The sequence below is a fragment of the Capra hircus genome, chromosome 17 (assembly GCF_001704415.2).
Source record: "Capra hircus breed San Clemente chromosome 17, ASM170441v1, whole genome shotgun sequence".
Classification (NCBI taxonomy): domain Eukaryota; kingdom Metazoa; phylum Chordata; class Mammalia; order Artiodactyla; family Bovidae; genus Capra; species Capra hircus.
In genome coordinates, this window is record NC_030824.1 from 21117488 (window position 1) to 21694203 (window position 576716).

The 576716-nt window shown below is 41.9% G+C and overlaps 1 protein-coding gene and 1 pseudogene across 1 annotated transcript; one reads left to right on the forward strand and one right to left on the reverse strand.

The window, feature by feature from the left end:
* On the forward strand, nt 332230–333596 carry LOC108637886 (serine/threonine-protein phosphatase 2A catalytic subunit beta isoform). The gene has a single exon (XM_018061406.1). It carries the CDS (start codon nt 332272–332274, stop codon nt 333199–333201), a length of 930 nt encoding a protein of 309 aa, XP_017916895.1. The 5' UTR covers nt 332230–332271; the 3' UTR covers nt 333202–333596.
* Nucleotides 340327–340853, reverse strand: LOC102176066 (annotated as a pseudogene).

Sequence of the window (576716 nt, forward strand, 5' to 3'; positions counted from 1 at the left end):
TCTTAGCCACTGGACCACCAGACAAGTCTGTGATGCTTGTTGAAATCAGGCTATGGTCAGACTCTTGGGGAACTAAGGGTCATATTTCTTAGCTCTCTATTGCTGCTGGAAAAAATTACTGCAAATTTAGTGGCTTAAAATACCTGACAGATGTTATATATTGCATCCCTGATCTCATTTAGAGGCACAGTGAATTAGATGGCCAGTCCATGATCCCACAATTGATGACTTAAGACCCTTATTCAAGTAAAAATCTTTCAGAGGGTCTTGAGTGAAGTACCCATCCCCTTGGCGAGGAAGAGAGGCACGGGTCTTAGAAATTCCACATGTGAAAGGAATACCCATCAGTCATGCAGCAAACCTACAGCTCCGTATGAAACCGAGCATCCAAGATCTCCAGGTAAATGTTCCTTGGCCCTTGAGTTTATGTTTGTGAGAGAAAGTATACTCAGTGTCTCGGTCGCTTAAGTACGACTTATGAATAATGTATTGGGACGAATCTCAAAGCATGATTCTCTGTCACTGAGAGCTTACATTTTATCCCTGTTAACCAAAGCTTAACATAAAGCTTGGTGATGACTTTTATTATAGGAAATGCAACATGGGATTTGAATTTCCTGTGGGTAGGCAGGTGCTGTTTCCTTTTTCTCTGCCTTGCATTCACCTCCCTGTCCACTATCGTCTACTTTCTCTTGTTCTTTCCCTGTCCATTACTTTTGCAATCTCTTTATGATATGTTTTTTCAAAAGAGCTCTTAATTTTGTATTGGAATGTGGCAACACACTCCAGTATTCTTTCCTGGAGAATCCCCGCACAGAGGAGCCAGGTGGGTTACAGTCCGTGGGGTCGAAAAGAGTTGGACATGATTGAGTGGCTAAGCACAGCGCAGCACATAGCCACTTGGTGGACTTCCCACGTGACTCAGTGGTAAAGAATCTGCTTGCAGTGCAGGAGAAGCAAGAGATGGTTGTTCAGTCCCTGGGTTGGGAAGATCCTCTGGAAAAGGGCAGGGCAACCCACTTCAGTATCCTTGCCTGGAGTACCCCATGGACAGAGGAGCCTGGTGGGCTAAAGTCCATAGGGTCACAGACAGTCGGACATGACTGAAGTGCCTGAGCACATAGCTGCTTAACAATGCTGTGATAATTTCAGGTGTACAGCAAAGGGACTCAGCCATACATATACATGTATCATTCTCCCCTGAAATCCCCTCCTAACCAGGCTGCCATATACCATTCTTTTTTTTTTTTTTTTTTTTTTTGCTGTGCAGAGCCTTCGTTGCTTTGTGTGGGCTTTCTCTAGTTGTGGTGAGCAGGGTTTACTCTTCGTTTCAGTGTGCAGACTTCTCGTTGAGGGGTGGGTTCTCTTGTTTTAGAGCATGGGCTCTGTAACCCTGAAGCATGTGGGATCTTCCTGGACCAGAGATCGAACCAGTGTCCCCTGCATTGACAAATGGATTCCTTATCCACTGCACCACTAGGGAAGTCCCTGCCATATAACATTGGACAGAGTTCCCTGTGCTACACAGTAGGTCCTTGTTGGTTATCCATTTTAAATATAGCAGTGTGTACATGTCCATCCCAAACTCCCTAACTATCCCTCCCCACCACCAACCTTCCCCCCTGGTAACTATAAGCTGGTCCTCTAAGTCTGTGAGTTTGTTTCTGTTTTGTAAATATGTTCATTTCTATCATTTCTTCTTAGATTTCTCTTATAAGGGGTGTCCTACGATATTTCTTTTTCTCTGTCTGACTTACTTCACTCAACAAGATCATTTCTAGGTCTTTAGCTCCTGTCTCTTCCACTCAGTAAGGAGATATAGTACTGGGGGCTGTGGTTCAGTTCAGTTCTGTTCAGTCACTCAGTCGTGTCCAACTCTTTGCAACCCCATGGACTGCAGCACACCAGGCTTCCCTGTTCATCAGCAACTCCCAGAGCCTTCTCAAACTCATGTCCATTGAGTCAGTGATGTCATCCAACCATCTCATCCTCTGTCGTCACCTTCTCCTTCTGCCTTCAATCTTTCCCAGCATCAGGGTCTTTTCCAATGAGTTAGTTTGTTGAATCAGGTGGCCAAAGTATTGGAGTTTCAGCTTCAGCATCCATTCTTCCAATGAATATTCAGGACTGATTTTCTTTATGATTGGCTGGTCTGATCTCCTTGCAGTCCAAGGGACTCTCAAGAATATTCTCCAACACCACAGTTCAAAAGCATCAATTCTTCGGCACTCAGCTTTCTTTATAGTCCAACTCTCACATCCATACATGACTACTGGAAAAATACAGCTTTGAATAGACAGACCTTTGTTGGCAAAGTAATGTCTCTGCTTTTTAATATGCTGTCTAGATTGGTCATAGCTTTTCTTCCAAGGAGCAAACATCTTTTAATTTCATGGCTGCAGTCTCCATCTGCAGTGATTTTGGAGCCCAAGAAAATAAAATCTGTCACTGTTTCCATTTTATCCCCATCTGTTGGAGGTTGTGGTAGTTTGTGAAAAATAATTATAAAACAGAAGCCCTGCTAGTATTCATCCTGCCCACTGACTTAGGTGCAAGTCTCCAGTTTTACGTTTACACATTTATCCCAACACAGAATGGTTGTCATGGAGGCCTGCTGACATCTGTGATGTGATATGACTGATTATACTTCTGTTTCAGGGTCCACACTACAGCTTTCCCCTTCCAAGTAACATTGATTACCTGCCCTATTAGGGAAAAGAATAATGATGTTATAAGTACTGCAAATTTATAAAGCTTTAATGTCTGCATATTGATTGATTCTTATACTCTGATTATTTTGTAATTTAGAAGGGAATCTTTTTTACATTTATTTGTTTGATTTTGATTCTGTTGAGTCTCAACTGGGGTCTTTTGTGGTGGCTCAGGCTTCCCAGGTGGCGCTAGTGGTAAACAACCCGCCTGTCAATGCAGGAGACATAAGAGGTGCGAGTTTGATCCCTGGGTCGGGAAGATCCCCTGGAGGAGGGCATGGCAACTCACTCCAGTATTCTTGCCTGGAGGATCCCACAGAAGAGGAACCTGGCGGGCTACAGGTCTTAGTTGCAGTATGCAGGTTCTTTGTTGCTCCACGGCATGTGAGTTCTTAGTTCTCTGGCCAGGAATCATTTTGTCCTTTACGAAGGAAGGTGGATTCTTAACCACTGGACTAGCAGGGAAGTTCCTAGAAGGGAATGTTAAAAATTTTTGAAACACATGAAGCTACTCATAGCATACAAAAAATACAGATGATTAAACACGATTATTAACTTTTCCATAGCTTGTCAAGCATGTATCTCCCTCAATCTCATCTGTGAAACGGGAATAACAGCACCTACCTTCTGCAGATGCTATGAAAGTTCCATAAATGAAAAGACATAAAGTATATAGAGCAGTAATATACACACACTCTCTCTCATACTAGCTAGCTGTTTTATATTTAAAAGAGGGAAATAATAGCACCATTCTTTGGAGCCAAGGTTATGGTTACAGTGAAAATTCTCAGTGTCTGCTACATAAGAGAGTGATTACGTGTTGGACTCGCTACTGATACTATCAGCATGCCGACTCCAAGTCTGAGTAAAAATATGTCAAGGTGATTCTGACCTTGGTGGAATGACATTTAAGTTGTCACCAAGCTGTACCCAGCATGGTCTCCCATGCAAAGTGTCAAACAGGAAAAGTGTCCTTTCTACCAGGAAACACTTAGAACCCCAAAGCTCTGAGGGTTTCCTAGCTCAAGTCCTTCCATAAGGCAATGAAGTGTAGGATCTGTTTTTCAGCTTCGGATCCACTCTGCAACTTTATGGAGTGCCTATCATCAGCTGTTACTAAGATCATAGTCAGGAAATCACTTGATGGGGATTTAAGAAAATCTCTGGGTAGATCACAGAGACAGAAGCAGGTGGAGAGATTGGCCTCCAGTCTTGGCAGGAGACAGGAGGGTAGGAGTATCTTTTTCCTTCTCCGGCTGTGACTCAGCCTGGCAGCAATGAGGCTTGAGTAATTTACTGAGACCAATTACATGAAAATTTTAACTTTGTAATGGTGGCAGGGGCTAGACTAGGGCCAGAAAGCAAGTTCTCGGGGTACACATTAGTTTGTTTGCTTTTAATGAATTTTTATGGGAGTGTAATTGTTTTACAATGTTGTGTTAGTTTCTGCTGTACAGCAAAGTGAATCAACTATCCATATACACATATCCACCCTTTCTTGGGTTTCCTTCCCATTTAGATCAACACAGAGCATTGTGTTGTTCCTTGTACTATGTAGTGGATTTTCATTAGTCATCTATTTTATAAATACACAATATCAACAGTGCATATGTGTCAATACCAATCTCCCAGTTCATCCCACCCCACTCCCTCCCACCCCCGTATTCATATATTCATTCTCTATGTCTGTGTCTCTATTTCTGCTTTGGAAATAAGTTCACCTATATATCATTTTTCTACATTCAACACATAAGCAATATTATATGATGTTTGTTTTCCTGTTTCTGAGCTCCTTCACTCTGTATAACAGTCTCTAGGTCTGCCTGCATCTCTGCAAATTGCACACCTTCATTCCTTTTTTATGGCTGAGTGAGATTCCATTGTATATGTGTACCATATCTTCTCTAATCTCTTCTTCTGTTGATGGACACTTAGGTTGCTTGCATCCCCTGAGTATTATAAATAGTGCTGCACTGAATATTGGGGTGTATATATCTTTTGGAATTATGCTTCTTTCTGGGTGTATACCCAGGAGTGGGATTGCTGTGTCATATGGTAGTTCTTTTTTAGTTTTTAAAGGAATCTTGTACTGTTCTCCATAGTGGCTGCACCAATTTATATTGCCAACAGCAGTGTAAGAGAATTCCCTTTTCTCCACACCCCAGGGGGCAAAATTTATGGCATCACTTGCTCTCTGGCTGTGTGGGTGCAGGCACATATCCAAGCACTGGTGCCTCCTTAAATTCTGAGTCCTGGATGCCTTGCCTGTTTCACCCTAGTCCTGACCCTGGAAGGTGGTTCATATTACATAAAAATCCAGAAACTAAGTATGATGTCATTCCACATGTTTCTTCAACAAAACATCCTTAAATTGTGCCCTCTTTAAAAATAAATCTGTCTGTAATTAATCATCTATGAATTAATCCTTTACTCCTCTAGCTTCTTTGGTGGCTCAGATGGTAAAGCGTCTGCCTGAAATGCAGGAGACCTGGGTTCAATCTGGAAGATCCCCTGGAGAAGGAAATGGCAATCCACTCCAGTACTCTTGCCTGGAAAATTCCACGGATGAAGGAGCCTGGTAGGCTACAGTCCATGGGGTTGCAAAGAGTCAGACACGACTGAGCAACTTCACTTTCACTTTCCTCTAGCTTACTTAGTTTGGAGCTGAATGGCCTCTGGGCAGCTAAGGACAAGTCTCTGATCACACCTGACCTGCCTGTGGTTTCAGGCTGACAAAGGGCAGAAATAACAAGTGTTTCTTTGAACTACAGATGAGTTACGAGGAGAGCTGTTAACTCCCCTTCCCCATGACTTGGGGTGGCCTCAAGGCCTGGTCCTGCATTTCTGTGTGTGTCACCTGTCCCTGCTGTCCCAGGGAGGTCTGTGGTGAATGACCACCACTGAGCCCTTACTCCAGGCTCCAAGGGGTAGGACAGAAATCCACTTAAACTCCCCAGCAGCCCTGAGCAGGAGGAATGCTTGTGATCCAATTTACAGGTGGCAAAGCTGAGGCCCAGAGAAATTCAGGCACATCCCTGGAGTCCCTTGGCAGGCATGGGGGATTCACAATGTTCCCAGGGAGCCTGCTGTTTGCAAGAGCCTTTGTCATCTTCTGTGGGTGCTGGATATGGTCACTCCAAGGTGAAGTGCATTAATGAGGCTTCCTTCTGCGGCTCTCACCCTGCTCTGGGTCTGGACTCATGTAACACTCACGGCTGTGGTCTCAGGACAGTGTGACTATTAGACTCCCTTTACCCTCACATCTTCCAAGGCTGGTCTGATCTTCCCTCCCAACAGAAGGGATGGAGCCCAGAAAAGTTATAACCTGTCAACAGCTTTCTAAGTTCAGCTTAGCAGGGAGGTGAACTGAGCATCCTTTGGCCAGCTCACGATCCTTGAGTGTTTTAGCAATCTCATCTGTAAAATGGGAGGAAATGATTCTGATTCTATTGGATCGTGGCCGGGCACATTTGAGTTCACCTTGGTTAAGCATTTCAGCTTAACCAAAGTGAACAGCTATTTCAATGTGAAGACATTTCAAAATAAGATATTTATGACTAGTTTATAATATTAATAAAGTATTTTCTAAAATATTGAATGGAAAATAACAAGTGGATAGTGCATGTTTTACGAGACTATTTATGGTTATGATGACTGTCCTGGAGATAGTGAAGGATAGGGAAGCCTGGCGTGCTGCGGTTCATGGGTCTGCAAGGAGTTAGATACAACTTAGCAAATGAAACAACAACTGTCCTGGGGGGTGGGAGGGCTCAGAGATGCTGTTCAGTTCAGTAGCCTCCCCTACAATGGCAGGTCCTGTCTGAGCCAACTTTGCTGACCCCCTAGGCAGCTCCTGGGTCTCTGTTACATACCCAGTTATTCATGGGAACAATGAGAATATTGCCTTTGATTTTTTTCTCTCTCCTTTCTTCTCTATCTGATCACAAAGTCTACTGAATTCCACCTCCTGGCCATGTTTCTCTTCTAACCGTGCTCTTGGTCGGCCCTAGTGTTAATCTAGGCTCTATCATCATTTGGCCTATTACAATGGCCCCAGAGAACAGGAAGGAGTTTTCGATGAATTTCAAACACAAATATTGGGTTGGCCAAAAAGCTTGTTGGGCTTTTTCCATGACTTCTTACTGGGCAACCCAGCACGACTACACCACTGCCCTGTGTAAGATGGGCTGCGTGACTTCTATTGCCCTTAGGATAAAATCCAGACTCCTTCGTGGGAATCTCTGCGATCTGTCTCCACTGTTTCCAGATTCCATTAGTTGAAGGTCATTTTCCCTCCTGACTGTGTGTGCTGCGTGCTTCCAGGTCATTCTATTGATAACAGTACATGGCACTGCTGATGTTTCGTTTCTGTCTTCTCTGCTGTGGAGGCAGAGGCCACAGCTGTCCTGTTCACCCCTCTCTCCAGAGCAACCCAGATGCCCAACCAGGAATGTCTTAAGTAGCCCCACAACACAAGCTGTGTGCTCTGCCACTCAGGTGTGTCTGACTCTTTGTGGTCCTATGGACCAGGCACCTGTGCCCATGGGATTTTTCAGGCAAGAATACTGGAGCAGCTTGCCATTTCCTACTCCAGGGAATCTTCCCGACCCAGGGTTCACAGCAGTGTCTCCTGTCTCCTGCATGAACAGGCGGATTCTTTACCACTAGCACCACTTGGGGAGCCACACAACATCAGGTGAAAAGATGGACAAAGGGAAGATTCAAGAGTCCATGCTATTTCCTCTATGCTGTATAAAATTTCTAGCTGATTCAATAAAGATATCTGGGGTTTAAAAAAAATGTATTAAAGCATTTCAATTTGGGTACTAAAAATATCAGTTTACCAGATTCAGCTGACTGGTATTAATTTTACTGATTTGATGAGCTTGTTCAAGAACTCATTGGGATTTTAGCCAGACAGTTATGTAACTTTTTATATAACTATCTTTACTAAATCTGGAAAAATCACAAACTAAAAATATATTTTTCTCTATCAGGCGATCAAATACAGATTTAGCTACAGTAATATCTTATTCTCAAGGAGAACTATGCTAAGAAGACAGTAGATCATATGTTTAATAATTTCATTTAAGCTTGGACTCCTATAGAGGAAAATGTGGAAAGATTCTGCACCAAAAGTTTAAGAGCGAAAACCTCTGGGGGTGGAATTGTGAGAAAATGGGAAGATTTCATACTTTAAAAAAAAATTTCAATGTGAAGATTTTTTTTTAATAAAATATTTATGGCTAGTTTATAATATTAGTAAAATATTTCCTGAAACATTGAATGGGGAAAGGACACAAAATTATTAGCAAATAAAAGAGAAAAATTCAGTAATTATCTTAATAGATGGAGGAAAAAAATCTGAAAATTTCTTCATGTCCATGATATATAAAGGAAACATGCAAAGCCATAAGTAGAAGGAAAGTATATTGACCCGTAATAGAATATTCACCAGATATAAATTACAGCAAGTCATTTTGTTGTTGTTTAGTTGCCAAGTCATGTCCGACTCTTTTGTGACCTCATGGACTGTAGCCTGTCAGGCTCCTCTTGTCCATGGGATTTCCCAGGCCAGAATACGAGGGTAGGTTGCCAATTCCTTCTCCAGGGGCTCTTTCCAATCCAGGGATTGAACCTGCATCTCCTGCATTCCCAGGGGGATTCTTTACCACTGAGCCACCTGGAAAGCCCACTACAGCAAATCATACCTAATGGCAAAATATTGAAATCCATCTTTCTGTAACTGAGAATGAGACCAAAGGCACCTAGTATCACTACTTGTATTAACCATTGTGAGAAGTAATAGCCAGTCTCATGAGTGATAGAAAGAAAAAAAAATATATTTAAGGATTGAATAAAGAAACTGTCATTATTTGTAGATGGCATGATTGTATAGCTAAAAGAATATAAAGACTTTTTAAATCAATAAGTAAATGTATTCAGATAACTTCCGCACCAAATCAATATAAGAAATCAATTATATTTTTGTATCACAGTAACAGACGCTTAGAAAATGAAGTTAAGTAATGTTTCCGTTTAAAGTAGAATAAAGAAGATCGGTTCAGTTCAGTCGCTCAGTTGTGTCTGACTCTTTTTCAACCCCGAGAACCGCAGCATGCCAGGCTTCTCTGTTTATCACCAACTTCTGGAGCAGATAATGGATACTAGTCTAATGAAAAATATTTAAGACTTCTACAATGGAAACTATAAAGCATCATTCAGATCAATTAAAGAATGGTTATACAGTGCGATATACTATGTTTCATGGATTTCTTAGTACTGAAAACATGTTAATACAGTTTTATATAACATCAGTGAAAATCCCAAAAGGTATTCAATGATCAGTTGATTCTAAGATTTATGTGAAAATACAAGGAGCCTGGAATAGCCAAGAAAATGTTTAAGAAAAGAGGTGACTTTGGAGAAATGACTCTAACAGATAGAATAAAATGTTTTAGCTATGGCATCAGTACAGTAATGGTACAGAGAAAGATAAACAGATCAGTGGAACAGAATAGAGCTCCCAGAAACAGATCGGCACCTCTATGGACCATTGACTGATGGCAAACATAACCCTATAGCATGGTAGGGAAGGGGACTCTTCAATAAATGGTGTTGAGTTATTCAGATATCATCTAGAAAAAAATTATGATCACTACCCCAAAACATATACAAAAACCAGATTTATGGGACTCTTACAGCTATAGGCAAACGGTAAGACATAGAACTTTTATAAGAAAACCTGCTGTTTGTATAAGCAAAGATTTCTTAAGCCAGACATAATAAGCAATGGGTACAGATTTTGACGAATTAGACTACATTAAAACTGGGAGCTTCTGTGTTTTTTAAAGACCACATAAAGAACATGGAAAGTTAAACTAGAATGAGAGAAAATATTTGCATATATAAAACAACCAAAGGCTCATATCTGAGGCTTATAGAACTTCTTTAACTCAATCAGCAAAAGACATTTAGAAAAATGGCAGAATTCTTGAAAAGTCACTTTTATTTTTGCTTTTTTTTTCTTTTTTGTTGTCATTTGAAAAGGCACTTTTATTTATTTTTGTAGATGTATAATGGCTTTATTTTTTTGCCATGTGATATGCCTGGAAGCATTCAGGATGTTTGCTCCCCATCCAGGGATGGAACCCTTGCCTCCTGCATAGGGAGCAGAGTCTTAACCACTGGAAAAGGCTCTTGTAAATATTAGGGAATGGATTGCTGATATTCCACAATCAATAAATATATCAAAGTGTTTTTGAGCTCATTTGTCATAGACAATTAGAACCACAACAGCATGGCTTATATACCTATCTATATAGCTAAAGATTTTGAAAGCCAGACAAATTCCCAGTATTGGTGAGGATTTTGATTAACTGGCTTTCTCATAGTCTCCAGGTGGAAATCAAAACTAGCCCAACCATTGAGGAAACCAGTTGGTATTATCTAAATGGAACATATTTATAGACTCCAATCCAGCAATTTCACTTGGTGCACCAAAGCATGTGTACAGGAATGGTATTAGTGGGATGCTTAAAATAGCCCCACAACAAACAAACCTATATTCTCAGTATAATGGGTTAAAATACACTTTGATGTATTTCAAATATACCAAAGTTAAAAGATGTGGAGTTTGATTCCTTGGTTGGGAAGATCCCCTGGAGGAGGAAGTGGCAACCCCCTCCAGTACTTTTGCCTGGAGAATCCATGGATAGAGAAGCCAAGTGTGCATCAGTCCATAGGGTTGCAAAGAGTTGAACATGACTGAAGCGACTTAGCATGCACGCACGCACGCGTAAATATATCATGTACAAAGAGAAAATGAACACATCACAGATATCCATCAAAGGTAGATGGCTCTTACCAAATTCAGAATGAAATAAACCAGGCAATAAAGGATATATAACTGTGATAATTCCATATGTAAACTTCAAAACAGGTAGAACTGGCTGAGGTGTTGACATATGGGAGTTGGGGGAGTGAGTGTGTGTAGTGACCAGGAAGGCAAATCACAGGGAATTTGAGGACTTTCCTATGTTTTATTTATTGACCTAAGTGGAAGCTGTATATGAGTATTCCCTGTGTGGTAATTTATCAAGGTATACTCTTCTTTTAAAAAAAAAGTTTATGGGAATATAGTTGCTTTAAAGTGTTGTGTTAGTTTCTGCTGTGCAGCAAAGTGCATCAGCTATACATATTCATATATCCCCTTGTTTATGGATTTCCTTCCCATTCAGGTCATGCTAGACAGTAGGTTCTCATTACTCATCTAGTCCATATGTAGTATCCATGTCAGTCCCAATCTCCCAGTTCATCCCATTCCCTCCTTTCCTCTTCAAAAGCTCCACTCTTCTGATTTGTGTACTTTGAAGATCTGTTACAGTTTGATGAAACAACTTCCAAAAAATTGCATACAGGTGTCAACTTCGTAGTATTTCTAAGTTTAAATTCTTAGACAAGAGTGTGCAAGTTTTTCAATGCTCTGTATCTTATGACCGCTGCATAAACACTGATGAACTAGCGTTCATTACTCGGAATGTCATTACGGTGAATATTATTTTCTCAGACTGTGCATGAGAGGAAAGAAGTCTTGAAACAAATCTCAAATATCATAAGCCACTCTTTCTGGAGCTCTAGTGGGCAGGCATTTGCTTGTCTATGGAGTTGACATTGTGTTTCTCCTGGTCCCCAGAACAATGGATGAGGGAGAATTTGGATTGTGTTAGATATTTTGCTGCAAGCAGAGACTATTTACAGTTATGCTGATCTATCCTTTAGTTCATTTTCCCTGATGAGATTCTGATCCTCAAAGATAAGATCGCTAAAAACCAAATAGATGGGAGGATATTGCATTTTGCTATTGACCCTGAAAAATGCAGGAACACTGGGTTAAAATTATGAATTGAGTTCGCTTTTAAGGACTAGATGTGTTTCATTTATTTAGAATCCCAGGATGCTTCATCTTTATAAGATTAGTAAGAGCCTCGGGACCCTCCATAGTTGAACTCCTGACTCACGTCATTTATTCAGCATCGATAAATATATTCCATTACCCTGGAGCAGAAACAGGCAGGCCTTCTCAATTCTTTTGGAGGAAAACATTCTCTTGCTGTATTGGGAGGGGTTGGGGAGAAGATGATATTTATATAGAAAACTGATCAGCACGAGAATAAAATATTTATCTAGTAGTCTGAGCTTTCTCTTTAGAAGAGAATTTTCCATTAGGAAATATGTGCATGCATATCAGATTATCTTAAAGAGACTCACACACAGTTATTAGAATCAACTTTTATTAAGGGTGAACAGGGCAGAGAAGAGCAGATTTGTTATATGCAAACATTTTCCCATTCTAAATAAAGATTATTTTTTTTTCTTTCCATAAACTACAGCAATCAAAATAAAAATGATTCACTGGAGTGGGAAGAAAGAGGTTGCAATTGGGAAAGAAGGAGGGCATTGGTTTGGCTTCATCAAATTATGTGCCTTTTTAGCATCTATATGAATGGTATTGTATTTAGCAACTTTGCATATTCTAATTTATTTCCCCGGATTGCATACAATTTTCTCTCTGCTGAACCAGCTTCCCTGGGCCCAGGGGAAAACCCTGCATCTTGTTTTCATCCTCAGATGTGATTTAGTAGGGATGAGGTGTGTGGTGTGCCATGCTGAAAATCCTGCCATTCTCATCCGTGGACTGTGACTCTCACTGTCCATCTCCACTTGGACACTCCCTGTCACATTCGCTCCCCCAGGCCACTCCCTGGGGCTTCTTTCTTGCTGAATGAATACCACAGGTGGTTGTAACTGCAGCCTCCCCTACTCCAGATCCCTCCTTTAAGGAAAGCTGCAGTAAAACCCGCGGGCCGTGTGCCCTAGAGTACTTACACCCCACCAACCCGATCATGAACGCCAACATCCATGTGGGCACTGAAGTGGGGCTCATCCTTTTCTCTTTTTTGAATATTTATTTGGTTGTACCAGGTCTTACTTGCAGCATGTGGGATCTAACTCCCTGACTAGGGATCAAACTGGGCCCCTTGCATTGGGAGCGCAGAGTCTCAGCCACTGGATCAGCAGGGAAGTCCCTTGTCATTTGGTTTTAAAAATGGTACAGATGAACCTATTTGCAGGGAACGGATGAAGACATAGACATGGAGAACGGACACTGTAGGGAAGGAGAGTGCGGGATGAATTAAGAGAGTAGCCCTGGCATATATACCTTGCCATGTGCAAAATTGATAACTAATGGGAAGCTGTGATATGACACAGGGGGCCCAGCCTGGTGCTCTAAGACAACCTAGAGGGGTGGGATGGGCAGAGGAGGAGTGAGGCTCAAGAAGGAGGGGATATATATATATAGTGTGTGAAGTCGCTCAGTCGTGTCCGACTCTTTGCGACCCCATGGACTGTAGCCCACCAGGCTCCTCTATCCATGGGATTCTCCAGGCAAGAACACTGGAGTGGGTTGCCATTTGCTTCTCATATATATATAACGGTGGTGGTTTAGTTGCTAAGTCATGTCCAACTCTTTGCAACCCCACGGACTATAGCCTTCCTGCCTCCTCTATCCATGCAATTGTCCAGGCAAGAAACTGGAGTGGGTTGCCATTTCCTTCTCCAAGGAATTTTCCCAACTCAGGGATCTATAGCTATGACTTATCCCTGTTGCTGTATGGCAGAAACCAACACACTGTAAAGCAATTATCCTCTAACTTTAAAAAAGAGTCACATAGATGTGGTTCAAAAATGCTCTCATAGGACTTCCCTAGCAGTCCAGCAGTTAGGACTTTGCGTTTCCACTGCAGGGGAGGTGGGTTCATTCCCTGGCTGGGGAACTAAGACCCTGCATGCTGTGTGATGTGGCCAAAAAAGTTACAAAAAAGAAAGAAGGAAAAAAAAAAAGATGTCACAAATGATCAATCACTGAATGAGATTTCTGCCCCCAAAAGGGAGCAAAGCTAGACAGAGAAAGACACAGAAAATGGGAGTGTTGGCATGGGAGAGAGTGCTGAGAGTCCCCAGGGTGATGGTGAGGGCAGACCCAGGTAGCTGAGCCCAGACATGAGGGCACCTGGGCCAGACGGGGGCAGGTCAGCAGGTGCTGGAAGCTGTTTCTGGAAGATGATGATTAGGTTGTTGTGGTCAGTTTCCTGCTCCATAAAATGGGTCTAACTTATGACATCCCCGGGCGCCGTGAGGAATGAAGACACTTACGTATAGTTGCTGGTCTTGCTCCCTCCCTGCTTCCTCCAAGAAAGAGTTTTATTTGACATGTAAAATTTCCAATAAAGATTTCCCAAAAGAAAGCTCCAAAAAGCAATCTTTCCAAACCAAAATAAGACAAAAGTTTTCCTCCAGCAAGGAGAAACACTTAATGAATGGTACAATTTAAATATTGGTTTATTTTTAGCAAAGATACATTGGTAAGAAATCACTACAGCTCACATCCATGTGCTGAATTAAAACAATTTCAATGGTTTGCAATTGGCTTAAATATTAACATTTGTGGAAAGCATGATATCAAGACGGGAGTATGAAAAAGATAGGTGTTCAGCTCTCTAGTAAAAGGCCATGGCAGAAACATACATTATCGCAGTTCAAAAGAACCTTAAAAAATGTCTTTCCTGTAGCTTCAGATGATTTAAAATTGATCTCCTATAGCTTGTCCTACTTTTATATTCTTAGCCACAGATAAAATCATGGCTTTCATTGTCAGGCAAACTGCTTTGAGGACCCAGGTTCAGTCCTGTAGTTATTCTCAGGGTTGCCTTCACGTGTTAGCTTTCTTTGTAATCCCATTGTGGGGAGAAGAAACGTATCACAACTTTGATTTAAACCCCAATTCCAAGCTACAACTTCAACTTTTCAAGGGATCAAACATACTCCATACACCTGACATGGCAGATAGGAAAGCTCACATACATGCGTTTCTGTGTGTGCATCTATACTACACAAAAAGCATCAGCGTTTTGAGGTCATCACAATGAAACATTAGGGAGGGAGGAAGGGCTGCAAATCGCCCTGTGGTTCTCATCTGAAAGGCTTGATGTTGATTTTTAGCAAAATTTCCCCGAGTATATTCAGGCAAGCCCTTGACAGGCAAAGGGTAACAGAGATAAACTGAGACCCAGGCCCTGTCCTGGAATTTCTTATGTTCTACGAGAAGGACACAGTGCATATAGAAACTGCTTCTGTCCAAGGTAGGCGCAGGTCACAGGAGGACCCGAGCAGGTCTGGGGCCACAGATTCTCTCAGGTGGGAGCCTTGGCCTTCCTACAAGAATGTGGGAATGATATGGGTATCTGGGGAAGATGACTTTTGAATTGGGTCTTGAAAGATGTTTGTGTCAAGAGGAAAGGAAAAGCATTCCTGGTAATAGACAACACAATGAACCAATGGTGAGATGACCTACGTTCTGAGTGTTGAAAATCAGGAATTCAGGAGATGTTTGAATGAAAAGCATCCTTCAGATAAATGCTGGACAGGGTGTGAAGAATAGAGAATCCTCCTATACTGTTGGTGAGAATGTAAACTGGTGCAGCCACTATAGGAAATGATATGGATGTTCTTTTAAAAGCTGACGATAGAGCTACCATGTGATCTAACCATCCCACTCTAGACATGGATGGAACCCACGTCTCCTGCTGCGTCTCCTGCACTGCAGGCGGGTTCTTTACTGCTAAGCCACCAGGGAAGCCCTCCTCATTCTGCACTTCATTGTTTAAAGTAATATCATTGGGACAACGCCTCAGAGTAGCAGACAACGCTTTTCTCACATACTCTCACACTAGGTGCCAACATGCTTATCTACACGGCATAAGTGATAGATTTTATTAACAACTAAGCAAATTCTCCTTTTTCCTGTTGATAGCAGCCTGATGAAACTGAGTCCCATGATTTTCTGGATCTTGGGGTGTCACTTGAACAGGACTCAGGGAAAGAAAGTAAAGCATGGAAATTCCAGATTGTTGGCAACTTCATTTCCAGTGTCAGGAAAAGGCCACCCACTCGCAGATGCCATATGGCCCAGAAAGGAAGCCACTAAGACATGCTCACCAGCACACGCCTGATCTACTGTGACAGGTTCTATGCTGCCAGAAAGCACATCAGTGCCTCCTGTTGGAGAACAGTTTTCCGGGGAGGGGATCCGATCGTCCTGGGGGCCCCTGAAGCTCGCCTACCTATTATCCCTTGGAATACAGGGAAGCTTGAAGCATCTGTGCAACTTTCTGGGGAAGACTGTCTCATGTGAATTCTGTCTGTCAACTTCTTTCCCCATCCCCACCCCCAGCTTCAGTAATTGAGAATTTGTTGCATCTGGGATGTTATTGGTGCGAGTACTGTTTGGTGGCTAAAGATAAAATGGCAGGTATAAAATTTCTTAGGATAGGGACTTCCTTTGTGGTCTAGTGGTTAAGAATCCAGTTTGCAATGCAAGGGGTATGGGTTTGATCCCTGGATCAGGGAACTAGGATCCCACATGGCAAGGAGCAACTAAGCCAGAGTGTCACAACTAGAGAGTCCGTGGGACGCAATGAACTATCCCACGTGCCACAAATCATACCTGAAACAGCCAAATATATATATATATATAAATAAATTCCTTTGGATAAACTTTAGTCAGATTTATACTTAAATTGCTAGGTAAAATGAGGCCAAAGCTTATTCTTCTCCCTGTCCGTATCCCAAATCACCAACCACATTAAACTGAATTCTGAAAATGTCTTTCAGAAAGATAAGCGGTTATTGCATGCCGCTTGCATTCACTATGTAACTTCTGTTACCTGTTCCTCTATACGGTGGAGCTCTTAAGTCCTTGTTTCCTGCCAAAGCCCCTCTCAGAACGTATCCATCCAGATGGATCTATCGTGTCAATGCAGTAGGGGAGTTTTAAATAAAGAAATCCAACACAGACACCATGGGAAAGGGTCCCCGGGTTCAAGGATAATGAGGAAGTTGATATTCCTCCTGCAAAGATGAAAGTGACATCTTCTTAAAATTGTTAATTCAATTTGAAGGGAGAAATAATTACCTCCTCTGGCCATCATGCTGAAATGTCCATGGGGAGGAAAATGGACTTCACCCGCATTAACTCCATGGGTCACGGCCAAAAGCTGCATTAGCCAAAAAAAGGGCATAACCCCACGAGATCAAAAGTGTGTCCCCGGGAGAATAGAGCGTGAAGTTTTGTGGGTGACTCTAGCTAGAATCAGATGGAGACTTTTTTATTTTTAATGAATCTCTCATGTATTGTAAGATAAGCAGGTCCACAGTTGGAAGCTGGGTGAAGCAGGGATGGAGTATCTGAAATGATTTTCCAAGTTCTCATTGATTCAAAACTATGTCTCTGGCTGGCAGTGGTCCCCCTGGTATTGATCTTGGCAACCATTCATACCATCAGCTCTTACAACACAGGACAACTTCATCTTTACTCTCTTCCCAGTATGTTCAGACAATGACACCTTCTTTTCATTTGTGGCCATAGATAATGGCAACTGCTTAAAAACACAAAGCCTAATTGATCAAATGCAAAGTTTAAAAGTGCCTCCACATTTGGAAAGAGCCCTGGCCAGGAACATTTTCTCACAAGCATTAACGGATCACTCTGCCTGGTGACTCAGCGGTAAATAATCCATCTGAAAAAAAGAAAAGAAAAAAGAATCCACCTGTACTGCAGGAGATGCAGGGGACTTGGGTTCAGTCCTTGGGGTGGGAAGATCCCCTGGAGGAGGAAATGGCAACCCACTGCAGTAGCCTTGCCTGAAAAACTCCATAGACAGAGGAGCTTGGTGGGCTACAGTCCATACAGTCGCAAAAGAGTCAGACACCACACAGACACACACACACTCACACACTGGCTACATCATTTAATAGGATTGTCTACACACATTCAAACTCTCAAAAAGAACTATGCATTCTGTAATTAGAGAGCAATTCAAGTCAGGAGCATAGAGAGGGGGTATTATTTTATTTTCCTCCAAATGCTAGAAATCAAGCATTCATTTTTGATAAAACCAGTTTTGGGACGATTGACAGTCATTTTGTTCATGCAGAAAGCAGAAAAAGAGAAATCTAAAGAGACTTTCTATTGTTTGTGAGGGAGCTTTCTTATAGCATCTGTTGTGCTCTATTTTGTGTGTATCAAGTCTGGAAGTAATGAAAGCGTGTGTGTGTGCTAAGTCACTTCAGTTGGGTCTCTTTGCAGCCCTATGGACTGTAGCCCACCAGGCACCTCTGTCCATGAGATTCTCCAGGCAAGAATACTGGAGTGGGTTGCCAGTGCTCTCCTCCAGGGGATCTTCCCTGCCCAGAGATTGAACCCACATTTCTTAGGTCTTCGGCATTAGGCAGATTCTTTACCACTAGTGCCACCTGGGAAGGCTGAAAGTAATGAATAAGTTGCTGTAAATAAATGTTTGAAGTGATGCTCAAATGACTGCTTAGTACTTGAAGTGGGAACCATGTCTTATTCACCTGGTGTCCCTTGAACACTGTGCACTGGCATGATGGGAAAATGTCCCTCAATTGAGGTGGCTGGATGGCATCACTGACTCGATGGACATGAGTCTGGGTGAACTCTGGGAGTTGGTGATGGACAGGGAGGCCTGGCATGCTGCGATTCATGGGGTCGCAAAGAGTCGGACACGACTGAGCGACTGAACTGTACTGATGGCGGTAGGTTTACGTTGGGCAGCACTCTAATGAGGGATTTGGGGGCTAGTGCAGTCAAGGAAAATATTCGACCACAAGGTGGCAGTAGCAGACAGCAGGCTTAGGTGGGTCACACTGACAGGTTGGCTGGCAGGAGTCACCCACCTCATGAAATCGTCCAGAGGCTGTGGTGTGGGGGCCACTACCCAGACAGGAAGGGCAACAAGGAAGCTCTGGGGAGAGGGAGTCTTATGTGTCCAGGTGGTCTCTTAGGAGCTTTAGGTGTTGAGGAAGGGGGGAATCTCTGGGTGAGAAAATTCCAAAGGCTTATATCGTCTATGCTTAAAACAATCCATTGTGCAGGAAAAAAAAAAAAAAATCCGGTGCCAATAGGCTTTTGAGCTAATGGGTCACATCCAGGCTGCGGTGAAGAAATATACAATCTAGAGGTCAATATACAGGGAATATCTTTGGTTTATTTACATCACGTGAGGATGGTACGCCAGTGAGTCAAACAGATGTAGCCCATCTATCCATTCATGCAACAAGCACTAATTAAGCACTTAGGATCATGTTGGGCAGGGGAGCTACAGAATAATAATAAGTCCTATTGTGCTATACCATAGGACCTTGCTGTTTATTATTAGTTTATAATTTTCTTTCTTTCTTTCTTTGACTGTGCTGGGTCTTCATTGCTGAGCGCGGGCTTTCTCTAGTGGGGGCTACTCTCTAGTTGTGGTACACAGGCTTCCTATTGCAGTGGCTTCTCTCGTTGCTGAACATGGGCTCTAGGGCCTTCAGGCTTCAGTAGTTGTGACCCCCAGGCTCTAGAGTGCAGGCTCAATAGTTTTGGCGTAAAGGTTTAGTTGCTCGGTGGCATGTGGGATCTTCCTGGACCAGGGATTGAACCCATGTCCCCTGCATTGGCAGGTAGATTCTTTACTACTGAGCCAACAGGGAAGCCGTACCTTGTTCTTTATCCATTCCACATATAAAAGCTTACATCTGCTCACCCCAAACTCCCACTCCATTCCTCCCGACCCCTTCTCCCCTTTGGTAACCATAGGTTTGTTGCCTATGTCTGTGAGTCTGTCTTATTTTAGAGTCCACATATAACTGATATCATATGGTATCGGCCTTTCTTTTTCTGACTTACTTCACTTAGTATGATAATTTCTAGGTTCACCCAGGCACTCTGATTTTTTTACATTACTTGATTAGTATTTAAGATTAAATACTTGCAAATTTTCACATAAAAATTTAGATTTGAGAGTCTCCTGAAATTGCAAGAGCTAGTCCCACATGGGAGTTCCAGGCTGGGACCAGGTGGGATATAAGACTTTCAGCACTGCCTACTCTCCCCAGTTCAGTTCAGTTCACTCGCTCAGTCGTGTCCGACTCTTTGTAACCCCATGGACTGCAGTACGCCAGGCCTCCCTGTCCATCACCAACTCCCGGAGTTTATTCAAACTCATGTCCATTTAGTTGGTGATGCCATCCAACCATCTCATCCTCTGTCATCCCCTTCTCCTCCCGCCCTCAATCTTTCCCAGCATCAGGGTCTTTTCCATCGAGTCAGTTCTTCACATCAGATAGCCAAAGTATTGGAGTTTCAGCTTCAGCATCAGTCCTTCCAGTGAATATTTAGGACTGATTTCCTTGCAGTCCAAGGGACTCTCAAGAGTCTTCTCCAGCACCACAGTTCAAAAGCATCAATTCTTCAGTGCTCAGCATTCTTTATAGTCCAACTTTCACATCCATACATGACTATTGGAAAAACCATAGCTCTGACTAGACATTGTTGGCAAAGCAATGTCTCTGCTCTTTACTATGCTGTTTAGGTTGGTCATAGCTTTTCTTCCAAAGGGCAAGCATCTTTTAATTTCATGGCTGCAGTCACCATCTGCAGTGATTTTGGAGTCCAAGAAAATTAAGTCTGTCACTGTTTCCCCATCTATTTGTTGTGAAGTGGTGGGACCAGATACCATGATCTTAGTTTTCTGAATGCTGAGTTTTAAGCCAGCTTTTTCACTCTCTTCTTTCACTCTCCCCAGGTCCACAGTTTTACCCTAATGTCCTTATTTAAGTGTCTGGGCTGGCCTCTGCATTCCTGTGAATTTGAGAAGCCAGGAAAAGGAGAAGATAGGAAATGGCCAGTTCTCATCCTTTGATCCCTTCGATTATCAAAGCTCTTGTGAAGCTCAGCCCTGGCTAATGACCCTCAGAATCATCAGACTCAGAGGCTGGCAGGGGCGCCCCTTGAGTGTATGAATTCCTAAGTGGGCCTTGGAGCTTCTTTGTAGGTTACACCCTAGCAGATCATTGCTTCTTTTAGAGAATGTCTGTCTCAAATTTTATCCCCTTCCTTAATAACGACCTCCCTTTTGTTCTACTTGGGTGAGCCTAATACAATTTTTCTGAACATCTGTAAAGTTAATTCATCTCTGTCACCTTGTATTTGAAACCGAACCAGAAAATGACACTAATCTCTAATTTATAACAAACCAGCGGTGCCTGAATTTCATTACATCATAGGGGACTAAAAGACAGACTTTGTTTTTATCTCAGGATGAATTTGGTGAAGGCCACTTAATATCACATTTTCGTTCAATGAGTCGAATAAAACTGGCTGCTCTGTTTGCTCCCGGGGGTATTAAATATACACTCAGCCTTTACAACCTGCGACTTCTTCCTCATTCTGAGCTGAGAAAAATTCTCCTCTGTCAAGAAGGAATATTTAGATCGAGTCATTTAATCCTTGAAAAACAGATGGATTAAACTTCTTTATTAAACAACTCTATACAATTTACATAATATAATAGCTCTGTCCACACGACCAAGTGGAGCCAGAGCAATGGGAATTATAATTATTGCCACACATGTTAGGTATCTTATCAAGAAAAATTCACATCCCAAAAGGTAGTTCATTTCATGAGCAAGGTGCCCTGTTCATAGAGAACTCATTTCGTAGGTTGAGGTCTGTGTATTTAAATGGTTATAATTACTATTGTTACTTAGGAAAGAGGAGTCTCAGGTGGAGTGAATTTCTAACCCACAAGTCCTCTGTGAAGACGGAAGTTTGTCCCCTGCTCCTGCAGGCACCCACTTTCAGGTTTGTTATCTGTAATTGGCAGAACAGAAATGAGGCATGCAGCGACCAACAGAGGCAGTCGGATGATTCTGAAGTCAAAATAATATGCTCAGGGGACGCTTGTCTTTACTAAATCTGTTTCTGACACAGAATTCCAGAACTACATGGCAGCCTCACCCAACTGTGTGTGAGATTTCTACCTTCCCTGGGTTCAGTGTTCCCAGACAAAGCATAGCACATACAATGCAATTTGGGATGTTGTTGTTGTTTAGTAGCTAAGTTGTGTCCGACTCTTACAATCCTGTGAACTGTAGTCTGCCAGGTTCCTCTGTCCAGAATACTAGTGTGGGTTGCTGTTTCCTCCTCCAGGGGATCTTGCTGACCCAAGGATTGAACCTGCATCTCTTGCATTGGCGGGTGGGTTTTTTTTTTAACCACTGAGCCACCAGGGAGCCCCAGTCTGGGATCATACTTGTAGTACAAATAGAGTCTTCAGATAAGATACAGGATAGTCTGCCATTTGGGACACATTTGGGCTTAAAAATTATTTGTAGTTTTTCTGAAATTCGAATTGAACTGAGTGTGGGGATAAATTGGGAGATTGGGATTGACATATACACACTGCTATATATAAAAGAGATAACTAATAAGGGCCTACGGTATGGCACAGGGAACTCCACTCAATACTCTGTAATGGCCTATGTGGGAAAAGAATCTTAAAAAGAGTGGATATATATATTTGTGTAACAGATTCACTTTGGTATACATCTGAAATTAACACAACATTGAAATTATATATATGGCAGTAAAAATTAAAACAACAAAACCCTACCAAAAACTCCAAACAACAACAAAAATTAAACTGAGAGTCCTGTAATTTTATTGACTAAATCTGACAACCTTCTCGATGCCAGAAACTCATTACCTACTACCTCAGTCTATTCAGGAGAGGACTTCATTTTAATTAACAAAAAAAAAAAAAAGAAGAAGAAGAACAAATACACATTGGACAGATGCTGAATGTCAAAAGTCTTTCACTTTTGTTGGCCCAGAGTTCTGTTTGTGGGAAGGATGATCACAAGTGACCACAGAAGCATTTTAAAGCCCTTAAATCTGCCATGTGTGGATTGAAGAGTACAGATCCTAAACATCTATGTTTGGGCAAATTCATGATAACTTTTAGCACAGAGAATCATTGTCCAGTGGTTAAAAATATAACTGCGAATGATATGGGGTGTGATTACATGTGTATGTATGCGTCTGCAAGCCTGTGCGTGTTGACTATGTGGATGAGGGTGTGCGAATGTTGTGTTGAACTTAGGCATTTTTGTGCACGTTTGTGCGTGTGAGCCTGTGTGTATATTAGGGGCGTTGTGCGTGTGTATTTGAGCGCGTACATGCTTTTGTGTAAAGTATGTTCATGTTTCTATGTATGCGTGTGCCTGCATGTGTGTGTGCATATTTGTCTGTGTGAGATGGTTCAGCGTCAGGGTTCTGAGTGAGGGTCAAAGCCAGCCTGCCCTGGGGCAGTTTTAAAGGTTACTTTCCATTTACAGTTATTACAAAATTATTGACTATATTCTCCATGTTGTACAATACATCCTTGAGCCAATCTTATTACACCCAATAGCTTGCACCTTCCACTCACCCACCCACATGTTGCCCCTCTCCCCCACCGGTAACCACAACTTTAAGCAGCCTAATACACATGTATTCAGAATCCCCAAAGGAAAGGGGGACAGAAAAATAGTTTAAGAAACAATGGCCAGGACTTCCCTGGTCGTCCAGCGGTTAAGCATCACCTGCCTATGCAGGGGACACAGGTTTGATCCCTCATCTGGGAAGATTCCACCTGCCAAGTGACAACTAAGCCTTTGAGCTGCAGCTACTGAGCCCACACGCCCTAGAGCCTGGGCTCTGCAACAAGAGAAGCCCCCACAACTAGAGAGTAAACCCCTGCTCTCAGCGACTAGAGAAAGCCCACGTGCAGGAATGAATACCTTGTGCAGCCAAAAATAGATAAGTAAGTAATAAAATCTAAAAAAAAGAAACAATGGCCAGTATAAAATAAGCTTTATAGCTTGTTTAGGATATATTGCCAGAGAAGGCGATGGCACCCCACTCCAGTACTCTTGCCTGGAAAATCCCATGGACAGAGGAGCCTGGTAGCCTGCAGTCCATGGGGTCGCAAAGAGTCAAACACGACTGAGCGACTTCCCTTTCACTTTTCACTTTCATGCATTGGAGAAGGAAATGGCAACCCACTCCAGTGTTCTTGCCTGGAGAATCCCAGGGATGGGGGAGCCTGGTGGGCTGCCATCTATGGGGTCGCACAGAGTCGGATACGACTGAAGTGACTTAGCAGGAGCAGCAGCAGGATATATCGCACAATTCTATTTATAGCTTTAAAGGAATATAACCTTTAACAATTGTGAATCACTATATTGTACACCTATAACATATAATATTGTACACAACTGTACTTCAAGTAAAAAAATAACCATAATCCCAGGGATCTTTAAAAACTTGATAATCTGATGGCAATTCAAAAAGGGATGGGAGAAAGCGGTGGTTGGGAGGAAGAGAAGGATGAAGGAAAAGAAGGAAATAAATAAAAGTACGCCAAGGCACATCATGGTCATAATCAAATTGGTCAAGCCAGTGATAAAATCTTCAAAGAACCAGAGAAAAAGTCTCCTTGCTGCTGCTGCTGAGTCACTTCAGTCGGGTCCGACTCTGTGCGACCCCATAGACGGCAGCCCACAAGGCTCTGCCGTCCCTGGGATTCTCCAGGCAAGAACTCTGGAGTGGATTGTTTAGGTAAAAACGTCAAGTTCTCTGCAAGAAAGTTAAGTATGATGTAAGATTTCTCTTGGGAATTGAGTCAAGCCAGAAGACAACAAGGCAACATCTTTAAAATTAAGGATTGTCAAGTTAGAATTGTACACTAACTTCTAGAAAGAAATGTCTTTCAAAAAAAACAGGTGAGGTAAAGACTTTTTTCAGACACCCGGAAGCTGAAAGAATCCATCAGGATGTCCCTCAGGCAGAAAGCAAACAATCACAAGTAGAAACAGGGTTTTACGCAAAGAGTGAAGCACAAAGGACATGGATTTCTTAAATTATGTGGGTTTATGAGAAGAAGTCAACTTCTTGGAAATGGGACTTTTGGAAGGGATTTAGAAACAGCTGTTTTAAACAGCAGGGATGAGCGTTTGTGCTCTGCTGGGTTGGTGGGCGAAGCGGAATCCTCTCATTGGCGCCTTCTCACCTGGTCTCCTAGCAACGCGTTCTTCACCATCCTTGGTAACCGCTAGGGAGAAGCAGCTTGGCGGGAATCCTGAGATCCAGATCTGTGAGGAGACCTTGATGAGAAGAGGAAAATGGGGACCATTTCCCCGCACTGCGTCTTCGTGGCTCTGATCCAGGCCCGTGGGATGTCATTTCTTCCCAGCAGAAGTCACGGAGGTCTCCGGGGATGAACCTCAATCTCTCTCCTTGGGAATTTTCCCCTCCATTTTCCACTGGCCTTTAGGTTTGTCAGATTTAGCTCACTTTGTGCCAGGTACTAATATAATCGCTTTATAATTTATTTTTTTTTCCATTGAATTCTCACAACAGAACTAACGAGGTTGGTTTTCTTTTTAGCTGCGTTTTCCGGATGTGGAACCGCGAGTAAATTCCTTGCCAGAAGTCACCTGGTTGGTGGGGACAGAACCTGAGGGGAGCCCCCGTGTTCCACTTGGATCCTGTGCTCCTCACTGCCAGGCTGTGGCGTTGACCAGGAGGCCCCAGGAGACCCTGCTGAGACAGAGCAGTGGGTATGTGGGGTTGTGGTCACATGAGTTTTTGCCCCCAGACACCCTGTATCCGGGGGGCTCCTAAGAACACGGGCGAGTTCTGGGAGACCCGAAGCTGTCCTGAGTGAAGGGGATCTTGCTCCTTACCTTCAATCCTGATCAACTGCCCCTGGGAGAGGCCACCTCTCCATCAGATTCTGCCTGCCTAGTCAGGCAGCACTCACTCCAAGAAGACAGAAATCCTAGAATGTCTCTGGCGCTCATCCTGGTTCTCATCCTGGTTTCAGTGAATGGGCTTCTGCCTCTCTCTTTCTTTCCATCCAGGATGCCAAAGTGATCCATGTCTTGGTTTTCCAGTAACACCTCAATCTGTGCTATGTCAGTATGAGTTGTTGCCTTCAGGATGGTTTTCATCCAGAGAAAGACCATCTGTGGCTGTGTTGTGCTGTGCTTAGCCACTCAGTCATGTCTGAATCTTTGCAACCCCTTGGTCTGTATCCCGCCAGGCTCCTCTGTCCATGGGGATTCTCCAGGCAAGAATACGGGAGTGGGTTGCCATGCTCTCCTCCAGGGGACCTTCTCAACCCAGGGATCGAACCCAGGTCTCCCACCTTGCAGGTGGATTCTTTACCATCTGAGCCATCAGGGAAGCCCAAGAACACTGGAGTGGATAGCCTATCCCTTCTTCAGGGGAACTGCCCCACCCAAGAATAGAATCGGGGTTTCCTACACTGCAGGCAGATTCTTTACTAGCTGAGATACCAGGGATGTCCCATCTGTGGCTACTTGATTTTAAATTAAAAATCAAAATATTAAAGTAAAATCCCAGACTCTTCTTTGTACTCTTCTTTGTAAGTTAAACTCCAGAACTCTTCTTTGTAAGTTCAACTTACAAATCCTAATAATCTATTTATAAAATGAATATGTTTTAATGAGGCTCTTTATAGCATCATTCAATAAATTTATTTTAAACTATGTGTAGAAATGTAATAGTCTGCTTTATTTTTTCAAAAAAGTCCTCATTGAATTTGTTACCATGCTGTTTCTCTTTTATGTTTCGGTTTCTGGCCTCTAGGGATGTGGGATCTTAGCTCACTGACTAGGGATCGAACTCACACCCTCTGCATTGGAAGGGGGAATCTTAATCACTGGACCACCCAGGAAGTTCACCTCTGCTTTCTTTTTAAGCAACTCAAATGCCATTTACCAAGCAAAACTATCTTATGGGTTTAAACAGATCTAACACATCTACTGCAGATGGTGACTACAGCCATGAAATTAAAAGACGCTTCCTCCTTGGAAGGAAAGTTATGACCAACCTAGATAGCATATTCAAAAGCAGAGACATTACTTTGCCGACTACAGAGGATGAGATGGCTGGATGGCATCACTGACTCCATGGATGTGAGTCTGAGTGAACTCCGGGAGTTGGTGATGGACAGGGAGGCCTGGTGTGCTGCGATTCATGGGGTCGCAAAGAATCGGACACGACTGAGTGACTGAACTGAACTGAACTTAACATATCTACTAAATAAACAAGTTGTCTTCAGTACTCCAAGACAGTTTCAGTATTAAGATAGAGTTCTCATACTTTTCAACTTAAAATCACGAGTCAAAAATTGATTTCAAATTGCACTCTAGCTGAGAAATGAGATGAATCTGTAATGTCACAGGGGTTCAGTTCAGTTCAGTCGCTCAGTTGTGTCCGACTCTTTGCAACCCCATGGACTGCAGCATGCCAGGCCTCCCTGTCCATCACCAACTCCCAGAGCTTGCTCAAACTCATGTCCACTGAGTCGGTCATGCCATCCAACCATCTCATCCTTTGTCGTCCCCTTCTCCTCCAGCCTTCAATCTTTCCCAGAATCAGTCTTTTCAAATGAGTCAGTTCTTTGCCTCAGGTGGCCAAAGAATTTACCCCTATGATAAATTTTTATCATGGCGTAAATTCTCTTAATTTTAAATGCTTTAAATACAAAAAATTCCCCAATTATGTCTCACTATAACAGAAAAATAAAACAGGCTTAACATATAATTCATCTGTGCTATTGATTCTAAACTTTCCTAGGTTTAAAGACCTACTAAGGAAATAGTTTAACATTTCCAGAAAATGAGGATTATAATCTCAAACAAATTTGGATTTTTTTTTTCCTTTGAAAAATATTGACTTTAAGTTTAGTGGACTTTAAGTTACTTAGAGATGGACAGGGAGGCCTGGTGTGCTGTGATTCATGGGGTCGCAAAGAGTCGGACACGACTGAACAACTGAACTGAACTGAGAGATGCCATATTTTCAGCTGAGCCAGAGGATCTGGGCTTCCCTGGTGGCTCAGATGGTAAAGAATCCACCTGCAATGCAGGAGCCCTAGGTTCGATCCCTGGGTTGGGAAAATCCCCTGGAGAAGGGCATGGCAGCCCACTCCAGTATTCTGGCCTGGAGAATCCTGGTGGACAGGGGAGACTGGCGGGCTGTAGTCCATGGGATTGCAAAGAGTCCAGCACCAGACACGACCGAGTGACTAAGCACAGGGAATCTGGAGCAGTGGATACACTGGATGATTTTCTCACCATTTGTACCACCTTCTTAGGCCTTTTTAAGTGTCTTTACATCAATTATTAGGAAGGTCCCTGCTTCTGAGATGAGAGATCTCACAGACAAAGGTCCTCAATACAAGGCCCACAGCAGCCAGTGTTTTTTTAAAAAACAAACAAAAGTAATGTGCTTATTTTATTATTTTATTTTGGGTTGTACTGGGTCTTTGTTGTGGTGTGCATGGCTCAGGCTTAGTTGCCCTGAGGCATGTGGACTCTTAGCTCCCCAGCCAGGGATTGAACTCATGTGCCCTGCCTGCACTGGAAGGTGAATTCTTTACCACTGGGCTAGCAGGGAAGTCCCACAGCAGCCATTTATGACGGGAGTCTCCTCCCACTTAGATGGCATCAGACCTTGACTAGATGAATCCTTTTGCTGCTTGATTTTGGTCTGTGTGACTCCTCACCCCTCCTTCCTGGCACTGCCAGTGCAGCCCCTGCCGTTTCGATGAACACTCACTGGGATTCTGTGCCTTTCGAATGTTTCTGTCTGCCTCTTTAGCCTTAGAGGCTAAGGTCATCTCAATGACGCTCAACTTTGGGGTTCCCATCCTCCACAATCAATCAAATCTGCTCTGTCATTGTCCTGGCTGGCTCAGGGTTACCTCTCCCTGTCCTTGGGGGAGGTAGTGTGGTATGTTATTTGCAATCTACCGGAGGGCTTCTTTTTGATGCTTCCCTAGTAGCTCAGATGGTAAAGAATCTGCCTGCGATGCAGGAGACCCAGATTCAATCCCTGGGTCTGGAAGATACCCTGGAGAAGGGAATGACAAGCCACTCCAGTATTCTTGCCTGGAGAATTCCACGAACAGACCATGGCGTCGCAAAGAGTCAAGACACAACTGAGCAATTAACATCTGTCATTGCCAACCTATTGGTCAAATTAGCATATTCAATCCTATTTGGCCACTGTTGATGATTTCCTGCTTGAAATCGGGCTTCTTTTGATCTGAACTCTTTATATATAGATATAAATGTAAATGTGCATATATGTATGTACATATATATATATAGAGAGAGAGAGAGAGAAAGAAAGTGAAGTAGCTCAGTTGTGTCCAACTCTTTGAGACCCCATGGACTGTAGCCCACCAGGCTCCTCCCTTCATGGAATTTTCCGCACAAGAATACTGGAGTGGATTGTCGTATTTCCTTCTCCAGGAGATCTATATATATATATACACACATATATGACTTAGAAATATTTTAAGCCCTCAAATGTGCAGGATCAATTCATTAAATTTCCTGGAGAGATTAAATGACATTTTAAAATGCCGTCTTTTTCTTATTACTTAATAGACCCTAATAAGAGACAGAACATGTAAAAATTACAGTTACTATAAAACTTATTACTGTAGTTGTGTTTCAGCATATTCTAAAGCACCATATAATTGATGTAATTAATTTTGTTAATCACTAATACAGCCATACAATTAAGAGAACAAATGAAATTCATACATGCACACATGTATGTACACAAATATTGAGTACTTGTTTAAATTTAAATGTCCTATTAATTCCCTGGCAGTCTGGTGTTTAGGACGCCAAGCTTCTACTGCAGGGGGCGTAAGTTTGATCCCTGGTAGGGGAACTAAAATCCTGCATGCCGTGGCACACTCACAGAAAGAAAAAAATTTTTCTTTAATAAGTAAGACGTCCTATTATATTTTTCCTCTTGAATCAAGGTTTTCCTTTGAATAAATTTAATTCACTACTTTTCACAAACACAGTTTCTTTCAATTAGCCATAAACTATTGCTATGAGTATTTTGTCTCTTAAGATTTGCACAACTGCAAAGGGCCAGCATGAGCCTTTAATTTAAAGAGCTCTTCCCCTTTAGAATTCCTTTCCATATCTAAACAAAATGTTCTTGCTTTCTGGCAACGTCAGCAAGTTTCTGACCCCATTTTTGCCCCAAGGTTTAGCATCAGTTGCTCTTAAATGAGTGCTGGATTCTTTGGGCTGAGTTGATGTTGGAGACAAGAAGGTAGGGTCTTGTGGGCATTGGTGCTTGGCAAGTGGGCTGATGTTATTCTTGAACTACTTTAAGATAGTGATTTAGGGTAAATGTTGACCATGAACATTGAAATGTAACTTATTGGGTTTTGTACCCAGTTTATTTCACAAGCTTCCCTCAACCACGAGGACTATGACGTCACCCCCTCTTCTTGCTCAGCTGTGGCTCCATTGCCTCTGTCTCCTGTCTTCCACATGTACGAGGCTGCTCCCTGCTCCCTAAGGTTTTGTTTAATTGTTAATTATTTTTGCCTTGGCCAACTGGTCTTCTCAACGCATGTATCTTGGTATTTCCCCCACTCTTATGGTTTTTCCAACTACTGTCTCTATGATGGTGATTGCCAAATAGGTACCCCCAGACTGAAACTTTTCCTGAGATTCAGGTACACATCACCAGCTATTGAAGTAGCTGGAATTTTAAAATAAGGCCTTCAACACGTATAAATTTTTTGCTTCACATAGGCAAAATATTGACCTGAAAAAATTCTTTTTAATTCAAATTGTAGTATTTCTAGAAAAGAAGTGGAACAAGAAGAAAAACCCCTGAAGATCAAAATTCAGTGTGGCTTTGAAGAATTGCCTGTTTCATGGATGCTTACAGAGAGAAGAAGAAATAAAGAAAAAGAGAAACAATGAAGGAAGAAAAAGATGAAGGGAAGGAGGGAAAAACTGCAAAATCCTAGCAAATGAGTTACTAAGTCTCCATTTTCATGCCATTTGCAATGAGTAAAGTGGATGCTGAAATCATGGGAGTTAGTGGCAAAGGAAGCCACAGATCAAGATTCAGGTTTACACTGGAAGTTTTCTAAATTACTTCGACTCTGTAATTTTTAGTTTTCTCTTCTCTAAAATGATGATGCAAACATACACAAGCTTAAAAAAGAAATGTGAATACACCTAACCAAATGCCTGGTTCTTAGCCCTAAATCCAACTTTGTTAAAATATCCAGAGAATGAGTGACATACACCTGGGAAGTGTGCTAGGATCCTAGACTATGCATTTTACAAATGGAGGCTGCTCTGCCTGGTTCCATGCCTTCAAATGCTGTGAAGAAAGATGGATGGAACTTCCCTAGGTGGTCCAAGCTCCTAACGCAGGGATCCTGGGTTCGATCCCTGGTTGGGGAATTAGATCCCACACGCTTCAAGTAAAGATCCTGTGTGCTGCAACTAAGATCTAACACAGTCAAATAAATAAGTAAATATTAAAAAAAAAGATTGGTGATGAGGTATAATTAAATATGAATTGCACTTTTGACAGTTCATATTGTTTGTGATATCCAAAATAATATACTTAACCTGAGTGTACCTTATCCCCCTAGATATTACAAGTGCAAAATTGTTTTTATGTGTGCTGACAAGGCTAAATATTGTTAAATTGTTTTTGAAAATCAGTATGGAACCACAAAATTAAGTAATTTCCATCTTTTCTTCATGACCACCTAACTAACAGTTTGGGTACTAATAGCTGATTGAAATGAGAACATTCCCTTGATTAGATCCTTTGATCTTTTCTCCAACTTCCCTCCAGTCTTTAAAAGGATATAATTTAAGGATAAATAATGGAAGGAGGTGATTTTTCCAGTGGGTGGTAAGTATAAGGAACTCACTGTCTTTAAAGTCTTGTGCCACTAAGGTCTGAAATTGGTAAAAGAAGGATTTTGTTAACTGAATGAGGGTGTCCAAGAAAAGGACTTTAAATGTATTTCAGAAAGACTTATTTAAGAAATTTTATAAGTCCACAGCCCAAATCTATAGGCAACCACAGAGGGCACTGTCCTTGATCAGGGTGGAAGTGAGAGAAAATGCTCAATGGAGGTATGAGTGTGGAGTTTGTACCTTGAGCAAGACACCAGGCAGGGTAGATTCCAACACCCTAGAGTAACCTTACCTGCCAAAGGGACCCATCCACTATAATCTCATCATGCTAACGTATTTCTTCCTTTTAATCCTGTTTGCTTACAAACCTGTACAATTTCCCACTCACATGATGAAGTGTGAAATATATTTAGTTTTTGGTATGTCTGCTTCACCCCCTACCTCCTCATTTCTCTGACTCCATAGCTTGAGAAAAACCTCAACTTAACCTAGCTTTTAAATTCCTCTTCCAAAGGATGTCATCCTCAGTCTTATTTACAAAGAAGAAATAGAGACACAAACTAAAACAAACATATGGACACCAAGCGGGGGGAAGAGGGGAAGAGTTGGGAGACTGGGATTGATGCATATATACACTATTGATATTAGGTATAAAGTAGATAACTAATGAGAACTTGAGCTTCCCTGTGGCTGCAATGGTAAAGAATCTTCCTTAAGGGAAACCAAGGTTTGATCCCTGGGTTGGAAAGACTCCCAGGAGAAGAGTATGGCTACCCACTCCAATATTCTTGCCTGAAGAATTCCACGAACAGAGGAGCCTGGCGGGCTACATACAGTCCCTGGGGTTGCAGAGTCAGTCAGACATGACTGAACCACTAACACTTTTACTTTAAAATGAGAACCTACTGTATACCACAGGGAACCCTACTCAATGCTCTGTGATGAGCTAAATGGGAAGGAAATCCCAGGAAGAGGGGATACATGTATATGTAAAGCTGATTCACTTTGTGGTGGAGAAGAAACTGGCATAACATCAGTAAAGCGACTCGACTCTAATAAAAACTGACATTTTGAAAAAGAAAATAAAGGATGTCATCCAGTAGTTTTCAGCATGGAGAGGGCAACTGGGTAGCTGCCTGTAGATTAAATAATTGGTACATTGGAATCTCAGTCTTTCTCAGGAGTAAGGCTGGAGTCTGCTTATTTATACTTAGAGTCACTTCTTTGCTTATCACTTGAGTTTCTAGCACAATCTCTTTGGAGGCTTGACAAACTAAAGAGACTGCAGTTTAATAGCCAGATAATCCAGTCACAATGACAGGCAGACTTTTGGAAAGATGAAAATCTCCTAGCACTAGGACTTAGCTCCGTAAAGCCTTTCAAACACTTGCTGGCTACACAAAGCAGGCAGCCCCTGTGCTGATAAGGGGGAGATTTCCAGTCAGTGCCCCTGATAATTAAGTGGCCTTGTCAGAAGGTTGAGATACACACAGATGCATTGAGGGAATATTTCATTTTTAAAAAGACATAAACACATAAAGGAGAATGAAAAAGGATTGCCTTTGACTCTTTGAATGTCAATCAAATTTAAAATATGTTGCTACCAAAAGACACCCGATCCTTTACTCTGAGTCTCTTTTAGGAAAGTGTGGGGCTTGACAAAAGCTTAAAAGTGCTTTTGTACACTTTTTAACATTTATATATGTGCATTGTTGCATTTTTATTATGAAAATCTGGATTTGGTAAAGACCAAGGCTACTTCTTCAGCAAATGTAACAAGGGACATTTAAGGCAATTAGAATAGGAAGAGCATTCAGGTGGATGGCAGGAATTGCTCTGCTGTTGGAATGCGCTTAAGCAGCCATATTGAAGATGGATATACATGTGCACCTTCTTCAAAACAAATGGTTCTTTTCTAGGTCTTTTGTGCTTTCATACAAATTATAAACTTTCTTTGTTCTAGTTATGTGAAAAATGCCATTGGTAATTTGATAGGTATTGCATTGAACCTGTAGATTGCTCAGCCATGAAAAGGAACAAAATTGGGTCATTTGTAGAGATGTGGGTGGACCTAGAGAGTGTCATAGTGAAGTCAGTCAGGAAGAGAAAAACAAATATCGTATATTAATGCATATATGTGGAATCTAACAAGATTGGTATAGATGATCTTATTTACAAAGCAGAAATAGAGACACAGATGTAGAGAACAAACACGGATGCCAAGGGGGAAAGGAGGGTGGTGAGATGAATTGGGAGATTGGGATTGACATATACACACTGTTGATATAGGGCTTCTCTGATAGCTCAGTTGGTAAAGAATAAGCCTGCAATGCAGGAGACCCCGGTTCAGTTCCTAGGTTGGGAAGATCCGCTGGAGAAGGGATAGGCTACCCACTCCAGTATTCTTGGGCTTCCCTTGTGGCTCAGCTGGTAAAGAATCTGCCTGCAATGCGGGAGACCAGGGTTCAATCCCTTGGTTAGGAAGATCCCCTGGAGAAGGAAAAGGCTTCCCACTCCAGTATTCTGGCCTGGAGAATTCCATGGACTATATAGACCATAGGCTCACAAAGAGTCAGACATGACTGAGTGACTTTCACTTTCACATTGTTGATACTGTGTATAAAATAGATGTTTCCCATGTGGCTCAGTGGTAAAGAATCCTCCTCATCGGATCTCTGGATCAGGAAATGGCAGGTCACTCCGGTATTCTTGCTGGAAAATTCCTTGAACAGAGGAACCTGGCCAGCTACAATCAGATGTGACTGAGCATCCACAATGAAATAGACAACTAATGAGAACTTAGAACTCTATAGTCCATGGGGTCACAAAGAGTCGGACTTGACTGAGTGACTTTCACTTAATGAGAACTTACCGTATAGCACAGATAACTCTGCTCTGCTATGACCTAAAAATGGAAAAGAAATACCCAGAAGAGAGGATATTCACTTTGCTTTACAGAAGAAACTAACAGAACATTGTAAAACAACTACACTCCACTAAAAATTAATTTAAAATGAACTTTGTAAAATATGCCATTAGCTGATTATTATTAAGAGGGAACTTGTCAACAGCTTTTACTGCTGTCCATCCTGATTTACAGATTGCCCAGGTGGCACTAGTGTTAAAAAACTCTCCTGCCAGTGCAGGAGACATAAGAGATACAGGTTTGATCCCCGGGTGGGGAAGATCCCCTGGAGGAGGGCATGGCAACCCACTCCAGTATTCTTGCCTGGAGAGTCCCCTTGGATAGAGGAGCCTGGCAGGCTACAGTCCATGGGATCACAGAGAGCTGGGCATGACTGAAGTGACGAGCACACAGCACATCCTGATTTACAAACAGGAAACAATGGTTCTATATTATCCTGGAGGATTTTCTGGAGACTAGGTGGCTGTCATGGTAGATGATATTTACTCTACTTAAGCTTTGCATCATGAGGCATCCAGCATTTTGAAACCCAGGATGCAGAGGGACTTACTAGCCTGTGTTCAAATCCGGGCTCTGCCACTTCTTAGACCTGCACATCTGGGTGATGTCATCAACTCAGCATTTCTGTTCTGTAACAGGGATGATGTTAAAGCTACTACCTGTGTTAATAATAAGTTAATGAATGTGAAAAGCTTAGTCTCGGGTCCAGCACACTGTTCTCCACATGTGTGAGCTGTCATTATCCCCTAGGGAGCAGCCGTCTAGCCATCAAGTGGCCCACTGGCCCCTTACTTTCCAGGAGACAATGAATAGAGGAGCTGAGTCTACTGAAGAGCAAAGGGGAGAAAAAAAGAGAGAGAAACACGAAGGAGAAGATCCTAACAAAATGGTACCATTCAGGTAGACGGGCTGAGAAGCTGGTGTTCGTCAGGAATAATATACGAGATTTGTTTTCCCTAGACTCTTCAAGGGCCAAGTTAATGGCCGAAGCTAAGCTCTGCTGGAGTAAACAGATAAGATGACCACTAAGAAACAAGAAGACCACGAGAAACAATATAACTGGTCAAAGGTGAACAAAGACCTGAAGGAACTGTCCTACGTAAGTGATTTTTTATTTTTGGCTACGCCATGCAGTGAGTGCAATCTTAGTTCCGCCACTAGGGATTGAACCTATGCTCCCTGGGTCAGAAGTGTGGAGTCTTAACCACTGGACTGCCAGGGAAGCCCCATATAAGTGATTTAAACTGCGTCTTTACTGCACTCCTCCTCCTTGGGGAAGATGTCCAAATCTTTCGTCTCCGGGTGTGTATTTCTACCTTGCTTCTGTTCTAAATAAACATATTGCTTCTCTGTGTGTTCTCCCACATGTTGTGTCTGCTTCTAATAATAAACTTTGTACCTGTTTTTACAGGTTTTGGCTCCTTGAAACATTCTTGCTTTCAAAAGAGTCAAGAGCCAGGGTGACTTTGCTCCTAGCCTCTAGTGCCTGGTGGACTAATGGCTGGGATTCCTGGTTTTCATCCAGGCTCCCCAGGTTCAATTCCTGGGCAGAGAACTCAGGTCGTGCTTCAAGACACTGCTCACTGTGCGTCTGAGATCAACATCTCAGAATATTATTTTAGCCACAAAATTAAGTGTGAAAATTCCAAGGGAATTTTTATTCTTTGTGCGTATGTCCCTGTCCATTTAATAAATTCTATGTGAAAAGTTATTTACATGGCTTGTTTTTTTCATATACAAAGAGAAGCAAACAGATTTGTGTGTTCACTGTCTGGAGTACCCAGAGGTTATGGGAGATTTTGAGGGTTCTTTTTCTTCCTCCACTCCTCTCTCCCTTCCAGATTCTTCTTCTTCTTTCCTTTCCTTTCCTCCCCCTCCTCCTTCCTGTGGAGCCCTGTACCAAGGTCACAGGACAAAAATTTCCAGAAATAACCAAGCCCTGTAGCAACTGTTGCCATGAGCCTTGGATCTAAACCGGCCAGTTCCCTGATGGAATATCAAGTAAAATGCCCACCCAGCACTCACGCTATAGCATCCTAACCAATTACCTAATGCCACCATCCCAGTAGGAATTTTCTTTGTCTTCAGGCTATAAAAATTGGCTACTAGCTCACATAAGGGATTGGCTCTCCCTTGAGCTGAGCGTCACCCACTCTAATAAACTCTGTTCTCCTCTCATTCTGGAAACTCTTTTCCAACCAATGTACAGACCACAACATTTCCCTCCTTCCTTCCCTCCTCTATTTCTCTTTCTTTCCTTCCTTCTCCCTTTCTTTTTCTTTCTCTCTTTGTTCTCTTCCTTCCTTTCACTATTATTGTTTGATATTCACCAAGAGCCAGTAGTGCTATTTTGACCATATAAAAATAGATTTCCTCCAAATGGCTTTGTCTCCCCTAAGAGATAATAGATTACGTTTTTCCCCTTCAGTACAAACCAGAAATTGAAACAGATGGAGCATGTCTTCAGCAGTGTCAGGTAAAGGAATCTGGCTTGTGGAGAGTCCATCTCTGGACAAATCTGGAGAACAGGGAGAGGAGGAAGTGGTGTTGGTCCACAACTGGAGGTGGGGATGAGGGTCCGCTCTCTGCAGGACTGATGTGGGTGTAGGACTCTCTCTTCTAAGGGGATTCTAACTGTAATGTATGCCTTTTTATAGTTTTGGCACAATCTCCCCAAAATAGCAACAGTTTGACTGTTCAGGATATAACAACAATAAAACTGAGTAAACTTGAAGATCTAATTGGCTTTCTTAAATGATTCATGAACTGGGCAACATCTCATCTGGCAAACAGACAGGTGAGTGGGGTAACACAACAGGAAAACTTTTGTAGTAAGGAGTGTGGGACAAGAAAAGGAAGTCATCAGTAAGGAAAAAATGAAAACCCATTGGAGGAAAGTAGAAGTTCAGGTGAAGACAGCTTCTCATTGGCTGAGCTGTGGCATTTTCTATTGGTTGAGAAAGAAGGAAGTTTTCCTTCATCCTGCTGGGTAGTGAATAGTCAGACTTCCTGTTTGGGAGTACTCGTGTCCTTTCCTGATGGGATCAGTAACTGATGTCTTCCTGTTTGGGGTAATTGATGGTGAGAGGTAGAGTGTTACAGTTCTCTCTACAGGCCATCCCGACTGTCTGCAATTGAGGCCTCTTTGGTGGCTTGGATGGTAAAGCATCTGCCTGCAGTGCGGGAGACCTGGGTTCGATCCCTGGGTTGGGAAGATCCCCTGGAGAAGGCAATGGCAACCCATTCCAGTATTCTTGCCTGGAAAATTCCATGGACTGAGGAGCCTGGTGGGCTATGCAGTCCATGGGGTTGCAAAGAGCCGGACACGACTGAGCGCCTTGGATTAATTATTATTGTTATTATTATTATTATTTTCCCACTCCAGTGTTCTTGTCTGGAGAATCCCAGGGACGGGGGAGCCTGGTGGGCTGCCATCTATGAGGTCGCACAGAGTCGGACACGACTGAAGTGACTTAGCCTTAGCCTTTATTTTTCACAAGAGGTACATAAATCAATTGGGAGGTTTTAGGGAACTTATTATCAATACTCACAGTACTCTTGGGGTCATTCAAGTGCATATGCAGAGCAGCAAAATATCTGAGTCACCATTGTGTAGGGCCCAGTTGAGGTCAAATAAGGTGACACTTGACCTTCTGTTCCAGTTCCCTTATTGTAAACAAGCATCCTTTTCATGATCAACTTGGTGTCACTTTTTTCCTGCCCTTTTGCACTTTTGATTGATGATTTCCTGTTTAAAATGGACCCTAAATAGTGCTTGGAGCTGCCATGTGCCGTACAGAGAAATATCAGTAAATAACATGAGTCCCTGTCCTACTTCTAAAGTTGGCCATGAGTTCAAAGTTAATGAATTAACAATGTATATTAAATATGTTACTTTTCAACACAAGCACACATTCTAAAATGTTATGCATTGGTCAGCTGATGAAAATATGAGAAGAGGCTTCCTGGAATCTAAATCTGTATTTCCTCTGGAATCACTAGTTTCGGGTTTGCTAATTCAATGTCTACAATGACTTTATACAACACAACCACCACAGACAAGAATTGACTCCTACCTGGAAGAACATCCACCTTTATTCTTGCTTCTCCATCTTTGCAGGCTTTTTTTATTTGAAGAAATACAAAGTCGGTTCAGGGTTAACATTTGCCCCCACTGTCTGTAGGGGATTCACTCTCTTCTATACTTTGACTTTTATCTTGGAGGTGGCTTAATTAAAACTGCAACAAAGAAGTTAAGAAAGGGAATGGTGTTTCCAGGCTTGTGCACGTGTTAACCCACCTGTTCTTGGCTGCTTGCATTATTTATTGTCCTTGGTCTGTTGGCATCTTTGTGATTCTGTGACTCAAATTTTATAGCTGTTTGACCAGGCTAATTTTCCATGCTGCATTTTGTTAGCCCATCTCAGACACCCAACCAGTTAACTCAGCATCACTTGTGCTGCGAACTGCACCCCTTCCATCATCCAGGAAGCCTCTGGCTCTCTGCTGCTCTCCAGCAGCTTGGAAACAGAGGACAGGGAGGAGAAAATACAAAGTTTTCCCCAAGCCTTTTCTCATAATTGCTAGGAAATGATAATTCCTAGTGAATCCCTTTAATATGTTTGACTGTTGTGACAGCTATAAAGAGTACCTCCAAAATGAACGGGGTAGACCTTGAATTATGCACTCAGTCTGAGTTAACACGGCTGAATGTATATTCTTTCCTCTCCTGCTAAAGATCCTTTGTGAAATCTCATCGTGATGTGGCTCAGATCAAGCAGGATTTTATTTTCAGTTAGAGAAGCAGCAAAAGGATTTGTGACCTTTAGTTCCAAAATACGACTCTTGATTTGAAGACTGGGGACCCCCATCTCCTTCAGTGTCTCCAACCGCAGTGAATTCATATATTTTTTAAAATCAAAGCGTAGCTGATTTACAGTGTGTTGATGCCTGCAAAGTGATTAGTAATACATATATATATTTATTATGGTTTATCACAGGATATTTCTACATGTCACAGAGAATATAGTTCTCAGTGCTATACAGTAGGACTTGGTTGTTTACCCATTCTGTTGTAATCGTTTGTATCTGCTGACCCCAACCTCCCAATCCTTTGCTCCCTAACCCCCCTCCCACCTTGGCAACCACAAGCCTCTTCTCTGTGTCTGTTGTGAACTCACACATTTTTAAGTCCCACTCTGGTTTGACCTCTGACTATGACTTTGCAGATAAACCAGGTTGGCTGCCTTCCTTTGAGCATCTCAAGTTCAATTCTCTTGGTCTGCACATCCTCCAAGTGGAGAAACTCTGTTCTGTGAGCATGATCTCTGTGTCTGAATATGAGAAAGTGGAACCAAAAATATTCTACACCTGGGGGGAATCAACCATCCAGTGTGGTTGAGATGGGGTTTTTTTCCTAGGACAAGGGGCTTTCAGTGTTTAAATAGGGAAAGTCCCAGGAAAACTAAGAGGAGTTGGAGCTCTAATGTGGTTAGGTGTCTTGCAAATCAATTGTGTTCTGCCTTCCTTTGGGTGTCTCCTTAATATTAATAGCAGTTTAAAAGGAATTCCAGAACACAGGCAGAAGGCCAACGAGGAAGGCTGAAGTGTGGGCCTTTTTGTGAACTTACTCCGGGTGACACATCAAGAACACCTGAGGTCTCGCCCAGTGTCCACCTCCCTGGACACAGTGGCTGAGAACAGGAAGGGATATTAGGGTGTTACACATTCACCCAATATTAAAGTCCCTCCAGTTTTGAGGCTTCACATAGACTTGAAAGAAATAAGAAAGAAAAAATAAGGTTAACATTCAAATTTATGTTCTCATTTTTTTAAATTTTGCTTTTGGTTTTTTAAAAACTGCTTTCATTTACTGTGGTGGTGGTTTAGTTCCTAAGTTGTATTTGACTCTTTGCGACCCCATGGACTATATCTCTGCCAGGCTCCTCTGTCCATGGGGTTCTCCAGGCAAAAATACTGGAGTGGGTTGCCATTTCCTTCTCCAGGGGATCTTTCTGACCCAGGGATTGAACCTGGATCTACTTGCATTGCAGGTGGATTCTTTACCGGCTGAGCTACCAGGAAAGCCCTCATTTAGCATATGTACATCTAAAAGAGGGCTTCCCAGGTGGCCCTAATGGTAAAAACCTGCCTGCCAATGCAGGAGACATAAGAGACACGGATTCAATCCCTGGTAGGGAAGATCCCCTGGAGATCGTGGCAACCCACCCCAGTATTCTTGCCTGGAGGATCCCCATGGACAGAGGAGCCTGGCTACAGCCCATGGGATTGCAAAGTCAGACATGACCGTAGCAACTTAGCACACGCACACACATCTAAAAGAAGCCAAGGAGGAATTTCACTGTCATAGCTGGAGTCTGCCTTTCCTGGTCTCAGGATCCTCTAGGCTCCAGCCACACTGTCCTAGAAGAGGAAGCTCTGGTCTGGAGTTTCTGGCTGAGGACTTATTAATTCAAGACTCAACACTTCTGAAGCCTGTTCTCATTAGTGGCCACATTTGAACAGACCTAGATCAGCACAGTCTTATTAATATTCTTACCCACATACTTTGGTTCTAAATAATAGATGGTCTTGAACATTTCCCAGGTAGCTTTATTTTGTATCATATATTTTATCCAAACTTCTTTGAATTATTTAGTTAGAATTTTAAAAGGCTCTAATCATGCCATTTACCTCTTTTGATTCTCCTACACAGCGGGATCTTAAATTATTCCAATATTTTGCATCACCAACAGAAATAAAGAGCCCTATATAAAATTTAGGTCACATCAAGATTTTCTGACCCAATAAAAGTGTTAGTTGTCTGGGAAACCCTTCCAGGCAATTATAAATATGTCAAAAATAATGTAAAAGCATGGCATTTGAGATTGAATCCAGAGTGAGAATTTAAAAGTGGTTATAAATGATTACATTTACAGTTAAATATATGCTTAAACATACACATTCCTGTGTCTTCTTGAGAGCTGGCATAACCAAAATCCAATTTTGAGAAACTCTTTAGAACTGACAGTCACAGTTTGCTAAGCAAGGTTCTGAAGGTGATCAGGAAATTAAAAACAATAATAATGATATTAATAATATGAGTTCAGTTGGGTTGTAGGGGAGGATGGGGAAGAATGAGCATCTTTCTGCTCCCAAATCTTGAGATTGTAGGTGTGTTGGCCCCAGCTTGTGAAGCACTGGATTTTATATTTAGTATTTATGGGAGTCAGAGGAACTACTATGAATAAAATAAATAAGCTACAAGGATATATTCTACAATGCAAGGAATACAGCCAATATTTTACAATAATTATAAATGGAATATAACTTAAAACAATTTGAATCACCTTGTTGTACACCTGAAACTTCTGTAATAATTGTTATACCTTAATCAAAAACATAAAAAAGGAGAATTGGAGTACCTAAAGGGAGATGAATCAAGGAATTTTCACTGTCAGCAAATTTCAGCATGTAGGAAACTTTCAGTTTTACCTGAGCTGTATTTCTGTGACCTTCATGGGTCAGTAGTTGAGACTTTAAGGCTCACAGCTTATAGACATAGATGTCCACTTGTATTAATTTACTGAACATCTTATAACTGAAACAAAGCAAAACCTTTTCTCCACAGCCCTTTGACAAATGGATTTTAGTCCTACTGATGACCAGGTCACACATCATAGATTCTTATTGAATTGACCAGGAGTGGGGTCCAGGCATAAGAGAGTTCTTCAAACTCATAGATAATTCTAACAGATACTCAGGGCTGAAAGCACTTACAAAGGATGGAAGATGTCTTTTTATTCCCCTTTCAAGGAAAACACTCACACTGTAGATTTCTCTCCAAGAAATATACATTTTCCATATGTCGGAGAATAGAGAAAGCTTGGATTTCAAAAGTCTGAGGGCTAGGTATCTGAATTTTCCCGAGAAGAGATAGTTCTAGGTGTGCCATTGATGGGGAGGTGGGCAGGTAGCCCAACTAGAGGGTTACTAAGGCAACTGACCCAATTTGGAGGAGGATGAAAAGGTATGATTTAGGGGACCAGCTTTTCTGGGTTAGCCAGGACTGAGGGGTTCCTAGGAAGTGAGACCTTCTGTGCTAAGATAGAGTCCTCACAAACTAGGATGGTTGGTTAGGGTTGTATATCTTGTTACTCAAGGACATCATCCTGAAAACTGGAGGCAACTGGGGACCTTACCAGCCTGGGTGGACATGATATGTCTGGCCTCAGCTTGGCATAAAGGGTGGAAGCTGATACCTCTGAATGGATGTAGGTTGGGGGCACCTGGAAACAGCAGCCATGATGGTCTGAGGGTCAGAGAATTTCCTCTTATTCTGGATTGAGCAAGCTCCAGGGATCTAGTCTGTTCTTCTGACATTGATAAACAAGGAAGCGCTTCTCTGCTTAAAAGTCTTTAAATGCTGGAAATGACACAGATACCAGCCCAGAGACACTTAGAAAGGACACAGATAGTTATCCCAGGTGGCACAGTGGTAAGGAATTTGCCTGCCAATGCAAGTGACGCAAGAGACTCAGGTTCGATCCCTGAGTTGGGAAGATCCCCTGGAGTAGGAAATGGTAACCCATTCCAGTATTCTTGCCTGGACAATTCCATGGACAGAGAAGCCTGGCAGGGCTACAATCCATGGGATTGCAAAGAGTTGGCCATGACTGACCGCACACACACATACACAAGTTATTCTAAAGGAGGGAGCCAGATTGGGTGAGCTATGCTATCTGGATTTCCAAAACCATGAATGTGGAAATCTATGACTCCAGGTGAAAGCAGTCAAACCAAGTGATGGGAAATGATCATCACACATGTTCTTTTCATGCAGCTGAAACTTGGGGGAAAAAAGAATTCCATGTGGTTTCATTGCATCATGCCATTAATGTGTCTTGGAAGCCCTTGTTTCACTTTTGTTTCAAAAGGAATTTCTAAAGGAAATTAACTTCCATTTAAAAATAACACGACAAGGACATTTGTAATAGCAAATTTACCAGGAATGATTAAGTTGTTGAAATCATTTTCTTCTTGTAGTTGGGATCTGAGTTACTACCTATTTATATGTAAATATCAGATTCCCAAGTCTATTTTTTAAAATGTTGAAATAGTATTTATTTCCTAAAAGTTTACATGATCAGAGTCCTGATAGGATAGTGAAACCATTCTGATATCAGGTTAAGAAAATGCATTCCTGACTCCAAACAGATGTAAAGCCAACATTGCTCATTTATGTATTCAAATATAAGAAATTATTCTATTTTTTCTCAAGAGTATAACCACCTATTGATTTTTAAAATTGGAGTTGAATTTTAAAAGACACATTCACCTCTTGGTAGCAAAGCTGATAGGCAGACACACCAACTTTGTCTTTAATTATCTGCAAACTTCATTATTGTATACAATAATGACTTTGGGGTGAGCGTCCTTTCTCAGCTATATTGCCTTTCCGTGGTTATCCTCCAATCTGATTGCTTCCATTTTAACTGTATTTTAAGTCCTTACTGGGGGAGGGAGCAGCTTATAATGAAAATGATTGCTAATTGCGGGTTGTTAATTAGTGGCTGCCTAAAGAAAAATTACAAAACAATTTGGTCCCTGCAGGAAGATGAGTGACCAGAGAACAATTGCTCTTCAGGGACAGTGTGTTTTTGTTTAACTTTCTCCCTGCAGACAAGAGCTGCAAAGATTATAGCCTGTTTAGAATGTGGCAGAGTATAAACAAAAGAGAAAACAAGGCGGTGGGTTGTTCTAGTCATTCACATTCAGGAAAGGCTAGGAAAATCAAAGAGCAGTCTGAGACTTCTGTTTGTGTGTGTATGTGTGTGCTCGATTGTGTTGGAGTTTGCAAGTCCATGGACTACAGCCGACGAGGCTCCTCTGTCCATGGGATTCTCCAGGCAAGAATACTTGAGCGGGTTGCCATTTTCTACTCCAGGGGAATCTTCCCTACCCAGGGACTGAACTTGAGTCTCTTGCGTCTCTTGCATCTCCTGCATTGGCAGCTGGAATTTTCACCACTGTGCCACCTGGGAAGCCCAGAGTTCTGTTTAGGACCAACCCAAATTCAACACGGCCAGTCAAGTGCATCCAGAAATTTTTCTGAAGGAGCGCCTCCATGGATGCCCCAGATGCTGTCCACAACTCAAGACTCCGCGGAAAGAGCATGTTGAAAGGCAATCTTTGACCCTGTTGGTTTTCAAGGCTGTTAGTAACACTGCAAAAACATCTGTTCTGTTCTCCTTCATCTTCTCCTTCCCACTCAGCTCCAGCCCTCATTAGCCAGGGCCCTTTTTACCAGATGATAAATGAGAAGAGAATTCATTTGAAATAAATGAACATGATCAGGACATGTGTGGTTAGTGACTTGCCTGCAAATGTCATGTCTGTGTGTGCAAGGAATTCATTATAGCACTCATTTTAATTTAGTGTGCTCAAGGCAAGGATTCACTCCTTATATACACAAGCAGGAGATGCCAGCTGAAAACAACAGTGCATCTGAGATCAATAGGGTTCAGGATTCCCCAGAGGTTGCTGCCTTCTTTGAGCTTGTTTATAGATGCTTCTGTAAAGGAATAGCCCATAAGATGCTTGGTATTATGCTGTTATTTTAATGATTCATTGATGACGATATTACAGGTCAATGGTTAGCAATATCAGAATCACCTAGAAGGGACTTCCCTGATGGTCCAATTATTGAGACTTTACCTTCCAACTCAGGGGTTATGGGTTCAACCCCTGGTTGGGGAGCTAAGATCCTACATACCTCAGGGCCAAAAAACCAAAACATAAAACAGAAGCAATATTATAACAGATTCAATAATAACTTTAAAAATGGTCTGCATAAAAAAATCTTTTTAAAAAAGTGAAACAAAAATCAACTGGAAATCTTGTGAAAGCAAAGATTCCAGAGTTTCTGATGTGGTGGGTCTAGGACCTGAGAATTTGTACTTTAGACAAGATGCTTCTGGTCCAGAGACTATTCTGAAAACCATTGCTGTATGTTATGAAGGGCATTTCTGGAAATGGAATAACTTCATTGGAAGATATGGGAAGTTGATGTTAAAATTTTTTTCCCTGTTGCTGTCATCACCATCCTGATATAAGAGGGATCTTCGCATCCCAGTGAATATATCTGTTTGTATGTGATATAAGCAAAGGGAGAGAAGGGTCAACAAACCTACTGCCTGTCATAGGAACTCAAATTTAGAAATGGCAGTGACAATGGAGGAACAGGTACTGAAGGCAACAGAGGAAAGAGACTAAGGGGCATTGATTATGGAAATCGCACTCACCCCTTTGATAGAGGGTTGGAAAAATCAATAGGCAGAATGTTTAGCACATCAGCCCAGCCTTTGGGGTCACATTGTTTCAGGATCCTGGATCTATGGCTCGGCTGATCTCATTTGTGAACTTGGTTCAGGTCCTTAAAAAAATGTAAGGCTTTTAGAATTATGGTTTAGCAGCAGCAACAGCAGCAGCAGCAGCAGGGTTTATGGGCTTCGCTGGTGGAGGCTCAGTGGTAAAGAATCCACCAGCAATGCAGGAGCCACAGGAGACAGGGATTTGCTCCTTGAATCGGGAAAATCCCTTGGAGGAGGAAATGGCAACACACTCCAAAAGTCTTGCCTGAAGAATCCCATGGACAGAGGAGCCTGGTGGGCTACAGTCTATAGGGTTGCAAAGAGTCAGACACGATTCAGTGACTCAACCCACATGTAGGCATACAGGGTTTATGCCCAGGGTGGGATTGCTGGGTTACAGAGAGAAGTCAATTTTGACTCCATGTTGGAAGTGTTTTTTTGACTTACTTTCCACTGCTTTTGTTACTGTAATCAAGCATAATTGCCTGAGTCAGAGAATCCTGCCCCTCTGCCTGACTGTTAAGCTAAAGTGCTTCTGTTCAGAATTGTATCCACCTGTAGATTGCCGAAAGGAAGAAACGAACACCACCACAACCACCACCCCTGCTGCCTGAGGCTTGCCATTCTAGGAGATACATGGAAGATTAATAGCCTTTTAACTTTGTTTCCTTACCTCCCCTAGTCTATGATCCATAAAAGAACCTGGTATCCAAACCCAAACAAAATGGTGATTTGGAGACATTAGTCTGCAAACTTCTGGGTCAGCCATTTTTTTCAAAGAAAAACACCTCACCGCTCTTCAATTGGCTTATCCTGTGGTGAGCTGAGTGAGCTTAGACTCGGTAACAATATGGTAGTTCTATTTTTAGTTTTTGAAGGAATATTCATACTGGTCTCCATAGTGGTTGTATCAATTTACATTCCCATCAACCAGCAGTGTTCATTGCAGTACTATTTACAATAGCCAGGATGTAGAAGCAACGTAAATGGCCATTGACGGATGAATGAATAAGCACGTGGTACATATATACAAGGGAATGCTACTCAGCTATAAAAAGGAATGAAATTGGGCCATCTGTAGAGATTTGGATGGACCTAGGGTCTGGAAAGTCCCACGGGTGGAGGAGCCTGGTAGGCTGCAGCCGCTAAGAGTTGGACACGACTGAGCGACTTCACTTTCACTTTTCACTTTCCTGCATTGGAGAAGGAAATGGCAACCCACTGCAGTGTTCTTGCCTGGAGAATCTTAGGGACGGGGGAGCCTAGTGGGCTGCCGTCTATGGAGTCGCACAGAGTCGAACACGACTGAATCGACTTAGCAGCAGCAGCAGCAGAGCCTGTCATAGAGTGAAGTAAGTCAGAAAGAGAAGACAAATACCATATAATAATGCATACGTGTAAAATCTAGAAAAATGGCACAGTTGAACCCATTTGCACAGCAGGAAGAGCCACAGATGTAGAGAACGCACATGTGGACACAGAGGGGGAAGGGGGTGGGATGAATTGGGAGATTAGGATTGATATATATACTCTGTGTGATATATATACCATGTGTGAAATAGATGGCTAGTGGGAAGCTGCTGTGTAGTATAGGGAGCTCAGCTCAGTGCTGTCTCATGACATAGAGGGGTGGGATGGGGTGGGTGGCAGGGAGGTTCCAGAGAGAGGGGATATATGTATGCATATGACTGATTTATTTCATTGTACAGCAGAAACTAACACAACATTGTAAAGCAATTATACTCTCAAAAACTGTAAACCTTAGTTCATTCTCTATAGAATGGATATACTACTACCTGTATTGCAGAGGTATTACGAAAATTGAATGGGCCATGTGGCTTAGCTTATAGTAAGAGCTCAATAAATGTTAGAGCTCAATAAATGAATGCTCAATAAATAATCATCTTCATCATCATCATCTTTGAACTATTAGGAGGAAATATAGGGGCTTCCCTGGTAGCTCCAATGGTAAAGAATCTGCCTGCAATGCAGGAGACCTGGGTTCAACCCCTGGGTTAGGAAGATCCCTGGAGAAGGGAAAGGCTACCCACTCCAGTATTCTTGCCTGGAGAATTCCCATGGACAGAGGAGCCTGGCAGGCTACAGTCCATGGGATCCCAAACAGTTGGACATGACAGAAAGAAAGACTAACACTTTCACTTTCATAGGTGAATTTAGGTATAAGCTTGTGAGTTAGGAAGCCTTTCTAATATTTGTGAGGGAAAACATGCTATTAAAAAGCAGAAGTCTATTCTAGGGTGGAAAGAAGTTTATTTTTTAAATAAGATTTTACTTAGTTGAGCAATAAGCTATTTATTTACTTATTTAACAATTCCTTATTAATCCAACAATCATGCTAATGAGTGAATATGTATAAAAAGAGATGTGTTTCCTGGAAAAAAAAAAAGAAACGAGGTTGTTTGAGCAGATAAAACTTGGGGAAATTGGCCCACACAGAGGGTTGGATTTTCTAGAGATAAAATACACAGGAGATGGGATTTTAGTCATGGCATTGAAAAGAAGTCTCAACATTTGATGGCAAAGTACAGGAAGGTAAACCTACAAGTGAGACTGATATTTTATGACCTGAAAATTAGGTCATGAAATCCAGGAGAGAAAACTCAGAAGAGTGAAAAATAAATCTTTGACTAACATAAACAGCATATTAAAAAGCAGAGCTATCACTTTGCTGACAAAGGTCCATCCAGTCAAAGCTATGGTTTTTCCAATACTCATGTATGGATATGAGAGTTGGAGCATAAAGAAAGCTGAGCACCGAAGAATTGATGCTTTTGAACTGTGGTGCTGGGACTCTTGAGAGTCCCTTGGACTGCAAGGAGATCAAACCTGTCCATCCTAAAGGAAATCAGTCCTGAATATTCATTGGAAGGACTGATGCTGAAGCTGAAGCTTCAATACTTTGGCCACCTGATGCGAAAAACTGACTCTTCATAAAAGACCCTGTTGCTGGGAAAGATTGAAAGCAGAAGGAAAAGGGGAGGACAGAGGATGATATGGTTGGATGCATCACGGACTTGATGGACATGAGTTTGAGCAAGCTCTGGGAGATAGTGAAGGTCAGGGAAGCCTGGTGTGCTGCAGTCCATGGGGCTGCAAAGAGTCAGACACAACTGAGCGACTGAACTGAACTGACTGGAAAAATAAATCACCACCCCATTCATTATTCAAGGCTCCCAATGCATGGCCTTCAATATTCTTCTCATTACTACATACTTCAAACTTACCTGGATTAAAAATAATTGTTCACCAAAATATTCTGACTTTTGCACCTTGTTTTGTTTCAATTCTTCCTCATATCTTGAACATCCTTCCTTATCCCTCAATTCGCTCATCTGTAAAATGGAGATAAAAATAAAGTTGGTGAATAAAGTATTTAGATGCCTGGCCTGCAGTAAATGTGGTATAAGTGCTTGCTTCTATTTTTATTATTACTACATTTTCCATGATTTATCTCAAATGTCAACTTCCTCATAAAGCTGGCAGTCTCAGTTGTGGGATCATTTCCTCCCTTGATATAATGGGGACTATTGACCAGAAGGTCAATCTAATCAGACTGAAGCTGAGGAAGTGTATTGTTATGTAGAATGAGCCTATAAGTGGGGTTTGGTGGTTATTTTTGTAGAAGTATAGCTCTATAGAAGATATTTTGAGTTTTCTTTTAAACTAAGAAGTGTTGCATCAGGGAATGTGGGGGTGGGGGGCGGGAAACTACGTATCATTCAGGAAAATATTGGGAGAATCTGTGGCAGAAAGCAGAGCGGCTAAGATTTGTATGTTATCTTAACCACAGAGGAGAGAGTCTGCACTGAGACACAGGCTGAAGCATCACAAGGGGTTGCCCTAGCAACAGGCATCTCCTGTTCTCACAGTAAGGATACTACAATGAGAAAAAAAATATTTTCAGAAGAAGTGACAGTGAATGGGGGGGGGTCAGAGCAACACGTGGTCTGTCAGCTCCTCCTTAGGGACAGTTTGAGAGGGAGTTTCAGAGAAGTTTTCAGAGATGAAAATAAAAGGGTCTGATGAACGATGAAATTGCTTGATGGCATCCCTGGGCTGCCACACCCTCATCAATTTTCTAGAACACTGAGGGTGACCCCCACACTGCTCCCCACACCCTGCCTGCATCCATATGGGTAGATGCTTTTAGCTCCAAGCAATGACATTTGCAGAGGGCATCTGAATTATGAAAGCCCAACCCACTCTTGGTGGGCAAAAACCTAATGGAAAAGTTTTTCATTATTCCATTGATCGCCTAATTGTTTAATTCTTTGGTTTCCTAATGGAGCCAGTATAGAATTTTATTGCCTACACTTCTATATTGTATAATAAACAGAAAGGAGCATTTGATGAACACATTAGGTTAAGTTAAAACAGATTGATTTCTCCATATATATTAGCTTTTGTTAATGAAAGACAGAATGCCCACCCTCAACAGGTGATGGCTAGTCCACAGCTCAGTTGCAGGAACTCAGAATATGCTTGTATGGATTTGGCCACTGATCAGTAAACTGTAGTCTGAAGGCCCAATCCAATCTTCCACCTGTATCTGTATGCCCCAGGGCCTAAGAGTGAATTTTTCTTTACATTATGAATTTAAATCAAAAGAAAATAGTATTTTATGATGTTTGAAAGTAATATGACATTGACATTTCAGTGTTTATAAATAAAGTTTTATTGAGACACAGCCAGGCTCCATCATTTATGGATGGTCTATGGCTATTTTGTGTTGTTAATCCTCTGTAACACTACACTGATCACACAGAAGTGTTGGAACTGTGCATGTGACTGCTTGACTAAGTTGCCCCTTGAGGCCAGTTTTATCCAAGTATCTTCCAGAGAGGAGAAAGTGATAAAGCTAAGGGCACATGGGTGCAGACTGTTGAAATGATGGAAGGATGGATAACTGGATGCATGGATGGATAAATATTTGGATGAGAGAAAAAATAAAAAACAAAAACTCATGATACATGCTACAAAGAATTTTCCAATTTAAATTTCAGTCCTAAGTAGGTTGACATTTAGCAAAAGATGAGGGACCTGAGAATGTTTAAGTGACAAAGTTTTAGCAGGAGCACAAACTGATGAGTAATATCAGTGGTACTCTTAAATGTCAAATAGATCATTTAATGCAATCCAGCCACTGTACCCTTTCAATCCAATGGTGATTGGTGGTCACTCCCTTATCTGGTTCCAGACAACTAAGGAAGACTTGAAAGATTGTTACCTACAAAACATCCAGCTAGCTGACTGAATAGCAGTTAAGAAAGGACCAAAATACTTCTAAAATAAAATAAAGGAAATGCTAACAGCGCTTTTGACTGACAGCAATTGGCTCCTGTCATTTTTCTTCCTGAGCTAATGGGAAGGGGATCTAACTTTATACCATCTTCTTGACTGCTCCTGCCCTTATCCACCTGGACAGGTATTAAAGCTCCGGCTATGCTGAATTTCTAAAGGCCAGGATGTACGTTTGACTTAATGGTGTGACACCAACCAAGGAAAACTAGACCATAAAAATAGACATTGCTCTCCTAACTCATGTCTGCAACTGCCAGAAGGAAGAAATGGGTTGGAAAAGAGGGGAGACCAACTAGGATTATATGGACCCCACCTCAGTCTTTCTCATCTTTTTTTTTTTTAAACCAACTTTCTATTTTATATCGGGGTATAGCTGATTAACAAACAATGTTGTGTTGTTTCAGGTGAACAGCAAAGGGACTCAGCCATACGTATACACGCATCCATTCTTCCCCAAACTCCCCTCCCATCGACACTAGCACGTAACACTGAGTGGAGTCCCATGTGCCATTCAGGAGTTTCTTGTTGGTTATCCATTTTAAATAAAGCACTGTGTACATATCCACCCCAAACTCCCTAGCTATCCCTTCCCCCCTCCTTCCCAACCATAAGTTCATTCTCTATGTCTGAGTCTGTTTTTTGTTTTCTAAGTTTCTTTGTATCATTACTCTTAGATTCCACATCTAAGGGATGTCATACAATATTTCTCTTTCTCTGTCTGACTTACTTCACTCAGTATGCCAGTCTCAAGGTCCATCCGTGATGCTGTAAATGGCATTATTTTATTCTTTTTAATGCAGTGTGGCCCCTCTTGATGAGACTGTGGGCAACAAACTAGGCGTGAGCATGACTAATAATAGTGGTAGTAATAACAACGATAATAGACACAAAAATGGCCATTATTAGATGCCTAATTTTGCCACAGAGATTGATTTCCATTTGCTAATCATGTAATCCTCACAATGACTCAACTTGGTAGAAAATACTGTGGTTGTTCTCGTTTTACAGATGGAGAAACTCAAATCGAAGTAGGCTAAGTAACCTGCCCAAGGTGGCCCAGCTAGTAGGCATTCAGAACCACCTCCCTAGTTCACCTGCTGAGGCAGCTCTTGCCTTAGTACCGGAGAAGCAGACCTCTGTCTACAGGGCAACATCTAACTGCCAACATGATTGTCCTCTCTGTCTGTCTAATGCATGTGTCCAAGTGAAAAGTTGGTATAGGTTCCTGTCAGCCTTCCCAGGTGATGCTAGTAGTAAAGAACCTGCCTGCCAACGCAGGAGATGTACGAGACGTCGGTTTGATCCCCTGGAGGAGGGCATTGCATCCCACTCCAGTATTCTTGCCTGGAGAATCCCATGCACAGAGGAGCCTGGTGGGCTACAGTCCATAGGGTAGCAAAGAGTTGGACATGACTGAAAGGACCTGGCATGCACGGGTTCCTATTAAACATACTCGACTATTTGTGTTGCTTCACTTCACTTTCTTTGGAAATACCATTAGCATTATAGTCATTTTATAAAGAAAGTGGGCGGTGACATAAGCCCACGAGGACAAAACAAAGTAAAAGTGCGGCAGCAGCAAAATTAGAAAGCTGAAAAGCTGATGGGCAAGAGGAATTACCCATCAGGGTTCTTGCACTCAACAGAAATTGATGAAGTGTCGGACGAGAAATTCGGGCAAGGCTGTACTGGGACTCGGGCTGCAGATCAAGAGAGTGAGAACAAGCTAACAGGTTCCCTTGCTTGCTCCCAGAAGCAGGGAAGGGTGTGGCGGGGGGAATAGTTTCTTAAATGGTTTAAGGGTAGTGATATCATGGTGAGTTGGGCCAGAGGAGTGGCTTAGGTGGTCTGCCCACTCCTTTGGTGATGCTGTGTGCTGGGGGCATGCCCAGGATCATGCTTTTGCTCCTGGAGCCTCAGAAGTGGAAGCTGGGTTGTCCACTTGCCCCAAATGTACATGTAATGCAGTTAGTTTTAGTCTCTTATAGTTAGGACAGAGGAACCTGGTGGGCCACATTCCATGGGGTCACAAAGAGTCGGACACCACTTAGTGACTGAATACACACGCTTTGTATCTGTCGCTCTAAGATAACATTCGTTCAGGGTTCCAGGTTCCAGCCAAAGACAGCTGAAACTGAACTCAACAGTGGGGGCAATCCAGAAGAAGTGAAGTTTATCCAGCAGAGCCCCCCAAAGTCTCAGGTTTTCGGGCAATTAAAAATGGAGACGTGTGCATCTGAAAACAGGAGAATTCCATTAGAGTCTCTAGAATCTTAAGATAATATTCCCTCCCCTCCCCAGCAACTAGGAAGCTGCCTCTCCCACCCTCGAGAAAGAGGCTTGGAATCACTTTATGGAGAGAGGGAGCTAATGGTAAATTTAAACCGCAGGCTATCTTATGCAGGGAACCTCGGAGTCAAAATAGAAAGTAGAGCAAAGTCAACTTCCGGTCCAGTGAGGACACCCCAGTGCCTTCCTGGGGCTCAGATCCAGAAAGCAGGCAGTCAGGCTCCCCGCCTCCCTCCGTGCCTCCCTCCAGGCTGGGTGTGTCTCCAGGGAGACTGACAAGCCTTAACCAACAAACTGAAAATTACAAATACTGACCTTGATCTTGAAATGAGCCAGCCCAGCCTGGAAAGCCACCCAATTGGCAAGTTCTGACCACAGACCCAGAGCTTCTGGGCGGCTATTCCATTCCCCACCTTTTCAAGATAGTCTCCAACAGGAAAGACAGATAGGAAGGAAAAAATACAACAAAGAAGGGACAACCAGGAGTTAATGAGAGCAGGCAGGGGGTGAGGGACAGTCAAGAAAACCTTTCATGTTTGTGGTAAGAGGACACTGAGTAGAGGGCAGAGACGGGAGGCACGGCAAGCTCTCGTGCAGGTGTCGACCCTCACCTGGAGGACAGATGGGAGGGAATGTGGACTGGAAGCAGATGGACAAGTAGGAGGCCACCACCGAGATCTGGGGATGTGGGGACACCACTCAACACCCCAGCACATGGTGGAGAAGAAAGGATGGTTTCACATTTCTGAGTGTGGTAATTCACTAGGTGAGGGATGCTCGAGGAGAAAGAATTTCTGAGCAGGATTCACACTCAGGTCTGGTCGACTCCAGCATCCCTGAGTCTGTGATGCTAAGTCCAGAAAAACAGGGATGACCCACCTACTTGGAGGGAAGTGTGTGAATTGCATGGGATTTTGTGGCAGCTCTTCTTATATGACCAGACAACTATGCACAAGGGAGAGTTTATGATTGATAATAATAAACCAGTCGGGGGACTTCTCTGGTCCAGTGGCTAAGACTCCATGCTCCCAATGCAGGGGGCTGAGTTTGACCCGTGGTCAGGCAATTAGATCCCACATACTGCAACTAAGACCTGGCATGCACAAATGAATAAATAAATGTTTTTAAAAATAATAAGACACTGAGAACATGACCGATGCATTAACTCAATGTCTCAGTCCACAAGAAACATTTTAGTTAACTTTATTTTTTCTCATCTGACTAATTTTATCCTATCACACCATGATTTCGACAGGATTCATTCACTTAACCAGCAGGTTTTCTATTATTACAACTGCTGGTTTCTCTGCTTGACACAAAGGCACCAAACTGAATCAGAAATGACTCTCGACCTTAAGAAGTCCCTGACCCCTTGGGTGCTAATCGGAGAAGGGGGATAAGGGAGACTGTTTTTTCATTGCCCCATATCATACAGTGAGGGTGGAAGGTGGGATTTGGAGTGTTAGCAGCCATGTTTATAGACCCTGGTAGAACCATGTGTGGAGTAAGAATGTGGAACAGAGAGGTTTCTTGGAAAGGCCAACAAACTGTTGGGGCACATCCCCAGTTCTTGCTTCATACATCCCCTAGTCTCAGCCCCACCCAGTCCCCTTCTGACATATGACATCATGAGCCTATAAACTCCTTCTTTGGTCTGAGACTTTTCCATTGGGTTTCTGTTACTTGCGACCAAAGAAGCTGGACTATTATATACAATTTCCTGGAAGGGATATTACTTCAGCTGTGCCTTAAGAGTGCACTATTTACAATAGCCAGGGTATGGAAGCAACCTAAATGGCCATCGACAGATGAATGGATAAAGAAAGTGTGATATGTATACACAATGGAGTATTACTCAGCCATAAAAAGGAGTGAAATTGGGTCATCTGCAGAGATTTGGATGGACCTAGAGTCTGTCATACAGAGTGAAGTAAGTCAGAAAGAGAGAAACAAATATTGCATACTAACACATATAATATGTTTTCTACACAGAAAAATGGTACAGGTGAACCCATTTGCAAGGCAGGAATAGAGATACAGATGTAGAGAATCAACACATGGGCTTGAGTCGGGGGATAGGGAGGCTGGTATGAACTGGGAGACTAGGATTGATATGTGTACACTGCCATGGGTAAAACAGATAGCTAGTGAGAACCTGCTACACAGCATAGGAAGCTCAGCTTGTGGCTCTGTGATGACCTAGACAGGTGAGGTGGGGAGGGAGGGAGGTTCAAGAGGGAGGGGATATATATGTACTTATAACTGATTGGCTTTATAGTGAAACATTGTGAAGCAACTATACCCTCCTCCAAAAAGAATGATAAGAAAGTTGCTGGTCAAAGAAGCAAAGTGTCATTTCAGATGGAAGGAAGGATATGGACAAAGAGACTAGTACATTGATGGAAAGGAATGTAAGTGTGGTTTTGGTGGAGATAACATGAATGTCAGGGGTGCAGAACCCATACAGGAAAGAGACTCTGACTTCAGAGTCTTGGCTGCTGGATGAAGAACCCTGTGTCTTGTCATCTCCGGGCTCCATGTGGACAAACATTCACCATTGTGTCCTCTAGAAAGTTCCATGAGAGGGTTCATGCTTATCTCTGTGAAAGGGATGTGAAACAGGAGCAGAGAAAGACACTATTTCTCTGGTCCCATGGCTGAAGCTGAAGGGTGAATGACCTGAACATGACATTCTAAATCCTGAACATATCCACTAAGTGGATCTCAGAAAGTTAAAATGTACAGAGAGAGAGAAAATGATCATTTTGCTAATGACTCATAAGTAAGTCAGACACAACCTTTCAACTTTCCGGCTATTTTCGAGGAAAATGCTCTTAGCTGTGGTTAAAGAGGAAGAAGTTCCAAAAAAGGAAAAAGAAACAGGCACTGCCTGCCACACACATGCCTATGTGCACACACGCACACACGCACACACACACACACACACACACACGCGCGCGCACACACTAGAACTGCACTGGCTCCGGAAGCCTTAGGAATCACACTGACTTCTCAAAGACAAACAAAGGGTATCAGGATCTAAGGACATCTCTGCCAAAAATACTGATCGTTCTGTGAGATTAAATTTCATTAAGCACAGCGAGCTTGATTTGAATGTGCCTCCTGCCTTCTTTCCTGGCAAAGAAAATGACCAGGGCATGGGCAGGAGAAGAATATTTGTGTCAATGAAACAGTTTATTCCACTGCTCTCCGCTGGCGTCAAGAAAGGGAGCTGTCTAAGGGCAATTACCTCCCTCGGTTGGACAGAGAAGTAATGAAGGCGACTGGTCATGGAGAGGACTTCAGAGGCATGTGTTTCTGGCTTTCTTGCCAAAACACTCTTTTCAGCCCAGTGAGCTGTATTTTCAGCAGAAGGGTGGATTGGCATGGTTTATATCTGTTCTCCATGCCTGCTCGGCCCATTTACCCTTCCTCTGCCACATCTTTCCCACCCAGCTTTCCCAAAAGGAGGGCCAGGGATTATAACTCTTACTGAAAGATGTGGAGTCTGGCTGCTTGCTGCCCCAAAGCCAATATTCAAACCAGATTGGCTGAAAGGAAAGTTTGCTTCATTTCAGATGCCGGTAACTGGGGGCGGGGGTGGAAGTCTGTCCAAGGTCTGTTTCCCCCACCACTGACAAACAGGAGCTGAGAGATTTTACCAGCTGAGAGAGTGCGCTACATGCAGAAACAGCACAATCAACTCTGACTGTCATCTTCAGTTGGGTCGTCTTGGTTGTTTCATTAGGTAATCTTCAGTTTCAGGGTTGTTTCCATTTCTTTGTGGCCAGTTCTTAGAAGTGGCAGGTTACGTCATGGCTACAGTCCGGTCATCATGTAGTTAACTTCTCCCACCTGATGGGGGTTTCAGAATGGACAAGACAGCTCACAGGAGACGGTTCAGAATATTATCCAGAGCCCTTGAGGAGGAGCTAAATGTCCTTGGCTATACTCAGTGAGCACATAAGCATGCTTTGGTCTCCTTTTGGGCTGTTTTCATTTCTACATGTTCTTATTTCTCTGATTAAACTTATTTTTTGATTAAAGCTTTTCCCCAGACAAAAGGCAGGCAGAAGATGTTCCCTTACCCTACAGAAGACATATGGGAAGGACTTAGGGTCCTGTTTACAAGGTCTCTTCTTCACAAGGAGAAAGAAAATGTGTGTCCCACCCAAGGGCACAGCTGCTACTCAGTGGGCATGAGGCTGTACAGCCCTGATTTTCCAAAGTAGAGATCCTGAAATTGAAGCCAGTACCTTGGAGAACAGAGCCAGGATGTCACGAGAAAGAGGTTCCAATTCCTATTTGAGTCCCTGATCAAGCAGCACCTAAACCAATACTCAGAATGTTCCAGTTAATGAGCCAGGTGATAGCCCTATTCTTTTCTTTTTGATTAAGCTGCTTTGAGTTGGGTTTCTGTCTCTAGCAAAATGAAAGGGACCTCAGTATTCCAAGAGGCCAAGTGTTAGGCAAATTGAAGACTGAGACATCCCTGGACTGGAGTCAACTAAGGACAGGAAGTCTTCATGGAAGAGGGGGCATTTGGCCTGGGCTTGATCACAGAGGAGGAACATCCAAGGGCAGTGAACAGTAAGAGTTAAAGGAGGGGGGTTGGAAAAGACTACTGAGCAGAATGTCTATACTCCTTGTTTTGCCCTGGGTGATAGCTTCCCTGGTAGCTCAGATGGTAAAGAATCTGCCTGCAGTTCAGGATATGCGGGCTTGATCCCTGGGTCAGGAAGATCCTTTGGAGAAGGGAATGGCAACCACTCCAGTATTCTTGCCTGGAGAATTCCATAGACAGAGGAACGTGGAAGGCCATAGTCCATGGGGTCAAAGAGTCAGACACGACTGAATGACTAACACTTTCACTTTGCCCTGGGGAGTCCTGCTGCAGGCCTGCTCTCCTAAGATGGTATTAATAGCACACCCTCCCACAACTTAGAGTACCTGAAAGGACCCAGTCCTGTCCCACAGTTGGGAATATAGAGTTCGGCTTTCTCCGTGCTGTGATCCTCAGCTCCATCCAGGAAATCCTGAGTGAGAGGGAGAGAAAGAAAGATGGAGAAAGAGAGAGAGGTCTTTAAAGTGGTCCAGGGATGAGCTCATTTTGGAACAAGAAGAGAGAAATTTGCCTTCCTGAAAATGGTGGTGCTGGGAGGGCAGGCTGTTGATGGAGAGGATGACTCAGCTGTGAGCTGCCTGCTTGTCAGGAGACTGCCTCTTTGAGCTAATTACTGTCTACCAATAAATGACAAGCTTAAAACAATGAAAATAAACTCAGTTCAAGGACACACGTCAAAAATGGAGCAATTAACATTCTGAAGGGTCCATTAGTGCAGGGGACTTAGGAGAAATCTTTTCTTGTAAACTGCTAATCATATTAGGCATTTCAGAGCTAAGGTTACGAGTCATGTGTTGCCTAATAGCTAACATTACTTACTGAGTACAGTGTGTCCCAAGTGACCAGGGTCAGCGCTTAAAAGGGTGTCTGGTTTTGCAAAATGTATGCTTTCTCAAGCTGCTTGTGTGTGTGTGTGTGTGTGTGAGAGAGAGAGAGAGAGAGAGAGAAAGAAAACCATTATTTGACTCTGTGTGTGAATCATCCTTTTGTGCAAGTGTGGTTTCCTTCCTAAAGAAATGTCGTACTGTGCAGGATAAATGTGTAAAAATCATTTTTAATCCAATGATAAATATTGTTATATTGTAGTCCAGTGTGTATTGAAAACATCCACAAACTTCTAAGGATTGGGAAGTGTTTCTGAGAATTCAGAAATATTTACAAGTACCGTCACTCCTGTGTAATTGAAATGAATTATTTTTTTCCTCCTTGGATTCCAATCCCCTGATTCTCAAAATAGCTCCCTGATTTCCTATGGTCCAGACCATTCTCATCACACAGCGACTCCAAATGCCCTCCAGGGTGGGAATAAAACCCCAGAAGAGTCAATCCATGTAGTCCATCAAATTGCCCACTGTGATTGGCTCAAGGTGGTCATGTGACCCAGTGGAGTCCCAGTTGCTCTGGGACCAGTTGCTGAGGGATAAAAGACACATGGGTAGGAAAGTGCATCCGTACACCCACAGACCTTACAGGAGCCCATTGCTGAATGGGAATTTCAACTTGCCTTTGGCATTTGCTGGTTTCCCAAGTGGCTCAGTGGTAAAGAATTCACCTGCCAGTATTGACCCGAGTTCAATCCCTGGGTGGGGAAGATCCCCTGGAGGAGGAAATGGCAACCCACTTCAGTATTCTTGCTGGGATAATCCCATGGACAGAGGAGCCTGACAGGCTACAGTCCATGGGGTCGCAAAGCGTGGGACACGACTGAGTGACTGAGTGTGCAACTTTGGCATTTGCCACAACCCAACCATACAGTGCTTAGCCTGCCTCTGCTGCAGCTGCTGCTAAGTCACTTCAGTCATGTCCAACTCTGTGCGACCCCATAGACGGCAGCTCACCAGGCTCCCCCGTCCCTGGGATTCTCCAGGCAAGAACACTGGAGTGGGTTGCCATTTCCTTCTCCAATGCATGAAAGTGAAAAGTGAGAGTGAAGTCGCTCAGTCGCGTCTGACCCTCAGCGACCCCATGGACTGCAGCCTTCCAGGCTCCTCTGTCCATGGGATTTTCCAGGTAGGAGTACCAGAGTGGGGTGCCATTGCCTTCTCCGTAACCTGCCTCAGGCTCATCTGATTTGCATCAGAAGCCAGTTCCTGACGTAATAGGCAATGAAGGTTCAAATACTGATAATGTGCAGCCTTGTTTTCTCATGAAGACTTAATTAATTGGGCCAACATTTCCAGCATCGATTTTTCCCATTTAGTTTCAGTTCTTGAAATAGCAGTTCCTTTCCAGGCACAACTTAGAAGGCCCTGTCTTGAGCAATCACATTATAGAATCAAGCAGTTTGCTCCAGCCCTTTCTGGTCTGAGGTGACGTCCCCAAGGTGTTCCTGTCAGACTGATGCTCATTAAATCTGGAAGAGAGAGGAAGTGCAATCTCTCTGGAAAAAGCTTCAGGTTGAGTGCTCTCTGAGACTGGAGACCAGCCTAGGGGCTGGAAGCATGGGTTCAATCCCTGGGTCGGGAAAATATCCTGGAGTAGAACATGGCAACCCACTGTAGTATTCTTGCCTGGAAAACTCCATGGACAGAGAAACCTGAGGGGCCACACACACACAGTGGCCTGAGGCAGCTGGCATCCCTTACAATGACCCTGAATGGGACCTCCCATCCAGGGAGATCCTGAGGCTATTTCTCCCTGAGGGCAAGGCAAAGAGCTCCTCCCACCTTGCATCAGCCAAACCAGAGAACCATTGGCCTTTTCTTGGACAACCTGAGACAGGAAATGCCTTCTGCCCATGGGAAGCCCACAGCTTGGAGAGATTTCATGAACTGACTGGAAAAATCAGAGACACAAATAAATGAGTCCTTCAAAATTGAGGTTTTATACCACTGTGGGTCCTCCTCTCTGGGAGTAGTAATTCAGAAAAGGGGGAAGGAGAAAACGGTGAGAGCTATAATGTATCGAAATTGTAGAATGTTCCGTTCCAGGTACCAATTCAGTGGGTATTCTATTTCCTGGACCTAAAACATGGGTCATCTCTTAGTGAACTCTGACGCCAATTTAAGAGACTTCATCTATCATTCTTCAGACACACAGATTAAAATTTAAAAAAATCATAATATATTCTTGGAAAAAAGGTACATATTCTTTTAAATAAAATTTTCCTTTAAATGATATATTTCGTGTTGTTCAGTTACTCAGTCATGTCTAATTCTTTGCCACCCCATGGACTGCAGCATGCCAGGCTTCCCTGTCCTTCACCACCTCCTGGAGCTTGCTCAAACTCCCACCCACTGAGTCCATGATGCCATCCAACCTTCTCACCCTCTCATCTTCTGTCATCCCCTTCTCCTCCTGCCTTCAATCTTGCCCAGCATCAGGGTCTTTTCCAAGATAATGATACATTAAATTATAAATAAATAAATAAATAAATAAATATATATGTATTTGTCGGGGTGAGGTATGGTGAGTCCTAGTATGACATGCATTTTGATAAAGAAATTGGAATTGCACAAGACTGATCAGTTATTCCTAATATTGGTCTTCCTTCAGGACCTAGATGGTCTCATTTTTCCAACAGACTCCCTTTCCCCTCCAGCTCAGATTGTCTCCTCCCATCTCTGAATATTCTGAACCTGTCAGTTTAAGGCCCAGTTGTCTATGTCCCTGTCTGGATCTTTATTACTCAGCAGCAAAAGCCTTCCATCAATTGTTCAATCAACAAGTATTTCATCTCCCACGTGACTGTTCCTCCTTCTAGCAGCTCCACCGAGCACCCTATAGCAGGGGCCCAAGCAGAAGTAACCTTAAGCCAGGCTGTGAGGTCAGTGAGAGGATCAGAATACACACTCATGGCACAGACGTGACTTATCTAGGGGACGTGAAGGAGGACGAGTCATTGCCACAAAAAAAATCTGCTCCCTTCCATTTTGCTTGAAACACATGGACGAGTCCATTTTTTAATTTCCTCACTTGGATAGGGACATTGACACATGAAGTATTTCATGCTTCTCTTAGCTCTCCTGTAAGGAAACGACAGCGCAAGTGAAATGATTAATGGCACGGATGCTCAGCTTCTATGACAGGGAACAACAGGGAGAGAAGAGGGGCCGCAAAAAGGCAGAGAACACACGACAATTGGTACTCAACAGGCATGTAGGAATGGTGTGACACCCGTCAGCTTTCCAAGGAAAACCCCAAACATCTCATATGTGCCCTGAGGGAACCAACCCCTGCAGCAGACATGCACGATGGTAACTGATCGACAGGACCTGACTTACTCAGAGACAGCCCTGGGCTGAAGACAACCTTCAGGTTTTTTGCCTGGGATCAAGTGTCCTGTTACAGGAACACTTGCTATAGCTTTGCTATAGCTCTCTTGCTTCTTAAAGAAAACCAGACAAATGAAGCAGACTTCTATTGCCCAGGGACTATGGACGCTTGTTAGCATCTATTGATCTAGAACATATAATTATTTGCATATTTATGCTCATCAAGGACACTGCTTATGGTACGCTGTCAGGTGTGGTTTCCCAGTCTCCTTCTTCCCCAGATAAGTAAGCTCCTTTTATGGTTAAAAGAACAGTGATTTCTCCCTCTTGCCCAGCTCTATTTTAAGCCAGTTCTGTAGGTACTTCAGCTCCCTTATCTGGCAACATAGGCTTGGACCCCACCCGCCACCCTGCCTGCAGTGACGGACACTGGTAAATCCAGCCACTTATATCCAAGTTTCTCAGGCTTTGTCATTGTCACAGGCTTCTCAGAAACCAGTCCATCATCCCTTTGGGGTGGAAATGCGTCCGCTTTACATGGTGTGTGGTGCTTGGCTTTCCAGTCCCTCCTCTGGTGCCCAGTGGGTGAGGATGTCACAGAGAACATACTTGATACTATCGGATCTATTCTTTTAGCTCTAACCCTTGTGCTCTGTTTCCTGGATGAGTCACGCTGGCTCCGCATCTTTTGTGAAAGAATCTACCTGGAGCCTAAAATATACAGGAGAGCCCCTTTGCTAGGCTCAGATCTTTAACGATATAACACTTTCCCATTCATAGAGAGAGAAAATGTTGCATAACATAAAATAACAATCATCTTGTTAGAGGTTTATAGGAACATGGTGACCAGACCAACTGTGGACAGCTGCAAGAACAAAGGATTCCTGCACCCAAAAGTTTGCAACCACCAGCTACACCCCGTCCCCTTTTAGTACAAAAGAAGCTGGAATGGTTCTTTGGGACACCATTCCACTATCTTTTTGGTTCACCAACTTTCCAAGTAAAGTCACTATTCCTCACCCTGGCACCTCATCTCTTGATTTATTGGCCTGTCATGTGGCGAGCAGTATGAACCTGGATTTGATAACAGAGGCATCCTTCTTCCCAGAGGTTGCCTTTGTTTCTCACCCCTGGTGGCCTCTGTCATGATACACCTGGCCCTGGAGTATAACATAAGTCAGAGGTGAGACACTATTTTGGACAAAATTACAGAGAAAAGAACTATCATTTTGGTGAGGGTGATCTAAGCTCCTCGGGGCTTTCTCTTGGAAAATAAATTGGAGTGCCCAAGTTCCCTTCATGTAGCAGCTAGCAGGAACACTTACGTGGGAGGCTGGCTGAGGTCATAACTGTGAAATATGGCCCAAGAGAAAGGAAGTTATGAGACTGTGATCAGATGCTGAAACCATATGCTGATGCTTTTCTTTATCAGAACAGCCCCGGGACATACATTACCCAAGAAACAATGACGCGATTTGTTCCATCTTTCTTACTCTTACCTGTTTTGGGGGATCCCAAGCTTAATCCAAGCTTGGGAACTGAGGTGTGAAAATCACTTCAGGGCCAAAGCTGGTGACCTGAGGATCAATATCCCATCTGGTTATGGTTCATCTGTCACTCAATTTGCTGGTGTCTTCTTTTACTAATTCGATGGGCATTATTTTTGAAATTGTAAAATCACATATTTTTTTTTTAGAAAGTGCAATTTCTTCATGATCTATTGTTGGTATCGTATTAAGAAACCCAATTTTATTTCTATTAGAAAAAGAGAGGCATGTGGGATACTTGTTCCCTAACCAGGGATCAAACCTACATCCCTTGCAGTTGAAGTGTGGAGTCTTAACCACTGGGCCACCAGAAAAGTCCCCCTAATCACATACATGCTTTGGGAAAAGATAAACCTTAAAAAAACACACGCCAGAAAATAGACTACTGAAAGATGTGTGTGTGACCTAAGTTGCTTCAGTCGTGTCTGGTGTCTGACTCTTAGCGACCTTATGGACTGGAGCCTGCCAAGCTCCTCAGTCCATGGGGAGTCTCCAGGCAAGAACTGGAGTGGGTTGCCATGCCTTCCTCCAGAGGATCTTCCTTACCCAGGGATCGAATGCACTTCTCTTACGTCTCCTGCATTGACAGGCAGGTTCTTTACCACTAGCGCCATCTGGGAAGCCCAAAGATGGCAGAGTCGTATTTTAATTAGACACATTTCATCCACTTTCTTCACAGGCGGAGGCATATATACTCATACCCACACACGCACACACACATCAGCTAAAGTCAATTTGACTTTTAATATTCAGCTAATTAAACTTTTTATTCCATATCTTTAAGCAAGTTCATTATCTTCACTCTGAATTTGCATGCTTGCTAAAGGAATTAAATTTGATCTTGTTTGCTCACTCCATGATGCCTTTGGGGCGCCTTATCTGAGCCAGGTTCTGTTCCAGGCCCTGAAGTCTTCACAGCAGGCAGATGAGCCTCTGACTCGTGGGTCTTTCACTGCAGAGGAGATTTCCTAGGGATTTCCAACTCTTGTGTCCAACTAGATTCTAGTTTCTCTTCTAACTTCTACTCTTGCTTCCTGCTCCACTGGTGGTCTCATGGGACACAGCCACTCTCACTTGACTTCTGTGCCAATTATGATGTTATTGCCTGCCAGTTCTAAATTCACCCTTTTTGCTTGGATTGTGTGATGGTTAATGTTGTGTTTCAACTTGACTGTGCTAAGGGATGCCCAGAGAGCTGGTAAAGGATTATTTCTGGCATGTCTGTCTGGGAGGGTGTTTCTGGCAGCGATTCAGCATCTGATTCAGGAGACTAAGAACGTCACTGTCAGAAACGTCACAGTACACTGTCAGGTGAAGCTTCTCAATCTACTTCCTCCCCAGATACATGGGCTCCTTTTATGGTTAAAAGAACAGCGATTTCCCCCTCTTGCCCAGCTCTATTTTAAGCAAGTTCTAAAGGTACTGCAGAACTTACCAGCTCCCTTACCAGGTAACGTAGGCTTGGATCCCACCCACCACCCTCCCTGCAGTGTTGGACCCTGGTAAATCTAGCCATTTATGTCCAAACTTCTCAGGCTTTGTAATTGCCACAGGGTTCTCAAAAACCAGTCCATCTACTTCCCGTTGAGGGTGAAGGCACCTCCCAGAAGAAGGTGAAGTTCGGGGATAGAAAAATGATGTGTTGAAAAATGGTATGATAGAAAAATGGTCATCCTACGTGCTTCTCTGATGCCCAGTGGGTGGGGGTGAAAGAGAGATCTGCATAGTCATCATCCACTCCTCCAAAGGCCCAAAGAGAACAAAAATCAAAGGAAGGGCAAGGTTTCTAGACCTGGGATATCCTCTTTCTCCTACTCTTGGTCATTGGAGCTCCTGGTTCTCAGGCCTTCAGACTTGGATTGAATTAGACCACCAGCTTTCCTGGTTCTCCAGCTTAGAGAGGACAGACTGTGGGACTTCTTCACCTCTGGAAACAAGATACCTGCATGCTAAGTGGCTTCCATACCACCAGACTCCTCTGTCCATAGGATTCTTCAGACAAGAGCACTGGAGTGGGTTGCCACGTCCTTCTCCAGTGAATCTTCCTGACCCAAGGATCAAATCTGCGTCTCTTATGTTTCCTGCATTGGCAGATGGGGTCTTTACCACTAGTGCCACCTGGAAACCAGATGAGCCACCTTCTGTGCTAAATCCCTTCCTGTATACTTCTATCCAGATATCCAGCTGGTTCTCTAGAGAACCTTGTGTACACAATCTGCACAAATGGATCTGAGCCCTTCATTTTTCCTCCCTTTACCCACTGACACTGAAGCTTTGTCAGTAGAGGGTGCTGGAGAGACAGTACAGAAGACAGTTATACTGCTCCTAGTTCCAGAATTAGAGAAAGGCACGGCAAGGTTAGTTCATGGATCACAAAACAGTCACACAACTTAACCACAACAAACAACTGGAAGGTGGGAGTGGAGCTGGGACGATGATTCAAGTTAGGGCTCTCAGGGTCAGGAAGGGCTTCTGAGAAGCTTTTAGGAGCAATAATGTAGGGACACAGAGCAATTGCAATTGACCTTAACTGTTTCCTTCTGCAAAATGAAAATGAACATTCTCAAGTTGTCTAAATTCAATGTCATTAGCTCTCAGGGTGATGGGTTACAAGATTAAATCTCTAAAAATTTTGCCTCCTGGATCATCCAGAAACTGCCCAATGTTACTCTTCAATATTCCACTGTCTAACTGCGCAGTGCTCTTACTGGCTTTGGGTTACATAAAAAAAGGGAGAGAAGGATTTTGTTCAGTCTTTTTGTCCTGGTTGATTTGACTAGAGCTAGCAGCAGCAGATTTGTGAGATCAGAGTCAGTGGTTTAATAATCCGAAGTTCTTGAATAAAATCAGCTTCCTTTGGCAACCTTGGGTGTGTGTTCAATTGCCAAGTTGTATGTGACTCTTTGTGACCCCATGGACTGCAACATACCAGGCCTCCCTGTCCCTCACCACCTCCCAGAGTTTGCCCAAGTTCATGTCCATTGAATCAGTGATGCCATTCCAACCATCTCATCCTCAGTTGCCCTCTTCTCCTTCTACCTTCAATCTGTCCCAGCATCAGGGTCTTTTCAAGTGGGTTGGCTGTTCACATCAGGTGGCCAAAGTATTGGAGCTTCAGCTTCAGCATCAGTCCTTCCAATGAATACTCAGGGTTGATTTCCTTTAGGATTGACTGGTTGGATCTCCTTGCAGTTCCAAGGGATTCTCAAGAATCTTCTCCAGCACCAGAGTTCAAAAGCATCAATTCTCTGGCCCTCTGCCTTCTTTATGGTCCAACTCTCACATCTGTATGTGACTACGGGAAAGACCATAGCCTTAGCTATACAGACCTTTGTTGGCAAAGTGATGTCTTTGCTTTTTAATATACTGTCTAGGTTTGTCATCGCTTTCCTGCCAAGAAGCAATCATCTAATCTCAGGGCTGCAGTCACCATCTGCAGGGATTTTGGAGCCCAAGAACAGGTAATCTGTCACTGCTTCCACCTTAGTTTATATCATTAAAGTCAACTCACCTGTTTGTTTTCCAAACATTGTCTAGTAAATATAATTTTCAGTAACAGCACTCAGTCTCATGAATAAAAATCAAATCTTTTAAATCATTGAATAAATCTGTCAATATTACAAGAACATCATTTGCTTTTTTTCTAGAAATAGACTCAAATTTATGATGACATGGTAGAGAATAAGAAAATAAATCTGATTTAAATGTTAAGATTCATGTATGGATGTGAGAGTTGGACTATAAAGAAAGCTGAGCACCAAAAAATTGATACTTTTGAACTGTGGTGTTGGAGAAGACTCTTGAGAGTCCCTTGGACGGCAAAGAGATCCAATCAGTCCATCCTAAAGGAGATCAGTCCTAGGTGTTCATTGGAAGGACTGATGTTGAAGCTGAAACTCCAATACTTTGGCCACCTGATGCGAAGAGCCGACTCACTTGAAAAGACCCTGATGCTGGGAAAGATTGAGGGCAGGAGGAGAAGGGGATGACAGAGGATGAGATGGTTGGATGGCATTGCTGACTCATGGACATGAGTTTGGGTAGGCTCTGGGAGTTGGTGTTGGACAGGGAGGCCTGGCGTGCTGCGGTTTTTGGGGTCACAGAGAATCGGACAAGACTGAGCTACTGAACTGACTGACTGACTGAAATGTTAAGATAAAAGTGGAATGTAAATGCTGGCTAGATTTCCATATATATATATATATATATATATATATATATATATATATATAGGCTAAGCCATACAGCATGTGAGATCTTAATTCCCCAACCAGGGATCAAACCTGTGCCCCCTACATTGGGAGCTCAGCATTCCATTCACTGGACCACCAGGGAAGTCCCTCCTTTTATTTATCTAACTATCATGTTAATAGCTTCTTACTATTTCTCTCAAAGTTGTTAGAAAATTCTGTGATTTTGTCTTTCCTTTTAAGGTCTGAATTTAGAAATTTATAGCTGACATGTAATTATTGTTGTTTATGTTTTATTGCTGATCAACCTCTAATCAAAGTTTTCACTTCCCACTTCATTAAAGTTGTGACATGTTCCCTAGCTTTTCCCAAAAGCATCTCATATAATAATTACCATATAGGGACTTCCCTGTGGTCTGGTGGCTAAGATTCCAGGCTCCTTGTGCAGAGTGCCTGGGTTCTATCCCTGGTCAGGGAACTAGATCCCACATACCACAACTAAGAGTTTGTATGCCACAACTAAAGATCCCATGTGTCACAACTGAGACCTGGCACAGCCAAGTAAATAAATAAAAATAATAAGTATTAAAAAATGACTGTATGTCCCAGCAACCCATGTTATAAATTGAAGGCCAGTATTTGCCTCCCACCTCTGATATGAGCTGGATAGTGGATTTCAAGACAGCAGCCATGTTGTTAGTTCCCAGTGGCCGAGAGTGCAAACCCAAAACCTCAAAGACAGCAACCCATATCTTAGAATGATTTACTTTGCATAAATAATAAGACATGGAATACCCAGACAATGACAGGTAGTATTTGGGTGACTTCTTGTCTGTATTGAGTTTATATTTATTGCTGATGCAAGGTATGTCTCAAACAGTAACAGAAATTCTTGCAAGTCCATGATCAAGCTAGCTTTCCCAAGATTTCATTTAATGATCCCCCATGGCCTGTTCTAGTCTAACTGGAAAATATACATATTTTTCTGCAGGCATGAGCATGCCTTGGGATTTCACCAAGTTGGGCTTTCCCCCATCTACATTTTCTACCGAAATAATAGTTTTGTCTACATTAATCTGACAACCTGGGTGTGAATTCACTCAAAATTTCTATTGTTGTTGGTTTGGTTGCTTGATTTACCTTGTCTCCAAGTATAACATAGGAATTCATGCTAATGTTGCTATTTTATAGTGTGCTTTGCTTTCTAGTCACCAATATTCTACGAACTATCATACTGGCATTTGTCTTCATAATGATGCATATAAGGAATAGATTCAATTTACTAGCGTATTTGTGGTATTTCTTCTTCTGCACTCCACTATTATTCACTGATGCGATGTACATTTTTTGACTATATGATTTTATAATTTTTCAACACTGGTTGTCTATTATTTCAACTCTAGAACTGTTTCCTCATATATAATGTACAGCATATTGTATTTACATGAGCAACATTATTTATTTTTCCTATAAAACAATTTTAAAATCATTTCCCATCCATGGATAATGTAAAGTATTTGGATTTTCCCCCATAAATATTTGTCTTAAAGAAATAGGATGGTGTTTTATACTCAGTTATGTCTTATAGGCTAGAAAATAAACACTTTTGCAAGGCACACTAAATGAATAACAGGGAACTAGCATTTACTAAGCACAGAAGTTTTGCAAACTATTTAGTTAATTTTAAATAAAATTGCGACATAAAATATGTAGCACATCTAGTTAAATTTGAATTTCATAAAAACAACTTTGAGTTCTGTTTATTTGTTTTAGTATATCTCAAATAGTACAGGGGATATACTTATGCTAAAATAATTTGTAGTTTCTCCAAAATTCAAAAAAGGAACCAAGTGCCCTCTATTTTCTTTGCTAAATCTAGTGACTATCCTCAAACAACCCTGTCTGGAACCAACTTATACTTATTTTTTCCTCTTTCCTCCCCTTCTATATTTCTTTCCTCATACTAAAGAAGAGATTTCTTTGGGGAGTATGGGAAACTTGAAATAGCTTCCAAAATAGAGATTTGGAAGCTTAAAATTTTAAATGAGGTTATTCATAGCTTGTCCCTTATGTCTGAAAACATAGCAAAATAAAGACTATCTTCACTTTTTAGCACATCGGGTTATGGATTTTAAATTAGAATAATAGAACACTCATGCCAGAAGCAACCTTGATAGTTGCCTTATGAACAACTTTGCTGCATAGATGTAAGGCACATGCCCCAGACCCCTCTAACAAGAGGCTGCCTCCAGTTAGGGGGATATTTCTAACAGAAATGATTTTTGCCAAAATACATATGTAACACACTGACAAAAGAGAAAGTTGAGGCCATACCAGGTGTGGGGTTGTAGGAAGGAAGGGGAAGAGGAGGCAGGATGAAGTGGGCAAGTTTGGTTGAAGAACATCCTATATTTTGTTGGCAGCTCCTGGGCCCTTGTGGAAGGTTTCCCAGTCTCTCCACCCATTCCTTCACTTTTCTTGGGACCACCACCAACAATAACAGTAGAATACAAGGTCTCTGTTTTGCACAGTAAGGAAACCATCAGCTCAGTTCAGTCACTAAGTCGTGTCCAACTGTTTGCAACCCCATGAACTGCTGCACACCAGGCTTCCCTGTCCATCACCAGCTTCTGAAATTTGCTCAAATTCATGTCCATCGAGTCAGTGATGCCATCCAATCATCTCATCCTCTGTCCTCCCTTCTCCTCCTGCCTTCAATCTTTCCCATCTGGGTTTTTTTCCAGTGAGTCAGTTTTCCACATCAGGTGTCCAAAGTATTGGAGCTTCCGCTTTAGCAACAGTCCTTCCAGTGAATATTCAGCACTGATTTCCTTCAGGATTGACTGGTTGGATCTCCCTGTAGTCCAAGGGACTCTTAAGAGTCTTCTCCAACACCACACTTCAAAAGCATCAATTCTTCAGCACTCAGCTTTCTTTATAGTACAACTCTCACATGACTCCTGGAAAAACCATCTTTTGACTAGATGGAACATTGTCGGCCAAGTAATGTCTCTGCTTTTTTAATATGCTATCTACATTGGTCATAGATTTTCTTCCAAGGAGCAAGTGTCTTTTAATTTCATAGCTGCAGTCACTATCTGCAGTGATTTTGGAGCCCCCCAAAATAAAGTCTGTCACTGTTTCCATTGTTTTCCCATCTATTTACCATGAAGTAATGGAACTGGATGCTATGATCTTAGTTTTCTGAATGTTGAGTTCTAAGCCAGCTTTTCACTCTTCTCTTTAATATTCATCAAGAGGTTCTTTAGTTCCTCTTTGCTTTCTGCCATAAGGGTGGTGTCATCTGCATAACTCGGGTTATTGATATGTCTCCTGGCAATCTTGATTCCAGCTTGCGCTTCATCCAGCTGGGCATTTCGCATGATGTACTCTGCATATAAGTTAAATAAGCAGGGTGACAATATACAACCTTGACGGACTCCGTCCCAATTTGGAACCAGTTCATTGCTCCATGTCTGGTTCTAACTGGTGCTTCTTGACCTGCATACAGATCTCTCAGGGGGCAGGTAACGTGCTCTGGTATTCCCATCTCTTGAGGAATTTTCCACAGTTTACTGTGATCCACAGAGTCAAAGGCCTGAGTGCAGCCAATGAAACAGAAGTAGATGATTTTCTGGAATTCACTTGCTTTTTCTATGATCCAATAGATATTGGCAATTTAATCTCTGGTTCCTCTGGCTTTTCTAAATCCAGCTTAAACAATAAACAAAATGTAAAGGTTATCTATGGACTAGGACAAGATATTTTCAAATGATGTTACAGACAAGTGATTAATTTTCAAGATATACAAAAAACAGCTTAAACAATTTGAATATAAAAAACCCAAACAACTCAATCAAAAAATGGGCAGAAGACCTAAATAGACATTTCTCCAAAAAAGACATACAGAAAGCCAACAGGCCCATGAAAAGATGCTCGGTATTGTTACTTAGAGAAATGCAGAACAAAACTAAAATGAGGTATCGCCCCACACCAATCACAGTGACTGTCATTAAAAAGTTTACAAATAATAAATGCTGGAGAGAGTGTCGAGAAAAGGGAACCCTCTTACACTGTTGGTGAAAATGTAAGTTGGTACATGGAGAACAGTATGGAGGTTCCTTAAAAGGCTAACTAAAAATAGAGTTATCATATTATCCCTCAGTCCCACTACTGGGCGTATATCTGGATAAAACTCTAATTCAAAAAGATGTATGCACCCAATATTCATAGCAGTACTGCGTACAATGACTAAGACACGGAAGCCACCTAAGTGTCCATCAGCAAATGAATGAGTAAAGAAGATGTGGTGTATATACACAAAACAATCTTATTCAGCCACAAAGATAAAATAATGCCATTTGCAGCAACATTAATGGACCTAGAGATTATCATACTAAGCGAAGTTAGCCAAAGACAAATATCATATGATATCACTTATATGTGGAATCTTTAAAAATGATATATTAATACATGGATTTATTTAGATAACATGCATAGTCTCCTGGTCATAGAAAGGAAACATGGTTACCAAAGAGGGTAGTGGGATAGGGTGGTGCATGCATGCTCAGTTGCTTCAATCGTGTCCGACTCTTGGTGACTCTATGGACTGTAGCCCAACAGGCTCCTCTGTCCATGGGATTCTCCAGGCAAGAATACTGGAGTGGTTTGCCACACCCTACTCCAGGGGATCTTCCCGACCTAGGGATGGAATCCACATCTCTTATGTCTCATGCATTGGCAGGCAGGTTCTTTACCACTAGCGCCACCTGGGAAAGCCAGTGGGGTGGGGTGAGGGAGATAAATTAGGAGTTTGGGATTGACATACACACACTGCGCTGTGCTGTGCTTAGTCACTCAGTCATGTCTGACTCTTCACGACCCTGAGGGCTGTAGCCCTCCAGGCTCCTCTGTCCATGGGATTCTCCAGGTAAGAATACTGGAGTGCGTTACCATGCCCTCCTCTAGGGGATCTTCCCAACCCAGGGATTGAGCCCAGGCTTCCCACATTGCAGGTGGATTCTTTACCATCTGAGCTACCCGGGAAGGCCCATATACACACACTGCTGCTGCTGCTGCTGCTGCTGCTGCTATGTCGCTTCAGTCGTGTCCAACTCTGTGTGACCCCAGAGATGGCAGCCCACCAGGCTTCCCCATTCCTGGGATTCTCCAGGCAAGAACACTGGAGTGAGTTGCCATTTCCTTCTCCAATGCATGGAAGTGAAAATTGAAAGTGAAGCCTCTCAGTCATGTCCGACTCTGAGCAACCCCATGGACTGCAGCCTACCAGGCTCCTCCCGGAGAAGGCAATGGCATCCCACTCCAGTACTCTTGCCTGGAAAATCCCATGGATGGAGGAGCCTGGTGGGCTGCCGTCTGTGGGGTTGCACAGAGTCAGACACAACTGAGCGACTTCACTTTCACTTTTCATTTTCATGCATTGGAGAAGGAAATGGCAACCCACTCCAGTATTCTTGCCTGGAGAATCCCAGGGATGGGGGAGCCTGGTGGGCTGCCGTCTACAGGGTCGCACAGAGTCGGACATGACTGAAGCGACTTAGCAGTAGCAGCAGGCTCCTCCATCCATGGGATTTCCTAGGCAAGAGTAGTGGAGTGGGTTGCCATTGCCTTCTCCACATATACACACTGCTGCTGCTGCTGCTAAGTTGCTTCAGTCATGTCCGACTCTGTGCGACCCCATAGATGGCAACCCACCAGGCTCCCCTGTCCCTGGGATTCTCCAGGCAAGAACACTGGAGTGGGATGCCATTTCCTTCTCCAATATACGCAATACTATATATAAAATAAACAAGCAACAAGGACCTATTGTGTTATACAGTATATATGCATATATACAGTATACATCTGAATGACTTTGCTGTACATCTGAAACTAACACAACATTGTAAATTAACTGCACTTCAATTTTAAAAATGGTAAATAATCATAATAATAAAGTCCAGAGCAAAGGAAAAAAAGTGTTTGGCAGAATTTACCTGTTTTTTGGGTTTTTAGGGGGGATAAGGGAAGAGATCCCTGGGGACAGGCCTCTTTTTTTTTTTTTTTCTTCTTCTTCTTAGCTAAGCTAGGTTCTTGTTTAGGCCTGCAGACTTCTGAAGTTGCGGCATGCAGGCGTATTTGCCCTGTGGCATGTGGAATCTTAGTTTCCAGATCAGGGATTGAACCCGAATCCCTCCTGCACTGGAAGGTGGATTCTTTACAATTGTACTACCAGGGGAGTCCCCTCAAGCTTCATCTTAATATCTATGTTCCTTTCAAAGAGAAGTTAAAAGGCATTTCACGTCACAGACACCTCCTTCAGTCACTGGGGTATGATTCTGGTAAATCGTATTCCTGTTTTAAAAATTAACAGAAAATATCACCTCTGACTCGGAATCTCCAGCGCAAACCTAACACCTCCTCTTTACATCGCTCATGCTTGCATAAGGCAGCTTTTAAATCCCGTTCAGCTCCACCTGTAGTGTCAGTTTGGGGCTAGATTTTTATAGCTTGTGATCTGTAAGCAAATATAACACTGTGGACCAGGAGAGCTAACATTCGAAGAAAGAAAGGGAATCTCTTTTGGAATGTGAATAAGCATCACAGTATTTATTAATTCTCCAAATGTCAGCTTTCACACATATAGGCTTGTCAAAGTTGGGTTCAGCTGGGGAAGTGATTCATGCTACGGTACATCTGCTCCCCCCAGACTAAAATGGTATCTCTAATTCAAGGATAGTTAGAATAGTTACAATGGGAAAGTGAAAGTGTTAGTCACTCAGTTGTGTCTGACTCTTTTTGATCCCATGGATTGCAGCCCACCAGGCTCCTCTGTGCATGGGAGTTCCTCAGGCAAGAATATTGAAGTGGGTGGCCATTTCCTTCTCCAAAGGATCTTCCTGACCCAGGGATTGAATCCAGGTCTCCTGCATTGCAGGCAGATGCTTTACCATCTGAGCCACCGGGGACATGGTACCAGGTAGCTTGCCAGAGTGCAGAATTGGATACAGGAAGCACACATTCGGAGCCTCCAGGGCTTTCTGACTTGGTGGAATGATTTTTCTCTGAAATATATTAAAACCAGGGAGAATGTTGGTGACCCAGAGTCCGATCCCTGCATCTGTGAAAGCTTTGGGAGATTTCAAACTAATTTCACAGCACATCCCCTGCTGATGTTTTCATCACAAACATCTCTTCTTATTGATCTCAAAAGAGGAGTCAATTCCCCAGGGACGCATGGACCCAATTATCAGTGTTTCTGTTACAGATGTCTCCTCTTTTTAAAAAAGTTCTGGATAGAAAAAATGCTTTTTTAAAAAAGCCAGGACTTTGCTTTCGTCTGTTGAAATGAAACTAAAAACCCCAGAATATTCTGTGAAGAAACAATATACACCATAAAGGAGCAGACATGTTATTGGTTTGTCCTTCTAGAACAAATCTACGCAGAAATTTCAACCCATTAAAAAAAAAACCTAACTCCTGTCACTACTGCCGGATCTCAGAAGCAGTCACTGAGCTGCTGACAAAAACATCTTTCACATGTTAATCTCAAACGTCCTCGTGAGTCATTGTTAAAAGTTGATGTGACTGCTTGGCTTGTGTCAATATATCCATGCTTCCACTTGAGATACATTCTAAGACAGTGTTGATGGAGGAAATGGGACTTGTGTGTACTTTTCTAAGGTGGACAACGGCTATTTCAAAATCCAAATGGTTTTTTTTTTTTTTTTTTAAATAAAACTGAAATGAGTCAAATAATCTGACATAGAAAGATAACCAAAGATCTTTTTGGAATGATTTGATTATTTTTAATTTAATTTTTATTTTCTATTAGAGTGTAGTTGCTTTTTAACATTGTGTTAGTTTCTGGAGGTACAGCAAAGTGAATCAGTGACACATACATCTACTCTTTTCAAGATTCTTTGTCCTTATATGTTATTACAGATTGTTGGGTAGAGTCCCCTGCACTATACAGTAAGTCATTTGATTTTTACTCTGGGGATTTGTTTAGTGCTGGAGAATAAGGGTAAGCTGAAAGGGAGTCAAGGTATAGGGTTTCCATGGTAGTTTAGACCGTAAAGAATTTGCCTGTAACATAGGAGACCCAAGTTCGATCCGTGGGTAGGAAGATCCCCTGGAGGAGGGCATGGCACCCCACTCCAGTATTCTTGCCTGGGAAATCCCATGGACAGAGGAGCCTGGCGGGCTACAGTCCATGGAGTTGCAAGGAGCTGGACATGACTGAGAGACTTTCAGGGTGCAGGAATGCCGCCTGCCCCTGGAGCACTTGGATTGACATCAGAAGACACAACGCACGTGATTTCTTCCTGGCCGTGCCTTAGGGGCACAGCCTGGCACACCTTTTGGACCAACCTGAGGTGAGGCTCCTGCCCTCTACCCCAAGTGACCCTGCCGGACAGAGATGAAGGAGGCTGGATGAATGAGGACCACTCAGCACCCTGGTACACATCAGGGGTGCAAGGGGTTCACACACATGGGGTGGAGCTATGACCAGTGGAAGGCGGGAGTCAGGAGTCTATTCTACTTCCTTCCTCCCTCTCAGTGGGCTGTTTAGACCCCCTCCTTCCCACCTCCTCTCGGAAGCCAGGCCCACAGGTGGAGCAGTTTGTCCTGCTGGATGCTAGGCAGTGGCCAGCTTGGCAAAGACTCTCTTCCCTCCTGCCTCCCCCGGTTTGCACAGCCTAGTAAAGTCAGCCTGCTGAGACATCACAGTGGCCTCACCCCCAGATGTACTCACTGGCAGGCCTGTGACCCAGAGTCTAGTGAAACATCTGCTGGTGGGGACATCCCTTCCTAAAAACCCCAAGCTCCATAGGCTTGTTGCCCTCTGCCCTCCTCCCCTCCACCTGCCTAGAAAATAGACAAGATACCTGGAGGTACAACAACCATTTCACTACGAAGACATAAGCCAACCTGCTGATGATGGGGGCAGAAAAATGCAACGATCTTAGGTTCTTGTTTTTAATATTTAAAATTTTTATTTTAAATTAATTTTTATTGAAGTATAGAAGCATAACAATGTTGGGTTAGTTTCTACTCTACAGCACAGTGAATCAGCTATGCGTACACATATATCTCCTCTTTCTTGTGTTTCCAACCCTTTCAGGTCACTACGTAGCACTGACTAGAGTTCCCTGCACTATACTAGGTTCTCATTTGTTATCTATCTTATACATATATCAGTAATGAACATACTTCAATCCCAATCTCCCAATTCATCCCACCCCTTTCTGTCTCCTCCTGGGGCCCATATGTTTGTTCTCTACAGCTGCGTCTCTATTTCTGTTTTGCAAATAAGAGCATCTGTATCATTTTTCTAGATTCCATATATATGCATTAATATATAATACTTGTTTTTTTCTTTCTGACTTACTTCACTTGGTATGGTGGTCTCTAGGTCCATCCACATCTCCACAAATGATCCACTTTCATTCCTTTTTATGGCTGAATCATTTCTTATGACAAAACTGAGCCACTGTATGAATCCTGTTCTCCCTAACTCCATACTCCTTGTTATGTGAGTCAAACAAACCCTTGTTTGTTTAAGCTAACTCTAATAAGTGGTTTTGCTAATTCTGCCTGATCTTACCTGGTACCCTGGCCCTGTGCATTTTAAAAAAAATTTAATTAGTTAATTAATTTATTTTTGGGATCTGTGGTCCTCATTTTGGTGCTGGCTTTCTCTAGTTGCAGTGAGCAGGGGCCATTCTCAAGTTGCGGCGTACAGGTTTCTCATTGCAGAGGCTTCTCTTGCTGTGGAGTACAGGCTCTAGGTGTTCAGACCTCAGTAGTCGTATCATGTGGGCTCAGTAGTTGTGATTCCGGGGCTCTAGAATGCTGGTTCAATAATTTTGGCACTCAGGCTTAGTTGCTCCAGGGCACGTGGGAGCTACCCAGATCAGGGATGGATCCCATGTCTCCTGCTTTTGCAGGCAGATCTTTACCACTCAGCCACCAGGGAAGTCCCCCTGTGTATCTTTGTGATCTCCATGAATGTTCTAATCCATCCTATAGCCACACTTGCTGGCTTGATCAGAGATGGAGAAGTCAGTGAGAGGCACTCTCTCCTGGGCTTCTGAGTTCTCAGCATCCAGAGGCACATCCGGGGGAGGTGAAAATGAAGATCCTTTTCCCTGCCATGTCAGGGGTTCCAACTGCATCACACAGCTCCTTCTAGTCCATGTGAATGACTCATCTTCTTGTTTCCTCGTCCACCCTCTACAGCACATCTGAATTCAGAGCTCCAGTCCCCACATCTTTCCTGGTAGCTCCGCTGGTAAAGAATCCGCCTGCAATGCGGGAGACCTGGGTTTGATCTCTGGATTGGGAAGATCCTTTGAAGAAGGGAAAGGCTACCCACTCCAGTATTCTGGCCTGGAAAATTCCACATACTATATAGTCCATGGGAACGCAAAGAGTCGGACCTGACTGAACGACTTTCACATCCCGTCAGCAAATTGCATTACCTTGTTCTATCCATTTGCCAGGTGAGAAGCCTAACATGGTCACAGAGATAATATCATTAGCTCATCCTCCCAAGCTTGTTGAGTGAGTTCAGTTTGATCTGGTTCTCATTTCATAAATCAGGCTCAGTAGGATAACCCCCAGCAAAGAATTTGCCTTTTTGTTCGAGGAAGGGTTTTCACAATTGGATTTGGTTGTTATAATTATTAAAGAGGCACTCTGGTGTTTTTGGTCTTTCTGGTGCTAGAGAAGACTCTTGAGAGTCCCTTGGACAGCAAAGAGATCAAACCAATCAATCTTAAAGGAAGTCAACCCGAATATTCATTGGAAGGACTGTGGCTGAAGCTGAAACTCCAATACTTTGGCTATCTGATGTGAAGAACTGACTCACTGGAAAAGACCCTGATGCTGGGAAAGTTTGAAAGCAATAAGAGAAGGAGGTGGAAGACGATGAGATGGTAAGATAGCATCACTGACTCAATGAACATGAATTTGAGCAAACTCTGGGAGGTAGCAGAGGACAGAGGAGCCTGGTATGCTAGAGTCCATGAGGTTGCAAAGAATTGGACATGACTTAGCGACTAAAAAATGACTGGTCTTTTTAGTAGGGCCTAGGACCTTTAACCTTGAAGCTTTTTCTCCATCTTGCAGGGCTGGAGAAAATACTTTCGAAGTGGCCACAGTTTGGAGTTCCTATTTCATATCTATGGAAATAGAAGCTGTCAAGTATCCTGAATTCCCCAAACCAGACCCAACGGAGAGGACAACATCCTGGGAGCAAGATACACAATTGGTTTAAGTTTACCAGGGACTTCCCTGGTGGTCCAGTGGCTAAGACTTCACACTCCCAGTGCAAGGGGGCTTGGATTCGATCCCTGGTCAGGGAACTAGATCCCACAGCAAAGATCAAAGATCCCATGTGCCGCAGCTAAGACCCAGCACTGCCAAATAAATGAATATTTTAAAAAACAAATTTAAAACTCATCTCATAGAGGTATCGATTTTCCTTATGACCCTGTTCATGTTTGTGGTAAGACTGATGGTAAATATGTATGTGAATGGAAGAAATACAGTAGGATTGAATTTATGGCTCAGAAATTCAAACACTCATTTAAAATTGCTTGGACATTTGCTCCAGAACATTATATATACCTCTTTTTATTACAGAAAAACCAAACACAATGGATCTCATTTACAAAGGTGCCAATAAAGTATAATTTATTCACCTAATTAAATCAGTCAAGTCCTGAGTCACGTCTTCAGAGCTTATGAATTGCAGCATCTGGTCATATTGATCAAACAGCTGAATGACCTGATTAAATTTAGTGCTAATGAGAATTATTATATTGAGTCCTACCTCTGGCCCTGAATTTTCTAATAATGATTCAGTCTACCTGCAAGAGAATGAATGTGACCTGGGGACCAACAGCCCTGCCACATGTCAAAGACTCAACTGGTGTTTTTCCCGTCATTCCAGGCATCTTGGTTTTATGATGTTATCTAGATGTGCAAATATGTTGAAAATTATGGTGAAATCTGAAAATATATATGGTGTGTCAAATTACCGCTCACAAATGTCTTCTAGAAAGGTGATTCTTCTCTCAGATTGGGAAGTAAATAAATCACAGGTGTTGGGATTCAAACAGACCTGGCTTCCAAATTCTGCTCTGTCAGTATTCAGCTGTGTGCTTTTGGGCAAGTGACTAAACCTCTCTGGGCCTTGGCTATGTTATCAGTAAAATGGGGCAATAGTATCTGGTAGGGTTACTGTGCTAGATTAAGGAAGCTGGTTTTTTGAAAGGCCCAGGGTATACCAGCTGCTCCCTCCAAGCTATTGTCACCAAATTAAGTTTGCTGCTAGGAAAATCTAGTGCTTTAATTCTTTTTAAATAAAACTTATATTTTTCTTATTCTTTTTAAAGTAATTAATTAATTTTATTATTTATTTAGCTATCTGTGTTTTAGTTGCAATGTACAGACTCTCTAGTTGCACACAAGACCCAGAGCATGTGAGCTCAGGAGTTGTGGCAGCATATGGGATCTTATCAATAGTTCCCTGACCAGGGATCAAACCTATGTCCCATGCATTGCAAGGTGGATTCTTAACCACTAGACAAATCGGGAAGTTCCTAGTGCTTCAATTCTTGAAGACTAGCTGAATTAAACTTCAAGAGATTAAAATTTTAGAACTCACAAGTGCTTAGAGATTGTCTGGAGTTAGATACTTAGTTTATAGACACGAGAAAAAGAGAACCAGTGAGGGCAAGTGGACTGCTTCAAGTCATGTGGCCAGTAACCAGCAGAACCTGACTGAGTGTGCAGGTCTAAATAGTCCTGTGCTTGAGTATTTAGCTCAGTCACTAATATCTCACCGACATGACCTAAATGAAATTCAATATTTAGTATCTCAAGTAATAAGGGGCAAGTTCCTAGGCTGATTAATTACATGACTCAGTGATATCATCAAAACCCAGACTTTCCCCCCATCTTTGGGTTTTACCATCTCATATATCAACACTTTCATGAGACCCACTCCTTCACCAGACAAGTTCAAAGAGCCGTATACATTCTGGTAAATCCAGGAACTGTCAGGCCTAAAACTGAACAGCGTAGCTATTCTTCGGGGACTTCCCAGGCGGCGCTACTGGTAAAGAACCTACCCGCCAATGCAGGAGACTTAAGAGATGGGGGTTCAATCCCTGGATTGGGAAGATCCCCTGGAGGAGGGCATGAGAACCCACTCCAGTATTCTTGCCTGGAGAATCAAATGGTCAGAGGACCCTGGCCGGCTACAGTCCATAGGGTCACATACAGTCAGACATGACTGAAGCAACTTAGCACACATGAACACTATTCTTGAGGCACGAAGGAGACTGGAGGGGTTGGAACGTCCTGTGTGCGTGCGTGTGTGCTAAGTCACTCCAGTCGTGTCCCATTCTTTGCAACCCTATGGACTGTAGCCCATCAGGCTCCTCGGTTCTACATGAGGCTTCATGGATCAATTAATAAGGTATTGGTTATTTTTGCTTCTAGCATGCTTTACCTATAAAGTCATATCTTTACAGCAATTAAAAAAACATTTATGCTATATCGGACTCATAGTAAACAAAAGAAGAAAATAAATATCTATATTAATATCAGGCTAGACTATGGAAAATTCTTAAAGAGATGGGAATACCAGACCACCTTACTTGTCTCCTGAGAAATCCGTATGTAGGTCAAGAAGCAACAGTTAGAACTGGATGTGGAACAATGGATTTCTTCCAAATTGGGAAAGGAGTATGTCAAGGCTGTATATTGTCACTCTGCTTATTTAACTTATATGCAGAGTACATCATGCAAAATGCTGGGGCTGGATGAAGCACAAGCTGGAATCTAGATTTCTGGGAGAAATACTAATAATCTCAGATATGCAGATGACACCACCTTTATGGTAGAAACCAAGGAGGAATTAAAAAGCCTCTTGATGAAGGTGAAAGAGGTGAAAATGCTGGCTTAAAAACTCAACATTCAAAAAATGAAGATCATGGCATCTGGTCCCATCACTTCATGGTAAATAGATGGAGAAACCATGGAACCAGTGAGAGACTTTATTTGACTGCAGCCATGAAATTAAAAGAAGCTTGCTCACAACATATTAAAAAGCAGAGATGTTACTTTGCCGACAAAGGTCTGTATAGTCAAAGCGATGGTTTTTCCAGTAGTCATGTGTAGATGTGAGAGTGGGACTATAACGAAGGCTAAGCCCTGAAGAACCGATGCTTTTGAACTGTGGTGTTGGAGGAGACCCTTTAGAGTCCCTTAGATTGCAAAGAGATACAGCCAATCAATCCTAAAGGAAAGCAATCCTGAATATTCATTGGAAGGACTATTGCTAAAACTGAAGCTCCAATGCTTTGGCCACCTGATGCAAAGAATTGACTCACTAGAAAAGCCCTTGATGCTAGGAAAGATTGAAGATAGGAGGAGAAGGAGATGACAGAGGACAAGATGTTTGTATGGCATCACCGACTCAGTGGACATGAGTTTGAGTAAGCTCCTGGAGATGGTAAAGGACAGAGAAGCCTTGGATGCTGCAGTCCATGGGGTTGCAAAAAGTCAGACAAGACTGAATGAAGGAACAACAAGTAGACTTCACAACAAGAGATATTATGAGATAAGGAAGGATGTGACAGTGAAAGGGTCAGTTCTGCAAGAAGACACAATAATCCTAAGCAGTTTGCATTCGACTCCCAGATTTTGACTTCCTGGGACTTCCTGATGCTAACTCCCATTTAACTTAAAAACTCAGCTTGAAATGCTTTATCCAAGACGGTGCCTATTATTTCTACCAGAACAGAGATGCAGGAAGGATAATTTCAGATGGCATAAGAAAATATGTTTCTACCACCAAACCAGCTCTCCAACAAATTCTAAAGGATATTCTCTAGACAGGAAACACGAAAAGGGTGTATAAACCTGAACCCAAAACAATAAAGTAAATGGTAATGGATCATACTTATCAATAATTACCTTAAACATAAATGGGTTGAACGCCCCAACCAAAAGGCAAAGACTGGCCGAATGGATACAAAAACAAGACCCCTCTATATGCTGCTTACAAGAGACCCACCTCAAAACAAGGGACACATACAGACTGAAAGTGAAGGGCTGGAAAAAGATATACCACGCAAATAGAGACCAAAAGAAAGCAGGAGTGGCAATACTCATATCCGATAAAATAGACTTTAAAACAAAGGCTGTGAAAAGAGACAAAGAAGGCCACTACATAATGATCAAAGGATCAATCCAAGAAGAAGATATAACAATTATAAATATATATGCACCCAATATAGGAGCACCGCAATATGTAAGACAAATGCTAACAAGTATGAAAGGGGAAATCAACAATAACACAATAATAGTGGGAGACTTTAATACCCCACTCACACCTATGGACAGATCAACTAAACAGAAAATTAACAAAGAAACGCAAACTTTAAATGATACATTAGACCAGTTAGACCTAATTGATATCTATAGGACATTTCACCCCAAAACAATGAATTTCACCTTTTTTTCAAGTGCTCATGGAACTTTCTCCAGGATAGATCACATCCTGGGCCATAAATCTAAACTTGATAAATTCAAAAAAATCGAAATCATTCCAAGCATCTTTTGTGACCATAATGCATTAAGATTAGATCTCAATTACAGGAGAAAAACTATTAAAAATTCCAATATGGAGGTTGAACAACACACTTCTGAATAACCAACAAATCACAGAAGAAATCAAAAAAGAAATCAAAATATGCATAGAAACTAATGAAAATGAAAACACAACAACCCCAAACCTGTGGGACACTATAAAAGCAGTGCTAAGAGGAAAGTTCATAGCATTACAGGCATACCTCAAGAAACAAGAAAAAAGTCAAATAAATAACCTAACTCTACAACTAAAGCAACTAGAAAAGGAAGAATTGGAGAACCCCGGAGTTAGTAGAAGGAAAGAAATCTTAAAAATTAGGGCAGAAATAAATGCAAAAGAAACGAAAGAGACCATAGCAAAAATCAACAAAGCCAAAAGCTGGTTCTTTGAAAGGATAAATAAAATTGACAAACCATTAGCCAGACTCATCAAGAAGCAAAGAGAGAAAAATCAAATCAATAAAATTAGAAATGAAAATGGAGAGATCACAACAGACAACACAGAAATACAAAGGATCATAAGAGACTACTATCAGCAGTTGTATGCCAATAAAATGGACAACGTGGAAGAAATGGACAAATTCTTAGAAAAGTACAATATTCCAAAACTGAACCAGGAAGAAATAGAAAATCTTAACAGACCCATCACAAGCACGGAAATTGAAACGGTAATCAGAAATCTTCCAGCAAACAAAAGCCCAAGTCCAGACGGCTTCACAGCTGAATTCTACCAAAAATTTCGAGAAGAGCTAACACCTATCCTACTCAAACTCTTCCAGAAAATTGCAGAGGACAGTAAACTTCCAAACTCATTCTATGAGGCCACCATCACCCTAATACCAAAACCTGACAAAGATGTCACAAAAAAAGAAAACTACAGGCCAGTATCACTGATGAACATAGACGTAAAAATCCTCAACAAAATTCTAGCAATCAGAATCTAACAACACATTAAAAAGATCATACACCATGACCAAGTAGGCTTTATCCCAGGGGTGCAAGGATTCTTCAATATCTGCAAATCAATCAATGTAATTCACCACATAAACAAATTGAAAAATAAAAACCATATGATTATCTCAATAGATGCAGAGAAGGCCTTTGACAAAATTCAACATCCATTTATGATAAAAACTCTCCAGAAAGCAGGAATAGAAGGAACATACCTCAACATAATAAAAGCTATCTATGACAAACCCACAGCAAACATTATCCTCAATGGTGAAAAATTGAAAGCATTTCCCCTAAAGTCAGGAACAAGACAAGGGTGCCCACTTTCACCACTACTATTTGACATGGTTCTGGAAGTTTTGGCCACAGCAATCAGAGCAGAAAAGAAATAAAAGGAATCCAAATTGGAAAAGAAGAAGTAAAACTCTCACTGTTTGCAGATGACATGATCCTCTACATGGAAAACCCTAAAGACTCCACCAGAAAATTACTAGAGCTCATCAACGAATATAGTAAAGTTGCAGGATATAAAATCAACACACAGAAATCCCTTGCATTCCTATACACTAATAATGAGAAAGTCGAAAAAGAAATTAAGGAAACAATTCCATTCACCATTGTAACAAAAAGAATAAAATACTTAGGAATATATCTACCTAAATAAACTAAAGACCTATATCTAGAAAACTATAAAACACTGATGAAAGAAATCAAAGAGGACACTAATAGATGGAGAAATATACCATGTTCATGGATCAGAAGAATCAATATAGTGAAAATGAGTATACTACCCAAAGCAATTTACAAATTCAATGCAATCCCTATCAAGCTACCAGCCATATTTTTCACAGAACTAGAACAAATAATTTCAAGATTTGTATGGAAATACAAAAAACCTCGAATAGCCAAAGCAATCTTGAGAAAGAAGAATGGAACAGGAGGAATCAAGTTGCCTGACTTCAGGCTCTACTACAAAGCCACAGTCATCAAAACAGTATGGTACTGGCACAAAGACAGACATATAGATCAATGGAACAAAATAGAAAGCCCAGAGATAAATCCACACACATATGGACAACTTATCTTTGACAAAGGAGGCAAGAATATACAATGGAGTAAAGACAATCTCTTTAACAAGTGGTGCTGGGAAAACTGGTTAACCACTTGTAAAAGAATGAAACTAGATCACTTTCTAACACCGCACACAAAAATAAACTCAAAATGGATTAAAGATCTAAATGTAACACCAGAAACTATAACACTCCTAGAGGAGAACACAGGCAAAACACTCTCTGACATAAATCACAGCAGGATCCTCTATGATCCACCTCCCAGAATTCTGGAAATAAAAGCAAAAATATACAAATGGGATCTAATTAAAATTAAAAGCTTCTGCACAACAAAGGAAAATATAAGCAAGGTGAAAAGACAGCCTTCTGAATGGGAGAAAATAATAGCAAATGAAGCAACTGACAAAAAACTAATCTCAAAAATATACAAGCAACTTATGCAGCTCAATTCCAGAAAAACAAACGACTCAATCAAAAAACGGGCCAAAGAACTAAATAGACATTTCTCCAAAGAAGACGTATGGATGGCTAACAAACACATGAAAAGATGCTCAACATCACTCATTATTAGAGAAATGCAAATCAAAACCACAATGAGGTACCACTTCACACCAGTCAGAATGGCTGCGATCCAAAAATCTGCAAGCAATAAATGCTGGAGAGGGTGTGGAGAAAAGGGAACCCTCCTACACTGTTGGTGGGAATGCAAACTAGTACAGCCACTATGGAGAACAGTGTGGAGATTCCTTAAAAAATTGCAAATAGAACTGTCTTATGACCCAGCAATCCCACTGCTGGGCATACACACCGAGGAAACCAGAATTGAAAGAGACACATGTACCCCAATGTTCATCGCAGCACTGTTTATAATAGCCAGGACATGGAAACAACCCAGATGTCCATCAGCAGATGAATGGATAAGAAAGCTGTGGTACATATACACAATGGAGTATTACTCAGCCATTAAAAAGAATTCATTTGAATCAGTTCTGATGAGATGGATGAAACTGGAGCCGATTATACAGAGTGAAGTAAGCCAGAAAGAAGAACACCAATACAGTATACTAACACATATATATGGAATTTAGAAAGATGGCAATGACGACCCTGTATGCAAGACAGCAAAAAAGACACAGATGTGTATAACGGACTTTTGGACTCAGAGGGAGAGGGAGAGGGTGGGATGTTTTGGGAGAATGGCATTCTAACATGTATACTATCATGTAAGAATCGAATTGCCAGTCTATGTTTGACGCAGAATACAGCATGCTTGGGGCTGGTGCATGGTGATGACCCAGAGAGATGTTATGGGGAGGGAGGTGGGAGGGGGGTTCACGTTTGGGAACGCATGTAAGAATTAAAGATTTTAAAATTAAAAAAATTAAAAAATTAAAAAAAAGAAAATACGTTTCCACTTTCCTCTTGTTATGCAACACATGTGGAGTGAAATTAATAAGCATTTGTATAGTCTATACTCTCTGAATTTAAGGAAAACAACTCATTTCAATATTGAAAAAGCAAACCAGAATGTGTCCCCCTTAGTATGCGTGCAGCATCACCAAAGATTATTATCTGGGGATAAATATCCAAAACTCTCCACGTATCACTCCCATCTGGACTCTGCCTTCATCTAAAGCTGACAAAGTGAAGGGAGGCATGATTGGTGCTCTTCTCAAATATGGTGACTCTTTATTTTTTAGGGTTGGATATGACTTAGTGACTGAACAAAAACAGTAACATTCAAAGAACGTCCACCAAGGTTAGCGCATGTGCATGCTCAGCTATTCAGTCATGTCTGACTCTGTGGGGCCCAGTGGACCCTCCAGAGATGGGAATCCCAGACCACCTGACCTGCCTCTTGAGAAACCTATATGCAGGTCAGGAAGCAACAATTAGAACTGGACATGGAACAACAGACTGGTTCCAAATAGGAAAAGGAGTATGTCAAGGCTGTATATTGTCACCCTGCTTATTTAACTTCTATGCAGAGAACATCATGCGAAATGCCCAGCTGGATGAAGTGCATTCTGGAATCAAGATTGCCAGGAGAAATATCAATAACCTCAGATATGCAGATGACACCACCTTATGGCAGAAAGTGAAGAGGAACTAAAAAGCCTCTTGATGAAAGTGAAAGAGGAGAGTGAAAAAGTTGGCTTAAAGCTCAACATTCAGACAATGAAGATCATGGCATGTGGTCCCATCCCTTCATGGTAAATAGATCGAGAAACAGTGGAAACAGTGTCAGACTTAATTTTGAGGGGCTCCAAAATCACTGCAGATGGTGATTGCAGACATGAAATTAAAAGATGCTTACTCATTGGAAGGAAAGTTATGACCAACCTAGACAGCATGTTCAAGCAGAGACATTACTTTGCCAATGACTTCAAAGAAATCTACAAGAGTTCTGTGTCTGAGGAAACTTTTTTTTTTTTTTTTGCCCACACTATTTCTGCAAGACTGATGATTAAAAGACACTTACTCCTTGGAAGGAAAGTTACGACCAACCTAGACAGCATATTGAAAAGCAGAGGCATTACTTTGCCAACAAAGGTCCATCTAGTCAAGGCTATGGTTTTTCCAGTGGTCATGTATGGATGTGACAGTTGGACTGTGAAGAAAGCTGAGCACCAATGAATTGATGCTTTTGAACTGTGGTGCTGGAAAAGACTCTTGAGAGTCCCTTGGACTGCAAGGAGATCCAGTCAGTCCATTCTGAAGATCAGCCCTGGGATTTCTTTGGAAGGAATGATGCTAAAGCTGAAACTCCAGTACTTTGGCCACCTCATGCGAAGAGTTGACTCATTGGAAAAGACTCTGATGCTGGGAGGGATTGGGGGCAGGAGGAGAAGGGGACGACAGAGGATGAGATGGCTGGATGACATCACTGACTTGGTGGACGTGAGTCTGAGTGAACTCCGGGAGTTGGTGATGGACAGGGAGGCCTGGCGTGCTGGGATTCATGGGGTCGCAAAGAGTTGGACATGACTGAGCGACTGAACTGAACTGAACTGGACCCTCCAGGTTCCTCTGTTCATGCTACGTTCCAGGCAAGAATACTGGAGTGGGTTGCCATTTCCTACTCCAGGGGATCTTCCAGATTCGGGGATCAAACCCGCATCTCCTGTGGCTCCTGCATTAACAGTCAGATTCTTTACCACTAGCGCCGCCTGGGAAGCCTTCTCTTTCTCTCTTTTTAAGCACTCTCCTGTTCTTTTGTGTTTAGGCATGGTCATATAACTTGTGCAGGTCAAAGGAATATAAGTGGAAATGACATGTATCCCTTCTGCATGGACGCTTCTAATGACCAGTATATACTGTCATATTCTCTCTATCATATTCAGCCAGTTCACAGCTGCTCTGTCAGCCTGGGTTCCTGCAGGATATCAATGCCACAGAGCAGTGCACTCAGATGACATGCACTGGACACGTGGCGTGAGTAAAAGATGGGATTTATTCTTTTAAACCCTTGAGGTTATGGGACCATTTCCTGTCACAGCCTGATGTAGCCTGTCCTGGGTAATGAAGACATCATCTTGTGACTTCCCTGGTGGCCCAGTGGCTAAGACTTGACTCCCCGCTCCCAATGCTAGGGGCCCAGGTTCGATCCCTGTTCAGGGAACTAGATCTCACATGCTGCAACTGAAGACCCCACACACCGCAGTGAAGATCACAGAGCCTGTGTGCCACAACTAACACCCAGCACAGCCAAATTAAAAAAAGAAAAAAGACAGCATCTTGTGGGGGAGGGTTTATGCTCTCTGTTGTTGCTCTCACAAATCCTCGTAAATGTACGTACTTAAAGCTACATGGATTTACTATTGCACGGCTTTGTAAATTCAGAAGTCTGGTAGGGTTGGCTTGTTCCTCCACTCAGTCTCACAGGGTTGAAACTGAAATCTCTGCAGGACTGTGTCTTTTTCTGGGGGCTCTGGGGAAAATGCACTTACCCATCTCTGCTTACAATATCCTTTTATAAAAACTGGTAGTTTGGTAAGTGAACTTTTTTCTTGAGTTCTATGATTCACATTAGAAAACTATTGAATCTATGGAGGGGGTTGTGGCAACCTCTGTTTTATAGCTGGTTGGTCAGAAACACAGGTGACAATATGGACTGGTGACTGGCATCTTGAAGTTGAGGTGGTTTCGTGGACTGAGCCCTTTCTATGTGGGTTATGATTCTATTTCCAGGTAGCTAGTTGAACTGAATCCTAGATGTGGGTGAAAACTGTCACTTGCCGTATCAGTAAATAAAGAATCCTGTGGCTACTACTGTAACAGCCTCAGACTGAGCAACCTAAGGGGATTCCAGATGGAGAAAAGCAGGATACTGGCCCTAGATAACTCAGGTGCATATCAAAGGAATGATTCCAGCAAGCTCAGACTCTTGCATCTCCCCATATATAGAAAAGTCCTAAATTAATTAACTTGAATTATCTGCTTTTTCTCTAATTAGCAGTGATCTTTTGATGTTCCATCATGTTTTTTTATTGCAAAAATTCCTATATATCCTGGCTCCTCCCTTACCTCTTCAGAGCAGTTCCTCAGAGCTATCTGAGAGGACATCTCCATAGCTTAAGTCCTCAGTTTTGTCAGCCATATAAAACATAATTCTCAACTTTCAGGTTGTACAGTATTTTTCTCAGTTGACTATGACACCTGCTTGGTGTCCACAGAGAACTGGAAAATTGCTTGGTGAGGAAAACCTGCACATCTCGTGGCCCTAAGAATTTAGTGAATGTGAGAATAAAGGAAAATGCAGAAGAGAGTTTTTCCCAACTTAGATGCCATATTTTTAAGGAAGTACAGTAAGTTCCCTACGTACTAATGCATTCCATTCCAAGACTTCGTTCATAAGTACAACTTGTAAGTATGTCCAACAAAGTTAGCCTAGTTACCCAACTAACACAATTGGCTATATAGTATTGAATGAATAGGGTGTTATAATGATAAAGTACTATAAAATGGTATAATAATAAGTATTAGAAATAGGTTTATAATTCTTTTCACAGAAATAATACACACAAAACTAATGCAATAAATAAAACACCTAATTTTACAGTACAGGACCCTGAAGAGTACAGTGTTACAGTACAACAGCTAGCAACAGGGGTTGGCATCCAGGGAATGGTCAAGAAGAGTTACTCCCTGGAGGAGGGAGAGGGGGTGGGAAATGGTAGAGCTGAAGGATCATCAGCAATAGGAGACGGAGGGCAAGCAGTGATTTCACTCACGCCTGATGCTGATGTCACAGGTTCTGATTCCTTGCTGGATTCAGTTCTATCTATATAGATTCTGTACTACTGTCCTCTGTACATTACTATTCAGTAAGGTACACAAAAGCACAACCTCTCATAGAAGACGCACACACAGAACAATGTGTACCAGACACATGAGCTAACTTAAAGTGACTGGACAAGCCAATGCACTTTCGCCTTTTTGAAAGTTTGCAACTTGAAGGTTCGTATGAGGGGACTTACTGTTATAGAGAGGGGCAGACTAGTGATATGTTTTGAAATGTGGACTCTACAGCCCAGTTGCCTGAGTTTGAATCCCAAGTGTTCTAATGACTGGTTTTTATAAGCTAAATATCTATGTCTACATTCTTTCACCTTCAAAAAGAATTAGAAATTATAGTAACCTGATAGTGTTGTGGGGAGAATTAAATGGGTTAATACATGTAAAACCAGCTCAGAAGAGGGAGAATTTGAGTATTAGCTCTGATTGTAATGTGTGCAAACTGGATAAAAAGATTCACAGGGTGATGAATTAACTAATTCCATTCGTAAGCAAATCTGAACCCTATTATGCACATTTGGACACTAAATGGCTAAATGGGTGGTTTTCTGCTGTTGAACTCAGAGTGGAAGGATCTGAGCAGACCATCAAGGCTGCTGATAACCTGCCAAGAACTATGCTTCAAAGCAGAGATCAAGAGGGAACAGGCTAATGACCAGGCACGGGCGACTGGGCATCAATCATAAAAGTTGACTGAACAGGCAAAAGCTGCCCACATCTTATCCTGGGAAGCCAGGTGAGCTGCCCCCCTGGGGATGGTGATATCCACTGAGGCTGACTTCAGAGTAGATTTCAATCTCAGCTAACTTCTTTGGGGTGCTTTCCTGCACTGATCAGTAGCAGTGATAAATCAATGTGCCTCTTTCTGTTCAAGGTAGAAAAAATCGAGTTGGCAAGACCAGACACAGAAGGGTTGACCTGGGAAGGGGAGCATCAGCACAGACTAGTGTAATCAAGATGCCTAGTGTAATGAGCAAGCATGATTTCCAGACACTTCTTAGCACATGTAAGTCTTTGAGGGGGTTATGAATGTGGTCTCTGGAGCCAGCCTACTACTTCAGTCTAATTGCCAGCTCCACCAGGCATTACCAGTGTGGTTCAGGGTAACTTACTCAACCATCTTAAATCTTAGTTGCGGGCCTGTAATTGGTATAATAAGAGCAGATGCAGCTGGGTGTTTATGAGATCTATCTGGCTTAACTCAAGTACTATTTTTAGAATAGTACCTCAAGCAAGTACTGAATAAGTATTATCATTACTTTTATAACCAGTAGGTGATTTTTTGCTTGTCACTTCTCAATCTAGATTCCCTCATTGGTAAAATGAGTCAAAGTGAAAGTGTTAGTTGCTCAGTCATGTACAACTCTTTGTGACCCCATGGACTCTAGTCCTTTAGGTTCCTCTGTCCATGAAATTCTCTAGGCAAGAAAACTGGAGTGAGTTGACATGTCCTTCTCCAGGCAACCCTCCCCACCCAGGGATCAAACCCAGGTCTTGTGAATTGCAGCCTGATTCTGTACTGTCTGAGCAACCAGGGAAGTCCATTTGACTCCAGTGAAAGCATTGTTTCAGTTGTTGATAATTCAGGGGTGAGGAGATAGAAAGCCATCCACTGGGAGCTTACATTTTCAATGGGAGGCAAGGCAGAGAAGAGTTGAAAATAGAACAAAAACAAATAACCAAAAACATAAATAAGGTATAGATGGTAAATTGCCTGTTAGAAAATACTCAGTAAAAGCCATTACATTGTGTCTAAATTCTTAAACTTTAAAAAGAGACCATACAAATAGCAATCCCATAAGGTTGTAAGGATTAAATGAATTATAATGGCTCATAAGAAGGACAGATAGACTGGGGGGACAGAAGCCTTTATCCACACAGGAGGGAGTGTCACTAAGTGATACTGGACAGACTGAGACCTCCCTGATTATAAGTTCAATGCATTAAAAAAAATTTTTTTTTAGTTAATTCCTTTTGGTTGCACTGGGTCTTTGTTGCCGTGTGCCAGCTTTCTCTAGTTGTGGCCAGCAGGGCCTATTCTCTAGTGTGGCCAGCAAGGGCTACTCTCTAGTTGAGACTGTTGTAGACCGTGGACTCCAGGGCACACAGGCCCAGTAGTTGTGGCGCATGGGCTTAGTTGCCCGGTGGCACATGGGATCTTCCCACACTAGGGACTGAACCTGTGTTCCCTGCATTGGCATGCAAATTCTTAACCACTGGACCACCAGGGAAGTCCAAGCTCATTGCATTTTAATCCAGAATCTGAATTTGCCTTCCAGTTAGGAGGGTGACATTCAATGTATAAAGGAAAGAAATAACAAATATAGAGAGTAGTAAATCATGAACCTGCAAAACAAAAGCAGATCAGGGAGTAAGAGAGAGAGGCACATTTTTTCTGGCTTCTTAAAAATTATATTTCCTGACAGGAGGGAAAGCCAATCCCTCAGTCTGCAATAATGGAATCCATTTTATTTCCCATTTCCCAGTGATTTTGAGAGGCTTAAATAGCCTTTACGATTTTAAACATGTTCCAAAGACTATAATTCAAACAAATATACGCACTCCTATGTTCACAGCAGCACTATTACAATAGCTGAGCCATGGAAACTACCTAACTGTCCATCAACAGAGGAAAGATAAAGAAAATGTGGCATAAATAATATATATACACACAATGGACTATTATTCAGCCACAAAAAGAATGAAAGAATGCCATTTGCAGCAACATGGATGCACCTAGAGATGATCACACTAAGCGAAGTAAATCAGACAAATATCACATAATATCCCTTACATATGGAATCTAAAATACGACACAAAGGAACATATCAGTGAAAAAGAGACAGACTCAAAGGTGGATAATAGACTTGAGGTTGCCAGGGAGGGGCAGGGGCTGGGAAAGGGATGCATTGGGAATTAGCAGTATGAAGTGGGAAACTGGATAATTACCATAATATATTATGTTAAAGTTAATTCTCTGCTCACATCTAGGACTATAAGAATCAGTATTTTACAGTTGACCTTTTTGGTTGAAAAGCTACTCTCTTCTCCAGGCCAAGTAGAATTCCTTTCTCTCCAATCCCAACTGTCCAGCCACCTTCGTGCTGTGTCAGTTCAGTTCAGTTCATTTCACTTGCTCAGTCCTGTCTGACTCTTTGCGACCCCATGAATCGCAGCACACCAGGCCTCCCTGTCCATCATCATCTCCCGGAGTTCACTCAAACTCATGTCCATCAAGTCAGTGAACCATCCAGCCATCTCATTCTCTGTCGTCCCCTTCTCCTCTTGCCCCCAGTCCCTGCCAGCATCAGGGTCTTTTCCAATGAGTCAACTCTTCACTTGAGATGGCCAAAGTACTGGAGTTTCAGCTTTAGCATCAGTTCTTCCAACCAACACCCAGGACTGATCTTCTTTAGAATGGACTGGTTGGATCTCCTTGCAGTCCAAGGGACTCTCAAGAGTCTTCTCCAACACCACAGTTCAAAAGCATCAATTCTTCAGTGCTCAGCTTTCTTCACAGTCCAAGTCTCACATCCATACACGACCACTGGAAAAACTATAGCCTTGACTAGACAGACCTTTGTTGGCAAAGTAATGTCTCTGCTTTTGAATATGCTATCTAGGTTGGTCATAACTTTCCTTCCAAGGAGTAAGCGTCTTTTAATTTCATGGCTGCCATCACCATCTGCAGTGATTTTGGAGTCCCTCAAAATTAAGTCTGACACTGTTTCCACTGTTTCCCCATCTATCTATCATGAAGTGATGGGACCAGATGCCATGATCTTAGCTGTCTGAATGTTGAGCTATAAGCCAACTTTTTCACTCTCCTCTTTCACTTTCATCAAGAGGCCTTTTAGCTCCTCTTCACTTTCTGCCATAAGGGTGGTGTCATCTGCATATCCGAGGTTATTGATATTTCTCCTGACAATCTTGATTCCATCTTGTGCTTCTTCCAGCCCAGCGTTTCTCATTATGTATTCTGCATAGAAGTTAAATAAGCAGGGTGACAATATACAGCCTTGACGTACTCCTTTTCCTATTTGGAACAAGTCTGTTGTTCCATGTCCAGTTCTAATTGTTGCTTCCTGACCTGCATATAGGTTTCTCAAGAGGCAGGTCAGGTGGTCTGGTATTCCCATCTCTTTCAGAATTGTCCACAGTTTATTGTGACCCACACAGTCAAAGTCTTTGGCATAGTCAATAAAGCAGAAATAGATGCTTTTTAAGAACTCTCTTGCTTTTTCGATGATCCAGCGGATGTTGGCAATTTGATCTCTGGTTCCTCTGCCTTTTCTAAAACCAGCTTGAACATCTGGAAGTTCATGGTTCATGTACTGCTGAAGCCTGGCTTGCAGAATTTTGAGCATTACTTTACCAGCGTGTGAGATGAGTGCAATTGTGTGGTAGTTTGAACATTCTTTGGCATTGCCTTTCTTTGGGATTGGAACGAAAACTGACCTTTTCTAGTCTTGTGGCCACTGCTGAGTTGTCCAAATTTGCTGGTATATTGAGTGCAGCACTTTCACAGCATCATCTTTCAGGATTTGAAATAGCTCAACTGGAATTCCATCACCTCCACTAGCTTTGTTCGTAGTGATGCTTTCTAAGGCCCACTTGACTTCACATTCCAAGATGTCTGGCTCTAGGTGAGTGATCACACCATCGTGATTATCTGGGTTGTGGAGATCTTTTTTTGTACAGTTCTTCTGTGTATTCTTGCCACCTCTTCTTAATATCTTCTGCTTCTGTTATGTCCATACCATTTGTGTCCTTTATCGAGCCCATCTTTGCATGAAATGTTCCCTTCATATCTTTAATTTTCTTGAAGAGATCTCTAGTCTTTCCCATTCTGTTCTTTTCCTCTATTTCTTTGCACTGGTCGCTGAAGAAGGCTTTCTTACCTCTCCTTGCTATTCTTTGGAACTCTGCATTCAGATGCTTATATCTTTCCTTTTCTCCTTTGCTTTTTGCTTCTCTTCTTTTCACAGTTATTTGTAAGGCCTCCTCAGACAGCCATTTTGCTTTTTGCATTTCTTTTTCTTGGGGATGTTTTGATCCCTGTCTCCTGTACAATGTCACAAACCTCTGTCTATAGTTCATCAGGAACTCTGTCTATCAGATCTAGTCCCTTAAATCTATTTCTCACTTCCACTGTATAATCATAAGGGAGTTGATTTAGGTCATACCTGAATGGGATTTCTTTGGAGGGAATGATGTTGAAGCTGAAACTCCAGTACTTTGGCTGCCTCATGCGAAGAGTTGACTCACTGGAAAAGACCCTGATGCTGGGAGGGATTGGGGTCAGGAGGAAAAGGAGACGACAGAGGATGAGATGGCTGGATGGCATCACCAACTCGATGGACGTGAGTCTGAGTGAACTCTGGGAGTTGGTGATGGACAAGGAGGCCTGGCGTGCTGCAATTCATGGGGTCGCAAAAAGTCGGACACGATTGAGTGACTGAACTGAACTGAACTGAATGGTCTAGTGGTTTTCCCTACTGTCTTCAATTTAAGTCTGAATTTAGCAATAAGGACTTCATGATCTGAGCCACATTCAGCTCCTGGTCTTGTTTTTGCTGACTGTATAGAGCTTCTCCATCTTGGGCTGCAAAGAATATAATCAATCTGATTTTGGTGTTGACCATCTGGTGATGTCCATGTGTAGAGTCATCTCTTGTGTTGTTGGAAGAGGGTGTTTGCTATGACCAGTGTGTTCTGTTGGCAAAACTCCACTAGCCTTTGCCCTGCTTCATTTCATCCTCCAAGGCCAAATTTTCCTGTTACTCCAGGTGTTTCTTGACTTCCTACTTTTGCATTCCAGTCCCCTATAATGAAAAGGACATGTTTTTTGGGTGTTCTAAAAGGTCTTGTAGGTCTTCATAGAACCATTCAACTTCAGCTTCTTCAGCGTTACTAGTTGGTGCATAGGCCTGGATTACCGTGATATTGAATGGTTTGCCTTGGAAATGAACAGAGATCATTCTGTCGTTTTTGAGATTGCATCCAAGTACTGCATTTTGGACTCTTTTTTTTGACCACGATGGCTACTCCGTTTCTTCTAAGGGATCCCTGCCCACAGTAGTAGATATAATGGTCATCTGAGTTAAATTCACCCACTCCAGTCCACTTTAGTTCGCTGATTCCTAGAATGTCGACGTTCACTCTTGCCATCTCCTGTTTTTCCACTTCCAATTTGCCTTGATTCATGGACCTAACCTTGATTCATTCCAGGTTCCTATGCGATAGTGCTTTGTAGCCAAATAGAAGTGCGTGCTTTAACACACAGACACACACAGGCACAGTTTTTACCCCATTGTAATTCCAGACATCTGAACATCTCGAGGCCAGTGTTCACCGTCCTCCCTACTTACCCTCTCCTGCAGTGACTTGGAGAACCGGATCAGAACTTATCAGGGCTATCTGTGCCTCAGGAAGGTAAGGCCAAAGGACGAATAAAGTAGGGTTTAGCAGCAGAAAAGAGAACTGAGCCTTCTTTCTCCCCTTCCGGTTCTCTCCCAAAGCGCCCTAGAGGGAAGCTCGCCTGAGAGTGGGCACACTTTCAACTTGCTCCTCGGATGGAGCGGGTCCAGGACCTTGCATTCGTGGGCGTGCCCTGGGCCTGGCCAGTGGGGGCGGGACCGGGTCGGGGGCGTGGTGGGGCGGAGCTGAAACTCTGATGGATCTCCTAGCGCGTGAGGCCACAGAAGGTGGAGAAAAGTTGTTGGTTCCCGGCGCCGACAGCCACCAGGGTCAAAGCCGCCGGGACTAGGACCACTCAGCAGGGATCCGGCTTGACCTTCGGAGAACCAGCCGGACCCGCCCAGTTCGGCTGGCCGGGTCGATTCGGGGTCAGGGGAAGCCTCTGGCCGGCGGCCTGAACCCGAGGGCTGCAGGATGCGCTCCAAACACAGGGCCCCGGGGCTGTGCGGGTGCACCGCAGGACAGAGGTAAGGAGGCGCCGGAGGCGTCTGTCTCCAGAATTTGGAATTTGTTGAGGAAACCTAGAGGGCGCTGACGCCACCAGCAGCGTCTCCGCCTCTGCGGGGCGTGTTCCCTGGGTGGGCAGACCCTGGGGCAGGCAAGTGGGGAATGGGGCAAATTTGGTCCTTCTAGGATCTTCAACATGAAACCATCTGATGCACCTGGAATCGGACCATGTTCTGTTCCCTAAAGTGAGGAGGGGCGTGGCCGAGGGAGCGCGTTTAACTGTATCCTACTCGGGTTTCCCGAGTCTACCTCCACCCCACACTGAACACATTTTGTCACTTAGGATCTGGGAAGTGGGGTCCGGTTATGTGAAATCCCTTTCCGCAAAGCTTGGGGTCTCATCTAGCGCCCCATCCCCTATCTGCACCCTTAGCTTGTCAAACTGGGAGTGCGGAGCACAGGGGGAGAGCCTGGCTTTTTGCACCCCTTGTGTCCAACCCCAGGTCCTAGAGCAGCTCTTGGATCACTGAGGAAGGCGCGCTCACAACTCAGCTACTTCAAACCCGAGCTTGGCAGAATTCGGGGACTCCTCCTGACACCCCAGATTTGGTCTGATGTAATTTAGAAGTTGTAGGTAGGAGCTGGTCGGGCCCAAAGACACTGGTGTCTGCTGCAACAGAACAGGGCTTCCCAGGGGTCCCATACCTGAAACCTTTCACCCCAGTTCCCTGTCCACAAGGGGAATGTGCTGCCTCTTGGAGTAGAATCACGGGACCTCCCACAAAGCCCAAAGCCTGGAGCATTGGCTAGCCGACCAGTTGGTGATACACCATTGTTATTTTCATACTGCACCTTGTGTCTGAGGTCACCGTGCAGATTAGGCAGGTGGGGTAGGGAGAGTGATCTTCAAGCTTCAGGTACAGCTGGCATCAAGCACCCTTTCTTGCTCAGCACTGGCTTCGGTGGCTCAAGGGACCAGCTAGGAGCTAGGCCTTAGCCCCTCTGGATCAGGCACACTTCTGCCAGGGTCCTGAGATGCAGGAGGCCAAAAAGCGAAAATGTGTTTTTCTTGCCTCCTGCCCTGGAGTGCGGAGAAGGCAATGGCACCCCACTCCAGTACTCTTGCTTGGAAAATCCCATGGATGGAGGAGCCTGGTAGGCTGCAGTCCATGGGGTCACTAAGAGTCAGACATGGCTGAGTGACTTCACTTTCACTTTTCACTTTCATGCATTGGAGAAGGAAATGGCAACCCACTCCAGTGTTCTTGCCTGGAGAATCCCAGGGATGGGGGAGCCTGGTGAGCTGCCGTCTATGGGGTCGCACAGAGTTGGACACAACTGAAGCGGCTTAGCAGCAACAGCAGCAGCCCTGGAGTGCAGGATCTGCAGGGCCACATGAGTGAAACTGTCAGTGGGTCCAGGGCATCTCTGAGTCTTGCTTTCGGGCCCAGGTTCCACTCCAGCCCCTGTGCGACCTGATGGTCAAAAAGCCAAATTCAACTTAATGGGAATCTTTTTTTCTCTCTTTCCTGAGACTCTTTAAGCTGGGCTTGAAGCACTATGATAGAAACATAGACACACTGCCAACTGATGTTAAAAAGTTTCATTTACTTTTCAGAAGTTCTTATGCACAATTGAAATTCAAGAGAAATCCATTCCCTTTGAAACTTGAAATTCTCCTTCTGTCAGTCTAGGCTTGAAACGGGTTTCAGTCTGTGTGTGTGTGCACGTGTTATGTGTGTGTATGTATATCATTTTTGTTTTGTTTTTAATGTGCCGAAACTCAGGTTCATATACAGATGGGCCAAAGAAACAACAATTTGACACAACACTTGAGAAAAAGCTGGCTATTTTGAATCTACTAAGAGGTGAAATCATCCTGTTATTTATGGGCAATGTAGGGTACTTTTCAGGAGTAATTTTGACTCCATACTTGCAGACTCTAGAAATTGACATCCTCATATGAAGAGAATGGATTTTTGTAAGCTGTTGACACAAAATGAACAGTGTAGTGTCCCTGAAATTTATCCTCAATAAATCAGGCCCTTACATGAAAAAAATAAAATAAGGTGCTAAGGTCAAGTGAAACAGTCTTCTAAGATCTGCTATTTGAAAGAGTCGCTCCACAACCGGGCCAGCCAACAATCTGTGACAAGAGTCCTCATCTTGAGAAAGTTGTTTCTTCATCACTATTCTAATGCTACCAGCTTCCCTCCCCCACCCACGGACACATTTGCATTACAGATAGATATTTTTATTCAAGGAGACCATATAGAAAAACAGAAGCACTTTGAGAAATTCTATTTCAAGTCAGCCAGGAGTCCAGATCAGAGAAAATTGCTGGGTAACTAGAACAAACATGTCAGGTGTAATTATCAAACGGGAGCAAGAGGAAGGAAACTGCACGTTGAAACTGCACATTGAATGGAAGTATTGCTAAGTTCTCTCAGCTCATGGGACTACATGCGATTTATTTAGTGTCAAACATCAATTATCCAGAAAGGCATATAATGAAAAGCAAAATTGTCCTCCGTTTCTCCCTGCTGCTAACAGGGAGACGTTTTAAACTAGGAAGGCTCCTAGATTACCTCCTAGTAGGGCTGTTTGTTAATTTCCCAGAATATTTTCCCAAGAATACTGGAGTGGGTTGCCATTTTCTTCTCCAGGGAATCTTCCTCACCCGGGGATTGAACCCTTATCTCCTGCGTTGCAGGTGGTCTCCTGCTTTACAGGCAGATTCTTTACTGCTTAGCCACCAGGAAGGCCCAACAGTTACTTTACCTGCAACCTTCTTCCTCTCTTCTTTACTTATATATCCACATAGTGTTTGCCTGTCAGTACACCCAGCTTCCCAGGTGGCAGCTAGTGGTAAAGAATCTGCCGGCTAATGGAGGAGACTGCAAGAGACTCAGGTTCAACCTGGGTGGGGAAGATCCCCTGGAGAAGGCAATGACAACCCACTCCAGTATTCTTGCTTGGGAAATCCCGTGGACAGAGGAGGCTTGTGGGCTACATAGAGTCCCAAAGAATGGGACACGACTGAGTGCAACTCCCCCCACCCCCTGCCACACACACACACACACACACACACACACACACACACACACACACACCCCTTAGAATAAAATACTACATTTCCCAGACACCCTTGCAGAAAGGAATGGTCACATGACTGCAATCTGCCCAATGAGATGCAAGTGTTGGTTTCAGGGCAGGGCTTCAGGGGAATCTCTGGGCCCCAGATCTAAGACTGTAGGACAGAAGACCCTCAGCCTTGGGGAGGCCTCCTCTCAACTTGTGAGCAGGCTGCGTGATCTGAGTGGTTTCTCTCCCTTCTCGTGTGGGCTCGTGTGGATAGCTCAGGCAGCCCCTGGGTACTGGTCTCCCAGCTTCTTGCATTAGCATCAGGTTTCCTCCTTGGAGCAAGTTTCCCTTCGCTGTGTGTCTCAGGAGGGTCCTTGAGTTAATTTCTGTGACTGACTCTGACCAAACCCTTTTACTAGTTGGACTTTAACGAATCCCAGCTCTGAGGTCCAGGGGCTGAGCATCTAAGTCGGCAGAGACTTGGACCCCAAGGCAGATTTACCCAAAGAGGAAGGGCATGAGATTTAAAAAGAAGTGATGTGTGGGTCCAGGGTCCTGGCTGTTTTCAGATAATGAACTCTGAGAGAGAGAAGAGGATAGAATGGGCCATGCGAATACATTTGAGCCATATGCAAATTATACACTCATGCAAATTCCACCTTACACTCTGTGGTATGCAGGCTTTCTCCAAGGCTGCAGCTGCATTACTCATGTACCAGGGAGAGTCATGTGCTTGCAAGTGACAGAACAAATTATTTTCACATACATATGACATCTAATGAAAAGGAGCTCAGATTTCTCAGCTTCATTTGTAAACTGCTTTTTGATATAGCACAGCCTCTTTCTTTTACTTTCCTTCATCCTCCCACTTAGCTGTCAAAGACCGTGGAGGTCACTGACATCTTACAAAGATTGTTCTCACCATGAATTCTCTTCCTGTGATGTGTCTCATCCTCAGAGCAGAGATTGCCTTCCTGGAAGAAGCCACAGTGTTTTCTGAGGAGCTCAAGTTCACAATCCAGAGGTGAGTTGTTATGCGTCATTATTTATATTCAAGTGCTTCCTTGGTGGCTCAGTGGTAAAGAATCCACCTGCCAATGCAAGAGATGACCCAGAGATGCAATCCATCCCTGGGTTAAGAAGATCCCCTGGAGGAGGAAATGGTAACCCATTCCAGTATTCTTGCGGGAAATCCCATGGACAGAAGAACCTAGTGGGCTACAGTCCATGGAGTTGCAAAGAGTCAGACGTGACTGAGCAACTAAACAAAACCAACAACAATTTATATTCAAAGCTAACTGGCTGCTGATTGTGCACACTAGCCTTCATTATGGGCTACTGTTTTTCTTTTGGAAGAAAGTTGTATTTCTGAGCTGAATGTCAGTTTTAAATCTTTTAAAGCAAATGCATAAGTTTAATTTTAGTTCAAAGTCAAAAGCCCACGTGAGGTATATAATTTGCCTGAGCTGATCTAAAGAACAGACTTTTCTCTATGTTGTAGAAATAGATTAGGAAGACCAAGCATCGTGGGCAAATTGTCGTGCTTTTCTAATATGTCAGACTGTGTCATTGGGTTAGAACTCCTGTCCAAATGAGGATACCAACTCCTGTCCAGAAGGTTCAGTTTTCTTCTCTCCTGCATGCTGGTAGGAATATAAAATGGTGCAGCCAATCTGGAAAATAGTTGGGCACTTTGAAATTCAAGCACACATGTACCATGCAAGCCAGTAATGGCACTCCTGGGCATTTATTTGTCCCAGGTAGATGAAAACTTGTATCCACACTAAAACCTGTATGTGAATGTTGATAGCAGCTTTATTCGTAATAACCCCAACCTGGAAACAATCCACATGTTCTTTATCAAGTTCATAGCTAACATGTAGAACATCCATAGGAATGGACTGTTATACAACAACTTGAATTGATCTCAAGTGTTTTGTGTTGAGTGAGTGCCCTTCCCCCACCCCCACAAAAGACCATATGTCCTGTGTTTCCATGCATTTAACAGTTCTTGAAATGACAGATTTATAGAGCTGGAGAGGAGACTGTTGGTCATCAAGAATTCATGGTGCTGGTGAATGGCTGGATTCTGGAAGATCATGAGTGTTGCCCTTGAAGCTCTCTCTGGGCCTCCCACAGAGCCAGCATTGTTGGCACTGCCCAGTTGGGAGATTATCACCCAGAAGCTTCTCTCTGGTGCACACCGTGGTCTCTGGCTCTTTCCAAAACTCTTCACTTAGTTCTCTCCTGGGCTCCTAGTCAGAGTAGTGACAAGTGTGAAAGTGATCTTAGAAAATATGGAACCAAATAGAGCTTCATTTCTCATTCAGTACATGGACATCGGTTGTAACACCCACTGATGGAAAGAAGACTGATGCTACTGCACTGAATTTTGAGATTAAAGAGAGGGAGGATAGCTTGTCCAGGCATGAGGCATTTATCAATACACGTCCCTGTGGCTTCATAACGTGTTTCTAAATTCTGATATAGCATTTCGTGGTCAGCTGGCTCTGTGACAAAATGAGGATCTGCCAGCTGATGTTTATGACTTTCCATAGAAGCTTTCAGACAAAATTTGTCTTACGTTTTGCTTGAGGAATGAAGGGCCAGAAGTCTAAACCTCCTAGAATTCCCAGAGGGATGAGGAGAGAGATTCAGGAGAGAGAGGACACAGTCTTAAATTTCTTGTAAATCAGTCTTTAGGAGATGTCATAAACCCATCCATAATCAAAGCTTATTTAAGATTTGTGTCACATTTACTTGTCTTTTCTGTATTTGACATGCAAGGAGAATTTAAAGATTTCCTTTGAAGGTTCAGTCTGAATGTTTTAGTCTAAAGTCTGGCTGGCTGTGTGTCTGCTCAGTTTAAATGGAAAATATTCTTGTACTATACCAAGAATTTTAAGGATTGCCTAGCCCTTACTACTCAGCTTCCCCTGCTGTTAACATCCCACTACCATTCCTTTTTTGTTTTTTAAGATTTATTTATTGTTGCACTGGATCTTCACTGCTGGGTGCATGCCTTCTCCAGCTGTGGTGGGCGGGGGCTACTGTCTGGTTGCAGTGCTCAGGTTTCTAGTTGCAGTGGAATCTCTTGTTGCAGGTGGAACATAGGCTCTAGGCACGTGGGCTTCAGTCGTTGCGGCTTGTGGGCTCAGTAGCTGTGGGCTCAGTAGCCTGTGCACCGGCTTAGTTTTCTCATGGCATATGAGATCTTCCTGGACCAAGGATTGAACCTATGTCCCTTGCATTGGCAGGTGGATTCTTTACCACTGAGCCACTAGAGAAGCCCCCTTCCCGATTCTTTTTTTTTTTCATAGCTGTATAATGCTTCATTTATAGATGGGCCACTACCCATTCAATCCCTCCCCTAAATTAGGATTTTTTTTTATTGTTTCCAATATTTTGTAGCTACAAACCGTGCTATAAGCAGTAAACTTGTGTGCATGGATTTTGTGTATATTTAGAGGAATATCTTCAGGGTGGCTTCCTAGAAGTGGAATTTCTGGGTCAAAATATAAGTGCATTTTCTTAAGTATTACCAATTTCCCTCCAGAAGGATGGTGCCAAATGGGACTCTCGCCATCCACACACAAGAATGCCCGTTTCTCTGCAGCCTTGCCAACAGAATGTGTTGGCGTGCTTTTTAATTTTTGCCAGTCTGTTAGGTGAGAAATTGTATCTTGATGTTGTTTTAAGCTTCATCTAATTATAAGTTAGTCTGAACCCTTTTTCATATGTTTGTGAGCCATTTTTTTATCTCGTGAATTTTCTGCTCACATGTTAGTTACATCACTGTTTCAGTCTGAATTTCAGAACTGCCCATTTCAAGGGGAATTTAATTTCTTCTTCCAAAGCATGTAATTGGTGGAACTTCCCTGGTGGTCTAGTGACTAAGACCATGGGCTGTCAATGCAGTGTGTGTTTGATCCCTAGCCAGGGAATGCCCACATACTGCAGCTAAGAGTTCACATGCCCCAACTAAAGATCTGGAGCAGCCAAATAAATAAATATTAAAAACCACCACTGCCGCCAACAAAAAACCCCCATGTGATTGGTTTCAGGTTGAGTATCGGTGCCTGAATCTGACAGTGTCCTGAGAAGCCTTCAGCACTGGCCATAACATGTGGTTTGGAGGGTGTGTGGTGCTGGTGGGGGCTGGACAATGTTGTATTGAGATTGGATTGGTCTTGTTACCAAGAAAGTTTGAAAGAGATCCTGGAGAAGTTCATTCCTGACTTCTAATCACAGTTCTTCCTCCCATCACAGAGGGACCCTTCAGATCTGAGGAATCTCATAGGACAGTGGGGGCAGAGAGGTTAGGAGTGAGTGAGGACCAAATTCTGGCTACAAAGATGTGAATGCCAATCACCCCTAAACTACCTGTGTAGCTTTGGGCTTGCACATGTCCTCTCAGTGGTCAATACATATTTATTGAGTGAACAGTTGAATTTAGTAGTGTAGGACTCTGATCCAAAAATTAAGTATGTGGGATTGTCAACCCCAGAATGGATGGGTGATGCAGCAAATAAACCTGTAATGAGTGTGGGACCTTTAGAGTGTTTGTCTAATTCTGGGAAAGGTTTCTTCCTCCTGTCTGTCATTAGAGCTGAGTTATTTCAGATATACTGATGTGCTTTGTCTTGTATTTCTTTTCTTCTTGAGATTTTTTTTTTTTTTTGGATGTGGACCATTTTAAAAGTCTTTATTGAATTTGTTATAGTATTGCTTTTTTTTTTTAATGTTTTGGTTTTTTTTGCCCTGAGACCTGTGGGATCTTAGCTCCCCAATTAGGGGTTGAAACCACACCCCCTACGTTGGAAGGCGAAGTCTTACCCACTGGACCATCAGGGAGGTCTCCATATGTTTCCATATGGCAGCCATCCACCATTCCAATGGTCTTGTTTTCTTGCTGTATCAAGGATGGGCCATCTTCTTAACCATGATATGCTCTCCATGTATAATCAGTGACTTACCATTTGTCTTTAGGTCAGCTCCCTTGAAAAAAACATAAATTCATCTGAAAAGGAAACTTGATATCCACCATCATAAACAGAAAACTGGCTTGTGATAAAGAAGAGATAATCATAAATATAAATACCACATATGCAAAGAAACAATGTTGGATTCCACCTAGGTACCATTACTTACAAAAGGGCCTGGGCTGGAGGCCCGCTGTCTCTCTGTTTCAAAGGAGAAGAGCTGCTGTTAGAGAAGGGTTAGACTTTCTCCTTGATGTCTCAATACAGAGGGTTGAAGGAGAACTTGAAGGAGATAGCTGTCTCACTTGGTGTTATTTAAGATCTGGTCTGTGCATCACCAGGACTATATCTAGAAACAGGAGCAATGGCTGCCCTTGGACCAACTGGCCCCCAACTTCTTCATCATCAGAAACTGGGATAAATGAGGCTTAGATGTACCCAAGTCAGACCCCTGATGGTCAGCCCCAGTGGTCCAAGATACCTGATTCAGACTCAAGGAATCTGTTAATCGCTGACTCCTTTGGGGGTTGTCCACTTAGCTGTGTAGTTCCTAGAGATGGCTAGAGTATGATTTTCATTTTACAAGTATTTTTCTGACCATCTCTTATGTGCAAATTCTGGTTAATTTCCCCCTCCCTTCTCTTAACTCCTTCCTTCTTTCCTTCCCTTCTTCCCTTTTCTTTACTGTCTCCCTACTCTCTCTCTCTTTTTATTTTTTCTCTGATAAATAATCCTGGCCCTCATGAAACTCACAGATTCTTTAGAGGCAGAGAGAGGGCAAATGTGTAAATTAACAAATAGTCTTCCCTTGGCAAAAATGTGGTTTTTTAATAAATGAATCCAAATATAGATATGATAGCAGAATTTAACATTCTATTTTCAGAGTTATAGAATGAGATGAAGCAGTGCTAATGAGCTTCCATAGAAGGCATCAGAATTTTCTTACTGAACCAAAGAAGACTTGTCTGTCAGCATAAGTCAGCAGAGGACCTCCATGGCAGCTGCAGGCGAGGTGGAAACTCTGAACGGGGAGTTCTCTGACCCTCCAAGCTTCTGTCCAAGCCCCTGAGGAAGTATGTGGACGGCAAGTGACCTGAGAAAGAGAAGAGAGAGGACAGTGCAGTCCATGTGGAAAACCAGAGGAGCCTTCCTGGAGGAGGAGGCTTGGGGTGATAAGCGAGGCTTGGCTTGATGAATATAAGCTGGTGAAAGTCCACTTCTCTTCGTGAAGCATTAGTAAGATGGGATCGGAAGTTCCACTCCCTGGAATTTCAGCTCTGCCTATTTCAGCATCTTGAAGATTCCTAAAAACTTTTCATCCTTGTGGGGTTCTGGGCTGGATGGTTTCTGAGAACAGGATATCAGGAGCCTGGGCTCACAGGAGACATATTGGGCTCCCTTCTCTGGGGTGCTTTCTTTTGATATTATGGTGAATTATACACACGCCTGGGCTTCCTTGGTGGCTCAACCAGTAAAGAATCTGCCTGCAGTGCAGGAGACCTGGGTTCAATCCCTGGGTTGGGAAGATCCCCTGGAGGAGGAAATGGCAACCCACTCTAGTACTCTTGCCTGGAGAATTCCATGGACAGAGGAGCCTAGCAGGCCACAGTCCATGGGATCCCAGAGTCGGACGTGACTGAGCAAGTAACTTTCACTTTCATACACAAGCCTGTGCCTGGGACGTCTCCAAGGCAGGACGGCCCATCTGCAGCAGTGCCCTCAGAGGGGAAGCGGGTAAGTGCACTGTCTCTTTTTAATGTTCCCGACCTACCAAACATGTTGCAGCTCATTGATGAACACATCTCATGCAGTCCCTGCTGGTCTCCTTACAGAGATACATGTAGTGTACTCATGAGTCTCCCAAAGCTTGACCAGCCCTGTCCTCTAGGCAAAACAGTATTTTCTCTGTAAATCTCCATTAGCCATTTGTTCCTGCCGTAACCCCTGAACACAACACATGCTCACTGCCTCACAGTTCTGCAAGGTCAGAAGTCCAACTTGAGAGTTCCCTCGTGGTCCAGTGGTTAAGAATCTACCTTCCACTGCAAGGGACACATGTTCTGTCCCTGGTCGGGGAACTAAGATCCCATATGCTACTGATCGACTAAGCCCGCTTGCTGCAACTACTGAGTCCACACGCCACAGTGAAAGATCCCGCATGACGCAACAAAGATGTGTGCTGCAACTGAGACCCAACACAGCCAGATAAATAAATAAATATTTTTAAAAGTATTATAAAAAAAAAAGAGGTCTAATCTGAGTCTCATTCAGGTATCAGCAGCACTGCTTTCCTTCCAGAGTAAAGTTTTTGCTCATTCAGGTTGTTTCTTGTGGGCTGTGGTCTCCATTTCTTGGCTGGCTGTTCACTGTCCTCAGCTTCCAAAGGATGCTCTCATTATTTGTGTCAGAGTCCCCTTCCTCCATCTTCAAAGCCGATCATGGTGAGCTGGGTTCCTCCCATGCTTCCAATCTCTTCACCTGCTACTGTGTCTCTCTACCTGACTCTTTCGCCTTCCTCTTCCACTTTTAATCATCCATGAAATTATATCATGCCTTCAGGGATAACCGAGAATAAATCTCCCTGTTTTGAGGTCTCTAACATCAATTCCATCTACAAAGATCCCTTTGCCTTAGGATATAACATATTCACAGGTTTCAGGGATTAATCGATGGGCATCTTTTGGGGGACATTGTCTACCACAAAAGTGAATCAAAATGCTAAAATATCATGGATGGTCATGGAGTCCACCTTCTGTTGTGAGTGAGCTTCCGTTCTCCTGATCTCTCCCATATATACTGGGAGCCTGGTGCTAAGAGAGCAGGTATATTTCTGGTGGCTGAGACAGTAAAGAATCTGCCTGCAATGCTGGAGACCCAGGTTCGATCCCTGGGTCAGGAAGATCCCCTGGAGAAGGGAATGGCAAGCAACTCCAGTATTCTTGCCTGGAGAATCCCTTGGACAGAGGAGCCTGGTAGGCTACAGTCCATGGGGTTGCAAAGAGTTGGGACACGACTGAGCAAGTAACACCAACACTCCCATAGGTCATAGAAAGAGCCCAGCTTGGCCCAGCAAGACTGGCACCCTCCCTCCTCTCTGAGTGCCTTCCCACTTGGGCATGAGTGGGGGGCAGTGCAGCCCCCTGGTTAGGACCATCTGGATACTCTCTAGGTCTGTGACTGAACAAGCCACTTTACCCCTCTGCTTTGGTTTCACTTCTGCAGTGTGGGGAGCCTGGAGGGCTTTCTCTGTTTAAGGCTCAGTTCTAGGCCATGTGGGTATCGGACTAACCAAGGCCACCCAAGTCCCACCCTCAAGGTATTTACATTGCAGTGGGAAGGTCAGCCTCTAATCAAAACTGTAGGGAAATCCATGGGCTAATTTCAAATGGTAGAAAGTGATTTGAAGAGTAAGCCCCAGTATTAAGTGATAGCCATTAGCAGGGAGGAGAATGTATCCAGAAAGCATCCTCTAGGAAGGACAGCTCTATTAAGAGATGAAGCAGGACTTCCCTGGTGGTCCAGTGGTTAAGCATCCATCTGCCAATGCCAGGGTTTGATCCCAGGTCGGTGGAGATTTCACATGCCTTGGGACAACTGAATCCCATGTGCCACAACTCCTGAGCCCAAGCCCTAGAGCCTGGGCTCCGAAATAAGAGAAGCCACGGCAATGCGAATCCCACTCACTGGAACAGAGGGTAGCCTGGATGCACAACAATGAAGGCCAGTGTAGGCAAAAATAATAAATAAAATTTAAAAGAGGAAAGAGATGAAGCCGAGGCCTGAACAGTAGGAAGATGCCAGCTACGGAGAGGTCCAGGGAAAGGATTACAGATGAAGCCACGAAGCCCTAAAGTGTCAAGGCCCTGTGGCAGGAGCATTTCCTTGGCGATCCCTGTGCCGGGAGGGAGATGAGAGAGGCTCAGAGCACAGAAGGAGCAAATCTACCCCCTCCACCTCCCGCTCATGAGATGAAGTAGAAAGAGACCAAATATTGAATTTGGATCTTATTTTCTGTTTCAGGGGCTTCCCTGATAGCTCAGTTGGTAAAGAATCCTCCTGCAATGCAGGAGACCCTGGTTTGATTCCTGGGTCAGGAAGATCCACTGGAGAAGGGATAGGCTCCAGTACTCTTGGGCTTCCCTTGGGACTCAGCTACTAAATAATCTGCCTGCAATGAGGGAGACCTGGGGTCGATCCCTGGGTTGGGAAGATCCCCTGGAGAAAGGAAAGGCTACCCAAGCCAGTATTCTGGCCTGTATAGCCCATGGGGACGCAGAGAGTCCAACATGACTGAGTGACTTTCAGTTTCACTTTTCTGTTTCACAATTGCTGAAAGAAACCCACCTCCGGGTAGAGGAAGAAGTGAGGCTCTGAATTCCAGAGTCGGAGATAAAGATAGAGCTGCTTCCTGAGGACCTCTAAAGGATTTCTGTTTTCTATGTGGATTTTCAGGAAACTCTCTTTTGCTTGAGAGTTTTTTACTTTAAAAAACTACAGCAAAAGCCTGTAGTCTGCTTAGTCGACGTGCTACACTTTTGTATTTAGTTTGTGTGTAGGTAGCTGGGTTTATTTGTTTCTCCCCTTTTGGTAGTTTCTTGGTTGGTTAGCAATGTTTTGTGCAGTGAATATGCTAAAAAAAATTCAAAGGGACAGTGCTACTCAGGCATATAAGGCACATATTGTGATTTTAATCCTGATTAGAGGGGTATTGTTTGGTGACAATTGGGTTTCTTCTATAAATGGAATATAACTTTATTAATTTCATTAAAAAGCCCCTCTGCTTCTGTTGTGTCCTGTTTAGGGTGGTAGCCCCACTGACTGTTATTGAGTGCCATTTAGACAGAGGACTGCAAAGACCACTTATGAGCAAAAAGAAGATGGTGTATTACATACTGTTATAATTTAAATCCCTAATTATGAAATTAGATGTTTTAATTATATTTTAATTATGCTAATTGGCATCATTTTTTGAGCCATGCCATCTAAATCCACAAAGCTTTGCAAATAACTGTCCACACTCCCTTCTTCGTTCCCTTTATATTTTATTCAAAACACTAGAACTTATGATTTAAATTTGTGTCATCCTTTGATTATGTGCTCCTTGCAGACGGTTGCTGACTGGTTGCTTCTCCATCCCTGGCTCAAGACCGGCAGCTTGTTAGAGCTCATTAAATATTTGCTGAATTGAATTAAATTTGAAATACCTTATTAAGAATTTTGCATGAGCCTCCAGGGTCCTTAGTGGTGATTTTGTTCTCAACGTAGCAATGTGCTTGCATTTCAGGCTTAACAAAAACACTGGAGCTTTCTCTCTAAATGGAAATCAAAACTTCTATAGCATACTTGTACTCTGTGGCGTTTGGCTGAAGATTTTTTTTCCACTCGCCCTTGGGTTTGGGATGTCGTGATCAATCTTGGGAGCTGTTTCTCTGGAGGAAAGAAATTTTATGGAGTCAACAGAGTGATCATTTTGAATTGCTTGGGATCTGACTTAATTTTTAAAATAATTTTATTTATTTATTTTGGGCTGTACCGGATTTCATTGCTGCTCTGACTTTTCTCTAGTTGCGGCGAGCCAGGGCTACTCTCTGTGCGTGCACTTCTCATTGCAGTGGTTTCTCCTGTTGTGGTGCACAGGCTCCGGAGCACACAGACTTCCATAGTTGCGCACACAGTCTCAGTAGCTGTGGCTCCCAGGCTCCAGAGCACAGCCTCAGTGGTTCTGGCGCACGGGCTTAGTTGCTCCATGGCATGGGGGATCTTTCTGGACCAGGGCTCAAACTTGTGTCTCCTGCCTTGGCAGGCAGATTCTTTACCACTGGGCTACCAGGAAAGCCCCCTGACTTCATTTTTTGCATAGTAGAAATTTTGAATGTCGGAAATTTTGCTCAGGTCCAATTGAGAAGCCAATGTTTTCTCTGCTACTTTGAGAAGGATTTGATTGCAAATAGATGAGTAGTGGCAGAACATGAAGAAAAGTCAAACCCAGTGCTCGCAAACTCAGATCCTTCTCCAAACACTGTTAACCTCCCTCACCTGGTCTCATAACACCCCATCCCCTTGCTCCCGTGTTCCAGCCATGAGGGCCTTCTGTGGGTTTTGTGGATCACCATGCTGATTCTGGGGCTTCCCTGGTGATGCAGAGGTTAAAGCGTCTACCTGCAATGTGGGAGACCTGGGTTTGATCCCTGGATCAGGAAGATCCCCTGGAGAAGGAAATGGCAACCCACTCCAGTATTCTTGCCTGGAGAACCCCATGGACAGAGGAGCTTGGTAGGCTACAGTCCATGGGTCGCAAAGAGTCAGACACGACTGAGCAACTTCACCTTCACCATGCTGATTCCTATTTCAAGACATTTTGTTTTTCTTCTCTTGGTCTAGAATGTTATTTTCTTCTGTCTTTGCATGACTAGTTTCTCCTCATCAGTGAGTTTAATCATCTCTTTCTAAAGAGTTTTCCAAGGAAATCCCACCCCAGTCATTCTCTCTCATTATCCAGCTTTATTTTCTTCTTAGCATTCATCACAGAATCCTTTTTGTTACTTATTTAGTGTCAGTGGCCCTCACTAGAATGTCGGCTTCATCCAGATAGAGAGGATGCCGGAATTGAGTTTTCCCCAGGGCTAAGAACATTGCGTGACATGTAAATATTTGGCAAATATTTTGTGGGATTTTTCTTCAGCTTCTGGATCTACAGTCAACTCATATGCTGTGGTACCTGGTGATAGGAAGGAATAAAATGTGATTTGATAAACCTTATTAAGTTCAAGTTTCTCCAAGTCAGAGCCCCCTGGTCTTGTCCTATCTCTGAATTTTCTCATAATCATTTCCCACTGGTTTGAAGATTTCAGGAGGGCAGCTTTTAGTTGTGAGATGGATCAATTGATTGGTGCCTCTGCCTGGCAGAGGGATGATGCACAGGATCCTGGTCTAGACTTTAAATTTTCTTGTTAGGGAGTTCCTGTTAGGATAGATGTGGAAGAAAGTGTTAGCAAGAAAAAAAAAAGGACCCTCTCACTTCTTGAAATTCATCTCTCTGCAATATCTTTTTCCTTAAAATCTGGAATACCTGGATCTCTCCCTCCGTTAGGGAAGATGAAGTGAATTAATATGTGAACCACAGAGATAGTTCAGCCAAACCATCAGGAAGGCACTTGAGGGGTGGAGGCTAGTCTATAATTATCTTCCGTGACTGTATAACCTGTATTCTGGTTTTGCTTACCAGCAGTTACATCTTGGATGTAACACAATTTCTTCAAGCCTTGGTTTTGACACTTTCCTATACCAAGGTTTGGTGGAACCAGTTTAGATTAAAAACATGCCATTTGCTTCTTCTGGCAAAGTTGCCACAGGATTGAATGAAACATACAAGGCAGAAAGTGTTCAGTGAACCTGAACTAAGCAGAGCCTCCTAGGAAAGGCTTTCCCACATCATGGGCATGAGACCACTGACAACTGGCCTTTTATACCCAGAGGATGCTGCTGATCAATGGAATGGTGTTAATCTAAGGCAGTGGTTCTCCAAACTAGTGGTTTCCAGTGGAGAGAGGGAACAGGGGAGCAAGATTGGGGTAGGGGATGAAGACCTACAAAATACTGTATGTAAAATAAACTCCTAGGATATATTGCATAATATGGGGAATATAGCCAATATTTTATAATAACTATAAATGGAGAATAACCTTTAAAATTGTGAGTGGTTTTTCCAGTAGTTGTGTATGGATGTGAGAGTTGGACTGTAAAGAAAGCTGAACACCAAAGAATTGATGCTTTTGAACTGTGGTGTTGGAGAAGACTCTTGAGAGTCCCTTGGACGGGCACTGGTCAATCCTAAAGGAAATCAGTCCTGAATATTCATTGGAAGGACTGATGCTGAAGCTCCAATACTTTGGCCACCTGATGCGAAGAACTGACTCATTGGAAAAGACCCTAATGCTGGGAAAGATTGAAAGAAGGAGGAGAAGGGGACAACAGAGGATGAGATGGTTGGATGGCATCACCAACTCAACGGACATGAGTTTGAACAAGCTTTGGGAGTTGATGATGGACAGGGAAGCCTGGCGTGCTACAGTCCATGGGACCACAATGAGTAGGACACACCAAGAGACTGAACTGAACTGAACTGAACCTATATAATACTGTATATCAATAAAAACAAATAAATAAATGATTAGTGGTTCTCAATATGAGCTTCAGGGACTCTTGGAGTCCATACGATTCTTTCATCGTCATTGGCAGTAGCAGCAGCAAAAATGTTATTCGCTTTTTCACTTTTGTTCTTTCCTGTGTGCACTGCGGAATTTTCCAGAAGTTGTATGATACTGCAACAGACTGAATGCAGAAACTGATATGAGAATCCAGCTATCTTCTGTTAAGCCAGATGTGAGATTGGCAAAAATGCAAAACTATACCACTCTTATCACCTTATTTGTTTTGGAAAGTAGTCACTTTTAATTATATCAACACAAGGATTTATTGGGCTTTCCTAGTGACTCAGAGAGTAAAGAATCTGCCTGCAATGAGGGAGACCCAGGTTTAGTCCCTGGTTCCAGAAGATCCCCTGGAGAAAGGAATGGCAACCCACTCCAGTATTCTTGCTTAGAGAATCCCAAGGACAGGGGAGCCTGGTGGGCTACAGTCCATGGGGTTGCAAAGAGTTGCACAAGACTGAGCAACTAACACACACACACACACACACACACACGCACGCACGCACGCATGGGTTGATTGCTCCTTTTTAAATTGAGTTAATAAAATTTTTTAATTTCTCAAAAAAATCTGAAATAACTTTTGAAACTTGAATTCCACTGAGGCACAAGGAAATTCAGCAGTATTTGAACTGGGCTTGTACGGTGTGCACCTCAGTCCAGCTCACCTTCAGGAAGGATGTTTTTCCTATCTGGAAATAGAAGGCAGCTGGTCTTAAAGGTGGCGGGGACTTGGCAGTGCCTGTCATTCATCAGTTCTGTGGGTCTGTGAGATTGCCAGGGTTCATCCTGAAGTTGGGAGACAGGAGGGAAGATTATCTCCTGAAGGAAGTTTCTGGGCTTTTCATCCAGGGCTTCTTAATTCAGCCTCTACTGTAGAGTCCTTCCCACTTTTCCCTCCTCTATCCCTTTAAAAAAAGTTATCTATTTATTTTTATTTGTTTCTGGCTACACTGGGTCATCATTGCTGCATGTGGGCTTTCTCTAGTTGCAGAAGGTAGGGGCCGCTCTCTAGTTGTGGTTTGCGGCTTCTCATTGTGGTGCCTTCTGTTGTTGCAGAGCATGGGCTCTAGGGCTCACAGGCTCTGTAGTTGTGGTGCATGGGCTTACTTGCTCTGTGGCATGTGGGATCTTTCCAGACCAGGGATCAAACCTATGTCCCCTACATTGGCAGGTGGATTCTTAACCACTGGACTACCAGAGAAGTATCTCCACCCACCTCCTATCCCTTTTTTTCTGGCCTAGACTTACAGCTGTTGGCCAGTATTTTGATGTTTTCATTGGTTAACTTGCACCCTTTTGCTACCTTCCTAGCTAGTAAGGTACCAAGATGAAAGGGAAAAGTACATTTTGTGGCTTGATGAAAATCAAAACTGGGTGGATATTTCCAATGCTTCTTATAGCATAAATTCAGTAACTTAATTTTGGCAATTTCCTGTTGTGAGGGGAAAAAAAACCCATGAAGAGTCAGATTCTATTTTGCAGCAAGGCTAGATTGCAGGGCTAAAATCCATAGAATCAGATACAGCATTTCTATCACTGAGAATGTTAATAAAACCCCTAAGAAGATTTGCTGACCATGAGATCCACAGACCAAGGGGTAACAGCAGTTGTACGCCATTTGTATGTAAATTTCACATATAATGGATATTGTGTCAGAAATTTTATTGCAATTAGAGCACAATGGACTATAATGTTTGAGCTCAGATCCATAGAAAAAGGACAGCCTACATGCGGCAATGGCACCCCACTCCAGTACTCTTGCCTGGAAAATCCCATGGATGGAGGAGCCTGGTAGGCTGCAGTCCATGGGTTCGCTAAGAGTCGGGCACGACTGAGCGACTTCACTTTCACTTTTCACTTTCATGCATTGGAGAAGGAAATGGCAACCCACTCCAGTGTTCTTGCCTGGAGAATCCCAGGGATGGGGGAGCCTAGTAGGTTACCATCTGTGGGGTCGCACAGAGTCGGACACGACTGAAGTGACTTAGCAGCAGCAGTAGCACATGTGTATAATGTGCACAAGAAAAACCCAGCTCATTCTTGTTTTCTGTAAGAAACTCAATCTCAAATCTCTGATCACAGTGGTTGAGCTTGGTTAAAAATACAACCTGTCACTCACAGGCTGAGGAATGAACTTTGAATGGAGAGGAAGCATCTAAGCCTTGCCTTATTAAGAGTTCGTAGAATGTAGCGCCAATGTGTACTTTATCAGTCATGCCCCCAATGACTGTAAAAAGTGCTGTATGTGACTGAAGGACAGATATTTTGGGAGTTAATTATAGCCAGTCAAAAATAGGAAACATTGTTCTTTGCTTTTTTTTATTCTATAAAAAGTGGACTGACATGAGGAAATCAAAAGATCAGGATTCAAAAATGTGGGTGTCATTTAGTTATATAATCAATTAGTTCCTAAATTAGTTGCATAATTAGTGTCACATGAGGAAGGAGCCAATAGTGGCTGCCTCCTCTTTTTAAGAAGTTTAGATCACACTCCAAACTACATCATTAGTAGAATTTCCTTGCCTTGACTGAACTATTTTTTTTAGTAATGTTGAAAGATTACATTTCATAGTACTGTGATGGAAGAGGAGAATGTGATAGACTGGCTTTTAGATACTGTCACCAACATCTAAATCAAAGCACCTCCACTGTGACTGTGTGTTTTAATCTTCTCTTCCTCCTCCTTCTCCAAGTTTCCAGATTGGGGATTGCCTTCGAATCAGTTTCAGTGCTACTGGATAAAAGAGATATCTGATATTCTTTTTAATTTTAGATGATAAAATCTCAGAGTGTTGAGATAATCTTAAACCCAGTACACGCTGCTGATGTCTATTCGAAATGCTTTCACTGCAAGTAGAGAAAACTCCAGTGGCTTGACCTACTTGAGATCATGTTTGATTTTGCTCTCTTAGCAAGATCTCTGGATCTGGGCAACTTCTGGTGTCAGTGTTCCAAAATACTAGGCTTGCAATCTACCTGCTGGGCTCTGACTTTCCCTCATGGTCACAGAATGCTTGCTGGAATTCCACGCATCACAGCCATATTTAAGGCAAGAAGTTTCCCAGAAGGAGCCAACCCCTGATGTTTGTCTCATTTATCAGGAGAGGAAAGCAGTGCCAGTAGCCCTGCAGGTATCTGGTTCGATCTCATAATGCGGTCAGCACAGCCCACCTCCCTCCTTTGTCCGTCGGACTGGGCCATCTCCTGGGTTTGCAGGGCCCCTGTGGCCTCTCACAGCTTCCCAGTTCTTGGGGACCCATCTCCATCGTCAGGGGAAGAACCAACCCCACAGATCCCATCCATGCCTGCCAGACATATCTGTCTCATCACCATCATTTTTCTGAAGCAGAAAGTGATTTGGTTCTTAACACAGCAGTTAAGCAGAAAATTAACACATGTAGCAAAATGCTAGAGCTCCTACTTCAGGATGTTAGTAAACAAAATGATGTTTTCAAAGACAAAACCATTTTTGGTCAGCCTGCCCGTAACTCCAGAGGAAAAGGGGAAACATAAGATTGTCTGTCCCCAGGGACCAGCTCTTAACTCATAGTTCACCATCTGTTTAGAACCAAAGGGGTGTTTGGATACATTTTCCCATGAGCATACTGAAGAGAGTGCAGAAACAAAGAAAGACCAATGGAAAATCCTGGGAGACAGAAACAAGCTGTATTTAAGAGAACTTCCACCTGTGTGGTGGCAGCCCAGACACACAGAACAGCGGGAGCCCTTGAGGGGGGTGGCAGATGTCTACAAGACCTGATGACAAAACAATGAATCATTGAGCTTGTGTAGAAAGATGCTCCTCAGTGTAATAGGTAATGTGCTCTACTTATTAATAGTTTGTCAGCGCAGCTCAGTCCTACAGCTTCTTCTTTGTTTTTGATACTATACTTTTTTAATCCAAAATAATCACTGGAAATAAGTTATGACGATAAGGAAAAGAAAATTTATCAAAGGTTTTGAAATGAACAAAAGCGATTACTAGGTACCTTTTCAGTATGGTTCTGGTATTCCAAAGAATGTTCTTGGTACTATCAGATTGTATAAAAATGTATACTGTAATTGCTCCTGTGTTGACTATGCTAATTTACATCTCTGCTGTTTTATTTAGTTCAAATTCCAATTTTTCATTGCTGACATATAAGAAAATAATTGAATTTTATATCTTGACCCTCTATCCTGCAACTTAGCTGCACTTGGTTATTCCTTCAGAGAATTCCCTGTAGATTATATGGCATTTTCTATATGGATAATTATGTCATTTGTAAGTAGAGTTTGATTTCTTTCTTTCCAATCTGTATACCTTTTAAAGAATTTAAATTTTAAAATTTCTTCATTTTAAAATTGATTCCTTGTTAATTGTGAGAGGATACTTTATATGATTTCTATTATTTGATTAGTTAAGCTGTGTTTTATGGCTGAGAATGTTTTATTTTGGTGAGTATTTATGTGAGCTTGAAGAGTGTGTGTATGCTGCCATTGCTGGATGAAGTACTAGCCAGTTAGTTCAAGTCAATCGTGATGTTCAGGTCAACTATAACCTTACTGATTTTTCTACCTGTTGGATCTATCTGATCTGTCAATCACCCACAGCTTCCTCTGCTTCTTCTTCTTTACTTTTAGGTCACACTGTGCAGAAGGTGGGATCTTAGTTCCCTGATCAGGGATCAAACCCACACCCCTCATAGTGGAAGTGCAGAATGTTAACTGCTGAACCACTGTGGAAGCCCCAGTCTTACAGCTTCTGAATGGCTTCATGGCAGGCGGGTGAGGGTTGTATTCTTTGGCCAGTATTTTTAAAAATGTATCACTATTGTTGTTATCACTGTGTTTTGCGGCACAAAGTTGAGGACTGACACGCAAACATTAGGAATGGTTAGAGAGATGAAAGCAAGGTGTACAATTTGACATGCAAAGTTGGGGTCACGGCAGCTATGGAGTCATTGGCCCCTTGTGCTTACACTTGTCATCTTGCTTCTTGAACATCTGGATAGCTCCTGGCTCTTCCTAAGACTGAAAATACCTCATGACTTCAAAATAGCAATCCAGGTAAACTTTGAGTTTCTGGTGGACATCTCTTCTCTGTCTTGAAAGTCATTCTTGGAGTTGAAGGAGCTCACCTGGAAGCAAGTGGAAAAAAATGTGATTGATGATAGCTTCACATCAAAGCATCCAACAGCCAAAATGAGTTGTGGTCCCTGTTGCAAAAGCCGTTTACAGAATCCTCTTGTCTTTCCCATTCACTGAAAGCATTTCTAGGGGCTGCTCAAGTGATCAGTCCAATGGGCTGCTGCTGCTGCTGCTGCTAAGTCGCTTCAGTCGTGTCCGACTCTGTGCGACCCCATAGATGGCAGCCTACCAGGCTCCCCTGTCCCTGGGATTCTCCAGGCAAGAACACTGGAGTGGGTTGCCATTTCCTCCTCCAATGCATGAAAGTGAAAATTGAAAGTGAAGTTGCTCAGTCTGACTCTTAGCGACCCCATGGACTGCAGCTTACCAGGCTCCTCCATCCATGGGATTTGGGCTAGACCTGCTTTAAAATCACTGTCAATTCACAGGTCATTCAGTGTGGGGTTTAGTGCTTATCACCATATATTTTGTTACAATCTCATCTGTTTCTCTAGGCTGTAAGCACTTTTAAATTCCCAGTGTTGGAAACAAAGTAATGCTTAATAAACTATTTTGTGTAAATGACTCACTAACTGAATGAATGAATGAAGAATTGCATGATGGGTAGAGCTTGCCTTTTCCAGTGGATATAAACAGAGATGCTACATTCTTGGAAGACCAAAGCAGACATCATCCAGGGTTGTCTTCTGCCTCCTTTTCAAGTTTTATTTTAAAGGGAGAAAGTGACTAAGCAGTCTAATGCCTCCTATTTTGAGATCTATATTCAGTTCAACATCCATTACAGCTACTGAAAGAGACTGGACAACTGCCACCTCATTTAAACTGTGTCACTTTGGGGAATCTCTGCTGTTGAACAGTTTCAAAACTTGAGTGAAAGATACAGGGGAAAGAGCCTTTACTTCTGTAGCTTGCTTTCAGTTGCAAAAGATAGAATACTTGGTTAATAATGGCTGAAAAAAGAAGAGATTGTTATCTCTTATAATAAGTCCAGAGGTGAGCAGTTCCTTGGTTGGTTAATTCTGCAGCCAAGTCATGCCATCCAGTGGCTTTCTGCACTTTTTCATTCAACCACGTCAGTAGGCTGACTCCCCCATGATCTCAAGATGGCTGCAGAGCCTCCAGACATCACGAATACACAGCCATTTCATCAAGAGGGGACCTTGTCTTCATGCAACTCATTTTAATTATAGAAGAAAACTCTTTCTCACAATATGAAAATTACCTTTGAAAATAACTCAGTGTAGTTATTTCCTAATTTGTTGCCTGGGCAATACTGTTGTTATTGACATTTCTGCATTCCTGCCCACTGTGAAGTGAGTGAAGTCACTCAATCGTGTCCAGCTCTTTGCGACCCCATGGACTGTAGCCTGCCAGGCTCCTCCGTCCATGGAATTTTCCAGGCAAGAATACTGGACTGGGTTGCCATTTCCTTCTCCAGGGGATCTTCCCGACCCAGGGATCAAACCTGGGTCTCCCACATTGCAGGCAGATGCTTTACCATCTGAGCCACCAGGAAAGTCCCACCTGTACTATAAGAAGTGCTTTCTTTTCCCTTTTGAATTATATTTTATTTGACTAATATCCCTGTAAAATCCACTTGGAGATGTGAATAAATAATTGCCTCTTTTTGTTGGTTATTGTTGGATGATGCTATCAAGTGAGATGTCATGTCTGCTCACAGAATGAATGTATTGGGTTGCAAACTGGGTGGCTATGAATTTATTCCCAAGAGAGCACAGCATGAAAATGGCACTCTCTGCATTCTGTCAACCCTGGGTGCAGTGTAGTTTCAACAGTACAGTAGATGCCCTAAAGAATTTTTTCAGTGTGGTGAGGCTGGTCATGGATGAGAATTTCCTGCTCTTGTTTTTTATCTGTACACCTGAAATTTATCTTAAAAAATAAAATCTACTAGTTAAAAAAGGTGTTATAAGAAAAGACTTGGTGGATTCTGTTGTAAAAAGAAAAAAAAAACTCTTTATTTGAAATATTTCTAGGGACTCTTATTGTGAAGAAAAGTGAATGATGGAAACCGTGTAGTGAAGAGCAGTGTTGCCAGAGCGGAAGAGATGAGAGACAGCAAGCAAGACTCGGGAGCGTTCTGACAGGTAACATGGGACGGAAGGAGGCGCAGGCCACCCAGGGGACTTGTCCTGTGGAGAACCCGAGACACCAGCTGGCACATACAGGGCTTTGTGTCCTGAATGATTGATGTCTGTGTCATTGGGAAGCAACTCTCAGGGGAAAGAAACACCTTCTTATGTGGCCAGAACCATCACACAGAGCCTGCCTTGACCTTGACAGTGGGTATAGAGACTGAGTGAAAAGCTCAGCGGTCCACCCCAGGAAGAAGAGTTTGTGCTTCTTTATGGTCCAGAAGAACAGCAGAACCCTAAGTAAAGTTTTCTTGTTTAATTTTTGCTGTGCGGCGTCTTTGTTGCTGCGTACGGGCTTTTTTCTCACTGCAGCGAGCAGGGGCTGCCCTCATTGTGATGATTTATCTGGTTGCGGAGCAAGGGCTCTAGCTTCAGTAGTTGCGCCTCGTGGGCTCTAAAGCGTGGGCTCAGTAGTTGTGGCGCATGAGGTGAGTTGCTCCTTTACATGTGGAATTTTCCCGGCCGAGGGATGGAACCCACGTCCCCTACACATTTTGTGAAGGTGGATAATAACCAGTAGACCACCACTGAAATCCTAGATTTTTTTTTTAAAGATCCTACCCACTTTTATTATAATCCCAACCCAAGTTACCATTGAGATCAAAGGCATATTCTCCCAGGGAGGAGGATGTCCTCCTTAGAAATCCAAAACCATTTTCAAGGGGTTCTACTTGCATACGTCCATGTATTAATCCAGAAAAAACTTTTGAAGCAATTGAGCAGTGACTAGGATCACATTGCTGATTAATTTGAGACACGTTGCTTTTTGTGCAATGAGAGAGTGTTGATAGTGGCTGGTGTGGAGATGGATGGGCTTCTCCTGCAGTGCAGGAGACCTGTGTTTGATCCCTGGGTAGGAAAGACCCCCTGGGGAAGGGAATGGCAATCCACTCCAGTATTCTTGCCTGGGAAATCCCATGGACAGAGGAGCCTGGTGGGCTACAGTTTATGGGGTCACAAAGAGTTGGACACAACTTAGTGACTAACACACACACACACACACACACACACACACAGATAGTCTCTGGGAGAGGAGCTTCTGGGTAGAGCAGGCCTGGAAGATAGAGCTACTTTCAGGAGATTAATCAGTCACTTACTAGGGTAGGTGTAATTTTCAGGAGCAGCTAGATGCAGATGCAACTGTGTTTAACATGAAGAATGCGACTTCCTTGGTGGTCCAGTGGCTAAGACTCCACACTTCCAACGTAGAGTTCGATCCCTGGTCAGGATGTTGTTTGGCCAAAAATAAATAAATAAACATTAAAAAAAAAAAAAAAAAAACCAGGGAAAACCTCAAACAGCCCCAGAGGTGACACAGATCACTAAAACAGAGGAGACTCAGGAGGTCGTGTGAGGAGTTTGTATGGATTCCAGGCAGTACGAGCCCTGTGCTGAGAACAGGCTTGATATAACGTCACTGGTGACTCTCCCACATAGGAATCCAAATTGAGAACACTCATGCTGACAAACGCATAGATTTCTGGTGAAGATCAAGAGAGTTAATCCAGAGAAATCAGTGTCTGGCACAATGAAGGCACTCAGTGTGTGCTGGTTTTATTCTCTTCTGCATTCTCTGTTCACCCTTTATCCTTTCTCCCACCTGCCAGACATAGAGACATGGGCGCCTATGGCATGGTTCCAGCTCCACGCTGACCTCCAGATCTCTGGGAATATTAGAAATGATCTCACCAGGGACCGGCCCTGCTTGTTCTGCCACCTGGGGCATTTCCTCTGGAGGACATTCCCACCCTGGAGGACAGAGTGTCCAGTTCTGTCGTGACGGGCTTTGCTACTCTCAGGCAGATTACTTATACAGAGGGCTCCTATTGTACACACAGTTAACAGTCACACGTTTAATTTAGAGCACTTATGAAAAGAGAGACTGAAATAATAAGGTAGGTACTATGCAGACGATTCTCACCACCATGCGCTTGAGAGGTGTCTGCTGTAGAATGAGTATAGGGTAGAGAAGTGACTCTGTCCTTCCCCTGCTTAGTTTTAGTTTGTCCAGCAATTTTATGGCCCTCGAATCTCTCCACGTGTGTGATACTGGTGTCTGTGGGTCTACAAATAAGCTAGTGACTTAAAGCTAGTTCTAAAAAAGACTTCCCAGGTGGCGCTAGTGGTGAAGAACCCACCTGCTAATGCAGGAGATATAAGAGACACAGGTTCCATCCCTGGGTCAGGAAGATCCCTTGGAGGAGGGCACAGCAACCCGCTCCAGTATTCTTGCTTGGAGAATCCCCTGGACAGAGGAACTTGGGGGGCTATCTTGCCTGGAAAATCCCATGGACAGAGAAGCCTGGTGGGCTGCAGTCCATGGCGTTGCTAAGAGTCGGACACGGCTGAGCGACTTCACTTTCACTTTTTACTTTCATGCATTGGAGAAGAAAATGGCGGCCTACTCCAGTGTTCTCTCCTGAAGAGCCCTGTGGACAGAGGAGTCTGGTGGGCTGCTGTCTATGGGGTCGCACAGAGTTGGACCCGACTGAAGCGACTTAGCATGCATGCATGCGTCGGAGAAGGAAATGGCAACCCACTCCAATATTCTTGGCTGGAGAATCCCAGGGACAGAGGAGCCTGGTGGGCTGCTGTCTATGGGGTTGCACAGAGTCGGACAGGACTGAAGCAACTTAGCAGCAGCAGCAGCAGCATAGTCTATAGGGTTGCAAAGAGTCAGACACAACTGACTCAACTTAGCATGCATACACAGTTCTGAAAAAAAAAAATCAATGGTTCTTTACTAGTAAATGCTACATATTAGGTGCTGTATGTCTGGTTTAAGGGATATTCAAAAGAATTTTAAATACTAGCATTTTTTCACCTAATGCACACTTAAGGGTTAAATTCTCATAAAAGATGCAAATCCATTCTACTACCTTTCCAAGACTTTCTAAGAATTTGACATGTTTTTAAAAATTGAGAAGGTGATACTTGCTAACAGAAGTTAATATGTATGACTTTCCAATGGGGGTCAATAGTCTAATAGAAACTTAACAGGGTTTTGTAGAGATAGGAGATAAGTCAAGGTTCAAGTCTCAAATAGGTACAGCTCCTAAACAACCAGGGAAGGAATGCAAAACCATCATTGTTAAGAAACAAAGCAGAAGTGGAAGCAAATAGAAAAAAAAGTGATAGCTCCTTTCAACCATGCTATGGGTTCAGCCTGGTTGAACTCAACCCATAGTTGAACTCAACCATGCTAGCCTTAGAAACAAAGTGTTTTCTCCTAAATAGAAATTTTTTACTTTTTAAAAAAATTATGAATTACTTTAACCATACTTAAATATGCACAAACATCCTTTTATACAACATCTAGCTTTGTTATAGATGAACATTCTACCATCCTGGCTTTAGAAATTTCTCTTAGAGGCAGAAAATTTTAGAGATATAGTTATTTGACTGTTAACTCCCTTCCTGTGAGGAACTAAGCCTTATACTGTGGTGTGAAAGGCCATTCTGGGCACAGGCTGGGGGCGGGGGGGGGGTCAACCTGTGGATTAATTTGGTTTTGCCTCCCCTCCTTGTAGCACTAGGAGCTGGGCAGAGATAGTGAGGCCATTCCCACTGTTGCTGGCAACCCAAATCAATTCACAAAGGCCACTGCACCCAGAGAACAATCCCTGCTTCTATTTTTATTCTGGCTGTTTTAATTTTATTTTTTTGAAACATAGTTGATTTACAATGTTGTGCCAATCTCTATTATTCATATATATCAGTTATATATATATATATAGACATTCTTTTTTAAATATTCTTTTCCATGATGTTTTACCATGGGTTATTGAGTATAATTCCCTGTACTATACAATAGGACCTGTTGTTTTGGCTGTAATTGACCTGAAATTTTGGCTGTTTTAATTTCAGTTCTCATGCTACTTTCACATCAGGTAGGACAGATAAGACAATGAAGATTCGTAGATATTTGGCTTAGGAGATTTGCTACATACATGAACCAAAATGGTCCCTGTACATAGGCCTTCTGTTGCTCCCTTCACATCTAAACTCATTAGGTAAAAAGCCTATTGGCACCCAAATCAAACTTCTATACATGCAGCTGTTTGAAATATAACCCAAATAAACAGATTATTTAAAATTTAATTTTTATTTTTTAATCGAAGGATAGTTGATTTACAATGTTTTTTAATTGCTGCTGTACAGTTATACAGTTAGATATAACCCAAACAAGATTTAAAATTTTATTTTTATTTTTTTATTGGAGTATAGTTGAATTACAGTGTTGTGTTAATTATCACTGTACAGCAAAGTAATATATACATTCTTTTTCATACTCCTTTCTAGTATTGTTTTTCACAGGATGTTGAACATAGTCCCCAGTGTTCTGCAGTAGGACCTTGTTGTTTGCCTGTTGTATATGCGCCAGTTTGCATGCGCTACTCCCTAACTCCCGATCTATCCCTCTCCCACCTCCACCCTCTTGGCAAGCAGCAGTCTATTCTCTATGTTTCTGTTTCATAGATAGGTTCACCTGTGTCTTATTTTAGAGCCCACGTATAACTGATGTCATGTGGTATACGTCTTCTCTTTCTGACGGACTTCACTGAGTATGATAATCTGCGGTTGCATCCATGTTGCTATGAAAGACATTGTCTCTTTCTTGTTTATGGCTGGGTAGTTTTCCATTGTGTATAGGTACCCCATCTTTCTCCATTCATCAGTCGACAGACATTTAGTTTGTTTCTATGTCTTGGCTATTGTGAGTAGCGTTGCTGTGAGCATAGGGGTGCCTGTATCTTTTTGAATTACTGTTTTGTCTGGATATATGCCCAGGAGTGGAATTGCTGGATCATATAGGAGTTCTGTTTTCAGTTTTCTGAGGAACCTACATCCTGTTCACTGTAGGAGGGTTCCCTTTTCTCCACACCCTCTCCAGAATTTCTTATCAAATAAACAGATTTTTAGCCATTTAAAGGCTGCGTAGCTTTGCCTAACTCATGAAATGGCAGTCAACACCTGCCAGCCATAGATAAGACCCTCAGCCACTGCTGCCCTTAGCAGCCCTCTGACTCAGTGATTCCTGCCAGGTGCTGAGAGACAGCGCCTAGAAATGTGAGGTCCTCCCCGATTCCCCTCCCTGTCAGCCTTCCTCTCCTTCTGACTGGTGGGCCCCCTACCTCTGCGGGAAGGTCCCGAGCTGCAATCTCGGCCAGGTCGCACCCAAATAAACCCATTGTGTGCTGCTGCCATCTCGTGGTTAAATATTTCACTCCATCAGCCCCAAATCCCTGGAACACACTTCAGAAATGGATGGATACTGAGTGACAGGGCCCAAGGCTTCTTACGATCCTGCTTTTATGAGCAATTCAGATTGATCTTCTGAAAAATTCATTTTTTGTCTGTTACACATCCTCCTCCCGAACACCTCTGTTATCTTGTTCTCAGTTGTGTCCGACTCTTTGCGACCCCATGGACTATACAGTCCATGGAATTCTCCAGGCCAGAATCCTGGAGTGGGTAGCCTTTCCCTTCTCCAGGGGATCTTCCCAACCCAGGGATTGAACCCAGGTGTCCCACATTGCGGGCGGATTCTTTACCAGCTGAGCCACAAGGAAAGCCCAAGAATACTGGTGTGGGTAGCCTATCTCTTCTCCAGCAGATCTTCTTGACCCAGGAATTGAATCAAGGTCTCCTGCATTACAGGCAGATTCTTTACCAGCTGAGCTACTAGGGAAGCCCATTTTGTGCTTACCTGAGACTAACTAACCCTCCTGGGGCCCCTCGCCTAATTTCTCCCTTCCAACATGACCTTGTGATGTAGTGTCACTTGGAAGAGGAGGGTGCATAAGAGCTTGGGTTCTAGGCATTGGTGACCGTGAAGTTCAGGTAGATTGGAACCTCCTTCTGCATCAGGTAAACCATTCTCCCTATCCTTGGCCCACATCACTCTGGAGGTCACAGGAGAGCAAACTCGTAGCTTTCTACTTGTCATCATGTTATTCCAGTGTCTCACTGGCCAAGAGTCAATCTGCAAGGCTGAAAACCTATTGCTTTTTCTTACTGAATCAAACACATGGTCCCTCTTCCAGCACATTCAGCCTCATTCTGGTCAGAGCCATGTCTCCACTTCTACTTTTCTCAGCTTGTAAACAGGAGTCAATGGGGGAACAGCAATTGTTAGATGATTCTAGAGCTTCTTTGGGGCCAAGGCTATTAGTAAACATTTACATTGGTGTAGAATTTGAAGGAACCCTTTCCATTGGGGTTGAGCTACTTGCTGCTCACCTGCAAGTTATTTACCAAGAAAGGTCTGGAGCATGACTTCATAAAATCCAATCTAGATCTGCCACAGAAGAACTTAACATTACCAGTTATTTAAAACAGTGTGCTAACGCAAGTGGTGAAAGGCATTAACATGAAACCAGTTGAACTCCTTCTGACCTCTGGGACATCTAGGCTGAGGAAGAAATGGGGTGGACTTTGGACAGCTGCAAAGGTGATGGAGGGTCCGATTCAAGTTTTCTTGGATTCATCATGTCAAATGTCTCCTGGATAAAGTCATGAACCATGACTTTAGCTTTTGGATTTAGGGAAGAGCAGAAGTTAGAGGTGGTAGAGGGGATAATGTGCTTCCCAGGTGGTGCTAGTGATAAAGAACTCTCCTGTCAAATACAGGAGACAGAAGACATTAGATCCCTGGGTCGAGAAGATCCCCTGGAGGAGGGCATGGCAACCCACTCCAGTATTCTTGCCTGGGAAATCCCATGGGCCGAGGAGCCTGGCGGGCTACAGCTCATAGGGTTGCACAGAGTTGGACACAACGGAAGCGACTTAGCACACACGCACGATAATGTTATCATTGTTTCACATTGATGTCATGACTTTTTTTTAAATGCCCTTAAACGATGACAAACCTCCCAGCATCCTATATTGTCCTTGTATTCTTGCCATCTAGCACAGAGGCTGCCACATACAAGGTGCTCAGTGACCACTGCAGAATTAACCACAGTCTGTTTTTCGGAATTAAACGCAAAGTATGTATCTGCCATCCTTCATGTTTTATGGCCTGCAGCACACTGGGTAATTTTGCTGTTGCTCTAATATCTTCTTGTATAAAGCAGTCAATTGCCCTGTGCCTGGCTCGGAATATATTGCTCATTAAATTGAGTTCCCGACAAGATGGCAAGGGTATTAGCCCGATGCTTCAAAGTAGCAGGAAGCCTCAAGGGCATAGTGTAATTATTCATTTGCTAAATAACACACACACACAACGGCTTAATTACAGTATTTTCAGCGAAAAAGAATTGTGGTGATTTCCACATCAGAGTATCTCATTAATGAGATTTGCTAACTGTTATTGGCAATATTCTAAAATGCCCTTTTGTTTTAAATCGTTTCCTAAATGGCTAATGTTGTTGGTGGGAGAAGAAAAGTCCCCCAAACCTCTCATGGAAGTGAAATGTTAGCGATTCAGAAAATCCTCAATGTTAGTTTCTTCCCGGGTGGCAAGACTCGATGGTGTGAAAAAAAAATGCGTTTTTGACATCTCTCTGTGTTTCCACATTATCAGCATTGAAGTTATCACAGAGAAAGGATCCAAATGCAAGGATTCTTCCCCCAAGAGTTCACCAACCCAAGCACTTTAGAGGTCAAGGGTCATACCTTTTTATCCCAGCTTGCTTCTAGTGATCTATGCGACCCTGGTCAAGATACTTTGATTTTTCTTTTTTTGGATGGGGACCATTTTTAAAGTCTCTGTTGAACTTGTTACAATATTGTTTCTGTTTTGTGTTTTGGGTCTTTTTTTGCCTCCAGGCATGTGGAATCTTGGCTCCCCCAACAGCGGTGGAACGTGCACTCTCTGTGTTGGAAGATGAAATCTTAAACACTGGACCACCAGGGAAGCCCCTCCATCAAGATACTTACCATTTCTGGGCCACAGTCTACTCATCTAGAGTGTAACTAGGTTCCTTCACCGATTTAACACGTATTTCTTGATTGCTCCAGACTCTTCTAGACACTAGGAATGCAGCATAGATGGAAGGAGATAGGGCTTCTGATTTCCAGGAGCTATTTTCTAGCAGAAAAGAAAGACAATAAGCTTGTAACTGAGTGTATATCTGAGATAGTCCAAGCTAGGTATAATTTTATTAGGCAAATGAAATTGGGTAATTCCACTGAGAAATACTTGGGTGGGTGTTCCTGCTATGAGGAGGGTGGCCAGAGAAAGCTTCTTGAGTATGCTGGCCTACTAGCAGAAATTTGAATGATAAGAGGGAGTCAGATTTAGAGATTTCAGAAGCAGAACATTCCAGGAGGAGGGAGTAACTAAGATCAGAAGTGACTCTGAGCAATCAAATTCAATGGTTTCTACACAGAGCATTTCAAAACAGTGTCTCATCTCTTCCCCAGGTTAGTCAATGATATCCTAGGTCATCCATTTCCATGAATTTTATTTTCTTGTCCTTATGTGGGTTTAGCTTTTTCATTCTTCATTAAATGTGTATGTGTGTATGTGTGTATGTTTGTGTGTAGGTATTTTAAGCTCAGCTTCCTGGACTCCATTTACATTACTCTTTCTGTTTAAAAACTTTTTATTTTGTATTGGGGTATAGTCAATTAACAATATTGTGATAGCTTCAGGGGGACAGTGAAGGGACTAAGCCATACGTATATGTGTATCCATTCTCCCCTAAACTCCTCTCCCATCCAGGTTGCCACGTATCATTGAGCAGAGTTCCCTGTGCTATACAGTAGGTACTTGTTGGTTATTCATTTTAAATATAGCACTGTGTACATGTCCATCCCAAACTTAACTGTCACCCCTGGCAACCATAAGTTTGTTCTCTAAGTCTGTGAGTCTTTCTATTTTGCATTTATATTTATATCATTTTTGTTTGGCAATACCCACCCCTCTTAGTTACGTATTGCAAGCAGAACAAGGAAATTCTTCCAATCAGACCTTCTTAGTTGGTTTACAATGTTGTTAGTTTCAGCAAAATGGTTCAGTTATACATATATATGCTGCTAAGTTGCTTCAGTTGTGTCCAACTCTGTGCGACCCCAGAGATGGCAGCCTACCAGGCTCCTCTGTCCCTGGGATTCTCTAGGCAAGAACACTGGAGTGGGTTGCCATTTCCTTTTCCAGTGCATGAGAGTGAAGAGTTTAAGTGAAGTCGCTCAGTCATGTCCAATTCTTTGCGACCCTGTGGACTGCAGCCCACCAGGATCCTCCGTCCATGGGATTTTCCAGACAAGAGTACTGGAGTGGGGTGCTGTTGCCTTCTCCAATACATATATATATATATACCTACATACATGTATGTATATATATATAACCCGCTTCCCTAGTGGCTCAGAGAGTAAAGCGTCTGCCTGCAGTGCAGGTACATATATACATATACATACATATATACACATACATTTATATATATACACATACATACATACATATATATACACATACATACATACATATATATATACACACACACATACATATATACATATGTTTATATACATACATTTATATATATATACATACATACATATATATATGTATTGGAGAAGGCAACGGCACCCCACTCCAGTATTCTTGCTTGGAAAATCCCATGGATGGAAGAGCCTGGTGGGCTGCAGTCCATGGGATCGCGAAGTCGGACACGACTGAGCAACTTCACTTTCAATTTTCACTCTCATGCATTGGAGAAGGAAATGGCAACCCACTCTGGTATTCTTGCCTGGAGAATCCCAGGGACAAAAGAGCCTGGTAGGCTGCCGTCTCTGGGGTTGCACAGAGTCGGACACAACTGAAGCGACTTAGCAGCCGCATATATTCTTTTTTAGATTCTTTTCTCTTATAGAGTATTACAAAATATTGAGTAGAGTTCCCTGTGCTATACAGCCCTTGTTGGTTATCTATTTTATACGTGGTAGTGTGTGTCTGTCAGTCCCCAAATCCTAATCTATCCCTCCCCCGCTTTCCCCTTTGGTAATCATGAATTCGTTTTCTATGTCTGTGGGTCTATTTCTGTTTTGTAGAGAAGTTCATTTGTATCATTTCTTTCAGATTCCACTATCAATGTTATACAATCATCATATGAGGTACAATGCAGTGATTTTATATATGTGTATGTTGCAGAATAATAGTTTGTATTCTTGGGCCCCTTTGCCTGTTTCCCCCACCTTCCAGTTCTCCACCTCTGGCAACCATCAGTCTGTTTTCTGTTTCTGCGAGTTTGGTTTCTTTTCAGATTCTACACATAAGTGGAATTATTCAGCCAGAACAAAGGAAACGCTGCTGTTTGCAACAATGTGGATGAACTCTTTATTTTTTGCTTTTGTTTCTCTTTTTTTGTCATTTCTTTTGCTGATGAGGTCAGGTGTGGAGATCTGTACACTCTTCCTTAGGTTATTTCATGAAAACTACTGACTAAACTTAATAAAGCCCCATTTCTGATAAATGGGTATGTTAACAACTTCCATAAAAAGGAATGAGCTTAATTGCTTCAACTTAGAGGGGAAATTTAAGGGAACAGGAGCTAATATATTTGCACTAATTTATTCCTGCCTTGTGAATTAAGAGCATAAAGCAAGTAGCTTGGTAATCCCTTGACAGACTAATAAATGAGAACCAGATTTTTTAAAATGGAAAATTGATATAATTAGAAAGCTATTAGCTTTTTCTCCCACTCCAACATCATGGAATAAGTAAGCCACAGGGGATCTGTCCTTCAAAATAATTAAATTTCCAAATTAGCTTTTTGGTTTTAAGAATGATCTGATTTAATCATTTTGTTAAGTCAAAATATATAACTGTGCATATTTAGTGGTCTGTTTCCTGCTTTTTCCCTCCCTGTAATTTTGGGAGCTCCAAAGCATGCATCCAGGGATTACTGTGTGCTAAGCCCACGCCTCCTGCTATATAGGGTTTTGAGGTCGGTAGTATTATTATCCCATTTATGGGTGGGGAAAGTGACACACTAAAAGTTGAAGTTACCAACAGCCCTGAGGGTTGAATTCATGCTCTTATGTTATTCACTACACTGTCCTGTTAACTAAATACATAAGCAAGTAGGAAAACAGAGACTGGATATTGCACCAAACCTCAAGCAGCAGCAGTCAGCATCTTTGAAAGGGGCTGAGAGGAGTCGCCCTTGATCTTCCAGACTAATTCTGCTGATCACAACTCAAGGAGTCCAAGAGTGAATTCCTCTGAGACCACTTGCTCCAACTAATTCTTCTGGTCACAACTCGAGGAGTCCAAGAATGAATTCCCCTGAGACCACTTGCTCCAACTAATTCTGCTGGTCACAACTCGAGGAGTCCAAGAATGAATTCCCCTGAGACCACTTGCTCCAGCACCTCTGGGAATCTTCAGTGCTTCCTTCTTGAAGCTCTTTTTCAGGAAGACCTTTAAAGGTTTCCTTATCTTGCTCTCCCCAAAGGGGTGCTGGTGACAGTGTGTGCCTGAGGTGAGAGAGAGGGAGGACTCTAACAGGGTCATGAACAGGTAGACCCAGGTGCCCAAAGAATGTTTTTAGGATTCTGACTCTTTCTCTCCTCATCTCTGTGTTCTGCTTTCTTCTCGGTTGTCTTCTTTTTTTATTATTTTAAATTTTGAAAAATATTTTGGCTGCACAGTTGGGGGGTCTTAATTCTCTGAGCAGGGGATAGAACCCATGCCCCCTGTGTCGAAAGTGTAGAGTCTTAACCACTGGACCACCAGGGAAGTCCCCTGTTGTCTTCTTTTTAATGTAGTTTCCTCATGTGTTGAAAGACAGCCACCAGCATCTGTGGATTATCTTTCACCAGTTTAGCATCTAGGAAAAAGAACACAAAATTTTCTAGTAAATAATCCCAGGGATATTACTTCATGTTCATGGTCGAGGTTAGGCCACACCTCCTCCTGTATCGACATGTGTAGGGAGCCTGCAGTACCATCACTGACCACTCCTGACAAATGCAAAATTGTTTATATCTGTTCATAGTTACATAAGAGGCTCTCTTTCCTAACATAAACTTACCATCATTATATAAATCAACAGATATTTATTTATAGCCTTGTAAGTGTCAGCCACTAATGGATATTAGTTTATAACAATATTAAAGCTTGTTAATGCTTTCTGCTCCTCAATGTGTTGTCTGCTATCATCTAGAGACTCGTGTGATTCTCAGATGTGTTCATTTCCTTGTCTACTGCAACAAGTTACTATGAACTTCATGGCTTAGAACAGACCAAATAATTACCTTACAGTTTTGTAGCCTAGAACTTGATAAGGGTCTCATGGTTTAAAATCAAGGTGTTGGCAGGGTTAAATTCCTTCTAACAGCTTGGGAGGGGAGCCCATCTCCTTGCCCTTTCTGCCTCATAGAAGTCGCTCCCATTCTTCATCTTCTACCTCTGAAGTTGGCCATAGCATGTCTAGTCCTGGTGCCATTGCATCACTCTGGATTCCTCTTCTTCCCTCTCTCCTGAATGATTACATGGGATAATGAATTATTTACATTGAAATATTGCCAGGGTCCAGCCCCGGTGGATCCAGGGTAATTTGAAGGGGAGATGGAATCTGCGTCCTAGGAAAAAACTTATTTAATTACAGATATATAGAGAGATTAGAAACGGATAGTGTAGTAGGAAATATTAGTGGAGAAAAAGAGACTGAATAACTTGGTTTACGTGGGATACCAATAAAGCTTTGAGACAAGAAGCTTGCACCACCTACGTAGGCCACCGGCACCCACTTGAATATCTGAGGGTGCCCCCCCTTGGGCTCCCTCTCGCATGGAACTTAAATACCAGGGCAAAATCAGTAGGCTTGGTGAGCACCCACGCTCCAGATGGGAATTCAGCCAGAAAAACGGGGAACAAGAAACAACGACATGGGGGAATCAGTCTTTCCAGAAACTGATCCATTTTCTTTATTTTCAGGTTTGCTTATATACCTTTTGTTACACATAGAGACAAATGGAAATTTCAAAGTCACGTGGGGGTCAGCAGTCCTGACCTTTATCAAAATCAGGTGCTTCACATAAATGTATAAAAACAAGGTCTTAGGGGTTTTACATCATCTTCTGCCATGAGACCTGCTGACATTTTACGACCCTTTCTTTCGGATAACAGTCAGTTAACCAGAAAACTTATTTTTTCCAAGGGTGTTTTTTCTTAAACCAGGTGCCATCCTCTGACGTTACCAGATAAAGTTGCATTCCTATAGGGTGAGGGTGTAGTGGGTTACAACTAAGAAAGGAATTTATTTAACCTAAGGTTAACATGATTAATCTTAAAGATTAATACTTATTTCTCCTATATGTTAGTTATATTCATTATAAGGGCAGGGAATATGGAGATTTAGCAGCAAACATCAGCCCAACAAATGAAAACCCTTCACCAATGTTCCCCTTAAGATCTATTTAGTCTTAAGATAGTGAAAAAGTTACATTTTTACATAGCAAGGACACAGTGATTTATAACAAAGTACAGTGATCTATAACAAAAGAGAAAATTCATTAACTCAAAATGTCTAGTATTGCTAACATAAAAAACTACTATATTTCCTTTTCTATATTCCAAATACATTAATATATTCCCAGGTGCCTAAGGATATGGAGGCCTGGCGGCAATCATTGACTCAACAATGAGAAAAGCCCTATGCTAATTAAGATTTTCAAAATACTCCAAACTCTCTGCGCTGTTTATGGTTGAGAGGTAGGAAACAATCATGTGCATAGTGGCAGGAGTGTGGATAATCCTGTCACACAAGCTAGTCTGCCAGCAGAGAGGTTTGACCTGAGACACGCTTGTCACACCCAGGAATTTTTATTGACTGGAGCTGCAAGTTTACTCCTTCTCCGAGAGAACCGGTGGGGAACAGCCCCCATAAAGTCAGAGGTGTAGGTGAGAGCATGAAACAGTAAAGTAGGCAGACTCTGGTTTTGGGGGTAGGTGCTCGGGAACAGGGGGTTTCCTGAGGCTCGATCCCACCTTTGCGTATGCCGAAGCCTCCTTCCTCATGACCTTTGCCATGGGCGGAGTTCCTCACGCTGGCTCCTGGCAAAATATGTATTACATTGGGATGAAATGATTACGTTGGGATAATCCAGGACAATCTCCCCATCTCAGGGTCATCTGATTAGTAACTTGAATTCCATCTGCAGCCTTCATTCCTCTTTTCCATGTAAGTTACTCACAGTCCCAGGGATTGCTATGGGGGTGCTCAGAAGGCCATTATTCTGCATACCAGAGTGGGACAGGAACTTTACTAAGAAGCCACAGGACAACGCACAGTGACTTGTGCAAGGCTATATGTCAATAGCAGAATCTCACTGGTATTGCTGTCCCTGTTTTGTCCTCCCTTCAAAGTGATGAGGTTTTTGTTTGTTTGTTTGATTTCATCTCATTGTCTAATAAAAACACTCCAACTGCAGCTGTTTAATGAAATAGCTGTCTGGATGTTGAGGCACGTTATCCTTTCTTTTCTTTCCATTCGGGAATGGCATGTTAGTGTGCTGGTATCAAAACTTCAGCATCATTTACTGTGCCTCACAGCTGTGAGCTTTCATCCATGTTTCCCATAAGAGCTTTTGTGCAGTTGGTACAACCAAATTTTCCCTGGGAAGCATTTTGCAGCAGCAGTGAGTAGCCAAGACTGGGATGGCTTCATAAGTCCCCAGCATTAAAATACAATTTATTTTATCTTTTCATCATCATTTCTGGAAGGCATGCAGAAGTAAAAAATCCCAGTTTGGCTGTTTAGAGCTGGGAACACCCCATGGCAGAGTTACACTCCTGTGAAATGGATTGTACGAATGGACCTAATTGCAAATGTCTTTTTTCCCCCCTCTAATCACTGTATATGAGCTACTGCCTGAAGGCTCTTTATCAGGTGTACCTTAAAAGCATTTTTACATGGAGAGCAAATGTGTGGTTGCCAAGGAGGGAGGTGATAAGGGAGGGATGGATTGGGAGTTTGAGATTAGCAGATGCAAACTCTTACATATAGCATGGATAAACAACAAGGACCTACTGTATAGCACAGGGAACTATATTCAGTATCCTGTAGTAAACCATAATGGAAAAGAATATGAAAAAGAATACATATAGTGTAATATATATGTATATATGGGCTTCCCAGGCAGCAAAGAACCTGCCTGCAAATGCAGAAGACACAGGAGACACCACAGGTTCGATCCCTGGGTGGAGGGTTCTACCAGGCAACCCTGGAGGGAAGGTCCCCTGGAGGAGGGCATGGCAACCCATTCCAATGTTCTTGCCTGGAGAATCCCACAGAGAAAGGAGCTGGGCAGGTACAGTCCATTGTGTTGCAGAGTCAGATACAATGGAAGTGCCTTAGCATGCATGGAGATATTTAGTGTAACTGAATCACTTTGGTATAATCAGAAACTAACATAACATTGGAAAGCAACTCTCCTTTAATAAAAAATAGAGTTAAAAATCGTCTTTAATTGTTGAAATTTGTAGACCAAGAAATAGCGGAGAAAAATTGTAAGTAAGAGATGTTTGTTAATGTCATCTTGAAAATAAACTATGATGGAGGGGTCTCATTTGGGAGATTAGCTCCTTCTCCAGATTTATTAATTATTTATGAGACAGAAACAAAATGATTTGTGCCCCGTGATAACTGTTAAGTTTACGCTTTCCTATGGGAGTGTTTTTTGCTTTTGGAAGCCAGTCACCCTTTACGATGACAGTCAGTTTGCCTCAGTGCCCCTTTTCTTGGAGAATGAATGAAAGGAGAGAGACACAGTCTTGTCCGACAGACATAAAGTTGAATGCAAGGTCCTGCTTCTACCCCAGTCAGCTGTCAGCCTGAGTATTTTCCTTGCAGTCCTGACTGGGAAATAAAAGCTACAGTTTGGAGCCAGCAGACTTGTGCACCAGCTGTGCCATGTGAAATATTTTGACGGTTTCCCTACTTGAAGGTGAAGTTGAATGACATCAAAGTGTCTGAGTGTGACAGGAAGTTCTTAGTTCTCCTTTCCTCTCCAGTGGTTCTTTCGAATTTGGGGAATTTTCTCAAATGGGACATCTCTGTGAGGCAAAGTTGGCATCTTCCTTTGATACTGAGAGTAGACATGGCTGTGGAAGCCCCTAGAACACATTGAAGGCAGGGGCTTGCTCTGTGGAAGATTGAATGTGTGTGTCCAAGACAAGTCTGAGCCCAGTTGCAAGAGCTGTCATGCTGAGCCAAATGATACCTTACAGGTCACCAGTTCAGGGGCCCAGAGTGCAAATCCACATATGGTACCTTCTTCCCTGGTGGCACAGCCATAAAGATCTGCCTGCCAATGCGTGAGACACAGGAGACGAGGGTTTGATCCCTGGCTCGGGAAGATCCCCTGGAGAAGAAAATGGCAACCTGCTCCAGTGCTCTTTCCTGGAAAATCCCATGGACAGAGGAGTCTGGTGGGCTACAGTCCATGGAGTTGCAAAGAGTCAGACACGAGAGTGCACACACACTGATGCGCCTTCCAGCAGTAAGTGTCCAGGGGACTTCTTTCTGATAGAGAGCATAAAGATGATGTTAGAGTTATAGTTGTCTCCACCTTGTCTACTCCATAGCTTAATTATAATTCAGTCATTTTGTTCCTTGTACACTCTGGGGTTTGGTGAGTTCTGCAGAGAAGTCATCAGATAAACAATACGTCTTACATTGCATTCGAGTAGGCCTGCATTATACAACTCTTCACTCAAACCAGATCTTAACAGCGTATACTTATGCGCCTTGATCTGGGTGGAAATCATCATAGCACTCACTGCTGGGACTGTACCATGGGTGGATCAATACATTAGACTCTAGGGCTGCTTAAACTGTTAGAGATCCTTTGGCTTGGCTGAAAGATTCCATGTCCAGTCAAAAAATTATACATATATATGTGCAACTGGTTGCATACGTTGAAACTGTGTACTCATGAGAGGAGAATTCTACCATGTGGGACTTTCAGAGCACATACTATCTAGTCTGCGCTGCCCTCAAGGCGTCACATATATACTTCAGCTGACTCCTCCAACCACTTCTTAAGGTTGGCATTAACTTTATTCCCATTTTAAAGATGTGGAAATTGAAACTTGAACAGTTAAATAACCTTTCTAAGGCCACACAGTGATCAAGTAGGGTATTGGAGGTAAGATTCAAACCCAAGTCTGACTCCAAAGGTCATGTTTTTTATTGCGTCTGTATGTTTCACCATCTATATACCTATCTATATTTTATCTATCTACCTATCAATCTGTCATCTATTATCTATCCTCTGTCTACTTATCTATCCATCGTCTATTTATCTGTATGCCTATCTATCTACCCATCCATCCGTATCTATCTGAATAAATAAATAAGTGAGTCTAGCTTACCCTCCTGCTGCAAACAATGAGAACAATAAACAGTATGAGTTATTAGGAAAATGTAAACTACAACCACAATAAGATACCACTACACGTCCATTGTGTGTGTATGCTAAGTCGCTTCAGTCATGTCTGACTCTTTGTGACCCTATGGACTGCAGCCTGTCAGGCTGCTCTGTCCATGGGATGCTCCAGACAAGAATACTGGAGTGGGTTGCCATGCCCTCCTCGAGGGGATCTTCCCAACCCAGGGATCGATCTCATGTCTCTTGTATCTCCTGCATTGGCAGGTGGTTCCTTACAACTAGTGCTACCTGGGAAGCCCACACATCCATTAGGTTGCCTAAAATTAACAGGCTGACCATGTGAAGCATTGGCCAATATACAGAAGGGTGAGAACTCCCATGTGCTGCTGGTGGGAATGTAACATGGCACAACCATGTGATAAATAACAAAGCACAACCTGATTAATATAACTAACATGGGTGTATGTTATAGATGAAAGTTGTTAAAGAGTGAGTCCTGAGTTCTCATTCAAGGCAAAAAATGTCTTTCTTTTCTTTTGTGCCTATATGAGATGATGGATGTTCTCTAAGCTTATTATGGTCATCATTGCATGATGTATATAAGTCAAGTCTTTACGCTGTACATTTAAACTTATATAGTTCTCTATGTCAATTATAACTCTGTAAAATTGGAAAAAAATAAAATGGTCTGGTAGTTTCTTAAAATGCTCAAGGAATCCCATAATGTCAAGGGTTTTACTCTGCTTTACAAAAGATCTATGTAAGAAGTTTTTTAAAAAACCTAATTATCTCAACAAAACCTCCATTACAAGGACCAAAGAAGAAAACCAAAGAAATTCACACAGGTATGTTTCTACAAATAATGAGACAGTCAAGGATCAACACCTATTTGGTGTGACAAGCACTCGTGCACCTTCCCACAGTAAGTGTTCAGAGGTCTTCTCTCTGACAGTAGGCATGAAGATGAGAGAACACGATGTACCTGTACAGCATATTGATGGTTTTCCATTAAAAGCTCCCTAGTGGCTCAGAGCACTGATGGACTCCTACAAGTGAACTTGTATCCAGGCTAGTTTCTGGCTCATTGTTCCTTACCTCTGTGCATGAAGTTCACAGGTGAATCAATCATAACAAACTGTACCAACTTTGCAGAACCTTCCAAGCATAATTAGGGCATCATGTGACAGTAACCCAGGAGCCACACCACAGTCTAAAAACAAATCAAGCCACCATCAAAAGTGTCTCTCCCCATCTTCCTATCAAGCTCAGACTTTCATCTAAAGGTGGAAGACAAGTTTGAAGAGATGAAGTCACACTTACTCCGCCAGACATCAAATGCTTCTAATTAGCTGTCTAAGAGGCATAAAACAATATCTGGAGGATACTTCAAGACAGGAAGTAAAATTTTAAAAGCAGCCATTGGAAGGGATGGTGTGAGATGAAAGAAAGGGAGATACCATCACAGCATCTTAATGGGCCAAGCAACAGTTCTGATAGATGTGCCAGAGGAATCCTTTTGGTTCCCCAGTTATGGAGTCAGGGGAGGAGAGGGAGGGGCAGAGGTGTAAGACCTCAGACCTCAAATATAAGCAACAAAATGGTCTCCGTCCATGGGATTATCCAGGCAAGAATTCTGCAGTGGGTTGTCATTTCCTTCTCTAGGGGATCTTCCTGATACAGAGATCAAACCCACATCTCCTGTATTGGCAGGCAGATTCTTTACCACTTACCACCTGGGAGTCAAAGTCACTCAGTTGTGTCTGACACTTTGCAACCCCATGGACTATACGGTCCATGAAATTCTCCAGGCCAGAATACTGGAAGGGGTAGCCTTTCCCTTCTCCAGGGGATCTGGAATTGAACCCAGGCCTCCCAAGTTGCAGGCGGATTCTTTACCAGCTAGGCCACAAGGGAAGCCCAAGAATACTGGAGTGGGTAGCCTATCCCTTCTCCCATGGCTCTTCTCAACCCAGGAATCAAACAGGGGTCTCCTGCATTGCAGGCAGATTCTTTACCAGCTGAGGTATCAGGGAAGCTACCTGGGAAGCAACGAAATGGTCATGTTCTTTTAAAAAGATGATTGCTATGCCCGACCAACCTTCACCCTTTTCTTACACCTTCCTGGCACTCTGATTACTGAGTTGACTTCATGGGCATTCCAAGAGCTGCCCTTAGAGTTTTCCTTTCAGCTGAACTATTGGCCCAAGAGGAAATCTTCCCATTTTAGCAAATTAGAATTGTTCTGCTTTTCATATTGTATTTATTTTACCCAGAATGGCCTCAGGGAGAGAGACAGTCATTCCAGTGCCCCCCGCCCAAGACTATGATTTGAAGCAGATGGACTAGATTGCCCTGGTGGGGAAGACCCTGTGCTTCCAACGCAGGGGGCTCGGGTTCGATCTCTGGTTGCGGAACTAAAATTCCCACGTGCCACACAGTGTGGCCAAAAAGAAAAAGAAAAAGGAGAAGCAGATGGACTACAGTGGAAATCCCAGGTTATTGTTAAAAGCAGAGCATTATAAGGAGGTCAAGGAATTCCTTCCTCTCTTGTTCTGAAGGTGGGTGTACTTCTGGCCTTATTATTACAATGTTCAGTTTCATGAGTGAGCCCAACATGTTGTTAATAAATCCTATGCTTTGTTTTTACTAACTCTGATGGGGTTCTGTTCTTCTTAAGGTAACAGCCCCTTTCTAGATCAGAGTCAAATCTCTACTTAGAGCTCTGGTCTGCATAGCACACAGAAGCAAAATCCATTCTATCCACTTTAAAAAAAGAAGCAGATTAAAATCCCAAATACACAGTTAATTATATTTGAATTTTACCAAATATGTCAATAGCTTGTCAGTATTAACTGAAACTGAAAGAATGTAAGTTTCTCAAAGCTAAATAAATGCACAAGTCCCCCTGTTTTCATAGCAGCACTATTCACAATAGCCAAGACATGGAAACAACCTAAATGGCCACTGACAGATGAATGGATAAAGAAGATGTGGTATGTATACGCAATGGAGTACTGCTCAGCCATAAAAAAGAATGGACCAATGCAATTTGCAGCTCCATGGATGAAACTAGAGATTATCACACTAAGTGAAGTAAGCCAGAAAGAGAAAGATAAATACCGTATGATACGACTTACATGTGGAATCTAAAATAGGACACAAATGAACCTGTCTTTAAAAAAGAAGCAGAATCACAAACATAGAGAATAGACTGGTGTGTGCCAAAGGGGAGGGAGGTGGTGGAGGGATGGAGTGCGAGGTGGAGTTAGCAGATGTCAGCTTTTATATGTAGGATGGATAAAGAACAAGGTCCTACTGTATAGCACAGAACTATATTCAGTATCCTTTGATAAACCATAATGGAAAAGAATATAAAATAGACTATATGTGTATATATATATGTGTGTCTGTGTGTGTATCACTAATCACCTTGCTATACAGCAGATATTAACATTGTCAATCAACTGTACTTAAATTAAAAATTAAAAAAATAAGTGCCCAGACATCCTGTTCCGAAACACTCTCAACACTCCATATCAAGTAAGTTCCCATCCACACCCAAATACAAAATGGTGTGGTGAGGGAGATTGGTTTCATGATGTTCCTCATGAGTTATTTTGCATCATTTTGCCAAGTCTCAACATGATATATGACATTATTGATAGAATAAAATTTTAGATTCCTTTCCACACAGTTACATGTGTGAGAAGTCAAGCTTTAAATAGCTGTGATTCCTAGAAGACAAATGTTCCAACCTAGCTTTCTGAATTAAGCAACCATTTTATTATTACTAAAAAATCTTTATCTTTCATTCTTTAACACTGAACATTATGTATTTTTCTTATATTTTTACCCCCTTGATCATTTTCTTTCCCCAGATATTAGCCAAAACACATTATGATATAATTACATGCTGAGTTGATGTTACATTAAGAACTGATGCTGACTTAAAAAGCAGCATGAATTTTACAACAATTTTTATACCCACGGGTGTAGAGTATCAACAGTAGCAACATTAAGAGAAGCTTAACCAGTGTTTGATTCCACCTATACGAGGTACCTAAAATAGTAAAATTCGTAGTCAGAAAATACATTGGTAGATGCCAGCGGCCAGAGTGTAAGGGGGTGGGGGAGGGGGTATGGGCAGTTGGTGTTTAATGGGGACAGTTTCAGTTTAGAGAGGGGGAAAACTTGGGAGGTGGATGATGCTGAGGGATGCACAGCAAAGAGAATGTACTTAGTGCCATGAACTGTTCAGTCAAATATAGTTAAAATAGTATGTTATATTCTGTGACTTTTGCCACAATAAAAAATAATTTGAAAAAGAGAGAAGCTTGACCAGTGTTTCAGATGATGCCAGGATGCTCCAGAGCAGCCCTGGCTGATAGAACTTTGTGCGATGATGGTCATGTTCTATCTCTGTCTGTTGAACATTATAGCCACGGCCATGGACGCGTATTACTTACCTTTTATTAAAAGGAGTAATCATCTGGTCCAGTTCCGCTCAGTTCTAGGCTGGTCTAGTATGCTGACCTCCTTTGCATGGACAAGCCTTGTTAATGATCAAGAAGCAGCATGGAAGGCCCGGGGTCAAAAGCCCAGACCCTTCAGATGGTGCCTGGTGGCCAGGTAACCATGGACAGGGAGCCCTGCCTCTGTGTAACCTGGGCTGACTGTGAGATGCAGGTGTGTGAGGCTTGTTTAAAACCCAGCGAGCCACAGCCTCTGACACTGCCTGTCACTCTCTTCTGCAATAGTCTCTGAAGTTGACAATTCTGTGATATGCTGACCAAGGATCTTCTCACTGTTCCTTAAAGAGGATGAGACTAGGCTGGGTGAGGTTTAGTGACTCATCCGAGGTCACACAAATAGTTTCTGATCAAATCACATCTAACCTCGGAAGTGACTGTGCAATCAGGACTCCTGTGATTACAAATGCCAGAGAACTCAACTCCTAATAGCTTGAATAATGAAGATCATTATAAGCTAGTAGTGGAACTAAAAAGCCCAGGCCCATAACTGAATTGAAAATGTATGTCCTCACAAAAACCTGCACAAGAATGTTTATAGCAGCTTTGTTCATAAATGCCAAAACGTGGATGCAACCAAGATGTCCATTAGTAGGTGAATGGATAAACGGGAGTCCATCCAGGCAATGGAATGGTATTCAGGGCTAAAAAGAAATGAACTCTCAAGCCACAAAAAGCCATCCAGGAGGCTTAAATGCAAATTCCAGAGTGAAAGCCAACCTGAAAAGGCTACATAATATGTGATTCCAACTCTATGACATCCTAGGAAAGGCAAGATTATGGAGACGGTTAGAGGATCAGTGGTTGCCAGCAGTTGGCAGGGAGGGATGGCCAGTCAGAACACAGAGGATTTTTTAGGACAATGACTGCTCTGTAGGATACTCTAATGGCAGACACATGTCTTTATATATCTGCTTAAACTCGTAGAACATATGATAAGGATAAACTCTGTGGACTTTGGGTGACAGTGATGTGTCAGGGTCAGTTCACTGATTGTAACAAATGCGTGATATTGATAACTGGAGGAGGCTGTGCAGGTGTGTAGGCAGCAGTAGACGGGAAATCTCTGCCCTTTCTCCTCAATTTGTTGCGAGTCTAAAACTTCCCTTAAAAAAATAAAGTCCATTAAAGTCCAGGGACTGTCCTGGTGGTCCAGAAGTTAATACTTTACCTTCCAATGAGTTGGGGAATTAAAATCCCATATGTCTCATGGCCAAAAAAACACACATAAAACAGAAACAATATTGCGACAAATTCAGTAAAGACTTAAAAAACAAACAAACAAAAAACACCCCTAAAAAGCAAGCATAAGAGGTCCAGGGTTTCAAATGTTTACATCATGACCAACTTTTTAACCATCTCTGGGCCATGCCTGCTGTGTCTCTGGCAGAGTTTGTTCATGTACCAACACTTGGCAGCTCCAGGCTCAGGTCCCTGGAGCTCTAAATCCCCAAAGAGATGTGCTTTCTACTGACAATTTCTGGAAGTTTCTTTAATGTCCTGCACATGATTCTCTGTCCCCATAGGGTCTCAACGGCTCCTGCCCAGGTTGGTAGAATGCTCCCATGGGCTTAATAAGGCCATGAGCCTCTACCTATATAGATTAGGAAGTGGAATCAGCTTCATCCACACTACATGGAAGAGAGCAGAGCTGGGATTAGAACTATCTGGGAACCAGCTGGTGGACCCTTCAGTAATACGTGTGACCCATGATTTATAAATGGATATACTTCTACTGTAGAGCAGTTTTTCGTTCCTTGCAACTGCCTCCAGCCTGGGAGAATTTGTCCCTAGATGCTCAGTAATTGTTTTATTTAAAGTGATGAGTCTAAACAGAGACCCTTGAGAGCTGTGTAGGAAGATGAAGTAGTGAGTTTTTATTTATTATTATTATTATTATTGCCACATTGTGGCATGCAGGATCCTAGTTCCCTGGTCAAGGATAGAACCTGTGTCTCCTGCAAGCTTGGAATCCCAACCACTGAACTGCCAGGAAAGTCCCAATAGTGAGATTTTATATCAACCTGGGCAGATAGATGCTTTGGAAGGAGGATCTGTCAATTACACTGTCCATTTGGAGGTGGGGCTTATAATTGAAATTATGGTCTCATGACCATTTAATTAGTAAGTGACTATTTTGCAGTTTCTAAACTATTTTCAGAATGTGATCTTGAAAAGAAATTAATAGGCAGGCTTTGGCAGAATGCCTGTTGCCCAGTTTCCTCCTGCACTCATTTTGACTTTTCAAGAATCAGCTTGTTTTAATTATCCCTATGGTACAGAGATAGTCCTTTCTCTATGGTGTAGGGAAGCGTCCTGGGTCAGATGGCTGGGAAAATAATTAGGACAATAAATACAAATCTGATTTAAATGCGGCTATTAAGAGTTGAAGCTTGACATTTACTATTTAGCATTATCAGTTATATGTGTAACAAACCATTGCACTAAAAACAAAATGACGCGAGATCAGCTAGTGTAATTTAAGACATCCATTTACCCCACGCATAGTTTGCAGCTCTACTCTCTTGCTAATAAGTCTGTTAAGCATAATAGCCATTCTTGGCTGGTGGTGTTTAATCACGTTTTAAATGTGATTATCAGCATGTATCAGCAATAAACGGCACGAGTTTCCGACAGAGAAATGACTGAGATTAGGCCATCTGTACACAGTCATCTTTTTCACCCTGTGATTTACACGTCAGCCTAGCTCATCCTGGGTAGAGGAGCTCAGAGGGCAGCATTCAGAGCTCAGATTCTAACTGCTAAGTCTTCTATCCCTAAAAGAAAAAAAGGAGCCCTAGCAGGCACTAATCATTGCAAAAGGGCAATGCGCCTTCACATTGAGGTTCCGTCCTGATGCTTGGAGTCCTTTCTTGCTAAGGAGACATTAGCGCTGGCATCACGCTGGCTTAACTCCAGAGGAGGCTTGATAGCAACTCACAGTCTTGTTAGCACATTTTCTGCAAAGAAACACTGTCCTTGGCTTTAAATTGCCCACACTGTATTGTTCAAATCTGGAAACTTTCACCTGTACCCTCTCCCTGCCCAGACTGTTTTTGGTTGAGGTTGCTTGTATTCTGCATGAACAAAGGCAAATAAATATATTAAGGTTGGGAGTTACCTCATTTAGATGCTCTGGTTTTATTTTTAGTCCATGTGTGAATGCAAGTTCCTGTGCCTGATGCACAGTGAGGCCAAACAAACTAAAAGTCGGAATTTGGAGCAGAGAAATGTTTACTGCAGGGCCACACAAGGAGATGGGTGGCTCATGCCCTAAAAGCTGCAACCTCCCTGAGGGTTTCCAAAAAGCATTTTTAAAAGCCAGGTGAGAGAGAGGAGGTCACAGGATCTGTGATCAGATCATGAACTATTCTCCAAGCTAGGCTTCAACAGTGCATGAACTGAGAACTTCCAGATGTTCAAGCTGGATTTAGAAAAGGCAGAGGAACCAGAGATCAAATTGCCAACATCAGTTGGGTCATAGAAAAAGCAAGAGAATTCCAGAAAAATATTTAATTCTGCTTCATTGACTATGCTAAAGCCTTTGACTGTGTGGATCAGAACAAACTGTAGAAAATTCTTCAAGAGATGGGAATACCAGACCACCTTACCTGCCTCCTGAGAAGTCTGTATGCAGGTCAGGAAGCAACAGTTAGAACAGGACATGGAGCAATGGACTGGTTCCAAATAGGAAAAGGAGTATGTCAAGGCTGTATATTGTCACCCTGCTTGTTTAACTTATATGCAAAATATATCATGTGAAATACCGGGCTGGATGAGGCACAAGCTGGAATCAAGATTTTTTGGGGAAATATCAATAATCTCAGGTACGCAGATGATACCACCCTTATGGCAGAAAATGAAGAAGAACTAAAGAGCCTCTTGATGAAAGTGAAAGGGGAGAGTGAAAAAGCTGGCTTAAAACTAAACATTCAAAAAACTAAAATCATGGTATTCAGTCCCATCACTTCATGGTCATTGGGAAAACCATGGAAACAGTGAGAGACTTTATTTTCCTGGGCTCCAAAATCACTGCAGGTGGTGACTACAGCCATGAAATTAAAAGATGCTTGGTCCTTGGAAGAAAAGTTATGACCAACCGAGACAGCATATTAGAAAGCAGAGACATTACTTTGCCTAAAAGGTCCATCTAGTCAGGGCTACGGTTTTTCCAGTAGTTATGTATGGATGTGAGAGTTGGACTATAAAGAAAGCTGAGCGCTGAAGAATTGATGATTTTGAACTGTAGTGTTGGAGAAGACGCTTGAGAGTCCCTTGGACTGCAAGGAGATCTGACCAGTCCATCCTAAAGGAAATCAGTCCTGAATATTCATTGGAAGGACTGATGCTAAAGCTGAAACTCCAACACTTTGGCCACCTGATGTGAAGAACTGACTCCTTGGAAAAGAGTCTGATGCTGGGAAAGATTGAAGGCAGGAGGAGAAGGGGATGACAGAGAATGAGATAGCTGGATGGCATCACCAACTCAGTGGACATGAGTTTGAGCAAACTCCAGGAGATGGTGAAGAACAGGGAAGCCTGGCGTGCTGCAGTCCATGGCGTCACAAAAGTCAGACATGACTGAGTAGCTGAACAGCAAGGCTCCAGGAGGCCTGGGGCTATGTGCTCATGGTCATCAAGTAGTCAACATCTTCTGTCTGTTGGAGAGGGGTAGGTTTTTTTACACCTGCAAAACAACTCAGGAAATGATTTGGAAAAAGGCTTATTCCCCTGCCCCACCCTCCAAGGCTCCGTGGGATCCTGCTCGTTTATACACTCACATGGGAACTACTATGAGAAGAATCTGGGATGTGTGCAAGGGCGCTGGCCACGGAAAGATACAAGGAATCAAAGTCCCCTTGTCCTGCACTCAGGGAACATCTTCAGTCATAATAACGCTGTGACCCAGATGAAAATATCAAATGAACAGAGTGAACTAGAAGTGGAATTCAAGGTTAGGATATTATGGAATGCTTTAGGGAGATTCACAATTTTCCTCTCTTTTGCTTTGAACCAAGAACTCAGGTTAGTTTGGGCTTGAGAATTGTACTGTCCAAGGTATCACTCCTCCCAAAGGACAGTGATACTTTTGAAGCTTTAGAGCAGGAGTGAAGCAACAGTTATCCTCTATGGTAAGTCCCCTACATTTGAATGTGTTCCATTCCAAGATCATCTTCATAAATCCAATTTGTTTATAAGCCCAACAGAGTTAGCCCAGGTACCCAACTAACACAATCAGATATACGTTTCAAACAAAAAATACATAAAAACAAACACAAAAAGCATTTTGAATCTTACAGTACAGTGCCTTGAAAAATACAGTAATCCAGTACAACAGCTGGTATCCAAGGGTGTCATGGAGTGAACAGGCAAGAAGAGTTGCTGACTGGAGGAGGGAGAAGGGGTGGGAGATGGTAGAGCTGAAAAACCATCAGCAACAAGAGACTGAGGACAAGCTGCAACTTCACTCACACCTGATGTTGATAGAATGCACGTTTTCCACTTTGAATGTTCACAACAGAAATGTTCATATGTAGGAGACTTAGTGTATTCTGAGATTAGTTGGATTCCTAGATCTCTGGGCTTCCCTTGTGGCTCAGCTGGTAAAGAATCTGCTTGCAATGCAGGAGACCTGGGTTTGATCCCTGGGTTGGGAAGATCCCCTGGAGAAGGGAAAGGCTATCCACTCCAGTATTCTGGCCTGGAGAATTCCATGGACTGTATAGTCCTTGGGGTTGCAAAGAGTCAGACACGACTGAGCGACTTTCACTTCACTTCACTTTAGATCTCTGGAGAATGGCTCCATCAGAGGGCTATGCCTGCTATGTTAGCACCCTACTTTTGAGGGATGAGATAAATCGATTGGTTGAATTCATCTGAAAGTATGCAGATCCTGCATTGCTTTCAGTGGTGCCAGAAAAGTAAGCCCCCCAGTTGGATGCTGTTCTAGCCCAGAGGTAATGGGGTATAGTAGAAGGAATATGAATTTTGAAGTCAGAATTATTTTAAATCTTAGCTCAGCTGCTTATTGGCCTGTATGCCTTGAGCTTGCCGCTGAACTTTTCGAATTCAATTTTATTTTGTGCCATTTGATTGTCATAGTAGTTTCCTCAGCGGGTTATTTTGAAATGTAAATGAACAAGGTATCTGGCCTGGCTGTGTGTGCATGTACTTAGAGCATTTGACTCTTTGTGACCCCATGAACTGTAGCCTGCTAGGCTCCTCTGTCCATGGAATTTTCCAGGCAAGAATGCTGGAGTGGGTTGCCATTTCCTTCTCCAGGGAATCTTACCAGCCCAGGGATTGAAACTGTGTCCCTTGCGTCTCCTGCATTGGCACGCGGATTCTTTACCACTGCACCACCTGGGAAGCCCTATTCCTATTCTCAGAGGAATGCAACTAAGTTTCAGGGCCTTAGTTAGAGAGGTAAACACCTGATGGGAGAAACGCCATTCTTGGTTCTCTAATGATTTTAGTGGTTGAGATTGATCTTGCTGTTAATTTGTGCCTCTGGTCAATCAGAAGGTGGTAGGTATCTGCATTCAAAAGAGGAAGCATGCTCCCTGGAAAATGCAGCCAGTCCTTGAATAGTGCAACGTTTTGCTAAAGGGACTTAAATACCAATGGACTGGATCTCCTGGATGCACCTGCAGGGGGTCCACAGTGAACCCTTCCTCATCCCCTGCCTCCTCGTCTCTTTCCATGTGAGTCTTTGTGTAAGGGTGTGTGTTTGTAAACTGCTTGGATGTGACAGGGTGTTTTCTACCCCAGGACCTTTGCTTCCGATGTTCCCGCGTCTCCAGCCCTGAAACTGCAGCTCAAATAGCAGGCTGCCAGGGAAGCTTCCCTTCATGACTGTATCTAAATTGTCCTCTTCTCCTTCACATCTTTGTCTTTGCATTTTCTCTATATCAGTTAAACAGGCTAGTTTATGCTAAGATGTCAAACAACTTTAAAATCTCTGTACCTTTAAATTACACAGGCTTATTTCATGCCACAAGGCCATCTCAGGTCAACTTGGTGACTCTGATGGCCATCATTTCCCAGGGAACTAGGCTGAAGCAGCAGCTGCCATATTGAATGTCACTCATCCTTGGGGGTCTTGTACAAACAGTGAAATGTTCCTGCTGGCAAGGGAGAAATGTCACTTTTGCTTATAAAGTGGTCAGAAAACCAGTTCCAGGGCCACTCAGCCACAGGGCAGTGCACTCCTGCTGTGAGCAGGCCGAGAGCTGATGGTATCTGAGAAGGGACTTGTGCCTATCACATTCCTATGGTGACTTGTCTTCTCCCATTAGGATGTAAAGGAGCAGGGGCCTCCTTGCCTTGTTCCCTGCTGTCTACTCAGTACCTTGGACAGCGCCTGACACACAGTAGATGTTCAAGATTGATTGTATGTCAAACTGGATGTGTGTCGGCCCAAGGCACACACAAGTGTAGACTGGCCCTGGTGATTGTGTATCTTCAGTGTCCTGTTTCATCCTAGGTATGTTGCCCTGGGCTTTCCAGGACGATCCTAACTTCAGATATGATGCTCCTTTCATAAGGTAACACTTAATAGACCCTTTGTTCTTATTCTGTGTTGAAAGAGCATGGTCTCCAGGCTCTTAATTCCCTTCATGAAGAAGAGTCACCTCCACTCCCAGGTCAGAGAAGATATGCTTTTTCTCTGGGACGTAACAGTTTTCAAAAACACAGGCTGTCAGGGCTTTTATCTTGAATGTTCAGAAGTGGTGTAGAAATGTGAAATCTGGGATCTGAGACCCAATACCTCAGGAGACTGTGCTTGTTTCCAATGCACTCTTGGCACTTCCTTGTAGCAGCAAGCTGGGCAGAAACTGGAGGCATGCTCAGAATAACAGAGCTTGGTCTCTCCAGTGACCATCACATGCTCCACAGCCCCTGGTGCAACACGAGCAGAGTCAGGCCTGCTCAGCCATGAAAAGTGACATCACCTTGCTTTCTGGGGCCTTTATCCTCTAGAGTCTGGCCTGGCAATGACTCCCATCTGGATTTTGTTGTTTCCTGAAATTTTAATCATTTTGGAAAATGCGCTATTTATGCTATCTCTAAAATACAACTTTATCAGCTTTTTTGTGTTTCAGAACACTGAGTGAATTCTTTCTCCCCTCTCCTGGAATCCAGAAAAATAGCCCCTCAAGTACTGAACATGGAGGCCTTTTCCTATCCTGAGCCAAATTTTGTTTTCATGTCCCATAACTGGACCCATGTGCAAGTCTTAAGGGATAAGAGAAACGTAATACTTTTTATCACTACTTGCTGTCACCTCATACACGCATTTCACTCATAATTCCTCTGTTAAGACAAATGCATTTTTTCCCCAATAAAAATATTGCAGATGGAAGTATGGGCACAATTGCACATAGGATATTTCAGGGCTATCTAAATGGATGTTGACCAGCAAAAGACATGTAAGAAAAGTTACATCCACATAGTCCTTTCTAAACATGTAGTTAGATTGAATTACTTTAGAATAATTGTCCTATGTCAGTGGTTTGCAGATGGGGGCATTTTGTCCCCAAGGAACAGTGGACAGCCTGTAGCTACATTGTTTTTATTTATTAATTTTTTTTTTTTTTGGTCATGCCATGCAGCATATGAGATCTTAGTTCCCCAACCAGGAATTGAACTCATGTCCCCTGTATTGAAAGCATGGAGTCTTAACCACTGGATGCCCAGGGAAGTCCCTGTAGCTACACTGTTGGTCATCACACTGGGATGTTACTGGCATCTAGTGAGTAGGAGTCAAGAAAACCATTCAACATCCTACAAGGCACAGGACAGCCTGCCTTACAAAAATTAATGATCTCGTCTATCGTATCACTAGCGCTCAGGTCAAGAAACTGTGTCTTATAAGAACAAGTTTGAGGCTTTTGTAATTAACACAATGAAGCCAGTAGAAGATGTGACTGAATTATTGGATTTTCATTAATTGGAGTATTTCATCTCTTCTGAAAGAGAGCTCATCACTTAGGATTATTTACACACTTTGCATTTACAAGAGCCAGCAAATCCCTTCCATTGAATTTCTGCCCAGAAAAGAAGCATTGTGTAGAGACCCCAGGTTAATTGAACATGATAAGAATTCTGATTTGATTTCTGACTCAAATGGCATTCAGAGTTCTGTTCCACTTGTGGGCTAATAGTAACTCCATCACTAAATCCTCAAGCTTCTTGGGGAGGGAGGAGCTATGTAGGCTTGTCCTTATAACCTCAATGTCCTTGCACTTAAAGGATGCATAAGACATGTCCTTTCTTTGAACTACGGTTTTTGAATAGCTTATTGTGCTCTTTTTCTCCTGAATATATGTATTTATGCATGAGTATTATATATGCATGTGTGCATATGTGCATACACAGATATTCATGTGAGTGTGTGTAAGAGTGCATATGTATTTTCTTCTTTCAGTCGTATATTTCTCTCTCTGCTCTATGACATTTAATAATCACTGGTGATTACTTGTACTTCTAAGGTGCTGTGAGCCCTGTATTTCCTGTTGTAATTTTTGACAAAGGTGGTAATCTCTGTTACCTGTGATACCTCATGGGAAATAAATGAACATATATATACATACGTTTATGTGTATTAATATGTGTGTGTGTGTGTGTGTGCACTCAGTCATGTCTGATTTTTTGTGACCCCATGGACTGTATCCTGCCAGGCTCCTCTGTCTATGGGATTTTCCAGGCAAGAATACTGGAGTGGGTTGCTGTTTCCTCCTCCAGGGGATCTTCCCAATGCAGGGATCGTACCTGAGTCTCCTGTGTCTCCTGCATTGGCAGCTGCATTTTTTACCACTGAGCCATGGAAAAACCCTGATCATTAGAGTTTCCTAAGTGGAAACTACCATGTCATCCTTTGTGTGTGACTATGTTGCTGCTGAGATGCCAGGGCAAGTCAGGAGTGGGAACACACTGGTTCTGGTGTCAGATGCAGCTGCTCTTTGGCCCTCTCACGACCAGCATAACCTGCAGTTGGCTGAAGTTTTGGTCACTCTCCAAGGTCTCCGTGGAGAAGCTAGCCTAGTAGCGCACATAGGATGTGGAGTTGGTAACCCGGCCACACTGGCAGCCAGCTGACCCTCTAGCTAATGAGACTTTTTCTAATGCTGGAGCTGAGCAGCCTTGCTCAGAGGATCTGCTTCATGGGGAAGCAGAAGCGTTTGGAAAAGTTGAGGGCCCTCTGCTTCCTTGACTGAGAGTCTACCATGTCTGAGAAAGGGCCAGATTCTCTGTAAAAAGGGAAACCTATGGACCAGTGATGGGAGGGTTATGATCAGGTCCTGAGTTCTCAGAGCAGGGTATGCCTGAAGCCTTGATGTCCTCATATTAATAATGCTCTTCTCCAAGCATCCCTGCTGTTTTAATTTCTGGGCAAATGGTAGGATTGGGTGTCTGGCTCCTTTGTGGTCAGAGGGCAGGTGGCTGCTCTGGCCAATGAGGTTGCAGTGGAAATGATGGGCATCACTTTCAGGCAAGGCTTTTCCTTGGCCAGATGCAGAACCGCCAGGGTGCCTTCACCTTTGGGCCAGATCAAGGATTACAGACGTGCACAGTTAACAGCATTGTTTTTGATGCACTAAATATCTTTTGTAAAAGTCATAAAGAAACTGATCAGCATACTATTGACCTGAGTGGGAGGGTTTAGAGAATCCAGGATACAGGAATGGAGGCAGAACTTTCATTGTACAGCACTGTGTAATTATTGAACTTTTAACCATGAAAGTGATCGTCACTCAGTCATGTCTGACTCTGCAACACCATGGACTGTAGCCTGCCAGACTCCTCTGTTCATGAGATTCTCCAGGTAAGAATACTGGTGTGTGTATTCCCTTCTCCAAGGAATCTTCCTGACCCAGGGATAGAACCCAGGTCTCCCGCATTGTAGGCAGATTCTTTACCAGCTGAGCCACCTGGGAAGCCCCCAAATATCATTAAGTGATGCAAACTGAAATACACATTCCTCAAATCCTGTCTCAGACAAATCCAAGATCTTCCACTGCAGGGATAACGAGGCAAACCGTTGAAGACACACGCAGCCATTATGGATATTGTCAGGACCCATCACATTCTTTCTTAAGCTAATAAGCACACGTTTCATTTTTTACATTAGGAGACTAAAAAAGGAGCATATGCTCACAAAGGATATTTCGATTATTATGCACTGTAAGAGCTCTCTTTCCAGACATGAATGTGGAGAATGGAGAAAAGAACATCTCCTAAAGGCTGCAGTTAGAGAATCGGTGTAAGATGCTTTCTGAGCCTGCATGTGCTACAAGGGGTTGGGGATATCATCAAAGACAGAGGCAGGAAATAAAAGCTGTATAATTGGGTCAGTTGTCTTAGCTGTCCCTAGTTCTGTCATGGTGATTTCTCCACAATCACGTGAGCTGGAAGTTAAGATGAGCTATTAGTATGAGATAAAGCTGTAGATTTGGGCAGGTGAGAAAACTGAAGCCCCTGAACATTTGCTCATTATCGGGATTTATTGTTTTGGGCTCTGGAGAAATGTTGCTAGCTCAGCAAAACTGAGGTCACTCAAACCAATCCACAAGGTAGATGCTGCTTTAATAGGAAAAAGAAAAGGAGAATAAGCAAAAAGAACCCCCAATAATTTTCTATGGTTGTAAAACAGGATTTGTGATTTGGTTTCAATACTTTGCGATGAATGAGGAGCCAGATAGAGCTCCCTGGAGAATTTCTGCTAAAAATATGTTGTTTAGCTTCAAACAATACCAGTGCAGTCCACCAAACCACAGAGAGTTGGGTTGATTATAGCTTTCTATTTTTAAATACGGTATTTCTAGCTTCCGGGACACTAAAGACTAAAGCATGACAAACTACCGTGGATCTATCATACAGTTTGTCAAATCTTAATATTTTGGCAAATATCCTGTAGTTTCTTTAAAAGAAAGAAGGAGTGACAGATAAAATTGAAACCTTAACCTACCAATTCTGACTGGATCTTCTTGTCTTCCTCCCAGGAGGTAGCCATTCTTCTAAATTTGGTCATTCCATGGAATATATATGTACATATATCTGTGCAGCGCTATACTAAGTCACTCAGTCGTGTCCGACTCTTTGCGACTCCACGGACTGTAGTTCACCAGGCTCCTCTGTCCATGGGATTCTCCAGGCAGGAATACTGGAGTGGGTTGCCATTTCCTACTCCAGAGGAGCTTCCTGACCCAGGGATCAAAGCTGCATCTCTTGAGCCTTCTGCACTGGTAAGAGGATTCTTTACCACTGAGCCACCTGGGAAGCTTATTTGAAATGCTGTATTTATAAAGACACTTTTCATTCCAAGTCTTTATGGTATGGTATATATATATATATATATATATATATATATATATATATATATATGTATGTATGTATGTATGTATGTATCAGTTTATACTATTATGCTGTGAAGCTCCATTTACAATTAGCTTTTCCTTTAAAATTCTTATGCTTTTTGTGTGTACCTGTGTACACACACATCATATATATACACATACATACACATGCATCTATTCACATACACACATATATATTCCCACATACATACACTCAGGAGTAGGATTTCTGATTTGCACGGCAAGTGCAGCTTCAGCTTTACTAGCTATTGCTAAATTGTTCCCCAAAGTCATGATGTCAATTTACATTCCCATCAGCAATGTACCAGAGTATCTAGCCTCTATATCATCTCCAAAACTGCTTAATATTTTCACCTTGGCAGATGTTCACAGCTGAATCCTCTTTTGTGGGCAGTTCTCTGGGTTTTGGCAGACGTGTTACCCATAGTAAGTTCCTGGGAGAGGGCCTGGCAGGGCTGGCAGGGCTGGCAGGGCTCAGTAAGCCAGTGTTTGTCAGAATTAGATTTTCAGAGAGATTATTCCTGGTCCAGGGGAAAGACTATCCTGATAAAATTTCAGGCACAGAGGATCAAACCCCTTTTGCTAGTAATGGCATGCTCTCTTATGATGGGTCCTGAAGACTCAACTTTCAGAACCCAGGCTTCCATTTGCTGGGTTCGTCCTCATGGTGTGGGAGCTGATTGAAGTGTTATTCACCCAATGCAGAGAGATAGGAGGAGAGAATTAGGTGGGAAGCAGCCTGCGAACCTTTGGGAAAAGAATGAAGCTGACATGGAGTTCTCAGTTTTAAAGAGGGACAGAAGAAAGTTGGGAGGGGCTGTTCTAAGCAAAAAGTACATTGGAGGAAACTGGGAGTTTGAAGTTTACTGACTTTTCATTGGCTGAATTGTGATGGCCTCTCATTGACTGAGCTGTTGCCAGACACAGAGAAAAGTTTCCTTCCTTCTGCTGTGCAGAGTTATGTAGTGCTGCTTCCTGATGGAGAGGCAGAATTTGCCACATCGTCTTGGAATCTGTATTGATATCTAGTGGTATGTGCCTGAAAGTCCCTTTCTGGTCCCCTGACTCCTTTTGGTGAGGTTTCCCTTTATTGATCTTCACAGTAAGAAAAATGACAATTTTTCTCAGAATTGCAGAAATATGGATGCATTTCTTCTTTTTGACTTTTCTAAGTGTTATGCAATGATTAGTGTTTTCATAATTTAAAAAGTATGTTTTAAAGTTGCTATCACTGTTTGCCAACTAGAGTTTGATGAGCTTTTTTGGTACCTCTTAGTTTATATTTGTACTATGAACACTGAAAGAATTGTGATCTGTTCTTTATGATTTTGTAAACTATAATGAAGTAAAATTGAAGTGAACTAATGAGCAACATGTATACAGTCTGTTTAGTTTTGACATATGTAAACAACCAAAGATACATCATCACAATGAAGATAAGAAATATCACCCCCAACTCTTCCTCAATACCTATTTTCACCCATCCTTTCTCACCTCAGGCAGCTACTGGTATAACCCACGTTAGACTGCTTTTCCTAGAATTGTATACAAACGAGTATTATGAAATCTAATTTGCATGGCTTCTTTCACTCAGTATAATGATTTTTTGAGATACATCCATGTTTTTTCTTTTTTCTTGCCAGTTATACTCGATTATGTGGATACATCAAAATGTGTTTTTCCATTCATCTGTCAATAGACATGTGTGTTGTCCCTAGTTTTTGGTGTTAAAAATAAAGCTGCTATGACCATTCCTAAACAAGTCTTTGCAGGCATATGCTTTTTTTCTTTTGTCTTAGGTAAATATGTAGAAGAGGAGTAGGTGAGTCACATGGTATGCATTTGCTTAACCCTGAGAAATGCTAAACTGCTTTCCAAAGGAGTTGTGCCTTTCACATTCCACCAGCAGGGCATGAGAGTTCCATTTGTGCCATATCTTTGCCAACAGTTGGCAAAGTCAGGTTGTTTGTATGTTTTAAATTTTATCCATGAGAATAGGCATGCCATGTTATCTCGCTTTATTACTTATTTGCATTTCGCTATTGTTTAAGGATTTTGAACATCTTTTCCCATACTTACAGTGCTTACTGACAATCATGTTTCTTTTTTATTGTGTCTTCTCAGATTCTTTGTCTGTGTTCTTATGGGTTGTTTGTTTTCTTGCTGTTGATTTTTAGAGCTCTTTATAGATTATCTTCATCTGATACAAGTGGTATGAATATTTTCTCTAAATTTGTTGCTTGCTTTTTTTGTTTTCTTAGTGGTGTTTTAAAAGATCAAAACTTTAACATTTTTATGAAGCCTAATAATTTCTTTTTGTGATTCATACATTTAGTGTTTTATCTAAGAAACATTTCCATTGTCAAATTTGGGCCATGTATTTTCTTCTAGAAATTTTATAACTTTACAAGATTATATTTAGTTGTATAATCCATTTGTTATATTTTATCTGTGTTATGAAATCAGGATGATTTTTTTAAAAAAAGATGGATAGCTAGTTGACTGATCACCATTTGTTGAAAAAGCTTTCCTTTCTCCATTGAATTGACTTGGTATCCTTGTCTAAAATCAAGACCATTCATAGGTGGATCCATTTCTGACTACTATCCTGTGATGTTGATGATTATATCTAGTTTCTTTTCAAATGTATCTGTCCTGAGTATTGTAACTTTAGAGTACGTCTTCAAATCAAGTAAGTTAAGTCCTCCAACTTTGCTCTGGTTTGAGTTATTTTGTTTTGGTTATTCCAGGTTGTTTGAGTTTCCATGATAATTACAGAATCAGCTTATGAGTTTCTACCAACAATTTCTTCTGTAATCTGTATGTGGGTTACATTGACTTTATAGGTCAGTATGGGAGAATTAACATCTTAACCATACTGAGGGTTTTCATCTGTGAACAAGATATACATTTCTGTTTGTGTATGTCTTCTTTAATTTCTCTCAGCAATGTTTTATAGCAGCCAAATCCCGAATGTATCTGTTTGATTTATTCCTAGGTATTTTATATTTTGCATCTTCTGTGACTTTTTTAAAAGTTCATTTCCAATTGGCTGCTGCAGGTTAATCCAATGATTATTTTTTAACCTTGTATCTATAACCTTGCAAAAACCTTTTTAAAAATTTAGTAATCATTTTATGGATTCCCTTGGATTTTCTATCACCTGTAAACAGGGATAATTTCACATTTTTCTGACCACCAGACCTATTTTCCTCATGATATTATATGATATTTTATATTTTGTAATTATTCTATTCTACTCTGTTCTAAAATTTATAGGATTTTTTTTTTGGCAGAAATAAAATCTCCAGAACAATGTTGAATGCAAGGAGTGAGAACAAATATCCTTGCCTTTTTCCTTCTCTCAGGGGAGAAACAACTCAGTTTTTTTTTTTAATCATTGGGTTTGATGTTTATTAAGATGTCACATAACTGCCCATTTCCATTTTCTGGGGTGGGAAGGCATCCTACCCTATATCTGTTTTCTTAGAGCTTTTATTATGAATGGTAGGGCCATTTCTAAGAAGCCTGCTTAGAATAGCTGCTGTGGGATTTCAGGCAGATTTGTCAACCTTCCCAGTTTTCCCTGAACCATCTCTGGGTCTGGAACATTTCCACCCTTGGCTGATAAAGCAAATCATCTGAAGCGATGATTATAAGGTCCTGCTCTCTCTCCAAGGCGGGAGGAGAGCTTACAGATGGAAGCAGTAAGTTAGCACAATAATCTGCCTTGGCAAGAGGAAACCTAACGGGACAGAACTCAGTCTAATCTCCTAGGACAGAACAGGCCTCCACACTGTGATTTTATGCCCACATCAGAGTCTCCCTGTAAATCTCCCTTGCGAGCCTGTTCAATATTTATATTGCAGATGTAGCCATGCAAAACCAGCTAAATTTCTTCTGGGGAGTGGGTTGGGAAGGAGTGTGAGAAGGCTGTCCTTGGTGCTGAATTTCAAGCTGGCACTAAGCATCCTATTCCTCCAACGTTCCAAGTTTTGAGGAAATGGTCCCAGAGTTCTGGCTGCATCAGCTTTCACCTCTGGGAAGATGTGCTGACCAGCCTCTCCTCAGAGTAGTGAAGAGTCTATGGTAGAAGGAAACTGGGATAAATTTAGAAAAGAGAGGATCTCCAGGGAGGACTCAACATTCTGAATTTCCACAGGGCAATAGGCAGGGAAGCTTCCTTGGTGGCTCACTGGTAAAGAATCTGGCTGCCAATGCAGGAGGCCTGGGTTCAAGCCCTGGGCTGGGAAGATCCCCTGGAGAAAGAAATGACAACTCACTCCAGTATTCTTGTCTGGAAAAAATCCCTTGGACAGAGAAGCCTGGTGGGCTATAGTCCATGGGGTCACAAAGAGTTGGACACAACGATTCAACACCACCACCAAAAACAATGGGCACAGAAACTCGACTAAGCAGGAACACTGGTCTGTAGATTTCTCAGGTGTTCATTTGGTCTCCTGTACCTTCAGTTCCTGAGAGCATGACCATGGGCAAATATTCACAAAACTCTTACAGTGCTCAGCACAAGGCTCCGCACACCATCAGTCCGAGAGTCTTACAAGAGAATTTTCTGAGAATCAGGCATGTAAGGTGGATGAGTGAACAGGGTGGGGTGTAAGAGAAATTACGGAATAACAGAGATGGGTGACCTACAGAACAGTTGTCCGTTTCAATAAAAGAGGCATCAGGTCTGGCTCCAACTGATTGTTTCCATGAGGGGATGGGAGTGTAGGATGGCCAGATACTCCAGTTTTTGTTTTCAAAACAAGCCCAAACTAACTGGTCATTTTTTTAAAAGTCCAACAAACATATAAACAGACGAGCAAAAAGCACATCTGCAACCTCTGGGGGTGATCAGTAGTCAATCATGGGCTTCCCAGGTAGCTCAGCTGGTAAAGAATCCTCCCGCAACGCAGGAGACCCCGGCTTGACTCCTGGATCTGGAAGCTCCCCTGGAGAAGGGATAGACTACCTACTCCAGTATTCTTGGTCTTCCCTGGTGGCTCACAAGCGCAGAAATCTCAGACCAGTTGGAACCAGAAGATGATAAAAACATAGTCTGTACTCTCCAAGAGATCTATGATTGACTACTGGACTGAGCTGTGCTTAGTTGCTCAGTCATGTGTGACTCTTTGCAACCCCATGGACTAGAGCCCATGAGGAGCCTCTGTTCATGGGATTCTCCAGGCAAGAATACTGGAGTGGGTTGCCATGCCCGTCTTCCACCTGGTGAGGGTTTCAGTATCTGCAAAACAACTCAAAAGATATCATCCTGTGTATCCTTTGAGGAGGAACCAGGACCCTGCCCCAAGGCTGCACTCTTGTTTCTCCTGACTGTGCCTCTGTTGTCTCCACATCCCCTCCTTTTCCTGATTAACGACTGTTTGAACCTGCCCTCTAGAACTCAGGGAAGGCCCTGGAGGCTGAATGAAGACTATTTCCTGTGATCAAGAAATGAGGGATGCAGAAAGACTTCTATGCCAAGAAGCCCCTCAGGGTCCTGTTCGGTATCAAGGTAGATTAACAGGTCATAGAGACTGGACCTCCCTGATACTGAACCTCATTCATATGACCAATTATAAAGCACTCTGTGAATGTGCATTACAATAAACCCCTATAACCTTAGTCGTATTTCTCAGCTGGGGTGGTTCTGCCCCTAGATCAGGCTTAGAGACATCTGCAGACATTTTTGGCAGTCTCTCTGAGAGTGAGGAGGTTGCTACTGGCACCCAGTGGGTAGAGACCAGGCCATGCAAGCACCCGACCCTGCAGAGGACAGCCCTTCATGACAGGGAATTGTCTGGTCCCAGAGGTTAGCAGTGCCTGGGTGAAGAAAGCCTGCTCCAGTCATCCCAAGGCCATTGTATGTTGTGGTCACTCTGGTCAATTTGCTTCCAGGGGCCTCCTGTTAAGTGTTTATTCAGACTTCTAAGCAAAGCTTAGTGAAGACAATAGATTCAGCCCTTTGATATGAGAGCTCTAGAAGCGTCTGCACTGTCTGAAATCATTTGCTGAGCCACTTTCTACATTGTTCCTTTCACAAAGGGCTGAGCTCATTGAAGATTCTTTCTCTTTAGTGTCAAGAGGTTTCCACTGAGCTCCAACACAAACCCCATTCTCTAAGAGAGTGGATACTGGTGACCTGGTTTGGGTCTCAGTGGTTGTACCAGTTCCCATCCAGCTAACACCGTACAGACTCTTCCTTCAGCTGCTTCAGCTGAGCCTGGACCTCTGCTCTGGCCTATAGGTTCAGACAACTGGCTACCATTCACTAGGTTTCCCCCATTGGAGAAGCTACTAAGTGCCTTTGTATCAGTTTTCACATATGCAAAATGGGATCAGTATTAATATCCAGTTCCCATGTTGGTTGCAAAATTAACATTAGTTAATCCACATCAGTCTTAGAATACTTCCGGAATATATCCTCTATATATGCCATTTATTCATTATAACTATTGTCTTCTAAAGACAAGTTCTTTAACAGGGGAAATGCTTGTTAATAACCAAAATCACTGCACGATAAAATGTTGCTATTTTATGGAATTTCTCAACTTTGCTGTGCAGATCCTAAGACACCTTCCAGTATACAGTGGCCAAGGGTAAAAGAATCACTTTGTTACTTCAGCACAGATAATGACCAACTTTATAAAGTCCCGAAAGGAGAGCTATGTCCTTTTGGACACAAGCTACATATGGAGGTAGAAAGGAATATTTCTTCCTTTTTTTTTTTTTTTTTACCAATTATACCACCTTCTGAAAAGTATGGACTTGGAATATGATTTTAAGAAAAAATTCTTTTAAAAAAGTAGCTCTGGAACTTCTCTGGTGTTGCAGTGGTGAGAACTCTGTGCTTCCACTACAGGGGGCACAGGTTCTATCCCTGGTCAGGGAACTAAGAAGTTGCACACCATGTAGTGTGGCAAAAAACAAACAGCTCTGAAAAGGCATGTAACAATTTTCATCCTTTAATGACATTTTCTGGGGTTCCCAAGGTGGCGCTAGTGGTAAAGGACCCACCTGCCAGTGCAAGAGACATAAGAGGCACAGGTTCGATCCCTGGGTTGGGAAGATCCCCTGGAGAAGGGCATGGCAACCCACTCCCATATTGTTGCCTGGAGAATCCCAGAGGAGCCTGGTGAGCTACAGTCCATAGGGTCACAAAGCGTTGGACACGACTGAAGCGACTTAGCAGCAACATCAGCAATGACGTTTTCTAGACCTAAAGGAGGTTTATGATAAGTGCCTGGGGGATATTATAAAGGAGACAGGGCAGACTCTGCCTGCAGTGTGCTGGGCCATCAGCACGTGTGTGCAAATAACAATCAGAGAATCCTTGTAAGGTGGGACTGAGAAAAGGAGAAATCTATTAGTGTTCTCTCCTCTTTGTGACTGACCTCTGCTTTGATGATGAACAAGTATCCTGCTAAGAAAGAGTCTTGGAAATGCTCTTTGTCCCTCCAGAGATGTTTCACATGGCAACCCTGAGCCGACTGCTTTAAAGAGAAGGCTCCACCAGTCTCTTTTTAATACCTGTCAACTTAAAAAAAAAAAAAAGCACAACCTAAAAGTTGAGAGTTACGTTTTATTTGGTGGACAAAACCGAGGAGTTAAGCCTGGAACACAGCATCTCAGACAGTTCTAAGGGACTGCTCCAAAGAGGCAAGAGGGGAGCCAGTGTATATAGGATTTTCTTAACAAAGACCAGATTATTGGAACATGGAAAGATTACTGTGAATTAAAGAAAACCAGACATCTCAAGTTAAGGAATTTACTTTTCTATTTACGGGTAGATGCAAAATCTGGGCTCATCGAAATCATTCCTTTGATATGCACCTTTGCTATCTGGGTCCAGTATCCTGTGCTTTCTCATCCTGAGTCTCCTCCAGGTACATGTTAAAGGGCAGCTGCCTTGGGGACAGTGGAGGGTAACCCTGCACAGGGTTCAAATGCCTGTTTCTTTTCCTTTTTGGTCACTCTCCATGGCTTGTTGAATCAGGGATTGAACCCAAGCCATGGCAGTGAAAGCCCAGAATCCTAACCACTAGGTCAACAGGGAACTCCCTGGAGCATCTAGTTTCTAGCCTGAGTTTCCTCAGGGCTCACCACTGGGGCAGCTATAATGGGATGGCTTGATGCCTCCTGCCACATGTCTCTTTACCAACATAGCAGGCAATATTTTTCATTCATATACTCTCTACAAGTGACTCTGAAGGAATAATATTTCCAGTTGGAGGGCACTTAACGAGGCAAGTCCCATTCATGACCACTAATTGCTACCAGTGAAGCCCCAAAAGAGTGCGTTTGGCTTTTTCAAGGAGTGTGGAAAAGCCAGAATTCCAAGTAAGTGATAAGTGATGAGGTTTATTGAGTGAATACAAAAGGCAGTGAGACCTCTGCTACTTTCAGTTCTTTCTATTAAGGCAGAAGGGATGAAGGACACAGGAAGAGAGAATTGTGCTTTCAGCCTCAGGTGCATTAGACCCGGTGAGTAAGATCTGCCTTGGCCAGTGCCTTCCTGGGACGTTTCAGCAGGAAAGCAGGGGAGGATGGCAAACGGTACCTCACAGTCACTCGGTATGCTCGGAGCCAGCTCACTGTGTTTAGTTAAACATGGCTTCTGTATGTAGCACATGGATGTATACAAACCCAAACAGAGATGTCTGTAGGGGAAGCAACAGCTTTTACTTAATACTTTGCAGGCGCATTGCCAGCACAAGCTGCTGAAAGCTCAGTCATTCCATTACTGCCCATTTCTCCTAGCTGAAGGTGGAGGAGGGAGGCAGATTAGGGAGCAGATACTCCAGCCTGGGGCAGATCGAGGCCCCATGTAGACATCTGGCCCCGTTGTCACTTTGGCTCTTGTCTGTCTCTGGGCAGGGGAGGTGGAAGAGGAAATACACTGGAGGAGAAGTGGAAGGAGAGGCATGCAGCCCCTCCTCAAGAGAATGGCTTTTGGATTCATGAAAACCTAGCTTCAAATGCATGCTTGCCCCTTACAGGCTACAAGCAGCAGGCAAGTCTCTCCAACTCCCTGAGTCTCAATATCCCCACGTGGTTATGGGGCTTGGTGACACTGCCTGGCTCAGAGGGCATGTCAGATTCACCAGCGCTTAGTGAACAGGATAAACGGTAGAAGGAACCACATCATTGCCAGTGGTGTGCTAAGCGCCTGTGCCTGCCTCGCTGCAGGGGATGTGCATTCTCAGGCCAGGGGTGTTTCATTTGGCCCACTCAGCATATTGCCTTCTCCTGCGTTCATTTTCAAGATCAGAGTTTAGGAATTTCACTTGAGGTTGAGATTTCTGACTTGGGCTGTTTGAAGGTCTGGCAACCCTGAGCTCATCGACTCCTTGTCAGCGACCAGCTGGGCTGAGAGGACGCTGCCTCCTTAGGTTGGGCATGTGCCCTCTGGCCACAATGACACAGATGCCAGCAGCAGTACTTGTGGAATGTTTACTATGGACAACAAGAGCGTCCACCACAGGGCAGTGACCAACAGTATCCCCATTTTACACATGAGATTGTTGAGATAGATGATAGATAGATAGATATGATGGGTAGATACATAGGTATGATGGATGGATGGATGGATGGATGGATGGATGGATATGATGGATGGATGGTAGATAGACAGATAAATAGATATAAAGAGATAAATTTGATGGACTTGGTTCCTAAGATTATGGAGGCTGAGAAGTCCCATGGTCTGCCATCTGCAAGCTGGACACCCAAGAAAGCTACTGGCATAATTCAATACAAGTCAGAAATTATGAGAGCCAGGGGAGTCGATGGTGTAAATTCCAATCCAAGGGCAGGAGAAGACAGATACCCCAGCTCTAGCAGACAGGGAGGAAAGGGATCACTCCTTCCTTGCTCTGTCTTTCTTTTTAAATTTTATTTATTTATTTACATTTATTTCTGGCTGTGCTGGGTCTTCGTTGCTGCTTTTCTCTTGTGGCGAGCAGGGTCTGCTCTCCAGTTGCAGTTCAAAGGCTTCTCATTGTGGAGGCTTCTCTTGTTATGAGCATGGGCTCTGGGTGCTCGAGCTTCAGTCATTTCAGCATGTGGACTCAGTAGCTGGGGCACGTGAGCTCCGTAGTTGCGGTTCCTGGGCTCTAGAGTACAGGCTCCGTAGTTTAGCACACTGGCTTAATTGCTCCCTAGCACGTGGTATCTTCCCGGACCAGGGATGAAACCCGTGTCTACTGCTTTGGCAGGCGGATTCTTTACCTCTGAGCCACCAGGGAAGTCCCTTCCTCTATCTTTTGTTCCATTCAGACCCTCAGCAGATTGGATGGGACCCACCCCCTGGGGAGTCCCCCATTTCAAATGCTCACCTCATCTCACAGACATACCCAGGACAAATGTTTAATCTGGACACCCAGTGGACTCATCAAATTGACACATCGCATTTGTCAGGAACCAATTTGAAACTTTTACCAATGCAACTTTCAATAATAAAAGTGATATTACAGTCCCACCGCCTCTCAAAATTCACACAGCAAAGCATCACCCAATTTTGGAAACATCTGTGCTTAAAATCATTTTAAAACCTGCTGTCCGTATCACATGATCCATCACTGTGATCTGTGTGCTTGCAGAGTTCCTCTGGCCTTGATGCAGATGGAGCCATGAAATTCTAGTTTGATGCCAGTGGCTGTCATGGGGTGTGTGTGCTTTGAAGGATGTCTTTCTCTCTAAATTGTTCTGACAGTTCAGATGTCTCAATAAGCAACTTCTGACTTCCTTGGAGGGACATTCACTTCAACCACTCTTCTGAAACTGAAACAGCCAACTGTTTACATTGGACTTGGGGCTTTCTAATTGTGTCATTTGTTTAAAGCTTCCTGGGAATTTCATTTCTGGGCTTTGGCCTGTGATGTTTGTCACAAGGGCAGTTTATAGGGGCCTGTTGATACAGGGTAAAAGCATTGTAGGCGGCCAGTTATTAGTGCCACTTTGCCCCAGTACAGTGATTTATAATTTCCCAAGTGCTTCGTTACACATCTTATATGATCTCCCTCACGAGGGAAGCAGAGAAGTGATGATCCTCCTATCTGAATGCCCAGCAACATTTAGTCGAGTATCAGCTGGATTCTTCTTCAAACGCTCTGCTCACTTTCCATCTGAGACATTCCTCATTTTCTCAGTTCCTTTAAAAACATTCTCAGGGAGAGGGTGGGATGATTTGGGAGAATGGCATTGAAACATGTATACTATCATGTAAGAATTGAATCGCCAGTCTATGTCCGACGCAGGATACAGCATGCTTGGGGCTGGTGCACGGTGATGACCCAGAGAGATGTTATGGGGAGAGGTGGGAGGGGGGGTTCATGTTTGGGAACGCATGTACACCCATGGTGGATTCATGTCAATGTATGGCAAAACCAATACAGTATTGTAAAGTAAAATAAAGTAAAAATAAAAATTAAAAAAAAAACACTTAAAAAAATAATAATTAAAAAAAAAACAAACATTCTCAGTCATTATCCAACTATTTGCAATCCCGTGGACTGTAACCCGCCAGGCTCCTCTGTCCATAGAATTCTCCAGACAAGAATACTGGGGTGGGTTGGTATTCCCTTCTCCAGGGGATCTGTCTGACCCAGGGATCAAACCCAGGTCTCCTGCATTGCAAGTGGATTCTTTACCCTCTGAACGACCCAGGAAGCCCTTTAAAAACATTCTAGGGTCCAGGAAAGCCAAAGATCAACTGAAATAATGAACTATGTTAGTTTCCTCCTGCTACTGTAACAAATTACCACAAACTCAGGGGCTTAAAGCAAAGACAACTATTATCTTACTGTTGTTTGGTATATTAGAAGTCTAACATGGGTCTCCCGGGGCTAAAAATCTCAAGATGTCAGCTACGTTTCTTCAGGAGACTCTAGGGGAGAACTCTTTCCCTTATCTCTTTCAACTCCAGAGGCACCTGCATTCCTTGCTTAGTGATTCCTTTTGTCTTTATTTTTAATTTGTAAAAATATTTTTAATTTATTTATTTGGCTGCACTGGGTCTTAGTTGCAGCATGTGGGATCTTTAGTTGCAGCATGTGAACTCTTAGTCGTGGCATGCAGGATCTGGTTCCTTGACCAGGGATCGAACCCAGGCCTCCTGCATTGGGAGCTTGGAGTCTTAGCCACTGGACCCTCTGGGAAGTCCCTCCTTCCATTTTTAAAGCCAGCAATGGACTTGAGTCTTTCTCAAGTGGCATTTCTCAGACACTGGCCCTCCTGCCTCCCTCTTCCACTTATAACGACCTTTGAGATGACATTGGGCCTGTTTGGATAATCCAGAATAATCTCTGTATCTCAAGATCCTGAAATTAATCACATTTGTCAAGTCCCAGGGACGACGGAGCCTGGTGGGCTGCCGTCTATGGGGTCCCAAGAGTGGGACACGACTGAAGCGACTTAGCAGCAGCAGCAGCAGCAGTCAAGTCCTTATACCCTGAGGGCAATATGTTCACAGGTTTTGGGAATTAGGATGTGGACACCTGAGTTGGGGGAGGGCATTCTTGTTTATCACGTGAACTTAGATTTTATTCCTGGTGAACTACTCAGAGGCTTTCGTAACAAAATGCATGTCATAATCCTTAACAGTGAGAGCATTTAGTGTGCCCATGACCACAGTTTTCAGACACCGTCCTCCTTAACGTGCTCCCTCATGTCCCATCACCCTCAGAATGCACTGCAGATTCCTTTCCATAGTCTGCCCACCTGGATGAGCCCCCAGCCTCCTATGGCAATATTACCTAGAGACTACTCGCTTGTCCCCTACTAAGTGGCAGAAGGCAATGGCTTTCTGCCCCTTTGTTTTGAGCAAGCCAAGCTGCAAGCAATTTTTGAGGTGGATGATCCCAGCAAGCCTGGTGAGGAAATAGGAGTGAGACGGTAAAAATGTCAAGGTCTGAGGGCTGATCACCTGCTGTCTGAACCTGCAGATCACCACGCAGGTGCCTCCCCACAGTGGGTACTCTGAAAGTCTGTGCATAGCTCCACTTGCATTACCTGACCACTGGTGAGAAGCTTGGGTTTTAATCCATTGATTCTCAGCCATTATTGGATAACGGTCTGCTGCAAATTGACCTCTCTGCTATGGATGCTCAGAAACCATTTAGGGGGCAAAATATTAGAGACCTGTGAAAGGAAGGAGTTGAGGCAGGATTGGTCAGAGGGAGAAGTTGTTGTGTGATGCAGAATTGAGAGCTTTAGCCATTGACAGAGATTTCTGAATGGGGGCTGCTGGTCTGTTTCCAGCATCAGGCCAAAACGGGCCTTTACCATCCCATCTGGGGCATCAGATTCACTGGGAGGGTTGGCCTATGGAGGGCGTGGCTTCTGGGGGTGTGGCCTTTGGAGGGTGTGGCTTCTGGAAGGTGTGGCTAGGGAGGGTGTGACCTTGAGAAGGCTCTCAGGTTCACAGTCTCCCATTCCAGGGGTGGACTAGCTGCAGGCTGTCTCTTCCTTGCAGGGACCTAATTCCCCTAGGTTTTTCACTTGAATGCCTAGGTAGGCACACCTAAATGGCAGTTGCTCTTCTGTACCTATTGTGGAGTCCTATACCAAGGTCACAGGGCTTCCCAGGTGGCGCTAGAGGTAAAGAACTCTCTTGCAAGTGCAGGAGACGTGAGAGACACGGCTTCAATCCCTGAGAGCCCCTGGAAGGGGACATGAAAACCCACTCCAGTATTCTTGCCTGACAAATCCCACAGACAGAGGAGCCTGGCAGGCCGTGGTCCATAGGGTCGCAAAGAGTTGGACATGACTGAAGTGACTTAGCACAGAGCACACATACCAAGGTCACAGATGTGGAACCCTTTACCAAGATTACAGGACAAAAACCTCCAGAATGATTGAACCCCATAGCCACTTTGCCATGAGCCCCCCCATAACCGTTCCCTAACTCCATATTAAGTAAAATATCCACTCTATAGAATCCTGACCAACTGCCTAGTGCCACCTTTCCAGAAGGAATTTTCTTTGTCTTGTGGCTATAAAAATCATCTACTAGTCTGCAAAAGGGGTTGGCTCTCCCTTGAGTCAGCCCTCTGTTCTAACAGCATCTCCCGCTCTAATAGGCTCTATTCTTCCCTCATTCTGCCTCGTGTCTGGAAATTCCTTTCCAACTTGCGCACACCCCACGACACTTACATTAGAGTGAAAAACCCTCCTAAAGAGGAGGGAAGACTTGTTTCAGACCACGTGGCCTCTTAGCAGCAGAGCCAGAGCCCCCAGTTTCCCACCAGCACAACATCCAGAGATGACATGCAGCATTTGTCTTCATCATCTTACAAACTGTCTTAAGAAAGCGTCTGAGATTCCGGTTTCTTTCTGTATCTTAGAGCATAGAGTAATATATTTTAGAATAAAACCCAATCTTCTCTAAGACAGCTTCTCTAGAGGCTGTTGTGTCCCTTGTTCAAGTAATGAGTTTTTATTTCTGACTCATCCTAATGAAATGGGCTTTGTTACACATCTGAGGGTGATTTGACTGGTCTGCTACTCAGGCTACAGGCAGCCCCAGGAGAGGTGTGTGTGTTGAGGGTGGGGCAGCCTGGGCACTGGTGAGCTTTCTGGGGAAGGCAGAGGGGTCCTGTCTGGAGCTGTGACCTTCCATGGGGACCAGTGCCTGGGAGCAAAGATGCTTGGGCTAGTTCCATTTTTTTTTTCAAGTTTTCAGGACTATTTATGTTGTTGTTGTTGTTCAAAATTAAGAAACAGGATTATTAGAATTAGGATATCCTTTTTTTTTTTAATTTAAATTTTATTTTTTTCTCTTTCCCCAAGATCTTAGTTCCCCAGCCAGGGATCAAATCTATGCCCTTGGCATTGGGAGCACAGAATATTAATTCACTGGACCACCAGGGAAGTCCCAGGGTATCATTTAAATGTTTGGATATAATAAAGTAACTCTTTTCACACACATGCAAAACAATAGCTCTTGTTAAAAATAATTATGGGTTTTATTAAAATATAGAATTTTCCCAAAGTGTAGGGCTGGTGTTTTGCTCCTCTGAACTGGTGTGTTTATGCCTGACTAGATTGTTCTTTCCCCAAACATGCTGATTGTATTTGGTGATGAGACCCAACCACTGAGCTGTGTCCTGACTGCTCTCATCTCGGTTCTATTCAGGCTGTCTTTGTAGCTGTGTGTGCACAGCCTGGTTCAGAGAGAAAGTACTCAGTCTAAAGGTGATGAGCTTGGAAGGCAAGACCTGGGTCTACTGGTTCTTTTGAATTAAGCCACCATGCAGAAGCACGCCGGCTGCAATGGACCGCACAGAAGCATGGCCGAGAGGAGCTACCCCTCTCCCAAGGTCAGGGGCGGCAACCGAGAGTGCCAGGCTGCGTAAGAACAGGAGCACCTTAGAGGAGCTGCCCCACACCCAAGGTCAGGGGAGGCAGCCGAGAGGAGCAACCCCACGTCCAGGGAGTGGCGGCTGCGCCAGCACAGGAGGGCCAAGAGGAGCTACTCCACATTCAAGGTCAGGAGGGGCAGCCATGAGGAGATACCCCTCTTCTAAGGTAACTAGCAGTGGCTGCATTTTGCTGGAGCAGCCATGAAGAAATACTCCACGTCCAAGGTAAGGGAAACCCAAGTAAGACGGTAGCTGTTGCGAGAGGGCATCAGAGGGCAGGCACACTGAAACCATAATCACAGAAACTAGCCAATCTGATCACACTAGGACCAGAGCCTTGTCTAACTCAATGAAACTAAGCCTTGCCATGTGGGGCCACCCAAGACGGGCGGGTCATGGTGGAGAGGTCTGACAGAATGTGGTCCACTGGAGGTGGGAATGGCAAACCACTTCAGTTCTCTTGCCTTGAGAACCTCATGAACAGTATGAAAAGGCAAAATGATAGGATACTGAAAGGGGAACTCCCCAGGTCGGTAGGTGCCCAATATGGAGATCAGTGGACAAATAACTCCAGAAAGAATGAAGGGATGGAGCCAAAGCAAAAACAATACCCAGTTTTGGATGTGACTGGTGATAGAAGCAAGGTTCAATGCTATAAAGAGCAATATTGCATAGGAACCTGGAATGTCAGGTCCATGAATCAACGCAAATTAGAATTGGTCAAACAGGAGATGGCAAGAGTGAACATCGACATTCTAGGAATCAGCGAACTAAAATGGACTAGAATGGGTGAATTTAACTCAGATGACCATTATATCTACTACTATGGGCAGGAATCCCTTAGAAGAAATGGAGTAGCCACCATGGTCAACAAAAGAGTTCGATACTTGGATGCAATCTCAAAAATGACAGAATGATCTCTGTTTGTTTCCAAGGCAAACCATTCAATATCACGGTAATCCAAGCCTATGCTCCAGCCAGTAACGCTGAAGAAGCTGAACAGCTCTATGAAGACTTATAAGACCTTTTTAGAATTAACACGCAAAAAAGATGTCCTTTTCATTATAGGGGACTGGAATGCAAAAGCAGGAAGTCAAGAAACACCTGAGATAACAGGCAAATTTGGCCTTGGAATGCAGAATGAAGCAGGGCAAAGGCTAATAGCGTTTTGCCAAGAAAATGCACTGGTCATAGCAAACACCCTCTTCCAACAATAAAAGAGAAGACTCTACACCTGGACATCACCAGACGGTCAACACCGAAATCAGACTGATTATATTCTTTGCAGCCAAAGATGGAGAAGCTCTATACAGTCAGCAAAAACAAGACCGGGAGCTGACTGTGGCTCAGATCATGAAGTCCTTATTGCCAAATTCAAACTTAAATTGAAGAAAGTAGGGAAAACCACTAGACCATTCAGGTATGACCTAAATCAAATCCCTGATGATTATACAGTGGAATTGAGAAATAGATTTAAGGGACTAGATCTGATAGACCGAGTGCCTGATGAACTATGGACGGAGGTTCATGACATTGTACAGGTGACAGGGATCAAGACCATCCCCATGGAAAAGAAATACAAAAAACCAAAATGGCTGTCTGGGGAGGCCTTACAAATAGCTGTGAAAAGAAGAGAAGTAAAAAGCAAAGGAGAAAAGGAAAGATATCAGCATCTGAATGCAGAGTTCCAAAGAATAGCAAAAAGAGATAAGAAAGCCTTCCTCAGCGATCAATGCAAAGAAATAGAGGAAAACAACAGAATGGGAAAGACTAGAGATCTCTCCAAGAAAATTAGAGATACCAAGGGAACATTTCATGCAAAGATGGGCTTGATAAAGGACAAAAATGGTATGGACCTAACAGAAGCAGAAGATATTAAGAAGAGATGGCAAGAATACACAGAAGAACAGTACAGAAAAGAGCTTCATGACCCAGATAATCACGATGGTGTGATCACTCACCTAGAGCCAGACATCTTGGAATGTGAAGTCAAGTGGGCCTTAGAAAGCATTACTATGAACAAAGCTAGTGGAGGTGATGGAATTCCAGTTGAGCTATTTCAAATCCTGAAAGATGATGTTGTGAAAGTGCTGCACTCATTATGCCAGCAAATTTGGAAAATTCAGCCATGGCCACAGGACTGGAAAAGGTCTGTTTTCATTCCAATCCCAAAGAAAGGCAATGCCAAAAATGCTCAAACTACCACACAATTGCACTCATCTCACATGCTAGTAAAGTAATGCTCAAAATTCTCCAAGCCAGGCTTCAGCAATATGTGAACCGTAAACTTCCAGATGTTCAAGCTGGTTTTAGAAAAGGCAGAGGAACCAGAGATCAAATTGCCAACATCCACTGGATCATTGAAAAAGCAAGAGAGTTCCAGAAAAACATCTATGCCTGCTTTATTGACTATTCCAAAGCCTCTGACTGTGTGTACCACAATAAACTGTGGAAAATTCTGAGAGAGATGGGAATACCAGACCACCTGACCTGCCTCTTGAAAAACCTATATGCAGGTCAGGAAGCAACAGTGAGAACTGGACATGGAACAACAGACTGGTTCCAAATAGGAAAAGGAGTATGTCAAGGCTGTATATTGTCACCCTGCTTATTTAACTTATATGCAGAGGACATCATGAGAAACGCTGGGCTGGAAGAAGCACAAGCTGGAATCAAGATTGCTGGGAGAAATATCAATCACCTCAGATATGCAGATGACACCACCCTTATGGCAGAAAGTGAAGAGGAACTAAAAAGCCTCTTGATGAAAGTGAAAGAGGAGAGTGAAAAAGTTGGCTTAAAGCTCAACATTCAGACCATGAAGATCATGGCATCTGGTCCCATCACTTCATGGCAGATAGATGGGGAAACAGTGAAAACAGTGTCAGACTTTATTTTTCTGGGCTCCAAAATCACTGCAGATGGTGACTTCAGCCATGAAATTAAAAGACGCTTACTCCTTGGAAAGAAAGTTATGACCAACCTAGATAGCATATTCAAAAGCAGAGATATTGCTTTGCCAACAAAGGTCCATCTAGTCAAGGCTATGGTTTTTCCAGTGGTCATGTATGGATGTGTTGTTGAACTGTGAAGAAAGCTGAGCACCGAAGAATTGATGCTTTTGAACTGTGGTGTTGGAGAAGACTCTTGAGAGTCCCTTGGACTGCAAGGAGATCCAACCAGTCCATTCTGAAGGAGATCAGCCCTGGGTGTTCTTTGGAAGGAATGATGCTGAAGCTGAAACTCCAATACTTCGGCCACCTCATGTGAAGAGTTGACTCATTGGAAAAGACCCTGATGCTGGGAGGGATTGGGGGCAGGAGTAGAAGGGGACGACAGAGGATGAGATGGCTGGTTGGCATCACCGACTTGATGGACATGAGTTTGAGTGAACTCCAGGAGGTGATGGACAGGGAGGCCTGGTGTGCTGTGATTCATGGGGTCGCCAAGAGTCGGACACGACTGAGCGACTGAGTTGAACTGAACTGACCATGCAAATAGGCTCTGCTCAAGAGAGCCCAGCTCCTTGACCTCAGTGGAGAGCCTGGAATTGGAAAGAGGCAGAGCAGCACAGTGGCTGAGAGCCTAGTCTCCTGAGCAAGCTGTCCAGGGTCAAAGTCCAACTCCTGCCCTTCCAGGTGTGTGATTCTGGGTGAGTTGCATCACCTCTCTTTGTGTCAGTTTCCCACACCTCCAGTAAGGCTAATGATGGAGCCACTTGTGACAGTCATTAGTTCTGTTCACAAATATTTCTTGTGTAGGGGCACATGGGTCCTCTTGGGCAGGACCAGTGCGGCTGGCAATTGAGGTGTGACTAGATGCAACCGTATTATCAGTTCTGGGCTAGGATGCGTTATTGCCACTGCAAGAAACTCCATGATGTTGTTTCCGTGTGAAGGTCAACTTTCTGGATAGAGGCTGTTTCATCAGCCTGATTCCTGGCTTATGGATTCTGTGTGTGTGTGTGTGTGTGTGTGTGTGTGTGTGTGTGTGTGTGTGTGTCAGCCTTTAGCTAAATTGTGATCCACACATATGTATGTGACAAATAAACCTTTGTTGTTTCAAGTCAGTGCTACGGTAGGAATTTTTTTCTTACAGCAGGATACCTTATCTATCCTGTCTGATTCTGCATCTTATAGGAAGTCAGCAGCATTCACATGGTTAACACTGACGGAGGACCATGACAGTGGCTGGGCTATGGGAATCGCTCCAGACCACAGTGGCTATGATTCTGCCCAGGTCTGTCTGCTGGAAGCCAGTCTTCCCTCTGGAAGGAACAAATTAAGAGTGAGGTGATCTCAAGGTGCTGTCTGCATCCCAGTTCCCCGAAGGAGCTCTGAATGCAGAAAAGAAGCGAAGTGTTAGTCGCTCAGTCATGTCTAACTGTTTGCGACCCCACGGACTGCAGCCTGCCAGTCTCCTCTGTCTAAGGAATTCTCCAGACAAGAATACTGGAGTGGGTAGCCATTCCTTTCTCCAGGGGATCTTCCCAACTCAGCGATCGAACCCAGGTCTCCCGCATTACAGGCAGATTCTTCACTGTCAGAGCCACCAGGGAAGCCACTGAATGGAGAAGCAGGGGTCAAAGACCAGTGCTAGCTTAGCCTGTGCTCTGGGGAGACCCGTCGGTCTCCAGTTTTATTGTCCGCCACTGTGATAGGAAGGGGTTAAGTAGAGAGGTCTGAGACATCTCTTTGAGGTTCAGTGGTTAAGAAGCCTTGCTTCCACTGCAGGGGGTGCGGGTTCTATCCTTGGTTGGGGAATGACGATTCCCACGTGCCCTGGGGTGTGGCCAAAAAAAAAAAAAAAAGGAAGGAAACAAATAGAGTAGGGAGGTCTGATTCTAGGTGCGGCCAAGCTGCAGTTTTCAGATGCACATGCTTACTGAAACAGAAGAGCTGCTCATCTGCATGCAGTGCTGTGAAAGCTTTAGTTTGATGAAAGGGGGACTCACCGTGTTTCCTGACAGGCAGAGTGCAGGTTGGGAGAGCAGGCGCAGTGGGATCAACCAGCCGTGCACGCGCACTCGCATACTGGTTCTTCTCCCTCCCGGCAGTGGCATCGTTGTGAAGTTATTCAAACCCTTCAAGCTTCCATTTCTTTCATCAACAAAATTCATTAAGTATAGTAATTCAGTGACTTCTTCCTGGGTTTTTATGGTATCCAAGCACTGTCCTGAGCACAGTGGGTAGAATGGTAAAGAAAACAAACACGGTCCTTGATCGCATGGAATTAGTGTCTGTGTGTGCTTGCGTGCGCGTGTGCGCCCACTAAGTCGTTTCAGTCGTGCCCAACTCTTTGCAACCCTATGGATGTAGCTCGCCAGGCTCCTCTGTCCATGGGATTCTCCAGGCAAGAATGTTGGAGCGGGTTGCCATGCCCTCCTCCAGGGGATCTTCCCAACCCAAGGATCAAGCCTGTATCTCTTAGTTCTCCAGCGTTGGCAGGTGGGTTCTTTACCACTAGCGCCACCTGGGAAACCCCATGGAGCAAATACGTTGGTGCTGAGGTATCTTTTTTGCTCTGCAGATCCTTTTGGCATCTGATGAACCTGTAGATTCATCTCACACTCATGCTTTTTAAGCATTACAAAGGAAATGAATTATAGGACGTAGCTATCAAAATCTGTGAAATAGTAAAATATACACTTCTTTATGACTGTTACTATATTAGTAGCAAGCTGAAGCTGGCAAGTCTAATAGCTACGATAATTTTGACTTCCTGGGAAGTATAACTGACATTTTGAAACATCTGTGATAACTGTAATATGATATGAAAATATCTTTAATTTCTCCTGGTGACAAAGTCACTGATACTGCTAATACTGTGATGGTTTGTTGCCTATATTTATAATAAAATATTTGAGGGAAGTGTCACATTTACATTAGATGTTTGTGAACATAAAATTATCATTTTTTTTTCACCCAGGATTGTGAAATCTATTCCTGGACTCCAAGGTGTCTTTAGGTTTATAATCCTTAGAGTGAGGAGGTACACAATAGATAGATAAAAAATAATTATATACAATGGCAGGATTATAAATATTATAAATACAAATACAGCAGAAAGGTGGGAGATACAGTGATTGGGTGGTACTTTAGGAACACGGTCCTGAAAGGCTTCCTGGATAAGGTGGTACTTGAGCAGAGAGCAGAAGAAAGTGAGGGAGTGAGTGATGTTTTCATCTGGAAAGGAGCCTTTCCCAGGGGAGGGAGCAAGAGGTGCAAAGGCCCTGAGCTGTGGTGTGTTTTAGTGTATTGGGAGAACCGCGAAAGTGTCTCTGTTCAGGTGGGGTGAATTGAGGGGAGAAGGTGGCATCATCAGACAGTCCACATGGGGGTAGACATACAGTGTGGCCTTACCAAATGGGGATGCTGATACCTCCATTAAGGTGCTGTTGAAAGAACCAGATATGCTGAGTGACCATGGACTCTGAGGTTTTGGTAGGTCCAACACCATTGGGGGAGGATGCCCCGTAGCATTCCAAGTAAGACCACGCAGACTTCAGTGCTTTAAACTGTGTCAGAGACTCAGTAAGAGATGTTAACCAGCCATTCAGTTTTCTCTCTCTCTAAGAAACTCCAATATTTTGGCCACCTGATGTGAAGAACTGATCTATTTGAAAAGACCCTGATGCCGGGAAAGATTGAGGGCAGGAGGAGAAGGGGACGATAGAGGTTGAGATGGTTGGATGGCATCACCAACTCAATAGACATGGGTTTGGGTGCACTCTGGGAGTTGGTGATGGACAGGGAGGCCTGGCGTGCTGCGGTTCATGGGGTTGGAAAGAGTCGGACATGACTGAGCGACTGAACTGAACTGAACTGAACTGAAATAGACTTTACCTATTAGAGCAGTTTTAGGTTCATGGCAAAATTGAGTGGAAAGTCCAGAGAGTCCCTGAATATTCCCTGCATCCCTATCCCATACACACATACACACACATGTCGCCTCCCTCACTATCGACAGCCTACAGCCTACTCCCACAGTGGAGTAATGTTCTGCTACCATCTGTGAGCCTACAGTATTTACCCATTACTGTCAGCTCCATTCCTTGTCATTTCCCATTAGCTCAGAGAGTCACAGCTGCTTAACTTTAGTGTCTTGGATAGGTGACCTGGTCCGCCTTCTACTTAATAGCCCTGTTTTTCTTTGTGATATTCAAGTTTCCTTTTATTGGTGACAAATTGTACTGACATTTTCCACTGATGCAATGGAGACTTTATTTAAGAACACTTTTATTTAAGTAAAAATGAAAGAAGGCAACTGAAGGAAAAATGTGATGTAAGTAACAGTAGACAAGCAATGACATGGCATGTGGGGTGAATAATTCTCTGGGCATTGAATGACTCTGGGTTGGGGGTGTATGGGGTAACACAATGAAGGTGCTTCCTACACTTTTCCACACATCTATTCTCGGTTTTGAACTCTGCAGCATTTCTGCTGCTTCTTTGCTGTAGCCCAGAGCTTTCTCAGAGATATTATTGTTTGTTATGGTTGTTTATTTATCATTTTTGTCATTTTCTGGGAGGAAAATGAGTATTGGGACCTTCTGACCTCCATCTTACCAAGGTCATCTTCATCCCTTGTATTTTCTTCAGGGAGTTTCAGGTCTTATGCTTAAGTCTTTAATTCATTTTTAATTGATTTTTGTGTGTTGTGGGAGATGAGGGCCCCATTTCCTTCTTTGGGGTGTGGATGTCCAGTTTTCCCAACACTGTTTGTTGGTAAGATACCCTTTCCCTGTCAAATGGCCTCGGCTCCCCATCAAAGATCATATGACTGGTGCCTGGGTTTATTTCTGGGCTCTCTATTCTCTTCCATCGATCTCCGTGTCTATCGTTATGCCATGCTGATTTGATTACTATAGCTTTTTAAAATATTTTCGAAATCAGAACTTGTGAATCCTTCAGCTTTGTTTTTCTTTCTCAAGATGGATTTTTTCTCTTTAAGTTCTGTGTGAATGTCAGCAGTTTGAAAACAAGGTGAGTAGTCATTACACGGTCTAGTCACTAGACTTGGGAACGTTGGCTCTATCCTTCAGTCATGCATCCCCTGCCTTCCATCCTTAGTTTTATTTAATGCAAGTCTTTTTTTTTTAAACCAGTGACTTTATTTTGTTGTTCTTTTGTTTTGGCTGTGCGGCATGTGGGATCTTAGTTCCCAAGGATCAAATCTGTGAACTCTGCAGTGGAAGGCCTGAGTTTTAACCACTGGACCACCAGGGAAGGTGTAACACAAGTCTTTAAACTGAAGTATCAAGTGGGAGCATAGATCTTTTTTTTTTCCTGTCCAGTAGAAGGATCCGGAGAAAGCAATGGCAACTCACTCCAGTACTCTTGCCTGGAAAATCCCATGGATGGAGGAGCCTGGTAGGCTGCAGTCCATGGGGTTGCTAAGAGTCAGGCACGACTGAATGACTTCACTTTCACTTTTCACTTTCATGCATTGGAGAAGGAAATGGCAACCCACTCCAGTATTCTTGCCTGGAGAATCCCAGGGACAGAGGAGCCTAGTGGGCTGCCGTCTATGGGGTCGCACAGAGTCGGACACGATTGAAGCAACTTAGCAGCAGCAGCAGCAGCAGCAGCAGCAGTAGTATAAGCTCCAATCAAGTAACTAAAATTGCTGGCCTGAGGTCCTTCTTTCAAAGGGAATTTACAACAGTTCGTGTCCATGTGCTGTACACTCAACAGAAATTGCCAAACTGCTTTTGGTACCCTGCTTCCGTTTAATTATATTTCTTCTCATTTCCATCTCTAGAAGAGGCTGGCACCAACCCCAAAACAATTAAAACCTTCAATTCCTGTTGACCCCTGCATCTCAGCTGGTGGCCCTTTTTAGAGAAGAGCATGTGATTGTCAGTATTGAAGAGGAAAGAATTACTTCTTGGACCTAGCTGAATCAATGGTCCATTTCTCTTATAAAAGTAGGCAAGCATCCTCTTCCAGGATAGGTTCTTTGAGGATGATGGTGAAACCTCTCAGTTTACTGGGCTACCTGACCTGCCTCTTGAGAAATCTATATGCAGGTCAGGAAGCAACAGTGAGAACTGGACATGGAACAACAGAATGGTTCCAAATAGGAAAAGGAGTACGTCAAGGCTGTATATTGTCACCCTGCTTATTTAACTTCCGTGCAGAGTACATCATGAGAAACGCTGGACTGGAAGAAACACAAGCTGGAATCAAGATTGCCGGGAGAAATGTCAATAACCTCAGATATGCAGATGACACCAGCCTTATGGCAGAAAGTGAAGAGGAACTAAAAAGCCTCTTGATGAAAGTAAAAGAGGAGAGTGAAAAAGTTGGCCTAAAGCTCTACATTCAGAAAACGAAGATCATGGCATCCGATCCCATCACTTCATGGGAAACAGATGGGGAAACAGTGGAAACAGTGGCAGACTTTATTTTTTTTGGGCTCCAAAATCACTGCAGATGGTGACTGTGGCCATGAAATTAAAAGATGCTTACTCCTTGGAAGAAAAGTTATGACCAACCTAGATAGCATATTCAAAAGCAGAGACTACTTTGCCAACTAAGGTCCGTCTAGTCAAGGCTATGATTTTTCCTGTGGTCATGTATGGATGTGAGAGTTGGACTGTGAAGAAGGCTGAGCGCCGAAGAATGATGCTTTTGAACTGTGGTGTTGGAGAAGACTCCTGAGAGTCCCTTGGACTGAAAGGAGATCCAACCAGTCCATTCTGAAGGAGATCAGTCCTGGGATTTCTTTGGAAGGAATGATGCTAAAGCTGAAGCTCCAGTACTTTGGCCACCTCATGCGAAGAGTTGACTCATTGGAAAAGACTCTGATGCTGGGAGGGATTGGGAGCAGGAGGAGAAGGGGACGACAGAGGATGAGATGGCTGGATGGCATCACTGACTCGATGGATGTGAGTCTGCGTGAACTCTGGGAGTTGGTGATGGACAGGGAGGCCTGGCGTGCTGCGATTCATGGGGTCGCAAAGAGTCGGACAGGACTGAGCGACTGAACTGAGCTGAACTGAACAGCATGATTCCCATTGGCTGAAAAAGAAACACCTGCGTTGGGCAAACCATCCTTCTGCATTTTAAGACTCCTCTGTGAAATAAGAAAAGCAAGCAAGGGACTTCCCTGGTGGTTCAGTGGTTAAGAATCCACCTAGGAATGTAGGGGACACAGGTTTGATCCCTGGTTTGGAAGGATCCCACATGCCACAGGGCAACTAAGCCCATGAATGACAACGACTGAAGTCTGCACACCTAGAACCCTGCTCCGAAACGAGAAGCCTGCAATGAGAAGCCCACTTGCTGCAACTAGAGAAAGCCCGTACACTGCAGCAAAGACTCAGCACAGCCAAAAATATAAAATAAATTAATTAACTAAAGAAGAAAAGCAAGCAAGCAACCAAACAAAAAATAACTTCCTTCTATATTGTTTAAGAATTAAGAATGGGCTTTCTTCCCATTATCCAAAATGCTATCCCCTGATTACATGTGACTGTTTACATCTAAATCATTTCAGATTTCATTTCTCAGCCATTCTAACCACGTGGCAGGTGTTTAGAAACCACCACTCTGCATTGATACCCAGATTCTAGAACATTTTCATCATTGCAGGAAGTCCTGTTGAGAAGCATTGCTTTCAGACTTAAAAATGATAGGGTTCCATTTGAAGTGATGAAGGAGAATGAAAGGGCCTTCCCAAATGGTGCTGGTGGAAAAGAACCTGCCTGCCAGTGCAAGAGACTTAAGAGACTCGAGTTCTATCCCTGGGTTGGGAGGATCACCTGGAGGAGAGCACAGCAACTCATCCCAGTATTCTTGCCTGGAGTCTTTATGGACAGAGGAGCCTGGTGGGCTACAGTCCATGGGGTCACAAAGAGTTGTACATGAGTGAAGTGACTTAGCATGCATGCCGGAAAATGAAAACAGCTTTGCAGCAAGAAATTCCATTAATATGTATTTATGCCTTGAAATATTATGTGTAAATGTTGGGAAAGCACATCAGAATTTCTTTGAATTATAATAATTTGGCAAAGCATCTGATTTCTACCTTACTCTGGCTAACCCAATTAATTGCTTTACTTTCAGATAGAAAAGTGGTGAATAATTTATCACACAGAAAAAGCACTTGTCATTATAGTCTTCCTAATGTTTATTTTTAAATGAAGCATCGAAAGAATTCTCTCAGAGTACCCGATCTGTCGGACTCCTCCTAACTTCATGCATTTCCTTTTGGTGAGTTCAATGAGGGAGGAATCATTTATATAATTTATAATAAATTATATATGCATTTATATAATTCATAATAAATTATATATAGATTTATATAATTTATAAATATAATTTATATGATTATATATAAATTAATTAAATTATAAATTATATATAAATTATCTAATTTAAATATAAATTATATTAAATTATATAATTTATAAATTTATATAATTTATATATAATATATATCTAATTCTATGTTGGCTATAATATAGAATTATATCTAATTTATAGAGAGTCTAATTTTCAAAGAATCCTGTTCCTTATTTTTCTTTTTTTTTTGCAACTTTATTAAGAAGTGTAAGTGGCCTGGTTATTCTACGTCATATAAGCTCCTTATCCTATTCAAATATTGACCTGCCCCTCAAAATCCTGTCATGTCTATCTATTGCAGAATCATGCACAGTCTTTTAAGATCTGAGGGTGGCGTTTGACCCACCCATCCTTTTATTACGTGTACTTTGATTTTCTCTGCTGCGTGCCTATGTGCTAAGTCGCTTCAGTGGTGTCTCTGTGCGGCCCTGTGAACTGTACCCTGCCAGGTTCGTCTGTCCATGGGATTCTCTGGGCAAAAATAGTGGAGTGGGTTGCCATGTCCTTCTCCAGGGATCTTCCCAACCCAGAGATCGAAACTGCGTCTCTGGAGTCTCCTGCATTGGCAGGTGGATTCTTTACCACTAGCACCACCTGGGAAACCCTTTCTCTGCTGGAGGTAGTTTATATCTGGTTTCCCTTGAATTTGATAATTGCCTGACCTTAACATATAAAGTGTTGGTGGAAAATGTAAACATTTCATTTCCCAGAGCTGAATAATTACATTTATTTATATGTTTGTTTATTATCTTTTGAACCCCTTCACCCATTTTTCCCACCGTATCTACGAAAGTGAAAGTCGCTCAGTTGTGTCCAGCTCTTTGTGGGCCCATGGACTGTAGCCCACCAGGCTCCTCTGTCCATGGAATTCTCCAGACAAGAACGCTGGAGTGGCTTGCCATGCCCAACTCCAGGGGATCTTCCCGACCCTGGGATTGATCTCAGGTCTCCAGCATTGCAGGTGGATTCTTTGCTGTCTGAGCCACCAGGGAAGCACCCCATCCATGGCAACTACCAGTCTGCTCTCTGTATCTTTGAGCTTGAGTGTTGTTGTTCTTTTTTAATACTCCGCATATAAGTGAGATCATACAGCATATATCTTTTTCTTTCTTATTTAATTTAGTAAAATGCACTCAGGTTCCATGCATTCTGTTTCAAATACCAGGATCTCACTTTTTATAGCTGGGTAATATTCCAATGTGTGTGTGTGTGTGTGTGTGTGTGTGTGTGTGTGTGTGTGTGTCTTCTTTACCCATTCATCCATCCATCCATGGACACTTAGGCTGTTTTCACATATTGGCTGCTCTGAACATGAAGTGCTGTTTTCATAAACTGCTCTGAACATGGAGTGCTTCTATCTTTTTGAGTGAGCGTGTGTTCATTTCCTGTGGATATAGTACCAGAAGGGGAATTACTGGACCCTTTATCAGTTCCAGTTTAAATTTTCTGAGAACCCTCCACACTGTTTCCCATAGAGGCTGCACCAATTTACATTCCCATCAACAGTGCACGAGGACCCCCTTTTCTCCACATCCTTGCCAACGCTTATTGTTCATCGTCTCTTTCATGATGGCCATTCTGGCAGGTGTGAATGGATGTATCAGTGTGATTTTCATTTGCATCTCCCAGATGGCTAGTGATGTTATACACATTTTCAGGTACCTGTTGACCGGTCAATCTGTGTGTCTGTGCTGTTTTCTTATTTATTTATTTGTAAATGTTTAAAAGATTTTTTGATGTGGGCCATTTTTTTAAAGTCTTTATTGAATTTGTTATGATATTGCTTCTGTTTACATTTTGACTTTTTAGCCACAAGGCGTGTGGGATCTCAGGTCAGTGACCAAGGATAGAACTCACACCCCCAGCACTGGAAGGCAAAGCCTTAACCGATGGACCACCAGGGAAGTCCCATATTTTCTTTTCTTTTTGTAGGAAGAAAAGTATTTATGTTTTTATTTGGCTGCACCAGGTCTTAGTTGCAGCACACAGGATCTTCCATCTTCATCTTCGTTGAGGCATGTGAGATTTAGTTCCCTGACCAGGAATTGAACCCCAATGCCCTGCATTGGGCATGCAGAGTCTTAGCCATTGTTCCAGGGAAGTCCCCACATTTTCTTATTCAGAAGAAAGAAATTAAATTCTTTTGAGAGAATGAGAGGAATCAAGTGTTCTCTCTCAAATTTTCCCTAAAGGACATTGTTTTTTGTGTCTTCTTTGCTTTACTTTTCTGCAGTAGTTTATTCTGCAAATGATTTTTAATTATTCATGATTTTGTAAGATGCGTCTTGGATACGACCTGTCACCATGGCAGGTCTGAGTTTAAAAGAGGGAACTGCAGTGTTTTTCCTACGCCCAAGTTACCTCGACTTAATACCTCAATTTCAGACAATAAATTTGTGAGAGTTGAGAGGTTGCTGTGATATTTTGTGTTTTGTTTTGAAGCTTCGTCTCATTTCAGGGCTTCCCTGGCGGCTCAGGCAATAAAGAATCTGCCTGCAATGCAGAAGACCTGGGTTCAAACATCCCTGGGTTGGAAAGATCCCCTGGAGAAAGGAGTGGAAACCCACTCCAGTATTCTTGCCTGGAGAATTCCATGGACAGAGGAGCCTAGTGGGCTACGGTCTCCTATGGAGTTGCAAACAGCCGGACAGGACTGAGCAACTATCTATCACTTTCAAGCACTTTACTGCACTCTGACTTACAAAATTAATTTATACTCATCATTTACCTTGAAGGGGCTCCCAACACAGCCAAGAGGCAGACAGAGATGCGACTTGTATAAGGGACAGAGACCTCAGTTCAAGATTAGCCATTGGAACCCACGTGGTACCAAACAATTTACAGTTTCTACTACCTATTTAAATAAAGTCTTTATTTCAAGGCTTGATTTTTCACAGTTTTATGCTTTCTCTCTGGAGTGTTTCTCTCTGTAGAGCCAACTAATCAAGTTTAAATTTTAATTAAACAGCTGTCACTTGCTTGTTAGTCCTGTGGCAACCTGATGTTTTATGAAATTTTAATTTAGCCCAAGCTGGGTAAAAAGATTTCTTCTGACAACAAAGAAACGTTATTAACAGGGTATAGTTGAGATGAAGCAGAGTTTGCAGGAGTGCTAAGAGATTCATGCACAGGAAAGGAATTAAAAGTAAGCACTTGAGTAATACTATGAAGCATTGGAGCCAGGGTGCATGAAGTTTGGGTTGACTTGGTGGAAGCACAGGTCAGCCCTAAACCCAAATTTACTCATGTCCTCTGCCTTCCTCTATCTTTGTTTCCTTCTACTTCAAGCTCTGTCTTTTTCTCTCCCTGCTTCTGAGCATCTTTCAGCCCTTCTCTTTTTCTCTCTCTCGCTCTGTCAGTCTGTAGCTATCTGTCTCTTATTTGTAGATCTCATTTACTCTTTCATGTCCCCACTTCTTCTGTCCAGGGTCCTGATCTGAGCATCCCAGGCTCCAAAGGGCTGAAGGCCATGTTGGCTACACAAAGGAGTGAAAGATGGCAGGGACTCACATGGAATCAGAAGGAGACTGCAGGCAGTAACACTGCTTCCCTCCCACCCTGGAATAGACCTCTTGCACATAAGCAGGAAAAACCCTCTCAGGGAATATTTTCTGAAGTTCATCACATACCACCATCACAGATTTTGCCAACTGTGCACAAGATTGACATGGCAGCTTTTATACACTTAGTATTTTTAAAACTAACTCATGTTTCAAAATTTATGTATGTATTTTTTAAAATTATTAAATTTTTAATGCAATTTTAAAGGATACTTTCCATTTACAGTTATTATAAAATATTGCCTATTTTCTCAGTGTTGTACAGTACATCCCCTTTTAAATTAATTTTTATTGGGGTATAGTTGATTTACAATCTTGTGTTAGTTTCTGCTGTGGAACAGCAAGGTGAATCAGTTGTACATATACATATATCTACCCTTTTTAGACTTTTTTCCCATATAGGTCATTACAGAGTATTGTGTAGAATTCTCTGTACTGTACAGTGAGTCCTTATTAGTTATCCATTTTATATATAGTAGTGTGTATATGTCAATCCCAGTCTCTCAATTTATCCTTCACCGGCTTCACCCCCTGGCAACCTTAAGTTTGTTTTCTACATCTGTGACACTATTTTTATTTTGTACATATATTTGTGCCATTTTTTTAAAATTCCACATGTAACCAGTGTTATATGATATTTGTCCTTCAGACTTACTTCATCTTTTTTTTAAAAAAAAATTGAAGTATAGTTGGTGTGCAATATTATATAAATTTCAGGAAAAGAACACAGTGATTCACCATTTTTTAAATTTATTTTTTAACTGGAGGAAAATTGCTTTAGAGTGTATTGGTTTCTGCCATACAACAACACAAAGAAGCCATACATTACCCATATATCCCCTCCCTCTAGGTCATCACAGAACACCAGGCTCGGTTCGCAATTTGTAAAGGTTATATTTTATTTACAGTTATAAAATATTGGCTGTATTTCCTGTGCTGCACAACATACCCTCGTAGATTATTTATTTTATGCACAGTATTTTGTACTTTTTAGTCCCCTACCCTTTTCTTGCCCCTCCCCGCTGCTCTCTCCTCTCTCCCCGCTGATAACCACTAGTTTGTTCTCTGTATCTGTGAGTCTGCTTTTTTTGTTGTTGTATTCTCTTTGCCTTATTTTTTTAGATTCTACGTATGTGATTACGTTCAGTGTCTGTCTTTCTCTGTCTGACTTACTTCTTTAAGCATACCTGCAAGTCCGTCCTCATTGTTGCAAATGGCAAATTGGAACTTTAGACTTTTGGGACCTTTTAACCTTTAAAAAAAGTCCTGAATTTAGCCCTACTCCAAGTTTACAATCCATGAAGACATGCGTTTGCTTGTGTGTTTTATTTCTTAATACACATTAGAATGTTAGAAGATGGAAAAAATTCATCTGTGCATCACCTAAAACAATATTAAGTATTACCAGCATTACAAATTCCATAGTTTGGCAGACTTTTTATAGAGCATTTCTGCTTTTTATTTGTTGGCTAACTTTAATTTTCATTTCCCTAGTTCTATTTGTCCAGGACTACAAATCTGCCAGTGGAGAAGCAAATGTTCACCCACTCCAGTATGCTTGCCTGTGGAATCCCATGGATGGGGGAACCTGGCAGGCTGCAGTGGCGTGGAGTCACGACGAGCTGGACACGACTGAGAGACCAAACACAAACAACAGATCTGCCAGAATCTCATCTGTGGCTCTGGCATGCTATTTGCAGAAGTCGGCTTGAACTCCAAACATTTATTTTTGAATGTTTTTTAACACACTGATTGGAGTTTTCCTTTTGCCCTTAAAAGATCTGGGAAAAATATTGAACTTTCAGTATCATCTGAAGTACAGTATCTTCAGTATCATTTTGAATATTCAATTAAAAAATATTGAATATTCACTGTCTTCTTTTAAGTTACTAAAGAATTTCTTATGTTCCAATCTGTTAATTCATTTTAGAAGAATCAGAACAGTTCTGAGTTCTGTTCCCATAAGTGATCCACTTGCTCTTAATACAGCACTAGAGCTTAGATTCAACTCAGTCACAGCCAAATCAACCTTAAAAGTAGAAATGCAAGCCTAATTTTCTTTCCTATGGGCTTTCCAGCTGGCGCTGGTGGTAAAGAATTGCAGGAGACACAGGAAACTCAGTGAGTTTGATCCCTGGGTTGTGAAGATGCCCTGGAGAAGGAAATGGCAACCCACTCCAGTATTCTTGCCTGGGAAATCCCATGGACAGGAGAGCCTGGGGGGCTACAGTCTACAAGGTCGCAAAGAGTTGGACACGACTGAAGCAGTTCAGCATGCAGGTCTTAGTTGCAGCACATGGGATCTTTAGTTGTGGCATATGGGATCTAGTTCCCTGACCAGGGATCAAACCCGGACCATGGCAGTGGGAGTGCAGAGTCTTAACCACTGGACTCAGGGAAGTCCCTATTTTCATTCTTTTTTTAAAAAGTCCCAAAGGACCTCTTTAAAAATAGAATTTTATTTTGTTTATTTATTTGTGGCTGCACTGGGTCTTCATCGCTGTGCGGGCTCTTCTCTAGTTGCAGTGTTTGAGCTTCTCACTGTGGTGACTTCTCTAGTGGAGTGTGGTCTTCAGGGCTCGCTGGCTTTAGTAGCTATGACTCCCAGGCTCTAGAGTACAGGCTCAATGGTTATGGCTCATGGGATTAGTTGCTCATCGGCATGTGGGATTTTCCTGGATCAGGGATCCAACCTTTGTCTCCTGCATTGGCAGGCGGATTCTACCTCTGAGCCACCAGGGAAGCCCCCTATTTTTATCGCTGACAAAAAAAAAAAAAATAAGTCCATGCTGGCACAGCGGAAGTGCCAACCAAATCATCTCTGCAATAATTATGTCCAGGCTTCTGGTTTCAGTTGGACTAGGCACTTGTGAGCTGCTAAACACCTAATAAAAAGCCGTTAATATGTTTGTCTCCCCTGCCCTAGGAAAGCACTTTGTGAATCTGGCTTACGGCAGTGTGACTTGTGATGGATGGACAGTCACATGGAAAATTAAAATTGTCCTGCTCCTTGCTTAGAAATGTATAACAAACTGCCCCCTAAATAGAGAACAATGACAATAAAATCTTTGGTTTTGAAATAACATGTGTGTTGCCTAGATTAAGACACAGCATTTCCTGGTGGGTTAGTAGTAAAGAAGCTGCCTGCCAATGCAGGAGACGTGAGTTTGATCCCTGCATCAGGAAGATCCTCTGGAGAAGGAAATGGCAACCCACTCCAGTACTTGTGCTTGGGAAATCCCATGGACAGAGGAGCCTGGCTGTCTACAGCCCATCGGATCACAAAAGAGTCGGACACGACCGAAGCAACTTAGCATGCATGCACACACAAGGGCACACAGACTGGACAGGTAAAGAGGAACTGTTATCCGTTAAGTTTCCCATGAAGGGGCTTCCCTGGTGGCAGAATCCGCCTGAAATGTGGGAGACCTAGGTTTGATCCCTGGGTTGGGAAGATCCCCTGCAGAAGGGAACTGCTACCTACTCCAGTATTCTGACCTGGAGAATTCCATGGACTGTATAGTCCAGGGAGTTGCAAAGAGTCAGACACGACTGAATTACTTTTACTTTCCCTTTCCCAAGAAGACTTGCTATGAACAGTACCTCCATTCTTTTAGGAAGATGAAGTCAAGAGAGTTGATATAAACTGTACCATGTGACAGGCACCATGGCAGATCTCCAGAGGCATCTGCAAACTCTTGAAGAAGCGCGTTAGCTACTAAATACTTACCAAGTGTCTAATTATGTTTATCTTTTGCTGCATTGGAGTCACTCACAGGCCTCCCCTGTGGGCCAGTGGTTAAGAATCTGCCTGCTGATGCAAGGGACACGGGTTCAATCCCTGGTTGGGATTCCACATGCCATGGGGCAACTAAGCCCGTGAGCCACAACTACTGAGCCCGTGCACCCTAGAGCTCAGGTTCTGCAACAAGAGAAGCCACCACACTAAGAAGCCTGCACATTGCAGCAATGAGTAGCCCCTACTCACCACAACTTGAGAAAAGCTCGTGCACAGCAGTAAAGACCCAGCGCAATCAAAAATAAATAAAAAAATTTAAAAACTTACCTACAACTTAGCAACGTAGAAAAATAAGCATATACTAAAACAAACTATGAGGAATCAGGAATCTGGGAATGAGTCCATGGCAGACCTCTGGCCAAGGGTCTCCCATGGGCTCACAGTTAAGATATCATGGGAGCTGCAGTCAACTCAAGCTTTGTCTGGGGCTGGAGGATCCACTTCCGGAATGGGTCCCTCACACAGCTGTCAAGTTCACGCTGGCTGTTATCTGGAGGTCTCGGCTGCTTACCCCATGGCTTCTTCATAGGATTGTGTAAGTTTTCTCATGACACGGCAGCTGGATTTCCTCAACTTGGGGGATTTAAGAGAGATAGGAAGGAGGGATTCGCAGTAATTTTCATGTCCTAATTTCAGAGACACAGACTGTCCGTGCTCTTGTGTTCATGACAGGTGAGTCATTCCATCAGTCCACACTCAATGGGAGGGGAATTATTCTCCATCTACTGGAGGGGAGGAGTGTTGAAGGATTTGTGAGTATATTTAAAAAGAACCACAGCCTACCCTCTGGCTATAGACTTACACATCTCCTGTGCAAAATACTCCCCTCCCGAGACCTCCTGAAAGTCTTATCCTTTCACAGAACCCAGTCAGAATCAAGGACCTGGAGACCTACACCAGGTCCAGGCACAGATGAGACCCCTGATCCTGGGGGGTTCAATGTGATCCATTAGGGAAGCATATTTGTCCCAGAAAACAATACCCCTAACCATGGGAGAAAGACAGAGATTTGGATGTAAGTTGACTTCAGTTCTAATCTTGGCTCCGTCATCACCCTCTGAGGAATATTACATGATCCTCCGGGCACAGTGAGCTGCAGAGACCACCTTTGTACATAACAGTATCCATGCTGGCTTGCACTGATTGGGCACTTACTGTATGCCAGTGTACCACGCACTCTTCTAACTGCTTCCTATGTTTTAACTCATGGTGGCAACACCATGGGAGTAAATGCTGTTATACATTCCATTTTATAGATGGGGAAACTGAGGCACAGAGAAGTAAAGTCGTTTTATCCCAAGTAACCCAAATGGCCAGGGGCAGAGTAGGGATTTGAATTTTGGAGTGTGGGCTCTTACCCATCATGTGACAAGAGCACTCCAATTTTCCACTGAACACAGCCTCATGTAAAGAGTTAGGCTGATTATTTAAAAGACACTACTATTTCTTTTATCTTCATGCTCTTGAATTGTCCACGAAATGACTTGTTTTAAGTAAGGTAGGAGAGTGGAAAGTTATTGTCTGTCAGAGATGAAACTATGTCCTTTTTTCTCTCTAAACCATTGCAAATGAATGAATATATTGGCTTATATTAATATTAGGAATTAAGGGACACACAAAGAATACCACAAAGAAGAACCTGAAATTCTTTCCTAGTCAAGAAGTCTGGGATGGCCATGTACACACTGCTTTTTTAAAAATGGATAACCAACTATTACCTACTGTATAGCACAGGAAACTCTACTCAATGTTATGTGGCATCCTGGATGGGAGGGGAGTTTGGGGGAGAATGGATACGTGTATGTGTATGGTTGAATCTCTTTTCTGTCCTCCTGAAACTATCACAACATTGTTAATCTGCTATATTCCAAGGAGATGGTGATGAACAGGGAGGCCTGGCATGCTGTGATTCATGGGGTCCCAAAGAGTCGGACATGACTGAGTGACTGAACTGAACTGAACTGAACAATATAAGCAGAGAAGAGAGAGAGAAATCTTTGGATTAAGTCATATTCCTCCCCAAATATGCAGAACATTCAGTGGCTGAAAGGCTTTTCATTGATGGATATCCCTTAGATAAGATGGATGCTTGAAAAGAATACTGGTTTTAGGAACTGGAGGAGGTATAAATCATGGAGCTGAGAACCCCATGAAATTATGAAACAAGGGGAGATTTCAGATTTACACAGCTCATCGATTAAACAAGGAAGAAATTCTCTCCTCTAGTTTTATTGTCAAGTGGGACTAGCAGCAGATGATCATTTCTCTTCATATCCTTATTCATTCTTTTCTAATTACATCTTCTCAACTGCTGTTTAGATTCCATTTGCCAACAAAGTCACGTTATCACGTTCGGACTAAGCTACTTGAACAAAATCTCACACAGACTCCAATGCGCTTCTTTATTGTTCATTTCCCTTCTTCCCTTTAGGATTGGGTTAACCTTCATAAAGATCACCTCTCCCAGAAAAATAAATGGATTGGCTAATCAAATGTCTTTATGTTATTGATTTCTTCCAGAGACAAGTTTTCCAAACCTCATATGATTTTATTTCAAATTAAAAGTGACCGTATGTGCCCAATAAAAACAACTTCGTATGGTCTTTCCTGCCCACAATGATGTCTATTAACCAAAGGTTTCTGTCTTATGATCCCAGTAAATATGTTACCAAACTCAGTGTAACAAATAAATCAGATACTACCAACATCCTTTGAGTGTATCATTCAATATGTGGGTTACTGTCTTAAATTTTTTTTTTTAGTGCAGTTTTGCAAAATCACACTCGTCATGCATTTTCTGACCTTTCTCTGTATCTGCAAACCCACTTTGGGAGACTGTGCATTTCCCATACTCCTTACTGACAGCCCTGTGACGGTGCTGGTGATAACAATGCTAAGAAAAACTGCCAATGAGCCAGCTATGGCTCTCCCAGACTTTCACTGTAGCCACAGCTGGGCCAGAAGGAACTGTGGTCTAGACAGCAGTCCTCAACTTTTTTGGTTCCAGGGGCTGGTTTCGTGGAAGACAATTTTTTCTACAGACCAGGGTGGAGGAGGGATGGTTTGGGGATGATTCAAGTGCATTGCATTTATTGTGCACTTCATTTCTATTATTATTACATCACATCATCACCTCAGATCATCAAGCATTAGATCCCAGAGGCTGGGGAACCCTGGAGTCACATGTTGAGGCTGTAACAGAAATATTTTACAGTATAAACAAGTTGGATAAAATAAGCACTTATTAGTGTTCTCTGGAGAAACAGAACCAAAAGGATATAGGTTCACTAGTTATACAGAGAGATTTAGTGTGAGAGATTGACTTACATGATTGCAGAGTCTACGAACCCCCCTGATCTTCTGCCTGCAAGCTGGAGTCCCAGGAAAGCTGATGGTGTTATTCCAGTCCAAACCCAAAGGCTTAAGAATTAGGGGAGCAGGTGGTATAAGGTTTTGTCCAGTCTGAATGCCCACAATCCAGGAATGCTGAATCTGAGGGCAAGAGAAGAGGGATGTACTAGCTCAAGCCGAGAGAGTAAATTCTCCTCTCTTCTACCTTTTAGTGCTATCCGGGCCCTCAAGAGATTGGGTGAGGCCCACCCTCCTTGGTGAGGGATCTTCTTTATTCTGTTCACCAGTTAAAATGTTCATCTCATCCAGAAACACCTTCACAGATACACCAAGAAAGAACATTTTCCCAGCTCTCTGGCCACCCCCTAGCCCAGTCAAGTTGGCACATACAGTGAACCATCACAACAGTGTATAAGAAAGCTCTATTCCTGGGTCTGGCAGGTGGTAGGTAATTAATAAGCATTCTTCCTCATCATTAGGGTTCCACATTGCTTTCATATGGATGTGTTTATAATGGGATGGTGGAGAGGACCACCCTGGAAGGCCAGTGGTTGAGACTTCACCTCCCAGTGTAGGGAGTATGGGGTTTGATCCCTGATCAGAGAGTTAAGATCCCACATACCTTTTAGCCAAAAAAACCCAAAACATAAAACAGAATCAATATTGTTACAAATTCAATAAATACTTTAAAAATGCTCCAGGTCAGAAAAATTTTTAAGAAAATAAAAAAATATGGAGAGGGTGTGGAGAAAAGAGAATGCTCTTGCACTGTTGGTGGGAATATAAATTACCCCCACTATGGAAGAAGGTGTGGAGATTCCTTAAAAAACTAGAAATAAAATCACCATATGACCCAGCAGTCCCACTTCTAGGCATATACCCTAAGGAAACCAAAACTGAAAAAGACACATGCATCCGACTGTTCATTGCAGCACTATTTACAATAGCTAGAACATGGAAGCAACCTTGATGTCCATCAGCAGATGAATGGATAAAGAAGTTGTGGTACATGTACACAATGGAATATTACTCAGCCATAAAAAGGAATGCATTTGAGTCAGTTCTCATGAGGTGGATGAACTAAGAACCTATTATACAGAGTGCAGTGAGTTAGAAAGAGAAAGATAAATATTGTATTCTAATGGCACCCCACTCCAGTACTCTTGCCTGGAAAATCCCATGGACGGAGGAGCCTGATGGGGTGCAGTCCATGGGGTTGCTAAGAGTCGGACACAACTGAGCGACTTCACTCTCACTTTTCACTTTCATGCATTGGAGAAGGAAATGGCAACCCACTCCAGTGTTCTTGCCTGGAGAATCCCAGGGATGGGGGAGCCTGGTGGGCTGCTGTCTATGGGGTCGCACAGAGTTGGACACGACTGAAGTGACTTAGCAGCAATGCATATATTCAGAATCTAGAAAAATGGTACTGAAGAATTTATTTACAGGGCACCAGTGGAGAAACAGACATAGGAAATAGACTTATGGACAAGGGGAGAGGGGAGGAGAGGGTGAGATGTATGGAAAGAGTAACATGAAGACTTACATTGCCATATGTATGTTAGCCAACTGGAATTTGCTCTATGGCTCAGGAAACTCAAGCAGGGGCTCCGTATCAGCCTAAAGGGGAGGGATGGGAAGGGAGATAGGAGGGAGGTTCAAAAGGGAGGGGACATATGTATACCTATGGCTGATTCATGTTGAGGTTTGACAGAAAACAACAAAATTCTGTAAAGCAATTATCCTTCAATTAAAAAATAAATTATTTAAAGATACATTCTTTGATGGAAATATGACATTCTTTAACAAATCATTTCCTTTAGTGTTCCATCAATAGATAATTAATTAAATAGGTATGGTATGTCCTTACAATAGAAATACCACATAGCCAATAAAAATAATTAGATTCATCTGTAATCACTTGGAAAATAACAAAGGTCCATAACATATTGCTAAATGAAAAGAAGGTACAAAACAGTATGTGTAATTTGACACAAATTTGATAAATTTTAAATAAATATAAAAAAGTTCTAAAAATAAAGGGATGACGGAAAAGATAATATATCAGAGTAATTCACCTTCTTTGCTGCCTTGTTGCTTCCCACAATTAACAAGATGCTTAGCATCTCTGGCTTCAGTTTACTCTTCTGCCAAAAAGTGGTGGTGGTATCTGGTCTATTCTGATAGCCCCTAACTATCTCTCGAACATCGAGGAGGGTTTGTCTCTCCATATGAAAAGCGTGCTATCATGTAATGGCAAAAAAAAAAAAGACTATTATAATCATACATCATCATCACACCATTATCCTATGATCAGAGAGCAGGGGCCACACCAAACAATTTTTTTATTGTCTGTAGTAATAATATCTTAACTCCAAATGAAAATTTGTCAATTTCTTTTTTTTTTTTAATTCTTTATCAGAAATTATTTGTTGAAAAAGTCCCACTTCCCCCCTTTTTCATATGGCTTTTCTCACACCCCTTCATTCAGAGCAGGAGAGAATGGAGACTCAAATTTGTCAAGTATCTCCCAGGTGCTTCATACTCCTAGAATGTCCTCTGGTTGGGTTTTTTCATGGGAAGTCATAGTGTGCCGTGCTGTGCTCAGCGACTTTAGTCACGTCTGACTCTTTGCAACCTATGGACTGTAGCCCGTCAGGCTCCTCTGGCAATGGGGATTCTCCAGGCAAGAATACTGGAGTGGGTTGCTGAGCCTGTGTCCAGCGTATCTTCCCAACCCAGGACTTGAACCCGTATCTCTGGGGTCTCCTGCATTGCGGGCAGGTTCTGTACCCACTGAGCCACCTGGGAAGCCCAAAGTTACACTAGCTCCTTATAATGAGTCATAGTGTCTTTATTTTGTGGACAAGGAGCTGAAAGCTCAGAGAAGTTGAAAGTCTAATGGAAATGGATGTTGACTTTGGGTTTACTTCACTCCAGGATACATTTTCCACTGGATGTGTGATGCTGGCTGTGATATATTCTACAAAACTTACAGAAGAATTAATGGCTTTCAAGGACTTTTCACTGAAGTCAATGCTCTTTGAAGTATACAGGTGATGGGAAGGACCCAGCAAATTTGGCTGAACAACAACTTTACAATGAATGTTGGATGGTGCTACCAACGTGTGCTATGACTAATCACAGCTCAAGAATAAGAATTGGATTCTCTCGCTAAGACTGGAGAAGAACAAACATACATATTGGACCACACCCAAGACAGAGTTATTCCCTTCAGAGAGCAATTCCATTTCACTGTTTTACTGAATTGAAATATGTAGAAAACTAAAGAAAGCTGTTTCCTTGTTAAAGGAAACATCCCTTTTATTTGCAGTAGTAGGAATCTATTTGTGCTTTGCATTGTTCACTGGTTCACCAGAAAGTCAAGTAATTGGTGATTTGCACCACTCTTATAGAACTTTTAGTGACCAATGCCTCTTAGAGAGCACAGAGCCTGCAGATGGTAGAAAATTAAACATCCACTCTTAATCGAAGAGTGTGATATTTAAAGTGAAATCAATAGGCTCACATTTCCGAGCTGAATAAAACATTAATCCTTAATAGAGTCATTTCAGAAAGTCAAGTCTAATGGTCCCTGTAGTTCAAAGATTTAGCTCTAAAGGCAGAGCTGCAATGACTACAAGAATAGGAACGAAAATAAGGAGATGAAAGAAATGCATTTGACATTTGCTCCAGTGTAAACAATGTGCAAATGAAAATCTATTTACTTGAAGCAAAATCTTCTGCTTTTGATACCATGAGGTGCCAACATCTATTCCTTACCATGTTTACTCTCCGCACCAGGGAGGGCAGAACATTCAGCCTCAGGGCGTGACCTTCAGAATTGGAAGTAGAAGTGAATTAATCCAGTGTCCTAGTAATAAGTGGAGGTCAATCTAGTTCATCTCCCAAGACGAGTGGTCGGGGAAAAATTTATTTACTCTCAAAGTAAATAGGAGATCAAGAGGCCTTCACCATGAGAGGTACAAGAAAATTATCCAAATCGGGATACTTTCTGGGTTTTTGTTGTTGTTATTGTTGTTATTTTTTGTGTGCCTGATTTTCATTTCCACAAGGAAGGGATTGAGACCAAATACAGACAAAGGCTCATATTTGTCCAGCCTTCTAATTTAAAAACAAAATTATTTTTTCTTACCAGTTTCAGTTCAAAGCTTCCAAAATAAGGGTATGGGAAATTTCTTGAATACTACACACAAATGGCTAAGATTTAGGAATCACCACAGTGGTTATATGGACTCATCTTAAAACGTGATAGGTTGTGTCAAGGATGATATTTTCCTTTTATTTTAATTACAATCCTTATTAAGATAACAGAGAGGGACTTCCTTGGTGGTTCAGTGATTAAAACTTGGCCTTCCAATGCAGGAGGTGAGGGTTCGATTCCTAGTCGGGAACTAAGATCCCACATATCTTGCAGCCAAAAAAATTTTTTTAAAAACGACACAAAAAGCAGAAGCAATATTGTAACAAATTCAATAAAGACTTTAAAAAATGGTCCACTTCTTAAAAAAAATCCTTAAAAAGAAAAAAATGAATTAAAAAAAATAAGGGAGAGATAAAAAGAAACCAAGCAGCAATGATTTTAGTACCAGACCACAAATGCAGAATTTACTGTGAAATGTTTCTTTTGCCTCCTTTCAAAACAGCTAACTGTGCTCTTGTCAGATAAAGGGGATGGAACTCGGATAGGAGCACAGAATTTCTATGCACAGAATTCAGGTAAAGAACCAGAAAGCTCTATCCTTGCGTGTTCTGCAGACTATTCTGGGCCCTGGAGGTGCCTAACCACTCTGCCTGCTGTGGCATCTCACTGGGCCACTGGCCTCCTTACAGCAGGCAGAGTTGGAGATTTATTCTGACAAGAATGCCTAGGGACTATTAGGCACGGGTGTCCATGTATTAAAAATGATGACTGTGATTTTGAATTGCACATCTCTGTGATAAAGGGGAGAATCAATAACCAATTCCACATTTGCAAAGGAATAAAAGGGGATTATGCTGGCTGTGATCTTGTTAAAATACAACTGCTCTGCAGAGGGCCTTCATGGCTGGCATTTAAGCTCTAAGAATTGTGTGTTGTACCATCTGTTTGAGGCTACGTTTGTGACGCTCATTAAGGAAATGCTGTATTCCCCGGGCTTCTGTTTAATCGTCCATAAAATAGGTATCCTTCAAGGTGATTGATGGGTCATCCATGTGACGTGTCAAATAGTGTGCTTTCAAGAACAAATCACTTAGTCTTTGTTTCCTCAAGCATGGAGCTTGTGCTGCTGAAGGTTGATGACATGGCTTTTAGTGATCAAGGGACAAACTTTTTAAAAAATGATTTAATATTTATATTTATTTGCAACTGTATTAGAAATTAATGTAAGTATAACATGAAAGGGCTTCCCAGGTGGCTCAGCAGGTAAAGAATTCACTAGCAATGCAGGAGAATTGGGTTCGATCCCTGGGTCGGGAAGATCCCCTGGGGATGGGAACGACAACCCACTCCAGTAGCCTTGCCTGGAAAATCCCATGGAGGAGCCTGGCGGTCTATAGTCCATGGGGTCACAAAAATGTTGGAAACAATTGAAGAGACTTAGCACACAGGCAGAGGTGACATGAAAACAATGACTAATAGCTGGCATTGCTTGAATCATAAATGTGTGGTCTAGTGGGCCCAGGAACGTAAAATTTTGGAAATGTCTTTTGCCACAGAAGGATGGAGAGATTCAATCACAGAAATCACAATAGTCTCTCACTTTCTAAATTCAAAGCACCATGCTGTGCTGTGCTCTTTTCAGTGACGCTTAAAAAATTGTGAGTCACTTTTGGAATGCTGACATGGCAGAAATTGTGAAAGTACCACATGAATAACTGAAGTCTGGGGATGTTTGACCTAAGAGATGCCACTGAATTAGATTTGTGTGTCATTGGAGGTAATTGCTTCTTTCATCTGCTCATTCATTTAACAAATGCAGAATCTGTTTTTGTCTGGATGCTAGGTGTACACGAGTAATGATATGACCTTGAATGGCTCATAATGTATTCAGTTCAGTTCAGTCCAGTCACAAAGTTGTGTCCAGCTCTTTGTGACCCCATGGACTGCAGCACACCAGGCCTTCCTGTCCATCACCAACTCCCGGAGTTTACTCAAACTCATATCCATTGAGTCGGTGATGCCATCCAACCATCTCATCCTCTGTCATCCCCTTCTCCTCCAGCCTTCAATCTTTCCCAGCATCAGGGTTTTCAAATGGGTCAGTTCTTCACATCAGGTGGCCAAAGTATTGGAGTTTCAGCTTTAGCATTAGTCCTTCCAATGAATATTCAGGGCTGATTTCCTTTAGGATTGACTGGTTGGATCTCCTTGCAGTCCAAGGGACTCTCAAGAATCTTCTCCAACACCACAGATCAAGGACATCAATTCTTCAGTGCTTAACTTTCTTTATAGTCTAACTCTCCCATCCATACATGACTACTGGAAAAACTATAGCTTTGACTAGATGGACCTTTGTTGGCAAAGTAATGTCTCTGCTTTTTAATATGCTGTCTAGGTTGGTCATAATTTTTCTTCCAAGGACCAAGCATCTTTTAATTTCATGGCTAGTCTCCATCTGCAATGACTGTACAGCCCCAAAGTCTCTCACTGTTTCCACTGTTTCCCCACCTATTTGCCACGAAGTGATGGGACCAGATGCCATGATCTTAGTCTTCTGAATGTTTAGTTTTAAGCCAGCTTTTTCACTCTCCTCTTTCACTTTCATCAAGAGGCTCTTTAGTTCTTCTTCACTTTCTGCCATATGGGTGGTATCATCTGCATATCTAAGGTTACTGATCTTTCTCCTGGCAATCTTGATTCCAGCTTGTGCTTCTTCCAGCCCAGACATGATGTACTCTGCATAGAAGTTAAATAAGCAGGGTGACAATATACAGCCTTGATGTACTCCTTTCCCAATTTGGAACCAGTTTGTTGTTCTATGTCCAGTTCTAACTGTTGCTTCCTGACCTGCATACAGATTTCTCAGGAGGCAGGTCAGGTGGTCTGGTATTCCCATCTCTTTCATAATTTTCCACAGTTTATTGTGATCCACACAGTCAAAGGCGGCATAGTCAATAAAGCAGAAGTAGATTTTTTCTGGAACTCTCTTGCTTTTTCAGTGATCCAACGGATGCTGGCAATTTGATCTCTTGTTCCTCTGCCTTTTCTAAATCCAGCTTAAACATCTGAAATTTCATGGTTCACATACTGTTGAAGCTTGGCTTGGAGAATTTTGAGCATTACTTTGCTAGCATGTGAGATGAGTGCAATTGTGCAGTAGTTTGAGCATTCTTTGGCATTGCCTGTTTTGGGAATTGGAATGAAAACTGACCTTTTCCAGCCCTGTGGCCACTGGTGAGTTTTCCAAATTTGCTGGCATATTGAGTGCAGCACTTTCACAGCATCATCTTTTAAGATTTGAAATAGCTCAACTGGAATTCCATTACCTCCACTAGCTTTGTTTGTAGTGATGCTTTCTAAGGCCGACTTAGCTTTGCATTCCAGGATGGGAAGACATAATAAAATTTGAAAACATTTCATGTGAACATAGGCACAAAGTTTAGTGAGAGCATAGAGAAATTGAGATCAGATGGGATGGAATGAAAATGCCGTGAGATATTGGTCAAAAAGTACAAACTTTCAGGTATAAGATTAATAACTTCTGAGGATCTAATTTACAGCATGGTGACCATAGTTAATAATACTGTCTTGTGCATTTGAAATTTGTTAATTGTAAGTGTCCTCACTACACACACATTAACTATGAGATAACGGACATGTCAAATAACTTGATTGTGGTAATTATTTCACAACACATACATGTATCAAATCATCATGCTGCACAGCTTAAATGTATACTGTTTTATTTGTCAATTACACCTTGATGAAGCTGGAAGAAATGTCTGGAATTGAGAATTGGTGGGGAGGGGGGAGTATGATATACAGACATGGAACATATAGGGGCAAGCAAGAATGAGAAATTCTTTGAATGAATACAGACACTATTCCTAAGAAGGCGAAAGTTCTAGAAATATCTGATGAAACCTGAAACAGCGGGGAAGGTGAGGGGGGCAGAACTCCTGTGATACATTTGATTTCATCAACACAAAACTTGCCCTACTGGTAAGGGAGGACAGAAGCTGCTGGTTAAATGGAACCCTGATTCTTGGCTTCTGAAACAGGTCTCATCATCCCTGGCTGCTCCCATCCTAGGCTCCAGAGAGAGAGTGCGTGCATGCTAATTTGTTTCAGTCATGTCCGACTCTTTGCGACCCCCATGGACTGTAGCCCACCAGTTGTCTCTGTCTATGGGATTCTCCAGGCAAGAATACTGGAGTGGGTTGCCATGCCCTCCTCTAGGGAATCTTCTCCACCCAGTGATCGAACCTGTATCTTCTGTGGCCCCTGAATCACAGGCAGATTCTTTACCGCTGAGTGAGAGGAGAACCCCAAATGTGGTGTTCTTAGTCTCCCTGTAACCAAATGCAAGTTCACATGCCCAATACAGTGAGGCCAGACTGAAAAATTGGTTTGGGGGTCAGAAAAAGGTTTATTGCAGGGCCATTCGAGGAGAATGGGTGACTTGTGCCCAGGAAACTCTGAACTCCTGGAATGGTTTCAGGAAAACATTTTTAAAGGCCACGTTGTGGGGGTGGAGGGGTGAGTAGAGGGTGTCACAGGGCATGTGATCAGTCCATGCACAATTCTTTGATTGGATGATGGTGAGGTAACAGGGTGGTGTCATAGCAGTTATCATTATCAATCCTTAGGTGTAGGTCTGGGGGTTATGTGCTCACAGTCAAGGAGTTAATTTCTTCCATTTGGTGATGGTTTTGTCCTTAAGTGCCAGTAGGTCTGGGGGTTTTGTGCTCGCCGTCAAGGAGTTAATTTCTTCCATTTGGTGATGGTTTTGTCCTTGGGTGCCAGTAGGTCTGGGGGTTATGTGCTCACAGTCAAGTAGTTAATTTCTTCCATTTGGTGGTGGTTTTTTTAGCATCTGAAAAACTCAGGAAATATGCCTGAGATACTATTACCAAGGTACTTCAGAGAGGAGCTAAAGCAGAGGATATGGGGGCGGGATCTGTCTGGGGAAGGTCCTCTAGGGATTCTACTCAGTTACATCTGCACAGCACCTGAAGCAGTGGCACCTGGGCTTTGAGTCGAGTCAGCGTCACACACCTTTCATGTAACTAGACAAGAGTCAGCTCTTCTGCCTTGAGTTCTTATTGAAACCCCTGTTATTGCTTCCTCTTTACAATCCTGGACACAGTAATGGGGTTTTAAATCCTTCAAACGGGCTCTAAAAGGCAGCTTAGCAGCTCTGTTAGCGTGACCTTTTCAGCGCCACATGATTTACGTGGCTGGTCATTTGTCTTCTTTCTTTTTAAATAACAGCCATCAAAGGGAGGAATGGGAGGGTCAGGAGGAGTGTTCAGTGGGGACAGGAAAGGTTCATGAATGTCTTGCTCCCACCCCACAGTCTGTGGTGTTTTAAGCAACCCAACCAGGTTTTATTTGATGAGAGGTTGTTTCCTGGATGTTTCAGGAAAACATACACATCCAGGCTCCTATGTAGAGTTATTGACCCTGGTGTTTGACACCATTTATTATTCATTTTCTATGAGGGAATTGAATTCTGTTTTGGATAGCCTCTGATAATAATCTGTTTTAAAATTTTTATTTTATTGGAATGTAGTTGATTCACTGTGTTATATTAATTAATTTCTACTGTACAGCAAAGTGAGTCAGTCATATATATACACTCACATATATATGTATTCTTTTATATATTCTTTTTCATTATGATTTATTATAGGATACTGATTATAATTCCCTCTCTTATACACTAGGATTTTGTTGTTTATCCATTCTATATATAACAGTTTGTATCTGCTAATCCCAAACTCCCTCTCCATCTCTCCCCAACCTTGGCAATGGTAAGTCTGTTTTCTATGTCTGTGAGTCTGCTTCTGTTATGTAGATAAATTCATTTGTCTCATAATTTGGATTCCACCTATAAGTGATATCATATTGTATTTGTCTTTCTCTTGCTGACTTCTTTCACTTAGTGTGATTATCTCGAGGTCCATCCATGTTCCTGCAAATGGCATTGTTTCATTCTTTTTTATGGCTGAATACTATTCCATTGTATATATGTACCACATATTCTTCACTCTGATAAAAGTCTTAGGAGACATTGACTCTCCAAGTAATTGGTTTAAAAAAAACAACCCACTCTACTCAGGTATGACTAACATGCAAAATACTGTTCATATTTAATGTGTACACCTAGATGAGTTTGCAGATAAGTATCTACCCTTGAAACCATCTCCATAATCTATGCCATAGGGATGTCCATTGCCTCCAAGTCTCCTCTCACCCACTTTATTATTGCTTTATTCCTTTTTTTGTGATGAAAACATGCAAGGAATTCTAGAGCCTCCTGATTTAATAACTGCTACTCTCCGGAGCTGTGCAATAATCAGCTTAACAAGGCTCTTCCTGTCTTAAAGTGAATTATTTTGCTTGGGAGGAATTTCTTCAATGTTATTTTTTATCTTTATACAATTGGCCCTTGAACAACACAGATTTTAACTCTGTGGTCCATTTGTACATGGATTTTTCAATAGTAAATTCAAGGTTGATTGAATCCTTAGAAGCAGAACCTCAAATAAAGAGGAAGACTATGTATAAGGACAGCTGATTGTAAGTTGCACATTGATTTTTGACTGCACAGAGAGTCAGCGCCCTAATCTCTGAGTTGTTCAAGGGTCATTTGTCATAGAAATTGGATCTTTTTAAAATCTTAAGAGACTTCCCCTGCCTCAGACTCTGCCTCTCAATTCAGGGGGCTCAGATTTGGGAACTATGTTCTGCATGCCACAGCTAAGTGTCCTGCATGCCGCTCATGACGATCAAAGATCCCGAGTGCTGCAACTAACACCTGGTACAGCCAAATAAAGAAATAAAAATAAATGTTTTTTAAAATTAAAAATAAAAATCTCAAGAAACCCCAGCCAATTTTGATGTACATAGATTTGAGTTCCTGAACTGTAATTATATTAATTTACTGTCTATCTTCTTTTCCAATCCTTCCCCACATCTTTATAATAAATGCCTATAGGAGACAAGCTGCTTGCTACCTTTCCTCAGTGCCTGGTCCCCTGTCCCAGGTCTGGGTGAACAAGTATTGAGCAAGGATCACAAAACTGTAAGGAACTGAGATGGGGGTGGAGGCTAGAACACTGGATGAAAAGGGTCAATTTGCCTTGCTTTATTTTTGTATATTACACTCAGAGACCTATGATTCACTTGATAAGGCACTATGTCAACTCTACTTTTTTTCTTCTAAAATGCACACCTGTATGATTACCTGTCTTTTCCCCACACTTGAGGGAAGTGTGGACACAGAACGATCGTGATGATAAACAACAGCTCAGTGGTGAAGCCCCATCTGGACCCCAGAGCCCTCATGTTAAAAAAAAAAAAAGACAGTTATCCGTTCCAGCCAAGTGGTGCCATGTGGAGTTGCTGATTTAGTTTTCCAATTACCCCAACATTGTACAGGAGTCTAAGGGAGTCTAACTTTGTGAGAGTCTAACATTTTGAATTTTTAAGTGAAAGATGCCAATTTAAAAATGTTTTCTCAAATACTTCTGAATCCTTCAGTGTAAACAAAACAAAATGTTGGGCAAGATAAATCCTTGGACCCAACACATTAACAACTCCTGGTGCAGCCAAATGCCTGAAACTAACATCGTTAAATCTCTATGCATGTGTGTTTGTGGAAGCTTGTGGGTGCACAGAATTTCATTTTGCACAGATTTCCAGTTACTTTGGTTAGCTTATCTGTATTTATCTGACATATAAAAGTCATGTATTGAAGACTACATATTCAAGTATATGTTAGAAGCATATATATGCATATTTGTTTGTATATGTAATGCATTTGATTATACATTGTTTTAACATGGAACTGGGGTCATGTTTGATTCTCAAGAATACATGCTGATTGGGCAATTTAATTGGGTTTGGTGAGAATCTAAAATGAAAAGCACGTGACCTATTATTTTTGTTATTGTTTTTCAATTTTTCAGTCATGTCTGACTCTTTACAAACCCATGGAGTGCAGCATGCCAGGTTCCTCTGTCCTTTACTATCTCCCAGAGTCTGCTCAAATTTATGTCCATAGAGTTAGTGATGCTATATAATAATTTTAAACTCTGCCTTTGCCTTCAGTCTTTCCCAGCATCCGGGTCTTTTCCAGTGAGTTGACTCTTCGCATCAGGTGGCTAAAATATTGAAACTTCAGCTTCAGCATCAGTCTTTCCAATGAATATTCAGAGTTGATTTCCTTTAGGATTCACTGGTTTGATCTCCTTGCTGTCCAAGGGAATCTCAAGAGTCTTCTCCAGCACCACAATTCAAAAGCATCTATTCTGCGGCTCAATGACAAACTCTTATTTTATGGTGAGTATAATAGGTAGTTTTCATTCACAAGCTTGGCATTCTTTTTTGTCGTTTTTCCCTAAACTTTTTTATTTTGAACTAATTTTATTTTTTATTTATAATTAGTTTTTATTGGAGTATAGTTACTTTACAATGTTGTGTTAGTTTCTGCTGTACAGCAAATGAATCAGCTGTATATATACACATATCCTCTCCCTTTTGGATTTCTTTCTCATTCAGGTCACCACAGAGCACTGAATAGAGTTTCCTGTGCAATACAGTAGATCCTCACTAGTTATCTATTTTATACAGTATCAATAGTATATATGTATAATTTATTACTCAAAATAGATTCTATGCCCTTGGCTGACATTTTTTCATTAGTCCTTCCTTATCACTGCCTCATTTATTTAACTTAATGTTTTGCCTGTCTCAGATCATTGGAGTGCCTTAAGTCATATTTTTCCTGCAGAGTTAGGAAGCCAAAACCAAGCTTGTGCAGTGGAGCTGGTTCCCTGAGGCGAGGTGTGTCAGAGTGTGTTACTGGCAAAAAACCAAAACAAAACAAAACAAAACAAACTTTAGGGTCTGGGGTAAAAAGATAAGATAAAACACAAATTACTGGATGGTGTGTTTTTACAGCACTTGGAATTATTCAGCAACTTAGCCTCAGAAGTATATTACTAACGCAGCTCAGAAAATAATTTTGTTACTTGAATGGAGACGATTATCTCCTTGAAGAGAAACCTTTCGAGATGGTATTAGATTAATACAATCCACCTACAGTAGAAGAGAATCATCTTAATTTGGTTTGATCCCCAAGAGTCTAAGCAGGTTTATTTTCTCTATGCCCTGACACTGCAATGTTTAAGAATGTGATCTCCGGGGGGGAAAAAAAAAAAATGTGATCTACAGCCTGAAAGGGGGAAGGATTTAATAAGAAATTTTTTTGAGACTCAATTTAAAATATCTGACTCAGAATCAGAATATGTACAGTTAGTAATATGATTTTACCCCATTTATCCCCACACTATGCTCTCCCATCTGAAAGGAAACATAATAAAAGTAAATAGGGGTGTATTTATCCTTGTATCCCTAGCCTCTGGTTCTTACACAAGAGGTAGAATCCTGTACACTTTTCAGTACTTTGTTTCACTGAATAATATCTCCTGGCAAAGGGAAAAGAGGGGAGGAGAGGGATAGATTAGGATATATAAGATAGATAAACAACAAGGACCTACTCTATGACGCAGGGAACTATAGTCAATATCGATATCTCCTATATCTATATCTGTGTGTGTGTTAGTTGCTCAGTTATGTCTGACTCTTTGACACCATGGACTGTAAACCACCAGGCTCCTCTGTCCTTGGAATTCTCCAGGCAAGAATACTGCAGTGGGTTGCCATTCCCTTCTCCAACTATATCTATGTCTGTATCTATGTGTATCTATCTCCTGGAGATCTCCCCATGTCTGTAGATAGTGACCTGGTTCCCTTGTCACAGCTCCTGGTGTCCCAGTCTGGGTTGCATGGGACCTGGCTCTCCACTTGTTAATCCCTGTGTGTCAATCAAGCCTGCTCCAGCTTTCACTGCTCCAAGCAGGGCGGGGCCTGATATTTATTTAGGAAGTCCATTTCCTAAGTCCCCAGAGTTCCAAGAGCTTTGTAAAGCTAAGTGTCCATTCCCATGTCCACAGTTGTAACTGAGGCTGCTCAGCTGCTCAGTGACATCGTCACAGCCACAATGCCCCTCCCCCAACCCAGCCATCCTCCCTCCTCGGTTCTCAGGTGCAGCAGGGGAGGGTTCCCTGCACCCTGCACCTTTCAGCGGGGGCCGCATCTTAATCCTCATCCCATGCTCTTAGAATTTGATTGGTCACTTGTCTTTGCTTGTCTCTGATTTGTTACTTGACCACCAACTCTCATAAACTCAAATTTTTTTTAAGAAATTTTTTTTAATGTGAACCATTTTTAAAGTCTTTATTTAATTTGTTAACAATATTGTTTCTGTTTTACGTTTTGGGATCTTAGCTCCTCTACCAGGGATCAAACCTGTACCCCCTGCATTGGAAAGTGAAGTCTTAACCACTGGATGGCCAGGGAAGTCTCTCAATTTTGGTCTTTCGATGCGAAAATGTCTACTATAACAGAGTGGGTATAGTTTACAAGGGCCCCTGACATTTGAGTATTCTTCAAGGACAAGGGCAAGAAGTCAGCTGATGAACACCTAGAAGCCAGAGGACCAGATGGCAGGTTGGGGGGCAGGCACCCTGGAGGGGACCTGGGGGCTCTGCTGGATACTCCAGGCTGCCCCTCTTCCTGCTGCAGAAACATGTGTTGTGCACATAGAAAAAGGAAGCCTGATCCCTGGGTGATTCCTGGAAAGCAAATTTTCCTTTCCACCAACGTGGCCTGTTTATTGGCTTTTGGGTGGCAAGCAGCCAGACCCCTCACCTTTCGGTAACAGAGAGCTGTGGTATCTCTCTGTGGTCACACAGTCAGCTAATTAGTGGTGGCAGCAAGCACTCAAATAGGCCTCCTGTCTTAGAATCTTATGTCCCATCAACTAGACCAGAGTTTCTGCACTGCAGTCACCTGAAAAGACTTTTTTTTAAATGGAAACTCCATGACCTTATGCCTTAGAGAGTCTAATATAGTCGGTATGAGATGGGGCACTGGAAATGATAGATTTTTTAGAAAATTCCCCCTGCCAATGATGATTTGGAAATCACTGGATCGTTCTCAACTTGTCTCAGAGCTGAGCTTCACATGGAGAAAATGTTTCTCTAATCAAGCCCAGAATGATGCTCTTACAACTGGCATTTTCCTTCCCATCATTTGGAAAAGAAATGGGTAATATTTTTGTGATTTCTTACTGTGCTGTTTCTTGTGTGATTGTCATTCTTGCGCTTCTGAGTCACACAGTCTTTGTTTTTCTTTTCTGTTTTATAACATTCACTGCTTATTCAGAAATAGCTATCTTAGCTATTTCTAAGAGCAAACCACTGTGGGATGCCCCAGTAGGGATAAACCAACAAATAAGTCATGGTTCCTCCACTCAAAACTTAAATGCATCATGTCTATACTTTCTAGAAAAGAAATAATACCATTAGGGAGTGGGAGGGATGCTCAGGAGGGAAGGCGTATGTGTATACATATGGGTGATTCACGTTGTTGTGCAGCAGAAGCTAACACAACATTGTAAAGCAATTATACTAACAAAAGAAAGAAATATACCATTAATAAAATCCTTGCCAATGTCAGAAAATTGTGACTTAGTTTCCCATATACCTGTAACCCTGGGAGTGAACTTGATGGAGGCTCTGCCTGCCCATCCTGCATTTGAGGCATGCTTCTGTGTAGACTTCCCTGGTGGCTCAGATGGTAAAGCATCTGCATACAATGCGGGAGTCCCGGATCGGGAAGATCTCCTGGAGAAGGAAATGGCAACCCACTCAAATATTCTTGCCTGGAAAATCCCATGGATGGTGGAACCTGGTAGGCTACAGTCCTTGGGGTCACAAAAAGTCGAACACGACTAAGCAACCTCACTTTCACTTTGAAGAATTTATCCAAAGGAATCAGAGTGAACAGGTTGGGAGAATGAGAGTTAGGAAAGGATGTGGAGCCAGAAGGGAAGTGGACGTGGCCACAGAAGGGTCACCCAAGCAGAGTGACGCCCTGCAGCTGTCTGTACTTCCATTGTCAGTAACAGAGGGGCTTCCCAGGTGGCACTAGTGGTAGAGAACCAGCCTACCAATGCAGGAGACATAAGAGATGCAGGTTCGATCCCTGCATTGGGAAGATCCCCTGGAGGAGGAAATGGCAACCGACTCCAGCATTCTTGCCTGGAGAATCCCATGGACAGAGGAGCCTGGCAGGCTACAGTCCTGTAGGGTCGCAAAGAGTCAGACGAAGCTGAAGTGACTTAACATGCCAGGAGGCAGAGCAGTAATAGATGGTTTCATCTGGGGGAAGAAAAGAATGAGCTGGAAATAAAGATGCAGCAAAGAGATATAGAAAATCTAAATAATTTTTTTTAAGTTCGTAAAAAACTTAAAGAAAGTAAAAAAAAAAAAATTAAGGTTGAAAATATTAAAAGAGCAAATGTGGTAATAAATGTGTCCAAAGCAGGAATGATGACCTCAACTGGGAATACACATGTTTGTGTATGAGTGTGTTTTTGTGTTGTTGGGGGAGAGGATGGAGCAGGTAACAAAACACTGTTGGGAGACACAGGAAGTGGCACCCAGACCCACGCCCAGTGGCAGATGCATGTAGATCTCCAAGCCTCCCCTTTATGGAGACGCAGATCATGGCCTGAAGACTCTATGGGGCGGGGTGTGTGTTTGTCGGGTCAGGGGATGAAGGGTAGGGGGTAAGAGGATGAAGACTGCGTTTGAGATAGGAGTTCAGAGTCTCAGGATGAAGATGCCTTCCTATTGACTCACATCCTATGAAACATCATCTATCTTTAGGACCCATAACTTTCTTTATGTATTTAAACTTTTTTTTTTTTGGTTGCACTGGGTCTACCTTGCTGCACTCGGGAGCTACTCTCTAGCTGTGATGCCCAGGCTCCTCACTGTGGTGCCTTCTCTTGGTGGGGAGCACGGGCTCTAGGGCACATGAGCTTCAGCAGTTGCAGCTCCCAGGCTGCTCTAGAACTCAGCTCAGTAGTTGTGGTGTACAGGCTTAGTTGCCCCTTGGCATGTGGGATCTTAGTTCCCTGATCAGGAATCAAACCTGTGTCCCCTGCAATGGCAAGCAGATTCTTATCCACTGGACCACCAGGGAAGTCCCCAGGACTCATAACTTTCAAAGAGGGGAGAAGAGGGTCTGAGTCGTTCTTGCCTAGAAAACAATGACTTCATTTTTTCACGCATATGAATGTACAGAAAGAATGTTCCGGGTGTCAGTTTCTGCTGTTTTGCCTTTGAAAACAGCAGGGACCGAGTCTTGATGCACAAACTCAGAAATCCTTCCTCCAACACTGGCCTCTTCCTGGATGACCATGTCTCCCCCACCCCACACTTCTGCTGCATTTGCACACCCAGGTCCCCAGTGGAGTTCTTAGGAGGAGCTAAGGGACGGTCTTGTGATAAAAACCAGGGTATGAGCAAATTTGGCCTTCTGATACGAAGAGCCAACTCATTAGAAAAGACCCTGATGCTGGGAAATATTGATGGCAGGAGGAGAAGGTGATGAAAGAAGATGAGATGGTTGGATGGCATCACCGACTCAGTGGACATGAGTTTGAACAAACTCCAGGAAACAGAGAAGGACAGGGAAGCCTGATGAGTTGAGGTCCATGGGATCAAAAAGAGTTGGACAGCAACAATGAGCAACTGAGCGTACATACACCCACACACACGTGCCCTTCCTCTCTTCTGTTATTAGTAAGGGTGGGTGCACATGTGGAGAGCATGTTGGATGGAACAGAATCCAGAGTTACGAATTTGCAGAAGGTGAAGGTTGTGCCCCAAAGCAGAAAGTGACCCATTTAGACCTGGTCGCATTGGTAGTGGAAGATGGAGCACAGTTGTGTGTGTGTGTGTGTGTGTGTGTGTGTGTGTGTGCGTGTGCCCCTGTTTAGGCTTCCCTGGTAGTTCAGACAGTGAAGAATCTGCCTGCAATGTGGAAGACCTGGGTCCGATCCCTGAGTTGGGAAGATTTCCTGGAGAAGGGAATGGCTACTCACTCCAGTATTGCCTGTTTAACAAATGGAAGATTCCACATACTGGGAGCCCAGATCCCATAGATGGCAGAGCCCAGAAAGGCAGCAGTGTCAGATGATAGAGGAGTAAACTGTGTGTGTGTGGAACACAGGTCTCAGGCCCATTTCCCAGGCTGCCCCCCTTGGATTAGTGTACACACATGTCCCCTTCATCTAGAGAACTAACCTTTGCTATAACCTACCTTTCAGGCAGAGCCCTGTCTTAGGGTTGGAATGTGAAGCTGGGGGTGGGGAAGGCCATTACTCAGATGTGGTTTCCAGTTTTGTTTCTAATTTTGCCATAAAACAATCGAAAGCCACGGGCAATTCACTTTTCTAACAGCGTTTCCCTAACCAGCGAATCAGAGAACCTATAAAAGAGAAATGCATTGTAAACACACTAGGAATCAAAGGCAAAAAAAATTCCCCAAACACTAACCAACAGAAGTGTTTTCTTTTTCCTCAGTTTTGGAAATCATTATATGCTCAAGATATCAAATGTTTTGAGGCAAAGAAGTCTCCAGCACAAGGTCATAATGAGAGAAGATGCCCACTTCCAGGAGCCATAGCGGGTTTCCAAGGCAGGAGGAAAACCTGGGATGAAGCACAGAATCTGCTCCTGCGTTGTGTGACTACAGAGTGAATTAAACGGCAAACGCTTTGTGTTGAGTCACGTCTTCAAGCTCCTTATTTTGATGATGCTGTGTGAGAAGAAGGAGTTGGCTGCTAATGGCTGCTCTGCTCATCCCTCAGCTTGGCAAGCACTGAGATTATGAAAGGAAAGAGTGGAGGGTTGTGCTTTCTGATCAGGCTACTCCCCAAGGCTGTGAGTAATGGACTACCTGCCTCTGTACCAGACGGTTCTGCTGCCTGTGGACCCGGACCAGGAAGTAAAGAACTTATGATAAAGACTAAGACTTTCCCAGGACTTCCCTGGTGGCTCAGATAGTAAAGAATCCACCTACAGTGAAGGAGACCCAGGTTCGATTCCTAGGTCAGGAAGATTGCCCTGGAGAAGGGAATGGCAACCTGCTCCAGTATTCTTGCCTGGAGAATCCCATGGATTGGGGAGCCTTGTGGGCTACAGTCCAATAGGGTGGCAAAGAGTCCAACACAGCTGAGCAACTAACACTTTCAAGACTTTTCCAGGAGCTGAACACGTGGGCCTTTGTATATCCTCTATTTGTGTTAACTTGACTGAATCACCACAATCAGGCAGTTAATATTTTACTAGCCCCATTTTATAGATGGGGGTCTGGGGCACATAGCGGAAATATTCCGCTCCAAGCCCTCAGTTGAGCTGTGTGAAGACAGAATGTAAAGTCAACCTGTTTGGCATCGAATTGTCCTGTCTCTTGGTAACACACCTTTCCAGGGAGATCAGAGGCTTATTTGTGAGCTCCTGGCTCTCTGTGGGTTTTTGTCTCTCTTCTTGTTTCTTTCCTGTTTTTGAAAAATATTTATTTACTTATTTCTTTGGCCCTGCCGTATCTTGGTTGTGGCATGTGGGATCTTTAGTTCTGGGAAGTGGGATCTAGTTCTCTGACCAGGGACCAAACCCAGGCCCCCCTGCACTGGGAACATAGAGTCTTAGCCACTGGACCATCAGGGAAATACTCCCCTTATTGTTTCTTATTCCCATGTTTCTCTGCCAACAGATTTGTCTCTGGCCTTGGTTTCCCAGGCAGATTTAGAAAATATCACTGGTGTTTCCTTCAGCCATTTCTGAATTCACAGGGCAGGGAGGGGAGCAGTTGCAGGGTACGCGGCTGCTTTCTGAAGACAATACGCTCACACCCTGTGACTTGTTTTATGTTTAAACTTTGCCTGGGAAGGCTTGGTTTTCCCAAGAGTCTCCATTTGTATTCAGCATAACACTGTTTAGGAAAATTCATCGGAAGTAGTTAGGACTCTGATTGCAACTCAAGGAAATCCAGCCCAAACCAGCATAAGAAAAAAAAATCACCTTATAAAACTGAACTAGAAACAGATAGGACTGAGGTGGAAACCACTGGATTCCAAGGCTCAGGCAGCCTTGGAACCCTTCCTGATTCCTCTTCCTCTTTTGAATTTTTTTAATATAATTAATTGATTTAATTTTTGGCTGTGCTGGGTCTTCATTGCCGCTCATGGGCTTTCTCTAGTTGAGGCGACCAGGGCTACTCTCCAGCTGCAGTGCCCCGGCTTGTCCTTGTGGTGGCTTTTCTTGTTGCAGAGCACGGTTTCTGGGTGGGCATTGTCACTGTAGTGCACAGGCTTAGTTGCTCCACGGCATGTGGGGTCTTCCTGACCAGGGATCAAACCCGTGTCCCCAGCACTGGCACGTGAATTCTTAACCACTGGACCACCAGGGAAGTCCCCTTCCTCTCTTTTAAATCACCCTTGATCACTATTCTACAGATGGATTTTGCAGCAGCTGCTGCTAAGTCACTTCAGTCATGTCTGACTCTGTGTGACCCCATAGACGGCAGCCCACCAGGCTCCCCCGTCCCTGGGATTCTCCAGGCAAGAACACTGGAGTGGGTTGCCATTTCCTTCTCCAGTGCATGAAAGTGAAAAGTGAAAGTGAAGTCGCTCAGATTTTGCTAAGGTAAAGGGAATACTACATCAGGCAACCTTAGACTCACAAGAAAAGGCTGTGCCTCTCAGGAAGGAAAAAGAGGTCTTTCCATGGCCCCAGATAGAAAGTCCCAGGGAAGGACTCTGATTGGCTCCTCTTGAGACATGTGTCCATCTTTGGACCAATCACTGTGGTTTGGAGGATAGAATTCTGCAAATGGCCCTGTTTAGTGTGATCAGGACACTGGGTCTCTGTTTTAGTCTCTTTTTGCTGCTGTAACAAATTTCCACAAATGTGAGGGCTTCAAACAACACAGATATTCTGCTACAGTTCTGGAGATAAGAAGTCCAAAATGGGAGTGACTGGGCTAGCATCAAGGTATTGATAAGGCTGCATTCCTTCTGAGGGTTTCAGGGCAGAGTCTACTCCCTCTTATTTCCCTACCTTTATTCCTTGCCTTGTGGCCCCTTCTTCTATTTTCAAAGCCAGAAGCATCACATCTTCGAATCTGACTCTCACCACCTGCTTCTGTCATCACATCTCATGCTTTGACTTTCTTGCCACTCTCTGTTCATTTATAATGATCCTTGTAATGATTCCGTCGAACTCACCTCATTAATCTAAGGGAATCTCCGTGTTATGGGCTTGTGTTGCTCCCCAAATTCATCTGATGGAGCCCTGACCTTGAGGACCTCAGAATGTGACTATATTTGGAGATAAGTCCTTTAAAACAGCAGTCCTCCGCGGCGGGGGAAGGAGAGCGTGGGATGAATTGAGACAGTAGCATTGACATATACCATGTGTAAAATGAATAGTAACAGCTAGTGGGAAGTTGCTGTATAGCACAGGGAACTCAGCTCGGTGCTCTGTGATGACAGACGGTTGGGATGGGGTTGGGGGTGGGAGGGAGACTGCAGAGGGAGGGGATACTTATGGCTGATTCATGTTGTATGGCAGAAACCAGCACAACATTGTAAAGCAATTATCCTCCCATCAAAAAAAAAAAAAAAGGCAACAGTCCCCAACTTTTTTGGCATGGGGGACCAGTATTGTGGAAGACAATTTTTCCATGGACTGGCAGGTGGGAGGATGGTTTCTAGATGATTCAAATGCATTGCATTTATAACGCACTGTATTTCGAATCGAATGCTGCCGCTGAGTTGACAGAAGGTGCTGATCTGCGACCTGGAAGTTGGGGACCCCTGCTTTAAAGAGATAGTCAAGTTAAAATGAGACCACTGGGTGGTGGTGGGGGTATTCCAATCTGACTGGGAGTCTTAAAAGAGAAGGAAGGTTGAACACACAGACACTGGGGTTGCTCAAGCACAGAGGAAAGGTGGAGTGAGAACATAGTGAGCACGTGGCTATCTGAAAGCCAAGCAGAGAAGCCTCCAAGGAAACCAAACCCACCAACACCTGACCTTGACCTCTTACTCTCCAAAACTGAGAAAATACATTTCCATTGTTTAGGCCACCCAGTCACAAACTAATACTCTCTCCTTTTCAAGATTGTTAAGTTATTCACACCTGCAAAACCCCCTTTTCCAAGGAAGGTGATGTATTCACAGGTTCTGGGGAAGAGGATATGGATACGTTTGGGGCATTATTCTGCCTGCCACAGTCTCCCTAAAAGACAGAGAGCAGCTACACCACTTCAAACATCAGGTTTCTCTCAGCTAAAATTCACATTACAGATTCGGTGTCCATGGGTCATGGGGTGACTTTTTTTCATCACCGCCTTTCTTCTGACAGGCATGTCTTTTCTTTAACTCCCAACAGGCATGTCTTACATTGGTATTATCTGTGGATTACTGTACAAGCTGAGATTGAATAGAGACTCATTTCCAGCAGGGAAGAAATGGCAACTATGAATCCAGTTGTGTTTACGCCTCTCTAGTTAGGGAATCACTTGTTTGAGAAGGAGATTCTGAGAGACCTGGTTGCAGCACATAGAGGTGTTGGCTGAACATGGCAGCTGGTAAAATGTGACCTCTAATACAATGATCACTTTTAAAGATTACCTTGTCATTTTTTTTTTTTTTGGCCACGCTGGGTGGCATGTGGGATCTTAGTTCCCTGACCAAAGATCAAACCTGAACCTCCTGCAGTGGAAGTGGAGAGTCTAAACCACTGGACCACCACGGAAATCCCTGTTGTCATTTTATTTCAAACCATCAAGGAGCTTACATAAGGAAAGGTAATTTTAGGGAATACATCCATGTTGAAGCTGGGTAACGATGCAGAGTTTGAGATATGGACTAAAAACCCATGTTCAAGTCTGTCTAATATGTTCTTCATTGAGCGACTTTTAAAAAAAATTCCCACCAACAGTGTAGGAGGGTTCCCTTTTCTCCACACCCTCTCCAGAATTTATTGTTTGTAGAATTTGTGATGATGGGCATTCTGACTAGTGTGAGGCGACACCTCATTGTAGTTCTGATTTGCATTTCTCTCATAATTAGTGATGTTGAGCAGCATTTCATGTGTTTCTTGGCCATCTGTATGGCTTCTTTGGAGGAATGTCTATTTAGGTCTTCTGCCTGTTTTTTGATTGGGTTGTTTGTGTTTTGTTTTTTTTTTTTATATTGAGCTGCAGGAGTTATTTGTATATTTTGGAGATTAATCCCTTGTCAATTGCTTAGTTTGCAAATATTTTTCCCCATTCTGCGGGTTGCCTTTTTGTTTTATTTATGGTTTTCTTTGCTGTGCAAAAGCTTTAAAGTTTAATTAAGTCCCATTTGTTTATTTTTGTTTTTATTGTTATTACTCTAGGCAGGGGATCAAAAAAGATCTATCTTGCTGTGATTAATGTCAGAGAGTGTTCTGCCTATATTTTCCTCTAAGAGTTTTATAGTATCGAGCCTTATATTTAAGTCTTTAATCCATTTTGAGTTTCTTTTTGTGTGTGGTGTTAGGAAGTGTTCTAATTTCATTATTTTATATGTAACTGCCCGGGTTTCCCAGAGCCATTTATTGAAGAGACTGTCTTTCCTTCACTGTATATACATATATATATATGTGTGTGTGTGTATGTATTTAAAACATTCACTTATTTATTGATTTGGCTGTGCTGGGCCTTAGTTGCAGCTCTTGGGATCTTTGATCTTCATTGCACCATGCGAGCTTTTAGTTGCAGCATGTGGAATCTAGTTCCCTGGCCAGGGACTGAACTGGGTCTTTGCATTGGGAACCCAGTCTTAGTCGAGTCTTAGCCACTGGACCAGCAGGGAAGTCCCTCCATTGTATATTCTTGCCTCTTTTATCCTAGATTAGGTGGTCCTAGGGGTTAATTGAGTGACTTTGACTGAGGCCAGGGACTCTCTTCTGAGCCCTAGTTTCACCATCACTTCTTCCCAAGCTGTTCTCACTGTCAGACTCCTCCCCACTCAGGCACCCTCACATCACCATTTGTTTCCAGACAGGCCTTCCGTGAGCTCCTCTTTGAAGCACCACCCACCCCATAAACACTCAGGCCATCACTTCATCCTCCTTCATTTATTTATGTATCTCCCCCAATAGGATGTTAGCTTCCTGAGAACTGGACCTGTTTTGTCTATTCTTGTATTTCCAGTCTCTCAAACAATAAGGAGGTGTAGAAAAAAAAAAATTATGCCTTAATTTTGCCAATAAGACATCTAAGTCCTAGAGATGTTAAATATTTCTTCAAATCTAAAACTGGCAGAATTTGGATTAAGACCCACCTAAATCTTTTTATTTCCTAGTCCTATGCTGTTTCTACTTTATAGTAGTTCCCTTAAATGGTATTTTTTCAACTTCTCTGACCATGGTCTATAATTGAAAAAAACAATTTCACATATTATGCAAGATGCACACAATTTTTTAAGTTTTATAGAAAATAATTCCACTTATTAATCAGACTAAAATAAAATGATTTAACTTTAATAACAAATATGATTTTATTACTATTGAAGTATAACATGCAATTCTATCTTTTTGATAGTTTAATCAATTTCATGACCCACCCATGGTTTGTGATTGCTAGTTTGAGAAAAATTGCATTGTTTTGTCTTTAGGAAGATATGTGAATTGGATAGTAATCTGAAATATGTCTAGTTCTCCCCATGTGGACATTAGCTAGCTGAGTACCTTACTCAAGTCACCATATGCAATTGGTCAGCAAATTCTGTTCCCATAAACATTGTTTGAATCCACTTCTTATTCTTTCCTCTGGCTGTTTTTGTAAATAAAATTTTGGAAATAAAGTTCTACTGGAATAGACTTGGTCCTTTGTGCAGATTTGAATAGTTGTTTTTAAGTCTGCATGGCTCATAAAGCCTAGTACATTTACCATTAGGCCCCTTTCAGAAAAAAAAAGTTTGGTTGATTCCAAGCACATGGCCACAGACCTCAGCACTGGAGCCTATGACCACTTGTCAGAAATTCCCTTGTTCAGATGAAGGATCCACACCTGCTCACAGGCCCACTGATCTAAGATTCAGGAGAAACCCTGCCTTGTCTTCCACTGCCGATGTTCAGCCCTTTAGACCTGGGACATAGTAGGAATGGCAGGGTCACTAAATGTCTCTCCAAGCTGGTCCCCTTTCCTGAAGTTCAGCCTGCCCCTAGTCTCTTTCTTTATAGATATATATACATATAAATATATATATATATATATATATAAGTTTTCAGATTACTTTCCCTTATAGGTTTTTTTTTTTCAATTGGAGTTTGATTGCTTTGGGCTTCCCAGGTGACACTAGTGGCTAAGAACCCATCTACCAAAGCAGAAGACAAGAGACACAGGTTTGATCCCTGGGTCAGGAAGATCCCTTGGAGAAAGGTGTCAGTTTGAAGATTGGACCCCATAAAACTCTTAAAGGAAAACATAGGAAGAACATTCTTTGACAGTAACCAACCACAGCAAGGTCTTTTTCTGACCCACCTCCTAGAGTGATAAAAATTAGAACAAAAATAAACAAATGAGACCTAATTAAACTTAAAAGTTTTTGCATAGCAAAGGAAATCATAGACAAGATGAAAAGTCAGCCCTCAGAATGGGAGAAAATATTTGCAACCCAAGCAATGGACAAAGAATTAAACTCCAAAATATAGAAGCAGCTCATGCAGCTCAGTACCAAAAAAACCAAACAATACAGATCTCTTTCTGACTTTTTCAAGAGTTAACTCCCCCTGTTATAAATCTGATAATGTCATTCCCTTGCTTAACATCCTGCAGTGGCTCTTCATTTCTAGCATTCTAGAATCAAAATGGGCTGTGGCCTGTGCAAACCGCCCCATTCTCATTTCCAATACTCCCCCTGCCCCCACCCCAATAATAATAACCATGGGGACAGCTGGCATGGATGCTGTGCTGGCCAGATGCCAGCACATCTGCTGTCCTGCTTAGCACTTTGCGTAAATGATGACTTCCTCTTCACAATGGCGTTAGGCCATAAATGCCATAAGTATCTGTAATCTCCTTTTACAGATGAGGAAACTAAAGCTGAGTAGCAACTGACTTACCCAAGGTCACTCAGATTGCAGGTGATAGAACCAGGCCTTGTGGACTCCTCTCTGCTTCTCCAGCCACACTGACTGTCTTTGGGTCCCCAGATGGACCACAGTTTCTCTCTCTCCTTGAGTTCTTTCATGTGTTGTTCCTCTTCCTAGAATACCTTTCATCTCTCTGCCTGGTAGATTCTCTTATCTTTTAGAAAGAGAGCATAGAATAGAGTTTAAGATAATGAGTGCTGGAACCAGACTGCCTCTGTGTGAACCTCAGGCATTCCTCTAACTCTGCATCTTTGGCTAAGATACATCACCTCTCTGAGCTCAGTCTCCACATCTGCGGAAGGGAGTCAACAGGAACATCCACTTCATAGAGACATGACTGTGTCACCATTGCAGACCTGGGCATGCAGTTGGCCACCAGCTTGTTTCTTTCCCTGCAGCCTCACAGATCAGGCAAAAGAGCCATCACCTCAACCACAGCTACCCAGGATGTCCCACAACAGCTGAGATTCCCAGAGGTCCTCTGTCCCTAGTCAGATGAGATGCTCTCTCTTGGTTATCACATCCTGCAAAAGACATCAGTAGAGCACTCATAGATCTGACTGGTGATTCTTGACTCTTCTTCCTGCTTCTTATGCAATCTGTCCCGTCTCTGAAAGATACACACAGATATACACAGTGGGCGTGGATCACTTTTCCTCTTAGATGCTTTTATCTGCCAACCCACGTGCCTTGTGTTTTCCAGTGGGCTTATCTGTGTGAGGTCCCATCTGCTGCTGGACTGATGCTGGGGACGTTGCAGTTTTCTACTTTTTGTCAAAGCATGCGTTTTGTTTTGTTTCAAGGATGCACCACTCAGCATGCAGGATCTTAGCTCCACCCCCTCCCCGACCAGGGATCAAACCTGTGTCCCCTGCATTGGGAGTGTGGAATCTTAACCACTGAACCATCAGGGAAGTCCACAAAGCAGGTGTCTTTTGATACTGGGGAGTTCAATTTTAGTTACTTGAAAAAGCATAGCTAAAAGGCTCCAAAAGGCTGTAATAATTGTCTAAGCTCAAATGTTCCTCCATCTTTATTGGAGTGGGTTGCCATTTCCTTCTCCAATGCATGAAAGTGAAAAGTGAAAGGGAAGTCGCTCAGTCGTGTACAACCCTTAGCGACCCCATGGACTGCAGCCCACCAGGCTCCTCCGTCCATGGGATTTTTCAGGCAAGAGTACTGGAGTGGGGTGCCATTGCCTCCTCCAAAGACTTAAGCAACTAATTATAAAAGGGTACCTGAGTCACTGTGCCTTTCAAGCATGCCAATCTCCCACAAGCGTCTTTCCCAGGTACTTCATATCTGTTGTTTTATCGGGTAGCGATATCTGCTGAAGCTGAAATCCCAATACTTTGGCCACCTGATGCAAAGAGCTGACTCATTTGAAAAGACTCCTCTGATGCTGGGAAAGATTGAAGGCGGGAGGGAAAGGGGATGACAGAGGATGAGATGGTTGGATGGCATCACTGACTCAATGAACATAAGTTTGAGTGAACTCCAGGAGTTGATGATGGACAGGGAGGCCTGGCATGCTGCACTGCAGTTTATGGGATCACAAAGGGTCAGACACAATTGAGCAACTGAACTGAACTGAGCTGAACTGAATATCTGATTCTCCTGGCCTTTGACATTCTTTTTTTATTTACTTACTTTTTATTCAATTTTTTTTAAATACAAAGGGGAAAATGTTCAGGATTTACTTAGAGATCTGTTTGATTTACAAAAGTGGTTTGTTTGGTGGAACTAACCATATTAGTTGTCTATTTTTGCCTAGTTTTCTCCATTTTTTTCAGTATGTTGGTGTTTAGAGACGGTATCCCAAAATCTTGTTTTCAATCTGGCCTGCCTTCTTTTCTTCTTTAAATTCTCTGTATCATTGGACAATGGGATTTTTCATGTCATCCTTATGTTGTGTTATAAACATAATTGACAATCACATCGGTACAGAATTACTGCAGTAATCGATGTTCTGAGGAAGCAGGACATAGTTGCCCGTGGCTAAATACACAGATTTCGCATTATATAAGCAGATCCTGTGTAAAATCTGTCCCATGGGACTTCTCTGGCGATCCAGCACTCCCGCTGCAGGGGGCTTGCTTCCTGGTTGGGGAACTAAGATTCCACATGCTGTGTGGGGCAGAAAAAAAAAAAATAAATAAAATAAGAATGACTTTATAAAAAAGAGATGTATGCTAGGGTGAAAATATAACTTTAAAAAATCCATCCTTGTGTCAAACTCAGAAACACATGCAATTCTTTCAACGTTTTTATGCAAATTTAAGTCCAAGAAGGGTGTCATTCTAAACATTGCTTGTAGACATTCTAAAATTAATGTAAAACAGATTAGGTAAGAATTCAGAAATGCATACAAACTCTTGGAAACAGTCACTGCTTGTAAACTCTTAGGATCCTCACTTATCATTAAACCAAGCCATCATGGTATGGTTTTCATGCCATCCTGAGATGCTTATCGACAGGTCACTAGATAAGCCCATCAAGTTGAACTCCCATATATAAACAGAAGACTGCTTGTAGGGGCTCTGGTTGGAACATCTCAATGAGGATTTTAAAAATCACTAATTAATCTAACCACTAATTGTTAGTGAGGATCATCTTTAAGCAACTTTTTTGCGTGTAGTTTGGGAGAAGGTTGTGAGTCAACAGCAGGCTTATTTTTGTCCTCTGACGGGGAAATAGCAGAGCACATCTCGGAGAGGAAAATAAAGCTCCAATTAGGTTGGCAAAATTTATGAAATCACTTTATAGTTAATATACAGTATTATCCAAACCAAACCAAAGTCATCACTGATGTGTGTGAAAGAGAAATTGTCAAGGAAATAATTTCAGTTCAAAGTTTGTCAATACACCAGAAAGAAAAGAATGATAGTTCTATTTCCCTGCATTTACAAACTCATCTTTAAAATGATTGCAATTGTGACTACAAAAAGATACAGCTTCACAGGTTGTGCAATAAAGGAGAAAAGCAAAGGGCATTTTCAGAAGTTGTAAAACCTAAATGGCTTCTGAAGTTTAGGAAACAGCTGTTGTGAAAAATACAGGGAATAGCAAATCAAAACAAGGGAAAAATACAGAAGAGCTGGGCAAAATTTTTAAGTAGAAAATATTTCTGAAACAATACTATAAACTGTGTTAAGCGAAATAAGGATTCCAGTTAGGAATATATTACAATATGTCTATTGTTTTTGTTTTTCTGCCTTAAAAAAAAATGGAGTATAACTGCTTTACAATGCTATGCTGGTTTCTACTGTACAGCGAAGTGAATCAGCTATCTGTATACATACAACCCCCTTTTTGGATTTCCTTCCCATTTAGGTCACCACGGAGCACAGTTAGTCACCGCAGTTCCCTGTGCTAAACAGTAGGTTCTCACTAGTTTCCTATTTTATACATAGTATCAATAGCTTATATATGTCAATCCCAATTTTCCTATTCATCCCACCCCATCTTCCGGAACCTCCTTGGTGTTCTCTACATCTGTGTCTGTTTCTGCTTTGTAAGTAAGATCATCTATACCATTTTTTTTTCAGATTCTACATATATGCATTAATATACAATATTTGTATTTAAATTTCTGACTTACTTCATATTGTCTGTATGACAGTGTTTAGGTCCAAATGTCGACCGTCTAAGATGAACTAGCTGCTATAACAAGCATTAGCTTCCAGTGGCTTATTGTGGCCTCTGCTGGGCCATTGACATCTCTGAGAAACAGAATATTGAGGAGTAAGATTTCCTTCCAAAATCAGGATGTCATCTGAGTCAGTTTCACTCCAAATGGCTAATGACTGAGTTATTCAAAGGAGCTCAGCCATACTCTTGTAACAGATTTTCATAGGTCGGAATCCTGCAAACCAACCTCTTCTCAAGTCTCATGGTAGACAGACAAGAAGACATTTTCTCTCCTATTGATGGGATTACCTTGTGTGTAGGAACCAGGTACAAATCACAGGTGATGTGGTCCTGAGGAGTTGTTTCCAGAAGTATAATAACTGCGGTTAGAAAGTGAGACTGATAAAGCCAAAGTGCTTCCTACACACTCTACACACTGCTATATTTAAAATGGATAACCAACAAGGACCTACTGTATAGCACAGGGTACTCTGCTCAATGTTATGTGGCAGCCTGGATGGGAGGGGGGTTTGAAGGAGAATGTGTGTGTGTGCTCATGGACTGTAGCCCACCAGTCTCCCCTGTCCATGGAATTTTCCAGGCGAGAACACTGGAGTGGGTTGCCATTTCCTACTCCGGGAGATCCTCCCAACCCAGGGATAGAACCCACATCTTTTGCATTTCTTGCATTGGCAGGTAGATTCTTTACCACTGGAATTTTTACCACCTGGGAAGCATGGATACATGTATATATATGGCTGAGTCCCTTCACTGTTCACCTGAAACTATCACAATGTTGTTGATCTGCTATACCTCAATACGAAATAATAAATTCAGAAAACGTAAATAAGCCCCTCCAAAGAGCCAAAGTACTTCCAGATTGATTAGAACATATCTTAATCTAGTCAGTAGAGACCAGGAGCTTTGCTAAACCACCCTACAACAGACACCCCTTAAAAAATAAAATATAGGTTAGAAAAAAATAAATAAATAAATAACATTAAAAAAATAATTTTCTGACCCCAAATGCCAATTCTATGAGGTTGAAAAACCCTGGTCTAGAGATTGAATCCAGGAGATCTATGTGCTTTTCCAAAAGGAAGAGGTAGCCCTCAGCCAGCTGGGATGGACCACTTGCACGGGATTCCGCCTGTTCTTTTCAAAAGATGTTTTCAATTTCTCTCTTTTCAGGTCTGCAAGAACTGGGAAAGCCCTAAGAGGGCTGACTCCACTTCTCTAACCAAATTGCCTAAGCAAAACAGAAGCTAAGTGGCACAGCTGACCATTTCCTCTTGGAAGTGGGACTTTTTTTTGGTGGGAGGAGCACATCTTTGATGGAGGACCAATGGGAACTGGGTAGCAATGGGGGCTGTGATTAAAGACAATAACCACCTTGGGACAGTTCTCAAGGCAAGACCTGGGACAGGAAGCCAACTCAGGGCCTTGAAAGGTAGCAGCGATTCTCAACAGGGTTGGAAATGCACTGCCTCTGAAGATGGCTGTGTGGAGGGGGGCTTTATGGATAAGAGAGAGATGCCAAGAGCAATGTGGACATCAACACAGTTGCCATTTTTATTGTTAAAACTTGAATCTGTTCAGAAATAGAGACACAGATGTGGAGAACAAACATATGGACACCAAGGGAGGAAAAGGATGGGATGAATTGGGAGACTGGGATTGACATACATGCACCATTGACACTATGCATAGAATAGGCAAATGTGACTGCCCTTGGCAGTCCAGTGGTTAAGGCTCCGTGCTTCCAGTGCAGGGGGCACGAGTTCAATCCCTGGTCAGGGAACTAAGCCATGCTGTGTGGTACGGCAAAAAATTAATTAAAATAGCTCATGAGGACCTACTGTGTCCCTCAGGGAACCCTGCTCAGTTCTCTGTGGTGACCTAAATGGGAAGGAAATCCAAAAAAGGGCAGATACATGTTTAACTGACTCACTTTGCTGCACAATAGAAACAAACACAGCATTGTAAAGCAACTCTATTCCAATAAAAATTAATTAAAATAAACTTGATGTGTTCAAAGTGAAGAAACAAACAGCAGGGCTGAAGATCAAATGAAAAATCGGTGGGAGATAAGAGTGACTTTCAACTAGTCTCTGAATCAGCAATGGATAATAGTCAGCCACACAGAAAGTCATTAAATGTTGATCAGCCCTAATTGTTTCCGGCTTATTTAATTTGGCATCTGAGTTGTATCTGTCCTTCGTTTCTCCCCTCCCACCCCAACAAGTCAATCTGAAACAAACATGCACTGTATCCCGAGATATCTAAACTGGAGAAGAGAAAAAAGAATCTAACATGCTTCTTTAATGAGATTCTCTGAGAGTCATAGCTCATTTTCACTGAATTTATCTAGGTTTTTAGAGTTTGAGCTATCAAATTATTGATTGGAAAAATCAATTTGATTCCCAAAGAACATAGCCTGTCTTTTCTACCAGTTTGATTGGTTTAGACTAAGGAGGAGGCAGGTACTGATATTCCTCTCTTGAGAAGGCAAACCCCTGACCAGTGAAGTCACAAGGTGAGCAGTACAGATTCTAGAAGATGACCATACCCACAATTTGGGAATCTGTGCCCAGATTTCATGCCCTAGAGATGCTGCTTTAGGAATCTATCCAGACATAATGGATGGAGAAACTGTGACCGCAGGAGAGTACTCAAATTTCAACTCAGAGCTCCCTGAAACTGGAGAAAAGGCAAATTTTGATGTGTGTGTGTGTGGCTTTTTTTTTTTTTTTTTAGGAACGAACAGCTTCTTTAGCCATCCGCAGAAATGTACGAGACATCTTTCCATTTTCTGTGAAAAATGTTAGGATTTCAGTGATGGCTGTGTCTTTCGGAGAGGAACTGCTCGTTCTAAGGGGAGTAAATACATGTGAATCAGCCCGTCTAGAATCTACACATAATTGAGACGATTTTTTTCTCCACTCCTATAATGATTCTTCTCTTTGTTCTCTGTGTAGATACAGTGCAAACAGTTCTTAAACTAAGCAGACCTTCTATAAAATCAGTCCTGTATCAAGTAAGACGTATCATCTTTTCCACAAGAGTGGTATTTTAAATGGATGGTGGAAAGTTATATGAAGCTATAAATGATAGAGCTTTGTGTATTCACTTTAGGGAATATACTAAAACACTCAAAGGAGCATTAGAATAGGCGCTTCTTTAAATAAAAGCCTGTATTGGAAGGAGGGCCTTTGGGCTGACTCTGTAACTTAAAGCACTTAAGTGTCTGAAATACAGCAACTGTGACCTGCAAGGCAATCACCCTGTCACCAGACAAAAATCTCACCTAATGTTATTGCTTTCTTACTAAGTTTTAGCTACACTGACTTTTTTCCAGCTTCTGTCTTTGTGCTTTGAAACATATCCAAATCATTCTCAACTAAGAATCTTTTCATTTGCTGTTTATTTGCCTAGTGCAAAATTCATGATCTTTGCATAGTTGAGTCTATATTGTGTTTATTTGTCAACTCAAAGGCCATGAGTTTTATTAGTTTCATTATAAGGTCTTCCCAGGTAGCATCATTAACACCACTCATCCCATTATTCTAGGTCTTGGCTTTATTTTCTTCACATAATGTGACAGTTGCTGACATAAATTGTTATATTTAATTTTAAAATATAAAAATCTAGTTACATAATATAGATCATATATCAACATATAGCTATATTCAATAGCACATGCTATTTATATTACCTACAGTATATTTACACATACAAGTATGTTCTTACATTTATTATTACATATTAACACATACATATTACCTTTACATCTCATAGCTTCCAGCAAGTGATAAATTTGGTTAGTAAACATCATTGATTGCTAAGATTAAAAAACAGATAAACCTTCACTTTGAATTTTGAAAAACACTATAATTTTTCCAAATACCTTAAGCCTGAGTCTTACACAGTCTCTGGACTCAGCTGCCAATATGCAAGGAACATGAAAGAAACCTGGGATCTGGGAAATCTTATAGGTCAAGTGGCTCAGTTTCTTCATCAGATTAACTTAAACAAATTAAAGGGAAGGGATTGGAGATAAATCCATAGATTAAAAGAGATTTAAAGGACATTAATTTTTTAATTTATTTATTATTTTTGGCTGCACTGGTTCTTCATTACTGCACGAGGGCTTTCTTTAGTTGCAACAAGTGAGGGCTAGCTACTCTCTAGTTGTGGTGCATGCACTTCTCATTCTGGTGGCTTCTTCTTGCGGAGCCTAATCTCTAGACGTGTGGGCTTCAGTAGCTGTGTTGCATGGGCTGACTCACTCCACAGCATGTGGAACCTTCCCTGACCAGGGTTGGTGTTAGGACCAAACTGGAGCCAGGACAGGCTCTAAGGGGCAGGCTAGGTCTGAGGTTTAGTCTCTAGGAAAGCTGAGGCACTGGGAACTCCCGCAGACAGTGTAGCTAGACCAATCAGAAAAATCCCCGTAGCCCCCCCCCCCCCCCCCCCCCCCCCCCGCCGGCACCAGACCCGAGCCAATCCAGATAGGGATGCCAGGTTTAAAAGTCCCGCGCGAGCGTACAGTTTAACCAATCAGCCATGCTGTTACAAAAACAAAGAACCGTCTGTATAAAAGTAAATGAGATTCAGAGCTCGGGGCTCTGGTCGGATTCCACTGTGCTGGATGAGACCTGGGCCCTAACTCCAGCTAGCAATAAAACCCTTTATGCTTTTGCATTGCTGTGGACGTCTTATTCTCTCAGTTTGGGCATAACAATGGAACCCGTGTCCCCTGCATTAGCAGGCAGATTCTTAACCACCTGACCACCAGGGGAGTCTGATGCAATTTTAACTGCTTGGAATAGAGATGCATTGTGCAAAGCTCCTTCAGTCATGTTGGACTCTGCGATCCCATGGACTGTAGCCTGCAAAGCTCCTCTGTTCGTGGGATTTTCCAGGCAAGAATACTAGAGTGGGTTGCCATTTCTCCCTCTAGGGAAATCTTCCCAACCCAGGGATTGAACCTGCATATCTTATGTCTCCTGTATTGTCAGACGGGTTCTTTACCACTAGCACCATCAGGGGTGCATGCTGCTGCTGCTGCTAAGTCGCTTCAGTCGTGTTCGACTCTGTGTGACCCTATAGACGGCAGCCCACCAGGCTCCTCCATCCCTGGGATTCTCCAGGCAAGAACGCTGGAGTGGGTTGCCATTTCCTTCTCCAGTGCATGAAAGTGAAAAGTGAACAGTCGTGTCCAACTCTTAGCGACCCCATGGACTGCAGCCTAGCAAGCTCCTCCATCCCTGGGATTCTCCAGGCAGGAGTACTGGAGTGGGGTGCCGTTGCCTTCTCCACCAGGGGTGCGTGCTGCTGCTGCTGCATAGTGAGTGATAAACTGTAAAAAGAAAGGGGACTGCTCTTCAAGTCTGTAGACGGGATTTGATGACACATCCACCTCCTTCCAAGAAACGAAGTCAGTGCCGGCTCTTCAAGGATCCTTCTATCTCATACTTGCCCTTTGAAGGGCCCAGGAATCTGAAGAAATAACCAGTGGCAAGGCTTCTCCGCCTTGATTTCTGTTACTGTAGCAAGTAGGCCATCTTCATTGCCCTTCCAATTGTTTCCATCAGGAGCTTTTTTCTTCTGTCCTGATGGAGACAGACGTTCTTGAGCCAACCTGGGCCCAGATTATTTAATGAGGAACAGTATTGGGGAAGTAATACAGAGTAAGACTTGGGGGCTTCTGCTCCTCTGGTTCTGGTACTTATGGCAAGCTTTCAGTAAAGAAACAAATATTCTTTATTAATAAATAGTTCTTTTTATGGAATAATCTAATAAAATCAGATGCTGTTGAAAGAATGACCTAATAATAACCCAGTGATAGCTACTTCTACATGTATATATCTATGTGCTCAGTAGCTCAGTTGTGTCCAACTCTCTGCAGCCCTATGGACTGTAGCCCTCCAGGCTCCTCTGTTCATAGAATTTTCCAGGCAAGAATACAGGAGTGGGTTTCCACGCCCTCCTCCAGGGAATCTTCCTGACCCAGAGATTGAATTGACATCTCTCGCATTTCCTGCATTGGCAGGTGGATTCTTTACCACTGAGCCACCTGGGAAACCCCAATATCGTATCTATATAACTATACTTATATCATCTATACCTCTATCATCTATGTCTCTCTGTCTATGCATCTTATGTATCTATATCTGTATCTGTCTATCTATATCTCTGAATCTTTTCACTGATGTTTCGAATACACACACACACATTTGTTCCTCTTCTAAAACACTGATTTCTGGGACTTCCCTGGTGGTCCAGTGGTCAAGAATCCACCTTCCAGTGCAGGGGATGTGAGTTCAATCCCTGGTCGGGGAATTAAGATCCCACATGCCATGGGACAACTAAGCCCTTGCATGGCAACTAGAGAGAAGACTGCACACAGCAAGGAAGACCCAGTGCAGCCAAAACTAAATGAAACAAGATAATGAAATGAAATAAAATACTGATTTCTAGTCATAAAGCAGAAGAAATAAAATGAAATAAAATAGCAAAATGTATTCAGTGTGGTTTTATTGATAACCCAATCTATTTAACAACTCAGTGTGATTTCTACCAGAATATGTCACTGTGTCTGCTCAAAAGAGAGCCATGGGCATGTCTCACAGACAGCTTGCTTTGTCTGAGCATCAGAGCAAGAGCCCCATCACTGGCATCCACAACAACAGTATTTATATGCATAATGTGGGTCAAAACACCACAAACCGATAGAAGAGGGGAGGCAAAATGGAAACTTCTCTTCTGAAATTGTTTTTAAGGAATCAATTACTATGGCAATCCCCACACTTCCAGATTCTCACGGAGGCTGCAATCCCTTCAGTTTCATCCTGCTTTGGGGGGAAAGTGCTCTTAGAAAAGGTTACAGATATTCAAAACAAAGTATAAAATGTTCTATTGATGTCTTCTCTGGAAGCAGCGCAAGGAGAAAAAGAGAAGCTAGGTCATTCACTGAGTTTGTATATTAGATGTTCATTAATTTTTCTTCTGTCTTACAACAAATAAGGTCCTGAGGACCTACCATGCGGCAGTCATTTTTCCAGAAATTAGGTTGTCGTTCAGGCGTGTCCAACTGTGTGTGACCCTATGGGCTGTAGCTGGCCAGGCTCCTCCATCCATGGGATTCTCTAGGCAAGAATACTGGAGTAGGTTGCCATGTTCTCCTATAGGGGATCTTCCCGACCCAGGGATCAAATCCACGTCTCTTGAATCTCTTGCATTGGCAGGCAGGTTCTTTACCACTAGTGCCACCTGGGAAGACCAATCAGGTATATGTATACATATATCCCTTCTCTCTTGGACACCCCCCAACCCAGCCATGCACCCCATCCCTTCCACCCACCCACCCCATCCCTTTTACCCACCCACCCCTAACCCTCCCACCCACCTACCCTTAACCCACCCACCCATCTAGGTCACTACGGAACAGCAAGCTGGGCTCCCCATGTTATACAGCAGCTTCCTACTCAGTTCAGTTCAGTTCAGTTCAGTCGCTCAGGCATCTCTGACTCTTTGCGACCTCATAGACTTCAGCACGCCAGGCTTCGCTGTCCATCACTAACTCCCAGAGCCTACTCAAACTCACGTCCATTGAGTCGGTGATGCCATCCAACCATCTCATCCTCTGTCCCTTCTCCTCCTGCTTTCAATCTTTCCCAGCATCAGGGTCTTTTCCAATGAGTCAGTGCTTCGCATCAGGTGGCCAAAGTATTGGAGCTTCAGCTTCAGCATCAGTCCTTGCAATCAATATTCAGGACTGATTTCCTTTAGGATGAACTGCTTGTATCTCCTTGCAGTCCCAAGGGACTCTCAAGAGTCTTCTCCAACTCCACAGTTCAAAAGCACTCCCACAGTAAAGCGTCTGCCTGCAATGCGGGAGACCCGGGTTCGATTCCTGGGTCGGGAAAGCCCCCTGGAGAAGGAAATGGCAGTCCACTCCAGCACTCTTGCCTGGAAAATCCTATGGACGGAGGAGCCTGATAGACTACAGTCCATGGGGTCGCAAAGAGCCAGACACGACTGAGTGACTTCACTTCACTTCACTAAACTTCACTAGGTTGGTCATGACTTTTCTTCCAAGGAGCAAGGGTCTTTTAATTTCATGGCTGCAGTCACCATCTGCAGTGATTTTGGAGCCCAAAATATAAAGTTTGTCACTGTTTCCACTGTTTCCTCATCTATTTGCCATGAAGTGATGGGACTGGATGCTATGATCTTAGTTTTCTGAATGTTGAGTTTTAAGCCAATTTCTTCACTCTCCTCTTTCACTTTCATCAAGAGGCTCTTTAGTTCTTCTTCCCTTTCTGCCATAAGGGTGATGTCATCTGCATATCTGAGGTTATTGATATTTCTCCCAGCAATCTTGATTCCAGCTTGAGCTTCATCCAGCTCAGCATTTCCCATGATGTATCTGTATATAAATTAAATAAACGGGGTGACAATATACAGTCTTCACATACTCTTTTCCCAATTTGGAACCAGTCTGTTGTTCCATGCCTGGTTCTAATTGTTGCTTCTTGACCTGCATACAAATTTCTCTATTTCCACTGGTAGGCTGCAGTCCATGGGGTCACTAAGAGTCAGACATGACTGAGCAACTTCCCTTTCACTTTTCACTTTCATGCATTGGAGAAGGAAATAGCAACCCACTCCAGTATTCTTGCCTGGAGAATCCCAGGGTTGGGGGAGCCTGGTGGGCTGCTGTCTATGGGGTTGCACAGAGTCGGACACGACTGAAGTGACCTAGCAGCAGCAGCAGCAGCAGCAGCAGCAGCAGCAGCAGCAGCAGCACTAGCTATCTGTTTTATACATGGTAGTGTATACATGCCAATCCCAATCTCCAAATTCTTCTCCCACTCCCCCTCCTCCTCTCTGTCTACATGTCCATTTTCTAAATCTGTATCTCTATTCCTGTACTGCAAATAGGTTCATCTGTACAATTTTTCTAAATCTCACATGCTGGAGAGGGTGTGGAGAAAATGGAAGCTTCTGGCACTATAGGTGGGAATATAAATTGATATAGACACTATGGAGAACAGTATAGAGGTTCCTTAAAAAACTAAAAATGGAACTATCCTATGACCTAGCAATCCCACTACTGGGCATATACCCTGAGGATATCACAATGCTCAAAGACACATGCACTCCAATGTTTATTGCAGCAATTTATTAAATTTATTAAGTGTCCATCAATGGAGGAATGGATAAAGATGTGGTACATATATACAATGGAATGTTACTCAGCCATGAAAAGGACTAAAATTGGGTCATTTGTAGAGATGTAACTGGACCTAGAGTCTGCAAGTCAGAAAGAAAAAAAAACAAATATTGTATATTAATGCAGATATGAGACATTATAATCTTATTGCGATTCTTGTCAGGAAAGGGTAGACTCAAGTAGTAGTCATCATAACAGTGATATTAGGAATGCTACACAGACTTTGTTTTTCACTTAGATAATGGGCAATCAAAGATATTTGGAGACTGTTACCAAGAGAAATGAGATAGCATTCGAGCAAGACATACTTATTATTTTTAACCAAGTACTACCTGGCATTCTGACATGACTAGAGGAGACTCGGGGCTTTCTGATGTGATTTTTAATAAATTGAGTTGTCAGTAGAGAAGATGTTCAAGTAACACCATAATTAAAAATGCATTATAAGAACTTCTTATCTAGTCAAAAAACAGGATACTGTAACCTAAATTTGAAGAGAGAGAAATCAATAATTTAAAATGGACTCATATAACTGAATTAATAGAGAAAGATATTAAAACAAATATTATGACTTTATTATATACGGTTAAGAAGCTGTAAGAAAGACTGAACATACTAAATAAAATAATGTATCTTTTTAAAAATCACATTATGGGGGTGAAAACAATATCTGAGATAAAAAATACATCAGGCAGGATGAATGCTAGATATTGAGGGAGAATGAAAGATTAATGAAATTGAAGATATATCAGTAGAAAGTATTCAAAAATGAAACACTAAGAGTGAAAAAACTTGGAAAAATATAAACAGAGCATTAGTAACCAGTAAAAATGTTTTGAGTGGCCAAATATGCATGTAGCTGGAATTCCTAAAACAAACCTAAGAAAAATAAATAAATAAAAGTTTGAAGAAATTATAGCTAGTCGCTTTCCAAATCTGATTTTATAAAAGCAAAACAACAGCAACAACAACAACAACAAAAAAAACCCATAAACCCAGAGAATTCCAAAGATCAAGGGACACTAACCAAGACACTTCATAATCAAATTGCTTGAAAGCAGTAAGTGCTCTGATAAATAGAAATCCTAAAAATAAATGGAACAAAAAAGATGCATTTCCTGTAAAGGAACAGGAAGAGATGATGGGAAATTTTTTATTGGAAACAATGCAAACTAGAAAAGAGAACATCTTCCCAGCATGGAAAGGAGACAAAGGCCAAAAGCAATTGTCAACTTAGAATTTTTGCCCAGTGAAAATGTCTTTCAGAACAACCATGAACATTTTCTTCACCAAAATTTTACCCTCCAAAAAAAATTAAAGACCTTCAAGAAAATGAAATCTGGAATTAGCAAAAGAAATGAAGAACCTTGGAGCTCATACTTTATCAGTAAATATAAAGACATTTTATATCATGATTTAAGTAACTCCAAAATATATATGATCAACTACTTAAAGCAAACGTAGCAACAATATACCATTACACAGAACAAATGCTGATGCATTCATTTTATATGGAAATGTGTTTTGAAAGATACATCAGATTTATACCTATACAAAAAGATGATGCATTTAATATTGTAAATAACTCTCTATATTTAAGTCACAAGCTTTTCCTTTGTTCAGGGAATCGGCACTCAGGGGCTCCAGGTGTTTCTCGGATGTCCTGGCTTAGGCCTTCCAGGGCAACTGCTTGGTTAGGCTCTGGTAGTGACAGAATGAAATGGGAGTATATTAGTCACACTCCAGAGTTCTCTGGTGTTTTTTTAAGGTTGTTTTGCTTTTGTTTTCTTTTGTGTGTGTTTTGTTCAGATTTTAGTTGTAATCTTTGGAGAAACTAAACTGCGATGGACTTACCCCAACCTCCCCTGAAGTCTTAATTAAAAATGGAAACAAGGATTAGGACCCACATTAATGAAAGTTTGGTCTATTACATTGCTCTTCAGTCGCTAAGTTGTGGCCGACTCTTTGCCACCCCATGGACTGTAGCACACCAGGCTTCCCTGTCCTTCACTGTCTCCCTGAGTTTGCTCAAACTCACGTCCACTGAGTCAGTGATGCCATCCAATCATCTCGTCCTCTGTCGCCCCCTTCTCCTCCTGCCCTCAATCTTTCCCAGAATCAGGGTCTTTTCCAATGAGTTGGCTCTCTGCATCAGGTGGCCAAAGTATTGGAGCTTCAGCTCTAGCACCAGTCCTTTCAATGAATTCAGTTAGCATAGAAGCCATGAAGTCTACTGGACTTTTCATGCAGGGGTAGGGGAAAATAATCCGTTATTAATACATTTGAAGGGTTCAGGGGGCAAAATGTTGTGCTTTGTCACATAATATGTATTTATGTTCAGTGTGTCATATCCTTATGGAATTGGGAGGAAATATGAAGAGATATGGACTTCCCTGGTAGCTCAGCTGGTAAAAAAGTCTTCCTGTAATGCAAGCGACCCTGGTTCAATTCCTGGGACAGGAAGATCCCCTGGAAAAGGGATAGGCTACTCCACTGCAGTATTCTTGGGCTTCCCTGGTGGCTCAGACTGTAAAGAATCTGCTTGCAATGCAGGAGACCCAGTTTGATCCCTGGGTTGGAAAGATCCCTGGAAGGAGGGCATGGCAGTATTCTTGCCTGGAGAATCCCCATGGACAGAGGAGCCTCTCGGGCTACAGTCCACGTGATTGCAAAGAGTTGGACATGACTGAGCAACTAAGCCCAGCACATGAAGAGATATGCCATTACAAACAGCATCATGATGTTCAAACTGTGATCGGCATCTCCTTCTCTGGTCTGTTCTGTCCTTAGGTGCCCCCATCCTGGTAAGGGTGCAGCTTGGGTGAGACTGACTACTGCTTTGGGACCACAGGAGTAGGACCTGATGGAGGTCAAGCCTAAGAGCTACTTAGCACTTTGAGAAGTGCCTCCACACCGAGTGAAATGAGTCAGAAGGGGAAAATCAGATATCATGTATTAACACATATATGTAGAATCTGATAGTGGTACAGATGAACCTATTTACAGGGCAGGAATAGAGATGCAAACATAGAGAATGGACTTGTGGAGACAGTGGGGGAAGGAGAGGGTGGGATAAATTGAGAGAGTTGCATTGAAATATGTACATTACCATGTGAAAAATAGATAGCTTGTGGGAAGTTGCTGCATAACACAGGGAGCTCAACCTGGAGCTCTGTGATGATCTAGAGGGATGGGATGAGAGGGTGGGAAAGAGGCTCAAGAGAAAGGGGATATATGTATATTTATAGCTGATTTACACTGTTGTATGGCAGAAATAAATACAACATTGTAAGTCAATTATCTTCCAATTAAAAATAAAAAGAAATGTGCCTTATGAGTCACCTTATGTGACTCTTTCGAGGCCCTTGGATAAGGTCAGATTGGAGTTGACCTTTACTTTGTGAGTAGGGAGACCAAGCATGTGTAACTTACCCAAACTGCCCTTGGGTTGATGAGAGCCCCCTTGTCAGAACCCAAGTCCTCAGACACTCGGGTCATTCCTGATCACTAATCCCAGAGTGATACTAAACGGAGAATGAGGCTGTTAGGCTGTGGAGACAAAGACAATAATGATTCAGCATTACTTCAGTGCCATTTGTGCTTTGGTTGGAGCTGGGATTGTCTTCAAAGATGCAAATGAAAGAAAACCTCAGACTCCCTTGAGTTGAGACACTTCCTGTGCAGCTCAGAAGCATATGCAAAATCCATCCATTTCACCCCCAACAAAGAGGCAGGGAGATACTGAGGCTGGAAGAGGGGAATTAAGATATTTCAAAAGATCCTCCAAACCACAGTCCAGCAGTAAGAAAGTTTCCTCCCATCAGCGTTGTTGATGCAGTCCACTTAGCATAATACAGCAAGAAGGAGAAAGAAGATCCCAGAGAGTTCGTTATCATGAGCAGTCTCAGAAAGTTTGGAAACAGGTTCTGCATTGATTAAAATTTTATTTGAATAATGTGCACATGGTTATTTATTTTATTCTCAAGGCTTTTTTTTTTTTTTTAACAATAACCAGCGAGGTTTCCTCCCATGGGTTGCCTGACGGCAGTTGGCTGGCTGATCATAACCTGGAGGAAGAAGTGAGAAAGTTATTTTTAATTCCTCATTATTGGAGGAAACACACACATTTGGGACATAATGGGGCTGACTCTCTGCTGTTCAGCTGAGAAATGGCCTGGGGTGGACCATGCATCCTTTTCCAACTGTTTTGATATGGCTCGCTGATGTAAACACTTCCAGGCGTCTAAAACCTAGACTATTTAATCTCCCTAAATTACGTCCTCTCAATCTGTCATGGAGCAATTTTTTAATAAAATCTTGTATTTTATCAGGCAGTGAAACTAAAACAGATGACATTCTGACGGGTGTATTAGCCCACGGTGGATGCAGTAAGAGACTCAGCTGGAGGGGAGGGCATCCTATCACACAAAATGTCTAGACAGGATTGATGTCAGCCTGGGATCTGAGAAAGGATGGATATTTCTGAGCTGTGAAAAATATTTTGTATTTATAGATTAGCTAACGGGGACTGGGTTTTTTTTTTAACAGATCCATTTACCAGGCAGATGAAAGGAAGCTTCGTGTGCATGTTTTCTTTATTCTTCCCTGGGGCTCTATTGAGATATAATTCTCAGATAACATTATGTAAGTTTAAGGTGTACGATAGGATAATTGATACATGTATACATTGTGAAATGATCACCACAGTCAACTTAACACATCCGTCTGGGTCACATCATTGCCATTTTGTTATTGTTATGGCAAGAACATTTAAAACTTACTCTTGGAGCAACTTTCAAGTATACGATACAATCTTGCTAGTGCTAATTGCTTGCTGAATGTTAGATTTCCATGACTTTAATTGGAAATTTGTACTCTTTGACTAGCATCACCTCATCCCCACCACCATCTCAGCCCCTGGCAGTTGTGAATCTACTCTGTTTCTTTGAGTTCAGCTTTTTTTGATTTCACATATAAGTCAGAGCATGCAGTGTTTGTCTTTATCTTATTTCACTTAGTGTAATACCCTCCAGATCCATTCACATCATTACAAATGATGAGTCCTCTTTTTTATGGTTGAATAATATTCCATTTTATATACATACCACATTTTCATTATCCCTTCATCTATTAGTGGACACTTAGGTTGTTTCCATGTCTTGGTTATTATTAAAAATACTGCATTGAATTTTCAGGTGCAGATATCTCTACAAGACAGTGATTTTATTTCCTCTGGGTAAATACCCAGAAGTGGGATTGCTGGATCATAGGGTAGTTCTATTTTTAATTTTTGAGGAGCTTCCATACTGTTTTTCTTACAGTGGCTGCACTAGTTTGCATTCCCAGCAACAGTGCATGAGGGTTCCCTTTTCTCCACATCCTCACTAGCATTTATCTGTTGTCTTTTTGATGATAACCATTTAACAGAGGTGAGATGGTATGTCATTTTGGTTTCGATTTGCATTTCTCTGATGGTCAGTGATTTTGAGCCCCTTTTCATATGCTTTTTGGCCATTCATATGTTGTCTTTGGAAAAAATGTCTATTCATTTTTTATTCAGATTTTTGGGCTATATTGAGTTCTATGATTTCCTGATGTTTTTTGGATAACACTTTATTAGATACATGATTTACAAATATTTCCTTCCATTCCTTAGGTCGCTTTTCATTTTGTTGATCGTTTCTTTTCTGGGCAAAGTCTTCTTAGTTTGATATATCCTACTTACTTACTTCTGCTTTTGTTGCTTTTACTGTCAGACTTGAAAAAAAATCCTTGCTAAGACTATTGTCAAACAGGTTTCTCGCTGTGTGGGCTTTTTAGGAATCTTACACTTTCAGACCTTATAGTGAAGTCCTTAATCTATTCTGAGTTAATTTTCATGAATGATATAAAAGAGGGGTCCACTTTCATTCTTTTGCATGTGAATAACCAGTTTTCCCCAACACTACTGAAGGCAATATTCTCCCAGTGGTGTTCTAAATTGCTAACATCAGATATGCAGAAAACAAATATGGAGTGATCCATATGCTCCTGATCCTTGCCCATTGAATATTAAGTTAAATATTAGTTGATCTTATATGTGTGGGCTTATTTCTGGGCTCTCAGTTCTGTTCCATTGGCCTATATATCTGCTTTTATGCCAGTGCCATATTTTTTTGATTATTATAGCTTTGTAATATAGTTTGAAATCAGGAAGTATGGTGTCTCTGGCTATATTTGCTCTCAATATTGCTTTGGATGGGGGATTTTATGGTGGTTCTGTACATATTGTATAATTGTTTTTTATTTTATTTTTGTGAAAAATGCCATTGGAATTTTGGTAGGGATTGCATTGAGTCTATAAATGATTTTGGGTAGTATAGACATTTAAACAATATTAATTCCTCTAAAACTTGAATATAGATATCTTCCCATTTATTTGTGTTCATGTGTATATTTTCGATGTAAACTTCTGACAATTGATAGTATAGGCTGATTGTACCGAATACATGAGCTAGAAAGAAGTCAGGTAGATTCCTGTACCCATTCAGTTCCACATGTGATAGTTTTGTCTCTATCTGGCAGTCTTGCTTCATTGAAACTAGGCACTCCATACATCCAGGTCGGAGTTCTGAAATGTGAATACATGCCTCCAAGGTGGCTGTCCATATTCATGTGTTTCATGAGGGCACACCGCAGCACTCACACTCACACAAGCAGGTGATAACATTTGGAAACGGCTCTGAAAAAGACAGGACTGTTGTGCTAGGGTCAATTTCATGCTAGACAATTTCATGCTTAATGTGCATAGGCAGTGTTTTACCTTTTGCATTTTTAGGGTCTCAGGAAAGGTTACATCCAACCTTTGTCTATCTTCATCTACCTCAAAGATTTTGGAATTTCCCACTTAGAAGCTCAGCTACTTTGTGAATCCTCTGATGCTGGTTTGGAACAGTAACAGAATATTCAACCAGAATGTTTTAAGCAAAATGGTCATTATTTAATAGACCAAAAAACTGAAAGCTGGGCAGTTTCAAGTTTGGTCCATCTTCACTTGTTTGCATTCAAAGACAGGAAGATGGCAAGTTTCATTTCCTTTTTTTTTTTTTTTCTTTAAGTAAGGAAAAGCTTTATTGAAGCCCCTATCAAAGCCTTTTTAGGCCCTATCTGTGAAGTGGGGTCATAGCATGTCTGGCCTCATGATTGTTATGATGACCAAAGGTCTTGACATAAAGCCAGGGCATAGCTGAAGCTTAGTAATGGCAGTCTGCAAGCTGGCTACATTTCTCTTAAAATATAGTTGTTGCTTAGGATGCTATTAGCCTATAAATTAAAGAATCTCCAATGCAAAACTCATGAAGATTAGCAGGGCCATGTTATAAGTTCATTAACAAAACGTTTGGTAAGCAAATCCAAATTAATAGCACCAACAAGTGTGACGAGTAGGAATATTGCAGTATCAAAGGGAAAATAATCATGTGAAAAAAGATGAAAACAGGCCCTCATTTTTACTGACCCAAAAGGATAATGAGAATTTATTACCATTATTCATTGTTTTCCAAAGTGATCAGCCTTATTTGAATTATCTTAGCTACTGTATTTGACAATAAAATCATATTTCTTTTCAAAATTTCTTAATTCAGACTTTAACACAATCTGAAATTCCCCTCAGCGACCTCAGTTTCACTTTTCATTTTCATGCATTGGAGAAGGAAATGGCAACCCACTCCAGTGCTCTTGCCTGGAGAATCCCAGGGACAAGGAAGCCTGGTGGGCTGCCGTCTGTGCGGTCGCACAGAGTTGGACACAACTGAGGCGACTTAGCAGCAGCAGCAGCAGCACTCAAGAGTTTTAGCTGAACTGAGTCCTTAATGGAATTTTCTTTGGAAGAGATGTGAGAACCCATTAAGGAGAGAATTCTGCTTTCAGTCCGCTCAAACGTAACTGGCTCCAGTTAGTTCCTTCAGAAAAACATCCTCTCCTCTTTCATGTGAAATCTTAGGCTTGAGATCAGTAAAAGGGTAACATGAAGCTGTCCATCCTAGAGTCATAACCTGTGCTCTAGCCATCCTGATACAGAGATGAGCCTGTGTTTTGTCTTGGGGAGCAGCTTAAGCTTGGCTGCAAGTTTCATACTTAAGACACAGCCTCAAATCCATAGAATGGTGCCCAGGAGGCTTCTGAGGACAGGAGAGGTTCTCTGCTCTCAGTGGGGGTGTATTCAGAGCATTCCTGCCTGAGACAGGAATGTACACCTGGGTCCTGCTGGGATGAGGTCTTGCCCCTCCTTTAGTCCTCTGGGCAGATCATCGTTGCTTTAAGCCATGGTGACTCCATCCCCTTTGTCCTGTGTCCGGAGCAGAGTTGGACATGTGATGCACTCCTGGCCTTATAGACAGAAAGGGGCTCGGAGGTGGAGGGAAAACTCCCAGATAAACCAGTCTCCAGGAGAAAGGCTTTCCTGGGGTGAGGGAAAGGGTCACTTTACCCATGTTTCATGTCTAGGAAGCTAATGCCTGAGGATTTGATGTTTGGAGTCATCCATTTCCAGCTGCTCTGGAAACACTAATAGAAATGCAGAGACACAGCCTGATATCTCTGATACCTTTTAGCTTCTAGGAGCTGAAGAACCCTGGAGTCACCCCCTTGCAGAAAGATGCTCCAGAGAAGAATTAAAAAAAAGTCTGTTATATGGGTGCTGTAGGTTGGGACTTTGATAACTGCAATGATAAAAAGTATAACTGCTACAAACAGACTTCTAGTTAGATTCTGCTTCTTGCAAAGGCTCTGGGCTTAAGGCCAGGTCTCTCTAGGTTAAAAACGGGTATTAGCAAATGTTAGAGTTGTTAACGACTTCTGCCTTCAAAATGATTTTTTCCCCTTGCTTTAATAGAAAGGATTGAAACAGAATTGAAGAGGGAATACAATTGCTCACTATGTGATTCTCAGTTCTAAAGTTCTGTCTTGAGGGGGTGGTCACTTAAAATCACACTGGGCGCCACCCAGGGGAGTCCCAACACTTTACAAAATTCTGTTTAATATATAGTGAATAGAATCAATATATTTTTTACAGTACTATGGAATATGAAATATTTAGGTCAGAACAGAACGCTTCAGAGGGTATGAACTCTTGTATTATTATTCACCAAGACTTTCATAAATTGTGGTTTTATTAATTATGGAATGCACACAAGTTTGTGGATTCTGTCATTTTCTTTATTTTTTGATTCTATATTTTATAGAGTATATTCTATTCAAAATTATTGTGAAATAATGGCTCTATTTTCCTGTGCTGTACAATGAATCTTTATTGCTTATCTGTTTTTACCTGTTTATATCTGTTTTATATCTGTTTGTACCTCTTCATCCCATACCCCATCTTGCCCCTCCCCTCCCGTCTCTCCACTAGAACCACTAGGTTGCTCTTGATATCTGTGAAAATGTTTCTTTTTTGTTATATGCATCCTTTGGTCTTCTTCTTACAGATTTAACTAATTTTCAGCATTTTATGTCACATTGTTGACTTTTGCTTTATTTACTATAGTATAAGCACATAATACAACATATAACAGTATCAATGTTATTTACTTAAAATTATCCTGAAACACCTTATTTAACTTAAATACAGATAATTAAGAAATGGCGTCTACCCTACAGATGGAAAATCTCTGTCACTCATTGTAAGAAGAAGATGATTATAAATTAAATACATCATAGGCAGCATACAAATAATAAATGCAGGAGAGAGTGTGGAGAAAGGGAATCCTCCTTCTGTGTTGATAGGAATGTAAATTGGTACAAGCACTATGGAAAATAGTATAGAGGTTCCTTAAAAAACTAAAAATAGAGCTACCATATGATCCAACAATCCCACTCCTAGGCATATATCTGGAGAAAACTCTAGTTTAAAAAGATATACACACCCCAATGTTCATAACAGCACTATTTACGATAGCTAAGACATGGAAACAACCTAAATGTCCATCAACAGTTAAGCAGATGGAGAAGATGTCAGATACATGTACATACAGAATATATATAAATATTGTTGTTGTGCTGTGTTAGTTGCTCAGTCGTGTCCGACTCTTTGTGGCCCCATGGACTGTAACCCACCAGGATCCTCTGTCCATGGGCTTCTCCAGGCAACAATACTGGAGTGGATTGCCGTTTGGAATATTACATAGCCATGAAAAAGGAATAATGCCATTTGCAGCAACTTGGATGGATCTAGAGATTATTATATAAATCGGAGTGTCAGATAAAGGCAAATATCACATAATATCACTTATATGTAGAATCTAAAAATGTGATACAAACTTACTTACAAAACAAACAGACTCGCAGACATAGGAAACAGACTTGTGGTTACCAAAGGGGGAAGAGGGTTGGAAGAAATAAATTAGGAGTTTGGGATTAGCAGATACAAACTACTATATATAAAATAGATAAACGACAAGGTCCTACTGTATAGTACAGGGAACTAAATTCAATATCCTGTAATAAAATATAATGGAAAAGAATCTGAAATTTGGAAACTGGTTGTCACACCTAGACAGCATATTAAAAAGAAGAGACATTACTTTGCCAACAAAGGTCTGTCTAGTCAAAGCTATGGTTTTTCCAGTAGTCACGCATGGATGTGAGAGTTGGACCATAAAGAAGGTCCAACTGAAGAACTGATGCTTTTGAACTGTGGTATTGGAGAAGACTCTTGAGAGTCCCTTGGACTGCAAGAAGATCAAAGTAGTCAGTCCTAAAGGAAATCAGTCCTGAATATTCATTGGAAGGGCTGATGCTGAAGCTGAAACTCCAATACTTTGGCCACGTGATGCGAAGAACTGACTTATTGGAAAAGACTCTAATGCTGGGAAAGATTGAAGGCTGGAGGAGAAGGGGATAACAGAGGATGAGATGGCTGGATGGCATCACTGACTCAATGGACATGAGTTTGAGCAAGCTCCGGGAGTTGGTGATGGACAGGGAGGCCTGGCGTGCTGCAGTCCCTGGGGTCACAGAGTTGGACACGACTGAGCAACTGAACTGAACTGAACTATCACACTTGAATTTTCCTCTTTATTTCAGAAGTCAGTTTTCGCTGCCAGTGAGCAGCCATGTTAAGACAGTGTAAGTCCCATGTTTTGATGATTTTTTGCTAGAATCAAGTCCCCTGTTGGTCTGGGTTTTGATTCTAGAATAGGCTGTGGTAGAAAGTGGTTGTCCCCACTCATTCCAAGCAGAAGGGGAGCAACTCTACTCCTGCACTCTTCTGGGTGGAATTGAAGGAAAGGCGGAGCCATGTAAGTGAGGAGAGTGAACACATTTCTCAGGCAGGTTTCCGAGTTTGTTTGGACAGTTTGACAGTTTTACTTTTAGTGACTGCTATCACAAATACCTGTATTTATGTTCAGATTAAACTGAAAGCGCAGAGAGTGCTGGTGCCAGCAATTTCTGTGCTGTAAGTGGAGGATGGCTCCTGGTGAACTTCAGATTCTTAAAGGTTTTTACTGTAGTGGATTCACGGCACAAAGAATTGGGGACGAAACATATTAGAGAAAAAAAAAAAAAAACATCCTAAATGAGAACAGCTGAGGATAGGAGGCTCCTGCCATTTATTGGATTCATTATAGAACTTTATGTGAGCCTGTAATATTTGTTCTGCTGCTGTGGTATAACTGGTGAAATGAAAAGTTATGTCAGGGGAGTGCTCAGAGGGGTTGTTCTTATTTCTTTCATCTTCTTAAAGGGCTGGGAGCATTTGACCAAGGCAGGGCTAGAAATTCACATCACACTCACTTAATATGGGAAACAACAGCCAGGTTATGAGCCAGAGATATTTTAGCCCCAGAACAATAACTCTATTGATTCGGTCAAGTATATTTGACTCCGACAGCAAGACATCCGATCTATGTGAAATTATTGTGGCTGCAAACAGCCAAGTGGGTCAGGTGCAACCACTGATTTGGAGGGGTAAGGGGTAGGGGGCAGTAAACCAGATGTCCCAAATGCCTGAATTTCTGTCTTTTGATGCTTCCTGACTTGTTTGTGAATATTGATGGACTGACCTAGATAAAAATCCCACAGATACTGGAGGATAGTCCCAAAGTCCCCAAAGGAGAATTTCATGAGTGCTTTAAGGGTGGAACCCCAGCTACCAAATCCATATAGGTGCCTGGGGGCTATTTCTGAGACCGTGTGTGTGTGTGTGTGTGTGTGTGTGTGTGTGTGTGTGTGTGTGACCATGTGTGTGTGTGTGTGCACGCACACACGTTAGTCACTCAGTCATGTCTGACTCTTTGTGACACCATGGACTGTAGCCCACCAAGCCAGGCAATAATACTGGAGTGAGTTGCCATTTCCCTCTCCAGGGGATCTTCCTGACCCAGGGATTGAACTTGGGTCTCTGGTATTGCAGGCAGATTCTTTACCAACTGAGCCACCAACAGATAACGTTTCTGTCCACATCTACAACAGCAGACACAGGAGACATTTGGGATGGAGCCATCTCATATCTGTATGACCACATTGAAATATGATGGGCCCAAACTTCCTATGGGTTGAAATTAAATCAGAATTTTACCCAAGAGGGAGACAAAGAACAAGAGGCACATAATTGGCCCAAGTAACACATTCCGTTGTTTGAAAGTCACAAGGAATGGAAGTTGGAACTTGTAAAGGAGAGAACAGAGATAAGAGTTCACTAAGAGCCCCATTCACACACCCAAGAGATCTTCCTTCTTCCCCATCATTCCGAGCAACCTCACTGACTCTCTTCCATATATCAGACTCTTTTCCTTCCCCCTAATGGGCCTTTCAGTGATTGGAGTTTCAGTTTCTCAGTCAAGAAAGTTTGTTGTTTTTTTCAGAGACTGCTGCTAAGAAAAGCAGAGATTAGTAGGTAAAGAGGTGAAATAAAGTATATTTCCCTGGGAAACATGTAAGATGCTCTCATGTTCCTAGAGTGTCCAAAATAAAGAAAACTGTCTAGGTTTTCCTTTCAGATTCCTGTCCTCATCTTAGGCTTGCATTTTCTTTGTGCGGGCATTTAACAAATTATTTCCTGTAGAGATTGCAGGATCGGCGGTTCTCTAAAACTTTAAAACCAGAGAACTTAGGACTCCCTATACAGAGATAACCATGGGTATATTAATGCTGTTGTTAATATCAAGCATTTGGACCCATGGGATGTTGTTACAAGGACACATGCTTCTCCCTAGGGGACCCACAGGGGCAACACAGGATTTCCTTCGCCACTTTCCTCCTGTCTGCACATCCCATTTATCTCTGTTGATGATTGGGAACAAAAAGGCCAATCTCCCTGGACATGTTGTTTATCGGCTGAAAAAGTAAGAAATGTTGGAAGGTGGGTCCTTGTGAAGAGCTACCAGAGATAACAGGTTGGTGTTTCCTGAACTTCTCTCCACTAAGGGCAACTTTATTTTCCCGTACACCATACCGATGATTTAAAAGGGAACAACCATTATCAAAACACTAACCTTCTTTGTGGATTACTTACCATGTTCCAGGAAGTCTTTTAAGAACTGTATATCTATAGCTCATTTTAACTTCATAGCAGCCCTGAAAAGCAGGTGCTGTTATTGTCAATGACGTTTTGATAAGGAGCAAGAGACAGTAAATGACTTATCACATCATGGGGATTAAGGGCAGCCAAGGCAGGACTCAAGAGTCCTGTCTCTATTCCTGGACATGCAAATATATCCATTTCCTTCTATATTATAGGAAAAACAAAGGGCCACTGAGCTTCAGAGAGTGGACACTGCAGCCAGACTGCTGGGTCATTGCCTGTCTTTGCACTTTACTGCCCTTGTGAACTTGGGGAAGCTTCTTAATTCTTTGCTCCTTACTTTATTTATCTATAAATGAAGAAGCAATGAGGTAAAGTATTAGGACAGTAGGGGTACCTACTAAGTACTATGTTCAGTTCAGTTCAGTCGCTCAGTTGTGTCTTACTCTTTGTGACCCCATGAATCGCAGCACGCCAGGCCTCCCTGTCCATCACCAACTCCCAGAGTTCACTCAGACTCGCGTCCATCGAGTCAGTGATGCCATCCAGCCATCTCATCCTCTGTCGTCCCCTTCTCCTCCTGCCCCCAATCCCTCCCAGCATCAGAGTCTTTTCCAATGAGTCAACTCTTCGCATGAGGTGGCCAAAGTACTGGAGTTTCAGCTTTAGCATCAGTCCTTCCAAAGAACACTCAGGGCTGATCTCCTTCAGAATGGACTGGTTGGATCTCCTTGCAATCCAAGGGACTCTCAAGAGTCTTCTCCAACACCATAGTTCAAAAGCATCAATTCTTCGGTGCTCAGCTTTCTTCAGTCCAACTCTCACATCCATACATGACCACAGGAAAAACCATAGCCTTGACTGGACAGACCTTTGTTGGCAAAGTAATGTCTCTGCTTTTCAATATGCTGTCTAGGTTGGTCATAACTTTTCTTCTAAGGAGTAAGCAAGTGTCTATTATTATTATAGTTGTTATTGTCGTCATCATCATCATTATATTTATTATTTGGTTTTTCTATATTTCTATCCCCAAGTTATTCAAATGTCACCTTCTCAGGGAAGCATTTCCAAGCCACCTGATTTAAAATGCAATCCCCGTCAACAAAAATCCTCATCTCCCTTCTGACTTTATTCGGCTGTGTTTGTATTTCTGTGTCATGCAATATACTTTACTTCATTAGCTTTTCTGCCTTTCTCTTCTCAAATGTAAGCTTCATGAAGGCAGCATCATTGGTCTGTTTTCCTCCTTGCTAACATGTGAGCCTCAAAGAGCACACCATGAAGGTACTTTATAAACCTTTGGTGGATAGATTTGACGTAACACTGGGAGCCCAGTCTGGGTTGCTCACTGCCAGCCTCAGAAGTGGGCCCCTTCCGGGGCTTCTTCTAAGCAGCACTTCTTCAGCAACATGGCCTTTGCGGGAGTCACCTGGACCTCAAGAAATCCTTGGTCCCTCTTGGCGGAAGATCCTGGGTATCTTCTGGCACCATCTCGCTACATCCCACAACTTGCAAATTGCCATTTTTATAGCCAACTATTAATCTTGCTGTCTGTTTATGAAGCAGTTAGAGGAAAATGCCTTCAACAGCAAGATTTCCCAAACCTTAGAGCTACAGGATCAGAGTTAAGTCAATGACAACCTCACGACATTCTGTCTGGATGGCATTATGTGATTTTCTAGGAAGCAAGGTGGTGAGAGGGTAAGAGGCAGGAAGGCCAGGGGTCTCCAAATGGAGGAAATAGGCTGCACGTGTCAGACATTTTTTCTCTCTTTAAGTGGCAGGAGGAAACAAACTAGTGATATATATTTTTTTCCCTTCTCTATACAAATTTAAAAAGAGGTTTCTCTTAAAATACTGTGTTGCCATAATGACACCTGGTTCCACCTGAAGTTAACTATTCTCAAACCTTGAGTTAACCAATACACTTTTCTTATGGAAATGTTTGTCTTAAGCTATGTTAATGTACTATGCATTTACCCCAGACACTGTCTTCAAGTTGGTTCTGCCTAATGGCTCAGAACCGACTTGACAAATCAGTGTGTTATACTCAGACATTGTTCCCCTAATCTATGTAAACAAAACTATTTTTATGGTAACCTGGCTCTATACAAGATTCAAGTCAATCGTTTTATGTCCCAGGATAACTCATCTGGTCCCAAGATTATCCCAAAATACATCTTACAGATGAGAGGCCTGGTGCCATTCTCTGAGTTTTAAGACACTGCTTTCTTTCATTAACAGACTGCTAGTAACTATATAACATACAGCTAAAAACTAGCAGGCGGGTATTCTTTCTGCCCCCTTCTGATGTCTATGTCAGAAGCTTTCTCTGTCTCTTTTATACTTTAATAAAACTTTCTTACACAAAAGTTCTGAGCGATCAAGCCTTGCCTCTGGCCCCAGATTGAATTCTTCTCTTCTGGAGGCCAAGAATTCCGGTGTCTTTTGTTGGTTCAGCAACAACCTTTCAGTGGTAATGTTAAGAAACAAACTAAAGAGTGTGTGCTTAAAAGGAGGCTTCAAAAATACAAAGAGGCTTGGCCTTCATGTGTTAAAAAGGATAGGAAGGGATATTGAATATAACCTGAGCCGGGTTTCCCTAATAGCTTAGTTGGTAAAGAATCTCCCTGCAGTGCAGGAGACCCTGGTTCGATTCCTGGGTCAGGAAGATCCGCTGGAGAAGGAATAGGCTGCCCACTCTGATAGTCTGGCCTGGAGGATTCCATGGACTGTATAGGCCATGGGGTCACAAAGAGTCGGACATGACTAACTGACTTTCACTCACTCACTAATGCCCAGCTGGGGAGCGGCAAGGACATGCCTTTTGGGTGAAAGAGTCAACCTGATCTTTCTGAGGACATTGAAGAGTGAGAAGGGTGAGGGCCGCCCTCAGCTCTCATTTCACAGAGGCCCCTGGCATGTGAGCTTTCAAATGACAGCTTAAAGCCCCTGAACAAACCTCCTCAAAGCCTGGGGTGGGGGGTGTGAGGTCCTTAAGAAGAAAACCAGACAACAGAGCAGTGAGCACCATTCCCATGCCAAGCACAGTGGTATCAGTTTTCTCCTGCTGAGATCCTAGATTGTTAGCACTTAATTAGTCGTTCTTTGCCTTTGGGACCTAGTGGTATCTTGTTGATCCTCTCTCTGCATTTTTCATTTCCAGACTGTGCCTCAGTTCTCTCATTTGCAAAATAGCTAAAGCAATACCTATTTTAGGACTTCCCTGGTGGTCCAGGGGCTAAGAATCCACCTGCCAATGCAAGTGAAAGTGAAAGTTACTCAGTCGTGTCTGACTCTTTGCAACCCCATGGACTGTAGCCTGCCAGGCTCTCCTCTGTTCATGGAATTCTCCAGGCAAGAATACTGGAGTGGGTAGTCATTCCCTTCTCCAGTGGATCTTCCCAGCCCAGGGATCGAACCCAGGTCTCCCGCATGGCAGGCAGATCCTTTACCATCTGAGCCACCAGAGAGAGAGGCCTGTCAGTGCAGGAGACATGGTGCCAGTCCTTGGACTGAGACGATTAAACTTGCCAAAGGACAACTAAGCCTGCGCGCCACAACTACTGCGCCTGTGCTCTAGAGCCCGTTCTCTGCAAAAGAGAAGCCACTGCCATGAGAAAAAACCTGAGCACCACGACTAGAGAGTAGCCCCTGCTCGCTGCAACTAGAGAAAGCTCGCTCGCAGTAATGAAGACCCAGTGCAGCCTAAATAAATACATACATAAATAAAAATTTTAAAATACCTACTTCACAGGTGGCTGTGAAGCTAAAACATATCAATATTTAAAGTGCTTAGAATAAAGTCAGGGATCTAGTGTGTGGCTGATGGGTCTATGCTATTACTGTTATTATTATTCTTTTTCTTTTCAGCTGTCACTGAGTTTTCTTGGTCTGGTTTCTCTGCTGCCCCTTGGCCTTGAGTTTCCCTGATACAAGTCAAGCCCATGTCACTAATAGATGGAATATCAGGTAGAAAGAATCTGATTGGCCTAACTGAGGTCAAATGTTTACTTCTAGACCAATCATCTGGGACCAGGAGATGAGGTCACAATGTAATAAGAGTAGGAAGTCTCAGGTCAGGGCTCAGGGTGGGACTAGCTTTCTAAGATGAAATGATAGAGGGGACCAATGATGGATATTTCTTATACAACAGTTCTTTAATTTCATGTAGCTTTTCTTTATCTAGAGTGTTAGCTCCTCAGCAGTAGTAATGTCAATTGCTCAGTTGTGTCCGACTCTTTGCAATCCCATGAACTGTAGCCCTCCAGGCTCTTCTGTCCATGAGATTCTCCAAGCAAGAACACTGGAGTGGATTGCCATTCCCTTCTCCAAAGCTCCTTAGAGGTCACAACTATGTCACTTTATTCTTGAGCACCTGAGCAACCTAGGGCTTTCAAATATTATGTGCTTAGCACCCAAGTTCTCATGGATACACCTGCTCCCCATCCACCTCTCTACTCATTGCTTCAAGTCACCATGACCCTTCCAGCCCTTTTACCAACAAGCAAAGCCTACTCCTACCTCAAGACCTTAGCACATCCTACTTGCTATTCTCTCTCCCTGAAATACTCATTCCCCTAAGCCTTACACTGATGACTCTTTCGGATTTCTCAGGTCTTACTTGGAATGGCAGTTTCTCAGAGAGTCCCTTCCAAAATGGCCTGGATCCTAGTCACTCTCCTGACTCATACTTTTCAAGATAACCAACATTAATTGTAATTATCTCACCCTTTTCGTTTTTACTTGTTTTCTTTCTCCTCTACCTTGACTGTAAACACTATGGTGATATCAATCTTATTTCTGTTGTTTTTTGTTTCACCGAGAACAACGCCAGGCATATAACAGATGATCAAAAAATAATTCTTAAATAAATGAATAGACAATTATTCCTTCTCTTGTATCAGCTGAAAATTCTTCCTCTTTTCCTAAAAATATCACTTTTGACTTATGCCAGAGACTCTCAGGAACCCAGCTGTGGCAACAACCAGTTATTTCTTATAATTTCAGTCAGATTCCCATGTACTACCTCAACCTCAAACTGAAATTAAGCTGCACCTTTAAGTCAGTCTTTATCTTCACTAAGTATTTGGAACAGGAAATCAGGATTAATAACCCCAATTTCCATGCAACTAGAATCACCAGGAAGTTTTATTGAACTGAGAGGTGTTGGCATCCCTGAAAAGCCAACCTGGCCTTGCAGGACTGAAGACAGACCCTCTGCATCCTGAGTATGCTGTTCTCAGGATTAGCAGCCCCTGTCCCATGTGACATGGTGACCTCTGTGCTTGGCCGACTTTTAAGTTACAGAGGACTCAGAAAGTTAGGATGCTGGGAGAGACTGAGGGCAGGAGGAGAAGGGGGCGACAGAGGGTGAGATGGTTGGATGCTATCACCGACTCAGTGGATATTGAGTTTGACCAAACTCTGGGAGATAGTGAAGGACAGGGAAGCCTGGCATACTGCAGTCCATGGGATCACAAAGTTGGACACCACTTAGCAACTAAATATCAGGAAAGTAGTGGATCTGACTGACTTGTTCTCTCTGCCTCAGGACCCAGTGCAGAGAAGGTGCCCAGTAAATATTTGTTGAATAAGTGAATGTAGGAATGTGTTTGAATAAAGTTTGTTCCCCTCTCCCCCCTTCCCGCCCCCCCCGCCCCCTCACCGACAAGAAACTCAGTAGTTAATTAGTTTTTCATTCCTGTGTAAAACTCACCTTCACATTTCAGAGGTTTAATGTAGTGATCATTGATAATCACTCACGGTGTCTGTGGATGAGGAATTCAGAAGTGGCTGGATTAGGCTTTTCTGCTTCTTGGTCTCTCATGATTTTAGCATATGATATAGGCTGGGGCTTCATTCCTCTGAAGTTTTGACTGGGATTAATTACTAGGTGGAAAAATTCACCACCCAAAGTGACACTCACCTGACTGGAAAGTTAATGCTGACAGGGTAATCAGAAGCTGTCTGTGATGAACAGCATTAAAGATGGATTCAGTTCAGTTCAGTTCAGTCGCTCAACCGTGTCCGACTGTTTGCAACCCCATGAATCACAGCACGCCAGGCCTCCCTGTCCATCACCAACTCCCAGAGTTCACTCAGACTCACATCCATTGAGTCGGTGATGCCATCCAGCCATCTCATCCTCTATCATCCCATTCTCCTCCTGCCCCCAATCCCTCCCAGCATCAGAGTCTTTTCCAATGAGTCAACTCTTTGCATGAGGTGGCCAAAGTACTGGAGTTTCAGCTTTAGCACCAGTCCTTCCAAAGAACACCCAGGACTGATCTCCTTCAGAATGGACTGGTTGGATCTCCTTGCAGTCCAAGGGACTCTCAAGAGTCTTCTCCAACACCACACTTCAAAAGCATCAATTCTTCAGTGCTCAGCTTTCTTCACAGTCCAACTCTGACATCCATACATGACCACAGGAAAAACCATAGCCTTGACTAGACGGACCTTTGTTGGCAAAGTAATGTCTCTGCTTTTCAATATACTATCTAGGTTGGTCATAACTTTCCTTCCAAGGAGTAAGCGTCTTTTAATTTCATAGCTGCAGTCACCATCTGCAGTGATTTTGGAGCCCCAAAAAAATAGTCTGACACTGTTTCCACTGTTTCCCCATCTATTTCCCATGAAGTGATGGGACCAGATGCCATGATCTTAGTTCTCTGAATGTATTAAGTACAGCCTATTAACTAAATATGGCCATGGATCTGACAATTTCCCCAAACCAATGCAACCGTGTTTGGTGTTTCTCTTTTCACTTTTATCTGTAATTTAAAAAAGAAAAAAACAAAAAACGTTGCTTGTTGAGAAAATGAACATTGACAAAGAACAGAATAAACAGACAGTCCTCATTAGCACCAGATAGATTACATGTTTCATACAATTCTAATTATATTTTCCTCTCTAATGCCTATCAGCCAGTACTATAAAACACAGACATCAACCTCCAATTATATATTTTCTTACATTCCAGACACTGGAAATTCCACGGAGTTGAGTATGAATAAACACCAGTTTAGCCAGATCCTCTGAAAGGCTAACAGCAGCCAATTTTAATTTGTCCTGGGACCAAATGGTATTTCAACAATCTATTCAAATAATAGCTCTTCCCATATAATACTTGATTTGGTTCATCTAAGGCTGTGCATGCTAAGTCATGTCTGACTCTGCGACCCCATGGACTGTAGATCACCGGGCTCCTCTGTCTATGGAATTTCCCAGGCAAGAACAGTGGAGTGGGTTGCCATTTCCTTCTCCAGGGAATCTTCCTGACCCAGGGATGGAGGCCGCATCTCTGGTGTCGCCTGCTTTGGCAAGTGGTTTCTTAACTGCTGAGCTGAGCCACCAGGGAAGCCCTCATCCAAAGCTTGAAGAATGGAAAGCAGGGAACTTCTAACACTGACTTCATCCTCAATGTGTGCCTACCATGGTATCTGTACCCTGACCCTTACATTCTAGCAAATTTGGAAAGACTTGCTTCTCGCTGGACTGGAAGTGATATTGGATCCCTTGTCTGAAGACACTGAATGTGGGTTGGTGGGGGGTCTGTCTCAAGTACCTACAAGGGCTTAGCCATATGTCTATATAAAACATTCTGATTTTCTAAAAGGGGCACATTTTTAGAACACACAAGACAGTCAGGGTAATAATTCTATACTTTCACAGAAACATATGAGTTCTACTCCTTTTTCATGAACAATCAACCCTATTTATTGGTCTAGTTTTTGTTTATTCACTTTGGAAAGGAGACATAAGAGAGAGAGAAAAAATAGAACTTCACTTTCTTCAAGTCTATTTCAAATAAATCAAAAGCAGAGCCTAAGGATGAAATGGAGCTCACCTCCCGCTCAGATGAAGGCACCTAGTGTGTGTTGGGGGGGGGGGGTGGAGACCATGGTGCCTGGAGAGCAAGTGCCTCTTCTCCCTTCCCCCACTATTGTCTTGGTGTCTCTGGGGGCTGTCATACATGTATAAGGACCTACCAGAAATACAGAGAATCACCATGTATGTCTGTCTTTCTGCCTTGTTCCCAGGTTGGACACAGATTGCATCCATCTGCATTGCGTTCCATCTGGCCAGGTCCCAGGAGTGTCAGGGATGTGCCTGACATCAGTAGCTGATCACTCCTATCATGTCTTCCCTCTCCCAGCTCTGTCCTATCTCTGACAGGGTGGGGTCATAGTTTGTGTGCCCTAGTCCTGCCCCTCTTCCATAGCCTGGGGTCTGGACCAGGATGGATGGGGGCTGTCAGAGAAGGAAGGTGAAATCAGGAGGTTTGAGGTTGGAGAGAGGAAAAGCATGAAGCTCCCTTTGTCCCTGTAGAGCCCCCTCCCTGGATCCTAGAACTGGAAAAAGGCAGAAAATCATTTTCTCTCCAGAACATCCGGAAGGACCTGCTGTGTCTTGATTTTATGTACTGAGACCCAGGTCAGACTTCTTGCCTCCAGAACTGCAAGAGGATAATTCTGTGTTGCTGTAGAGAGAATGGGGCCTCAGGGAATAGACTTTTTTGAGGGTCCATAGGCTACTGTTGACATCTTGAGGGCAGTGGGGAAAGAGTGTGAGCCACGGGAAGAAAGAAGAACAGAGAATGAGATCCCCAAACTCCCGCAAAGGGGACGACAGAGGATGAGATGGTTGGATGGCATCACTGACTCGATGGACATGAGTTTGAGCAGGCTCACAGAGTTGGTGATGGACAGGGAAGCCTGGTGTGCTGCAGTTCATGGGGTCAGAGTCAGACACAACTGAGCGACTGAACTGAACCAAACTTGTTTGGATCATGGCAGTATTTTTAGTATCTACTTTGTGCCCAACCCCTGGCCCATTGCGGATGCTCAACTCAAAGGGGAGAATGACTGGCACTTATTTTAAAATTTTGTGGGAGGGGGAAAAAAAATAAAATAAAATTTTGCTGAGCTTTTTTCTCTAGAGTCTCAGACAAATGAGCTGCTGGTTGCTAATGCTGCTCTGGGATTCAAACACATAGGGAATTTGAAAAATATTTCCATGTCTAAATAAATTAAGAGCTGAGCTGTACCAAACATGAACTGTGTGGTTCAAAAAGGAAATGCAGATGGCCAACAGGCACATGAAAAGATGTTCAACATCACTAATCACCAGGGAAATGCAAATCAAAACCACGGTGAGATAGCACTTCACATCTATCAGAATGGCCATCAGCAAAAACAACACAAACAGCAAATATTGACCAGGACGTGGGGAAAATGGAACCCTTGTACACTGTTGGCGGGAATATAAACTGATGACGTCACTATGAAAAACAATATGACCGTTTCTCAAAACATTAAACTAAGCTAAACTCAGTGCTTCTACTGCAGGGGCTGCAGGTTCAATCCCTGGTTGGGCAGCTAAAATCCCACATGCTATGTGGCCAAAAATAAATAAATAAAACAAACAGGAAAACTAAAAATATAGCTACCATATGATCCAACAATTCCACTCTTGGGTATATATCCCCTCCACCAAAAAAAAAAAAAAAAAAAGACAAACTCAAAAAGATATCTCCACTGTTCATAGCAATATTATTTACAATTGTAAATATGTAAATAATGTTTACGGTGATAGGGAAGCAACCTAAATGTCCATCAACAGATGAATGGATAAAGAAGATGTACATATATTCGATGGAGTACTACTCAGCCATAAAAAAGAATGAAGTTTTAATTTCATGGATAGACGTAGAGGGCATCATGCTAGGTGAAAGAAGCCAGACAAAGACAAATATTGCATGATATCACTTACATGTGGAATCTAAAAAATATTAATACAACCAACTATTGAATGTAACAAAAAAGAGGTAGACTCATATACAAACTGGTGGTTACCAGAGGGGAGGGGCAGTACAGGAGTTGGGAAAGGGGGATATAAACTACTGAGGGTAAGATAAGCTGCAAAGATGTATTGTACAACACATGGAATATAACCAATACTTTGTAATAACTGCAAATGAAAAGTAGTCTTTAAAATTGTATAAATTTTTTAAGTGAAAAAAAATTATTATACCTCATTAAAAAATTAACTGTGTAACAGGCACTGCCCTGGGTATCTCATTAAACCCCTTCACTCCTGTGGTAGTCTTTGGTTTCATCATTTTTTAAATGAGGACACTGAGGCTTAAAGGATTCCCTTGAGTCACAGAACAAGTTAGTGGTGAAGTCAGGATTGAGACCTAAGCATTCCAAATCCAGAATCCAAGATTTTAACCAAGAGGTTTCATCTTGATGCTGGCATCATACAGAATAAGGTCAAAATGCCACCACATCCCTTTCCAGGCCAAACAGAAAGAATCAGAGTAGAAGATAAAAGATCAGTCAGTGGCTTTCTAGATGGTAAAAGATTCCAGTCTTAAAAATACCAATAATAATTCCATGTTTGACTTTTTCATTTTTTTCCCCAATTTTCTAAGATATTCCTTTTGATTCTTAAAATGTGGTGAGAGATCAGTATCTAGATAACCTGGAAGATAACGATTGAACTAAAAATTGCATACAGAGGGAACTTTCAGGGAGACTGTCTGGGAAGGGTCAATTATGGAGACATTACAGCAAACTTTCCTGGCCCTAAAGAGACCAACGCTCTGAGTTCGCATGCCCTGCATTCCCGGGAGGAATGCATTTGAGACTCATACATATTTATATCCAATAATGTATCAAAGTAAATGTCAGCTTTTTTTTTTTTTCCTCCTGTTAACTTAACATGCAGGAAAGTAAATGACCCATAAAGAAAAAGAAATGATTTTCTCTCTACCATGAAAGCCTTTAAATATGCAAACATTTCAATACCTAATAGAGCAGGTCATAAAGTGAGTCTGGTGCATTTTCTTGAGAGAGGTTTTACAAGGTTTTATAAGGGTTTTGGTTGCTGTGTAGTGTTCAGTAGTTTATACGGTTGCATTTTGAAACCTAGTTATCAGGTGATTCATTCGACAAAGCATCGACAGCTCTGTAAATGTTTGGTGTGTGTTGATGTAGAGACTGAATACTGATGGGTTTATAAATCCATAATAACTAATTGGGGTGATTGGGTTACTTGTCTGTTTATTTTTAATTAATTTAGTTTTTAAACTGCAATGAGTAAGTCATGGGATTTTAGTTCCTACACCAGGGGTTGAACTCAGCCTCTCTAGCAGTGACAGTGAGGGGTCCTAATGACTATACCTCCATAAAATTCCTGGGATTATTCTTTTTAAAATGCCTGAAAACTTTAGTGATTGAACTTATTGAATTTAAAATTGAGGGTGCATTGCTTACCTGAGATTTTTTTTATTATTATTTAGGTCTGCCCTTAATTAGTTTAAAATAATGGAGGCTACAGACACAGGTACTCTCTTGTATCTCCACGGCTTAGGCCAGACAGAGTCCAAGTAGCTCAGGGGCTATAGGGCGTTCTGTTTCATACAGTCACTCAGGGACCCAGGCCCCTTGCATGCTCTGGTCTTGTAATCCCTAGAACCCGAGAGAGCTTTGTTGTGTCTGTGAATCCTGCCAGCTGCTGGGGAGAGAGAATAGAAGGAGGACTGTGTGGGAGGAGTCTATGAGTGGAGTCTGAAAACAGCCTTTGACACTCGGCCACTTCCATTGGACAGAACCTGGTCACATGATATTGCCTACTTGCAAAGGATGCTGGGACACACAGTACAGCTGTGTGTCTAGGAGAAAAGGGAATTAGATTCCCTTTCATAATCAACTATCAGCTTACTCCAGTTTAAAACTATACATTTGGATAACATCTCCTGTTGGGAATTGATAACCTAAACTCAGAATGAAAAATAAATTATGTCTTCAGTTTCCTTGTGCATTGGTGTGAGCATCTGAACTCAGTTCTGAGCCTCAGATATATCTGTGGGAGGCACTGTGTAAGAAGCACATGTGGTTTTGATAGTGGAAGCAGCATAGGGTCAAGGATAGTGATGGGGTAGGGGTTCATTAAGACAGAGTCAGTGGGGTTCCCATGGAAAAACAGTCCTGTTAAATGGTTCTGCGGGCTATTCTTAGAAGCTCTGCCTAGCATCTCTCCCTCTGTCAACTTCAGTCATTCTTGGAGAATCTTAAAATCCTTTAGTAAATCTCTACTGCTTCAATAAGAGTGAATCTTCTTCCCTGCAACTATGAATATTGTCTTTTTAACTATTTGTTTTTGAGGGGGAAAAAAGAAACAAAACACATATACTTTAGAAGTTGAAACGTGAAGCCTTTGACCAGTCAAGACGTTTTATTTGAATATTTTCATTGATTACTTTCTAATATTTAATGGTTGTGTGATTTCATATAATTTTTTTATGTCTGTCTTTTCCTGAAAACCAAAAGATCTGGCAAACTGAAGGAAATGTATAAAGGATTTTATGAGGAATATATATTCAATAGTTGATTTATTCCCTCAGAAAACCTGTATTACATGCCTGCTGTTTCCCAGCCCTGCGTTAAGGGATGGTCTAGAGAGATGAATAAGGCTGAGGGGGTGGATGGGACAATGCTCCCTTTCCTGGCCTGAAATTCCCATCTACTGGGTATTTCATCCCCTCAAGGTTTTGATGTATAGTAATAATAATAGCTCAGTAAAAGCTGACTCTTAACAAGCACTTTTGCAAGTCACTGATTGCCTCAAATCTTAACATCTTATAGTGTTATTGCCACTTCATTTCAACCAATGAGTAAGAGAGGCACAGAGAAGTCAGACAAGTTCTATAATGCCTCACAGCTGGTAAGGAGAAGAGTTGGGATTTCAATTCAGTTCCATCACCAGAATCATAGTCCTAACCATTATGAAGGACTGCCCCTCTCCTAATACCCATGGGTGTTTAAATCTACTTGTCTATTTATATCACCAGTTAAGTGTTTTAAAGCATCATGAATTGTATGGATGAATCTTGAAAACATGATGCTAAGTGAAAGACGGCAGACAAAATAGGCCACGTATTGTATGATTCCTTTTAAATGAAATGTCCAGAAAATTTCAAATTAAAATAAGTATTATCTCATAACTGCTCCAGAAGGGAATTTCAAGGAATGCCTTGGTGAATCAATGATATCATCAAGCCATAAGATTATTTCTTGAGTCTTATATGCAAATTTGTTTCCTCATTGTCTCAAAGTGGCTGCTGCTGCTCCAGGCAACACTTTATCCCATGATAATGATCATAAAAGAGGAAGAAAAAAGGGGAAGAAAAATCACACTCTGCATTTCTGTTTTTATTAGCGAGAAAAAAAATTTTTCCAGAAACACCAAAGCACCAAGATGCTTCTTAGCATCTCATTGGTCAGAATTTAGCCACTTGCTTGCCTATGACTTCAAAGGAGGATGGAAAAGTGAGCATCTGTGATTTTTCAGCTGAAATTGTGGGAATGGGCTCACCCTACAAGGAAAAGAGTTGGCCACAGCACTTCAGGTAGGAAAAATGAAGAAAAGCCTTCATATTAGGTCTGCCAATCTTATATTTTTGGCAATTTTCACTTCATGACATTGTTCTGGACCTTCTCAATATACTGAAGGAAGGCAGAGGAAAAGTACAGAGAAGAAAATTTCCCTTATTAATTTAAGTAATTGCAACTCAAGTTTAATGGTGCAGACATTGTCAGTGACTTTATGGGGAGCATGGAGAAGGATGGCCAACCTCTGCCCTCATTGCTGAGTGGATGCAGTCTCAGATGGGAATTTATAAGTGTTGCTGCAGGTATAAGATGGAAAAGGGCGCCCACAGTCCTCTATGGGAAAGGCCGAATATAGGAGGGAGGTCCGGACACATTTTCAAGGTTGGTTGTCTAGATTCTGCCTTTGGAGATGCAAAGAAGATGCTCCAGGTGTAAGCAGGAGTGAGGAAAATTCTGGAGGTGCAATCTCCTTTATTGAAAGTTGACAAAATCCAGTTTAAATGGAGTAGGAGACAGAACTCAGAGATGGGGCAGGAAATGCAGATTGGGCCATGTTTTGAAAGTCTTGGAGAGAACGTACCTGGTGGTCCAGTGGCTAAGACTCTGTGCTCCCAATGCAGGTTCCCAGGTTTGATCCCTGGCCAGAGAACTCCATCCCACATGACACAACTAAAGATCCCACATGCTATAATGAAGATTAAAGATTCTGTGTGCCACAACTAAGACTTGTTGCAGCCAAATAAATAAATAATAATAAAAAAGAAAGTCTTGGAATCCAGTCTTAGAAGTGGGTATGTCCTAGTCTAGGGAATAGAGAATATTGGGTGATGGGACAATGGGCACAGATTTCCATGACTCTGGCTGTTGAACTTTGCTTGTGGTCATTGCCTGGGAGACATATCTATCTCTGCACCTGTGTCTATGTGCGTATATGTGCAGGCGTAAGTGTGTGTGTGTGTGTGTGTGTGTGTACATGAGTATATGTTGGTTTGTGTGATGTGTGTATATATGTACATGTAGATTTGTGTGGACATGTGTTTTTGTGTGAGTATATGTGTATGTGTGTGTGTATGACTTTGACCTCAACACTGAGATCACTTACTACCATTGTTTGAAACTTATCTTCTGGCTAAATCAAAGTTCATGATCTTAGCAGAGGCACAGACCTCTGTGAGTCTGCTGAACTACTTGGTAACTGCTTCTATGGAATATATGTGGGTGTCAGGATCTTCTGTTCTAAGCCTCATGCTTTCATAGTTGGGGGACAAATGCACTTTTCCGGATGTGTGTTTTCATGAGTGGCTATTTGGGCTAAGACATGGTCGTTTTAAAGTTCCCTAAGGATTTCCCTGGTGGTCCAGTGGCTAGGACTCTGTGCTCCCAATGCAGGGGGCCTGGGTTTGATCCCTGGTCAGGGAATTAGATCCCACATGCCACAGTGAAGACTGAAGATCCTGTGTGCTGCAACAAATACTCAGTGCAGCCAAATAAATAAATAAAAACAAACAGTAAAAAAAATAATAAAGTTCCATAAACTGGTCAAATTTTATCAGTCACCCTTAGACCTCATATATGAAGACCAAGAGGCTTTGTTCTATTTTGGAGGTGAAAGTTACCATGCACATCAATACATATAATGTAGGTTCTAACATATCACAACCAAATACATGGTGAATGGAGAAGAAAGGGAATCACCATGGCCTCCCCTTCAACAGACTTGCATTTTAGGACTACCCTCATTTCGTGGTATCCTGTTCTTTTCAATGATGATAATTAAATAGATATATATTTAAATGTGATTTGGTGCTTCCACCATCGGAAATCTTTTCCTCGTTATCCATTCACAGTGTAGAATACAGATGTCACATGGCCTGTGTTTTGTTTCGGCAGTAAGACCAACTTAATTCATCCAAGTTGTTACTTTATTTTTTAGCAGTTTTGTGCCCTGTTTCTTATACAAATTGCCCAGGATTGGCTGAGACCTGCTGGTCTTGGCACCTGCATAGTCTGGTTTGGAATTGATTCTCCTTTTTTCCTCTGTGGATGTCTAAAGCCGTCCCTCAATGTGATGAGGATTCCTGAGGCTCATGATCCTCCAGTCATATCTCAGTCACATCTTTTACTTCCAATAAAAGTCACATCTTTTATTTCCAAGCTTCCCTCTCATTTACAAGCTATGAACCCCAGGTTTAAAGCTCAGCACCTTCTTTTATTTTCACATCTTTACTTACACAAAGCATTAGTGAGTTGCGTAAATTCTGGTGAAGTTGGGAGAGGGGCAGAGGGGCCAAAGGAAGAGTTTCCATTATGGATACAGTGGCAACTGAAAATTGAATGCAAGGCATCTCTGTTCATAAACTTACACTTTAAAAACATCCTCTGAGGATTTTCCTGGTGGCCCAGTGGTTAAGATTCCTTGCTCCCAATGCAGGGGGCTCAGGTTTAATTCCTAGTCAAGGAACTAGATGCCACATGCTATCACAACTAAGACTCAGTGCAGCCAGATATATATGTAAAAATATCCTCTGGTCTCTCAATCATTGGGAAATATCCTCAGAATTCCCAGTCCCAACTATCTATGGGCTTCCTTTCTCTTGGCCAAGTCCACTAAGCTTGACTATGTGGGGCACAAGGGCACCAGCAGAGAGGCTGCGCAGAGGGTGAAATTAACCCCGTGTTGGGTTTACCAAAGTCCTGGCAGAGCCTGGCTCTCCTTCTGCTCATTCCTTGTACTTCTTTGCCTATCATGCTCCATTCCCACCTTAAATCTTAGAAGTAGAACCATCTTCCTCACTTTCTCACAAGCAACAGTCACACAATGCCTTTTGTTTTGGTTTGGTTTGCTTGTTGCTGTCGTGTTAATATCTATACTCCCAAGATACTCAGTCCAAACAAACACCTAGCAAAGAGGATAGAGAATAGAGGAGAGACAAGATAAGGAACATAGGTTCCCAAGATTTCTCAACAGCATCTTGAGGGAGGCAGGGATTCATTCTACCTCCCTTGACCATCTTTACATTTCATAATTCCTAGTACTAAGTGATTTTTAAAAAAATCTTGGATACTAGAATGAATGGTCTATCAAAAGCAATTTCCATTCTGCATGAGTATTTTTGATCTGTAGGATGTCTGAGATTCAGCAGTAATACTTTAGTTTTGCATCATTAATTCAATATGTTGATATTAAACACTTAATTGTACCCCTTGAAGTTGTTTTGAAGTGGATTCTGTCTGGTAACATACCCATAATGGGATTGAGACAGCGGGTAGAGCTCAGCGGTTTTATAATTTCACTTTTTCACCTTTGAGCTGACTGCATTCTGATGAATCTGGACTTGCTTTGGCCACAATCCCACTAAACAGGGCAAAATCACAGATAAGATCATTTGAACTATAAGAAGTCAGCCTCTTTTAAGGAATTATCAGATGATTCAACATGTCATGAGGCACCTTAACCAGTTTTAAATGAAAACTTGAACTTTTGGAAGAACACTTGGAAAAAAATGGCATGAATCACTGTGTTTTAAAAAATTGAAGTTAGGCATTTACAACCTCTTAGAGTCAAATAATTCAATAAGGCAAATATGTGTGTGTGTGTGTGTGTGTGTGTGTGTGTGTGTGTGTGTGTGTGTGTGCGCTCAGGCACTACAGTCGTGTCCAACTCTTTGAGACCCAATGGACCACAGCCCCCCAGACCCCTCTATCCATGGGACCCTCCTATCCATGGGATTCTCCAGGCAAGAATACTAGAGCCGATTGCCATGCCCTCCTCCAGGGGATCTTCCACACCCAGGGATCGAACCTGTGTTTACTGCTTTGCAGGTGGATTCTTTACCACTGAGCCACCAGGAAAGCTGCCCCCCGTCACCTCCCCCACACCCCCCACACACATATTTTTAAATCCTTGAACTCATATTGATTCCTCAACACAGAGGCAATCATTTTCAACACATCTAAGTAATCTGTTTTTAGGGTAATTTCTACTTCTCAGTATATTTTCTCCCTATGTCTTGATATTTATTTTTCTCTTTTATAAATTTTGTTCTCTGCAAAGCTCTAACCTTTCAAGTTGCTTCTTGCTGTGTTCTTGCTTGTTTCGGTGTGTACCTTTGGGCTGGAAGATTTCCTCATGGATGTGAACCCTGATTACTGGTTTAAAAGCAAGGGACAATGATATTGAACACATGGTGGAGAATGTCCAGTGCAGGCTGAGCTGGGCTGTTTCACTAAACCTTTGATGCTGGTTCCTTTGTTGTTGTTTGTTTGCTTTTTGTTAGACTTTGGGTTTTTATTCTAGGAGACATAAGAAACAACTGAACATGCATCTCTAGAGAATATACAGTGATAGAATATCTTTGTCATAGGGTAAGCATATCTTCAACTTAGTAATAAATGGCAATTTATTTTTAGATACAACCACATCAATACATTGCCACTGTCAGTATATGAAGAATCCTTGTAGTTTCACATTTTACCAACATTTGATATTATAAAATTTAAAATATTTTTGCCAATCTGATGGGCTTAAAACGATATCTCATTGAGGTCACAATTTTTATTTCCATGATGGATGAAAAGATGGAAACTCTATTTATTTTTTCTATGAAATAATTTTATTCTAACTCTTCACATCCATCATCAACATAAGGGCGTTCCTTTTGCCAAATCCAGGGCCACTTTTAAAATCAGTTTCTTATTTTCTTTTATTTTGGTTGTTTAAAATACAGCGGGTATTTTTTTAACCCGAGCATGAGGCTTTCACTGGTAAATTTTATTCTAATACCTAAGTTACACTTGATCCCAGTACCTTTGTGCTTTTCCCGATTGGCTCCTGCAGCTCCTCAGAGGTGGATCTTGTGAGCATGGTGTGGAAGGTGGGGTCTGGCCATCATCATTCTGGAGCCCAGCTGGTAGGGAGGGCTGCGCATTTCCTCTGGGTCTAAGATGCCCTGCAGGCATGGAGTATAACAGCTCATTTTCAAGTGCACCTGAGCCCGTTTTAATTATCACAGGAAATATACCATGGGTTCCGCCAGCTAGAGAAGGGATCAAACTTCTTAAGCAAATGCTGTTATTGTTAACATTGCCTGTCTAGCTTTTTAGAGGCTTCTGGTGTCAGGATTCCTGAACCTCTGAGTAGTTCTTTGGGATAAACTGGGTTGCTGCTTCGCTTTTTCCTATTGGACTATAGGGGCTTCCCTGGTGGCTCAGATGGTAAAGAATCTGTCTGCAACGCAGGAGACCTGGGTTTGATCCCTGAATTGGGAAGATCCCCTGGAGGAGGGCATGGCAACCCACTCCAGTACTCTTGCCTGGAGAATCCCCATGGACAGAGGATCCTGGTGGGATGCAGTCCATGGGGTCACAAAGAGTCAGACATGACTGAGAGACTAAGCACGGCACAGCGCACTGGACTCTAATTTAGTTTAGCTGCCAACATTTTTTGTTCCTGTGGTCTCCTCTGTCTTTCTTAATCCTTGTTGATTTACTTCTCAAAAATAAAATCAATTCACAGATATTATAGCAGCAACTTGGAAAGGAGCGAAAATAACTCAGAAGGACAACCTCCTAGCGGAATCAAAAACTGATCCCCTGATTTTTAACATAGTTTGTCTGCATGAGTGAACTTGGGGTAAACAGCATTCTAAAGCAGTCGACATTTTAAATTTTTCATGTGAACTAATTCTACTCGAAGTCATTTTTAGACCCTAAGATAATTGTCAATCTTGCCTAATCCGTGATGTCCTATCCTCACCTTTTAGTGCCTTTTAATCAGTAAAACAAAGTCATAAGTATTTCATACCACAGGTTTTTTGTTTAATTTTCTTTTCTTTTTTTTTTTTTAAGTTGGTCAGTTTGAATGCAAGCCAAGGCTTCTGAGAGAAAAAAGCAAAGAGCAGGCTTAAAGACATGTTTTCCCCTCTGGCTCACTAGATGTGCTTCCCTGTACCTTTCATTCTGGCAAAAAATAAAATTTATCTCAATTAAGGAACACACACAGCATAGTACCTTAGTCTAGTAAGACCAAGGCAAAAGGCTACTGCTAATATGGATTTTTTGTGCCAGACAATGATTATTAATCCCTGGATCGAAGTAGGCTAACCCTACATGTTGATTAATTGTCCAGTGACACTTGAGTAACATTTACATTTTATTGGATGGAATCAACTTAACAGAAATGGACTTGGCTGATGAATAAATGGATCCTTTTATCTGAACAGTTTAAATGATTACTGAATATCTCTAAAGTCTCTTGCACTTTTAAGAATTATTTTAAGCACAGTCATCATAACTCACCTCATGAAAAGTGATACATCTGCAAAATGATGGATTGTTGATATGTTTTTACACCTTTTACACTAAGTGAGTTCATAATTTATTAGAAAAATTGAAAAGACTCATTAGAGGAAAGATTTCTATCCTTCATTCCCTTTCTCCCTCCCATCCTCCTCTTGTTTTTCTGTGTTTAGTTTATGAGAAAGAGAAAAAGAAAAGAGAAAGAAAGAGAGAAAACAAAATGGGGCAAGTTGCAAATTTAAATATGGTTAGCTTCCTCTTGGAAGTGATAAACCTGCCCTCTTATTTCCCTTTACATCCGTGGTTTGCATTTTCTCAAGTCACAGCATCATTTCACTCCATCTACTTTATCCTTTCTCTACAGCTATAGCTTTACTTTTATTTTCTCCAAAGCTGCCCTTGAAAACTTACTTAGAAATTCAGATTTATCTTAATTTAACAGTGATTGCTATCTTGTTTCCAAAAAAGAAAGAGTCAGGAGAAAAACCAGATGACCGTGCTGATGGACTCTCACACAAAGAGATTAATTGCAGTGCTCTGGAAGACTTGGGCAAAGTGATGAGCAATCCACAGAATGCAGAGGAAACTAGAGCTAGTGGTGTTTGCAATGTGCAAACTCCTGGATATTTGTAAATATCCTCACTCTGGGATGGTAAATTGGGAACAGCCATCTGGATGTTTGGCTACATTTTTCATTTTTTAGATGGATATTGAAGACTGCTAGATAGGAGCTTTCAGCTTGGCTCCTTATTCTTTTGGTTTTTGATAGCAGCAAGTCATGATACAATAAATTCAATGATGTTTCACAATTTGCACAGTACCAAACAACAAAATTCGCAATGTGCTATGAATCAGTATCTGTTAAGTGATGTAACTGTATGTAGCTAGCACAAGAATCTATTAAAAATACTGTCATGTATTAAAAATATGAATTCAGAGAATATAAGCAGTTGAAATACATCTCAGTTTTTATAACCTCATTTCATCATTTTACTATTTTAAAAAATTTGGTGTGTTAGGTCAAAATGGAATCACCTAGGCCTCCACCAGCCTTTGATGGGACTGATTCCTTATGAGACACACTGATATAAACAGTACTATATGCAAAATAGATAATCAGCAGGAATTTACTGTAAAACACAAGGAAATCTACTCAATATTCTGTAATAACCTATAATGGAAAGGAATCTGATAAAGAAAGGGTGTATGTGTTGATATATATATAACTGAAGGACTGTACTGGTGGCTCCGCGATTAAGAATCTGCCTGCAGGGCAGAAGACCAGGGTTGAATCCCTGGGTCGGGAAGATCCCCTGGTGAAGAAAATGGCGAATTCTGTGGACAGGGGAGCCTGGCTGGTTACAGTCCATGGGGTAGCAAAGAGTCAGAAACAACTGAGTGACTATTCTCTTTCTCTCTCTCTCTCTCATGTAGAAATGAACCACTTTGCCATCCACCTGAACATAAAATCAACTATAGCTCCAATATAACAGAAAGATTAAAAAAAAGAAAAGTGCTGATATTTCACTGGAGTGATGGTGATGAGAGTCCAGTGCCTGGAAATGGGGTGAAACTCTTCCTCTTCCGTGTTTGTTCACACACATATACTCTTGAGTTTATACCCACACACCAACACAAGTCCACACATAGAAACCTGGAGCCCCCAGCAACCTCATCTCTTGAGCAAGAACTTTCTTCTCCATCACGAGGTGAAGGCCACAGCCTCCTTCTGCACTAGTCAGAAAGGATGATTGCACAAATAGCACACTTCTCTGTCCGCACAGGAAGTGAACAGCAGAGAAGGAGATGACCAGTCATCACGTAGAGTGGCACTTCTACACCCCTGTGCTGCAGCCCAGGTCTGAGAATTCAGAGCTCTGAGGACCAGGTGGAGATGGAGCAGTACAGAGATGATGCCCAGAGATGCCCGCAGCACCACACACGGATCCAGCCAACAACGACCCACAACCGTGGCAGAGAGTGCTGATCCCAGCCTCACAGGTATCCCATGGAACGCTATCATACCTCTCACTTCAAGAATGATTGTATTTACTAAAATCCATTTTAATTATAGAAGGAGTCTGCCTCCCATTCTGATGTTCAGGTAAAAGTGCTCAGTGGTGTCTGACTCTTTGCGACCCCATGGTCTGTCCATGGAATTCTCCAGGCAAGAATACTGGAGTGGGTTGCCATTCCCTTCTCCAGGGGATCTTCCCAACCCAGGGATTGAACCCACGTCTCTTGCATCTCCTGCATTGGCAGGAAGATTCTTTACCTTTGCGCCACCTGGGAAGCTCAATTCTGATGCTCCTTCAAAATAAATAAAATACTGACTGCAGTAACTTTCACAGATGGTTCAGAAGCAGACTGTTGACACATTCCTTTCACGTGTTATACAATTACATTTTTTTCCCAGGTCTGAAGAAAAAATTGGCCAGAGTTTACAATAGCTTCTAAGCATGAAAGTGTCTGATGTAGTTATTGCAGACTGAAAACATTTTCCTCCGAAATTCTGTAGACCTCAATTTCTGCAAACATTGCTTCTCTAAACAAAATGTTAACAGTCAATGTTCTGTTTTCTAAAATGGAATGTGTGTTCTAGGGTCAAATATTTTCTAACGAAATGTTTCTTGCATTCTCTGAGGCTTAAATAAATGTTGGCCTTTGACAGTCAGATACAAGGGAGATGTTTCCACTTCCCTTCAAGGATGTTAAGTGTTCCCCAGCTTCCCTGGTGTCTCAGTGGTAAAGAATCTGCCTGCCAATGCAGGAGATATGGGTTTGATCCTGGTCCAGAAGGACCCCACATGCCACAGAGCAACTTGAGCTGGTGCGCCAGAACTACTGAGTCTATGCTCTAGAGCCTGGGAGTTTCAACTACTGAGCCCATGCACCCCAGAGTCTGTGCTCTGCAGCCAGAGAAGCCACTGCAATGAGAAGGAAACTAGAGAGTAGTTCCTGCTTGCCACAGCTAGAGAAAAGCCTGCGCAGCAACGAAGACCCGGCAGCAGCAAGAAGACCCAGCACAGCCAAAAAGAACTAACCAAATAAATAAAATTATTTTTTTAAAAAAGAACGGCATGTGAGACCCTGTCATCCACGATGCCGTACAATCCTGACTTCACTGCTCGTCTCCTCATGCTGTCTGCTGGGTAAGTCAGAAATGAAGGGTAAATGCTGATACATCCCATTGATACCCAAGACACCCACAAAAGCACTTACCAACTTATACATTTCCTAGAGTTTTCAATTTACTTGTTTGTATATACAAAATAGATGTATAGAATTTACTCAAATGTTATCGTTTTGTAAATTCCGTTGCCACCAACCACCATAGAACACAAGTTAATTTTTTTTGCTAAATTGAGCAATGTGAATTGTCTCTGCAGCTTTCTGTGACTTTATCACACACATCAGTTATTTCAACTCTCTCCTGTGCCATCAATAGACTATTTCAATTCTTTTCCCAGATCAAGTGAGCTGCCAGCAATATTTTAGGACTGGAAAACAGGGCACAGAAATCACTGAAACCTGTAATTAGAGGGGGAAAAAAATCCTACTTTTTATTTATCTCTAAATTTGTAAAACTTGGTTTATTTTTCGGCTGCTCTGGGTCGTGCTGCGTGTGGTCTTTTTCTAGTGGGGACTACTCTCTAGTTGCGATGCACGGTCTTCTCATTGCAGTGGCTTCTCTAGCTGTGGAACACAGGCTCTAAGGCTTGGGCTTCACTAGTTGCAGCTCCCAAGCTCTAGAGCTCGGGCTCAGTAGTTGTGGGGCATGGGCTTAGTTGCTCCATGTCATGCAGGATCTTCCCGGATCAGGAATCGAACTCGTGTTTCCTGCATTGGCAGGAGGATTCACATCCCCTGCACCACCAGGGAAGTCCCTTGTGCTGTGCTGTACTTACTCTATCAGTCATGTCTGACTCTTTGCAACTCATGGACTGTAGCCTGAGAGGCTCCTCTGTCCATGGGAATTCTCCAGGTGAGAGTACTGGAATGGATTGCCATGCCCTCCTCCAGGAGGGGAGTCCCCTACTTTATATTAAAACAACCTTTTTCATTTTCACTAGTGGCTCAGACGTTAAAGAATCTGTCTGCAATGTGGGAGACCTGGGTTCAATCCCTGAGTCAGGAAGATCCCCTGGAGAAGGGAATGGCTATCCACTCCAGTATTCTTGCCTGAAGAATTCCATGGACAGAGGAGCCTGGAGGGCTACAGTCCATAGGGTTGCAAAGAGTTGGACACAACTGAGCGGCTAAACACTTCAAAGTTCACTTCACTTTCATTTGACAAAAACAAGCACCTGTCACATGTTAAGTGAATATTAATTACGAACACTGGATTATTTGCAAGAAAGCAATACAGAAGTAGATTCTGGATTTCTCTCTGGGTTGGACTGAATTCACAACAGATATGATATAGACCATTTTTAAAAAGTCTCTTAATTTGTCAGTGTTCCTGGTGGTAAATGATATATTAGGCCAAGTAATAAAAAAGTAATGAAATAGATTGTCTCTTTATGAAATATTAGCATCCATTAGATCTGATAACCCTGAGTCTAAATGTGAAATCTCCCTTTTATGAATCATCTCACCCAATATGAAAGGTGATATGCTCAAGTCAAGAAGAATCGCGCACTCCTCATTACAGGAACCCCAGAGGATAGTTCAGGTCACTAGACCGTTCAGGTATGACCTAAATCAAATCCCTGATGATTATACAGTGGAAGTGAGAAATAGATTTAAGGGACTAGATTTGATAGATAGAGTGCCTGATGAACTATGGACGGAGGTTCATGACATTGTACAGGTGACAGGGATCAAGACCATCCCCATGGAAAAGAAATGCAAAAAAGAAAAATGGCTATCTGAGGAGGCCTTACAAATAGCTGTGAAAAGAAGAGAAGTGAAAAGCAAAGGAGAAAAAGAAAGATGCAAGCATCTGAATGCAGAGTTCCACAGAATAGCAAGGAGAGAGAAGAAAGCTTTCCTCAGTGATGAATGCAAAGAAATAGAGGAAAACAACAGAATGAGAAAGACTAGAGATCTCTTCAAGAAAATTAGAGATACCAAGGGAATATTTCATGCAAAAACGGGCTCGATAAAGGACAGAAATGGTATGGACCTAACAGAAGCAGAAGATATTAAGAAGAGGTGGCAAGAATACACAGAAGAACTATACAAAAAAGAGCTTCACGACCCAGATAATCACGATGGTGTGATCAGTCACCTACAGCCAGACATCCTGGAATGTGAAGTCAAGTGGGCCTTAGAAAGCATCATTACGAACAAAGCTAGTGGAGGTGATGGAATTCCGGTAGAACTATTTCAAATCCTGAAAGATGATGTTGTGAAAGTGCTGCCCTCAATATGCCAGCAAATTTGGAAAACTCAGCAGTGGCCACAGGACTGGAAAAGGTCAGTTTTCATTCCAATCCCAAAGAAAAGCCATGCCAAAGAATGCTCAGACTACCACACAATTGCACTCATCTCACACACTAGTAAGGTAATGCTCAAAATTCTCCAGGCGAGGCTTCAGCAATACATGAACCGTGAACTTGCACATGTTCAAGCTGGTTTTAGGAAAGGCAGAGGAACCAGAGATCAAATTGCCAGCATCCGCTGGATCATCAAAAAAGCAAGAGAGTTCCAGAAAAACATCTATTTCTGCTTTATTGACTATGCCAAAGCCTTTGACTGTGTGGATCACAATCAACTGTGGAAAATTCTGAGAGAGATGGGAATACCAGACCACCTGACCTGCCTCTTGAGAAACCTATATGCAGGTCAGGAAGCAACAGTTAGAACTATTGACATGGAACAACAGACTGGTTCCAAATAGGAAAAGGAGTACATCAAGGCTGTATATTGTCACCCTGCTTATTTAACTTCTATGCAGAGTACATCATGAGAAACGCTGCACTGGAAGAAGCACAAGCTGGACTCAAGATTGCCGGGAGAAATATCAATAACCTCAGATATGCAGATAACACCAACTTTATGGCAGAAAGTGAAGAGGAACTAAAAAGCCTCTTGATAAAAGTGAAAGAGGAGAGTGAAAAAGTTGGCTTAAAGCTCAACATTCAGAAAACAAAGACCATGGCATCCGGTCACATCACTTCATGGGAAATAGATGGGGAAACAGTGGAAACAGTGTCAGACTTTATTTTGGGGGGCTCCAAAATCACTGCAGATGGTGATTGCAGCTATGAAATTAAAAGACGCTTACTCCTTGGAAGGAAAGTTGTGACCAACCTAGATAGCATATTCAAAAGCAGAGACATTACTTTGCCAACAAGGTCCGTCTAGTCAAGGCTATGGTTTTTCCTGTGGTCATGTATGGATGTGAGAGTTGGACTGTGAAGAAAGCTGAGCACTGAAGAATTGATGCTTTTGAAGTGTGGTGTTGGAGAAGACTCTTGAGAGTCCCTTGGACTGCAAGGAGATCCAACCAGTCCATTCTGAAGGAGATCAGCCCTGGGATTTCTTTGGAAGGAATGATGGTGAAGCTGAAACTCCAGTACTTTGGCCACCTCATGCGAAGAGTTGACTCATTGGAAAAGACTCTGATGCTGGGAGGGATCAGGGGCAGGAAGAGAAGGGGACAACAGAGGATGAGATGGCTGGATGGCATCACTGACTCGATGGACGTGAGTCTGAGCGAACTCTGGGAGTTGGTGATGGACAGGGAGGCCTAACGTGCTGTTATTCATGAGGTCGCAAAGAGTCAGACACGACTGAGCGACTGAACTGAACTGAACTGAGAGGATAGTTAAAACAAGATTTAGGATAGCAGTTCCATCAAGGGAAGGAAAAAATAAAATTGGAGAAGGGACCCAAGAGGCTTCAACAGTATTCATAATATTTTAACCAAATTCTGGCCTGTGTTGGTTATATTATTCTTTATTCTTTTAACATTGCTATGTGGGAATTCTTTCTGGATCAAGAAAGCAATGTGAAAAAAAAAATACACCTGCTTTCCAAAGTGAGGTGCTGCCCACCATACATAAAGTAAACTTGATTAGATATGAAAGGATTAAAGTTGAAGCGTTCTGAACAGTGGGCTGGCGAGAGGGCATCTCTTTGAAGAGAGCTGTCTGTGTGCTGAAGTTGGCTCTGAGGGCCAACAGGATGCTCTCATGGTTCTTCTCAAGTCTGCTCAACTTGGGAATGACTTGAGTGAAACCTTAGGTGGAGGATTGCAGGAATGATGGAGAAGTTGCCAGATTCTGATCTAGACTGGAGCAAAAGAAGACAACCAGGGGATTAAGCTATGTGAGATGATGGAGATCATGGCTTCTAGTATACTATTCCATGGTGGGAATAGACTACATTTTGTTTATCCATTCATTAGTTCATGAACTTTGGTCATTTTTCCCATCAAATGCTGATTCTTAACTATCTATTTCTCTACACTGCATTTTACTACTGTGAGGGGAAATGGAAGATGGCAGATACAGCATGTTTAATAAAATATCTTAAAGCACATTTTGATATCATACAAATGTTAACCTTGCAGGATGTCTTAAATGTTTTCCAGGTTATAATTTTTTGCATTTTCAAATATACCACATTTTATGTATATACCATGTGCTCAGTTATGTTGGACTGTTTGCAACCCCATGGACTGTAGCCCACCAGACTGCTCCTTCCATAGAATTTTCCAGGCAGGAATAATGGATTTGGTTGCCATTTCCTCCTTCAGGGGATCTTCCCGACCCAGGGATCCAACTCACATCTCCTGTGTCTCCTGCACTGCAAGTGGATTCTTTGCTCCCTGAGCCATCTTGGAAGCCCCATTTTATATATAGGAATAAGTTACAAAGTGAGATAAAGTAATTCGTTTTGAGGGAGGATGGTCTGAAATTTGTCGCTTAGCTGAAGCTGAGTTTCTAAATTCGAATAAACTGAATTCCTAGAACCAAAAGGTAAAGTCTCCTGAAAGGGGCTGGTAATTTAGTGGTGGAAAATAATAATCCCCCAAATTTTTGCCGTAATGAATCTTCTGCCTTGAGAATGGAATCCCCTTATAGAGGTAAAGAGATAGAGCTTTTACTAAAAATGATGCTATAAACTATTTAATTATCCCAAGTTTGAGTTTGATACAGTTTATATTGGCAATTTTTTCTATTTCAGATTAACAATAGCTGTTTGAAAATTTTTCCTTTTTTTTTTTTCTTTTAGAGTCAAGGGTCAAGGTCTTAGTATTCAAATGTCACACTTCTCTTCCTAAAAATAAATGGTGCACTTGGATATTCACTGTTATATTCGTGTTGTTTTCTTGGCCTCATTATAGGGCTAGAAATTGTTGGGGGATTTTTTTTTAACAAAGTACCAGCTAAAATAGGCACCCATTCACTCACCATCAGAGGTCACCAGGGCATCATTCTAAGTGACCCTCTTCACCTCCTTCAGTAAATATTTCCTCAACTGTGGGCTTGTAGGGAGGATCCCCTGTCACTCTGAAACATAATCAAATCCTGTTCAAAATCCCAGGAATATCATTATTTCGTGAAAGTCCCCAGATGCTGCATTTTAATGAGGATCAACAGCTCTTGAAACAGCTTCACGGGCTTTATTTCACCCATCGTGTGACCTTTTCCCCATCGTTCTCCAGCCAGACACACAAGAAACTCATGGCCCAGGAATGTGACAACCTTAGTCACTTCAGAGATCTTTTTCACGCTTTTAAAAAATGCAAGCAACTCACAGTCTGCAGTTCTAATCAACAGCTTCCAGCTGCCAAGACAATGCAGACAGTGAGATACTACCTGACACCCAGTGGGTTTGTCCCTCTATTCATCATCTAATCATTTTCATGCACCGTCAACATGGTGACTGCAAAGCCATATTCCTCAACCTCAAAAGGAGCAATCTGGGGAAATAGCCAAGTGCTCTTCAGCCCAATTATCAAGGAAGCTTTGTTCAAACTGCAGAAGAGAGGAAGAAACTGAAGCATGAAGAAGGACACATGGCAAAGCAGAAGGACGTTTAGCATTGTCTCCATATGACTTTCCCATCAACTCAGCTTTCTTTTTTTTAATTGACTTTTATTTATTTGGTTGCGTCGAGTCTTGGCTGCAGCATGTGGGATCCGCGGTCTTGGTTATGGCTTGCTGCTGCATGTGAATTCTTAGTTGTAGCCTGTGGGTTCTAGTTCCTTGACCAGGGATGGAACCCAGGCCCCCTGCATTGGGAATACAGAGTCTTGGCCACTGGATCACCAGGGAAGTCCCAATTCTGCTTTCTTAAATGATGAGAAACATTACCTCAGGGAGGAAAAAATGTGTTTTCTTCAAATTAGCCCATGCTCCTATCAACTCCTAGTTCTTTTTATTTTAACTAGTAATGCAAAATTGGATTTGTTTTCCATACTGTTAATAGTTGCTCCCAAAATTCAGGTAAATTATTTTTTAATTTCGAGATAATTTCTAGAGTAATGTAACACCATTTAAATGGCCACAAAATCATTCTTGCTCATAAAATATCTGTAACTAGGTAACTGAAAGGGTCATCTGTCAACTACATGTGTTACAGACCTATTTATGCCTGCCGTCCCAGGTAATTATTTATAGCACTCTCCTTTCACACTCAGAAATGTCCAAGGGTAGGGAATAAGTTATTTCACCATCCTAATAGTGAAATTCTTTCAGGATCTTTGCTTTCTTGGTATTTTAATGTATCATTTGATTTAAGGTGCCTTTTGGAATCCATTTGGCTGAGAATAAGAGGTACATTTTCTGACCCTATGCCAATGACTTTGTGCTTTGTGGGTGGAAGGAAGCAGGAGGAAGCCTGGGATGCTGGCACTATGTGGACATCGCCATTTAAGCGTGAAGTTCACACGTGGGATTAAGTGTTGGGATGCTTCAGACTACCAGGTTTATGGGACTGGAAACATATCTCATTTAGTTATATGTAATGGCCAATGGGGCTTTCCAGGTGGCGCAGTGGTAAAGAATCCACCTTCCAATGCAGAAGATACTGATTTGATCCCTGGGTTGGGAAGATTCCCCTGAAGGAGGAAGTGCCTACCCACTCTAGTATTCTTGCATGGGAAATCCCATGGACAGAAGAGTCTGGTAGACTACATAGTCCATGGGGTGGAAAGGAGTCAGACATGACTGAGCATGCTCCATTTGCTCCACTTGCAAAGTAATTAATAGCTCTAGGATTCCACGTTTCTTTTGTCCGATCTGCTTTGCCACGGGGAGAAAGAAGATGCTTATTCATTATAGCTGAAGCTCATTTCAAAGCAGTCAAGCTTCCCCCTAAAGGGCCAGTGCCTTCCATCTAGGTCAATCCTCAGAGAGAACAAACTCCTTCAAAGACCCCAGGTAGAACTTGGTTTCATAAACCCTGTTACCAAACTCAGGTCCACCTACTTGCTGCTTGAAAGCTAACACTCAAGAGGCAAATGTTGGTAAGAAAGGAAAGATTGCTTTATTCAGGAGGCCAACAACCTGAGGAGAAGGTGGACTTGCATCCAAAAGGCAACTCCCAGCTGCGCATCGGGGCCAAGAGCTTTTAAAGGGGAGTTTCAGGGGTGTGCAAGGGGAGGCAGGCGGCTACATGCAGAAAGAGCACAGTAGCAGTGACAGTCATCTTGAAACTGATCATGCGGTGGTCTGATCCAGTATCATGATGAATGTTTTAAGCACAGTTAATTTTCAGTTTGAGGGTCCATTTGTTCCCATCCCCTTGAGGCCAGTCCTCAGAATTGTGTCAGCTCATGTCACGGCTACAGTCTGGTCATCATTAGGTTAACTTCTTCCACCTGGTGGGAATTTCAGTGTCTCTAAGACAGCTCACGGGAGATGGCTCAGAATATTATCTTTATTTCTTGAGGAGGAACTGAAGATCCTTGACTTTGTTTAATGGCTAAACTATTATTATTTTGTCTTGTTTGACTCTTTTCCTTTGCTTCTGCATTTTCTCATTTCTCTGATTAAATTTATTCTTTGGTTAGCTTTTTTACAGATAAGAAGCAGGCAGAGGACAGCAGTTGGGGGAGTAGGGAGGGGGGGGTGGAGAGGGGAGTCTGTGCAGGGAAGACCCATAGGTTTCTGCTTGGTTACAATCCAGCTATTTACTCCAAGGGTCCAAAAGTGCCCTGGGCAGATGACACCAGCTTCACTTCCTTACTGGGCCCTGAGAACCATGATCTAAGGTCCTAGCTGGCTGTTCTCCCTGGTACCATAAACGGCCATTGTAGCACTTCTTATACTCTGTAAAAATTGGTGTGTTATGTGTCTGTTTAAGCTCTGTCTCTCTATGCTATAGGGGCTAGAATTACTTTGACCATTTCTCTTTGTTGATTATTTTTCACTTTATGTGGAAGGGGTCATTTGTCATCAAATCACCCAGTGCTGGGTACAGAGTAATTGCCCGTCAAGATAGGTGACCACAAGTTTTCCCTCCACTTATTCACACTCCCTTGCAAATGACTTTTTCACTGCTCCCATGGAAAGTGGTTCTGTTTGCTCATATTTTTGCATCTGGATTTGGCATTAGGGATTTGTCTGACTGATCGTAAATAAGTAAATAATGCTTAAACAGAGAACTAAAGACCATTTGCTTTTTAAAGCTTTCCTTCAGGGACTTTCTCGGTGGCCTAGTGGTAAAGAATCCGCCCTGCAGGGCAGTTGACATGAGTTCCATCCCTGGTCGGGGAACTAAGATTCCACATGCTATGGAGCAACTATGCCTGGGAGCCACAACTATCAAGCCTGCATGCCACAACTAGAGAGTCCTTGTGCCTCATCGAAAAGATCCTGCATGACACAACGAATATCTAATATGTTGGGTCTTGCAACTAAGACCCAACATAGCCAAATAAAGAAATAAATATTTTTTAAAAGCTTGCCCTCTCTTGCTTTGGAAACCCCTGTTGACTGCACACCCCACCCCCTTCAAACAAGCCTCACTGAGGCTATGAATGAGAAACCACATGGCCTGTGGTCTCCATCACGTCTCCTGCCAGGCACAGAGTGAGGCCACAGGACCCTGGTGACAGGTAAGCCCATCTCAGCTGAGGCCAGACCAGATCTCCAACCTGGAGAATCGTGTGTAAACAGATATTTCTATTTAAAGTTACTTTGATTGTTCACAGTTTGTCATGCAGGAAAAGCTAATTGGCATACCCAATAAATATTTATGGAATGAAAGAATGAATCAAAGCCTGAGAACTTACAAAACACCAGACATCTGTGTAAGTATATATACTCATTTTTGCACATGGAAAGCATTGTGAATATTTACATATTTATTCCCTTCTGAAACACACGAAGGAAGGACAAGATTCCTCTTTGTATTAGTCAGGGTTCTTCAGAGGAGCAGTCCCAACAGGAAATATATTGACATATGGAGATTTATTGGCTTTCCCTGGTGGCTCAGCTGGTAAAGAACCCACCTGCAATGTGGGAGACCTGGGTTCAGTCCTTGGGTTGGGAAGATCCCCTAGGGAAGGGAACCACCATAAAATCCAGTATTCTGGCTTAGAGAATTCCATGGACTATATAGTCAATAGGATCGCAAAGAGTGGGACATGACTGAGGTACTTTCACTTTCACCTTTTATGGAGATTTATTATGGGAAAGTGGCTCACATGATGGTGGAGGTTGGAAGCTCCATGATTTGCAGGGTTAGGGCTAGGCTGAGGCTTAGGTCTGCAGACTGGACACCATGGGAAGTTGGAGAGATTCAAGTCCTAGTCTGATGGCCTGAGAACCAGAAGAACCAACAGTGTGAGCCCCAGACCAAGGCAGGGGAAAGGATGTCCCAGCTGAACCAGGTGGGCAGGAAGGGGCACTTTGCTCTATTCAGGTCCTCAACATGGGCTGATGCCCACCCACACAGGGGAGGATGACCTACAGAGTCACTGATTCCAATGCTAATCTCACTCAGATCACTCTCAGAGACACTCGCTCCAAGGACCAATGTTTACTCCGGGCCCCACCATGGCCCAGTCATGGGGACTCACCAAATTAACTTTTTTTTTTAAAAACTATTTATTTGGCTGTGTTGGGTCTTAGATGTGTCATGCGGGATCTTTCCTTGTGGCACATGGACTCTCTAGTTGTGGTGCACAGACTCCAGGGCACATGGCTCTGTAGTTGCAGTAGGTGGGCTTAGGTGCCCTGTGGCATGTGGGCTCTTAGTTCCCCAACCAGAGATCCAACCTTTTTGCTTGCCTGGTTCAGCTGGGGCATCCTTTTCCCCTGCCTTGGACTGGGGCTTACACTGTTAGAAGGCAGATTCTTTACCACTGGACCACCATCTCAAATTAACTCTTGCACGGTTAAAATACTCACTTGACCAGTTGTTTCTCTATAAGCATTGTCTTACTAGAAATAACTTCTGTGGATATTTCCAGCTGGTATCTGAATATTGCCAACCGCAGGATCCAGAATGTACAGGTGAAGAAATTGAGAGGTCAAGGGAGGACTGGGGACAGTCCTGAAGTCTTAGGGCCATCAGTGATGGGCAGGTCTCAGATCTGGAAGCTGGAGCACACAGTCTGGAGGATGTCAGGGTAGAGGGACAGTGTGGCTTCCCCAAGTTCCAAGGGAGGCAGTCTGTACCGCTCACCCCTGGACTTGAGTTAGTTCTATGTTGGAAGGCCTTGAAGGATAAGAAGGGCAAGTATGGGGAGATGACAGTGATGATGGGAGTAGGATGTTATGTGTGGCTGGTCATTCTTCTCCCTTGAGATTGGTGGAAGATTCAGATGTAGGTTATTCTGTTACTCAGGGAAGAGAGATATGCATCCCTGATGCCCAAAGGACCAGAGGCAAAACTACTCATTGCCTTCCTCCATCATCTTAACAATTTCTACAAGTGCCCACTGGTTGACAACATGTAGAAGCATCAGTATCACTGAAAGAGGAAAGATCTGTGAGACAAAGAAAACATGTTTACTTAAAGCACAGTGGTGTTTGGGGTATGGATTTCCTATTATCAAGTCAGCTGATATTTTATTAACTCCTTTCCTTGGCCTACATCTTGTTCTCTTTAAAGGTTTGCATTTTTGTCTCTATTTTTTTCAGGAGAAAAAATTCTGATGACGCCTGTGATTTCAGAAGAAAATTACACAAGCAAACAATATAAAAAGTATAATTTGTTCATCTGCATAATTCCCACTAGTGCACTACTTAAGATCTGCATTTTGCTAATTAAAAATACATTTTTTTCTGCCTCATAAGCTTTCTGGCAGATAAAGTGTGTATATATTTTTGTTTGTTGTTTTGGATGGTTACATTTTTAAAACTTTTTATACAATTTTCAAATGTCACCTTTTAAAAAATTTTATTAATTTACTTAGTTGTGGTTATGCTGGGTCTTCATTGCTGCCTTGGGGCTACTGTCTTATTGCAGTGCATGGGCTTCTCATTGTGGCGGCCTCTCCTGTTGGGGACCATGGGTTCCAGAGCACATGGGCTTCAGTAGTTGCAGCAAATGGACTTTGTTGCCCCGCAGCATGTGGGATCTTCCCAGACCAGGGATCGAACCCATGTCCCTTGCATTATCAGGTGGATTCTTAACCGCTGGATCACCAGGGATAGTCCCACAATTTTTAAAGGTTATCTTCCATTTACGGTTATTACAGAATATTGGCTATGTTCCCCATGCTGTGCATGCATCCTTTATCCTACCTTACACCCAATAGTTTGGGCCTCACACCTCCCCACCTTTATGCTGCTCCTCCCTCCACCACCAGTAACCACTAGTTTGTTCTGTATATCTGTGAGTCTGGTCCTTTTTGTTATATCTGCTAGTTTGTCATATTTTTTAGATTCTAGACGGTAAAGCGTCTGTCTACAATGTGGGAGACCTGCGTTCGATCCCTGGGTCGGGAAGATTTCCTGGAGAAGGAAACGACAACCCACTCCAGTACTCTTGCCTAGAAAATCCCATGGATGGAGGAGCTTGGTGCAGACTACTGTCCATGGGGTCGCAAAGAGTCGGGCACGACTGAGCGACTTCACTCCACTTCACTTCACATATACGTGATGTCATACAGTATGCTTTCCAAGTCCATCCATATTGCTGTGAATGGCAAAATTTTGTGTGTTTTTGTGTCTGAGTAGTACTCCGTTGGTATATGGGTACCACATCTTCTTTATCCAGTCATCTGTAGATGGACACTTAGGTTGCTTCCATACCTTAGTTATTGTAAATAATGCTGCTGTAACATTGGAGTGCATGTATCTTTCCGAATGAGCGTCTTTGTTTCTGTTTTTATTTTTGTTCTGGATGTGTACCCAGGAGGAGTTGCTGAATCATACAGCAACTCTGTTTTTAGTTTTCTAAGGGCCCTCCATACTCTCTTCCACAGTGGTTGCCCGAGTTTACATTCCAGCTGACAGTGCTGACGGTTGCTTTCTCTCCACATGCTTGCCAGCATTTGTTATTTGTGTTCTTTTTGGTGACAGCTGCTCTGACTGGCTTCTTTATATATGGTGTAATGCTCAGGTACAGCCACAACAGGAGGCATAGGAGAGATTTAGGAAAAACAAAGGTTATGATACTCACAAGTCCTAGGGATGGGAGACACACATGCACAGACGGGCACGTGCAAAGGCACCAGCAAGAGGAGGCTGAAGACAACAGAGAGGGAAAATTTAGGCCATGACCTTTATGGGCATCTCCTGGGGAAAGCCAAGGATGGCAGAGTGAAGAATTCAGGGTTAGCTCACTGGAAAAGTTGGTGGGATTTGTGCTACAGGAGTGGTCTCCTGCATGCTGGCCGCTGGCCCTGGGGTGATTAGGGCAGAGGAAGAGTGCCTCCTGGGGGGCAGGGCCCCAGCGAGAGGAAGCCTGCTACAGTTTGGGTATTTTGTGTATCAGAGATATAGTCCTGGCTGAGCCCTTATTACTAATATCTCTAAGAACTGGGGACTTCCCTGGTGGTCCAGTGGCTATGAATCTGCCTAGCAATGCAGGGGGTATGGGTTCCAACCCTGGTTGGGGAACTAAGCTCCCACATACTGCAGGGTAGCTAAGCCCACACACTGCAACTACTGAGCCCATGTGCTCTGGACCCCGTGTGCCACAACTAGAGAGTCTGAGCTGCAACAAAAGACCCTGCATGATGCCAGGAAAATCCCACGTGCTGCAATTAAGACCCAACGCAGCCAAATAAATATTTTAAAGAAAGAATTGTCTAGTCGCTGGTGGGGTGGTCAAAATATCATAACATGTAGAAAATTTTAAAAATATTTATAACACAGTATACCACTTCTTCGGAGAAGGCAATGGCACCCCACTCCAGTACTCTTGCCTGGAAAATCCCATGGATGGAGGAGCCTGGTGGGCTGCAGTCCATGGGGTCACTAAGAGTCAGACACGACTGAGCGACTTCAATTTCACTTTCACTTTCATGCATTGGAAAAGGAAATGGCAACCCACTCCAGTGTTCTTTCCTGGAGAATCCCAGGGATAGGGGAGCCTGGTGGGCTGCTGTCTATGGGGTAGCACAGAGTCAGACAGCACTGAAGTGACTTAGCAGCAGCAGCAGCATACCATTTCTTAGGGCTTCCCAGGTGACTCAGCGGTAAAGAATCTGCCTGCCAATTCAGGAGACAGATTTGATCCCTGTGTGGGGAAGATTCCCTGGAGGAGGGCATGGCAACCCACTCCTGTATGGCTGTCTGGAGAATTCCATGGACAGAGGAGCCTGGTGGGCTACCATCCATGGAGTCGCAAAGAGTCAGGCATGACTGAGGTGACTGAGCATGCGTGCACACACACATACATTTCTTAAATTTACAATAAAGGCAAAAGCGAAGATGAACAAAGAAAAGTCAAATTTATTAATACCCAAATTTGTTTAAAACTACTCTTAATTTCTGGGTAAATGATAGGCTCAAGGATGAATTGTACAACACAGGGGATATAACCAATATTTTGTAAGAAGGGTGAGAGGGTAACAGGCAGGAAGGCCAGGGATCTCCAAACGGAGGAAATAGGCTGCAGTGTCAGACATTTTTTTATCTCTCTTTTAAGCGACAGGGGGAAACAAACTAGTGATATATTTTTTCCCCTTCTCTATATAAATTTAAAAAGAGATTTCTCTTAAAATACTGTGTTGCCATAATGACACCTGGTTCCACCTGAACTTAACTTTTCTCAAATCTTGAGCTAACCAATGCATTTTTTTAATGGAAACGTTTATCTTAAACTATGTTAATGTACTATGCATTTACCCTAGACTCTATCTTTAAAGTCGATTCCACCTAAAGGTTCAGAACTGACTTGACAAACCAGTGTTATCTTCATATTGCTGCTGCTGCTGCTGCTAAGTCTTTCAATTGTGTCCGACTCTGTGCGACCCCATAGACAGCAGCCCACCAGGCTCCCCCGTCCCTAGGATTCTCCAGGAAAGAACACTGGAGTGGGTTGCCATTTCCTTCTCCAATGCATGAAAGTGAAGTCACTCAGTCGTGTCTGACTCTTAGCGACCTCATGGACTGCAGCCTACCAGGCTCCTCCATCCACGGGATTTTCCAGGCAAGAGTACTGGAGTGGGGTGCCATCGCCTTCTCCCTATCCTCATACATTGTTCTCCTAATCTGTGTTCAGTTCAGTTCAGTTCAGTCGCTCAGTCCTCTCCGACTCTGCGACCCCATGAATCGCAGCACGCCAGGCCTCCCTGTCCATCACCAACTCCCGGAGTTTACCCAAACTCATGTCCATCGAGTCGGTGATGCCATCCAGCTATCTCATCCTCTGTCGTCCCCGTCTCCTCCTGCCTCCAATCCCTCCCAGCATCAGGGTCTTTTCCAATGAGTCAACTCTTCTCACGAGGTGGCCAAAGTATTGGAGTTTCAGCTTCAGCACCCGTCCTTCCAAAGAACACCCAGGACTGATCTCCTTTAGAATGGACTGGTTGGATCTCCTTGCAATCCAAGGGACTCTCAAGAGTCTTCTCCAACAACACAGTTCAAAAGCATCAATTCTTTGGCCCTCAGCTTTCTCGCTCAGCTTTCTTCACAGTCCAACTCTCACATCCATACATGACCACTGGAAAAACCATAGCCTTGACTAGATGGACCTTTGTTGGCAAAATAATGTCTCTGCTTTTGAATATGCTCCCTAGGTTGGTCATAACTTTCCTTCCAAGGAGTAAGCGCCTTTTAATTTCCTATTTTGGAGCCCCAAAAAATAAAGTCAGCCACTGTTTCCACTGTTTCCCCATCTATTTTCCATTAAGTGATGGGACCAGATGCCATGATCTTAGTTTTCTGAATGTTGAGCTTTAAGCTAACTTTTCACTCTCCTCTTTCACTTTTATCAAGAGGCTTTTTAGTTCCTCTTCACTTTCTGCCGTAAGGGAGTGTCATCTGCATATCTGAGGTTATTGATATTTCTCCCAGCAATCTTGATTCCAGCTTGTGTTTCTTCCAGCCCAGCGTTTCTCATGATGTAATCTATGTTAACGAAACTATTTGTATGGTAATCTGCCTTCTCTTCAAGATTCAAGTCAATCATTTTATGGCCTAGGATGACCCACCTGGTTCCAAGATTATCTCAAAATACATCTTGTAGGTGAGGGGCCTGGTGCTATTTTCTGAGTTTTGAGACATTCCTTTCTTTCATTAACAGGCCGCTAGTAACTACATACAGAGAAGGTGATGGCACCTCACGGGGAGAGAGGAGGAAAGAGTGGAAACGTTGCTTTGCATTTTTAGCTGTTAAAAGATTTTACTGAGGTCCCCTAACTCTAGTCTGCCTGAGCCACAGCTCCACCTGATCGGCATGGGTGTCAGTTGCTAAGTCCTATCTGACTCTTTGTGACTCCATGGACTATAGGCCAGGCTCCTCTGTCCAGGGACTTTTACAAGCAAGAATACTGGAGTGGGTTGCCATTTCCTACTTCCCAGGTGGCTTAGTGGTAAAGAACCCCCTGCCAATACACGAGACCCTGGAGACATGGTTCTATTCTGGATTGAGAAGATTCTTGGAGGAGGAAATGGCAACCCACTCCAGTATTCTTGCCTGGAGAATCCCATGGACAGAAGAACCTGGTGGGCTATAGTCCATGGGGTCATAAAGAGTTGGACACACCTGAGTGACTGAACACACACACACACACACACACACACACACACACACACTCCAGGCGATCTTCCTGACCCAGGGGTAAAACTTATGTCTCTTGTGTCTCCTGCATAGGCAGGTGAATTCTTTACCATTAGCACCACCTGGGAAATTGGCATGGGGATCCTATTAAATTGACTGGTGGCTCAGACAGTAAAGTATTTGTCTGCAATGCAGGAGACCCGGGTTCGATCCCTGGCTTGGGAAGATCACCTGGAGAGGAAATGGCAGCCCAATTCAGTACTTTTGCCTGGAAAATTCCATGGATGGAGGAGCCTGATAAGCTACAGTCCATGGGGTCGCAAAGAGTCGGACATGACTAAGCGACTTCACCTTCTTTATTTCAAGAATCAGAAGGCATCCAGTCTTAAAATGACAATGCATCACCCAGATATTAATATTAAGCAGCTGGAGAGTCCATGGACTAATGGATTATTGATCTCAGTTGAGGAGACATATTTACAAGGCGTAGGGTTGACCTGGGGAGGATTTTAAAGCGGACTGTGAAACTGTGTTTAGAAAACAGTATCACAAAACTTAACAGGGCTTCGCCTGGGATGTGGCTGAGCTCAGCCACAAGAGGTCAACCTTATTGGCACCAGGAACTGATTTCATGGAAGAGAATTTTTCCATGGATCAGGAGAGGGGATGGTTTGGGGATAATTCAAGTGCATTATATTTATTGTGCAGTTTATTTCTATTACTATTACATCTGTTCCACCTCAGATCATCAGGCATGACATTCCAGAGGCTGGAGACCTTTGGTGTAACAGGTAGTCACAGCAGCCAGTATGTGGTACACATGGCCATTCAAAACTCCATCAGCTGTCAACCAGGGAACGGAACCATTGCTTTTCCATGTTGTATGTGGCTTGAAATCTCATGGTTCTGCATCTTGGAAACGTTATTTGAAATTACATTTACTTGGACATTAAAAGCATTATTGTTGAAAACAAGCAAACCTATGCAATGTTATATTTTGAGTGTATATTTGTCAGAGAAAACTTACCAGAATATCAACTGTTTTTGCCTCATGTTGATAGCATACTAGTGACTTTCAATTTTCTTTCTTTTAAAAATAATCTGCATGTTCTGATTTTTTTTTAAATGATGGTATTTCAGGTAATTCAACGTCTTTACAAGAAAATGGAGTGATGTTTTTAAAAGACAACATGTTATTAGTTTGAAGATGAGACTGCAGGCTAGTCTTCTTCCTGGGCACGTTTTCTTATCTACCTTCTTCTTATCATAATTCAGTCTGATGGAAAAATGATGCTCTTCACTGCTATGATGGCTTCACATTAATTTATATTCATCCTCACTCAGACTCATGACTCACATAGACTTACATTTTTTCCCTTAAATATACTGAAAGTGTGAATCATTGCTGAATGCCTCAATGATTTGGGGCATGTTGGTGGCAGAAATGCCTGAATAACTATGATAGTCATTTACTTATGAACCTAGTCAGAGATCCAGCCACAAATCTGTCCAGGATGAATTCACGTGGACTTGATTAACATTCATATGGAATGAATTTCAGGGCATGTCCATTTGCAGTGCACATGCTTGACACACAGATGTCATATTTATAATAATTGCTCTGCCACAATAAAAAGCAGAGATATCACTTTGTTGACAAAGGTCTGTATAGTCAAAGCTAAGGTTTTTCCAGTAGTCATGTACAGATATGAGAGTTGGACTACAAAGAAGGCTGAGTATTGAAGAATTGATGCTTTTGAATTGTGGTGCTGAAGAATATTCTTGAGAGCCCTTTGGACTGCAAGCAGATCAAATCCGTCAATCCTAAAGAAAATCAACCCTGAATATTCATTGGAAGGACTGTTATTGAAGCTGAAGTGCCAATACTTGGTCAAACTAATGGCCACCTCCAATACTTTGTTTGATGAAAAGAGTTGACTCACTGGAAAAGACTCTGATGCTGGGGAACACTGAAGACAAAAGGAGAAGCAGACACCAGATGATGAGATTGTTAGATAGCATCACTGACTCAGAGGGCATGAATTTGAGCAAACTCTGGAAGATAGTGGAGGACAGAGGAGGCAGGCATAATACAGTCCATGGTGTTGCAAAGATTCAGATACAACTTAGCCACTGAACAACTCTGCTACAATGCATGGATTTTGTACCATTCTATTTTTTATATATAGTTGTCAAATTGCCAAATTTATAATTGTAGCTGTGTTTCCAATTTGAAACAAATGCCTGTAACTTGTGAAATCATTTGTCATTAAATGATCAAATTTCATAAGACATAGAAAACCCCAAAGAGGTGTCAGTGAACAAACTGTTTTTAACAAAAAGGAATTTTCTCCGCAGTCATTTTGAGGGTCTTCAATTTCCTAAGTGACCTTGAAAGAATTCTACCTCTGCATTTCAAATCAAAATTGACCTCAAATAAACCTATTATTCATCCCTTTAAAAAAATACCTTCTGCTTCTAATGAATTGATGTGCCTTTAGGATGGTCACATCTTATTGAGATAAAGAGCTCATTGCTCCTCATTGGAAACAATGAGAAAGATCAACCTTGGAAAAAATAACGTACAGTTAAAAAAAAAAGGGCAGTCTTTCTTAACTGCAGTATGCTTTCTCCTTGAAAGCAAAATCAGTTTTGAACTTAATTTATGCTTATTAAATATATATACACAATAAAATATTTCTCAAGTTCCCCCCGCACCACCACTTCTTCCTTTCTCTGACCTTAACTGCCAGAAAACTGGTGCTTTTCTGAAAGGCCCCTGTTCTCCTCTCCTGTTGCCAGGGCCCTGATTTGGTCAGGGTGCCTTGTTTCCCGCCCCGGGAGATAAATCAGTTCTAGTCTAAGTCTTGGCAACCTGGTGCTCCCTTGTGATTGGTCTAGACGTGAGCACGTGACCCACTTACGGCCAATGAGAGAGGAGGCGAAGTGATCTTACGGTCCTGGGAAATATTTTTCTTCTTAATAAACAAAAAATAATCACACGGGGTAAAAAATTTTCTGTCACCCTACTGTTCCTTTCTGCTGTGTATACAGTTGTGGAGGACATGACACCTGGATGGGAGACAACTATGTTGGGATGACAAGGGACTGAGCCTTGGAAAACAGGCTATGTGCGAAGGACAGGAAAAGAGAAGACTTAGAATTACTTCGTCAGCCCTGAAAATGCCCACCGTGGTGGGCAAAACGGTATCAAAAACATATATCTCCATGCCCAGAACCCGTGAATATGCTACATTACACAGTAAAAGAGAATTCCGATAGCAGATGGAATTAAGGTTGGTAATTAGGCAGACACCCTGGATTAACAGGGTGGATCCTATGTCATCACACGGTCCTTAAGTGTGGAAAAGGGAGGCAAAGAAGTCAAGGTCACAGAGATGCTGTGTGAGAAAGTCTAAGCTGGCCATGGCTGGCTTCGAAGATGAAGGGCATGCCCGTGGGCTCACCATGCTGGTAGCCTCAAGAAGCTGGAATTCTAGAGAATGGGTTCTCCCCTAGAGCCTCCAGAAAGGAACGTAGCCCTGAAGATATCTAATTTTAGTCTCATGAGACCTGTTAAAGACTTCTGACACTCAGACCTGTAAGACAATAAATTTGTTTTTGTCACTAGGTACAGTAAGTCTTCTACATACAAACCTTCAATTTGCAAACTTAAGTGTTCTTGTCCAATCATGTCAGGCATGAGTGAAATTGCAGCTTGCCCTCCATCTCCTATTGCTAACAATCCTTCAGCTCTACCATCTCCCACCTTCTCTCCCTCCTTCATCAGTAACTCTTCTTGCCTGTTCACTCAGTGCCAGCCCCTGTATGCCAGATGTGGTACTGTACTGCTATACTTTTCAAGGTCCTGTACTGTAAGATTGAAACTTTTTCCTTTATTTTTGTGTTTGTTTCTTATGTATTATTTGTATGAAAAGTATTATACATCTATTACAGTGAAGTACTATATAGCCTATTGTTAGTTGGGTATCTAGGCTAATTTTGTTGGACTTACAAACATGCTCTCAGAATGGACCTCATTCATATATAGGGCACTTACTGTATATGGTTAATTCATTACAGCAACAACAGAAAACCAGTGTATCCACTTATGGATGTTCAATTTGAGGACAAAATTCTATCTGAAGCCATTGTTAGCTCAATTTCTTGTTAATTACAGCCAAAGACTAGCAGATATAACACTCCATCATCTGAGAATATGATTATTTTGAAAACCATTACCTTCAAAGAGATGATTACCATCAAAGAGATCCTTACATGAATCCCAGACTAAATGAGATGTTTCTCAAGGCAAGAAATGATGAGCCTTTCTCTATTATAGTCTCATGAAAACTCCAGGTCCCTCCCCAAGTATGATTTACTCTCTGTGGGCTTTGAAGATCCATGAAAGAAAGATGAAAACTACCAATTTATCTAAAAAACAGAGTGCTTAGTCTCTCAATTGTCTGATTCTTTGCAAACCCAAGGACTGTAGCCTGCCAGGTTCCTCTATCCTTGGGGATTCTTCAGGCAAGAATACTGGAGTGGGTTGCCAGGTTCTCCTCCACGGCATCGTCCCAGCCCAGGGATCGAACCCAGGTATCCCGTATTGCAGGTGGATTTTTTACCATCTGAGCCACCAGGGAAGCAAAAAACAGAGCAACTACGTTAAATCACATACTTTCTTTTAGCCACACCGGAAGTCGTGTAAGATCTTAGTTCCCCAACCAAGAATGGAACCTGTGCCCCTGCCCTGGGAGTGTTCGGTCTTAACTACTGGACTGCCCAGGAAGTCCTGGGATCATTTCTTTATAGCAGGTTTTGAAGAATTAATTCACATGTGCCGGGGTCCAGCCCCGGTGGATCCAGGGAATTCGAAGGGTGGACGGCGTTGGCGTGGAAAGACTTGTTTGTTTATTAATGTAAGATTAGATTAAGAAACTATAGTGTAATAAGAAGATTAAGTGGAGGAAGAGGGCTGAATAGCTTGGTTTACGCGGAAGGCCAATAAAATTCCAGACAAGGAATTTGCACCATCTACGTTGGGCCACCGGCGCCCGCTTGAATATCTAAGGGTGCCTCGCCTTAAGCTCCCTTTCGTGCTGGTCTTAACAGCCGGGGCAAGTAAGTAGACCTGGCGAGCCTCCGCGCCCCAGATGGAGATTCAGCCTGAAGTTAAAGTAAAGAGCAGAGAGAGGGAAGGGGAGAGAAGAAGAGAGAGAGAGACATGGGGGGGAGCCAGAGTCCCAAGAAACCAGGCCGAGAGACTAGTTCGAGAAACTGGTCCGAGAAACTGGCCCCCATCCTTTATTGTTCAGAAGGCCTTTTATACTTTTGATAAAACACGGAGATCAATGGGTAATACAAAATTATGTAGCATTCGCAACCCAGATTCTTTCCGTATATCATTTTGTATACAAAAGGTCTCAGGTGATTTACATTATCTTCTGGCCAAGAGGCTTGTTAACACTTTTTAGCTCTCTTCCTTAATGAATGTTAATTTTGTTTCCCCTGAAGTGTTTTTCTTTAATCTACATTTCCTTAAAGCATTAAAGTTACATCTCTATAGAACAAAGGTGCAGTGGGATATAACAAAGAAGGTACTTAACTCGAAGATCTAATGTTGCTAATACCAGGTCTACTACTTGTTTTTCTATATACCAACTATATCTAAAAATAAAGGATATGAAAATTTGGCAGCAAGCATTGACTCAACAAATGAAACTCTTAATCAGTCCTATTCTAAAGATTTTGACTCTTCGGAAGCCCCTACATTCCTAGGATGTTTTAAGCTTCCTGTGCCTCCTGCGGTCAGGAGGCCTCAAACAATCACACGCGCAGAGTCCTGCAGGCAGGCTAGAAAGCCATCGGAGGGGTTCTTTGGATTGAAACACTCTTTCAAATGCAGAAGACTAAAGCCCTGAATTGACTTTTTCCAGAAAATGTCAGAAGAGTGGAAAAGCAGAGCACAAAAGCCGGCAGATTTTTGTTGGGGTACATGCTTAGGAATTTCCAGAGGGGTCCCTGAAGTCTGAGCACGCCTTGCGTATGTCAGCTTCCTTCCTCATGACCTTGTCACGGGCGGGCTTCCTCACACTGGCTCCCGGCACACATGGAACACATTTATTATATAAAATTTTATATCAATTTGACACTATCCTAATGATACAAATCAAAACAGAATTCCAAATTTGCCTTCTAAAATTGACAGTGCCATCAGCAGTGTTTTCTGGCAGGGTATGGTCTTTGTTATTCTGAACTTTTAAGACTTAATGACTAAATTTAGTTCCTGTAGTCTGTATGTTGCATTAACATACATATAAATACATTATATGTCATGTAGATTATAATTAGATTTCCCATTTGTCATTTAATATTTACAAGGACCTATTTCTCTGGCCAGTGGGAATTAATAACGGTGACAAACTTTCTTTCACTTGAGTGTCTTTGCCAATCTCTTTGTTTAGTTTATATCATTCATATCCCATCATTGTATGACTATGTGTTACTCACAACATATAACTTAACTTTCCAGTAAATGTGGAATGTTCTCCAGGCAAAGGGCTATCTGTGATTAGAAAAGCTCCAAGCATGCAGAATATCAAGCCAGGTCTCCTGCATTGCAGGCAGGTTCTTTACCATCTGAACCACCAGAGAAGTCCTACATTAAGCCATCCACCCATAAACACCTAATTGTATGTAGATGATAAGTAACTCCCGGGAGTGAAAGTCCTTAGGGTCTCTGACAGATTTCTCCTTAATGGGGATTTGTCCATGAGACATTTCCTCTTCTTCAAATTCACTTTGTAGAATGTTCATTCCTCAGAAAGCTCCTGCAGCCCTAGATTGAAGCAGGCGCCCCCTGTTGTAGGGATCTACCCCATATCTATCCTATCTGGCTCTGTAGAACCCCTCAGCTCCTTGTCACCACCAAGGCGGAGTGGCTGCAGAGCAGTGACCACTGAGATAACAGACGGAGATGCTAACCCAGTGGCGGAGGTGAGCCTGTGTGGTAGAGGTGCACCCAGATATCCAGGCTCAGAGGCAAATGCCAGCCGGGAAAGACTGCCCCCTGCAGGCTGCTGAGTGCAACCTACCTCCACGATCCCTTTCGTGGGAGAAGCTTTGGCTTAAGGTACAGCTCCACGAGGCTAGCTACAATGTGCATTACTTTTAGAGGACCCTCTCGGTTTTCTTCCCCATTAGCTCAAGTCCTCCTTGCTCTCCTGATCCGTGTGTGTCCTCAAGCCTCCGTGAGGATCCTACTCTGCCTGAGGTCACTCAGGACCCAGTGGGGTGAGAGAATGGAGAGTTGCCAGCTACAGCAATTTCCTACCCATTTCCATAGGCTTCCGTGTTACCAAACCGTCTACCTCAAATATAGGTGATCTTTAGGCATTTAGGTTCATTTTCAGCATTTTCTAATGATTTAAAATCTTCTTTTTTAACTGTAAAACAACTCTCTAATGACATTTCAAAAGTGAAGTGAGGTGAAGTCGCTCAGTCGTGTCCAACTCTTTGCGACCCCACGGACTGTATGTAGCCTACCAGGCTTCTCAGTCCCTGGGATTTTCCAGGCAAGAGCACTGGAGTGGCTTGCCATTTTTCTCCAGCGGATCTTCTCAACCCAGGGATCGAACCCAGGTCTCCCGCATTGGAGGCAGATGCTTTACCCACTGAGCCACCAGGGAAATTCAGGGAAACAATCTAATTTATAGCCATGACGTTACGCTAAAGATACTAGTTACCTACTGTAGGTTTTTCTATTAAAAAAAATTTTTTTATTGGAGTATAGTTGCTTTACAATGTTGTTTTAGTTTCTACTGTACAGCAAAATCAATCAGCTGTATGTATACATATATGCCCTCTTTTTAAAATTTCCCTCCCATTCAGGTCTCCAAAGTGCTGAGATTTCCCTGTGCTATACCATAGATTCTCAATAGTCATCTCTTAAAATATCTTTGACTGGCCAAGCTTTAAATCGAGGTTGCGGTGGAAGTTAAGGGCTCAGCCAAGTTTACTTTTGTTGTTTTGTAAAAAAAAAAAAAAAAAAAAAAAACAAAAAACCCACAAAACCCTTATTATAGAATCCTTCGTTTTTTTGTGTGTGTGCGCTCTGCTTTAGTTTATATCATTCACATCCCGCCATTGTATGGCTATGTGTTACTGACAATATACAATTTTGCATTATATGGAAATGTGGTATGTTCTCCAAACTCTGGGCCATCTATTCAAAGGTTGTTGCTGAACCACGAAAGACATTGGGATTCTTGGCCTCCAGAGAATTCAATCCGGGGCTGGTAACGAGGCTTGATCACTGAGCTTTTGTGTAATAAAGTTTTATTAAAGTACAAAAGAGATAGAGAAAGCTTCTGACATAGACATCAGAAGGGGCCAGAAAGAGTGTCCCCCTGCTAGTATTTAGCCAGATGTCATATAGCTACTAGCAGTCTGCTTAACTAGAGAAAGGAAATGTCTCAAAACTGAAGAGAATAACACCAGGCCCCTCACCCACAACATGCATTTTGAGATAACCTTGGCACCAGGTGAGTTGTCCCGGGCCATAAAATGATTGACATGAATCTTGAAGAAAGGCAGGTTTCCAAGCAAATAGTTTCATTAACATAGCTAAAGAGAATATTTGCATGAGTAAAACACACCGGTTTGTCAAGTCCGTTCTGAGTCTTAGGCAGAACGGACTTGAAGAGTCTAGGTTAAATACATAGTTCATTAACATAGTTTAAGACAAACATTTCCATAAGAAAAATGCATTGGTTAGCTCAAGGTTTGAGAAAAGTTACGTTCCGGTGGAACCAGGTGTCGTTATGGCAGGTTTTTAGGAGAATTTTAAGAGAAACCTCTTTTTAATAGAGAAGGGGAAACTTGTTTGTTTCCTCCTGCAACTTAAGAGATAAAAAGTCTGACACTTGCAGCCTGTATCCTCCATTTAGAGACCCCTGGCCTTCCTGCCTGATACCCTCTCATTCCCCCCTTTTCTGTTAGGAGAATTTTGTTGCCTAGGGAAAGGGGCGTCAGTCTCGTTCCATAACTGCTTCTGAGCTGATGAGGGGCGTTGCTCCTAAATTGGTGAGGCAACATATTCTCCTAACCCTCATATTGAGGGTTTCTGATCCAGGGGCCCCAAGTAGTTGCTGGAGGAAGCTGAAGCAGTTGCAGGAGTTTGAGCAATCATTTGTAACTTAAAAGCCCTCATGCGACTAGAAACAAATCCAGCTACAGAGTTACAGATGCAGGGAGCAAACAGCAAAAACAGAACAATAAGCAAAGTTAAAAGTCACATTATGTCCATAGTTAAGGTACAAATTGTTGCACTAGTCCTTTTTAGGATTGTTAGATGTCATCAGATGAACAAGAGGCACTACATATGATTGGTAGTCACAGACTTGAAGAAAGTCCTTTCCTCGAAGCGGAGAAGTCTTCCACTGATAGAGGGGAGGGCTCCGCAGACCCAGCAGTTAGACTGATTGTGGAATGCAGCGTAGGAGTGAGCCCAGGACAAGAAGGCATTGTCTTGAGGATCAAAGGGCAGACTCAGGATTTCTGGAGTCAGCAGAAGCAGGCTCACATAGATTATCAGGCCCATCTGAAAAGTACCAAGTCAGAGCATAGAAAGTAAAGACACAAAATGACATCACTTAGTTCTGGTCAGGGTGCCACCTCTTAACTCGAGTGTGATGCATCCACAGATCAATTCCTGGCACCTTGAGAGCTGTGGGAGAAGACGGAATAACCTGGTAAGGGCCTTCCCAGAGGGGCTTGAGGAATTATCCCGAGATGCTAAAGTTTTTATCAGGATCTCGGTTCCTAGCTCAAATAGACACTTGCTTGACTCAGAGGCTGGGTCAGGAGTCGCCTCCCGGAGTTTCGTCAATGCTTGTTGAAAAGCTGAGAGCTAAGTTACATAATTAGTTAATTCCAAGGCTTTAGGAACTTTTCCATTGAGCATTTTCAGGAATTAATTGTCCATCCCCACACTGTAACCATCTTTTATCAGTAATCTTTGCTCCCCTTTTCTCATCTTTCTAATTCTTCCTCAGTATATTGTGGTTTTTCCTGTTTGGCAGGACCTGTCCTGATCAAAGGCATCTGCAGTGAAGGGGTTTTGTTAAAGTGCCGCTTTTCTGGCTTGACAGTCAGCCCGATGATTACCTTCAGCTACTTTACTCTAGTCCCTGCTGTGCCCTTTGCAATGCATAACAGCTAATTCTTTAGGACAACATATAGCAGTTAAAAGTCTCTCGATCTCTCTGATATGCTTAGTAGGTTCTCCTGCTGCCATTGAAACCATCTTTCTTTCCATCTTGCAGCAAGAGCATGTTAAGTCAAATAAGCATACTTAGAATCAGTGTAGATATTTACTCCCTGCCCTTTGCCTAACTCTAGAGCTCAGGTCAGAGCTACAAGCTCCACTTGCTGAGCACTCCTTCCCTGAGGGAGATTTCACTTCTAAAGCCTTTTCAGCCATCACCATGGCATAATCTTCTTTGCGCTTCCCATCCCAAACAAAAGAACTGACATCTGTAAATATTTCCATGTCAGGATTGTCTAATGGGGTATCCATCAGATCTTCAGTTTAGTTAGAAATTGGGAACAATCATGATCAGGTGTTTCATTTTCCTTTCTCAGGAAGGAAAGTGGAAGGATTTAAATTTCCACAAACTTTAAGCTTAGTTATTGGTCTTTCTAACAATGACTGATATTTAAGAAGCCTGCTGTCTTGTCATCCAGATATTAACTTTAAGATTCCAGTCCTATAGGCTGCTGGTGAGGCCCTCGGGCTTGTGTCAAAACTCCCAGGGCCATACCTTTTCTTTCAGTGACAAACAAATTAAGTACTGACCCTGTGAGCAAGTTCAAAGCGGAGTTTGCAAGAAAGCAGGTCTGAAGAGCCTTTATAAAAAGCCTTTGAGTATCTGGAGACCAAACCAGTTTGTCAGTTTGGGCTTTTTGAGTTTATACAGAGACTGGGCAAGTTCCCCATAACCCAGAATCCAAGTGCAGCAGTACCTTGCGATTCCTAAAAATCCTCTCAATTGTCTTCATAGGTAGGGGATGATTTTGTATAGGTTTAATTCTCTCAGGGCCTATGACCCTAGTCCCTTCTGATATGATTAGGCCCAGATATCTAACAGATTGTTGGCAAAGCTGAGCCTTTTCACTTGAGGACATGTAACCTCTGCCTGCCAGAAAGTTTAAGAAATCTGAGGCTTATGAGCAAGCTTCCTCTGTCTCAGTACAAAGCAGATTATCATCTACATATTGTATCACCACTGCTTCAGAGCTATTAACGTTTTGTAGATCCTGTGACAAATTTTGCCCAAACAGGTGGGGGCTGTCATGAAATCTCTGGGGCAAAACTGTCGAGGTTAACTGTGAAGCTGGCTAAGTAGGTTCTTCAAAAGCCAATAGGAATCAACTCTCCTCCACCAAAGGCACAGAATAGAAAGCATATTTTAAATCAATTACTGAGAAATAATTTGGCTCATCCAGGAATTTCAGACAATAGAGTGTAAGGATTAGGCACCACGGGGTGTAAAGAAACTACAGCTTCATTTATTATTCATAAATCTTGAACTAGACTCCATTTACCATTCGATTTGTTTATAGCCAAACAAAAAGCATGGACTGTTAAAGGGAATAGTGTCTGCTCCTTTAAATTCTCAATTATGGGTTTTGACCCTTCCTTAACCTCAGGTTTCTGTGGATACTGCTGCTTATGTAGAAATAACTGTGGATCTTTGAGCTTGACAACTACAGGAAAAGCATTTTGTGCTTAACCCATAGATTTTCCATTAGCCCAAACCCTAGGATTTACATTTTGTTCAATTAAAGAGAGAGAAAGGGAGGGCTCCATATTCATGAAAACAGAGGCATGGACCTTGCTCAGTATATCCCTCCCAAAAGGGGTGAGGGAGACTCTGCCATGATCAGAAACTCCTGTGAAAATAGCAGAGTCCCACTTGCAGCTTAAAGGAAATAATGTTTGGCTCATCCAGACAGTCCCATTATGGAAGCGGACTAGGAAGAAAGTGGGCCAGGGGCTTCAGTAAGCAGAGTTAAGTTGCCCCAGTGTGTAAAAGGAAATCGACGGATTGGCCCCCCACAGCCATTAATACTCGGGGTTCCTCAGGCATAATTAGGATGGGGAGCTTATGTGGGGATCCCTGGGCACCTTCAGCCCTGATTGTCTTGAGAGTCTGGCCCCTGAAACTTACGCCTCTGGGGGCAGTCTCTCCTCCAGTGTGGTCCCTTGCAGACCGGACATGGAGCTGGGGGTGGCTTGGATGCCTGAGGGCAATCCCGCTTGAGGTGCCCCTCCTTTCCACAGTAATAGCAAGCCCATCCCTTTCCACCTGGGTCCCTCGGGGCATTTTTCTCAAGCTCTTTCAGAACGGTTCCGACAGCCATTGCAAGGGCTTCCGCCTCTTCCTTGGTCTTTCTCTGCCTTTCTTTCTTTTTCTCGTATTCCCTGCCATGATAGACTGTCTGAGCCAGTTGCAACAGATTATCTAAAGACTGATTTGGTCCATACATCTGTTCTAATAACTTACGGCGGATATCTGGAGCCAACTGAGAGAGAAATCTATCTTTTAAGATCACTCTTCCCACTTCACTTTCGGGATCAATCTCAGTGAACCTGTAAAGGGCTTCTTTCAGTGTGTCTAGGAATTTACTAGGAGTTTCCTTCTCTTCCTGTTCTATGTTTGCCAATTTGGCATAGTTTAAAGTGTTAGCACGCCTGAGTCCTTCAATAATACATCTGACAAAATGAATCTGATCCCATCTTCTTTAGCTGTGTTATAGTCCCAGTCTGGTTCTGTAGTTGGGACCGCCTGATTCCCAGTGGGGAGGGCGGCTATCTCATCCTCCCTCTTCGCAACTGATTCATTACCAAGCCATTCGTCTCCATAAGCAACTGCTTTTCCCAAAACTCGAGCTTTTGAGTCAGGAGTTAGTGTTTGTCCTAAGATATACATCGCCTCCCTCCAAGTAAGGTCATAAAGCAGAGTAACACCCTTAAAAACTCTAATATATTTTTCTGGGTCCTCTAGTCTCCCAGATCCTCCTTGATTCTTTGTATTTCTTGATAAGGAAAGGGCTTCTTAACTCGCATAGACTGATTATGTCTCCCGCTGGGTGCTTCATGAAGAGGCAGCAGCTTGTGTGGCTGTTCCTCAGCCTCTCTGGTTGCTCTGCGCGTATGATCCCAGGGATAGAGTGGAGAAACCTGGTTTTCTTTATCTCTTTCTCTCCTGTCATCCATTTCATCCTGTATTTCACCCTTAGTTTTTGCTAGCTGAGCATCTCTTACTTCGATTGTCTGAGCTTCTGTTGAAACCAGAGTAGTCTGAGGTCATACTGAGACAGAGGTTGTTTGGACCTCTACTTCAGCAGTTTGAATCTCAGTTTGGGTTTTTACTGAGACCAAGGCAATCCTTCCTGGGGGGGTCCCCTGACTTTCAGTTTGCTCAGTTTGGAACCCTGGGTACGGGGGCAAAGTAGGAAGACAGGGGGGAGCTAAAGGTTTCATACCCAAATCTATACCCTTAGGACGTAAGTGTGGCATGTCTCACAGGAAGAAAAAGGGCAACACATATGCTACTTCTACCCATTTCCCTTGTTTCCTACAGAACCGGTCTAATTGTAACACAGTATCATAATTAAGAGACCCTCCAACCGGCCACCGTTGGGCATCCTCCAGTGGATACTGTGGCCATGCGGTGTCACATAGGAAGATCAGGTGTGTCTTCTTTAAGCCCCGGGGATCAAATCTATCCCAGTTCTTCAGGATACAGTTCAAAGGAGTGAGGCTGGAATTGTTAGCTCCCATCTGTAAGAGAGAAAAAAAGTGACCAGCTCCATCTTTCTACTGGAGGCTTCCCTCCTTACTCTAGATGGGGGTGTAGACAGACTTTACACCGAAGCTTTCCTTCCCTGGTCGAACTTCGTTTATCCCTTCCTGACACAGGCGCTGTACTTGTCCCTCCTGGTTCTACCACTGAGACAGGGTGGGGATGTACCAGGGGTAGACCTGGTGGTATCCCAGATTAGTGTCCAGTTCCATTAAAATCTTGCTTGCCTCCGATGCCACCCAGGGTGCAATCAGAGTAACCTCCTGGAATGCCTCCCAAGCTAAGACCACTGCGGGGAACATTTGTCTCCTGAGTGCCTGTGCACGACCGTGAATATTCCCGACTGCCAAAAGACTGGTGCAAAGAAAAAGCAGTATTTTTCTTCTGAACATCACCACACCAGTATAAGTGATAGCAAAAGAGATGGTGAAGGGCTGGCCAGTGAGGAAAAAGTGATTTTTGTCCTTGAGTTATTAGGGCCGGTCCTTCCAGTCATTCTCACAGATTCCACAGAAAGAATATCTTAGGAGTTAGGACAAAAGCCACCAGAGAGCCTCCTCTGGTCCACTAAGGGCTAGCGTTACCAAAGGAAGACACCCACTGAACTTCCAATTTGAGTAATCTTTATCCTGAGAGCTGCTCTTGGAGCTAGAGCTACATCTAAGTTTCTGAACTTTCAACTCCTAGCGAGGCTAGGTGCTTCCTATCAATTCAAGTTTGGGACCTAAGTAACAGTCCATAAGATCACAAGTCCCTTGAAAGTATATGTTCCCACAGACTAGGTGAGTAGTTCTAATTCCCAAGAAATTATGAAATGATCAAAGAGACCGGAAAGTTTGACTGAGAAAGGAGAGATCAAACGCTTTGCCCATTTCTGGGTGCTCCCTGAAGGAGACATTGGGTGCCTCTTGGCATTGGCAGATCAATATAAACCCCCGATAGGGTTTCTGCCGTAAGCCGTATGAGGTCACTGCGGAACTGCAGAGCAGAGCTCCTTGCTTGCTTTGTGCAGGACATGTCATTCATTCACACAAGCACACCATAGAGTTAGTAAAGCACAGCAGAAAACGTGTTTGCTAGAACAAATAACTAGAGCTCCAAGCATCCTTACCTTGTCCTGAAGGATCCTGGACAAGCCCTCAAGATGAAAGGTTGTTGCTGAACCACAAAAGACACCAGGATTCTTGGCCTCTGGAGGAGAAGAATTCAATCCAGGGCCAGTTACGAAGCTTGATGACTGAGAGCTTTTGTGTAATAAAGTTTTATTAAACTGTAAAGAGATAAGAGAAAGCTTCTGACAGATATCAGGAGGCAGAAAAAGTGCCCCCCTGCTAGTCTTTAGCCAGATGTCACTAGCAGTCTGCTAATTAGAGAAAGGAAATGTCTCAAGACTCAGAGAAACGCACCAGGCCCCTCACCCACAGCATGCATTTTGAGATAACCTTCGAACAAGGTGAGTGGTCCCGGGCCATAAAATGATTGACATGAATCTTGAAGAAAGGTAGGTTTCCAAGCAAATACACTCTCATTAACATAGCTTAAGAGAACATTTACATGAGTAAAACAAACCGGTTTATTAGGTTGGTTCTGAGTCTGAGGCGGAACTGACTTGAAGACAGAGTCTAGGTTAAATACATAGTTCATTAACATAGTTTAAGACAAATATTTCCACAAGAAAAACTGCATGGTTACCTCAGGTTTGAGAAAACGTTAAGTTCAGGTGGAACCTGGTGTCATTATGGCAACACAGAATTTTAAGAGAAACCTCTTTAAATTTGTATAGAGAAGGGGAAAAAAATCTAACAGTTGTTTCCTCCTGCCACTTAAGAGAGAGATAAGAATGTCTGACACTTGCAGCCTATATCCTCCGTTTGGAGACCCTGGCCTTCCTGCCTGTTAACCTCCCACTGGTATAAGAAAATCTCCAAGCAAGCAGAATATCAAGCCATTGCTACCCCATGGGCTATAGCCCACTACATTCCTCTGTCCATGGGATTTCCCAGGCAAGAATATTGGAGTGGGTTGCCATTTCCTTCTCCAGGGAATCTTCCCGACTCAGGGATCAAACCAGCGTCTCTTGCATTGCCTACATAGGCAGGTGGATTCTTTACCACCAGTGCCACCTGGGAAGCCTAGTGATGAATGGCTATACCTCCCTGTCCAGGAGAGTGCCATATTGTTATCATTCTCAGAGAAGTGCTGTGAACCTGTGTCTTTAATTCCCTGCAGCCTGCACTGCTGTTTTCTGAAATCTACTGCTATGTGGCTCCACATGGGGAAAAAAGTTACCTGTCAACTGCATAAATATAAACACAGAGATCCCCCTCATCCCAGGAGCCCAGGTTCAGTCTCATATCACAGGTCCCTTGGGGAACAAAGCCCAACAAATATGTGACTGCGTCTTTTTTTTTAACCAAAGCTCAAATGAATGGAGGGTTTTAACATCCTTTCAGCCTCTGCAAAATCAGGGTGTCATTTTCCTGTTTGGAGTAGGAGAAACAAAGGCAATTTTGAGTTACTAGAGGCTGAGATTTTGCCTTTCATTGCCATGCGTCTGAGAAAGTGTCTAGATTGATCTTTGAGCAGAAAGCACAGCAGGTCCTTAATCTGACTGTCTCAGAGAAAACTGGGGGCAGTGTTGCCAGAACCAGTGGCATAGGAGAGTTTGCAATAGCAGTTCCATCAGATGGATTACTTTTGCACAGAAGCACAAAGGTTGCAATCCATACAGTTGCCCTTTCAGGAGTATAAACTTACCTAATGCTGAGTGACCCAAATGCAGGAGACTCAGAATGATCTGATGGGGTTTCCTGGTAGCTCAGCAGTAAAGAAACCACATTCCATGCAGGAGAGGCAGGTTTGATCTCTGGTTCAGGAAGATCCCCTGGAGAAGGAAATGGAAACCCACTCCATTCCTCTTGCCTGGAAAATCCCATAGACAGAGGAGCTTAGTGGCTACAGTGCATGGGGTTGCAAGAGTTAGACATGATTTAGTGACTAAACATCACCACCACCACCAGAATGTCAGAGGGTATTTAGGCTTCTGATTAAGAAAATTCATAAGGTAGAAAAACAGCAAGAATTGTATATTTGAAACTGCAGCTGAAAGTAGGGTCCAGCTACTCAAAATCCAATAAAGAGGCCAGGTTGGTGGAAAGTGGTTTCCTTTATTTTGGATGTTGTCAACTATGGTGGGAGAGGGAAGACTCCTGTCCAAAGGCTAACTCCCCTCTATGGACATTCAGTGGGCAAGAGCTTTTATAGACAGAGGGAGGGGGCTATATGAGCACAGTCAGCTCTGACAGTCATCTTAAAATCAGTCATCAGTGATCTGATCATCACTTGATTGTTTTAAGTACAGTTAATCTTCAGTTCCAGGGTCAGTTTGTTCCCCTTTCATTGAGGCCAGTTCTCAGAATTGTGGCAGCTTATGTCATGATAGAGTCTGATCATCATGTAGTTAACGTCTTCCACCTGGTGAGGGTTTCAGTGTCTATAAGACAGCTCACAGGAGATGGCTTAGCATATTATTATCTAGAGCCCTTGAGAAGGAATTAAAGGTCCTTGAGTTTGCTTCCTGACTAATTATTGTTTTGTCCTGTTTGACTACTTTTCTTTGTTTTTACGCTTTCTCACTTCTCTGATGAAACTTATTCTTTGGTTAAAGTTTTTCCACAGACCAAAGGTAGGAGGAGGACATGAGGGTTAAGGACCATAGGGTCCTGCTCCATTTCAAATCCTGGTTTCTTTTTACATGTCCTTTACTTATTTTTTGTTGAAAGGATTGCTTTCTCTAAGGAAGCAGAGGAAGAGGAAAGAGCAGTCAGGGAGATGCAGAAATAAAGGAAGAGTTCAAAAGAAAGTGATGGGCGAAGAATAGATTTCGGAAGCTTAGTGACTGGAAATATCAGTGAAGAGAACGCAGTGAAAGATGGATGGGACAGTCTCTCCCTTTGACCCCTATCAATGGACAGTATCCACGGAACACCCAGAAGTCAATAAGGGAAGGAGAAATGCTGTGAGGTACAATATTTGGACCAAATATAGTGGTCTCTGTAATTTAGGGTAAAGAAAATGATCAGGTATAATGGTCTCTGCAATTTAACATAAGGAAAATGATCAGTAGTGTTTCTAATATAACTGAATCAACTTCATTTGCCCCTATACACAGTAAGCCCAGTGCTGAGACATCAGGATTTCTCAGCCGAGAAAATGTTTATTCACGTGGCAGCCAAAGAGATGGATTTCACAGATCTCAAATCTGCCTTCCTGAAGGTAAGGGACACAGCATTTTTATGGGATAAAGAAGCAGGGTGGCTATATATAAAACAGGTAAACAATGAAGTCCTACTGTACAACACAAGGAACTATATTTAATATCTTATAATGAAAAGAATACATATATGTATGTATCACTGAATCATTTTGCTGTACACCTGAAACTAACACAGCATTGTAGATAGACTATACTTTGATTTACAATGAAAAAGAAATAGGGTGGTCTGAGGCATGAGGAATGTGGGGAAATATGATTGAGGGTAAGGAAAATGTGAGGTCACTGTCATTTTGCACAAGTGCAGCTAAGCTACAGGTGTCTTCATGGGATGTATGGTCAGAAAATTCGGGTGTTAACATGTTCCAAGGGTGGAGTTTTTCGCCTCTAAAATCAAAAGGTCACCGAGGGACAGTGGTCCCTTCTGATCTTATCCAATTCAAACTTGAACTAGACACAACTAGTATCCTAAGTCCCTGAAAAACAGCATGGGATGAACATCTTATTTTTTAGGAGAACATGCAAGTTTTTATAAAAATAACTAAAGTGAGCTTGATTGGTGATGGCTACAATTCATTATGCATTTGTTTGTTAAGCAAGTTACAGTTTCACTGGTATCTGAGTCACCAGGGAAACTCATTGGAAACAAAACTCATTGCCTGCAGTGCAGGAGAACTAGGTTCGGTCCTTGTGTCAGGAAGATCCCCTGGAGGAGGGAAAGGCAACCCACTCCAGTCTTCTTGGTCTTCCCTGGTGGCTCAGATGGTAAAGAAGCCACCTGCAAATGTGGGAGACCTGGGTTCAATCCCTCGGTCAGGAAGATCCCCTGGAGGAGGGCATGGCTACCCACTCCAGTATTCTTGCCTAGAGAATCCCATGGACAGAGGACCCTGGTGGGCTACAGTTCATGGGGTCGCAAAGAGTCAGATACACCTGAGTGACTAATACACACATAGTTTAATGGGTCTAACAGATGATCACCTTCAGTTTCATTAAATGAGCTACCACTGATGAAGCTCCACCAGTTTGGAAAACTGTGACATGACGTGAGAGACGCCAGAAGCTCTCCTCTAAGTTACTGTGTGCCAAGGCCCATCAAAACGTGATTACAGAGGTGGGTGAGAGGTGGATTGGGAATTTGGGTTTAGCAAATACAAACTAGTATGTAGGATGGATAAACGACAAAGATCCTATGTAGCACAGGGAGCTATATTTGATATCTTGTGATAAATCATCATGGAAAATAATACTGAAAGATTGTTGTTGAACCACAAAAGACACCGGTATTCTTGGCCTCCAGAGGAGAATTCAATCCAGGGCCAGAGATGAGGCTTGATCAGTCTGAGCTTTTGTGTAATAAAGTTTCATTAAAGTATAAAAGAGATAGAGAAACTTCTGACATAGACATCAGAAGGGGGCAGAAAGAATACCCGCCTGCTAGTCTTTAGCTGGATGTTATACATTTACTAGCAGTCTGTTAATGAAAGAAAGGAAATGTCTCAAAACTCAGAAAATAGTACCAGGCCCCCGGCCCACAAGATGGCTTTTGAGATAATCTTGGCACCAGGCGAGTCAACCAGGGCCATAAAATGATTGACTTGACTCTTGAAGAAAGGCAGATTACCATACAAATAGTTTCGTTTACAGGGTTTAGGAGAACAATGCATGAGGATAACAGACTGGTTTGTCAAGTCAGTTCTGAGCCTTTAGGCGGAACCGACTTGAAGATAGAGTGAAGAGTAAATGCATAGTACATTAACATAGCTTAAGGCACTCATTTCCATAAGAAAGATGCATTGGTTAGCTCAAGGTTTGAGAAAAGCTAAGTTCAGGTGGAACCAGGTGTCATGATGGCAACACGGTATTTTAAGAGAAACCTCTTTTTAAATTTATGTAGAGAAGGGGAAAAAATACAACACTTGTTTGTTTCCTCCTACTACTTAAGAGAGAGATAAAAGCGGTCTGACACTTGCAGCCTATTTCCTCTGTTTGGAGACTCCTGGCCTTCCTGCCTGTTACCCTCTCAATAGGAAGAAGAATGTGTACAAAGTGTGTACTGATGTGCACACTGCCCGTCTACACATTCAGTCCTGTCCGACTCTTTGCAACCCCATGGACTGTTCCATTATCTATTACATACAGATGAGTATAACTGAACACTTTGCATTGTAAATCAAGTATAAATGAAGCAAATTTTTAAAAGCATGATCACAAAGTGTTAATAGCAGTTATACTCATAATATTTAAAGACAAGAAATAAGCCTTCTGGGACTCTGTATGTGTGTGTGTGTATGTAGGCATATGTCTATATTCATATGTACTTACATATTCATTTATATGCATATATGTATGTAGTTTTCATTCATAAGCACAGTTAACATTTCACCGTATACATCAATTGTTTTTAGATAGTGAGTTGTTTTCTTTTAAATTAAAAAAGTAGTGGTAATCATGATAAACGCACAACAGCCAAGAATTATGAAACATTTATCATGCCAGAACTTGTCTATTTCTAGGAATGAAAACTTGCCCCTCTTCCTTTCTACATTCTTTGGCTGGCTTAATAGTTAAATTGAAATAACAGAGTAACAGGAGAAAATCAAATCTGATTTCTTACATACGGGATTCCATTTAAATAGGAGACTGCAAGGGAGTGACCAAAGGAGGTAGCTCTGATACGTTTTGGACAAGGAATAATAAACTCGTGAATAATGGACAAGACAAAGAAATCTGGGATTGGGGTAATAAGCCAGTGAAAAAAATAACTTTTTTTTTTATACCATCTTCTTGACCCTGAATTCCAGCTTGTCTCTGGTGATGAGGTTATGACTTTCCATCTCCTAGTGCACAGAGGGTACCTTTCACATGAGAGATTTGTTTCCTGCTTTTAGTGGGACCAAAGAAGGCCAGAGTGCCCTTACTGAAATGGCTTTTAAAAAAATTTTATTTTATTGAAGTATAGTTGATTTATGATGCAGTGTTAATTTCTGCTGTACAGCAAAGTGATTCAGTTATACGTATATTTACATTATTTTTCGTATTTTTTCCATTATGATTACAGGATATTGAATATAGTTCCCTGTGCTATACAGTAGGACCTTGTTTATTCATCTTATTATATACACTAGCTTGCATCTAGTAATCCCAAACTCTTAATCCTTCCCTCCTTCATCCCCCTCCCTCTTGGCAGTGAGCGAGTGAGTGAAAGTCACTCAGTCGTATCCGACTCTCTGCAACCCCATGGACTGTACATATAGCCCATGGAATTCTCCAGGCCAGAATACTGGAGCAGGTAGCCTTTCCCTTCTTCAGTGGACCTTCCCAACCCAGGGATCGAACCCAGGTCTCCTGCATTGCAAGTGGATTCTTTACCAGCTGAACCACCACGGAAGCCCCCTCTTGGCAACCACAAGTCTCATTTTCTAAGAATGTGGGTCTGTTTTGGTTTTGTAGCTAAGTTCATTTGTGTTTTAGATTCCAGATATAAGTGATATCATATTGGATTCGTCTTTCTCTTTCTAACTTACTTTGTATCATAGTCCCTAGGTTCATTCATATTGCTGAAAATGTCATTGTTTCATTCTTTTCCATGGGGGAGGAATATTTCCTTGTGCATATACACCACATCTTTCCCCGTTCATCTGTTGATGAACCTCTAGGCTGTTTCCATGTCTTGGCTATTGTGAATAGTGCTACAGTGAACATTTGGATACATGTATCTTTTTATTTTCTTTTCACCTTTTTTTTCTTTTTGACCATGCTGTGCCATATGGGATCCTAATTCCCCGATCAGGGATCAAATTCTCAGGATCGCCTGAGGATCGCCTAGAGAAATAAGACTTTCTCAGTGTATTTGGCCACCTCATTGAAAAAGACCCTGATGCTAGGAAAGATTGAGGCCAGGAGGAGAAGAGGGCAACAGGGGATGAGATGGTTGGATGGCATCTCTGACTCAAGGGACATGAACGTGAGCAAACTCCAGGAGATAGTAAAGAACAGGGGAGCCTGGCGTGCTGCAGTCCATGGGGTCACAGAGTCAGACACCACTTAGCGATTAAGCAATGTCTTTATTAAGACTGTAACTTATTTGGAATTCAACTTCAGTTTCACAAGTTCAATTACCTCCGTGCTCTAAAACTACAGTGAGAAATGGTTTGACTTATGATAACTTCTGTTGTGTTTCACATGTTTAAAAACGTTGGGTGTTTTAGACAAGAATAGCCAACATGTGAGACTGATCGATGCAGAGAACTTGATGGACTAAACAGCTGGTCTTTCAAAACAAGCCTACAGTAGATAGGAAATGCTGAACGTTTTGGGAAAGCTTGAAACTAATTCCTCAAGGCCAGAACTCATGCTGTTCTAGCAAATGAAAGCTTAAGTTCCGTGCACAGACCATACTGGCAGCAGTGCATTTAGCTTGATAACATCACCTTGAACTGACACTAGGAATCAATGGTGTGTAGACTTGATAAGAACACAGCTGCTTGTCGAAGGGTACTTTATATGTGACTGCATTCAGCTTTACCACTACATAAAGAAAAAGAAGGTGTCCTGTAGGCTCCGGCAGATCAGAGAACTTTTACTGGACAAGGAAGAAGAATAAAAATATCCTATCATTCCACAGGACAGAAGGAAACATGTCATCACTATTTTTTTTATTAAATATAAATAATGTCTGCACAGGCTTCCCAGGTGGCCCACTGGTAAAGAATCTGTCTACCAATGCAGGAGATGTAAGAGATACAGATTCAGTCCCGGGGCCGGAAAGATCCCCTGGAATAGGAAATGGCAACCCACTTCACTATTCTTACCTGGAAAACTCCATGGACAAAAGAACATGGCGTGTTATAGTCCACAAGGTCACAAAGAATCAGATGCGACTGAGCGTCTGAGCACAGTGTCTGTTTAAGGAACTCCGTTGCTTTTCTTTTCCCTTTGAAAGTCGCACACTTAGGGATTTTAAGAATATTTAATGGCATAGCCTATAAAATTCACATCTCCAATAAAGTGTTAAGAAGCAGTTACAATAAATGGTTTGATCAGAGAACAAAGATATTACAAAATATCATTATATGTTCTCATACATAGTATATGCTTAGTCATATACATACCTATATATGCATATACATTGGTCACACCAGGCAGCATGTGGGATCTTAGTTCCCCCACCAAGGGGGAAAATAAAGTAAAATGAAATAAAATGTTGGTATTTTATGTGCTCCCTTCATCTGGAGTGTGGAGTAATAACCAATGGAAGACCAGGGAAGTCCCTACTTAGTCCTATGGAGTCTGAATTACTACTTCTAGTCAATCTTGTTTTATGTAAATAACACTATTTACAAAACATAAAAGTAAACAATGCAGAATAATATGTGATTTAAATTGTTACTCTTTTTAATATACAATGTGCAATATCCATTTTTCTTTAAGTGAATGACAAATATGTGCATAATTATTTATTATGTTTATATTATACAATTGATTTATCGGTTAGCAACACTAATAATGATATGATATTATTATATAGTTATACAGCTATATATCACATTCTACTTATTACATATTATATAATATGGGGTTTTTAAGTTTATTTCCTACATAGACCATTTTTAAAGCTTTTATTGAATTTATTACAATATTTCTTATGCGGGATCCTCGTTACTGACCAGGGATCGAACTAGCAACCCCTTCACTGGAAGGTGAGGTATTAACTACTGACCACGGGGAAGTCTCTATGGTTTCTTTTTAAAACTGGTAGGTTATGCACTGACTTTCTTGAAAGTTGATTGTCTAGTCCTATTCCCAGAGACACAAGATTAAGTAAAGCCTCCTCCTTTGACTGTGGACATTGAGAAGAAAATGTCAATAATAAAATTTTCTGTTGAAAAGTAATTGTGCTGTAAAAGCTTCATGAGAAATGGGTAAGTTTCAAAGAATATTAGATTGTTGCTATCGTTGTTTGTTTTCCGTAAAAGAAAAAAGCTCTGTTGGTGAACGCTGGCCCTCTGCCAGTGCTCAGTGCATGCATGAAGTTGTGTCTGACTTCTTGCCACCCCCCGACTATGTAGCCCTCCAGGCTCCTCTGTCCATGGGATTTCCCAGGCAAGAATACTGGAGTGGTTAGCCATTTCCTTCTCCAAGGGATCTTCCGAACCCAGGGATCGAAACAGCATCTCTGGAGTCTTCTGCATTGGCAGGTGGGTTCCTTAACACTGTGCCCCCTGGGAAGCCCCCACTGGCCCTTTTGTTGTTGTTCAGTTGCTAAGTCATGCCCGCCTCTTTGCACCCCCGTAGACAGCAGCATGTCATGTTTCCCTGTCCTCTTCTCTCTCCCAGAGTTTGTGCAAACTCATGTCCATTGAGTCAGTGATGCCATCCAGCCACCTCATCTTCTGTCACCCCCTTCTCTTCTTGCCCGAAATCTTTCTCAGCATCAGGGTCTTATCCAATGAGTCAGCTCTTCACATCAGATGGCCAAAGTACTGGAGCTTCAGCTTCAGCATCAGTCCTTCCAATGAATATTCAGGATTGGCTTCCTTTAGGATTGACTGGTTTGATCTCCTGGCAGTTCAAGGGACTCTTATCATTAAAAAAGTATATCTTAAACTTTTTTTTAAAGCAATTAGGCTTAATTTAAAGCGATTATGAAAGTGCTTCTTAAACTTTTTTATGTTTTCTAGGATTGAAAAAAAAAAACATAAATATATTGCAGAGCCAGATTTCTTCATGTTGGAGGAAAAAGTTAGATATATGGAAATGAGAAGGAAGAAATAAATCCTGTGGCATTAGATTGGAATCAGGTACTAGTATGAAGGGCTACACACACACACACACACACACACACACAAATATAGATTTATGTGTGTGCAAAAGTTGGCATACACATCTATATTTCTTAGCTCTGTCCTCTGAGAGGACCTAGAAGCAGTGACATCCCAGTAACAAGGAGGTTACCTAGTACCCAGATCTTGGTTTCTAATATCATTCTTTAATAATATGAATCAGGGCTCTTGGGGGAAAAATGCTGACTCCAGAGCTGAGGCAGAAAAATTATTGGATGAGCCTGGAGCATCTTGAGGTGCTCAAAAGTAAGGAAGCATTCAAATGTGATAGAAATAATAGAAAGATTACAGGAACCATCTTAAAGGAGCTCCAAGTATTCAAAGCCAGAACAATGTGTACAGCAAAATAATTATGACAGCATTGGGTAATAAGTATCCAAGAATTGACATGTTATCAATCAATCAATCAATCAATGGTAGAGAAGAGCCAACTTATCAAAGAGGAGAATCCCAATTAAAAATGCAAAAAAAAAAAAAAAAAGAACTTCCATGTGACCCAGCAATCCCACTACTGGGCATATACTGAGAAAACCATAATTCAAAAAGACACTTGCACCTCAGTGTTCATTGCTGCACTATTTACAATAGCCAAAACATGGAAACAGCCTAAAAGTCCATCCAGAGGAATGGAAAAGAAACTGTGGTACATATATACAATGGAATATTACTCAGCCATAAAAAGGAATGGCATGGGATCATTTACAGAAATATGGACGGATCTAGAGACTGCCATACAGAATGAAGTAAATCAGAAAGAGAAAAACAGGTATGTGTATGAATGCATACATGGGGAATCTGAAAAATATTGGTATAGACAATCTTATTTACAAAGCAGAAATAGAGACATAGAGGACAAGCATATGGATACCAAGCGGGAAAGGGAGGTAGAATGAGTTGAGAGACTGGAATTGACATAAATACGTTATGGACACTATGTAAAAAATAGGTAACTAACGAGAACCTACTGTGTAGCACAGGGGACTCTACTCAGTGCTCTGTGGTGACCTAAATGGGAAGGAAATCCCCAAAAGAGAGGATATATGTATACGTATAGCTGATTCACTTTGCTGTACAGTAAAAGCTAACACTACATTATAAAGCAAATATACTCCAATAAAAATTTTTTTTAAGTGCAAAACATTTGTGTGAAATGGAAAATCCGTACTAGACAGGAATAATTGTACCACCAGGTGATGCTAAAACAACATGCTGCAGATGCCAAAGAGCTACCCATGGCAAATGCTGGAATCACTAAGGATCACGGATCTGGGAAATTCAGCAACGAAGTTCCCCTAGAAGGAGTCATCAATATCCAAAAACAGCTTCACAGCCTCTAGCATTAAGCTGTTGGGTTGTTTGAAGGCAGAATGTATCTTATTTGACATATGATGACCAAAACATCTGGAGAAACAAATTGGGGTGAAGCCTTTCCACGTGTGCTAATGAAAAACATGTTGTCAAGACAAGCAGAAGACAAGACAAGGTCAGGGAGCCCTGGGGCTTAACTGATTTGTCTTCCAGGAAAGGATGGCCGTGGGCAGAGTGACTTGCCCCCAGATATCTGGGGACCAGTCATTAAAAGCTTATTAGAACCCTACATCCTGGCGACAGATCTGAATCAAGCTAATTAAGGAAAGAAAGTTGGTCCACCACCAGTTCCGTCTGAATATTGTTTGCTCACACAATCGTCTTATTGTTGTTCTGTGCCGAAAGTCATTAACAGGACTTCCCTGGTGGCACAGTGGAAAAGAATCTGCCTTCCAATGAAGGAGACAGAGGTTTGATCTCTGGTCCAGGAAGATCCCACATACCTCAAGGCAACTAAATCTGTGCGCCACAGCTACTGAAGCCCGTATGCCTACAGCGCATGCTCCACAACAAGAGAAGCCACCACAAGGAGAAGCCTCTGCATTGCAACTAAGAATTGCCCCTGCTTACCACGACTAGAGAAAGCTCCTGGCAGCAACTAAGACTCAGCACAGTTAAACAAACAGATACATATTTTTATAAAAAATATATATAGTAGCTTCAAGTCCAAGAATGTCTGCGCTTGGAGCCAGAAGCCACTGCATCCGTTCAGTTCAGTTCAGTGATTCCGTTGTATCTGACTCTTTGAGACCCCATGGACTATAGCATACCTGTCTTCTCCGTCCTTTACCAACTTCTGGAATTTGCCCAAACTCTTGTCCATCGCGTCGGTGATGCCATCCAACCATCTCATCCTCTGTCGTCCCCTTCTCCTCCTGCCTTCAACCTTTCCCAGCGGCAGGGTCTTTTCCAGCAAGTCAGTTCTTCGCATCAGGAAGGCACTGTATAGGGAAGGGAAAATTAAATTCCCGAATTCTGAATTCTAGAACACATAAAACTGAAAGGGGGATTTTTCTCCAAACATGTGATTGATTCCAAATGACCTGTTAGGATGACTTTGGTAATGTCTTAAATATCTGGGAACATGTAGCAGAGACAGGCAGTGTCCTGAATACATCAACGTGCCTCCCTACGCAAGTAACATATATGGCTTCTGAGACGAGGTACTGAAAAGCCAGGGTTTCCTCCATTTATCACTCTTGCCCCTGCTGCAAGGACCTGGTGGACCACTTGGAGTGGTGCAGCTACAAGAGAGAAGATGCCAGGACCATATTACATGTGCATGAGGAGTCAACCTTTACAATTTCAAGTCACTGAGATTTCAGAGTGTGTGTGTTTCTGGTGATAAAAACTCTGACTCTTCCAGAATGCCTCCCCCCAATGCCTTCCCCCTTCCCCCCTGCAGCAAATACAGGAAAGCCTACTTTTTCAGTCCATACAATCCAGGAATAAAATTTCTGTGCTTCAGCCAGAGGTTACTGCAGAGGTGAAAGAAATGTTAGTTACCAGACTTGAAAATAGTCTTCGTCTGTTCACAGGGGCATGATTCCCAAATCTGGCAGAGGAATGGAGCTCCCTGGGCTTGAAGTGATGAATTATGTTCATCTGGGCTAAGCAGATTCCATAAATCATAAGAAATTTTTACTGACTCTACTGTAAATAGAGCTGGAGACCCAAGTCTGACATTTCATACAGCTTAAATTGAGAATAATGGGTCCTTCTTTGACCATTTACCCAACAGGTAGAATAAAATATGAGAGATGAAAGGGCTTTTAAAAATGAGTTTAATGAATCCCTTCAGTTCATTGCAAACATTTTATTATATTCCATGAACAGTGGTAGAAACTGGGAATTCAGGAATAAGTAAGACCTTTCCTCAAGAAACTTATGTTTGTTTTTTGGGTTTTTGTGTGCTTTTTTTTTTTTTTTCACCCACATAATGAGGTAGTTATTGCAGCATAGGAAAAAACAAACAATTTTACTAGAATTTTCATTGATAGATGGGAGGGGAGTTTGGGGGAGAATGGATATATGTATATGTATGACTGAGTTCCTTCACTGTTCACCTGAAATATCATAACATTGTTAATCAGCTATACCTCAATATAAAATTAAAAGTTAAAAAAATAAAAACAAAAAAATTTTACTGAGAAATAGTAAATAAAATGCAATATATACAGTAGTTTAAAAAATGAGATCTATATGGAGCATGGATTTTACCCAAAATATATTGTGTGAGAAGGGCATAATCAAATTATACAGTATAAATCCTTTATTGTAAACATGCATCAAGTATATGCTATCTATAACATTTATCACGTGTTTCTAAATCTGTAGTATAAATATTCTAAATACTAATATGTTCTCTATAAGGTAGGAAAGGATAGATGACTAAGTTATAAAATTTTTCTCATTTTTAAAACATATTCATGTCACAACTGTATGGTTAAATCCATTGTACATCAGTATCTAAGACGTGCTCATGCTCATACGCAGTCACTTCAGTGGTGTCTGACTCTTTGCAACGCTATGGACTGTAGCCTGCCAGGCTCCTCTGTTCATGGGATTCTCGAGGCAAAAATACTGGAGTGGGTTGCCATGTTCTCCTCCATGGAATCTTCCCGACCCAGGGACTGAACCCGTGTCTCCTGAGTCTCTTGCATTGCAGGCAGATTCTTTACTCACTGAGCCACCTGGGAAACCCATCTAAGACATTCCTGTCTAAATAGTTAACCATGAATCTAATTGAGTTTTTAGAGCCAACTGCCAATTACAGGAAATATAAGACAAAAAAGAATAAGTTAAATGAACCATAAAGAAGCAAACAAAAATCCAGAATTTGGTTGCTGAAAACAACTGATTCAGTTTTCATAACATGCCAATAGTATGGAGGGAGAGAAAAAAGGTGGGAAGAGTTGGGGGAAGGAGGCTACTGGGAAGAACCAATCCAGATTTTTCAAGATCTTTTTTTTTTTTACTTCAAGAATGTATAATGAACTTTTGGACTCAGAGGGAGAGGGAGAGGGTGGGATGATTTGGGAGAATGGCATTCTAACATGTATACTATCATGTAAGAATCGAATCGCCAGTCTATGTCTGACGCAGGATGCAGCATCCTTGGGGCTGGTGCATGGGGATAACCCAGAGAGATGTTATGGGAAGGGAGGTGGGAGGGGGTTTCATGTTTGGGAACGCATGTAAGAATTAAAGAGTTTAAAATTAAAAAAAAAAAGAAAAAAGAAAGTAATTAAAATATTCATCACAGGAAAAAAAAGAAACATTAATTTGACATACGGACATTAGTTGAAGCAAATAACTGTAAAAGGACATTTATATTATTCTTTCAGAAAAAAAGTTCTGTCATTTTTGTCTGATAAAGAGTTCTTTGGGATATTTATAGGAATGGCATTATTGTGGAAAGGAGCTTATGTTGTAAACAAGAAAACAAATACAGAACTATACAGTGAGATATGTACAATAGGACTTATATAAAGGCTATACGGCAGGGCTTGGTGGAAAAGTAATTAGTGCAGCTTGGGGGCAGAGAGAAAACTTCATGAATGGAGGACGCCCCATTGGGTCGTGAAGTTGGTCGGCAAAAAATGTGGGACAGATGCTCCAAGAGAGACTTGTGTAAGTGGAGTTAAGAAAGAATGAAAGTGCACGGTAGGCAAAGAAATAATAAACATCTGAAACATTTATGTGATCAGAGCTTAATCGAAGTTTTTTGTTCCTATGCCTGCCATCACATTTAAGTGGCCGTTGCTAGAATGTAAGGTGGAGAAATGGTGATATGTGAGCTGAACATATTGACCAGAGGGAAACTCTATTTCTGTGAAGATGAGATATAATCTAGGGTGAGTTATTAATAAATGATAAATTTGTTTAAATAGCTTAAAGGGCAATAGCATGTGATACTACAGGATAGGAAACTATAATTTTAAATAAATTGAATTATACCACTATTTTAAGAGGACGGTATCTTGGTTAGTGGTACTTAAAAAAAAATTGCTCATCAGGGACTTCCCTTGATGGTCCAGTGGTTACAAATCCACCTGCCAATGCAGGGGACATAGGTTCGATCCCTGGTCCAGGAAGATCCCACTTGCCTCGGGGCAACTAGGTCTATGCACCCCACTTACTTTACACTACATTGAAGAGTAGCCCTGGCTGGCCGCAACTAGAGAAAGCCTGGCTGGCTGCAACTGGAGAAAGCCTGGCTGGCTGCAACTAGAGAAAGCCTGCACACAGTACTGAAGACCCAGTGCAGTTGAAAATAAATAAAATAAAACTGCTCATCATTTTTCACTCCTGCTTTTTTCATACAGAACATAGTATATTTAAATGAAGATTTTACCCCTTACCCATTTTGTTCGTACACTGCTGCTGCTGCTAAGTTGCTTCAGTTGTGTCCGACTCTGGGCGACCCTATAGACGGCAGCCCACCAGGCTCCCCAGTTTTGGGGATTTTCCAGGCAGTTTGTACACTAAAATAATTTTAATTTGCCTTGAAGCCAGACTACAGCAATGCATGTATAAAAGCTTGAAGGAAAAAAAAAGGGGGCAGGAGAGAGAAGAAAAATTAAGTATAGTTATCCTTTCTCTGAAATTAACTTCATTGTGTTGCACTGCCCCAACCTCCACCTATGCATTTAAAATGTTTTTCTAAGATTTGTAAAAAAGTTAAATGAGTTTGGCACCTTCTGAAAAATCAAAAGAGAAACTAAGATTAAAATGTGTCAAAGGAAAATTCACATATTCACAGGAAAAAGGTGTGAAGAAACCACCATGGAGGAGGCTGCATTCTTCTAATAAGAAAAATTAAGTGATTCAAAGAGGCAGCTGGACTTGAGTCTGGTGAGTGTAGATGCCTTGGCTATCAAGGAGGCATCTCTCTGGAGGGGCCCCAGTGACAAGAGCTCCTCCTGATGCTAATGATGACGTCTTGCACAGAACCCAAGTCACCTGAAATAAATAGAAACCAGTGATGCAGCGCTATTGTAGGCTCCCCTTTGGGAGAGGGCTGAGGTGGATTTGGGGAAGAGTTTCAGCTAAAGATGGCTTCCCTGGTGCCTTAGCCAGTAAGAGTCTCCCTGAAATACAGGAGACCCTGGTTTGATCCCTGGGTCGGGAAGATCTCCTGGAGAAGGAAATGGCTACCCACTCCAGTATTCTTGCCTAGAGAAGGAAAAGGCAACCCACCCCAATATTCTTGCCTGGAGAATCCCATGGACAGAGGACCCTGGTTGGCTACAGTCCATGGGGTCACAAAGAGTCGGACATGACTAAGCAACTAACACTTTCACAATATGTTTCAGCTGAAGGTGAAGAATGGAATCTTGGGACTTCCCTGGCGGTCCAGCGATTAAGACTCTGCACTTCCACTGCAGGGACCTTGAATTCCATCCCTGATCAGAGAACTAAGATCCTACATGACTTGCTGAGCCGCCACAAATACATAAATAAATATTTTTTTAAAAAAACAATGTATTCCTATGGGAAAGAGCTAGGTAATTAATTGATGAGAAATACTGAGCTGGTGAGGTGAGAACACTTGGATCAGATCTCCACACGGGGAGTCAGAGCGATTAACCAAGGACACGAAAGTATAAGGAGGCAGAGAAAGAGAAAGTTGAACCCCTTCACAGAGGGAGGGGAAGCCCTGACGGAAGCATTTATCCCAGACTTTAGAGAACTTAGTAACAGCTGTGCTGTGAAGAGGCAGCACTCGCGGGGAATGTGCGTGCGCCCTCTTCAGGACGCACAGGCTAATTTCAGGATGAAGAAGATGGAGCTACTCCCTGGTGGGAGCAAGACTGTAATCTGATTTTGTACTCTCCCAGTACTTTGTCTTTATGCTTTACGTCGTATTTTGTTCCTCATCCTTGAGACATGATGGATTTACCCTGTGCAAATAGCAAGCTGGTATGTGAATGAGAACATCCTTGATCGTACGCAGATGGCCTGATTCTCAAATAGTGTGCTCGTGTTTTGGAATGGAATGTCATATATTTCAAAATGTGGAGCATTTACAACGAGGGGAAAATCATTGTAAGACATATTATGTCCATATGGTTAAATATGAAATCTGTGTTAAGATGGAATTTTACGTGCTTTCAAATATGGTATAGACTATAAACTCCTGGTTGATGTCTTTAATAGATAAAGAATCTAACAAGTGGAATAAAGAAAAAACAAAGACCACAGATGGAAGATATATCAGAGAAGAAATAGAATGAAAAGTAAACTTCGACCTTTCCAATAACATAATGTAGTAAGTATATCAGCTCTACTGAAGGTATTTTAGTTATACATAAAATTATATGCACAAATGCAACAATCCAGCTTTGTAGTTACGTCATGGCAAAAAGAAGTGCTGTGAAAACTAATATTTTCTAGCTAACAGGAGGGGGGAAAAAGAAATCCGGTGATGGAATATTGAAGAACTTTCTAAAATGAATTATGTTTGTTTATCTTTGAGTTCAGTTACCCAGCCTGGATTCACTGTGCCTTCTTACAACCAATTTTATCCCAGTGGATTGTACTGAATGCTGGCCACCAAAGAAAACACCGATCAACATTTTAATTTATGGTCTTTACGGGATAATTGTTCATGGTGTTGTACTCTTCAATGGAAGGTATTTGAAACTAATTACTCTAGTGCTAGAAGAAGATTAATTAGTACAATGGCTTTATCCACATTAAGCAGTGTCACTGTTAATGGTGATATTGCTTGGTGTTGCTGCTTGAGTCTTTATTGAATTCAAACTCAAGATAGTAAAACAAGGCTCTAGGGCTCCCACTATCTGGTCAGTAGAGAACTCAGGTATCACCTAGAGATTTGGGGGTTTCTCTTTGTTATCCTTGGTCCCTGTGTTTTCTCATTAATGTGACTGTGTACAGTCTACAGTGGGAGGGAAGGGGACAAGGCGTGTCTGCACTCTAAGACCCCGGCCCAGGGGCATCAAAATCATCCAACTGTACTTAAAATTGGTGCATGTTATTGTATATGAATTACACTCTCCAAAGATGACTTATTAAAAAGCAGAGACATTACTTGACCAACAAAGGTCCATCTAGTCAATTATGCTTTTTCCAGTGGTCATATATGGATGTGAGAGTTGGACCATAAAGAAAGCTGAGCGCAGAAGAATTGATGCTTTTGAACTGTGATGTTGGAGAAGACTCTTGAGAGTCCCTTGGACTGCAAGGAGATCAAACCAGTCCATCCTAAAGGAAATCAACACTGAATATGCATTGGAAGGACTGATGCTGAAGCTGAAACTTCAATACTTTGGCCACCTGATGTGAGGAATTGACTCATTTGAAAAGACCCTGATGCTGGGAAAGATTGAAGGCAGGAGGAGAAGGGGACCACAGAGGATGAGATGGTTGGATGGCATCCTGGACTCGATGGACATGAGTTTGAGTAAGCTCTGGGAGTTAGTAATGGACAGGGAAGCCTGGCGTGCTGCAGTCCCTGGGACTGCAAATAGTTGGATGTGACCGAGTGACTGAACTGAACTAACTGAAGATGATTTAAAGCAGGTAATGAAGGGGGACCTCCCTGTTGGTCCAGGGGAGAAGAATCCACATGCCATAACTCAGACCCTACTCAGCCAAATAAATAAATAACTACTTTTTAAAAAACTTAAAAATAAAGCAGATAATGGAGAAAACACATAAAGATTTTTTCTTGGCAACTAAGACATGAAACAAGCTCCAAGTTACACAAAACATCTTTTCTACACTGGGTAGCATTCTTTCTAGTTTTTTGTAAATGTGTAAGGAGTCTGTCCTGAGGATCATTTTGTTAGTTGAAAACTCCCAAGCTTCTCTCCCCAAACCTAGAGCTGTATGCAGTTGCCCAAATATATTTACTAATTTTGGAACTTCATGGTTCCTCCTCAGAGATGCACATTATTTACTTCATCTGAAGCCCAGAAGCATCCAAGGAAAACAAGATCATCTTTCCTCCAGTCTCTAGCAGCAAGAGGAAGGGGGAAGGAAAATCAATACGTCTGATCATCTTCTCTGCACAGAGCAAATAGGGTGGGGTGGGTCGTTACTCATCTCTGCTGGTGGAAATTGGGCTCTTAAGTATTGGAGAAGCAGAAAGCAAATTTGGAAAACAAAATATGTCTTTAGCTTCATGGCTGAACAGCATGCTGAGGGATCTTTAATTGCATACACCATAGTTTTAAGATCCGTGACACATTCCAAGATGATACTGGGTCTGCGGTTTCTAGGTTGTTACTCCTTTGAAAAATCAATTATGAAAATTACAGCCTACCAACTTCCCCACACATAAGTATCTTCAGGTGGACTCTCGAGAAAAACTAGGAATAAAATATGGGAAGACCTAGTTCTCAGTGTAGCTGGACGCCAGTTAAACAATGCAGAGGGTCCAAAGGGAGGCATTATTTTCATATTGCTTTATTTTGTTGTTTGCTTTTTCTAGATCAAGGGTTAACACGTCTTTTTTTTCTGTAAAGGATCAAATAGTAAATCACTCTGCAGGTCAAAAAGGCAAAATCAAGAACATTATATAAGGATTTCTATATCCATTTAAAATGAAAAAACATTTTTAGCAGGTGGACTTTGCAGGACAAAGGGCAGCCCACAGGCCATAGTTGCTGACCTGGTTTTAGATGGTCTCTAAAGTCCCAATCTACCCTGACCATGGACTCTGGTGGTTCAGTCGTTAAGAATCTGCTTTGCAATGCAGGGAATGTGGGTTCAATTCCTGATTGGGGAGCTAAGATCCCCACATGCTGCTGCTGCTGCTGCTAAGTCGCTTCAGTCGTGTCCGACTCTGTGCGACCCCATAGATGGCAGCCCACCAGGCTCCCCCATCCCTGGGATTCTCAAGGCAAGAACACTGGAGTGGGTTGCCATTGCCTTCTCCAATGCATGAAAGTGAAAATTGAAAGTGAAGCCGCTCAGTTGTGTCCGACTCTTTGTGACCCCATGGACTGCAGCCTACCAGGCTCCTCCATCCATGGGATTTTCCAGGCAAGAGTACTGGAGTGGGGTGCCATTGCCCCACATGCTAAGGAGCAGCTAATCCCGTGCACCATGACCAGAGAGTCTGCAGGCCACAACAAAGATCCTGCTCGGTACAAGGAAGACTCGATATGGCCAAAGAAAGAAATGACTTTAAAAAAACAGAAAATGTATGTGACTTGCTCCCGGCTACCTAATTAAAGCAGTTGAACTGACTCAAGTTCCCTGTGATTTTCCCCAATATGCATAGTTCATTAGATGATTTTTGGCGCTATAACAAAGTATCACACACTTAGCAGTTTAAAAAAACAAATTCATTCTCTTACAGTTCTGGAAATCAGAAATTGAAAAGGGGCATTTTGTGGGTGAAATCAAGGTGTTGGCAAGGCTAGTTTCTCTCCAAGGCTCCAGGGAAGATTCTGTTTCTTACATTTTCCAGCTTTTAGAGCCCCCCGATTTCCTTGGCCGATGGTGCCTTCCTCCATCTCAAGAATAAGTACTGTAGCATTTCGAATCCCTCTGTGACATTGACCCCTCTTCTGTTTCCTCTTTCACTGTTAAGTGTAACAGAGGAGAGCAGACCCGGCTCCATGTTGGATCTACTGTTTTAGCTCTGATCCTTGCGCCCTGTGGCTTGTGCTGAGTCACGTTGGCTCTGCACCTTTTGCCTGTTCTTGTTCATTTGCTAAGACATGTCGATTCTTTGTGATCCCATGGACTGCCAGGCTTCCCTGGCCTTCACTATCTCCTGGAGTTTGCTCCAACTCATGTCCATTGAGTCAATGATTCCCTCCAACCATCTCATCCTCTGTCATCCCCTTTTGCCCTCAATCTTTCCCAGCATCAGGGTCTTTTCCACTGAGTCAGCTCTTCACATCAGGTGACTAAAGTATTGGAGCTTCAGCTTCAGCATCGGTCCTTCCAATGAATATTAAGGATTGATTTTCCTTAGGTTTGATCTCCTTGTAGTCCAAGGGACTCTCAAGGGTCTTCTCCAGCACCACAGTTCAAAGCATCAGTTCTTGGCACTGAGTCTTCTTTATGGTCCAACTCTCACATCCGTACATGACAACCGGAAAAACCTTGTCTTTGACTATATAGACCTTTGTTGGCAAAGTGATGTCTCTGCTTTTTAATACCTTTTGCCTAGAGCCTGATATATACAGGAGAGCCCAGTGCATATTTGTGGATGACGTGGCAAAAATAAATACATTAGAAACGATTTTCAAAGCTAGCAAACACTGCTCACATTTTGCCTTCATGTTTTCCATCTTAAGATGAGAATGGTAAGCAAACCACTTTGCTACTGGAAGTTCAAATAATCTGCCAGTGTTATGATCCTGGAGCATTACTGAGCTTAAAGCTTTGTGTTTATTTATGTGATGGGGAATCCTCTCACAGCCCATTGAAAATTCCAGGTACAATAGAGCCTGGAAATGAACAGTTTGACACTAGTAAGATAGTCTCACAGAATGAAATAAGATTCAGTTTTTAAGAAGACATATTAATACCCTGTTTTACTTCTGTATGCAAATCCCCCTAGAAAAGTGATGAGAAGGCGTGTTCTCGTGATCAATGAGACAAGCTGATAGGCCAGGAGGGATGAGAGGTTTAAATCCAGGGAAAAACTAAGAGCCATTGTTTCAATATCAACCCAATTTCCCCACATCCTGGCTACCAAGTCCCTTCTCTCTCCACCTGATGTTTACGTGTGTGGTTGATGTTATATGAGGAATTCATTATATGCACCTCATGTCAGACTGTCTAGGGCAGAAACCATTAAAAATGAGCTCCTTTGTTTTAAAATTCGACACTCAGAAAGCTGATTTCCAAGTACAAGTAAATAATGGTGTTTTTATGACCACGGAGAATTTGTTTTCCTCTTGCCATTTTATTCAAGGCAAAATCCCTGTTCACTAATGTTCATTTTTCTGAATTTGACCCCAGTCTCTCAATTGCAAAATATTCCAGTGGCAAATCAAGAAACCACAGCATGGTTTGCAGAACAAGAAAGAAAGATTCATGCTATTGTCAGAATGGGGATGACCCGGAGAGATGTTATGGGGAGGGAGGTGGGAGGGGGGTTCATGTTTGGGAACGCATGTAAGAATTAAAGATTTTAAAATTAAAAAAAAAAAGAAAATAACCAAGTTAGGGACTTCCCTGGCAGTCCAGTGGTTAAGACTCCATGCTTCCAATGCAGGGGGAATAAGTTCGAACCCTAGTTGGGCCCTAGTTGGGGAACTATTAATAAGATTTCACATGCTGTGTGGCATGGCCCAAAAGCAATTGACCCGTTAGCGGTCTGTGCTAACTTAGGTGCCACTGGACCCTGGATTCTTAACTCTGCTATAGCAACAAAACTCTTGTCTTTCCTAGAGCCCCTCCCCACTTTTAGATATATTAACCAGTCAGTTATTGTTGCAGTTACCAAAGATTCAGCTCAATTTCCTTCTCTAAGACATTTTTTTAAAATTGTTGTCCAATCTCCTTTTCATAGATATCACCCTTTCTTTTTTTAATCCCTGCTCTATCCTGGGCACTTGTTTTTCCTAGAAGTACATAACACTTTCCAGCTAACTTTTATTTACAGATCTGTCTTCTAACAAACCCATTAAATTCTAATCAGTGAGGTAATGAACCCTTTGCAAATTAAGTTGGTTGGTAAGGCAATGATTTGGAGGAGCTAACAGGATGAATGGGAGTTTGTCTGAGATGAATCCTTCTCGTGTTCTGGAACTTGCCCCCAAACAAGCTATCAAAACATAAACAGGAGGACATGCACAAATGCACACAGAACTGGAGGATAGTTTGAAAACCACTGATGAATTTTCATCTCTCTGTGCAGTATATAAAAATGTCACCTAAAAGTATAGTGAGAGAGACATCCTTGTCAAGATAAAGCCTTTCAGCACAGTTAAGACCACGGGGAGCATATTGAAATGTCACCACTAGTAAAGATGGAGCTTGCCAGTTCTGCAAAAAAAAAAAAAAAAAGTTTCCACTAATGCCATAGGAAGTGCTACATTTAATCTCCATTCTAGTCTACATTTTAAAATAAATTTTTTTTTTAGGATAGGCTTTGGTTTATAGGAAAATTGTGCAGAAAATACAAGTTTCCATATACTCCTTCTCCCCTACATGCCTTCTGCTAATGAAGTTTATTTATTCCTTGTGTCACGTGGGCTCTGTCACTGTGGTGCATGGATTCTCTGGTTGTAGCACACAGGTTTAGTTGCTTTGTGGCCTGTGGGATCTTAGTTACTTGACCAGGTATTAAACCCTCATCCCCTGCATTAGGAGGCTGATTCTTAACCACTGGACCACCAGGGAAGTCCTTTCCTCTACTCTTCGTGTGATGCATTTCTCACAATGGATGGACTCATATCAATGCATCTTTGTTCACTATAGTCCATAGTTTACATTTGGGTTCACTATTTGTGTTGTAGATTTCTGTGGTTTTGACAAGTGCACAATACCCTGTATCCACCATTATCAGCTCAGTTCAGTTCAGTTCAGTCGCTCAGTTGCGTCCGACTCTTTGCGACCCCATGAATCGCAGCACGCCAGGCCTCCCTGTCCATCACCACGTCCATCGAGCTCGTGATGCCATCCAGCCATCTCATCCTCTGGCATCCCCTTCTCCTCCTGCCCCCAATCTCTCCCAGCATCAGAGTCTTTTCCAATGAGTCAACTCTTCGCATGAGGTGGCCAAAGTACTGGAGCTTCAGCTTTAGCATCATTCCTTCCAAAGAAATTCCAGGGTTGATCTCCTTCAGAATGGACTGGTTGGATCTCCTTGCAGTCCAAGGGACCCTCAAGAGTCTTCTCCAACACCACAGTTCAAAAGCATCAATTCTTCGGTGCTCAGCCTTCTTCACAGTCCAACTCTCACATCCATACATGACCACAGGAAAAACCATAGCCTTGACTAGATGGACCTTTGTTGGCAAAGTAATGTCTCTGCTTTTGAATATGCTATCTAGGTTGCTCATAACTTTTCTTCCAAGGAGTAAGAATCTTTTAATTTCATGGCTGCAGTCACCATCTGCAGTGATTTTGGAGCCCCCAAAAATAAAGTCTGCCGCTGTTTCCACTGTTTCCCCATCTATTTCCCATGAAGTGATGGGACCAGATGCCACGATCTTCATTTTCTGAATGTTGAGCTTTAGCCAACTTTTTCACTCTCCTCTTTTGCTTTCATCAAGAGGCTTTTTAGCTCCTCTTCACTTTCTGCCATAAGAGTGGTGTCATCTGCATATCTGAGGTTATTGATATTTCTCCTGGCAATCTTGATTCCAGCTTGTGCTTCTTCCAGTGCAGCGTTTCTCATGATGTACTCTACATAGAAGTTAAATAAGCAGGGTGACAATATACAGCCTTGACGTACTCCTCTTCCTATTTGGAACCAGTCCGTTGTTCCATGTCCAGTTCTAACTGTTGCTTCCTGACCTGCATACAGATTTCTCAAGAGGCAGGTTAGGTGGTCTGGTATTCCCATCTCTTTCAGAATTTTCCACAGTTTATTGTGATCCACACAGTCAAAGGCTTTGGCATAGTCAATAGAGCAGAATAGTGTCAAGCATATAGGCTGCACTGCCCACAGATTCCTCTTGCTCTCCTGTTTATCATCCTCCCCTCAACTCCTGGCCACCACTGATCTACTTCTTGTCTCCATTGCTTTGCTTTTCCCAGAATGACATAGAGTGGGACTCATACTGTATGCAGGCTTTCAGACTGGCTTCTTTCATATATTATACATAACAACCTAAGGTCCCTCTATGTCTCACTGTATCTCTGGAACACGTTTCTTTTTAAATCCCTATTCCAGTCTATGGGCTTTTCCCTCAGTTTTATTGAGAAATAGTTGACATCTATCACTGTATAAGTTTAAGGCATATGATGTGATGACTTGACTTACATATACTGTGAAATGATTGGGTTTCCCTTGTGGTTTAGCTGGTAAAGAATCCTCCTGCAATGCGGGAGCCCTGGGTTCAGTCCCTGGGTTGGGAAAATCCCCTGGAGAGGGGAAAAGCTACCCACTGTGGTATTCTGGCCTGGAGAATTCCACAAACTGTATAGTGCATGAGGTTTCAATTATTGCAATAGTTTTTTAATGAAAAATGTATTTTTATGTAATAAATACATGATTATTGAAATAGTATATCTATTTTTTAATGAAAAATGTATTTTTTTTAATGAAAATGATGTTATCTTGTCATTTATTTGTTGGGGAGCACTCTTCCATGAGTCTCTGACAGGTCACAATGGATTGTTGGCATTCAGTAAGAGTTGAAACCAATATTTTATGTATGTATGTGTATGGATATTTATTTATTGAAACCAACATCTTAAATGAAGTAGAATAGAACAGAACAAAATAGAATAGAACAGAAAGAAGAAAATATTGAAGGTCATTGCATTTGACAAAGAAATGATAGATTTGTAAAATTTTATTTGTGTTGTACACATGTGTGTGTGGGCATGGGTAGTGAGACGTGAAATATATTTCTCACTACAGTTGTCAGTGTATCTGCGGAGAGCTGGTTCCAGGAATCCACTCTGTGGATCACAAACACCATGGATGCTGGAGTCCATATATAAAATAGCACAGTGTTTGCACATAACCTGTCCACATTCTCCCTAAATCATCTTCAGGTTACTTATAACACCTGAAAGGGAAAGGGAAAATGTTAGCCACTAAGTCATGTCCAACTCTTTGCGACCTCATGGACTGTAGTCCACCAGGCTCCTCTGTCCATAGAATTCTCCAGGCAAGAACACTGGAGAGGCTTTCCATTCCCTTCTCCAGGGGATCTTCCCGACCCAGGGATCGAACCCGGGGATCTCCCACAATGCAAGCAGATTCTTTACCCTCTGAGCCACCAGGGAAGCCCTTATAATACCTGATACAATGTAAATGGAATGGCAACCTCAAGTTTTGCTTTCTGGAACTTGCTGGGTTTTTTTTCTCAGATCTTTTTGATCCGCGGTTGGTTGAATCCACAGATTCGGAAGCTGCAGATATGAATATGGAGGGATGACTGTATGCATTTTTCACTGAGTTGTATGTAGTGAAAAATCAGATCACTGGGACTTCCCTAGCAGTCCAGTGTTAGGATTCTGCGCTTCCACTGCAGGGGTCCTGAGTTCCATCCTTGGTCAGGGTACTAGGATCCCACATGCTGCAACGCAGCAAAAAAAAAAAAAAAAAAGAAGAAGAAGAAGTAATAAAAAGTAGCAATATAAATAATAGTAATAAATAGTCATAAAAGTACTAAACAAAATAATCTTGAACTCATCAGAAACAACTCAAAAACAATCAGATTACTAAGTTTTGGTGGACTCTATTATACAGTGCAGTAAAGTAGAATAGGTGATGATATTATGACTTTCATAATTTTCTTATATAGTAGCCATTTATCTACATGGCCATTAAAAAAAACTTTTTTTTATGGGATAGTGAGAAAGTACTTATAATTGTTAAACATGTCATATGTAAATACGTTTATTACGGGTAGTCCTGATGTAAAGGATTTGTTTACAATGAATAATAGAAATAAGATGTTATTTATTGTAAATTCCATAGAGCTAATTGATATCCAGACGATGTTTGGTTGATTTTTGTGATCTTGTGTCTCAGTAGATAGAACACGGTTGCGGTTCAGTCATGATTTGACTGATGGCACCGCCTCTTGCTCTGTTCTTCCCATTAAGCTTGTTGTCACTGTATCTGATATGTAATCCACTTGAAATGATTTTTCACCCTCACTAGATCTAGACTCATTAGCTTGAAACCTCTTTCAGCTTCAGCACTGCTCATTGCAATAGTGTTAACTATCTCTTTCACAGGGGATTAGAACATTGCTTGGTTTTAAATTCTTTGATAATGGTTATATTTACAGCAAGCTCACAAAATGCTTGGCAATCAGCTCTTGCAAGGCAGTGTGATCTGGCTTTCAGCACATCACTCTTACCAACTTTTTCAGTTGCCTTTATTTTGAAATATGGGAAGGCTTAGGTGTAAAAATGGCTGTGAGTTTTTTTTATTACCTCCATTAATTTGTGAAGGAGCTTGCATAATCCTCTTTGTTTATATATAAATCATCCCTGTTTCCTGCCTGGCTTTGCATTGTCTGGATAAGAGAGAGTTAGATGCTGTACACTAATTATTCATTAATAAGCACAGATTAGTTGGTGCCCAGAAAATGCTTTTTTATTAGATTCATTGAAAGTATCACTGGGTGATTGGAGAACTCAGCAAATGACTTTGAACAAGCACTTCTCACAGTGAATGGTGATTACTGAAAAGCAAATCACGCAATAAATTCCATCACTGACACTGTGATTGGAAAAGTCGCTAACCTGAGAGGTTCCCCACTTCAGATTTTAGAAATAGAAAACTGCAATTTCCTGAAGCCAGATTGTCCCAGGTCCAATCCCAGACATGTTACTTATTTACTTGCTAGACTTCAGGCAAATTACTATCTATTTTAGTTTTCTCTTCTGTATAATGGGTATAGTAGGAATAATTCCCAAGTATTTATAACAATGACATGAAGTAACCAATATATGTGTAAGTGCCAGCTGTAATTGTCACCGTGTTACTGAGTTCAAGCTCTGACCTTGTTTCATATTTTCTCTTGAAAACATCTGCCAGTTAACCCAGAGCACAAAATGCCTCATCCTGACCTTCGCCCTGAATTCTTTTCACAGTGTGTGGTAGGTTGATGACTGCAGTGGCTAATGACTTGATTCTTGTCCAACTGAATGAAGGCCGACATTCTTTATTTTACAATCCCTTCTTTTTTGGTCTTAATTTCAAACAAGGCTTGAGAGGCATTTCAGGACCCATTTGTCCTATGGTGCTAGAAAAAAATGCTCATTTCCAGGTCAGATGAGAATTTTGTGGGTGGGCCACTTAATGTGCCAGTATTACTGGACTCTGTGTGTGCTTAGCTGTGCTCCACTCTTTGTGACCCTATGGACTTTAGCTCACCAGATTTCTTCTGTCCATGGAATTTCCCAGGCAACAATATTGGAGCAGGTTGACATTTTCTCCTCCAGCGGACCTTCCCAATCCAGGGTTTGAATTCATGTCTCCTGCATTGGCAGGCAGACTCTTAACCACTGAGCAATGGGGGAAGAGACATTACTGGACTAGGCCTCTGTTAACAGTAAGCAAATGCCTCCAGACCATCTATCTTACTGGTCTTTTATGATATTGGAAATTGTTGCCTCCTATTGCTTCTTCCCATTGTAATTGTACAACTGTAAATTGTATTTACAGTTACAGTATTACAGTCATTGATCTCATAGAACTATATTATTGGTCAATCATTCCATGTTGCAAAGTCATTATTATTTTTATCAGAGGCTCAGTGAAACATTTGGTAATACTAGAAGCAATAATCTCATAAAATAGGCAGAATACAAGTAATATAGCTGGTTACATTAATAAGGTCATAAGTAAGTATAGGTGTGGCCCAGTATGTTCCCAGGTCATAGTACCAGTCTGTTCTGCACCAATCTTTATCTTTAAGGGAAATGATATATTGGCGTTGTTCATAAATCTCACCAAAGTACAAGGTAAGTGATGGGTCATTATGAAACTTTACAGGATTGAGAAAGGAATCTTATCCTCCAATCATTTACATGGCTGATATCAGAAGGAGAAAAATTGACCTTTATTGTTGGGCAAGTATTTCTGCCATTAGGAAGGTCTGGTTAATGCAGAAGTCAGGTGTGCACTGGAGGAGAGGGAGGAGGCCAAATTAGGCAAAGAGAACTTTTCGTTTAATTTCTTTTTCTTGCCTCTGATGAATTTTATTTTCATCAAAACGAAACAGTGAATTGCCTACATGACTGACTAATGAAAATTGGCACTCGGCTCAAAGATTATTCTTTTTTAAATGTTTTCTTATTTTTATTGAAGTATAATTGAGTTACAATGCCGGTAATTGCTGTCGTACAACAAAGTGATTAGGTTATACATATATACACATTACTTTTTAAACATGCTTTTCCATAATGGTTCCTTATAGGATTGTTTTTAATTGGAGGATAATTGCTTTACAATTTGTGTTAGTTTCCATTGTACAACATGAGTCAGCTCTGAGTGTACATTTATCACCGCCCTCTAGAGCCTCCCCCTTCTCACCATCCCACCCCTCTAGATGTCCACAGAGCACTAAAGCCGCCTCCTGTGCTACACAGCAGCTTTCCACTAGCTACTTATTTTATATCAAAGATTATTCTTTCACGTGTCTCTTGCAGTTTGTAATCTTTTGACTGAGATGCACATATGTGTATTTCAATGACCATAACATAGAACTATGTGGATCAAAGGTAGGATAAACAAGGTATAATTTCACTTGGGTATACATTTCATCTGCTATCCTACTGGGGTTTTATACCACTGACCACTGATTCTTATGATGTTTACATCATATCCTCTTTAAAAACATGCTACATAAAATCAGCTCCAATGTCGTAGAAAGTTTCCAAGTGAAGATACCAGTGGCGCAATTAGACTTGCCAATTTCAGACAGTTTCATTCAATATCAAAATTTTGTAACACATGACAGCATTTATGGCCCTTGATTGCCTGTCTTCTCATTTTAAAATAAGGATAAAGCATCTGTCTCTCAGGATTCTCTTCACAATTTAATGAAATAATTCCACGTTTGTGTGTACACATACATGTAAGCATTCAACACATTTTATTCACTTGTTGACATAATCTCCATTATTCTTAAAATTAGGGAGAGTAGGGTGCCAGCTGCTGCTTGGCAACTGCTACTCAGATTGATCACCTTTGAAACACTTTTAAAAACAAGTTGGATAAAAAGGAACAAGTTTGAGTCATTTTTGAGATGTGAATGGACCTAGAGTCTGTCATACAGAGTGAGGTAAGTCAGAAAGAGAAAAACAAATATCGTATATTAATGGATGTATGTGGAATCTAGAAAAGTGGTATAGACGAACTTATTTGCAAGGCAGGAATAGAGATACAGATGAAGAGAACGGACGAGTGGACACAGGGGAGGGAGAGGAGGTGGGGTGAACTGGGAGATTAGGACTGACACATATACACTACCATGTGCAAAGTAGACAGCTAGTGGGAAGCTGCTGTATAGCACAGAGAGCTCAGCTCCAGGCTCTGTGGTGACCTAACAGGTGGGAAGGGTGGCAGGGGAAGGTGAGGGTGGGAAGGCGTTCCAAGAGGGAGGAGATATATGAAAATATATGGCTGATTCACTTCTTTGTACAGCAGAAACTAACACAACATTGTAAAGCAATTATCCTCCAGTTAGGAAAAAAACACACTGGTTTTCATATATATATAAAATGAAGCAATCAGCCATTGAGTTTAACTTTGGGCAGATTTACAGTATGTTTTTAAATCTTGAAACTGCATTTTTAGTAGCATATTTATGAAAAAGCTGTGGCTCTTTTTCCTCTTTTACCATTTACCATAGTAATTCTTTTGAAAAGTCAAGCAGTAGGTGAGGCTCCCATTGTGCCTCAGTTCTGTTGAGGGAGATAAATGAGATCAGGAGGATATTGAGAATGGATGTTCTTTAAAGTGCCTTCAGCCAGTGCCAATCATGGCTAAATGAGGAAAGAAAAATCAGTGTGATCATGCTTAAACCCTCCTACTCTGCCTTTCTGCTTCTCCACACTTCTGTACATGTGCACATATGTATATGCATATATGGATGTATTTGCATACATACTTGTGTACATATCTATGTATACACACAAACATGGATATTGTCACTTGAAATGTAGAGAATAATCAAGTTCAGCAGAAACACAATGGAAGTGAATAGCTATAAAATGGTATCTTTTTAAACATATTCAAAGGCTGAAAATGTAGTCATGAGTTTAAATGAAAAAAAGACACCTCAGTTTTGGAGACTTTACAAGAAGCACATAGCACATGTAAATCAGAGTATATTTGAATACAGCATCAAAGAGAATGCTGGACTCAGGAAGGAGGGGATATATGTATACTTATGGCTTATGGCTGATTCACATTGTCTGGGAGAAACCGATACAATACTGTAAAGTTATTATCCTCCAATTAAAAAAAAATTTTTTTAAGAGAATACTGGAAAGTAGCAGAAGGACCATTGGACAGGGTGGTGTTGTAGGCTGGTGGGGGAAGAGCTCTTGAATTGGCTGTGTTAAATCATATTTAAACTGAGATGACTGATTTTCCGATCAGTCTGTCCAAGCCCTGGTAGCAATATGGTGGCCTTTGCAGAGCCCAGGACACAAGCCAATGGGATTTGCATGGGTATTTTAGTAAAATAAATGGAGATAACCATAATGGTTGACTGATGTGTCTTTTTTGGCAAATCCTACTACAAATGGACTATCTTCCTTTTTTGATCTCTTGGGGAGAGATCTGGAGATTCAGTCCCTGAAATAATATATTTTCACTCTTAGCTAAAGTGACTTGTGTGTTCTTTAACTCTATGAAAATTCACATAGAGTTTCTATGTTCTGGAAAGTTGTTTTTGTTACTTAGTCGCTAAGTTGTATCCAACTCTTTTGTGACCCCAGTCAAGAATACCAGAGTGGCTTGTAAAACAGAGAAATCTGAGCCTTTGGGAATTCGCCACTTGTAAGTGGAGGCAGAACGGTATAATGTGTGTGTGTTAGTTGTTCAGTCATATTCCACTCTTTGGGACCCCATGAACTGAAGTACAACAGGCTCCTCTGTCCATGGGATTCTCCAGGCAAGAATACTGAAGTGGGTAGCCATTCCCTTCTCCAGGGGATCTTCCCAACCCAGGGATCGAACCTGGGTCCCCTGCATTGCAGGCAGATTCTTTACCATCTGAGCCGCTAGGAAAGCCCAGTATGATGTTTGTTATGCATTTTACCTCTGAAGCTACTTGTAAAATTTCTTTGTCCCCCTTGGCACAGCTCAGGTGTAACAGGAAGCAGCCACCAGCAGAGACACTGAATTTCAAGTACATTTTATGTGGAATGTCAAATACTGCTGAATCAAGAAGGGCTAAATCCATTGCATCTGAATTACTCTCTAGGGATAGTTCAAGAGTACCTTGAGGTACCAGAAATAATATTGGGCTGCAAGTTAGGGGACCAGTGGAGTGAGTTTCTAGTCTGGTCAGTTCAGCTTGCTGGACCTCAGTTTCCCTGTATATGATGTGAGAGTTCTATTTAGTACTGAAACTATATTATTAAGTTCTAAAATCGAAAAAGGCGCCCTCCCCCGCCGGGAGCTGGCGGCGGCGGCGGCGGGGGGCTAGGGGAGCGGCGCCCGGGGCGGGGGCGCGCGGGGGGCGGGAGGAGGCGGCGGCGGAGGGGCGGGGGCCGCCATGGACGACAAGGCGTTCACTAAGGACCTGGACCAGTGGGTCGAGCAGCTGAATGAGTGTAAACAGCTTAACGAGAACCAAGTCCGGACGCTGTGTGAAAAGGCTAAGGAAATTTTAACAAAAGAATCAAATGTGCAAGAGGTCCGTTGTCCTGTCACCGTCTGTGGAGATGTGCATGGTCAATTCCATGATCTTATGGAGCTCTTCAGAATTGGTGGGAAGTCACCAGATACAAACTATCTGTTCATGGGTGACTATGTAGACAGAGGTTATTATTCTGTGGAGACGGTAACTCTTCTTGTGGCATTAAAGGTGCGTTATCCAGAACGCATTACAATACTGAGAGGAAACCACGAAAGCCGACAAATCACCCAAGTATATGGCTTTTATGATGAATGTCTGCGAAAGTATGGAAATGCCAATGTTTGGAAATATTTTACAGATCTCTTTGATTATCTGCCACTTACAGCTTTAGTAGATGGACAGATATTCTGCCTCCACGGTGGCCTCTCTCCATCCATAGATACACTGGATCATATACGAGCCCTGGATCGTTTACAAGAAGTTCCACATGAGGGCCCAATGTGTGATCTCTTATGGTCGGACCCAGATGATCGTGGTGGGTGGGGTATTTCACCACGTGGTGCTGGCTACACATTTGGACAAGATATTTCTGAAACGTTTAACCATGCTAATGGTCTCACACTGGTTTCTCGCGCTCACCAACTTGTAATGGAGGGATACAATTGGTGTCATGATCGGAACGTGGTTACCATTTTCAGTGCACCCAATTACTGTTATCGTTGTGGAAACCAGGCTGCTATCATGGAATTAGATGACACTTTGAAATATTCCTTCCTTCAATTTGACCCAGCACCTCGTCGTGGAGAGCCTCATGTGACCCGGCGCACCCCAGACTACTTCCTGTAAATTCTTGGGAAAACCCGCCTTTGTATGTGGAAGTATATCTGGCTTTATATATATATATATAAGTATATATATATATATAAACAAAACAACAAAAAAAGCAACAGTAATCTATGTGTTTCTGTAACAAATTGGGATCTGTCTTGGCATTAAACCACATCATGGACCAAAATGTGCCGTACTAATGATGAGCGTTCAGCACAATTTGAGACTGAAATTAGTTCAACGCTATGTTCTAGATCGATCGGTCTTAACAGTTTGCCTGCTGTATTTGTAGTAACCATTTTCCTTGGGACTGTTCAAGCAAAAAAGGTAACTAACTCCATCTCTTGCACTTATTGGGAAATTTTAGTTGAGAGTGTTTAACTGGCATGGATTAATAGGGTTGGATTTTTATTTGTAAGAAAAATTCACAAGCTAACTTCCACTTAATTCATTACCATTTATTTTATTGAAATATATAATTAACTGAAAAAAGGATTCTTGGGAGTATGTTGTCATAACATTTAAAGAGATTTCCCTTCTTTAAAAATAAATTACTGTTTTATGTTGATCTGCATATTTCTGTATATTTGTCATGATAGTGCTTGCATTCTACTTGGTGTACTGAGCAAATAAACTTTCTGTTTTAAACAAAAAAAAAAAAAAAATAAAAATAAAATCGAAAAAGGCAAGTCCAGGTGTGATACAGACTTCACACAAAGTTAGAGTCAGAGCAGTGGGGGCAAAAACATCATTGAATTTGCTTTCTTTTGTGTGATGGCATCAAGCCTAGGCAGTTCTTTCAAATCAGTAGCAATGATGTCTTCAGAGAATTCCAAGCTTCATCTTTATAGCCTCTTATCCAAAAAAGGGAGAAAAATATATTTTAAAAAGTCATCTTTGTCAGTCCCAAATATACACTCTTGGTGCTATGAATAAAATAGATAAGCAATGAGAATCTACTGTATAGCGCAGGGAACTCAACTCAGTCCTCTGCATGCATGCTAAGTCGCTTCAGTCATACCTAACTCGTTGGAACCCTCTGGACTATAACCTGCCAGGCTCCTTTGTTCATGGGATCTTCCAGGCAAGAACACTGGAGTGGATTGCCATGCCCTCCTCCAGGGGATCTTCCTGACCCAGGGATCCAAGCTGCGTCTCTTATATCCCCTGCATTGGCAGGTGATTTCTTTACCACTAGTACCACTGAGTGGGAGTCCCACTCAGTGCTCTGCAGTGACCTAATGCATATAGCTGATTCACTTTGCTGTACAGCAGAAACTAATACAATATTGTTAAGCAACTATACCCCAATAAAATTAATTTTAAAAAGAAACAAAAAAAAATTTTCAAATCATCTTAAGTTCAAAGAGTCCTGTGCAGATCACCATAACTGATATCTTTAGAGCTTATGATCCAACAGGAAAGCTACAATAATCCTTAAAAGAAATAATAAATAGAGTACTATAGGTATCAAAAGACCCCATATTGTTAAGATGACAATTTTCCTGAAATCGTTCTATACATTCAGGGAGATCCAGTCACAGTCCTGGAAGACTTTTGCAGGCTGAGAATGGTGGCAGGATTCAAGACACCCCTATGATTGTGTCCTCCAGGTACCCATGCCACTGTGTGTCTTCTCTTGAGTGTGGACTAGAGTCTGTGATAGAGAAACATCATATTGCTTACATGTGTGTGTGCGCATGTGCTCAGTTGTGTCCAGCTCTTTTTCAAACCCATGGACTATAGCCCGCCAGGCTCTTCTGTCCATGGGATTCTCCAGGCAGGAATACTGGAGGGACCTGCAGCTCAATTCCAGAAAAATAAACAACCCAATCAAAAAAATGGGCCAGAGAACTAAACAGACATTTCTCCAAAGAAGACACACAGATGGCTAATAAACACGTGAAAAGATGCTCAACATCACTCATTATCAGAGAAATGCAAATCAAAACCACAGTGAGGTACCATTTCACACCAGTCAAAGTGGCTGCGATCCAAAAGTCTACAAGCAATAAATGCTGGAGAGGGTGTGGAGAAAAGGGAACCCTCTTACACTGTTGGTGGGAATGCAAACTAGTACAGCCACTATGGAGAACAGTGTGGAGATTCCTTAAAAAAACTGGAAATAGAACTGCCTTATGACCCAACAATCTCACTCCTGGGCATGCACATGGAGGAAACCAGAATTGAAAGAGACACGTGTACCCCAATGTTCATCGCAGCACTGTTTATAATAGCCAGGACATGGAAGCAACCTAGATGTCCATCAGCTGATGAATGGATAAGAAAGCTGTGGTACATATACACAATGGAGTATTACTCAGCCATTAAAAAGAATACATTTGAATCAGTTCTAATGAGGTGGATGAAACTGGAGCCTATTATACAGAGTGAAGTAAGCCAGAAAGAAAAACACCAATACAGTATACTAACACATATATATGGAATTTAGAAAGATGGTAACGATAACCCTGTAGGCAAGACAGCAAAAGAGACACAGATGTATAGAACAGTCTTTTGGACTCTGGGAGAGGGAGAGGGTGGGATGATTTGGGAGAATGGCATTGAAACATGTATAATATCATATAAGAAACGAATCACCAGTCTAGGTTTGAGGCAGGATATAGGATGCTTGGGGCTGGTGCACTGGGATGACCCAGAGAGATGGTATGGGGAGGGAGGTGGGAGGGGGGTTCAGGATTGGGAACATATGTACACCCATGGTGGATTCATATTGATGTATGGTAAAACCAATACAGTATTGTTAAGTAAAATAAAGTATTTAAAAAAAGAAAAGAATACTGGAGTGAGTTGCAATTTCCTTCTCCAGGGGATCTTCTAGAGCCAGGGAATCTTCCAGAGCCAGGGATTGTACCCACATCTGTCCCTCTCCTGCACTGGTAGGTGGATTCTTTACCACTGCACCACCTGGGAAGCCCATATTGCTTACAAGTAAAATCTAAAATGATACAAATGAACTTATTTACAAAGCAGAAAAAGACTCCTGGACTTAGAGAATGAATTTATAGTTACCCCGGGGAAGGGCAGGGAGAAGGGATAGTTACAGAGTTTGGGATCTCCATGTACCCACCGCTATATTTTAAATGGATGTGAAGTTCCAGAGTTACCAGATAAAATCATTTCTCCAAGAGACATGGAGTTGAACGTGAAATCTCTCAAATTCAACCTGATCCAACTCTATTTTGCTTTTTAACAAGGCTCGGATTAACACTGAAGGGGCGCAGCCGATGAGAAAGAGGCCCTTCGAGAAAGGACTGCCTGCAGGGATCAGTTTAGAACCTCCAGATTCAGATGTCTGGTTTGGGATTTACGCTCCCAGGGGATAGTTTCGGACGCGTGGTCTGGAGGTTGTGAGCGTAGCGGGGTGGGCCCGGGGGCTGTGTGTTCTCAGTGGTTACGTCCTACCTTAAGGTCATAGGGACCGGCTCTTGCTACTTATGGGCTTCCTTCATGTCTGAGCCCCGAGGCGTGGAAGAATGAACTTCTATAACTGATCATAAGGCACAGAGCACAAAGCCTCCCCGCATACTAAAGGCATTATCGGTTGAAGGCAGATGGATGTCTTTCCACCCTCTCCGAACGTCTGAGTTTTGTGGGGAATTTAAACCTCAGTTTTGAATTACAAATTTAATAATCCCAGTGATGGGAAAAGTAAGTTTAAGTACCTAAGTTTCTCCTGGGCTAGATGCAGGGAAAGCTTCCTTGCCTATAGTTCTTATTGACCGAATATGATTTGGCAAGTGCAACTGAGGTCCATACTCAGATGAGGCCCGTATGCAAATAAGGTCCATATGCAAATAAGCTCCAAGCGTCTGATGCCGCCCCTGTAAGAGGCCTCTGCTCTTCAGCTTGTCTGACATTTAACCTTTTAACTCCTCTCTTGTAATCGTACATAGAACCATGGGCATGTACTTAAGCATTACAATGAAAATAAAATCAAGTATGACTTGAAAATCTATTGATTTTTTCCCCCTATGGACAGAAATAAAATAATGCAGTGTTCTTTTTTTTTTTTTTTTTGTTCAAGGAACTATGGTTCTGTGCCAGTTCTAATTGAATGTCTAAAGAAGAAAAATGAAAAAAAAAATAAGAAAAATGATTCTGTGAATCTCAGTGGAAGACTGAGTCCAGTTGAAAGTCAGAGTCTCTTTTCAGGGGCCAAAACCCATCAACAAATACTCACAAAAAGGTCAGTGAATTGTTTTTTTAACTTGAAATAAACTACATGTTTTTGATGTGGAATGAGAATGTGTTGTTTTGTTGCTATGTTATTATTAATCTTGTTTCATTTTACTTTTTAAATAAATCAAGCATTCGGCTTTAGTCCATGAAGGCAGGTACCAAAACCATTTGATAAGCCAAAGCCTTCATGGGAAATAGATGGGGAGACAGTGGAAACAGTGCCAGACTTTATTTCTTGGGGGGGCTCCAAAATCACTGCAAATGGTGACTGCAGCCATGAAATTAAAAGATGCTTACTCCTTGGAAGAAAAGTTATGACCAACCTAAATAGCATATTGAAAAGCAGAGACATTGCTTTGCCAACAAAGGTCCATCTAGTCAAGGCTATGGTTTTTCCAGTGGTCATATATGGATGTAAGAGTTGGACTGTGAAGAAGGCTGAGCACTGAAGAACTGATGCTTTTGAACTGTGGTGTTGGAAAAGACTCTTGAGGGTCCCTTGGACTGAAAGGAGATCGAACCAGTCCATTCTAAAGGAGATCAGCCCTGGGATTTCTTTGGAAGGAATGATGCTAAAGCTGAAACTCCAGTACTTTGGCCACCTCATGCAAAGAGTTGATTCATTGGAAAAGACTCTGATGCTGGGAGGGATTGGTGGCAGGAGGAGAAGAGGACGACCGAGGATGAGATGGCTGGATGGCATCACTGACTCGATGGATGTGAGTCTGAGTGAACTCTGGGAGTTGGTGATGGACAGGGAGCCCTGGTGTGCTGAGATTCATGGTGTCGCAAAGAGTCGGACATGACTAAGTGACTGAACTGAACTGAAACAATGCGCATTACCTTGAAGAATGCTGGGGATGTAGCTGGTTACCAAACTCACTTAATGTCACACTGTGGTGCATGGCACCTCTCAGCTTATGTTCTACGGCAGCAGTGCCCAACCTTTCTGGCACCAGGGACAAGTTTTACAGAAGATAATTTTTCCATGGAAGACAGTGGGATAGGGGATGAGGGAGGGCATGGGGGGATGGTTTCAGGATGGTTCAGTGCATTACATTTATTGTGCACTTTATTTCTATTATTATTACATCAGCTCCATCTCAGATCACCAGGCCTTAGATCCCAGAGGTTGGGGGCCCCTGTTCTAGGATCCAAGAGTCATGGATACCTGAATGTCTTGACATTCTTAAACCCACAGTGGTTTAAGATGCCCAAGATTTACAAAATACAGGAATTACGGAAGTGTATTTCTCCTCTGCCCAAGTCTTGGATACATCTCCCTCAGTTCCTGGGTTTCCTCTCCATTAGTTAGATCAGATCAATGCCAGCACAGATCAGCCAGCACAGATGAGTGTGGCTTCGTGTTTGGTGGTACTAGGCAAGGCACAAAATTACATTAACTCACTTAGAGAAAAATTATTTCCATTTCAATTCTCTTTAGATTTTGGTCCCATTATGAGAAGAGACTATTGGGTACTAGCCGGGTGTTATGCTTTTTAATCTCCCTATTTGGCAGAGACCCAACTTCAGGCTTGGAATCTTTTCTATGTGAAAATCCCACAAGTACTTTATATTATTAATTTTTTTGTATTTTACTATTATCTTCTGTATCCATCAGAATTCCATCAGAGAAGCATAACTAAAATGAATATTATAGAAAAGAATTTATTATAGGAATGAGAGGTTATACCATTGTTTCCATCAGGGAAACATTGGCTGTCTTTGTCCCCAAGGAGGCTTTTTTTTTTTTTTTTTGCTGTGCTGAATCTTTTTGTGGCATTTAGGCTGTTAGTTGCAGCATGTGGGATCTAGTTCCCTGAACAAGAATGGAACCTGGGCCTCCTGCACTGAGAGTGTGCAGTCTTAACCCCTGGACCATCAGGGAAGTCCCCCTCCAAAAGGCATTTTTGTTTGTAGTACCGACATTTAACATCTCATGGGTAGAGGCCTGGGATGCTACTGAACATCCTACCTTGTCTAGGACAGACAGATCACCACAACAAAGATTATCTGGTCCCAAATGTCAATAGTACCAATGTCAGATGAACAATGCCTAGAAGAATTGTGGGAGAAACTGACAGAGTATGGGAACTCTATAGAGGGTTGTGACTCCAGACTAGGGGAAAAGCAGTTTTCACTTATAGTGTACTATAAAGTTCTTTTTGCAAACAAATAAAAATCCAATTAAACAAATGGGTGCATTCAAAGGCCAAGACTAAGAAAAGGAAGATGTGGTACTCAAACAACGGCAAAAATTGGAAAATCATGCATAATTAACATGCTTGTGAAACATTAAAAGTAATTCTAATATTTCTCCGTTTTACTTTAACATTGTCTTTCTGAGGCTGACAGGCCAACATTGCCTGAGCAATATCCATTCATCTTGTGTGTCATAGTAACAATCCTATGATAAGTCCAGGTAGCTATAAGCAAAGGTTAAAGTAGACTAGTTTTCACAATCTGACTATTTTTGGACAGTGAGATTTAAGTGGAAACTACTGAGTAGATTTTCCATGAAAATTCCTTAAAAGAATGCTGACTCAGTTTGGCATTTAGCCTTTTATAGTCTTCCCATTTCCTGGAATGCTGATGCAATGACTGGTGCAACAGAAGCCTGTAATCACCATGAGACAAATTTGAGGATGAAATCAAATGACAAAGATGGCAAAGTGGAAAGATAGAATGAGCCTAAAAGATAATGGCAATGAGAATTCCCCTGCACTAGCCCTGGACTACCCACTATGGAATCTTCTGTTAGAAAAGAGGAAAAAAAAGTCTGTCTTGTTTAAGCCTAAGTTTATTTATGCATACACTGTTTACCATTATTGAATCTCCACCTTTTAGCTTCACCTTCAAACTCCATTTCCAGTAAATAATATTAACTTTAGTTTTCCCTTTTTCTCTCACAGTTTAGTGAGAAGAACTATTTATTTATATTTAATTTTTTTTTACATCAAAGCAATTTATTAACAAAAAGCAATAATTTGAAGAGTCCTGTTCACAGACGGCGACCACAACAGCCCCCTTCCTGTGGGTGCTGTTGGAGAGGATGGGGGTGACATCCTCAATCTGCCCAATCTTCATCCCTGAGCGGGCGAGGGCTCTGAGCGCTGACTGGGCCCCTGGTCCAGGAGTCTTGGTCCTATTTCCTCCTGTGGCCTGGAGTTTATGTAGAGGGCAGTAATGCCCAGCTCCTTGCCTCTGTGGTCTACATCCTGGGCAGCCAGCATGGCAGCGTGTGGAGAGGACTCATCTCAGTCAGCCTTCACCTTCATCCCACCAGTTACATGGCAGATGGTTTCCTTGCCAGAGAGACCAGTGACATGCATGAAAGTGTCGTTGAAGGCTGCAAAGACGTGGCACACACCAAATACATTTTCTCCTTCAGCCACCTGAGGGCTGAGGCTGATGACCTGTTCTTTCTTTTTTTCTTTCCCCTTGCAAGGTGCCATTTCTGTGCATCTTTTCCAGACTCCGCCACCAGAAAGACAGGCAGAACTGTTTATTGCAGAAAAACCCTGACAACTTCCTTTTGCTCTTCCAATTGCTAAACAAAAGGGACTTGTCACCTTAAAAAAATGGTAGAACTTATTTATTGTCTGTCTCTAAACTTTATGACAATCTGAACCTCAAATCTGTATCTGCTCTTGTAACAAAGCTGGTTCCTATGGTTCCTTCCCCAGGGGCAGACCCTTTCCCCATATCCTCTGCTTTAGCTCCTCTCTGAAGTACCTAGATAATAGTATCTGATGCATGTTTCCGGAGTTTTTCTACAGATGCTAGAACCCTCATCCAAAGGAAGATGTTAACTACTTGAGGACCGTAGCCCCTAGACCTACTGGAGCCTAAGGTTTAATAATATTAACCCGTGTGACATCGTTTCCTTACCTCAACATCAATTTATCAGAGAATGGTACACAAACTGATCACATAGCTTGTGAACCCTGTTCTCAACCTGGCTGTTAAAAGTGCTTTGCTGAAACCCACTGGGGAGTTCAGCCTTTTTGAGAACTAGCTGCCCAGGACTCTGCTTGGCACCTGTAATACATGCTGCACTTTCCTTCACCACAACCCCATGTCAGTAGATCAGCTTCATTGTATGTGGGCAAGTGGACTCAAGTTTGGTTCAGCAACACTGTTATTTAATGGGGAAAAGAATCGGTGGCTTTGCATACCACTAAGCATCTAAATCAGTGGTTCTCAGCTAAAGGCTGACAAGCTGGTCTCCTTGGGAAAAGCTGGTAACTCAAAAACATTTTTGGTGACCATGCAGGACTTGGAGTAGAGGGTGGACTCCAGGGATTCTGACAGCATCTTACAATGTAGAGGACAGCCCCCAGGAAAGAACCATCTGGCCCAGTATCAAGCACTTATGTTGGGGAACTCTTATTTAAGCAAGTCGTTTAGTTAAAGCGATTTTCACTTGAGGGAGGCATGATCATGTGAAAATAAGGAAGCCACTCTTTCTCTAAGAGATGGAAACTATTTTTAAAACATGTTCTTGTCAGTGGTTGTTGCTGCTCCGAATCCCAGCGTTGCTGTCTTGGAGATAGCAAGAGACAAATTCCCAAGACCACATCTCTGTTTACTTCCAGAGAGAAATGTGGAATATTCCTCTCTGCAGATAGTTTAAATTCCCAGCACCTTCTTGGCAGCAAGAATTAACAGTGGGTGAACAAGTTGTACAAGGACTTGTAATCAAAAGCTCCGAATTACTGGGTAGACAGTGTTGAGATTGGATTTTAAAGATTAGTCTGGGTAATAAGGAGAGTTCAATAATTGACAGCTTTCACTAATGGCTCTAAATTGCAAGTCAATGTTCTTTGTTCTCTGCTTCCATAAATGTATGTATGAAGGAGAAAAAAAAATCCATTCATGGTCCTTGAAAAATTCTGCAAAAACCTAACTCAACTCTTAAGAAACCAAACCTTGGCATCACGAATATCAGATAATTTCAGAAAATGTATATATGCCTGCCAAATATTAATAGTTCTTCAACCATAGTTGGTGAAACAATGGCAATTCACCAAAGTGAAAGGCAACAATCAGTTTTAGTTCCCTAAATTTTCTACTAGAGTGAAAAAATGAAAGAACAATTTTGAGTCTTTTCATTATAATAGCTTAATATGACACTCATGAATTTTTAAGAACTTTTTACTTTATTGAAATATAGCTGATTAACAATGTTGTGATAGTTTCAAGTGAACCATGAAGGAACTCAGCCATACATATACATGTATCTGTTCTACCCCCAACTCCCCTCCTATCCAGGCTACCACATAATGTTGAATAGAGCTATAGAGTAGGTCCTTACTGGTTATTTAAATACAGCAGTGTGTATATGTCCATCCCAAACCAACCATCCCTTCCCCCACCCTTCCCCCTACACTCACGGATATTTTGACCATATTCTCAGAGACTACTGTGGGGGGACAGACCCACCATTGTGAATATCCATGAACTTAACCCACAGAGGCCATATAAGGAAAAGCTTGACCACAACTACCCTGAGTTTAGAAGGACTCCCGATGATTCCCCTAGAGCATGAGCAGGTGGGAGGCCCATAGGATCTGGTCTGAGACCACCCTTCATGGCATTTTGTTCTACCTCCCTCAAAATGGAGCAGTCTATAGCCAAGTCCTCAGGAACAGGGTGGCGGTCACTGGGCCCTTTTAGGTAAAGCTTGTCGGGAGCTACCTCCTGTGTCTGTTGGTCCTTTCTCCATCTATGAGAGTGATACACCATCTGAACCTAAACACAGCTTGTTGTCTTTTAAAAAATATTTCTCTATTTATTTGGCTGTGCCAGGTCTTAGTTGTAGCTCACCGGATCTTTAGCTGCAGCTTCTGGGATCTAGTTCCTGGGCCAGGGATTGAACACTGGCCCCTCTGCATTGGGAGCACAGAGCCTTAGCCACAGGACCAGCAGGGAAGTCCCCATTGTGTCTATCACTGCACTCTGTCTGGCCTTCACTTTGACTTTGCCTTGTGTGGTGCGCTGACATCCCAGGCCCACAGTGAGGAAGAGCCCATCTAGGACAGTGGGGATTTAGTTATCTGACGAAGCAGGAAAAGAGATTAGGATGCTGACCTGAAATAGCTCCTTCTCGTAGTAAATCAAATGCCAGTACTTCCCAGGGAAGACAATGCAAGGAAATGGGATTATTATCTGTAAGTAGGAACAGTGGACACCGTGTTGAACTAAAGATATATGCTCCTTCTGAAAGGGGGCTGTACCAAGCTCCAGGTAATTGTTGCCGTGCAGAAATGGGAGCCTGAAATTACTGCATGTTCTGATCATTCTGTATGCATGTTAAGTCGCTTCAGATGACTTAAGTTTGGAAAAGTTTGGGACTCTTTGCAGCCCTGTGAACTGTAGCCCACCAGACTGCTCTGTCGGGATTCTCCAGGCAGGAATACTGGAGCGGGTTGCCAGGCCCTCCTCCAGGGGATCTTCCCGACCCAGGGATCGAATCCGCGTCTCTTATGTCTCCTGCACTGGCAGGCAGTTCTTTACCACTAGCACCCCCTCTACCCACATATGCACACCTGACCCTATACGGCCAGCCATTTTATACAAGAATATTCTTTCTGATCTGATTTCGCCTGCAGAACTAAGTTCAGTTGCTAGGTCTATTTTGTTGTTGTTGTTCACTCAGTCGTGTCCAACTCTTTGCGACCCCATGCAGCACGCCAGACTTCCCTGTCCATCACCGTCTCCTGGAGTTTGCTCAAAATCATGCCCATTGAGTCAGTGATGTGACCCTATCATCTCATTCTCATTCTGTTGGACTGGGCATATAGCTTTCCTATATATGTGAAAGAAGGCTGGTTTTTATACGTTTAGGTGATTGCAAATGTAAAAACAGTGAAGTAACAGAAATTTTAATTAAGACTGCTGTAAGCAAGATGGAAATTGGTCTCTTCACATAATTGAGTAAAAGAAATGAAATAATGCCTTTTGTAGCAACTTGGATGGACCTACAGATTGACATCTGAGTAAAGTAAGTCAGAAGGAAAAAGAGAAGTAGTGTATGACATTCCGTATATATAGAATCTAAAAAGAAATGAAACAAATGAACTTAGTTACAAAACAGAAACAGACTCACAGACTTAGAGAATGAACTTACGTTTAACCAGGGGTAGGGTGGGGAAGGAAAGAGGGAAGGGATAGTTAGGGAGTTCGGGATAGACATGGACACATGCTATATTTTAAATGGATAACCAAGAAGGACCTACTGTATGGCACAGAGAACTCTGCTTATTGTTATGTGGCAGCCTAGATGGGAGGGGAATTTGGGGGAGAATAGATACATGTATATATATAGCTCAGTCCCTTTGCTGTTCACCCGCAACTCTCACAACACTGTTAATCGGCTATACTCCAATATAAAATAAAAAGTTTTAAAAAGGGGGAAAAAGGAAACTGATCTTTTCACATCATAGTGAGTCCGGTGTATAATAGTCAAAGGTCTCGGAGGCCAGTTGGTTCAGGGACGAAAGGCTTTAGCCAAGGCAATTAAGCAAGAAAATAAAAATGTCAGGTGTCCAGGTTAAAAAGGAAAATGGGGTCATTCAAGCATACACAGTCAGAGGTAAAGAACCTTAGAACCATCTCCTTCTTACTCTGCACTGGGAAAAGGCAATGGATGAGCCCAGGACACAGAGCTTGAAAAGAGAAGGCAAATCAGGAGAGAGCAAAGATTGTGCAGCTGGAATTATATATTTAAAACCTTCTCAGGGACTTCCCTGGTGGCTCAGATGGTAAAGCGTCTGCCTACATTGTGGGAGACCCAGGTTCAATCCCTGGGTTGGGAAGATCCTCTGGAGAAGGAAATGGCACCCCACTCCAGTACTCTTGCCTGGAAAATCCCATGGACAGAGGAGCCTGTTAGGTTGCAGTCCATGGGGTCACAAAGAGTTGGACATGACTGAGCAACTTCACTTTCACTTTCAGGACTTCCTTTATGGCCCAGCGGTTAAGAATCTGCTTTACAATGCAGAGGACGTGGGTTCCATCCGTGGTTGAAGAACTAAGGTCCCATGTGCCATGGGGCAACTAAGTCTGCATGCCACAACTAGAGAAAATTTGCACACCGCAACTAAGGCCCAGTGCAGACAGATAAAATAAACAATAAAACCTGCTCAGAAAGTAAAGCCCAGGCCCAGACACAGAGCTTCGCTGGTGAATTCCAAATATTTCAGAAGGATTAATACTAACTCTCCACAAAGTCTTTCCCAAAATTTAAAGAGGAAGGCAACATTTCTCTGTTTATTCTTGAGGCCCAGTATTACGCGATACCACAGTCCTACAAACACCACACCAGGAAAGAAAACCACAGGGCAACATCTCATCAGTATAGATGCAAAAATCCTCAACGAAGTACTAGTGAGCTAATCCATTGACATATGGAAAAAAATACGTACCATGGCCAATTGGGATTTATCTCAGCCATAGAAGTCATTTTAACATCTGGAAACTAATTAATGTAGTACACTCTACCAACAGAATAAAGGTCAGTAACCACATGATTATCTCAATAGACTCAGAAAATACTTTGTGAAATTTAATACTCTATCATGATAAAAAGCTTAACAAAATAAAGATGTAAGAGAGTTTCCTTGAAACGGAAAATATCATCTACAAACATTCCACAGTTCACATCAAACTCAACAGTACTGAATGTTTCTTCTTAATCATGAAAGACACAGATGTTCCCTCCTACAACTCCCTTTCAACACTGTTCTGGAGGTTTTAGCCAAGGCAATTAGGCAAGAAAATAAAAATGTAAGGTATCCAGATTTAAAAGGAAGGCGTTAAACTGTGCTATTTGCAGATGGCATGATTTTCTATTGATAAACTGCTTAGAAATTCATTTTAAAAAACCTTTTAGAACTAATGAAAGAGTTCAGTAATGCAGCAGGCTTGCAGGAGATAAGATGAATATATAAAAAATTGGTTGTATTCCTATACACTAGGAATGAATAATACAAATTAAATCAAGCAAACAATTCAATCTACACAAGCTTCGTAAGAAAAAAAAATACTTAAGAAAAATGTAACAAAAGAAGTACAAAACTTGTACTCTGAAAGCTATATAACAGTGTTGAAAGAAATTAATTTTCTAGCTTGGGCATATAGTCAAGAAAATAAAACACAAGACATCAACATTGGAACGGAAAAAGTAAAACTATACCTAATGTAGGTGTTGTAATATTATACACAGAAAATCCTAGGAAATTCACATTAAAGCTATTAGAAATAGTAAATTAATTCAGCAAGTTTCCAAATTAGCTGTATTTCTAGACAGTAGCAATGAATAAACTGAGAATAAAATTACCAAATAAAAAAACTAAAATGGCAGTAAAAAAATAGAGTACAAATATATTTTAACAAGAGGTGCAAACTTAAACACAAAACTAAAAATGGTTGAAAGAAATGAAGGATGATTTAAATGAATAGAAAGATATCCCACCTTTCTGGATCAAAAGACTTATACTATTAAGATGATAATACTCCCAATTTGATCTAAATTTAAACAGAACCCTTGTAAAAAATTAAGCTGACTTCTCGGTGGAAAATGACAAACTGATTGTAAGATTCAGATGGAAACACAAGGAACCCAGAATAGCCAATCTCGAAAACAGGAAAACAATTGGAGGGAGGATTCACATCTCTCAATTTCAAGACTTAATACAAAACAGCAGAATAAAAGCAAGGGGTCAGTTTACAGAAAAATGGAATAGAAGACTGATAATAGCACATATTGATGAGCAATTGGTAAAATTTCAACGCTGGTTCACCACTGACAGGAATGCAAAGTGGTACAGCTGCTTCGGAAAACAGCTTGGCAATTCTGCAAAATAGTAAGTATCGTGTTATAACTAGCGTTTTGCTGTAGGTTTTCACTTTCGTCTCAGGTTCAAAGGATTTGTTAACAATTAAGTCACTCACTCTATACAAATAAATGATACTGATATTTATTAGAGAATTATATAGCTTATTTTCAATATACTAATTTTAAAAGAAAGTAGAAATAGAAACAGCAGAGAACACGTCACCAAACTAGGTTTTGACCGACATCCAGACTCAGATAGTGCTGGGAAGTCCCATGTCTGAGCACATCTGGAGTCCCAGCTGGGAAAAGGTCCCAGGCAGGGCATCCAATCTGTAGGTGAGACTTCAAAGATTGCAGTTCAGGTTCTGCTTGTAATCCCAGGACTCAAACTGATATCATCATCAATCTGTGAGCAAATTGCAGCCCTGGTTTCATGTTAATGCTGCTTGTTTTGTCATGTAAAATTTGGACTGTTGTTAAGCCTGGGACTTGGTTGGCCAGTGCCTCTTCAGGGGCTCAACAATTTCAAGATTTGTCCCTTAAGTTACCTATGGTGCCACAAATCTTGCCCTCACAGCAGGCGCTCGGTATCCTCACAGTCAGGGCAGTGTCCAGGCAGCTTACAAGCAAGGTCAGAGGCCTGCTCTGCTTTGCCTCTGAAGCCTAAACAAGACTATTTATTTAATTTCCCTAACACCTAGCATGTACCCAGAAGAGAAATGAAGACATGCATCCACACAAAGACTTGGGCATTAATGCTTATAACAGTATTATTCAGTTCAGTTCAGTCACCCAGTTGTGTCTGACTCTTTGCAACCCCATGGATGGCAGCATGCCAGGTTTCCCCGTCCATCATCAACACCAACAGTATTATTAATAATAGCCAAAAAATGGAAACAACTCTAATATCCACCAGTGATGAGTAGATCATGAAAATACCATGGAATAATATTCAGCCATTAAAAGGAATGAAGTATGTGCTACATCATGAATGAAACAAAAATATTATGTCAAGTGAAATAAGCTATTCACAGATATTCACATATTGTATGATTTCCTTTGTGTAAGCTGTCTAGAATAGGAAAATCTATAGTCAAAATGTACCTTAAAGATTGCCTAGAAGCTTGTGGAGTTGAGGGTGATGGGGGTTGACTTTTTAAAAATTAATTTATTTTTTTATTGAAGGATAATTGCTTTGCAGAATTTTGTTGTTTTCTGTCAAACCTCAACATAAATCAGCTATAGACATACATATATCCTCTCCCTTTTGAACCTCCCTTTCATCTCCCTCCCCATCCCACCCCTCTAGGTTGATACAGAGCTCCTGTTTGAGTTTCCTGAGTCATACATAATAGGAATGGCTTTCTTTTTGGCTTAATGAAAATATGGTTGTGAAACTCCGTGAATATCTTTATAAAATGAGTGAATTTTACACTTGAAATGGGTGAATTACATGACATGGGTACAGTACTTTATGGCAAATAAAAGCTACCATTGTATCTGGCTAAGCAGTTGCAATGTTAAAAAATGATCAAATAATGATTCAGGAGGCATTTTATTAAACCCGATTTATTCTGTGCACGTTAATGCTTTTGTCTTACATTTTCAGTGTAAATTATGTTATCAAAGATGACACAAAAATCTTCTGTGGTTTTGATCCTAGGGTACTTTTTGAGTTCACCATCATCCTGACTTTCCTTACTATCAATGAGGAAATGCTGATATTTTTCAGGGGAAAAAATGATATGCAAGGACACTTTTTGAAACAGGTGATGAGGAGGTAGCCTATTTATTGTTTTTGTGGGTTCAATTCACTGGGTGAAAGCTGGAGCAAAGGCATTTTAATGAAATGCTTTGCAAACCAAAACTGGAAAAAAAAATCAGCATCACTGTTCAACATTGTTGAATTGACTAAACCATGATTACTTTTCTGAAAATAAAAATCTTTGCGTGAATACAAAAAATAATTGTAATTAGGATTGAGAAGAGCAAGAACTGAATTAAAAATGCTCATCTTTTATTAATCACATACATTTTTCATCAGGAGACTATTTTTACTAGCTCAGGCTAATATGGAAAGCATTATTTTACGAAATTGTGAGAACAATTGGCCCATGACAATTTAATGCTGTTTTCCAAAACTCTTGTTCTGCAGAAGCTCAGATAAGCCAAGTTCACATGGGTGTTTTCTCTTTAGTATTTTTTAAAATTAATTTATTTATTCATTTTTTTGTGTCTGTGATGAATGACTCTTGGTTGCTGCGTGTGGACTTTTCTCTGGTTGTGGCCAGTAGGGGCTACTCTTCATTGTGGTGCATGGGATTCTCATTGCAGCGGCTTCTCTTGTTGTGGAGCATGGTCTTAAGGTGTATGGGCTTTAACAGCTGTGGCCCACAGGCTTAGCTGCCTCGCATCCTGTGGAATCTTCCCAGGGATCAAACCCATGTCTTCTGCATTGGCAGGTGGATTCTTAACCACTGGACCACTAGCGAAGTCCCTGGGTGTTTTCTTAATTTCTTAAGCATAGACTATTTGTGAAGCACCTGCCACAAGCCAGTAATTGCTGTGTAGTCATGGTGTGTTACTATTAAATAGCTCCCGTGTAAGAATCCCTAATTCCCACTAGGATGCTCTGAGTAGAAAGAAAACAAAAAGCCATGACATGGGGCTTGACCATAGGACTTCCTGAAGTGTATCCCCTCAACATGTAAGCTCATATCTTCTGAGCTAAATCACATTAAAAAAATGCTTCTCCTTCTCCAGTGCCTGCAGATTAGAGGGGAAATAGTACATGCTTGGGCTTCCCTGGTGGCTCAGAGGTTAAAGCATCTGCCTGGGATGTGGGAGACCTGGGTTTGATCCCTGGGTCGGGAAGATCCCCTGGAGAAGGAAATGGCAACCCACTCCAGTATTCTTTCTTGGAGAATCCCATGGAGGGAGGAGCCTGGTGGGCTACAGTCCATGGGGTTGCAAAGAGTCGGACACAACTGAGCAACTTCACTACTACTACTAGTAAATGCTTAGTGGACTGGACTATTTTAATTATTCTTGATCTGTACACTGCATAAGACTTCACAGACACAGAACAACCAAGAAATAAAGCAATTTGCACAAGCTTGGCGGTACTGCAAGGGAGCCACAGGTGAGAAACTTCAGCTTTCACTTATCAGATCCTAATGTTCAGCCTCTTTCCACTGTACCCCATGCATCTGTGTTGATAGAACGTGGAGTTTCTAGTAGCCACAGAGAAGGATACTAAGGAAAGGCATGCTTTGGGGAGAGTTTTTATTGAGAAAACATAGAGAATTAAATTATGGTGTTTAGTGAAAGAGAGGTATAGGCTTCCTTGGTGGCTCAGATGGTAAAGAATCTACTTGCAATGGAGGAGACCTTGGTTTGATCCGTGGGTTGGGAAGATCCCCTGGAGAAAGAAATAGCTACCCACTCCAGTATTCTTGCCTGGAGAATTCCATGGACAGAGGAGCCAGGCAGACTGCAGTCCATGAAGTTGCAGAGTCAGACACTACTGAACAACTAACACTTTCACTTTTATGGTAAGATTATGTTTTCAGCTCTGGGTAACATAAATCCCTATTACAGTGTATACACATATAAAGAACTTAGGTTTCTGTGTAATAAGAAGCCTGAAAATGGGCAGTTTATAGATGATATGGTTGGTCATGTTACCATCAAGAGTCCAGATCCATCCTTCATTTTTTCCCCCAATTCAGCAGGTGACTCCTGCCACGTGGTCACAAAATGACTGCTGTATGTTCATCCTTTACATCTATATTCCAGGGAGATAAATAGGGATGGTGCCAACAGACATCGTCTCACAAGTCTTTGCTTTTTATTTGAATAGGTTTGCTTTCTCTAAAAAATTTCAAGTATGTGACCTTTGTTCAAACTGGGTCACATGACACCTAGTTACAAGAGAGCATATAAAGTATTTTTGCTTGCCAGTCTCTAGTAAAGAAAGACACAGAAGGTGCAGGATGGCTATAAGGTGGTCAACTCAGAGTGTTTATCACTGAATTGAGTCCTCCCAGGACCCTGAAAAAGTGAACAAAAATTTTAATCTCTGCTTTCAGTGAATTTGATTTAATCTTATCTTAGACATGAGCATGAATACTGATGAAACTCAATTTTGACAATTTCTTTATAAACGTTCCATTAATAAGAAGCAATGTGATTGTTTGGGGAGGTACACATCCATTAAAATGAGCATGTGGAGGAGATGACAGTCAGAAGACAGAGCTGAAGAATCATTGTAAAATGTGAATTTGCTGCCCAAAGAGAAAAAGCAAAATGAACTGTCGGCATTAATTACTAGGTATGAAGCACTTCAGCTCCACTCGATAATAAATTAATAACATCTAGAGAGCTAGTACAGATGATAGTAGGATGATGGTGATTTGCCTTCCAAGGGAGACCTGGGTGTGTTACAGCATTTAAAAGAAATCTGTCTTCCAAGAGACACCATCATTCACTTGGACTTGATGGAGTGCTTCTTCCAAATGAACTCTTTATTTTACAATCAGATGGTAACATCTACACTTTTGTTTTTGAAGGTCAACAATCTATCTTTGTTTTCTGGAGGTATTTTTGTGCTCTGCAGAATGGCTTAAAGGGATGACCATTAAGAGAGAGTGAGGACCAACAGCAGATGAATAGTGAAGTTCTGGAAAAGCAACAGATGTACGCTTAAAGAAGATTTTGACTCAAAGTGGCAGCAAATCAAGGTCTTCTGAAGCTTGAAGTGGCATGTTTCCCATGCTCACATGTTCCTTTGAATTTTCTGTTGCTGTTGCCTTCATCTTTCCTGGTCAGTGAGAGAAGGGCATTTGTATTGAAAGAAAAATGGAACTCTCGGATGTGTTAAGATCATAAGAATGTGTGGTACTGATGGCAACTGAAAAACAATTGAATAAGCTCTTTCTTAGGCTTGGAACATTCTTCTTGGGCTTCAGTTAATGTCTCCCTCTTGCCATTCAGGTCTCCATTCAAATGTCACTTCCTCAGGAAAGTCTTCCCACCTAGCTCACCACCACTCCCAAGTGACCATATTTATGTCTTTCCTAAACTTTTCACAGTTTGTTCTTAGTTTGTTAACATCCTTGTTCATCTATTTAGTTTGTCTCTCCCACTAGTTTCTCAATGAATTGGAAGCACAAACCATGCTCATGTATTATTTTAAAATATGCTTTTACTTGTTTTCAATTTCTTTCATTGGTGTTTTATAGTGTTCAGAGTACAGGTCTTTTGCCTTCTTAGGTTTCTTCCTAGGTATCTTATTCTTTTTAAAAAAACTTTGTAAATAAACTGATCATCAGATGTTAAATATATAAACAAGCAGATGTGATTTGTGAACTGAACAAAGGCTTTTGACACTTGGAATAAACACTTGATGGGTAGGCTGGATTCTCTGCCCTTAAAGAAAAGAGCCATAGCTGGTTTGAATATAATGTTTAATGTGAGATACAGTGGATTAGGAGAGTTGGTACAAAGCTAAGAGATTCAATTCTAGCCAGTGAGTTAATAGCCTAGACACTTGGACAAAAAAAATGGCCAATTGCCCTGAGTCCTCTAAAGCCCTTTGCACAGCACCAGCTGGAGGCTCCACACCAAGACTGACATTGACTACCTAAAGGCTTTGATAGCATCTACTGTTCCCCAGAGGGCTTCCCTGGTGGCTCAGACAGTGAAGTACTCGCCTGCAATGCAGGAGACCCAGCGTTCGATCCCTGGGTGGGAGGATCCCCTGGAGAAGGGAATGGCAACCGGCTCCAGTATTCTTGCCTGAAGAATCCCATGGACAGAGGAGCCTGGTGGGCTGCAGTCCATGGGGTCACAAAGAGTCGGACACAACTGAGCGACTAACACACGCATACTGTTCCCAGAGTGAAATCAAGACACTAACTGGCCTTAGGCCACATAGCAGGTATAGTTTTCAGGACAGGCTTGAGGAAAGCAGGCATAGAACTGGACGCAGGGTTTGGGTTGCTGTACATTTGCTGCATGCAGCGTTCTGTTCCTTTGGATGTGATGGTAAATAGGACTGTTTCCTTAATTTCTCTTTCGGATACTCTCTAGGACTTTGATAGGCATCAGCTTACAGGCAAATTCTGTATTGGGTTTTGTTCTAAGTGTGTCTAACTCCTAGACTGGCACAATCTAAAATCTTACTGGGGCTGTGAATGCCTATTCCTGAGCGAGAAGCAAGGGGTGGTAGGCATTGGAAAACATTTGAGCTGGGGTGAACTTGAGGTCCTTGTTCTCAGAGCCAGCTGATTTTTGCCACCTAGGAATTCAGGCCAGGAGTAAGCAAATCTAATATAGGCAGAGAGGACTGAAATACATTGTTTACCTAATAACCCACTCTTTAAAAAAAAAAAGGGGAAGTAATTAAGATCAAATTTAAGAGAGCACCTAAAGTTTATCTGAAAATTGCTAGTTCTCAATCTCTGACCTCCATATTTTTACTCTTTCAAAAGCCAGTTTCTTTTTTTAAAGATTTTTGGTGTAAACCATTTTTAAAGTCTTTATTGAATTTGTTACAATATTGTTTCCGTTGTATGTTTTGTTTTTTTGCCTCCAAATCATGCGGGGTTTTACTTCCCCGACCAGGGATCGAATCCACACTCCCTGCATTGGAAGGTGAAGTCTTAACCATGGGATCACCAGGGGAGTACCCTAAAGGTGCTTTTAGAAACTGTGCTATCATTAGATTAAAGTTCCCCTTCCATCACACGAAGGTGATATATAATGGTCCCAACATACTTTGTACTCAACTTTTAAAAATATTTATATGGCTAGACTTAGTTATATGGGGAAATTCAATTTCTATCAGAAAGCACATTTTGTGTTAGAAAATTAAGTAAATCCAGTGTGAGAAATCAGAGCTACAATATGTACCATGTAAAAGAATTATGCATGTGTTTAAATCTGTCCTGCTCATTCAGCCAATAACATTGCAAAATGCTATTTTGCATTCATGGTTACAATCAGATGGGCTGTGAAGGGTTTTCTGGAAAGCTTTGTATAAAATTACTTATTTGGCATATTTAATTTTAATATTGCAAATAGTGTGCTGCTTTTAAAGAGCCTGTACCTAAATGAAGCTGGCTTAAAGAAAAAGAATTTGAAAAATAGGCTTGCCTGCTTCCTTGAGACAGATGTTATTGCAACATGTATCTGAACTTAATTATACATAGACATCTTCTTTGATGGTTAAGTCGCCGGCATTTTTATTATGTTAATGAGAATTAAGGATGGCTGAATAATCTTCACTATCACAAACAGATTTGTAAATCATGGTCTTAGAATTTTTTTTTTTTTTTTCCCCACAGTGGAAACTCTTGCATTTCTTGTATAATTCCTAATTTTTTTAAAAGTTGCTTCATGGGTCAAAGTAAACAAGCAGGGATGTAGTTCAGAGAGTGAAATCCTTTCTGCCATAGAATACAGTGGAATAAATTGCTTGGTAATTACACCTTCTTTTATTATTTTTCGTTTGTTTCTTTATTTTTTGGCCATGCAGTTTGGCATGTGGGTCCTTAGTTCCCCCACCAAGGATGGAACCTGCCCCCGTGCATTGGAAGCCTGGTGCCTCAACCATGGACCACCAGGGAAGTCTGGTCATTATATTTTCAGCTAATTATTTTCTATTTAAAAATCTTAATTTCTTCAGGTTGAGCTTTTCTTCCTTTTTAAAACTTTTTAATTAGAGGATAATTCCCTAACAATATTGTGATGGTTTTTGTCATACATCCACTTGAATCGCCATAGGTATACATATATCCCCTCCCTCTTGAATCCCCCTCCCACCTCCTTTCCCAGTTGACTGTTGCCACCTACGAATTCAGGCCAGGAGTAAGCAAATCTAATGGAAGCAGAGAGGACTGAAATACATTGTTTACCTGAAATCCCACTCTCTCTCAAAAAAAAAAAAAAAAAAAAAAAGGGAAGTAATTAAGATCGAATTTAAGAGAGCACCTAAAGTTTATCTGAAAATTGCCAGTTTTCAGTCTCTGACCTCCATATTTTTACTTTTTCAAAAGCCAGTTTCTTTTTTAAAGAAACCCCTCCAGGCTGTCACAGAGCGCTGGCTTTGTGTTCCCTCTGTCATACATCAAACTCCCACGGGCTGTCTATTTTCCATATGGTAATGTATGCTTCTATGCTCTTCTCTCAAAGCATCCCACCCTCTCCTTCTCTCTCTGTGTCGACAAGTCCGTTCTTCGTGTCTATGTCTCCTTTGCCACCCTGCAAATGGGATCATTAGTACCATCTTTCTAGATTCCATATATGTGTTAATATATGATATTTGTCTTTCTCTTTCTAACGTCACTCTGTTTAATAGGCTCTAGGTTCACCCACCTCATTAGAACTGACTCAAATGCATTTCTTTTCATAGTTGACTAATAAACCATTGTGTGTATGTTTCACAACTTCCTTATCCATTTATCTGTTGATGGACATCTAGGTTGCTTCCATGTCCTAGCTATGGTGTGTGTTAAGTCGCTTCAGTCATATCCAACTCTTTGTGACCCTAGGGACCGTAGCCCACCAGGCTCCTCTCTCCGTGGGATTCTCCAGGCAAGAATACTGGAGAGGGTTGCCACGCCCTTCTCCAGGGGAGATTCCCGATGCAGGGATCAAACCCCTGTCTCTTAGTCTCCTGCACTGGCATTTGTAAATCTTGGTGTGTCAAAAAGCCTATAGGCACAGAAATATGAGAGACAGTAATTCTGATTGTGTGTGTATGTCCACAAGGAGACAGGAAAGACTCCATAGTGAAGATGCTGTTTGAGAAAGTCTTATAGGATGGCCAACCATTTGCAGTGGAAGGAAGATCTGGGGCTCCTAGGAGGTCTAATCACTGTCTAAGAAGACTGGAGATGCTTCCATCACCTTTTCCTTATCAGTTCACTCCAGAATAATGAAAAGAAAGAGAAGGCTTGTCAGGGATGATTTGGAGAAGTGATTGAGAAGTGCTTTAATACAAAAGTTTACCTGGAAAAAGCAATCAAATACATGCATTTCAAGGGTGAAGAAGATAGCTTTTTCTAATGTTTTCCCTTCTCCTTGTAATGAAGGTGAATTATTTAACACAGTCAATAATTTTCCCGTTTTCAATGTAATGAGGCTTACCAGCCCTACACTTGGCACATTCTTTTCTGCTAAGCTTTCAGCTAAACCCCAGAGATAAAAGGTGTTTTACTTCAAAGAAATCTGATTATTTTTCATCTAGGAAATTCCACTGGCAGAAATTCAAGCATACCGCATCAGACCTCAGTGAAATCCATGTTAGAAGTTCCCCTGTTTGTCTTCAAAGTGCTGATAAGCAGTTCTCTTCCAGGCTATAGTTGACCTTTGTGAATGAAATTGGTAAATTTGAGTGTGTAGATAAATACCTTTGTGAAAGTCTATAGATTGAGGGCCTGGACTATTAAGGCAGATGGGGCAAATACAAGAAAATCTCAGAGAGAATTAACAAAATATTGGAGAATATAATAGAATATTAAACAAGAGAGAAAGTCAAGTTTATCTAGCCTGTAACCATGAAAAGTCTAATTGTGGTCACTGGATTGGAAGGTCATTGTGTATTCTGGGGGTTCTGTTTCCAGGATTTCCCCAGTGCTGCCTACAGCAGACATAGCTGGAGGACAGGGGACAGAGGGAGGCAGGGACCACTTTTGTCACTGATCCACTAGACTTGCACTCATGCCAACAGAGTGGGAACCTACAAGCTTGAACCGTCTATGCTGGGAGTTTCTTTCCCCTGATCTTTGCTGAAATGGGATGTGTGTCCTATCCCTTCAGGTGCTGCAGTCAAAGTCTGGTTTGCAAGTAGACAGTGGTGCTGCCCACTGCCCTTGGTCCCTTGTGCAGAGGCAGACACAAGCACAATATTTGGCTTGGAGGAGACTTGAGTCAAACTTGGTCTTGGCCAGAACCATAAATGTCTTTGATTATGGCGCTTCTCCCATCTGATCCCAACTCTCTCCTTGATAAATGCAGGTGGAAAAGGAAAAAAGTGGGGTGGCGTGAGGGGCATTGCTTGGGAAAATTGGAAAACCAAGGTGAAAAAGAAATGTTACAATGGGCAGGATACCAAGACTGTCTCACACTAAGAGACATTGAATAATATAATGACTGTATTTACATTATACTCTTGTGGGAGAATAGTTGCCCAAAGTGCAGGTTTTAAAAATCCATACTTTTGATTCATAAAGACTGAACTGTAAGAAAGAAGGAGAGACATGCCCACCACTCACGGGCCGAGTCCGTCATAATCTACATCCCAAAGCATCAAAACTGCAGACTTTCTTTTCCACCTGAATTTGCCCCAAATCTCTCCCATTCCTTGAGTCATTCCAAACTGTCTTTGTGATCTTCAGGGGAGAAAGAGTCTTTTATTCATCCAGGAAGCTGACTTTGAAATAAAATTTAATATGCATTTGAAAAAAGGTCAATATATTTTTCAAAAAGAGATCAAACATACCTTTGAAAACAAGAGGAGTCCCAGTATTTGTGCAGAAGAACAAAAAGGAGTAACTTTGAAGATTTATAAAGGAAGCATGATGGCTGTTTGATGGAGAGAAACAGTAACGGTTTTTTTTATTAATTGAGTTTTTAAGCAAATTAATGATAGTAAGTTCTTTTGATTTACGGAACCTGTTGTCCAGATCAGTATTCCCAGTACCTGGTGCTTAATAGGCAATCACTAAGTGTTTGATAAAGAAATACTGGCGAGAACCATCCAAGCCAAGAATTCAATATTCACATCAACATTATGACCTGTGATACCACTTATTATCAACTGTTTCCAGGATGAGATGACCGTGGCATTGAGACAATGAATAGCTTGCCCAAAGTCACCAGAGGAGAAAATAGTAGAGCTTGGATTGGAATCCAGGAAGTCTGATCTCAGAATCTGAGCCCTCAACTTCTCTAAAGAAGTATCTGGAGGGGAGAAAGAAAGGTATCAAAATAAAGCAGGAGCAAGACAAGTGGAAGAGAGAAAGGAAGGACATATTGCTTTGGCCATTAGAAGGTCATCAGAGATCTTCTAGGAGCAATTTCAGAAGGCAGCACAGCAGGCAGCACAAACTGCTGTTTGGATAGAAAGTATGAGAATGAGAACGGGAAGAATGAATGAGTGAGAAGACGGGATGTTGCGGAGGGACCTGGTCCACTGAAACAAACAAGGATAAAACTTCCAGAGTGTGACACCAGATAAGCACAATGAGTAAAGTCATCCCACCCAATGATCTGTTTCTTTTAGGAACTGAGAGGCAGGAGCTTTTGAGAGCAGGCCATGTGGGAAGTGACTGGTAGACTGGGAAAGGGACTTGGTGAGGAAGATGTCAGGATACACCTCCTAGGAAAGCTGAGTGGCCTTGAGAGTCAGCTCAGAGCTGGAGACCATGAACTAGCCAAGAAATCAAGGATATCTTTGGGACTTCCCTGGTGGTCCAGTGGCTAGGAATCTGCCTGCCAATGCAGGGGATGTGGGCTTGATCCCTGGTCCAAGAACCAAGATCCTACATGCCGAGGGGCAACTAAGCTCGTGGACGGCAGCTACTGAAACCCATGTGCTCTAGAGCCCATGTTCTGCAACAGAAGAAGCCAGCAGGATGAGAAGCTCATACGCTGCAATGGCAGAGTAGCCCCCACTTGACACAGCTAGAGAAAACCTGTGCACAGCAACGAACAGCCCGCGTGCCACAAAGAAGACCCAGCCCAGGCAAAAAATAATTAATTAATTTAAAAAGTGTTTTGAGGTATTCTCTAGCCCAACAGCCTGCGCACAGGAATATTCTAGATGGGTGCTTGAAGTTCTCAGGGGTTTTTAATTGGCTGGGTATATGTAGTGGAAAGATGAGAGGACCAGGATGTGGATCGTCTTTGTACAAAGACAATTAAGAGGCTTGCTTGTGAGATCTTCGTGGGACAGAGAGCTTATTAAGAAGCAGTGTAACAGACAGGAAGAACAGGGAGGGATTGAAAGAGAATGGGGCTAAGTGAACTTTAAGGGTAGACACAACGAAGAGGGGCACAGGAGTTGTGCTGCCTATAGAGGTGTGACTCGGGATGGGGGTTTGCTACTATAGCATCTCAGTGAGTCAGTACAGGTGGGACAGAGTTTAAATGTGATGTGCAATCCATAGGATTCTGTAGGCTTCCCAGGGACGCACCAGGCTGAAATGCGATTCTGAGTTCACCTCAGCATCTTGCCTAAGGGGTTCAATGTATTCCTCCTCTAGGCTTCAGAGGGATGACTAAATGTGCCAGGGAGGTGCCCATTTAGCCACTAGAAAGAAAAAAATGGGGACTTCCCTGGTGGTCCAGGAAGACTCCATGCTCCCAACGCAGAGGGTCAGGGTTCACTCCCTCGTCAGGAAACTAGATTCTGCATGCCAGAACTAAAAATCTCACATGTTACCACTAAGATCCAGTGCAGCCAAATAAATAAATAAAGAAAAGCAAATATTATAAAAAGGAAAAAGCGCCAGTCATTCCCGGATGACTTTGGTTTTACTCATGTTCTGGATTGCTGTTTTTTTTTTCCCTTCCAGGAATGATTCTCTCCTGTGCCATGTTTTCTTTTTACATGCTTAGATATTTTTAAATATGCAATTTTATATGATGAGATCATATGAACTGATTTAGAAATTGATTTTACTACCCTGAATTTGGGTTAAATGGTCTGTAAAATAAAGATTACCATAATGCCCACATCATTGCATGGCATAAAGATAAACTGAGATCATCGTTGTTTGAAAGGTTCATATATAATGTCTTCCTGTTTCGGTTCAGATCCCAAGCCCTGATGTCAGAGAGAATGAGTTGAAAATTACTGGTGTTTTTATTTTCCTGGCTAAATTCGTACCATAATGGAGCAGTATCATTAGCTAAACTGACAATCTATTCAGCCAACTGGCTGTGATATAACTTGGTTCTTGACGATTTATTACTAATTTGGGTGATAGCCATTATTTCCAATTATTCAAATACAGTCCTATTGAATTAGCATTTTTTATCACACATTGGTTAAACTGACATCTTTTAACTTTGAATAAAATGTGACTTTTATACGTATCTGCAAAGCTGAAAGCTTTCTGCCCCCTTATTGGTTTACATGAGGCCTTTTCCAGGGAGATGTCTTGGTAGGTCCCGCTGGGCTGGGGACATCTCTGTGGGACTGGTTGCTAAGCGACCAGCTGTAAGGATTCAGAAAGGGAGAGGTGACACTCAGTGGGGAGGTCTGGCAAAGAACCATCTATCCTGAGGTCAAAGGGAATGCAGAGTTTTAAGGGCAGAGGGAGATGAGAGCCTAGAGAGGTGGCATAGGAACCAGGAGGGTGACAGGAGGCAGAGTGATGGGTGCCTTTCCCACCACCCTGGATGCTCTCAGTAAAGGGACTGAATGAGTGTTTGTCAACTGTGGTGCTCTTGACATCTGGAGTCAGATGTAACTCTTTCTTGTGAGAAGGCTGTCTTGTGTATTGCAGGCTGTTTAACAGCATCCCTGATCTCTACCTACTAGAAAAATCCCCTTTCCAGAGGTGACAACCAGAAATGTCTCCAGATAGTGCCAAACACCCCCTGTAAAATTTCCTTTGTTTGGGAACCATTGAACTAAACCTGTGAAATCCTTGTTGGGATGGAACATTATAGGAGCAGAAAAAGAGGCTCAGTTCAGTGTCTGGATATTTTTTTTTTTAATATTTATTTATTTGTCTGGCTGCACCAGGTCTTTGTTGTGAGATGCAGGGTCTTTAGTTGCAGCATATGAGCTCTTAGCTGTGGCACATGGAATCAGGTTTCCTGATCAGGGATTGAACCCAGGCCCCTGCGTTGGGAGCTTGGAGTCTTAGCCACTGGACCACCAGGGAAGTCCCTGGTAACTGGATTGACATAAAAGAGAAAGAAAACAGACAGAAGAATTGCATAGAAGTGACTCTGCGGAGGTGAGGCCTCCAGATATCTGCACACATTATGTGTGTGTGTTACAGGCAGGACGAGGGGAGCAGCATGTGTATGTTCTGACTGAGGGTCGCCATATACAGTTGTGCAGGTTGCAAGCAACTCAGGGTGGGGAAGTCATAGTTATAGTCACAGAGATCTTAGATTTTTACAGAACTCAGGACAATATTCTGGCATACAATGGCAAACTTTTCAGAGAAAGGTGTTCTTAAAATTTGTCTTTTGTTTCCTAATCCTCACTTTATAAGTACCACTTGGGCAAGCTATGGAGTTGTCCATGAGAAATCAAATTACATTTATGTAAATATTTAGGAAAAAGAGATTTATGAGAAATGGCCAAGTGGGCTGAAGTGTGAATGTAAAAGATTTGGAAGACCATATGAGAAATTATTTTTTTAATTAATTTTTATTGGACTATAGTTGCTTTACAATGTTGTGTTAGTTTCTATTGCACAGCAAAGTGAATCAACTGTATGTTTACATATATCCCCTCTTTTTTGATTTCCTTCCCATTTAGGTCGCCATAGAGCACTGAGTAGAGTTCCCTGAGCTATACAGCGGGTTCTTGTTAATTATCTATTTCATACATAGTATTCTTAACAATGCTTCAACTGGAATATGAGCTCTGGGCATGAAGAACTTTGGCGGACTTTTTCATTATACCTACATCTCATTGGAAAAGACTCTGATGCTGGGAGGGATTGGGGGCAGGAGGAGAAGGGGACGACAGAGGATGAGATGGTTGGATGGCATCACTGACTCGATGGACGTGAATCTGAGTGAACTCCGGGAGTTGGTGATGGACAGGGAGGCCTGGCGTGCTGCGATTCATGGGGTCGCAAAGAGTCGGACACAACTGACCAACTGAACTGAACTGAACTGAACTGAACTGAACACGAATCAACCGGGTATGACTTCTGCTATTAAAAACAAGAAAACTCTGATAAAAGTGCAATACATTTGAAAGGCAGCTTTCTAATTGAAATCACACAAAATATGTATGTGTTTCCAAGAAGTGACAAGCGGGCTGGGGGCTTTAAGTGGCATAAATGACTTCATAGAATCAGGATTTTCCCCCAAGGGATAATTTTGAACATTTCCAGACCCTGTCACAGGCTTGCTACGACTTCCCCTCTGTGGAGCTCAGAGGAAGCTCCTTTACGTTGTAATTGACTGAGGGTTTTCTTCTGATCCATGTGCTCCAAGGAGATATTGTCCTTCCCTACCTCCTCCCAATTTCCAGGTGACGGATGTGCTAGGTTGAATTCCATTTGTTTGCAATTGTATTTAGGGAAAGCAATCGATTAAATGGAAAGGTGTTTGGTGATGAAGATAAAACACTTTCACGGGCTTTATGAAATTGGATTTTATTAGGTGTCAAAAGTTAGCCCATCGTAGATCAAATTCACGCTCAGATTTCACAGTAGTTCCCAACAAGTTAAGATCCAACTCAGGGGTTTCCCAGGTGACTCAGTGATGAAGAACCCACCTGCCAGTGAAGGAGACAAGGGTTTGATCTTTATGTTGGGAAGATCCTCCAGAGAAGGAAATGGCAACCTGCTCTGGTATTCCTGCCTGGGAAATCCCATGGACAGAGGAGCCTGGTGGGCTACAGTCCATGGGGTCACAGAGTCAGACACAGCTGGGTGACTAAATAACAGCAAGGCATCCAAGGTTCTTGAAGGAAAGGGATTGCCAAATGTTGCAATTTTATCCTCAGGCCCATCAAGAACCCTCTTACAAGAGAAAAAGAATGGAGGTTACTTCTTAGACTTCCAACTCGATGGTACAACAGGGGTAGCCTGGCACCCTTCTACTTCCATATGTAGAGCTCAGAAGCACAGTTTTCAAGGGTTTTAAACTGATTCCTGAGTTTGTGCATTTCTTTCTGAAGAACCACTGTTTAGGTTCTTTGCCTTTAAAATTTGACTCCAACGTTAACCTGGCAACCCAGCAGGATGGCTGAAATGTTCCTTATTCCACAGAACTTCATAGGCTTTGAAAACTTGTTTGTTCTTTTTTTCTTACTTCTTTTTGATATGAATGCTTTGAGCTCCTGCCCACAGATTTCTCACATAAACAGAAGCCACTACAGAAACTTTCCACTATTAATACAGGTGTTTCAGAAAAGTTCTTCCAAATAGGAGGAGGAGCTTTTTTTTTTTTTCTTTTAATTTAAATTAAAACAAAATTAAATCCATTCTTTAAAAAAAAAAATTATTGGAGTACAGTTGATTTCCAGTGTTGTGTTTCAGGTATACAGCAAAGTGAATCATCTATACATATGCATGTGACCACTCATTTTAGATTTTTTTATGGATATAAAGCACATGAAAAGATGCTCAGCATAACTAAGTATCAGAGAAATGCAAGTCAAAACTATAATGAGGTATCACTTCACACCGGTCAGCATGGGCATCATCAAAAAAAAGCTACAAACAATCAATTCTGGAGAGGGTATGGAGAAAAGGGAAACTTCCTACATTGTTGGTGGGAATGCACAGTGGGTGGGAAATGTACATTGGTGCAGCCGCTATGGAAGACAGTATGGAGGTATTTTTAAAACTAAAATTTGAGCTGCCACCCATTCTTAAACAAACCTATATCTTTGCTCAGAGCAAAGCACTGAAACAATCTCATGCAATCATTCATTCATTCTCTAAGCATTTTTTGTGTGTTTTTACTGAAAAAAGATATACAACCTAAAAGTTGAAAGTTATGTTTTATTTGGTGAAACTTTTTAGGACTTAAGCATGGGAGGCAGCATCTCAAGTACCCTGAGAGAACAGCTCCAGGGAGGCAGGAAGAGGAGCCAGGTTATATAGAAGTTTGCAACAAGAGCAAGTAGTCTGATCGTCAAAAGCTTTTTTGTAACTTAAAAAAAAAAAAAAAAACAACAACAACAGATACACCAAGTTAAGAAATGTAGTGTTTCTATGACTGGGAAAATGCAAGAGTCTGGGTTCACTGAAATCATTCCTTTGATGTGTGTACCTCAGCTGTCTGGGGCCAGTATCCTGTGTTTTCACATCCTGAGTTTCCTCAGGGCTCACTAGCTCACCTTCCATAGTGGCCGCAATTGCTGGCGACATCCTTGTTTAGTGATATAGCAGGAAACATTTCATTTCTCAGGTGTCTAATATTAGGCCCCCCTCAATGGGTTTCCTCATTCATAATCTCCTGGTGCCAAAGACTAGTAAGAAGATTGTTCTATTATACAATGAGTACTTTATCAGGACCCTGTACTTGGTACCTTATGTAATGTGGAGGCTTCTCAGAAAAACTCCAGTTCCAAAACTGGACTCCCATCTGGCTTATATTTATCTATTTTTATCCCTCCAAGGGATGATAGGGTAATAGATGGTGTCAAATTCATCATACTTATTCCTATAAATTGTCTATACTGCAACACTCAGTGATCATGGATAAGGTGCAATGCATTTCTTAAATCTCCTTTGGTGTATTCAAGCTCTTTGGATAGAAAAGTGGCCCTGAATAAATCAGAGAGGGACATATCCCTTTTTGTTTCAAATGATGCACAAGAAAGCTGTAACTGGATTTTTTATTTTTAAAAAAATTATTTTATACTGGAATAAAATTGATGAACAATGTAGTGTTAGTTTTAGGTGTACAGCAAAGTGTTTCAGTTATATATATACATGCATCCTTTTAAAAATTCTTTTCCCATTTGGGTTCTTACAGAGTACTGAGAAGATTTCCTTGTGCTATATAGCAGGTCTTTGTTGGTTATCTATTTTTAACTATAGTAGTGTGTACATGTAACTGGATTTTATGGCTTCAGAAACTAATGGAGTTGGACTTGGATGGAGGATGTTAGCAAATATCAGTGTTATACAGCTTCTTTCCTGGAGGAAGTTATTAAGGGTTAGAAGTTCCTTTTTTTTTTTTTTTCAACAGGGCAGAGGGCACCCTACAGCACTTGGGTAATGGGCTTCAATGTCTCCTCTGTCTACCACCCACAGCTGTACGAAAATCCAGCTCAGAGACTCCGGACTCTCTGACTCCTGGAACAGAGGTCTTCTCTTTCCATGGAGAAGTTAGCAGTCGGGATCCTGTGTGTGATAACAGAAAAGTGGAGGATAACCTCATTAGACCAAATCTGCCTCCACCTCACTAGGATCAAACAAATGAAGTTATTCAGCCCAGATGCATTTGTAACTTTGACATCTGTTTTAAAAGCTTTTTAGGAAGGGTCAGGAGAGCATCTCTATAGGAGGATGACTCTAGGTTGAATATTGGAAAGTTAAGGTTGGAGGAGGAGCAGATGGGGATGTGTGTGGATAGTAAAGAGTGGACCAGGCAAAAGGAAAAGGAAACTGTCTTTCCTTGAAGATGGATGCTTCTTAGCTGAGGACCTGCAGACATTTCAATGTCCCTGGAGGCTGGACTTCAAAGGAAATAGCCACGAATCATGAGACATGACAAATAAGAGGGGCTAGACCTTTCAGAAGTCTAAAACAATTAAGGAATTCGGACCCTATCTGAGAGCAGTGAGGAGCTTTCCAAGATTTCTTAGGAAATAGATGGTCAAGGTCAGAATTCAGCTTTGAAACATGACTCTGGAGTCTGTGAAAAGAATGAATTAGATAAATCGATAGAAGCCAGGAGCAGTGCTAGTCTGTCCTGGGTCTCATCAACTGCATGTCTGTCTCCTCCCAACTTCTGCCTCTGCTGATTTCTGGTCAAACTCAAGAAGCAGGGGCTGAATCCTTATGATACTTAGTTAGGCACATCCCAGGATCCATCCATGTTCTCATCTCTACAATCCATCTTATATGTTGTATCATTTGCTTTATTTCTTCTTCTCTGACAAAACCTTGACTTCTACAGACATGCATAAATTTGAAAGAATATTAAACCCAGTGTGACATGTATACCATTGGGTGTGAGAGATGTTAGGGTCATACACATTGTTTATTAGGATAAACATTCAATTTCATTATTATAGTGGCATTTATTCTTTTTCAACATTTTATTTATTTATATTTTGGCTGTTCTGCATCTTCATAGCTGCATAGCCCTTCTCTAGTCTGGGTGAGTGGAGGCTACTCTCTAGTTGTGATGTGTGGGCTTTTCATTGCAGCGGCTTTTCTCGTTGGAGGATGGACTGTAGGCGTGAGTAGTTGTGGCTCCTGGGCTCTAGAGCACAAGCTCAATAGTTGCGGCTCACGGGCTTAGTTGCCCTGTGGCATGTGGGATCTTCCCGGATCAGGGACTGAACCTGTGTCTCCTGCATTGGCAGGAGGATTCTTTACCACTCAGCCACCAGGGAAGCCCAGTGACATTTATTCTTATTCTATATAAAAATAAGCATGATTGGGACATCAAATGTATAAGAGTATAGATGTTTTGGCCTATTACAAAGGGCACATGAATATTAAAGTTTAAAAAACTCAATTTATAGTAAAAAAAAAAAAAAAAGAACAAAGTAAGTAGTAGGACATGTGGTCCTTGTACAAAGCAGAATGTGATACACAAATGACTCCAGTGTGGGAAACTGAGTCTCAGAAATCTACGAACCTCAAATGGAGGGTATTTTGTCAAAGACTGAAGTTTCTCAAATTTTCCATGGGGTGCAGGGGACTTCCCTAGTGGTCCAGTGGTTAAGAATCCGCCTTCCAGCGCAGGGGACACATTGGATCCCTGGTCAGGGAACTAAGATTCCGCATGCCATAGGGCAGCTAAGCCAGAGAGAAGCCTTTGAGTTGCAACTAAGACTGGACAAAGCCAAAAAAAATTTTTTTCCAAGTGATACATTATGCTATAAACAAAAGCTCTTCAAAATTAAAATGAGTGCTCTATGCACTTGCAGTACACTTCAGAAAATGTTAAAATTATTTTTTAGATTCAGGAGTGTTTTCTTGACTAGTGTCCTTTCTGTAGCAGGTGGATTTCAGAAGAATCCAGCATTGGACAGCACACAGTAAGTGCTCATTTCCAAGCAAGAGCACCCACAAATCTGACCATGTGGCCCCTTTGCCGCTGATGAGGGAACCAGGTCCGTGTTCTGAGGGAGGGGCAGGGACTGGGGTCAATGTTCTCAGGGATTTTGAGAACCTGGGTATAATCAAGGTCCTGACTCAGCCCAGGCAGGTGGACAGGGGCTCCCGCTCAGCTCCTGCGGGGCTCTGTTCCTGAGGATTAAAAGTGGTGTCATTTCATAAACCATGTCACAGCACAGCTGTCCTGGTGACGACATGGCACCCAAATCCCAGGCAACAAATGCGAAAATAGAGAAGTGGGTCTCCATAAAACTAAAAGGCTTCTGCACAACCAAGGAAATCATCAACAGAATGAAAAGGCAACCTATAGGCTGGGAAAATATATTTGCAAACCATTGATCTGATAAAGGAACTTATATCCAAAATAGATGAGAAACCAACTGGGCTTTGTAAAGATAATTCCACAAATATTCACGGAAATGCTATTCCATTCCCATCACACCCCAGGTACTTAGAAGGGTTCAGTACAACGTTTTCAGATTCTTGATGCACTGGGAGCTGGGAGTGGGGAGATGTCTGGGGGCTTGGTGTGATTGGGAGGTATAGGATGCCTATGGTGGAGACTGTTTAGGATGGAGATGGAAGGCAGCTCCTTTCTCTGCAAAGCCTTGGAACAAGCATTTCCATCCTAATCCCAAGGCTGTGAGGAGGAATTTATAAGCCCTCAGAAGCATCTCACCATGAAAAGCATCTGCAGATCTAAAGCAAGGGAAAGGCAGGAGGCATGAGCTTTCGGGACAAGGGCCCTTCCTCTTTCATTTTGCCTGGAGTAGGGTCCTGGGGAGTGAAGCTGGCTTGTATCAAAAGAGAGTTTTAATTTCTGGATGCCCATATACTGTCGTGGGGATGCTGTGGTTAAGAGCAGGCTTGAGAAGGCTCATTGCAATTTTATTAGCCAGTGCTAATTTAACTTCCCTGGGAGTACTTATAGGAATGACTGTAAGTACCATTACAGGGGGGAAAAGCCAGAAAATAAATGTGCTTGAACGTACTTGAGAAAACTGCAGTGTAAAAATCACATATTACTTATCTTGGTAGTTTTAGCTTTCATTTCTGCAAACCGAATATCACATATCTTCTCAATAACCTCAGAGTCCTAAGACTTTCTGGTCATTCTCATCCAAATTCTGAGTAGGGTTTTTTTTAATCATCTGATGCAGATCATTATATTAACATTTATTTGCCCGAGTTTCTGGACCTTATTACATGGAAGAGTGAGTAAACTTTCCAAGTTGAATGAAGAGGTATTTATGGAAAATGAAGAACCTAAGGAAATAATCTGTTATAATTACTCAGTATCTTCTGTGTGTGGTCAGACTGCGTGATTATTTTTGGACGCACACAATCAGGCTTGAGTAGGCTAGATATGTATTATAAATGCTGCACCTGCTAACAAATGCCATACACACACACAAAAAAAAATGAAGCAAGTTTTTTCTGGTTTTTGTTTAATTTATTTGGTTGTGCTGGGCCTTAGTCGTGGCATGTGGGATCTAGTTCCCTGGCCAGGGATCGAACCTGGGCACCATGCATTGGGAACATGGAGTCTTACCCATTGGGCCACGAGGAAAGTCCCCTGAACAGGTGTTGAAAGCATATTTAGCAACTGCTTGGGAACCATAACCCAGACCTACCCTGATGGAATGCGGTTGTTATTTCATCCACGATCCCTTACAGATTACACATTTCATCTAAAACACACTGTTGTCAAAGGGACATGGCTTTACAGGAACTCTGGGGAGGCAGTGAACTGTAAGAGTCGTAGGATGTTAGGGATGCGTATTGTGTAAACTATAGACACCTGGATTCAAATCATCATGTCAGGGACTTCCCTGGTGGCCAAGTGGTTAGGAACCCACCTTGCAATGCAGGGGATGTAGGTTCAATTCCTGGTCAGGAAGTAAAATCCCAGATGCCTCAAGGAGCAACTAGAAGCCCACGTTCTGCAGCTGAAGAATGTGTGTGCACAACAAGACTGCCTGACTCAGTGAAGATCCCGTGTGCCACAACTCACACCGGATGCAGCCAAATTCGTGAATTAATTAGCTTAAAAAATCTTCACATTAACTCACTAGCTGAAACACTGAGTAATTTGACATCATGGAGTGGCCTCTTGTTGTTCATTGTTCAGTCACTAAGTCAAATCCCACACTCTTTGCAACCCCATGAACTGTAGCATCCCAGGCTTCCCCTTCCCTCACCATCTCCCAGCGTTTGCTCAGACTCATGTCCATTGAGTCGGTGATGCCATCCAACCATCTCATCCCATCATCCCTTTCTCCTCCTGCCTTCAATCTATCCCAGCATCAGGGTCTTTTCCAGTGAGTCAGCTTTTTGCATCAGGTGGCCAAAGTATTGAAGCCTCTTACTACTAAAATCCAGGTAATTCTTATCTCCTTCACCTAGGGTAGAGCAAATTAAATGAGATCAAGAAAATTAATAGAAATGGGCTATGCCTGTGCTATTCAAGTAATCTTGGCTACTGTTACTATTTTTGTCCATATTATACCCATTTGTTCTAGAGTATAAAACCCTCATGGATTCTAACACAAAGGCACATTTGCATTGTAGACGGAAATCTTTTCTCTGAAATTGTTTTGTAACATTTAGTGTTGCCTGTGCGGATATTCACTGGCTTCATTCATTCCATTTCTTATCAACAGCAGCAAGTTTGCTATCTTCCAACAGGCTTACCCCTCATTGGAGCCTCCCAGGAGACCTCTATGAGTGGTTTACTTCCCTAAAGTTTCCGGAGGTTAATTTGCCTCATAAGGCTTTTTAATTGACATAATTTTTTCCTGTTCTCTTAGGTACTAAGAAACTGAGGTCTGGGAATCTTGCCATCCATTGATGATGCTTTAAGTGAGCCTGTTTCAGGGTGGGGGAAAAAAGGCAGCAATTATTTCTAACACCGCCCAACCAGCTTTTCCCTTTATTAAGAGTGAGCTCCCTGGCAAGTGAGGGTAGCCGGAGATAAAAATCCATTAGCAAAATAAACAAGCTGATAAACGTCTACTAGACCCTGTGGAGAACTTTTTTCTATGAGTCCAAAATTGAAAGCTGATTGCCACATCATCTGTAATTACTAGACTCTCTTACACAGCCAGGCACTTAAAGGACTTGTGCAATTGCTGAAATTGAGAGGGATTATCTTTATAGCCCTGGTCAAAGCTTAGTGGAAAATGCACTTTCTTAAATGCACTATTCTTAAAATAGATGAAACAGACTCTCCTTGAGCGAGAAGGTGAAGTGGCAGTGTATACAAGTGGAAGGTGGCAGGTGGCAGAGAGGAAATTTTTTTTTGCTTTTTCATAACTTTCAGGTCATCATTGCCTTGAATCTCCTGGGCTACATGAGCTAAAGCTGCAGACTGCATTACCCAACAAAGGATGGTGGCTTCTATACATTATCCTTGGGAAGTGTTTATAGAAACTCATTTTATGTGTTTTTTCAAAGCTAAACGTGAAACTGAGCAGGACCCTATGGTCCTTGCCCTCCATGTCCTCAGCTGGTCTTTTGTTTGTGGAAAAACCTTAGCCAAAGAACAAGTTTAATCAGAGAAGTGAGAAAATGAAGAAACAAATAAAAACAGTTAAAGGAGACCAAACAATGTAGTCATTAAGTATAGTCAAGGGCCATATACAGTTCCTCCTCAAGGGCCCTCCTCAAGGGCCATAGATAATATTCTGAGCCATCTCTTGGGAGCTGTCTTGTAGATACTGACATGCTCATGGAGTAGAAGAAATTAACTACATGATGACCAGACTATAGCTATGACATAAGCTGCCACAATTCTGAGGATAGGTCTCAAGAAAGGAAGTAGAATAACCCTGGAACTGAAGATTAATTTTACTTAAAACAATCAAGGGAGCTTCCCTGGTGGCTCAGATGGTAAAGAAATTTCCTGCAATGCAGGAGACCTGGGTTTTACCCCTGGGTGGGGAAGACACCCTGGAGAAAGGAATGGCAACCCACTCCAGTATTCTTGCCTGGAGAATTTCATGGACAGAGGAGAATGGAGGGCTACAGCCCATGGGATAGCAGAGAGTTGGACAAGACTGAGCCATTAACACTTCCACTTTCTTTCACAACAATCAAGATAATGCTGGTCAGATCACCAATGACCAGTGTGAAGATGACTCTCAGAGCTGACTGTGTGTTTCTGCGTGTAGCTTTCTCCCTTTGCCTGGAAAAGCTCTTGCCCACTGATTATCACTGGGGAGGTTGGCCTTTGGACAGGTGTTCCACCCTCCCCTTTTGAATGGTTGCTGTCATTCAAAATAAAGCAAACTTTCCTTTCCACCAACCTGGTCTCTTTAGTGACTTTTGACTTGCAAGCAGCCAGCCCTCACTTTTGGTTACAGTGGTTTTTCAAAGCTGAATGGAATCCAGTTATTTTGGGAGGCTTAAGCAAATATCTGGGTTTCCCACATGGCTCAGTGGTAAAGAATCCTCCTGCTCATGCAGGAGACGTGAGTTCCATCCCTGTGTCAGGAAGATCCCCTGGAGAAGGAAATGGCAATCCACTCCAGTATTATTGCCTGAGAAATGCCATGGACAGAAGACCCTGGTGGGCTATAGTCCACGGTGCTACAACAAAGTTTGACAGGCCTTAGAGACTGAACAACAATAAGCACATATCAGTCATGTTTCTCAACTAGATGGGTATCCCAATGGTCTGCCAAGGACAGATGTCTGTCTTCTCTCCCAGAGACATCCAAAGAAATAAAGAAACTGGGCAGCTGACCCAAGGTCACACTCCATGGGAACACGGGACAGCAATTAGAAGACAGGGCTGCCTCAGGGAGCCAGGAGGGCAACCGAGAACCTTTGTCTGCCCGTGGAATAGAATCATAGATAATCTGGGGCAAAAAAAATTCCTGATACTCGTCAGCTGGGCCAAAAAGCAGAGCCATCTACAATGGGGTGAATTAGGGTGAATTAGGATACCCTCAACATCCTTGTGAAACTGCAAGCACAGCTTTTAGTTCTCAACTCTTACGAAAAATGTCTTCTGCCGTAAGGTGATGGAGTGTGGTTACCCAGGTCTGGATCCAAGGTGCAGACTGAAATATTTTAAAATTAGTTACCAAAAATAAAGGTGGGAGGTTTCACATAAAAATCTGTTTCTAGATTCTGTTGAAATCACAGGATCTCACACCCTGAATCCACCTTCTCACTCAACGTGGGCCGGGACTGGGCTCTCCACCCTCCTTCCCCTTTAAATGATGTGTGATCCCTACTTGATGCACTTGTAAATGGATGAGGCCGGGGTCAAACCCAAATTCAGCTGCTTGCTGCTCAAAAGGCCAATCCTCGAGAGACAAGTGTTGGTGGAAAGGGGAAAGCTGCTTTATCTTGGAGGCCAGTGACCAGGGAAGATGATGGAATGATGTCCTAAGAACGTCTCCAAGCTATCAGTTGGGAAACAAAGGTTTTAAAGGCAGTGGGAGGGAGGGGGCTGCCGGGGGTGTGTTCAGCACATGCTCAGTTCTCAGATTGGTTGACATCAAGGTGAAGTTTTGAGCATCATCAATCTTCTGGTTTCAATTGGTCTGGGGTCTACGTGCTTGCGGTCACAAGTTTCTACCTGGTGGGGGTTTAATTCCTATGAAAACAACTTATCAATGGTTAGAGCTTTATCTGTATTTTTTTTAGAATTTATTCTTACGTTATTGACAATGTGGCTTACAGTTTTTCCAACTAAAAAGGGTTTTTTAATAACTTAGAATAAAAATTAAAATATAACTCTGATATAGATTTTCATTTATTTACCTGAATTTTTTTATGGAGCTGGGAGCTCAGTGACTCTGCTATCGGGCTGGTTTAGTGTCTAATTTGTTATCAGTTTCTTGGTCTAACAGGTATTCTTTGTTTCTCTATATTCACATTTCCTAATCACTCACTTTTTGTTAAAAAAACAATCACTATCTATTCATTTATTTTTGACTGTGCTGGTTCTTCATTGCTGTGTGAGGACTTTCTCTAGCTGTAGTCAGTGGGGGCTTCTCTTGTTGCAGAGCAGAGACTCTGGGTGCACGGGCTTCAGCAGCTGCAGCATACTGGCTCGTAATTGTGGCTCTCAGGCTTAGTTACGCTGTGTCATGTGGTATCTTAGTTCCCCGACCAGAGATCGAACCCGTGTCACTTGCCCTAGCAGATGGATCTTTATCACTGGACCACCAGCAAAGTCCCTAATCACTCACTCTTGAGCCAGTGCTTTGAGATTCAGAGGCCTGGGAGACCAAAGCAAAAGCCTTTTACTTTAAACATAAGGGCTTGAATGCAGTTTCAATCCCCTCTTTTCTCTGATACCCCTCAATCTTGAGGGGGGCAGTATTGGATGAGAAAAGGAATAACATTATTTTTCTGGTTTCTGTAGTCAAGGAGCGAGTATTACAAAGGAAGTATGCACAGCGTGCTATGGGTGCAAAGACGTGTGTGTGCGCATGCAAGTACCACTGTAAGCAGTTTGGAGGTGCCAGTGTGAAACTAACACTGCAGAGAGGGGTGCACTCAACATCATTCCTCTGCCCAGCCCTGGGGGCACCCCAGCAGGCAGTCCTGACCCTCCTATGGAGTTCTACTGAAGTTATGTACAAGCCTTCTGTCCATATCTTATGAAGTAAAAAGCTGACTCGGGAGTTTATGATTGTAGACTTAGGGAATGAACTTAAGATTGCCAGGGAGGAAGGATGGGGAAGGGATACTTAAGGAGTTTGGGATGGACCTGCGTGCTTGCATTAAGTCACTTCAGTCATGTCTGACTCTGCAATCCCAAGAACCGCAGCCCACCACGCTATGCATGGGATTCTCTAGGCAAGAATCCTGGAATGGGTTGTCATGCCCTCCTCCATGGAATCTTCCCCACTCAGGGATCAAACCTTCATTCCCTGCATCTTCAGCATTGCATGTGGAGTCTTTACTGTGCTGAGCCACCAGGGAAGCCCAGGAATATCCATACCTACCATTTATTGAGTACCTACTATGCACAGCTATAGATAAGGAAGGTGAAGTTCAGAAAAGTTAGGACATTTGCCTAAAGCCACCATAACGGAGTGTTAAAGCCAGAATTCTGTCCTGGAGTGAACCCTTAAACACTACCCTTGACCTTGGCTCAAAGGACGCCAGGCAGGTCGGGAAACACGTGAAGGAGAGTGATTGAGGGCTGGTGGGGGGAGAAAAACTAGAGGTTCCAATGGCTGATGCCGTGGACAATGAGGGCCCATGTTACCATTTTTTTAAAAGAAACTTAAAATCTGTATTTTCATGTGGATGTCATTAAAAAAAAAACTACTTTTTTTTTTTTTTTTTCAAACCAAACAAAATACTCTGCAAGCTGAAGCTGGTGCCCAGATGGCAGTCTGAACCCACAGCCGTGCACTCCTCCAGCCCAGGTCTGTCTCCAGCCCAGAAGGTTCCCCCTGCCCCAGACACACCTCCCAGCCTTTGATGTGTGACTGCAGCTGCTCCAGGACCTCTAGCTTCTCCATCTGCTGCTTGGTCTCATTGATGTTGGAGCAGATGGTCTTCATGGCCTGCAGGGCGCTCTGGACCACAGGGTGGTTGGGCTGCTCGCCAGGGGTCCTCTTCCTACATTTAAAATGGATAACAAGGACCTACTGTATAGCACAGGGAACTCTGCTCAGTGTGATGGGGCAAGCCAGGTGGGAGGGCAATCCGGGGGAGAGTAGATACATGTACATGGATGACTGAGTCCATTTACTGTTCACCTGAAACTATCACAACATTGTTAATCAGCTATACCCCAAAACAAGCCTGGTAACTCAGTGGTAAAGAATCTGCCTGGCAATGCAGGAGACACGGGTTCAATCACTGACCTGGGAAGATCCCACATGCTGCAGAACAGCAAAGCCCGTGCTCCACAATTACTGAGCCTGAGCTCTAGAGCCCCGTTGTTGCTTAGTCGCTCAGTTGTGTCCGACTCTTTGTGACCCCACAGACTGCAGCGCACCAGGCTTCCCTGTCCTTCACCATTTCCCAGAGCTTGCTCAAACTCATGTTCTTTGAGTCAGTGATGCCATCCAATCATCTTGTCCTCTATCATCCCCTTCTCCTGCCTTCAATCTTTCCCAGCATCAGGGTCTTTTCCAGCGAGTCAGCTCTTTGCATCAGGTGGCCAAAGTATTGGAGCCTCAGCCTCAACATCAATCCCTCCAATGACTATTCAGGACTGATCTCCTTTAGGATGGACTGGTTTGATCTTCTGCAGTCCAAGGAACTCTCAAGAGTCTTCTCCAACACCACAGTTCAAAAGCATCAATTTTTTGGCACTCAAAGAATATGTTCCAACTTTCACATCCATACATGGCTAGTGGAAAAACCATAGCTTTGACTGTATGGGCCTTTGTAGGCAATGTCTCTGATTTTTAATACACTGTCTAGGTTTGTCATAACTTTTCTTCCAGGGAGCAGGCACCTTTTAATTTCAAGGCTGCAGTCATCCCAGGGTTGGAGGGGAGGGTCACAAATACTGAGCCCATGTGCCACAACTACTGAAGTCCATGCACCCTGGAGCCTGTGCTTCGAAACAAGAGAATCCAGTGCAGTGAGAAGCCCACGCACCCCCAACTAGAGAGTAGCTTCCATTTGCCGCAACTAGACAAAGTCTGTGCAGCAATGAAGACCCAGGGCAGCCAAAAATAATACATAAAAAATATGTATTTTTAAAGAGTTAGCAATTGGGAAATGTGAAGACATAGAAACAAAGAATAGCTGTTGAGTTGGGGAATTGGTAGCAATTTAGACTATAATTCTGCCACAACTCAGAATACCAAACTCCTAGTTCCCTGAAAAATATAAAGGCCTGACCCACACCTTGCAATGTGGAATGAAGCAGGGCAAAGACTAATAGAGTTTTGCCAAGAGAACACACTGGTCATAGCAAACACCCTCTTCCCACAACACAAGAGAAGACTCTACACATGGACATCACCAGATGGTCAACACCGAAATCAGACTGATTATATTCTCTGCAGCCAAAGATGGAGAAGCTGTATACAGTCAATAAAAACAAGACCAAGAGCTGACTGTGGCTCAGATCATGAACACCTTATTACCAAATTTAGACTTAAATTGAAGAAAGTAGGGAAAACCACTAGACCATTCAGGTATGACCTAAATAAAATCCCTTATGATTATACAGTGGAAGTGAGAAATAGATTTAAGAGCCTAGATCTGATAGACAGAGTGCCTGATGAACTATGGAATGAGGTTCGTGACATTGTACAGGTGACAGGGATCAAGACCATCCGCATGGAAAAGAAATGCAAAAAAGCAAAACGGCTGTCTGGGGAGGCCTTACAAATAGCTGTGAAAAAAAGAGAGGCAAAAAACAAAGGAGAAAAGGAAAGATATAAGCATCTCAATGCAGAGTTCCAAAGAATAGCAAGAAGAGATAAGAAAGCCTTCTTCAGCGATCAATGCAAAGAAATAGAGGAAAACAACAGAATGGGAAAGACTAGAGATCTCTTCAAGAAAATTAGAGATACCAAGGGAACATTTCATGCAAAGATGGGACAGAATAAAGGACAGAAATGGTCTGGACCTAACAGAAGCAGAAGATATTAAGAAGAGGTGGCAAGAATACACAGAAGAACTGTACGAAAAAGATCTTCACAACCCAGATAGTTATGATGATGTGATCACTCACCTAGAGCCAGACATCCTGGAATGTGAAGTCAAGTGGGCCTTAGAAAGCATCACTATGAACAAAGCTAGTGGGGGTGATGGAATTCCAATTGAGCTCTTTCAAATCCTGAAAGATGATGCTGGAAAAGTGCTGCACTCAATATGCCAGCAAATTCAGAAAACTCAGCAGTGGCCACAGGACTGGAAAAGGTCAGTTTTCATTCCAATCCCAAAGAAAGGCAACGCCAAAGAATGCTCAAACTACCGCACAGTTGCACTCATCTCACATGCTAGTAAAGTAATGCTCAAAATTCTCCAAGCCAGGCTTCAGCAATATGTGAACTGTGAACTTCCTGATGTTCAAGCTAGTTCTAGAAAGGCAGAGGAACCAGAGATTAAATTGCCAACATCCACCGGATCATGGAAAAAACAAGAGAGTTCCAGAAAAACATCTACTTCTGCTTTATTGACTATGCCAAAGCCTTTGACTGTGTGGATCACAATAAACTGTGGAAAATTCTGAAAGAGATGGGAATACCAGACCACCTAACCTGCCTCTTGAGAAATCTGTATGCAGGTCAGGAAGCAACAGTTAGAACTAGACATGGAACAACAGACTGGTTCCAAATACGAAAAGGAGTATGTCAAGGCTGTATATTGTCACCCTGCTTATTTAACTTCTATGCAGAGTACATCATGAGAAATGCTGGACTGGAAGAAACACAAGCTGGAATCAAGATTGCCGGGAGAAATATCAATAACCTCAGATATGCAGATGACACCACCCTTATGGCAGAAAGTGGAGAGGAGCTAAAAAGCCTCTTGATGAAAGTGAAACAGGAGAGTGAAAAAGTTGGCTTAAAGCTCAACATTCAGAAAACGAAGATCATGGCATCTGGTCCCATCACTTCATGGGAAATAGACGGGGAAACAGTGGAAACAGTGTCAGACTTTATTTTTGGGGGGCTCCAAAATCACCACAGATGGTGACTGCAGCCATGAAATTAAGAGACGCTTACTCCTTGGAAGGAAAGTTATGACCAACCTAGATAGCATATTCAAAACCAGGGACATTACTTTGCTGACTAAGGTCCGTCTAGTCAAGGCTATGGTTTTTCCGTGGTCGTGTATGGATGTGAGAGTTGGACTGTGAAGAAGGCTGAGCACTCAAGAATTGATGCTTTTGAACTGTGGTGTTGGAGAAGACTCTTGAGAGTCCCTTGGACTGCAAGGAGATCCAACCAGTCCATTCTGAAGGAGATCAACCCTGGGATTTCTTTGGAGGGAATGATGCTGAAGCTGAAACTCCAGTACTTTTGCCACCTCATGCGAAGAGTTGACTCATTGGAAAAGACTCTGATGCTGGGAGGGATTGGGGGCAGGAGGAGAAGAGGATGACCGAGGATGAGATGGCTGGATGGCATCACGGACTCCATGGACAGGAGTCTGAGTGAACTCCAGGAGATGGTGATGAAAAGGGAGGCCTGGTGTGCTGCGATTCATGGGGTCGCAAAGAGTCGGACACGACTGAGCGACTGAACTGAACTGAACTGAACTGACCCACATTCCTAAATTGTTTTCATAGGAAGCAGATCCCTCCAGATGAACAGTGCTGACCACAAGAACACAGACCCTAGACTGGCTGAAACCAGAAGTTTGATGATGCTGGAAACATCACTTCAATGCCGACCAATCCTAGAACTGTGCATGAGCTGACCACGCCCTGCTCACTGAGCACTATAAAACTCCTCCCTACCCACTTGCGGGTGTTTCACACATGTTGAGGGCATAAGCCCACTGTGGCCCCCTTTGCCTGGCAAGGCAATAAAAGCAGCTCTTTTCTACTTCACTCTGCATTTGTATCTGGCGGCAATGAACAGAGGCAGAGTCTCAGCAACACTGCTAAGGGCCACTTGCTGAAGATGCAAAGGAATAACATCCTCGGTAGAGAGGTGAATCACAAACTAGGCAGAGGAACTCAGTTTTAGGGAGACTCATATTCGCACTCATCCCTGAGGGGGGATCCTTTATATTTTGGGTCTGATGGATGCGCCAGACATTTGCGTCCCCAAAAGGAAAAGGGATGTATAAAACGGTCCACTTACGGATACTTGGTCCTTCAGATTCTGGTGGCTCTTGTGTTTTTTGGCCCATGTGGTTTTTCCCAAACCCCAGCATGACAGGGGCGTCAGGAGGGTAAAAAGGCAGCTTCATTTGGAGGTGCTATTTTATGACTGTGCTCTGAATGCTTGCTGGTGATATTCTGTCAAATGAATGCTTTTTGAGGGAAACACCGCTGCATAAAATTTTATCACTTTTCTTAATAACCATCTTTATGCTTACCTGGGGATGCCTAACGCAATTTCCTTACGCATCTGTCAAGTTAATCCGTTGGCTGTCACCTTGTGTTTGGAGTCAAAACAAGTACATACACGGATCCTTAATTTATAGCAGGAATTTCTTTAAATCATGTGAGGCTAAAGGAAACGCTTTGATTTTTTGATCCCATGATGTATTCTGTGAATACCCCTTAAGATCACATTTGTTCAGTAGGTTGAATAAATCTGACTTGCTGCCAAGGTTATTAAATAGACTCTGTCTTTTACTCTGCTAGTTCTCCCCAAATCTTTTGCTAAGGAAAAAATATTCTCCTCTGTCAAAAAGAAATATTTAGGTCACTTACAGAAGTTATCTTTGCCCTGAGAACTTAATTATGGAAAGATTTGAAATTTCTCATATGTCATTAAATAATGCCACAACTTTTTTTGACTGAATACATCTGTTCCAATTTAAGTGAAGGCCTGATGATAGGAATAATGGTTATTGCTGCTATGAAGCTGGAGTTACCACATCTTGGGGCTTCCCGGGTGGCACTAGTGGTAAAGAACCCACCTGCCAATGCAGAAGACAGAAGAGATGCAGGTTCAATCCCTGGATTGGGAAGATCTCCTGGAGAAGGAAATGGCAACCCATTCCGATATTCTTGCCCAGAAAATCCCATGGACAGAGGAGCCTGGCAGGCCACGGTCCATAGCACTGCAAAGAGTCAGGCATGGCTGAAGCAACTTAGCACACCCACACGCACCACATCATGAGACAAGTATTCTCCCGACTGTGATCCATTTCATGAACAAATAGCTCTTTTTATTAAAAAAAAAAAAAACACATTTTTTTTTTTTTGGCATCTGAACCGCAGAGGGATCTAAAATCTGTGAATTTCCCTAGTTTGAAGATATTCATCATGGCGCTCAGTCACTAAGTTGTGTCTGACTCTTTATGATGCCATGGACTGTAGCCTGCCAGGCTCCTCTGTCTATGGGATTATCCAGGCAGGAATACTGGAGTGGATTGCCATATCCTTCTCCAGAGGATCTTCCCCGACCCGGGATCGAACCCTCATTTCCTGCATTGGCAGGTGGATTCATATCATGTCTAACCAATCAGTAGACATGCAGACAGCATTCAATGCCAGAATGATGAATCCCCACGTTTCTGCCTATACCCACTTTCCTTGAACCATGCATTTCTGCAGATCTGTCCTCAGAAAGTCAACAGAGGAGGGCATCACAAAAGGAGGCACTTTTTGCACTGAGTGCATTCTGGATGTTTAAAAGACCTGCATTTTTTTAAAAAATATGACCCGATCCCTTAGCCACAGTGATCTTTTACACTCTAGCAGGAACCTTGGCTCTTCTGGGCTTAGGGAGTTATTTTGACTAGACTTGGTTTTTACTTTCTTTTTCTTTTTACAACACAGAGCTATCACATGATGCAGCTTTATCTACCCCCTCACTGTGTGGAGAATGTTCTTTCTTCTCATTTCTTCCACAAGAAATCAAACCTCTTTCATCTTCTCCCCTGAAATATGTTAGGGTATTCCTGTGAGCTGACTCATTGGAAAAGACCCCGAGGCTGGGAAAGATTGAAGGCAAAATGAGAAGGGGGTGGCAGAGGATGAGGTGGTTAGATAGCAACACCAACTCAGTGGATGTGAATTTGAGCAAATTTTGGGAGACAGTGGAAGACAGAGGAGACTAGTGTGATACAGTCCATGGGGTGGCAAAGAGCTGGACATGACTTATTGACTGAACAACAACAACATGGGATTTATTCTTCCAGATCCCAGTAGAAGTGCTTTTGCTTTCAAAAGAGAATACTTGGAAAGGGGATATATGTATATTTATGGCTGATTTATGTTGTGCCACAGAAACTAATACAACATTGTAAAGCAATTATACTCTAATTAAAAATAAATTAAATTTAAAAAATATTTTTAATTAATTAATTTTAATTGAAGGCTAATTGCTTTATAATATTGTGGTGGTTTTTGCCATGCACTGACATGAATCAGCCATGAGTGTAAATGTATCCCCCACCATCCTGAACCCACTCCCACCTCTCTCCCCACCCCATCCCTCTGGGTTGTCCTACTGCACCAGCTCTGAGTGCCCTGCTTCATGCATTGAACTTGCTCTGGTCATCTGTTTCACATATGGTAATATACATGTTTCAATGCTATTCTCTCATATCATCCCACCCTTGCCTTCTCTCACAGAGTCCAAAAGTCTGTTCTTTACATGTGTCTTTTTTGCTGTCTTGCATATTGGATCATCATTACCGTCTTTCTAAATTCCATATATATGTGTTAGTATACTGTGTTGGTGTTTTTCTCTCTGGCTTACTTCACTGTGTATAATAGGCTCCAGTTTCATCCACTTCATTAGAACTGGCTCAAGTGTGTTCCTTTTTTATAGCTGAGTAATATTCCATTGTGTTTATGTACCACAATTTCTTTATCCATTTGTCTGCCGATGGACATCTAGGTTGCTTCCATGTCCTGGCTATTATAGACAGTGCTGTGATGAACATTGGGGTACATGTGTCTCTTTCAATTCTGGTTTCCTTGGTGTGTATGCCCAGCAGTGGGATTGTTGGGTCGTATGGCAGTTCTATTTCCAGTTTTTTAAGGAACCTCCACACTGTTCTCCATAGTGGCTGTACTAGTTTGCATTCCCACCAACAGTGTAGGAGGGTTCCCTTTTCTCCACACCCTCTCCAGCATTTATTGCTTGTAGACTTTGTGATGGTGGCCATTCTGACTGGCCCCAGACAGATCACAAAGCACCAGAAGTGCTTTTGCTTTCAAAAGAGAATACTTGGAAAGGGGATATATGTATACTTATGGCTGATTCATGTTGTACCACAGAAACTAATACAACATTGTAAAACAATTATACTCCAATTAAAAACTAAATAAAATTTTTTAAATTTTTTTTAAAATAAAAAATATAATAATATCCCTTTTTCCATGGTACCCTTCTGCATAGGGCTGTTTGTTGTCTAGTAGTGTCTGGCACAGAAAATGCACCCAGGAACTGTTTTCTGGATGAATAAGGACAATATTGGATTTCCCATCTTGGTCAGAAGCTGACCATTGGTAACTGACACATAAAGTCACTCCTTTCAAGCTCAAGATTAGCATGCTTAGATGATCTCGTTTTAACAGTGAGATAATCTTGTATAATGACAGGCAGATCTTCAGAAAGGCAAAAATCACCAGCCCTGAAGTTTTGGTTCTGAATAACCACTGAGTGACTTCCCTTTCACTTTTCACTTTCATGCTTTGGAGAAGGAAATGGCAACCCCCTCCAGTGTTCTTGCCTGGAGCATCCCAGGGACCGGGGAGCCTGGTGGGCTGCCGTCTATGGGGTCGCACAGAGTCGGACACGACTGAAGCGACTCAGCAGCAGCAGCAGCAGCAGCACATGATAAACAAGGAGCAGCGCCTTAAGGAGCCCTCGATGGCCACACAAAGGAAACAGTCTTGGTGCCAATAAGGGAGAACTCACAAATCAATGAGGGCAATAATTAAGTGGGCTTTTCAGAAAGTTTATATGTTCACTGATGCAGTTTTGAATATTTGAGTTTAAAAAGAAAAATCATCTAGAGTGCAAAAATACATATGTTAACTCTTAAGACCACTTTCAATGTCGACCACTTGGAAACCGAAGGCTGAAATAAGCTACGCAAACCTTTAATTTAAAGCACTATTATAAGAGTGTGCCTGGGCTTGACAAAAGCTTGAACAGTACTTTGGTTGAGTTTTGTGATGTTTATGTATGTGCTTTGTTGAATTTTTAGGTATGGAAATCTGTTCTTCATAAGGATGGAGGCGATTTATTTTTTTAAATGTCCTGACAGGCATTTTAGAAAATAGAACTAGAATGGAGAGAAGCACAGTTGGTCAGGACACACCCATGTCAGAGGTGGAAATTGCTTCATCTCTAGACTATACTGGGGCAGTGACTACATTAAAAATAATCCTTACCCTCATCAAAACAATTGAGACCTCCAAACTCTGCAATTAGTTCTTTACAAGAGTATATGCAACATGACTCTATTAGTAACATTTATTTTTGCACATTCTTATTATTTAGCAGCAAACTTACTATTCTATATAATAGCTGAATAATTGATTGAGTCTAAATAGTTGCAAAGATTACTTTATGAGGTTAAGTGAGCTTAGGGAGTGTAGCAGTCAGTAAATGCAAACATATACAAATAAACCTCAAATCATATACACACCAGAAAAGGCTGATTTCTCACATATGTCTTGCTAATCTCAACTCTATGACTCTGGTTACCAGGAAGTAAAAAGTAAACTGATTCATATATAGCAGCCAGACTTTGTAGAATATAGTCTCTTTTGAAGGGCTCTCCAAATTCTTTACATGAAACTGCAAGATTCTTAATATGGAGAGGACCCCACTGAGAAAGGAGGTTACAAATATGAATCTACAGACCAAGCTATATAGGAAATGGAATCTTAAATTATTTTTAATATTTTAAAAAAGAAGTGGAATTACTTTATTTTCTAAAACCCCATTGACTTTCTCATTTAAGTCTTGAGAATGTACAATTTTAGGGATCATCTTTAAGAAAAATAACTAAAATTACAAATAAAAATCAGGAATGGATGTGCATATTTACTTAGGAGGATAACATAAATCACAAAAGGTTAAATCTTTTTAAAAGCTAACCGAATTTCTTTTTAAAAGCCACAAAATTTCAGGGAACAAATGCAATATCGTTGATAAGTAATGACTTGATGCGGCTCTATAATTCTTACACGTATTTTGTTGAGTATGCCTTAAGAGCTTCTTTTTTTAAAAGACTTTTTTTTTTTTAATGTGGACCATTTTTAAAGTGTTTATTGAATTTGTTACAACGTTGTTTCTGTTTTGGTGTTTTGGCTGAGAGCTATGTGGGATCTTAACTCTCCAACCAGGGATTGATCATGCACCTATTTGGGAGACAGAGAAGGAAATGGCAACCCACTCCAGTACTCTTGCCTGGAAAATTCCCTGGACGGAGGAGCCTGGTAGGCTACAGTCCATGGAGTAGAAAAGAGTTGGACACAACTGAGAGATTTCACTTTTCACTATTTGGGAGATGAATCACCTAACCCCCATGGGTTTAGAACACCTCCTAATCTTGTTTGCTTTTCTCTTACTCTCTCTCACCTTCCCACATGCATGTGGATTGTTTATCCCAGGTGAACAAGAGAAACACATTGTGACAAATCACAATTTCCTCTTCACCTATGGCTTATATCAGAATCTAAAATGTGAAATTAAGAGAACAACATTCTTCCAACTCAACACCCACCCCTTCCCCATCCTCTGACTTTCTGCTGTCTGAAAAGCATTGTCTCTGTCCTGAGTTTAAAATTTCTATGATGAGTCTCAAAAGTTAGCCATGGGCTTGTTTGCTTTTTATTTTCATCTATTCTGGGAGTATTGTCATTTGGGCAATAAGCCAGAAATGCCGCAGCTGTCTGGTTGTAAACAAAAGTACAAACAGATGTGGGGAGACTGCATACCTGGCTTAATATTTCGTATCATCCCGACACAGATGTAGCTGTGCAACTGCAGAAGGCCCACAAGCGCTTGGAAGGCAGCCAGTTCTAACAATGTTCTGTATCCCAAACCCAGACACTCTCGATGTGGGTGGTGGTATTGTTTAGTCGCTAAGTTCTGTCTGGGTTTTTCAACCCCATTGACTGTAGTTTGCCAAGCTCCTCTGTCCATGGGATTTCTCAGGCAAGAATACTGGAGTGGGTTGCTATTTCCAGCTCAGTCTGGGTGGGACTTGGATAATTTCATCATGGCTCCCTCAAGGCAGGAGATGCTGTAATTAACAGAAAAACCAGCCTATAGGGGAAAAACCAGCCTACAGGGGGAAAACCAAAATTACTCCCAGAAAGAGAAGACAGACAGAATTAAACAAGCCTCTTTTCCCCCTAGTGTGTGTTATATTTATTTGAATATTTACTTAGAGCAAGCACATTTGAATGAATTTTCAGTTAAAATTAAATCAACTCATTAAACCATATTTAAGAGATGAGAAATGTACAATCAACACAGGGAGCTAATTTCTGAGTCTGGTTGACTTGAACCCAAGGGAAAACGAATGTGTGAGGGTGATGGTCTTCTTAGAACGGACAGAGCTTTACAATATAGAAGGCATCCATAACTGAGCAAAGCTGGGGTGAACATCCCCATGATTCAGGAGCATGAAGAAGTTGAATAACAGTGGGGTACTCAGCTGGCAAAGAGCAGAAAGCAAACAGAAGTGACTCAGAAGCTTTTCAGCACCAGCCTCCCTGTCCCTAGGTATGAAACTCACCAGTGGAAAATTCCATCTCCATTTCCCAAACATTCTCAACAGGATCTATGTGCTGGCCTTTCTGAACTTTTAAAAGTTGACCTTAACCTTCTGTCTTCCAATAGGGTCTGTCCAATGGGAGGCACCAACCAGATCCCAGAGAGCAAGAGGAAAGACATATCAGAATATTTCTGTCCTGCCTTTTTTCTGACTTGGTGCCAAGACTCTGACAATAATCCCACCTCTCTAAGATTACCACCCATAGAAGATCGTCCCACCCCCAAGCCTCCAGCCCTGAGTTATGGTGACACTGGCTTCTCCTCTTGTCCTTTCAAAAATAAATGAAATAAATGAAAAATGCCAACAATAAACATGCTTATAATAAAAAAAACTATAGTAATTTAAAAAATGTAGCCTGTGTTTCACCAGATCCAAACAGATCTGCACAGTTGTTTGAAAAAAATCACTGCACTATATATTGAGTTTCAGAGATATGGCCAATGCATAAAGATAAAAATAATTTCCTGGCTCTAGACTCAAGAAAACGTAGTTCTGTCTCAAAGAAGGTTTTGCAGAAGCCAGACTGATAAAACAGGTCAACTCAAAGCTCAGGGTAGGAGCAGACGTGTAATGGAGGCAGCTTTCTTAAGGTCTGCATTTTAGGACATTTAGAGTTATTTGCCTAATAATTTAGAGTTATTTGCCTAATAATGTCATATGTGTCAACACATAGAGAGAAAACCCATTTGGTTGCTTTATTTCTCCAACAAGAGAACACATTCACCCCATTTGTGATTTCTGTTTGTATTTGAATAATCACTGGATAATAGGCCCTGTAAAAGTGAAGAGCAAGCAGTACGTGGTCAGATCCAGTACTGGGAGTGAATGTTGGTGTGTCACTTTCCACCTGGGGGACTTGAGTTGAGTTTAATGTCTCCATACCTTGATTTTCTTGTTTGTAAAATAAGGATTAAAAATACTACCTTTATAGAACCCTCCTACACTTTTGGAGGGAATTAAATTGGTGCAGCCACTATGGAGAACAATATGGAGAGTCCTTAAAAAAATAAAAATGGAGGTACCATGTGATCCACCGATTCTTCTTCTGGGTATATATCTGGAAAAGATGGAAACTCTAAATAAAAGAGATATATGCACCCCAATGTTCATAGCAGCATTATTTACAATGGCCGAGACACGGAAGCAAATGTGCCCATTGAGAGATGATTGGTTTAAGAACATGAGGTACACATATATACAATGGAATATTACTCATCCATAAGAAGAATGAAAAAGGCTATTTGCAGCAACATGAAGGGACCTCGAGTTTATCACACTAAGTGAAGTCAGTCAAAGACGAATACCATATGATATCACTCATATTTGGAATCTAAAAAATAATACAGGTGAATCTATATTCAAAGCAGAAACAGACATAGAGAACAAATTTATGGTTACCAAAGGGGAAAGGGGATGGGGGAAGGATAAGTTAGGCGTTTGGGATTAGCAGATACAAACTACTATACATAAAATAAATAAGTAACAAAAGGATTTACTGTATAGCACAGGAAACTATATTCGATATCTTGTAATAACCGTAAAGAAAATGAATCTGGAAAAGAATATATATATATATATATATATATATATATTATATAATATATGTTATTGTATATATATTAGTATTTTCTTCCCAGTGTATTGAAACACACACATACACACACACACAAACTGAATCATTTTGTTGCACACCTGAAACATTGTAAATCAACTATACCTCAATTTTTTAAAGTAAATTGAGCTTAATTGGGCTTCCCTGGTGGCTCAGACAGTAAAGCAGGTGCCTGCAATGCGGGAGACCCGGGTTCGATTCCTGGGTTGGGCAGATCCTCTGGAGAAGGAAATGGCAATCCACTCCAGCACTCTTGCCTGGAAACTCCCATGGACGGAGGAGCCTGATAGGCTACAGTCCATGGTGGCAAAGAGTTGGACACAGCTGAGCAAGCTTAATTACAAAAGCTTTTTTTTTCCCCGTTGGAAAATTGTGTCAGATTTAGGGTGTGGGTTCAATCCCTGGTCAGGAAACTAAGATTCTACATGCCATATAGAGCAGTCAAAATTGTTTAAACATAATAATATATGTCCTTGTGTTTTGCTCAGGTAGCATTTGTTTGTTGTTGTATGTGTTGTATTGTATACTTGATACGCTAATTCAGCTAGGATTTAAAAAGGCAGAAGTCAGGCTGTTCCTCTTTTTGTCTTCTCATTTTCTCACGCATTGCTTAAGAACTTAAATTACTCTGATATTTTGCATTTACAACAGAAATAAATGAAATGTGGCAGATAAAATTTAAGTTATATCAAATTTTTATGGCCCATAAAAAGCACACACCATGTGAAAAAGCTTTCCAGGTAATTATAAAGATGTGAGGATAACTGCGAGGCATTTGAGATGGAGACCCGATAATCACGTTAAAGCGGTTGTGAATGCATTAATTTATGATTAAGTGTACCATCCTGTGTGTTGCCTGGAGCTGATGAAGTCAGATCCAATTCTGAAAACCCCTTAGAGAAGAAAAGCATTGTTTGAGAAGCAAGGGTTTGGGGAAATCAGTGAATTTTAAAATAAATATGTCTTGATAATTAAGTCTAAATGAGTTCTGGGGAAAGATGGTTTGGGGCGGGGTCCCCTACCAATCAGTAATCCTGAGATTAGAGGATCTGTCAGTCTGGATTATGTAGCACATATTTAATATTATTAGTATCTTCTTCCCAGTTTATGGGAGCACAATTTCATCAACATCTCCAGGCAAAACTAGTAAGATCATGGAATAATATTTTCAGGTCTTAAAACATACAACGCACATCTTCTAAAATGGATGTATTTAGTATTCCACTCTTAGCACAAAAATTGCCAAAACCTCTATGCATAAATATGGGGTTAATTTGCTTATGTCTGAGATCTACTGATGATCCATCATGGACACAATAAACTCATTTCCCTATTCTACAGAAAATGAGTACAGAGACTTGTAATTTGTCAAACCTTTTCTGCAAGTGAGGAATAACAAGGCCAAATAGACTGTATTTTCTAAGATATTAACCAAGGTTAACCTTTATGAATAAATCATGACTTACCAGTAGACTGGCAGAAAGAGAGAAGAAGAAAAAGAAGGAGGGAGAAGAGGGAGAAGCAGGTGGGGGAAGGTTGTACCTTCTTGGCCTAAAAGATAGTCACATTGTTTCTCTTCATTCTGCGCTTCCCATTGGAGTATTCATTCATTCATTTTATTTTTAGATTCAGGTGGTTGTGTAGGTAGGGCATATTGTGGAACACAAGTCATCAGCTCAGGGGAAGAAAACATTAATTCATTCTCTCCCAGCATGGCTCCCAATACACGATGCTCATGCAACTGGAGGCTTGGGAAGCAGGTGTGATGTCAGGGCACTCCTGCTCCATCATGTATTTCATTTTGGTGGTATTGTCGGTTTCCAAACATGCCTTTCTCTCCTTGTACTGAGGTGCCTAGTTTGATGGCTTTGCACCGTGTTGCTCGGTCAAGCTCAGTACCTGATATTGACATTTCCACGAGGGGAGGAGCCGGGCTTATTCCACGTGTGCTGTGGTGTCTGTATAACTTACTCATGGCACAAAGCGTTTAGTGATGATGCCAGTTTCTGTGCCTGCTGAGCATCTCTTGTACCTGAGCACCAGGAGCTCAAGCCTCTGACAGACAGGAAATTGGATCCTCAGAGCCACTTGAGTCATATTTCTGCAGGAGCCTGGCCCTGTCTTCATCCCAGCCCCAGCCAGGCCACCATCCAGAATCAGACTCATAAACATTAAACATGACTCCAAGTGGAAAACTTCATGCCACCCCTGGGGAAGCATGAAGTCTCTGATGGAAAGTCAAGGCTGCCACATGCGCAGATATCCGCAGCCCCTCATATCACACTTGAAATATCCAGATGTTGCATTTAGTATGTTTTCTCTTGAGGAACAAGTGCCAGGTATCATTTAATAGAATCTCAGTAGAGGGTCAAGAACATTGAAACAGAACAAAACAAGGAGCCAACAGTGTATATTCAGGTACACACCATCTGTCAGCAGGATCAAAGGTCACAAGTCTAGTTCTGGCACCAGGGGCTCCTTAAATATCTGTGTGATAAATGATACCAGTGATGCCCTCTTTTTATAGTTAAATATGTCCAATCCTGAGAAAGTATAAATATCCATTGTCAAAAACTGTTGCCTCTTAAGTTAAATGTAAAATTTGTTGTTACAAATGAACCTATCTATAAAACAGAAGCAGAGTCACAGACAAAGAGAACAGACCAGTGGTTACCAAGGGGGAGAGGGCCGGGGGGAGGATGGAGTGGGAGGCTGGGGTCAGCAATGTAAGCTTTTACATTGTTGTTTAGTCGCCAAGTCATATCTAACTCTTTGCGACCCCATGGACTGTAGCTCACCAGGCTCCTCTGACTGCGGGCTTTACCAGGCAAGAATACCAGAGTGGGTTGCCATTTCCTTCTGCAGGGGATCTTCCCAGACCAGGGATCAAACCCAAGTCTCCTGCATTGGCAGGTGGATTCTTTACCACTGAGCCACTAGGGAAGCCCTAAGCTTTTATATAGAGAATAGATTAAAAACACAATTTCCTACTATAGAACGTAGAGAACCATATTTGATATCCTATGATAAACCATAATGGAAATAATATTTTAAAAAGAATACATATATATGTATAACTGAATCACTTTGCCGTACAGCAGTAATTAACACAAAACATTATAAATCAACCATACATCAATAAGAAATAAAACAAAATTGTCATTACAAATAAAGAAGAAAATATAACTGCTGGTAGTCCCACATTCACAGGTAAACAGTATTTACTTCCAGTGTTATTTCTTTATGCATATTCATAAGGAGAGACCATAAACATAATTTGCATCTTTTTCCCACTTAGCAAAGCATCAGAAGCATTTGTGTGAGCATGAAGACGTCTTTGGAAACAGAATTTTTGTTTCTCAAGTTTTTACATAGGTAATACAAAACCAAGGTAAAAAAAAAAATATGTAAAAAAAGTGCCGGTAAGCCTGAAGGACACCTCTCTCTCTCTCTTCTCCCAAGATGCTTTTATCTTGGTGATATATCTCATCATCATCCATTAATCCCAATGCTTTTCCATTAACACAGACATGTAAGAGGTGGGTAATACTTTTCTGACACTTGGAAAAAAAGCCATGGCAAACCTAGACAGCCTATTAAAAAGCAGAGACATCACTTTGTCAACAAAGGTACCGATAGTCAAAGCTATAGTTTTCCAATAGTCATGTATGGATGTAAGAGTTTGACCATTAAGAAGACTGAGCACCAAATAATTATGCTTTTGAGTTGTGGTGCTGGGGAAGACGCTTGAGCATCCCTTGGACAGCAAGGAGATCCAACCAGTCTATCCTAAAGGCAATCAGTCCTGAATATTCATTGGAAGGACTGATGCTGAAGCTGAAGCTCCAATACATTCACCACCTGATGTGAAGAGCCGACTCACTGGAAAAGACCCTGATGCTGGGAAAGATTGAGGGTAGGAGGAGAAGGGGGTGACAGAGAATGAGATGGTCAGATGGTGTCATTGACTCAATGGACATGAGTTTGTTAAGCTGTTGAAGATTGTGAAGGACAGGGAAGCCTGGTGTGCTATAGTCCATGGGGTCACAAAGAATCAGACATGACTAAGTGACGGAACAAGACCAAATGTCAGAAACCTGGAGAAGAGCATTAGGACCCACCCTGATGGTGGATCCATCAAGGTCCACCCAACGCAGCATCTTGCAAAAATTCTGAAATTCCACTCTGACTGGAAACACCTGTGGAAATCCAGAAAGCTGACAAATTCTCCAGGGCTCAGATAGTTTCATTCTCAGAACAACCAATGCATTATTTTTTCCTGATGAAATTTCAATGAGAAAAGTAACTTCAATATTCGTAAACCCTAAATATTTATTGAACCAAATCAGCTTTTGATCACAATTAGATTAAAGGTCATTTTTAAAGAATAAAATTGACCCTACTTCTTACCATCCATAGCGCTTTTATAAATGATAAATCATATAATCCTCATGGTAACAAACCACCATCATTAATTTTACAACTGAGGCCACAAAGGCACAGAGAGGTTAAGTAACCTGGCCAAGCTCACACAGTTTGGGAGCAGGAAGCCAGGACTTGAGAGAACCACGGCTTGTGGTGAAGGCTGAGCTCCACCGCTTCGTGGGCGCGGGGTGCAGAGAGCAGTTGGAGGGGTTGATTGTGTGGCTTTTGGGAAGCAATTTCCTTCACTTTTCCTCAGGAACAGTCTCTCTGTCTCTCCATCACCACCAGCCTTGGCAATAACAAGATGCTGTTTATCATTTCTTTTCACCCTTTTGCCTGTATTATAACAAGTAAGTCATAAAGCTGCTGTTCTCTGTGGACAACATTCCATAATGTTTTCTGTTGCGTCCCGTAATACTTCCAGATTCTAGTGACTTCCCTGATGGTCCAGTGGCTAAGATTTCACACTCCCAGTGCAGGGGGCCCAGGTTCTATCCCTAGTCAGGGAACTAGATCCCACATGCTGCAACTAAAGATCCTGACGGTACACAGCCAAATAAGTTACAAAATGTTATTTTAAAACCTCCCAGATTCTAGATCCTCACCAGTCCCCTTACACCTGGTAACAGAATGCAAAGCTTTTGTCCTTACTACCCTACTGAAAAGTGAAAGTATTAGTTGCTTAGTCATGTCCAACTCTTTGTGATCCCATGGACTGTAGCCCACCAGGCTCCTCTGTCCATGGGATTCTTCAGGGAAAAATACTGGAGTGGGTTGCCATGCCCTCCTCCAGGGGATCTTCCCGATGCAGGGATCGAACCCAGGTCTCCCACATTTCAGGCAGATTCTTTGCCATCTGAGCCACCAGCAAAGTCTTATTAACTGGTTGCCAAGTGTCTAACTTAAGAGAGAGAATCCTATGCTGTGGCAGCCCCACCCTTGGCTCCTAAGGCATATTTAGAATCAACTCCATTTCCAGAAGTTCCCCTCTATTGATCATCATGAGGGGCTAGGGCAGCAGCAATTATAAAAGCTCTCAGTAATTTGAACGTGCACCCAGGGCTGAGACCCACTTTGGAGAGACATAGTCATGTCTGTTGGAATCACTCGATGGAGAAAAAGACTTCTCGACAGACGAATCATCATAAAAGAATGAGAGAGATTTGTACATTTTTTCTGGGGCACCTGGAGCCTCCTTTCCTGAAAGAAAGAACTGGTTTTCCAAGCAGAAAGAGGTTATTAAAAAAGCTTCACTTCTTTTAGAATTATGGTTTTGTCTGGGTATATGCCCAGGAGTGGGACTACTGGATCATATGGTAACTCTAGCCTTAGTTTTCTTAAAGAACCTCCGTGTTGTTCTCCACAGTGGTTTTACCAACTCCCATTCCCACGAACAACTTAGCAGTTTCTCTTTTCTTCACACCCTCTCCAGCGTTTATTCTTTGTAGACGTTTTGAGGATGGCCATTAGGACTGGTATGAGATGTTACCTCACTGCAGTTTCGATTTGCATTTCTCTAACGATTAGTGCTGTTGAGCATCTTTTCCTGTGTCTCTCGGCCATCTGTCTATCTTTCTTGGAGAAACGTCTGTCTATTTTCAGGGCAGGAATAGAGACACAGATGTAGAGAATGGTCGTGTGGTCATGCGGGTGGTGGTGGGGTAAGGTGGGAGATTGGGACTGACGTATATACACCACCATGTGCAAAACAGATAGATCGGTGCTCTGTGATGCCATAGATGGGTGGGATGGGGGCGGGTGGGAAGGAGGTCCGAGAGGGAGAGCATATATATACATATACATACAGCTGATTCACTTTGCTGTACAGCAGAAACTAATGCAACACTGTATATCAACTATACTCTATTTTTTTAAAAGTGAAATAAAGACAAGTTGTGAATGTCTACATCTTGCTCCAAAGTGGCTGTTTTCTCAGCTTCACATATGGGCAGTGACAGAACTGGGATGAGGGTAACCAAGGAAACTGGTCCCCTTGATGGAGGGGATGGATTGTGGATTCTTGGGATGCACAACCAGCACCCTGAGTTGGGAGAACAGCAGATGGAAGGAAGCTCCAAAATCACCCATTTCCTCTGCAGGGTTCTGTGGCTTGAAGGATGAGAGTTGGTCATCACTGAGAGGACACTACAGACCTAGGACGGAAGACCGCAGGGGCAGCAGTCAGGATGAAATGAGAACTGGAAGCTTCCTCAGTGCTTCAGGGTTGTGCAAATCTCTGTGTTCCTGAGAATCACAGACAGCGAGGGAAATTTTCCATGAAAATGATTCGCTCCTCTTTCCTGCCATCCCTGATGGTGGGGACTCAACTAAACTAAGTACACTCAGGACCCTGAAGGGATGCGCCATTTACCTTGAGCGCATTTACAGCTTCCATGTGTATTAATTTGTGCTCTAATGGACTTGAAGACGTGGATGTAATCAAGCTCTGCCACTACATCAGAGAGGATGGAAAGTAGACTGAAGGACTCATCCACCCTAGGAGAGTATTTGACGAAGAAGGATCAGCTATTTCCTGACAAGGTGCTTAAACTCTGAGAAAACAGGAATGGCCTGACCTCTGAGAGTTTTCAAAATAGCAGCGATGATGTCACCCCAACAGGAAGACGAAGTAGGCTGTTAGAGTCTTTCATTTTGTGCTGCGGTTTTGAAGGAGATGAAAACAGAAATCGATAAATCTGAGTCAGAAGCAGCGAAATGAAGTGAACAGAAAAGACACACTTTATCACTCAGTCGTGTCCGACTCTTTGTGACATGATGGACTGTGGCCCGCCAGGCTTCTCTGTCCATGGGATTTTCCAAGCAAGAATACCGGAGTGGATTACCACTTCCTACTCGAGGGGATCTTCCTGACCCAAGGGTTGTACCTGTGTCTCATGCATTGGCAGGCAGACTATTTACCTCTGAGCCACCAGAGAGGCAGAGATTTTGCCTGGACTTAGTTAAAATGTGGCAAAGCCAAAGACGTTCTCAAGGGGTTCAACTACATCATGTTGCTGTCTCTTGGAGAAAGCAATTTCATTTTTATTTTTCAAATGATAAGTTAAAATAGAATCAATCTACATATTTAAATAACATGACAATGACATTCCTAAATGATAATTTATTGAAAATTAGCTGGAAATATTGAAAATCATTATTTTCCACTAGTCATCTGAAGCTGAATTCTTTTCTATCTATATGCAAATGTTGGATTCCTTAGTCTACCGTTTTTACAATATTGTAAAATTGCCTATTTCATAAAGTTAAAATTAATAAAGTTCTGTTATGATTGTGAGGCTTTTGATAGCAGATTTAAAAAAATTCATGCCTGAATGTAAATGTTGCTATCATATGCTTTTATGCTGGCATGAAGCTATAATTTACATTTTGATATTTAAGTATAATGAATTATTTTAATATCTTCCCATCACTACAAGGATTATTGATTCTTTAAAAAAAAATCAGACATTTTAAAATGAACATGAGCTTCTTAGAAGTAAAGCCAAGCAGTCGAATCTCAGAGTTTATCTCTAATTAGCTGAACCCTGTTCTCCATGCCAGGATCTTTGGAGATTTCTCTTTGTTCCTTATTATTTCCCCGGGTTTTATTTGATTATCTAATTTTTAACTGTAATTTAAGTCCTCTTTGGGAGAGCAGCATATAATTAAAATTGGTCCTAATTGTGTGTTTTTGTTTCACTGCAGCTTAATGAGAAATTATAAAACAATTTGGTATAAGCTGGGAGATCTGAGCCCAGAGAGAGGTTGCAGTTACGGGAGGCTTTCTGTCTTTTTAATCCCCAAGATGCAGACGAAAACCTAGGTGATCCCAGCATGTTTATGGGGCTCAGAGCTGTGGAAATGAGGCAGAGGATATAGGGCTATCATCTTTTGCCTGGGTTACCCATAGACATTCAGATTCCGGTTCAGAAAAGAACTGGAGGCTTCCTGTGTCTTCAGGAAATGACCAGATCCAGTTACTGCAGCCAAAAATTCTGCCGACCCTCTACCTCTGTTACCCAGTTAGTTGGCTTTTAAGATATTATTACATGCACGTGCGTTCTCAGCAGCTCAGTCGTGTCAGACTCTTTATGACCCCATTGACTGTAGCCAGCTAGACTCCTCTGTCCATGGGATTCTCCAGGCAAGAATACTAGAGTGGGTTGCCATTCCCTTCTCCAGCAGATCTTCCCCGCCAGGGATCAAACTGGCATCTCCTGCATTGTCAGGCAGATTCTTTACCACTGAGTCACCAGGGAAATCCCATAAGATGTTATGTATACCCTTTACTTTTGTTTATTTCTTTATTCCATTCATTTCCTCCTTTTCTGCCCATTCCTCAATCACCAGGATCCTCCCTACAAAATTATTAAGATGAGAACCCCATCAGTGTAAACAATATCACAGCTTGCACGTGCAAGACGTGCCTGGAAAAAAAAAAAATCTTTGTATCTTCAGTACCTTCATTATGGCCTGCATTTGAATATACTCTAGTCAACAAAAGAAAAGTGCCTGGTGGCAAAGCCAAAATAAATAAATAAGAGTGAGGGAGGGTGGGGGGATAGAGGAAGTAACAAGTGGGAGACACATTGTCTGTGATCATCAACATGCCAGCATTCACAGTAAATTCTATGAGTATGACTTATAGAAGCTTCTGTAAAGAAGTTATGACATTCCAGGGCTTCCTTGGTAGCTCCGCAGTAAAGAATCTGCCTCCCATTGCAGGAGATGCAAGAGACTCAGGTTTGATCCCGAGGTCAAGGAGATCCCTTGGAGGAGGGCATGGCAACCCACTCCAGTATTCTTGCCTGGAGAATCACATGGACAAAGGAGCCTGGTGGGCTACAGTCCGTAGGGTTGCAAAGAATTGGACACGACTAAAGCAACTTAAGGACTTCCCTGGTGGCTCAGATGGTAAAGCGTCTGTCTAAAAAGCTGGAGACCCGGGTTCAATCCCTGGGTTGGGAAGATCCCCTGGAGAAGGAAATGGCAATCCACTCCAGTACTATTGCCTGGAAAATCCCATGGACAGAGGAGCCTGGTAGGCTACAGTCCATTGGGTCGCAAAGAGTCGGACACGACTGAGTGACTTCGCTCACTCAAAGCAACTTAGAAAAGGAAATGGCAACCTACTCCAATATTCTTGCCTGGAGAATCCTGTGGACAGTGGAGCCTGAAGGGCTGCGGTCCATAGGGTCGCACAGAGTCAGATATGACTGAAGCGACTTAGCATGCATGAATGCACTGGAGAAGGAAATGGCAACCCACTCCAATATTCTTGCCTGGAGAATCCCAGGGACAGAGGAGCCTGGTGGGCTGCCGTCTGTGGGGTCACACAGAGTCGGACACAACTGAAGCGACTTAGCAGCAGCAGCAAAGCAGCCTAGCATGCACACAATGACATTCCCACCAACAGTGCAAGAGGGAGTGTCACTACTTCTTTACAAAAACTTCCCCAAGTTATACCCATAAATGGTACAGATGAACCTATTTGTAGGGCAGGAAGAGAGACACAGACATAGAGAATGAAACGTGGACACAGGGAAGATGGGATGAATTGGGAGATTAGCATTGACATATATACACTACCATGTGTAAAATGGATAGCCAGTGGGACGCTGCTGCATAGCAGAGGGAGCTCAGTTTGGTGCTCTGTGATGACCTAGAGGGATGAGGGAGGGATTGGGAGGAAGGTGCAAGAGGGATGTATATGTATGACTGATTCACTTGTCATATAGCAGAAACTAACCTAACATTGTAAAGCAGTTATACTCCAATTAAAAGAATCACACTGGGCTAGCATTCTGTTAAAATATCTTCCAGTGTCACTTATTTTAACTTTTTTACTAATGATACGATAGCTGTTAATGAGGTTCTGGCAAGTATAAGTGGATTCATCTGGTAAGAAAAAGGAAGTCCAGGTTTTTCAGTGATTACTGCCACTGCCCCGAGTTTTAGGGGTTCTCTACAGTCCAGGAATTTGGCTGGGATATACACAAGTAAGGCAGGTCAAAAAAGTGCTAAGCATTTCCTGAATATTTTCCAAACTAGTTCCTAAAAATTATTACAGGAAATTGAGATAAGGACAGGATGCTCTAGAACACAGAGGATGGATATCAAAGTTGGGAATAGCATTCAGCCCGTGACAATAGGATTCAATGACTGTACACCTCTCCCCACCTCCAAAAATGCATTCAGGGTTCATGCCCTGTTGGACCCATGCCCAGCCAAGTCTTACATTCCCAGCTCATTTGACCTATTGCTTCTATACAACATCCGTACCTCTGGCATCAATCTGGCGAAGGAATTGACTCCACAAAGAAGGGGTGAGGGAGAATGGGTGCATTTATGAACAGAAGTCCAAGTTCAGTAAAAGGAAGCTGGGAGAACATTTTGAAGTGCTTAATTACCTCTATGAAATAGGAAACACACTCCTCTGCTAAAAATAAGTTGAAAAGTGATGACAGAAGGAATAGAGGGGGGACTTGGAAAAGTATCTGCAGCCCTTAAGAGAGCAGAAAACATGGCAGAATTTCCACACTTTGTTGGGGACAATGACTTCATTTGATGAGGATGTGCCCTCTTGCATGACAAACCCAGTGGAGTTTGGCGACTTAGACCCAAGCAGAGAAATTAGATCATTATTTTTATTTAAGGCTGTAAACAGAAGGGCCAGGGAGTCTGGAGGGCTGTCAAGAATGTTTCACACATACATGCATAAGGTGCGGATTTAAGTCTTGTTACTGGGCAGATAGTAAGCTAGTCCACAGGATAAGCTTCAAGTTTAGGTATTTTTATGTTTTGTATTTTAAAATACATCCTGTTAAAATATCTTTCAATGTTATTGATTTTCTTTCTTTCTTTTTTTTAAAATAGGATCAAGTGGCATTCTTAGGAGACTATTATAGTTCAAACCAGGATGTCTCTTACGACTGAGATTACAGGGGATTCTCCTGACAGTGTGTTTAAAATGATACCAACCTTGGGACTTCCCTGGTGGTCCAGTGGTTAAGGAGTCACCTTCCAATGCAGGGGACATGGGTTTGATCCTTGGTCAGGGAGCTAAGATTCCACATGCCTCCATGCAACACAGTGAAAGATCCCACATGACACAATGAAAGACCCTGTGAGTTTCAACTGGACTAAACACAGCCAAAAAGTAAATAAACAGATATTAAAAAAAATGATATCAGTCTTACTTCATCCAGCCATGGAAATGCAGACTCAACAAGAGTCTTCATTTATCTCTTTTAGTTATCTAAATAACTATTTGCTTAAACATCCTCATATAACACATGTCTAAGTTTTATTCATCTTTCATTTATTTTATCAAGAGGTTGGGCTTCAATTACTCCAGACAGTAATTGGGGTTATGAAAGGACAGAGTGTATTTTCTCATAAAGCTTCTATTCCAATGACTGAGCAAAAATGGTATCACTCTCTTGGCTTACAAAATTAATTCTGGAAAGACAAGGATTCAATTTTCACAAGGAATCCAGAACCTCCTGGTCAGGTAGAAGCGGATACTCTAATTTCTCTAACCTGATAGGTACATTTATGCAAAATAAAATCACCTAATGGAAAATGCTATTCCCAGCTAAAGGTCATACAGATCCATCCAGAGGGTTGTTTTCAAAATAATTCAAGGCTAATTCCCAGAGTATTCATCAGAGACAGTATCGTTGAGCAGGACCCTATGAGGTCTTCCCAAAATAGAACCTCACCCGTGTCCTCTGCCCACCTTTTGTCGGTAGAAAAACTTTATTCAAAGAATAAATTTAATCAGAGAAGTGAGAACATGCAGAAAAAAGACAAGCCAAATAAAATGATAATACTTCAGCCATTAAACAAAGTCAAGAACCCTTAGTTCTTCCTCAAAGACTACAGATAAAATTCTGAGCCGTGTCCTTTGAGCTGTTTTGCAGATACTGAAACCCCATCAGGTGGGAGAAGTTTACTGTCTGCTCCCCACAAGCGTGCAGACCCCAGACCAGTCTGAACCAGAAGGTTGTTGATGCTGACTCCCAATTACCTCACCAACCAATCAGAAGAATGTCCATGAGCTGACCACGCCCTTCTCTTTGAACCATCGCTATATATCTCATCCCTACCTTCTGGGGGTGGGGCACACAGTCTTGAGGGCATTAGCCCACCGTGGCCCCCCTTTGCCTGGCAAAGCAATAAAAGCTACCCTTTTCTACGTCCCCTCAAACTGCTTCTGCGTTTCTGTTCAGCACCGGCGAACAGAGGGTGAGTTTCGGCAACAATAGGGATATGGAGAAAAATGGCCACGCTTGCACATGAACTAAAAAGAACAGTCATGTGGCACCGAACAGTAGCGGAACTTCGGTTTCTGAGCAGCAGCGAATCATCGTTTGCAAATCCACACAGAACCACTCTTCAACACTGACCCCATGCGGTCAGATGGAGTAATGACAACTGTTCCTTTTCTGCTTGATATTTAAAAGACGACCTCACCACCTTGGTATTTGCACGGGAGGAAAAGATACAGACTTAAAGATCGGACTTGTCGACAGTCCGGTTCACAGGGCGGGGAAGGAAACAGTGGGCCAAATTGAGAGAATAGCATTAATATATGTACACTACCGAGTATAAAATAGCTACCTAGTGGAAAGCTGCTGTATGGCATGGGGAGCTCAGCTTGGTGTTCTGTGATTACTTAGAGGGGTGGGATGGTGGGGGTGCGAGGGAGGCTCCAGAGGGAGGTCATATACGGATGCAAATACAGAAAGATCTTCTGGAGAAAGGAATAACAACCCACCCCAGTATTCTTGCCTGGGAAATCCCAGGGACAGAAGAGCTTGGTGGTCTACGGTCGATGGGATGGCAAAAGAATAGCACACGACTTAGCAACTAAACAAGCCAGTTGTGGCAATTTTAGTCCTGTGTTCTTGGTCTGGAAATGAGTCTGTTGGCTAATCCAGGCTCATGCAGTATATTTGGAATTTGCTGGGATTTCTTGGAAAGATCTCTGAGAAAGAGAACACTTAAGGGAACTGTAAGGGAAAGAGCCTGTTTCCACCTGCCCTATCTCATCCTGCTTGGAAGGTTGTCGTGTGAGGATGTGATACCTGAAACTGTACAGGCATTACAATCATGGGGAGTAAAAGGGAATTCCAAGGGAATTGGTAGTAAGGAATATTACCAATTATAGCTCTGCCCCAGGGCGCTAGTGGTAAAGAATCTACCTGCCAATGCAGATGAAAGACGAGGGCTCCATCCCTGGGTCCGGAAGATCCCTGGAGGAGGGCATGGCAATCCACTCCAGTATTCTTGCCTGGAGAATCCCATGGACAGAGGGGCCTGGCAGGCTCCATGGGGTCTCACAGAGTCAAAGATGACTGAAGCAACTTAGTACACATGGATTGAACAATTATCACACTGTTTATCTCCACAATTGTTAATTTCAGTTCTTTTTATGTGACAGTTTCGTTATCTTAGCACAAAATGCCCCCTAAATGCAGCTTTGTTTCATAATACTGAAAATACACAATTTAGAAAAATTAAAAATTAAAATGCACACTGAAAATAAAAAAGTTCCCCGGTTATACATTTAAAAACGTCATGCAATTCTACTTGGTAAGTCTTATCTCAAATGTCACTCAATGATTGATTTTGAAATTCATCATTTCTTATGTGGCTTTTGACTTGATAGCAGCTTTCACCAAGGGGGCAGGAGTCAAGTGTTTTGTTCATCCCCTGACACATAACAGAGGGCCTGGCAAAATAGCTGATACTCAAAAATATCTGCCAAACAAAAGTTGGATGAGCCAAAGAAATGTTATTTCAGATTTCTATGAAACACTGAACATTGTTACCAAATTCCAGGGCAGGCTACATTTCAACTGAAAGGCAAGGGCACCTTCCAACTGAACAAATACATCTTGGAATTGAAATTATTCCTCCAAACTTTTGATGTATAAGGAACAGGTGCCCAGTTCAGGCTTCAGCAATCGCTCATGTTTGATTGATTGTGTGTCTTCAGAGGTAAAAGTTACAAATTGGCTCTAAAGGCGTGACTCACCAAGGAGGGATTGATTTTCTGTAAGTGTCCCAGGGGCAAGGCTGGTCCCTCAGACAGACAAGCACTCTGCAGGCTGCCACATCCTCTAAAGCAGAAAACCAGCATCATAAATACCACTGCTAGTGTTCCCATTGAAATCTTGCCACTATTTGCACTGAATTGCCCAGCATCTTTCCAATCATGGATTGAGTATCCCAAACCCTACTGGCTCCTCCAAGTATATCACTGGTCCCAAGACTATTTACACAGAAAGAGTAGATCTGGGTGTGCTGAAATCCTCAAAGTTCGATTGCAGAGAAAGAATTATAGGCACTTGATCACAGGTTGGAGTTTGTTTGGCTGCACTTTCCACAAGAGAGTCCCACTTAGTGCAGAGAGGACCTCTTTGAGGGAGGGGAAGGGAAAATAGCATGTAATTTTAGCACTGCATGGGTTATGTACTTGGCTATTTATATTCGCTTAATCTTCAAAGATTTATTTCCTCTATTTTCCAAGGGACAAAATTGAGACTTATGATAGTTACACTGTGTACATCCACCCGGATAGCAGGTGTCAGATGGAGCTGGTATTTGAACCCAGGACCTCCGCACGCTCACATCCAAACCCTATCTGTAAAGAATGGCCATAACATTTCAGTTCATACGTCAAATCCAAAAGCATGGTTCCCCGTCTAGAGCTGTGGTGAGATATTTCTGAACTGCCATCTGGGGTAAGAAGGACAAGTATCAAGACTGGCTAATAATGTGACCAAGGCTTCATTAGAACTACTTATTTGCTATTCCTGTCCCAAACCATAATGAATGTCGAAGTGTGCCAGCTTCACTCGTGTCTGTTCTATTATTCTAGATTCAGGCTTTCTTTTTTTACATTCACTTATTTTAGCAGATTTTAAAAATCACTCAGTAACCAAAAATATCCGGCTATATTACAGAGAATGCCCTCATTCTTTTCTAGAAGTAAACATGTGCCTCATTAGGGTAGTCAAAGCATCACTTTGAAATGGCCCCAGAAGGTCAGGGACAGGCCTTGACCCAGTGAGATGAGAAGAGCAAGCAATCTATTTTCTTTTATTTATTTATGCTATTTTTGAGAAGGAAGACTTTTTTTTTGGTTTTCATTTTATTTGTTTGGTTGTGCTGGGTCTTAGTTGAAACACACCGGATCCTCACTGTGGCATGTGGGATCTAGTTCCCTGGCCAGGGATTGACCTTGCATCCCCTGCATTGCAAATGCAGAGTCTTAGCCACTGGACCATCAGGGAAGTCCCCAAAGACATGCTTTCAACAAGACTTGAGCTGAAAAGGATACTGCCCTTTGCTGATCGCATCTTTCTGCCATGTGAAGCTTGACAGTTACATCAACATGCAGGAGAGATGAGCCAAGAGGGGACAACAGGTCCTGGTGCCATTGTTTCAGACACCAATCCCTGCTCTGCCTGAATGCAATACTCCTCACAGACAGTTACACCAGCAAACTCCCTTTTGTACCTGCACTATTTTGAATTAGATGTTTTGTGTTGCTCAAATAGTCAGGAAAGTAGCCTGAAGACATGGAGGCCCCCTTTTTGTACTCCGGATGCTAACCACATTGAGTTTGTTTTAAAAGGTGGAATAAACGGTTCCGTCAGTTCAAATTCCCATAATCAGAAATCAACACCTTGCCCAGGTCTAATACCAAGCCTGTCCAGAGTCCCTTCCATGTGGACACATTTGCAGATGCTGTCACTGCCACTCTTCTGGGCATTTAGGAGGTGTTGTCAGAGATACTCCCCCTCTGGGTGATGAGAGTGATGCTGGCATTTCTCTGGCTCTGCTCATGTTGAGCTTGATAATAATCCCACCTCTGTTATGGATACAGTATCTCTTCTATGATACTCACTCCCACAGATCCTTCTCCATTAGCACCGCTGATGTGCAGATCAGACACTTCTCATTTTTTTATCAGCACAAATAAGGTACAGGGTTTATTGATGAACACACTCTCTGATGTTCAATCACTAGTCAAGTGCTTTGATCCTGAATGTTCGAATGCAGATCTGAACAATGTCACCACCCAAGCAGCCTTCTTCAATAGCTTAGATTCTCAGTCTCTAATTAATGAGGATGATGAAAATTTCACCACGATATTTTCCACACTCAGAACACTAGGCAATGGGTTGGCTTTCTTTTTTCTTTCTGTTGACTGTCAAACTCTTTTGGTGGGGGAGAGGTTTTACCATATATTTTGAAGTCACTTTGACATACAAGTAGCCACAAAACCAAATGGCCAAAAGAGAGAACATTCTGATATTTGTCCATCTGAATGGGTTGGAATTTATGTTCTGGTTAATTTCTTTGATCTATGTGTTGCTAAACCACTCAGGCTGATTGAGTTTCCTCTTTCCTTGCAGTGGATTGGTGGAACCAACCAGCTTCATGTTAGAACGTGATGCAAAGAGAAGTGCCAGTGAAACTCAGGGGGACCAGTGTCTCTCAGTCTTTCCCAAGCATACCCTCCACCCAAATTAGCTGTGCTCCCCAAATGTGCTCTGCATCACCATGCCCACCATGGCAAACACCTCTAAAACCCATTCCAGATGTACCGAACCTTTCAGCTCCTCTTCCCTGACTTCAGGAACCAGGAACATCTTTCAGTGTTGTTCCCACTGACCTTGAAAAGAACCTTTAGTGCAGGGACAACAGATTTAGTGCCTTTTTGTCTAGCTGAGTTCAGAGTGAAACTGAGCAGGACCCTGTGGGGCTCCTGGGCACAAAAGTATTTCTGTATCTCCCTTTTTCTTGTTTGCAGGAGATAGGCTTTTTTCAGCCACCCTGAACGTCCCTGAGTTCCAACAGGCAAGTTCAAACAGTTGCTAATCAGGAGAGGGAGGGCATGCAGAGATGGAGGAGCAGTCAAGAAACAAGAGTGCAGCCTTGGGGCAGGGTCCTGGTTCCCCCTCAAGGGACACACAGAACAGTATCCTTGAGAAGTTTTGCAGATACTGAAACCCCTACCAGGTGGGAGAAGCTAACTGTCTGCTGCCCACAAGCACATAGACCCCAGACCTGTTGGAACCAGAAGGTTGATGAGGCTGACTCCCGATTACCTCACCACCAACCAATCAGAAGAATATCCATGAGCTGATCACCCCTTCTTGAGCCGTTTCTATAAAACTCCTCACTAACCCCTCCAGGTCAGAACACATAATTTTGAGGACATTAGCCCACTGTGGCCCCCTTTTGCTTGGCAAAGCAATAAAGCTCTTCTTTTCTACTTCTCCCAAAACTCTGTGTCTGGGATTAAATCAGTGTGGGGGTACAGAGGCCAGAGTATCAGATTCAGCTCCAAGAGACAATGTCAACCCCATCAGAGACCAGCTGTTTGATCTTGGAAAATATGTCATTTGTTCAATGACCTGAGTTTAATATGGTACCTGGGAATATAGATGATGGAGCCAGGATACCTTGGTTCCAGCCCCAGCCTTGCCACTCACTAGCAAGATGACCTTGAACTAATCTCTTCATTCAACCTTCCACAAGTATATATTGTTTGAATCGTCAGCTCTGTTGCAAGCACTCTTCTTGGTGCTGAAAATACATCAGTGGAAAAAGAGAAAAAAATGCTCAGAGAGCGTACATCTCATAACATGTAAACAATAAAATATGAACCTCACATTAATTAGGTTGCATTAAATACTGAAAGGTTATTAAGTACAACAGGGAATGAGAAGCGAACAGATAATACGGATCACGATTGCTGATGATGAAGGCAGGTGACAATTTGAAACAGGTGGTGAGTTAATACCCTTTTAAACTATAGTTGATCAAAAACCTGAAGAAAATGTGAGGGATTTAGCCATGTGACTATCTGTGACTTGAAATAACAACATTGTAATGGTGACAATAATAACCTTCCCCTCATAGCCTTGTTGTGAATGTTGGAATGACTCTCGCACATGAAATGCTTAGAAAAATACCTGGCTTGGACTTCCGTGGCGGTCCGGGGTTAAGAATCTACCTTCCAACAGGAGACGCGAGTTTGAAGCTTCATCAAGAAGCTAAGATCCCACATGCTGCAGGGCAACAGCTGAGCCCACAACTGCTGAGCCTGCATGCTCTAGAGCCCAAACTCCACCATAAGAGACCCTCTCACCACAACTAGAGGAGCCCACACATGGCAACTAGAGAGAAGCCCATGCACTACAACAAAGACCCAGCACAGCCGGAAGTTTAAAAATTGCCTGGCTCAGGGGAAGGTTCAGTGTCAGTACTTAATTATCTGTAATGTCATATGCAGGCATGGGGCAAAATGCACAGCATTTGTGTTATATATCCACACAATATGCAAAGTCTATAAATGGTGGCTGCTATCAGTATTGTTGTACCAGCTGTTACCATTTATGAGTAGAACATACATACATTTCAGAGTGCTCAACATCTAGCTGGATAGAATATCTCATTCCTTCCTTGAGCTAAGAGATGTCACCATGGTGGGTGCAGGTTTCAGCTCCATCATGAAATCCAGAATCTACATGTTATTAACATTCCCAGGGAAGTCAAATACTTGCTAAAGGTTGAGCTCTTCTGTGTGACTCGTGAGGATGGTGGTGGTAAATTGGGATGGACTAGGTATCTCCTGAGCTATCTCAGGCATGCAGCTGGGCCAGAGGCTGTACTTCCTTTGTAGTCTGTATCCATGTGTTCTCTTGGTATCCCTGATCCTTGAAGGGGACTCTAAGTTCTCAGATGAGTCACCATCACATAAGAAAATTTGGCAAAGGATGGTAGTGAAGGTTGGAAGCCTCTTAAATGAGGAATCACCCCAAGTTCATGTTTGAGATGGAATTAACTTGAAGTCAAGTTCAGTTCAGTTCAGTCACTCAATCATGTCCAACTCTTTGCGACCCCAAGGACTGCAGCACGCCAGGCCTCTCTGTCCATCACCAACTCCTGGAGCTTGCTCAAACTCATGTCCATCGAATCAGTGATGTCATCCAGCCATCTCATCCTCTGTCATCCCCTTCTCCTCCTGCCTTCAATCGTTCTCAGCATTAGAGTCTTTTCCAGTGAGTCAGTTCTTTGCATCAGGTGGCCAAAGTATTGGAGTACTGAAGTCAAGATTACTTTGCTTTTTATGTATGGAGGTATAGCTGCTCAGAAAAAGGCCTCCAGAAGTCACAGCAAATCACTATAATACAAAACCCATTCTCTCTTTAAAATTTTTCGTTTCTCACTGTTTCCCTATAAATCCCCTAGGCTCAAACCAAAGGTTGTTTACCAGGCTTCAAGAGCCTGGAGCATTTTAAACTCCAGTGACTTGTTTTATTTTCTCTATGTCTCAATACAATAACTTTTAACCCAATGAATAGCATGCTTGAAAACATTCGCAACAATAGCTTCTTGGAATTGTCCCCAAGGTTGCTACCCAAGAAACATCAAAACAAAACAAAATAAGCAAAAATTGAACCCCTGGTATTATATTTATTGTTTAACCCAGGCTGATTCTAAGAAATTTGGGCTAATTTACAATCCACTTCTGATGTTGAAGCTGAAACTCCAATACTTTGGCCACCTGATGTGAAGAACTGACTTATTTTAAAAGACCCTGATGCTGGGAAAGATTGAAGGCGAGAGGAGAAAGGGATGACAGAGGATGAGACGGTTGGATGGCATCACCGACTCAATGGACATGAGTTTGAGTAAACTCTGGGAGTCGGTGATGGACAGGGGGTCCTGGCATGCTGCAGTCCATGGGGTCTCAAAGAGTCAGACACAACTGAGTGACTGAACTGAACTGACAATCCACTTATTTTTTAATTTAACTTTTTCGCTGAAGTATAGCTGATGCACAGTGTTGCTCCAATCTCTGCTGCACAGCAAAGTGACTCATTTATACACATATACACTTTTCCTTTCTACACTATCATTTCCCATTATGGTTTATCCCAGGATATTGAATATAGCTCCCTCTGCTATATAGTAGGACATTGTTGCTTATCTACCCTATTTATACTAGCTTGCATATTAACCCTAAACTCCCAGTCCTATTCTCCCCTACTCCTGACTCTGTCTGCAAGCACAAATCTGTTCTCTATGTCTGTGAGCCTGTTTCTGTTTTGTAGACAGGTTTGTTTGTGCCATATTTTGAATTCCACATGTAAGTAATCTATGCTATTTGTCTTTCTTTTTCTGACTTAGTTCACTTAGAGTTGTATCCATGTCGCTGCAATTGGCATTATATCATTCATTGTTCATACTACTCAATGACGAGTAGCACTCCACCTTATAAACGTACCACATCTTCTTTATCCACTCATCTGTCAATGGACATTTAGGTTGCTTCCATATTTTGGCTATGTGGATACTGCTGCTATGACAATTGGGATGCACGTATCTTTTTGAATTATAGTTTTGTACAGGTAAAGTCCCAGAAGTGGAATTGTTGGATCATAGGGTAATTCTATTTTTAGCTTTCTGAGGAGCCTCCATACTGTTCTCCACGGTGGCTGCACCAACTTACCTTCCCACCAACAGTGTAGGAGGTTTCTCTTTTCTCTACACTCCCTCCAGCATTTGCTATTTGTCGACTTTTTGATGATGACCATTCTGACTGGTGTGAGGTGGTACCTCACTGCAGTTTTGATTTGCATTTCTCGAATAATGAGAGATGTACAATAAGCTATTGGCTACCTGCTTACACCCTGTCTCTGATCACCCTTTGAATGGAGTGTATGTATCGCTCACTTTGTAAAGAGCGACCATATTTATCAGAAGGCAAGATTCAACTTTATCCAAAGCAACATACTGGGGCTTCCCTGGTGGCTCAGAAGGTAAAGCATCTGCCTGCAATGCAGGAGACCTGGGTTTGGTCCCTGGGTCGGGAAGATCGCCTGGAAAAGGAAATGGCAACCCACTCCAGTATTTTTGCCTGGAAAATCCCATGGATGGAGGAGCCTGGAAGGCTACAAAGTCTCAAAGAGTTGGACACGACTGAGCAACTTCACTTTCTTAAAGCAACATATTTATCCCGTATCTAATGAACCAGGATAACATGTTGACAACCCAACAGGGAAGGAGAGAGAATAGTGGATTTACAGACTATGGAAACATTATTACCTCTAGGGGCAGAAAATAGAAATACAAGCATCACAGAAAAGAGTGGACATGGATTTCCATTCTAGAATGCTTTTCTGCATAAGTAACAGCCTGTTACCCATCCAAAGGATCAAAGGTAGAATTTGGGCTATTTCCTTAGGAGAGTTAAATTTAAATTTCTTACGACCACAAGCCAAAGTTCCAAGAGGAATGGCATTTCTGGGTCCTTCTTGAAACCAGGGTTCAAGCTAGTTTCTATTGGAATTCTGTTTTTTTCCTCCCCTGCCATTTGTTAGTGTGAGAACAGCCAAACAGATATTGGTTTTTACTGCATGCATGAGAATGACCTTGGAGTTTCTTTAACTCTGTTTTTTTTACTGTATATTTTGTCCTGATTTATACAGAAATATTAGCTTGTCAACATTCCCTCTAGCAACCTGTGTGGGATTTCAGTCCAATGTATATTTTCTTATTGCTTAATTTCTTTGCTTGCCAATAGAACCATTCGTTTTTATTTCATCTCACTTTACATTGTGACTTGCTTTTGAGTCACCCATATTTCCTGAATCACAGTGCTGCCATTTGCTTTTATAATACCACAAATAAAAGATGAGAATCCATTTACCAGTATTTTTTTGTGGCATTTCTTCTCCTGATTTGTACCAGTATTCACTTAAGCCAAACTATTTCTTTTATTTCTGTAATTTTACACCTTTTTTCAGAGCTAATGGACTGTTCTTTTATATCCCAATCAGTTTCCTGCTACATTCCAATACAGAATATGATGTATTTACATGGGCAGAAGAATATATTTTCTCTACAATACTCTTTAATATCACTTTCAGTGAATTCACTATAAAAATCACTCAGATACTTCTACAAATATTCCACGTGAAACCAGAATGCTTTGTAATCTGATGTGCTTTAAGTGGTGGAAAATAAAACACTTGTGATTTCTTAAACGGGCCCTGAGTGAGCGACACTGAACCAGGTTTTGCTGGACATACACACCTCTTTGAGGCTTCTCTTGAGCTCAGTTGGTAAAGAATCTGTCTGCAATGCAGGAGACCCAGGTTTAATTCCTGGGTCAAGAAGATCTCCTGGAGAAGGAAATGGTAACCCACTCCAGTATTCTTGCCTGGAGAATCCCATGAACAGAGGAGCCTAGCAGCCTACAGTCCTTGGGGTTGCAAGGGTCGGACACAACTTAGCAACCAAACCACCACCACCACATGCCTCTTTGCACAAAATATTTAATTTCCCAAATACCTGAAGTTGTGTTGGTACCAACAACTGTGGACCTCAGAGGAAGAACCACCATCCAGGTGCTGTGTTGCCCCCAGAACATGGCAGAGGGACCCTTGCTCTGGGAGACTGAGGGCTGAGACCCAGACTTTCTGAGGAGGTAGCACTACCCAGGGTGGGACGATGCCTTGAGGCTTGTGATGAGGCTAGTTCTGGGAGTATGAAAAGAAGCAAATGTTACCACCAATTTTTGTTTGCAGCAGAAAGTTCTAGCAAATGAGATTTATTCCAGAGATGAGCAAGCAAGTAGGGAGCCAACAGAACCTGAGACCGGCTATGACCTGGGACCCTTTGCTGCTGCATTTGCACCTGTTGGCAAATGTCTTCTCCAGCAACACAAATAAGAGACTAAAAATAACTTCATGCGTGTGCAGTTGGGGCAAATTATGAACATTAAGATACAAAAAGACCACAAACCAACTGCTGCTTCCAAGGTGCTGAGAACAGCAACAGTGGAGTCCCACACATGATTCCTGCACACGGCATTACCAAGAGGGTGTGCAGACCACCAAAGCTGTCCCTCCTGCAATACCCACGTGTCCAAACCTCACCTCACTCCACTTAAGGAACAGCCCAGTCTACTCGGGGAACCCTCAAGGGAGCCTGACATTTGCCTGAATTTCTCTCCTGGCCTCTTACCAATATCTATGAATTAAAGAGTCCAGTGGGTTGCCTGGTAGCTCAGCTGGTAAAGAATCCACCTGCAATGCAGGAAACCCCAGTTTGATTCCTGGGTTTGGAAGATCTGCTGCAGAAGGGATAGGATACCCACTCCAGTAGTCTGTGGCTTTCCTGGTGGCTCAAATGGTAAAGAACCTGCCTGCAATGCAGGAAACTCTGGGTTCAATCCCTGGATTGGGAAGATCCTCTGGAGAAGGGAACGGCTACCCACTCCTGTATTCTGTCCTGGAGAATTCCAGGAACTGTATAGTCCATCGGGTCACAAAGAGTCAGACACAACTGAGAGACTTTCACTTTCACTATACTTTCAAAGAGTCCAGTGTCTCTGGTCAGTAACAAGGCAGTGAGGGTGGGACACAGCTAGAAATACCCAGGTGCCAAGCTGCCTGGTGAAAATGACCTTCCAACTGCCTGGGATGGAGTCAGTTCCACCCTCTGCCATCTGTGTGACCCTGAACAAGTGACTGGACATCTTTAAGCATGCATTTCCTTATCTATGACATGATTATAAAAAGAGCATATGCTGTAAGAGTTTTCATACAGATTCATGATTCAACTCATGTATTATGATCAGAAAATCATCTAACTTAAGGGTTCCAAAATACTATTGTCGCTGCAAGCTAGGTCATTTTAATTTAATATTTCTGAATCCCAGTTTCTTCAGTGGTAAAATGGATAACGTGTACAGTTTTATAGAATTAATTCACCATGCAAATGGTTGCAAGTTACACACTATACCAGGCATGGCTCCAGGAGCTGGGAAAGCAGGGTTGAGGACTCCCTTGGTGGTCCAGTGGTTAAGAATCCACCGGTGAAAGCAGAGGATACAGGTTCGATCCCTGGTCCAGGAAGATTCCACATGCCTTGGGGCAACGAAGCCCATGTGCCACAACTGCTGAAGCCTGTGCACCCTAGAGCCCATGGTCCACAACAAGAGAAGCAACAGCAATGAGAAGCCCACTCACCACAATCGAGAAAGTCAGCATGCAGCAATAAAGATCTAGTGCAACCAAATATAGTAATAAATAAGAATGTTTTTCTAAAAGGCAGAGTTGAGTCAAGTTATACTCCATGGGGTTTTCATTGAGGGCTAGATGAGTGGCGTTGGGACAGACAATCAGCAAGGAAACAAACAAATGAACAACATAATGAGGAAACAAAGGCCCATAGCAAGGGCTCAGCAAAGAGCAGTTCTGTTCTTACTGAGTGGGGCCTCAGTTCAGTTCAGCTCAGTCACTCAGTCGTGTCCAACTCTTTGCAACCCCATGAATCGCAGCACACCAGGCCTCCCTGTCCATCACCAACTCCCAGAGTTCACTCAGACTCACGTCCGTCAAGTCAGTGATGCCATCCAGTCATCTCATCCTCCGTCGTCCCCTTCTCCTCCTGCCCCGAATCCCTCCCCGAATCAGAGTCTTTTCCAATGAGTCAACTCTTCACATGAGGTGGCCAAAGTACTGGAGCTTCAGCTTTAGAATCATTCCTTCCAAAGAAATCCCAGGGCTGATCTCCTTCAGAATGGACTGGTTGGATCTCCTTGCAGTCCAAGGGACTCTCAAGAGTCTTCTCCAACACCACAGTTCAAAAGCATCAATTCTTCGGCGCTCAGCCTTCTTCACAGTCCAACTCTCACATCCATACATGACCACAGGAAAAACCATAGCCTTGACTAGACAGACCTTAGAGGGCAAAGTAATGTCTCTGCTTTCGAATATACTCTCTAGGTTGGTCATAACTTTTCTTCCAAGGAGTAAGCGTCTTTTAATTTCATGACTGCAGTCACCATCTGCAGTGATTTTGGAGCCCCCAGAAATAAAGTCTGACACTGTTTCCACATCTATTTCCCATGAAGTGATGGGACCGGATGCCATGATCTTCTGAGTGTTGAGCTTTAGGGGGCCTAGGCCAGACTAAATATTTATCCAGGAAGAGATACAGAAACAAAGGGCATGAGGATACAAAAGGAGGGAAGATAAAGGCAGTGTTTCTTCAATTCACTCCCTTATTGTGGACATCAGGCAGGCAGAGAGGGGTTTTGTGATTTTCATAGCAGTATTTTTTTCAAAATCATTTTGGCTGTGCTGCACAGCAGGTGGGATCTTGATTCTTCGACCAGGGATCGAACTCGTACTCCTGCGCTGGAAGCTCAGAGTCTTAACCACTTCCCAGTGGTATTCTGGACCAGGTCCTGTATGAATTCTGCAACTTGAGAGTAATATGCAGGACTGGAAGGGAAGAGACCATGGGGAAGTAACATTTGCAGATCATAAGACTGCAAAGAGGAGAAGGTGATGGCACCTCACTCCAGTACTCTTGCCTGGCAAATCCCATGGATGGAGGAGCCTGGTGGGCTGCAGTCCATGGGGTCGCGAAGAGTCGGACACGACTGAGCGACTTCACTTTCATTTTTCACTTTCATGCATTGGAGAAGGAAATGGCAGCCCACTCCAGTGTTCTTGCCTGGAGAATCCCAGGGATGCGGGAGCCTGGTGGGCTGTCGTCTATGGGGTCGCACAGAGTCAGACACGACTGAAGCGACTTAGCAGCAAGACTGCAAAGAGGAAGGAAAGAAGGGGAACTCTGAGTACATTTTTAGGACTATTTTTATGACTTTAGTGTTCATATGACCTTACAGGAGGAGGGAAAGGTGAGCAGGCCCTGATTCATCAGTCAGGGATAACATGCTGCTGGATGAGTTCAGAAGGTGAGAAACGTGTGTGTGTGTGGGGGGGGGGGGGAGGTGGGGGCAGGCTGGAGAAGGAGCAGGAGAAAGAGAGAAGAGGAGGGGCAGAAGCAGATACAAAAGAAGACAGTCCTTCTTTAGGAGTACCACATAGTCCACATGTAGTTTAGAACTACATCTGCTTTTTTTTAACTTATGTATTTGGCTGCATGGGGTCTTCATTGCAGCAAGCAGGATCTTCATTGCATCATTTGGAGCATTGGGACACCTGTGGTACAGGTGCTCAATGGTTGCAATGTGTGGGCTTAACTGCCCCTGGGCATGTGGGATCTTAGTTCCCTCACCAAGGATGAACCTAGGTCCCCTGTACTCCAACCCAGATTCTCAATCAATGGACCACCAAGGAAGTCCTTACCCCTACTTCTGAGGTCATGTCTAGGGAGCCAAATGGAAGGAAATGTAGGAAATTATCAACAAGAGTTTTTTTTTTTCCAACAAAAACAAACAAACAATAAAAGCCTCAACTCTTGGCTGCCCTGACCTATGGTGCATACATACAAGCTGCTTCAGTAAAGAGCAATATTGCATAGAAACCTGGAATGTTAGGTTCGTGAATCAAGGCAAATTGGAAGTGGTCAAACAGGAGATGGCAAGAGTGAACATCAACATTTTAGGAATCAGCAAACTAAAATGGATTGGAAAGGGTGAATTTAACTCAGATGACCATTATATCTACTACTGTGGGCTAGAATCCCTTAGAAGAAATGGAGTATCCCTGATAGTAAACAAAAGAGTCCGAAATTCAGTACTTGGATGCAATCTCAAAAATGACAGAATGATCTCTGTTCATTTCCAAGGCAAACCATTCAATAGCACAGTAATCCAAGTCTATGCCCCAACCAGTAATGCTGAAGAAGCTGAAGTTGAACAGTTCTAGGAAGACCTACAAGACCTTCTAGCACTGACACCCAAAAAAGATGTCCTTTTCATATAAGGGATTGGAATGCAAAAGTAGGAAGTCAAGAAACACCTGGAGTAACAGGCAAATTTGGCCTTGGAGTACAAAATGAAGCAGGGCAAAGGCTAATAGAGTTTTGCCAAGAGAACGTGCTGGTCATAGCAAACACCATCTCCAAAAACACAAGAGAAGACTCTACACATGGACATCATCAGGTGGTCACTACCGAAATCAGACTGATTATATTCTTTGCAGCTGTAGACGGAGAAGCTCTATACAGTTGGCAAAAATAAGACCGGGAGCTGATTGTGGCTCAGATCGTGAATTCCTTATTGCCAAATTCAGACTGAAATTGAAGAAAGTAGGGAAAACCACTAGATCATTCAGGTATGACCTAAATCAAATCCCTTACGATTATAGAGTGGAAATGAGAAATAAATTCAAGGGATCAGATCCAATAGACAGAGTGCCTGAAGAACTGTGGATGGAGGTTTGTGACATTGTATAAGAGGCAGTGATCAAGACCATCCCCAAGAAAAAGAAATGCAAAAAGGCAAAACAGTTGTCTGAAGAGGCCTTACAAATAGCTGAGAAAAGAAGAGAAGTGAAAGGCAAAGGAGAAAAGGAAAGATATACCTATTTGAATGCAGAGTTCCAAAGAACAGCAAGGAGAGATAAGAAAGCCTCCCTCAGTGATCAATGCAAAGAAATAGAGGACATCAATAGAATGGGAAAGACTAGAGATCTCTTCAAGAAACTTAGAGATACCAAGGGAACATTTCATGCAAAGATGGGCTCAATAAAGGACAGAAATGGTATGGACCTAACAGAAGCAGAAGATATTAAGAAGAGGTGGTAACAATACCCAGAAGACCTATACATAAAAGATCTTCATGACCCAGATAACCACAATGTGATCATTCACCTACAGCCAGACATCCTGGAATGTGAAGTCAAGTGGGCCTTAGAAAGCATCACTACAAACAGAGCTAGTGGAGGTGATGGAATTCCAGTTGAGCTATTTCAAATCCTGGAAGATGAGGCTGTGAAAGTGCTGCACTCACTATGCCAGCAAATTTGGAAAACTCAGCAGTGGCCACGGGACTGGAAAAGGTCAGTTTTCATTCCAATCCCAAAGAAAGGCAATGCCAAAGAATGCTCAAACTACCGCACAATTGCACTCATCTCACACGCTAGCAAAGTAATGCTCAAAATTCTTCAAGTGAAGCTTCAACAGTACATGAACCATGAACTTCCAGATGTTCGAGCTGGATTTAGAAAAGGCAGAGGAACCAGAGATCAAATTGCCATCATCCATTGGATCATCAAAAAAGCAAGAGCGTTTCAGAAAAACATCTACTTCTGCTTTATTGACTACACCAAAGATCACAGTAAACTGTGGAAAATTCTTAAAGAGATGGGAACACCAGATCACCTGGCCTGCCTCTTGAGAAATCTGTATGCAGGCCAGGAAGCAACAGTTAGAACTGGACATGGAACAACAAACTGGTTCCAAATCGGGAAAAGAGTATGTCAAGGCCGTATATTGTCACCCTGCTTATTTAACTTATTTGCAGAGTACATCAAACAAAATGCTAGGCTGGATGAAACAAGCTGGAATCGAGACTGCCAGGAGAAATGTCAATAACCTCAGATATGCAGATGACACCACCCTTATGGCAAAGAGTGAAGAAGAACCAAAGAGCCTCTTGATGAAAGTGAAAGAGGAGAGCGAAAAAGTTGGCTTTAAACTCAACATTCAGAAAACTAAGATCATGGCATCTGGTCCCATCACTTCATGGCAAATAGATGGGGAAACAATGGAAGCAGTAAGAGACTTTATTTTCTGGGGCTTCAAAATCACTGCAGATGGTGGTTGCAGCCATGAAATCAAAAGACGCTTGCTCCTTGGAAGAAAAGCTATGACCAACCTAGACAGCATATTAAAAAGCAGAGACGTTACTTTGCCAATAAAGGTCCGTCTAGTCAAAGCTATGGTTTTTCCAGTAGACATGTACAGATGTGAGAGTTGGACCATAAAGAAAGCTGAGCACCAAAGAATTGATGCTTTTGAACTGTGGTTTTGGAGAAGACTCTTGAGAGTCCCTTGGACTGCAAGGAGATCCAACCAGTCCATCCTAAAGGAAATCAGTCCTGAATATTCATTGGAAGGACTGATGCTGAAGCTGAAGCTCCAATACTTTGGCCACCTGATGCGAAGAACTGACTCATTTGAAAAGATCGTGATGCTGGGAAAGATTGAAGGGAGGAGGAGAAGGGGACAACAGAGGATGAGATGGTTGGATGGCATCACTGTCTCGATGTACATGAGTTTGTTTAAGCTCCGGGAGTTGGTGATGGACAGGGAAGCCTGGCGTGCTGCGGTCCATGGGGTCGCAATGATTCCGACATGCCTGAGAGATTGAACTGAACTGAACTGAACTGAACTGAAGTTGCTTCAGTGGCATCCAACTCTTTGCAACCCTATGGACTGGACTGTAGCCCACCAAGTTCCTCTGTCTATGGGATTCTTCAGGCAAGAATACTGGATTGGGTTGCCATGCCCTTCTCCAGGGGATCTTTCCCATCCAGGGATTAAACCCATGTCTCTTATGTCTCCTACACTGGAAGGCGAGTTCTTTACCACTAGCGCCACCTGGAAGCCCCCAGACCTCTTTAGAGCCCACATGTAACTGACACCTCAGGCCTGGTGTCCTGTTTTCCCAGCTTTCCTCCCCATGGCTGACAAGTGGAATCAACCTGGAAACCCAGTGAACTGCCTTCACTTCAGCCTGGGTCCAGATTCCCAGTGGTACTCTCTGGGGGGACATGCTCCCTTCCCGAGTGCCTTCTCCTGCCCACCCCCAGCTCCTCTTAGGCCTGGCATCTCTGTGTGCCTGAGTTAGGGTACACAGATGGATTTTCCTGGAGAAGGGAATGGCAATCCACTCCAGTATTCTTGCCTGGAGAATTCCAAGGACAGGGGAGCCTGGGGGCCTACAGTTCAGGGTGTCGCATAGAGTTGGCCACTGTTGGGACCTGACCTGAGCCATGACAGGCTCGACGGGCCACGCTAGGCCTAGGCCTCAGGTTCTTGTAAGCATGAGTCATAATTCTAGGAAGCCCCACCAAGGTCCCCGATGACACCAAGGTCCCCGATAATACCAAGGTCCCCGATGACATCAAGGTTCCCCCCCCCCCCCCCCCATGACGCCAAGGTTAAGTCAATCACCACACGCCAACTACACGATTGCTGAGACAAAAGACCGCCTGTATATAAGCAGCTGTGATTCAGAGCTCGGGGCTCTCGTCAAGACTCCACTGTGCTGGATGAGACTTGAGCCCTAGCTCGAGCTAGCAATAAAGCCGTTTATGCTTTTGCATTGCTGTGGACGTCTTATTATCTCAGTTTTGGGGACTCAGACACTGGGCATAACAGCCACAACTCTGGAGCAACTAAGGACACACACAATGGATTTTCAGTTTGTGCAGAATCTCTCTCAGTCTCATGCACTGGTCGGATTTTGTTTTCTTTTCTTTTGGAATGCTCAGGAAGCCCTCTGTTGCTCTAATGAAGCAGAAAGAAGGTGACACAGGACACAGACAGCTTGGTTTCCTTTCTGAGGTTGGACTGAGCCTCCCAGGAGAGAGAGGGGTGGCCTGATCCCTTTCCTAGAAGAGGAGATGGAGGTGGATGTCCCAGCGTTAGGAGGGGGGTGCAGGGAAAGGGTGGCAGCTGGGGGTTGATTGCTGTCTGGGTCCTGGGGTATTGTCAGGAGAGGGGTCGCTCTGGCTCCAGGTACCCCCAGAGTCACAGGAACAGGAAACACCTGATTAGGGCGGGCAGAGGCAAACACCAGGGTAGAAGTTCCCGGTGCTCCTGAAAATCTAAGAGAAAGAGGCAGAGCAATGGGAAGTCAGGCTTTCCCCAGCCCAGTACCCGCCCCCCCCCACCCCAAGAAAAGAAAGAAAAAAATGCTATTTCGGGAAACAATTCTGCAGGAGAGAGGGTTCTTTCTTCTTTAATAGTTAACTGAAGTGTACTGAGTTTAAACTCCATGAGTACATAATCGCAACTAGTCAACAGGTAACCTTTCTAACGCTACCAGTTTACGGTGTGTTTCTGCACATAACGTTTTGAGCCTTAACACACAGGCATAACCAAAATACAGGTAAACTGTGGAAGCTGCTCTCTCGTGTCCGACTCTTTCCGATTCCCTGAACTGTAGCTCGCCAGGCTCCTCTGTCCATGGGATTTCCCGGACAAGAGTATTGAAGTGGGTAGCCATTCCCTTCCCCAGGGGATCTTCCCGACCCAGGGAAGGAACCTAGGTCTCCTGCATTGCGGGCAGATTCCTTACCATCTGAGACACAAGGGAAGGCCAAATACTGGTAAATGTCCACCTATGTAAACACAGATTCCGTGTTTCCTGTTCTCCCAGTGGAGGTCGAGGATGGTTATGCAACAAATGCATGGAATTTTTAATTCCTGAAGTCAAGAGCTTCCAAGACAACTGAGCAGTTTACAAGTCGGAGGCGCTGATCGCCTCCTGGTAGATGGGGAAAGGAAGGACCCTTCTCCATATACCGGCAGAATTCCCGAGGACCCCGCTGCAGGGGACGAGAGGCCGAGGCTGCAACCTCGACCTCGCAATTTCCCTGCGAGAGGAGTCGGTTAGCGGGGACAAGAGATCGCGGCTGAGAGCCACCTCACCTGGTCTGTCTGCCTCCCGCGGCGCCACTTCTCCAGCGCAGGAGGCGCCCTGCGTCTCCGCCTGCGCCCTTCTACCCCTGCGCCCAGCTCTCCTCCAGCTAAGCATCCGCGAGGGAGGGTGTGGGTACTGCGCGCCCCCGGAGGACCGGGGATAGTCCCGGAACCCCAAAACTGGGAAGGAAATGAGGGTAGGACCAGGCGGCGGCGGCAGGAGAAAAGTTGGTGGCGGAGCGCGGACAGCGGCGAGGGCCGGGGCTCAGTCATCGGAGACGCGACCAGGCTTGGGACGCATCAGAGTCCCTCACTCGCGCGGGTCAGCGGCGTTATGCGAACGCGGGACAGCGGGACGCTCCCCGAGTGTGCGCCCCCGGGCTACGCCGATCGCTGAGCTGGATCCTGGCGAACCCGAAAAGGTGAGTGCGGAGCGCCTCTGCTCTCCTATCCCCCGCCCCTGGAGCTGGGCAAGTTCTTCAGGCTTTTGGGCTCACGGGGCCGAGAGAACTTGAACTTCCGGTCCGTCTCCGGGATCGAGTAAGGGCGCTGGTCCCACCTGGAGCACCTCGGCGGGGCACCCCATCCCTGGAAGAGAAGGCGCTGCGTACCCGGTCTCCCCTACCTGAGACCACCTGCAGACAGGTTGCTGATAGGTCATCCGTGGGGATGATGAGGGGGGTACAGAAAGGGTGCTTTACACTCTTTGTCCCGCACCCCAATACCCTGAAGGACTGTAGGACTGAGAATGGGGAGCCCAGTTTTGCACTCTCTTTCCCCAAACCCTGGGACTCCATCCGTCTCTCACCTAGATTAACCCACACGGGGACTGAGAATTCTAGGGGTGAGCCGGCCTCTGACCCCTTCTTTTCCCAGTCCTCCAGTCTCCAGAGCCGGCTTTAGCTCCTGCGTAGCTCCTGGAGAGACCCCTGCTTGGCGGAGGCTTAGGATCATCCCCGTGGGCAACTCCTGGGGTCCTCAGCGGCTGGAACGGTGCTTTTAAGGGTTGTGGATCTCAGGGCGCTGGTATCTGGGAACAGTGGGTGCATCTTCAGATTTACGGTGAGTTTACTACCTTTGGCGATTTTTATGATGCACTCGCGGCAGCTGGGAGGAGCCAAGCACATCCGGATCATAAGGGGAGGAGGCGGCTTCCACTCCTGGGAGCAGTGGGCCACATACGCCCTCCGTGCCCCTCTCAAGGAGTAAAGAGTCTCACCCCTATCCTGCCTGAGGTTCTCTCACCGTGGCTGTTCAGGTGTGCTGGGATGCCTGAGCTTGCAGACGGGCTGAGGTAAGAAAAACACTTCCCTTGCAGGGTGAGGGATGTGCAGGTTCCTGGTGACACCTGTAGTTTAAACTTCTTCAAAGCAGGGCCCAGGGTCTGTCTCCTCCTTTCAGGGCCCAAGGTTCTACCGCAGTCCTGATAGAAAGACACACATCACTAATGCTAAAGCTGAAGCTCCAATACTTTGGCCACCTGATGCGAAGAACTGACTCATTGGAAAAGACCCTGATGCTGGGAAAGATTGAAGACAGGAGGAAAAAGGGACGACAGAGGATGAGATGGTTGGATGGGCATCACTGACTCTTTGGACATGAGTTTGAGCAAGTTCTGGGAGCTGGTGATGGACAGGGAAGCCTGATGTGTTGCAGTTTATGGGGTTGCAAACAGTCAGACACAAGAGCGACTGGACTGAACTGAACTGATACAGAAAATAGATAATCAACAAGAACCAACTGTATAGCATGGAATTATATTTAACATCTTGTAAAAACCTATACTGAAAATGTAATGGTGCAGGATTCTGTGAAACAGGAGGGGAAGGGTACTGGACTTCCCCCATATCCTCTGCTTTAGCTCTCCTCTGAAGTACCTATATAATAGTATTTGATGCACATTTCCAGAGTTGTTTTGTAGATGTGAAGACCCTCACTCCCCCCACCATCCCACCCTGTGCTAAATGGAATATGTTAACTATTTGATGACCCTGAGCCCATAGCCTCAGGTCTTCTGGAGCCTAAGGACTGATAATGCTAACCCCTGTGACCCCACCCTGTTCCCTCATCATTAGACAATTGGAGAATTGTGCACAAGCTGATCACAGATCCTGCAATACCCCTACCTCTCACTTCAGTTCAGTTCAGTCACTCAGTCATGTCTGACTCTTTGCGACCCCATGAACCGCAGCATGCCAGGCCTTCCTGTCCGTCACCAACTCCCGGAGTTTACTCAAACTCATGTCCATTGAGTCGGTGATGCCATTCGACCCTCTCATCCTCTGTTGTCCCCTTCTCCTCTGGCCTTCAATCTTTCCCAGCATCAGGGTCTTTTAAAATGAGTCAGTTCTTCACAACAAGTGGCCAAAGTATTGGAGTTTCAGCTTCAACAGCAGTCCTTCCAATGAATATTCAAGACTGGTTTCCTTTAGGATTGACTGGTTGGATTTCCTTGCAGTCCAAGGGACTCTCAAGAGTCTTCTCCAACACCACCGTTCAAAAGCATCGATTCTTTGGTGCTCAGATTTCTTTCCCATGTCCAAGGTCAGAGAAATCCCTCACCTCACCTGACTTAAAATTTATTTTCAATTGGAGGAGAATTACTTTGCAGTAATTGTACTGGTTTCTGCCATACATCAGTATGAATCAGCATAGGCATACATATGTCCCCTCCCTCCTGAACCTCCCTCCCACCTCCAACCCCTCTGCTGCTGCTGCTAAGTCGCTTCAGTCGTGTCCAACTCTGTGCGACCCCTCTAGGTTGTCTCAAAGCACCAGATTTGAACTCCCTGCTTCATACAACACATTCCTACCAGCTATCTAGTTTGCATATGGTAATTTATATGTTTCCATGCTACTCTTTCAATTTGTCCCACCTTCTGCCCCCACTGTGTCCACAAGTCTTTTCTATATGTCTCATCTCCATCTCACCTGGCTTTTAAAAGTCCTTTGCCAAAATCCTTGGGGGAGCTCAGAGTTTTTTTAGGGCATGAGCCACCCGTCTCCTTGCATGGCCTGCATCAAAACTTTCTCTGCTCCTAATTCCGATGTTTCAGTTTGTTTGGCTTCACTGTTTGTCAGGCACATGAGCTTGGGCTAACAGGAAAAGAATCTATATATCTATCTCTATACATAACTGAGCTACTTTGCTTTACACCTGAAACACTAACACAGCATTGTAAATTAACTATACTTCAATACAAATAAACAAATAAATACATTTTTTAAGAATTAAAAAAAAAACTATGGCTGTAGAGGGAAAAAGATGGAAATCAACATTAAACACTTCAATGTGGGTGGATATTTCTAGCATGTGGGTATTTCTAGCTGGATAACAAATCGAGGGGGATCAGTGGATGGAGGCTTCTTGCTAAACTGTCTTACCAAGATTCTTGCTAAAGATAAGCCAAAGAAATAGAGGTCAAAGATAGGGGCAAAAGAAATGCTATGGACTGAATGTTTGTCTCTCCCCTCACCTAAAAAAAAAATTGTACGTGGAAATCCTAACCTCTCAGTGTGATGGTATAGGAGATAGCATTTGTGGGAGGTGATCAGGGCATAAGAGTCGAGCCCTTGTGAATGGGATTAGTGCCCTTATAAAAGGAGACCCCAGAAACCCCCTCACTTCTTTTCTCCATGTGAGGACACAATGAGGAGATGGCCATCTGTGAACTAGAAGGCAGACCCTCACTAGACACAGAATCTACCAGAGCCTTGATCATCATCTTTCCAGTCCCAGAATTGTGAGAGACACATATCTGTTGTTTATGCCCTCCAGTCTACTGTCTTTTCATTATAGCAATCCTGATGGACTAAGATAGAAATCAATGGTATAAAGATCCTTGATGAACTGATTTAGCAGCCTCAGGACATGGAAGCCGCCCACCGTTAAGAACTTGTAGATTGATGCATGTGCATAGCCATGTGCAAAACAGATAGCTAGTGGGGATCTGCTCTATAGCTCAGGGAGCTCAGCTCTGTGCTCTGTGATGCCCTAGAGGGGTGGGATGCAGGACGTGTGGGAGGGAGGTCCAAGAGGGAGGGGATTCTATATATAGACATATATCGATGTATAGATAGAGCTCTCTCTCTATATATATATATGTATGTATATGGTACACACACTCACACGTGTGTGCGTGCTTGCACACACACACACATACACAGCTTCTCAGGTGGTCCTAGTGGTAAAGAACCTGCTTGCCAACGCAGTAGATGTGAGAGACTTGGGTTTGATCCCTGCGTCGGGAGATGCCCTGGAGGAGGGCATGGCAACCCACTCCAGTGTTCTTGCTGGGAGACTCCTGTGGATAGAGGAGCCCGGTGGGCTACAGTGCATAAGGGTCGCAAAGACTTGAATATGACTGAAGAGACTGAGCAGTCATGTATAGCTGATTCCCTTCATTGTACAGCAGAAACTGACACAACATTGTAAAGCAACCACATCCCAATTAAGAGAAAAAAAAAAAAAAAACTTGTAGAAAGAAGACTCCTTTTCAAAATAGTCTGGCTAAAGTTTGATCAAGAAGGAGTCTTTGCCAGTACTAAAATGCAGAAATCTGGAGCCAGGCCATATCAGAAACCCCTTTACTTGTTTTCCTAACCTCATGCATTTAAGTTCTTAAAAACCAATGTATTTTCAGCTAATTTGGCAACAGCAGTTCTGTTGTAGTGTAGGAAAGCCAGAAGCGAGGAGAACAATTAGAAAAGTATTAACAGATGATTTAATATAAATGAGAATATTACAAGTTATAGGCTTGACATGCCTCTATTAAGCATTATTAAGGCAGAAATCGTACTACATATAAGGCCACAATCTATTTTACTGAAAAGATATATGTATAGACTCTAGATGTGCCAATGTAATTAACAGCATTCTTCCAGTGAATCTTTTTTTTTTTCCCCAGTGAATCTTAAAGCATCCAATTTACTCAGATTGCACTTTGCAACTCACTGCACTTACTAATCAGCTTGTCAAGCATAATAGCGATTTGGGGCTAGATGTATTTAATCCTATGTGAATACGCTTATCAGAAATGTCTTAGACAATGTATGACTTCCTGGCAAAGAAATGGCTGCAATTAGCTGGTAATCATGCAATGTCTTGTTAACTCTAGTTTTTAAAATTTACCAGGCTAATTCTGTGTTAGAGGAATTCAGAAGTTACAGCAGAAAGTTCAAAGTATGATTATACTGGGGATCAGAGAATTCTTGGAAGGTATTTGTTCAAGACTTAGCTATAGAGTTCAATTCTGAAATCTCTGAGTTCATCTGTGCTGAGAAAGCATTTGCTCTGACACCTGACTCAATAGAGGCAGATTGTATAGCTCATATGGTATCCAAAGTCCTGGGAAGAACTGATGCTGTTATATTCATTACAGGGCCCTGGTATGCATGGGCCTCTGGCTGTATTTGGGGACTGGACTACTTGTATTCTTCATGAGCAAAAGCACATGTGTTCAGAGTGGAATGAAGTCATTTAGCATCTTAGGTTATGACTTCTTTCTTCTCTTCATTAATTAAGGGGAAATCAGTTATAACAATGCTTGTGAATAGGAGCAGAATGTCTAGAGCACCTGATCTCCTGACACAGAGCAATCAAATCCTTCTACAGGATCAGGATGGTGAGCTTAGAAATTCACAGGACCAGTGACCAGCCTGGATCCTACAGGTTAAAAAGTAGGTGAACCAACTGTCATGTCTTTTTCATCAGATAATATTTGTGAGCATACATCCTTTTAAAAACATGTGTCAGGACTTCCCTGGTGGTCCAGTGGTTAAGATTCTGCCTTCCAATGCAGGGGACATGGGTTTCATCCCTGGTTGGGGAACTAAGATCCCCAAAATCTCAGGACAACCAAGCCCAAGTGCCACAACTACTGACCACATGCCCTCTGGAGCCCGCCCACCACAGTAAAGATTCTGGAAGATCCTGCATGCCACAACTAAGACCTGATGCAGCCAAAACTAAATAAATACTAAAAAATGAAATCGTGTGTCACAACCATAATTTTTTGCATTTTAATGTTAAAAGGAACATTACCTTTGTTACAGTTTACTCTTTCCCAAGTAGGTGATGCACGTTGTGTAAATAGGAAAAATACATTCCAGTAGCATTTCATTTACTCTGTCATCATGAATAGTCTTTGTAAATCATACAGCTCTTCAGTCTAAACCTGTTTCATTTGTAGATATTACTAAACTGGCTCCCATAGAGAACCTATTGCGTATGCTCTTCATCTCCAGGTACATCAAGACAAAGGTCTACAATTACTGAAGACAGTTTCATTGAAAAGTATTTGGGAAACAGGTGGACTCAGCAGTTTCATAAGTCAAGAAATCAGCCCCGTTGGAGATCATCTTTGCTCTGAGAATCTCTTAGCTTCTCAGGGACTGGAAAAGTCTGAAATGCAAATACAGTTAAATAGCCTTGTTGGGAGATGACCAGCTAAGTATGGAGGGGGTTCCAGCATTTGTCTTGTGTTTCTGTTTCACTTGCCTGGTTGGAACCAAATTTCTCCCCCTGACCATGGTTAAAGCTCCATATACAAGTCTCAGAAGGCACACCTGAGAACAAAGTTTCTGGAACCTGGAAGCCGAGGTACTAGTGGGTCACAAGGATGATAAAACCACCCACGGCATTGCCCGATGCTCAATACCTTTCATTGCTTCTAGAAAGTGTCCAGTGGTGTTCTGTGTTGCCCTGACTGGCTGAGATGAAGAATGAGGTCACAAATCTAAATTATCATAAGAGAATCAGTATGAATATTTACAGCACATTCAGATAGGGTTAATAGTGTCCTCCCAAATTTATATCCATCCAGAAAATCCAATGTGTCTTTGTTTGGAAATAAGATCTATGCTGATGTCATTAATTCAAGATCTTGAGATGCAATTGTCCTGGATTTAGGGAAGCTCCGAAATCCGATAACTGACGTCCTTATAGAAAGAGGTGAGAGTGCTCAGAGACACACAGGTAGGAGAAGGTCATGTGACCTGTTGTTGTCATTCAGTTGCTAAGTTGTGTCTGACTCTTTGCAACTCCATGGACTGCAGCACCCAAGACTTCCCTGTCCTTCACTTTCTCCCAGTTTGCTTGAACTCATGTCCATAGAGTCGGTAATGCCATCCAACCATCTCATCCTCTGTCACCCCCTTCGCTTCTTGCCCTCAATCTTTCCCAGCATCAGGCTCTTTTCCTATAAGTCGGCTCTTCGCATCAGGTGGCCAAAGTATTGGAGCTTCAGCTTCAGCATCAGTCCTTCCAATGAATGCTGCTGCTAAGTTACTTCAGTCGTGTCTGACTTTGTGCGACCCCATAGACAGCAGCCCATCAGGCTCTCTCGTCCCTGGGGTTCTCCAGGCAAGAACTCTGGAGTGGGTTGCCATTTCCTTCTCCAATGCATGAAAGTGAAAAGTGAAAGTGAAGTCACTCAGTCGTGTCCAACTCTTGGCGACCCTATGGACTGCAGTCTACCAGGCCCCTCTGTCCATGGGATTTTTCAGGCAAGAGTACTGGAGTGGAGTGCCATCATGAATATTCAGGGTTAATTTCCTTTAGGATTGACTGGTTTGATCTCTTTGCTGTCCAGGGGACTCTCAAGAGTCTTCTTCAGCACCACAATGAGAAATCATCAATTCTTTGGTGCTCAGCCTTCTTTATGGTCCAATTCTCATATCCATAAATAACTACTGGACAAACCATGGCTCTGACTATATGGCCCTTGGTCTGCAAAGTGATGTCTATGCTTTTTAATATGCTGTCTATGTTTGTCATAGCTTTTCTTCCAAGGAACAAGTGTCTTAATTTCATGGCTGCCCAAGAAAATAAAATCTGTTACTGTTTCCACTTTTGCCTCATCTGCTTGCCATGATCTTAGCTGTTTGAGGAGACAAAGACTGAAGGGATGCTGCCATAAGCCAAGGATGCCTGGGACCACCAGAAACAGGAAGAGGCAGGAAGGATTCTTCCTTGGAGAGCATAGTCTTTGATTTGGAAGTCTTGGTCTCCAAGTTCCCCAGACTTGGCTTCTCTTTAATGAGTTCTCGGTACAAAATCATCTCCTTACATCTCCTTAGAGATGCTGTCCCCAGCCTGCTACGGTAGCTCTTCTACCCTCCTCATTCATCACTCTACTCAATTTATTAGACTATTTCATTTTCTGCATAATTATAACTATTTTAGGTTTGTGTCTCCATTTGCTCCTGGTTGTGTGTGTCTTCATTTCAGATGCAAAATCAGTTAGGGAAGGAACTTGTCTGTTTTGCCCCTGCTATATCCTCAGCACCTCCAACACTGCCTGGCACAGATAAGCATACTGTTAATATTTGTTGAATGAGTGAATGAATGAATAGTGAATCTCACGCTTTAACCTAAGCTTCCAAGGACATCTGATTCTTCGGGACTGAGGGAAGATGTCCCCATCAGCAGGATCTGGATTTTGGTTTTGGTGGCTCCACGGCACAGCGGGGAGAGAACTTGGTAAAAGAGGCAGCAATGAATGAGTGTAGATTTTAGGGCAGAATGATGCTGTCCTGTATTTATCCCCTTGGAGTCCTGCAGTTTCTCTGGAAGATGTCTCTGCTTTGGACAAAGACACATGCCATCTCCTTAAGCCAAACTCCCACAAACGAATCCTAACTAGTGGAAGAATTTTTTCGGGCTTCACTTGTAGTCTCCACTCACTGTGGGTCCTGAAGTCCTCCAATATGGCTGAGGGGGAATTTTAAAGGAGAGCATCATGGGCAGTTATGAACTCTCAATGGGCAGTTATGAACACCCAGAAGGCACGGGGAAAATGTGAGCTTACACGCAGGGCCGTGGGACCGTGGCCTAAGGGACAACCTCAGGCTCTCAGCACAACCAAGTTCTAATGGTGCCTCAACCATTGACAATCTGAGGGATCTTGTCTCAGAAACTTCCCTTCTCTGGGTGCATTTTCATGCAGGCATTCTTTTAATCAGTGTTTACGGAGCACTTGCTACCTGCCAGGAAGCATTCTAGGTGTGAGGGATTTAAAGAGGAACAAAACAAAGTCCCTGGAGGTCATATTCTTTTAGGGCCAGTGAGCCATAAACAAGTGAATAAATAGAAAATATGGTTCTCATAGTGACAAGAGCTCTGGATTAGTGCAGAAGAAAAAGGCTGGAGAGGGAAAGGGTAAGATTTCCTATTGTGTATAAGGGGGCAGATAAGACCTCTCTGATGAGTGAGCGCTCCTGTAGAGGCTGGAAATAATATATAGATGTTATTTAAAACAAACATTAAAAAATAATGTCCATTTTTAAAATAAGTTACTCTGTGGGAGTTACTATTTGCATATCATATGATTTTTTTTTTGCTTTGGTTCCCTCATTTAAAATTTTGTCGTTGATGTATAGTTGATTTTGAATATTTTGTCAGTTTCAGGTATAGAACATAGGGATTCAGTTATTATTTCAGGTTATATTCCATTATAGGTTATTATAAGTTATTGTTTATAGATACTGTGCTATAGAGCAACTTCTTGCTATTCATGTCTTTTATGTATAGTAGCTTGTATCTCATAGTTCCATACTCCTAATTTATCCCTTCCTCCACCACTTTCACCTTTAATAACTGTAAGTTTGTTTTCTATGTCTATGAATGTATTTCTGTTTTGTAAATAAGTTCATTTGTATTGTTTTTTTAGATTCCAAATATAAGTGATATCATATATTGTTTCTCTTTATGACTTGCTTCACTCAGTATGAAGTCTTCTAGGTCCATCCATGCTGCAGTGAATGGCACTATTTCATTCTTTTTTATGGGTGAGTAATATTCCACTGTATATGTGTACATCTTCTTAAGCCAATCATCTGTTGAGGGCCACTTGGGTTGTTTCCATGTCTTGGTACAAAGATCTATTTTCTGATGAATTTTTCTAGCAGCGTAAATAGTTCCATCTCACTTTTTCACCCACTATAAAGTATTATCTAGTTGTACTACCATGTATTCAGATTTCTTCTGTTCCTGATCATTTAGATTTTTTTCTGTTTTCAGTTTTTTTGTTTGTTTGTTTGTTTGTTTTTGCTGCTACAATGCACTCTTGTTAAGCCCTATCTGGTACTGTAGAAAATGTGCTGAAGGGCGATGCTTCTAAGTACTGGGGTTGGAAGGATTCTCAGGTCTACGTGGGGTTCAACAGGAAAAGAACTCTATGATTGATTAGAATCCTGATCTCAGCCACAGGAAGTGAAGAATGATGCTTTTAGTCCCAAGTGTCTGCCGTGATGTTTCTGCATCTCGGTCTCCAGGGAGAATGAACTTTCAGAGTCATGACCCCAAACGCACCTGGTGATCATCAACAACCCCCCAAACATCTTACCTTTAGTAGTGTGACTGGATTCTGTGTGCTAAACAGTGAGTTTTTATATATTTGGGATTTATTTTAGTTTGACCCTTACTCCATACCACCACTGAGAGACTTCTTGCATCTCTCTTTGTCCCAAATCAAGTTGGTCAGTGATTTTCTGAGGCTGTCTACTCAGTCCGCTGTTTGGCAGAGGGTTTCCAGAATAAACTTCAAGCAGATGGTGCTTTTATGTTCTCCTATAAACCAGAATGAGCGAGGTGTTCTGCAAACAGCTGCTATCTCAGTTATATAAAAATGATTTCACAGCTGAGAAGAGCGATTGTAAAATGTCAAGGAGAATGGATGTCTGCTGGGTACACCAAGCAAATGACCAGAAATAACCACCTTTGTCTGGCCAGAGTAAACACTGTGTACTTTCTAAATGTTTTGTTATGCCAATTTCTCCAGAGTGGGTGGCCGCACTTGAAATGTTCCAATGGAATTCAACTCCCTACGGCTAAGTATTGCTGCAGTATATGAGCCCTAATGATTATGTTCAGTAAACCTATTATGTCGATGTGCACATAATAAGGTTTAGATGTTTTGTCATTTCCTAGCACACATCAAAATATAAAAGCATAAAAGGATTTTCCTGGAGAGTGAACTAGATTCTGCAAAGTGGAGAAGACAGACCAAAACCATGAAGGTGGGGGTCGTATTTATCTGTCTATATTCAGACAATGTATGAATATGTATTGTTACTTTCTAACATGTATTTTCTCAAGGATTCTTGCCTGGAGAATCCCCATGGACAGAGGAGCCTGGCAGATTATAGTCCATAGGGTCACAAAGAGTTGGCCATGACTGATCCACTAAGGAAAAAAAAAAGTATTTTCTCAAGGTAGAAGAGGAAAAATAAAGCCAATTTCACAAGTTCAGGAAAGAAATTGGTTGTTGTCAGTCTGTTTCAGTCAGTGATAGATTCTGGGTATTTCTATGGCAGAAATATGTTGTGATACATCTTTAAAGCTTCCATTGATATATTAATATATTAATATTTATGGGGAATTATATTCAATATCCTGAGATAAACCACAGTGGAAAAGAATGTAAAGAAGAATTGCCCTCACTCTTCCCAGCATCAGGGTTTTTTCCAATGAGTTGGCTCTTTGCATCAGGTGGCCAAAGCTTCCAGTTCAGCATCCATCCTTTGAATGAATATTCAGGGATGATTTCCTTTAGGGTTTACTGGTTTGATCTCCTTGCTGTCCAGGGGACTCTCAACAGTCTTTTCCAGCACCACAGTTCAAAAGCACCAATTCTGCAGCACTCAATCTTCTTTATGGTCCAACTCTCACATCTGTACGTGAGTAATGGAAAAACCATAGCTTTGATTATATGGACCTTATACTTTGCTGTACAGCAGAAACTAACACAACATTATAAACTGACTATACTGCAAGGATAAAATATTTATGATGTCTTCAAAAGTCAGCTATCAGTGGCATATCTGTTCATTATTTATCTTTGTTAATAAAATTTTATTGACATAGCCATACCCATTTATTTTCTATGCTACTTTTGCACTACAACACAGAGTAGTGGGGATAGAGGTCTAAATTATTTTCTTTCTGGCTGATTACACAGAAAAGTTTGCTGACCTCTGATACTTTCTACTCAGCTGCCTAGATGCAACCCCAGCTTTCCAGGTACAAGCTCCATGACCTCAGGGAATCTACACAAGCTCTGGAGTCTTGGTTTCATTGTTTTAATTTTGAGTCAGTCTGTGAGAAGCAGGACCATCCCATGGGCAGACTCCTGTGTTCCCCACCTGCCTCTTGTTTGTAGAAAATCTTTAGCCTAGAGGCCTTCTCCAGATTCCAAAGAACGTGTGTAATGAGAGAAGTGAGAAAATGCAGAAAAAAAGGAAAACAGTCAAGCAAGACAAAGTAATAATAATTTAGCCATAAAACAAAGTCAGGGACCTTTAGTTCCTCCTCAAGGACTAGAGATAGTATCCTGAGCCATATAGAGTGGTGTTACAGATACTACATTCCACCCGCCTCCCCCGTAGACATTAACTACCTGCTTCCCACCAGCAGCTAGACTCCAGACCAGGTGGAAGCGGAAAGCTAACAATACTGACTCCTGATTACCTCACCCCCAACCAATCAGAAGAATGTCATGAGCTGATCAGGTACCCTGCAACCCTCTCCCTCACCCCCAATCTTTAAAAACCTTTCCGTAGGTAAACAAAAAGGACCTACTGTATAACAAGTGCACTATATTCAATATCTTGTAATAACCTATGATGGAAAAGAGTCCAAAACATATATATATATATAACAGAATTATTTTGCTGTACAGCTGGAACACTGTAAACCAACTCTACTTCAATTTTTAAGCTAGCAATTAAAAGAACCTCTTCCCTGAAAGCAGTGGGGGAGTTTTGGTTTTTTGAGCACGAGCTGCCTGTTCTTGCTTGGCCTCATGTTGGACACCCTCCAGCCATCACTGTACTTTCCTTCACCACAAACCGATGACAATAGATTCGCTTTACTGTGTGTGGGGAAGTGGGTCCAAGTTTGGTTTGGTAACAATTTTGCAAATTATCCAGGTGACAGTTTTAGCTGTGCTTGCTTTATCCCATTTCTAGTCTTGTGGATCGATGGGGGCTTATGCATTTTCATTTCATTATTAACATGCTTTATTGTAAAAGATTCGAAATAGCATAGCAAGATGAGACCAAAAATTCCCTCAAATTACAACACCCTAAAATCACCATTAATAGTATTGGCAAATTATCAGTTCTATCATTTAAATACACATGGCTGCAAGGAGATAGAGACAAATGCACAGAGGGAAGGATAAATCACTATTTAAAAAACAACTATATTTTGCATGTTTTTGATAAATAGTGCTGAATTTGTTCTTGCTTGTATCTAACAGAAGACAAAGTATCCAAAATGAATTGCTAGACCTCAAGTAAGTTAGTTTGACCTCAGAAATATTGGTGTTGAAAACATTCTGGTAAGATTGAGGGGGAAAATGTTCGGGTAAAATTAATGTTTACAGCCATCACTTAAAGTGTTGATCCTGTTATTGTTTTAAATGTCTTGACCTCATTGTCGCTAATAAGCTGAGTCTCATTTTTAGAAGGTGAAGGGATGACCAGCTTCTTATTTCTCCCCCTATTACTAATCATTATAATATGCTTGCATGATCAGCCATGTCCGACTCTTTGCGACCCCATGGACCACTCTGCCAGGCTCCTCTGTCCATGGGATTACTGGAATGGCTTGCCATTTTCTCCTCCAGGAAAATCTTCCTGCATTGGATTCTTTACCATTGAGCCATTAAGACCTGCAGTACTTGTTAAAGTTTATAACATTTACATTCCATAGTGCATTTCCAATCCCTGCATTTCTGAATCTTGGTTTCGTATGGAGATTATCCTGCTTCGTCCATCCCTGACTTTGGATTCATCTGCTTTCCACCTTCCAGAGGAGTTTTAAGTGTTTTCTTTATCTATTGTGACTCCTCAGCCAATCCCCTTTAATTAACTTACAGAGAGAGATATCATCATTTCATCCTTTCACCATTTTTACGTGGCAAAAAGGAGATCAAACTATATGTTCAAAACATTGTTTTGAGTTGGAAATCTCAAAAAGATTTTTCAGAAGATACTGTACAGTTATAAGGGATTTCTGTTCAACATCTGTTTAATAACCACTGATTGGTGTCCTGCGTGCCAGGCTGTGTGCCTAGTACCATGTTTATTACTCTGTTGTTGGCATCCTCGAGCTCACTGAGAAGTGTTTCCTGCCCATTAACAGGCTTCTCCTTCTTTCTGGTGGAAATTTCTCTAATGAGAAATGAAGGATTATCTCATAATTAAAGTCTGAGCCTAAAACACTGATGCCCCCAGGGCAAGTAACTGCCTTCATTTGTTCAGCATTTATTCACTGCTGGAGAAGTTCTGCATTCTTTCCAAAAGGCAGAAAGAAGGAAGGAAGAGGGATATTTAGAAAAAGAAGAAAACCAAGTATTGTGTGAACCTCAGGGCTGATTTCCTAATCTTTTCAGTCTCCCCAGAAACATATCTGCTTCTGAAAAATATTTACCTTTGGCAGGTGAGTCACCATTTACAGACGATGATTATATAACTCTGTTCCCACTGGTGGTTGCCGGGGGGAGGGTTTGGGGGAAAGGAGGGGAGGGAGGTTGGGGTTAGCAGATGTAAGCTTTTATGTATAGACAAGGTCCTACTGTAGAGCACAAAGAACTACATTCAATAGTGATAAACCATAATGGAACAGGATATAAAAAGAGAAATATATATTATATATATATTAATATACCTATATATTTATACACATAACTGAATCACTTTGCTCTACAGAGATAATTAACACAACATTGTAAATCAACTATACTTCAATCAAAAAATTAATTCTATTATCTTTCAGGGGAGGGAAGCTTGGAGAAAGCGGCAGTAACTCAGCACAATGAAACCTAATGGAACAGAACACAGCCTAATTCCTGGGAGACCAGTGCAGCCACTCTGAGACTTTACGACCGTATCTGACTTCTCCTGTGGGTGTTCCTTATAAGGCTGCTCAAAATTCCCTAACGAGAGGCAGTCACATAAAACCAGGCTGGCTTCTACAGGTTGATGAGTTGGGTCTGGTTAGCAGAGACCTGCGTTTCCTGTTTGCTTGGTGCCTGCTGGGGACGTGAGGGGTGGGGTGCTCAGAACTTTGACCCACAAGGTGTTTGGATCTTCATCCATCTTTGCTTCAAGGTAGTGACTGCACAGTGTAATGAGACATCAGAATTAAAATGGGTCATTTCCTAAGGAAAATGACATACATCTGATTTTTTTATGGTGTAAAGAAACAGGAAAACTCAATTAGTCAAGCACGTGGGCTGGCTAGTTCCTCCAGATCACTACTGTTTCGTTTTGTCTTCTGTATTAAGAGTGCCGTAGGTCAGGATTGAAAATAACATTTCTCCAGGCAACCAGGCTTGTAATCTCAATGAAGGAGAAGGGTGAGTATGAGAGACAGCAGGAAGTAAGGAGGCAGAGACCTGGAGAACACGTTCACTTGTTTGCATGTTTGACTCAGAGCATTGCTGGTTCTTCCAAGTGTTTTCAAAACAGTGTTAGTCACTCAGTTGTGTCCAACTCTTTGTGACCCCATAGACTGCATCCTACCAGTCTCCTCTGTCCATGGAATTCTCCAGGCAAAGATACCAGAGTGGGTTGCCATTCTCTTCTCCAGGAGATCTTCCTGACCCAGGAATCGAACCCGAGTCTCCTGCAGTGCAGGCAGATTCTTTACTGTCTGAGCCACAAGGGAAACCCCTGATCCTGAACTCCCTGACTATCCCTTCCCTCATTTCCACCCCACCCCCCACCCCCTCAACCATAAGCTCCTTCTCTAAGTTTGGGTCTGTTTCGGTTTGTAAATAAGCTCATTTGTATCATGTCTTTTGTGCCTATTGCTATATTTAAAATGCATAACCAGCAAGGACCTACTGAGAGAACTCTGCTCAGTGTTACCTGGCAATCTGGCTAGGAGGAGAATCTAGGGGAAAATGATACATGTGTATGTTTGGCTGAGTCCCTTTGCTGTCCACCTGAAAATACCACTACATTGTTAACTGGCTATATATCGATATAAAATTAAAAGTTTTTTTAAAGCTGAAATCCATTGCTGTTTTGAATGTAAAATGCTCCCCTTATTAAAAGTGACCCAGCCAACAACCAAACAAATCCATGTGTGGCCAGTTTTGCAAACTGTAAATGTGGTTAGTCAGCAAAGTTTTCTGGGATCAGTAACTTTTAAATTTTTTCCCTTTTCTGTACCATGCACATCATCCATCCATCATGATGCTTGGTATGAGGGACTACTTTGATATCACCATATTTTTCTGGCAAAGCCCTTGGACTGCTGCTTCATCGCCCTACTAAGTTATTTGTACAGTCACATACAACAAAAGCCCAAGGATGGCTGAAACAGTGAGGTCCTCAACTGCATCAGATTTTTTTTTTTAATGTCTACCACATTTTCCAGAACTGAGTTGTTTAAAACAATATGATTATATCATTTTTGCTGTTTTTCAGGTCAAAAGTTTGAAAATGGGTCTTACCAGGCTGAAACCAAGGTGTCAGCAGAGTCATGTTTCTGAAGCTTCTGGAGGAACATCTGTTTCCCTTTCATTAAGGTGGTTTCAAATTCAGCTCCAGTAGGTTATGGGACAGGCTTCTTTTATGCTTAATGGGAGGGGGTGTAGTTGGTGGTTGCAAATTTCTTGGTGCAAATATCTTTTGCTCTTGCAACTGTCCATGTAGGTCAGGTCAAGATAGATGTTCCTGGATATATTAAGAGTTTGGGATTAACATATCAGTTCAGTTCAGTTCAGTCCAGTTCTCTCAGTCATGTCCAACTCTTTGTGACCCCATGAATCACAGCATGCCAGGCCTCCCTGTCCATCACCAACTCCCGGAGTTTACCCAAACTCATGTCTATTGGGTCGGTGATACCATCCAACCATCTCATCCTCTGTTGTCCCCTTCTCCTCCTGCCCTCAATCTTTCCCAGCATCAGGGCCTTTTGCAATAAGTCAGCTCTTCGCATCAGGTGGCCAAAGTATTGGAGCTTCATCAACACCCAGGACTGATCTCCTTTAGGATGGACTGGTTGGATCTCTTTGCAGTTCAAGGGACTCTCAAGAGTCTTCTCCAATACCACAGTTCAAAAGCATCAGTTCTTCAGTGCTCAGCTTTCTTTATAGTCCAACTCTCACATCCATACATGACCACTAGAAAAACTATAGCCTTGACTAGACAGACCTTTGTTGACAAAGTAATGCCTCTGCTTTTTAATATGCTGTCTAGGTTGGTCATCATTTTCCTTTCAAGGAGTAAGCTTCTTTTAATCTCATGGCTGCAGTCTCCATCTGCAGTGATTTTGGAGCCCCAGAAAATAAAGTCAGCCACTTTTCCCACTGTTTCCCCATCTATTTGCCATGAAGTGATGGGACCGGATGCCATGATCTTATTTTTCTGAATGTTGAGTTTTAAGCCAACTTTTTCACTGTCCTCTTTCACTTTCATCAAGAAGCTCTTTAATTCTTCTTCACTTTCTGCCATAAGGGTGGTGTCATCTGCATATCTGAGGTTATTGATATTTCTTCTGGCAATCTTGATTCCAGCTTGTGCTTCTTCCAGCCCAGCATTTCTCATTATGTACTCTGCATAGAAGTTAAATAAGCAGGGTGACAATATACAGCCTTGATGTACTCCTTTTCCTATTTGGAACCAGTCTGTTGTTCCATGTCCAGTTCTAACTGTTGCTTCCTGAACTGCATACAGATTTCTCAAGAGGCAGGTCAGGTGGTCTGGTATTCCCATCTCTTTGAGAATTTTCCACAGTTTTTTGTGATCCACACATCAAAGGCTTTGGCATAATCAATAAACCAGAAATTGATGCTTTTCTGGAACTCTCTTGCTTTTTCAATGATCCAGCAGATGTTGGCAATTTGATCTCTGGTTCCTCTGCCTTTTCTAAAACCAGAGGAGTTACCCCACGCCCAAGGTTAAGAGTGGCGGCTGAGAGGAGATACCCCATGTCCAAGGTAAGGAGCAGTGGGTGTGCTTTGCTGGAGCAGTCGTGAAGAGATACCCCATGTCCAAGGTAAGAGAAACCCAAATAAGACGGTGAGCTCTGAGAGAGGACGTCAGAGGGCAGACACACTGAAACCACAATCGCAGACAACTAGCCAATCTGATCACATGGACCACAGCCTTGTCTAACTCAATGAAATTAAGCCATGCTGTGTGGGACCATCCAAGATGGACAGGTCATGGTGGAGAGGTCTGACAGAATGCAGTCCACTGGAGAAGGGAGTGGCAAACCACTTCAGTACTCTTGCCTTGAGAACCCCATGAACAGTATGAAATCAACTATATTCCAAGATAAAGTAAAATTAAGATACAAGAAAATAAGATAGATGTTTTTGTAAACCTCCAACAAAGAGTAATGTTATTCTCTGTTCTGCAACTTTTTATCTCTATATGAATGGATAAGGGCTATGCCTTTAAATGTCAGAGCCTTAAAATTGGGCTATCCTCTGTATTTCAGGCTATAGGCAACATTCCTAACTTGCAGCAAAAGCAACACAATACAAAGGTTAAAGTAAAAGAAATAGATCCAATATGAAGCCAGATTTGTTTTTCTCTATTACAAGTTCATTTCTCAAGGGAAGACCTTGACCACTAACTCAGGTCCCTCTGTGACCTGAGTTGGCATGACAGTCAAGCACCTGTGCATTCTGGACTGGTCTCTGTAGAAATAAAGCACCAGCGGTCAGTCATGTTTATGTTCAGGGCATCCCCTTTAAAGTTGCCTTCAACCAACAGAAAATAAAGAGCCCAAGGGAAGAGTCTAAGAAGAAACCTTTCTGAACCATGCATAGAAAGTCACTGCATAAGAGAGACTTTGGCAGCTGTTGTGACATATTGTGTATCATTGTGAGTCTTTAAAAAAATGCTTGCTGTGATAACAAGCAGTCTGTTGGAACAGCTGCCAAGAAATGTTAAGGTTAATCTCCTTTATTAATGAAGACGAATGTGTCTCTGTGTGCCTGCCTTTCTGGCTCTATGGCATTAGAGACAAGGAAGTTTGTAGTTGTGTGCTCACCTGAACGGAGATAGGTCTTCCTTTCAAACCCTGGTGGCTGTGTGTGTTAAGAATTTATTTGTCACATTACTTATTTGCAGCATTTAGGTGGGAGGATTAGGGTTTTCTGCCCCATTGAAGAGAGAAGTTGCAAAAGGATGGTAGCAATCCCCTTCTTCATTCACATTATTCGTGCTCCAGGGGAAAATAGTACAAAGCTTCAGAATCTTCCACAGACATTGATCACTCATCACCCTCATCTAAAGAAGGATATTGAGAAAGGCTGACAGTATGCAGGATGTTAAGCACTGTCCTGGGAAACACATTTTAAGTTTCTCTCCTTGGCTGAACTGGTGTATGTTTGGGGGCATATTCCTTAACCTCACAATTTTCACTTCCTCTGTAAGAAACTGAATTTCTACCAAGTTTAGCAGTTTTCACCAGTTAGCAAATGCTCTCACACAGAGCAGAGTTCTATCAACTAGAGGTTAAGAATCCACAGAATGGGGAGCAGCCCACAGACCTACTGGTGCCTAAAGATTGATAATGTTAACTCCTATTATCTCATCATCACTCCATCAGAGAATTGTGCACTGGCTGATCACATACCCTGGGACTCCACCTCCCTCACACGGCTTTTAAAAATGCTTTGCTGGGACTTCCCTTGTGTTCCAGTGGTTAGGACTCTCCACTTCCAATGCAGGGGTAATGGGTTTAGTCCTTGATCAGGCAACTAAGATGCTGCATGCTTGCATGAAATGTGGAAGTGTTAGTTGCAAAGGCATGTCTGACTCTTTGCATCCCCATGGACTGTATGTAGCTTATCAAGCTCCTTTGTCCATGGAATTCTCCAGGCAAGAATACTAGAGTGGGTAGCTAGTCCCTTCTCGAGGGGATCTTACTGACCCAGGGATCAAATCTGGGTTTCCCTCATTCACAGTTAAAAAAAAAAAAAAAAAAAAAAAAAAGCTTTCCTGAAACCCACTGGGGAATTCAGCTATTTTGACAACTAGCTCACTGAACTCCTTATTTGGCACCTGCAATAAATACCTTACTTCCTTTCCCTTCGCCACAACTCATCAGGAAATTGGCTTTAGTGTGTGCAGGCAAGTGGACCCAAATTTTATTCAGTAGCTTCAACATTGCTTGATATTGCGATCTGATTTTTTTTGTAAAATTGATGGCTTAAAAATAACTAAAATCTTAGACCTTTAGCAGCTTCAGTTTTCATTGACTTGGAATTATACTTTATAATTCCAAATTAGGGTTCATTGATTTCTGTTATAGAAGAACTGTTTCCTTTGAAACAGACTCAGCCTTAGATCCTTAAATAATAACAATAGACAGTTCTTATGCACTCAGCTCTTAGACAGAGTTTGAAGCATTTAGTGTTTCATCTAAATGAAGGAAAAAGTGGCAAAGAAATGTGCATTTAAAGCATGAAAAGCTGATAAGAAATATAGGAGACCAGCAGTATTTTTGTTAGAAAAAGTAAGAGTTTCTTTAATGAACACACATTTATCACATGAGTCTTACAAACCATGCACTGCACATTTTGTATTAAGAGTTTTTTCCTTTTATTTTCTAGTTTATTTCTTTAATTTAAAAGGTTTGCTGATGAGGTGGTTTTCTGTTGTACTTTGAAAAAGAATTAGATCATTAGTAGAAACTAGTGCCTAAAACCTGAGACTAGTGAAGTCATCTGATACTGATAAATATGCTGAAGAGAAAAAAAAAAAGGAGTCATGTCTTAGAAATGCCAGTGTCCCAAGAGAAGTCAGGTGAGTGGTCAATTACAACTTCTCTGGCACGTGACCTTTGAATCAAGACTAAAAATAAAGAAGACAGTCATGCCATAACCTGAGAGAGAATTTTGCAGAGTGGAAACAGCCAAGGCAAATATGCTGCTCATGTATACTCCCATTACATGAGGGCCGTAGAAAATCAACACGGATATAGCAAAGGGAGGGAAGGTGTGAGTGTGGGCACTGCAGTGGGCAGGGAGTAGATGAGAGAGAGCTTTGCAGGTTGTGATCATGAACTCAGATTTACTCTAAGCAAAAGGAACATGTAGAAAGCAGCCTTATGGAATGCTAAAAGTTCCTTCACCCTTCAACATGTCCAGTAGAACAAATAGTGGTATCAAGGTGTGTTCATATAGTGTCACTTGCCTAGGACTATAGTAATGATGTTAGGGCTAATTCACAGGGGTAGAAGTAAAAATATTTAGTGAGCACATATTTCAACCCTGAATAAAATGTCTTCTGTTCTTATGAAAATCTATGATGTTTTCAGCTCCTATCAGTTTACCCCTGGTTGAGACCACAGAGCAGAGCTGATCTCTGTTGTGATCAACATGATCAGCCCTGGATAAGCCTGTCTTCAAAGAGTGAGGTGCTACATAAACTCACTTCCTGGGTCACAGGAAACAGGAGGACAGATCTGACCTCAGGGCTCTGAATTCCATGTTTTAGACGCTAACACAGAAGTCCTGCTCACAGTGGGTATGGTGGGAGAGGACTTGTGGACTCATCCAGTGTAGATCCAAAGGTAAGCAAGTGATAGAAGAAAGTGATGGGAGAAAGAGTCCCAGATGGTTGCAGAGGGGTGACTGTATGTATATAAGGACGCTCTCATCTTGGCAAAATTGCACTGAACCGGCTGTGTGACTTTGAATAAACCGAGCAGCCTCTCTGATCCTCAATGTCGTCACCTAGTAAATTACAATAGCACTTTTCCTACCTGCCTCCCAGGGTTGTTGCTGTGGGATCCATAGATGGGAAGGTGTTTAGACAAGTGTGACATGTGCAAGTGAAGGCATGGTGTTTGCAGAAGGTGGGAGGTGAGTGACGATATAACTAGGTCAGGGAATGGGTGGTAGCTGTTTGTGCATGCAGCTCCAGTGGTATGGACTCACAGCAAACCAAGAGAAGTGCTCTTGCCTCTAAATGAAACTGACTTTCTAAATGACGATTCCATTTTAAATTAGGCAGTGACTGAATTGGTGCCAGTACTTGTTAAGACTGTTTCCCTGTGTTTGCTGGCAAAGTGGATCAGAGGCTGACATATTTGGTTCTGCTAATACTTGAAATGATTGACAGCACTTCGGAGCCAATCAGAATCTCTGAGAGTGAATTCCAACCCTGCCACTCTCTGACTCTATGGCCTTGGGCAGCAAGGTCTATCTTCAGGATTCTATCACAGAAAAACAGTGGGATCTCTGGCGGGGCATGTAGGGAGTATGCAGTGTCTGTTCAAGGTCTATTCCTTGGGCAGGAAGGCTTGGATGGCAAATGATGGTGTTACCAAGTCCAAGCTGGTACTGCTCACTGCGTGACAGGCCAATATATCAAGAGATGAAGTGTTGGGGAAAGGAATAATGGGACTTAATTTGGAACCAGGAGACACAGAGAAGACATCGTACTAATGTCCCAAAGAACCATCTTCCCCGAGTTAGATTTCAGGCTTCTCTTATAATAAAAGGGGAAGGAGTGTGCCTGGTTCTTGCAAACTTCTTGGTGCCAGCCAGACTCAGAGAAGATGCAATAAATAATCCTTTGTTTTTGCAGCTATCCGCCTGTCTGGTCACAATGTTCCCATACATCTTCAACAAGACAGTTGTTATTCTCTGTTCTGCAACTATTTCTGTCTGTATGAATGGGAAATGTTGTACCTTTGACAGTCAAGCCTGGGAGTCAGAGCCTCGAGAATGGGCTTTCTTGTATATTTCAGGCTTCAGGCAGCATTCTTTTACAAAATGTGCAGAACCAGCATGACTCAGCACAGGCCACAGAGCACAAGGGTTACGCTGAAGGAATAGATCCAATATGGATCAGACTTGTTCTTTCCTGTTACAATGAGAAACCCATTCCCCATTTTGATTGGATAAACAGAGCTAGGTGCTATTCTTAAAACAATCAGAAAAGGCCGGAATAATTCCAGCTCTGATTGATTGATTTGGGATCCGGATTCCAAATTCCACTTTTCAAGCTGGTTCCATGGTGAGCAAGTTGTTGAGGCTGAAGGAAATCAGAGGAGGTTGGGGGACAGTGCTTCTCTGACCTGACCACACCCATCTAAATGTGGACCCTGTGTATTTTTCTGAAATAATATCACCTGCCTTCTTCCTCCCTGGGAGGTTTATAATACAACACTTTTAGCAGCACTGTTGAAATACATTTCCAATTTCCATCGTGACAAATGAAAATAGAGATGGTATTCACTGAGGGAGTCTGTGAGATTCTGGAACATCACACCGTCTAAATTACTTGACAAAGTATCTTCATTTCTTTTCTTCGGTCACAGTCCAGTTGCCTTCTCAATGCACAAACCAACTCCTTAAATTGAAGTATCCAGTGAGGGCATGGATTTTTTTCCTTCCTGTCTGGTAACCAGATAAGCTTAGATCAAATATCTCTATTTGCTTGTCTGCCCCTCCATTGCTGAATGAAATTTAGAGGCGTTCATACCTGTAAACCTCCAGCCTCACCTTAGAAAAGCACCTCATTTATATTGAAAGCAGAATTAATGGACAAGGAATTGCTGAGTTGCATTTGGTGACCTGCCCTCATGTAACCATAAATATATTCATTTTCCTTTTTCCCGGGAGTTTAGCAGAGTTAATATTCCAATTATTAAATACTGTTTAATCACCCCCCTCTGTACGGCACTGAGAGGATATAATAAAACAGGTTTCTCCAACCAGCAGTTCTTTTTGACCTCTGAATCCCAGGTGTGATTTTTTTTTTTTTTTTCAGGGAAATGTGTGTAATTAACAGTATTTGAGAGAAGAGCACTATTGGTAGAAACAGTGAAGTTAAAAGTTCTTTCCTTTCATGAAAACAGACAAGCAGAATTACCTGGAATATACCTTTTGAAAGCAAAATTGAAGCTCTCAAGATTTCCCTCAGTTTTTAGGTCATTGAATATTATAATTCCTAGTACAGATAAAGAAATATGGACCATGAGATAATTATTCCCTACCATTGAGGCAAGAACCATCTGAGCTTTCTATCAAATGCCCCATAAATCAGTCAGGAATGTGAATCTTAGTTCATAATCATTAATATAGTTTCTCTTGGATGTAAACTTTTATTTGGAAAAAAAATCAGTATGTATATTTTTCTGTTTCCTGATACTTGGCATGATGCTTTCTCATAACTTTTATTAGTCTGAATGCTATTTGTTTGCAAATGACAGAAAATTTAATTCAGACTGACATATACAAGACAGCTCACAGGGCTGTCATTCCAGAGATAACCTGCTTCAGGCACAGCTTCATCCAGCATCCCAGACATTATTCAAGAATATGACTCTCTCCACCCCCTTGAATATGATTTCCTTCATCTGGAATTCAGGTACGCCTTTACCTTTAAAGGCTCCTCAGTTCAGTTCAGTTCAGTTCAGTCTCTCAGTTGTGTCTGACTCTTTCAACCCCATGAATTGCAGCACGCCAGGCCTCCCTGTCCATCACCATCTCCCGGAGTTCACTCAGACTCACGTCCACCGAGTCAGTGATGCCATCCAACCATCTCATCCTCTGTCGCCCCCTTTTCCTCCTGCCCTCAATCCCTCCTAGCATCAGAGTCTTTTCCAATGAGTCAGCTCTTCTCATGAGGTGGCCAAAGTACTGGAATTTCAGCTTTAGCATCATTCCTTCCAAAGAACACCCAGGGCTGATCTCCTTTAGAATGTACTGGTTGGATCTCCTTGCAGTCCAGGGGACGCTCAAGAGTCTTTTCCAACACCACAGTTCAAAAGCATCAATTCTTTGGTGCTCAGCTTTCTTCACAGTCCAACTCTCACATCCATACATGACCACAGGAAAAACCATAGCCTTGACTAGATGGACCTTTGTTGGCAAAGTAATGTCTCTGCTTTTCAATATGCTATCTATGTTGGTCATAACTTTCCTTCCAAGGAGTAAGCATCTTTTAATTTAATGGCTGCAATCACCATCTGCAGTGATTTTGGAGCCTCAAAAAATAAAATCTGACATGGTTTCCACTGTTTCCCCAACTATCTGCCATGAAGTGATGGGACCAGATGCCATGATCTTTGTTTTCTGAATCTTGAGCTTTAAGCCAACTTTTTCACTCTCCTCTTTCACTTTTAGCAAGAGGCTTTTTAGTTCCTCTTCACTTTCTGTCATAAGGGTGGTGTCATCTGCCTATCTGAGGTTCTTGATATTTCTCCCGGCAATCTTGAGTCCAGCTTGTGCTTCTTCCAGCCCAGCATTTCTCATGATGTACTCTGCATAGAAGTTAAATAAGCAGGGTGACAATATACAGCCTTGATGTACTCCTTTTCCTATTTGGAACCAGTCTGTTGTTCCATGTCCAGTTCTAACTGTTGCTTCCTGACCTGCATACAGATTTCTCAAGAGGCAGGTCAGGTGGTCTGGTATTCCCATCTCTCTCAGAATTTTCCACAGTTTATTGTGATCCACACAGTCAAAGGCTTTGGCGTAATTAATAAAACAGAAATAGATGTTTTTCTAGAACTCTCTTGCTTTTTCAATGATCCAGCGGATGTTGGCAATTTGATCTCTGGTTCCTCTGCCTTTTTTAAAACCAGACTGAACATCTGAAAGTTCACGGTTCACGTATTGCTGAAGTCTGGCTTGGAGAATTTTGAACATTTTTTGCTAGCGTGTGAGATGAGTGCAATTGTGTGGTAGTTTGAGCACTCTTTGGCATTGCCTTTCTTTGGGATTGGAATGAAAACTGACCTTTTCCAGTCCTGTGGCCACTGCTGAGTTTTCCAAATTTGCTGGCATATTGAGTGCGGCCCTTTCACAGCATCCCCCAATCTGTGTCCTTATAACTTAGAAAACCTCAGGGAAAGATAACTGCTTATTTGTTTTTCTCCAAAGCAGTTCCAGCCAAAATTGTAGGATTTTATGTCATTAATCCAAGTTGGGTCACATGATCATATCTGAACCCACCAATCAAGGAACAGAATGCAGTAAGTCCCTTACATAAGAATGAGTCTCATTCCAAGAGCACCGTTTGTAAGTCCAATTTGTTTCTAAGTCCAACAAAATTAGCCTACATACCTAAGTAATACAATTGGCTATATGGTTCTGCACTTTAATAAGTTTATAATACTCTTCACACAAATTATACATAAAAACAAACAAATGCAAAAAATAAAGGAAACATTTCTAATCTTATGGTACAGAATCTTGAAAAATATAGTAATATATAGTACAGCAGCTGGTATACAGGGCCTGGCATCGAGTGAGCAGGTAAGAAGAGTTACTGACTTGAGGATGGAGAGGAGGTGGGAGATGGTAGAGTTGAAGGATCATCAGCAATAGGAGATGGAGGGCAAGCTGCAACTTCACTCACATCTGACATTGATGAAGCATGGGTTCAAGTCTCTGAAAGTTCACAACTTGAAGGTTCGTGTGTAGGGGACTTACAGTTCCATGATTCTTTAGACGTGAGTTATGTGCTCAAATTAAAATCTGTGAATGGATGCCCTGGGCTTTGTCTTACCCAGGATACATGCCCAGATAATGGGAGAAGATGGCATCTGAGGGATTACCACAATGCTGGTATTAAAAGCTATGGGATTGAGTGTTCATAGATATAATCACTGGCACTGAGTACTGGTTTATAATTGCAAATTGTGGAAATACTGTGCAATGAAAGACTGGGTGCTATGAGAGAATAATTCTTGAGGTGCTCAGGGAGAAATACTTGGACGTCCAACTTCTCTTGGCTGCAGTCACCATTACTATATTTTGGCTGCCAAGTATTTTTGACTTGCTTCCTTAAAAGCCTCTCTTCAGTAGAAGTGTGGAAAACATGAAGCTTGAGGGTCTTTCTTTTCCCTGTGACAAGTTTATGTGCAAAGTGTGAGCCCTAAGATTGTGGTTTCAGCACGTGTGCAAATAGCACATAATTAAAAGTGTGTATATAAACAGGTTTAATGAGTGATGCAAGAAGCTGCATGGTACCATATGCGGGGTTTTAACCAGGCAAATGAGCCTTAATTCTGTTGCATGTATGCATGCATGCTGAGTCACTTCAGTCATGTCCAACTCTTTGCAGTCTTATGGACTGTAGCCCACCAGGCTCCTCTGTCCATGGGATTTTCTAGGCAAGAATACTGGAGTGGGTTGCCATGCCCTCCTCCAGGGAATCTTCCCCACTCAGGAAGCGAACCTGAGTCTCTTATGTCTCCTGCATTGACAGTTGGGTTCTTCACCACTGGCATCACTTAGGAAGCCCCTTAATCCCTCTGGGGGATATTTGATGAATAAGTACTTGGATCCTTTCCTAAACTAACAAGTGTTGATGGTGTTTTAATGTCCAAATTCAGGCACAAAATGCTATAATTGTAAGAGCAATGGGATACATCCATTTCTGTCCAAGAGGTAATGACAGGAACCAGATTAGACCTCCTACTTGAAGCAATGAAAAAAATGGAAGAAATACAGGAATTAATAGTTTTCAGACACTGGGGACAAGGCAACTCAGGGTTTTGATTTCTGATACAGGAAAGTGTTAGGTAGTTAGAACAGGTAAAAGAATGGCAGTGGCTAAAAGACAAGGAAGGGAAAAAGCCCTCGAAAATAGAACAAAGAAAGGTCTGAGGACCAGAGTGACACAAACAGCACTCCTGGCTAGCCCAATTTACATAGGCATGTCCAGGGGGAGGATACAAAAAAACATAAAAATAGGAGCCAAAATTGGACTGGGTGCCTCTCTTCTCTTTGGGTCTTTTGGATCAGCATGCTCTCCCTTACTTTCTAAATAAAACTGAGCTGTAACACGGAGCTGTAACACTGGCCCGTCCGAGGGCTGTAACATTAGTCCATCTGTTGCTTCAAATTTTTGTTGCAATGAGACAGAACCAAGGAAGTTACAAACTGCCCCGATAGAAGCAAACTAATTAAGCCCTGCCATCTCACTGTGTCAACAGGGAGAGAGGAACCCAAGCAGATCCTGGTACTTTCCAAAGCTGAAGAGATAGAGATAGAGGTCTCAGGAGGCTGAAACAGCTGGAGATCACAGGGAAAGAGAAGTACAGGAGAAGAGACATCCCTAGGAATCCACAGAGGGTCCTCTTCAAACTTTCGTCAGTGCATAAATGTGAGGAAACAGCCTCACATTATGGAAAATGCAGAAAAAGAGCAGACTAAAGGGTAATTGGGTCCTGACTAACAGACTAAAAGCAAGTATTGAAAGGATCAAATCTGGGACTTCCCTGGCGGTCCAGTGGCTGAGACTCCATGCTCCCAGTGCAGGATGCCCAGGTTCAGTTAAGGAACCAGAGCCCATATGCTGCAACTAAGGGCTGGCACAGCCAGATGAATAAATAATCTTTTTTTTAAAAGAAAGGACCAATTTGGTGTGAAGAAGCTTAAGTGTGTGTCTCATGGCTGAGACTGCAAAGAATCCTCCTGCAATGCAGCAGAAGCCGGTTCCATCCCAGGGTCAGGAAGATCCCCTGGAGAAGGGAATGGCTACCCACTCTAGAATTCCATGGACTGAAGAGCCTAGTGGGCTACAGCCCAGGGGGTCACAAAGAGTCAGACACTACTGAGTGACTGAGCACACAGACAGACACATAACATCCGTTTTACCCAAAGCTAGTTTAGTGGTGATATATTTTTCTCCAGAATTAATTTTTGAATAATGGTTAATTGAAAGGACTGGAGTCTTTATGTGATTAAGATTCCCTTCTCCACTGTGATTTCCTGGGGTACTCAAGAATGTCATCAGGGGGATTGACATATATACACTACTATGTATAAAATAGATAACTAATGAGACCCTACTGTGTAGCACAAGGAATTCTATTTAATATTCTGTAGTGATCTATATCGGAGAAGGCAATGGCAGCCCACTCCAGTACTCTAGCCTGGAAAATCCCATGGACAGAGGAGCCTGGTAGACTGCAGTCCATGCGGTTGCTAAGAGTCGGGCACGACTGAGCGACTTTACTTTCACTTTCCACTTTCATGCATTGGAGAAGGCAATGGCAACCCACTCCAGTGTTCTTGCCTGGAGAATCCCAGGGACGGGGGAGCCTGATGGGCTGCCGTCTATGGGGTCGCACAGAGTCGGACACGACTGAAGCGACTTAGCAGCAGCAGCAGCAGCAGTGATCTATATGGGAATAGAATCTTAAAAAGAGCGGATATATGTTTATAAATGATTCACTTTGCTCTACAGTAGAAACTAATACAACATTGGAAAGCAACTGTACTTCAATAAAAAATTTTTTAAAAAGTCATCAGGGCTTGCCCATTATTGTTTCATAAGTTTCTAAGCTAAACAGAAGCAGAAGGCAATGTCTAAACACCATCCTTAAATGGATTTATTATACTTGTATCATTCTGTGAGCATACATATTCATTTTTAATGTAATGATTCATGTACTTTGAATACCCTGTGCCAAGATGTGCATTATTTTTGAGTTTTAAAATTACTGTTGGTAAAATAATCCAAAATATTTTGTAAAGAAGACACAGTTATTATAGTTTGAATCAAAGACCAAAAATGAAGTAGGCTGTTCTTTTTAGAAATCCTTTAATTGGCAGGTGAAATCAAACAATTATGAAATGCTTTAATAAACTGGTTCAGCAAATGTGTTCTTTTGGCAGTCAATTAGGAAAATGTTTTGGTATAAACATCAATTACCAAGTTGGAAGTGGATATAATAAAGCTGTGATTAAAAATAAAACATCCATGGGATTATAATGGTTGATTTTCTTAAACACTTAAATTTCAGCTTTGGGAGTTTTTGTTTGTCAGACGATGTAAAGCAGCTCAGCCAGCTGAGATTCCCTTCTTCACCCTGGATGTTCTCCCTCCATCTCCAGCTCCACCCTGGCTGAGATGCAGTGATTTTTCTGGTCAAACCTGTATCCATCACAGACCTGGGTGCAGGGCTGGAAGCTGACTTACCTCTCTCCTTGAATCTCGAGAAGTGCAGGACTCTGTGGGGTTTCTGGACACAAAAGCCTTTCTGTGTTCCCTGTCTTTTGTTTGCAGGAAATAGGTTTTATTCAGCCTCTAAGACCTCCCCTGAGTTCCAAACGGGCAGATTCAAACAGATGCTAATCAGAGAAGGGAGAGGATGCAGAGATAAGGGAGGAGCAGTCAAGAAACAATGCAGTCTCGGGGCAGGGTCTTTGTCCCCCCTCAGGGGATACACAGAACAATATCTTTGAGCTGTTTTGCAGATATTCAAACCCCCACCAAGTAGAAGAAGTTAACTGTCTGCTGCCTACTAGCCCATAGACCCCAGACCAGTTGGAACCAGAAGGCTGATGATGCTGACTCCTGATTACCTCACCACCAACCAATCAGAAGAATGTCCATGAGCTGACCATGCCCTGCTCCTTGAACACTTTAAGATGCCTTAGTACCCTCTCCTGGCCAGGATTCATAGTTTTGAGGGCATTAGTCCACTGTGGCCCCCTTTGCCTGGCAAAGCAATAAAGCTATTCTTTTCTGCTGTATCCAAAACTCTGTCAGTTCAGTTCAGTCGCTCAGTCGTGTCTGACTCTTTGCGACCCCATAGACTACAGCACACCAGGCCTCCCTGTGCATCAGCAACTCCTGTAGTTTATACAAACCCATGTCCATGGAGTCGGTGATGCCATCCAACCATCTCATCCTCTGTCGTCCCCTTCTCCTCCTGCCTTCAATCTTTCCCAGCATCAGGGTCTTTTCTGAGTCAGTTCTTCGCATCAGGTGGCCAAAGTATTGGAGTTTCAGCTTCAGCATCAGTCCTTCCAGTAAATATTCTGGACTAATTTCCTTTAGGGTGGACTGGTTGGGTCTCCTTGCAGTCCAAGGGACTATCACGAGTCTTCTCCAACACAACAGTTCAAAAGCATCAATTCTTCAGTGCTCAGCTTTCTTTACAGTCCAACTTTCCATACCTGACTACTGGAAAAACCATAGCTTTGACTCTGAGATTCAATTAAGTATCAGGGTTTAGAGGCCAAATCTCAGCTAAAAGATGACAGTGGTTTCCTGGAATCATCTTCAAGTTTCTAAAGAGGTGTAATTCCCAGACACCCTAAGACCTTGGATAATGGATAGCTAATCCTTCAGCTCTAATGTCTCATAGGCAGGTCAGCACATATCAGTTGCAACTGAAGTTGGCCATTCTTGAAGCTCCTCCCACTTCTAATTCAGTTTTCTTGCATGTGAGAGCAGCTTTCAGTGACATGGTTGTTTCCTCTTCTATGCTTTTTATATGCTCATCACAGGTCAATATGCAATTTACTTTGCAGAAGGTTTGGCTGTTCAATTGACAGTCTCACAGTTAGACCATGACAGAATTATTCTATGTCTCCACTTTAGCCAAAGCAGACAGTTTTTCACACTTAGAAATTCCATTTCAGCTACTTTAAGTAGGTACCAAATGGCTGTCTACTTACTATAATTATTGCCAATTCTACCACTCTCCCACATCTTTACACTTTTAGCAAATCATTTTCAAAAAGTACCAGGGGCACTGACAAAATAACAATGTATCTTTTTTCCAAATACCTCAAGCCAGCTCTGTGTTGGCTTTCAAAATATGTGTTGGTTTAAGTGATATTATTTTGATTAACGGTCTAATTAGTGGTGCTTAAAAATAGTTAGGATGTACTGCCTAATCTTTCAAAATTGTGTTTAAGAAAAGTCAAAGGAAAATTCAGTGGCATGACATGAAATAAAATAATAAATCCTTTAATGTACTTATTAAAATGTAGTATTTGTTTTTCATATTGGTGAGATATAGATCATCAGTAATGACAGCCCAGTACACGTCCAGAACTATTTAAGTTTGGAAAGTCCTGGAGTTTATTTTTGTATTTCTATATATACATCTAAAGACTATTTTAAGAATTAACATTTACGTACTTATAACTTAATGAATTTGGACATTTGATCAAAACAAATGCTTTGGTTATGTTCATTATTTATGGATTTTATTCACTGATGCTCCAGTGGCAGAGTTAGACATTTATGGTCTAATTTCTCACTTACTGCTTTATCTGTCGTAGTTAAATTTCCAAGGGATGGAATGGCTCAAGTGCCTCTTAAGGTAGACACTAGAATTCCTCTTAAGAGGATACCAGGGGGTCACAAAGTAGGAGATAGAAACCTTTCTATATTATCACACACACACACACACACACACACAAATGGCATTAGAAGCCAGAAAAAGTGAGTGGTGTGTATTGGCCAACTCAAATTTCCTATTTAGCAATTTTAAATTGTATACAAGGCAGATAATACAGACTATATAAATTATACATCTAAGTAAATATAAATTATATATACATTTTCTTAAAATGTTTTTTTACATTAAACATTTATTTTTTTAATTTTTATTTTATATTGGAGTATTTATATTATGTTATAAATTCTTTAACATCCAGACAGAATGAGAAACTTGGAGCATCAATGCAGGCAGAAAGGTGTATTTTCTGTCTAGCTACCATATCATAAGACTAAGTATATATATATATTTTAAATTTAATCTTTATTTGAAAACCAACCTTTGTAGATTCTTAGCATAATTCTTACTTAAACCTTTTATAAAAATATCACTCCACCTTATGTGCAGAATTTGGGGATTCCAGGGTAAGTTGTAGCACACATGTGCATACACACACACACACACACACACACACACACACACACACACACACCTCAAACCACTGTGAACCAGTAAGGTTAGTTTTTTTATTTCATTTCAGCCACTTCAATAATTTCACCACATCCCCCTTTCAATCTGTGTTGACACAGGGTGAAAGGTTTTTTAAACTAAGTGACCTCTCCCTTGAGAACAACTGTACAGAAGAGCATTACGTTGAATGAATGGTGGAAAAGTTAAAGCAAAATATGGAATTTCATGTGTGCAGCATATTAAAACATTGAAAGGTGTATGTCCTAGAATAATTACATTTTTATATTATCCAAACTATATGTTTTAAACTTTCGACATCCCACTTTGCCATATTTCAGCTGATGGAAGGAAGACATTCACTGACAGAGAGTATCACAAACTGCACCACACCAGGGATTCTCATCTGGAAAGAATGTAGCTTGTGTCAGAATGGTAGATGGAATTAGAAAGTGACTTCATGGAGTTCCCTGGTGGTCCAGTGGTTAATAAACCTGCCAGTGCAGAGGTCATGCATTTGATCCCTGTTTCAGAAAGATTCCACAAGCCATGGGGCAACTATGCCCATGAGCTGCAACTACTGAAGCCCAAGGGCCTTAAAGTCAGTGTTCTGCAACTGAGAGAAGCCTTTGCAATGAGATGCCTATGCACCGCAACTAGAGAAAAGCCTGTGCAGAAATTAAGACCCAGCACAGCCCAAATTAGAAATATAATTTTAAAAATTTTATTTTAAATTCGTTTTCCAGGATAAATGTTTCTTCTCACCACAGGGTAAATTATCATTTTTTTAACAAGAAAATAAACATTTCAACATTCTATTGACTTGCACTCACATATATTTTAGCTTTTCACATGCAGCTATTCAAAAGTATATCACAAACTCCTCTCTTACCCAATGCCTCACATGCATACAAGCTTGGGGCCCAATGGAGGGGCTTGAAAGTTCAGACAAAAAGGAGCTATCCTGGCTGTCATGGGGGTTGGGGTCCACATGCGTGCCTACTCAGTAGCTCAGTTGTGTAGGATTCTTTGCGACCCCATGGACTGCAGCCCATCAGGCTCCTCTGTCCACGGGATTTCCCAGGCAAGAATACTGGAGTGGGTTGCCATACCCTCCTCCAGGGGATCTTGCCAACCCAGGGATCAAACCCACGTCTCTGTGTCCCCTGCATTGCAGGTGGATTCTTTACCTCTGAGGGACTGTGGAAGCACCCCTGGGGTCCACATCCAATACTAAACACCCCTCCAGATGTCAGTGCAACAGACAGGGCTTCACCTTCACAACTCCTTTCTAGATCTGGGACACAGGAGGGGACTCCTATTCACCTAGACTCACAGAAATTATGAATCTGGGCTTTTGTTGCTAGTTTTCCAGCTGCCTGAAATGAGGAAAAGCATATCTCTGTATGATTGCACATTACTTTTCTAGGCATGCGTATTCTTTCCTTCCAGGGACTTCAGTGCCTGTGTTTCAAGACTTGAAATAGCAGATGCAAAATTTTAAAAGAAGGCACAGGGCTTCCCTGGGGGTCCAGTGGTTAAGAATCCACCTGCCAATGCAGGGGACTCAGGTTCAATCTCTGGTCAGGGAAGATACCACATGCCTTGGAGCAACTAAGCCTGTGCACCACAGCTCCTCAGCCCACGAGCCACAAGAGAAGCCACTGCAATGAGAAGCCTGGGCACTGCAGCCAGAGAGTAGCCTCCGCTTCCCACAACTAGAGCAAGCCCTTGGACAGCAACGAAAACCAGTGCAGCCAGAAATAAATAAATAAAAAGAAGGCACACACGCAAAATCACCTTTAAAAAAAGATCTTTCATATTTTTCCTAGCAGTCTTGGTAAAAATATTTCCAGGTTCCCTAACTTGGTGATAGGAGAGAGAGGCCAAATATTCCTCAATTTCCAACCCAGGGACCAAACTGCATTACAACTCGGGTGCAGTGGTAGATGTGGCTGTGTCTCCCTTTTCCTTCTTTGTGTTGAGTTAATGGTTTGATTTGGTCTATTTGTAGGAGGACTAGTCTGTATGGGGCCAAGAGTGAATAGGTGCTGATGGTTCAGACCCACAGAGCTCTGGAGATAGAAGAAAAACTCAGGACAGCTGGGGATTCTGCTCGGATCCCTAAAGATTTCTCCAGACATTTCGGCTGAAAGATAGTGGCATGTTATTTAGCAAATTTTTCTTGGACTACCTTCTATCAACACACGTGCTTCACTGCCCGTCAGCATCACAGCATCATCTTTGCCACGTGGCCAGTGCCATTCTTTGGTTGTTGTTATAGGAAAGGAACTCTCTGGCAACCCAGAGCGTGGAGAGCTTCCTAGGTCTCCATTATCGCTGTTTACCAAGCTCTGCTCTTTCCCCAGCCTCACAGACATCCTATCATAATGGACAGACAACAAAAAAGTGGCCTCTGACACTAATCTGTGAAGCTGCATGCTTTCATGCTTCTGAAAAGCTGGCAGAAGGAACTCCCCGGGTGGTGCAGTGGTTAAGACTCCACACTCCCAATGCAGGGAGCCCGGGTTCAATCCCTCCTCATGGAACTAGATTCCACATGCTGCAACTAGGAGTCCATATGCCACAAAAAAGGTTCCCATATTTCTCAACTAAACTGCACAGCCAAACAAATAAATATTTAAAAATAAAAATAAATAAAAAAGCTGGTAGGAAAGGAGCCAAATGGTTCTCCCAAATTTACAAATTCTTTCTCTCTTCCATCCTCAGTTTTTTCTCAACATTTTAATTATATTTTTAAATTGTTGTTTATTTATTTTTGGTTGTGTTGGGTCTTTGCTGCTGTGCAGGCTTTTCTCCAGTTGCGGTGAGCGGAGGCTACTCTTCAGTTGTGGTTTGCACGGGCTTCTTGTTGCGGTGGATTCTCTTGTTGCGGCGGCTTCTCTTGTCGCGGCTCCCAGGCTCAATAGTTGCGGCACATGGGCTTAGGTTCCTCGCAGCATGTAGGGTCTTCCCAGATCAGGGATTGAACCCATGTCTCCTGCATTGGCAGGCAGAATGTTTACCACTGAGCCACCAGGGAAACCCTGAGCATTTTAGATTATTGTTTCTTACGAATATTTTTTTTTGCCTTTTCATACTGTTCATGGGGTTCTAAAACTCAACATTCAAAAATCTAAGATGCTGGCATCCGGTCTCATCACTTCATGGCAAAGAGATAAAGAAACAATGGAAACAGTGAGAGACTTTATTTTCTTGGGCTTCAAAATCACTGCAGATGGTGACTGCAGCCATGAAATTAAAAGATGCTTGCTCCTTGGAAGAAAAAGCTATGACAAACCTAGACAGCATATTAAAAAGCAGAGACATCATTTTGCCAATAAAGGTCCATCTAATCAAAGCTATGGTTTTTCCAGTAGTCATGTATGGGTGTGAGAGTTGTACCATAAAGAAAGCTGAGCACCAAAGCATTGATGCTTTTGAATCGTAGTGTTGGAAAAGACTCTTGAGAGTCCCTTGGACTGCAAGGAGATCAAACCAGTCAATCCTTAAGGAAATCAGTCCTGAATATTCATTGGAAGGATTGATGCTAAAGTTGAAGTTCCAATACTTTGGCCACCTGATGCGAAGAGCTGGCTCATTAGAAAAGAGCCTGATGCAGGGAAAGATTGAAGGCAGGAGGAGAAGGGGATGACAGAGGGTGAGATGGTTGGATGGCATCACTGACCTGATGGACGTGAGTTTGAGCAAGATCCAGAAGTTGGTGATGGACAGGGAGGCCTGGCATGCTGCTGTCCATGGGGTTGCAAAGAGTCCGATACGATTGAGTGACTGAACTAAACTGACTAACAGCTTTATCCTGTCCTTTTGCTCCTGGGTTTTAGAACAATTGAGTCACAGATGCTGGTGGGTTCTCCCCAGGTCTCTCTAGGTTTATGAGTAAATGTGGCTTCCAAAAGAGCAGGAAAAGGGGAATTTTGAAAATGTCATTCAGGAAAAAATGAAGACCTTTTATTTGGAAGGTTTTTGTTGGTTTATTTGCCAAATGCAAACACTGCATTTCAGATTTCTTGTGTTTAAATTGTGAGTTCCCACCAATGATCTCTATGAATTTATAAAGTGTATTTAAGTTATGCTGGTATATTTACTGTTTAGAATTTTTTAATAGAAGAGAAAGTTCACAAAAGAACATGTCTTGGGTTTCTGCATTCTTATAGGGTTCTCTGACTCAAGATGGTCAGGTCACTATTATTTTCCAGATGGAAAATAAAGATCCAAGGGCTTTATAGTCCATTAGGGAAATTATCCTGCTGGTCCAAGAAATCAGTAATAATACTGCCTTTCATATATTCATATTCACATTCAATACTGCAATAATAAAACAATTCACAATACTGGACCATCTTCATGTTCTAAGAGTTACCTTCAAAATGTTGTGGTTATATTAGGTCAAGTTTTTAGATAATATATATAGTTATATATGTGCATACATATTTAAATTTTTTTTCAAAATGTGAGGCTATTTCTTTGAGTCCTGTGAAAGCTGAAAGAAAATAAAACCCTTTCTGTATATTTCCATTACCCATAGGATTAAAGCACTTTGCAAACAGTGAACGATGCTTTTTAATTTGTTGCCCATGTGATTACGACTTTTTGTTTCATTAGATGGTGTAAGTCACTTTTTATACCATACATTTCCCTTTGCTTTCTTTGCAAAAGATAATGTGAAAATAGAGGGAGAGAGGTAATCTTCACCTTTCTACTTTTTACTATGAAAGTTGGAGCTGAAATGACCCACTGCTTTATTTGAGATAGATCATAAACTCAAGTGTTTAAAGAATAGTTTCTGAAAGAAAACAGAAGAGAAAATCTTTGTTGCTTTTGGCTTACCAAAGGTTTCTAAATCAGGAGTCAAAATTGCTAACAATAAAATAGTAAAATAATTGACCTTTAAAAAATTTTTAAATTCTGCTGATTAAAGATGTAACTATACCAATCAATAAGATGGCGATGGACAGGAAAGCTTAGTGTGCTACAGTCCATGGGCTTGCAAAGAGTAAGACATGAATGAGTGACTGAACAATAACAAGTACATCTCAGAGAGAAAATGTTTGCATTACATCTCTCTGACAAATTTTGTTCAGATTCTTTTAAATACTCCCACAACTCAAAAATAAAAGATGAGCTAACATAAACATGAGCAAAAGACTTGAACAGATTTTTCATAAAGTTATGCAAGTGGCCGCAAAGAACCAGAAAGAAGTGTTTAGCATCATTAATCATCAAGAGAATTTATATTAAAACTACAGTAAGATATCCTGACATATCTTCTAGAATAAGTGAAATTTAAAAGTGTGCCAACATATCCAGCAGAGAAGCCCAATGTTAATGAAAATATGGATCAAGTGAAACTATCATTGCTGGTAAAAATTAGTTGGCAGTTTCTCTTTAAGTTAATCATATACTCTGCAGTGTTTCCAATACCACCAACTAATATCTGATGTTGCAGACACCAACTGGATGTCTTTCAGTTTAACTCAATTACGACCCTACCTACCTGGAGACAGCATCAGACTCCACGGGTCAAGGGCTATCTCACAAGACCGCCCTGTCCCCCGCCTTTCAGACTCCATTGCAAGTCCGAGTTGTCATCCACACTTCCGACCCACCGATATAAATCTTAGGATGCCCTTCTCAGGTTTGAGAATTTCTACAGTGGGTAGTAAAACTCAGGGACTATTTCTTTATGTTTACTGATTTATTATAGAAGACTACCACTCAAGAATATTCATATGGAAGAGATGCAGAGCGTAAGCTTTAGGGGAATGAACATGGAACTTCTGTTAGGGGAACCACTGACAGAAGCCAGCTAACCTGGCCAGGCGCCATAGTAGCCACTTGCATGAGTTATCTTACAACAGGAGGTCCTGGTAAGAACACAGAACTAACAAGCTACCTCCAACTAGAATAATTCGGGAAAGGTCAAAAGGAGAGAGAAGATGCCAGTCCATGGGTCCTAGCAATCTCCCAGAATCCTCCTTGCTGGAATCCATCTTGGCTGAGCAATGCACACACCACCAGCGAAGACCCTGAGTCAGAGTGATTGGTCAGAGACGACCTGGAAATTAATCCCAATTGTCATAGAGCCCCGAGACTGTGAGCCACATGGCAGAGCAGTCCTCCTGGGTTCCCTTACCCTGCTGCTCTTCTCCTGGGCACCTCTTCCCAATAAAGTTTCTTGCTTTGTCAGCACGTGTGTCTCCTCGGACAATTCATTTCTGAATGTTAGACAAGAGCCCACTCTCAGGCCCTGGAAGAGGTCCCCCTTCCTGGCACACTTCTATGCCCTGTCTCAATGTACCACCTGCCCAGTACCACTACACATTCACAACCAGGAAGTTTATCAAGTCTCACTGTTCAGGAGTTTTTAATAGAGATTGCACTCTCCAACCTTCTCCTTCCCAGAGGTCAAAGCCCTAACCCTCTAATCACTTGGTCTTTCTGGTGATCACCTCCAATCTGAGGTTAACTAGGTGTCCCACCTGTCATTTTATTCGCATAGTCTCAGGTGTGCTCAAAAGGAGCTCCTTATGAATAACAAAAAATAATTCTATCACTCAGGAAATTCCTAGGGATTTAGAAACTCTGTGCCAGAACCTGGCTGCAAAGACCAAAATATTTTTTATTATGCCACATATTCTATGACTGAGCGATTTCTAGGTGGTTTCCCAAGAGAAATCACCATCAGTTTGAAGAAATCCTCAGTTATCTTCTTACTACCTGAAATACTCTTGTCAGTCATTCATTTGTGCTAAGAACAAGTGTTCTGTCCGTCTTATTCACAACTGTGTCTGATTTACTGAAATGGTGTTTGGAACATGGTGGTTTCAAATAAATATTTGCAGAATATATGAATGAATATAATCCTCATGTTAACACTCTGAAGTAGACTCATTCTTATTTCACACAGGGCAATGATTAAGTTGCCCCGTGATCACATAACCAGTAAGTGGTAGAGTTGAGATCTGAACCAATGTTTTCATCAAGACAACCATTGCTAGTGAGCCTGAAGGTTTGCCTGACTTGGATTTCACTGGTGGTCCAGTGATTAAGAGTCCATCTGCCAATGCCGGGGACGTGGGTTCGATCTCTGGTCAGGGAAGATCCCACATGTCGTGGGGCCACTAAGCCCGTGCACCAAAACTACTGAAGCCCCCGTGTCTCAGAGCCTGTGCTCTGCAACAGGAGAAGCCACAGCAACGAGAAGTCCATGCACCACTGCGAAGAGTATCCCCTGCTGGCTGCAACTAGAGAAAATATGTGTGCAGAAACAAAGATCCGGCACAGCCAGAAATAATAATAATAATAATAATAATAATAATAATAATAATAAAAGATTTGCCTGATTTCTTTTAGAGTCTTAAAAACGCAGTTCTACCTTCAAAGTCATCGCGATCTCTTTAGTCGTTGTGCTTCAGCAGAACATTTTTGTTTATGATCACCTACTAACTACTTTCTCAACCAGCCTCCTCAAAGCACCTTCCTCAGAGAAACTGCAATTTCTTTGCTTGCGTGCATGCTCAGTCGCTTCAGTTGTGTCCAACTCTCTGCAACCCTATGGACTGTGGTTTGACAGGCTTCTCTGCTCATGGATTCTCCAGACAAGAATACCGGAGTGGGTCACTATGCCCTCCTCCAAGGAATCTTCCCAACCCAGGGATCAAACTCGAATCACTTGCAACTCCTGCATCGGCAGGCAGATTCTTTACCAATAGTGCCACCCAGTTTTCCACTGCTTGTATGTAAATGACATCAACCATACAACATGCTTCCCCAGACTTGTAGAAAAACCCAGCCCACGTGGGCACACTGACATTCAGGCACCTCTTCGAGGACACGGTGCCTCCCAAGATATGGCATTTCATTTTGCAGCTGCTATCAAACTTGACATCCAATTTCAGTCACTATGGGCTACAAATACAATTTTACAGTAATTAATGTGCCAAATTACCACTAACAAATCCAGTTAAGTAATATACATTTCACCTTGTTAAGCATAACTATGACATGTGAAGGACAGTGGGGGATTCTTTTAGGTAAGTTTTTGTATTTCTAATAGTAGTTATTCTCCCCTGGGTTGGGGGGGGAAACATCCTTTTCTCACAAATGGGATGCTTTTGTTGGAGAAGAAGGAAACTTTCATGGTTTTCCAGCTTTACTGGGGTTTAATCGACAACTAAAAATTGTTTCTATTTCAGGTACAGCTTGGTATTTTGGAGTATATTTACGTATACATTGTAATATAGTCATACCAATCATGCTGATTAACATATCCATTACCTTTCATGGTCTGTGTGTGTGTGCATGGTGATAACACTTTAAGATTTACACTCTTAGCAAATTTCAAGTGTCGGCTAAAAAAATGCTAGTCACAACCTTTAAATAGTGTGTGTGTTAGATGCTCAGTCATGTCTGATTCTTTGCTATTTTGTTCCATTAATTATCATTCTTAATATAGGGAGGTGAAAGTGTTAGTCACTCAGTCATGTCTGACTCTTTGTGACCCCACAGACTATATAGCCCACTAGGCTCCTCTGTCCATGGAAATCTCCAGGCAAGAATACTGGAGTGGGTTGCCATTCCCTTCTCCAGGGGATCTTCCTGGCCCAGGGATTGAACCTGCGTCTCCTGTATTGGCAGGCAGATTCTTTACCACTGAGCCACCAGGGAAGCCCTATAAATAGACAGCTGTCTTGCTTGGTAGTAATGTCAAGGACTTTGAGCCCAGGAGGCAGTATCTCTGTAGCCCTGAGAACACTGCTTCGAGGAGACAGGAGAGGGAGTCAGGCTGCATACAACAAAGGGGACTGGCAGTCTGAACTCAGCCATAAAGAATCTGCTTGCAATGCAGGAGCCTCAGGAGATGCAGGTTCAGTCCCTGGGTTGGGAATATCCCCTGGAGGAGTCATGGCAACCCACTCCAGTATTCTTGCTTGGAGAGTCCCATGGACAGAGGAGCATGCCAGGCTACAGTCCAAAGGTTCACAAAGAGCCGGACATCAAGTGAATTAGCTTGCACACAAGGAAACCCAGATATCAAGCTAAAGAAGTTAGCATTATTCTATGAATGGGAAGATGCAAGCCTCTGGGCTCTCTGGGTTCACTGAATTCATTCCTTTCATGTGCACCTCAGCTGTCTGGGGCCAAATCCTGTTTCCTGTCTCTGTAAGGGGTGGCAAGTGTGGCTGATGGCTGCTTCTTGCATCCCCTCACCTGGCTCCTCAGGTTTTCAGCATCTGCAGGATTGCAGGAATTGTGTTCCCCTTGGGGAGCCCTCATTCACATTAGGAGGCCAGAAATCCCTGAGAGCTGTGCCATTTTTTGCCCACAAATATGGCAGGAAATAATTCATTTCACACAAGTATGCAATATAGTATTGGTAACTATAGTCACCATGGTGTACATGCTGCTGCCGCTAAGTCACTTCAGTCGTGTCCAACTCTGTGCGACCCCACAGATGACAGCCCACCAGGCTCCCCCATCCCTGGGATTCTCCAGGCAAGAACACTGAGTGGGTTGCCATTTCCTTCTCCAGTGAATGAAAGTGAAAAGTGAAAGTGAAGTCGCTCAGTCGTGTCTGACTCTTTGTGATCCCATGGACTGTAGCCCACCAGGCCCCTCCGTCCATGGGATTTCCCAGGCAAGAGTACTGGAGTGGATTTATTCAATGTGTATCACTGAAATTTTATACCCTTTGAGTAATATCACCTCATTTCCTTCCAGCCCCTGGTAGTATGATGTTAATCTCTCCTTCTATGAGTCTGACTATTTTAGATTCCACACACATGGGAGATCATGAAGTAATTGAAATGAGTCATCTTTACAGTCTCAGTGTATTGGGTCTGTTAGTTACCCTAGGAAATAGAAATGTCTGTTAGCCTCTTTCTATCTGTCTATTATCTATTTATACATACATTAGCTCTATATGAATACTTTTGGACTTTGACGGAAATGGGAAGTCTTGGCTCCAGGCTCTATTCAATGATCAGAGAACAGGCATTATGATAAAGGAAGAGCCTTCATTTCAATGAAATATTTCTTTATCTGTGGTAAATAAGCTCCCTAGAAAATAATATCAAACTACTTAGCATCAATGTATTTCAGAAAGCAAGCAAGCAAGAGAAACAGAGGGAGGAAGGAAAGAGTGTATGAGGGAGAGAGAGAGGAAAGAAACAGAGAGAAAGGAAGGAAGGAAGGAGGACTAATTCCAGCTTGCCAGGGCTCCCCAAGTGGCCCTAGTGGTAAAGAACCTGACTGCCAGTGCAGGAGACATAAGAGACATGGGTTTGATCCCTGGGTGGGGAAGATCCCCTGGAAGAGAGCATGGCAACCCACTCCGGTATTCTTCCTGGAGAATCCCACCGACAGAGGAGCCTGGCAGGCTACAGTCCAGAGGGATGCACAGAGTTGGCCACGACTGAAGTGACTTAGCATGCATGCATGCAAGCACCTTGCATCAACCTTAACACAAATACAAATGGATCAAGGAGTCAAAGTTTAGAGACATTCAGATTTAATGGTTTTATGGCAGAGGTTTATATTCCAGGAAAGGTCATTATCATCTGCAATGGTGACATTTCACAGTTTTGCAACTTCCTGTGACATTTCTTTAATGAATAAAAGGTGGTAAGTGATTAGTGTCTGGAGAACAATAGAACAGTTGAACTAGAAATGTCACTCACAAGGAAATGTCCATAGGCAGACTATCCCAAGCAGCTGTTTCTGAATCCGAAGGAGAGACACATTTTGGAATTCGCATCTACTTCACTTACTAGACGAACCCTTGATGCATATTTGTATCAGGCGACATATTAGGCTGAATGGCATCTTAGACGTTTGTTTCATTTCTTACTTTAACACAGTAAAGTAAATGACTCATGAAGAAAAATACTATTTTTCAATCAAAAAGTTTATAAATATGCAAACAATATAATATGTAGTGGAGCATGAAAGAAAAGGAGCTTACAGCATTTTCTTAATGGAAATTTTATGAAGCTTTTAGAGTTTTGGTTACTGAGAATGATTAACGTTTTGTTGTATCACAGTCTGTAATCTGCGTGTCTGAGGATTCTCACCACTTCAGTATAAACACTATCATAAATGTTACACGGTGTTATGGCAAAGACCGAACCCCACAGACTTCATGAAACTTTCCTGATTAAACTTGAGAGATGATGGAGATTGTCTTTTCATTGCTGTCACAGTTTATCCTAATTCATTTCAGGTTTATTGTATATTACTGGATTGAATCATTGTACTGTGTATTAATTAAAGCAATCTAGCAGCAGTAACAGATAAATTCATAGCCAACCCAACGAAGCATGTTTAGACTCTAATTAGCTGCTGGGGTATGAGGAGCTCTGCTCCATGTGGTCATCTGGGGATCAAGCCTTCTGCCACCTTGCGAGTACACCATCCTCTAGAATCTCAAAGACATTGGCTGCCTTCCTTGCCTTTGGCTAGTGGGTGAGGAAAGAGAGTGGTAGGATGATTCCATGGGAGGCTATTAGGAATCCTTCCATGTAGGAATTTTACTTACATTGAACTAACTAGGACTAAGTCACATACTCCACTTACTGAGATAGAGGCTGAGAAACGGTCTACTTGTATATCCAATAAGAAAAAAATCAAATATTATAGATAGATATATATAGGATACACATTCATAATACATTTTGATGGACTCCTTTATTGTGAATCTAGCTTCCTAAAATAGAAAAACAACAACAAAGAGCTCTGTTTTTCTAGCCTTACTGTCCTGAGTGTGTAGGCACTTGACACAGACTTTGCCAATTAGACACTCTTGTGTGAGATTTTGATACAGGAGTTATATTAGGATAGATAGGTGGGACACAGGCACAGTGACCGTGCTGCATGTCTCTTGGGTCAACGGTGCTGGTGGCTTTCCAAGTATCATAGCTGCAACAGTTCAGTTCAGTTCAGTCCAGTCGCTCAGTCGTGTCCGACTCTTTGTGACCCCATGAATTGCAGCACGCCAGGCCTCCCTGTCCATGACCAGCTCCTGGAGTTCACTCAGACTCACGTCTATTGAGTCCGTGATGCCATCCAGCCATCTCATCCTCCGTCGAACCCTTCTCCTCCTGCCCCCAATCCCTCCCAGCACCAGAGTCTTTTTCAATGAGTCAACTCTTCGCATGAGATGGCCAAAGTACTGGAGTTTCAGCTTTAGCATCATTCCTTCCAAAGAACACCTAGGGCTGATTTTCTTCAGAATGGACTGGTTGGATCTCCTTGCAGTCCAAGGGACTCTCAAGAGTCTTCTCCAACACCACAGTTCAAAAGCATCAATTCTTCGGTGCTCAGCTTTCTTCACAGTCCAACTCTCACATCCATACATGACCACAGGAAAAACCATAGCCTTGACTAGACGGACCTTAGTCGGAAAAGTAATGTCTCTGCTTTTGAATATGCTATCTAGGTTGGTCATAACTTTTCTTCCAAGGAGTAAGCGTCTTTTAATTTCCTGGCTGCAGTCACCATCTGCAGTGATTTTGGAGCCCCCAAAAATAAAGTCTGACACTGTTTCCACTGTTTCTCCATCTATTTCCCATGAAGTGATGGGACCGGGTGCCATGATCTTCGTTTTCTGAACGTTGAGCTTTAAGCCAACTGCGACGGTTCTCTCCTATTTGAAAGTTCTTCCTGTCTTCATAGTCCCACCCATCTCATGGCTGCTTTAATAAGATGGTTCCTCCCATCCTGTGGTCCTGCCTATCTTGTGACTCCTCCAATACGATATCTTAGCCCAAGTTCCCTCCAATGAGATGGCTCCTCCCATCCCAATAGTCCCGCCCATCTCACGAGTCCTCCAATAAGATGACTCCTTCTAACCCGTTGTCCATCTCTTAAGATAACTTCGCACGTGCGGTGGTCACCCACATCTCAGTCTGGCCTAAGTTCATACTTTCTTGGTGGCTCAGATGGTAAAGCGTCTGCCTACAGTGCTGGAGACCCGAGTTCAATCCCTGGATCACGAAGATCTCCTGGAGAAGCAAATGGCAACCTGCTCCAATATTCTTGCCTGGAAAATCCCATGGATGGAGGAGCCTGGTAGGTTACAGTCCTTGGGGTCACAAAGAGTCGGACACGACTGAGCAACTTTACTTCACTTCATACTTTCCTTTGCCATCCTGGTTCAAAGGAGTGTCTCTGAAAGTTGCCACTGGAAGCCTCACCAAGAACCTCATCTTGTTAACTCTCTCGGAACCATTCTTGAACTTCCTAATGTTTCTTAATAAGTCCTTTCCTGATTAAATAAGTACAGTGACTGTTCTCTGCAACTAATGATGCTGGAATGTAATAGATCTCTGAGGAAAATAAATACAAATTTAGCAACACACAAGACTTGATACTGATGGGTCACTTCGTCTTCAACTATCAGAAGAGTTTCTATTAAGTCACGTGATACATTACTGCTATCATTGAAAAATTATAAGATTTAATCTCTAAACCACGATATCTGACTTTGCATTCAAAAAACAAAAGTTTGGCATATTTGGGAATAGGTATATGGGACGCTTCATTAATTCATCAAACATGTATTTAATGCCTATGATTTATCAAATGTTGGTAAAAGAAGCCTAATAGTTGGGCATTTTCTCAAGTCATGTTATGGAATGTGATGCAGATGTATGTGCTAGCTTTTGTGAGATAGTCAATAATGTCTCAGTGAACCTATTTCCATTTCAATTAATGAAGATGGATCTCAATGAATGGATTTCTCATATTTATTGCCGAGTTTTAAAATGCAAGACTGTGTTTTGCAGGCTCAGGTGCACATTCCCACAATCAAGTGAGCTGTTACCCTTCCCGAAGCTGAATCAACAGCATTCAGATTTGTCTTTCATTCGTTATCATTTTCAGTGGACCAAAGTATGGACCTCCATGAAATGACTTTGTGGTGATTGAATTGCTCTTGTCCTTTGGGAATTATCAAGGTACCAAAGATCTTAATTGGGCTTCCCAGGGGGCTCAGTGGTTAAGAATCCACCTGTCAATGCAAGAGACACAGGTTCGATCCCTGGGTGATTCTCTGGAGGAGGAAATGGCAGATCACTCCAGTATTCTTGCCTGGGAAATCGCACAGACTGCAGAGCTTGGTGGGTTACAGACCATGGGGTCACAAAGAGTCAGATGCAACTGAGCACGCACGCAAAGATCTTAATCATTGCGTTATTAAAGTTCTTGATGACATAAGTCTCATTTTATTTTTTAGAAGGGGCTTTTTCTGGGGCTAAGTAAACAGTGTTTAATACAAAGCACAAAAATAATGTTTAGAGGGCACAGGCTCTGGGTCATGCATTTCTGGTATTAAGCAGGGTTATTCAACCCTGATAAGACTGACATTTGGGAGGGATTCTTGTGTGGGCTTTCCTGTGTGTTGAAGGATGCTGACAAGTATCCCTAACCTCTAACCTCAGTGTTCTGGAAACACTCTCTACCCAGTTATAACAACCCAAATTTCTCCAGATATTACCAGATTCTCCTGGGAGAAATGAAGAAAAACACCCTCTGACTGAGAACCCCTGGTTTAAGAGCTAAGTTTATTTTTCGTCTTTGTTTTTTGATGTGGATCATTTTTTAAAGTCTTAATTGAATTTGTCACAACATTGCTTCTGTTTAATGTTTTGTTTATTCAGCCGTAAGGCATGTGGGATCTGAGCTCCCTAACTAGGGATCAAACCTGCACCGTCTGTATTGGAAGGTGAAGTCTTAACCACTGGACCATCAGGGAAGTCCTCAGGAGCTAAGTTTTTTTTGTTTTGTTTTGTTTTGGTTTTTTTTTTTTTTTTTTTTTTCCGAGGGAAGGGATATTTCTATAATGATGCCATAGGACCAAGATCTGAAAGCATACACTCCTCAATTCTTTGGAAGCATTTTTCTATCTTTATTCACATTCCTCATTCCCATGCCACAGGGCCATCAAAAGTGTTGTTGGGTTTTACTCTTTTTTCCCTCCCTGTCCTACCTTCTGGCCAACTTTTGTGGTGAGCATTACAGGTGGGGAGGAAAAAGAAAGATGCATAAAATTCTGGGGGAAAGTCTGAGATTTAGGGGCCTTTGACTCCAGTTTCCATTCCTCCCCATTCAGCTACAGGATCTGGGTAAGACAGGTCCCCTCTCTGAGCCTCATTTCCCTCATCTGTAAAAACAGATGATCTAGCTTAATCCATAAAGCAGTTTGTGAGGATTTGAAGGCAATCAAGCTAAGTTTACTCCAATTGTTTTTTGAAAAGACAAAGAAATTTAACATTTGAAAAACTGCTTACAGCTTATAAAGTATATTGATAAGCAATTCACAAAAGATGAACAGCACATGACCAGTAAAATTAATTTTAAATTCACTAGTAATTGATGAAATGGAAATTAAAGTAATAGTGTGATAAAATTATATCACCTTTGGGGTAACAGTGTCTATTCCAAGTGAAGCCCAGGATATGACAGCCACAAGAGGGAAGGAAACTGGATCCCTGAGTGACAGCGTGGAGCAGAAATGCCCATCCTTCCACACTGAGCTATCTGTGAGTGCATGCTAAGTCCCTTCAGTTATGTCCGACCCTTTGCGACCCTATGAACTATAGCCCGCCAGGCTCCTCTGTCCATGGATTCTCTGGGCAAGAATACTGCGGTGGGTTGCCATGCCCTCCTGCAGGGGATCTTCTCTACCCAGGATCAAACTTGAGTCTCCTACAGTTTCCTGCATTGGCGGGTGCATTCTTTACCACTAGCACCACTTGGGGAGCTGGTACACTGAGCTATAGAGTAAGCAACAACCTAACCACATCAATTAATTAAGGAAACTCATCAGTCCCCAATAACTGGATTCCATGTGACCCCAGTGTCCAAACTGGCATTTTATTTGGAGTCACATTAGTACGAAATATGCCCTAAAAAGAAAATTTGCAGCCTCACAGAAGCAAGTTAGACCTCAAAGGTGTCCTCTTCAGCTGCCACTGGGTTGAATTAGTTATAAAATTTTTTAAATTCAGAGATTTTATACAAAATGTGAATTTCTAGAATTCTGTGAAAAGTTTGGCACTGTTGGGATGGTATAATGACAGGAGGTGAGTAAAAGTGCCCTGTAATACACTAAATTTCCCATTTACTTCCCCAGGGTCACCTTCTCTCACTGACTGACCATGAATGACTAGTAATTCAAGAGTTTCTACACTTGTAATTAGAGAACTATTCTTGTGATATCAAAATTCTATTCTACCCTTTAAAAGGAGCCTACATGTTTCTCAACTTTAGGACACAGTAGCTTTATTCATATCCTTTCCAAGTCTGCATTTCTGAACATTGACTTCTTTCAAAAGCAAGGGATGCCTTAACCATTTGATTTTTTTTTTTCCTAAAGGAAGTTTTGTTTAAGTACAGGCCCCTAACTCTTCTCTTTTTTCTCTTGCATGGAGAGACAGGAAAAAAAAATTCAGAACCAATGTCTAATGAATAGATCATTTGTATTAGGGTTATGAATATCCACCATCTCAGATCGAATATGAGACTTTGGATAAGGGTTATCCTGAAGCAGGAAATCTAATTTATTGTTTTTTTCTTTTTTAGAAATTATTTCCCTAGAACAAGCTTCTTTGCCAAAGCCCACTGCTTTGTATTAGTCACAATCCAATTAAAATTTACTTTTTTCATGCTAATGATACTGTGTTGTTTTGGTTTCAAATATATCAATGCATTTGATGATGCATTTTTTTTTTAATGGGTGGCATCTTTTGGTGCAGAAGAATAAGATTTCCATGGAGAATTTCAGGCTTCCCCTTTAAACCATCCTGGTTTGTCAGGTTGGGTATTCAACGGAATCTTAAACTTTATTCTCACTCTTATCTCTACCACTCATCTTATTCCTGCCTCCCTTCCTTCAAATCTGTCTCCAATGTCTTCTGCTGTTTTCTAAGAAGACAGTATCCCATGATTAAAAAGGTGGCACAGCGGTAAAGAATCTACCTGCCAGTGTAGAAGATGCAGATTTGATCCCAGGGTCAGGAAGATTCCCTGGAGTAGGAAATGGCAACCCACTCCAGTATTCTTGCCTGAAAAATTCCATGGACATAGGAGCCTAGCAGGCTAAAGTCCATGAGGTCACAAAGAGTTGGACACAACAGAGCACAGACATACACACGGACACGATTAACAATAGTAGGTCCTGACTATATGGGATAAACAAATTATATCTCTTTTGCCAGTGAAAAACAATTCATTCAATCTAGACAAAACAAGGGAATTTATTGGCTCACAAAATAAATATCCAGAGAAGCTTCAAGCTGAAGGTATGGCTGTATCTAGGGGCTCAGAAGTATATGGTTTCTCTTTGCCATCTCAGTTTTTTCCTTCTGTTGTGTCAATTCCAAGGAGATACACTTTTCGGTGAAGGCAACATTGACTGCCTAAAGTTCCAGACTTACCTTCCTCAAGTCACACGTCCAGTGGAAATGAAAGTTATTTTTCTTCCCTGAATTTGAACGTATCTTGGATGAAGAAAAAATTAACATCATAGTCCTGAGAGTGCCAGCCTTTGAAAGGTCAGTAGTTTACAAGCTTGACGCTAGGCTAGTATGTTGAAACTTGGATTTCAGGAGGGTTCTCACCATTTCATGATAAGAATGGCTCACTGTCAAAATTATTTATGTATACAATACAGTTTGTTGACAATTTGCTTTCCTTCTGGGAGTCTGGGATTTTGGTATGTGCCAAGCAGAGGATGCCTATGTGACCAACTCCCCCCAACCCCTTAAAAACACTTGAGCAATGATTCTCTAATGAGCTTCCCTAGTAGACAGCATTTCAGAAGTGACGTTACATATTGCTGGAGGAATTACGTGCATCTTTTTTATGACTCCACTTGGCATGCAGATGCCCAAGCTTGTGTTCCTTATAGGATGCTCATTGTTTCCAAGACTCTATTTGACTGTCTGCAGAGAAGATTCCAGCATCATTGAGGGGCAACTACCCAAATGAATGGGACTTGGGAGGAAGTAGAACTCTGTGAAATAAATCAGACTTCTGTGTGGTTCCCTTCTCTTTCCTCATTAGGGTAGGATTTTGTTTTCTTATTATCACGAACTTTCAATTATTGTTGTGGTTTTTTTGATTACATCTTGGCCCTTTCCATTTGTTCCCTGGATTTTGCCTCAAAGATGAAATCAATACTCTTGTTTTAGTGGTTTTTGGGAAGGAGTAGAAGAAAAAATGCTGTCAATTTTCACATTTTACTGAAAGCTGATTCACTGAGTGTTGAACATTTTTAGCTGAATAATTTAATATTGTGCAGACCATGTTATAATGGGCTGCACAATGCAAGCTTTTAATTTATTTTCTGCCCCCTGTGATTACTATCAACTCCTTGATTATCCCATTATGGTGCATTCTCAGCTTTTAGTGCCTTCTAATTGCCAATAAAATGCATAAAAATTCAGCACTGAAGGTTTATATGACAAAATCAATATTTCCTCCTAGTAGTTTGTAAAACAAGCTTTTATAGAGAAGGAGGGAGGAAAAGAATGTAAAAATATATTAACATTTTTTCTGCCTAGACTTGCTTGATGCCTTCATGCCTTTCAGAGCTCTGACCTCACTAAAAATCCATTTTAATCAAGACACCTCTATAACTTTCCTCCCTGAAGTCCTATGGAACACCGGCAAAAGGTCAAAATATATTCATAATGTATTCATAACGTACATTTTTATTCTAAAGATATATTTCTTGAATTGATTTTATGCCAAGCAATGATAACTAGGCCTAATCTCTAGATCTTAACATGTTAACACTATACCGTGATTAATGAGCTTACAAATAGAAGTGAGGTTTTCATTTTCCATATACCACCAACCCAACAGGGAAATGAGAGTGCTTTTGATATTCAGCTCACCCAGTGAGTGAAAGCACCACTGTAGCTTGTAAATTAAAGTAATGTCTATATACCTTGACTCTCTTCACATTTTTCTGTTTATTACTCTTTCCATCTTATTAACTGTCACTAACTTCAAAGCAAATGATACATTCTCTACAGGATAAAGATATTTTATTAAGATTTGCAATATTAATATTAAATGATTAAAGAATTATATGCTTTTTATTGACAAAATCCCCTAGGAGAGCAAAATGTCATGGGAAAGGTCCTTTCTTTCTTCCCTTATTAATTCCTTCATTTCTTTCTTCTTTCCTTCCTTCCCTTTTTCCTTTCTTTCTTCCTTATTTCTTACCTCTCTCCCTCCCCCACTCTCTTTCCCTCTTTCTTCACAGACAACTTCGCATTTTTTAATAAACCAAGAGAGAGAAGAAAAAATGACCAAGGGTAAAAATATTCAATTAGCTTGCATTAACTCATTCTTTTGTCTCATAAATCAGGCATGATTTTAATTCTGTATCCAGTGTTTGGAAGTCTTAGCCACACTTTTCAATTCCATTGATTTCACCCTTTTCTTAAAACCTTCCTTTTCTTTACTGTCTTAGGAGTTGCCTTTTATAATTTACTGGGAAATCAAAATGTTATTTTAATTTTACAATGGTTGCTATATACGTCCCTAATAGAAAAGGAGTTACACATAAGAAGCTGATGAAATCCCACACATAGGAGACTAATCTACCTGAAGGAGGTGGGCTAATGACAGCAATCCTCAGAACCTGAGAGAATCAGGAGGCATCTGAGCTATTAAACATCTGAGCATTTATCCTCACACTGGGTTAGGGACGTGTTCTTTTCATATGGATTTTTAAGAGGCTCATAAAAAGTAGCCAGCTTGGCTCACTTTTCTAGTTTTTAGGGGCATCAATAAATGATATGGAGAATTAGATTGTATTTTGTAACTTGCAGTTGTGGGAAGGGGAACTCTTACTAGTATCTTCAGATTCCAAATGGCATCTCTCTGTCATAGACACTTAATAAAATGTCCAATGCACTCTCCACTGGAAATCTATTTCTGTAAATGAGTCCATCAGTTACCAGAATTCATTTTACATCTAAAACTATGTTCTGAGAAAACAGCCCTTTCATGCCATCCTTTCGAATGGATTTCCATGGTCCTAGGAGATCCTGGAGAACATCAAGGCAGACCTTGGGCAAAGAAACCACAGCTGGATTATGGTTTCTTGGCATTGGTGGGTCTGTATCCTGTCCACAGAAGTGCAGTTTCATTTCCTAAAAATCCATCCTAACAATGAAGTTGATTTCATGTGTGAGCTCTCTTGACAAACTCTCCTCTGGATCTTATTTCTGACATACCTACTAGCCTACACTGAACTTGTGAGTCCTGCTCAACATCTTTGTACACCTGAGTCAGACAAGGATGCCATATGTTGAATGCCATATCAGCCAAAATGCCATATCAGCCAAGAGAGAAAAATAGATGTCAGGTAAAACCTGGACAACCCATGCATCCACTATCATTAAAAACACATGATTCGTTAAACCTCAACCATTCATACAATCTTTAAGCAACCAAAATTTATCTTAACCTCTTTCATGGGCATCCATCCAAAATGTGTTCTGCTTTCATGCTCTGTAAGCAGAAAATGATGACTGTAGGGTCATGTGTTTGTGTGTATGTGTGATTGTGTGTGTGTGATTGTGGGCATATGTGTGTCTCACAAAGAATCATCACTGTAAACACTGGTGGTCTGGTTGAGTACACGTGATTATCTCTGGAACTAATTCTCTTTTTAAACACTGAATTTAAAAAATAACTGTATTTATTTTTGGCTGTGCTGAGTCTTCATTGCTGGGTGGGCCTTTCTCTAGTTGTGAGGAACAGAGGCTACTTTTGAGTCGTGGTGCACAGGCTTCTCATTGCAATGGCTTCTCTTGTTGCAGAGAACCGGCTCTTGGGCGCACAGGCTTCAGTGGTTGCAGCATGTGGGCTCAGCAGTTGCTGCTCTCAGGCCCAAGACTACAAGCTCAATAGTCAAGGTGTATGAGTTTAGTTGCTCCACAACATGTGGGATCTTCCCAAATCTGGAATCAAACCTGTGTCTCCTGCATGGACAGGCAGATTCTTTACCACTGAGCCACCAGGAAAGCTCTGGAAATAATTCTTTAATACTGTGTGTTCCTTTACTCCATTGTCATGGACAGACAAGCTTTATGAATTCTTCCCTTTGGTTTTTATAGTTTCACTCTGAAATCTTACGACATATGCTGTCACTTTTCATTGCTCTTAGAATGCTTTCTTAAAAGTTCAACGCATGCAAATTTGCTTCGTGTAAACAACTTTAGCCTGAAAAAATGTATTTTCTTTAATATAAGTTCCAAAAAAGAAGGATCTCTTTTCCCTTGTTCATCTAGGAACTGATGCATAGCTGGGCTATAGGGAGAGCCCATTAATATTCTTTGAACAGATAACCAATTCCACTGGAGTTGTGTGTAAAATAAGAATAAATAGCTTTGAGAATCCAAGTGGCTTTACTTTGCTTACAGTTAATGAGCTTAACCAGAAACCTGGCTGGTCTGTGTTGGCTTCTAAAGGGTTTTTGGTTATGTCACTAGAAAGTGTGCTTTATTATTTATTTTTAAAAATTATTTATCTTTGGCTGCATTAGATCTTCATTGTTGTGTGTGGGTTTTCTGGGGCTACTCTCTAGATGTGATGCATGGGCTTCTAACTGTGGCAGTGTCTCTTGTTGCAGAGCACAGGCTCTAGGGTGCATTGACTTCAGTAGCTGAAGGACATGGGCTTAGTTGCCCTGTGGCATGTAAAATCTTCCCAAACCAGGGATCAGACCTGTGTCCCCTACATTAGCAGCTGAATTCTTAACCACTGGATGAGTAGGTAAGTTCAGAAGTTTTTTCTTGTTACAAATTCTACCATTACCATCATCATCATTATTATTTTATGTATTTATTTTCACCCAAGTATCTTTGGCCACTTATGGGGAATTCTCCTTCTTCCTCTCCACCTAAGTGGCCCCTGGCTGAGCAGTGGGTAAGACTCATGTTTACAATGCACAGGGTGCAGGTTCTATCCCTGGTTGAAGAACTTAGATCCCACATGCACAGCCAAAATTTTTAAAAAATAATCCATGTGGTTCTAGGAAAATCTGTAGTGATTGGCTTGGGAGAGCTCTCCAGTGAGGGATTTCAACTTGAACTCTGCCAGGTAAGCCAGGTTGGGGGAAAGTGAAAGTGAAAGTCACGTCCGACTCTTTGCAACCCCATGGACTATACAGTTCATGAGGTTCTCCAGGACAGAATACTGGAGTGGGTAGCCTTTTCCTTCTCCAGGGGATCTTCCCAACCCAGGGATTGAACCCAGGTCTCCCGCATTGTGGGCAGATTCTTTACCAGCTGAGCCACAAGGGAAGCCCAAGAATACTGGAGTGGGTAGCCTATCCCTTCTCCAGGGGATCTTCCTGACCCAGGAATGGAACCGGGGTCTCCTGCATTGCAGGCTGATTCTTTACCAACTGAGCTAGCAGGGAAGGGATGCTCCAAGATATCTGAACACTCACTGCCTCTAGCATATTTTTCTTACTCCATTTGACTTTAATTTCCCTGCCCTACTCCAAACTCTTTGAGTGCCCTCCTGGTTTATTTATGTTTGTTTACTTCTATTTAAATCTCTCCACATCAACCAAGCCACTTATTTTGTCTGGGTAATTTATTGGCCCAGATGTTACTTCCTGCCTGCAGATTTTTTGCAAGTTAGTCCAAGGTCTGGCCTTTTATCTCGTCTACTTTCTGCATCAATTCTCCTTCAGAAAACATGATGAGCTCATTTTAAGGGGAGCCAGTTGATAGGTTCTTTTGCAACCCTTTCCATTTGATTGGAGAATCTTCCTCTCATATTACTCATGGAGGTTTCTCACCTTTAATGCAATGATGTAACATGATGATAATTCTCATGGTTAAAAGGAAGATTATCTTTCAATCATTTTGTCCAATCCAATTGTAATAATTTACTTTGTTCAATTAAAATTTTCAATTTGGGAAGCCTCCTTAATGTTCTACTAGATTGAAAATGATCACAACCCCATGCCCTATATAAAGTTATCTGTCCCTTCAAAAACAAGAAGGAAATGACAAGCCACTCCAGTATTCTTGCCTGGGAAATCCCATGGACAGAGGAGCCTGGCTGGCTACAATCCATGGGGTTGCAAAATAGTTGGACACAACTGAGTGACTGAAAAACAACAAACGTCTCAATATATTTTATTTGATAATGAGTTTTACTAATAATTGCTATTGCTAAGATTGTTCTGCCAAATATGTCATATTTGTCTTACCCCAGGAGAAATTCATTTAATGATAGTAAATGTCAAATCATTCAAAGTGTTATCATTTTTAAAATATGGTCTCCTCATAAATTATAGTTTTCTAAACCATTCCTTGTGAAAGGAAATGATTTTGCACTTGGTTATGGATTATATGTTTGCTTTCTTTTTTTTTTTTTTTTTTATTCTTTGAGAATAAAGCTGGCAGACAACAGATACGGAAGTAGGTTATTTAAACTATCTTTCCTGGGCATCTCATTCTCTGTAGGCTGACATTTTTAAGACCCCAGAAAGGCATAAGCTAAGATGGAAATACTTTGCCAGGATCTGTTCACACATTAGCTAGAAAAAGTGGCAGGAAGGGGCAAACGTGTCGAGTGTGGCTGATGGTGAGGTTTGCAAGGGTAGGAAAGACAGTCTTAGAACATTTTGAAATATTTTATGGTATTTTAGGCCTGCAATATTTTACAACTTGAGAGACAACGAATTAACTCTGAGAGAAGTTAGAAAAAGGCGTGATGGGTTTATTCAAGTGAAAACAGAGACCTTGTCCAACTTTTCTCTTTGCATATTTGTGTGTGCTTTAGCGTGTTTAATCAGCTTTTCATGTGAGAGTTCTGTTCTGATTCTGAGATTCTGACATCATGTGTGCACATGTGACCTCTATCATGGAAATGATAAATGCTGCAAAGAGAAAGTCAGTGAAGAGATCATTAGATTTGGACTCTGAAACGTCGGGGCTTTGTCTAGGAGGAGAAACTTACTAGGCAAACCTGGGCAAGTTATGGGACATCATTTTGACACTTAGAAATTGGTATATGATCTCTGCCTTGCATACTTACAAGAACACAGGAATAGTGTGAAAATCAAATGAGTTACCAGATGTGACAAAGTCAGTTCAGTTCAGTTGCTCAGTCGTGTCCAACTCTTTGCTACCCCATGGTCTGCAGCGCGCCAGGCCTTCCTGTCCATCACTAACTTCCAAAGTTTACTCTAACTCATGTCCATTGAGTTGGTGATGTCATCCAACCATCTCATCCTCTGTCATCCCCTTCTCCTCCTGCCTTTAATCTTTCCCAGCATCAAGGTCTTTTCAAATGAGTCAGCTCTTTGCATCAGGTGGCCAAAAAACTGGAGTTTCAGCTTCAGCATCAGTCCTTCCAATGAACACCCAGGACTGATCGCCTTTAGGATTGACTGGTTGGATTTCCTTGCAGTCCAAGGGACTTTCAAGAGTCTTCTCCAACACCACAGTTCAAAAGCATCAATTCTTCAGCCCTCAGCTTTCTTTATAGTCCAGCTCTCACATCCATACATGACTACTGGAAAAACCATAGCCTTGACTAGACGGACCTTTGTTGGCAAAGTAATGTCTCTGCTCTTTAATATGCTGTCTAGATTGGTCATAACTTTTCTTCCAAGGAGTAAGCATCTTTTAATTTCATGACTGCAGTCAACTGCAGTGTTTTGGAGCCCCCCAAATAAAGCCCATCACTGTTTCCATTTCTTCCCCATCTATTTGCCATGAAGTGATGGTACCAGATGCCATGATCTTGGATTTCTGAATGTTGAGCTTTAAGCCAACTTTTTCACTCTCCTTTTTCACTTTCATCAAGAGGCTCTTTAGTTCTTCTTCACTTTCTGCCACAAGGGTGGTGTCATCTGCATATCTGAGGTTATTGATATTTCTCCCAGCAATCTTGATTCCAGCTTGTGCTTCTTCCAGTCCAGTCAGTACATCTCATGATGTACTCTGCATAGAAGTTAAATAAGCAGGGTGATAATATACAGCCTTGACGTACTCTTTTTCCTATTTGGAACCAGTCTGTTGTTACATGTACGGTTCTAACTGTTGCTTCCTGACCTGCATACAGATTTCTCAGGAGGCAGGTCAGGTGGTCTGGTATTCCCACCTTTTTCAGAATTTTCCACAGTTTGTTGCAATCCACATAGTCAAAGTCTTTGGCATAGTCAGTAAGCAGAAGTAGATGTTTTTCTGGAACTCTTGCTTTTTTGATGATCCAACGGATGTTGGCAATTTGATCTCTGGTTCCTCTGTGACAAAACATGAACAGAAATCACACAGGAAGGAAGCATTTTTAATTATTCAGATTCTCCAAACTGTACAGGCAGGAGACATGGGTTTGATCCCTGTGTAGGGAAGATGCCCTGGAGAAGGGAATTGTAACCCACTCCAGTACTCTTGCGTGGAGAATTCCATGGACAGAGGAGCCTGGTGAGCTACAGTCATTGGGTCACAAAGAGTCTGACATGACTGAGTGGCTAACACTATCTACTAATACTACTGAACTGTACGTGCTGGGACAGTACTTCTCCAAATGTGATCAGGAGAAGCCTTGAGGGTCTCAGGAAATCACTTTAGGAAGACAGGGAGTCCGGAAAAGTGTTTATAATAATACAGTGGAATTTTCCAGAGGCTATACCGTGTGTGATATTGTCACCACTGGGAAGATAAATGGGATGTCTGTGTGTGTGTTCTTGTATTTTCTAGAACATTGTAAAGTAGACAGTTTAGAGCAAAGTTATGCACAGTTCCAAAGAATAACTCAGTTTTTTTTTTTCAGTACCTCCACTGGGCTTGTACTACGAATCTTTAGTTCCACTAGCTAAATCTTTGCAACTTCCTTTTCATGTAATAAAACATCATCGTGAAAACACAAACTTTTCCTAGAACCCGTAAGGAAACACAATAAATATACTGCTACCTTGTCTTGAAACAATTTATTATTTTTTCCCTAAAATTCATATTTAAAATTTTTCCACAATGTTGTGATTATATGATTCAATAATATTTAATTTAACATGTCAGAAAACTTTTTATCACATAAGTTTCTTATATTTAAAGTTGAATAGTTGGATTTCAAAATGGAGATTTGGAGATTTGCTTTCTCAGCCCAAAGCTTTAAAATCTGCATAAAATGCTGAAAAATGGAAAACTGACTTACAAGCTAGTGTTCTAGCTCATGAAAGGGACAACTCTATTAAAAAAAAAAAAAACTAGCTTGACCTTTAAATGAGAAATAAAACATAACAAAACCTATCTTTCCCTTAGCTTTACAAGTGTTAATTTGTGATCTTCTTCACTAGAAATTTTCAAATAATAATATGGTGGCAGATTTTGTGATCTTTCAGAGTTAAAGACAAAGGAATTAAACCTTTTTAATGTAGATGCTTTATAGAAAGTCAAAACTTAATTGGTTACTTGTTTTTATATTAGTGGGCTTGAAAAAAAAAAAAACATGGATGAATCTTCAGGATAAATCACCATATTACATTTACAGAAATTCTGCCCACAATAGGCGGAAAGATTTTAATACTTTGCAGAGCTGGCATTACCAAATTTCTGATGGAAGAAAAGGTAGTGAAATTGAGGACAGAACTGCAGCTTTCTGTGATTCTGATTTACTTTTCAGATGTTTCTCTGAACTTGGATATCTCCCCAAGATAGTGCTATCTTCCATTAAAATCATACTTAGCAAAGTCCTGTCATGGGGCTAGAGGACACTGAAATGAGCATTCTCCAAACCTATTATTATAGGGAATTTAACTGGGCTTCTTTTTTGTGCTTAAGCGAAACTTGTCATTTGACAGCATCAAATACCTGTCACACTTTAAACCAGAGTTAATTGTGAATTACAGATTGTTTGCAAGAGTACAGCATAAAAGTACTTACTGGGGCTCTTTCCAAAGTTGGGGTGAATTTATGACACATTTGAGATTGGCTAATTATTTGTAAAGTCTATTCAATTTGTTGGACTGCTGGTGGGAAAAGATTTATTAGAACTAATGTAAAATGTAATGAAATAGATTGACTCCTTATGAAATATTAATATTCATTAACTCTGGTCATTGTAAGTCTATATTTGTAATCTCTCCTTGGTGGATACTCCCAAGTCAAGCTGCAGATGGTGCTTTAAGCTCTTATGACCAGAAGCAGACAAAGCCCTAAATAAAAAGCTTCTGAGAAAGACAAACACCAAACAGGATAGTGATTATCTTACAGCGAATGATTATGTTTGGGAAAGAGAAATCAGACTTCAACTTCTCTCTCTCTAAATATAAACATCTACAAAGTAATACAATTCTAACATTTGCTTATATACTCAACGAAGTAGTATATATACAAAGCAGACGTTTATTTATGTATATGCAAAGTATATATAAAGTATGCCTGTTGTATTAATTTGCTTCAGTTGTGTCTGACTCTTTGCGAGCCCATGGATTGCAGATCACCAGGCTCCCTCTGTCCATGGGATTCTCTGGGCAAAAATACTAGAGTGGGTTGCCATGCCCTCCTCTAGGGGGTCTTTCCAACCCAGGGATCAAATACCTGTCTCTTATGTTTTCTACATTGGCAGGCAGGTTCTTTACCAGATAATGCCACCTGGGAAGCCCATATAAAGTGTATACATACATATATACACATGTACATAGATTTATACCTACTACTTCCATCTGCCAACTGTACTGCATCTCTTTAATTTCTTTTTAAAAATTAATTAATTTATTTATTTCACTGTATGGTATTATATTGGTTTTGCCATACATTGACTTGAATCCATCATGGGTGTACATGTGTTCCCCATCTGGAACCTCCCTCCCACCTCCCTCCCCATCCCATCCCTCTGGGTCTTGTTTAATTTCTATTAGGCATTTCAATTAGGTATTAGCACTTTAGGATGGAGGCTGTCTTGTTCATTGCATCTGATACAACATTTAGAAAAGTGTTTTTCCAACATGGTGAATGATTAATGTGGATCAATGGGGTAAGAGATTCTGTCACTATAGTTGTTCACAGACTTAGAATGATGAAGGCTCAATCAAAAATACAAGATTTCACAAAAATAGAGTTCCCATATGATCCCGCAATCCCACTCCTGGGCATATAACTGGAGAAAACTAGTACCAAAAGATACATGCATCCCAGTGTTTATAGCAGCAATATTCACAATAGCCAAGACATTTTGTATTGTTGTTTAGTGGCTAAGTTGTGTCCAACTCCCATGGATCGATGATCCCATGGATGAAAGTAACGTAAATGTCTATCAACAGATGAATAAAGCAGATGTGGTATATATATACAGTGGAATATTATTCAGCTATAAAAGGAATAATGCCATCTGCAGCAACTTAGATGGACCTAGAGTTGTCATACTGAGTGAAGTAAGTTAGAGAAAGACAAATACCATATGATATTGCTTATTTGTGAAATCTAAAGAAAAGTGTGATACAAATAAATATATTTACTAAACAGAAATAGTAACAGATGTAGAAAATAAACTTGTAATTATCAAGGTGGAAATGGGGAGGAAGATAAACTGGGAGGCTGGGATTGACATGTACACACTACTATATATAACACAGATAACTAATAAAGACCTACTGTATAGCACAGGGAACTCTAGTCAATTCTTTGCAATGACCTATATGGGCAAAGAATCTATAAAAGAGTAGACATGCATATATGTATAACTGATTCATTTTACTGTACACCTAAAACTAGCACAAGATTGTAAATCAACTGTTCTATAATACAATTGTTTTAAAAGAGGAAGAGAAATACTGTAGGATATCACTTATATGTGGAATCTAAAGTGTGGCACAAATGAACTTATCTATGAAACAGAAAGATACTCACAGGCATAGAGAATCGACTGGCAGTTGCCAAGAGGGAGGAGGCGTGAGGGATGGATTGGGAGTTTGGGATTAGTAGATGCAAACAAGTATATATAAGATGGATAAACAACAGTTCCCACTGTAGAAATACATTCAATACCCTGTGATAAACAGTAGTGTGAAAGTATGTGAAAAAGAATGTATCTATATATATAACTGAATCCCTTTGCTGTACAGCAGGAATTAACACAACATTGTAAATCAACTACACTTCAATAATGTAAAATTTAAGAAATAAAGTTTCATAGTCATGGAGGTGGAGAAATGAGGTAGAGAGTTCAGACCAAGCAAATAAATACCTCCATTTTCATTTTTCATCTGCTCAAACAATTCATATGCCCACACCTCCTTGCAAGAAAGCCAGTCAGAACAACCAGCTACGTTCTTAGGATAGGGACAATGGTACCTGCGAAGTTTTTAAGGTTTGTTTTTACACTCAACAAATATATACTTGCTGAATGAACAAACTGATCAAACGACTGAGTGCTATTTCTGAACTTGACTCCTTTACTGAAAAATATTCATTAACTATTTACTTTGTACCACAAGACGGTACACAGGGCACCAGGGGACGAACACTGAACAAAACCATGAAACACAAATAGAAGGAAACTCTTCTTAGCCTATCTGTTTATACATGGATTCTATTTATTCATCCTTTAACGCTGAACCTTGCAACTTTCAATTTTAGGGAATGGCCTTATTTTGAAAATGTGGAATCAATAGGTGGATCAACAATTTTTCATTACTGGTAAACAGTTTTTAAAATGATACACAACTGTGGGTTTTTCCTGTTCATCACTGACAATAAGCAGAAACATTCAATGTGCCTTAAAGTTAGCAGCTTCCTGCCCATCAAAATATGGCAAAAACCTCTGTGGTCAATGACATTTTTTAAAAGCAGGACTGGCAGAAACTTGGCGTACTTTTTAACTGGTACCCTGCCATTCCTGTCCATGTTCCACTGGCCAGATTAAATCCATGGCCAAGTGGACACCAGTAGAGAAGAAAGTGAAATGGTGTAACCCAGATTGGGCCTTGAATCCACCTGCTAGGACTCAAACTTGGCCAAAATCCAGTCTTCCAACTGAGATCACACACCTAGTTTCAGGACTTAATGAAGCTCAGGTTCTTGATGTCTCATTGCATACAGAATTCAGTGACAGACAAAATGATAGGTAAGGAGCAGGCTTCTTTAGAGAGAAGCACTCCACCACAGTGTGGGCCATCTCAGAAGGCAAGAGTGGCCGCAAAATATGGTGCGGATAAGTCTTTATGGCTAGATAATTTCATAGGCTAATGAGTGGGAGGATTATTCCAACTATTTGGGGGGAAGGGGCAGAGATTTCCAGGAACTGGGCCACACCCAGTTTGTGATGGTCTTTGATGGTCTGCCTTGGTACTGTCATGGCACCTGTGGGTGTGTCATTTAGCTTGCTGATGTGTTACAATGTGTGTATGCTGAGGCTCAGGGTCTAGTGGAAGTCAGCTCATTTACCATCTTGGACCAATTTGGTCCAAGTTCAATTTGGACTAATCAGTTTATGTCATGTCTTCTTATGTCATGCTTTCAAAGGTTGTACCTCGCTCCCTTCCCTTCTGTTTCAAAGCCTACCTGTCCCATGTGTGTGGGGAAAGGAGGAAAGACTGTTTGCTGAACAATCTTCCACATTAATGACAAAACTGTCATTATCATGATCACTAACACTATCTATCACTGTTATTTATTGCTCTCATTAGCAATACAATCCACCCTTCCCATCTGAATACCCTTCGTGATCTGCTTCATGCTTCTCACTTGCCCCTCAAAACCCAATTGCACTAAATCACCAGTGACTGTGACATAAGAAATGGGCTTTTGTCTTTTTTATAAAACATCACACCATGTGACAGTGTGGCCAGCAGATAGATGGTCCCTAGGAAATATTTGTTGTATAAGCAGATAAACATAGTTCTTAGACCTTTCAAAGAAAGTACGAAACAGTTCACACTCCGGTAGTGTTTGTTAGTTATTGTTTATATTAACATACATGTTATATACTTAAAATATGAAGATTACATATGCACGTAGGTATCATGCTCACGCTCAGTCACTCAGTTGTGTCTGATTCTTTGTGACCCCATGGACTGTAGCCAACCGGCTCCTCTGAAGTGGAATTTTCCAGGCAAGAATACTGGAGCAAGTTGCCGTTTCCTCCTCCAGGGGATCTTCCCAACCCAAGGATCGAACACATGTCTCCTGGACCTCACGTGGATTCTTTACTGCTGAGCCATCAGGGGAGCTTGCATATAGGTATATGTTTGTGTATACACATGCATACTGTATGTGTGTAAGTGCATATATGTGTGCGTGTATATATAGTTGTTGAAATGACTTTCGGAACTGTGATGGAGTTAGTGCTACTATTGTTTGTCTGGTGGTTTAGGAAGATTCAGGCAGGACCATGAGAGAAACGTGAAGAAAAAGAATTTGTGTTAATGGCAAGGATGTTAATGGTGGAGTTGATTGGAAGTAAAAACTGCAAAAGTGTTACATGCAAAATGCAGTGTTACATGGCTGAGAGGGAGCCATGTGAATCCCTGATGATTACAAACTGCAAATCAAGCTTTTCATTCCATCCTCCTGTTGTCTTAATGATTTTCACAAACCAAATTGTTGCCCAGGGTACTAGGATACATCAGTATAACTATTTCAGGAAAAATAGCATAAAATAAAATCATGGAAAATTAGATCCTAAGAAAAACAACTCTCATCATTACTTGTAACTTGTCACTCTTATCAACTTATCCAATTTTGCATTAACTTCTTTCATTAGCTGTGCTCTAACTTGCCTTTTGCTCTATTTGGAGTTTCAATTTTTTTTTTCAAAAAAAATAATTTTAACTGTAACAATTACTCAGACATAACTTTTTCAAGACCAAAATGCAGAATCGTAATTTCCATATTCATCATTTCCGAAAGTGCTCTACTTGGCTTTGCAACTTTTTTAATAAAAAGAGAAAATGTTCATTAAGTCTCAAGTGGAGAGTGGTTATATTTCTTATTAAAACTTTTCTAAGTAGTGCAAAGAAGATAGACATAGAAAAATCAAATCTCCTAAGTGCTTATCCATCAGCAGTTTTGTTAAAAAGCTATCATTAAGAAAGAAAAAAAATGCAAATTGCAGAAACGAGGTCACAATTTAATTGATACAAATTGCAGCCACCTGCTTATCTTATTTCCAAGGGAAAGGATTTTGCATGTGCAATGAAGTAATTTCTTTATAGGAAAGAAAAGTTGCTCGGCCATCTTTGTTGCTTAGGCATTAATTTAAATCTCCTCAATCCAGTCCACTTGGCTCTTGCACCATCTGACCAGGATGTTAGCATCTGTGGCTGACTTGGGTGTCAGAATAACAACCCCATTTCAAATGACAACACACTCCCCAGGCCACAAGAGTCTGGAGAATGCACTGAGTAATTAATTGGTGATTTTAAAAAGGAGGACAGATCCAAAGGGTCTTGGATTGAAAATAAATTTACAGTTACCAAATGGGAGAAAGGAAGAGAGATAAATTGGGAATTTAGTATTAAAATCACACAAGGAACTATATTCAATGTCTTGTAATAACCTATAGTGAAAAATAACCTGAAAAAGAATATCTAGATCCATCAATCACCTATCTGTGTATATAAAACTGAATCACTTTGCTGTACACCTGAAACATTGTAAATCAACTCTACTTCAATAAAAAATAAAGAATGATTAAAAAAACACAAAGTCTAGGACTGGCTTGTGAACACTACGGTATTACTTCTAGAGTTGGGTTAAGAGGGATAGAGTGCTACAAATTTAAAATGTCAAAATGGTGTCATGCGGGTACATAAGGAATAACTGGTCATGCTGTAGTCATTCTATACTTACGTGTGTGTGTCTGGACTTTCCTGGTGGCTCAGATGATAAAGAATTCACCTGCAATGCGGGAGATTCAATTCCTGGGTCGGGAAGATCCCCTGGAGAAGGGAATGGCTACCCACTCCAGTGCTGCTGCTGCTGCTGCTGCTGCTAAGTCGCTTCAGTCATGTCTGACTCTGTGCGACCCCATGGACTGCAGCCCACCAGGCACCCCTGTCCGTGGGCTTTTCCAGGCAAGAGTACTGGAGTGGGTTGCCATTGCCTTCTCCGACCCACTCCAGTATTCTTGCATATGTATCTTTATCCTATAAATGCAAGTCCAGCACTAGTAATAAGTCAAAGAAAGGTCATCTGATTTTTATTTTCCCATGTGGCATTTTGCCTGAAACTATACCTTTTTGTATGCATGCCATTATTTTGGAAAAGCTTTTTGAAACCAAATTATTTAGAAATATATATTAATAAAACCCTGAATAACCATTTACAATGGCATGGGAAGTTTCACTAATTATTAATAGATTTTTCCTTTGGGAGGTAGAATTTTAACCATTTTAATTTTGTCTTTATTTTCTAATATTTATTTCATTATTTCTAACGACTGTTAGCTAGCTGAAATGCTTTCAATTTTAAAATATTTTAAAATGTTTTCTTTTTCCTAAAGGAGAGGGAATTGAGTTGTCAGTAACTTGGAACCAAGAAACCACAGGCTTGTCAAATAGCAATGACATATTTACCAGTTATCTTTCTCACTGTTGCATTGTAGTCTGATATAAAATGACTGCTTTCATGGCTAGAATTAGTTTCCAAAAATTTATATCCACATTTTCTGGGGCTCTTAATTCACTCAGCTTTTTAATTCCTTTCAAAGTACTAAAGAAGTTTTGTTTTCCTGAAAAGAACATTGTTCTCAACTGAGCAATGAAAAAAGTCAACTATGCTAAAAATTTGACCCTTGCCTAAACTATCAAGACTTGAGATTGTTGGGCAGTTATACATTCTGAAGTCCACTCAGGGTCAGCCCTTCAGCTAAGGACCATGGACAGCATGATTTGTTTGTATCATGGCAGGGCATGAAGGGGAGAGACGGCTACCTAGAACTGGGTAAAAGCAATTTTAATAGCTATGTTTAATATCTTTGTATGGTGGCATATTTGATGTAAATAGATTTAATAATGAAAATCATTTTGAAATGTACAGAAATGCGATATCACAACAATGTGTAACAGAAACTAACACAGTGTCATGGGTCAATTATACTTTCAAAACAAACAGGCTCACCCATACAAAAAGAGATCAGAATTGTGGTTACCAGGAGGGGTGGAGGAGGGGGAATTGGATGAAGGGAGTAAAAAACACCCCTAGCACTTACTTATGTCAAAGTTCGTACCTCCCAGTTATAAGACAGATAAGTATTAGGGATGAGATGCACAACGTGATCCATATAATTAGCACTGCTGTATATTCCTCTGTGGGCTTTCCTGGTTTCTCAGTGATAAAGAATTTGCCTGCAATGCAGGAGATGCAAGAGACACGACTTAGATCCCCAGGTCAGGAAGATCCCCTGGAGGAGGGCATGACAACCCAATCCAGTAATCTTGCCTGGAGAATCCCACGGACAGAGGAGGCTGGAGGGTAACAGTCCATAAAGACGCACAGAGTCAGTCACAGATGAAGCAACTTAGCATGCACATTACACTGTATGTTGTTGTTCAGTCACTAAGTTGTGTCCTACTCTTTGCGACCGCATGGACTGCAGCACGCCAGGCTACCCTGTTCTTCGCTATCTTCCGGAGTATGGATGCTGAGCATCAGGTGGCCAAAGTACTGGAAAAAAAGTACAAGTGGAAAAAAATAGTAAAAGTGGAAAAAAATAACAGAAGATGAACCGAGCCTTTCCTGCTACTGCAGGAAAAGCCTGAAGCCCTACACCTGCCCCTCTCTGCACCCTTTCCTGGTAGGAAGCAAAAGCCTTGAGATTAACAGCCTGCCCAGCATCATGCAGGAATTTCTCGGGCAGTTCTTGCAGGCATGGGAAGGGTGTGTGTATGTACCGCAGTGGAGGGAAAACCAGACAGCAAGTTGGGTCAGCCTGCTGAAGGAGAGACATTTCCTGTTCCAGAGCTTCCTGAATTCCTCAGTAGAACTTTTCACTAAGTTGCGGTTTGGACAGTAGCTAATGGTAACTGTCATCTTGTTTATTTATTTATTGGTCATGCCACCTGGCATGTAGGATCTTAGTTCCCTGACCAGGGATCGAACCCACACCCTCTGCACTGGAAGTGTGGAGTCTTACTGGACTGCCAGGAAGTCCCCTCATGGACTTTTGAAAATAATTAAATGTACTTTTTTAAACTGAAGGATATTGCTCTACAGCATTGTGTTGGTTTCTGCCAAACATCAACATGAATCAGCCTTAAGTATGTCTGTGTCTCTTCCCTCTTGAACCTCCCTCCCCATCCCACCCTTCTGTGTTGTTACAGAGCCCGGTTTGAGTTCCCTCAAATTCCCATTGGCAATCTATTTTATATATGGTAACATCATCACCTTTTTAAAATTCAGTGTCTAGGGCCGCTCTCCATAGTTTACTCTATCCCTGGTTCTCCTTCAAAGCAGTAGTGTGCACGAAACATTCCTGTGTTATTGTTCCTAATAAGAGTAATCACTTCTGTTTGACAGCATATTATGGCAAACCTTTTACCTAACCAAGTGTGAAAGAGAAAAAACATTATGTGTCTATTGATTGTTGTCACATACTATTTTATTAAACAGTAATATATTTTCCACCAGTGAGTAATATGAGGAGACACAAAATATGCATGCATATATTTGGAAATCCAGTTAGTCAGCTGAAAAACCCTATTACAGCTTCATTTTCTTGGTTGTGCTACTGTTTCCATTTGGATATCCTGAAAGATAATTTTTTTTCCTTGACAGACATGGGCTGCTCTTCTCAAGTTCACGTGTGTCAAATGCCTTGTCACTGAGATGATAGGAATTATTTGATCAGGATCCAGTGGGAAATTAAACTTAGGGTTATACAATGAGGTTTAAATTTGAGTTTAAGGATATGGTTAAGTGCTGTTTAAAATACATCAACTGCTTATTGAATATATATTATGTCCCAGGCACTGCGAAACCTAGTGAGCAACAAAATCCTAGCCTTCGATCAGCTTGTGCCTAGGTAGGGAACACAGTCAATGAGCCATTAAATGACAAGGTAATGAATTCTATGGTGGGAGGTGCAAGGAATCCTGGGACAAGGGCGTAAATCAGGATGTCAGGGCTAAGGAAAGACTTTCTCAGAGATGTACGTCCATGTTGAAGAACAAGGTTGTTGGAAGTAGGTTCAGCCAGGGAAGGAAAAGGAAGTCTTTGGGCAGACAGAACAGTAGGTGTAGCAGCTGCTACCAGGGCCACACCCACAGAGCTGCCCCTTCCTGCCTGCCTCCTTCCAACTGGTCCTACGCATCTCCTTTGCTTAAAGGCTCTCCCTCATCGCTCTAGCTTCTGAAATCTGCATGACAGGACAAAGGACAGAGGAAAGAACCCTCCTTCTTCCTAGAAGTCCTCAATCTACGAATATTTTCCAATCCTTTCCAACCTGGAATCTTGTGTGACCATGTGACTTATGGTAGCTGGATGCAGTGATGCACCATTTCTGAGTCTAGCTTCAAGACGGCTTGCACTCTTCTTCTTTTTCTTGTACCTCTGCCTCTAGCATTGGCATAAGCCTGGGGTCACCTGCTCAGGATGAGAGATCAGATAAAGCATAGCCAGTTTTTCCAACAGACGTTATCCTAAATTGGTCCATAATCAGCTGGCAGCCTGGCATGTAAATGAATGCCAGACAAAACTGGGGGAGAAATTTGCTAAGGTAATATCAGTCAAGATCAGCACAACTGTTCAGTTTACCCATAGGCTTAGGAATAATAATAAATGGTTAAATAATAATTGCTCAGCGTTACTGAATTTGGGAATTACTTATTACACACCATTATTATGGCAACAGCTAACTGACACAAAACATACCATGATTTTAACTGGGCTTGTTAAGGATCTGGAACTAAATGAAAATTATCAAAATTCATGGGATACAGCAAATCACTGTCTAAAGGGAGATTTACAGTACTGAATATGCATATTAGGAAAGAAAATATATCTTAAATCAATAACCTAAGTTCTCACCTTAGGAAACTAGATAGAGAAAAGAAAAAAAAAATCCAAAATAAGAAGAAAATAATAAGAATTAGAGCAGAAACTAATGACACTGAAGACAGGAAATTGGTAGAGAAAAATCAATGAAACCCAAATCAGGTTCTTTGAAAAGGTCCATAAAATTAATAAGCCTCTAGGCAGGCTAAGGAAGAAAGAGAAAGGACACAAATTATTGACATCAAAAATGAAAGAGGGAACATTGCTACAGATCCCATGGACATTAAAAGATACTAAAGACATAATATGAACAATGCTGACAAATTCAGACAGTTGAGCGTCTGTCTACAATGTGGGAGACCAGGGTTCGATCCCTAGGTTGGGAGGATCCCCTGGAGAAGGAAATGGCAATCCACTCCAGTACTATTGCCCGGAAAATCCCATGGACAGAGGAGCCTGGTAGGCTATAGTCCATGGGGTCGCAAAGAGTCAGACACGACTGAGTGACTTTACTTTACTTATGCTGACAAATTCAATAACCCAGAGGAAATGGACCAATTCATGGAAAGACACAATTTGCTAAAACCCAAAAAGAAGAAATAGACACTCCAACTAAGGTTATAGCTGTTAAATAAATTAAATCAAAACTCGTAACCTTTCCAAACAGAAGCTCCAGACCCAGAAGCAACATGAATGGATAAACTGCGGTGCATCCAAATGATGGAATATTATTCAATGCTAAAAAGAAGTGAGCTATGAAGACACGAAAATACACAGAGGAAACTGAATTGCAGATTACTAAGTGAAAGAAGCCAATCTGAAAAGGCTGCCTGTCAGGCTACTTATTGTACAATTCCAATTATATGGTATTCTGGAAAAGGCAAGACTAGGGGCACAATGAAATGGTCTGTGGTTTGCCAGGGTTTGGAGGTAGAAGTGTGAAATAAACAGAACACAGAGGATACTTGGACCAGTAAAATTACTCTATGATACCATAATGATGAAAAAAATAGTCTTTCTACATTTGTCCAAATTTGTAGAATGGCCAATACCAAGATGACTCTACAGATTCAGGGTGATTTTAATGTGTCAGTGTAGGTTTAGGGCTTCCCAGGTAGTGTTAGTGGTAAAGAACCCTCCTGCCAATGCAGGAAACATAAAAGATGCAGGTTTATTCCCTGGATCAGGGAGATACCCTGGAGGAGGGCTTGGCAGCCCACTCCAATATTCTTGCCTGGAGAATCCCAGGAACAGAGGAGCCTGGCGGGCTATAGTCCATAGGGCTGCAGAGTTGGACATGGTTAAATCGATTTAGCACGTGTGCCCAATATAGATCTGACTTATGACAAACATAGGTCTCTGTTGGGTGATGTTAAGAACAGGGGCGGCTGTGCAAGTATGGGGGCAGAGAATATGTGGGAAGCTTATCACTTTCCCCTTAATTTTGCTGTGAACCTAAAACTGCTCTAGAAATTGTCTTAACTAAAAAAAAAAAAACAAAGAAGACCCTAGGGAGTCGGAGAGACGCTCAAGAGGGAGCAGATGTCTATATACATACAGCTGATTCACTTTGTTGTATAGCAGAAACTAACACAACATTGTACAGCAATTATATTCCAATAATAAAATGAAAGGGCTTCCTTGGTGTCTCAGCAGTGAAGAATCTGGCCGTCAATGCAGGAGACGCAGGTTTGATCCCTGGGTCCAGAAGATCCCCTGGAGTAGGAAATGACTACCCACTCTATATTCTTGCCTGGGAAATCCCACAGACGGTGGAGCCTAGAAGGGTATAGTCCATAGGGTCACAAAAGAGTTGGACACCACTTAGGGACTAAACAACAAGATAAGAAAATGAAAATAAATACAAATACTTGCAGACATACATAAGAGAGAGGCTGAAGAGAGGTTAATAACTTTCCCATAAGTTTGGGTAGCAGAAACTCAATTTAGATTGAGAATTTTCCTTCCAGGGGGCTCAATGACTCAGCTATACACATCTGCTTCCATTAGCCACCTGTTGATTTGCTGCCCAGGTGGTACTAGTGGTAAAGGACCCATGCCAATGCAGGAGATGTAAGAGAGCCGGGTTTGATCCTTGGGTCAGGAAGATCCCCTGGCGTGGGAAATGGCAACCCACTCCACTATTCTTCCTGGAGAATCCCATGGACAGGGGAGCCTGGTGGGCCACAATCCATGGAGTTGCAAAATGTCAGACCTAGTTAGTACAGCATGCATGTTTTGCTCCCAGGTTGGCATCCCCATCTAATCGGTACATGGTCAGCTCAGTCCTTCATTGTCTACTTCAGACTGTCTTCCTGTCTATCTGGCCACTCTAAAGAAATTTACCAGTTCTGATCTCCACTAGAATAATTGTGAGTAGCCAAGAACTTGCTACTGAGAATACTATGGTGGCCATAGAATTCATCAGAAGATGCCTCTCACATTTATGCAAGAAAATTGCAAGGTGATAATACCCTTTCTGCTTTTCTGTTCAATGTTTTATTATGTTCCTCCTCAACTTCATGCATGAAGACTACAGAGAGTTTTAAAAATTAATATCTGTACCTTATCTATACCGACTTGTCTTCCACCCAAGCTATGGATAGGCTTAGATGTAAAAATAGCTGTTAAATCTTTTATTACTCCCACTGTTCTGAAAAGGAGTTCACAAAGCCATCTCTGGTTGTGTAGGAATCACCCCTATTCCTATTCTGCTGTACTGTCTGGAAAGGAGAAAATTGAACACTATCCCACTAATTGCTGATCAACAAGCACATATTAGCTGTGGTACAAAGAGGTCCTTTAGTGCATTCATTAAAAGTATCACTGAATAAGCTGGAGGATCCCAGCTAATGACTTTGAAAATGCACTCTAAACAATGAATGCTGACTAATGAAATGAACTCGTATAATAAATACTGGGGCTCATAGTTTGATAGGCAAGGTCACCAGCCAGAGCTGTCCTCATTTTGGAGCTTGGGAGCATCACAGAGGAGAAGTTTATGACTGAGAGAGAACAGCAGGATGGTCTATTTCTGGCTCATCCTTACTCCAAGGATGTAGTCTTCCAAGGTCCTCATGTGAAGAGTGGGGTGTGGACCTAACTCCCCCATCAAGTTAGTCCTTAAACTCTATTCCTTACCCTTCATCTTGCAAGACTGAAATGTGAGTTTAGCCATGATTTCCAGAATTATCTTGCAGGAATAAGAGGCCTGGAAAACAGTGCTTACCACCTGTGAACATTTAGCCAGACACCTTTATCCTTCCCTGGGCTCAAAGACAGGAGGAAGCTGGCCCTCCTGAGATGTTCGTGCTTGGGGAGGATCTTCAGAAGAGAGTTATAGCTTCTGGTTGAATAAAGATCTCACCCCAGAGGCCCCATAGGAGGCAGCAAGTCCCCTGGCTGGTGATTGTTCAGTCATTAAATTATGTCTGACTCTTTGTGACCCCATGGGCTGTAGCCCACCAGGCTTCTTTGTCCATGGGATTCTCCAGGCAAGAATACTGGAGTGGGTAGCCATTTCCTCTTCCAGGGGATCTTCCCGACCCAAGGATTGAACCTGAGTCTCCTGCATTGACAGGTGGATTTTAGTTCCCTGACTAGGAATTGAACCCCAGGCCCCTACATTGGGAGCTTGGAGTCTTAGCCACTGGACTACCAGAGAAATTCCCTCCTGGATAATTTTGTTTAGACTTTTTATAGCAACTTCTTTCCCTTGTAGTGTAATTATCTACCTCCTCTTTCCTAGGTAATGACTTCCTGGAAAATAGAGGCATTTCTTTGTACCACTGTTTACTAAGGTAGGATATAATGAGTTACTGGTATGTGATTTAAATATATGTTCTGTGCTTAATCGCTCAGTCATGTCTGACTCTTGGCAACCCCATGGATTGTAGCCCGCCAGGCTCCTCTATCCATGGGGATTCTCCAGGAAAGACTACTGCAGTGGATTGCCATGCCCTTTTCCAAGGGATCTTCCCAACCCAGGGATCGAACCCAGGTCTCCCGTATTACAGGCAGATTCTTTACCATCTGAGCCACCAGGGAAGCCCAATTTAAATATATAAATAATTACAAATAAGTAACAGGTTTGTATTTTCATGTGTCTGAATACATGATATCACAGTTTCATAGATTTGCTTGTCAGGTGGCTGAGTAGGTAAAAAATGTTTACGCTCCTTTCACTGTCTACTGGGTTATAGGTATTGCATGCCATGGAATACCTTAAAATATGCTTTCTGTGCATGCATGCAGGCTAAGTTACTTTAGTTGTGTCTGACTCTTTGCAACCCTGGGAACTGCAGCCTGCCAGGCTCCTCTGTCCATGGGATTCTCCAGGCAAAAATACTGGAGTGGGTCGCCATGCCCTCTCCAGGGGATCTTCCCAACCCAGGGATAGAACCCACATCTGTTACGTCTGCTACATTGGTAGGTGGGTTCTTTACCACTAGCACCATCTGGGAAGCCCATACACTTTCTACTTTAGGAAATTACTAACTATGATTTAATGTACAGAGCATACATATGAATTACGGCACTAATATTCTCAGAGCAGCAGTTGTTCTTTCTGGAGATTCTATTCATCTATAAAACAGGCACTCATCGCACCTTCAGGTGACGTTTATAAGTCACTCTGTACCGCTTGCACAGTCTTCCTGCTGACTATAGTCTACCTACTTGGTTTATTGATTGAAATAATTTCTTGGCAGATGATGACCCTTAGAAAATTCCACAAATTATTTGCATTCATAATCCATGCTACAAGGGGAAAACCAAAACCAAGACAAACAAACAAAAAACCAGGGAGTTTGAACAGTATGTTATAAAACAGATGGATCATACCTTGTCTCTTAGTTTCAACCCCTGGTAACAGACAATGCAGAAATACGAAGGATTATAAGAGACTATTATGAACAACTATATGGCAATAAAATGGATAACCTGGAAGAAATGAACAGATTCTTAGAAAAGTTCAATTTCCCAAGACTGAACCAGGAAGAAATAGAAATTATGAACAACCCAATTACAGGCACTGAAATTGAAGCTGTGATCAAAAATCTCCCCAAAAACAAAAGCCCAGGACCAGATGGCTTCACAGGAGAATTCTATCAAACATTTAGAGAAGAGCTAATCCCTATCCCTCTAAAACTCTTTCAAAAAATTGCAGGGGAAGGAACACTTCCAAACTCATTCTACTAGGCCACCATCACTCTGATACCAAAACCAGACAAAGACAACACAAAAAGAGAAAACTACAGACCAATATCACTGATGATCATAGATACAAAAATCCTCAACAAAATTTTAGCAAACAGAATTCAGCAATACATCAAAAAGCTCACATACCATGATCAAGTTGGGTTTATTCCAAGGATGCAAGGATTCTTCAATATATGCAAATCAATAAGTGCGATACACCATATTAACAAACTGAAAGATAAAAACCATATTATCATCTCAATAGATGCAGAAGAAGCCTTTGACAAAATTCAGCATCCATTTATGATTAAAACTCTTCAAAAAATGAGCATAGAAGGAATCTACCTCAAAATAGTAAAGGCCATATATGATAAGCCTACAACAAATATTATTCTCAGTGGTGAAAAACTGAAAGCATTCCTCCTAAGATCAGGAACAAGACAAGGGTGTCCACTTTCCCCACTATTATTCAACATAGTTCTGGAAGTCCTACCTACAGCAATCAGAGAAGAAAAAGAAATAAAAGGAATCCAGATTGGAAAAGAAGAAGTAAAGCTCTCACTGTTTGCTGAAGACATGATACTGTACATAGAAAACCCTAAAGATAGTATCAAAAAATTACTAGAGCTAATCAGTGAATTTAGCAAAGTTACAGGATACAAAATCAATACACAGAAATCACTTGCATTTCTATATACTAACAATGAAAAATCAGAAAGAGAAATTAAGGAGTCAATCCCATTCACCATTGCAACAAAAAGAATTAAATATCTAGGAATAAACTTACCTAAGGGGACAAAAGAACTGTACATGGATAATTATAAGACACTAATGAAAGAAATCAAAGACAACATAAACAGATGGAGGGATATTCCATGTTCCTGGGTAGGGAATCAATAATGTGAAAATGACTATACTAGCAAATGCAATCTACAGGTTCAATTCAATCCCTATCAAATTACCAATGGCATTTTTTCATAATTCATATACAAGCAAAAGATCCCAAATAACCAAAGCAGTCCTAAAAAAGAAGAATGGAGCTGGAGGAATCAACCTTCCTGATTTCAGATTATACTACAACGCTACAGTCATCAAGGCAGTATGGTACTGGCACAAAAACAGAAATAGAGACCAATGGAACAAGATAAGCCCAGAAATAAACCCATGCACCTATGGGTACCTTAGTTTTGACAAAGGAGGTAAGAATATACAATGGGGCAAAGACAGCCTCTTCATTAAATGGTGCTGGGAAAACTGGACAGCTACATGTAAAATAATGAAATTAGAACACTCTCTAACACCATATACAAAGATAAACTCAAAATGGATTAAAGACCTACATGTAAGACCGGAAACTATAAAACTCTTAGAGGAAAACATAGGCAGAACACTCCATGACATAAATAAAAGCAAGATCCTCCATGACCCACCTCCTAGAGTATGGAAATAAAAACAAAGTGAACAAGTGGGACCTGATTAAACTTAAAAGCTTTTGCACAGCAAAGGAAACTATAAGCAAGGTGAAAAGACAACCCTCAGAATGGGAGAAAATAATAGCAAGTGAAACAATAAATAAAGGATTAATTTCCAAAATATACAAGCAGCTCATACAACTCAATGCCAGAAAAACAAAAAACCCAATCAAAAAGTGGGGAAAAGACTTAAACAGACATTTCTCCAAAGAAGACATAAGATGGCTAACAAACACATGAAAAGATGCTCAACATCACTCATTAATAGAGAAATGCAAATCAAAACTACAATGAAATATCACCTCACACTGGTCAGAATGGCCATCATCAAAAAGTCTACAAACAATAAATGCTGGAAAGGGTGTGGAGAAAAGGGAATGCTCTTGTACTATTGGTGGGAATGTAAATTGTTACCCCCACTATGGAAGATGGTATGGAGATTCCTTAAAAAACTAGGAATAACCACCATATGACCCAGCAATCCCATTCCTAGGCATATACCCTGAGGAAACCAAAGTTGAAAAAGAACACATGTATCCCATTGTTCATTGCAGCACTATTTACAATAGCTAGAACATGGAAGCAACCTAGATGTCCATCCATCGACAGATGAATGGATAAAGAAGCTGTGGTACATATACACAATGGAATATCACTCAGCCATAAAAAGGAATGCATTGGAGTCAGTTCTGATGAGGTGGATGAGCCTAGAACCTATTATACAGAGTGAAGTGAGTCAGAAAGAGAAAGATAAATATCACATTCTAATGCATATATATGAATCTAGAAAAATGGTACTGAAGAATGTATTTATAGGACAGCAATGGAGAAACAGACATAAGAGAATAAGCTTACGAACATGGGGAGAGGGGAGGAGACGGTGAGATGTAGGAAAAAGTAACATGGAAACTTACATTACCATGCGTAAAATAAATAGCTAATGGGAATTTGCTGTATGGCTCAGGAAAGTCAAACAGGGGCTCTGTATCAATCTAGAGGGATGGGATGGGGAGGGAGATGGCAGAGAGGTTCAAAAGGGAGGGGATATATGTATACCTAAGGCTGTATATTGTCACCCTGCTTATTTACCTTATATGCAGAGCACATCATGAGAAATGCTGGGCTGGAAGAAGCACAAACTGGAATCAAGGTTGCTGGGAGAAATATCAGTAACCTCAGATATGCAGATGACACCACCCTTATGGCAGAAAGTGAAGAGGAACTCAAAAGCCTCTTGATGAAAGTGAAAGAGGAGAGTGAAAAAGTTGGCTTAAAGCTCAACATGGCATCTGGTCCCATCACTTCATGGGAAATAGATGGGGAAACAGTGGAAACAGTGTCAGACTTTATTTTTTTGGGCTCCAAAATCACTGCGGATGGTGACTGCAGCCATGAAATTAAAAGACGCTTACTCCTTGGAAGAAGTTATGACCAACCTAGATACCATATTGAAAATCAGAGACATTACTTTGCCAACAAAGGTCCATCTAGTCAAGGCTATGGTTTTTCCAGTGGTCATGTATGGATGTGAGAGTTGGACTGTGAAGAAAGCTGAGTGCCGAAGAATTGATGCTTTTGAACTGTGGTGTTGGAGAAGACTCTTGAGAGCCCCTTGAACTGCAAGGAGACCCAACCAGTCCGTTCTAAAGGAGATCAGCCCTGGGTGTTCTTTGGAAGGAATGACGCTAAAGCTGAGACTCCAGTACTTTGGCGACCTCATGCGAAAACTTGACTCATTGGAAAAGACTCTGATGCTGGGAGGGATTGGGGGCAGGAGGAGAAGGGGACGACAGAGGATGAGATGGCTGGATGGCATCACCGACTCGATGGACGTGAGTTTGAGTGAACTCCGGAAGATTGTGATGGACAGGGAGGCCTGGCATGCTGTGACTCATGGGGTCGCAAAGAGTCGGACATGACTGAGCGACTGAAATAAACTGAACTGAACTGATGGCTGATTCATGTTGAGGTTTGACAGAAAACAACAAAATTCTGTAAAACAGTTATCTTTCAATAAAAGAATAAATCTGTTAAAAATGGAACTCAATTAAAACAAATTGAAAATTTTATGGTCCTGTGGTTAACACTCTGCACTTCCAATGCAGGGGTGTGGGTTGATCCCTGGTCAGGAAACCAGCATCCCACATACTGTGAATCAGAGCCAAGAAAATATATTAATTTTTCAAAATTTAGTTCAGATTTGAGTTTAGTTTAAATTTAGATTTAAAGAAAATTGAGAGGATAGTATAGAGATTCTATATATAGCCTACACTAAACTTTCTTTATTCTAGATTCTGATGATTTAATAACGCTAATTTACTTTACATCTACTGATATATTATTTCTTTTAAAATGAAGATAAAAGATCTAAAAATAATTTTAAAAGGAATTTAAGTATAAAATAGATAATGAATATCGATTTAAGTTCCTAATACTTAAAGACCTTTTATTAAGTGAATTAACCTACAATTGCCTATTAGTTCAGATTTCAATCATCACTAAAATTAAATCTGTGCATTAGCTCTTCTTTTTTGGAGCAGATTTAGCACTTTGATGCTACCTCATCAGACAGCTCCACTCCTCATTCTAGCACTCTGAAGCATTATTAAGTATCCCTGAAAATGACGACACTCTTCTCTTTTACTGATAGAAAGATCAATATCAATTTTAAAAGCAATAATAGACTCAGATAGAAAAATGATCCTAGAAGTGGACAGAAAAATCAACAGAGATTGGCTCTATGGCAAATTTACCAAAATGATACAAAATTCTTCTTATCGAAATACCAAAGTCTCCAACCTTTATGGATTTCCAAGGAAACACAGTTCCACCCATCCAAAGGTGTCTGTGCTTTGTAACACCCTGAATATGAAGACTGTGGTTGCTCAATTTCAACTCTAGAGTCAGCTCCCTCATTCACTGTGTCCTGTTTGAACTTGAGTCCAAAGGAAAAAAATACGAGTTCTTCTCCTGGATAGATTCTCAGCCTCTGATGTGCAGCTGATAACTCGGGATTTCTGTGAGTAAGTTTTCACTTGGTTCATTGTCCTCTAAAATGATGGATGAAATCCTCACATCTGAGGACCCAATTTGCAAGCATCATGTGTGCCAGTCCATTTTCTGTCTTATTTCTCTTATCTCAGACCTTGGAATTTCTGCACATCTACTGAATCTGCATATGTTACCATGACAACTGCATCAGAAACTCAGGGCCAGGGAGTGAGGAATTCAGGTATAAAAATTTTATGCAGGTCACTGAAACGTGGGAGCACAAGTATTTGAGTTTGCAATCATTCGCTTCCTTTCCTTAAAAGAGAAATCATTGTCCAGGGGCTTCTCTGGTGGTTCAGGGGTAAAGAATTGACCTGCCAAAGCAGGAGACACAGGTTCAACCCCTGATCTGGGAAGATCCCACATGCCATGCAGTAACTAAGCCCATGTGCCACAATTTTTTTTTTTCAGGGACGCAACATGCTTGGCACAACTATGCAAATCCTTTATTAGAGCAACAACCAAAGTACAGAATGGCTCACATTTTTGTTCCTGCTATAGCAACTACTGAGCCTGTGCTCTATAGCCCAGGAACTGCAACTACTGAGCCCAAGTGCCACAGTACTGAAGTCTGCGTGCCCTAGAGCTTGTCCTCTGCAACAAGAAAAGCCACTGCAATGAAAAGCCCACGCCCTGCAACTAGAGAGTAACCCCCACTCTCCGCAACTAGGAAAAAAGCCCAAGCAGCAATAAGACCCAGCACAGCCAAAACTAAATACATCAAAAATTTAAAAAATCATCGTCCAGAAGCTTTCCTACTGGTCATGGGAAAACTAGTCTGGCAATTATTTGTTCATACAATCTTAAGACCTATTGCATTAGGAGGCAGAGTGTATGTGATGCAAAAATAAAGTAAGTAATTTAATATTTTTATTTCAGAGTCTGATGTGATTATTGGAAAAGATTCTAACATTTTTGAAATGCACAGGACAGAAAATAAAAGATGTTCCTCTTTCTCCCACCATCTTATCCCCCCAAAATAACTACTGCTGGCATTCCTATGTCCAGACTTGTAGCCCAAATTAACTGTTCAAATGAGAAGCAGATGATTAACAGAGCTAGGGAAGTTTTATTTATATGGTGTTATATCAAATACACTAAAGATATTTCTGACTGATCTTCCCTCTGCCTGAAATACATTATTCTCCCACATCCTGACTTTATTCAAGTCTTTGCTATAATATGGCAATCAGTTCAGTTCAGTCGCTCAGTCATTTTCAACCCTTTGGGACCCCATGGACTGCAGTACACTAGGCTTCCTTGTCCATCACCAACTCCCAGAGCTTGCTCAAACTCAAGCCCATAAAGTTGGTGATGCCATCCAATCGTCTCATCCTCTGTTGTCCCTTTCTCCTCCTGCCTTCAGTCTTCCCCAGCATCAGAGTCTTTTCCAGTGAGCCAGTTCTTTGTATCAAGTGGCCAAATTATTGGAGCTTCAGTTTCAGCATCAGTCCTTCCAATGAATATTCAGGACTAATTTCCTTTAGGATTGACTGCTGAGATCTCCTTGCAGTCCAAGGGACCCTCAAGCATCTTCTCCAACACCAGAGTTCAAAATAATCAGTTGATCAGCTCGTCAATTACTTAATATTGCAATCAGTTCAGTTCACTCACATCTGACTCTTTGTGACCCCATGGACTGCAGCATGCCAGGCCTCCCTGTCCATCACCAACCCCTGGAATCTACCCAAACTCATGTCCATTAAGTCAGTGATGCCATCCAGCCATCTAATCCTCTGTTGTCCCCTTCTCCTCCTGCTCCCAATCCCTCCCAGCATCAGGGTCTTTTCAAATGAGTCAGCTCTTCACATCAGGTTGCCAAAGAATTGGAGTCTCTCAGCTTCAACATCAGTCCTTCCAATGAACATCCGGGACTGATCTCCTTTAGGATGGACTGGTTGGATCTCCTTGCAGTCCAAGGGACTCTCAAGAGTCTTCTCCAACACCGCAGTTCAAAAGCATCCATTCTTCAGCACTTAGCTTTCTTCACAGTCCAACTCTCACATCCAAACATGGCCACTGGAAAAACCATAGCCTTGACTAGATGGACTTTTGTTGGCAAAGTTGTCTCTGCTTTTCAATATGCTATCTAGGTTGGTCATAACTTTCTTTCCAAGGAGTAAGCGCCTTTTAATTTCATGGCTGCAGTCACCATCTGCAGTGATTTTGGAGCCCCACCCCCAAAATAAAGTCAGCCACTGTTTCTACTGCTTCCCCATCTATTTGCCATGAAGATATGGGACTGGATGCCATGAATTTTGTTTTTTGAATGTTGAGCTTGAAGCCAATTTTTCACTCTCCTCTTTCATTTCATCAAGAGGCTCTTTAGTCCTTCTTCACTTTCTGCCATAAGAGGAGTGCCATCTACCTATCTGAGGTTATTGATATTTCTCCCAGCAATCTTGATTCCAGCTTGTGTTTCTTCCAGTCCAGTGTTTCTCATGATGTAGTCTGCCTATAAGTTAAATAAGCAGGATGACAATATACAGCCTTGACATACTCCTTTTCCTGTTTGGAACCAGTGTTTTTCCATGTCCAGTTCTAACTGTTGCTTCCTGACCTGCATACAGATTTCTCAGGAGGCAGGTCAGGTGATCAGGTATTCCCATTTCTTTCAGAATTTTCCACAGTTTATTGTGATCCACACAGTCAAAGGCTTTGGCATAGTCAATAAAGCAGAAATAGATGTTTTTCTGGAACTCTTTTGCCTTTTTGATGATCCAGCGGATGTTGGCCATTTGATCTCTGGTTCCTCTGCCTTTTCTAAAACCAGCTTGAACATCTGGAAGTTCACGGTTCACATATGGTTGAAGACTGGCTTGGAGAATTTTGAGAATTACTTTACTAGTGTGTGAGATGAGTGCAATTATGCAATAGTTTGAGCATTGTTTGGCATTGCCTTTCTTTGGGATTGGAATGAAAACTGACCTTTTCTAGTCCTGTGGCCACTGCTGAGTTTTCCAAATTTGCTGGCATATTGAGTGCTGCACTTTCACAGCATCATCTTTTAGGATTTGAAATCGCTCAGCTGGAATTCTATCACCTCCACTAGCTTTGTTTGTAATGATGCTTCCTAAAGCCCACTTGCCTTCACACTCCAGGATGTCTGGAGTACAGGATGAAGCAGGGCAAAAGCTAACAATTTTCCAAGAGAATGCACTGGTCATAGCAAACAGCCTCTTCCAACAACACAAGAGAAGACTCTACACATGGACATCACCAGATGGTCAACACCAAAATCAGATTGATTATATTCTTTGCATCCAAAGATGGAGAAGCTCTATACAGTCAGCAAAAACAAGACCGGGAGGTGACTGTGACTCAGATCATGAACTCCTTATTGCCAAATTCAGACTTAAATTTAAGAAAGTAGGGAAAACCACTAGACCATTTGGGTATGACCTAAATAAAATCCCTTATGATTATACAGTGGAAGTGAGAAATAGATTTAAGGGACTAGATCTGATAGACAGAGTTCTTGATGAACTATGGACAGAAGTTTGTGACATTGTACAGGAGACAGGGATCAAGACCATCCCCAAGAAAAAGGAATTCAAAAAGGCAAAATGGTTGTCTGACGAGGCCTTACAAATAGTTGTGCAAAAATATTGGAATAGGAAAGAAGAAATCTGACTCTATATTGGATCCGTTTATTCTATTTAACCTTTGTATCTATTGCTTTTGCTACAAGTTAAGAGTGCTGCCTATAGCCTGAAATACACAGGATATCCCTTTCTCAAGGCTCTGACCTTTAAAGGCATAACACTTTTCCATTTTCTTAGAGACAAAAAGCTGCAGAAGAGAGAATCACTTGTCTTGTTGAGGGTTTACAGGAACATCATGACCTTACCTATGTGGACAGGTGCAAGAACAAGGATTCTGACACCAAGAAGTTTGCAGCAACTAGTCACACGCTCTCACCTTTCAATATAAAAGAAGCCTGAGTTCTTTTTGCTTGTTTGTTTTTATTTTCAAAGCCAGTATTTATTTAGAGCTGCCTGTCTGTTTGTCTTTCTTTTAATTTTTATTTTTTACATTATGAAAGTATGATAATACATTTACAGGAGACTTGGAAAATGCAGAAGAATATATTATAATTATTAAGTAGATAAATTAAGATTTTTAGTTGGAATTTCAGTATCAAACTCTCAAAAATTAATAGAATGAACATACAGAGAAGTAGAAAGATACAGTAGACCTGAACAGAACTTGATCCAATTCAACATAATTAATATTTATACAATTTTCACAGAACAGTAGGATGCAAATTCAAGTTCTCATAGACTGTAAACTAGGAGACACTGGAACATATCCAGGGACTTATAAAAACAAGGTGCAAAAATTTCATGGTCCAAAGGTATTGATTTCATATAGAGTCTGAAAAGAAACTTGAATTCTTACTTGGGGAAGAAAGTCTGCTATATTCTTGGTTTGCTGGCTTTCTAAATAAAGCTCTGTTCCTTGCCACAGCACATCATCTCAGTTTATTGGCCTGTCACGTCATGGTGAGCAGTACGAGCTTGACCTCTCTCTTTCATTCACAAAGACTTTGCTGACCACCTTAACTGAAATAACAGCCATTGTCTCTCCAGGCAGCTGTATCTTCCTCTACTTTCTATTTCTTTAGAGCATGATCACCCTCTGGGAGTTATTATATATTCATCTGTATGCCTGTTTTATTGACTATCTTCCCCTCAGTTCAATTCAGTTCAGTCGCTTGACTCTTTGCGAGCCCATGAACTGCAGCATGCCAGGCCTCCCTGCACATTACCAGTCCCCAGAGTTTACCCAAATTCATGTCCATTGAGTTGGTGATGCCATCCAACCATCTCATCCTCTGTAGTCCCCTTCTCCTCCTGCCCTCAATCTTTCCCAGCATCAGGGTCTTTTCCAATGAGTCAGCTCTTCGCATGATGTGGCCAAAGTATTGGAGTCTCTCAGCTTCAATATCAGTCCTTCCAATGAACACCCAGGACTGATCTCCTTTAGGATGGACTGGTTGGATCTCCTTGCAGTCCAAGGAACTCTCAAGAGTTTTCTCCAAAACCACAGTTCAAAAGCATCAATTCTTTGGCACTCTTTATAGTCCTACCTGATGATAATTCATATGAGGACAGAAGCTCTATCCCTCTGGGTCACAGTATATCACAGCATCACCAGGTCAAACACAGATTGAGACCGTGATGCACATGTTTGTTGAACCAATGGAAAGTGGAAGAATTCTATGCATGTCTCTTCTCTCCTACGTGTGCTCAGAGCAGACATGTCTAATCACTTGGATGATTCCATTTTCCCTTAGGTCTCCTCATTTGGATACCCTTCCCCATCTGGGGCTGCCAGAAGCTACCGAGAAGGCACTGGAGCTGTTGGTGACCAGGAAACACGGTCCCTGCTGGTCCCAGGTCTAATGACTTGGATAACTGTAGAATACCAATGTATCCGATGTTAGTATGATGGTTAAAGTCATTCTTATTCCCTTCTTATCATCACTTGGAAAACTGAGTGACGTGTGTATGTCAATCCCAGTCTCCCAATTTATCTCTCCCCCTGCCTATATCCTACTAACCATAAGTTTGTTTTCTACTTCTGTAAATTGTTTCTGCTTTGTAGATAAGTTCATTTGTACTCCTTTTTTTTTTAAGATTCCACATAAAAGTGATATCATATACTATTTGTCTTTCTCTGTCTGACTTCACTCAGCATAATAATCTCTAGGTCCACCATACTGCTGTAAATGGCATTATTTCATTATTGTTTATGGTCTGACATAGATATACTATTATATATAAAATAGATAACTAATAAGGACCTACTGTATAGCACGGGGAACCCTACTCAATACTCTGTAATGACCTACATGGGAAAAGAATCTAAAAAAGAGTGGATACATGTGTATGTATAACTGATTCACTTTGCTATATACCTGGAACTAACACAACATTGTAAATAAATTATAATAATTTTTTTAAAGTAAACAAATGAGACCTAAAAAAAGGTGAATGAACCTTCTCCATTGGATCAGAAGGAAACACTGCAAAAGAGACAGGATAAACAGTCACATTTACAAAAATAACAGACCCTCCACTTGTTTTTGAATTTTGTTTTCCCAACTTGCTACCTTCTTTTTACTGATGTTTTTTGACTCCAAAATTGGAATAATAATAGAACCGACCTCTCAGAATTGAGTTGTAGAATTTAACGCTAATCAATGTAGAGCAGTTGGAAATTTGGTACATGATAATTTAAGCATTTGCTAGTACTATTATTATCATAGCATTCAATCATAAGAACCTGTGTTATCAGTATTATTCAACACAGTTTTTCTTTTTAGTGTGAACATTCCTGATTATAAGTTTTAAAGAAGTGGATTTCAAGTATTTTGATCACAACTCACTACAAGAAATACATTTTATACTTTGAGCAGTATATATGTTTACAGAAACATGTGTCTACACACATATACTAAAACAAATTTCACAAATCTATTTTTATCCTCACTAGTTGCAATGTTGTCAAGGACATCCTACTATGCCCAGTTTTGTTCTATTCTCAGCTAGAATGCTCTAATTGCTTTATAAAATAAATATTGGCTCTGACCTATTAACTGATTTCACACCACTGGTGTGTTGTGGACTGCAGCTTGAGACACTGCCTTAGAAGCAGTTTTGGGCTATTGGAGCAGCAAAGCATATTGGATATTTATTTTTTCTTATTTTCTGCTTTTGAATGTCTTCATCACATATTCTTCATTCAGTATTATTTTTCCCACTGGTTTCAAATTGTGTTTTATTTATATTATCTTAGTGGCTAATCTTAAATTTTCATTAGCATATTGTAGGTTTCACTGAGATAATTTACTTTTTTCTATGTATATTTTATTGAAGTATAGTTGACTTACAATGTTTCAGGTGCACAGAAAGATGATTCAGTTATATATATACACATATATTATCTTTCAGATTATTTTCCATTATAGGTTACTACAAGATAATGACTATAGTTTCCTGTGCTATACAGTAAACTTTGTTGCTTGTTGTGTATCTATTTTTTAAAAATTAGAAATCTAGTATTCTATTCATACTAAGTCAAACAAGTTCACACAGACAGTTTAAAAAAGAAAATGCATATTCTTTTAAAAATTATATTCCTGGGTCTGTGCATATGATATAGTCTAGTAATTGAATTTTTTTTTTACACTTTTACAGAAAAAATTCAATTCTTGAGCATGGATAATATTTTTTAGAAAATTAGAAAAAATGGTAATTAGAACTCCCCACCAGGGAGATGGATCAGACACTGACTCAGGCACAAGTTGTCTCAAATATCCTCAGGTTTAATTAGACAAAAGTTACAGCTGTGGGTATTGTTTCTGATTTGCGAAATGTATCAGCAGGCACGAAAAATTAGCAAGACATATGTGGAGACTAATCCACCAAATTAAAAGGATTCTGTTTGAGGCTCAGTTTCGCAGATACTGGCCAAATGATTTTGGACACTTCTTTTAATCTGCCACTACAACAGATGCATTATGTATAAAATGGAGGTGTTTATTGCTGCCAAGTAATGTTGTTACAAGATTAATAGAATTTCCTCCCCTATGTTGTAGAGAAACATAGTGTACTTCAGACAAAGAAGATATTTAAGGAAGAAAGTAATGGCTCCAAACAAACAAGCACAAGGAATACAAGGAAACTTTCCAAGGTGTTGATCAAATCTGTTACCTTGATTGTGGAGATGCTATCATGGGTCTTTACATATGTCTAAACTTATGTGTGGTTCTTTCTATGTCAACTATAACCCAATAAACCCATGTTTTAAAATAAGAAAGTGTAGATCACTTGATTTTTTAAAACTGGAGGTTTTCAAATAACTCATAACCACAAAAATTGTTTATCAAGGTCCTCAACAAGTTTTGAACTGTATTATGTAGTTTATAAACTGAATTGCTAAATAAAACATATGTTCTAAAATTTTTAGTCTGATAAAATTGATTCAATTATTTTTATATAAGATCTCACTTCTATCTGAAGTTCTAACAAAAAAATTACTTTTAGAAAAAAAGAAGTATATTAGTTAATAAGTTATTCCCCAGCAGCAACAATTTAGGATGCACAAAAGGCTATATGAATAAAGCAACTGATCCATCTAACATTGCCTTGAAAGGAACTCATGCTATATGCACTATAACCTGGGCTGCAAGAAAAAGCTTTCACTGGGACTTTGTTTATATCTTGTATTGTTGTTGGTGCTAAAGAAAAGAGCCCATTGCAATCCTTCTGTCCTTATAAAGGGACACTCATATGGAGAAACAATTCAACGCAAGGAATTTCACTTTACAACCAAACTTATTATTAACTTTTATTGCAAAAGCCAAAGGAATCCTTATATGTAACCATAAGAAAGAAACGCTAAAAATCAAATCTTATACCATCATCATGAGACATTCACACAAAAATATTTTTCTTAGAGTGATTTAAGGGGAATTTTTATTTCAGTAAAACTACTAGGAACATTAATTTCTAATGGTGAAAATTCTATGATTAGTCAGAAAGGGCAGGGGTTGTTTTGTTGCTGAAATGTGCAAACACAAAAACATATCTTTTAATAGTCATAGAAAAACCTCCAATGTGTTTAACTATGGCAATGATTTCTGCTCTACTTCAATTATAGGGTCCTTATCCAAGTGAGAAAGGTATTGATTAAAACCAGGGAAACTTTGTGGGCAGAGCAGGGTGGGATGAACTGGGAAATTGGGATTGTCATACATACACCACTGATACTGTGTATAAAATAGATAACTAATAAGAACCTACTGTGTAGCTCAGGAAGAACTCTACTCAATGTTCTATGGTGACCTAAATGTGAAGGAAATCCAAAAAGGGGATTTATGTATATGTATAGCTGATTCTCATTGCTGTACGGCAGAAATTAATACAACATTGTACGGCAATTCTACACCAATAAAAATTAATTTAAAACAATAAAACCAGGGAAGCTTCTTACTGTTTGTAGTCAGATCTAATATTCAGTGGAGGAGCTGAGAACTTGACGGCATTGCTTTAGAGTTGCAAAAGGAGAGTGTAATGGGCAAAATAATGACCCCTCCCAAAGATGTCCATGGCTTAATTCCCAGAACCTGTGTGCATGTGTTACCATACCTTATAAAGGGGGATTAAAGGAGTAGATGAAATTAGGCTTGTCAACTAGCTGACCTTGAGGAGATTGTCCAGAATTATCTGGGTGGGTTTCATATAATCATAAGGATAAAGAAATTTAAATAATGTGGACAAAAGAGAAAAAATGAGAAAGATTCAAATGCCTTGTTTTAAAGATGGAAGAAGGGGCCATGAGCCAAGGAAAGCAGGAAACTTCTAATACCTGAAAGAGGCCAGAAAACAGATTCTCCCCTAGAACTTGCAGAAGTGAAGCATGCTCCTGGCACTTTGATTTTTAACCCAGAGAGGCCTGTGTAGGACCTCTCACCCACGGACTCAGAAGAGCATAAGTATAGGATACTTGATCTAAAAATCTGTGAAGATTACATTTATTGGAAATGAACATATTTTCCTAAATTGTTGAGTGAGATTTCGGTCCAGTTTAGCAGTGACATCAAGTACGAGAAATCTGTGCCAAGACATGGCTACTACCTAATGAAGTCTACACAACCTTGTAAGGCTGGTGTGCAACAAACATGCAAAATGATGACCCAGTGAAGACAGTTTTGGCTCAAATTCTGTTAATGCAATAGTGCAGAAATCCTTCTTTACAGAATGGAAGTCTCAGGCCTGGGACAGTCAAAGCCAAAACTGACATCAAGATCACGGTGAGGAAAAAACAAACAGACAAAAAAAACGATGATGGAAACTTTAGTGGTTATGTGCTGTCTCTTAGGATACAGGTACTGCAAGGTTAATTATAAACATGAAAATGCACTAGGTAAATACTTTAAAAAATTATTTATTTTTGGTTGTGCTTGGCCTTCGTTGCTTCAACGCAGTCTTTCTTTACTTGCAGGGGTGACGCTCTGGGGTGTGTGGGCTTCTCACTGAGGCGGCTTCTCTTGTTGTGGAGCGCTGACTCTAGGTGCATGAACTTCAGCAGTTGCAGCACACAGGCTCAGTAGTTGCATCATGCAGCACGCAGATTCTAGAATGTGAGCTCAGTAGTTGCATCTCACGTGCTTTGTTGCTCGGTGCAAGTGGAATCTTCCTGAATCAGGCTTCATACTCACATTCCCTGCACTGGCAGGTGGATTCTTATTCACTGTATCACCAGGGAAATCCTGATTGAACACTTTAAATTACTCATGTCTCTATATGAAAATAGAGAAAATATAGAGAGAGGTCAGTGGTGCCCCTTCCCCCCGACAACCCCCTACCCCCCATCACCCACTGAAGCTCCAAGCCCCTTGCACTGCAGTTAAACACTGGACTAAGAGAAGCTAAAAAAAAAAAGAAGAAAAAGAAAATCATAGCAAAGACTGGAGGAAATTCATTTCCCTAAATATTTCTCTGTGCCTGTGTCTCTGCCTTGGTTGACTTACTCCTTAATCCATCTCTCTCTCTCTCTTTCTCTCTTTCACACACACACACACACACACACACACACACACACACAAACACACACACATCTTACCTAACTATGTATTTCCAAATAGGGACATTGGTTGAGAAAATCTAAGAAGATTAACAGGAATTGGGGGAATCTCTAGGAAGCAGATCCTCAATGGCTGAGAAATGTCTTTTCACCAGTAACTGAGGCAGATTTCTATGTCAATAAAGCATAGAAGAAACTTAATCAGCTCTGTCTGCTGTATTTCTTTTGCATTCTATTATTAGCCATTGTCAGAAGAACTTGTTTGTCTGCTCTCTGTGGGTTCTTGGGTATGCTAAAGAGAATGGTGGCAATGCCTTAGATACATCTATTTTTACAGAGCTCTACCTGGGTTCGCAGAATTCTGATTAAATACCCTGAGCTTCAGGGCATGGGTTAGGACTGCCAGACAGAGGGACTTGAGCTCTAATCTGTCTTAAAACCATGGCCCTCATCTTCCCTCCTCTCTACATCCCAGTACATGTGCCCCAAAATGAAAGGAATGGGGCAGTGATGTGGTTCAGGGAGTGTGGAGAGCCACGCTGCAGAGATGCTCAGAGAGCTGGCATTTCCCACATCACTTGCTCGTTTTCACTGTCATGACCACCCGATTCCTAATCAGACTTTAGATGCCTCATTGACTTCAGATATTTTGGAATGAGGTGTGGCAGAGGGTAAAGTTGCTCTAATTCCACCTGCCACATGATTGCAGGAAACTCAGTGCATTTCCCTGCCTTCTCCAGGTAAAAATAAAAGTGACCAAGAGGGTCGCTTCAAAGTAATGGACTTATGCTGCCAAACCCTACCTGCTGTCTGCTCAGAATCCTGGACAGGGGCTGTTCTCTCCCTTTTATATCTACTGGAGGGCACACACAGATTAGGGAAATGGCTATTTTTTTGAGTTTTTTTTTTTAATGTGAATCATTTTTAAAGTCTTTATTGAATTTGTTACAATATTGCTTTGGAATTTTCTTGTGTTTTTGGTTTTTTGGCCACAAGGCATGTAGGATCTTTAGCTACCCAGTTGGGGATCAAACCCACTGATTGAAGGTGAAGTCTTATCCATTGGATAGCCAGGGAAGTACCAGAAGTGGCTATTTTAATCATTTATCGATTTTGTATTTTCCCTGCAACTGGAACAAGCATAGTACATTTGTTCTACGTACTACATATGAAACAAGTAGATTTATGTGATGTCCTATAATATCTGCTTCTACCTGGATGGGGTGAAAATACAGGTGGGGTAGCACTCTGTCATGCACCCTGCCATCAACACCACACATGCTCACTTCTCACCAATCCTCACTGCTGAGCATCTCTCTAAGCAAAGAGCTACATCTAACATGAAAGGGGCTTCTATCAGAGAAACAGATGAGCTTGTCCATGAAAGGAATGAAAATTGCAGCCACTGATGAGCTATCATGTCATTGTTGTTTTTTAGTCACTAAGACGTGTCTAACTCTTTGTGACCCCATGGGGGATCCTCTGTTGGTGGGATTTTCCAGGCAAGAATGCTGGAGTGGGTTGTCATTTTCTTCTTCAGGGGATCTTCTTGACCCAGGGATTGAACCCTCACTTCCTGCATTGGCAAGCAGATTCTTTACCACTGAGCTAGCAGGGAAGCCCCTACTGTGTCATAAATGAGTACAAATTGCAGGGCTATTTACAGTTTCACATGGCACAGAGCCCTGGAATTGTGTCTATCCAGGTATCCCATTTGGAGGACTTTTCATTAAGGGGTCTAGCTATGGCCAGAACCCATTTGGAAACTGGACATGAGAGTGTGAGCCTACTATAAATGTTAGGGTGCTGTGTAGTCTGAAACCAAATTGTGATTCAAGTCTTTAAAGAAGAACTAGTTTCTAAAGAAGAGAAGCTTAAAATTTAGAGTCAACACAATGATTGTGGGCTGGGTGGGAGCAGAACTGAAATAATATGTTAAATTCCCATTATAGTTGTTAGGTTAGTTTCACTTTCCCAGAAAAAGTGAAATCTTGCTGAAAAGCTGAGACCGTGGGTTTTTATGAGCTTTGAACATCTTTTGCATAGTTATTTGACATATAATAAGTATATGGCGCAGCTATAGTTATATTGCTAAAGGACATGCATAAGCATAGTTTCAAGGACTTTTAAGTTAAGGACATCTGCAAATAACCACAATTTATTTATCTCATTTAAAATGAATATTTCTTAAAGAGAAAGACAAATACATATGATATCACTTATACGTAGAATCTAAAATATGTATTTCACAAATGAACTTATGTACGAAACAGAAGCAGCCTCAGAGATGTAGAGAACACACTTGTGGTTGCCAAGGGGGAAGGGGGTTGGGGGAGGAATAGGGTGGAAGGTTGGGGTTAGCAGATGTAAGCTTTTTATCTAAATAGAATGGATAAACAACAAGGTTGTATTGTAGAGCACAGGGAACTATATTCACTATCTTGTGATAAACCATAATGGAAAAGAATATGAAAAACACACATATATATACGTAAAATTGAATCAATTTGCATACAGCAGAAATTAACACAATATTGTAAATCAACTATGTTTCAATTTAAAAAAGAAAGAAAATGAATACTTAGCATTATTAAATTTAGTGTGAATATAAAAAATGCCCCAAATTTAGTTATATCATAAGTTGACATTAGATTATATCATAGTTGACATGAGATTCCCCCCTCCAACTTAACATGTCAGCCTTGATTTCTTTAAACTCAACTAAGTCTTGTGTTTAGATTACTCTTCTCTAAACCACCTTTGGCTGCTTATTCTGACAGAGCTTAGTTTGTAGCTGGAGTTAATTTAAACAACTCAACAAAGAAAACAATGCTTGATTTTGTCTAAAAGCTTTTGGTCATAGGTCTTATGGAAAATTCAAGTATTGCCTAGAAGAAATAAAATCAGCTTTCATCACACAGACCTGAACATTAAGTTTCAGCTACTCCAACAAAAGTAAGAACTATAACCTCAAGGAGGGAAAATGGACAATAGGTTTGTTTTGGCTTACGGAATTTCCAGGGCAATTCCCACAGCACCACACGTCATGCGACAACATGGAGCTATTATCATCCCCATTTTACAGACAAGAACACTGAGGTATGGAGAGGCAAAAGTGTTCCATGAGGCCAAGAGCAGCCAGACCTGGGATCAGACCCAGACAGTCTGGCTCTGGTATCTAAGCTCCTATTCATATTCTGACTCGAGGACCTGCTGGGCTGTCCAGCACCCAGGTGACCCTGAATCTCTTTTTTTGGTTGCTCTGTGAGTCTTTTGGGATCTTAGTTCCCAGTGAAAGTTCAGAGTTCTAAACACTGGACCACCAGGGAATTCCCAAATTACCTGGAATCTTAAATGTACCCTTATGTATCATGGAATAACACTGTGGAACTTGTGAGTATCAGTGAGGTAGTCAATATGTTGTCAAGGTATATTAACCTGGGCTCTAGAGGTTAAGGGCTTACTTGCTGGCTTAGACAGTAAAGAATCTGCCTGTAATTCAGGACACCAGGTTCAATCCCTGGGTCAGAAAGATCCCCTGGAGATGGGAATGGCTACCCACTCCAGTATTCTTGCCTAGAGAATTCCATGGTTAGGGAACCTGGCCCACTGCAGTCCATGGGGTCACAAAGAGTCAGACCCAACTGACAAACTAACACTTGCACTTTTTTTTTCACTAGAGGTCAAGCATCTTACTCATGCCAGGCTGGCAGTTCTGTGGGCATGACTCTACCTGGGCTGCCCAACTCCTTGCCCCCCTCATGCCCGCTACACATCACCCCTCTGGTGAGCTGCCCTCCACACCATTAGCATATCTGTCCCCTCCTCTTGCCACTTCTTCCGCCTGAAATGTTCGCTCTAGGAATCCCGGATTGTCCACTCTTAAAGGACCGCATTCACTTCATGATTCCAAACAGCGGTGGCACACACTGTCTACACCAAACTGTCTTGCTCCTGAGTCCTGTCTATGCCTTCTGTGTGTTTGCATGTTATCTTCCCATCCAAAGCGCAAGATCTCCAAGTGCCTACTAGGAGGTTGATTACAATACCTAAGGCGCCTAGCATAGATTTCATCTCCCAGTGGGTGAAGGTACTACACGTTGAATTCTGATTGATCTGACTGTATCACACACGGATGCCCTAACCACTTGGATCTCTGTTATTGATCACTGTATTCCAAAGCTCATGTAGATCTCACTCCACATTTTACTCACTGTTACCAACTCATTATTCTTAATTCCCTAACAACAGTGCTATAGGGTAAATGATCCCCAAGACAGCAGGTTGAGAGCTTTGAGGCCAGGCAAACCCATACATATCCAGGTGGATCCTGCATTTTGCAAACGGATGACAAGTATATACATTCAACACATGCAAATTTCTTCTTCATGGTGTTAGAATCTGATTTGAAGAGATGTATCTGTGAGAAAGATGATAAGTAATTTTTGATGTATTTTTTAAAATTGAGATATAGTTGCTTTACAATGTTGTGTTAATTTCTGCTGTACCATGAAGTGAATCAGCTATATGTATACACATAGTCCCTCCTTCTTGGATCGCCTCCCCCCTCCCCAATTCCCCCCTTCTAGGTCATCACAGAGCACCAAGTTGAGCTCCGTGTGCTACACAGCAGCTTCCCACTAGCTATCTGTCTTACACATGGCAGTGTATATATGTCAATCCCATTCTCCCAATTCATCCCACCTCCCCTTCTCCACTGAGTCCAAATGTCCATTCTCTACAGCTGCCTGTCTATCCCTGCCCTGCAAATAGGTTCATCTGTACCATTTTTCTAGATTCCATATATAGTCACTAATGTGAGATATTTGATCTTCTCTTTCTGACTTACTTCACTCTGTACAACATTGTCTAGCTTCATCCACATCTCCACAAATGACCCTGTTTCATGACTAGAGCTCTCTTCAAGAAAATTAGAGATACCAAGGGAACATTTCATGCAAAGATGGACTCGATAAAGGACAGAAATAGTCTGGACCTAACAGAAGCAGAAGATATTAAGAAGAGGTGGCAAGAATACACGGAAGAACTGTACAAAAAAGATCTTCACGACCCAGATAATCATGATGATGTGATCACTAATCTAGAGCCAGACATCCTGGAATGTGAAGTCCAGTGGGCCTTAGAAAGCATCACTACGAACAAAGCTAGTGGAGGTGATGGAATTCCAGTTGAGCTGTTTCAAATCCTGAAAGATGATGCTGGGAAAGTGCTGCACTCAATATGCCAGGAAATTTGGAAAACTCAGCAGTGGCCACAGGACTGGAAAAGGTCAGTTTTCATTCCAATTCCAAAGAAAGGCAATGCCAAAGAATGCTCAAACTACCGCACAATTGCACTCATCTCATACAGTAGTAAAGCATTGCTCAAAATTCTCCAAGCCAGGCTTCAGCAATACGTGAACTGTGAACTTCCTGATGTTCAAGCTGGTTTTAGGAAAGGCAGAGGAACCAGAGATCAAATTGCCAACATCCCCTGGATCATGGAAAAAGCAAGAGCGTTCCAGAAAAACATTTATTTCTGCTTTATTGACTATGCCAAAGCCTTTGACTGTGTGGATCACAAGAAACTGTGGAAAATTCTGAGAGAGATGGGAATACCAGACCACCTAACCTGCCTCTTGAGGAATCTGTATGCAGGTCAGGAAGCAACAGTTAGAACTGGACATGGAACAACAGACTGGTTCCAAAAAGGAAAAGGAGTACATCAAGGCTGTGTATTGTCACCCTGCTTATTTAACTTCTATGCAGAGTACATCATGAGAAATGCTGGACTGGAAGAAACACAAGCTGGAATCAAGATTGCCGGGAGAAATATCAATCACCTCAGATATGCAGATGACACCACCCTTATGGCAGAAAGTGAAGGGGAGCTTAAAAGCCTCTTGATGAAAGTGAAAGAGGAGAGTGAAAAAGTTGGCTTAAAGCTCAACATTCAGAAAACGAAGATCATGGCATCTGGTCCCATCACTTCATGGCAAATAGATGGGGAAACAGTAGAAACAGTGTCAGACTTTATTTTTTGGGGCTCCAAAATCACTGCAGATGGCGACTGCAGCCATGAAATTAAAAGATACTTACTCCTTGGAAGAAAAGTTATGACCAACCTAGACAGTATATTCAAAAGCAGAAACATTACTTTACCGACTAAGGTCCGCCTAGTCAAGGCTATGGTTTTTCCTGTGGTCATGTATGGATGTGAGAGTTGGACTGTGAAGAAAGCTGAGCACCGAAGTACTGATGCTTTTGAACTGTGGTGTTGGAGAAGACTCTTGAGAGTCCCTTGGACTGCAAGGAGATCCAACCAGTCCATTCTGAAGGAGATCAACCCTGGGATTTTTTTGGAAGGAATGATGCTAAAGCTGAAACTCCAGTACTTTGGACACCTCATGCGAAGAGTTGACTCATTGGAAAAGACTCTGATGCTGGGAGGGATTGGGGGCAGGAGGAGAAGGGGACGACGGAGGATGAGATGGCTGGATGGCATCACCGACTCGATGGAGGTGAGTCTGAGTGAACTCCAGGAGTTGGTGATGGACAGGGAGGCCTGGCGTGCTGCGATTCATGGGGTCGCAAAGAGTCGGACACGACTGAGCGACTGAACTGAACTGAATATTCCATTGTATATATGTACCACATCCACTTTATTCATTCATCTGTCAATGGACAGTTAGATTGCTTTCAGGCCCTGGCTAGTTTTTGGTGTATTTTATTTTATTCTTTGTTAAATGGAAGTATAATTGACTTAAGATATTTTTAAATAAAAGTTTTGGCTATCATGGAAGCAATTTAAAACTCAGAAATGTAAAAACACAGTAGCCCAGCTCAGAATAATACCCCATCTCTAAAACTTGTGGCCCACATGATTACAAATCCTCTGTAGGCCATCCAGCTGTAAAGGGAGGAATGAACTTGGCTTTTAAAATTATTTTTTGGCTTCAACAACACTTAGAATCCAATTTCTACTGGCAGGGATGAGTCATGTCTCTCCCTGGCACTCTCATAGCTGGTGGGGATGAGTAATCATGTGTATTGATCTCTCTGACTTCCTGCCTATTCATATTTTCAAAAGATGTGTAGGGAACACATTTGCTTTGACAGCACTGTGCTTCCGATCAAGTGAAAAACTCTGAGAAAAATCAGAAGCATCTATTACATTTCAACCTTGCTCATAACTCTTGAATACATGGGTAGTAGCATAAAGGGTGTATTTCCAGAGACTTAAGGATTTTCCTCTAATAAAATCATGGTCATCAGAAACATCTTATCCATTTAATAGAAACTGAAAATATCACTCACCTAAAAATATTGTTTTGGCTACTACTTAGCCAGTCGAATTTTCTCTCTGTTACCTCAATTCCTTTTTAAGAATTTACCGTGAAAATGTCCAGCATACAAAAAGACATAAAATATAATACAATATGGGGGAGGAATGAATGAGAGTTTGGGATTAGTGGATGTAAACTATTATACATAGAATGGATAAATAACAAGGTCCTATTGTATAGCGCAGGAACCTCTATTCAATATTCAGTGATAAGTCATCATGGAAAAGAGTATGAAAAAGAATGCATATATATGTGTATAAATATACATATTTTGTATATTTTGTTGTACAGCAACAATTACTTTGTTGTACAGCAGTAATCAACACAACACTGTAAATCAACTATGGTGATGGTGATTTAGTCCCTCAGTCGTGGCTGACTCTTTTCAACGGTATGGACAGTAGCCCACCAGGCTCCTCTGTCCATGGGATTTTCCAGGCAAGAATACTGGAGTGGGTTGCTATTTCTTTCTCCAGGGGAACTTCCCAATCCACAAATCGAATCCGGTCTCCTGTATTGCAGGAGGATTCTTTACTGACAGAGCAAAATCAACTATACTTCAACAAAAATAATGGAGATTCCTCAATAATTGGTTGCTCATTTATAGAAGTCAACATGCATAAGAAATAAGTTTGATTGGGATCAGGAGCCAAGAGGAAGACAAAGTCACTTTTTGGGAAGTCTTGTCTGTGTTTAGATTTAACCTACTTTGCTTAAGAAAAGCCACCTGTGTTCCTTGTTGGCAGATACCTGGGGATTTGCGTCTGTTACTCCCTCCCAGATAATTTCCTGACTCAACAAACGAGCATTGCAGGTGGAAGAAAATCATAACACTTTTTTGACACTGTGTCCAAGATAAAGATTGCACATTTAACAAGAATAAATAACATTTCCCCCTACCCAGGTTTAAAAGTAGGTCAAGAAATTAGGTTAAGGAATTCAGAAGCCCCTTGTTATCTCTGTACCTTGAATTTCAAGCGTTTGAAGCACGTGTTGGCCTCTCATGATTGCAGGAGGCTGCAGGGCTGGAAGGTAATTATGGACTCTTCCTCCCCTGTTCAGGTTGCTCTGGACAGGTGACCCTTTATATAAAAATCTCAAAGTAGTGTGTCAATTTCCACTAACTTTCTGTAATAGAAAAAAAATGCTATTGAAGCTCTGGGCAGAAAAATGCAGCTATTGTATTCAAAGCGCTTTACTTTCCATCTGACAGCAAAAGACAATGGTTTGGGGTGTGACAAGTCAATCCATTGTGCTCCATCCTTGCTAGAAGCACTGCTCAGGTATGTGCCTTAGGCCTGGGAGAACTCTATTCAGGTGACTCTTCTCAGAGGTCTCAATTTTCAAGAGAAAAAAAAAGAGTGATCTCCAGGATGGAGATTAACAGGAAGGAAAGCCAAAAGCTAGAGATGATGCTCGATTTTCCCACTGGCCAGGCAGGCAGTGGGAGTCAGTGGAATAGTCTGTGCTGGGATTTTATAAAACCTTAACCAGCCACAAGAGATGGTCCAGGATTCCAGAAAACTGATATTGATCCGAGTGATCTGGAGCCACAGTATTCATTAACCTCCTTCTAGCAATGGCAAAAATGTATTTTAATTTCAAATAGCATATTATTTGCAACATGTTGAAAGTGTGATTGGTATTCTTTGTTGATGGAAGAAATAAATTACAATATTGAGGTTTGGTGGCAAGACCAGAATTAAGATTCTCTCTTTCTGTGTGACTCACTGGGAACAAACTGATTTCTAGACAAGGCAATGGATACAGGAGGGTTTCTGAATTTTGGAATACAGCTTCATGAACTTGTTCAGAGGCTTTTAGTCAGTGTTCTGACAGCTAATTACCTTCCCTTCCCCAGGCAACCAGAAAAGAATAGTTCTTATTTTTTTAAGTGGTTTATCACTACTATGGAAAATCAATCCAACCGCTTACATATCTCAGTCAAATGGTGTAACGTTATTTCTACATAGCAACAATAAAATAGAGATATAACTTATATGGCATGAAATAAATATTACTTCTTTTAAATTGATCATATAGGAAAGGGCAGTTGCATAAAAGGAAAACAAACAAAAAAGCAAACAAACATGGACATTTTAAGGTAAAAAGGGTTTTTATCATTGCTACTCCTGATACTATTTAATTGTAGCCTCAGATTAATCATCTCAAAAACTGTGTTTTTGAAATAATAACTTTCATATACATTTTTAATGGCTACAAAAGAAAAATATATTCATTGCAGAAGTTAGGGGATGCAAATAATTTGCAATATACGTCATATGCCTACCAAGAACAACTATTTTTATTGTATATTCCTGAAGGCTTGCTCCTTAGAAGAAAAGTTATGACCAACCTAGATAGCATTTTAAAAAGCAAAGACATTGCACTGCCAACAAAGTTCCATCTAGTCAAAGCTATGGTTTTTCCAGTAGTCACGTGTGGATGTGAGAGTTTGGACTATCAAGAAACCTGAGCACAAAAGAATTGATGCTTTTGAACTGTGGTGTTAGAGAAGACTCTTGGACTGTCCCTTGGACTGCAAGGAGATCCAACCAGTCCATCCTAAAGGAAATTGGTCCTGAATATACATTGGAAAGACTGATATTGAAGCTGAAACTCCAATACTTTGGCCACCTGATGTGAAGAACTGACTCATTGGAGAAGACCCTAATGCTGGGAAAGATTAAAGGTGGGAGGAGAAGGGGACAACAGAGGATGAGATGGTTGGATGGCATCACTGACTTGATGGACATGAGTTTGAGTAAGTTCCGGGAGTTGGTGATGGACAGGGTAGCCTGTCGTGGGGCAGTCCATGGGGTCACAAAGATTCGGACACGACTGAGTGACTAAACTGAACTGAAACACATACATTTCTTGTGTTACACAGAAACTTTGAATTAGCTAATGCTTTTACACATGGTAATGCATATGTTTCAATGATACTATCTCAGTTCTTCCCACCCTCTCCTCCCCTGCTCTGTTCACAAGCCTGTTCTCTATGTCTGAGAATTCCTGCCCTGCAAATAGGTTCATCAGTACCATTTCTCTAGATTCCATATTTATGCATTAACACATGATACTTGTTTTTCTCTTTCTTACTTCACTCTGTGTAACAGGCTATCCAGATTCATTCCACTAGAATGCATGGGGTGGGGGGTGGCAGGGAGGTTCAAGAAGGAGGGGACATATGCACACTTATGGCTAATTCACATTGCTGTACAACCAGAAATTGACACAAAATTGTAAAGCGATTATCTTCCAACTAAAATTAATTAAAAAGATAAATACATATATTTCTTTATTTGCTGTATGCATATAATTACAGCATACTGTTTTCACTTACTGTATCATGAAGCTGTACAATGTATTATGTATATTTTTCTATAGCATCAGTTTTAATGCCTTCACTGAATTCAGTTGAAAACAGTATATTTTATGTATCTAGTTTCATAATGTTGGGACTTTTGACGAGTTTCACAGTCATTGATAATTACATCATTTCCAATATCTTTGAACATATGTCCAATTATACCCTAGGATAATTTCTAGAAGTGGAATTTCTGGATTTGCATACATTTGAATACATTTGCCTCTCTGAAAGTACCATTAAGAGTGTTTCTTGATACCTACTCATTTTCCCCTGTGTAGAAATTGTCCTGTAATTTTCCCCTTGATTTATGGATTAATAACCCCTGGAAAACCATAGACTTGTGGCATGAAACTAGATAAAACCTAGAGTCTTTCTCTATAGGCCTCTTCACTGGGGGCACCCACTCTCTTCCTAAGACTGGCTCCCTGCCATCTCTCTTGAGTTTTCAGATAAGGAACTGAGGGCTCCCGAGAGATTCGGGGAGAATCTTGGGGACACCTTATCCCCTATGACACTGTTAGGAAGGAGAACACTTTCCAGGCTTTCCCCAGCCAGCAGAAGGCTCTGTGTGCTTTGTGTCTGTGTCTGTGCGCATGTGTGTAAAATTTGGATATAGAAGGCAAAAATCAAACAATCCAAACAAAAGTTAAGCAGCAAGTTCAATATTAAATGAAGGTCAACCCAATTAAACTGTAACACAGGTGTTTAGAGCATGATGAATACTCAGAAAATCATTACACTCGTGAGACCAGCTCCCAGCTCAAGAAACAGCATGTGGCCAGCCTGGGTGGCCCATGCTCCCTTCCTGTTACCACCTACTTAAAGACAACAATCTCCCTCACTTCTAACAGGAAAATGGATTGATTTCGCCTGTATCTGTACTTTATAGACTTGGAATCGTACAAGTATGTACTTTGCTTTTTCGTTGACTTCTTAAGCAAACCTGTGACATCTGAAAGATGACAGCCTATGTTTCTGGATGTATCTGGCTTCTTTTGCAAAACATTATGTTGCCAGAGGTATTGCAGATCTTTACTCAAAGCCTATCAACCTCCATCTTTAACAGAAGTTAGCATAAGTCTTTAGTTCTAGGGTCCAGAGTTAATAAAGGAAGCTACCAACCAACAAACAAAAATACCCAAATGGAAACAGCTGGGACCAAGATGGCACTGAATCTGACTTCCAACATATCCTGTCTCGTTATATGCTGATTTGACTATATTAGCATATTAAATAACACAGCTACCAGCAGGCAGGATGGGACATGAAGAAGGGAAAGAGGATGAAAGAGAGGTGGCACTCCTCTCCTTTGAAAAGCCCTGCCCCTCCCTTGGTAGACTAATGCATATGCCTCCCCATCACGAGCCTCACTCCTCCTCCCTTTGTCTTTATTCTCTAAAATTAAATCCCTTTTCCCCCGGTGGGTGAGAAGCTGATCTGTGAATTTAGCTCTCCTTCTCCATTCTTCCACCACTGAATAAAGCTTATGCTTCTGATTCACTATTTGGCTGCTCAAAACCTAATGGAAAAAATTTTAAAAGCCTCAGTTGGACTAGTGCCAAGCAGGATCCATACAACTTAATTTGGTAACAATTATGGTACATGGAATTGTGGATAAGTTTTCTTGTTGCTGTAGAATATTTCTGAGTATGAAGATCATTTTATCATTCCCACAGGCGCTTCTTGAGACTGCTATGGGCCAGCTATTTTCTAGATTCTAAGAATATTAAGGTGACCAAGGTCAGATAAAGCTTGTATTTTATTGGAGGCACATATGACTCATAAGTTTGGGGGAAAAAATAAGTATTCCATGGACAATAATGCAGTGAGTGTGAAGGAGTGTGAGATGATGATAGGAAATACAGTTTAGGGAACTTCCCTGATGGTCCAGTGGCTAAAACTCCATGCTCCCAATGCAGGGGGACGGGGGTTTGATCCCTGGTCAGGGAACTGGATCCCACATGCCACAACTAAATATCCCATATGGATCAATGAAGATCAAAGATCTTGTGAGCTGCAATTAAGAACCAAATAAATATTTTAAAAAAGAAAGAAAGAAAGGAAAATGGTCTACAGAAGTCATTTCAAAAATCTCCAAATTGAGGGGTCTTGGGCTGAGATCTAAATGAAGATTAGGGGTCAGGAAAAATAAGATGGGCTGTCAGATCGTTCCATAAGAAGAGGTCAATGAGACAAAGGCCCTGAATTGGAAACAAATCCAGTCTCTCTGAGGCAGAGATATGAAGGGCTCTGTGACAAGAGCGTGATGAGTACAGCGGAAAGAATGCAAGATGAGATCTAAAGGTTGGAAGGGACCAAATGCTCAAGATTCCTAAAGGCTCCAGATTCTCTTCCATTGGTGCATCTATGTCCCAGTGTCCAAATCCCACCCTTCTTCTAAGGGCTCCAGTCAGATTAGTTTAGTTGTTGTTAGTTGCTAAGTCATGTCTGACTCTTTGCAACCCCATGGACTGCAGCCCACCAGGCTCCTCTGCCCATGGGATTTCCCAGGCAAGAATACTGGAGGGGGTTGCCATTTCCTTCTCCAGGGGATCTTCCCCATCCAGGGATCGAACCTGAGTCTCCTGCATTGGCAGGTGGATTCTTTACCACTGAGTCACCTGGGAAGCCTCTGATTAGTTTAAGGGGTCCCCTAATCACTTCCTCTGAACTCCGTTACATCTGCAAAGACAATGTTTCCAAGGAAGGTTAAGTTTATAGATACTAGCGATAGAACTTCAGTGTAATTTTGAGGGACCCAGTTCAACCCACTAAAATGACGGTCATCAAGGTCTGATTTCTCTAGACCACAGATTCCACATCAGTAAAATAAAAAAATAAAATAATAATAATAGAAACAATGAAATCAGCATCAATCAATGGGTTATTCTAAGAATTAAAGGCGATCAGGGTGGACACTGCATCGTTCTAAAGGCATACTCCTTTATAGTGGAAGGAATTGGATGATATTAGAAAGATTTTTTCCTTGTTAAGGTCTTTAGGGAGGAAGAATATGGTGGGGAAAGTATGGGGAAGCAGACAGAGAATGGGTGTGAATCAGAAAGACAATTTTACTTTATTCAGGTTCTACATCAAATCTATAATGAAACAGGAATTAAAAAAAAAAAAAAGGGAAACTCTTAATCCGTCTTGGGAAACCTTAGCATTTCAGATGTTCCATAGTTGAAATGCTGCCAGATTAGAGCAGAATCTGAGAAAATATCATATGAAAACAGTTTAAATTATATAACATCAGACAACTCTTTATTACTAAGCAATCTGAAAAGCTTATACAAAGAAAATCGTATCTACACAGTCACAAAACTGAGCCAACAGAACTAAAATCTGTGCTATATGTCTACATGGACATTTTCTGTGTTAGATCAGAAATTCTTACTTTATATTCAGACATACCCTCAGGGCACCAATAACTTGATTTTTGCTCATGGAGAAATCACCGATTTCAGCCTCTTACATATTGTAATGACAACACTTCCTTTGCCTTTGGAATCTTCTCTGAATTCCCTGAATTCAAGTTTCCAGTGCTATTAGCTTGCCACCTTTTCTCAATTTAGAAATACTCATGGTCCCCAGGGGAAATTTCCAAAGGATAAATTTAGGAGACTGCTTAGCTACTCAATGTTCTGTTCTCAATATCCATTTCCAAGTACAAATTTGCCAGCCATGGACAGATGCACATGGCATGAGTTAAGTACAAATGTATTTCAAGAACAATGCAAGACTCTGTAGCTCTAATGCAGTTGGTCCCAAGCGGGCAATTTCTGCACCTGTTAGCATTACCATTCTTCTGCTGATAGTTTTGAAACACCTTCATAGGTGAGAGCCACACGCAGAAGAAAGCATGCAGGAAACGGTTAACAAGAGACAGGAGTGTGATATGCCAAGGACATCAGAAAATCATCTGATGAATATAATATTCAAGCTTCACTCTCTGAGAGATACAGTACAAAGGGCACATGTGCCAAGAGAAATAATTCTCCATAAGCTGCTGCATGAATAAATGAAGCAAGAATATCTCATAAGTGCAAGTTCTGATATTAGGAAATTAGCCTAGGTTGCTGGGCTAGTCTCAAAAGACTTGTTTGTTGGCTGTTAGTGGGAATTTAAGTTTGTACAACCACTGTGAAAAACAGTATGGAGATTCCTCAAAAAACTAAAAATAGAATTACCATATGATCTGGCAATCACACTCCTGGGCATATATCCAGATGAAAGTATAATTCAAAAAGATACCTGCACCCTTGTGTTCACAGCAGAACTATTCACTATAGCCAAGACTTGAAAACAACCTGAATATCCATCGACTGATTAGTGGGTAAAGAAGATATGGTACATATATTCAATGGAATATTACTCAGCCAGGAAAAAGAATGAGCGAATGCTGTTTGCGGCAACAGGAATGCAGCTAGAGATTATCATACTAAGTGAAGTCAGTCAGAAAGAGAAAGACAACATATGATGTCACTTATATATGTGGACTCTAAAATGTGACACAAATGAATCTGCCTATGAAACAGAGTCATAAACACAGAGAGCAGACTGGTTGTGGCCAACAGGGAATAAGTTGGGAGAGGGCTAGAGTGGGGTTAGCAGATATAAACTTTTGTATATAGAATGGATAAATAACAAGGTTCTACTATATAGCACAAGGAACTATATTCAATATCCTATAATAAACTCAAATGGAAAAGAATATTTTTAAAAAGAATATATATAGTCTCTAAATCATGTCTGACTTTTGTGACCCCATAGACTATACCCTCCAAGCTTCTCTATCCATGGGATTTCCCTGGCAAGAATATTGGAGTGGGTTGTTATTTCCTTGTCCAGGGTATCGTTCTGATCCAGGGATAGAATCAATGTCTCCTGTGTTTCAGGCAGATTCTACACATATATATGTCAACCCATTCCAGTATTCTTGCCTGAAAATCCCATGGACAAAAGAGCCTGGTGGGCTGCAGTCCATGGGGTTAGATATGGCTGAAGCAACTGAGTATGACATGGCACATGTATGATATATATATATCTGTTCTCAGTTATATATATATATAATTGAATCACTTTACTATAAAGAAATTAACACATTGTGAATCAATTATAGTTTAACTAAAGATGTGTGTTGGTAGAATTTTCAAGAAATTTGAAGAGATATTTGTATTTCTGGGATTCTTTTGAACAGCTAGCTAAATAACAGATAAAGCTTTCTCTCTTGACCATTGTTTTCATGCCAAGATATCTCTAAAGATTAGTTTGTTACTGAGATTTAGTGTTGCTAAGTTTGGTTGATTCAGTGTCTAGAATTCCCCCACCACCACCTCCTTTTTTTGTTATTGTTGTTGCTTTGACTGGAATAGATAATGCAGCATATATGTAGCCTACAAGTCTATAGCAACACACTTAAATTTCTTCAAATGTCCATCTCAGAGTAAGTCTCTTACTTGGCCAATGAAAAGGAGACAGAAACCAAGCACTTTTTCCCAAGTCATATTCATATATCTTTTCTCATGAGGTTTTATTGTGAGTCTGAGTATAGATTCCCAACTTCAGAAATTAGCTTATGAATATTTCATTCATATCTGAGAAAATAATTTGCCCTACAGTCATGTTGACAGCTTGGAAACTGAAATATGTCCTGTGGTTCATTTTGCCTGGAGGTGGGATATTCAATTCTACATGTTGATTAGTGTATCTATCTTATTGGGATTAAAAGTCACATCCTTAGATAAAGATGTGATATACATCATCTATCTATCTGTCTATCTATCTATCTATCTATATACACACACATATATATCAATATCTTATATAATATTCCATTGTGTGTATACATATACATATATGATGGAATATTACTCAACCATAAAAAAGAATGAAATAATGCCATTTGCAGCAACATGGATGGACCTAGAGATTATCATACTGAAGTAAGTCAGAGAAAAACAAATACCATATGATATCACTTATATATGGGATCTAAAATATGACACAAATGAATATACCTACAAAACAGAAACAAACTCAGATAAAGAGAAAAGATTTTTGGTTGCCAAGGGGGAGGAAATGAGGGAGGGAAGGGCTGGGAGTTTAGCATTAGCAGATGTAAACTAGTATGTATAGGATGGATGAACAACAAGATCTTACTATATAGCACAGGGAACTATATCCCATATCCCATATCTTGTGGAAAACCATCATTAACAAAATATGAAATATATATATATATATATATATACTTTGCTGTATATATATATACACTTTGTTATATATATATATAACATTTCACTGTGCAGAAGATATTAATATGACATTGTAAATCAGCTATAATTCAATAAAAATTTCTTTTAAAAAATCACATTCTTCACAGCTGCTTCCTGCTGTCAATAGTCCAAGAAGGGAAGTGGAAGGCAAAGATTTAAAATCAGCACAGGACTGACTTGAATTCAGGCCAAAGGCTGAATAATAAAGGCTTTCAATAAACTCACCTGTTCACCAATATTTATCTCCTAATCCATTCTCCAGGGAGCAGCCAGAGTGATCTATTTGAAACATAAGTCATATATTGTCTTTCTATGCTTAAAACTCTCCACGAATCACTCATTTTCCACTTACAATAAAGTGCACACACCTGGCCATAATCTACCAGTCTGCCTCCCATCCTGAACCTTCATCTCTTCACACTCTGCCCACTGCCTCCAGTCACACTGACGTCTCCACAGGCATCAGCCCCACACAGTCACTTCAGGCAAGTTACCAGCATAAAACCCTTTAAAATGATGACTCAACTCCTCTGTTCACACAAAAATCCTTTGGGTGCAGAAATGGTACTTTACATAGTTCTGTTTCTTCCATGAAGTTTCCTACACTTACTCAACGGGTCATATCTAATGCCAGTGTGTGGCTTGTAAATTCAGAACCCTAGTGGAAATCTGTAGAAAATGGCCTTTGAACATCTCTTAAGATATCTTTAAAGTATGCAGTGCATAGGTTTTTCATATACATAACATTGTTCTCTGTAGTAATAATGCATGTAGAAGACGAAAACCACTGAGACAAAACAAAGAAAGCAGTAAAACCAAAGATTCAAAGCAGACATTTAAAGGTCCAAATCACTATTCTTTTAGGATAGGTGTCCTTAGTTGTCAATGAGAGATGGGGGATAATTTACAAGCATTCCAGCTTGCCTTGCTGTTTCTTGCTTTCCATTTTCATGCTTAGCCTCTATAATCTCAGGCTTCTCAGGTGGTGCTAGTGGTAAAAAACCTGCCCACAATACAGGAGACATAAGAGATGCGGGTTTGACCCCTGGGTCAGGAAGATCCCCTAGAGAAAGAAGTGGCAATCCACTTCAGTATTCTTGTCTGGAGACTCCTATGGACAGAGGAGCCTGGCAGACTCCAGCCCATGGGGTTGCAAAGAGTCAGACGTGATTGAAGCGATTTAGCATGACACACACAAACACTCTATAATCTCAGCATGTGTTAGTACAGTTCAGTTCAGTCGCTTAGTCGTGTCCGACTCTTTGCGACCCCATGGACTGCAGCACAACAGGCCTCCCTGTCCATCACCAACTCCCGGAGCTTACTCAGACTCACGTCCATCGAGTCAGTGATGCCATCCAGCCATCTCATCCTCCGTCGTCCCCTTCTCCTCCTGCCCCCAATTCCTCCCAGCATCAGAGTCTTTTCCAATGAGTCAACTCTTCGCATGAGGTGGCCAAAGTACTGGAGTTTCAGCTTTAGCATCATTCCTTCCAAAGAAATCCCAGGGCTGATCTCCTTCAGAATGGACTGGTTGGATCTCCTTGCAGTCCAAGGGACTCTCAAGAGTCTTCTCCAACACCACAGTTCAAAAACATCAATTCTTCGGCGCTCAGCTTTCTACACAGTCCAACTCTCACATCCATACATGACCACAGGAAAAACCATAGCCTTGACTAGACAGACCTTTGTTGACAAAGTAATGTCTCTGCTTTTCAATATGCTATCTAGGTTGGTCATAACTTTTCTTCCAAGGAGTAAGTGTCTTTTAATTTCATGGCTGCAATCACCATCTGCAGTGATTTTGGAGCCCCCCAAAATAAAGTCTGACACTGTTTCCACTATTTCCCCATCTATTTGCCATGAAGTGATGGGACCAGATGCCATGATCTTCGTTTTCTGAATGTTGAGCTTTAAGCCAATGTTTTCACTCTCCTCTTTGACTTTCATCAAGAGGCTTTTGAGTTCCTCTTCACTTTCTGCCATAAGGGTGGTGTCATCTGCATACCTGAGGATATTGATATTTCTCCCAGCAATCTTGATTCCAGCTTGTGCTTCTTCCAGGCCAGCATTTCTCATGATGTACTCTGCATAGAAGTTAAATAAGCAGGGTGACAATATACAGCCTTGACATACTCCTTTTCCTATTTGGAACCAGTCTGTTGTTCCATGGCCAGTTAGTACAGGGATCCCCAAACCCCAGGATACCAGAAGGAGTCTGTAGCCTGTTAGGAACTGGGCCATACAGTAGGAGGTGAGCAGCAAGTGAACAAGTGAAGGTTCATCTGTATTTACAGCCCCTCCCCATCAATCATTTTATGACTTGAGATCGCAAATGATGATGGCCTCAAAATTTTAAGACTACTTCAAATCTCCATACCTTCGGGATGGAAGTAAAGGCAGAATATCCTGAGATTGCCACAAAAGCACTAAAAAGTCTGCTTCCATTTCCAACATCCTTTCTTTGTGGAGCAGGATTTTCCGCAGTGATAGCAACCAAAACGAGATTAGGGAGTAGGCTGGATACAAGCAACCACACTTCTGGTGTCACTGTCTTCCATCACTCCCAGATGAGACAGTTGAGTTGCAGGAAAACAAGCTTAGGGCTCCCACTGATTTCTGCATTATGGTACTATTATTCATTATATATCACAATGTAATAATAATAGAAATAAAATGAACAATAAATGTAAAGTGCTAGAATCCTCCCCCCTGGGAGAAGGCAATGGCACCCCACTCCAGTACTCTTGCCTGGAAAATCCCATGGATGGAGGAGCCTGGTAGGCTACAGTCCATGGGATCGCCAAGAGTCGGACACGACTGAGTGACTTCACTTTTACTTTTCACTTTCATGCATTGGAAAAGGAAATGGCAACCCACTCCAACGCTCTCGCCTGGAGAATCCCAGGGACGGGGGAACCTGGTGGGCTGCCGTCTATGGGGTCGCACAGAGTCGGACACAACTGAAGCAACTTAGCAGCAGCAGCAGCAGAATCTCCCTACCACCCCAGTCCATGGGAAAAATTGTCTTCCACAAAACTGGTCCCTGGTGCCAAAAAGGTTGGGAACTGCTGTGTTAGTAGATTTCCTTGTTGGGAAGATTTGATGCAATTACGTGCTCACACCTCACTCACCCATGGATTAGGTATTAATCCTGTCAAAACACTTGCCCTTATGATGTCACACCACTATCTACAGAAGATGCTCAACATGTGTGAAGCAGGAAGTGCTGACCAAAACATCAAGTTTTCCAAAGTAAGGCCACAGACCAGGAAGCAGATTTTCAAAGGAGTATCTGAATAGTTAGTTATTCAATGGTTCTTAAAGCTTTTCAATCATTTCAGGAACATAAAAGATGCTGGAAAAGGGAGGAGATGGCAAGATGCAAGGATTTCTGGGATGATCAAAGAAATAGCATTCCCAAGATGGCAGCAGACCATCTTTATTTGAATGTCTCCTTGGCAGGTTGCATTCTGGGAAGTCCCTCAGCACTGACAGTTCAGAGGTCACTCCTGCCCTTTAGAGCTCTCAGACCCAGAGATTCCCAGCCCACCTAGACACTCAGCTCCTTCCTTCCCTCATGAATTCCCTTGCTCTTCATCCTTTTTGTGCAGTGGAGGGAAGAAGGGGAGGAAAAATTGACAGTGGTTATTTCTATGGATGCTTCACAGAACATTGGCACATTCCAGATACAAAATGTCAAGAAAGTAAAAATGATGGATGTAGACCTCAATATTAAAGCCAATAATTTACAAAATGGGGGAACCTTAGAAAGATTCCCACTGAGATCATGAACAACGTAAGACGGTCCACCATTTCCCCTATTATTTAAAGATAGCCTTGAGATACTAGTCAAGACAGACTAAATGAAACAGTCAAGGGTATACAAATCAGATAGAAAAAATAAAACTGTCTCTGTTTGCAGAGGACCTCACCATAAACCTAGAAAGCCAATGATGACACTAACTCAAACTCTATAAGAACGCTGCAAAACATAAAATTAAGTTACAAAAATTAATAGCATTTATATGCATCTGTAATAACTAGATAGATGATGCAAAGAACCTGTGGATCTCATTTTTAATAGCAGCAAAGTAGATAAGTATTTTGGGATAAATGTAAGCAGAAATGTGCAAAGCCAACATGCAAAAAAAATTTATAAAACTCTCAAGACAAAAATAAACTTGAACATTGTATAGTCTCTCTTTTTCTAAGTAGGACATCTCAAGATCATCAATATTTTAAGTCATTGACGTTTTAATACATTTTTTGGACTGACACAAACTGACAGTACTTTTAATATAGCAAGTAAACACATAAGAATAGCCGAGAAAATATTACAGAAAAGTATGTCTGAGGGGCAATTAGGCTTACCAAGCATCAAAATAAATAAATAAATAAGAGCAGTGAGTGGCTGGCATTAGTACATGAGTTGCCAGGTCAGTGGACTGGGATAGGAAGTTCTGAATAGACCTAAAGACATGTAATTATATAGTCTACGGTTAACAAGACATTTCAAGACATGGGGGCAACATAGTATTTAAAATAAATGGTATTGGAATAAATGAGTAGTCATTCAGTCAGAGACCATATAGTTAGATCCATTCCTCACACCATACAAAAGACAAACTTCCAAATGAATGAGAGCTAAATTAAATGAAAGAAAAGCGAGGGAAGGAGGGAGGAGGGAAAGAAAGAGGAATGGAAGGAGTGAAAGAGGAAACAAAGAAAGAAAAAGAAAACAATAGAGAAAGGAAAGAAAACGTAATGATAAATGGATTTCTATTTTATCTGAGTCTAGGGAAAACCTTTCCAAATATGACTGAGGCTGATGGAAGAAACTACACAAAACACACCCCTCAGGCCTAAGTCCAGCTCCTCCCTCCTGACTCTCTATGTAAACCCGCTGTGCACAATAGGGCTAAAATAGAAGCTTATCTTCAAGGATGGGAATTATTCCTCCAAAGCCTGATGAGGCACAAAACATCCACAGGCATATTTGCAGGTAAGCAAGAATTAGCATAAACAGCAGCTGCAAGAGCCTCTTGACACAGACAAATATGAGGATTTCTGCTCCTAAAACTAAGGTAGGGAATAGATCTGCCCGGAATGGTGAATGAGTTACCTACCTTGTGTTAACCCCAACACCAGAGTAAAAAATAGCTCTTTGCTGCTGGCCTAAACATTGGAGAAGGAAATGGCAACCCACTCCAGTGTTCTTGCCTGGAGAATCCCAGGGATGGAGGAGCCTGGTAGGCTGCCGTCTATGGGGTCGCAGAGTCAGACACAACTGAAGCGACTTAGCAGCAGCAGTAGCAGCTGGCCTAAACAGTTCCTGGATCCATCTTTTTAATTAAAATTGAATCTATATTTATATTTTTTAAAAGGCAATAGAATAACAGGAAATCATAAAAAATATAAATCAACCTTGAATATTCATTGGAAGAACTGATGCTGAAGCTGAAACTGCTATACTTTGGCCATCTGATGCGGAAAGTCAACTCATTGGAAAAGACCCTGATGCTGGGAAAGACTGAGGGCAGGAGGAGACAGGGGTGACAGAGAATAAGATAGTTGGATGGTGTCTCTGACTCAATGGACATGAGTGTGAGCAAACTCCAACAGACAGTGGAGAACAGAGAAGCCTGGCATGCTGCAATCCATGGGGTCGCAAAGAGTTGGACGTGACTTAGCAACTGAACAACAAATATTTATATTTTTTAAAAAGGCAATACAATAACAGGACTAAAATAATGTTTCTCCTAAAATAAGTAAACTCAACAGTCATTCTGTTTTACATTATTAAAGGATAATTTTTGTGGTCCTTTAGCTTTTAAAATTTTTATACAATTTTAAAACTTACTTTCCATTTATAGCTATTATAAAATATTGGCTACATTCCGCATGTTGTACATGCATCCTTGAACCTATTTTATGCCTAAGAGTTTGTACTCCCATCCCCCAAACTTTATGTCCCCCTCACCTCTTCCCTTTCCCACTTGTAACCACTAGTTTGTTCTTTATATCTGTGAATCTGCTTCCATTGTGTTATTATTCATTTAAAATGCTTCATTTCCATCTGAAGTGTAACAGCATAATCTTAGTCATTTAAGAATAAAGGCAATTTGGATTTCTCTGGTGGTCCAGTGGTTAAGAATCCACCTGCCAATGCAAGAGACATGGGTTCGATCCCTGATCCAGGAAGATCCCGCATGCCACAGCAGCTGAGCTGGAGCACCACAGCTGCTGAAGCCCACGCACCTATAGCCTGTGCTTTGCATCAAGAGAAGCCGCTGCACTGAGAAGCCTGTGCATCGCAACTAGAGAAAGCCCACACGTAGCAACGAAAACCCAGCACAGCCCAAATAAAACTAAATAATAGTTTTTAAAAAAACTTAAAAAAAGAATTTAGTTAAAAGCAGCTTCCCTTTTCTCCACCCAGAAACTGATCAGAATACAAGAGCAAACAAAAATTTTTCCATTTTCTTCTGGGGAAAACCCCAAGTCTCTAGATCCATCAAGTCTATATCTGCAAAGCCAACCAGGGATAGCCAGTCCCCATGTACATAACTAGGGTGGAACATCAGGATAATAGCCACCTAGGTCTCTGCACAGTCCAGCCCTGCTTGAGTCAGAAAGGAGAGAGCTTGAGGATGGAATGAAGAGCAGGTAACAGGTGTAAACTCTCCTCTTGGCTGGGATCAGGAAGACTCATGAACACTAATCACTGAAACTTTTCTTTCTTATTATTTTCCCTTACCACTAAACTTTCTGATCACACCAGACTCATGAAATATATTATGGCCAATAAATAAGCAGATTGTTTTTTCTAAACAAGAACCTGTTTTACTTGATGGTCTCTTTTGAAAAATAAGCCCATGTATCCATTTTTGTCTCCAGTTCCCTGTAATTTTGTAGCCTATTAAGTTTCCCTGCATTCACTGTCCTTTCCTGAAATGTTAATGCTATCTTTGAAGACCATATTAAATCACCCTTCCATTAAAATGAAGAAATGGCCCTAGAGTTCTTTATTTCTTGTGGCTCATTTCCTGTTGAAACTATGCTCTGAAACCCCTGGCTGTCTTGTGCATCAGTGCATTGCACGAATCTTTATGGGCTACTGGAATCACCATCTCTGGAGGCTGAGGAATTCCACATGCTGCTCATCTTTTTCTGCAATGCAGCAGTAGCTTGCCCACAGCATTGGTTCCATCTTAGTGATGTCAAGTGAGCTGATAGTCCATTTAAGAAGAAACAAAAAATGTAGGCATTGGCACTCAGACTGGGACCAGGGACCCTTTGCTGCAGTGCTGCAATGCTTGCACCTGGACAAAACTCTCTTCCAGCAACAAAGTACAAAGAAACTTTAGGGGACTAAAAATAACTGCAAGCGCAGTTGGGACAAATTCTGGGCACGTGTACACCCATGGCTGATTCATGTCAATATACGGCAAAAAATCTACTACAATATTGTAAAGTAGTTAGCCTCCAATTAAAACAAACTAATTAATTTTTTAAAAAAGATTTTAAAAACCCAACTGCTACTTCTGAAGAGCCAGGAGCAAAAACCCAGGGTCAGGAGCAAAAGCAGGGTACTGGGCATGGCCCCTGCACACAACGTCACATTAGGAGTGGGCAAAACACCTAAGCCATCCTTCTAGCCTGACCCCTGGACACATACCTACACTCACCCCGTGTAAGGAACCAGCTCACCCCTCCTGCATTGGAGCAAACAAGCAAGCAAACCTGTTGCTTATTCTTACTTCCCCCTGCTGCAGCACTGGCCCAAATAAGGCCCTGAATTTCTTGTCTAGCCTCTAGTCAATTTCTGTTGATGGAGGAGGGCCAAGAATCCTGGTCAGTATCAGCACCCATTGCCAGAAAGCACTGGATTTAATGAGAAGAACGAGGTATGGCCTTTCCAGTAAGGCAATGATGGGGTGAAAAAGAGCATAGTCCTGTGGTACCTGGTGGCCTCTTTCCCATCAGTTTGAACTTTCTACAGAATCTAGTGACATAAATTCCAAGTTGACCCTGTTTAACTGAAAAAAAAAAAAAAAAAAAAAGAAACAGGGATTTTTTGTTGACTTGTGATTAAAATAATAAGGACTGAACTGGCTGGCTCCAGGCTTGCTTAGAATCTGAGGCTTAAAGGAGAGCATCCCGCTTGGTTTTCCTCCATCCTTCATCCAATTTTTTGCTGAGTTGGACTCATCTATGGGGTTGTATGATGTGGTCCCATTGTTTCAGGCTACCCACTCCATTTTGGCATTTTAAGCAGAAAATAAATCATCTCTCTTTAATGGCTCCAGAAAAAACATGTGAATTCAACTTTGCTTAGACCAATCTGGGTACACTTACAGAGTATTTCCATGCCTGGGGCAACCATCTGTTTAACTCTATCTGAATTCCCTGATCCAATCCCAAAATCTGCGTGTAGAGACCTTCCAAAATACGAGGACAAATAATGGGAATGAAGCATTCCCCCAAATGGAATTGGGTGCTTGGACCACGAAGAATTGGGGTGGGGGGCATGCTTAGTAACTGGATCATCCATCCTTATGGATGATAAGAAATAAGGAATAAGAAAAGGAAGGCCAATAAGAAAAGGAAGGACCAAATGAGCACATCTCATATGGAAGGAGGTGCAGATATTTCCACTTCCATTTTATGACTAAAACTTAACCAGGCAGCCACACTTGGCTTCAAGAGGGCCTGGGACATGCGATCTTTATTGTGGATGCTCAAATGCCCAGCTCTACTTGGGCACTACTTTTGGGTTGGCCAAAAATTTTGTTCAGGTTTTTTCCATCCGACATGACAATGCGTACTTTTAATACAATGGAAGAATAGCTGTGGAGGACAACTCATGGTCTCTGCAATATTTTATTATACCCGTTCCAGCAGCAGTGTTTTACCTGCCCGTATGCTCTCTTGAATAGGAAAAGGTAAGGGAACTTCCCTGGTGGCCAGTGGTTGAGACTTTGCCTTCCAATGCTGGTTCAATCACTGGTCGGGATCCCACATGCCTCATGGCCAAAAAAAACAAAACATAAAACAACAGAAGCAATATTGTAACAAATTCAGTAAAGACTTAAAAAACTCCACATTAAAAAAAAAACTTTAACAAATAAAAATTTTTCTTCAAAGGTTAATAAAAGTAAGTAAACACAGTGAGATACTACTCCTACCATCATCACACAACTTGTATTTCAGAGGCAATGTATTAAAAAGCTGATAACTCTGATGTTATATAAGAAATAATTGTGTCTTGTGTTTGTTTCAGGTTCCTGGGGTGGAGCCTCTAAATCCTTGGAATTTCCTCAGTGAAAGGAGTAGTATTATTCTTGGTAGCCTCTTCTGAGTATATCTTATTGAAGTGACTCCATGGTAGGACCCTAGGTAGTCTCGGGACAGGAGCTGGCACTGATAACAAGATGAAACACTAACAAGGCATTGAGACTGAGCCACATGCTATCAGTTTGACTGCTAAGGAGGTGAAGAGGGTGGCAGTTTGAGTTCAATCATGGGATCAGTGATTCAGCCAATTCCACTGATGTAATGAATCCCCAAAACAGAGTCTGGAAACTTGGGTAGCATCCTGGTTGGTGAACAACAGACGTATCAGGATGGTGATCTGTCCTGAATCCAAAGGAAAAATGGGCACAGAGGCTCTATGTTTGGACCTCCTCCCTACGTGTCTCTTAACTTGGCTGCTCTTGATTTGTATCCATTAAATAAAACAGTAATTATAATAGAGTGCTTTCCTGAGCCTTCTGAATTGTCCTAGGAAGGAAATACTGAGAAAACACCTAAATTGTTACCAGCTGGTCAGAAGGACAAGTGTTCTGGGGATCCCTGAACTTGTGACTGGCATCTTAAGTGAGGGCATCCTTTTGGGGACTTTACCCTTAATCTGTAGAGTCTGTGTTAGCTTTGGATGGTTAGCGCCAGAGCGGGATTTCAATAACTCTGTCCCTCAGTTCTCTTGAGGATGTACCTAGGAGGAGGACCTCTGGGTCATCAGACAGGTGTTGGTTTAGATTTAATAGATGATATTTCTACATGTTGTTAGGGCTTCCCTGGTGGCTCAGCTGCTAAAAAAAGAAATCCACTTGCAATGAAGGAGACCTGGGTTCTATCCCTGAGTTGTGAAGATCCCCTGAAGAAGGAAATCCCAGTATTCTTGCCTGGGATATTACATCCACAGAGGAGCCTGGTGGCCTATAGTCCATGGGGTTGCAAGAGTTGGCCATGACTTAGCAACTAAATCACCACTACCACTACATGTTGTTAGACACTCAGAGTCATTTTATTTCAATTTAGTATATATTTTCCTCCACCTACATGTGTATTCACCAAAAGCACCTTCCTGAGTGAAGATGAGTTCTTTCTCATGAAGTCTTAAACTGAAGAAACCATTCTGCTACTTGACCCAATTGTGTATTCTTGTCAATTATTCTTTTCTAAAACTATGTGTTTATTTGGCTGAGCAAGGTCTTAATAGCAGCATGTAGGATCTAGTTCCCTGATCAGGGATCGAACCCAGACTCCCTACGCTGGGAGTGTGGAGTCTTAGCCACTGGACCACCAGGAAAGTCCCCTATTATTCTTTACTGATCAGCTTCAGGAGGTCCCTGGGGTACTGCCTGTCCTCTGAAGGTGGAGGGAAAGAAAAACCAGCTCATGCATCCTTCATTGTTTTCTATTAGAAATCCTGCATGGAGTGTTTGATTAACTGAAGCTTTCTCCGTAACTCTGCTTTGAACTTTTCTCATATTTTGGCATCCACAAACATCCATTGTACCTCAATTATTTTGCAACAGAGAAGCAAATCTCTTGAAGGAAACAAAAAAATAAGAAAGGAAAAGGAAATCTATGAACTCTAGGCTAGACTTTAGTCCTTTCTCATGAAGTCTCAATCAAACAACACTATTCCACTTTTTCCAGGTTTTTATCGCTCTGGAAACCTCCTGGGAGGGTTAGAATTTCAGAAAGTGTAATCACATGCATGGCAGCCTCCACACCCGCCTGCCCCATTAGCCCATGCTCTGTAATAGGGCAAAGTGAGCTTCTGTAGCTTTGTGCCAGTGGCTGAGCCACAGCCCTCAATTTGTCCTGAAACATTCAAATGAAGGACTTTGCTCCTGGAGAACAGTCTTCAAAGGAAAGTTTCCACAGAAGCATGAAAACATAGCTCGGAATGGATACATTTTAATAGGGAGGCTTCCCTTGTGGCTCAAAGGTAGACTCTGCCTGCTGATACAGAAGATGCAGGTTCGATCTCTGGATCAGGGAAGATAACCTGAAGGAAATGGCAATCCACTCCAGTATTCCTGCCTGGGAAATCCCATGGACAGAGAGCCTGACGGGCTACAGTCCAGGAGTCGCATGACTTAGCGACTAAGCAACAAAAACAATACGGAGGCACAACGTCATCCTCTAGCAGCTAAATTGCCTTTACTTCTGAGGCTCCAAACAGGAAAACCGATACTCTGGTTTTACAAAAGTGTGAAAGATGCTAACAGATTTCAAGCTGGAATTTAAAGAGTGATGACGTCAGTGTGTGTTTCCCGATAGGGAGCTCCAAACATCAGTGTGGGGCTTGATGCTGGAGGGCGGGAGACCTGCTGTGTGTATTCCTTGCGCGGCTGGGATCACGTGGACCGTAGGATGTTGAATCTGGTACTGAGCTCCGTGGCTGCACAGTTCATCAGCCGCCCGAGGCAGGCGAGAGTGCAATTACTCAGTGTTTCTGAGAAAACGGAAATGGTGCCGAGAGTTTCTGGAGGTAGTGATGAGAGCTGTTGTGCTCATTGGCTATTGGTGCTCTGAGCACCTACTGTAGAGAAAGATATGAAGGAAGAAGGTGAAGGATTACTTTGCATGTCATCATCCCCCAAGGAAACCTGCGACAATGAGGACCTTGTCCCATGGTTTCAGCTGCCACGATCCCATGCAACTTCTCTATGAGAAGCCTGGCACACCAGGCCAAGGCCATCCCCAGGCCCTTCCTGGTTCTGAGAGTCTCCCCTGAGATGCCCTGGGGGCTGCTTCCCTGGGGACCACAACAGACCACACAGAACACTCCCAGCGTTCCATTCAGGACCAAAGTCGTTCGGGGTAATCTGGAGATCCGATTCAGGGGAAGGTCAAGGGAGAGGGGAAGGAGAAACTTGTCCGTGTACCCTGAAAGATGCTCCTTAGTTCCTTCACATTTTATTTAAATCATTAACAGCTTTGGTGAGATACACAAAGCTGCATATATTTAAAGATATTTAAAGTGTACAGTCTGATGGGTGTTAACATATAAATGAATGTCATATCTATATGATAGCTACAGTGTCTATCTACCCATCCATCCATTCATCCATCTACATCCGTCCTTTTTAATCTACCTATCAACCTATTTATCTATTATCTTTCTATTATAGATGTAGGTATGTACAAATCTGTCTATCCATCAGTCTATTCTATCTATCTACCCATTTATCTCTACATTGATATCCATCAATCTTTATGTATGTATGTATCTCTCTCTCTAATACCACAGGATTGGTTTGCCTTCATATGTCATCAGTTTGATCACAAATATATACTTTCATCTAAGTCATTTCCAGTGGAGACTTCTAGAGTGAATTAAATTGGGCATGACCTTTAGATCTAATGGGCTTAAATGCCAACAAAAAATGATGCAGTGCATCAAGACATTTTCCCCAAAGGAAAAAAAAAATCTCCCAGTAAGAATGATCACGGAATTATGGATAAGGCTCTTCAGAAGCTGATCTCCCTGCAATTGAGCTGTGGACCACGGTAGGTGCTTTTGTTAGTTCAGGGAAATGATCAGAGGGAAAAAACTCTTCATCCATTCGGCCTCAGGGAAGAACTAGGCAGGATGCTTACTCGGACAAAGGAGTTGAATTTCTGATAAAATAAAAATGAAGCATGTTCCCCCTGTTAATGATAATGACCAGAGTCAAGTGAGCGCAGTGTTGTCTAATGAAGAAGTAATTTTTTCATCATCCTTTAAAAGGCATAACCAGACTTGAATGAAATGCTGCATCACACAGCCCATACCAGAGGGCAACAGGCTTCTCTCCAGGTTCCTCACATGAAAGATGGCCTTCCCAGGTGGCACTAGTGGTAAAGAACCCACCTGCCAATGCAGGAGACCTAAGAGACGAAGTTTTGATACCTGGGTTGGGAAGATCCCCTGGAGGAGGGCATGGAACCCACTCCAGTATTCTTGCCGGGAGAATCCCATGAACAGAGGAGCCTGGAGGGCTACAGTCCACAGGGTTACAAAGAGTTGGACATGATGAAATCAACTTAGCATGTGTGGACAGTCATGAAAGATACAGCTTAATCAGCACAGCCTTTTATACAGAGCAAGACAGCTGAGATGTGTCCAAAGGACCCGCTAATACATTTTAGCATCATGACTCATCAGCTTTAGCTTTTGGTCTGTTCTTAAATAAATAAACTTGAAAATCAGTTCCTGGAATTTGACAAAATCACTAAGTCCAGGGATGACTCTATTAGGATTGATTCCCTGTTGGGGACAGCTTTAGTCATTAATGGCTAAAGACCAGCTTTTATTTTTATAAGGTAAAAGAGAAAAAATAGGCACAGACACACACTATTTATTATCTTTCCATTCTTTTTTTCAAGCTGTGAGTTTAAATCCTCAGCACTTAAAATTTTACATGCAATTTGTGGATTTCTTTAAAAAATATTTCAAATGCTATTTAAATAGCATCCTTATATTTCTCTGTACTATTTCTATACTTGCAGTGTTGCAAACAATTTGTGGGCAATAGACAGTTTTCTGAATCAATCTACCCTTCTCCAAGGAAGCATAGCTGTTTTTGTAAATGCTTCAGCATTTTATTTTCATTAATTACAGAGCAAAAAAAGCAAACAAAACAAAACAAAACCTCAAACAAAACCAAAATAAAGACAAACACACACACGCACACACACGCACACACACACAAGAAACACAGAGCTATTTACCTGCTCCTTGTTTATTCTATTTTCTCCCTTTAGGACTTCCACTTCTGCGGATTTCAATAAGGCTCAATGCCTTACATTTGACAAAAATTTCATTGTACATAAACACAAGATAGTATCAAATTACTTAATGTCTCCCTGCTCATAGGAGACATCTGTTATTTGGGTTTGGTTTTGTGTTCCCAGCTTTTCTCTTCCCATAGACAATCCCCCTTTTGGTATTAGCACCTAATTTGCTAGGGGGACACACCTGCCCCATCCACCGCATCTCCCTGGATCATTTCAGAGCAGGGGTTAATCTCAACCCCAGGATGCAGGAAGTATCTGACCCAAGCTTGGCTAATCACTGCATGACACCCCACCGTGTCATTGTTGTTTAGTTGATAAGTTGTGTCCAACTCTTTTGCGACCCTGTGGACTGTAGCCTGCCAGGCTCCTCCGTCCTTGGGATTTCCCAGGCAAGAATACTGGAGTGGGTTGTCATTTCTTTCAAGGGATCTTCCCAACCCAGGGATTGAACCCACTTCTCTTGCATAGGCAGGAGGATTCTTTACAACTGAGTCCTATCACACCCCATGGAGAATATATAAATGACAGACACGTAGGCCAATGACATATCCCCCGGCACTTTGCTGGGTTTATGGAGAGGCAGTTGCCCTTAATTCTCTTCAGTTTCTAATGAGATAAGTGAATAGTTATAAACTGCATGGACCTGTCAACTAAAAAGAAAAAAAAAAAATTCACAACCTAAACTTTGAGTCTTATGTTTTATTCAGAGGGAATTTTTAGGACTTCAAGCCAGGGAGGCAGTGTCTCAAGTAACCCTGAGAGAACTGCTACAAGGAAGTGAGCAGGGGAGTCAGGATATATAGGAGTTTTGCAACAAAGGGCAGATGGTAGGAATAAAATATTACTGTTAATTAAAGAAAACTGGAAATCTCAAGTTAATTCAGAGCTTTTCTATCTATAGGAAGATGCAAGAGTCTGGACTCACTTAAATCATTCTTTGGTATGCACCTCAGCTATCTGTGGCTAGAATCCTGTGTTTTCACATCCTGAAATTGCTCAGGGCTCACTGTAGGGAGTGGCTACAGTCTGATGGTTGGTAAATGGCAGGTATTCTTTCCTTCCCGAGTTCCCTCAGGGCACACTGGCTCCTGTCAGAGGGCTGCAATTACTGATAACTGCGACATCCTTTGTTTACTGATATAGCAGGCAATATTCCACTTCTCAGAACTATCTTGTTTTCACTTAGGAAGAGTCTACCTGAGGACTAGGGAATAAAATGGAGCCCAAAAGATGGAAGTCCTATTGCCATAAATTAAATTTTGAATTTTGGTTTCTCCTGTACTTTTCAGCAACAGCAGGCAATATATATATTTAATTTTAATTTTTGCTTAATAATGGTCGAGTGAGGTCTCGGTCACTTGAGTATAAGAATCCTGAAAAAACACACTCATGGTAGACTCTGCACCTTATTTACCCTTAATAAGCTCCCTCCTGCATCTGTACCTTCGAAGCACTGCCTCCTACATCCAAGATGCATTTCGAAATGCAGAAGCCTTGCAAAATGAATCTGTCAAGATTACACTTGACTTTTTTTTTTACTTTTTATCTTTTGGCCATAGTGAGCAGCATGTGGGATCTTTGTTCCCTCACCAGGGATTAAACTGGGGTGTCCTGCGTTTCAGGCAGATTCTTTACCATGTGGGCCATAAGCCTTTGACTACAAGTGGACTATGAGTGATAGAAGATATGTGTGTCTGGGGGAGTGTCTGTGTCCCCTTAATTTCTTCAGCCTCTAATACAGGGCTGGCCATGAAGTAACTCAATAATGTGCTGACTATTCACAAGAGCCCAGACATGGAAACAACCTACACGTCCATTGACAGATGAATGGATAAAGAAGATACATGTATATACAATAGGATACTACTCAGCCATTAAAAAGAATGAAATAATGTTATCTGCATCAACATGGATGCAATTAGAGATTATGATACTAAGTTGAGTAACTCAGATAGGGAAAGACAAATAGCATATGATATCACTTCTATGTGGAGTTTAAAATATGACACAAAGAAACTTATCTAAGAAACAGAAAGAGACTCACAAACATAGCAAACAGACTTGGGACTGCCAAGGGGGACAGGAGGTGGGGGAGGAAAGATTTGTGAGTTCAGGATTAGCAGATGCAAGCTATTATATATCAAAAGGATAAACAGCAAGATCCTACTATAGAGCACATGGAACTATATTATATATCCTGTGGTAAACCATAATGGAAAAATATGAAAAAGAGTGTATATATACATATAATAGAATCACTATGCTATACAGTAGAAATTAACAATATTGCAAACCAACCATATTTCAACAAAAACATAATAATGTGATTGACTTTATTTTTGGGGGCTCCAAAATCACTGTAGATGGTGATTGCAGCCATGAAATTAAAACATACTTACTCCTTGGAAGGAAAGTTATGACCAACCTAGATAGCATATTCAAAAGCAGAGTCATTACTTTGCCAACAAAGGTTCATCTAGTCAAGGCTATGGTTTTTCCAGTGGTCATGTATGGATGTGAGAGTTGGACTATAAAGAAGGCTGAGCACTGAAGAATTGATGCTTTTGAAATGTGGTGTTGGAGAAGACTCTTGAGAGTCCCTTGGACTGCAAGGAGATCCAACCAGTCCATCCTAAAGGAGATCACTCCTGGGTGTTCATTGGAAGGACTGATGTTGAAGCTGAGACTCCAATACTTTGGCCACCTCATGCGAAGAGCTGACTCATTTGAAAAGACCCCGATGCTGGGAAAGATTGAGGGCAGGAGGAGAAGGGGACGACAGAGGATGAGATGGCTGGATGGCATCACCGACTCAATGGACATGAGTTTAGGTAAACTCTGGGAGTTGGTGATGGACAGGGAGGCCTGGCGTGCTGTGGCTCATGGGGTTGCAAAGAGTCAGACACGACTGAGCGACTGAACTGAACTGAACTAAGGGAGCGGAGGACCCACTATCTATCATTTTTTATGGATTTTAGTCTCTTTCAGGTACCCGACTCACTGAAAAATCTCTCCTTTATTTCCCAGGATTTCTGAATGTCTTCCTCTTCCAGCTCTCCATCAGGAGTGGAGCATAACCACCCACACCATGTCCATTCAGTCTGCTGTGCTTTGAGGGATTTGAGACATTAATCTCCCATAGTTCTTGAGGCTGGAAGTGAGAGATCAGGGTGCCAGGCACTGTCCTAGAAACATTAATTAAACAATTCTTTTAATAGTTGAACAAATAGGCACTGGAAGAATTATTGTCTTACACGAAAGAATCAGAAGCCTTGCAAAATGAATCTGTCAAGATTACACTTGACTTTTTTTTTTACTTTTTATCTTTTGGCCATAGTGAGCAGCATGTGGGATCTTTGTTCCCTCACCAGGGATCAAACCTGTGTCCCTGCATTGGAAGTGTGGAGTCTTAACCACTGGATCACCAGGGAAGTCCCTGTACTTGACAAATTAAATATATATATAACAGATGCATTTAAATAAATATATATAGGACATATATCCTAATATTTATATAATATATATAGCCTTATACATATAATCATATCATACTTCCTAATGAATATGTAATAATATATTATATAATATATTATTGATGGGCTTCCCTCATAGCTCAGTTGGTAAAGAATTCACCTGCAATTCAGGAGACCCCAGTTTGATCCCTGGGTTGGGAAGATTCCCTGGAGAAGGGGTAGGCTACCCACTCCAGTATTCTTGGGCTTCCCTTGTAGCTCAGCTGGTAAAGAATCTGCCTGCAATGTGGGACACCTGGGTTCAATCCCTGGGTTGGAGAGATCCCCTGGAGAAGGGAAAGGCTACCCACTCCAGTATTCTGGCCTGGAGAATTCCATGGACTGTATGTATAGTCCATGGGGTCGCAAAGAGTCAGACAGGACTGAGCAACTTTCACTTTCACATTGCTGAGATATATATATATATATATATATATATATATATATAGGTGGCACTAGCGGTAAAGAACCAGCCTGCCAATGCAGGAGATTTGTAAGAGAGAGGGATGTGATCCTTGGGTCGGGAAGCCGCCCTGGAGGAGGGTGTGGCCACCCACCCATGGGAGAATTCCAATGAACAGAAGAGCCTGGCCGGCTACAGTCCATAGGGTCGCAAATGCTGGCTTTGACCTCCAGCAGTCTTCTTCTAGAGCCCCCGTTCTTAACCAACACTCTTCCTTGTCTTTATATTGACCTTCATCTTTTTAAACAGGATCTGCTCTTTGAAAATGGCTCTATATAAATACAATATGACTATGAGGCATAGAATGAATTATGAGGGGATGGAATAATTAGAAATACTCAAGGACACTGGTTTTCACCTTTGCGTACACATTGAAATCACCTGGGAAAACAACGAGCCTCTCAGTTCTGTGCGAGATTATCTGATGTTCCTATTTTTCATCCCAAAGAACGCCACCAGGTGGTGATAACCACATTCTACAACTAGTTTTACCTGCACACTGAATTTGTGCAATTATAAAAATGACTGCTTTGGGGGTAAACATCCTTTCACAGTATATGCATACATTGAGACTCATTGATAGCTAGAGATCCCGCAATCGGTATTTACAAGAGTCACATTTTCATCTAGTGTTGTAAAAATAAACAATAAGTTTGGAAAGCATTTTTGAAGTTGTCCTCTCCCTCATGATATTTCAAAGCAAACATGAGTCCTGTGGGATTTGCTAGGTAGCTTGATTTCAGTTTTAAAAGCAAGATTACTGCTTTATCAAATTTTCCAGGGGTGCCTGACAATCAGGATGGACTTCTCTTCCCTCCAAGGCTACCACAGGACCCCCTATCGGAGGGGGTTCAGCAATGTTTTAGACCCTCCATAACACTCCCCACCAACCCTGGAGCAAAGCCCATTAAGAGTCAGAATAAGAGAAAAACACACAGAGGGTATCTGAGCCAGTTCCAGCCTTCAGGGAACCCAATTTCTGTTAAAGAAGATAAGATTCATCCCTCCAGAACAATACTGAGAACAACTTGAGATTATAAATTAGAGATAGCATCATGGTGCCAGGATGGCTGGGTTTTATCCACAGATATATGTTGTTGGGCTCACGGAAAGGAAAATTTGACAACATTCAAAACATCAGAATGTTTTATATAAAAATCAGATCCCTGGCTTCTCTTGAGAAAAATCAGATGTCCCATCAATACCCGCCCTGCATTTCCACACCCAGGACATTTGTTTGACCTGAACAGTGGCCCCCGCCCAAGTGTTTCCACTTCCTAAACCTGTGAATATTCTGGGCTCACAGACTTAGGAATGAAACATTAGCTTTGTCTTTGATGTAATTAACAAGGGTAGATAGGAATAAATAATCATAATATTATCACTTTCTATTGTACCATCCAACTTAGCATTCCATTTTAGGAGTGCCCCTCAAACCAATTAGTAGTGAATTATTTATGTTAGCAGCTGCTGCCAAGTATATTCCAGCTGTTGCTTCATGAAGAGCATTCTGTGCAATTCAAATTTTGCCCAAGGCCCATGTAAGAAACCAAAGTCAACATCAAGTGTAAGGAATTTCTTATCTCATGTTCAAAGTTAAAGACATAGTCACACGCAGAGACCCTCCATATGCAAAGCAAAGATATCAATCCTTCCTGTCCAATTTTGGCTTTAAGGTTGCAAACTAGAACTCTTATTTGCTCTCATGTTCTGTGCAAGATCTGGTCTTATGAGGAAACCCAAGTGCAAATTCTCACAGTACCAAAGGCAGACGCTTTGAGGGTCAGTTGTAGGGTAGAATCCACCACTTAGGGCCCCTCAAGTACCTTGACATTCCCTTCATTTGCAAAATATCACTTATGAACACGCAAACTTTCATAGTAACCAGAGCAAAACCTTACTATGCAGTCAAAATATCGACAGTTTCAAAAGAAACGAGTTATGTGTACCTTTCTTTCCAATGGCTTCCCACATAAAAACTCATCCATTTATTTTATCATCACTCAACACCCCATTTCCATTCCCAAGATAGCAGGTCAGTAACAGGACAACTTATTTGGAATAATCTGTTCAGTAATTGTTAGCAGATTGGTTGAATTTAGGAAAGTTCCACTTAAATGGGAATTTTAAAATTAATTTTTATTGGAGTATAGTTCCTTCACAATGTCGTGTTAGTTTCTACTCCACGGCAAAGTGAGTCAACTATACATATACATATAGACCCTCTATTTTGGATTTCCTTCCCATTTAGATCACCAGAGAGCACTGAGTAGAGTTCCCTGAGCTATACAGTAGGTTCCTATTGTTACCTGTTTCATATACATGCGTGTATGTGTGAATCCCAGGCTCCCGATTCATTCCACCCTCCTCCTTCCCCATTGCTATCCACACATTTGTTCTCTACATTTGTATTTTGTATATGTACTCTATTTCTGCTTTGCAAATAAAATCTTCTATACCATTTTTCTAGATTCTACATATATGTGGTAATATTCGATACCTGTTTATCTCTTTTTGACTTACTTCGCTCTGTAGTAAGAACCTAGGCACATCCATGTCTCTACAAATGATTCCATTTCCTTCCTTTTTATGGCTGAGTGATATTCTTCATGGGAAATTTTGGAAATGTAAAGGGGGGCTGTGCTGGTGGGAATTTTAGCAATAGTTACATACATGGTGATGAGAAATATGATCATCTAGCTGGTGTTTGGGAGGATCCAGGTGTCCATTGATGGAATGAGTAGATAAACAAAATGCTGTCTATTCATACAGTGGAATGTCATTCAGCTTCAAAATAGAAGGAACAACAATCTATGCTACAACATAGATGAACCGTGAGCACATTATGTGAATTAACTAATCACAAAAAGACAGATACTGTATGATTCCAGTTACACAAGGTCCCTACAGTAGTCAAAATCAGAGACACAGAATGCAGAATTGGTGGGTAACCAGGAACTAGGGAGAGGGAGGGATGGATAGTTAGTGTTTAAAGGGGACAGAGCTTCCCTGGTGGTCCAGTGGTAAGACTCCGTGTTCCCAATGTAGGCAGCCCAGGTTTAATCCCTGATCAAGGAATTAGATCCCACATGCCACACCTAAGAGTTTGTACGCTGTAGTGAAGACAGAGATGTCCTGCAACTTAGATGTCCCATGTGCTGCTACTAAGACCAGGGGCAGCCAAATAAATTAATAAATATTAGTGAAGACAGAGCCTAGACACATTCTGAATGTATTTCATGCCATTGAATTGTCCACTTAAAATGGTTAAGATGGTACAATTTAGGTTATGTGTATTTACCACAGTAAAAGGTGTAGAAACAAAGATAACAAAGATAAATACTATTCCTTAAAGGAATTTTGAAAAGAATTCAGCCTATGGGTTTGTTTATCTGGTGCTGGAAGAATGGGGCCACTACCCCCCAGAAAAATGAGAGCTATGCTTCTTCAATTTCTCATGTTATTTATTTGCTATTACTGAAGACAATTAAATTGTTCATTTAAGACACTTTTTAAAGTTTTCATTGAAATCTAGTTGACTTACAATGTCATGTTAATTTCTGCTGTAAAGTGACTCAGTTATACATACATATATATATTATTTTTCATATTCTTTTCCATCACGCTTTATCACAGGATATTGAATATAGTTCCCTGTGCTCTACAACAGGACCTGTTATTTATCCATTCTGTACATAATAGTTTACATCTGTTAATTCCAAAACCCTCAATTCATCTTTCCCACACCCCAATACACTTTTATATTGAAAATAACATTACAAAAAATAAGATAATGTATTTTAAACTAAACCATACAATTAAAGAAAGGTGAATTTGAGGTTTTTCCCTGAAAAACTGCAAGGACAGAGATGACCCAGCTGACATGAGATTGGCTGCCCAGGACCCAGGTGTCTAAGTGTGGGATGGCGCCCAGAAGGGCAAGGGCTTAGGGCTTGCCCTAACGAGGTGCCCTGGTGATCCCTGTCTTGGCAACAGCAAAGAACAACACTGTTGCCATGGACCTCGAATGCATGGCAGCCACCTTCAGGAGGGACAGAACTGAGGCTCCTCCTGGTGACCTCCAAGTAGCAGACTTAATGAGACCTAAAATCATAAAGGGTGGTTGTTAAGGAGTAACAGTGGGCAGGTGTCACTGGTCGACTGACCAACAGTCCTCCCAGGTCACCAGTCAGCATCTACTGATATTCTAAGGTCTGATAGTGACATGTCATATAACAGCAAAGAGACACTGATTTTATCTAAATGTGTAAATTTTAAACAGCCTTCAAGTCCTTCTATATTATAATAGTTCCATCTATATTATAATAGTTACATCTCAAAAACAGCTGGAAAGAATGGGCACAGGTCACCATGGGCACTGCCACCGCCCTGACCCATACCACTGCCACCCCTTCTGGGACCTTGATAAGAATCCTCAAGCTGTCGCCATGATTCCTTTTTTGGCCCTCTGCCAGAAACATCACTCTAACTTTTTCAACTGAAGAGTAGTTGTTTACAAGGTTGTGTTAATTTCTGCTGTGCAGCAGTGATCCAGTTATACATGTACATATAACACATTCTTTTAAAAGATTCTTTTCCACCACAGTTTATCATAGGATAGTGAATATAGTTCCCTGTGCTCTACAGTAGGACCTTTTGTTTATCCATTCTGTATAAAAACACTAGCATCTGCTAACCCCAACCTCCCACTCCACCCCTCCCCACTCCCCTCCCCCTTGGCAACAGCCAGTCTGCTCTCTTTGTCCCCTAATTCTGTTTGGTAGATACGCTCATTTGGAGCCTTCACTTACAAGGTGAAATGGCAGCATGCCTTGCTCCCTCTTCCCAGCCTTCAAGGACATCTCATTTCACTTAGAATTTTTAGAAATCCCAAGTGATCACTGACACTCAGAGTGACCTGACCCCACGCCCTCCATCTCCTGCCGCCTCCCAGTTCCTCACTGAGCACAGTTACTTGGTGTTTGTTAATTCCTGGGTGCAAAACAACTTTGGCTTTTTAAAAAAGGGGATGTTGGCTTTGGAGGCTTTTATATGAGAACGCCTAAAACCCTCACTAGGTATCAAGAGATACATGATTGATTGTGTTGAGCATCTTTGTGTAAAAAGCCAAATTGGTGGACAAAGTTTGTTTTTGGCTGTTACGGGAAGACTTGCGTGAGTCACAGGTAGGAGTGGAGACAGCTGCCAGCACACACGGCCCCGAGAGCCCAGGAGGAGCCGTGAGGCTTCCAAGCAATATATCACTCTTGACAGCGAGGCTTGGATGCTGATTAAGTAGCGAACGCAGGGAGATGAAAGACGCTCCAGAACCTTCGTCTTGGCGGAGTCTTTTCTCCAGACGCCAGGGCAGTGGAGCGCCTGCCTCTGCAGGTGACACGGATGTTGCTCCTTGGCCCAGAGATGGATGGTAAACAGATGGAAGGAACTCACTGATGCGGCTGCTCTCTTCCTCACCCTCTCCACCTCCGCTGTAAAATCCAACAGTGTGGATTTTAGTAAAGAGGGCTTATTCAGGAAGTTCAGGGAGCACTGGCTGAGGAGTTGGAAATGGATGGCATGAAGAGAATGCAGGCACTGAGGGTGCTCCCGGAAGCTATCTGCCAACCGGGGACTGGCTCTCAATCACTTGGTTGACAGTCTGGGGAAAACTGCAACACACACACACACACACACACACACACACACACACACACACACGCGTCCCTCAGAAGGATTACATCTAGGATGTGAGGGAGGCGGGGTATTTATGAGCATGCGTGCTCAGTCGCTTCAGTCTTAATCAGAATCTTTGCGACCCCATGGACTGTAACCTGCCAGGCTTCTCTGTCCATGCCATTCTCCAGGCAAGAATAGTGAGGTGGGTTGCCGGCCCTCCTCCTTGGGATCTTCCTGACTCAGAGATCAAACCTGCATATCTTAACTATCCTGCATTGACAGGCGGGTTCTTTACCACTAGCGCATGTGGGAAGCCCTCCTTTTGCCTGGATAAGTGTTCTTTTTTAAAATAAATAATTAATTAATTATATTGATTTGCCTGCACCGGGTCTTTGTGGCAGCACACTGGATCTTCGATTTTCCTTGTGGCACGCAGAATTTTTAGTTGCAGCATGTGAACTCTTAGCTGTGGCCTGTGGAATCTAGTTCCTTGACCAGGGATTGAACCCATGTCCCCTTCACTAGGAGCCTGGAGTCTTAGCCACTGAACCACCAGGGAAATCCCTGGACCAGTGCTCATTGTCATTTATGCTTCTGCAACTGCATGGTGATCACACTGCGCTGCTGTTATATATTTGACTATCCCCACCAGACTACATACTAACTGAAGGCTAGTGTTGTGGCTTCAGCACATAAAAATGCAGCACTCCCAGCTCAGTTTGAATCTCAGATGAACAAAGAATATATTTTTAGTCTAAGTGTATCCCGTGTGTATCCTGTACATGTGGTATTGGCTGGGAATCACATGCTACCTGGCACTGGACTTAATTCTGATGAGTGAATGGACAGGGTATTTGAAGCAGCCATTAGTTAATTAGCGAAAGGTGGACATGCCTCTGGTTTTACAGCAAGCCTGTGTTAACCTTGCCACAGCGGAGTCTGCACAGGGATCACTTTTTCCCAGTGACAAGAGGTTCAGTGTGCATGATCTTCAGGAAATGCACTGGCTGTCTGTCAGGGGCAGTCATCACCTTTCAGCATAATAACATGGAAATCATAGCATAATGGAAACAATGAAGCTATGATCAGTTTGTGGGTAAATAACCTCGTGTCTAAGCACCCACATGTTTTGTGTCTCTTTGTCTTTAATCATTCACGGAAGCAACTGTGTTATTAAATATAATAGAATGTCACAATAAGGTCACAACAGTTACTTCCCTTCTCACTTGCTCAGTTGAGAAATATGCCTTGATGTCCTGTCCAAGATAAGTGATGCCTTTTATGAGGCAAAAGTTTGCTGCTATTGGGTAGATGATCATGGAGGACATGGAGTCTCAGGTCACCAGCAGACACGCACAGACCCCGGGAAATTGACAACAGTGATCAGCTTCCATTCACTCTTTTCACTGCAAATTCATTAAGGAATTTCACTCCCTCCTCTGGAACATTTGTGAAAATTGTACATTTTTTTCTATATCTATTTCCATACATGCTGATATCTGATCATTAGAATGGCTTTTTTCCCCAGTCTGTGGATTAGGCATGAAAATTCTTCCAGAAAGAACAGGCAGATATAAGTAAAGGTATCAATCATTGTGCTTCTTGTAGAGTTGTTGGAAAGGCTACTTCTTTGAGAATTCCAAGAAGACACTTTGTATAGAATTTTCTGTCTAGTAAATCCTGACTCAGAGGTTGACATCTCGTGGGAGATGTAATAGCCTTGACATTGATACATTGACATATACGGAACTCAAGCGCACCTTCCATCAGGGGCAGAAGTGGTTGAAGTAAGTTAAGGAAACTGCATCTATGGGTCTATTGGCAGCTGGAAGGTAAGCTTGATTCTAAATAATGATGTAAATGATACAGGACTCCAAAAATGTAAGTTTTGGCTGTGTGCCATGACAATTGAAGAGACATTTCTTTTTTTAAAAAAAAATATTGCTTTTATGTCTTGGTTGCACTGGGTCTTCGTTGCTGCTGGAGGGCTTTCTCCAGTTGTGGTGAGCAGGGGTATGCCTCTCCTGTAGTGCATGGGCTTCCCCTTGTGGTGGCCTCTCTTGTTGCAAAGCACAGGCTCTAGGTGCATGGGCTTCGGTCATTGCAACAAGCAGGCTCAGTAGTTGCAGCTCGCGGGCTCTAGAGCGTGGGCTCAGCAGTTTTGATGATTTGGTCACTCCTCTGCACCTTGTGGGATCTTCCCAGACCAGGGATAGAACCCATGTCCCCTGCATTTGTAGGTGGATTCTTAACCACTGGATCCCGAGGGAAGTCCTAGAAGAGACATATCTAACCCAGGGTGAGAGCTGATCCAAGAATACTCATCATTTTTTTTTCCTGAATTTTATTTATTCATGGCTGCTCTGCATCATCATTGCTTTGCACAGGCTTTCTCTAGTTGTGATGAGTAGGGGCTTCTCTTTGTTGCGGTGGCATCTCTTGTTGTGGAGCTCAGGCTTTAGGCATACAGGCTTCAGTGGTTGTGGCACATGGGCTTAGTTGCCCCACAGTGTGTCGGATCTTCCCAGACCATGGATCAAAGCCCTGTCCCCTGCATTAGCAGGTGGATTCTTAACCACTGGATCACAAGGCAAGTCCTAATACCCATCTTCTTATCCTCACTTAATATCTACAAAAGTGCTTCAGCACCCATCAGAGTACTGAAGAAGTTTCCTATAAACCAGAATCCATAAAGGAAGTTAGATTTGATTTATTTCATTTGCTCAATCCCTATCTTGTCACTGATTCTGTGAGGCCATGGGCTTACTGAAGTCTAGCATAAGACTGGTAAGAGCTGGCATATTTAATCTAGAAATTAATATTAATATAAATTATTATTGATAAATGAGATTTTTGCAATTTAGTAATGATGTGGGAAACCATTCTTCCCCCTACTGTGGACAATTAACCATGGAGAGAATAATTATAGACCTCATAAAAGTAAAAATCAAATTAAATAGTTGATATGCTTAGGGAATTAGAAAATGTCCTACTCATTAGTTTTCATAATTAAGAACAAGAAACATAAAACTGCTCAATAATATCATGATAAATAATTTAATCTTTTATTTTCATTCTCCATTATGGTAAATTAGGAGAAAATGAGATGAAAGGGGACAAAAACTAACAAAATATGCTGGGTTTACAGAAGAGCTGGGAAGCTAAAGGCGTTGGGTTTGACAAGTCTGCATTTCATTACAAGAGTTATTTGATTGTACAATTAAACTTAGTGCTTTCTTGGGCTTCATTTAGATGTATCTGTGACCTGGACTCAGAAGAGATAGAAGAAAGAGAAAAAGAGACACAGAGACAGAGAGGGAGATGCTTCAGTAACTTTTTTAAAAGATTTTTTTATGTAGACCGTTTTAAAGTCTCTATTGAATTTATTACATTCTTGCTTCTGTTTTATGTTTTGACATTTTGGCTGTAAGGCATATAGAATCTTAGCTCCCTGACCAGGGATCAGTGCCTCCAACTGCATTGGAAGGCAAAGTCCCAACCACTTGACTGCCAGAAAAATTCCCTTAGTAACTCTTTCAATGACTGGTACAAGTGGAAAACATATTCTTTTCAGGTTTCCATGGAACAGTTTACCAATACAGTAAGTCCCATACAAACAAACAAGTTCTGTTCCAAGATCGCATTCTTAGGTAAGTCCAATTTGTTTATAAGTTCAACAAAGTTAGCCTAGGTACTCAACTAACACAATTGACTATATAGTACTGTGATGTAATCAATTTATGGTACATATCACACACATAATATAACCAACAAGCACAACAAATTAAAAGAATTTTTGATCTTGCAGTACAGGACCTTGATAAGTACAGTAGGACAGTACAACAGCTGGCTTGCAGGGGCTGGCACTGAGTGAATGGTCAAGAAGAGTTATGGGAGGAAGGAGAGGAGGTGAGAGATGGTAGAGCTGAAAGATTTTCAGCAACAGGAGAGGGAGGGCAAGCTGCAGTTTCACTCACACCTGAAATGGATGGCACAGGTTCTGGTTTTTTGCTGGAAGCAGATGCATTTCTGCATCTTTGAACATTCACAACTTGAAGGATGGTATGTAGGGAACTTACTATATAGTTCATATTCTGGGACCTAATGAAAGGTTTAAGTAATTTTAAAGGTTTAAAATAATATGATTTATATTCTCTGACCAAAAAGGAACTAAATTAGAAATTGTCAGGGGAGTTTGTAATTTCCTCAGTTCTGTCTTGCTGCAGCAAAAATTTGAAGCGACGGATGGACCAGTATTACAACTCAGTTTTATTTGGCAAGCAAAGGAAAATACATCCTCGAAGCATGAGGGCAGGCCAACCCAAAAGACGCAAAGAGAAGAGAAGGCAACGGCTCAATTTTGACTCCTCTTTTTATATGGTTTTTCTCCTTCCCCTGAGCCTGCCCTATGTAAACTGGGCTAGCCAAGAGGGCTGTTTGTTTTACCTGAGGTCCTCACTCCGGTCCTTGTACCATCCTTGGTTCTATTTTTGCAGGCTTTTCCCTTCTTTGTCTTTTAGCCACTGCCATTTTGGACTCCTTTTTCCTATTCTAACTACCTAACAAAACCAATACCAGATCTATAAAAAATTCCCAGATATTTGGAAATTAAATAACACAAATTTTAAAGAAGAACTCAAATCAGATATTAGGGCTTTGAACTGAATGACAATGAAAAAGAACATATCAAAACATATTTGATCAGGTTTGGTAAACTGGGAGAAGGCAAGAAAGGCTTCTGGGTGTTGGTCACACATGGATAGCAGCTTTGAATAATTTAAAACACAATTTAGTTTCCAAACGGATGGGAAGATGATAAAGAAAGATGTTTAGGAGTGTTGACTCTCAAAAGGGCTTATTCATGATCCCCAAATAAGATAAAACATTACCTGTAGTCATTCTTTGCCCTCAAGGAGAAAAACAATACAGGTGGGAATGAACTGCTTTCTTAATCTAAGCCTGCATTTTTGTAGAAGTTCCCTTTCTGGCCATGTCTCACCTAAAAAAATGGAGCTCTTTGTCCAAGTTAACTGTGATCACCAAAGCCGCATCAATCCATTAGCATCTCCTATGTGATGCTATAACAGAATACCACACACTGGGTGCCTTGTAAATAACAACTTATTTCTCATATTTCTGGGTGCCAGAAGTCTGAGATAAGAATGCTCACAGACTTCGTGTCTGCTGATAACCTGCTTCCTAGTTCATAGAAGGCTGCCTTCCCTGTGTTCTCAGTTGTTGAAAGAAGTGAAGGAGCTCTCTGGGGTCTCTTTTATAAGGGCACTAATCCCATTTCTGAGGACTCCACCTGAAACAGAGCAGGAGCCTAAGGTCCTTGCCCCCTTGTGTCTTCAGTCTGATTTTTGTCTGTGGAAAAACTTTTAGCCAAAGAATAAGTTAAATCACAGAGGTGAGCAAATGCAAAAGCAAAGATAAACAGTCAGGACAAAACAATAGTAGTTTAATCACTAAGCATAGTCAAGGACATTTAGTTCCTCCTCAAGGGTTATAGATAATATTCTGAGCCATATCCTGTGAACTGTGTTATAGATACTGAAACCCCCACCAAGTGGAAGAAGTTAACTACATGGTGACCAGACTGTGGTGAGGATCTAAGCTGCCACAATTCCAAGAATAGACCTCAAGGAAATGGGAATGAACCCACCCCAGAACTGTACTTAAAATAATCAAGGTGACAATGATCCAGCCACAGTGTGACCAGTTTCAAGATGACTGTCAGAGCCGACTGTACTGTTTCTGCATGTAGCCCCCTCCCTCCATCTACAAAAGCTTTTGCCCAGTGACTGTCAGGGGGTGGGGGAGGCAGAGTCAGCCTTTGGACATCCATCCCCTCCCTTGCCCATGGCTGGCCTGCAAAATAAAGCAAACTTTCCTTTCCACCAGCCTGGCCTACTTAACGGCTTTTGAGTGGCAAGTAGCTGGACCCCACTTTCAGTTACACAGTTTTAAGACCTAATAACCTTCCAAAGGCTCCACCTCCCAAAACCATCACCTTGAGGAACAGGGCTTCAGCTTATGAATTTGGACAGTTTACTGTTGTTTAGCTGCTAGGCTGTGTTCGACTCTTTTGCAACCGCACAGACTGTAGCCAGCCAGGCTCCTCTGACCATGGGATTTCCCAGGCAAGAATACTGGAGTGCGTTTTCACTTCCTTCTCCAGGGGATCCTCCCAGACCAGGGATCAAACCTGCATCTTCTGCACTGGCAGGTGGATTCTTTACCCCTGAGCCACCAGGGAAGCATATCCTGTCTATAGTAGCAGCCAGAGAGATTTGAGGGAGTGAAATTATAAAATTCTTTTTAAAAAAAGTTTGATTTTGAAATGTGCACAAATAGAAGTCTTTCATGATTTCTTGAGCAAATCAAGAAACCCCAAGGCACTTTTAGGCAAAGAGGGAAATTTTATTTTAAATTAAAACAAACAGATATGATTTCTGATAACCTTATCAGTTTTCCGGATTAAATCTGATCATTTCATGACAAATCGTATTCTGTAGTCATTTAAGGTGGTTGGGGTGGTTCGCTGTGAAGTAGAAACACAACAATCATGATAAACTTGGCAATTAAGTCAAATATATCCTGACAAACAATATGCAGAATTCATGCATTGTGGTAGTCCTGATTTTGCAAAATTGCAGACATTTTTTCCTGGATGACTCAGATGTGATGTGGAATTCACCCACGTAGAAACATGCCTTGATGAGCTTATTGTGGTCATGGGGACAGCTAAGTCTCTGATGAGAGCCATCAGGAAATAATCATTACACTTATTTAGACCTTCCTGCTACAGTTGTGAAGTCAGTGATTCATGTATCTACAAAGTTTAAGGGAATTTAAAAAAATGAGGTCACAGGAAGCATGAGCCTGAGTGAGGGTGGTGGAAACTGAGATGAGTGAAGTGTCAATTTCCCATCAAGCCTTAGTTCCAACAAGGGAGGCATCGGATATGAACATCCATGGAGACAGGACTCCGACTCCCCTTTTGCAAATTACTGACATCTATCCTTCCTTTGAAAAATATTTTTATTCTACTTAAAAATATTTAATACATAAATACACATTTAGTTTAAAAAAATAACTCTTTAAACATGGACTTTCCTGGTGGCTCAGATGATAAAGAATCTGCCTGCAATGCGAGAGACGTGGGTTCGATATCTGGGTCAGAAGATCCCCTGGAAGAGGAAATGGCAACCCACTCCAGTATTCTTGCCTGGAGAATCCCATGGACAGAGGAACCTGGTGGGCTACAGTCCACGGGGTCGCAAAGAGTCAGATACGACTGACTGACTAAAACTTTCACTTTTCTAAACACAGATTAAAAAAGAAAATGAAAATCACTAAATTCCTACCATTGAGGTAAAAAGATGTTTATATGTAATCCTTTCACTGATATTTGGATGGATTTAAAACATAGAAAGTGTGTGTTTTAACCTTAACCTTCAGTGATTAAACTGAGCTCAGTCACTTCAGTGGTATCCAACTCTTTGCAACCCTATGGACTGTAACTCACCAGGTTCCTCTGTTCATGAGATTTCCCAGCAAGAATATTGGAGTGAGCTGCCATCCTTTCCTCCAGGGGATCTTCCTGACCCAGGGATCAAACTTGCCTCTCCTGCATCTCCTGGACTGCAGGCAGATCATTTACCTCTGAGCCACTGGGTAAGCCCGATTAACTGAGAGTGTGTACAAATAGCATTTTGAGAATATTACAAATACAAAATAATCAGGTGTGGGTTCTCTGCTTTTTTACCGATGTGTTCTATGTTGGAGTCTATGCAGTAAATTCATGTTTTACAGACTCATTCTGTATTTTCTATGTGAGCTGAAATGCATCTTCAGAAGCAACTTTACATAATTAATTTTGGGGGGCTGCACTGCAGGGCATGTGGGATCTAGTTCCTTGACCAGGGGTCAAACCCATGCCCCCTACATTGGAAGCACAGACTTAACCACTGGGCCGCCAGGGAAGTCCTTCCAGAAGCTGCTGTAAAAGGCATGACTTTTTGCACTTTACCTGTTTCTCACTCAGCTTTACAAGCCATGCTATAATTAGTCACAGGCCAAATGAACACCTTTACATATGACCCCTGGACTGAGATCAGTAACCATTAACATAGTGCATTCTCCTGGTTGTCTACATCTGGGCAATGTGATGCTATTTTAAATGGTCTCAGCCAGACCATTTTATGATCACTCACCATTTAAGTGCCTTTTGGCCTTAAAAGCTGACCACTTACAGGTGGCCACTTGTTGCACAGAGCGACATGGCTGGGCCTGGTTAGAGGTGAGGAACATGGGTTAGACCTTAAACAACAAAGCTCCAAAAACCTTTCTTCAAAGAAACTCATCTGTATTTCACAAAACCCTTTGGAAAGGGCTGAGCAGGTGGCTGCAATTTATATCCATTGAGTTTTCCCTGCTGTTTTTCACTTTTCATTCCTAGCCAACAGCTTTTTAACTAACTGCTAGTATACAAGTAGTTATGCTGTTTGGTTATTTTCCATGTCCCTTGCCACCATCCTGGAAAGTTTTCACCAGAAATATAAGCATGGGACTTCCCCGGTGGTCCAGTGGTAAAGAATACACCTGCCAATGCAAGGGACACAGGTTTGATACTTGGTCCAGAAAGATCCCACATGCTTAGGAGCAACTAAGCCCTTGCACCACAGCTACTGAGCCAACGCTGTAGAGTCTGTGCTCTGCAATAAGAAGCCACCACAAGGAGAAGCCCTCAGCCACAACTAGAGAGTAGCCTCTGCTTGCCACAACTAGAGGAAACCTGTGTGCAGCAACAAAAACTCAACACAACCAAAAACTTAAAAACAAATAAATTCATTAAAAGGGGGAGGAAAAAAGAAATGTAGGTGCAGTCTATTGGAAAATCCAACAAAACAAATAACAAAATTTTTTAAGATATATATATTTAAATAGATCATTTGTGGAAAATTATGAACAAGGACAAATTATGATTCTCATTGTGGCTTGTATGATTTTTCTCCCACCAGGCCCTGAGCTTGTTTACAATTGGAATTCTTTTTCTTGAAAATCCAAGATGAGATTTCAAAATTTCTAAATAGTGCAAGATGCAGGCATATAGTAACAAATGCAAGTTCAGTCCCTGGGTTGAGAAAATACTCTGGAGAAGGGAATGGTAACCCATTCCAGTATCCTTGCCTGAAAACTTCCATGGATAGAGGAGTCTGCTGGGCTATAGTCCATGGGGTCATAGAGAGTCAGACATGACTGAGCAACTAATGCTGATTGACTGATTGAACCTATGGAAAATATTCATCTGGTAAACTACAGACCAAGTTAAATTAAGCAAATCAGTGACTCTGTTTTCTTATTTTAAATACAGTCATGTGTTTGTCAGAAAATTCCAATATAATAATTTATTTCTGCATTTAAATGATGTTGAATCCTCTTTTAAAATATCTTTTTTTATTTCAATGATATTAATTAAATTTATAGAAATAGATTGAAATTTGGCACACAAATTAAACTTTGAATTTAAGCTCAAAGGAGAAACGGACTATTGTGTACAAGTGTACAAACACTGACAGACATGGAATTTTTTATTTGATGGAGGGAAGAGTCTCTTTTTAAGATTAAAGAATTGATACAAGAATCTTCTATCTAAATATAAGTTTAGGAAGCACACATCTGGTCTATTTGTCCTGTTATGCATCATCTTCCATGTTTAGCTTTATGCGTTTTTGCAATTTTGCAGTTTGAGGAAAGCATTTCTAATCATGAGATTCTGTGGAAATCAGCTCATTCTCTAAATCCTATCAGTTCTTTCATGGCAGAACAGTGGCATTGAACGTGTATAAAAAATAATGAGGCAATGGCTTATTTTGAAATTTGTACTGTATTAACTCATATTTAATTTTTCTGCTTTCTATTAACAATGTGCAGGAAAACTCATTTCTGCAAACCTTCAGCTGTGTCTGAAACCCTCTATAAAATAGTGGCCGTTTCAGTATGTAGAAAATAATTCCTTGTGCAGTGAAATTAACAGATTTATAGTATATAGAAGCAAACTTAATGGATGGGTTGAAAAACTATTCCCCAATAAGGGATTTCTCCAGTGGTCCAGCAGTTAAGAATCCACCTTCCAGTTCAGAAAAGCAGGTTTGATCCCTGGTCCAGAACTAAGATCCCACATACTATGGGGTAACTAAGCCCACATGCTCTGACTAGAGAGCCCTCATGCTGCAATGAAGACACATTGCAGCCAAATTTTAAAATTAATTAATTTAACGATATTTGATAAAAAGAAAAGAAAAATGTTTCCCTTTTGTTTAGTACCAGAGATTGTCTGTCAGTATCAGATAATAATGGTAATAAAATAATGTTAGCTGTAATAGTTTATTTCATTCAGCATGTATTTGCCCAGCTGTCACCTATGCTCTTCACACTGATGTATTGTGGTAATCTGTTTGCTGCTACACACACATCGCTGGTCTTCTCTTTTTCATTAACAATATCCACAATTTTAGCTGGTTGTGCAAGGTAAACACTGCATTTGCCAACTTCCAGATGTTCAAGCTGGTTTTAGAAAAGGCAGAGGAACCAGGATCAAGTTGCCAACATCCGCTGGATCATGGAAAAAGCAAGAGAGTTCCAGAAAAACATCTATTTCTGCTTTATTGACTATGCCAAAGCCTTTGACTGTGTGGATCACAAGAAATTGTGGAAAATTCTGAAAGAGATGGGAATACCAGACCACCTGACCTACCTCTTGAGAAACCTGTATGCAGGTCAGGGAGCAACAGTTAGAACTGGACATGGAACAACAAATTGGTTCCAAGTAGGAAAAGGAGTACGTCAAGGCTGTGTATAGTCGCCCTGCTTATTTAACTTATATGCAGAGTACATCATGAGAAACGCTGGGCTGGAGGAAACATAAGCTGGAATCAAGATTGCCGGGAGAAATATCTATAACCTTAGATATGCAGATGACACCACCCTTATGGCAGAAAGTAAAGAAGAACTAAAGAGTCTCTTGATGAAAGTGAAAGAGGAGAGTGAAAAAGTTGGCTTAAAGCTCAACATTCAGAAAACGAAGATCATGGCATCCGGTCCCATCACTTCATGGCAAATAGATGGGGAAACAGTGGAAACAGTGGCTGACTTTATTTTTCTGAGCTCCAGCATCTCTGCATATGGTGATTGCAACCATGAAGTTAAAAGATACTTACTCCTTGGAAGGAAAGTTACGACCAACCTAGACAGCATATTAAAAATCAGAGACATTACTTTGCCAACAATGGTCCATCTAGTCAAGGCTATGGTTTTCCAGCAGTCATGTATGGGTGTGAGAGTTGGACTATAAAGAAAGCTGAGCACTGAAGAATTGATGCTTTTGAACCATGGTGTTGGAGAAGACTCTTGAGAGTCCCTTGGACTGCAAGGAGATCCAACCAGTCCATTCTGAAGGAGATCAGTCCTGGGTGTTCATTGGAAGGATTGATGTTGAAGCTGAAACTCCAATACTTTGGCCACCTGATGCAAAGAGCTGACCCTTTTGAAAAGACACTGATGCTGGGGGGGATTGGGGGCAGGAGGAGAAGGGGATGACAGAGGATAAGATGGTTGGATGGCATCACCGACTCGATGGACGTGGGTTTGGGTGGACTCCAGGAGTTGGTGATGGACAGGGAGGCCTGGCGTGCTGCAGTTCATGGGGTCGCAGAGTCAGACACGACTGAGCGACTGAACTGAACTGAACTGAACTGAACTTGCAGCTATATGTGTTGTTGTTGTTCAGTCGCTCCACTGTGTCAGATTCTTTGCGACCCCATGGACTACAGCATGCCAGGCTTCCTTGTCTTTCACTGACTCCTGGAGTTTGCTCAAGCTCATGTCCATTGAGTCAATGATGCCATCCAACCATCTCATCCTCTGTTGCCCTCTTCTCCTGCCCTCAGTCTTTCCTAGCATCAGGGTCTTTACCAATGAGTCAGCTCTTTGCATGAGGTGGCCAAAGTACTGGGGTTTCACCTTCAACATCAGTCCTTCCGATGAATATTCAGGGTTGATTTCCTTTAGGATTGACTGGTTTGATCTCCTTGTAGTCCAAGGGACTCTCAAGAGTCTTCTCCAGCACCACAGTTTGAAAGCATCAATTCTTTGATGCTCTGCCTTCTTTATGATCCAACTTCACATCCATACATAACTACTGGAAAAGCCATAGTTTTGACTGCAACTATATGTAAATGGCAACCCACTCCAGTATTCTTGCCTGGAGAATCCCATGGACGGAGGAGCTTGGTGGGCTAGAGTCCACAGGTTGCAAAGAGTCGGACACGACTGAACGACTTCACTTTCACTTTCACTTTGATGAAATAACAGTCCGGCACATTGGATATGGATAGCAATGCACACACATTCTGGGTCACAGCTTTAAAAGAAGAGGACATATGTTTCTTTTCCTTCGTCTGCTCCCCCACCCCCATCAGCTGTAGTAGGAGGTGAAGGTGCATCTTACTGAAGTGTTTAGTTAGTGATAATCCTTAAGAGAGAAGCAGCAGTAGCCCCCACTTGCCACAGCTAGAGAAAGCCTGCACACAGCAATGAAGACCCAGTGCAGCCAAAAATAAATAAATGCTTTTTTAAAAAGGAGAAGGAAGTGGGACTCTGATCAAATTTGGGGCTCATCTCACATTAAAAAAGAGAGAGAGCTTCTCTGGTGGCTCTGGGTAAAGAATCCACGTGACAATACAGGAGACCTAGGTTTGATCCCTGTTCTGGGAAGATCCCACATTCTGTGGAGCCACTAGGCAGTGGGCCACAACTATTGAGCCTGTGCTCTAGAACCTAGGAGACACAACTATTGAGACCACATCCTGCAACTACTGAAGCTCATGCACCCTAAAGCCCACGCTCCTCAATGAGAGAAGCCATTACAATGAGATGCCTGAGCACTGAATTGAAGAGTAGCTCCTGCTCACCATGATTAAAGAAAAACCCGTGCAGCAAGGAAGTAAAAATAAATAAATCAAATTATTAAAAAGAGAGATAAGCAGCAAAAGAGAAAGTGTTCCTGCATGCACATTCTTAAAGAATGCTAGTTTCCAGAGACTCAAAAAAGTATGAAATAATCACCGGTCTACATACAAGGTAAACAATCATCATTGCTGTTTGAAAGTTGCAGAATCTGGCAGTCAGAAAGATATGCGTTGATAACGACATTTGCAACTACATGGATGGACCTAGAGGTGATCATACTAAGTGAAATAAGTCAGACAGGGAAAGACAAATATACAATATCGATTACATGTGGTATCTGATAAATGATACAAATGGACTTATTTACAGAACAGAAATAGACTCACAGACATAGAAAATAAACTTAGAGTTACCAAAGGGGAGGGGGGAGGGGGAGATAAATTAGGAGTTTGGAATTAGCATATACATACTACTATATATAAAAGAGATAAACAACAGGGGCCTACTGTATAGCACAGGGAACTATATTCAATATCTTTTAATAACCTATACTGGAAAAGAATCAGTATAAGAACATATATTTACTACATACATAAATATGTATGCATAAATTTGTTCAGTCATGTCCAAGTCTTTCCAGCTCCAGGGACGGTAGCCTGCCAGGCTCCTCTGTCCAATTTTCCAGGTAAGATTACTGAGGCGGGGTGCCATTTCCTACTCCAAGGGGTCTTCCCAACCCAAGGATCAAGCCCATGTCTCTCGCTCTCCTGCATTTCCAATTTCACTTAGTATGGTCACCTCTAGGTCCATCCATGTAGTTGCAAATGTCGTTATCAACGCATCTTTCTAACTGCCAGATTCTGCAACTTTCAAACAGCGATGATGATCGTTTACCTTGTATGTAGACTGGTGATTATTTCATACTTTTTTCAGTCTCTGGAAACTAGCATTCTTTAATCCTACCAGTGGATTCTTTACCACCACCTGTGAAACCCAAATATAAATGTATTTACATATATATATGAATAACTTTGCTGTACACCTGAAACTGTACTTAACTGTAAATTAACTGTACTTAAAGAGATACATGCTGAGTTAAACATCAGAACTGGGAGTCAGATTTTCCAACTAGAGTCTTTGATAAGGAGGTGACAGGGAGAGAGAAGAGCTTTAAAAGCTTGTTGTTGTTCAGTCCCTAAGTTGTGTCCAACTCTTTGCGACCCCATGGATTACAGCACGCCAGCCCCTGCTGTCCTTCACTGTCTTCTGGAGTTGGCTCAGATTCATGTCCATTAAGTCAGTGATGTTACCTAACCATCTCATCCTCTGTCGCCCTCTTTTTTTGCCTTCAATCGTTCCCAGCATCAGGGTCTTTTCCAATGAGCTGGCTCTTCACATGAGGTGGCCAAAGTATTGGAACTTCAGCTTCAGCATCAGTCTTTCCAATGAATGTTCAGAGTTGATTTCCTTTAGGATTGACTGGTTTGATCTTGCTGTCCAAGGCTGTCTCCAGAGTATTCCCCAGCACTACAATTTGAAAGCATTGAAGGTAAATGTCCTGTGAGAGCCTGTATTTCATTCTAACAGGCACATGATTTAATGTAGAGGGTAGTGTAATAATCCATCAGGGCTGAAAAGAGCTTTAAATTCCCGAGTAGCAAGTAAAGATCTCAGAGTCCAACAGTATTACAGGCCATAAACATCTTTCTCCCTTCATTCCTCCCCATCATGCCTCCAGCACAGACAGGTAGCCTCACTGCTCACCCTTTGTAATTAGAGAATTCCTACAATATCTGTTTATTTATTTAGCAGTGGCAGGTCTTAGTTGTGGCATGTGAGAATTTTCGATGCAGTGCATGGACCCTTTAGTTGGGGTGCATTGGTTCAGTTGCTCCGAGCTATATGGAATCTCAGTTCCCTGACCAAGGATGGAACCCACATCCCCTGCATTGCAAGGCAGATTCTTAACCACTGGACCACCAGGGAAGTCCTGCAATTAGAGAATTGATACTTAGAGGTTGGGAGAATTTGGCCAAGAGCCTTAAGTGATAAAATAGAAGTAGAGAGAACCGAGGTTAGTTATTTTTGCTCTGTTTAAGGACAGATTAAGGAAGATTTCTAGAATGGCTGAGATTGGCAGTTGCCCGGGAGTTCATTCTGGTTTGTAGACACACAGAGGCTATGGGAGAAAGTCCCTCAGGGTGCCTGCAAACAAATCTCTCAACCTTTCTGGACAGCTGTTCATGAATGTTCAGTTGGGCCTTCAGGGAAGCGGGTGAGACGTTGATACAGAGATTTCTGATAAGACTTGACTATTTTCATCTACACTTTCTTGGTCCTTTTTATTTAAAAGAATGCTTTTGCTGGTCTTTTATAGAATTAAACCAGCAAATATTTCTACCCTAGTAATGTCTGGTTATTGGAGAAGGCAATGGCAATCCACTCCAGTACTCTTGCCTGGAAAATCCCATGGACAGAGGAGCCTGGTAGACTGCAGTCCATGGGGTTGCTAAGAGTTGGACACAACTGAGCGTCTTCACTTTCACTTTTCACTTTCATGCATTGGAGAAGGAAATGGCAATCCACTCCAGTTTTCTTGCCTGGAGAATCCCAGGGATGGGGAGTCTGGTGGGCTGCTGTCTATGGGGTCACACAGAGTCGGTCAAGACTAAAGCGACTTAGAAGCAGCAGCAGCAGCAAAGGCTGGTTATAGGGACAGCTAAAATTAAATACCAAGAGGAAATATCCAGAATACCACTGATTTTCCTGAAAAGAGATTTGGACTTGATATTTTACCCTTAACACTTGATCCTGAAGTAAAAAAGAATATTTTCTCAACTATTACATATTAATATTAAATATATATACATATATATATATATATTACAGTGTGTGTTAGTTGCTCAGTCATGTTCAACTCTCTGCAACCCCATGTGTAGTCTGCCAGGCTTCTCTGTCCATGGAATTCTCCAGGCAAGAATACTGGAGTGGGTTGCCATGCCCTCCTCTAGGGGATCTTTCTGACCCAGGGATCAAACCTGGCTCTCCTGCATCATAGGAGGACTCTTTAGCATCTGAGCCACCAGGGACATACATATACATATGACCATACATATTAAAATTGGTAATAACATATTGGACCATACATATCCTAATTTGGATGTGTATCCATGTACATGTGTATATATACATATACATATATATACATATATATATGGGGGTTCCCTAGTATCTCAAACAGTAAAGAATGTGCCTGTAGTACAGGAGACCCAGGTTCAATACCTGGATTGGGAAAATCCACTGGAGGTGGGCATTGCAATCCACTACAGTAATCTTGCCTGGAGAATCCCATGGACAGAGAAGCCTGGCAAGTTACGTTCCTTAGGGTCACAAAGAGTCAGGCATGACTGAAGTGATTTATTATGCACATAGATGCTAGACTTTCAGTTCAGTTCAGTCGCTCAGTCATGTCCTACTCTTTGCAATCCCATGAACCGCAGCATGCCAGGCCTCCCTGTCCATCGTCAACTCCTGGAGTTTACTCAAACTCATGTCCATTGAGTAGTGATGCCATCCAGCCATCTCATACTCTGTCATCCCCTTCTTCTCCTGCCTTCAATCTTTCCCAGCATCAGGGTCTTTCCCAAGGAGTCAGTTCTTCACATCAGGTGGCCAAAATATTGGAGTTTCAGCTTCAGCATCAGTCCTTCCAATGAATATTCAGGACTGATTTCCTTTAGGATGGACAGGTTGGATCTCCTTGCAGTCCAAGGGACCCTCAAGAGTTTTCTCCAACACCACAGTTCAAAAGCATCAATTCCTTGGCATTCAGCTTTCTTCACAGTCCAACTCTCACATCCATACATGACTACTGGAAAAACCATAGCTTTGAATAGATGGACCTTTGTTGGCAAAGTAATATCTCTGCTTTTCAATATGCTATCTAGGTTGGTCACAACTTCTTCCAAGGAGCAAGCATCTTTTAATTTCATGGCTGCAGTCATCATCTGCAGTGGAGAGTTCTGACAAAACGTGGTTCACTGGAGAAGGGAATGGCAAACCACTTCAATATTCTTGCCTTGAGAACTCCATGAATGGAACAAAAAGACAAAAAGATAGGGCATTGAAAGATGTACTCCCCAGGTCAGTAGGTGCCTAATATGCGTCTGGAGGTCAGTGGAGAAATAACTCCAGAAAGAATGAAGGGATGGAGCCAAAGCAGAAACAATACCCAGTTGTGGATGTGACTTGTAATGGAAGTAAAGTCCGATGCTGTAAAGAGCAATATTGCATAGGAACCTGGAATATTAGGTCCATGAATCAAGGCAAATTGGAAGTGGTCAAACAGGAGATGGCAAGAGTGAATGTTGACATTCTAGGAATCAGCGAACTAAAATGGACTGGAATGGGTGAATTTAACTCAGATGACCATTATATCTACTACTGTGGGCAGGAATCCCTTAGAAGAAATGAAGTAGCCATCATAGTCAACAAAAGAGTCCGAAATGCAGTACTTGGATGCAATCTCAAAAACGACAGAATGATCTCTGTTCGTTTCCAAGGTAAACCGTTCAATAACGCAGTAATCCAAGTCTATGCCCCGACAAGTAATGCTGAAGAAGCTGAAATTGAACGATTCTATGAAGACCTACAAGACCTTCTTGAAGGGTTAATGCAGCCATAATAGGGAAAGTGGAGATGTGCTGCTTGCAAACAAGATGTTCTGCCAAGGAGACGGACACAGCCTTGAGATTAATGGTCCCTTGCATACGAGGGAGCATTCCCTTCTTGTGATAAGAAGGAGAAAAGGGCTTTGTACAGACTCTGCAGTAGACTGGGATTTCACTCCCCTTTGCTGTACGATAACATATATGCACCTGCGCTGTGCTGAAAAGGCTTATTCATGCAGTCTGGAATTCTGCCTAGGGGGCTTTTATAATAAACCGCAATTAGTTTTTGCACAGTTCTGTTCCTCCGGCCAGAAAGTATGTGTTGTCTGTCTCTTGTGTATGTCTTGTTTTATGTCATTTCACTCGTAATCTCCAACACCTTCTAGAATTAACACCCCCCAAAAGATGTCCTTTTCATCATAGGGGACTGGAATGCAAAAGTAGGAAGTCAAGAAACACCTGGAGTAACAGGCAAATTTGGCTTTGGAGTATGGAATGAGGCAGGGCAAAGGCTAATAGAGTTTTGCCAAGAGAACGCACTGGTCATAGCAAACACCCTCTTCCAACAACACAAGAGAAGACTCTACACATGGACATCGCCAGTACCCTTTCTCCAACACATTTATATAAAGGACTATAGAGAAATGTTGGCCTATACAGAAAATGAAGAAATGCCATATGGGATTTTATCGATGTCTCTCTATTTTCAGTGAAGGTTGGTTTACTCTAAGCTGAGCCTTCTCTAAGTTGAAAACTTGTGTTCACAGTGACACCCAAACAGTGAGCTGCTTGGGAATTTGTACCTCACCTGTACCATGTGGAAGGGAAAGATACACATTTGATCCCAGGTGATGCGTTATCTACTTGTATCTACAGAGGAAGGAGTAATTTTTGTTGAGATTTGAGTCCTGTTTTAAGCTGCTGCACTCATTAGGGTCTTTGTCATAAGCCCATCATAATTAAAACCTCAGGGGGTAAAGAGGTCAATTGGAATGTTTGGTGGTAGATAGACCACAGATCTGATTTACATATAAACTATTCTACATAAACTAGATAAATAACAAGGTCCTAATATATAGTGTGTGCTTGCATGCTGTCATGTCTGACTCTTTGTGACCCCATGGACTATAGCCTGCCAGTCTCCTCTGTCCATGGAGTTTTCCAGGCAAGAATGCTGGAGTGGATTGCCATTTCCTTCTCCATAGCATACAGTACAAGGAACTGTATTCAATATCTTGTAATAACCTATAATGGAAAATAATCTGAAATATATATATGTATATATATATATATATAAAACTGAATCTCTTTGCTGTACATCTGAAACTCACACAATATTGTAAATCAGCTATTTTTTTTTGTTTTTTAAACTATACTTACATTTTTTAAAAGTTTAACATACTTACCATAGTATCAGAAATTCCACTCCTAAGTATTTACTCAAGATATCTGAAATTGTATGTCCTCTAAAACTTGTGCATAAATGTTCATGGCAGAATTATCTATAATCATCAGAATGTGGAAACAATCCAAATGTCCATTAGCTAATAAATACAGGTTGTGTATCTGCATAGAGAAATCACATACAGTCAAGGAAAGGAATGAATATGATACATACTATAATATGCATGAACCTTGAAAACATTATGCTAAGTGAAAGATGCCAGTTGCCAAAGGCCACACGTCGTATATTCCATATGTATGAAATGACCACAATTGACAAATCCGTAGAGACAGAAAATGTATTAAGTGGTTTTGAGAAGTGGTGGGAAAGAGGAAAGTGACTGCAAACGGGTGTGGTGTTCCCTTCAGGACTGATGAAGATGTTCTGGAATTAGATAGTGGTGATGGTTGCAACCTTGGGTATATACTAAACACATGGGAAGGTATACTTGAAAAGGTGGATCTTATATTGATTTTTATCTCAGTTTTTAAAAAAGAAATTATTAAAGTAACGCTGCTTGTCTTTTTCCCCTTTCCTGGAAGGGGAAACACTTCCCACATAAATCACTTATATTTGAATACTTGTTTTTATGGTTTGATTTATTTTTGGTCACACCAGGTGGCACGTGGGATCTTAGTTCCCCACCAGGGATCCAACCTGCACCTCCTGGATTTGAAGCCTGGAGTCTTAACCACTGGACCACCAGGGAAGTCCTCAAGGTTTGATTTTGAAGGAAGGCAAAGAGTCACTCAGTCATGTCTGACTCTTTGCCATCCCACTAGGCTCCTCTGTCCATGGAATTCTCCAGGCAAGAATACTGGAGTGAGTAGCTGTTCCCTTCACCAGGGCATCTTCCCAACCCAGGGACTGAACCCAGGTTTCCCACATTGCAGGCAGATTCTTATCCGTCTGAGCCACCAGGGCGAATTGAGGCAAAAACCCATCTGACTCCCAGTTTAAGGTGAAAGTCACAGTGCCGCCTGCTGGTAGATTGGGGAGGAGCAGGGATTACAACAGACTATGATCTCCATAGAAATCTCTTATGTTTGGCAACCTGGACAGTCCTTCTCTGTGCGTCCTCAAGATGTGTAGGGACCATCTTTATACAGATAGTTTAGCACCTCCTTTGGAAAGTGGGGGTTCTTACCTCCCCATTGCTTTGTTGAGCCCTGAAACAGCCCTTTACAATATTCCATTAGAAGTGTCAGAATGTTACAGAGACCTTCCACAGTGACTCAGAAATCAAATGACGCAAATACAGCCACGTAGGTATGCTTTGTGTCTCCATCACCATCCTGAATTTGATGTTAGTCACTTTTCGTAGTCTCTTTAACTTCAGAGTTTGGTGTGCTTCTTGGCAAGAGAGCTTAAACACATCACTCACAATTTGAGGGGGGAGGCACATATCCATAAAGGAGAGATTTCAAATCTAGACTTAACAATTACCAGATCTCATGCATTTTCACTTTTCATAAAGAAACAATCTATTTCATTACCGTTTCATTTATTTGACCTAACAAATCCTCATTCACAGGCGAGGCTGACAAATTCAACAGACTTTAGAAACCATTCATCAATACCCAGTTTGTCATAAATTCACTCCAACGTTGGAAACAGGCCCGGAAACTAATTTGGTATCGCTTCTTGCAAATGATCCATAATTCATAATTACTGTTCCCTTCACATGTGACAGGTATTTGATTCTGTAAAAACGGCAAAATTGGCTGGCCACAAACACACACGCGCACACACACACACACACACACACGTCCCTCAAAAATAAAGAAGGCTGCATTGTCCAACGGCAGGACATTGCCAACCACTCTTTAAAGATACTGTAGGGGAAATAAAAATAAGTTTTCAGAGAAAAATAAAAATAAAAACATGTCTGAGTAACAGGAAGCTGAAAGAAGTCCCTTCCCATTGCTTAGTTCGCAAAAAGATGTTGGTTTCAGTTTTTTTATGGTTGTTGGTGGTACGTGAATAACTTCTTTTGTCAAAAATTGCAATGTATTTCAGATGTTCAGATAGGTAAATTGAAAGCTCTGGGAATTTCTAGCGCCATGAATTTCTGCTGTGGCTTTGGAATAAATGCAGTTATATTGACTTGATCCTTTCTTGCTAACCCAAGAAGTGATTTATTGAACGGAGGCGTGGGAAGTAGCAATCCTGGGACGCGTTTGACATTGAGAGAGATTGTGTATGTACATTATTCCCCTTGGAGCCCTTAACCTCCTTGAAAATACATGAAAAATACCTTTAAAAATATTTGACTATCTATCTTGTGAACTCAAAGGAAACAACTTATTTGAGCCTGAGAGACCACCACAACTTCTTCCTTGTTAAAAATGGGACCATAAAACAATCTATTCCTCTTCGGAGGATGGGATGTGATGGTTAGAATGTTTTCTCTCCAGAAACATTGTTATTCAGTACTTGAGAGCTATATGAAAACAGACCCCTAAGAAAGTGGTTTAAAGTGGCAAGATCTGAATCAAACACTACACTTTCAGACTTTCCATGTGGAAGCCATGGGGCAAATTTCCAATTAATTCTTCAGAGCTTGGAAAGAATATTATCTTGAACAACAAGACAAGAGTGTTACCAGTACTCAGTAGTCAATTTCCAACCTGTTCATCCTCAACTAGACTAAAAGTTTACTCATAATAGCTTCTGTGGTTGATACTCTATTCATTGGAAATGGTCAGCATTTCCAAGAGAGGCACAGCCTTCTTTCTAATGAAAATGGGATTCACAACATAAATTGATTTCTGCATGAGAGATATTTCAGGGTAAATATGGTAAGTAAGGGCTCTGGTAGCTCAGACAGTAAAGAATCCACCTGCAATGAAGGAGACCTGGATTCGATCCCTGGGTTGGGAAGATCCCCTGCAGGAGGGCATGGCAACCCACTCCAGTGTTGTTGCCTGGAGAATCCTCATGGACAGATGAGCCTGGCAGGCTACAGTCCATGGGGTCAAAAAGAGTTGGACATGACTGAGCGATTAAGCACAGCATAACACATGGTAAGTAAATATGGTACAGGGATCAGTGGACTCTGACAAGGGTTGCCTATGTGTATGGACTCATGTCTAGCCTAATGACTAGCCTAATGAACCCAGGGGCTGATCAGCTGAGCTTCACAGTGTCACTTGCCTTTGAACTATATTTGCTTCTGTGGAGCGGGACAAGTAGAACTCTGCCCACTGTGCTGCTTCTCTTTTTTGAAATTTTATTGAAACATAGTTGATTTACAATGCTGTGTTCACTTCTTCTATAAAGCAAAGTGACTCAGTGATACACATATATTCTTTTTCATGTTATTTTTCTTTATGGTTTATCACAGGATATTTAATGTAGTCCACGGTGCTATACAGGGAACCTTGTTGTGTATCCATCCTGCATGTAGTAGTTTGCACCTACTAATCCCAAACTTCCAATCTATCCTTCCTCCAAACCCCTTCCCCCTTGGCAACCGAAAGTCTTTACGGCTGCGAGTCTGTTTTGTAGATAAGCTCTTTGGTGTTGTGTTTTAGATTCCACATATAAGTGATATCATATAGTATTTATCTTTCTGTTTCTGACTGACTTCACTTAGTATGATCATCTTCAGGTCCATCCATGTTGCTGCAAATGGCATTATTTCATTCTTTTTATGGCTGAGTAATATTCCATTACTTTGGCCACCTGATTCGAAGAACCTACTCATTAGAAAAGAAAGACCCTTTGATGCTGAGAAAGATTGCAGCCAGGAGGAGAAGGAGATGAAAGAGGACAAGATGGTTGGATGGCCTCACCGACTCAATGGACATGAGTTTGAGCAAGCTCTGGGAGATGGTGAAGGACAGGGAAGCCTGGCATGCTGCAGTCCATGGGGTCGCAAAGAGTCAGACACAACCGAGCAACTGAACAAAAGCAAGACAAGTATTTCATTGTATATATGCACCGCATCTTCTTTATCCATTCATCTGCTGATGGCCATTTAGGTTGTTTCCAAGTCTTGGTTATAGTGAACAGTGCTTCTGTGAACATGGACCCACCCTGCTTGTTGATTGGTCAAGTCATTCTCGGCATCTAAATTCAGTTATCCTCATGGGGACCTTCTCCTAGCATGACGTCTGCATCATCTACACACACAGGTTCTATCACAGTGAGCAGCTGTCTCACACATCAGGATCTAGAGAGGTCCGGACAATCCCATTGTGAAGATGTCAACACGTGCAATAATGTTTTCAGTAATTTAAAGATATAAAATATTTTAATGTTTCAGTGAAACAATGGCAATGTACGGTTTAAGAAATTATGATCTATATATCCCTACAGTTTCTAAGTTAATTCCTTCAACACACAGAAATATTTTTATTCCAAATATGCTGTTCACGAGATAACCAGGACATTTGAAAATGTGAATTAGGAACACATGGTAGAGGTTAAGAATCCATCTGCCAGTGCAGGGGACATGAGTTCGATCCCTGGTCTGAGAAGATTCCACTTGCTGCGGGGCAACGAAGCCCGTGTATCGCAAGTACTAAGCCCACACTCCAGAGCCTGAGAACCGCAACTACTGTGCTCACGTCCCACAACTACTCACGTGCTGCAGCTACTGAAGCCCATGCCCCCCAGGACACTTGCTCAGCAACAAGAGAAGCGAACACAATGAGAAGCTCGCTGGTCAAAACTAGAGAAAGCCTGAGCACGTCAATGAAGACCCAGGACAGCCAAAAATTAAAAATAAACAAATAAATTGTTAAAAGGAACACGTGGTACATACCTGTGTATCTAGGCATGGTAGTCTGATGACAGCACATGGTTTTAGAATAGTTGGATATCCTTACCGGTAATTGTCTTCCACCTTTAATGTGATTTTATTTGCTTGGTGTCAACTGCTTACCATAATGTTAAGTGGCTTAATCTATGGGTTTCTCAAACTTTGTGTCCATACAAAGTTAGTCCCTTCTGGTACTTGCTACTCGGCCCCACCCCAAGAAAGGACTTCCTGAAAAGTGTCTCCATTTGCGGAGGACATTTTCCAGGTCTGTATCTTTTATTACAAAACCTGAACCTATTCAGTGAAATAACATCCTTTTTTTTCTTTTTCCCAGCTCAGACTCCTAGCCCAGTGTGTTAAAGCAGCATTGGCTGAATTTCATGCCAGTTTTCAAATCTGCAACTTTCCCTGTATCTCTTGGGCCTTGTTTTTAGCAGAAAACATTTGCACTGAAAACAGACTTTCTGCAAGAGACCACAAGGAGGTCTTAACTAGGTTTTGATGTTGTTAGTGGTTTCAAATTTTTCAGACAATTACAGGCAAGAAGGCAAGAGGGTTCTGTTAATTCAGAGAATTTGAATTGATGTAACTAGCAGGCAAAGAAGACACTAAAATACTTGAAACTTTAAACTATGACAATGGTTTCTAAGGGGAAAGTTTTGTGGGGGAAAGAATGAAGAATGGGTGATTATATTACTTTTTTCTTTTTCTTGACTGGACCACATGGCATGTGGGATCTTAGTCCCCGCAACCCCCTCCAGTCAAGGATCAAATCCTCACCCCTTGCATTGGAAGTGTGGAGTCTTTTTTATTGTTAGTTTAAAAAAAATTTTGGCCGTGATGAATCTTCCTTGCAGCATGAGGGCTCTTTGTTGCAATGTATAGGCTTCTCTAGTTCTGCTGCTGCTGCTGCTGAGTCGCTTCAGTCGTGTCTGACTCTCGGAGACCCCATAGATGGCAGCCCACCAGGCTCCTCTTTCCATGGGATTTTCCAGGCAAGAGTACTGGAGTGGGGTGCCATTGCCTTCTCTAGTTCTGGCAGGCGGTGTTTGTTGCCCCAGGGCATGTGGGACTCTACTTCCCCAATCAGCGATCAAACCCGTCTTCTGCACTCGAATGTGCTTAGTCGCTCAGTTGTGTCCGACTCTTTGCAACCCCATGGACTGTAGCCTGCCAGGCTCCTCTGGCCATGGAATTCTCTGGGCAAGAATACTGGAGTGGGTAGCCTTTCCCTTCTCCAGGGGATCTTCCCAACCAGGGATCAAACCCAGGTCTCCCACATTGCAGGCAGATTCCTTACCAGTTGAACTACCAAGGCAGATCCTTAACCATTGGTCCACCAGGGAAGTCCCACAGGTGATTATATTTCTGTAAAGACTTCTCCTTAGTCTGCATACATACAAAACAATACTCATAGAAATGTGTAATTATTTGTCTGGGGATCACCTGAACGTTGACACTGAAGACGTGTATGGAATTGCTTTGATGAAGTGGGAATAATAATTTCCCAGGAGACACAGTAAAGGAGAAGCATGTAGAAAAGTTGTGGTACCCATGGTGTGCAATATTGTAGCCCCTGCCCCTGGAAAGAGCCAAAGATCAAGCGGCATGTTTAAAGCCTCTTAAAAGTAGTTTGTGTCTTAAACACTTGAACTTTTAACCAAGGGCGGTCCATTGAATTCTGGAGACCCATGTACTGTTATTTCACACACAATTGTGATACATTCAGTTATTCATTCAACAAACACTTATTGATTAATTTTAAAGGCCCCGATGCTGTACTAACTGGCTTCTGGATGAACAAGGTGGACATAGATTCTTGCTTGGGGAGCTTACAGTTTAGGGGTTGTGTGGTCTCATAAGCAAAAGTGGTTTATAAGAGACAAATTAGAAAGTCAGATCTGATATGGGAGGAAAAAAGAAATAAGACCAGAGGGAGAAGTGACAGCAGACAGCGGATGGTAGTAACACCGTAAAAGTCAAAGGTGAGATTTCAAAGAGCTTGCCCTTCGGGTGGTTTACAAAAGAACGAGCTGGCTTAGACCTGTGGCTCCAGGGACAGTCAGTGAATTCTGCACAGGTCACAGCAAGAGCCAGTGCCACTGGGTGACCCTCAGTGGTGCACTTGAATTTTGCTTAAATCCTCTTTCCATTAAGATGGCAAGAAAGTGGGATGCTTTTAAGTCAGCTGATTCTCCATGAAGTATGATTAGTATTTCAAGGCATTCACTTTGTTATAACATGTATAGAAATGCTCATATATAATTTTATTAAATTATAGTTGCTTTACAATGTTGTGTTAGCTTCTGGTGTACAGCAAGGTGGCTCAGTTGTACATATACACACATATTCTTTTTCATTTTGGTTTATCACAGGACATTGGATATAGTTCCCTGTGCTGTAGAGTAGGTCTTTGTTGTTTATCTCTTTTATATATATATATACAGTAGTTTGTATCTGCTAATCCCAAACTCCCATTTTTATCCCTCCTCCACTCCCTTTCCCCTTTGGTGACCTTAAGTTTGTTCTCTATATCCATGAGCTATCTCTGTATCTCTATATATTCTCTATATCTGAATCTGTTTCATAAACAAGCTCATTGGTAGACTCACTCAGATTTAACACTGTTGAGAACAGAAGATTTCTCGTCATGACCTGGCAACAGCCTTGTTCTTTTTGTCACCACAGCATGCCAGGTCAATGGCTCTTTTACCTAGAGCACTTTTTATTCCCCATTCAATGTGGCCAGTGACTGACATGCCACTGTATCCGCTGACTCACCACACTGAGGGTGAGAAGATTGAGATGAAGGTTGGAAGACTCTGCCAACAGCCCCATGTTTGTACTGTAGCTGCAAACCTGCAAGTCTGCCTGGAGGAGGCAAACACAGGAGCACTCATTCTGCGACCAGAGGAATACGCATGTCAAGGTGCTCCCTCCCCAGTGTTGCGGATGACAGTAAGGATATAATGGCATTTCAGAGCAAGTGTGTGAATGAAAAACAAATCCTAGGAACTGAGGGCTCATTTCTGGGAACAGGTTTATAGC

Bases quoted from the DNA above. Each gene is read 5' to 3' on its own strand.
- LOC108637886 (XM_018061406.1), top strand. From the start codon at position 332,272: ATGGACGACAAGGCGTTCACTAAGGACCTGGACCAGTGGGTCGAGCAG.